Source organism: Equus asinus, chromosome 3 (assembly GCF_041296235.1).
Source record: "Equus asinus isolate D_3611 breed Donkey chromosome 3, EquAss-T2T_v2, whole genome shotgun sequence".
Taxonomy (NCBI): Eukaryota; Metazoa; Chordata; class Mammalia; order Perissodactyla; family Equidae; genus Equus; species Equus asinus.
This window is the reverse complement of record NC_091792.1, coordinates 91,084,191-91,623,766: the sequence shown is the minus strand read 5'-3', so window position 1 is coordinate 91,623,766 and position 539,576 is coordinate 91,084,191. Positions and strand designations below refer to the sequence as shown.

Sequence of the window (539,576 nt, the reverse complement as noted above, 5' to 3'; positions counted from 1 at the left end):
TAAGATTCAGCTCCTCAGTCACATTAGCCACATTTCAAGTGTTCAGTGTCTACATGTGACTGGTGGCCACTATACTGGACAATGAAGTATGAGCACTTGCCACCGCAGGGGTCTGTAGCATACAAACCCCCTGTAATTTTGCATATGCTTTTTTTTTTTCCTTTTCTGGGAATGAGAGCCATAGTGTTTTTCAGCTGCACAAATCAAATGATTTGAACATCAGGCAAATAAAGTCCAATTTTGTTAACACTGTGATTACAGCTCCCAAATCCTTCCTGAGGTGCCCCCTCTACAGCTCTAGCCTCATTTCCCGCCATTGCCCTGCACACAGTGTACTTCATTCTAGTAGTTTCTAACTGTCTCAGTTTCCTCAGTAGGCCACAGTCTCCTGTTTTCACACATGCTTTTACTTCTGCTTGGAACCCTTGTCTCATCCCACCCCACAGCTCCCCCTTCCTCACCTCCTCTCTCTTCAATTCCACTTCTGCCTCCGCCTGGGTTATTCCCACTTGTTTCCTGGGATTCACGCCAGCTCTCATGACTATCTCAGAGAAGCCATGATGACGCATTAGTAAGCATTTGTGAGCTATGGCCCCTGGCCCAGCATTTCACAAGCGCAGTCCTCCTGCTTCCTGAGTGCTTAGTTGCCAGTGGCCCCATGAGTTAGCCAGAAGTGCCACCTGGTGGCATATGCACAAGATAGCAACCACTTCCAAGTGGAGCATTTCACCAACAGGGACAGCACTTGGCAAAGGGGACAGGCCTTTCTCCCCACAACTGCACACAATAGTGAGACTTTCTTAACTCTTGGCTATGCTGGCAATTTCATATTTTCTACCTCGCTTAAAACTCCCAGCAGGTCTGGCAGTAAGCATCATCATTTCCATCTTACACATGCAGAGTCTGAAGTTCAGAGATGCTTCCTTAACAGCCCACTCTGCAGGACTGGAAGAGATTGACGAGGGAGAGCAGGTTATGACAAGTCCTTTTTTGATCCCTCAGGGTGGGAAATTCTCACTCAGAAAGCTGGTGGGAAGGATCTTGTTCACAAGGTAGTTAAAGATGCTACCTGATAGTGATGCAGATGACACTAAGGAAGATCACCTTGTTAAGAGGCTCTGAGGAGGCAACAGGTGGCCAGTCATTGTGAAGTCAGCTAATAATCGGGGAGTGGGGAAGAGTCCCAAGTAGTGAAAGAATGAAACAGTGTTTCTCACGGTGGGTTTACAGTGCAACAATCCAAAGTGGTGAGGCCAGGGTCATGGAGTGTGTGGGAAGCTCATAAAGGGAAGCTAGTAAAGGAGAGTCCCCATAACGGATAGGAAGCCAGGATGATTTGCTAGTGAGGAACTTGGGAGAGGAATACTAGAACGCTGGTGGAGAATGCCCGTGAAGAATGCCCAGGAAACAGCGTTGTGTCTGAGAGGGTCACTAGAAATAGCACAATGTGGTGGACAAAATTCAGAAGGCTTAAGACTACATTCCACTCTTGGCCATGCCTCGTGACCTCCAGCAAGTGACTTGGAACCACTGAGCCTTTTGCTGGACATTTAGATACTTTTTTTTTTTTGGTAACAACTTTATTGACGTATAACTCACAGCATATAAATCAGACATGTAAAATGTACAACTCAGTGGACTTAGTATATTCACAGAATTGTGCGACCACTGACACAATCAATCTTAGAAATTTTCATCACCCCAGAGAGAAACCCTGTACCTTTAGCCATAAGCACCCTCTCCCCTTCACCCCCAGCCCTGTGCAACCACTAATCTCCTTTCTGTTTCTATACATTTGCCTATTATGCTCATTTCACGTAAAGGAAATCAAACAATATGTGATTTTTTTATAAATGGCTTCTTTCACTTAGCACAATGTTTTCAAAATTCATCCATGTTGTGGCATATCTCAGTACTTCATTCCTATTTATTGCCAAATATTTCTTTGTATTCATACCACATTTTATTTATCCATTCATCAGTTGATGGACATTTGAATGGTTTTCCACTTTTTGGCTATTATGAATGATGCTGCTATGAACATTTGTGCACAGGTTTTTGTGAGGACATACTTTCATCCCCCTTGAGTATATACCTAGGAGTGGAATTGCTGGGTCATATGGTAACTCTGTGTTTAACCTTTTGAGGGACTGCCAACTGTTTTCCAAAGAAGCTTCAGCATTTTATATTCTCACCAACAGTGTATGAGGGCCTGAGAAATCTTCTAAAACTGCAGATCTGTTCTTACGAGTGCCCATGAGGTACAGAAACATTACTTCTAGGTAGCCCTATTTCTCTTTCCCCCTTTTTGTGCTATTATTGTCATTCATATCTCACCTACATGTTAAAACCTAACAAGACTTTGTTACTACTTTATGGAATTTAATGTCTCAAAGAAAATGAGAGAAGAAAAGAGAACAATATATTTTCGTAGCATTAGTTATATTAACTTTCTTATTTACCTTTCCTGGTTCTCACTTGTTCCTGTGAATTGAAGTTACCATCTGGTGTCATTTCCTTACTCCAATATAGCTTTGTTCCCATCCAGTTCCTTTGTGCTGTTAATGGCAAATATGATACAGGCCCCCAAATACAATTGCATATGTTTTATTTTATACAGTTGCTCTGCAAATCAGTTAAGAAAAAAGACGAAATACGCATTTACACTGGCTTTTATAATTACATAATTACCTTTACTCTGCTTGTGGCCCGCACCTCCTGGGAAGATACCACAACCCTCAGCTAGGAGCTGGGGGAGTGGGAGCCCTGCATCCTTGGCTGCACCCTCCTGGAGGAGCCATCACTGAGCTGACAGGGAGAAAGACGTGGGTGGTGGTTCAAATGCCACAAATTCTACTGTACTTACCAATATTTAGATTTTCTTATATGTTTCCTCATTTGGGTGTATGCTCTTAGGACAATTTCCAGAGACTTTAAATAGTTGTTTTGTTTATAATTTTCACCAGTTAGGGTTGTTTCACCGGGGAATTGGGTCTGCAGAGCTCTGCTTGCTGCCATTCCATAAGTCAGTATCAGTATCACTTAGTTCTTTACAAAGTGCCTTCACATGTAAACTTTAATTTGTTCCTCGAAATTTTATGAAAGAAACAGAGGAAGGATCTCCAGCCCTAAAGATGAAGGTCAGAGATGTTATGAAACTTGTCTAAAGTTATAAGGCTTGTCAGAGCCATGTGTTCATGCAGTCAGGCAGGGCTTTTTGCCTGCTCTGTGCTAAGCATTAGATAAAAAATGTTGAACAATTTACTGTCCAGACAGGAGACAGAAAACAGGCAATCACAGTACAAGGTTAAGTGCTAGAATAGAGATGAAATATATGATGCCTTAGGAAAACAGTAAGGCTTGAGTAAGAATTTGAATCCAAGCCTTTCGAGTCCTAAGTCTACTTTTCTTGTAAATAGGAAGAGTTTGCTCAAAGTAAAGAAGTACTGTATAGTGGTTAGGAAGGCAGGCTGAAGCCACACTGCCAGGCAGTTTCCACTCCAGTCCAATTACTGCTGCGTTACCCTCAGTAAATCACTTCACCTTCGTGCTTCAGCTACCTCAGTTGGAAAACGGTGCTAATACTACCGACCCTACCCTTTAGGTTATAAGAGTAAAGAAGATTTTGTGTAATAATGCTTAGAAGAGTACCTAGTGGACAGCTTGTACATCATATACAAGTGATTGCTAAATAAATTTTACTAGTGAGAAGATGGAGTTCATACTCAGCTCCCCCAGGGATATGCCTGTCAGCTTCCTCTACAATGATAAAATGCTTGCAAAAGCTGCAATTGTCTTTTCAGAATACAATGCTTATTTTATCAGCAAAACTGTTTTGTTTACACTGACCACAGCGAGGTTCAGGGTAAATTAAAAAGAACAATAATTCCATTCAGGAAATGATGGGAACATCTATAGTCTTCTTGGTTATCTGTATATTGCCATAGGGTAATTTTTTAAATGTGATTTGTTCTACAGTATATACGTTGAACTAATGCAATATAAAACACCTGTAACCTCATGTTTTAATTTTCTTTTAAAAGAGAAGAATCACTGTCTAAAGCTTTTATTAAACTACCTTAAGATTCTACTAATTAAATTTACATTCAATTCTTTGGTTTCTTTAGGGTAACTACTGAAACATTTGTCTACCTCAAATAGTTATTGTACTATTCTCAATCAGTCTTGTTGAAAGTTCTGGAAAACCAGGAACTATTACTGCATCAAATGCTTATGCCTTTAGTAGTGCTAAATAATCTCCTAAAGCAGGAAAATAAACTGATCTGTGGCTCAAAACATAGCTCTAAGCTCAACAGGACACAACCAGCTTTCTGCAAGACTTCCAACCTCACCTCTACCCCAAAAGGTACACACACTTTGCTGAGAAATTATCCTATTTGGGGTATTAAGTGCCTCTTTAAACATAGCCTACATTTTAAAATTTAGAGTATTTTTTACATTTTCTCTCCCACACCAAACTCTTGTGACAAAAATAACAAAACCAAAAAACAGTAGTCTCCCTTTACCCGTGGGAGATATGTTCCAAGACCCCCAACAGATGCCTGAAACCGCGGGGAGTAACGAACCCTATAAATACCATGTTTTTTCCTATACATACATACCTATGATAAAGTTTAACTTAAAAATAGGCACGTTAAGAGATTAACAATAGTAAAATAGAACAATTATAATATACTGTATAAAAATTATGTGAATGTGGCCTCTCAAAACCTTTTTGTACTCACCCTTCTTGTGATGTGAGATGGTACAACGCCTACAAGATGAGACGAAGTGAGGTGAATGACCTAAGCACTGTGACACAGCATTAGGCTACTACTGACCTTCTGACGATTAGTCAGGAGGATCATTGAGCCATGACGATGGCTGGATGTCAGGACCAGATGAGGTCTACTGTTGACCTCAGGTAACTGAAACTATGGAAAGCGAAACTGCAGATAAGTGGGGACTACTGTACCACAAACTTTCTTTATGGAAAGTATCAACACCTTATTTTATCATTACCAATGTCTGCATCTGATGCCAAAGAAATAAAGGAAATTTTACGAACTCAGAATTTTTCACATACATTTTATTGTACTTGTATTGAAATTTCCACTTTATTGTACAGTTTTATATCATAGCAGTTGAAACGCATTTCTCTAGAACTCAAACAGCTCCTTTGGAATTATTTCAGTCATCCTTAACATGTGACTTTACCAAAGATTTTGAATCTAAACAAACAAAATTTTGATTATTAACTTTTACATGAATGGGATAAGAAATAAAGTCATCAGATGATGGTTGGGGCTGTTAATTTCCAAGACACTTTGTAGAAATTTTTCTTCTGCTACAGCAGTTATAAATTAGAACTTCAAAAAATAGGGCAGAACCCAAGTACAATAAAAGAAGCTTCTGCAGCGTAACCTCCTGCAGTCCCAAGCCTCTGAGAGACGTGAGGCAAAGCATCTTTCCTGCAAATTAAGTGGGTTTCCAGTATTTCCATGCAGTTGAGCTTTCATTGACAGATGCTCGAGACATATCATTAATAAATACACCCTCTTGGCTCTGGCTGCATTAATTATGCCTGAAGAGTTTAATGCCCATCCAAGTCCAAAGGTGGAAGAACACATAAACTGGGATGGTGATGGGCAAGAGCAGACTGTAGAAGCACAGGCTGGAGGTGCTAGTGCAGCCCTGCGGGAAGTTTTCTTCCACAGAGGCCGAGTACAACAGGCCTGCTAAAGAGACCAGGGGAATAAGGACAGTCAATGTAGGAAGAGAGAGAAACATCTTCTCCCCCACTTAGTAAACGAACCCGCCACGCTGACTTGTTAAAACCTAGATGGTGGTAAGAAAATTGAGTTGGTGTGTGTTTCGTTGTTTTGTTTTTAATTATGATCTAGTGCTGCTCCATCTCTTCTTGCTTCTTATTCGGACGTGTCATCCGAGCTGCCTGTGGTATCATATTAGGAATCCCGTCAATAATTGGATAGGCTATTCCCAACTCTTCGTTAATCAATTCATTTGTTGATGCTTCATACCTGAGGGGGAAAAAGAAAAACAAGATGAATCGTGGAAAACAAAATGCTTGGAAGAGCTTGATATTCAATAACCAACACCATTTATCCAATTCTTGGCACAGACTTAATCCCAGAAAAGCAGAAGTAAAATACTTTCAATTCTACAAGCAGTAACAGCCAACTGAACTGTTTCTCTTAGAAAGTGAAAATCTCTAATTCTTCCCATTTTAGTCAGTTTCTCTCATATTTTCTTCTTCACTTTATTCTCAAGCTATGCCTTAATTTTTTTATACCAATCAGAAAAGATCTCCGCTTTTATCCAAATATTTCTTCTTTACTCTGGTCAACCCTCAAACCATCCGAGTCAATTTACTACAGGAATAGCCACTAGAGAAAAATTCAACTTCTTCGTGTTATGATACATGCTTAACAGAGCAACCTAACTGATCCATTAGAAGGAAACCACCGAAAAATCAACATGCACAAAATAGAAGTCTGAGAAAGACGAGAGGGCAGAAATGAAACTGGAAAGCGGCGGGTCTGCAGTGAGCTGGTTACAGAATTACCTAAAAGGTGGAGCAAGTGGTAATGTCAAGGTTTAAGAACATTGAATGAGTAATACGTTCATTATGGGAAGAATCTAGGAAGAGAAATGCAAAGAGATGAAAATAAAAATTACTAGCAATCTACCCCCCAAGATAAAGACTGGTAACATTTGGGTGTTTAGTGTATTTGATGTGCAAACCCAGCGTCGTCAACGTTCAGCGTCGGCAGCCCGGACTGCAGAGCTGCGCAACCCAGGGACTCTAGGTCAAAGATGAAGAGGACTGTACAAACCGGGCCAGTCCAGAACTAACGCCCAAGGGCAGCACACGGAGCTGACAGGCTTAAGGTCGCCAGGCACTACACAAGAATATGGAGGCCACCACAATACTTTTCATCATCTTCGCTTAAAAATCTGACCGCCTTAGACTAGTCCTGAATCCCGACAGCGCGTAAACCTGAATCTGAATCACGTGGGATCTTTGTAAGAAAATACGTACTGGCTCAGGCCCCGCCCCCCAGGCCTTCCGCTTCTGTCCGCCGGGGACCCGGGAATCGGCATTTTAAGGGTTCCCCGGCGGCGACCCTCTAAAGCTTCTATCCCTACCCGCAAGCCGGCCGTGTAACTCGCTCGGCCCTCGCCGCCCGGAGAGGTGCGTGGGAGCCGGCTGGGCCCGGGTCCAGAAAATGGCCGCGAGGACACAGAACGAGCCCGAAGGCCCGCAGCGGCGCGCGGCCCGCCCCCCCGCACGGCGGCCCGTCTCACCGGAGCGGCTTCTTGGAGAGCGGGCACACCAGGAACTCCAGCAGCGCCGGGTCGAAGGCGCGGGCCGGCCCCTCCGGGCCCTCGCTTTTGTCTGCCAACGGCCGCGCCCCGGACGCGTGCAGCCGCCTCTGGGCGGTTGCGGCCGGCGCCGCGCGCGTCCCCCGCAGCGACGAGGCTAGCCGGCTGCACGCTCCCCTCAGCATGGCCCGCGCCCGCGCCTGCCGCCCCGCTGCGCCCGCAGCCGCCCCACCGCCCCCCGCGGCCCGCCGCGCCGGCCAGGCCGCGCCCCCGGTGCTCGGGAAACGCAGTCCCGCGGGGCGGGCTCTAGCGCTTTGGTTCCGAGGGCCCTCCCGCCCGGAGTGGTTTTCCCGCCGCCCGGGTCTCTAGTTCCGAGGCTTCCGGGGGCTGTTCACCGGCTTTACAAATTAGAAACAAAACCGATGCCTAAATCTGGGCGTCCTCAGTTTTCTCCAGGACCTGTCGCAGGGCTGCGGGGAAGCCAGTGGGCGGTCCTCACAGTCACCCGGTGTGAGACTTGGACCTACGTGTTGTCTCCAAAATGAGGTTTCAAACGCAGCCGGAGCGGGTGTGCAGAAGCAGTGATTTGCCTTTGTAAATCTTTACTGTACCACAGATCCTGTAACCTTGTTTGGCGCTTTTTTTCCTTTATTTAAAAACATGTAAGAACAAGGGGCCCGCCGAGTGGTTAAGTTCCCGCGCTCGCTTCCACGGCCCAGGGTTGCGCCGGTTGGGATCCTGGGCGCGGACATGGCGCCGCTCCTCGGGCCACGCTGAGGCGGGGTCCCACATGCCACAACTAGAAGGACCCACAACTAAATATACAACTGGACTGGGGGGCTTTGGGGAGAGAAGAAGGGAGAAAAAGATTGGTAACAGATGTTAGTTCAGGTGCCAATACTAAAAAAAAAAAAAAAAAAGATGTAAGAACCTGAAGAGAATGGCTTAGGCCCCTTAAACACCAAGACGTCCAGATTCCTGCCCTGCGGGACTCATTGTGAGTTCAGTTGCATGAAAAAGCACAACTAATGTAGTTCTATTAATGAGCTTGGAGACTAATGGGGCAGGTGTCCATTAGTGAACTAGGCGAGCCGGTCAGTGGGTTTCCGCCCCTTGTTTGCCTCTGACTCTGCGAAGAAGGGATGCGGGTTTGGTCCCTTTCTTACCTTGTGGTGGACAAGGGCCTGGGCGCTCGGCGCTGACCGCCTGGTTCCCGGTGCATAGTTTACCAGCTGTAGGACGCCAGCAAATGACTTAACTACCCCCTTTCCTGATCTGTATGATAAGATCATAATTGTACCTCCCTCGTGAAATCCCCTCGTGGGGATCAAAATGTGATAGTGCATGTGCAAAGAGCTTTTAGAAAAGTGCCTGGGACAAATTAATGCTCAATGCATGTTATTGTCATTTTTATTTCCTCTGTTCTTCCCAGTTCAATATACTAGAAGATTGTTAGTCGTCAAGTTTTTCCCTTTGTTTTGCTGAATTTTGCCTTGAACCTTTTTTTTTTTAAAGATTTTATTTTTCCTTTTTCTCCCCAAAGCCCCCCAGTACATAGTTGTATATTCTTCGTTGTGGGTCCTAGTTGTGGCATGTGGGACGCTGCCTCAGCGTGGTTTGATGAGCAGTGCCATGTCCGCGCCCAGGATTCGAACCAACGAAACACTGGGCCGCCTGCAGCGGAGCGCGCGAACTTAACCACTCGGCCACGGGGCCAGCCCCTGCCTTGAACCTTTTTGCACCATTGGGTTTTATCATTTCACACTGAGCTCCTGGGAGGTAGGGATGGGAGTGAGGGATATACAGATATAAATACAGGATTATATTTTCAAATTTCTCTTCCACTCAGCAATGTAAAAATAGAGAAATTTTTATAGTGTTCACTCTTTTAAAAAAAAATACATTATATTATTTGATGCTCTTTGTTCACTAATGCTCGAAAGATTTCAGCAGGGGGCTGTTGTCACGGGTGTAGCCTCAGGAGGGACTAGTGTTCAGGTCCCAAGTGAGCTTCACAGTATTTCCTACTAGCGCAGTAGCAGGAATTAATTTTTCAGTTGTAGTTAGTTGATACTTTGGGCCCTAGGGAGGGAGTGAACCACAGGAAAGATACGTTTCAGCGAGGGGTGGAGAAGCAAGCGTGACTTCAGCCAGCCCTGAGTGGGCCCCCGCCAGGCTGGACAGGCTAGGGCCTTGGCCCCCATGGGATAGGGGCAGGTACTGGTGCTTAAGACCAGCTTCATTAGCCTCAGCTCGCCTCACCTGGCGGACAGATCGCTATCAATTGGGTTTTCTAACCAGCTATAAATAAATTAGTTTCAGGTTGCCTCTACATAGAAGGTTTGAAGCAGGTGAGTTTACTTTAATTTATCTTAGTATTGGGGAAAAATGGAGAGTATTGAAAACATCTTGAAATTTGTAACACCAAAAATCAACAACCAATATTTAAGAAACATCTGAGCGTGTGATATAGTGCAAACTATGTAAATGTTAAGTTGCAAAATGTCCCTAAACAGCCCTCAGTAATTAGGGAATATAACTCATTTCCACATGTAGTATACTGAATGTAGCCGAATATAGGTGATAGTGTCGCACTGTAAATCATTAGTCCTTTTTCACTATTGGCATGACTGATCTTTCCCATCACAGAGCCCTGTGCACACATGTAATGATATGCGGGGCTCCGGACTCAGGTACCGTACTGGCTGTGTGACCTTGGGGAAGTTACTTAAACTGTCTGCCTCAATCTTCTCATCTGTAAAACAGTATAATAATGGTACCTACCTTATTAGAGCTGTTGAGAGGATTAAATAAAATAATACAAGTAAAGCAGTTAACACAGGGGCTGACACAGACCACACATTTAAAGAATGTTAGCAGGAAAATTACTTATTGTGGTGAAAAGTCTGATAAAAAAAGAAAGCATAATATACAACTGGGCACTTTAATTGTAACTGACCTGGAATTTTTACAGTTTCCAGTGTAGATAATATTGAAACATAACTCTTGGCCTATTGTAAACATTGAATTAGAAATCTCCAGGCAGAGAAAGGCTAGAATATATATATTTTAATAAAGTCCCATAAATATTAAATTTGGGGGCATTGAAATTTGGGAATCTCTGATCCAGAGAGAGAAGTTAAAATCAATTTTCCACTAGATGGCATCATCCAATATTTGAACTAACATTTATTCCTGCTTGTACTTTGCTTTCTGTGATCACAAAGATTTGCTTTTATTTTGCCAGTTTGTTCCTTAATTTGATGACATCTATTTTAGGAACAAAACTCACAAAAATTTTATTAATAAATTGCAATTGTAATAAGTTCTTTAAAATCAAGGGTCTGATATGTAAATAGACAAAAAGTATAAAAATAAGTAACAAAGAGAAAATGCAGTGATGAATAAACATTAAAAAATTCATCCTCGGTAGTAAAGTAATGCAAGTTTCAAACATCAGAGTTTCCATTTCTCACCTACAAAAATACTAAATTTTTTAAAAATGTAATTCTTAATATTGCTCATCATTTATTAATTTATTGAATGTCCACTATGTGGCAGGCACTGTCTGGATTAGTCAGGGTTCTCCAGAGAAGCAGAATTAATCAGATGTATATATGGAAGGGATTTATTATAAGGAATTCGCTCACATGATTATGGAGGCTAAGAAATTCCACAATCTACCGTGTGCAAGCAGGAGACCCAGGAAAGCCGAGGGAATAAATCCAGTCCGAGTCCAAAATCCTGAGGACCAGGGGAGCAGATGATGTAAATCCTAGTCCAAGGGCAGGAGAAGACAGACATCCCAGCTCAAGCCACAAGGTAGGAAGCAAAGGGGTGAGTTCCTCCTTCCTCAGCCTTTTTGTTCCATTCAGGCCCTCAAGAGATTGGATGATGCCCACTGGCGTTGTTGAGAGCAATCTACTGAGTCCACTGATTCAAATGCTAACCTCATCTGGAAACACCCTCACAGACACACTCAGAAATAAGGTTTAATCTGGGCACCCCTTGGCCCAGTCAAGCTGACGCAACAAACTAACCATCACACTGTCCTAGAGGCTGGAGCTGTCCTCTGGATGCACCATTATACAGTGTTAAAAACTCATCCCGACAGCAAAGAAAATGATTATTAAATAGAATAGTGAATAAAAGCAGGACACAAAGTTTTATGTACAATGAGTACAATTGTTTTTCAAACCAAGAACCGAGGAATAGAAAACAAAAATGAATAAAACCTAAAATGTTCATTGTTTTTAGGTGGTTGGAATATTGTTGAATTGTTCTTTAACTGTTTCTCTGTTTTAAATTTGTTCTTTAATAAAGTAGTTTTAAAATATAAATATTACCAGTTAATATTCGAGATTAATAATTGATAATGGTGTATTTTATTTCAAAACTATTGATTCAATTCAATGAATACTTATTGAGCACTTCCTGTAGTCTCAGTATTATATTAGGGGGTAAAAAGGAAGGGTATAAAGGCATAAAAGATATCCTGATTTTCAAGAAGTTTATAATCTTAAGTGGAGTAAACAGCATGGGATAAAGTTAACTAAAATCCAGGTTTATGTGATGGCTTTTTTTTGTGTGTTCACTCAACATTTGTCGAATTTATGCTGTACATCGAGTACATAAAGGAGGGAATGACGCTTGTGCTGATGGAAGGCTTGGGGAGTGTCAGTAAACTAGAGGTCCTGTGGCACCATCAAATTCTTTACTTAGGTCTCAGGAGACACCCATTTCATACCCTTTTATAATCTTTTTTAATCCATGAAAACAAAATTTTAATTTTGCAAGTAGGATATGGAAACTAGCTGGCAGAGATGAGTATGAACCATCAATACTATACAGCAGCTCAAAGAAGAATGATTAATATGGAGTTGAGTGACTATTGAAGGGCTGCATGTTAATATACATTTTAAATGGCTTCTGTATATAACTGTCAGATTTCAAAACTGATTACGAAAATGGCCAGGTTTGATCTTCAGCTTAAAAGTTCAGCATAGGGACTGGCCCGGTGGTGCAGCAGTTAAGTGCACACATTCCACTTCGGTGGCCCGGGATTCGCCGGTTTGGATCCTGGGTGGGGACATGGCACCACTTGGCAAGCCATACTGTGGTAGGCATCCCACATATAAAGTAGAGGAAGATGGGCACAGATGTTAGCTCACGACCAGTCTTCCTCAGAAAAAAGAAGAGGATTGGCGGCAGATGTTAGCTCAGGGCTAATCTTTCTCAAAAAAAAAAAAAAAAAATCCAACATAATTACGATGTGAACATACGAAGAAAGGAATAGCATTTCTTTTTTCTTTTTTCTTTTTTTTTAACATCTGCCTCCAATCCTCCTCTTTTTGCTGAGGAAGACTGGCCCTGAGCTAACATCCCTGCCCATCTTCCTCTACTTTATATGTGCGACGCCTGCCACAGCATGGCTTGCCAAGCGGCGCGATGTCTGCACCCGGATCAAACCGGCAAAGCCCAGGCCGTGGAAGCGGAAGGTGCACACTTAACCACTATGCAACCGGGCTGGCCCCAGGAATAGTATTTCTTAAAGAGACTCATCACCACTATTTTGTTCTTTAAAATATTCTATTCATATGTATTTTGAAATACTTCAAAAATAAGAAAAGAAGTCACTAAAGCTAGAAGTATATCAAAAAGGGAATATCCAGATAAGCAACTCCTCATGACATTAATTCATCTATTTAGAATAAAAGAAATTAAGGACAAATGGCAGGAAGTTCTTTCCAACTCAGCTTTAAATAGGGATAGTATTAGGACCCATCCATGGCAGCTACTTTGGCTCTCTCAACCTCCATTCCACCCTCCTTCTATTTGGAGAAGTTGGAAAGCTAAAAAATACGTTTTCCAGACTCTCTTGCAACTAGGGTTGTGGATGTGCAAGAAGCTCTGAGGTTTGAAAGGGAGACACACAGAGGCAAGCTTCCTGCAGTAAGGGAGCTGAGAAACAGGCTGACAGACACTAGGTGTGCGTGGGTCGGATCCATGGTGCCCTCTAGACACATCTTGAGTATGAGGCAGCTGTGGCAGCCACAGCAGTGGTAGCAGCAGTGGCTTCCTGCCCTCTGGATCACAGCTATGAGTATGACCTTAATGCCAAAAACCCAGAGGAAGCCCCCTAGATCTGCTCTTCTAGCTCTTCCAATGAGCTTATAGTCTCATACTTTCCTATATTAAATTCCTTTATACTGGAAATACCTGGAATAATTTATTTTTCCTACACTGAACCCTGAGTGATAAACTACCTGAGAGTGTTGTGAGAATTAAATATAATAATATATATGAATCACTTAGAATAGTCCCTGATACTTTGTGCTCAATACATGCTAGTTATTTACATTTTTATTAGGGAGATGAGTTCAAGCTGAAAGGAACAGTCTAGACCAGTGGTCAAAAGCTTTGGCTTGTAGACCAAATCCAGCCCACTGCCCGTTTTTGTAAATAAACTTCTTGGAACACAGCTAAATCATTTGTTTACATGTTGTCTGTAACTGCTGTCACCCTACAGGGTCACAGTTGCAACAGAGATGGAATAGACCTAAAAGCCTAAAATATTTACTATCTGACCCTTTACGGAAAAAAATTGCTGACCCCTGATATGAACTATCAAAAAGAGTGAGGAGTACGAGTACTGGGAAGTTCTCATGAAAACAGTTATCTTCTTGACACACTTGTCATGTTTAGGAAAAATCGTTTGGGAAATTTTCTTTCGGCAAGGGTTCAAAGGAGACATTGAGGAGGAGGGGAGGATAACTATACCATGTAAAATTCTGATTTTATAAGTAAACTTGAAGGGATAAAAGGAGGCAAAACTGACGTCACCCAAGACCTCAGCAAGTAATTTGGTGGTACTCATTGTACTGCCCCTGCCATTTTCCAAGGTTTTCTTCTGGATGGTGCAGCCTAGGTTAGGAAGGGACCACATGAGAAGCAGCATACCAAGTCTGGGATGCCCCTTTCACGTCCAGCTGGTCACCAGTTCTTACAGTTGGTTTCGTCATAAGTCCTCTGGCGTTCACCCACTTTGATCTTAATAGTCACTGTTCTAATCTAGGCCTCAGTAATTTAAAACTGTGGCTAACTTAATATAGTCCTAACTTCCTTGTCTTTAATTTTTTTCTCCTTTAAAGTCCCAGTAATAAAAGTTTCTTCTTTATCTTTCTCACTGGCAACTTTGTCAAAAATTTCACAAAAAGAAAAATTATTTACATTTGATTTCTTTTTTTAAAGATTTAAATTTTTTTAGAGCAATTTTAGATTCACAGCAAAATTAAGAAGATACAGAGATCTCCCAAATACTCGCTGCCCCCCAGACACGTATAGCCTCCCACATTATCAACATCCCCCATCAGAGCTGTACATTTGTTACAACTGATGAGCCTACACTGACACAATATTATCACCCAAAATCCATAGTTTACCTTAGTGTTCCCTTTTGGTGTTGTACATTCCATGCCTTTGGACAAATGTATAATGATATGTATCCACCATTATAGTATTACATAGAATATATATTCACTGCCCTAAAAATCCTTTATACTCCACCTATTTTTATGTTTGATTTTAAAGTTCTCTGTGTTTTCAATTTTAACCAAGTTTCTTATCTTTCATCTCTTTCTTTTTCTTTTGAATTCCCTCTCTCCCTCTTTCTACCCCCCCATACTTCTTTCTTCCCCACTTCCTTCCCACTGGTGGATAAATATGATCCATATAATCTGACAGCACTTTTCAAACTTGAATGTGCATATGAGTCACCTGGGAATCTTGTTAAAATGCAAATTCTGACTCAGTATGACTGAGATCATGCTGAATAGGCAGCTTGAAATCCTCATTTCTTAAAAGCTTCCAGGTGATACTGCTGAGTTTCAGGCTACGCTTTCAGCAGCAAGACTCCAGAACCCTGGTTCTCACACGGATCATTTTGGCCTCCAGCGCATGTGTGGCAACATGTGGAGACACTTTTGATTGTTACAACTGGGGTGTTGCTACTGGGTAGAAGCAGAATGCTGCTAAATACACAACAGCCATTCACAACAAGGAATTATCTAGGCCTAAATGTCTATACTGCCAAGCTGAGAATCCCACTCTAGAATGATCTTGAACATTCTAAGTATCCAATGGGTGTCTTCTATAAATTTAACAGGTTTTTTTCCTAGGAAAAGGCTTTCCAGGCTGCTCCCAGTCCTCTTCCCTCTTCTTAGCCAGTTCCTACGACTGAAAGTGTTTCTTATATCATACCAGGAAGAACATTTTCCTTTCAAAAGTTTACCAGCCCTCAGGTCATATCATCTTCCAATTTATTAAATGAAAATTATGGATGGAATTTTTCATGGCATTAACATGATTTTAAAAGCCCCATAAGCCTGGAAAAGGATGAAAAATTAAGCAAGTTTATTGCTTTTAAATATGTGATGTTATAGACTTTTGTATTATGCATATTTAGGCTAGTGCCCTGTGGGGGTCTTAGAAAACAACTGAGACTTTTCTCAAAGTGATCATCAATAGGTGTTTTACTCTGTGTATGTTTCTAATGAGCCCTCAAATTGCATCAGTCAGATAGTCCATAGTGTAAAAGGAAATGAACCTTAAAAGAGGTCTTTCCCTATATTTAGATGAGGAAGATGGGGACTGCCTGGAGAGTTCTTCACTCTGATTGTAGGAAGCTGTTTTTTCCATGGTTGAAGAAATTCGGGAATTTGACAACTCTAACTTGATTTGTCCCTTCAGTGGTGTAGCTTGCACAAAAGAATTATAGCTTGTGAAAAATATGTTGATTTTGCCAGAATCATGAATAAATGAAAGACAAGGAAACTGAGTCCTGTGTATTTTCATTTAAACTATGGTCACAATTCTATGTTTTTGGAAGTCTGCTTTTCCTAATTTTCTAAGCCTGTTAGGCATCCTTGGCTGACTCATGTTCCAACATTGGACTTGCTACCAGGCACTTAACCACCTGGCCTGCCAGTACCTGGAGCCCAGCCCTGTGATTCACTCTGTCCTGGTTTCTTCTTGACTTCCTTGCAATGGAAAATAATACCAAACTTTTAAATAGTGTTTGGTCTAGTCACTGAAGATATCTTCTTTTCTTGTACATTTTACCTTATTCACCAACTTATAGAATTCAGAAACTGAAAAGTGTTATATAAGGTGATTAAACCAGCAGAACGATCCTCTTAAACTTATTATCTCCCTCCCACCCTCCTCTTTACTAAACTTAGTAAATGACACCACCATCCACTGAGTCACCTGGGCCTCAGGACTGAAGTCATCCTAGACTTCTCCCTTCCTCTCACCTCCCACATCCAGTCAGTCAGCAAGTCCTATGATATGCATCCCTACGGCTTCTGACTTAGTCTAGATCTTCACGTCCAGCTCTGTCCTGTTCTTCACTGATCCTGTTCTAACAGGTCCTGCCTCCAGTCTGGTCCTTGTCTAATTCATCCCTCACACTGTTGCCGAAATATTCTTTTAATGTAAAAATCAATCACAAAACTTACCAACTAAAAGCTTTTGCTTAAAATATAGTTTCCAAACTCCTGAATGCAGCTGCTTCAGAGGAATTTTTGGCATTAATCCTCTGGTGGTCTCCAAATTTATATATATATATTTTTTAATTAATAGATTTATTCTTTCAGAGCAGTTTTAGGTTCACAGCAAAATTGAATGATAAATACAGAGAGTTCCTATATACTCCTGCCTGCACAACCCAAATATCCTCCTCTGCTATCCACATCCCTTGCCAGATTGGTACATTTGTTAGAATCAATGAACTTACATTGACACATCAGTATCGCCAAAGTCCATAATTTACATTAGGGTTCACTCTTGGTGTTGTACATTCTATGGATTTTGAAAAATGTATAATGATATGTATACACCATTATAATATCATACAGAATAGTTTCAAGGCCCTAAAAGTCCACTGTGCTCCACTTACTCCCAAACCCCTCCCTCATACCCCTGACAACCACTGATTTTTTTAGTCTCCATAGTTTTACCTTTTCCTGAATGTTGTATAGTTGGAATTGTCCAGTATATATTTTCAGATTGGCTTCTTTCACTTAGTAATATGCATTTAAGTTTCCTCTGTGTCTTTTCATGGCTTGATAGCTCATTTGTTTTTGGCACTGAATAATATTTCATTGTCTGGATGTACCACAGTTTATTTACCCCTTTACGTACTGAAGGACATCTTGATTGCTTCCAGGTTTTGGAAATTATAAATAAAACTGCTATAAACATTCATGTGCGGGTTTTTGTGGGCACATAAGTTTTTGACTCATTTAGGTAAATACCAAGGAATGTGATTGCTGGAATATATGGTAAGAGTATGGTTTTGTGAGAAACTGCCAAACTGTCTTTCCAAAGTGGCTGTGCCATTTTGCATTCCTATCAGCAATGAATGAGAGTTCCTGTTGTTCCACATCCTTGCCAGCATTTAGTATTATGTGTGTTTTGGATAGTCACAGTTCTAATAGGTATGTAGTCGTATCTCATTATTTTAATTTGCAATTCCCTAATGACGTATGAATTGAGCATCTTTTCACATGCTTATTTACCATCTGTATATCATCTTTGGTGAGGTGTCTATTCAGATCTTTTGCCCATTTTTTAAATTGTGGTGTTCATTTTCTTACTGTTGAGCTTTACGAGTTCTTTGAGCATTTTAGATAAATCATTTATCAGATGTGTCTTTTGCAAATATTTCTTCCCTGTCTGTGTCTTGTCTTCTTCTTTTTATATGTTTTTTATATGGGAGTAAATAAAAGTACAGAATCCTGAGACAGATATAAATTAGAAATATTTTTTCATTAAAGACCTTTTATTTTTACTCAAAATAATCTTAAATAACCAACATTTATTTCTTGCACACATTCCTCAACTTTCTGACGCAGGGTTTCTCTCCTTCACTGCTGAACTTGTTCAAAGATGCGAGCAGAGGTTTTCAACCCCTTGTCACCCTGATTTAGGAGAGCCAAACAAAAAAGAGCTGCAGCCAAGATGGAGCATGGTGCTCTTGACTGAACCACTATTTCTCTCCCTGGAGTGACTGCAAGATAATTGACAATGATGACGTTCAATTACAACCTGAACTGTCTCATTTGACATAATGAGAGTCAAGTCCCCTCCGATCTCTTACAGTGATATTACAAAGTAGAAAGAATGCAAATATTTCTCATGTCATAATGTAAGATGTAAAGATGGCAGAACAACCCATTCTCTCTTCCATTCCGTTGTTATAATTAACACAAATCGTCTCACAGGAATGGAATGACCTACTTTTATGTACCTTGCTTTGTATGTGATAGCTTAACAAGTTACATATTCACAGATGCAGACAGATGGCCAAGAACTCCCAACCCCATTTCCGTAGGATTGTGCAAATGTTCCTGGCACAACGGCTTAATGAGGCCCTCAGGGAACTGGCCTCTGTCTCTCTCTAGCATCTTTTCTCACTGTGGCCACTTCCCATCTTGGATTCAGCCATGTGGAATCATTTGTTGTCCCACTAATACTCTAGGCTGTTTTACAGCTCTGTGTTCTTTGATCGTGCCATTCCACCTGCCCCAAACACCTTTCCCTCAATTTGTCCATTGAAACCTCTATTCATCTTTTAAAATCCAGTTTGAACACAACCTCTATTATGAGGATTTTTCTAACTCCTTACTTTTCCCTGTTCCTTGGGAATTGGCCAATTGATGCTTTGTGTACAATGGTAATACACCCACACACACATACATTATAACACTTGTACGATGTCATTGCAATTATTCATTTATATGTCTGTCTCCCCTACTAATCTACAAGATTGTTCAGGTCACATACCTTGTATGTTTTATTTCTTTATCACTGCACCCAGCACAGTGACTAGCACATAGTCGGTTTTTAATAAATACTTGTAAAATGACTGTTTGGTACCAAATGTTTAGTTGTTCCTCTCAACTTGCCAAAAGAAAAAGTTATTACACAGTCATAGAACATGCTGGAAATATAGTTATGAGTGAAAAGAAAAGCACAATAATCTTTTCTTTTTCAATTTCAAGAAATTCTAAGCACATAAACTTTTTTGCAGTCTGGTTATAATTTTGAGCAACATAAGTTAGGGTGGAGGTGCTAGAAGGAGTACTGTAGTAGATCTGTCTTCTAAATTCTCTTTTGTTTGAAATTATCTATTTTTTAAACTTACATAAAATTTACGAAAATAGAACAAAGAATTCTAGAGCCTCAAAGTTAACAGCTTTCTATAGGTGGATTTAAAAAAAGCTTTGGCAGACCTGAGGCTTAAACACGTCAAACAAAAACAAAACAAAAGACATTCTCTTATATCACCATGGTACAATTATCAAAATCAGGAAACGAATATTGATAGACTATTATTATAAAATCTACAGTTATAAATTTTACCAGTTGTCCCATGGATGTACTTATAAAGCAAACGAGAAAATATCCAGGATCAAGCATTGCATTTAGTTGTCATGTCTCATTTATCTGTTTTAATAGAAAACCGTTCCTTGATCCTTTTTTTCTGTCTTTCATGATCTTGATATTTTGAAGCACCCAGGCCAGTTACTTCACAGCAAGTCCATTCCTCAGTTTGACCTGTCTGCTATTTCCTTGTGATTAGATTCAGGTTATGCATTTTTGCCAGAAATACCACAGAGTGATGCTGTGTCCTTGTCGGCACCTCCCACCAACAAGCATCGCTGGGGATGTTAACTCTAAACATTTTGTTAAGGTGGTGCCTGCCAAGTTGTCTGTGCTGTAAATTACTGTCTTTCTCTACCTAATTAGTAAATATAATACATGAATGAGGTTATATTTAAGGCTAAACAAAAAAGAGAGAACAAGATTTCCTAAGTGATCTAATGGGAAATTGTATAGCTCTGTTATTTGACTTTCCTAGAGATTATAGATAAAAATCAATACAAAAATAATATAATGTGATATGTCAATTATCTCTCTATAAAAAAAATAAAATTAAAGCCAGCCCTAATGGCCTAGTAATTAAAGTTCGGCACACTCCACTTGGGCGGCCTGGGTTCAGTGCCTGGGAGCAGAACCACACCACTCATCCGCCAGTAGCCATGCTGTGGCAGCGGCTCACATAGAAGAACCAGAAGGACTTAGAACTAGAATATATAACTATGTACTGGGGCATTGGGGAGGGAAAAAAATTAAATTAAATTTAAAAAATTAGAGGACTGTTCGTAATCTTCTGACATTTTTGGTGCTTTAGCCACAAAATTATTTATGAAAATAAGATGTAGCTCTGAATTCCGCAGCGCCAAAGATCAAAGCTGTCAGTAAATGGGAGTTCTGCATTCAGCAGCTCCTCAGTGGGATGAATGAGGCTTGAAAGCAGCAGAACTGTTGTTTCTATGATGCTCTATGCATCTGGCTCACCATTGGATCACTCTTCAAAAATTCTCCAACAGGAAGATAATGTCCCACGCTATTAGTCATACTTTACAATCAAAAGAACAGGTGTCTGTTGGTGTTAAGGCTATGAGTCCTGACTTCCAGTCTCTTTGTTCAACCCACATAGTCTTTAAGAGAGAACTATGCTGAAATTTTTACAAGCGATTTGATACTTGTTTACTTGTTTTCTGGAAGTATAAATCTAGCACACTACATAGGATGTTTTCAAACTATTCTTTTAACTGGTTCTATGTCATAGTAAAGGAATCATGCAGTTCTTTTTTTAATGCTTAATTGCTGATTTTTTTTTTTGCTTTATGTAGGTATAGTTGACAAAATTGCATATACTTAAGGTGTACAACATCATGTTTTGATATACATATATATTGGGAAATGATTACTGCAATTAAGCCAATTCACCTCATCACCTCACATAGTTACCATTTTGTCCCTGGGTGTAGAAGAACATTTAAGATTTGCTCTGTTAGCAATTTTCAAGTATACAATACGGTATTATTAACTATAGTCACCATACTATATATTAGATCTGTAGAACTTACTCTTCTCACGTAACTGAAACTTTCTACCCTTTGACCAACACCTCCCCATTTCCCCCATCTCCCAGCCCCTAGCAACCACCATTCTACCCTCTGCTTCTGAGTTAAACTTTTTTACATTCCACATATAGGTGAGATCATGCAGTATTTGTTTTTCTGTGCCAAGCTTATTTTACTTTGCATAATGTCCTCCAGCTTCTTGCACATTGTTGCAAATGACTGGATTTCCTTAATTTTTAAGGCTGAATAATATTTCATAGTATGTATTCCATAGTATTCCATAATTCAGCCATATATATATATGATACTCACCCTACATTTTCTTTATCCATTCACTTGTTAACAGACACTTAGGTTGATCCCATATCTTGGCTTTTGTGAATAATGCTGCAGTGAACACAGAGTGCAGATATCTCTTTGAGATACTTATTTCATTTACTTTGAATATATACCCAGAAGCTGGGTCATATGGTAGTTCTATTTTAAATTTTTTGAGGAACCTCCATACAGTTTTCCATAGTGGCTGCACCAATTTACATTCCCACCAAAAGGTATACAAGAGTTCCCTTTTCTGTGCATCCTCACCAACACTTATCTTTTGTCTTTCGATAACAGCCATTCTAACATGTGTGAGGTTATCTCATTGTGGTTTTGATTTCCATTTTTCTGATGATTAGTGATGTTGACATTTTTTCATATAGTTATTGGCAATTTGTGCCTTTTGTGTAATGTCTATTCAGATCCTTTGCCCATTTTAAAATTGGGTTATTTGTTTACTTGCTATTGAGTTGTTTGAGTTCCTTATATATTTTCAATATTAATCCCTTATCAGATGTATAGTTTGCAAATGTTTTCTCTCATTCTGTAGGTTGTCTCTTCACTTTGTTGATTATTTACTTTGCTATGCAAATGCATTTTAGTTTAATGCAATTCTTTCATGTATTTTTGTTTTTGTATTCTGTGCAAGATCCAAAAAATCTTCACCCAGACTAATATCAAGACATTTTTTCCCCATGTTTTCTTCCAGTAGTTTCAGATTTTACATTTGTCTTTAATCTATTTTGAGTTGATTTTTGTATGTGATGTGAGATATGTCCAATTTCATTCTTCTGCACATGAATGTCCAATTTTTCCAACACGATTTATGAAGAGACTATCCTTTCTGCATTTTGTGTTCTTGGAAACTTTGTTGAAGATCAGTTGGCCATAAATGTGTGGATTTATTTCTGCGCTGTCTATTCTATTCCATTGAGCTATGTCTATTTTTATGCCAGTACCATACTGTTTTGTTTACTATAGCTTTGTAATGTAGTTTGAAATTAGGATGTGTGATGTCTTCAGTGCCTTGCTTTATTTTTATTACTCAAGATTGCTTTGCCTATTTGGGGTCTTTTGTGGTTACATATGAATTTAGGATTATTTTTTCTATTTCTGTGGAAAATACCATTGGAATTTTGACAGGGATTATATTGAATCTGTTGATCTCTTTCAGTAGTATGGACATTTTAACAATATTAATTCTTCCAATCCATGAACATGGGATATCTTTCCATTTGTTTGTGTCTTCTTCAATTTCTTTCATCAATGTCTTATAGTTTTCAGTGTACAGATCTTTCGCCTCCTTGGCTAAATTTATTCCTAAGTATTTTTTTTGAGCTATTGTAAATGAGATTGTATTCTTAATTTCTTTTTTGGGTAGTTCATTGTTAGTGTATAGAAATGCAACTAATTTTTGTATATTGATTTTGCATTCTTCAGCTTTACTGAATTTACTTATTAGTTCTAACAGTTTTTGGTGGAATCTTTAGGGTTTTCTATGTATAAGATCATGTCATCTGCAAAGAAAGATTATTTTACTTTTTCCTTTCCTATTTGGATGCCTTTTATTTCTTTTTCATGCTTAATTGCTCTGGTCAGGCATTCCAGTCCTATGTTGCATAGAAGTGGAGAGAGTGGGCATGCTTGTCTTGTTCCTGCTTTTAGAGGAATAGCATTCAGTTTTTCCCCATTGAGTGTGATGTTAGCTGTGGACTTATCATATATGGTTTGATTATGTTGAAGTACATTCCTTACATACCAAATTTGTTGAGAGTTTTTGTTATGAAAGGATGTTGAATTTTGATGCAATGTTTTCTCTGCTTCTATTGAGATGATCATATGATTTTTATCTTTCATTCTGTTATTATGGTGTATCACATTTAGTGATTTGCATATGTTGAATTATCCTTGTACTCAAGGACAAATCCAACTTTATCATGGTCTATGATCTTTTTAATATGCTCTTAAGTTCAGTTTGATACTATTTTGTTGAATATTTTTGCATCTATGTTCATCAGGGATATCAGCCTGTTATTTTCTTTACTTGTCATGTGTTTGTTTGGCCTTGGTATCAAGATAACACTGGCTTCCTAAACTAAGTTTGGAAATGTTCCCTCCTCTTCAGTTTTTAGGAAGAGTTTGAGAAATATTGGCATTAATTCTTATTTAAATGTTTGGTAGAATTCTTTAGTGAAGCCATAAGGTCCTGGGCTTTTCTTTGTTGGGAGATTTTTGATTACTCATTCAATATCCTTGCTCATTACTGGTCTGTTCAGTCACAATTCAGTCTTGGTAGGTTGTAGGTTTCTAGGGATTTATGGATTTCTTCTAGGTTATCCAATTTGTTGGCATATAATTGTTCATAATAGTCTATTATGATCCTTTGTATCTCTGGTATCAGTTGTAATGTCTCCTCTTTCATTTAAAATTTTATTTCTCTGAGTCTTCTTTCTTTTTTTCTTAGTCTAGATAAAGGTTCACCAATTTTGTTTATCTTTTCAAAAAACCAGCTCCTGCTTTCATTGATCTTTTTTATTGTTTTTTCTAGTCTTTCTTTCATTTATTTCTGCTGTGATTATTATTTCCTTCCTTCTGCTAACTTTGGGCTTAGAGTGTTCTTTTTCTAGCTCCATGAGGCGTAAAGTTAAGTTGTTTATTGAAGATTTTTCTTTTTTCTTAATTTAGGTGTTTATCACTTCCCTCTTAGATCTGCTTTTTTTGTTTCCTATAAGTTTTGGTATGTTGTGTTTCCATTTTTGTTTGTCTCAAGATACTTTTTTATTTCCTTTTTGATTCTTCTTTGACTCATTTGTTTTACAGGAGTGTGTTGTTTAATTTCCACATATTTGTGAATTTCTAATTTTCCTTCCGTTATTGATTTCCGGTTTCATACCATTGTGGTCAGAAAAGATACATGATGTAATTTTAATCTTCTTATATTTGTTAAGACTTGTATTGTGTCCTAACATATGATCTATCCTGGAGAATGTTCCATGTACGTTTGAAGAGAATGTGTATTCTGTTGCTGTGGGATGAAATGTTCTGCGTATGTCTATTAGGTCCATTTGGTCTATACTGTTGTGGAAGTCCACTGTTTCCTGACTAATTTTCTGTCTGGATGACCTATCCATTGATGAAAGTTGGGTATCTAAGTCCCCTACTATTATTGTATTGCTGTCTATTTCTCTTTTCAGTTCTGTTAATATTTATTTTATAAATTTAGATGCTCCAATGTTGGGTGCATTCTCTTGATGAATTGACCTCTTTATTAATATATAATGACCTTTTTTGACTCTTTTGACTGTTTTTGACTTTAAGTCTATTTTGTCTGATATAAGCAGAGCCACCCTTGCTGTCTTTTGTTTACCATTTGCATGGAATATCTTTTCCCATCCTTTTACTTTCAGTCTATGTATGTCCTTAAAGCTAAAGTGTCCTTCGTAGGCAGCATATAGTTGAGTCTTGTTTGTCTTTTATCCATTCAGCCACTCTATGCCTTTTGATTGGAAAATTGAATCCATTTATATTTAAAGTAATTATTGGTAGGTAAAGACTTACTATTGCCACTTTCTTAATTGTTTTCTGACTGTTTTCTAGTTCCTTTGTTCCTTTCTTTCTTTCTTCACGTCTTCCTTTGTGTTTTAAGGATTTTTTTTTTAGTGGTATTTTTTGGGAATCATGCAATTCTGAGAACAACTTATTTTCCTCACTAGATTCCTGCTACTGAAGGCCTCTTTTACATTGAGATGTCCTTTAGGATGGTATTGTATAACATGGAGATAGCTGCCTGTATTCATTTACTAAGGCTGTCATAACAAACTACCACAGACTGGGTGGGTTAAAAATAGAAATTTATTTTCTCGCAGTTCTGGAGGTTAGAAGCCTGAGATCAAGGTGTCAGCAGAGTTGGCTTCTCCTGCGGCCTCTCCCTTTGGCATGTAGATAGCCACCTCCTCCAGTGACTTTATGTGGTTTTCCCTGTTTGTGTGTGTATGTCCTACTCTCCTCTTTTTATAAGAACATCAGTCATATTGAATTAGGGCCCACCCATATGACCTCATTTTACTTTAATTACCTCTTTAAAGGCCCTGTCTCCCAGCATATACAGTGATGTGTCTCTTAACAATGAGGATATGTTCTGAGAAATGCATTGTTAGGTGATTTTGTCATTGTGCAAACATCATAGAGTACACTTACACAAACCTAGATGGGATAGCCTATCGCACACCTAAGCTGTATGGTATACCCTATTGCTCCTAGGCTACAAGCCTGTACAGCATGTTACTGTACTGAATACTGTAGGCAATTGTAACACAATGATAAGTATTTGTGTATCTTAACATAGAAAAGGTACAGTTAAAATATGGCATAAAAGATAAAAAATGTTACACCTTCTTAGGACACTTACCATGAATGGAGCTTGCAGGACTGGAGGTTGCTCTGGGTGAGTCAGTGAGTGAGTGGTGAGTGAATATGATGGTCTAGGACATTACTGGACACTACTGAAAAGTTTATAACACTGTACACTTAAACTACACTAAATTTATAAGAAAATTTTTCTTCCTTTGATAATAAATTCATCTTAGCTTACAGTAACATTTTTTACTTTATAAACATTAATTTTTTTTAACTTTTTGACTCTTTTGTAATAACCTTAGCTTAAAACACAAACACATTGTACAGCTGTGCAAAAATATTTTTTTCCTTTGTATCCTTATTCTATAAGCTTTTTCTACTTTTATTTATTTATTTTTATTTTTTAAACTTTTTTCGTTAAAGACTAAGATACACACACATTAGCCTAGGCCTACACAGAGTCAGGATCATCAATATCACTGTATTCTACCTCCACATCTTCTCCCACTGGCAGGTCTTCACTGACAGTAACACACATGGAGCCATCATCTCCTATGATAACAATGTCTTCTTCTGGAACACCTCCTGGAAGACCTGCCTGAGGCTCTTCTTGAGGAGGTGTCACTATTTTCAGAAACATGTCCATGTTGGTTTGTTTGGTTTATTTCTTTTTTTCATCAAATATTTGCTTGTAAGCAGATAATGCACCATGAACATTCCTCTCTACTAATGAAAACTTTTCGGTGTTGGGGTACGTGTTTTCAAACTTTTTAAGGAGCTTGTTGAGGTCTGAAAAAGCTTCTGCTAAACCCTTCACTGTGAATTTTCTTGGGAGTTCTTTTTCTTCTCCTGAAGTTTCCTTTTCTCCTGCCTCTTCTTCAGCTACGCATTCCTGTTCCAGCTGCAACAACTCCTCATTAGCCGATTCCTCAAGAACCACCTCTAAGAGCTCCTCAGCACAGTCCTCATCCACACCCAGGTTAAAGATGTTTGCCATCTCAGCCACAGCCTTGTTGATTTTTGCATCCTTATCATCCTTGGCAAATCCTCTGAAGTCAGGGATGAACTTCCTGAGTATCCTCTTCCAGATGCCATTCATACACTCCTTGGTGACATCACTGCAAGCCCAAGCAAGGTTCCTGATGCAATCATAGATGTTGTAATCCTTCCAGAATTGCATCAGTTTCTTCTCAGTGTCTTCCTCAGTCATAGCAATAGCATTCTCGGGCAAAGGTCCTTCTCAGGTAGGAGGCCTTAAAAGCTGAGACAACTCTTTGATCTATTTGTTGAATCAAAGAGGTGGCATTTGGAGGGAGAAACACTGCTCTGATATTGGGATGAAGATCACCATAAAGAAGGATGTCCAGCAGCATTATCAACAATAAGTAAAATCTTGAAAGGTGTGTTGTTCTCCAAACAGTACTTCTCCATATTGCTGGCATGGCAATTCAGGAGGGCATTGGAAGAAAAGCTGAGTCATCCATGACTTCTTATTGCTTCTGTAGTACACTGGCAGTCTGTGCTTATTGATATTCTTGAAGGCCCTAGAGTTCTTGCTGTGCCAGATCACAAAGGGTTTCAATTTGTGGCCTGCAATACTGCCCCCAAACAAGACTGTTATCCTGTTCTTAGAAGCCTTGGAAAGTGGCATTGACTTGGCCTCCTGTTGGATGACAATCCTTTCAGGCATCTGTTTTCAAAATAGGGAGGTTTCATCCATATTGAATATTTGCTCTGGCAAGTAATTTTCCTCCACTGTCAGCTTATCCAGAATTTCCAAAAATCCTTCAGCTGCTTTCGCATCAGCATTGGCAGACTCACTCTTTGCTTTCACATTTCATGATAAATAATGACTCTTGAATTCTTTAAACCACTCAGAACTAGCAGTAAATTCAACATCACAGTCCAGTCCAGTCTTTGCTTTCATATCACTAACAAACTTTTTGCTTGGCCATGATTGTCATGGTGCTGAGAGGGACATGCTTCTGTGTCTGGTCTTCAATCCAGGTCATTAGAAGTTTCTCCATGTCTGATATAGGCCCTTCTCAAATTTTCGTTAGTCTCATTGCCTTCAATGAAGCAGATCCTTTAACAGCTTCCGTCATTTTTGAACTAGAGATTTGTCTGTTGTCTGGATAAATTTGTCTGGATTTGTCTGGATAAACCTAATCCATATCAGTCACAGATTGATTGGGATCTCTACTCCTTTCTTCTTTTTGTTTTGAGGAAGATTAGCCTTGAGCTAACATCTGCTGCCAATCCTCCTCTTTTTGCTGAGGAAGACTGGCCCTGAGCTAACATCCATGCTCATCTTCCTCTACTTTATATGTGGGATGCCTACCACAGCATGGCTTTTGCCAAGTGGTGCCACGTCCGCACCCGGGATTCGAACTGGCGAACCCCAGGCTGCCGAAGCGGAACGTGTGCGCTTAACCGCTACGTCACTGGGCTGGCCCTGAAACACTCATTTTTAAGGTAATGATGTTTCCAAGGAAAACATGTTTTCTCTTTTTATATGCTTGAAGGTAATTTGACTATAAAGAGCTTTTACAGACTGAACTGAAAAATAAATTGTTTTTCAGGAAAAATTCTAAACTAAAACCCAAAGTAAAGTTCCCCTAATGTAAAGATGTAATAGTTCAAGTGCACTTCATATCCCATTCCTCCTTAGTAGTGGTACAAATGCGAATAATCACCAAATATTTCAGAAGGGACTTCCTTGCCCTTTGGGAAAGAATGAGTTAGGATAGGCTAGATTATAGTGCAGTGAAAACAACTCCCAAATCTCAGTGACTTAAAATATCTTTATCTTGTGTTAATGACGTTAGGTTAAATCACATTAAATTACCAGTATTAATCATTTTTGAGCTAGAGATACTGCAAGTTTTGATGGATAAACCTAATCCACATCAGTCACAGATTGATGGGGTCTCTACTCCTTGTTGTCCTCACTGAGGGTACAGTCCCACGGAGGTTCCACCAGCTAAGATGTTGCTGGTTACCATGGATATTAAGTTAACCGACATCAAAGGAATGTATATTTGTAAGTTTGTTTTAGTAACAGCTTTGTTGAGATAAATTTACACATATACAATTTACCCATTTAAAATGTACAATTCAATGGTTTTTAGCATGTTCACAGAGTTGTACAACCTTCACCAAGATAAATTTAGAACAGTTTCATCATCCAAAGAAGAAACTCATACTTAATTAGCAGTTACTCTCCATTTCCCGAATCCCATCCCTCCCCAGCCTTAGGCAACGACTCACGCAATCTACCCTCTGTCTCTACAAATTTGCCTATTCTAGATATTTCCTATAAACGGAATCATACAATATACAGTTTTGGGGACTAGCTTCTTTCATTTAGCATTATGTTTTCAAGGTTCATCCATGTTGTAACATGCATCAGTATTTCATTTCTTTTTATTGCCAAATAATATTCAATTGTATGGATATACCACATTTATTTATCTACTCATCAGTTGATAGACATTTGGGTTGTTTCTAAGTTTTGGCTATTATGAATGATGCTGTTATGAATATTTGTGTTAAAATTGCTTGTATACAGATAGGTATGTTTGTATTTTGCTTGAGTAGAATTGAGAGGTCATATGGTAACTCAGTGTTTAACCTTTGAAGAACTTCCAGATTGTTTCCAAAGCAGCTGTTCCATTTTACATTCCCACCAGCACTGTATAAGGGGTTCAATTTTTCCACATCCTTACCAGGACTTGTTATTATCTATCTCTTTGATTGTAGTCATCTTAGTCAGCATGATGTGGTGTTTCCATGTGGTTTTGATTTGCATTTTCCTGACAGCTAATAATGTTGAGCATATTTTTTTCATGTATTTGTTGGCCATTTGTTTATCTTCTTTGGAGAAATGTCTGTTTAAATCCTTTGGACATTTTTCAGTTGGGTTCTTTGTCTTTTTATTATTGAGTTGTAAGAGTTCTATATATATTCTGGATACAAGTCCTTTATCAGATAGGTCATTTACAAATATTTTATCTCATTCTGTGGGTTGTCTTTTCACTTTTTGATGGTGTCCTTTGAAGCACAAAAGTTCTTTTATTTTTTTCTTTAGTTGCTTGTGCTTTTGGTGTCATATCTAAGAAAATATTTCCTAATCCAAGTTCACAAAGACTTATACCTATGTCTTCTTCTACAAGTTTCATAATTTTAGCTCTTACATTTAGGTCTTGGGACAATTTTTAGTGAAATTTTTTATGTGGTGTGAGGTAGGAGCCCAACTTACTCTTTTGCAAGTGAATATACAGTTGTCTCAGCACCATTTGTTGAAAAGATTATTCTTTACCCACATTGAATTGTCTTGAGACCTTAGTTGAATATCAACTGACTGTAAATGTGAGGGATAAATTCTATTCCATTGATCTATCTACATATATACGTATGCCAGTACCACACTGCCTTGATTACTATAGCTTTGCAGTAAGTTTTGTAATTGGGAAATGTGAGTCTTCCAATTTTGTTTTTCTTTTCCAAGACATTGTTTTGGCTATCCCGGGTCCCTTGAAATTCCGCCTGAAATTTAGGATCAGCTTGTCAATTTCTGCAAAGAAGCCAGCTGTATTTTTGAGAGGGAGTATTGCCATCTTTATAACATAAAGTTTCATGATCCATGAACATGGGATGTCTTTCCATTTATTTAAATCTTTTTAAATTTCTCTAAAAATGATTTATAGTTCTCAGAAGATGAGTTTTACACTCTTTTGGTAAATTCATTCCTAAGTATATTATTCTGTTTTATGATATTACAAATGAAATTATTTCCTTAGTTTCATTTTCAGCTTGTTCTGAAAGTGTAATGCTACTGTATAGAAATATAATAGATTTTTTTATATGGATCTTGTATCCTGCAACCTTGCAGAACTTGTGTCTTGGTTTTAATGGGTTTTTTTTACTAGACTCCTTAGGATTTTCTATATCCAAGCTCATAACATCTGCAAATACAGATAATTTTACTTCTTCATTTCCAATCTGGATGCCTTTTACTTTATTTTATTGCCTAATTACCCTTTCTAGAACTTCCAGCACAACATTGAATAGAAGTGGCAAGAACAGATATCCTTGTCTTGTTCCTGATCTTGAAGGAAAACATTCAGTGTTTCATCATTAAGTATTATGTTAGTTATGGGTTTTTTGTAGGTGTTGTAAATGATCTTTTAAAGAATTCATAATTGTTGCATTCCTCTCTTACATAGTTGCATTACCTAAATACGGTAGTAGAATAGAATTTGATAAAATTGAGATAAACATTAAGCAAGAAATAGGATTACATCTTGTTGTCTCATCTGTAACTACCGGGCATCTTTATCTTTGTGCTTTCCCTGTCCCTAACCTCCACCAAGGAGACTGACCCACCATTGGACCCTACTCTCTTGGAATCCATATTTGGTATTGTGGTGATATCTTCCTTCTTTCTCCATCCTCCAACTCCACTTATTGGACAGGAATAATCATCTGACCCAAGAAGAACTAATCCTTAGGTGAGATAGTAAACTTCACCCCCTAAGGCAGGATTCAAAAAGATTCATTTGATCAAATGAAATCTATTTCTCATGAATTGGACCTAGGGAACAAACAAAGAATTTGTTAGTTATTGGTGGAAGCTTTAGCTGGAAATTTATGAGGCAGAATCACGGCTTGGGAGGCCATAATGGATCATGTGTAAGCTAAAATTATAAGGAAGTAGAGATTATAAATAAGCAGAAGCAGTTATTAAAGCAGGATAGGAAGAAGTCAATACACAGAATAGAACAGAGTAACACTAACAACAGGGGACTAGAGGAAAGAGTCTTGAACCCTTGCATCTAAGGTTTCTAGAATGAGTTAAATTCAAAATCAATCTCTAGTCGCAGTTCTTGGACTTCCATGAAATTCTAGCCTCCTTATTCCTTCACATGAGCTAACTTGCAAGGGTCTTTGTTGCTAGTAAATAAATGAAACAACTAAAACACTCAAGATAAACTTGTCACATTTGATGATAATTCTTTTTTTCTCAAGTGAACTGAACTGTAAAGAGGAAGACATGAGAAAAGAGAATTATTTTAGGGGTAGTAAAAGATGAAATGCATGAAAATAATGAAGGAAAATGGGAAAACCTTAGGATCCTTGCCCTTAAGCAAACCTATGTTGCTTAATGTTGTTCCTGTTAGTTTTTAGAAAAGTGATTAATATTGACTAAATAATTCCTATTTAGGAGAAATATTTGGTAAGGTGGTAATGATGAAATTATTAAAATGACAATATTGTGCTTGATAAATTCTCCAAGGATAAGGCATTTGGGAAGAAATCTTGTTTAACGGCAAACATCCCCTAAGGGTTTAAAATGGTACAGTGGCAATACCACCTATAGATGATATAAACTTAAAATATGCTCATAGATACAAATGTCTGCTGTGTCTTGGCCGCAGACACATGATTTCGGGTGAAGAATGAAGTAATTGTGAAAATGAGGTAAATAAAATGATTGAGATAATCAGAGTTGGGCTTTAAACAATAACGACTGATATTTAGTCTTTGTGAACAGTTGAAGTGTAGGCTATAATTTTTCCCAGCTGAACTTGATAAAACTTTCTCAGCTGCCAAATAAAGTTAAGAACTTTGATAACGGAAGATAGGAAGAGCTAATGATGAGACGAGTTAGTATGTATTTGAGATTGGGGGCAATTTTTGACATTAGAAGAATATATGAGAAGTTAATGGAATACCTTGGCATTTAATTGTGAAACAGATAAGGCCTAGCTCAATGAGTAGAGTCAGAATTATGGTGATTGAGGTATGAAATGGGGCTTACATTCATTTACTGGCCAGTAATCATGTCTTGTTAATTATAGCAAATATACTAAGATGTGCTGCTGCTTTGTTGGTTTTGGATGGTGATTTGTGGGTAGGGGGTGTTAATTTCCAGGTTTACTCAAGCTGATATTCATGGGGAGCCAAACATAGGATCTAGAATTTCACTAATTAAGACAATTATCACACAGGTGAACTTCAGTGTAGCAATGATATAGTATAAACCAACATTTTTAGAGTGTGGATTCAACAGTTTAATTAAGTGACTTCAGTTAAATGTAATGGAGTATGAAGCATGGACGTTTTGCATCCTCTCGTGCACATTTGAGTTCTAAAATTTATTCTTTCAAAATAACTCTTATTCGTATTGATTATTGCATTTTGTATTAATCAGTGTTCTCCAGAGAAACAGACCAATAGGATATATATAGAAACAGTATAAGAGATTTATTGTAAGAATTTTCTCATGTGAATATGGAGGCCAAGAAGTCCCACCATCTGCTGTCTGCAAGCTGGAGAACCAGGAAAGCTGGTGGTACAATTCAGTCTGAGACCAAAAGCCTGAGAACCAGGAGTGCGATGTCCCAGCTCAAGCAGAGAGCAAATTTGCCCTTCCTTTGCCTTTTTAGTCTATTCAGGTCCTCAATGGATTGGATGATGCCCACTCACATTGATGACGGACAATCTTCTTTATTTAGTCTACAGATTCAAATGCTAATGTCTTCTGAAAATATGCTTACAGGCACACCCAGAAATCATGTTTTACCAGCTATTTGGGCATCCCTTAGCCCAGTAAAGTAGACACGTAAGATTAACCATTACACATATGCAGGTTATTATAAGGCAATTTGAGAGCATGTTAAAAACACACGGTTTGTTTAAGATGGAGAAATTTTCTTCACAAGTCGCTATTGAGTATGCCATGTGTAGGGATTTGGTTAAACTCATAGAATTGTGGTGTATGGTTTTATATGGTTATTTGTTGGGAATTGTGATAGAGTTTTTATATAAAATACTCTTGAAAAAATGATATTTAGTATATTTATTGAAAACGATATTGCTGGAGCCCGCCCGGTGGCACAGCAGTTAAGTGCACATGTTCCGCTGCGGCAGCCCAGGGTTTGCCGGTTTGGATCCTGGGTGTGGATGTGGCACTGCTTGGCAAAATCCATGCTGTGGTAGGTGTCCACATAGAAAGCAGAGGAAGATAGGCACAGATGTTAGCTCAGGGCCAGTCTTCCTCAGCAAAAAAGAGGAGGATTGGCAGCAGATTTTAGCTCAGGGCTGATCTTCCTAAAAAAAAAAACCAAACAGATATTGCCATATCCTACTAATAAAACATTTCAGGTAGATATGAGGATTTGTATATAACTTGAAATAAATTTAAATTTACTTGCTGTTCTGATATGATTATGGTTGCTTAAGTAAGGTTGCAGATAAATCCTTTCTTTATTAGAGATTGAGCAGGAATATTATAATCCTTAGTTAAGTTTGATATGATGAGACAAAGAAGAGAGGGGAATTATAGGGAATGTTAACTCTACAGGACATTGGTGGCTTGCTAAGCTCCAGGGAGAAGCTTCTTTGTTTAGTAAACTTATCTAGCTGAGAGAGTAGAGTAGGCTAGCAAATTAGATGGTGTGAATATGAATATGAATAGAATCCTCCAATTTATATTTATAGTTGGATTGGATTGAGAGAGATGGGTCAGAACAAGAGTTAAAAGTCAGATTCAAATGGGGGCCAGGCACTTTGATGATGTCAGAAGCTGTAAAAATATGAAAAAAGAATCATAGTTCTTCTTCCTTTGTTGATGCTAACTTTCCACTCAACAACTCTTTGGTGTGATGCATAAAATTTTTCTAGCCTTATCAAATGTCTTACCTTTCTCCAACATTCTTTAATGAAAAATGAAGCAATCTGGCTGCCAGCAATTCTGTTACGTAGGAAGTGCATGGGAACTTCTAAACCACGAGTGTCATTGTGAAAAGCAATAATTTTGAATAGTAGCATTCTTTAGGTGTCCAAAAGCTTTGTACAAACATTTGCAATAATGGATTAAAACGTGAATAAAATGGTAGTAAACGCTAACAGCTCTAAAACCACACTTTTTTTGAGCATGAACTGAACCAAATACTCTTATGTTGGAAGAATTAGTTGGTTGAGACAAACCTTTTCAAAGGAAATAAGCAATTTAGTTACATTCTGTGAACATTTGAGTGCCTATTATGTAAAAATAATCACTGTGGTTAAGAGCTGTAGAAAGGCATTCTTAACTACTTCCTTTTTCTAAAACCTCCCCATCACATCAGTCACAAGTCCTATAAATCCTACCTCTTTATCCTAACTTTGATTTTGACCCTCGGTTGCACTCAGATCCAATCTCATTACTGATCTTGCTTGCTCATGCTTCTACAATCCATCTTCTATCCTCCCACCACAGCTACTTTTCTAAAACACTAGCTAAGTCATGTTGCCTGCCTGCCTAAATTTCTTCAATGGTGCCCTGCAGTCTTCAGAACTAATTTCAAACTCTTCTGCATGGCACTTCTTATTTTCATCTTGGATTCTCCAGCCTTATTTCTCATCACATGTTCTCAGGTGGTCTCATGTTCACACATAGAAAGCTATTTGCAGTTTTACAAAATGACATCACGTCTCTCTCTTTCCTTCACATATCCTTCTGAGTTCATTTCATCTGGGAAGCACCCGTGTTTTCTTTCCCATCTCCTTACCCTTCTGCTCCTTTCTCTTTCTTTCCCCAATCTGAGTTAATTACTGGGCAACTATAGGACCCGCTCATCATAATGCATTACCATAATGCTTTCCATTTTGACTTGTAATTGGTTTAACTGTTTTCCATCCAGCACTGGATTAGAAGTTACCTAAAGACAAGAGCTATTTCTTTCCTTTCTACTTCCTTAGTAGCTAGTACAGCGCCTGGTTCAGCATGGACTCATTAGGTGGTTATACATGCAGTCCAATCTACCTCTTAAATATCTCTTACATAGGTCTCCTCTTCTCCATCTCTGCTGCCATTGTCTTCGGTAAGGTCCTCTTTGCTCACCTGGATTCCTAAAGCAATCTCTGTCACTACTCTTTCTAGTCCTTCCCAGCAAAAATTCATTCTTCATACTGTCACTACTAACATAATTTTTTTTTTTTTTTTGATGCAGGAGACTGGCCCTGAGCTAGCATCCATCACCAATTTTCCTCTTTTTGCTTGAGGAAGATTGGCCCTGAGCTAATGTCTGTTCCAGTCTTCCTCTATTTTGTGTGTGGGTCACCACCACAGCATGGCTTGATGAGTGGTGTAGGCCTGCACTGGGGATCTGGACCTGTGAACACAGGCTGCTGAAGCAGAACGCACCAAACTTAACCACTACACTACTGAGCTGGCCCCTCACATAATTTTTTTTAATACATAGATCTGATCATTTCATTGACTGACTTAAAATCATCTGTGCCTCCTCATTATATTAAGAATAAAGTCTAAAAAAACCAAACATGTAGAAACAGAGGGTAGCATGGTGGTTACCAGGGGTTGGGGGTGGGGGAAATGGGGAGATGTTGGTCCAAGAATACAAACTTTCAGGTAGACAATGAATAAGTTCTGGGGATTTAATGCACAGCATTGGGATTATGGATAATAATACAGTATTATAATTGAAAGTTGCTAAGAGAATAGCTCTTAAATGTTCTCACCACAAAAAGGAAATGGTAATTATGTGCCATGATGGAGGTGTCAGCTAACACTATGGTCATTGCCATTTTGCAATGTATCAGTGCATCAAATCAACACACTGTACACCTCAAAGTTACACAAAGTAATAAGGTTGGAAAAAAGGAGAATAAAATCCAACTCTTTAGCAAAGAATCCTAAGGCTTTCAGGATAGTGGTCTTGTCACTCTTTCGCATCTCAGCATCCACCATGACTCATACTCAGTGCAGCCACATGCTGCACTGGAAAGTGCCTTGTTCTCTAGCTTCCATTCCTTTGCACACTTGGTTACTCTGCTAGTGCTGTCTTCCCACTACCTCACCCCTGCTAACTCCTAATCCTCCTCTAAGAGACACATCCTCTCAGAAGCACTTGCTGCCGCACCCATGCCACCCTTGTCCACACCCACTGTTTTGTAATAGTTGCCTTTCTAGTCTCTCTCTTGTACAATTCTTTAATGACAGGGATTTTGTCTTGTTCATTTGTCCAACTGCTGATCAATAAACATTTGTTGAACAAGCAGATGAAGGACATGTTTGATACAACTAGATGTATCAAACTGGAATTTTATTTAGTTTTTTGTTTCCAATGATAATTGCTTTAAAAAGGGTTTTGTCAGTCTAAGAACCCCCAATGGGGTTTAGGCTCTTAGTTAAACAGCAGGCTCTGAACAGAAGTATCCTATTCATATTCATTCCAAGAAACACTTTTTTGAATACTGGCTATGTTCCAGCTAATACACTATCTTGCTAAAGTTGATTTTATTTTCCTTAGCTTGAAAGTCTTGAAATAATTCCTGTTAAACTTCCTTTGACCATCTATTTGTCAAAGTCACTTTGAATTGTCCTCATTTAAAACATTAGCAACCCTTTTCAACTTAGTGTTTAACTACAAACTAAATAAGCATGCTTGCTATTCTACTCTGCCAGTTCAAACACAAAAATGTTAAATGACATTAACAAAGGGATGACCTCCGGTTACTGCCTTTTGATCCCTTTTACCAGTGTGATAGTAAATCAGTGATAATACTGTGCTGTAATTTCCAGTCTGTCCTGTTTCCACTTAGTAATATCACCAATGTGTTTTTTGGGGGTCTTTTTTGGTGAGGAAGACTGGCCCCGAGCTAACATCTGTTGTCAGTCTTCCTCTTTTTGCTTGAGGAAGGTTGTCACTGGGCTGATGTCTGTGCCAATCTTCCTCTATTTTGTATGTGGGACGCCACCGCAGCATGGCTTGATGAGTGGTGTGTAGGTCCACACCCGGGATCCGAACCTGTGAACCCTGGGCTACCAAAATGGAGCACGCAACTTAACCACTATGCCACTAGGCCGGCCTCACCAATATTTTTTTGTTTCTTAAGAATGATCACATATTTCCTTACTAAATTCAAACAGGATGTTTTCTTTGCTAGGAGTTACCAGTCTCTGTTAGAAGATGATGCTTATCCAGAAGATCCATAGCAATATTTCAAAGTAACTGATGGTTTTCTTTTTTAATGAAAACTATTATTTACCTTGGCTGACTCTTTGTTAATAAAGGGATAAGAAGATCTGCATTCTTGTTCAACTAAAATGGTATCGATTTCCATCTTATTCAATATAATGGGCAAGTGTCTATATTTTTATTATGTTTCTAGTTGTTTTTCATATTCATTAATAAGAGACCTAAATTTTGGACATGAATCTACAAGCAATTTATTAAATTGCCCAATTGCTTTATGGCTCTATAAAATGTTTTTATAGTAATAAATATAGTGCACCTGACTCAGGAATACTATAGAATAAATGAGTTTTTGACTAGAGTGCTTTAGTTTCCCAGGGCTGCCATAACAAAGCACCCCACACTGGATGGCTTAAACAGCAGAAATGCATTGTCTTACAGTCTGGAGGCCAGAAGTGTGAGATCAAAGTGTCAGCAGGGTTGGTTCCTTCTGAGGGATGTGAAGGAGAATCTGGCCCATGCCTCTCACCTAATTTCTAGTAGGCTTAAGCATTCTTTGGCTTGTAGATGGTGTTCTCCATGAGTCTGCATGTTGTCTTCCCTCTGCACATATCTCTTTTTATAAGGACACAGTCATGTTGGATTAGGGCCCACCTGAATGACTTCATCTTAACTTGTTCATTTGCAAAACCCCTATTTCTAAATAAGGTCACATTCACAGGTACTGGAGAGTTAAGACTTCAATATTTATTTTTAAAATACATTTTAAAGACTATTGTTATAAAAAAAGAAATAACATAGAAGATAGCTCTTCCTTTACGTTTCCCAAGTTTTAGGAATATAACTTCTAAATCTCAATTATCTCAGCTCTTTGACTGTTTCCACAGTTCTAAACACAGTGCCTAGTATATACATGCTCAGTAAAGGTTTGTGAAATGAGTGAAGGATACTTTTCTGAAAATATGATCCATAGTGTACCCTCCTAGATTGCAAGTGATGGTTTGGAAAAGTTCAGTAATTCTTTCAGGATGCCAAGATATTCCTGGTTTGTTTTTAGTACCAAATCTCTCTTAAATAATAAAGTTGACATTCAAGGAGATGCAACTAATGTTTAAGGTTACAATTCACAACTCTGCCACAATACTGTGACATAGTGTTATATGGCTTGCTTCGTGAGGTTATTGGTAGGCTATACAGTTTCGAGAGTAGGGTGGCAAGCTATGCCTCCTGGAGCCCAGCTGGTTTTGCTTTTTTCATGTTATAGACCACTTATGCTAACTAGTCATCTTGAAGCGTGGGACATGGGAAGGGACAAGGAAGATGGTGAAAAGGAGAATGGATGGTTCAGCAGCAGCTAATCACCACTGGAAGAAACAAACCTCCAAGTCTTCTTTCTACTTCCACCAATTCCATTTATGCCTTGAAAGAACTCTATCATAATGCTCTCATCATACTATTCTGAAATATACGGCTTTCGTGCTCCAAATTTACTGTCTTGGAGTGATTTAAGTATTGGGAGGCTGGTTCTTATGACCTTAAAATAAAAAAAAATCAGAGAATCCCAGAACTTTGAACTAGAAATAACCTTATGCATCAATTGGTTCAAAGTTCCACCCGAGTGCACAGAACCTGCCACAGCATCCTGCATATGTTATTTGTGCTATTTTTAAATATGAAGAAATGAAATATAACTGGCATTTTATGATGTAATATTAAATAGTAAATACTAAGTATAATGACAAAAATATGATAACTTCCATTCAAGAATCTATGTTTATGCACGCCTCCATTTAGAAAAGAATATAGAAGGCTTAGATGTTCCAGTCACGTGGATACAACATTGAGCAAGACAGACACCGACTTGGTTCTCTAGGAGTTTACAGTCCCTTGGGGAATGAACATCAAATTTCAGCAAAGTGTGGAAAGTTACAAATGGGGAAGTTGAGTGTGACAGGAGCACATAGCAGGACTCTTAAATTATTCTGGGGCAAGACAAGGAAAGCTATGGTAAAGCGACGTCTATGTCAGGACAAAGGATGAGGAGTTAAGCATTGGGAGGAGGAGGAGAAAAGTGTTCCAAGCAAAAGCTATGGTATGCATGAAGGCCTGGAGGTCAGAGGGAGCATTTTAACAATGACTCTTACAAAGAATCAAGCAAATTGTTCCATATTATGGTTATCTTATTCAATTATAGTGTGGTTAATAGTCATGAACAGAGATATATAGATATGGAACACTTTCTTTTCAATGAATGTAATTGTGAATCATCATTGCTCCTTTCATTTTTTACACCTTTCTCTTTCCATCGTCTCAATGAAATTTCTCAGTGACAATCAGTGGTTCAAGGTCCCTCAGTTCAGGTTTTATTGAATTTATTTATTTCCTGAGCAAAATGCACTATGTCTGTGTTGTCTCATATAATTCTCGTAACAACCTTGCTGGCAAGTATTATTATCTCCAACTTATTAATGAGGAAGCTGAACCTCAAAGAAGTTAAATAATATATCCAAGGTCACACATGGCCAGGATGCCAACTCCAGTCTGTCTGCCTCCCTAGTCTATTCTTTCTCCACTCTGCTTTACTGCCTATAAATTACACAGAGCATTATAAGAGGCCATGTTTCAGAACCTGAGTTAAGCTTGTTAACACTGAAACATTAGCATTTTTTTTTTAAAGATTTTTATTATTTCCTTTTTCTCCCCAAAGCCCCCCGGTACATAGTTGTGTGTTCTTCGTTGTGGGTCCTTCTAGTTGTGGTATGTGGGACGCTGCCTCAGCGTGGTCTGATGAGCAGTGCCATGTCCGCGCCCAGGATTCAAACCAACGAAACACTGGGCCGCCTGCAGCGGAGCGCGCGAACTTAACCGCTCGGCCACGGGGCCAGCCCCCGAAACATTAGCATTTTTAACATTAACCTTTGAAAAACTCATCTCTACTGAATGAACTGGAGATTCCTTAAGCCCTGCATTGCTTGGTTTACCTGTTTTAATATTTGAAAATGTACACCATCAAGAAATCTGTTCCTTTACATAAATTAATTCCATCATACTTCTGTTTAAATCAAATGTCTTATTAATGTCAATGGCAGGGAAAGAACAGAGAGGAAAGGGAACTAATCATTCAGAGCCCCGATGCCAGGAACTATGTTAGACCCTTTAAAGACATTAGCTCATTTCATCCCCAGCATAAACTGTAGAGTAAACATAACTGCCATGTAACAAGTAAGGAAATGTTGGCCCAGCTGCCTTAGGGGCAGAGCTGGGATTTTAACTCTCATCTGTGAGTATCCAAAGTCCATGATTTTACTACTATACTATGCTGATCATTTGTTTATTTCTTTCAAAAATTTCATTGAGAGATTCTATATGATAGCACTGAGAATATTAAGATGAGAACTGAACTCAGTATTTTGACAAGACCTGTATTTTCCCATTGGCCCTATATTGCTGCTTGATAATTTGTGGCATTAGCGCCTGACATGTAATAGGAATCTGAATATTTGCTATATTGCATGCTTATTTAATTTTCACCGCAGGATTGGGCCACTTGTCACCGTGTACATATGTAGTTGATATCATTTAACTCTTCTCCCCAAGTAGACTACTTTGAACTTATTATTAATTTGCCCCCAATAGATGCATAGATGCAGTCGTATATCCATGTACCCATGAAAGTCACCGTGTGCGCCCTGACCCTTGATCCTCTGCTGTCCAGGCCTTGCACATCCCTTCTCCCGGTGCTATGGATTTGGCTCCGAGAAGGATCTTGAAGCGTGTGGACCTGGCAGCGCTCCTCAGTATCCCGGTTGCTTGCCTTTGGGGACTGGACAGCTCCTGCTCACGAAGGACTGCGCCTGCGTCCAGGACTGGACGGGGAGGTGAAACGAGAGGTTACTGAGGCGCTGTACTTCCGTTCCCCTTGGTTCCTCCATCGGTTGCTCCTCTAATTTAATTCTGAGTGGGTGGGAACACATCTATGTCCAGTACAGTGCCGGCTTCTTCCTATTTTTTTTCCTAAACATTTCTGTCTCCACAGCACACCTTTCCACAGTGGCCGATAGGCAAGGCAAAGGAGGCAAAGCCAAGGCCAGAGCAAGCGGTTGAGGACTATTAGGCTTCTCTCTTTCTCTTCGGAGCCTCAAAGCATTTCACTGCATTCTCAAAGCGTTTCACTGCATGCACAGTGTGGGGAGTGGATGTAGAAACAATCAATTTCAAGTTCCAAGTTATTGAAAGTGGGATAGGATGCAGAGTTATTTGTCTTTCTAAAAACAACACAAATTCTGAGAAACAGCTCTGACAAGTGTGCATTTGAGGGAAGTGTTTCATGAACTTGTGAGAGAAAAAACAATTTCTCAGTAATGAAACAATCTCTTAAAGTCAGAGGGTTACTATCATAAAAATGCCTTTAAAATGCACTGACAATTTTCTTACCTTAAAAAACGTTAATTTAAATATAGAGTGCTCTCTTCTGCCTCCTGCCTCCCCCTGTTTTTGTTTAAATAGTCTCCAAATAGCATTGAGTTAATTCTTTTGTCCAATGAACACTTATTTATCAAGTGCCTCCTGTGTGCTGGGGACGGGGTTTACAGTAGTGACTGATCCAGATAAGGCTCCTGCCCTCATGGAGTTTGGGTAGTGCTGGCTACTGTTTATTATGTACTTACTTTGTGCCGCACATTTAATCCCATCATCTCATTTAATTCTCACATAAAGCTTGTGAGGTAGGTACTATTATCATTCCGATGTTAGACCTGAGGATAAAGCAGCTTAGGGAAGTTAAGTATCAGCTAGTAAACAAGTCACTGTGAGAATTAACAGACAATATACAAATCAGCGATGGGAATGTCCCTAAAGGTAAATGGGATGATCCACATTTTAGAGCAATGGTAGCCTCTGCAGACTTTGAATGTCTGTGGCTCTAAACTAAGTAACAAAAGTAGAAACTAGCTTTGATTTGATAATATTTTCCAAATATGTCTTCTGAACTCTTATTCACCCTTTTGTTTTTTCCCAGGTCCTAGAAGGACAAACTTGGTGTGCAAATTGGAGGGCTCAGGTACAAAGTTTCAGATATATCTAACCAAAGCCTTTACACGTGCAAGTGTTTAATTTCATTACAGAGGGACCCCGTTACTCCTCACAGGCCTTTGATATCCTCAGGCCTGTGAGATTTCTTGGTCCCCAAATCTGCCATCCTTTACAATAAGCATTTGGGAGTCTGCAAACAGCCAATGCTTGTGCTTGTAATCTGACTACCATCCGAATATTATTTAGATATGATTTTTCTTTATAGAAGAGGTTATCTGGGACTACTTCGCTCCACCTAAACCAAATGAAAAACATGGGAAGTCTGTGAATCGATGTTGTTAAAATTAAATACAACATGGAGACCGGACTTGAAAATTCCTTGGCAGACAAAACCGTTTAAGCCGCACGAGCAAAACTAAATTTAACCTATTTCACGAACATAAGTAAAAGTTAACTTAGGTTATTTCTTGTAAATGCCTCTGATAATCATAAGAGAAACTTGTCATCTCCCTAAAAATTGTATGAGATAATCACTTTTAGCCAATCCTCTGCCATCTGGAAAGCCCCATTGTAATAACCAATCATTGTAAAGGGTAAACAACGTCCTCATTTTCACTTTATAAACCATCCTGTAACTTCATGCCCCTGAGCTTCGCGTTAGTTCTAAATGTGAAAGCTCCCAATTCTTAAATGTACTTATATGCACCATAAACTCTTACTAAATACTGTTTATCGATCTGGTGGTTTTATTTTTGGATTTTTGGCGATGTTATAGGGTGAATTGTGTCCCTCCAAGGTTCGTATGTTGAAGTTCTAACCCCTAGTACTTCAGAATGTGACTATATTTGGAGATAGGATTTTTAAAGAAGCAATTAGGTTAAAATGAGGCCATTAGAGCGGGCCCTAATCCAATATGACCGTTGTCCTTATAAGAAGAGGAAATTGGGACAGAGACACGTACAGAAAGAAGATGACATGAAGATATAAGAAGAAGGCACCCATCTAAAGCCAAGGAGAGAGGCCTCAGGAGACACTAACCCTGCCAACACCTTGATCTTGACTTCTAACCCCCAGAATTGTAAGAAAATACATTTTTGTTGTTTAAGCCACTTGGTCTGTGGCGCTTTGTTGTGGCAGCCCTGGCACTTTAATACAATTGGGTTCCAAATATGTTCTTCCAATTAGATACATTCCATTTAGATAATATAGTACAGTGCCAAAGAAGAAATCCTCCAAAATAATGGAATTTGACAATGTAGTTTTCCTGATAATATCAATTATACTCTATTAAGGAAAAAGCACTCAGAAATTCAGGGCTGTGGTCCTTGTTCAGTTGGTGGCAATTAATGACATATATGTGGCCTTAAGCCTTCTTCTAACTGAAAATTGATTTATTAATATGCAAGACTGATATAATTTCAGTTTTTTCTTTCATAAAGCCTCCAAGTAAAGTTACATAAATGGGGAAATTTTAATCGTAAATTCTACATTCAAAATAAAGTAGGTAATTTGCTTCTGTTATCTGAAAAATTACATTTTGGTGGTCCTTCTTCCTTGGATATCAGATGCAGAAAGTGTGGGGCAAGACTATATAGGGAGAAAAAGAACAGGAAAAACATCCACTGGATTTTAATTAAAACATTATTTGTTAAGTGATGCACTTTACCAGAGTGAAAGATATGTATATGTTAGAAAAACTAGTTAAGACTGCATTTTGCTCTCCAAGAGAAGCAGCTGGGTTTTAGCATCTGTGTGTATTCAAGATCAGTGTTCACTGAGAAAAAGAAAATCCATAGCCATTAGGAAAAGAAAATGAAAAATTTGGCTTACTCGTCAGTCATTAAAAAACATTCTTCATGTGCACATGGAACATAAAGCTCATCAGGTTTATAATCCAGCCACTTCCACTTCTTATAAAGCTTAATCTCTTGATTCGATGCCATTTTAAGTTGAATATTCTAAACCTGAAGTTAGAAATTTGTACAATATAACCATTTATTCACACTGCTACCAGGCAGTATCACTAGGGACCCATGAACTGTGGACCGTGTGCCTACTCTGGCTTCTGGAATTCTGAGATAGGAGGATAGGATGGTGGTCCAAAGAGTTCAGAGCTTCCCTTTCCCCCATATCTTTGCATCGATTTGAAATCCAATTCTGACAACTCTGAGAATCTGAGAATCTGAGAAAAGGAAAATCCTCACTACAGATTCGTTGATCGCCCCAAAGGAGATTCCCCTACCTTCGTTTGCCCTTTCCAAAACAAATCAGCAGGAGTAAAGAGAAAGTAATGATTTTACTTTTTATTTTTTTATTGAGGTAACATTGATTTATAACATATAAATATCAAGTGTACATCATTATATTTCAACTTCTGTATAGACTGCATCATGTTCACCATCAAATGTCTAGTTGCCATCCATCTCGGTACACATGTGCCCCTTTACCCCTTTCACCCCACCCCGTATCCCCCTTCCCCTGGTGACCACCAATCTATTCTCTTTGTCTATGTGTTTGTTTCTGTTGTTTTTTGTCTTCCACGCATGAGAGATATCATACATTATTCGGCTTTCTCCATCTGACTTATTTTGCTCAGCTTAATACCTTCAAGGTCCATCCATGTTGTTGCAAATGGCAAGATTTCATCTTTTTCATGGCTGAGTAGTATTCCATTGTATATATATACTACATCTTCTTTATCCATTCATCTGGTGATTGGCACCTAGGTTGTTTCCAAAGTCTTAGCTATTGTGAATAATACTGCAATGAACACAGAGGCGCATATATATTTTCGTGTTCTTTGGATAAATACCCAGAAATGGAATAGCTGGATCATATGGTAGTTCTATTTTTAACTTTTTGAGGAATCTCCATACTGTTCTCCCTAGTGGCTGCACAGGTTTACATTCCCACTAGCAGTGTAGGAGAGTTCCCTGAGAAAGTAATGATTTTAAAGGACACCTGACTTGCAGCCCTGACAGCTTTTCCTAGCATCAGTGAAAAGATCTGTGATGTCCCAGAAAAGATGAAACCCTCAAACTCCCCTCCAAAACTGGTAGGATTTCTGAGTATGTTGCCAGGAAATAAAAAGAATTTCTACCATCCATGAAGCAACAAAACACAACTGAAAAACGAAAACAGTGGACAGACCACCTGCATTATGCTGCCAGAAACAGAATGATCCTTCCTAATAGAAAGTAGATATAAAGACCCCTCATCTTACCTCTCTAGCATGCCTCAAAAGTGCAGGCACTACTTTCTGAGGTGGCCAGATTGCAGGTTTCCCTATCCCCGCCCACCTCCACCCAACAAATCAACCCATATCCATCCGAGAGTGGCAGCTCCCTGAAAGCAACGGAGTGGGATCTAGGAAGCAGCCACAGTGGCCCAGTGCACTCTGGGATGTATGAATCTCACCGCACTTCCAACTGGAGAGCACTATAAGGAGAGTCCTTGCGGCAGTGCCCCCTGGGGTTGCAGCTTTATGTACATTCCATCCTGTCAGAGGATTAGGGCTCTGGAAAGTGAGGGAAAGAGAATATATCATCTTATTTTTTCAGAGTTGCAGTAGACGAAATTCTGCTGGTTACTGGAAATGTGTCCAGGTCAGGGCACTGGGCACTGCTGACACTGGGGCTGGATAATTCTTCGTTGTGGGGTGCTGGCATGCATATGCTTAGCAGCCTCTCTGGATCTCTGAGATCTCTATCTCAGGATGTTTTGCAGCATCTCTGGTCTCTACTTATTAGATGCCAGTAGGACCCCTCCACTCCAAGTTGTGATAAGCAACAATGTCTCCAGACAACACCAAATGTCCCTCAGGGCAAAATCACTCCTGTTGAGAACCACTGGAAGAAGGTAATCAAAGACATAATTGAAGAATAGATTCTTGAGCAGAAAAAAATGACCTAGATATATAGCTCAAAGTGGATCACTGAGCTCTAGGTAAAATCTATAATTGCTGATATTTATTGAGAGCTCATTATGTACCAGATACTGTTCTAAGTACTTCATCACATTATCTCATTTAACCTCAGACCACCCTATGAGGTAGGTACTATTATCATCTCCATTCTACAATTGAAGAAATGGAGGCACACAAAGATAAGCTAGGGGCCCACTATTACATCTGATTGAATCAAATATGATTCAATTCCAGACAATCTGACTCCAGAGGCTGCTTTCTAGAAACTAAGCTGTAAACATGTACACCTGGACAGCCCTTTATAAATTGCAGGGCACTTCCCCAGTTAAGTCCTGCCTCCTCCCCTGATTCACTCATATTCAAGACGGTTTCTTCCTACAGGTTTAACCTCGGGCATGTAAAGAGTCTATTTTGACTAAAGCAGAAGGTACGTTGCAGCGCCAGACACATCAGCTGGGGCCTGGCATTCATTTTCATGCTTTAAGGCGAGAATCTGAAATACCTAGGTTGAGCCACAGCCTTCCTCTACTTCCCGCCACATTGACGTAGACCCCTGGCTTCTCCCTCATCTTCATAAGTGTTTTAGATAACCTGAATCCCATTCACTTGGCTGAGACCTTAATAAATCTAGAAACATCTGCCTCAGTGGTTGTTCTCTATCCCCTTCCCCGGGCAGTAGTAAGAGTGTATTCTTGAGGCGTTGCCTCCCTTGTGAGCCTGACCCTCTATAGGTAGGACTCTGACCTTCATGAAGCCTGAAATTGTTATGGCCCATGGTACACAGTGTTTGGGGTTAATACTGCCTTCCCGACAGGGGCAAGCCCTGTGATACAGCCAGTTCCTCTGGTCTGGTCTCTCTGAGCCCAGGCTTCCACCCAGCTTCCCCAGGGCTCTCTCTTAAAGTTCATGCATGACTTCTCACCAGTCAAGGTAGGGACACAGTTAGCCTTCTTGTTTTGTTTTAAAATGTTATTTTGATTCTCCAAAGAATTTATGTATCAAGCAGGGTATATGTTATAATCCCATATGATCAAAGCAGCTAAGTGACTTTACCTAAAGCCACCATGCTACCGAGTGGCAAAGCCGGGACTTAAACCTACGTCATGAAACCATAGATCTTCAGGGCTTGAAAGGCTTTTAAAAGTCATCTAATCCACCCAAGTAAATGAAACTTGGATCTCCTCCATAACGTCTCTGCCAAGATGTTAACTAGCCTGTGTTTGAATGCCTTCCTTCACAGGACAGCTCAGTTTCATCTTTGGCTGGTTCTGACAGTCATTTCTTAAATCATTCTCACATTCTCTAATGCATTCAACAAGTATTTCAGGGCCTCATGTGTACACCAGCAGGTGCTATGTGGATACTGAGGTAATTTCTGGAAGTAGCTTTAGTTAAAGATGGAAAGTGGAAAGTTCTACAAGAGGGGTATTGATAAAGTGCTGTGGAAACTGTCAGAAAATTCTTCCTTCTACTAATCCCAAACCTGTTTTACTGTGTAGCTTCCAAAATTTGGTCTTAATTCTATTCTTCTCAGATGTAAAGAACCAAGTTGCTCCTTTTCAGTGAAGCTAGGGTGACATCCTTCAGTTGTTCCTCATAAACTATTTCTCAGATCCTTTTTTGTCTCCTGACTACTCCTCCCTGAACACATTTCAGTTTGTCTATGTTTCTCTGAAAGGGTTTCCGTGTAGTTGAACAGACAGCTTGATGTAGACTGGTCAGAGGAGAAGAGAGGTGGACTGCCCTTTTCCCATCCTAGATCAAATAATTCTATAGGGCACATTGAGGCTACATTTGCTTTTGGGTCACCACGCTCATCACACTGCTGTCTCACATTGACCTTTCTATTAACTAAAACCCACTGACAGACATTCAGAAGATAGTGTCTAGGATCTTCTTAAAGTCTTATGCTGTCAGATTATTATAATATTGCTTATATGACAGACCACTTACTACTTAAAGTTAATTATTATTCTTAATTGTGGTAAAATACACATAAAACAAAACTTACTATTTTAACAATTTTTAAACATGCAGTTCAGTAGCATTAGGTATGTTCACATTGTTGTGCAATCCTCACCACCATCCATCTCCAGAGCTTTTTCATCTTCCCAAACTGAAACTCTGTGCCCATTTAACACTAACTCCCTATTTTCCTGTCCCCTTGTCCCCTGGCAATGACATTCTACTTTCTGTCTCCATGAATCTGACTACTGTAGGGACGTCTTATAAGTGGAATCATACAATATTTGTCTTTTTTTGTGACTGGCTTATTTCACTTACCATAGTGTATTCAAAGTTCATCCATGTGTAGTATGTCAGAATTTCCTTCATTTTGAGGCTGAATAATATTCTGTTGTACATATTATACCATAATTTGTTTATCCATTTACCCGTTGATGGACACTTGGGTTGCTTCTACCTTTTGGCTATTATAAATAGTGCTGCTATGAAAATGGGTGTACAAATATCTTTTTGAGACTCTGCTTTCAATTCTTTTAGGTATATACCCAGAAGTGGAATTACTGGATCATATAGAATTAATAATTATTTGTAACACTTTCAGAATATTTTATAAAATGTTTTGCTTGGCTATCCTAGAGAGTTTTTGGTTTGTTTGTTTTGTTTTAGACCTCACTTAGACAAGATATAGATCTTTAGCTCTGGATAAATTTAACTGAGTTTGAAGTCTCCCTGATCAAATCTGATTTTCAGTGATGACTAGAGCCAATGTTTGAAAAGCCTTTATTGGAATGGTAAGGACACTAGATGCCAATTACCTATGGAGAAGTATTGACGTCTAGATATCTTTTGGCGAAACACCAATGAAGATACACTTTTGTATCCTTCTGTATGGGATTTCTCCTTTTCACACATTGAATAATCCATATTCTAGTAAAGTTGGGACATGCAAATAGCATGTCAATGTGATTATGCAAAAAACCATGTTGCCCCCAGAGTTTACAAGCTGACTACTGATTTGGTCTCAGTATCCTTTGAGGGCTTCTCCTTAGCCTGTCAAATCTGACAAGCATCAACAGCTGACACAAACATACTGTCACTAGCGCTCTTGTTTGTTTCTCCACCTACTAAAAGTCAGTCTACAAGGCCGCAGTGCTTTTAAGAGTCAATTCACGCAAACAATAGAATTTAAGAGCTTAAAGCAACAATAAAGAGCCCTCATCCATAGTGAAGTTCTTATGACTTTTTCCTTCCTGAAGAACCAATTTACAGCATCAGATGTTCTGTAAAAAAGTCCCTTGCTTTACATAAGGCTCATATATGTAGAAGACATTAACTTATCACTGTCATTTCATGCAAAAATTTGAAATGTGAATCTAACTATATTCCATGACCGTTTAATATTTCATTTAAATTTACTGACTCTGCTTTTATAAGCGGTGAATCATCAGGATGTTACGAGATTGTCATCAGACACAGTTCAATTAGTATTCATTGTGTCAGGCAGGGTGCTGGGTGCTGGGTATATACTAGTAAGCACAGTTTAAACACAGACGCTCCCTCAAGGATCTCATAGTTTTAGAGGATGCCCTGGATTTACATTCTAAAACCTCTTCCTCCCTCAATCTTCACCTTAGTAAAGGGCATGCAGTCTAACCAGCTGCTCAAGCCAGAAATCTAGGACTTTTCTTTGGTTTTCCCTCTCCTGGCCCCTCGCTCCCAGCTCCCTTCTCTTCTACTTCCAGAATAGATCTTGGCTACATCTATTCTCTTCATTTCTACTGCAATTAACTGACACGAAGCCACTACCATTTCCAGCCTGGATTCTGTGATGGCCTCCGTAAGCTCCTAAGTGGGTTTTCTATTTCCACTCTTGCTCCCCTTCCATCCCTTATCCAAGAACCAGTGATCTGTTAAGAACCTCCCAGTGGCTTCTTGCTGCACTTATAATAAAATTAAAACCCCTATAAGGCTCTGCATGATGTATCCCTGCCTTTTTCTCCAAACTTACTCCTGCCACTCCTTTCTTTACCCACGCTGCTCCCAGCCACACTGGCAATCTGCAGTCCTCTCAGTGCCTTGACAATGATGAGCTCTTCTCAGCCTGAGAACTTTCGCATGTGGTTTCCCTCCGCCAGAGATGCTCTTCCCTGCCTGGCATCACCTCACGTCCTAAGATTTAAGCTTAAATATTTTCTCTTCAGGGAAAGATTCCCTTAAAATTCTAGATAGATCTCTCCATTAAGGTGTGTGAGTGTGTCTGTGTATTACCTAATTAAGACTTCTGTTATTTGTTAGAGTATTTTTTCCTATTTATTGAAAAAGCCTTTGTCATATATAATAGAGATATGATCCTACTAATATGTTGTCTTTTAACTTGTTTTAAGTTTAATTTTCTGCTTTAAGTTTCAAGTAATAGAGCCCATCAGTCTTTTCCATTTTGTTTCATGGTACCATGCTGAGGGAGTCCTTCTTCACAAAATTTTGTGAGTAATCACTCAATTTTTTTCTGAAACTTTTCTTGTTATTTTTTAAACTTGTCTGGAATTTATTTTGCTGTGTGGTATAAAGAAGGAATTTATCTTTTTTGCCTCAAGTTGTTGGCCATGGTGATTTCTCCTTTCCTCCAAGGAGGAGGAGCTGCTATGGATTGCTGGTAAGGTTAAAGGACACTAATTGGGTCTTGCTTTCTCAGAGTCGAGTCTTGTGGTAGATGTATACATAAGCTTGTTGTGGGCATTAGAATAGCAAGATCTAAGACTTGGATTTGAGTGATGGGGGCAGAAATAGAGGAAACAGGCCCCTGTTTTGCCCTGCTAATGAGGTTAGGCCAAGGTACTTTTTCGCCAGGGTCCAGACCAGTTACCTAAAGTCCTGCACTGATGTCTGGTGTTAAAGCCTTATCTAGTAACAAGTGTTTTTCCGTTTTGCTTTTTAACAAGTGTTTACTCTTATTTGCTTCTTCCTCTGTGCATATATTTCCCTTTTGGAAATTAAGGGAAGAGGTTGCTGACCTAGACTATGATTCAGATATTTTCGGTTATAGATCATATTAAGTACACTTTCCCATTTTTAACCTTAATGATGCGTTTGTTTTTAAAAGTACCTTTCATTATATTATCTTCAATCAAATGAACATTTATATGGTGCTACATGTATATTTTGATTTAAAAATTTTTTGCATTCAAACAAAAGATATTTTAGGCTTATGTATATGTAAAATAGGATTATAATACCAAAGATAGTTCCAAATAATTGCTATTCAAGTAATAGCTGTTGATTTAATTTTATCTAGCAATTAGCACAAAAGACTTTTCTCCTCTGTCTCCATAAACAGACTTTTGTTATCAAAAATTGGCACCACAGAATGGTGATATCAAAGTGAGAGCAGTGTTTGAGGAAACAATTTAAAAGGTAAGAAAGAGTTATTTCTTGGTCAAATTAGTTTCTCACCCTATTCACAGAATTATAGGAATAATGAATTTTAGAGCTTCAAAGAACTTTAGAGATCATCAAATACAACCTCTTCATTTTTCAGATGATAAATTAAGAATAAAGAAGGCAATGTGACAGGCAGATTCTTGAACACTGGAAGATTCATTCCTTGTACCAATACTTGATGAATGCCAGCTGTTTGCCAACCACTGTCCTTAGGTGTCTACAGTGAATCAAGCATTATTTTCTCTAAAGAGTTTAAGAGAAATGTAAACAGTTTAATAGAAATGTAAACAGTTTAATAGTATAGAAAGTGTTCACTTGTATAAGCAGAATGCAAAATAGAAAGTGACAAGGACCAGATGGGTGTTCTGAAAACAATATTAGAATATTCCTTTATATTATCATAGTTATCATCATCAACAACAATAGTGATAAATAATGCACTTATTGAGCTTACAATGTATACAGCATAATATATAAGAAATAGTCCCTTCTCTGAAGGAATTTTTAGTGTAGCTAAGGATATAGGTCATATACTAAAGACGATAAATAAGAAGAAAAAGGAGGAGGAGGTAACACATTGAGAACTATATCCTGAGCATCTTAAGTGCATTGTTATGTCTTTGAACTCTCATAACCATCCTATGATTAGGGTATGGGTATTATCAGTTTTATAGACAAAGAAACAGAGGCATGGGAAGGGAAAATACCTTCTCTAAGATTATATAGGGGAAAGTGGTGGAGACATACCCAAATAGCATGCAACAAGTGCTAGGGATATCATCTCAACAAAAAGTGCTATAGGAAGTCAAATTGTGAGTTGGCCTGTTGAGATGACTTCAAGGAAGAGGTGGGACTTATGTCAGACTTAAGTATGATGGAAGAATTTTGGAGGTGGGAGAAGGTGTGATCTGAACAAATTCAGGAATATCCTTGGTTTGTGTATCTAGGGGGACAGTGTGGAGATCAGTTTGACAGGAGTGACAATGTTGGGTCAGAGAAAGCAAGAGTCTGGGTCTTGGAATGGTGTGAGGAACAGGATGAAGAGCTAAGTTTTGTTGAACATTTGTCATATCCAGAATGGCCAAGGGAATTTGGAGAGAGGCTGGGGTCAGGAAAGCCAGTTAGGGAATGATGAAATAGTCCAGGGGTACAGATGAGGACCAAAACGAAGATTGAGGAAGAGGTGATGTTAAACGTGGTAGGCTGAATAATGGTCCCCCAAAGATGTCCATGTTCTAATCCCTGGAACCTAAGAATATGTTCTCTTATATGGTAATAGGGATTTTGTAGATTGATTAAAGATCTTGAGATCGGGACGTTATCGTGGGACATCTGGATGTGCCCAATGTAATCACAATGGTCTTTACAAGAGGGAGGCAGGAGGGTCAAAATTAACAGAAGGTGATGTTACTATGGAGGTAGAGATTGGGTGAGGCAGCCACAAACTAAGGAATGTAGGCAGCTTCTAGAAGCTAGAAGAGGTGAGGAACAGATTCTCCTCTGGACATTCCAGCAGGAATCAGCCCTGAGAACACCTTGATTTTATCCCCATAAGACTCTTTTAGGACTTCTGGCCTCCAGAAGTGTAAGAGAACAAATTTGAGTTTTAAGCCACTAAGTTTGTGGTAATTTGTTACAGCAGCAATAGGAAACTAATACATAGAGGAAGAGTTGGATATGAAAGATATTCTAAAGGAAAAATGACGTTATTTCATGATTGACTGGATGAGAGGAGAAGAACTGAGAATCAAAGTAATTCCAAGATTCTGAATGTAGATTCTGAAGGCAATGGAAGGGGAATTGATTTCTGGGGATTCAATTTTATATATGTTGCTTGGGTTCCTGGGAAGGCATCCAAAATCAAGCTTACCTTAAATGAGGGTTTGATTTTGGGGCTTCAGGAAGGGGCCCTTTAGGAGACAAAATGCAGCTCCCACATTGCACAGTGATGCTTGTATCATTTAGATTAGTTCTATCAGTTAGAGATGAAGTCACCTCACTTAGAATTCCCTTCTAGGAGAGAACGGCCAAATATTAAGCCTTATTGCATTTGAGTATGAATGAGTTTATTAAATTCTTAGATTTGGTAAGAGGCTGAGGCAAAGGCTCATAAAGAAGAGGAAGAGGGGTGTGTAGACCCATCCCTAGAAGCAAAGAGTCCATGAATACTCTTAGAATGGTATTCATAATTATGTGAGTATACGCACTATTTTTGTGGAGACAACATACAACTTTCGTCAGATTCTCAAAAGGATAGAAGATCAAAAAAGAAAGTTAAGAATCATGCTCTAATGGCGTGGGGTACAAGAGGGCGGAGGATGAAAGGCAGAGGGCAAGAGGAAGCAGAAAGGGTGACATGCGGAAACTTCACAGTTGTTCTTTGGCTGCAGCTGGGGGCTGTGAATTCCTGCTTCCCTTGCCCTTACTAGACCCATTTCAAGGCCTCTTGTGTTTCTAGAACCCGCTTGCAAAGAGGCTGCAGTGTTTGTTCTGTTGAGAGTTGTTTATTTGTGGACAATGTGTTCTTCAAAAAAAATTCTGTTTTGGTGTTTTACAGAATATTTCATCTAGGTTTCTTAAAGGAGTTTTTCTAAATATTACAAATACTACTATCTCCACAGAGTGGATGTTAAAATAACTCAATAAATAATTATCATTGGCAATCTCTTTTCAAAGAATAGATGAGACATAGAAAGCTTAGGTAGCTTCTAATTAGTACAGACTATGTTTTTGTCTTCAGTGAAATAAATCATCAAGAGCTGCCTAGCTGATCTCTAAGTAAAATGATTCTGTAGTTAAAGTCGATGTCAGTCCTATGTATTGAAGAGATCCTTCTCAATGTAGCTTAGATCCAGCCGGCTTCAGAGGCTGACCTGGGGTCAGAATCTCTTCCCTAAGCAATTTATTTAGGTAACTGATTTTTCATCTCTGTACAGATCAAAATGAACAATTTCCACTTTGTTTTCCAATACAATGCTGACTATTTGAAAAATAAAAATTATTAATGTCAAGATTTCCTTTTAATGATATAAAGGAGTGGACTAGATTTGCACTTGATGGAGTTCCCTATGGGCACGATTGGTTTTCTTAGGTCCTCTCCATAGACACGAAGTTTCACTTTAACATTCAGAGTCTTGCTCTATGGGATAAATAAATATTAACTCAACAAAAAAGTAAAATAAATTTAAATATTTTTCAGCATCTATAATTATAGTAAAATCATAAAGGGTAACTGCTCTGCTGTAATATGAAGGAAAGTAAAATGATTTGCCTTTGAAATGACTAGAATTTCATCAAGATCAAGGCTTGTATAAATTAAATCTTATATAATTTGTATACTTTCTGAGTGAAACTGATATGGAGCTATGATTTGACTGATACTATAACAAAACATCAGGTGGAGAGAGACACTTTGTAAGACAGATTTGGCTAACCTACATTTGCTTGCAAAGGGATATCAATGCTTGTTGGGAAGATCTAGCCAGAAAGTACAGCTCCCCATGTACCTTGATTAACAATAGACTTTGTCAGTTTGGAAATGTCATTCTTTTTGATTGAGTTGCAACTTTGGGAAGAACACCCATGGAGCTCTCAGAGGAAGGGAACTCTGGGCTAAGATGCCAGCTTAGTCAGTGCTGGCAATCAACCTGGTGACAGATGCCACAGCTAGACTACATTCAGACCTACTATAGATACTTTTTGTAGCAACATACTTACCTAAGCACCACAAACTGGGGGGCTTAAAACAACAGAAACATGACATCTCACAATTCTGGAGGCTGAAGTCTGAAACCAAACTGGTGGTAGTTTGGTTCCTTCTGGAGGCCCTGAGGGAGAATCTATTCTCCATGCCTCTCCTCACTTCTGGTGGTTGCTTGGCATTCCTTGGCTTGTAGACACATCACTCCAATCTCTGTGTCCATCTTCACATGGCGTTTTCCCTGGGTGTCTCTGTGTGTTCACACAGCCTTCTTACAAGGACACCAGTTATTGGATTTAGGGTCCTCCTAATCCAGTATGATCTCATCTTAAGGAAAATAATTACATCTGTAAAGACTCCGTTCCAAATAAGTTCACATTCTCGAGTTCCAGATAGACATAAGTTTTTGGGAGGAAATTAATCCGGTACACCTTCCAAGCCATTTACCCCCAGAAACATCAACACAATTCATCAGAACCTAATGCTAATAAGACATGGGGTGCATGTTTCATGCCAGGTATGGGGCAGGTCATTTTCACTGGTTCTAGGCTGACGGCTATATCTGTACTTTAAAATTTTATCCAGTTAATCAAAAAGGGAGCCAGGCAAGAATTTGGATGAAATAGTACAAATTCATCCCTAAAGGCTACAAAAGAACTCAAAGTACAGTCTGTCTAATAGTTGGTCAGTAAGTAATTTTCTTCTCTACAGCCTGGGATGCACCGGTGCACATAACAAGGCGACCGATGACAAAGGTGATTGGATCACAATGGATATTATAAATCTTGGCACTAAGTTTTCTTTTCGAGAAGGGCACGATAAAATGCCTTCTTTGGCCACCATAGTATTGCTGGATGACACAATTTCTGACACTTCGCCTGCTTTCTATTTTGCTGTGGAACTTGGTGAACTTTCTATTTTGCTGTGGAATTTATTGGCTTCTGCATCTTCATCATGAAGATGAAAACGATTAACGACAGTTTGAGTTTGTACAAAACTTCCTTTCTTGAACCTTTTATTTTTTTGCAGGTATGTGGGAGACCAGGGGAATCATGTGACATCAAACAGAATTTCAGCAAAGGACCAACAACCTCAGTCATACATTTTTATGCATTTAGGTAATTTTTGATATGAATATTTTGAAATGTCTTACCTAAGCTAATATTTAGATGTGTGCCACATAACTTTTTATTTTATTAGAAGTTGTTTTTGGTTTTCTTTTTATGTGTTTATAACTTACATATTCTAGTCAAGACTTAAGGTGGCTTACAAAATTAAAACAATAACAAGATAAAATGAAAACCAAAACAAAAGAACCCCATTACTGGTAAGGGCTTGGACAGAGGCCACGTAGACATTGTGTGTATATCGAGCTGGTGCCATCTTTTGTTAGGGAAGACTGACGACATGCTACAAAGCCTTAAGAGTCTGCATTCTGCCCCACCTAGGAATTCCACTTTTAGGAAATTATCTTAAGGAAATAATCAAGAGTGACGGCAAATATTTAACGATGTTCATGATGTGTAGCTATATTACACTATTGTTTATAATGGTAAAGAACTGAAAATAATTTAGACATGCAACAAGGGGGAAATTGGTTAAATTATAGTATGTTCGTTTTGTGGCTATCTGCAATTGTTTAAAATGATATTATAGAATAGTATTTAATTCTTTTGAAGGTGTTCAATATATTATTAAATTCAGAAAGCATAGTGTAAAATGTTATATATAAAATGAGCCACTTTTAGAAATGCAGGTATTTGCATGGGGAAATGCCAAAATATTAAGAACTAAAAATGAGTGGTAAAAGGACAGATAATTTTTCTTTTTTTTATATGTATTTTATACATTTTATATAGTGATTATTTATTACATTTGTGAAGAGAAAAACAAGTTGTTTTTATCTTTAAGTAGATAAGAAAATGAGTACAACAGGAAAATGATACAGGAAAGTTAAAACGAACTTTGAAATGAAGTTACTCCTCAAAATGTGTGCAATAAGACTCTGTAAAGATGGAAGACACATTTTGCTCTAGGCTTTCAAAAGCCAATGAAAAGAGGGAAACAGAATCAGCTATAGTATCTGCAAGATAAGATTTTATAGTATCTCAACTATGTATAAACTAAGAACAATTCATTGGTCAATAGCTTAAAAGTAAACATAATGGCTGATTTCGCTGGGCTTTTACTTACATGTAGGATGAAAATAAAATGGTGAAGGCCAACAGAAAGTTAAACACCAGTATCAGTTCCTTTTTATAGAAAGGGTAGCCATGAAGTTTGGAAACACAATACTATTTTACTTTTTCACAGATTCATATTAAGTAAACTATGTTATATTATATATCAGCTTTACAGATAGAACCCCCTTGATTACATACTTCTTCCAGAGTATGCTAAACGTATAGGATTATTGAGCAAAAATGAGAGGGAGAAATCAACCGAGGCAACGCATTATAGATACTTCTGCTGGGATTAAGGAAAATGGTGTATTAATGCACCACACTTATTGCAACATGAACTGTGCATTGCTACAAGAGATGACACATTTAACATGATATGTACTGTTATCGAACATATCATGTATTGCAATGTTAAACCAACAAACCATTTATTATTCCTATTTGCCTGTTTTCAGAATTTATGGCCTATTGATAAAGCTGTCTATTATTGTTATATGTATGCCCTTTTGAAATTCCATAGGTTCACTTGAGCTTTTGTAGGATATAATAAAATTCCTTAAATTTCATTTGACCCAGATTTAGTCAAACTTCAAAGAAAGGGTGCTTTTCATTTTGATAATTTTCTTTTGATTTGACAGAAGTAAACTTCTGAAGAATTTGTTTTTTTGTGTCTAGAAGGGTAAAGCAGCTGCGTGATTTTAGGCAGGTAAAATATGTGCACACTCTGACACCACACAGTGACAGACGTGCTCTTTGCTGCATCCCCGAGTGCTCATTTTGTCAGCGCAGCCATAGTGATAGGCTGGATGCCACTTCCAAGAGTCCAAGTTTTGGGACCTTGTGAAAAGAGAAAGCTTTATGAAAGATGTCACTTCCTAAAGGTTTATTGCATGCACTCTTCAGGGACAAACCAGAGCTCACCCTAAAGGCTTTCTTAGGAAATGCTCAACCATCCAATCTTGTTAACATTAACTAATTTTAACCTATATGATACTAGTGCATTTCTTATATTTAAGGTAAGGCATTTACCTTATGGTTACCAAATGGCTTGATGAGGAAAAAAAATGCAAACTTACGCTGTAACTTGTATCAAGGAAAACAAAGGAATAATCATAATAACTGTAAGCTCTTTGTAGTCAGGAATGATGCTTCTTGTCCAGCAACACTACATATAGAAGACATTCGATAAATTCTTAATGATTATTTGATTGGTGGTAATATTGATTTATCATGATATCCTTCTTCCAAGGTATTTTTCATGTTAATAAATTAATGCTGTGTTATAGGACACTTTTCAATAAGCTTAGATAATTTGGCCTGGGTATATATAGGCCTCTTGGATAAACTGTATTAACAACCGAAAACGGGGAAAGAATGTGAAAAATCTTTTACAACCAATTTGGGTATTGACAGACTGACAAAATGAGTATGTTTTGGGGGAAATGGGGGACCAAGAAACACCTTTTTCATTATGTAGCTTTACAGGGCACACACACATTACTGGTCAAATAATTAGTGCTTCTTAGAGGTGCAGATGGGAAAGACAGAATGTTGTCACTGATCTGTTTTTTTCCCCAGAAGTTTGATCTGAGATATCAGAAGTCTGCCTCTTTCTAAGGTTACCAAGTGAATGTTTGTCTGCAGGGCAAGTAAGATAAACACAGAAAACAATCATCATTAAATAGCATTCCTACTGTACTGAAAATTTCTTTCAATTCAAAATACGCATTTCAAGAAGAGAGCTGTGAAGCGTGGAGCAAAGTGGTATCTGTTCAGATGGAAGGGCAGCAGCCCTGGGAACCAGCCCCTTGTGGCTGGGGCTTCCTCATCTGCCTAGCGCTGGAGCTGGACCACACGATCCCTTCTGCCTGTCAAAAGTTATGGTTAGAATTTATTACACTTTTTTTTTTAAGATTTTATTTTTTTCCTTTTTCTCCCCAAAGCCCCCTGGTACATAGTTGTATATTCTTAGTTGTGGGTCCTTCTAGTTGTGGCATGTGGGACGCTGCCTCAGCGTGGTTTGATGAGCAGTGCCATGTCCGCGCCCAGGATTCGAACCAACGAAACACTGGGCCGCCTGTAGCGGAGCGCGCGAACTTAACCACTCGGCCACGGGGCCAGCCCCAGAATTTATTACACTTTTATTATTTATCTATTTTTTATTCTCCAACGCTTAGAAGTGTTAACTTTTCAAATACACAGAAAAGTTGGAAGTAATGTACAATGAACACCCAACTACCTACCATGTAGAGTCTATAATTAACATTTTGCTATAGTGGATTAATCACATATCTATCTATCCCTCCATCCATCCTTCAGCCCATCTTTTAAAATATACATTTCAAAACAAGTTGCAGATATCAGTATATATCCTCCTAAATACTTCAGCATGCATAGTATTAATGGGAGCTCAATTTTTTTACAATTCTTTTTTGGGTTAAATCTTTTATTTTTAACATGAATGTTTTTCTTTCATAAAATTTATTGTTAGCAACTATATTGTCCTTGGTATGATTATTTGGCTGTTTGCCTCCCTCTTCAAGACAACAGGGACTCGCCAACATATCCACAAGGCCTAATATCTGCTCAATATACAGTATATTTGTTAGGGAACTCATGGGAAGTCAGAAAGAAATGGACAGACAGCAGAACTATAGAAATGGAAAGAAAAAGTAAACCACGGACTCTTCAAACCAGTTTAATATCTGCTACTATGACTGCTGCTGGTGCTGGGGCTATTTAAGACCATTTGGTAAATGGAGCAGGACATGCTTGCTGAGGAAACTGCCATTTGATGATGGCTCAATTAAGAAGATAAAATGAAGTACTGTGAGTATCTTTACTGATTGTTCTACATCTAGGTTCCCAGCGTTCTGGCTGTTTATTTGGTAAGGAAGCTTCAGTACCTCAGTTTGTAATTTACACAGCACTCCTAGCCTGCCTCCACGCTTGAGTCTTTGATAACCAACCTTTTCCTCAAGATGAAATTTCATATGAAAAACACTTGAGCCATGGGCCAGATAAATTGACCTAAATGCGGATTGATTACAGACCTCCTATTTGACACATCAAAATAGGAATATCTCTCCATCTCAACCGTGGGGAACACCCCTTCCTACTATGACTCCTCTTGGCCATTCCTCCGATTCTTTTTGGTAGTACCATCTCTAAGCTGGGATCAGTGTTTGTGAGAGACTTGGACTTTTGTGAAACTGCCCCACCTCTGGAGCATAAAGGAACTGTGTAAATCTTATCCCCAGTGTTTGGAAAGGTGTCCAGTGTGATTCAAATTTCAAAGGTTTGAATTTTTCTTAGATGACCTTAGCAACCTGGTAACTGAGATTTTGCTTTCTTATCTTTCTTGTCTCAGGAGCATTTGACAACTTGTCTTATGTCATTGAGAGTTCGTATGCCAGCCAACAGTGCCCCATCCCCAGGAGACAGCACTCTGAAACCTTTTTTTCTGCTTGGTCAATCTATTAGATTCTCAGAGCAGATAATTGCAGACCTGACCTGATTTCACTGTCCTTGGGAAGAATCAGCCTCAGAGGACCCTCCCGGTTCAAATGCCAGGTTGTAGAAATCTTCCACTAGGAAAGTCATTCCTATAGGTTAAAGTGGGACTTTCCCAGTGTTCTGGTTCTGTGTTTCAAATTTAAGGGGAGGTGGGGCACGGCAGACACATGAAGTCACCTTTGTGAGAATGTTTTCTTCAAGAGTATCTGTGGATCAGACAAGGACCAGGGGAACTAAAAGCACTGTGACCTTGGGGAGGAGAAGGAAGCGCAGAGATTCAGTGCCAGGAAAGGAGGGGAGGACAAACTTCTTCATCCCACTGGGTGTTAGGCCACATGGTGAGATGCAGATGATGAGATTTAAGATCTCCTGCTCACTGACTTTTCTCCATGCTCCCCCAGCCGCCATCCTCCAGTCTTCCCCCTGCCCTCCTTGCTTCTGCAGCCCCGCTCTCCTCCTCGACCCCCAGCCTCCGGGAGGGCCCTGGCGGCGCCGGGCCGCCGCACCGACCTCCTTCTCGCCCCGTCCACCGCGTTGTAGCCCCGCGTTTCGGCTCCGCGTTTCCCGCAGTCCTCCGAATGCGAGCGAAACAGGAGACTCCTCCGCCATGAAATAAAACGCTTAATAACTCATCCTCAGTTGTCACCCTCTAGCTTTTCCCTCTATGCCCAGGGCTTTTGGTCACCTCTGCATAAATAATAAGACCCAGAGCCCAGAGCCAACCGCTGATCAGTCCCGCTTGCTTCCCCGCCAATGAAAGGCAATCCTGTGTCGGCGCAAACCCTCCGTGTCTGGCAGTCGGATCTCGGCCGACTCCAGCCCGCGCCGCTGTCCCCTCGCCGGGCCCGCGGGTCCCGTCACCTCGGGCCGCCCCCGGCTCCCTCCGGGCCTGGGCCTCTCCCCGCCTCCCGCCCGCGGCCCTCGCCGCCCCGCCTCCGGTGCCGCCGCGGCCGCCATTGGTGCGGGCCCGCCCCAGAAGGGCGCCCATTGGCCGCGTGGGAAGTCATTCACCCGCGCATTCCGCCGCCCGCAGGCTTGCGGGGAAACTTCCTTATTATTGTGACGCCGAAAACGGAGAAACCCCGAGCCGGGCCAGAGGGGCTGTCACCGTCGGAATCCCGAGGGGCGGTTCGGCTGCTGCTAAGGTGCGCGGGGCGGGGGCCGAGGTTCCAGGGGGGAGGGCCCGCGGAGCTGCAGCCGCGTCGCGCGGGGCACGGCTGTCAGCGCGCGGCTCCCGGAGCGGCCGCTGCGGCTGCGGGGCGCTTCCCGCGGCGACCTGGGGCCGGCGCGCGGGACGTCGGGGCGCGGCGCCTGCAGTGCCTGCGGGCGCGGGGCGGCGGGGCTGCGCCGGGGCGGGGCGCCCCCGACCCAGCGCGCGCCCTCGGGCCAAAAAAGCCCCCGCGCCCGGCAGGGCCGGAAGCGGCTGTACAAATGGGAGCGCCCCCCGCCCCGGCTCGCTGCCCGCAGAGCGGGAGGAATTGCGACGCAGAAAGTCAAAAAGAAGATCCTCCCCTTCCTCCTCGCCTGCCCCCGTTTCAAGCCCGGGCCGCCGGGGACCCCCTCGCGGTGCGGCGCGCGGGCGCTTCCCCGCGCAGTGGGAGCCGCGAGGCCTCCGCGGTTTGGGGAAGCCCGGCGGCGCCGAGGAGTTTGCGCTGAGGACGCGGGGCTCGGCGTCCCGGTGACAGCGCCGGTGGGGCCGCGGCGCCCGGCGCCACCCACCTGGCGGAGGCCGTGCCGGCTCGCCTGGCCCGAGTCCACCTCCTGGGCGGAGCCGGGGCGAGGGTGTGTGCGGACACGTGTGCGCGCGTGTGTGTGTGCGGGCACGTAAGTGCGCGGGGGCGTCAGGAGCTGGGGCGTTCGGGGGCAGGTGGCACTTTGAGTCATTTGTAAATGTGTGGAGTGGGCCAAACAGGACAACTGGCTGACGGGAGCGTGTGGACCTGGAACAGATGAGCGGGGCAGTGCTGTAGAGACGGCACCTAAAGCGACTGCATTGATTCTGGGTGTGCATCGTGGGCTCCGGGGAATATGTATTTGAACTTTGCTTTTGATACGTCGGTGTTTCTGGCTGTTGCCTGATTACACTTTACTTTAGCTTTTAAATCCGCCCCGTTAGGAAGTACCTTAAATTCAGAGCTCAGCCTTCCAGGATTTTGCTTGCATTCATTACTCACGGAATGCGTTAGGAAAGACGATTGAAGAGCTCTCTTCCATTTTTTTTTGTCTTCTGGCTCTTTCCACAAATAGGAAGCTATTTCTAGAAACTTTCATTTGATGATTTGATAACATCAAGTAAGCCGATTTTTAACTCCAGACTGAGGCGAAAGGAAAATAAAATGAGGATTAACTTAAATGCAGTAACTCTGGAGAGAGATGTCTGTCTTGTTTTAGTAGGCCGGCTACTGTGGGGCTCTAGTTTTTTGTGCTTTCGTTTACCCTGGGGGGAGGAGAATAACACTATAAATCAGAAAAGGGGAGTAATATATTTAACCCCATTTTAAAGCAAAATAGATGAATCATTTTGAATCATCATTGTCCACATCGAAGCTAGGAACCTTCTAGAGAAAGTAAGTGGAAATCAAGGAGGAAAGTTTGAAACCTCTTTGGCAAAACAACTCCCTTTGACATGAAAAACACAGTTGATTAGCATGCAGTTTTACTTGTTCAGTAAGTAATTGGGTTTTTATTTCTGAAGAAAGAAACATATTCCACAATGTTCCAAATGGTGTGGTTGGAGCCATTGGTTATAGGATTTCATTCTGAGTAACAGAATGAAAATTCTTAAGATTTGCATGATAATTAAAACCACTTTTTAAAAATACATAATGAGTGTTGCACCCCTACTGGCTGCACCCCTACTGGAGATGCAAGATAGTTTTGCTTCAGTTGCAGAAATAAAAGAAATATTCTCCAAAGTGAATGGGATTTTCTTCATAATAAGATAGAAGTAAAGTTATGATAATATCCTAAAATCATGCGGTACTTTTCCTTTTGAGAGACTTAAGGTGCTTCTCAGATAATCTCATTTGGTTTTGCACAAAAGAGGATGTGGTGATGAGAAGGAAGGAAAGATAGTCTTCAAAACACTTGTGGCAAATAAGCTATAATATGGGTGGTAGATGACAAAATGGAGGAAAATAGACAAAATTGAATATTTTTCAGTAATTTTTTAATGTAAATGAAGGACTTAGAAATAATTTTATTTTTACTTTTATATCTACTACAAACGCCAGGAATTTTTTCAGGTGCCACCTGTGTCTCTAGTTCACCTTTAGAGGTGACATCTTTATAGTCGGTGAGAGGTTATCTTATTGGTGTTTAGCCAAACTCCAGTCTTGAGATACAATGTTTGGGGAATATGCAAGCTGGTATAATTTAAAGATATTCTTATTTTCAGAAGTTTATTTCTCATTTTGTGTTCAATAACACGAAAGCACTTTATAGAGTTCTGTGCTAATGTAAATTATTCTTTCTTTCACTTGCAGATCTGCAGGGTAAAGTGGAACCATTCTGCCTTCTAGTCCAGATGCCAAGTGTGTGACCTCTGGTGAGTTACTTAAATTCTCTGAACCTCAGTTTCTTCATCTTACACGTGGAGATAACATCTAACTCATGGAATTGATGAGGGGTTAAACACGATCACCTATGTAAAGGACTTAGGTTAGTATAGCTGTCTAGAGAGAGACCTTGACAAATCCTTAGTGCTTGCCTTCTGCTGTGGTGTAGTGAGGAGAACAAGGTGAGCCAGGAGATAGCAGACCTAGTTTCTCGTCTCTGCTTCAGTTACTTACTTCTCAGAGGACCAAAGTTATTTGGCTTCGGAAGGCTTCATTAAAATGAGGTTAGGAGTGTAAGTCTCTTGCCTAGAGGTTGGATCAAATGGACTTTTCAGGTCTCTTTAATAAGATGATCCCTTTGATGATATAACTCAGCTCCCTTTAGACATTTACTACATTTAGAAATAGTACTTGCCGGTGTCTGGGGCATGTGTTTCTGAGTGTGAACCAGTAAGTGAATTAGTTTTATTATAACTTAGGGTGGACGTGAAGGAAAGCCTGGCTAACTCTCTTGAGATTGCTTCACTCACCCCTCATTCTTTGGCCAACCTAGGTTCTAGTTGCCTATGAACATCACCAGTGATTCAGCTACTGTGAGCTCACTTACTGTGTGTAACATCTACTTTAAACGTTTACTTTCAAACTTGGAGGAGGGGTGTAGCTTGGCTTTCTGTTTTGTGTGTGTGTGTGTGTGTGTGTGAGTGTGAGGAAGATAGGCCCTGAGCTAACATCTGTTCCCGATCTTCCTCTTTTCACTTGAGGAAGATTGTCGCTGAGCTAACATCTGTGCCAGCTTCCTCTATTTTGTATGTGGGATGCCACCACAGTGTGGCTTGACAAGCGGTGCTAGGTCTGTGCCCAGGATCCGAACCTGTGAACCCTGGGCCACCAAAGAGGAGTATGCAAACTTAACCACTGTGCCGTCAGGCTGGCCCCTTGCCTGTGTTTTGTTTGAGAGATAGTATACTGCCATGTTTAGGGCATGCACTTTGGAGTCGAGTAGTTGAGATTCGAATCCTGCCTTTGCCACTTACTAAGTTTCCATTTCAGCTGCTTATTTACATGTTCTTGGGCAAATGACTTAATCTTGCTAAGCCTCAAGGTTATTGTAAAGGGTAAATTAAATAATCTGTCAAGTTTTTAGCACTGATTCAGATGCACAGTAGGCTTGTGGTAATACTAACTTACCTTTTCTTTATTCAACAACTATTTATTGAGTCCCTACTATGTGCCAGATCCTCTTCTAGTCTGTAGGGATAGAAAAATGAACAAAAGCAGCTCAGTCCTTCCTTCGTGGAGCTTACATTCTCAATTCCAATATTGAGAAAGACCACTATTTAATGACAGCTTAAATGTGAAAGGACTTCTACTTTCAGATCTGCTAAAATGTGGTGAGGGGAGAGTGCATTTTAGAATGGATAAAATACATTATTATTTTTTGTTACTGCATAGGGAATGTTTGTCTGACGTTACCTGGAAAACAAAACTGTTAACAAATTTAGATGGTGGGAGTTCTGGTTTTCTCAGCTTCGGGTTCAGTTCACTAGGCACTTATCAACATCTCCTCTACTCCTACTATGCTGAGAATTGGAGGTACAGAGATGAGGCAAACCCAGTCCCCTCTGTGGAGAAGCTCCCAATCTGCACGTGGACGGGGAACTGGTGGTGAAATGCAAGAAGCAGGGATCCTGCCTCAGTAGTACTTTTCGTTTTCTTTTATTGTGAAGTGTTTGTCGGCATAAAATAATATATGTAATAGATCTGCTAAAAAACAACAACTAAAGGACAAAAGCAGAACATCAGCTATGCTGTCGAAGCTCCTTCCAGATTCTACCCTCCGTCTTTATTGCCCCCATAATTATTACCTTGTAGTTTGCATTGATCATTTTTTTGCCGTTCTTCATAGTTTTACCACCTCTAATGTTTTTATCTCTAAATACTTGCTATACTTGTGTTTGGACTTTGTAAAAATGCATCATACTCTGGGTTCTTTTGTGACTTTTTTCCCCCTCTCAACACTGTTTTTAAGATTTAGCTACACTCATGCTTGTAGGTGGAGTTCATTTATTTCTAACTGCTGTACAGTATTGTATTTTATGCATGTGCTGCAGTTTATCCATTTTCTTATGGATGAACATTTGGGTGGTTTTATGTATTTCGAACAATCCTGAAATGAGCTTTCTTGTGCATATATCTTGGGGCATATATTCATGAGTTTCTTGCTGCGTTGTGCAGTAAGATAGTCACTAGCCATATGTGACTGCTTACATTAAAATTAATTAAAATTAAATAAAGTTAAAATTTCATTCCTCAGTTGCATTAGCCACATTTCAGGTGCTCAGTAGCCACATGTGGCTAGTGGCTACCATATTGGACAGTGCAGATATGTAACATTTCCATCATCACAGAAAGTTCTCAGTTTCCAGGTTTTACCCGTCTTTGTATCGTCAATTTTCAGCGTGGTGCAGGAGCTCCCTAGATGCTTGATAAGTTGAACAGTGCTGGTCATATGGCTAGGAGTGAAATTACTGTGCTGTGGGGTATTGACATCTTCATCTTCACTAGATAATGCCTACTTGTTTTCCAAAGTGGCTATGCCAATTTATACTTCTGCCAGCTGTGTATGAGAGTCCTGATTTCTCTGTGTCCTTGACTTGGCACTGTCACACTTTTCAGTTCCTGCCAGTCTGGTCAAATATCTTTTGCCGGCAGCCCAGAGCTTATGCAGACAGTGGAGAGATCATTCTTCTAGCTTCACAACGCCCAGCCCCAGGACCTGGCCCGGTGGCACATCCACTTCAGCGGCCCAGGGTTCACAGGTTTGGATCCCGGCTGCAGACATGGCACCACTTGGCAAGCCATGCTGTGGTAGGCATCCCACATATAAAGTAGAGGAAGATGAGCATGGATGTTAGCTCAGGGCCAGTCTTCCTCAGCAAAAAGAGGAGGATTGGCAGCAGATGTTAGCTCAGGGCTAATCTTCCTCAGGAAAAAAAAAAAAGAACAAAGTCCCGCCCCAGGTAATGAAGAGGGCATCGCCTGTATGGGGAGCATCAGGGGAGGGGTGGGAATATTTCCTGTGTTGGCTGAAAGGATCAGAGGACCAAAGACCAGCTGAAGTGAAGGAGAGAGAGAAAACAGCGAGGAGTAGATTCGTATTGTTGAAAACTTCTCATTGCCTATTGTACCATTTCTGCCTGTGGTAGTAACATTTTTGACAGTAAAGCATATCATTGTAATGAATCTTCTTTGTTACTGGAGTTAATTCTGCATTTGAGTTTTGGCTCCACATTTAAAGCTTGCGTTTGGGGATTCTGCTTGCCTGCAGAGCCGTGAAGCCTTGGACGTTGCCTTTTCCTGCTATTGAAAGAGACTCTCCTTTCCCCCTACACCGTTCAGGTAATGGCTTCTCAGCTTATTTGAAAGGAAGGTTATTCCTGTTATAAATGAGGTTCGAAGTCCTGCCTGAGTGTTACTTAGGTTTCAGTGACTTTCAAACCAAGGAATAAGAATCAGTTGTTCGGCACTGTGTGCACAGTCTGATGAATAAGACAGAGTTTAGGAACTGCAGCTTGTCTTTTAGCATTCAACTCACAAGGACTGATAAAAAGAGATTTATCTCCCCTCGGTCCTCCCGAGAATTTAAAAGAAAATACATGCACAACACTTTCTCCTAACACCCTCGCATCCCCTGCTGACAGTGATAACATGTGGCAGTGGTGGGGCTTTGCTCTAGTGCAGGTTTGGCACAGCCTAGCTGATGCTAACCACAGGAAGAAAGCAGGTGCCCCCCCGCCTCTGTTGGGAACCATCCTGTTTGCTGAGGTCCCAGAGAAGAGTACTGGGAGGAGGAGTAACAGCCACGACAGCAGCTGGCGTTTGTTGGTCACTTATACTGTATGCCAGGCACTGAGCTTTTCACACGTGTTCTGTGATTACTCCTTACAACAACCCTGTCACTCTTCTCCCCACTTTAGACACAGGAAATGGGGGTAGAGCGGTTAAAGACCTTCCCCAAGGTTTCACATCTTGCATGTGGTTAATTCAGGGCTTGAACTTTAGTCCTTTTGACCGTTAAGCTCTGCTAAGATTATCCTGAATCTTTTACCAAAAATAGATGAGAAGGACTGGGAAAAATACCAGGTGTGACAGTGAAGGAACGGAATGTCCGTCTTTCTTCCTTTTGTTTTGTGATGGGGAAATAAGAGGCAGGAAATGGAGGGGCTGGGACTGAGGTGGTATGGGACAGCCAAAGTGGCTGGTGTCAGTGCTGCGCCAGAGTGTAGCCTTGTATTCTTCTGCAGCACCTTTTGTTATTGCATGTTTTGAAGGGAAATAAAAGATGCTACTCCTCTAGAAGGAGAGAAGAGACAGTGAGTGAGGAAAAATGGGTGGGAGGACCAGGAAATCAAAATGCCAAGAGATGAAGAACGTTGCTGAAGCTAGACCCTTAAATTCATGGGTACCAGTAACTACTAGATTTGGGGGTTCCACCAGAGTGTACTTTTCAGTGTAGGCTATATCAACGACTGGCTTCTCTTCAATGTACAAAACTTCTCTCCTGAAAGCTAGATGATTTCAGTGCCTCCTGTTGTACTTTGAGCATCACGATGGCCTAGACCATATTTCCAATTAGGGGTAATAATCCATTCATAGGAATACATCTTATTTGTGGTTGCTATTTAATTACTTCTCTGAATAAGTAGTTTTCGACTACTTGAAGATTATATTACTATACCTTGAGTGGGAAGGATTTTGAATAGTCCTATTTGTCTTTTTTCATAGGTATTTTCTACTAGTCATTCAGGAATGAGGGTGTACTTCAGGCTGCTTATCCAGGCTTGCAGTTGGCCCGGGCACCCAGAGTTCAGCTGACTCCCAAAGACTGACTCATGCTCACCAAACTTAAAAGAAGTTAATAGATCCAGAATCCCAAATTAATAATGAGAAGTAGAGATGCCAAGAAGGCTGGGATGCTTTGGTCAACCGGTCACAGAGTTCTTTCTCCATAGTAGGATCTGCCTTGGAAACCAAGTTATTTAAGGTTGCTTGTTAATCATGGAATCTAAGCCAGGCAAGTGGCTGGGTGAATTTAATGACTAGTATTATGGAGTCTGATCTGCCCATCTCCACTATTGGGCAATAATTACTGAGTAGATCAAATTGTCAGGTCGACTGATCATGGTACTCTTTCTCTCTGGACAGTGCTGGCAACACTGGGAAGTTCTGACCTTTTGGCTGTCCGTTTTCTAGGCCTCTCATTATTTAGCATACTGGTCAGGAGCACCTATTCTGGGCTAAAATCCTCGCTCTGCCACTGCCTAGTTGTGTGATTTAGACAAGTCACTTCAGCACTCTCTGTCTCACTTTCTTTCCCCTTTTCTTCATCCCCCTTTTTTTTCCTCTTGGTTTCACTTTTTTCATCTCTAAGTTAGAGATGATAATACAGTAACTACATCACAGAAGATTAAATGATACAGTATCTGTGAAACACATAGGAAAAGTGCCAGACTCAGAGTAAGCTCAAATTAAGTCTTACCTGCTCTTAATATTATTAGTCAGGAGTTTTTCTTTTTTTGAAGATTTGCTTGAGCTAACATCTGCTGCCAATCTTCCTCTTTTTGTATGTGAGCTGCCACCACAGCACAACCACTGACAGACGATTGGTATAGGTCTGTGCCAGGGAACTGAACCCAGGCTGCTGAAGCAGAGCCTGCCAAACTTAACCACCAGGCCACCAGGGCTGGCCCAGGAGTTTTTTTTATTTCAAGTGACAGAAGTCCAATTCAAACAATCTTAAACAAATAAACAAAAAAGGATTTCTTGGATTCTTATTATTTGTGGTAGTTGTATAAAGTTGCTGTGAACACTGAGTTAGTGAGTACTGAGCCTTGCTCCTGGAGGAGTACAGGATTAGGTTCCTGCTGAGAGCCTCTGGTCAACGAGTGGTATATAACCTTGTTTCATGTGTGTTTCTGTTTAGATGTCTTATTTAATATATATTTCTTACAAATGGTGAATTGTATGCAGTATTTCTTTATGATAAAACACCAGTCAAGAAGGGTTTTTAACGTTTTTCTGACCCTGGGTAACATGACAGTAAATTTCTTTGGCTTTCAGCCTCACAGCAGTGCTGTCTACTACACACCCAATCAGTCATCCTCTCATGAATCCACAGATTCAGCTGCTTTTCCAGCTTTTCTATAGCATCGTTATGTATTATAGATGTTACTTTAGCACTTTCTGGAGCAGCCACATGTACAGATCAGTGAGTTTCCTTTTCCTTTTTTTCAGATGTACTCTGTTGTTGAATCATTAATGTTGAACTCATCGCCAACAGCACTATAACTCCTGCAGGAGCGAAGCTCATCTAACACATGTATTTCTCTGTGAGGCACATCACAGTCTGCTTGTACTTAGGGACACTAGACAGCACTTCAGCTTTATGCTTGGGGGCCATTTTAAACAGCCGAATCACCAACAAAAACAGTATAAAAATTTGAAAAACAAGGCACTGAATAGACTGCAAAAAGACCGTTTGTTTACAGTGTGCGCGTTGAAACAAGAAGGCAGAGTATCATCTTGTTTGATTTCGGCTGGGAATGTGCGTGGAGGGTGACTCAAAATTTTCACCTCTTTGCACATGTTTGGAAATTACTGTGGAAATGCTCCAAGTATTGATTTTGGGGTTACAAGTAAATTTTAATGAGTCGGCAGATTCGCAAGTATGGAATCCATGAATAATGAAGAACGCCCATGCTTAGGAAGAGTGGAGGTGGTGGTGCTGACACCAGGCAAGAAGGGATCCAAGGCTCAGTCACATCCCTGGGACTCTTTCTGTCTCTTACTTTTGAACCTTTGTGGCTCATAGCTTCATAATGTCTTACAGGTGTCCTCCGTGTGGCAGGGAAGGTAGCTCCCAGCAGCCTCGGTTATCCTTCAGAGGCAAAGGGCAGTCTTACATCAGAGCTCCGTGGAACTTAATGGGGAAGGACTCTGGCCCAGTTGGCAGTGTGAACCTGTCCCTGCACCAGTCACAGTGGCTTAGGGGTGGCATTCTCTGATTGGCTTGGCATGAGTCATGTTTTGTGGCTTTGGGGTGATGTTCTCTGATTGGCTTGGCTGGGGTAATTCTCACCTTTGTGCAAGAGGGGGTAGAGTTTGTTACCAGATAAAGAGGAACTTGGGGAGAGATTTTAGACAGACAAAAACGTTGATAACACCCCTGAGGAATTGTTTTGAAAACCAGCCTTCATTTTTCAGAAAGGTTGCACCACAATGAGTTGCAGCTTTCTTTTACATCAGTGTGTTTCAGTCATGGCCTCCCCGCCACCCCCTTTATTGACGAGTGGTGTACCACTGTGTGAGTATATTGCAGTCTGTTTATCCATGCTCCTGTTGCTAGACATTTGGGTTGTTGCCATTTTTGTTTAGTATGAATAAAGCTGCTGTGGGCATTGTTTATAGATCTTTGTGTAGACATACGATCATAGCTTCTTGGTACCGTATTTTTAGATAGGCTGTCCTTGGCTGGTTAGGGGGATGGCTTAAGGCTACAGCTGCCTAATCTCATCCATTATCTCTTAATTCTGACTAGTTTCACTCTCAAAGGGCAACTTTATCTTCAAGTTTCCAGGACATCCTCTATTGTATACTGACTACAACTTAGTCATTCCACAAGTATTTTTTGTGTTCTTGCTTCTGTAGGTGACATGTAAATCTACTTGGGTGGCAGTGTAGCTCAGTGGAGAAGAGTGTGGACATTGGCATCAGACCTAGATTTAGATTCATATCATGGTTCTGGTTCCTTATAGCTGGGTATGCTTCTTAATCTCTCTGAGCCTTGCTTTTTCTGAAAATGAGGCTAAAAATAGTACTTATGGCATAGGGTTGTTGTGAAGATGAAATGAGATAATCATATAAAATGCTTAATGGCACTGTGACTGATGTATAGTGAGAACTGTGATGTTGCTTATGTAAGTCTTGCTAGGAGAGAGAAGACAAATTCGTGAAACATTAAAAATGAAGAAAGATAGTAGTGTGGATACAGCAATTTAGCAAATTGGGAAAATTAAATTATGAAAAGATTATGTGATCTTGCTGGTCTTTTTAAATGTATATCCACTCCTACCTCCAGTTTGCATTTTATCTCTGCTTCCTTTGCAGTTAACTCAAAGAATAGCATTTGAGATTAATATCTTTGTAGTTCTAGCATCTAGACAAGGAACCAAAATCTTGAGAAGCAGCAGAACCTTCTGTTTAAGACAGCAAATTGAGATTTACTTTTATATTTTATTTTGGATCTTTTCCTGCCTTTCCTGAAAGCCATAAGAGTTCCGAGAGTAAGGCAGATAGCATTACTGTGGGTAGCCAGGTAATATTCCCTTGTATGGAAATAGCACATTTTCTGTATCCATTCATCAGTTGATGGTTATTTCCACCTTTTGGTATTGTGAATAATGCTGCTGTGAACATTTGTGTACAAGTTCTTGTGTGGATGTATGTTTGCAGTTCTTTGGGTGTATACCTAGGAGTGAAATTGCTGGATCATATGGTCACTCTTACATTTAGCCTTTTGAGGAGCTGCCAGCCTGTTTTCCAAAAGCACTTGCACCATGTTGCAGTCCCACCAGCCGTGTAGGAGGGCTCCAGTTTCTCCACATCCTCTCCAACACTTGTTCTTATCTCTGCTTTTTGATTGTAGCCATCCTCGTGGGTGTGAATTGGTAGAAAGAGATGAGATTCTGTTTTTCTTTGTGTGAAAGGGAAGCATGAATTTTTAAAAGAGAGTGAAACTTTGGTCTAGAGTCAGCAGTAATCAGTCAGCCAAAAGTTGATTGAGTACCTGCTAAATTGAAGAGGTGTATGTTACACTGTGGTCTCTGTTTAAGGTGATTAAAATTTGGCTGAGGAATTAAGTTAGAGGATACAGAGAAAGTCTCCAGTCAGGGCAGGATAGTAGATGTGTCAGAAGGATGCGGGCTGACTGGCTGAAATGGTCCCCAGAGGCTCAGGTAGGAAGTGAAGCTTGACTTAGATCCCGAAGGATGTGTAAGGGGGAATGGCAGGGAAGATAACATTTTTTTTTTCATTTCTTATTTTCATTTCAGATGGTGCCTTACTACTATCCATGCTAACAATAGGTTACCGAAAGGAGTTAATTAGTTCAGAATTTTTAAAAAAATTAAATAAGCAGAAAACTCAAAGGAAAGGTGCACCTAGAAAGGACGAGGTGAAGTCATGAGGGTCATTTAAAAGTGTTATTATGGTTATAAAACTGTTATAATGGTTTGCAAAGATTGTTTTAGCAATTTCTTGGACTCAGAGTTTCTCCTCAGTGATCTGAAAACCACATTCTGTTTGTGTCCACTATTCATTTACACAAACAAAATTTGTTTAGAAATGTTTTTCAAAACTCTTACTAAAACACAAAAATAGCATTATTATAACATAACTACTTTCAACAATATTAATATGTGCTATTTTGGGATGCAAGGTATCTGAAGAGTATCAAGGGGAAGTTTATTTTATTTAATTTTTTTATTTTTATTTTTTTGTGAGGAAGATTGGTCCTGAGCTAACATCTGTTGCCAATCTTCCTCTTTTTGCTTGAGGAAGATTGTTGCTGAGCTAACATCTGTGCCAATCTTCCTCCATTCTGTATGTGGGATGCCGCCACAGCATGGCTTGACAAGTGGTGTGTAGGTCCATGCCCAGGATCCGAACCCATGAATGTGAGAACCTGACCATTACACCACCAGGCCAGCCCCAGAAGTTATTTATTTATTTTTTTTTAAAGATTTTATTTTTTTCCTTTTTCTCCCCAAAGCCCCCAGGTACATAGTTGCATATTCTTAGTTGTGGGTCCTTCTAGTTGTGGCATGTGGGACGCTGCCTCAGCATGGTTTGATGAGCAGTGCCATGTCCGCGCCCAGGATTTGAACTGATGAAACACTGGGCCGCCTGCAGCGGAGCGCGTGAACTTAACCACTCGGCCACGGGGCCAGCCCCCAGAAGTTATTTTTTAATTGATTACATTTATTACTTAAAGTGATTTTCTTTGATCCTTTTTTTTTTAACCTCTTTTACAAAACTCTCTTCTAGGCTACATGACTCCCTGAAGGATAAGAACAATGTTATGTTGGGGATATTGGTCTCTGGGCCAACCTGGGATCAGCACCAACCTGCAGGGCATTGTGGCTGAACCACAGGTGTGTGGATTCATATCGGATAGAAGCGTCAAGGAAGTGGCCTGTGGAGGAAACCACTCCGTATTCCTTCTGGAGGATGGGGAAGTCTATACATGCGGTTTGAACACCAAGGGCCAGCTGGGCCACGAGAGGGAAGGAAACAAGCCAGGTGAGTGCACCTGGCCTGCCTTGTTGATTGGCGAGAAAGGCTGAGCAGGGGGGAAGAGCTGGTCAAAGACTCCTTCACCGAGTGTTACTCTTTCAGGAGGCTCTTTGAATGGTTCAGGGATCCCTACTTTTTGGAACTTGTGTGTCTAATTCAAGCCTTTTGATGGAAAACCAGACTTTTCCTTTTTACCTTATTAGGTAACATATGTAATATCAGTTACCAGGGGAGGGAAGTTGACTAGTTAGTTCAGAGTTAGAGAAATAGATTCTCCCCAGTAATCGAATGCTAAGACATTGTGATTGTTTTGTGAATAGGTAGTCCTCAGACAATCAATCTCAGAAGCAACTTGCCCTAACGTTTCCTCCTAATTCCCTGTTCATTCATTTATTTCTACAGCATGCTTTTTTAAAAAAAATTTTATTGAGGTCATAATAGTTTATAACATTGTGAAATTTTAGTTGTACATTATTATTTGTCGGTTCCATATAAATGTGCCCCTTTCGCCCACCCCCTAACCCCCTTCCGCTTGGTGACCACTAATCTATTCTCTTTGTCCATGTGTTAGTTCACATATGAGTGAAATCATACAGTGTTTGTCTTTCTCTGTCTGGGTTATTTCACTTAAAATAATACCCTCAAGGTCCATCCATGTCTGCAAAATGCTCTTGTTAAGCATTTTGCACTAAGCACTGTGCTTGGTGTTGTGAGTAGAAAGACGAGTCAGAGAGTGATGATGTGGCTCCAGGGATCCTCTGTGGAAAGGATGTGTGAAGTAAGTTGAAGAATATGATGGGCGCGGTGGGGTTCATTCTGCCTTTGAGGTTCGAATAGGATGCATGAGTAGCAAGTGTGTTTGTGTGTGTGTGTGTATGTGTATGAATATGGCAGGAACACCAAGCTTATTGCACACTGGAGTGTTCCCAGTGATAAAGGCATGGGTACGAAGTTGCAGTCCTTGTTCAGAGAACGTTGAATAGTGTGGTGAAACTGGTGATGGAGTGTAGTGAGAGAAGATCAACTGAAAAGGTAGGTGGCTAATTAGATTCCTTAAGTTCTCATGTCTTTTGTTTATTTATAACAGGTGCTGTGCATATTTAACCTGTATTGGTTTGGATTTTTTTTCTTCCCACATTTTCTCCCTAAAGAACCTGTTTGACCTTCCGTATCTATGTAGCGTGGATCTATGAGGGACTTTCTCAGTCTTGCATTTCAGCTACATTCGGAGTGGTAGTGATGATGTTTCAGTGAGTCTCCTTTTGGTGAGAAATGATAAGATAGGGTCTTAAATTGTGGCCCTATTGATTTGTCATACTGGCATGGGTATATGCCATTGTCTTTGTTACTTGCTGTCTTTTTTATTCAGTCCAAATCAAATCAAAATACTGAAGCTTCCTTAAAGAACAGCCTTGCTGTTTTTTCTATATGATTTTACTCTTTTGTTTTCATTTGGCCAAGTCAGTTTGGCATTAAGATGAGCTAGTTTTTTTCTGTGACATGGGCTCCTTTTCTCCTATTTATTCCCTCCTGTAGCACGTGGCTATGGTCCAGAGTTCCCCTGCCCAAATGCCAGTATTAATTTATAGTCATTAGTTTTTGTGTTGACTATTGGGTGCCGGGCTGTGAGGCTGGTCTTAAGCAAAGTGTGTGGAGTGTGGTTGTGGACTCCTTGCCCATTCTTTGCCTCCGGGTTCCCTCTTGGGAGCCCTCCCTGAGACATCCCACCAGCCTGCTCACCTGGAGCAATACCCACTGTTCCAGCCAGGGTTTCTCTAACCTGTGCGCCCTGAACTCGGGGGATTTCAAGGAAGGGGTTGGTAGTGTTGTCCATATGTACACCTTTATAGGTAGAAGGTACTGGATAGTACAGGGCGTCAAATGTAAGTAGAGCCTCTTCACTAAAATAAGAATTCAGTTAAAAGTGCCATTCATTCCAGTTAGTATGTCCTATTCATTATGTTTTACCAATCAATATATACAGAAGTATAATATACAACTCTTAGGGAGGTGGCAGGAGGTTTTTGACTTTTAGAAATGGCTTTCACGTTGGAGAAGCTCTTCTTTCCCCTTCTCCTGTGAAAACTCACGGTCTGACATGAAGCTCCTGCTCGTCCTCTTTCCCACTGTGAGCCAGTGTCTGACAGCTGGAGCCTACAGAGGGTTAGTGGCAGGTCACCTGCCGCCCAACAGCGTGCTCCTTCCTACTGGAATGTCTACATCCCGCCAGGACTCAGAGATCCTTAATTACGGCCCTCTTCACACCTGTGATCCTTGAAGGACTTGTCCCCACCCTGGCCAGCCTTTGAAGGGGGTATTTTGGGGACCCGGAGGAGACCTTCCCAGCACTCGTGCAAAGACTGCCTGGTTAGATGACCTCTGGGGTCAGACAAATCTGGTGGAGCGGTACTCCTCTGACTCTGGATTTCGGAGCCTCACTTCCCTTTTCCGTGAGAGGAGGAGGCTTCCTGCTGCGCTGGAGCTCCTGATGACGTCGATTCACCTGGTGAAGACGCTCGGCCCAGCTGCCCTGGCCTGCGAGGCCGCCCGCTCCGGCCATGCCTCCATCCGTGCGCTCTGTCAGGCGGGCCTCCTGCACACGCTCGTCCTAGCCCGGGCCGGAGGGGTCGCCCTGGGCAGGGTAGGGAGGCCACACCTCGCAGTGCACCGAGAGCAGATCTCTGGAAGGCACTCTGGGGAGCACACCTCAGGGCTCCCGGTGGCTCTGTGGGCTGGTGGCGGCGCCCGCGGGCCTCGGGCAGGGAGCGGGGTCAGGGAGCGGAGTCCGAGCGGCCGCTGTGTTGCCGGATCCGCCGGCGCCTCACGGCCAGCAGCCGCCCCCTGGAGGCAGGGCTGGGTGACTGCAAGAAGCTCGTGCAGGAGGGTGCTCAGAACGCTTTCGGATCCAACCACGGAATCCAGCCTGTGCTTGTACTCTAAATTTGGACTAAGCAAGGCTCTAGTGTAAATTACAACCGATTCCAGAAGTTTCTGTGTTGGTTAAGCTTGTCTGTTAATTATAAACTCTGTCGCTGCTGCGGAATAGTGCCTCTCTGAATGGAAAGATTATGTGGGTGGGCGCCTCCCTCTCTTCCTTTAACTTTTTCATTGGTAGGTAGGTGTGTTCTAAATCTGTGTACCATAGGGGTTTATTTATAATGAGTGGGAAAAAGAATGAGCTTGTTTTCTGTCTGTGCTTATTGAGAACTGTACCTGGAGAGCCACTCGACGTGGAGGGGAAGACAGTGACAGACAGACCCTGTTTCAGGTAGCCTGTGGTGGCCCTGGCCCACAGGACTGCTACCCCCAAGTAACCCCTGTGGTCTTTGGAGAGGGAGCTTGGTCGAAGGCCACCTCCCTAGAGAGGTGTTTCTGGGGACAGTGGGGCAGGTCTGTTACTTCCACTCAGCAGTCAATGCCTAGACCAAAGGACTTTGCAGTATGAAGGATTAAAAAGAGTGAAGAGGAAAGAAAGGTGGAGGAAGGTGGTGGAGTGGCAGATGTAGCAGGATGAAACTATTCTGTTTGAATGTGTGCCTTGAGTCTGTCCTGCCAGTCATTAAGTATCAGGTCTTACACTTTGTCTCTAAATGGCACAGCTGCAAGGTAAACGGATTCGTTTTTTCAGAGGCATCATCCTGTACGTGTGACAGAGCAGTAGTATGAAGCACTCCACAGCAATTTTAAGAGTGGCTGCTTTTTTTCCTCCTCGAGGACATCTGATAGTTTCCTATGGCTTTTGCTGCTCCTGAGGCTTCTGTGCCTTCCTTACTCCTATTTCTCTCCTTACTGCTGGCCTTATGTGACCAGCTTTGTGGGTGCCTCTGTGTGGTGGGCAGAGGGTGGTTCAAGGACACGTGGATATTGAAACTCCGCGGTGGGCAGGCCCAGATGTTTTCCCAGTGTGTCGGGCAGCCTCGGGTTCTAGCTTAGGTGTGTCCATGACTCATTCGTTTGTGCTTCAGCAAAGGGCAGAGAGGCCTCTGATTCCCAGAAGCGTTTTTCGTCGGCAGAATATCAGAGCCCCATCTATCCTCAATGTCTAGCTTTTTAAAAAAACGTATTGGATTATAACTGTTTTGCATATTCTTCTCCCATAAGACTTTTCTCTCCTTCATTCTCTCCCTTTCGTTGTGATATCAACCTTATCTCCCCCCAAATATCAGAGAAGTTTCATCGATTAGGGCATTGTAGGATTTTTGGTAACTAATTTCCTCATATTTTTGCCCATGAATTCATTTCCTGATTTCCTAAGGCATACAGTTACAGAGCTGCATTATGGGAAGACTTGTGTGCCTCTTCTTTTTTGAATAAAGCAAGCAAACAAAACATGGGTTTTTTCCTAAATGATGATTTTTTAATAAGTAAAGTGATTAATCTATAACTGAACATTAAGCAAATCTTGAAATATTTTACTAAGCTAAAATAGAAACTGGTTGCTCTGAGAAAAAAATTCATAAATTTTACCTCAATTCACCATGCTTCTCTCATTCCCACCCAGCTCAGTGGACGGTTTGCCTTTCCCCATACATACCCTGATTTCCCACATTGGGACTTTAGCATAAGCTACTCCTTGTGTTATTAGTGATGACTGAATCTATGTAAACCTCCTCTAACCTTTCTGCCTATCTTGAGTAGGCAAGAACTGGGGCAGGGTGCAGTTATTTAGTTTAATCTGATTTGACTATGTTAAATTTAAAAAATTCTACATAGACATCCCAGGAAAGCTTTTCATGGTGAACCCCAAGGGTAACAATTTATAAGCAGACTCTGACATTTCTCTGCAGCCCTGTTTGATTCATATTTGTGATTGGTTCCTTTCACTTCCTCCTGAGTTAGTTCTCTCTTGCAGGTAATTTATTCCAATTCATATTCACATTTTGTATTCCATCTAAGCATTTCCATAATGCCCATCACCATATGTAACACTTCTCCCGCTGTTTGATAAATGAGGTTTATAAAGCAGAACATTGCAAAAAGCGTCAGTTCCCAGAGCTGTGGTTGCTGCTACCCCTGTAACACTTTCAACTAGCTTATCAGGTTGCTCTCGGGCATCTGAAGGACGCAATAACTCTGTCATGTTAATCAGCTTTTGCCAAAAAGCAAACTAGTTGAGCTGAAAGGAAATAGAAGAAACTTGTCATGACTTCCTATTATTGAAGTGCGTGTTTGCATGGGCATTACTCTGATATAAAAGGCAGAAGGTGCCATAGGAAATGTTCAGATCTCAACATTGCACCTGTTCTGGGCCCTGTCCCTTCCTGATTAGGAATGGCAGTAGGTCGAGGAGGCTGCACAGCTCTTTCTGATGATGTTGATAATAGTAGTAATCAAACCCTGTGGACTGTGTTGACTTCTTTGATAGCTGAGTGGACACCTTTCTGGTCCAGAGGCCTAGGGATCATTTGTCATTTAGTAATTGTCATTCAATAATTTTGTCAAACGTCGTTTAATTTTATTTTGTGGTTTGGTTAATCAAAAATTACTTTTTTCTGTGTATGGTACTCAGCTTACTTCTTTAAAGACATTTGACTGTTTTAGAAAATATATACTTATTAATGAGCATATTCTTTAATGCAAGGTATTTGTGACTTAAAATTTGCAGTGTTGCATCGTGATACAAGAGACTCAGTTCATTTGTTAATTGTAAAAGTGGTTAACTATATGTATTTTAAGCTCTCTTCATCTCGTTGTGCTTAGCATTTTTAAGCTGATGAATCCTCATGATAGTTCTGTAAAGTAGGTCAGTGTTACTATCCCAGGTATATGTAAAGGAGAACAGGAAATGGAGTTGAGTTGGAGTCTTGCTTGGGTACTGACAGATTGGTGTTAATAATCCTGGAATTTTGTCCATAGACGTCTTTTTAACCTTAGGCTGATCGGATAGGGCCAGTAGAATTTTATTCTCAAACTGTTTTGCTTGTTTACATTTAATTTCCACTCAGTCCTTATAAAAGAAACAGAAGGATATAAACTTGGTCACCAAGAAGCTTGTATTCTTGAATTTACTGGTTAAATACCAAATATGATCAAGGTGCTTTGATTAAAGGTACGGAGAAACAGTTCCCTTTTCATCTTTAAAATCATTAGATGACTGTCTGTCAGCCTGTTCTTTTATTCTCTTTTGAGAACCAGATAATCTGGGGAGAAAGTACATACGATAATTCATATCTCAGGCTGACACATTTTGCCTCGCAATTTGCCTTTTGTTCTTTGTTCCTTGAATTATTTACTTCTTATCATTCAGTCATGGATTCAGCACATGTTTACTGAGTGACTAGATTACTAGGTTCCTCATTTGTTCTAGATGCTGTCAGAACACAACATGTTTAGTGTAGAGCTCACCCTTTGGGAGTTTGTAGGCTGGGTGGAAATACGAGATGTGTTCCGGTAAAGGTTACATAATGCAGTTCACCATGTGCTGAGCCGGTGATGAAGGTCTTAAGTGTGTCAAAATCAGAGTTACAATGATGAGTTTGGTCTAAGTCAGGTCACCAACAGCGCTGAATTCTGACCTCTAACAAATGTTATCTTTTACACCTACACACATACACAGTTCAAGTTTATCTTACGTTTCTGAGCTGGAGGGAGGAGCGAGCTCCAGCAATCCAGAGAAGGACAGCTTGGTGATGGTGTCAGTGCTCCAAGGTGGTTCCATGATTGTAGTGAGTAAGGCCACCCTTTCCTTCTGAGTCTTTGTGCTGCAATAACCATTTCATTGTTTGGCTATTTTGATGATCTTGTCTATCTTGGTGATCTGTGATCTTGATAGATCTAGGATAGATAAAATGTTTCTGAATTTATCAGTCTGGATGGTGTATATCTAGTCAGCTGGTATTTTACGGGTCTTCAAGAGCCACTGGAATCTTTGTCCTGAGTAAATGCCCTTTGATAGGGTGTAATATTGAAATCTTTGGTAACTTTCCAACAGATATACTGTCTCATATCCTTGTAGGCTTTGAATCATTTTTTTCACTCATTATTAAGACACATATTGCAATTTCTATTATAATTATTTAATGACTCAGAGCAATTGAAATCACTGTTGTGAATGATTTTAATTTAGAGCATTAGCTAATTATGGAGGCAGTATAATGAATAAGACTCTGGAGCCGGACGACCTGGGTTGGAATCCTGGCTCTGCCACTCCCTGACTGTGTGACTCTGGGAAAGTTGCTTATTTTCTCTATGTCTCAGTTTTCTTATTTGTAAAACATGGATGATAATATCATCTACCTGTTAGGGTTGTTGTGAAGATTTAATGAGTTGCATGTCAGATGTTTAGAATAATGCCTGGCCCAAACTAGCACTCTTAGTGCTAGCTATTATTATCATTAGTAGTAGTAGTAATTTATGTTAATACCTTCCAATACAATTTTTTGATCCTACTATTCCAGCATATTAACAAATTAATATATTTATTATAAATATATATTATATTTATATATACACACACATATATAAATAATTGTGTTGATCATTTTCATAGGTTCCCTTAACACTGTAGACTCTGTTGAATGGTATATGCATTCAGGAGAGGGAGATGATGTAACCTAGGGTCATTAAGAGAGACTTCACACATTATACTCATTTATATATTTTGAGTTTTAAAGGACAGTCTGTTTTCTTTATTTTCAGTTGTTTGGAATCCTTTACCGTATTGGTCCCAAGATAAGTATCTTGCATACATTGGGCACTCTGTGAAAACTGATTATCCACATAAGGACGTGCATACCTATATCTTATCTGTACGCCACGGTTAACATTGCCTCCAGCGTTCTGGTCCAAAATTGCAAAGATAGGGAAAGCAAATTAGGCTCCTGTGGACGCTGGCACACCAAGGGCTACTTTGTGATGCTCCTGGGGGACTTGAAGTGGTTTGGCAACAGTTAGTCAGGTGATTTGATCTTGCCACAGCTTCAGAAAATGGAGTGCAATCCTCTGATGCTGAGTCCAGCTGGATTTTCTGGGCAGTTAGTTTAGGCTCCAGTTAGCTTTGATGGGAGCGCGTCTTTGGAGAGGGATATAAATGCCCTGAAAGAGAGTAAGTGGTTTTCCTTTCTGCATTCTGCAGTTGCGTAAGAGATCACTCTGGGGTCTGAACCTGTCTGATCCCTGCTTTTTTTTTAAATGGTCTGTATCAGCCAGGATGCTTTCAGCTGCAAGTAACAGAATACTAAGCTACGTGTGGCATGAACAATGAGTAAAACTCATGCTGTCACCTAAGATTGGTAAATGAGGGGCACAATGACACCATCAGGCACCCAGGTGCTTCCCCTCTTTCTGTTCTGCCTTCTTTGGTTTGTTGACTTTCTTCCTTGGGCTTGTCCCCTCACAGTCACCAGGGGACCGCCACAGCTCCAGGCATCACATCCTCACACAGCTGTATTCAAAGGCAGACAGGAAGGGGAGTTTCTTCTCTTGTATCTCCTTTTGAAATGAGGAAAATCTTTCCCAGGAACCCCCTAGCATGCATCCTGTTTGGTCTCCTTGGCCAGGCCTGGGTTAGGTGCCTGCCCTAGACCAGCCTCTGGTGCGCCTAAGTGATAAAAGAATCCCCTGATGGGCACGTCTGTGCTCTTCTCCTAGGTTTGGGAAGGGGCCCGGTGGCCCTGAGGGTTCTCGGGCAAGGAAGAAGGAGTGGGCAGTGGCTGAGGGTCAGCAACAAGTAATGTACTCCATAAGGCCTATGACATATTATGTGCAAACTTGGGTCTTTGGCATTTAAAGTAGAATCATGGAGTCTTATTTTGGCTCCATATTATGACCTATAATTCCTTTTATGAGCTCAACAACTTCACATCTGCTTTTAGAACAAAACTAATGGCTGTCATCATGAGGCAGTGACTTTCTCTGTAGTGTTCATTATATGACATATGATGTGGAATTGTGTATTTTCTAAGTATTAGTATCTTACTCATCTTTGTATCTTAGTGCTAAGCACAATATGGTAGGCACATAGTGCAGGGGTAATGTGTTAAATAAAACAGCTCATAGGTTTTGTTATTTCGTTATTTTTCCATGTTTTATATGGGCTCTGAGAGATTGCTGAGGTGAGGTCAACAAAGATCAGAGTGATCTATATTTAAAGAAAATCGCTGAATTTTAAGGATGGAGGATAAAAGAATGACTTGAATGTAGGGATTTCCATTTATCAGGCTTCACAGAACTAAAAGTGATTTGGTGTCACACAGCGGAACTTCTCCAACGGGAGCTATAGTAGACTCAGCAACTTCAGCATAGCAAACCTGATCATTAGTTTTACCCATTTTTAGAAAGACCACAGAGATCATGAGAGTGGCCTGAGATTGTCTTTAACAAGTGGTGTCACCTGGTCCGTGAGTCAGACATTCATTGGTATTGGTCCTTCCCCCATTGGACTGTCAAACTAATTAAAATCATGAAATGAAGCAGACTCTAAGGTACACCCTTTTCAACACCTCCCATCCATTGCTACCACACCTTTCCCCAGCGATATGTAAATTTGCAGGTAAGTATGAATATGTGTTTGTTAATATGTTTGCTACAGATCCCTTCCCAGGGACCGGAGGCTTTTGCAGTGTGTGGGTGTGAGTTTGCGTCTGAGGCAGTGGTGGATGGAGGGAGTGGGATTTTGTAGTGATGCAGAGATTTATTCTTCCTGCCAATTCTCTAGCCCGCTGATGTGCTTGTAAGTTTTGCTGGGCCCCGTGTAAAGCCTGCATTTATTCTCCAACTGCTTTACCAGCAAGGGTCAGCCCTGCTGCTGTGCTGTCTTTTTTCACATGCCAGAATCAGCCTGTGACAGCGAAAGTTTTATTTTCTCCCTTGGGATATTTTTCTCCTTTGATACTCTATCAGCTATTGAAATAGAAACACTTGGAGTGGACTCACAGACTCTCAAAAGGAATATAATTTACCTCATTATAATTGGAGAGTGTCTGAGAACTCTCCATGAGGTCTAGTCACAATAGCATCTCAACCTGTTAACTTTTTTTGGGAGTTGTTCATACTGCTGGGATGAGGGTTTTAAGGCTCTGTCTCTTTTCCTTCTTTTCAAAGTCATATTAATGAGAGCTTGCAGAGAGTCCTTAACAATTTAAAAAACCTGTTTCCCACTTCAAATAGATTCGTGGTAAATCAGTGCACTTGATCGTGTGAAAGGAGTCTTTCATTTGTTGGTTTGGAATTGGCCTGCTGCTGTGTGAATGGTTTTGATCGTGGTTAAATAGATCGTGCTGATTGAGACAGCGAGTTCTACATTGAGCCTAGACTCAGGCTGTTGGGGTGCAAAGTCAAAATAGGGAGTGCAAGAAGGCGGGGACCACTGTTCCCCTAAGCAGCAAGTCCCCTGGTTTCTTTCAAGGAGGGAGAGGCAGCTGATGGCTGTGCTGGGTCTCCTCCAGGCCCGGTAGGAAGCAAGAATGTTGGGAACAAGGAGGAGAGAAAGAGAAGATAGGAAAATGGAGGTAGCACGCATGCAGAGCTCACTAGGAGGCTCAAGTTAAGCACTCTTTTTCCTTCGTGTGAAGGAAAGAACGCTGAAGTAATGAGGGAGTGTTTTTATTTACTGTCCAGGTAGCTGCACAGGGAGACCTCACACCAGCTAGTCATGAATGAGAAGTTGGACGTTTTTTGTGGCATCTTTATGAGTGTTAGCCTAGGCTTTACCCATCTTTCTGTTCTTCATTCTTCACTGAGGGTAGCTTTTGAAGCAGAAAAGCTTTGGTAAATGCCTTTAGTATTTGCTATCTAGAGACATTAGTGGAGAACGGTGTATAGTCATTCTGGCTATTTCATGCTCTCCCCTTGATTAGACTGACTAGATACTTGTCTCCTTTCTTCTTTTCTAATTTGTCATAAAGCATCTGTTACCCTCTCAAATGCAGGGGGACTCATCTTTAGGTTTTGTAAATAGCTGCTTTTTATATTTCTAAACTAACATGTGATTAGGAGTGGGAAGGAGTGGGCCAGTGCCCAGAGAGCAATGAGGGATAGTTCCTTCTTCCCTCTTTCTCTCTTTTTATCTCTCTCTCTCTGTCTCTCTCCCTCACACACACACACACACTCACCAGACACACGCACGCACACACACTCACCAGACATAGGTTGAATGGGGGGAAGGTGCTAGTACATTCCACCCAGAGTTGGGCAGGGCCACTGGACCTACAGAATTTCTTTTCCTTAGCATTTTATGAGCTTAAGAAAAAAAACCAAACTCTCATTTCCTTACTGCCATCCCTTCATTGAATCACTTTCTGAATTACCATTTAGCTGTCTTGATTTAGATATTTTGGTCAAAAACCACGAACACTGTTTCAGGTTTGTCCACAGTTTAAATGAACTGGTAACTTTGGCAGTGATGGGATGTTACAGCTGTTCCAGCCAAACAGAGCTGTCTGGAGACCTTTTGAGGACTGATCCCCAAGTGTCAGCCAGGGCAGCTTCAGGCTTCAGTTCATGTGGGTGGAACCAACCGTGAAAGCTCTGGGACAGGACAAACTGGAGGGAGCCAGGAATCTCAAGATAAATGAAGCCTTTTCTGTTTTAGTTTAAGTGCCCACTCTCTGTGCCTTGTTCTGGACTGGTCATCATGGCAAGGGCAGAGCACAAGTCAAGAAGCAGCCATGTTGCTGTCTTCTTTCACTTGTGCTCTTGTTCCCCTTCCCTTAATGCATTCTTGACTCTGAGTTTTGTATGTCACTGTTCTGTGTAATTTGCGTATTTTTATGAAGTTCTAGGGCACTTTGACTTTCCTAGTCAGGCTTTTATGCAGAATTTATTTCTAGTCAAGATTGCATGGCTGCCCAGGTGAGTCAGGCATATGATAATGGTGCATTTCAGTGGGAAAGGATGGTTTACTTAATAAATGAAGTTGATATAATTGGCTGTTCACTTGCAAAGAGACCTAGACTCCCTCGCTCATACCGTATTCAAAAGTAACTTCCAGGTGAATGAAAGACAAATGTAAAAAGTAACACTACAAAAGTAATAGGAAAAAATAGGGGGATTTGTTTAGAACCTTGGGGGTTTTAAAGTAAGATAGGGTGGTCCAGAAGCCGTGAAGGAAATGATTGGCAGATTTGCACAAAAATTAATATGTTTTCTATGGTATATGGTATGGGAGAAATAACTGCCACGAATTACCAGATAAATTTCCGTATCTCTAATATCCCAGTTATAAGTTGATAAGAAAAAGATAAGAAACTCTGTAATAAAGTGGACATTTTACAGCGGAGTGCTTGCAAATGGCCAGTGAATATATGTAAATTATATTTAGGGAAATGAATATCAAAATGAGATACCATTTTTTCATCCATTTGGCGAAGAATTAGAGTAATATCCACTGCTCGCTGGTGTGGGAAAATGGTCACTGTCATGTGTCAGTTGAGGATGTGTGAGCTACTATTACCTTTTTGTAAATCACCTGGCTGTATTTAGTAAAATTTATTTACCTTTTGAATCAATAGGTCCATTTTTAGGAAGCTTCCTTACACAAATAAAAATGTTAATATATATAGCATAAGGAAATATTTCTAAGGATGCTTATTGCAGCAGTGTTTTTAATGGCAAAGTAGCAGAAACAGCTTACTCACCCTCTAGGGAATAGGTTGACTAAACATAACAGATAGTCTCAAGATAGAGCTTTAAGTACCATCTTTAGACTGTTGACTCACAAATTATTTCCAAACTCAACTTCACCGAATTCCAGACTTGATGTCCACTTAAAAGCTCCACTTGGATGTATAATTGGCACCTTAAATTTAGCATAGCCAAAGCCAGACTGATTTTCTCCCTTAAACCTGTTCCTTACCCTCTTTTCTCCATTTTTGTGAATGGCAGTTCCAGTGTCAGGTAAAAAACCTTGAAGTCATCCCTGATTCCCTTCCTCTCCTCCCTCCCTACCTCCTCCTCCCCCCCATCCCCCTCCTTTTGGTACCGTGTGTATTTTCTACCCACCCCCCCAGCACCTCCTTATTTCTCTTCCCTGCTTTGTTTTTCTTCATCGTTTATCTGGTATACCACATTCTCTCTTTCTCTTTCATATTTATTTAAGCTCCATGAGGATCAGGGCTTTGTTTTGTGTCTCCAATACCTAGAATAGTGTCTGGCACACAGTAAGGGCAACCTTCAGTAATTATTTTTTGAATAAATAAATGATTATATTGTGAAAAGAAACAAAAAGGTATGAATTAAGGAGTATAGAGTTTCTCTTTTGTACAGCTAAAATCAAGCCAAAACTTCATTTTAAAAAATTACGTGGGGCTGGCCCAGTGGCGCAGTGGTTAAGTGCACACATTCCACTTTGGCGGCCCGGGGTTTGCCGGTTTGGATCCCGGGTGCGGACATGGCACCTCGTGGCAAGCCATGCTGTGGTAGGTGTCCCACGTATAAAGTAGAGGAAGATGGGCACGGATGTTAGCTCAGGGTCAGTCTTCCTCAGGAAAAAGAGGAGATTGGCAGCAGTTAGCCCAGGGCTAATCTTCCTAAAAAAAAAAAATTATGTCGCTTTGATTTTTCCTCCCTGTGGCTGTTACATGGAATTCATTTTTAGACAGGCTCATGCAGCTTCAGCTGTGAGATGTTTGCTTGGTGGCCTGTAATGATCTGCACATCTGTAGGTGTGAAGCTGCTGACAAAGAAAGGTCACCCCTAGAAATTCTGCCTGCAGTCCTGCTGCAGATCTGCCTGATTTGTTTTTGGGAGGTATTTGTGGAATCGTCAGAGATATATTGTTGGTGCTAGGGACCCAAACATACTGAGTATTGACATCCTGCAGTGTGTTAGTTCCATTACCCAAAACATGTATGGAGTTTCTTTTGTAATCCTAAAATTATAAGTATTCCAGAATGAGAAGCCGAATGATTACCTCTGTGGTAGATAATTGCACTTGCATTGCAATAACAGCCAGGTTTGTACCCGTCCTACACCCTGAGACATCTTTGTTTTTCAATAGTAGCTTTATTTGAGAGATAATTCACACACCATACAATTTACCCACTTAAGGTGGACAATTCATTGGTTTTTAAGATATATATAGACTTGTGCAGCCATCACCACAGTTTTAGAACAGTTGCATCACCTCAAAAAAGAAACCCCATACCCATTAGCAGCCGCTCAACTCCCCCAACCTCCAACCCCTAGTCCTAGGCAGCCACTAACCTACTTTCTGTCTCTGTAGATTTGCCTGTTCTGTACATTTCATGTAAATGGAATCACACAATATGTGGTCTTTTGCGACTGGCCTCTTTTTACTTAGCATAATATTTTCAAGGTTCATCTATATTGTGGTGGATTTTTGTAGTGGATTTTTGTAGTGGATTTTTTGAGGCAGATTAACCCTGAGGTAACATCTGCTGCCAATCCTCCTCTTTTTTGCTAAGGAAGACTGGCCCTGAGCTAACATCCATGCCCATCTTCCTCTGCTTCTTTATGTGGGACGCCTGCCACAGCATTGCTTGACAAGTGGTGTGTAGGTCTGCACCTGGGATCTGAACTGGCGAGCCCCAGGCCACCGAAGCGGAACATGCGAACTTAGCTGCTGGGCCACCAGGCCAGCCGCCTTCATTCCTTTTTTATTGTCAAATAATATTCCCTTGTGTAGATATGCTGCATGTTGTTTATACTTTCAAGTGTTGCCCATTTTCATTGTTCCCACTTTTAGGCTATTATGAGTAATGCTTCTGTGGACATTTGTGCACAAGTTTTTGTATGGATATGTGTTTTCATTTCTCTCAGGCATATACGTAGGCGTGGAATTGTTGGGTCATAGCATAACTCTGTGTTTAACCTTTTAAAGAACTGCCACCTGTTTTCCAAAGTGGTTGCACCATTTTACATCCTTGTTAGCAGAGTGTGAGGGCCTGAGAGATTTTTAAAAACTGCAGATATGTTCCTAAGAGTGCCTACCTCATAGAGTTGTCGTAGGGATTAAATGAGATAAAAAAATAAGGCACTTAAAACTGTTCCTGGCACTTAGGAAGCAGTCAATAAGTGTTGGCTGTTTTATTATTATAGACATAACGGGTGCTTCATGTATATAACAACTTCAGAATCAATGCAGTTTCCTTTTCTGTTGTGGTAAAATATATATATAACAAAATTTACCATCCTAACCATTTTGAAGTGTACAGTTCAGTGGTACTAAATATATTCATAAAGTCGTGCTGTCATTACCACTATCTATCTCCAAAACTTTTTATCTTGTAAAACTGAAGCAATAAACTCCCATTTCCTCTCCCCCCTGCCCCTGGCAACCATCGTTCTGCTTTGTCTCTTGATTTTGACCACTCTGCTTCTTATAAGTGGCATCATACAACATTTGTCTCTTTGTGATTGTCTTCTTTCACTTAGCATAATGCCCTCAAGTTTCATCCATGTTGTAGTGTCAGAAGTTCCTTCCTTTTTAAGGCTGAATAATATTCCATTGTATGTATATACTGCATTTTGTTTTTCCATTCGTCTGTCAGTGGACACTTGGGTTGCTTCTGTGTTTTAGCTATTGTGAATACTACTTCTAAGAACATGGGTATACAAATATCTTTTTGAGACTGCTTTCAATTCTTTTGGGTGTATATACAGAAGTGGAATTGCTGGATCATATAATAATCCTATTTTTTATTTTTTGAGGAACTGCCATACTGTTTTCCACAGGGACTGTTCTATTTTACATTCTCACCAACAATGCACAAGGTTTCTCATTTCTCCACATCTTCACCAACAGTTGTTATTTTCTGGGTTTTTTGATAGTAGCCATCCTTAATGGGTATGAGGTGCTACCTTGTAGTTTTGATTTGCATTTCCCTAATGAGTAGTGATGTTGAGCATCTTTTCATATGCTTATTGGCCATTTATATGTCTTCTTTGGAGAAATGTCTATTTAAGTCTTTTGCCCCTTTTTGAATTGGGTTGCTTGGTTTTTTGCTGTTGAGTTTCAGGAGTTTTCTATGCACTCCGGATTTAAATCCTGTATCAGATATGTGAGTTGCAAATATTTTCTCCCATTCTGTGGTTGCCTTTTTACTCTGTTGATAGTGTCTTTTGATGCCCAAAATTTTTTTAAGTCCAATTTGACTTTTTTTCTTTCGTTGCCTGTACCTTTGGTGTCATATACAAGAAATTATTGCCAAATCCGATGTCATTAAGCTTTTCAATGCAGTGTTTCTTAACATCAGAATGATCTGGCCAACTTTAAAAAACTACAGATGGCTCATCTTCCATCCTCAATTTTCTGATTCAGGTGGCTGGGATGGACCCAGGTATATGTGTTTAGAAAAAGTTTCCTAAGGGATTCGGTTGCTCGTTTCCTGTTGTGAATTGCTGCTTTAAAGACTTGACTCTGGGTGTCGACTTCAAGGAAGCTGTTCCTACACCCTTTCAGGCTGGTTTGATTACTCATCCTTTGTTCTCTCATAATGTGCTGCACACAATTTTGTCATTGTATTTACCTCATTATAATGTGTATTTACCTCATTATAATGTAATCTTTAAATCTGTCTCCTATTAACAGACTTTGGGTCACTTTGGATGGATGGGTGGATGGATGGATGGATGGATGGATAACTAGCTTCTTATCACTTAGGGCACATCTTAGATGTTACGTCTTCCAAGAAGCCTTTCCTAACTCTCTCCCCCACCTGCAGGCTGGATTAGATGCTTCTCCTGTGGGCTGCCTTTAGCAGCCTGTGCATGTCTCTTTCATTGCACTGTGCTGTACCATCAGTTCATATGTCTTGTTTGCCTCTTCAGTCAGAGGGAACCTGAGTGCAGAACTGTATCTTATTTATCTTTGACACCTAATGTCTATAAAGAACCTTATGTATGATAAACTCATCCTTTCTTTTGGCATGTACTTTATTTTTTAATCAGCTTTATTGAGATATAATTTACATAATAGGATTCACCAATTTTAATTGTACAGTTTAACAAGTTTTGACAGTCAGAGAGAATCAGGTAATTACCAGCACAATCATGATAGAGAACGTTTCTTTCACCCCCAAAACTTCTGTTGTGCCCCCTTGTAGTCAATTCCACCTCCTCACCTACTGTGTTTTCCCTCTATCTGCTTTTTGTTGCTATACTGACTTTTCTAGAATTATGTAGTTGGTTGCGTCTGGCTTCTCAGGATAATGCTTTTGAGGTTCATCTCCATTGTTGCCTGTGTCAGTAGTTTGTAGTGTTTTGTTGCTGAGTAGTATTGCATTTTATGGATATATCACATTGTTTATCCATTAACCAGTTGATGGACATTTGGGTTTTTTCCAGATTTAGGCTACTTTGAGTAAAACTGCCATGAACATTTGAGTACAAGTCTTTGTGTAGACATCTGTTTTCATTTTTTTGAGTAAATTTCTAGGAGTGGAATTGCAGGCCTGTATGGTAAGTGTACTTTTAACTTTGTAAGAAACTGCCAGATTTCCACAGTGACTGTACCATTTTACATTTCTACCAGCAGTTTATAAGAGTTCTAGTTGCTCTCCGTTTTCCCCATCACTTGGTGTTGTCAGTCTTTTTAATTTTAGCCATTCACATTGGTGTGCTGGGGAATCTCATTGTGATTTTAACAGACATTTTGCTAATAGCTAGTGTTCTTGAGCAGCTTTTTATGTGCTTATTTTTAGCCATTCATATATCTTATTTTTGGCCATGTGTGTGTTCAAATATTTTCCCCATTAAAAGAAATCAAATTGCTTATTTTTGAGATGTAATAGTTCTTTTATATATTCATTATACAAATCTCTTGTCAGATATTTTGCAAAATTTTTTTCCAAGCAATGGTTTTCGTTTTCACTTTCTTAACAGTCTCTTTTGAAGAGCAAAAATTTTTATTTTGATGAAATCCAATTATCAATTTTTACTTTTATGACTCATGTTTTTCATCACCTAAACCAAGATTACGGTGATTTTTCTCTTAAATTTTCTTCTTCAAATTTTATAGCTTAGCTCTTACATTTAGGCCTATGATCCACTTCAAGTTACTATTTTGTGTGTGTGATAATGGTCCAGGTTAATTTTTTGCATATGGATGTCCAGTCTTTAGCACCATGTTGAAAAGACTTTATCCCCCACTAAATTACCTGGCACCTTTAAAAATCGGTTGGCTGTGTGTGTTCTGATCTTATCTCTAGACATCCAATCTGTTAATCTTCCTGTATCCTTAGTCAATACTGCACTATGTTGATTCCCATGGCTTGATAGTAAGTTTTGAAAGTATGTAGTGCAGATAGTATAAATGCTCTTGTTTTTCTTTTTCGGAATTGTTTTGGCTATTCTATGTCCTTGGCTTTTGCGTATAAATTTGAAAATCAGCTTTTCAGTTTTTATCAAAAAGCCTGCTGGAAGGCCGGTTTGGTGGCCTAGTGGTTAAGTTTGGCATGCTCCGCTTTAGCAGCCCGTGTTCGGTTCCCGGGCATGGACCTACACCACTCGTTGGCGGCCATATTGTGGTGGCGATCCACAGACAAAATAGAGGAAGATTGGTACAGAAGTTAGCTCAAGGCTAATCTTCCTCAAGCAAAAAGAGGATGATTGGCAACAGATGTTAGTTCAGGGGAATCTTCCTCAGCAAAAAAAAAAAAGTGCCTGCTGGATTTTCATTAGGATTGCGTTGACTCTATAGATCAGTTGGGGAGAATCAACATCTTAACAATATTGAATATTTTGATTCATGAACAATGTAAATGTCTCCATTTTTTGAGTCTTTTTTTAAGCAGTATTTTATACTTCTTAGTATAGGAGTACATATTTGGTGCCTAAATATTTCAGATTTTTGATGTTATTACACATGGTATTTTTAAACAATTTAATTTCCAACAGTCTGATAGTATATAAAAATTGCCATAAAACTATATATGCTATATATACTTATAGTATAAATTATTATATATAAATTAACCATACATATATAACCATATATATGTATATTGATCTTGACTCACCTTGTTAAACTCTCTTAACAGTACTAGTTGCATTTTTTGTAGACTCCTTAGAAATTTTTACATAAATGATAATGTTGTCTATAAATCAAGTCAGTTTTATTTCTTCCTTCCCAATCTGTATGCCTTACTTCATTTTTTCTTGCCTTATTTCACTGAATGAGCTGTAGGACAATGATGAATAGAAGTGGTAAAAGTGGACATCCTTTCCTTGTTCCTGATCTTAGAGGGAAAGCATTCATTTTTCTTCATTAAAGTGTAATGTTAGTAGGTTTTTCTTGGATGCCCTTTATCAGGTTGAGGAAGTTCCCTGATATTTACTGATTTTTAAAAACTCATGAGTGTTGAATTTTTTTAAATGCTTTTCTGAACCTGTTGAATTGATTGTATGGCTTTTCCTTTTTAGTCTGTGAAGGTGGTGAATTACATTGGTTATTTTTGAATATTAAAGCAACCTTGTGTTCCTGAAATAATTGCCACTTGGTAATTTTTACATATTGCTGCTTTTGATTTCTAAAAATTTGACAAGGATTTGTGCATCTATGTTCATGGGGATTATGCTTTTCTTTTCTTATAATGTCTTTGGTTTTGTTATGCAGGTGATGCTGACCTTATAAAGTGGCTTGGAAAGTGTTCCCTCTTCTGGTTTCTGGAAGAGTTTGTCTGTATTATATATAGGTTTACTATAGGTTGTTATTTCTTCCTTAAATGATTGATGGAATCACCAGTGAAGCCATCTGAGCCTAGAGCTTTCTTTGTGGGGACATTTTTAGTTACATTTTCAATTTCTTTAAAAGATATATAGGACTAGTCAGATTATTTATTTCATCTTAGATGAGTTTAATAGCTTGTGTCTTTTGAGGAATTTGTCCACTTCACCTAAGTTTCAAATTTATTGGCATAAAGTTGTTTATAATATTCCCTTATTACCCTTTTCATGTCTTTAGGATCTGTTTTTCTGATTTAGGTAATTTGTGTTTTCTCTTTGGTTTCTGATTAGATTAGCTAGAGGTTAATCAGTTTTATTCATATTTTCAGGGAAAAATTTTTGGTTTCAGTGACTTTTCTGATTCTTTTTTTTTGGTTTTCTCTTTCATTGATTTGTGCTCTTATATTTATTATTTCTTTTCCTCTGTTTACTTTGTGCTTAATTTACTATATTTTTTATAGTTTCTTAATGTGGAAATTAAACCACTGATTTGCCACTTCTATTCTAATAAGCATTTCATGCTAAAAAAATTTTTTTAAGCATCATTTTAGTTGTTTTCCACAAATTTTAATTGCTTGTATTATTTTTATTCCAAAATACTTTGTAATTATTTCCTTTATGATTTCTTCTTTGATTCATGGGTTATTTGGAAGTGTGTAGATTAATATCCAGATATATGAGGATTTTACTGATATTTTTCAGTTAATGATTTCCAGTGTAATAACTGTGTTGTAGGAGTACATATTTTGTACAATTTCAGGCCTCTTAAATTTATTTTTATTCGTTTTATGGCCCAGAATATGGTGTATCTTGGTGAATGCTGTGTGTGCAGTTGAGAAGAATGAATGTTGTGCTGTTGATGGTGGAGAGTTTTATAAGTGTCAGTTAGGTCGAGTGGGATGAAGTGTTGTTTAGGTTTCCTCTACCCGTGCTGATTTTGTTTCTACTTATTCTATAATTACCGAGAGAGTAGTGTTAAATCTTTGACTGTCATTCTTGGTTTACTTGTTTCTTCTTTTGGCCCTATAAGGTTTGCTACATGTGTTTTGAAGTTCTATTATTAATTATGTACACATTTAAGATTGCTAGATTTTCTTGTTGAATTGATTCTTTTAACATCCTGAAATGTCATACTTTACACCTGATAATACTCATTGTTTGGAAATCTACCTTACCTGATAGGAATATATAGCAACTTCAGCTTTCTTTTGCTTGGTGTTAGCGTGGTATATCTTTTTCCATCCATTTACTTTTCATCTTTCTGTGTCTTTGTGTTTAAAGTGGGTTTTTTAAGGCAGCGTATAGTTGGATCTTGCGCAGCAATCCAGTCTATTTCTGTCTTCTAATTGGAGTTTTTATATACATATACATTTTTAAGGGAAAATGGACAAAGGACTACACTCTGTGGCCCCTGCTTGAATTCTTTCCTGCGGGTGCCCAAGGACCCACCTTCTCAGGCTCCAGGTGCCGTAAGGGCTGTTCTCGCTCTAAGCAAATAGACGGGTCTCACTGTAGGGATGTTTTGCCCGCTGCGATAAAATTTTACCCAAATCTATAACAAGTGGGATTAATGATTAACTATCCTTAGGGAGCCCCTCCAGAAGCATCTCATCTTGCATTGTGATTGTACAGGACTATTGTTCATAAGATAGCATACAGTTTAAAATAGTCCGTAAACAATCTGCAGGCTTGGAAATGGTCTCCTGTTGTTAAATCACATTGAATGAAAGTGATTTGAGTTGTTGGAAAAAATGTTCATAGCAGAGGGAAGTGTAAGTCCTTTTAAAAAAACTTAAAAAAATTTGCCATGTTACAAAAGTAATACATAGGTATTGCTCAAAATTTAAATGCCCATAAGCAAAAAGAAGCAAATAAAAAATACTCTCTAGTTCTACACCCTGAACAAAAACCATTGTTATTACTCTGAAATATAGCCTTCCAGTATTTTTTAAACATTAATATAATTTTTAAAGTCATATTATGATACTTCTTTGTAACCTTTTGTCCGCTTACTTTCTCGTGAATATTTTTCTATGATCATGTTCGTACCCATCTATATCAGCCTTTTTAATGACTGCATGTTTCAATTTATAGTGTATAATACCAATTTCTTTTCTTTTTTTTCTGTTAATAGCAATCCAGTATACAGTATTTCTTTAGGATACGTTTGTAGAAATTCAACTGCTGGGTAAAAGAACGTGCAGGGGCCGGCCCCGTGGCTGAGTGGTTGGGTTCGTGTGTTCTGCTTTGGCGGGCCGGGGTTTCGCCGGTTCAAATCCTGGGCACAGACATGGCACCACTCATTGGGCCATCCTGGGGCGGCGTCCCACGTACCACAACTAGAAGGACTCACAGTTAAAAATACACAACTGTGTACTGGGGGGCTTTGGGGAGAAAAAGGAAAAATAAATCTTAAAAAAAAAGATTTTATGTTTTCATCATATGATCCTAGCATTTCATTCATGAGAGGCAGTCTTCTTAGACTTACACTCTGGTTCTTGGACAGACCCAAGCAGGTGCTCCTGTGCTGTCATCGTACAGGACAGGAAAGCTCTGTGAAGGATAGGGCATCCGTGTAACGTGGGAGCTGAACTTCAAGGGACTGTTGGCGTTTTGTGCCTGAGTATTAAGATTTCAGTCCTCTCGGAGGCATCTTGAATTATATCACCTGGAGGACTTAGGCATTCAGCTATACAAAATATTATGCTATATGGTTATATGCCACTGTATCACTACGGCAGGGGTCCCTTCTGCTTTTAGGATTCCCTCTACTAGAGTTGTCAGGCAGTTTTCTAATTTACAATCTTTCTCTATTAAAATCCCTTTAGAGTGCCAGATTATGCCGTGGTTGGCAATTCTGAGTTCCTGAAAATGACTGAGTCACTGCAGCTGGTCTTATTCTGATGCGTGGAGAGCTAATGGCTCAAAACACGAAGTCTTCTCCCCTCCCATTGCCTGAGCCAGGCCTCCATATGTTCTAATTGACTTAGTCAGTGTGTCTGTCTTATTGCATCTGAAAGCGTACAGGGTAAATTTAGCTTTATGGCTTTAAGAAGGAAATATTCTCAGAAACATTTTCCAAGGTATAAGTGTTTTTGGGTTTTATATGTGAGCATTGAGGTTGAAGATTAAAGTCACCTGTCCCTGAACTGAGACCTACTACTCTGAACTCTGTCGTAGTTATGATAGGATGAGATAACAGTCTTTCTCTCTGATTCTTTAGTTTCAAAGCTTTGGTTTAATGATTATTTAAACTTGGGCAGTCATACATAGGATTAAGTAGGTAAATGTTTGTATGCTCAGATAACTTCAATGAAGTGTTAACCGCTCAGAGATACTGCCTACCTCCAGGATCTAGCCCTTCACTGTACAGGAAGGTTAAACAGTTTTATTTGGAGCATTCGTGGGAGAGCTGTGCCTTTTGATTTTTTTTTTTAAAGCCAAGTTGAACAAAGACAGTTTCTGTACTTTCTTTGATTTTTTTTTTAAAAGATAGAAAAAAATGTTATTTTAAAAATCTGGCTCTGCGTTTCCAGTTCCAGGCAGAACGGAGTCAGCACATTTCTTCCTGTCTCTCCTATTGAATGCAACTATAAAACCTGGACAGAATGCATGAAGCAGCTATTTGAGGACTGTGAAAAGCAAATAATGGCAGGTGAATTGAGAAAGACCAGAATTCAAAGTGCCACTGAAGTAGTATTGAGTTTACCATTTTCTTTCTCTGATCCTCCTGCCATTTGGCCCCAGAGGAAGTTACAGCTGTAGAAGTACAGAGTGTAGGCTGGGAGAGAGAAGAAGGAGCCCCAGGAAGCCTGAAAGTATCAGGGAGATCTCAGAGAAGGAAGGACTCGGGAAAGCAACTCCATATAGTTAGCTGTGAACTCCTGGGCTCACCCCTGAGCTGTGTATGTCTGGGTCTCATCCTGCTTAGCGTATAAGTGGCTTTGAGAACCGAACTAACAAATAGACCAGGACCCAGGTTTCAGACTGTCCACTGTGTGGTGCATGCAGGGCCCCAATCTGAATAGCACTGCAAAAGTTTTGAAAAGTAAAACAAAATTAACATTCTCCAGAAGATTTAAATAAGACCATAGTCTTACAGCATAATCTTTAAAATGTTCATGGTATAATCCAAAATTATTCCACATGTAAAACCCAGGAAAATCTCAAGTAGCACGGGAAGAGACAGTGAACAGATGCCAAGGCTGGAATGACACAGATGTTGGGATTATCTGACGAAGACCCTAAAGCAGCTATTATACAAATGTTCCAACAAGCTGACTCAAACTCTTAGGAAACAAATGGAAAAGTGAGATTCAGTGAAGAAATAGATGATATAAAGAAGAACCAATATAATAACCAAAGTGGAAAACTCACTGGACGGCCTCAATAGCAGAATGGAGATGACAGAGGGAATAATCAGTGAAAGTGAAGATAAGTTGATAGAAGTTATGCAATCTGAATAACAGAGATAAAAAAGATTGAGGAAGAAAAATAAACACAATTTCTGAGACCTGTGGGACAAGAACAAAGCTTTCACATTCACATCGTTGGAGTCCCAGCAGGAGAGGAGAAAGAATGTGGTGATGAAAATAATAATGGCTGAAAAATTTCTAAGTTTGGCAAAAGGTATGAACAGATTCAAGAAGTCCAGTAAACCCAAGAAAGACAAGTCCAAAGAAATCTACACCCAGACAGATAATAATCAAACTTCTGAAAACTAAAGACAAAGCAAATACTTGGAAACAGCCAGAGAAAAACAACACACTAGCTGTAGAGGAAACAATGATTCAAATGACTGTAGATTTTACCTTGGAGACTATGGAGGCCTTAAGTGGTACGGCATTTTAAAAGTGCTGAAAGAAAAGAAATCAACCCAGAATTCTGTATCAAGCAAAAGTAGGCTTCATAAGGGAAGGTGAAACAAAGGCATTCTCAGATGAAGAAAAAGTCCTTTGCAAGTCTTTACCCAGAAGGAAAATGATACCAGAAGGAATATTGGACCATCAGGAATGAAGGAAGAGCAACAAAAATAGTAGATATCTGGGTAAATATAATAGACTCTTCTCTTCTTGAGTTCTTGAAAATATATTTGATGACTGAAGGCAAGAATTATAACATTGTGATGGAGTTTTCAGTGTATGCAGGTGTAATATTTAAGGCTGCTGTAACTTAAAAGGGGAAGGGGTAAAGGGATCTATATGATGGTAAGGTTTCAACATTCCACTTGAAATGGTCAAGTTTTGCTTCTAGATAGACTCTGAAAAGATAAATATTTATATTGTAATCCCTAGTGCAATCAGTAAAGTAACTATACAAAGAGATATAGTAAAAAATACAAATTAAAATGGGATACTAGAAAATGTTTAAATAATACAAAAGAAGGCTGGAATGAGGAAAAAGAGCAATGAAAAACGGAACAAACAGAAAACAAAACGGTAAAAAATTTGAACTTAATAATTATATTAAATATAATCTAAAAAAACTCAGTCAAAATACAGAGATTATCACTAAATTAAAAAAATAACCCAACCATATGCTATGTGTGAGAAACTGACTTCAAAAATAATAATATAGAGGGGCTGGCCCCATAGTGTAGTGGTTAAGTCTGGCGTACTCTGCTTTGGCGGCCTGGGTTTGCAGGTTCTGATCCCAGGCGTGGACCTACACCACTTGTCAAGCCATGCTGTGGCAGTGACCCACATACAAAATAGAGGAAGATTACCACACATGTTACCTCAGGACTGATCTTCCTCAAGCAAAAAAAAAGGAAGATTGGTAACACATGTTAGCTCAGAGTGAATCTTCCTCACCAAAATAATAATTAATAATAATAATAAAAGAATGGTTAAATACCCTGGGTATTTACTCCAAAGAAATGAAAACTTATTCCCTCACAGTAACCTGTATGGGAATATTTATTGCATCTCTATTTATAATCACTAAAAAGTGGAAACAATGCTTTGCGGTACATCCATAATACAGTGAAATACTACTCACTAATAAAAAGGAATAAACTGATACATGCAGCAACTTGGATGAGTCTCAGAGGCATTATAGTGAGTGAAAGAATCCAGTCTATGTAATTGCATTTCCGTGACGGTATTGAAAGTATAAAACTGGAGATAGAAAACAGATTGTGGTTGCCAGGAGATGGGGATGAGGAGAGAATGTGACTAAGGGACAGCACACGGAATGTTTTTGGGGTGATGGAACTGTTCTGTATCTTGATGGTGGCAGTGGCTACATGTGCTGCAATTCATAGAATTGTACACTAAAGAAAGGTCAGTTTTACTATATGATAATTAAAAATTTTAAAAGCTGACTCTGGTTTGGGTGCTTTGGCTCAGGGACAAGGTAGAATTCCTTCTCTGGAGATAACTCTTGTGGGAGGGGGTGGTCCCTTTAAAGTATGAGCTCTGTTATGGAGTTGAGACCCCACTAGGTGTAGCCCAGATGCCCCAAAATGTTTAGATGAACGTAGTTAAGAAAGGAGTTGGAACGTGGCCTAGGAACAGGACCTTTCAGACACAGAAGCACAGAAAATGAGGGGGAGAGAGCCTCGTCCTGTTGTGGGAGGCCGGGGGACACCAGGAGGAATGTGGGCGCTGGGCAATTCTCTTTGTTGGGATCTGCAGGGGAACTTGGGTTATATTGTGTTATGAGTGGTTTGCTGAGATAAAAAGTTTATTTTTATCACCCCAAACCTTCATTAAAAGTCTGCTGCACCCCTCAGACTGGGTTGACAGCACTTGGGAGAAAAACTGCCAGTGGGGAGAGCAGAGTATGGCAGCAGGAGGCGAGATGAGAACTAGAGTTGAGAGTTCAATGGGAAACTGAAGTGAGGGTCGGGGTGCACATGAGGACTTAGAATCCACAGTACGGCAGGGTGAAGCACTGGCTTTCCCACAGTGTGCTCTGTCTTTTGTTGTCTAGTATTAAAGAAAAGTGTACTCTCAGAGTAGACAATTTAGGGACGCTCACAAAGAAGACAGCTAAGTGATGAAAGTTTAAATCCCTTTTATCATAGCAACCACTGACATTTAATTTCTTTTACTATAGTTTTATTGTTAAAAATTTAGTACCAAATATTGATGACTAACTTTGTACGTTCTGTATACTTTCCATCCAACTGCTCATGTTGTTAACGGCAAACTAGTGGATATATTTCTCATTTGAATAGACAGTAAGAGTCAATTTCCCGTTGTCCATAACTAGACTATTCACTTTATAGTTAGTTTCACCAATTTAAAATCTGCCCTAGTTCTTTTCTATGAAGGAAGACATTTAGCCAAGTGGGTATAATGGGCTTTGAAGTCAGAGAGACCTGGGCTCCAGTCCTAGCTCCACCACTCACTCAGTGTGAACCTTGGCCAAATTACCTACTTTTTATGAGCTGGGGCTTAGTTTGGAGCCTTTGCCTCACAGGCCTGTTGCAAGGATGAAGGGAGGAAGAAAGTATCAGCATCGTCCGTCTGCCCACTAGGCTCTTATCATCCTTCTCTGTTACCACCCTTTGATGGTATAATGCCCAATTTACTACTAACTTGAAAATATATTAAAAAATTGTGATGGGCTCAAACGCCAAGTAGAAGTAATCATAATAACGGAAGTCCATTGACCTGCTGCCTTGCTCGAAGCAGCATTGCACGCTTGCCACAGTTCTGCCCTATTACCTTGGCTTATTCAGAGTTGATAACATTGCTAAAGACTTCTAAAGACTTTAAAGTGTTGCCATGAGAGGATCAGAGAGAAAATATACTTTTATCCTCAAAAAATGCCAACTATATCTTCAGTGTGTTTAATTATTTTAACGTGTGGGTTGAGGTTCTGCCATGATCTGCAAAATACAGCGTGTAGTCTTGACAGAATGAATCAGAAGAGACTGCATGTGGAAACGTGCACTAGCCTGAATGTTCCCAGCTGGGGCAGGGGTGTATTCAGTGAGGTGTGAATGAAGCATTCATTGGCACGTTCGCCCGACTTAGGGAGCAGATTCTAGAAGAGGGGTCATAATTTCACTCTAATACATCTCCAGTCTGAATCAGATGAGCTCGGTTTTCTGACTAGAAGAAATAAAATAAATTGGATTTGGTACAACCAGTGGTTTAATTCTCAAATCTTTGCTTTACTGAACAGTACTCCTGCTTTGGGGCTGCAGGTTTTGTTGTGGCAATGATAGTTTGGTGTCTGTTTTGGTGGCTGATATGTGAGGGGACAGGAATTGGTTTGCTTAGGGCTTGACCAGACTGGGAGTAAATGGTACTTGGAATCAAGATGTGCCCTTTTTTATTTTTAAAGATTCTCCCTGAGCTAACATCTGTTGCCAATCTTCCTCCCTCTCTCTCTCTCTTTTTTTCACTCCCCAAAGTCCCAGTGTGTAGTTGTGTATTCTAGTTGTAAGTCCTTCTAGTTCTTCTATGTGAGCCGCCACCACAGCATGGCCATTGACAGATGAGTGGTGTGGTTCTGCAACTTGGAAATGAACCTGGACTGCCGAAGTGGAGTGCACCGAACTTTAACCATTAGACCATCAGGGCTTGCTCTAGATGTGCCCTTTAGAGGCTACTCAGCTGTGGTAAACGAGATCAAGAGAGAGGCTATTGACAGACTTTGAGGCAAGGAAATAGGTGGCAGATCAGATGGAGAGTGTCCTGTCTGACTGTGGAGAAAGTTATTGGTGTCATGTTAGGCTGGATGCTGACATCTACACAGGAAAGGTTAATGACTGGCATAGGTCAGGTACTGGGGGGCAGGCCTCAGCCATGGCTGAGGGCTCCGCCCAGGTCCCCAGGCCTGGGAGAACATCTCAGCTGCCCAAGTCCTGGAACTGTGGTACAAGGGGGAAATTTGGTCAGAGGAATAGAGTCTGAATCACCTGAGCTACTTTGGTAGGAGTTTTATGTTTTTCCACGGTAAAGAAAGGATGTTCTCAGTGCATGGGGTGAGGCTGAGTTGTGAGGTGGGGCCGAGGAGCAATAGCGGTTAAAGGAGATGGGTGATGGGAACAACCAGAGTTACAGCTTCTTTCAGGAGGTTTCTCTGACGTGAGCATATTTTCAGCTGCCTAATTTAAAAAAAGAATTTTTGTTTTCAAATAATTTATTTACGCAAACTGTGTTTAGGTCAGATAGCAGCTCCCTGCCTCACCTGTCCGCAGCCTTGAGTCTCACTCACAGAAGCCATCCCTTTCAACTCTCTTAGCTCTTTCTTTTGGTATTTACCTTTATATTTCTTTCTTTTTTTTTTTTGAGGAAGATTAGCCCTGAGCTAACTGCTGCCAATCCTCCTCTTTTTCCTGAGGAAGGCTGGCCCTGAGCTAACGTCTGTGCCCGTCTTCCTCTACTTTATATGTGGGACGCCTGCCACAGCATGGCGTGCCAAGCGGTGCCATGTCTGCACCCAGAATCCGAACTGGAGAACCCTGGGCCACCGAAGCGGAACGTGCACACTTAACCGCTGCGCCACCGGGCCGGCCCCCTACCTTTATATTTCTAAATAACATGCTTATAATGCTATTTCTTGATTTTTTTTCAATGTTGTACATAATCTAGAAAGTTCCCACTGGGGAAGATCAGCATTCTCTTATGTTCTCCACCCATCCTTTCCTCTTCCTTACCCCTAGACACGCATCCTTTCCCAGATAGTTGATTTTTTAAATCAATTTTGACAGTTAAATTTTTAACTATGTAAATTATATTTATTTGGTTATTGTTACTTTGTGTACCATGGCTACTTTTATTTCCTGTAAAGCACATAGAGTTTCCTGGAGTTATTTCATTTTTTTTCTTTTGCGTAGTAACCTCTATGTTCTCTTGACAGAACTGTAAAACTCCTACTAAGCTAAAGCTCATCAGATTGTATTTCATTTTTCACCTAGGAGACATCCCTCCCACTTTGCTTCATAGGCCTGCTACATAGCTGTCCTGGAAATATTCTTCAGCTCTTCCATGAAAGATTCCCATTTCCTGGATCCTGAATCTTTCTTTGTTTTGGAGGCATGATCTTATGGTAACTTTCTGAGAAAGGCAGTATGGGAGGTAAAATATTTTGAGAACCTTACATGCCTGAAGATTGTTCTCTTTTCCTCTTTCCTCATATTTGATTTATAGTTGGCTGGGTATAGAATTCTTCATTGGAAGTCATGTTCCTTCAGAATTGTGAAGGCATTGCCCCATTGTCTTCTAGTTTTCAGTATTGCATCTGAGAAATTGGATGCCGTTCTGATGCCCATTCTATTGTATATAAATTGTTTTCCTTTCTAGAAACTTTGAGAGTCTTTTTTGGTGTTCTGAAATTTCAAGATGAAGAAGTGCTCCTGAAGGAGGTCTTTTGTCAGCCATCATTCTGAGCCCTTCATAGGTCCTCTCTCTTTTCTCTTTCTTATTGAAGCGTAGTTAACGATAGGTCCTTCTCAGGTGAAACTGTGCAGATCTCTGCACCATCTCTTTCTTCAGGGTTTATTTTCTTCTGTTTGTTTTGCTCTATGTCTTTCATGTTAAACTTCTCCCCACATATATGATGAACCCTGCCTAACTTTTTTCTTTGTAAGAGTGAGGTACTAGGATGTGAGTGGAGCTGTGTGTGGGTAATTTGTTAACTGGTGGGAAGCTGAACATTTCAACAGGGGACCCACAAATGTCAGTATCTGTGGGTCTTTTCTTTTGGGCCGGTTTTCTCAGATAAATCCTCCTATCTCTTGGCTAGATGTCTATGAGACTGTATTCTGGAACTGAGGGGAAGAAAGGTTTCTGGATGTGGGAGTGGGAGGTTTGTGGGGAGGGCTCTCATTGTTCCCAGGCAGAATTTCACTCAGGCCCACTGTTTAGTAACATGCCTCATTCCCACTCACATTTGGACCTCTCTGGCTTAGTAGCATGCCTCATTCCCACTCACATTTGGACCTCTCTGGCTTAGTAGCATGACTTATTCCCACTCACATTTGGACCTCCCTTGGTTAGTAGCATGCCTCATTCCCACTCACATTTGGACCTCTCTGGCTTAGTAGCATGCCTCATTCCCACTCACATTTGGACCTCCCTTGGTTAGTAGCATGCCTCATTCCCACTCACATTTGGACCTCTCTGGCTTAGTAGCATGCCTCATTCCCACTCACATTTGGACCTCCCTTGGTTAGTAGCATGCCTCATTCCCACTCGCATTTGGACCTCTCTGGCTTAGTAACATGCCTCATTCCCACTCACATTTGGACCTCCCTGGCTTAGTAACATGCCTCATTCCCACTCACATTTGGACCTCCCTGGCTCAGTGTCTCCAAATAGTAAACCTTCTGGCTTCTCCTTGGAGAGAAGGCACATGAGGGAACATCTGGGATATGTGTGCTGCTGCAGGTGTGTGTGTTACCCAGTGTAGCTGGGCTCTATATTGATAACTTTGAGAAACATGCAAAATTTATGATCTCTATAAATGTACAGATTTAGTGGTTTTCTTTGAAAAACAAAACTGCCCAGGAAGATAATTCTGTGTAATTCCTGTCTCTTGGTATACATTTTCCTCCTCTGGTTTGGTCTCTTTCAGAGCAAATTGGAGCTTTGGCAGATCAGCACATTGTCCATGTGGCATGTGGCGAGTCCCACAATCTGGCCCTCAGTGACCGGGGCCAGCTGTTTTCTTGGGGTGCAGGGAGCGATGGTCAACTAGGACTCATGACTACTGAGGACTCGGTGGCAGTGCCCAGGTAAGAATTTCACAGACAGGAATCTGAGTTCTCAAATGTCAGTTGTGGTAAACACTATTTCCTGCTGTTGCTTTGTTAGACTCTTTGTTTTTGGTTCTGCTTTCTTCATTTAATTGCTGTTTCTTTTGTGCCACTGCTGTGCCTTATACTCTTATAGCACTTGTCACAAAAATTGTAATTATTTACAGAAGTGAGTTTATCTCCAGTTAAAAATGAGTTGGTTAAGCACTGTACTTTATTTATTCTAATAGCCTAGTTGCTACCAGAGTGCCTGGAACTTGATAAATGTTTGAATAAAGAAAGTGTCTTTTTACATGCTGAACTTATTAACCTTTAACTGAAAATTGCAAGTATAAATCAGTTACTCAATTAAGGACTTTAAACTAGACTCTCACAAGGCTAACCTGTTACCTATAATAGGTCAAATTACCTTAAGCATTATGAACAGCTGAAATAACCAATATACATACATTCTTTAACACAAAAAGACTAATACAGTGCTTTTGAGTCTCTTAAATATTTATTTAATTCTGCTTCACCATTAGAAACTAGCATCCAACATATTGAAGTTACTTTCAGGCGGACTTTTTAGGGGTTGAGTCTCAGTTTGTTGAGGGTTTTTAATGATCAAAGAGGCCACCAGTGAGGCCAGTCTGGTGGCACAGTGGTTAAGTTCACACGTTGCGCTTTGGTGGCCCCGGGGTTCACCGGTTCGGATCCTGGGTGTGGACCTGCTCACCGCTTGTCAAGCCATGCTGTGGTAGGCATCCCACCTATAAAGTAGAGGAAGATGGGCATGGATGTTAGCTCAGGGCCAGTCTTCCTCAGCAAAAAGAGGAGGATTGGCAGCAGATATTAACTCAGGGCTAATCTTCCTCAAAAAAAAAAAAGGTCACCAGCTTATTTCCTTTGTTTGATTCCTGTACCTTTGTACTACCAATGTACAGCATACCCCTATTGTATACTTGTCAGATTCTTTGTAGTTGTTTATTTAATGGCTATTTTTAATAGAAAGCTGGGAGCTCTCAGTGGCAGGAGACCTGGATTATTCATTTTAGCAACACCATTGCTAAGGGTGCCCAGCATGTACATTGCTTAGTTCACGTCTGTTTAATAAGTGGCTTCTCCTCCCTTGCCCAATTATTGTCCCTTTTAAAGGACAATATATTCTTCTTTGTCTTCCTTTTTGCCCTCCTTATATTTTTGTCTCTTTAATCAAAAGCTCTTTTAAGGAAAAGAGGAACATGGAGGTAAGAGTGATTTGACTCACTTCCTGATTTAGAATAAGTAATGCCTCGGATTCATTTCTTCCAAAAATTAATTTAATTTTAGGGGAAGGGGGAGAGTGGCAATGAGAAAAAAGGAGTGCTATATTTTAATGAAATTGTGTGTAATATTAGGGAAAAGATTTATAGCATTAACGACAAAAGTATTTCATTTGTTGATGACCAAGGCCTGAAGTAAAGATTTTTAATGGTATTTCATTTCTAAAAATGAAGTGATCTGTGTTATAGTAGCAATTTAATTTTCTGGTCATGTCTAAATTATGGATGACTTCCGAGGCTTTGGTTTGTGTCTAATTTTATATTATAGCTTAATTGAAATAAATTTGTTAACTCATACCTCAGTACTGTGGAAAGTAATGTAGCTTTGAGGTCAGACAGCCTCAGGTTCTAATACTGGCTCTGTTACTTATTAGGTGAGTGACCTTGGGAAAATTGTTTAACTTCTCTAAGCCTTGGTTTCCTGACTTGAAAATGGAAGTGCATATTGTGCACCTTTGAAGTCAGTGGGAGAACAGAGTGAGATGAACAGGTGAAACACAGTCTATGCTTGCTCTGTGTGTACCCCACTCTCCACTTCAAGGCTATCATTTCCCTGTTACTTATCTTTCTCCTTTTGACCTACTTCTTCAACTGTGATTGTTAAGGTTATGACAAGGGTAATGGTGGCCCATAAAGGGAGAATTATGGGAAATTTGAGTGGAAACTGACCAGGAAAAAGGGCTGTTCCTGCATAACATTTCTGGAACATTGGTCCCCTAGGCAGTAGTGTATTTTCCAATTTTAAATACTAGTGGGCTTCTACAGACTATTGATACATGCAGCAACTTGGATGAATGTCCAGGAAATTATTCTGAGGGGAAAAAAAGCCAATCCCAAAAGGTTACCTACTGTATGATTTCATTTATATAGTATTCTTGAAATGACAAAATTTTAGAGTCGGAGGATAGATTAGTGGTCATTAGGGGCCAATGACGGAGGAGGCAGGAGTGGTTATGAAAGCACAACACGAGGATGACTCCTGGTGTTGGGACCCTTCAGTATCCTGACTATGGTGGTCGATACGTGAACCTAGACAGATGGTACAATTAATACACAGAAATGAGTACAAATAAAACTGGGGAAATATGAGTAAGATTGGTAGATTGTATTAGTGTCAGTATCCTAGTTATATCATACCACAGTTTTGCAAAATGTCACCATTGGGGGAAACTGGGCAAGTGTACAAGGGATCTCTCTATTATTTCTTACAGCTGCCTGTGAATATACAATTATCGCAATAAGAAATAGTTGGGTGCTATGTGGTACTAATTGATATGTGAACTCCATTTTAACTTGTTCATAATGAGAAAACAAAGCATTAATACAAGCAGTATCTGCCAATCTCTCTAAGTAACCCCCCTGCCCCCGCCCTGTCTGTCTCCTGAGATACCCCTCTCCGGAGGGCCAGTCTGTCTGACGCCTTTGTTCCCATGGCATACACTTAATGTGTATGGAACCTGGCAACTTAAGAACTCTTCAGATAGAGAGCAGGAGGTACTCCCAGGCAGCTGCCCACCTCTGTTGGGCAGTGCCAGGCACTTCACATGGATTTTTTTCATTACTTTTCACCACAACCCTATGAAATATGTACTGTTCTTTGTCTTTCACAGGAGCAAGCAGAGGCGCGGGATTTGAAAAGTAGTCATTCGATTTTCCTCTTTACCGTCCAGGGGAATCAGAGTTTTGGAAGCATTGCCCTTATTTTTTTAAAAAATTGTGATAAAATAACACATAGCATTTACTATCTTAACCATTTTTACGTGCACAATTCATTAATGTTGTATATTCATATTGTTATATAACCAATCTCCAGAACTTTTTTATCTTGCAAAAATTAATCTCTGTACCCATTGAACAACAACTCCTCATTTCTCCTCTTCCCAGCCCTTGGCAACCACCATTTTAGTTTCTGTTTCTATGAATTTGACTACACAAGGTACCTCATATAAGTGGAATCATCCAGTATTCATCCTTTTGTGACTGGATTATTTTACTTAGCACATGTCCTCAAGTTTCATTCATGTTGTAGCATGTGTCAGAATTTCCTTTCTTTTTAGGGTTGATTAACACTCCATTGTATGTGTATGTCACATTTTGTTTATCCATTCCTCTGTCGATGGACGCTTGGGTTGTTTCTGGCCTTTGGCCATTGTGAATAATGCTGCTATGAATGTGGGTATACAGATACCTCTTTGGGACCCTGCTTTCAATTCTTTTGGATCTGTACTCAGAAGTGGAATTGCTGGATCATGGCATTGCTCTCATTGTGAAAGCCATATAGACACCAGTCATATTCTTAGACATCTCTCTTCTGTAGCTTATTCCATTTGTCCCTGAATTGGAGATGACACATGGGAATTAACAGAGGGTTGTGGTAATGGGTTTAAATGCTGAAGAGTTTTTTTTGTTAAACAGTAACTACCTGAGAGGCAGGAGGTTAGTGAAAGACCTAAGAGAATTATATCATGTAAGGTTATATATTTGACTTTTGAAAGTCTTTTAGGAAAGGTGTTATTTATTACAGCTGTTTTATTTAGTTGGGAATATGTCTGATCATTGTTTGTGAATACTCTTCTTAAGAAGAAAGCCTTTTCTGTTTTAGGTTAATACAAAAGCTGAACCAACAGACAATATTGCAAGTTTCCTGTGGCAACTGGCATTGCTTGGCTCTTGCAGCTGGTAATGTAATATTAAAATATATGCTAATGTTATGTTAATTTTGCAACAATTTCTCTTTGCATTTTTGTGTGATGTTATTTAACTGGAAACCATTGACTAACTGGTCAGGATCTGTGCATTCCTGTAGGACAGTGGCAGGTCTCAGTCAGCCTTTGTGTAGCTCATACTTTTTCAGGGTGTGGATGATGAAGAAGGCGGTCATCATTGCTGCCCCAACTCTCTTGCGGTGGAAGAGGAGCAGGAAGCATGACTGTACTTGTGTTCTTGAGCATACAGAAGATTGGCTTTTCTCAGCCACAGTACACTATCAAGCTACATTCCACTATGAAGTTCCCAAATAAGTTTAAAAAAGGAGTTAGAGAAACCTAAGCCAGCAAATAATGCTGTATTTTATGTTAGAATAAAGTTGAGGGGAAGTCTGCACTTGCATGTCTTGCTTGATGCTCTGTGCTATAATCCAGGTCATAGCTGGACCTCCTGAAGTCCTGGGTCTTGTGGTCTTGGGGTGATCAGAACGAGTTCAGCTTGCTGAGTAGATCTAAGCCTGGTAACTCTCCATCAAAACTGAATTGACGTAAACATTTAATTTTTTCTTTGCATAAGTGTTCATGGCCTTTGAAGGGTAGTAAGACTCAGCTTACCACTCCATTGTCAGGACAGGTGGGAGTTTTGCTTATGGCCGTCTTACAGCATGAAATGTCTCGGCTCCCTTGCTCTTGGGACGGTTTGGTGTGTGTAGGGGATCAATTAACAAATGATCCTACTGGATAACCATATTGTTCTAATGATATTATTTTTGTGGCTGGAACTTGCATCATTTCTGGTAATTCCAGTTATCCTGTTCTTATTTCAGATGGTCAGTTCTTCACATGGGGAAAGAACAGCCACGGGCAGTTGGGCCTGGGGAAGGAGTTCCCCTCCCAAGCCAGCCCGCAGAGGGTGAGGTCCCTGGAGGGGATCCCGCTGGCTCAGGTGGCTGCAGGAGGGGCGCACAGCTTTGCCCTGTCTCTCTCAGGAGCCGTTTTTGGCTGGGGGATGAATAATGCAGGGCAGCTAGGGCTCAGTGATGAAGAAGGTAGGTAAACTTCATATGTATCTCTTTGGTTCAAAAGCACATTCATTTGTTTAACACATGCTGCTTGAGGGTCTGCTATGTGCTGGACCCATGTTAGGTGCTAAGGGTACAGCAGCAAACAAAACAGATAAGACCTTGGCTCAGTGTCTGCTAGTGGGTGGAAGCAAACAACAAACCAGTTAATATATAGTCTGTCAGAGGGTTTGAGGGTAAAGTTTCTTGTTTTATGTAGGGTGGTCAGGGAAGGCATCTCTGATAAGATGATGTTTGAGCAGAGCCCTGTAGGAAGTCAGGTAGGAAATGAGACGTGTAGATATCTGGGTGAAGGGGACAGGACAGGTGAAGGCTCTGAGGTGGGAAGGTATGGGGTGTGCTCAAGAGTGGAGTGGAGTGTGCCAGGGGAAGAGTAGCAAAGCAGGAAGTCAGAGAGGTGGTGTAGGGCCATTTGTGTAGGGCTCGGTAGGGCGGGGTAAGGATTTTGGCTTCTTCTCTTGGTGAGAGAGCAAGACACTGAGGGTTTTGAGGAAAAGAGTGATCCAGTTTGACTTTGGCTATAGTGGGTCCATGTTCCCGGAAGACCAGTTTGGAGGTAGTGGGAATAAAGTTGGATTTTGTATATACTTTGAAGATGAGGCTAATTGGTTTTGCTCATTGTTAGATGTGTGGTTCGAAATAAAGAGAGGAAAAGCTGAAAGGATAAGGTTGCCATTTATGAAATGAAGAAAACTGTGTGTGTGTGTGTGTGTGTGTGTGTGTGTGTGTGGCAGAGGGTGGGTGGGCAGAGTCAGGGAATGTGGTGACACCATGAGTTAGGTTTTAGAATATTAAAAACGAGATGTCTGTTAGACATCCAAGTGGAGGTGCAGGCAGAGAGCTGAATATGTGAGTCAGGAATCCAAGGGGACCCCAAATTCATGCTAAGATGGCTGTGTATATTTCATCTCAAAGGCGAATGGTAGTGACATTCTGATATTTATCTTATTCTAGATCGAGAGTCTCCTTGCCATGTGAAACTCTTACGAACGCAAAAAGTTGTCTATATTAGTTGTGGAGAAGAACACACAGCAGTTCTCACAAAAGTAAGGGACTCTGGAGTGTTCTGGTTTGTTCTGTGGCGCTTCGGTGCTGGGTATGACATGGATGATTCTCATTGCTTTGTTATTTTTGATAGTGTTTTTTAGAGAGAGCAGTGATGATGTTTAAAAATAGTTCACTATAAATAACCTTAAAATATATATAGCAACATTCTGTGTTCCTTTAAAACAAGCCATTTAAATATGTAAAAAAGAAAGAGCAATGTAATTAATGTTTTAAAATATCAACCTATTTCTTTTGCTTCTGAAGCAGTCACATCTAGAGATAAATGTATTTCATGTTGAACAAATACTATTATAGATTCACATTAATAAAATACCTTAGAATTTGTTCAAGTACAGCTGCTAAAAATATCTTACTTGCCAAGGAGTTTGTGGAGACTTTAATTTCTTAAATATGAATGATCATGCAAAATCATCTCATTTCACCTCTTTGTTTCTGCTTTTTTTGTTTTGCTTCCTAACACATCATTGTACTTTTAAAAAATTTTCAAAATTTACAGAGGATGCACGTTCCCTTGAGCAGTGCCATCTTTGTTTCCTAAAGATGTAGTCTTAAGTTCCTTTTTGATTATTTTTCTATTTAATGAACGTTCCAAAGAAGTGATTTTGACTGAGTATCTAGTGAGCGTGGTGTTCTTGTCAGACCACTGTGGTGTGAACTTTGTGTACAGAAAGCCTTAGAGGAGTGCCCTCAAACTCAGAGACTGCGGTCACGTGGTGTGTGTTCCTTCTTAGAGTGGAGGTGTGTTTACCTTTGGTGCTGGTTCCTGCGGGCAACTCGGACATGACTCTATGAATGACGAGGTTAATCCAAGAAGAGTTCTAGAGCTGATGGGCAGTGAAGTCACTCAGATTGCTTGTGGCAGGTGAGTGCTCCTAAGAGCTTCCTGGTATCTGTTAAGCCCCAGGAATGGATCTTGTCTTTGTCGTGATGGAGAATGCGGTTAGACCTAACCACCCTCGTTTTAAGAAATCTTAACTGCATGCACATCTACAGTGAATGTGTGGAGAGAGTCAGATCTGAGCAGGGTGTGGCAAGGAAGGGTTTTAGATAAGCACAGCATCATGGAGACATTAGGCTTCTTTTGGGATAAAGAGCAGCAGGATGTGGGGAAGACCTGAGGAAAGTAAAGTGAGGGAGCCTCAAAGAACTTCTTGGAAATTTTGTCTGTTCACCCTGCTTCTTCCCTCTCATCCCAAAGGCCAAATGCAGCAGGCCATTCAGCTCTTTCCAAGTCTTGCCATCCTCCCCATGACCTCAAGTGTCAGAGAAGGATAGTATTATGGAGAGCCACCCACTGCACAGAGTCACATGTAAACATGGGGGAGGATTTCTAGGGGCACTCCTAGGAATCGCAGTGCCCACATGTGGCAGTTGAAAGTCTGAGTGTATGTCCATATCAGTAGAGACTAAGCTGTGAGTTCATTTGAATTGTTTTTCCCCAGACAACACACCCTAGCCTTCGTGCCTTCTTCTGGACTCATCTATGCATTTGGTTGTGGAGCAAGAGGTCAATTAGGAACTGGACACACTTGTAACGTGAAGTGCCCATCTCCTGTGAAAGGTTACTGGGCTGCCCACAGTGGCCAGCTTTCAGCCAGAGCTGGTAAGAGTGATTTTCATTGGAATTTAATGATATTTTAAATGATAAAAACAATTGTTTTTTGAGCATGTTTCTACTTTTTACCCTGAGGTCTTTTGGAGGGAATGAATATGAGGTATTTTAACATCAATCAGCAAGTGTTTGAGTACTAACTATGCATGAGGCTCTGTAGTTGAGATCCTAGAGAATAAATAAAGCAGAAAATGTTATTTTGGCCCCAAGGACCTTGGTGGTGTTGTATAAATTTTAATTATTATCGTTGCTAATCATAAAAGTTAATGTTTATTGAGTGCCTAACTAGGTTCCATACTATGCTGAGCACTCAAAACATCCTTGAGAACAACTAGCGGTGGTTGTCCCCATGTTGGAGATGAGGAAACTGAGTCGTAAGGGGGTTAAGTAACTTGCCCAAGATCACAGGGGTTCTGGGGGCAGGATTTAAACCCAGGTCATTCTAACGCCTGTGCTCTTAATGCTTGTGTTGTGGTACCTTCCCTTTGCTGTTGTTGCTATTTTGGTCATAACATGACAGTTCTTTTTATGCCATTTTTTTCTTCTCTTAAAAAATAGTTAAATAGCACAGTGTCCATTTCATGGGAAATCAAAATAAGGCAAACTCAATATGTGATATGAAATAATAAATCCAGAGGCTGCCCTGGAGCTGCAGAGGCATTAAAAAGCAGCATGATTTAATAGTTACTTTTGATTTTGGAGACTATACAGTGACACAGTTACAGCTTTATCAGGATTTGTTTTTTAATAATAACCATCATCGGCTCCCTACTGGATTATAAGAAACTTAAGGACAGGAATTGAGTCTTTTCCTCTTTGTAAACCTAGCATATATATAGCACAGGGCCTGGCCCAAACTTCTCACTCAATAAATATTTATGGAGTGAATATATGAGCATGTGAAAATATAGTGGAACTTAAAATATAAAATAAACAAGATTTTTGTTTTGGTGATGTTCTCAAAAGTGAAAAAATGGCTTCGTGTCCTCTTCTCTGTCATTTCTAAATTTCTTTTTCTCCAGGGTGTACTCATGCTAGGAATGCATGTGTTAAAGAAATATACCAATTTTGAAAACTCAGGTGTTTTATAGGTTAATTTGAAACTAAGTTTTTGAAGTTTAATTACAACCTAACTCATGTGATCATAAATTTTTGCTTGGATGTTTGCCAAAGTGATTTTATAACATAAGTAGGTAAATTTCAATTTATTATGTAAATGCTGTGGTTTTAGGAACCTTCATGGTAATGTTGGGAGCACAGAGGAAGGCATCAAGGAGTATTCCGGTTAGAGGAAGTTTGAGCTGTGTCTTAAAGGATGATTTGGAGTTAGCCAGGTAGAGGACTATGAGGGAGTGGGCAGTGGTGAGTACCACAGAATTCCACAATTCCAGGAGCACTGTTCCTATCATGCTCTAGGAGGCGCCCTTCATGGAGAACACCGTGTGCACTGGGGGTGGTAGAAGGAAAAGGCTGGAGATGTGATAAAAGCAATGTGGCTGTATCACAGTGTCCCCATGGATGCAGTGTGATGGGAGATAAGGCAGGGAGAAGGAAATGGAGGTCCTTATATGGCAAGCTTCATCCTGAAGGGACCAGGGACCCCCACACTCAGATCTTGCATTATATCTTAGGCATATATTACCGTTTATAGTAGTGATCATTTTAAATTTCAGATCAATGGCATAACAGAGTTAGAGTGAAAAATAGAAACGAGGTCAGGATTAGCTGATGGTTGGGGAGGGGGCAGGGCTAGGGTTAGAGTGGAGGGTGACATTTTGTATATTTATTTTTAATTGAAGTAAACAGTCCTGGGCAGAGAGCCAAGAGAGACAGTTTCTTCTTTGAAATAATTAAAATGGATAGGAAACCACTCTGAAGTATATTTTGGAATATTAGAAAAAGGAATCAAGGAAAACTTTAATTATTGAAAAATGTACTGTTGAAAATTTTTTTGACAGATCGCTTTAAATATCATATAGTTAAGCAGATCTTCTCTGGAGGAGACCAAACTTTTGTACTTTGCTCCAAATATGAGGTAAAATTTTCTTTTGACTATTGTCTTGGGGGTGGAGTGATGGTGAACCAATATTTATAGTAATAAATACTTACATGAAAAAATAATTACATGAGAGCAGTGTTACTCTTTGTTTCTACCAATTTTATATTATTAAAATAAGCGAACTAAACCTTGAAGAAGTTATCCCTGTTTTGCTCCCTTGAAGTGCCAGTAATTTTCCTGGTATTTTAATCATCGAGTTTTAATTTATAATTTAAAATTATTTATATCTATATTTGTTTCAAAAGAGATTTAAAGAGGCCTACAAAGTTCATACTTTGGCGTTGTTTGACTTTCCATTTCTTTCCTTCCCCATGAAGTAGCAACAAATGCTAGGTATTTGAGAACTTGGTAAGTTTCTTTGATATGATTGAGTATATATTAAATATAAGAGATACCACAATATTCAGGTATCCTTTCTTACTTATAATCTGCTCGTAGCACTGTGCTAAAATCTCCCTCGTAATGTCTGCTGCATCACTGGAGCAGGTGAGTCAGGAGGAATGACGTTCCAGTATCTTTTGGGGTTGAAGGTAGAAGTGTGGTCCAGGTATCTGAGACAGAGCTTTAATTCATTCCCCTCTTCCTGGATAAGGGAAATCAGTCTGAAATCAGCACCACAAACTTGTTTTTTGCCCTTCACTCCCTCCCCTCCTCTTGTGCTTTCCCTCCTCTCCTCTCCCTCACCTGTCCTGCTTTTATTCAACACACATTTAGGGAGGACCAACCATATGTGGTGCAGTGATCCTGTCCTCTCCTGGAGGAGCAGGGAAGGGCCATTGGTGATGATAAAAGAATCAGAATTGGTTGGGAAGAAAATGAGGAACTGTGCAAACAAGGAAGCTCTCCCTGTTAGTCTGATACTTTGCCGTCTTTAAATATGCAACCTTCTTGCCTTCTAGTCAGTATGATTCTGTCATTGTGGTAGACAAGGTAGGGGTGGAGCCTGAGACTGCTGGTTGGAACACAGCTGAAACGGACAATTCGATTTTTTCCAGGTCAGGAGCCTGGAGAAGGTTCAGTTTGGTGCTACCATCTGGGGTGATTTGGAATTGTTGCCTTAGACCTATTTTAGGCCCAGCTTCAGTACTTCACAGAGAAATCTTGAGGAAAGCTGAAATTATTGTATTTCTTCGAGAAGCCAATAAAGCAAAGCATGAAAAGCACTGAATCTGCAGTTAAGAACTTTTTGTCCACAAGTAGTAGAATTTGAAGTTATTCGTTTCCCTAAGAAACTGACTTGAATAATAATATCCAACTTTAATTTTCCTGTGAAATTCAACATAAAACTTAGTTTCATTCCTTTTATAAATATGGAGTCTAGTATATGTAGTTGGATTTTTTTTTTAAGATTTTATTTTTTATTTTCCCTTCCTCTCCCCAAGTCCTCCCAGTACATAGTTGCATATTTTAGTTGTGGGTCCTTCTAGTTGTGGCATGTGGGACGCCGCCTCAGCATGGCCTGATGAGCAATGCCATGTCCACGCCCAGGATCCCAACTGTCAAAACCCTGGGCTGCCGAAGCGGAGCATGTGAACTCAACCACTCGGCCACAGGGCCGGCCCCCTGTAGTTGGATTTTAAGCTTCCTGTAATTACCACTGTTGTGACTGGCAAACAAAACATTGATGAGAAGAAGGTGAGGTATGTAGTGTTAGTGAAAACAGGGCAGGTTAAAGTTTAAACAACTGATGAGAGTGGTCCGCGTTAAAAAATGTAAGATAACAAAGAAAAAAAGAAACTAAAAAGAGAGTATTACTTAGGAAGGTGCGTTCTTTCATTTAAAAACTTAAACATATGCCCCTTTGCTTAAGCCATTAAGCATAGACATTTGTTTCGATACAGAGACTGATCAAATCATGTGTTTACCCGTTACCATATTGCTTGAAGAATCACTTAAAGAACCAGGGAAAAAGCGTCTGTGTAGTGACAGGCCCCATTTATATAAAATGCTGCCTCATTCATTAATGCTAGCCCTGAGGTGGAAGAGGGGGCGAGGAGTTATGGTCAGATGCTCCTTTGCTGCATGTGATTCTAGGTCCTGGCAATTGAGTGAGTGTAAACCATGGCCTCTCTTTTTTTCTTTCATCTTGTTCACTGAATAGAATTGAAGAGGCGGCATGATGGGGATTGTGTGTGTGTGTGTGTATCTGCATCTGCCTGCCTGCCTCAAGGCCTGCTAGGTGACATAATCCTCTTTTTCCAAGAACAGTTATTCTCACCCTTGGTTGCCCATTGAAATCTCCCAGGGTCTGTAAAAGACACTGATGCCTCTAGAGATTCGGCTTTAATCCATCTAGGATGTGACTTGGCTGTCTGAAGTTTTGGAAGCTCTGGTGATCCATAGTGCAGCCAAAGTTGAGAAACACTGACCTGGACCAATTTTTTCTTTTCGGCCTGTATGTAATTAGAAGGCAGAGAAAAGTGATGCTTTTTCTTGGGTCCTTAAGTGATTCTGAGATTATACTTCATCCAAGGCATCTGGTTTGTTAGACATGCAGTGAAGAATGAGAAAATAGTTCCATGTTTATGTTTTATTGTAAGTATATGTTAGTGTCTGTGTTCAGTTACCCCTTTGAGTGGGGGAAATAATCAAAATTTATGTAATAACAATGGTTTTAAGACCAGGGTAGAGAGGTAGTCTTGTTTGTGTGTGCTCAAATGTCCACTTTGACTAAAGATTTTTCTCTATGTAATTCAAGAGGACTTTTGTTCTCTCAGTAGATGTCTGTGGCCATTTTAATAAAATAATGAAGAACTAAATGATCAAAACTCTTGGCAAGTGTAGGGGAGTAAGAACTATTCCTCTACGCTCTAGGTCCTGCTGGCTGATCTAAGAATTAAATCGACATGAGACAGAGTAACAGGAGAAAATCAAACAAAGTTTAATAGCATGTGTACATGGGAGAAACCCAGGAAATCTGAGTAACTTGCCAAAATAGCAGAAGCCACTACCTTAAATACCATCTTTAGCTAAAGACAAAGGAAGATATTGGGGGTAGTGGTTTGGGACTTCAAAGGGAAGGAAGGAAATTTACATGGAGATGGAAAAGCAAATGTTTGATAGACAAAGTTGACTGTGCTTCACAAAGACAATGAAAGATGGAGAGGACTTCAACCAAAAGGCCATTGCTGATTTCCTCCCTGTCTACCACACCTAGTTTATGTTATACTATAGTTATCTTATGGTTTTAGCTCCTGCCTGGAACAGGGCTTCTATCTTTAAATTCTTTTAGGTAGTCAGGGGGAAGGTCAAAGTTTCTTTCAGAGTCTTTTGTTCTTAAAAATAAACCAAAGAGACACATTTGGGGTGGCAAATTCTGATCCTCCCGTGCAAGCATCTCAGATTTGTCACATGCCCTCCTCCTTTCCCCCTTATAATGATATCTTAACTAATAACTATGGGAAAGTAACCAGGAAAATTTGAGGTTGTCTTTTTATGTGCAGATACAAAGGAGGAGAAAATGATCACCTGATCAATGCTTTAATACTACTTTTTTCCTCTGTTCTAGTGACAAGTATAGGAGATATAAAACACGTTCAACTTTTTCTTAGTTCTAGATCAAGAACAGGATTTGGGCAAAATAAGTTGAAAAAGAACAATTTTAGAAAACAAAAGTTCTCATATTGTTGTCTTTTTAATCTCGCTGAATAAAGGGTGTACAGTGCTGGGCAGCATTTGGAATTTTCAAGGCCATTATTGACTTGTCATTTTTGCTACATTTCTTATAAATTTATAGCCATACGCTTAATTAAGAGGCATTAAGTTTTCCTAGATTATTTGCAATATAAATTATAACTGAACTCTGACTTGTTATGATACTTTTTGTTGGAGTTTGGTGAACACTTATGGCAAGTGATTAGTACTTTAAAAGCCTTGATGTTATGGTGGTTCAAAGCAGAGGGGAAAGAAGTCTGGGAAAGCCGTATGGGGTTGCTCTCTTTGGGGAACACTCTTGAGACAGAGATTAATGTTCAGAAATTTCTTGAGAGGAGTGCACTCTAGAACAGCATCTACTTGGGGATGAAGGAGCTGGGATTGGGCAGGAGGAGAAGCTGAACTGCAGTTGAGGGTAACAGAGGCCTCAGCCAGTCTCCTGGGAGCTCTGAAGTTGGGATGGCCGTTCAGCCAGTCCTGAGAGGAGACAAAGGGCTGGGCCTCTGTGCCACACCTGTACGTGCCCCTGGATGTGAATGGAGTGAAGCAGTAGCCGAGGGCAATTCCTGCAGAGCAGCCTAGCTGGGAGCTGTCAGGGGCTTACCTGCTCGGCAGCCGGGGAGTGAGTGCCTCCATTGTGAAGGGTGGGAGTGTCTGGGCACCCCAGCTCCTATACTTAAGTGAAACACAAAGTGGGGATACGTGGGGAGAGGAGAGCAGAAAAGATCCATGCTGTTATGTAATTTCTCTTTTCTACTGTTATATTTAAACCTCCAGAATTCTTCTCCTGCTGTTGACTTCAGGACGATGAACCAAGCACATTACACCAGTTTAATAAACGATGAAACTATAGCAGTTTGGAGACAAAAACTCTCAGAACACAACAACGCAAATACAATCAAGTATGTGGTTGCTTGTTTTCATTTTATTTTTTTCAAAGTGTGTTAGAACTTTCTAGCTAAGTGATTTTCTCTACTTCGATGTTGAGGGTGTGAATATAAAGGGAGTTTTACATTTTAGGGGATCATTTTTTTCCATACATTTATTCAGCGTTTTGATGCCCTGAGCCCCAAATAACATGGAAGCTTGTCCCCTGCTCTCTCACGAAGTCTGTTCCTCAACTGCCTTCTTCAGATCTTAGAAATCCTGACTGATGAGGCCTGAGTTGGTCTTTCTGCTGAGAAACCCTAGTGTTAGTGTTGTTTAACTGCAAGAGTTTCTTTCTTCACATGCATGTTCCAGGGCATCTGAAATGGAAGTGACCTGTTATCTTACCTAATGTGAATAATTTCCGGCACTCTCACATTCAGAATGATTAGTCGAGATGGTAATTCATTGTCAAGTAGAGGAAAAAGTATGGTAAACTGGATTTAGGCCTTTTATCAAGTTTATTTTATGCTTAAAGGAGAATTATTTTTCTGCTCATTTTTACACATTTTATTGGCTTTCCTTGGCATTTCCATTTTTCTGCAGTCTAATTCTTGGGAACGAATGAATCATGCTCTGTACTACGTGATGGTCGTTCCTAGAAATGTATCTAGTACATCTTGCTTTATGATATAGATTGTAGTGGGGCAAACACCAGGGCTCTAAACTCTAGGGCACACCAGGTAGCAACTTTCTGAATGAGAGATCATTGGGAATGCCCTAGAATGCCTCTGTGGCCGTTCTCAGAATCCCATTAATCTTTGGGTGGCTCTCCCAAGGAGTTTAGGCTGGAAGATGGCGGGGGAAGGGGAGGGGACGAGACTGGCCGCAGGAGGGTCAGGGGGACTGTAGACTCATCTTGCTGGGACCTTGACGCTTTACTGGTTCTCTGTTTTCTTTTTATAAAATGAAGGGTTGGAAGAAATGATCTCTGAAATCTTTCCCGACCCAGATTCTATGACGAGCAGAAGTCGCTGTGATGCCCTCCTCAACCATGCATTTGTTTATTCCTCCCCCGGACCTTATCCTAAATGAGAGGGTCTGGGGTTCCTGACGTGCAGTTTCACTCTGAGTGCTCGGAAACTAGCTATTTTCCCAAAACCTGTGTAATCTAGATAATAGGAATAAACACTCGTTTCACTTATTTTTAGTTTCTTTCTTAGATGGGCAACAAAATAGAAGGAAGTGGTTATTCACTTATTAATTTGCAAAGATACTTTCTGTGTTTGGTAAATAACAGCTCAGCTTCTCTTTTTTGGTTTTATTTTGTGTTCCCGTTTGGAGGTGAGGTGGGGCATGTCTTAGATGGTTGGTGGCAGGAGAGTGTTCAAGGTCATTATCACGAGCAAGAGTTTTTCTTTTGGTGGCTTTGATACTCTTTTTATTTTGACATGACTTTTGGAAAACTTAAGTTCTTAGCCATTTTGAGATGTGACACAACGTTTTTCTAAAGAAGGTACGTTGTCCAGGCCTTCACCTGAGTAGGCAAGAGCGGCTGTTAATGAAACGCTGGAATAGGTGACTAATCTTGCTGATGATTAAATAACCATTTATTTGTAATTATTAAAAGCTTCCCTTATTTTTTCTTTCTGAGCAGTGGTGTTGTTCAGATATTATCTTCTGCAGCCTGTTGGAATGGAAGCTTTCTTGAAAAAAAGTAAGTGACCTAGAATCTTAAAAAATACCCATATGTGGTGAAAATACGTACTCAGCAAAGGCTGTGAAAAACTTCTGCTCTCTTTGGTGGTTGGCCTTAATTTGGTGGATAAGCTCATGATTTGTGTAAAAGTTGGAATGTCTAATAATGATGAGTGAGAGGGCATGAGGAAGGGCAGTGCTGATTCATGCCTGGTTGGCAGAGATGCAGATTACCATCGAGACAGACTATTTCAGAGAGAGTTGGTATAATGAAAAGTAAGATATTTCAGGGTATTCTAAAATGTTACCCCCACCCTGTGTACAGTATTTGTTCTTAAATTCTTAATTTTTGAAATAATCTCCTTAGATTATTTGGTTTGCTTTCCCATAGTTTTTTTTTTCTCAAAGAGAATGAGCTTATGGGGAGGTTCCAAGGAGGCTCCAGGGCCTCCTTGGACTCAAGTCTAGCCGCTCACCAGGAAGTGACACTGGGCTGAACTCCCAGGTAGTAAGTAGAGTGTTTCTTTGATGGGCCTCATCCTTTCTGCAAATATCCTCCTGACGCAGCAGAAGGGCCTCGTCATGGGATTTGGGCTGTGGTGATCTCAAGTCCTGACCACCTCTCAGTCCTTTTCTGCCAGTGACCAGGCTGATGACTTAGACTTCAGTTCCGTGTGCGAATCATTCCCCCTCCCCCCAACTGTGTCTCTAACTGGGCTGCAAGAGGTTGCTTCAGAAACTCTCTTCAGTTACAGTTAGAGATTGCAGAGTCATTTACTTGTAACGTTAGGGCAGCTGGAATGAACTCATCCAATTCATCTCAGAGTCAGTCCATAGCCTTTTCCTTTAGGGAAGGAGGTTCTGGATTGTGCTAATGTTGGTCATTTCGGACAGTGGTTCTCAACCAGGGTGATTTTGCTTCCCAGGGGACATTTGGCAGTATCTGGTGACATTTTTAGTTGTTACAGTGGGAGAGGGTGTACTACTGGCATCTAATGGGCAAAAGCAAGGGATTCTGCTAAGCGTCTCACAGTCCCACTCACCCAACCAAGAATTATCTGGCCCCAAATGTCAATATTACCAACGATGAGAAACCTTGTTCTAGAAGGTCAAGCTTCTATCAGGTTGCACATGGCTGGTGGCCAGATCTGTTAGGTTATCCATACTTAGTATCATGGATTCCATGAAGTTGTAGGTAAAGCCTTTTTTCTTTTTAACTGACAACTGTGCTATTTCAGGAGTCCTGTTCCTCTAGTTTATGCAGAATGCATCGCAGGAAGCCAATTAAAATGGAGACAAGTTTTACAAAGCAAGAAATACATATAAGCATAGCAGAGGGTACTTCTAAGCATACGGAAGGTTACATATGGGGCACTAGAGTTAATTTCTGTTTGGGGCAGATTTACTTTCAGAACAACAACAATGAAAAACCCAACAAACACAGCCCAAGCATCTCCTCTTGATTTAACCATTTAGGTTCCCAATACATGTAATTATGATTTCTTAAAAAATGTTAGAAACTCTACCTATGTTTTTATAAATTATAACACTGCTGTCAGACGGAGTTCAAACTATCTGAATATGTCCATTACTCGTAAACAGAAGCCTGCTTTGCAGATAATTTGTTTGTAATTAATAGATGTGGTATGTTCAAGAGTGGGAGAGGCATTCTCTAAGTCTCTAAAAGGCTGAGACTTCATTTAAGGTTAGGAAAATGGTTAGTTGCCGGGAAGCTAAAAACAGTAGCAGTGAAGTTAGGCCTTGGGTGAATGTAATTTTATCCTTGCGTTATCTAAATGTTAGCTTTGTGTTTTTTGTAGATCTGATTTTTATTTTAAATACTTTGTTAGGAAAAGCTTTAAAGAACAAGGTGCTACTTGTCATTTGTTGATGAGTGGGCCAGTTTGCAGAGGGGATGTTTTTTGCACCTAAGCATTGCCCCTGCATCTAGTTTAATGTCTCACAATTACAGAAAAAGGCAAAAACGCAAGAGCACATCAGGGAAATAGCACCCTACTTATAAACTTCAGGACAGCCTCATATTGACATGATGATCCTTGTGCTTTGACTTGAAGGAAAAAAGGCATGACTATTTTAAGAATATCTTAAAAAAGATTCCAGGGAGGTTTATTCTGTTGAGCTTCCCCAAAATGTAGTATTTTTGTGCGTCATGTCTGGCAGGTCAAATTTAAATCAGATCAGTGTGGACAAACTATTTTGTTTACCTCTTTGTAATTCCTATCAGAGTCTTTGCTTTGTTTTTCTTTTATTACACACTCGTTTTGTTTTTGTTTAGAATTGATGAACATTTTAAAACAAGTCCCAAAATCCCTGGGATTGACCTGAACTCAACTCGAGTGTTATTTGAGAAGTTAATGAATTCCCAGCACTCCATGATTTTGGAACAGGTGTGTTCTTTACATTACAAAGTGTATGCTTAAGAATGCATTTTTGCATTGTATTAATTCAACTTTCAAGAGAAGAACAAGAGTAATATGAAAAGGCAAAAATCTTGTATAAATCTTAAACTCTGTAAAATATTCACTTTGGGGATTTGACCTACCTTTAGCTTTCTCTTTGGCTTATATCTTTCTAAGGAAATGCCCCTCCAGAGTGTGAGGTCTCCACAGGCAGGGGTCTCTGGCTTTTCCTTTCACTGATGCCTCCTGAGCACCTGGACCAGAGCCTGGCTCTTAGTAGATCCTCAGTGCACACTGAGTGAATGAGAGCTGCGAGTCCATCAGATAGCTTATAAATTTAGAGATAAGGTAACTAGATCTCAGGTGTGTTTGAATTGCTCAATACTCTTTTCTCTCATACAGATCTTAAACAGCTTTGAAAGTTGCCTGATTCCTCAGTTGTCGAGTTCACCACCAGATGTTGAAGCAATGAGAATCTATTTAATACTACCTGAGTTTCCCCTGCTCCAGGATTCCAAGTATTACATAACGTTGACTATTCCCCTGGCTATGGCCATTCTGCGGCTGGATACAAACCCTAGCAAAGTTTTAGGTGAATTTGCTAAACTCAATACCAGTGGTTTTGTGCTTTTTATTTTATTGGTGTGACCACTGGCTCTCGGTGGATTGAGATCCAAGGATCTGTTTGTTGCCATTTTAATATCCTTAACATTTAAACCTTCCTTTCCTTGCTATTAATTTCTAACAAGCCATATTTGCAATTTGAACAAATTGAACCATTATTTAGGTCATTTGAAATGATTCATGCCAGACTAATCTTGATTTTTAAATATTCGCAAAGTTAGGTTATCCAACTTTAAACTATTTTTTCTCCTCCTACACTTGCTGGTAGTTAATAGTGCCTTAAAAATTAGTGTCCATCTGCTGCTCTTTCTCCTATAACTAATTTAGGGGGTGGGAATGAAATGAACAGTTTTGATGATACAGTCTCCAAAGAAGGAGAGGAAGAAAATGACCTAGTGGAGACTTACCAAATGTTTGTTTTGTTTTTCTTTTTAGGACAGTTGAGTCCACACTGATTTTTGCAGGCTACGGACACTTTGCTGAGATAAGAACCTTCCGTTCCTCAGTGAATTGGAGAGTGTCTCTCATGGGAGTAGCGCCTGAGATGTTTTTTTAATCGAGTGCAGAAAGTCTGTCACCTGGCTTTTTCCTTTTTTGTTTTTCTGGTAAATTTTTTTTAGGTGTTCATTGCAACTCAGTAACTTCTGTGTTCCATGTGGACTAGGATGTTACAGAGTGTGGTCTCCCCATGAGCAAAGAGACCTGTGTTCCTGAGGATGGAATACTGGCTTTTCCACATTGCTTCCACCTTTGTAAACGATAGAAGCAGAATGAAGCACTAGTAATATGTTGGTCCTTAATTTTTTTTTTTTTAAGATCAAAAGCCTTTTGGGGCATATTTGTCAGATAGTCTAATAGACTATGAAGTAAAGAATGAATGTTACCTGGCTTTTAAGTTTTGGGTTTTTTAAATTTTATTTTTTCCATATAGGATAGCATAAAGAGATAAAATTGTTCAGTTTTACACTTAATTTGTTTTTAACTTCTAGTTGTAGAGATTTAAATTTAAAAGAATACCTCAAAATAGAACACTATAGGTACCCATCATAGAAATTCATGATTATCAATATTTTGCCCGTTTTGCTTTATGTATTCCCCCTGCCACCACCTCTTTATTTTTGCTGGAATATATTTTTAAAATCTCAGACATTGTGTTATTTCGCTCTTTAAATATTTTAGTATGGCTGAATTTATTTCTGACAAGTATAGTCGTCTTGTCTGGTTATGAGAAAGCGTTGTTTGGTGAGAAACAGAAATAGTTTTTCTGCTGATTATGCCTCTTGAAGGAATAGTTGACAGTGGTACTGCTTCTGGGGCATGTGGTCCTTTGAGTCTGTGGTACAGGATTTAGGTGGCGGCTGACAAGAGGGCTGTGAAAGGATTAGGATATGTGAATGCTCCTGCCCAAAATATGTGCCTTAGCGTCTTGTCCACATGTCTTCTTGGAATGGAACTTTTAGATTAGCCTTCTGAATGAGTCTTTGAGGAAGAAAGTCAGATCAAGCTTTACAGAATAGCTGCAGGCATTCTTGTTCAGATGCTGGTCTCTCCAGAAATGCTTCAATGGATTCTTTTTAAAGTCAGTTTTGAGAAACTGTATTTTAGACTAATGTTCATCTTCTAGCCGGGAGCAGTTTTTAGCTAGTAGGCAGAAGACATCAATACTTGATCAAGATTACATGTTGAAATATGTCTCTTCTTTCTTTCTAAAGATAACTGGTGGTCTCAGGTGTGCCCGAAATATTTCATGAAGCTGGTAAACCTCTATAAAGGCGCGGTTGTTTATCTACTGAGGGGAAGAAAGACGTTCTTAATTCCTGTGCTGTTTAACAATTACATTACAGCAGCTCTCAAGCTCTTGGAGAAGTTGTATAAGGTAAGCGTAGAGGGGAGCCTGTGGGAAGAGGGGTGAATAGCTGCCGGGGTCCAATGTCCTACTGAGGCATTCTGTGGGAAGCATTTTCCAGTCATCACGGTTTTAGGTGTCCTTATTTTCTTCCTCATCAGGTAAATCTTAAAGTGAAGCATGTGGAATATGATACATTTTACATTCCTGAGATTTCCAGTCTCGTGGACATTCAGGAAGACTACCTCATGTGGTTCTTGCATCAAGCAGGCATGGTAAGAATTTGTGTAAAGCATATCTTAAAGCTTCAGTCTTCTCTCTGAGTACACATAAGGACAAGAAAAGCACATCTGAGCCCTGTCATCTGTCCTGGACTTCGGTGTTAGCGTCACAGTTCTGTTTATCCACTGGCTTTTGCATTCTCGAAAATCTGAGGTGCTTTGAGTATCATAAATGATCATAAGTAGTCACTCAGAGAGGTATAAATTTTAATTAGTTGTCAACATTAAAAAAAATCAGGGTATCTAAAGTAGTCAAACTCATAGAAAGAGAAAGTAGAATAGTGGGTGTTAGAGCCTGGGGGAGGGAAAAGGGGCAATTGTTGTTTAATGGGTATAGTGTTTCAGTTTTGCAAGATGAAAAACTTCTGGAGATCTGCTGCACAATAATAACGGATGACACTACTGAACTGTACACTTAAAAATGGTAAATATGGTAAACTTTGTCTTTTACCACAAAACAAGTCACGACACATAAAATGAATTTCTAGCTTTTCTTGAAACTTGAAAACAAGTCAAGACACATAAAATGAATTTCTAGCTTTTCTTGAAACTTGGAATATCTGGCAACATGACCTGTCCTCCCAGATGGCACCAGCTGGCTGGAGTTCAAGAGTGGCTCTTTAGATGAGGCTCATGTGAGCCACAGTCCCCATTGCAGCTTGATGTTGACATTGAGGAAAGGATCACTTGCTAATTATCGTCTTCCAAAGGCTGGCCTGCTCCTCCAGTTGTCTTATGTCCGCTGCCTGAACCCTGTAGGCCACCTCTGATTTAGGATTCTGTGTATGAAAGTGTCGCATACCCCTGAGCCAGCCCTCACTGTGTATTAGATGTGCCGTCCAAGGAGCTGTGGATTCCTGCTGCCACCTTTGACTGGTCAAGAATTGCTCAGTTTGATTACAGACTGACTTGGGATATGTGTGGGGCTTTTTAGGGTCCCCCATCCTATATTCCCCATCCTGTGGAGTATGTGTAAAGTTGAGTGATGTCGGAAAACAGAATGATGATTTGGTTATTGATTTAGCAAAGCCATGTGCAGCAGATCCATTCGAGATGAGTCCTTGCCGGTTTGACAGATTCATCACCAACACTTACGCAGTATTAGGGGTTTTGGACGTCAGTAGTGGTCTCCAAAAGCAAGGCATTTAAATAGGTTTATTTAACTGAGCAAGACTGTTTTCTTTAATAATAGATGGTAAGTTTGATCAAATAATAGAGCAATATTGTATTTTTAATAAGATTTTATGATTACCCTGAGAAGACAAAATGCTTTCCAGTAAAGATGGGTTAGAGTCTTCTAAATGAGTTTACATGGGAACTTTAATGTGGAGGCTAGCAATGAGCTCAGCTTTCACCTGCTAATTTAGAAATTGTAGAAGGATAAGCTCTTCTGTTTCATCAATTTGTGAATAATTATTCATTGAATAATAAAATGTTAAGTTGAAATAAGCCTAATGAATTATTTAGTCCAACTGCTTTGTTTCCAGGTGAGGAAATGGAGGCCCAGGGAAGTAAACAATTTTCCCACCAGTTCAATTATATAAAAGCCAATTCCTCTGACTTCTCATTTACTCTTTTGATGACTTGATGCTAAATAAAATAATTCTGATGAACCCTAATTCTTTTTGACACTGAAAAAGAAGTTGCCAGTGTTAAAATCTAAATTATCATGATTGTAAACTCTGAATGGAGGTATTTAAGTGAGCAACTTTTACAATTTTTTATAGTTTCTTTCTCTTAACATTTGATAAGAAGATATAAGTCTTGAATACCAGAAGCTCATCTCCTCTTTAGTAATTAAGGTAGTTATTATGGAAAGATAGAAAATCATGTGAAATTACTGTGAGACCTTTCATGATTTCTGTGGAATTTTTTCTGCTGTACAAAATACAATACTATTAGAAACAGAAGTTTAAATTTTTTGATATCTTGGATTTTAACCCAAAATACTAAAGTCATTTCATATATAAGTTTATTTTAACCACTTTTAAATGATAGTGATGAATAATAAATGGATTTTCCCCAGCTTTTACTGAGGAATAATTGACAAAATTGTACATATTTGATGTGTACAATATAAGGACTTGATAACACATATGTGTTAGAAAATGATTACCAGGATCAAGTTAATTAATACAGAGTTTTCTCATAACGATTATCACCTCATATAGTTCACTCTTTTTTTGTGTGTGATGACAGTGCTTAAGATCTACTCTCAGTGCATTTCAAGTATATAATACTTGAAATAATATATAATAATATAATATTAACTGTAGTCTCCATACTGTACAGTAGACGCTCAGAACTTATTCGTCCATCTTACAACTGAAAGTTTGTATCCTTTGGCCTGCAGCTCCCCATTCACCCCCCCTCCCCTGACAACCATCATTTTCTCTGTTTCTATGAGCTTGGCTTTTTTTTTTTTTTTGGTAGATATTACATATAAATGATACCATATATTACTTGCCTTTTTCTGTCTGGCTTTTTTATCATAATACCCTTTAGGTACACCTGTATTGTTGCAAATGGCAGGATTTTCTTCTTTTTATGGCTGAATAATATTCCACTGTACACAATAAATGGATTTTTGTGTGTTACATTTTTTAGCTTGGTGGTAGCTGAGGCTCTATAGCATATAGCCCAGAGCACATGCTCTAGTCGCAAAATAACTGAGTTCAAGTCTCAACTCTGGCCTACTAGCTATGTGACCTCAGGCAAGTTACTTAGTTTCTATAGGCCTAGCATCCTTATTCGTAAATGAGAATTATAATGGTATTGTGAGAATTAAATGGGAGAAAGCATGGCGAGGCCTCACTTAGCAGAGTACCTAGTACCTGGTGTATAATAAGCCCTCATAACTATTTTTTGCTAAGCAGTTGTTGGGCACTTAATTTGTGTCATGTGCCTAGAGTCACTGGGGATGGAGACATGTGGGACATGGTGTCTGCCTTGTGGGTGTTCAAAGCAGAGACAGCAGTGAAAAAGGGATTACAAAGGGATATAACACGTGTGCAAAGGGCTATGGAGCACAAAAGGAGCATTCTAATGTGACTGAGTTTTGCTCATTTTAAAGAAGGGGTAGTAGTGGCATGTTTACTTCAGTTAATAAACTGCCATTGTCTGCACCTGAAAACCAAATAGCACATAGAATGAGTGACGTCGTGGGATCCCATAGAGGGCAGCACAAGTGAGAACATCAGTAACACAAAGTAAATGTTTCAGAAATAAACTAGAGTCACCTTGACATCCTGCTGTATGTGTCACCCGGGGGCAGTGTTTTGGCTCCAGGTAGCAGTATTGTGCTTGGGTGAGACAAAGCAGCTGTTTCTGCCTCAGCATACAGGGGTGCTGGGGAGCTGGGATTGCCCGTGGTGAGAGAAAGAATGCCTGGTGGCAGGCAGGCCCGAAGGCAGAGGCGCCTGTGTTTCCTCCTCACACTACAGGTGTTCATGCAGTGCATCTTGTCCCCATCATAGCCACAGTTAGGAAATGTTGACTCGGAATTAGAAAAAAAAAAAATCCCAATTCTCCAGTTCTGTACCAGGTACTTATTCATTGCTTTATTTCATATACTTTAAAAAATGAACTCAGATCACAGTGCAACCCATTTCCAGCAGGAGCACTTGAAATGTGATCCACGAGTACTTTGCTAGTTTGTTTGACAGACTCATTTTTGGGGAATGGATGGCCCAGGACAAGCAGCCTCTCAGGAGGAGATCACATATCTTATCAGATCATATGCGTTTTTCTAAGTTAGGGAGAGCAGTCATGGAGCAAAATCGTAACACCGCTGTTTCAGTGTTTATTTCACATAGTACGGAAATACCAATACTAATACCGTTTCTGAAATGTTCAGCATTCACAAAATAAAAATCAGTGAAATTAAATTATTTTCTTTCAAATACAAAAACTCATAGACTTATACAAAATTTGTAAGTGTACAAATGGACCTTCTTATAGGTCTGCTGCTCCTTTTGACTGAATACCCTTCCCTCCTCTGCCTACCTTAGAGCAACCACTACGGTCCTTCCTTGGGGGGTCTTCTGGACCATCAACTCTTTGGCCTTGGCTTTGGTTCCTAACCGAAGCGGTTTTGGATTTCCTTCCAGACATCCCACTCAACTGAGAGGATGGCGACTCTGCCCTCAATTTAACTCCTTTGCTGCGGAGGAGAGATCAGCTTCCTTCCAAAACGGGGCTCTTTCAGGGCGTGGGAAGGAGTCGGGCAATGGGAGGGACTAGGAGCTGCAGAAGGTGGGTGTTAGAGGGGGCTGGGAGGGCTTGTGGGGGGCTTGCAGGGAGAGCGTGCTAGGAGTCAGAGAACTGGAGTGGGACTGGGGAGAGCCAGGAAATAAGCTGCCCGTTGATGTCTGAAAGAACTATATTGCCTCAACCAAAATACCTGTATTTGAAAGTACTCGGTATACTGGGACGCTGCAGTGCCAGCAACTGTTTTTACAGTCCCTCTTATCACTCCTCCAAGAGTCACTTTTATGTGTGATGTGTTCAGAACTTTGCCTTGCTTTATAGACTAACACACATTAAAGGTCTTTATTTTCCCTTGAGAGTAAGTAGATAATGCTTAGAATAAAATCTCTTCTGAGAGGAAGGTTAGGAAATTCTGAATATTGGCACCAATTTTAAACCTACTTCCCCAGAATGCTCATAGGTGCCTAGACTAGAGGATAACTTTTTGGAGTGCTGTTTTACGGTGTGTGTTTTTTTTTTATTTTAGTGATTTCAGTTCCTAAATTCAAAGTAATTAGATATTGTCGGCATGAGAGTGAGTTACATTAGGCTGGATTATATATTTCATACCTTGTCTCACTGGACTGGAACTGTTTCTCGGATTAGAGTTTCTTAGTCTAGGGAAATGTTGCAAGACCACTGAAGGGACTTCTTTCTAAAGGATAAGCAGGGTGGATTTTAATTAAAATTGCTTTTAAATGATTTCATTGAAATATATACAAACACAAGAGGAGGTAGGTATACACTTCTTATTCTAGCCTTTAAACAATTTTTGCAAATTGAATACAAACAAAACTCTAAAATCAATAAAATGCAGATTAGCTTCATTGATTTAATGTGATGAGCAAGAATGTTTTACTGAAACCAAACCCCACTTGCATGGTGAGTCAGGATGGCCTGCTGTCCACCGGTGCTCGGCTCAAAGCCCATCGGCCCTGGGATGACTCAGCTCTCTCTTCTCCTGTCAGCTGCTATTAAACCTTCATTCGTGCAGCGAGCCAGGACTGCTCTGGCCTTTTCCTGGGCACAGATGCATCACTTGCAAAGGAAGACTCCTTTTCTTTTCTCAGTACCCTTGGGCAGTTAAGTATAATGTGGCACCAGTGCAATCACTAAAATAAGTGCAAATTATATGGTAAAACATCATTATAAGGAGCTCATTCAGAATGTGTTTTTATTAATTTTGTTCAGGATATCATTTTTTAAAACCCCCACAAAATTAAAAAGTCTACAGAGTGATCTCAGATCTGCGAGAATAAATCCAGTTTTCTGTGTGAGAAATATTGCTACAGGTCAACGTGATCTATATTTTTGATTCTTTTCTGTTTTATGAAGTTAATGAATAATGTTTCTTATATAACATAACTTTCAGAAACTAGTTCCTTCTTTTTTTTGATAAATGAAACTGTAACAGGCCTTTTAGATATGCTTGTGATTGTTTTATTTTACTGTTATTCCCATCATCAAAGGTTGATTCAGGTTTTACTCACATGTTGTTGGAGTGTCTTCTGTAGGCTGCACTGGTCAAAAAGTGCTGAGTCAGGAACAGCGTTCTGAATATGTGGTTTCTCCTAAGAGTAACACCTTAGGAGTGTGAAAGAAGTATGTCTGAGGAGGAGATGGAACATACTGACAAATAAGATGCAATTTGCATTATCCACTGCCCAACCAAATTCATCTCTGAAGTACAGACTGTGAAGCTCCTGTTTTGGAATTAGATTTCTTACGGAAGAGAATTCTCTTAATGCTGTGAATTATGGAGGTAGTAAAATGACCTGTAAAGGTACTTTAAAAACTTTTAAAAATTGTTTTTAGTTTCTCAGTCTGCGTTCATCAAAACATCTGGTCTATTCCATCAGAAACCCAGTCAGCCATTCAAATGGCATTAGTTCCATGGCCAAATAGTCAACTAAGTTCTACGGTTTGTTATTTGTATTTTATATTTGTAGAGAGTAGAGAGTTTGGGTTTTGCAATCCAAGTAAGAGACTTTTTATTTTTCTTTACGCAGAAAGCTAGACCATCTATAATACAGGTAAAAGATCCTTTTTAAATTTACATATATATTTTTCCAGCAATGTTCTCTGTGGAATACCATAATATTTCCAATCATATATTTTGTTCTAGGATGCTGTGACACTTTGTTCCTACCCTTTCATCTTTGATGCCCAAGCCAAGACCAAAATGTTACAGACTGATGCTGAACTACAGATGCAGGTCTCATCTTTTAAAAATGACTTCTTCTTACTGTGTTTCTTTCATCCTACACATTTAGTTGTAATTTCTCCTAATAGCAGAAAGTATATTTGGATCAAGTTCTATTATAAGTTTTAGAACTATTCTAAATTTTTTCAGCAGTTTTATGTTGAGTATAAGACATATACGTGAATGCACATTTATGTGGTTCAGGAGTTGGCGAGCATTTTCATAAAGGACCACGTAGTATGTATTTAGTCTTTGTGGGCCATACATTCTATCTCAACTATTCAACTCTGTTGTAGCACGAAGGCAGCAAAAGACAACGTGTAAATAAATGAGCATAGTGGTATTCCAGTAAAACTTTATGTACACTCAAATTTGAATTTATTTAATTTTCACTTGTGATGAAATATTCTTTTGATTTTTTTCAGCCATTTAAAAATGTAAGTGCCAGCCCCAGGTCTGAGTGGTTAAGTTCGCACGCTCTGCTTTGGCGGCCCAGGGTTTTGCCAGTTCAGATCCTGGGCACAGACATGGCACCGCTCATCAGGCCATGCTGAGGGGACATCCCACATGTCACAACTAGAAGGACCCATAACTAAAATATACAACTATGTACCGGGGGGCTTTAGGGAGAAAAAGGAGGGGAAAAGATGTAAAAATCATCATTAGCTCAAGATCTATGCAAAAACAGGCAGCAGCCTGGATTTGGTCTGTGGCCTGCTGTTTGCTGACCCCTGATAGAGAGAAAGGGAGATAATTAAATGGGGCTTGATAATTCTTTATTGAATAAAAACTTAAGTTATTGAGATCTGTTTAATTTACTAGTTACACATTTTTATTATAAAATATGATTGATTTTTTTTTCCTCCTGAGGAAGATTCACCCTGAGCTAACATCCATTGCCAATCCTCCTCTTTTTTTTTTCGGCTTGAGGAAGATTAGCCCTGAGCTAACATCTGTGCCAATCCTCCTCTATTTTTTCAGACGTGGGACACCTCCACAGTGTGGTTGATAAGTCGAGTAGGTCCGTGCCCAGGATCCGAACCTGTGAACCCAGGCTGCCAAAGTGGAGCGTGTGGAACTTTAACCACTCGGCCCCGAGGCTGGGCCCAAAATATGATTGATTTTGACAAGCATACAGAGACATTGGTGCACTAGCAATCCACACCTACCAATGCCTTCTGTTGGTGGATATATAAACTTCAGTCATCTCTCTGTCTTTGTCTGTTTCTCTCTAGCTCTCTATCTGTACATATATGTTTGTTTTCACAGTGATGTATCCATGATATTGACAATTTAAAGGTTTTCCTGAGATGTGGACATTTTTCAAAGAATAAAAACTGTTTAAAAGTGGTTATTAGGTTTCTTTTCCTGCCATTTTGAAAGTTATGATTTTTACCCACTCTCCATCGTGTTTCTTCCGGAACAATATTATTTCAGTGTTAATCAGCTGGTCTGAACATTTTCCTGGAACTGGTTAGGGGTCGTATGATTCATAAACTATTTCAGTTAATCTTTTTGGGTTCATATTAGAAAGATTTGTGTATTGTGTAAACATGAGTAACTTAGAAAGTGTACTGTGAAAGTTAAGAGGAAGATAAAAAGGAACAAAATGGAGATGCAGTCAGCCTGCTCCCTGCCTATTCCAGGTCCAAAGGTAAAGCTAGCTGCTGTCCCCAGTCACAGGTGTGCTTTGAGTAATTGTGTTGTTGGATGTGCTGTTCAAGGTGGCGGTCAATGGAGCCAACCTGCAGAATGTCTTCATGCTTCTCACCCTGGAGCCTCTGCTGGCCAGAAGCCCCTTCTTGGTCCTTCACGTGCGCAGGAACAACCTTGTTGGAGATGCCCTAAGAGAGCTGAGCATTCATTCTGATATTGATTTGAAAAAGCCTCTCAAAGTGAGTGCTTCAATATATTTTTCTAATTGGCTGTCTAGGTTTTCCTTAGACAGTGTTGATGATGTAGCAAAGATCTTATTTTTAAAATTGTGTAGTCCAGCCATTCATTATTTCTTTCATTCATTTTATAAGAATGTAATCACCTCCTTCTGTCAAATCACCAAACAGAACACCTCAACATAACATCAGCTAAAAATGCCAGTGGATCATGTGAGGGCTTATAGGGGTCCCTTTGTCTGCTGTCATCAGTGTACCTGCTCCAGCTCTACCCCAAACAACCAGGCAAGAGCTAAACGAAAACTGAAACTAGGTAAGACTGTCGAGCCAGTGTCTAGGAAGTCTTTGGATGTCAAAGATTTAAGAGAAAGAAGGTTAAAAAGGAGGAGGGAAAGGTAGTCATATCATCTGGGAAGCTATTGGTCTATTACGGTAGGCACTCTTAGCTCCTAAAATTACTAAATTAAGAATTGTCTTTCCTCATAAACCAGCATGTTTATATGACTACATGTTGTATTCCTAGGCCTTAGCACAATGCTTAGTACACAGTAGGTGTTCAATAAATGTTTGGTGAATTATTTGAAGTTGTTTTAAGTCATTTGTCTTTCAGAAGACTTCCATATCTCAATTTCCAATCCTGTTGTAAACTCCAGTCTCTCACACATAATGGGCAAGAAACCGATGGTCTCTCTGACATTGTCACCCTCTCCAGAACGTCCAATAACATGTATCAGTCTCATCAACCTGCTTGGGAGTTCCGCCTAGAACTTCTGGGTCAGATGGGGGCGCTCTTTGTCCCGTTTTCAGTCTAATTCAGATGAGACAGTTCTTGCCTTGCAGCCCGTCTGAGTTAAGTCTTCTGCTGGCGTCCGTAAAATCAAGTCCCAGTGCCCATGCCCCCTTTTACTCTCGTCCTGCTCTAGGCACCTTGAACACAGCCACGAGGATAGGCTTTCTCAATTGCTGTTTTTAGCCCTTTGCCTGAGCCCTTACCTGTAAAATGGGGATGATAATGGTAATCCCCATGAATAAGGCTGCGCTGAGGATTAGGCTAGTAGAGCTTACATTCTGGCCTGTAGCAAATTCTCAATAAATCCCATTGGTTGGTTGGCTATGGTGGTTACTGTGATGATCGTTTCTGGTCCAGCATGCCCCAAATGGGTCTGTTTATAGTCCCTCACAGAACCCAGATCTGGGCCTGCTTAGAATGCCTTCCTCCTTTCCATGTGCATTAGTCACTTCTAGAACCCCATCAAGAGAGATTTCTTCCAGAAAGTGTTCCTTTACTCAGGTTAGTCATTGTTTTCTCTATGTGCTAGAACATTTACCTCTCAATATATTTGACTCTTTGAAAGTAAAATGTTCTCTCTGATTCTTTTATGTTCACCTTACTGCCCCAAATAGATGGTAGACTTTCTGTGGGCATTTGGTAAACTTCTGACTTCCTTTGTAGTCCTTGAAGTACCTGGTAAAAGTTCTGTGTGTCTGTAAGTGCCTTGTTAATAATCAGCAGATACCCCTTGTGGTTCTCATCGCATCTGTGTGGTCTATTATATCTTCCCTCCTTTGTCCTGACTTTGGGAAGAATTTGCTAAAAAAAGATAAAATGCTAAAGATTTCCCTGAAGTATTAATTCTACTTTCATTATTTTAAGGTAATCTTTGATGGTGAAGAAGCAGTGGATGCTGGTGGTGTCACAAAAGAGTTCTTTCTTTTACTTTTAAAAGAACTTTTGAATCCCATCTATGGAATGTTTACCTACTATCAGGATTCAAATCTCTTGTGGTTTTCAGATACGGTAAGTTAGTGATGTCCCAGTTAAACAGATGGAGTGAATTAAACTTTCTTTTTGTTGTCAGACCAATCCTGCATCTTCTGACTTTGCAAAGGGGGGAGTGTAACAAAGATGATAATTTAAAATGTCTCTGCCACAACTAGAAGGACCCACAACGAAGAATATACAACTATGTACTGGGGGGCTTTGGGGAGAAAAAGGAAAAAAAAAGTCTAAATAATTTATCTGGTCTTCATTTTTACTGTTGCCAAGACCTCATAGTGCATTTTGTCACCCATCAGTCCATTTCCATTTCTAGTAGGTAAGATCCAAGTTTTGTTATCCTTGAAGGGTAGAAAGCAGTGTGATAAAGAAATTGGTTTTGTGATGTGGAAAGTAGTAGTCAAATATGTTTTATTTTAATAACAATGATAGTATGTGTCTGAATGCTCATAGAAAGACATGCACACTTTAGTTTTGAAAATTCAGTAGGAGAGCTAAGTTTTAAAAGGCATTCTAATTTCAACCAGCCTTCATTTAGTTCGTTTAGTTCTACTAAACTTGTCTCCCTAGGTCTGCACTGTTCTAAAAAAGTTAGCTCTTGGTCACATTTAGCTATGTAAATTTGTTTTAGTTAATTAAAATTAATACTGAAGATTCGTTTCCTCAGTCGTACTAGCTACATTTAAGTGCTCGGTAGACACATGTAGCTGGTGACACCATGTGAGACAGCACAGAATGAAATGTTTCCATCAGTGCAGGAGGTTCTGTTGGACAGCATTGCCTTAGATGACTGTATTCTGTCTTCTGTATCGCTAGATGAGCTGTGAATGCTTAACTTTATGTGGCAGCTTTTGGGGGATAATTGAACTTTTATCAGAGTGTTTCTCTGCTTCAGAAGGTAACTAAATATTAATGAGATCTTTATTCTTTTATACTGAAAATATTTTGAGGTAAAAATGATAGTGTTTTGAGGGTCACAAACATTGCATTTCTTTTTAATATATTTGCATACATACTGAAAAGTGTTTTGTAGAGCACAACTGGTTTCACTTGATTGGCATAACCTGTGGCCTAGCTATCTACAACTCCACCGTGGTCGATCTCCACTTCCCGTTGGCTCTCTACAAGAAGTTACTGAATGTAAAGCCTGGCTTGGAAGACTTGAAGGAGTTGTCACCCACTGAAGGAAGGTACAGAGCTAAAGGATAGGCAGACGGTGTGGGAAACTGCTCTGGCTCCCTCTCATAGGGGTTGAAGTTTGAAAATACCACATGTACAAGTTTGTGTGTATCAAACCATATGCTTAGGGTCTGTTGTGTATCCTTTGTCTTAGGACATAGCTGTACGGCTTCTTGCTTGATGTATTGTCTATGTTACTCTGAGGGCAGGAGGGGAAAAAGGAAAAGGGAGGTCGTAGCTCCCCAGGAATACAAAATAATCTCTGCTTTCCTTATCCTGAGCAAAAATAAGGACTTTGAGGCTTGCCGTGGCCCAGAAATACAGGGGGAGAAAGTATTGAAAAGGGAGCCTTTCTGAAAAAACAAACACTTTGAGATATAATTCACATGCGATACAATTCACCCACTTAAAGTGTGTAATTCATTGACTCTTGTATATTTAGAATTGTGTAGGCATCCACCACAATTAATTTTAGAATATTTTTTTTTATTAATGTTATGATAGATTACAACCTTGTGAGATTTCAGTTGTACGTTTTTGTTAGTCATGTTGTGGGTACACCACTTCCCTCTTTGTGCCCTCCCCCCACCCCCCCTTTTCCCTGGTAACCACCGATCAGATCTCCTTATCAATATACTAACTTCCACCTATGAGTGGAGTCATAGAGAGTTCGTCTTTCTCTGACTGGCTTATTTCGCTTAACATAATACCCTCGAGGTCCATCCACGTTGCTGTGAATGGGCCAATTTTGTCTTTTTTTATGGCTGAGTAGTATTCCATTGTGTATATATACCACATCTTCTTTATCCAATCATCAGTTTCTGGGCATGTAGGTTGGTTCCACGTCTTGGCTATTGTAAATAATGCTGCCATGAACATAGGGGTGCAACGGACTCTTGAGATTTCTGATTTCAGGTTCTTAGGATAGATACCCAGTAATGGGATGGCTGGGTCATAGGGTATTTCTATTTTTAACTTTTTGAGAAATCTCCATACTGTTTTCCATAGTGGCTGTACCAGTTTGCATTCCCACCAACAGTGTATGAGGGTTCCTTTTTCTCCACAACCTCTCCAACATTTGTCGCTCTTGGTTTTGGATGTTTTTGCCAATCTAACGGGTGTAAGGTGATATCTTAGTGTAGTTTTGATTTGCATTTCCCTGATGATTAGCGATGATGAACATCTTTTCATGTGTCTATTGGCCATATTCATATCTTCTTTTGAGAAATGTCTGTTCATGTCCTCTGCACATTTTTTGATCAGGTTGTTTGTTTTTTTGTTGTTAAGCAGTGTGAGTTCTTTGTATATTATGGAGATTAACCCTTTGTCGGATAAGTGGCTTGTAAATATTTTTTCCCCATTAGTGAGCTGTTTTTTTGTTTCAATCCTGTTTTCCCTTGCCTTGAAGAAGCTCTTTAGTCTGATGAAGTCCCATTTGTTTATTCTTTCTGTTGTTTCCCTCAACTGAGGAGTTATAGTGTCCAAAAAGATTCTTTTGAAACTGATGTCAAAGAGTGTACTGTCTATATTCTCTTCCAAAAGACTTATTGTCTCAGGCCTAATCTTTAGGTCTTTGATCCATTTTGAGTTTATTTTGGTGTGTGGTGAAAAAGAATGGTCAATTTTCAATCTTTTGCATGTGGCTGTCCAGTTTTCCCAGCACCATTTGTTGAAGAGACTTTCTTTTCTCCATTGTAGGCCCTCTGCTCCTTTGTCGAAGATTAGCTGTCCATAGATGTGTGGTTTTATCTCTGGGCTTTCAATTCTGTTCCATTGATCTGTGGACCTGTTTTTGTACCAGTACCATGCTGTTTTGATCACTGTAGCTTTGTAGTATGTTTTGAAATCGGGGATTGTGATTCCGCCGGCTTTGTTTTTCTTGCTCAGGATTGCTTTAGCAATTCGCGGTCTTTTGTTCCCCCATATGAATTTTAGGATTGTTTGTTCAATTTCTGTGAAGAATGTTCTTGGGATTCTGATTGGGATAGCATTGAATCTGTAGATTGCTTTAGGTAGTATTCTTCCAATCCATGTGCATGGAATGTCTTTCCATCTCTGTATGTCATCGTCAATTTCTTTCAAGAAAGTCTTGTAGTTTTCATTGTATAGATCCTTCACTTCCTTGGTTAAGTTTATCCCAAGGTATTTTATTCTTTTCGTTGCGATTGTGAATGGGATTGAGTTCTTGAGTTCTTTTTCTGTTAGTTCATTGTTAGTGTATAGAAATGCTACTGATTTATGCATGTTAATTTTATACCCTGCTACTTTGCTGTAGTTGTTGATTATTTCTAATAGTTTTTATATGGATTCTTTGGGGTTTTCTATATATAAGATCATGTCATCTGCAAACAGCGAGAGTTTTACTTCTTCGTTACCTATTTGGATTCCTTTTATTTCTTTTTCCTGCCGAATTGCTCTGGCCAGCACCTCCAGTACTATATTGAATAGGAGTGGTGAAAGTGGGCACCCTTGTCTTGTTCCTGTCCTCAGAGGGATGGCTTTCAGTTTTTGTCCATTGAGTATGATGTTGGCTGTGGGTCTATCATATATGGCCTTTATTATGTTGAGGTACTTTCCTTCTATACCCATTTTATTGAGGGTTTTTATCATAAATGGGTGTTGGATCTTGTCGAATGCTTTCTCTGCATCTATTGAGATGATCATGTGGTTTTTGTTTTTCATTTTGTTGATGTAGTGTATCACGTTGATTGACTTGCGGATGTTGAACCATCCCTGTGTCCCTGGTATAAATCCCACTTGATCATGGTGTATAATCTTTTTGATGTATTGCTGTAATCGGTTTGCCAAAATTTTGTTGAGGATTTTTGCATCTGTGTTCATCAGTGATATCAGCCTGTAGTTCTTCTTTGTGTTGTCCTTGTCAGGTTTGGGGATCAGGGTGATGTTGGCTTCATAGAATGTGTTAGGGAGTGCTCCATCTTTCTCAATTTTCTGGAACAGTTTGAGAAGAATAGGTATTAAGTCTTCTTTGAATGTTTGGGAGAATTCTCCAGAGAAGTCGTCCGGTCCTGGACTCTTATTTTTGGGGAGGTTTTTGATTACCGTTTCTATTTCCTTACTTGTGATTGGCCTATTCAGATTCTCCATTTCTTCCTGATTCAGTTTGGGGAGATTGTAGGAATTTTAGAATATTTTTATCCCCTGAAGAAGGAACCTGGTACTCCTTAATCATCATCTCAGTCTCCTCGTCCCCCAAGCCCTAGGCAACCACTAATCTTCTTTCTGTCCATATAGACTTGCTCATTCTGGATATTTCACATAAATCGAATAATACAGTATATGGTCGTTTGTGTCTGGCTTCTTTCATACAGCATGTTTTCAAGGTTCATCCATGTTGTAACTTGTATCAGTGTTTCATTTCTTTTTATTACCAAATAATATCCCATTGGATGGATATTGCACATTTTGCTTATCCGTTCATCAGTTGATGGATATTTGGGTTGTTTCCACTTTTTGGCTATTATGGATAATGCTGCTGTGGACATTCTTGTACACATCTTTGTGTGGACATAAGTTTTTATTCCTCTGGGTTAGATACCTAAGAGTGGAGTTGCTCGGTCATATGGTAACTCTCAGCTTGGCCTTTTGAGGCACTGTCAGACTGTTTTCCAAAGTAGTGGAGGCATTTTTATGTTATTTTCTTTCTGGCTCTTCAAATTGCTTTTATTCTGAGTTTTTCTGCATTGATTTTAGGTAGCATAAGATCACATATATAAAAAGACATCAATCATATCCTTGGCTTTCTGTAAACAGTATAATCCATTTGGCTTCAATGGAAGGAATATCCCTTTTCCTGGAGAAAGAGTACCGGTTTTAAGATGGAGATGGAAGGGTAGTCTCTAAGGTACCCTCTGGAAATGAGACTGTCACATTACCAGTATAGGACACCAATACTGAGAAACCCTAAAGGATGGGAGGGGTGGGGACACAGAAAGGAAGAAAAAATTTAGAAGGAATATACAAAAATAGCAGAGGAGACACAGGCAGGCTTAATTTTTTGGTAACTGAAAGAGAAGGCTAGAGAATGACAAATGTGTGCTGTTTACTTTGCCAGCCTGGCTGAGACTGATATATTTCCAGTAACGATTTGGCTGGTTAACTGATAGTGGATTTAAATTCCACGCTAGGAATTTTCTTCCTGGGCAACTCTTGGTGGAATTGCCAGACTTGGAGCTCCTAAAGAAGAAAGTGCGAATGAGGTCTAGTTACAAGACTGTTTTCTCTTTAGAGCTAGGATATGACCATTGTTAGCATAAACATATTCTTTTTTTTTAAGAGAACATGTTTCAGTATTCTTTAGTTTGACAGAGTGTCTTTACTATAAAGAGCCCCTTGCATTAGCAGGTAGGCCATTAAGATTCCTAAGTGGATGAAGTGACTTTGTGGCTTTTTTATGGTGGAGGGATATTCTACTAATGCTTAGGGATGAAACCAGTCTTAAGGGCCACTGCAGTACCATTTCCTCATATATCTACTTCCAGGCAATACCAGGGTTAAGAGAACATAAGTATGTCAGATATAAATCCATCTGAATCTCTTCATAAATGTAGTAAGATTTGTCGGTAGGTAAAGAGAACAATTAATGAAGGTTTTACAAGTCTTACTGTCATATTTCTTTTCAAAGGTATAGGTAACATTTTCTGTCAGTCTGGATTTATGTGCATTCTAGAATCTTCTTTTATAGTTTTTCTTTGCAAACAATCTGAACATGTGACTCAGGTAGAAACATTATTGCAGTGTCTGATTTGCCTCTTTTCCTTTCTCCATCCTTCAATGATCAGGAGTCTTCAAGAACTTTTAGATTATCCTGGGGAAGATATTGAGGAGACTTTCTGCCTCAACTTCACGGTAAGGATTTCCACAGTTTACTTATGATTGTGGCTGTCTCTTTGATCATGCTTACAAGTCATAATTAACATTAGTTTTTTGTCAAACCAACGAACAAATTCAAAGACTTCTTTGAGACAAATTATTGTATTCATAGTGTCTTGAGTGTTACAGGAGTTCAGTAAATCTGCTGAATAAATGAATGAATGATTAATCTATGCACTTAAGAAAATTTCTGAAGCATTAATCCTCTTTACTCCTGATACATATATTTCTTTTCTAGAGTTCGTATCATTTCTCCTTGGTTGCATTTATTGGCAATGCTTTGTCTTAAAACAAAAAGATACCTTTTAAGATGCCAATGTTTTCTGACTCAGGTTCTCTTTTCTCCCAAGAATTTGTGTACTAATAAATAGTTATTAAGCTAAGTTTGTTCCTAAAGCTTCTCTCAGTCATTTGGGTTCGAGAAAGATAAGCGGTGAACAAAATTGAAACATTTCTTTTTTCCTGCTTAAATATAGATTTGTCGAGAAAGCTATGGAGTGGTTGAACAGAAGAAACTGATACCTGAAGGAGACAAAGTAACTGTGTGCAAGGATAACAGGTTAGTCTGCCCTTAGACTACTGCAGATGTTGCTTCTTTATTTCTCTGCACTTTTACTTTTTCTTAAAGATTTTATTTTTCCTTTTTCTCCCCAAAGGGCCCTGGTACATAGTTGTATATTTTTAGTTGTGGGTCCTTCTAGTTGTGGCATGTGGGACGCCGCCTCAGCATGGCCTGATGAGTGGTGCCATGTCCGTGCCCAGCATCTGAACAGGCAAAACCCTGGGCTGCTGAAGTAGAGTGTGCGAACTTAACCACTCGGCTACGGGGCCGGCCACAGCTTTTAGTTTTTCAAAGGATGTCTGAGCTTCTGCATCAGGTTTCAGACAAAATAATGTGCGCATCATCTGTGAGAAACTAACAATGAGCTAGGCAAGCAGCCTGAGGAAGGGGAGCATTCAGAATGTCTTTATACTCTGGTGAGTCATCAGAATGCTCTGTGTTGGATACCCTGGGTGGGGAAAAGAGTGACCTAGTGCAGGCACTGGCGATTTGTGCTGTTGTCTGCGGTTAAGGCAGTTATTGGGATTTAAAGCTCTTTTTCATATCTTTACAGAGTTATTGCTGTTAGAATACTTTTTGTCTCTGCCTTTTCTGCTCTCTCTCTCTTTCTGGGTCTGAGTTTTTCTCTCTCTCTGGCTCTCTCCCTATCCCTCTCACTATCTCTCCTCGTTCAACAGACATTTCTTTGAATCAGCAGTTGAATTGACTCAGTAGTTGAGAGACAAACTGTGCAGGAAAACTGAAGTATAACTCAGTTTGTTTAGGTGATAAGCTGTTCTCATGTGCAACCATAAATGAGATAGGAAGACAAGATTGAGTGGTTGAATTGGAAGGAGTCACCTTGCACAGATGCATCTGGGAGGACAGATAGGGGATAGAGCTAGGCTGGGCAGCTGACTAAGATTGGATACTAGAAAGTAGAGGTGAGGACATAAGAAGTAAAAGGTGCTCCGTAGAGTGATGGCTGGATCTTGGTGGTTATTTCAGGCAGAGAACAGGGAGGAGCATGTGGGTGTGAGTGCTGGATGAGGGCATGGCTGGGGGAAGCTTCCTTTGGACGACCCACACCAGCTTAGCTCAGGGATTAGATTGTAGAAGTCTTTGAAAATCAGAGAAATTTAGACTTTATTCAGCAGGTAATAAGAAGCCATTGTTGGTTTGTGAGCAAAGGTGTCAAATGATAGAAGTGGGTCCGTGGCACACTTTCTTTATCTTATTTTTTTCCCTCTTCACTATTTATATCTGTTGCTAACACACACTGACGGGCATTGCTGAACCCCGCGAGTGGCGCTCAGACTCCTGTGGGGAGCGTGCTTTTGTTTAAAAGCCACGTGGGTTCCTTTTCTCTTACTTGGCAGTTACTTGCCCCTAACTGACTTCAGTGCTACTCCTGCAAAACGTTTTCCATAAGAACGTTCTTTAACATATAATATTAACATAATAAGAAGGTTCTTTAACAGCAAGACATCAATTCAAGAGAGTGATGAGAAGGAACCTACATTGTTTTTTACTTGTATTACAAATCTCCATTATTCTGTTACATGATTTTCTATAAAAAAGCTTCAAAAGTTTTCAAGTCTCTGTACAATGAAGAGTGCTGTCATTTTAAATATTGCCAGGCGGAGGGGATGGTTCCTGTTTTTATTGTCAGTACACTGTGTTTGAGATTAAAGTGTGGAGCAGCTTCTGTGTTAGGTAAGTTTAGGTTTTGGCTGCTCTGGGTCACTAGCACTCATCGAACACACGGTGAACTGTCGCACATGTCTCTGTACATGGTGACAGGAGGCAGACCCCCCCTTCGCCATCGCTGCCCCCTGTTGCTGTCACACAGTTACCTGTTGGACGGGCTTCTGAGAACCTAGCATGGTTACTGCCATATTACTTAGGATTGCCGTCAGTTAGGGACAGTCAGAAAAAGGTATGAGTGAATTTTTTTCTTTTATGCTGCAAAAAGCAGAAATCTTATCAGCAAAGCACATTGAGATCCTGGTAAGAAGGGTTGTGTATGACTGTAAAACATTAATCATTGCAACTCTTCTTTCCTTTGTTCTGTTATATGCTGTAATGTCATCACTGGGGGTCCTTTTTGGGTATTTCTTAGATTAGTCTAAGAAAATTAAATGAAAGAATGATAAAAATAATACCTGTTGGATTTTTAGCTTGGGCAGTTGTGTACACAGATACTGCTGGCGTTGAAGCTGTGTTTGTTAACAATAAGATATTTCCTGTCACCACTACCCTGGAGGACAAGGCCAGAACGGTACCAATTCAGTATCCATAATTTATCACATTCCATTTGGTCTTAAAATTGCTTTGCATCCTTGGACAAGAGCTGCAGACATCAAATGAGTTAGAGTAGTCTCCCCTTATCCACGGTTTCGCTTTCTGTGGTTTCAGTTACCCAGTCACCCATGGTCTGAAAATATTAAATGGAAAAGTCCAGAAATAAACAATTCATAAGTTTTAAATTTCATGCCACGTTCTTCTGAGTAGCATGATGAAATCTCATGCCCTCCCACTCTGTCCTACTCAGAAAGCGAATCATCGCTTTGTCTGGCATACCCACATTGATACACTACCTGCCGTTAGTCATTTAGTAGCCGTCCCAGTTATCAGCTTGACTGTCTCAGTATTACAGTGCCAGCATTCAAGTTACCGTTATTTTACTGAATGGCCCCAAAGTGCAAGAGTTGGTATGCTGGCAATTTGGATATGCCAAAGAGAAGCTGTAAAGTGCTTCCTTTAAGTGAAAAGGTGAAAGTTCTCGACTTAATAAGGAAAGGGAAAAAATCGTATGCTGAGGTTGCTAAGATTTATGGTACCTTTTATTACAGTATATTGTTATATTTGTTCTATTTTATTATTATTGTTGTTAATCTCATACTGAGCCTAATTTATAAATTAAACTTTACGATAGGTATGTTTGTGTAGGAAAAAACATAGTGGGATAAATTAAAAGTTAATTGGAAAGAATGGACACTTTTGTGACATTCCGTCTTACTATCCAAAGATCAGTTTTACACTTCTTTGTGATAGTCTGTTTTTTCTTTTCACAAGGGTTATACATACTTTTTGTTAGAGGTTTTTATATTTTGATCTCTTGTTTTCACTGTGAGAGCCTTTTCCATTTGTTTTGATCATTACTAGTGCCTAGAAATAGTTATTGGTTTTTATGTATTTATCTGGTAACTGGTCAGTTCCTCAAAGTTACTAAATGTAATAGTTTTCATTTAATTCTCTTGGATTTTCTATCTGTAATCACAGGCCTGCAAAAAAAATTTTTCCCCAATAATTATACATTATTTGTTTCATTCATTTTTACCTTTTTTGCTGGACCTAGAAAAATATTAAATGACAGTCTCTTATTCATAGAATGAGATAAATGAATATTGAATTTTATTAGATTTTGTTTTTGCTTCTATTAAGATTGACTTGCTATATAATACATTATTTTCATTTTCTCTCTTGGTTGGCCTGGCCCTACGAAGATTAATATTACCTTAAAGTTTTACTAAACTCTTGCCATTAGCAACAGGTCAGAGCCGCCTTCCATTTCCTAAGGTAAAGCAGTCTAAATTTTGCTTTTGTGTAATTTTAACCCTTAGGAAAATGGAAGAAAATACAACTTTAAAAATCTTTTTGGAGTCTGTAATTTTATTATTTTTACTTCATTCAGAATGCCCAAATGTAAAGTTGAAATAGCCTTTTTTGTATATTTATAATGTCACATTGAAGTCTATTATCCTCTCTGGGAGGATATCAGAACCTGATTTTTATATTGAGGAAACCAAAACAAGATAGTTTTTTGAATTCCTTGTGTTTTTGAATTAAAGGCCACATTCTTCTCTGACAATAAGGAATCATAAACTTAAGACTATAATGATGTGCATTTTCTCCTCTTTTGTAACTCGGGAGACGAGGATTGAATTTCCAATCAGTGTCTTTATCTTCTATGTAGTAGTAATAATAATAATGATAGCTGAAATTTCTCAAGCACTTAGTATGTGTCAGATACTGTTCTTTGGGCTTTGTCTGTATTAACTCACTTGTTCTCCATAATAACCTGTGAGGAAGGGACTATTACTCTCCCCTTTTACAGATGAGGAGGAACTGAACACACGTAGATTAATTGAATTGCCCAAGGTTCATTGCTAATAGGAGGCAAAGCTGGGATTTGATGCCAGGCAGACAGAGTACCGAGTCCTTTTGTTTTTGGAAAATACTGTTTTATTAACACCACAGTGGTAAACAATTTTATGCTTATGTTTATAGATCACTGGGTCACACACAATTCAAAACCCACAAAGAAGGTAAGAGTCTTTAGATTAAATGTGTCCTTCCTAAAAATCCTTGACTGTAAGCCAGTCTATCCTCAAGCAGTAAAATTTGATTATGCACCATTTTATATTTAACATATCACATTTAGATAGCAAAATAATGAAGGCACAGCTAATACAAGCAAACTTAAACCCTTTCTACTTCTGAGCTGTGGGTGGGGACACACACTTGGATTGGTTCCTCAAGTGTATATTTTTTCCAAACATTAGCTTCAGTGAAGACTTCTGATAATTTTCACAGCTACATTCTAAAAGCTACGGGACAAAAAGACTTTACGAGGATCAAACTACATAACACTGGATACACATGCTTTACAGAATTTGCTACATCTTACATCTCTTGAAGTAAATTAATATTTCTAGAATGCTAGGTAAAGGGATTTAATACTTAAACATTTGGGGTTTTTTTTTACACCTTTGTAAATAGACACTACCAAGAAAACACATAAACATGAGACTGTAAATAACGAACACATATGTTGACAATACTATACAAGTTATACACCCTCCTTCTCAGAATCATGTTTCTCTAAATTTCAATATTCAGAACATTCATTAGAATTTGAAGTGGCAGTTTTCCAGGCTTATTAACAGTACTGTCATGATCTCCAGCGCACGCTTCCTCCAGTCCATCTCTCTTCCCCAAAGTGTAAAGCTGATGTCTGCGTTACAAAAGCAAAGTCTTAAAGATGAGACTTTTCTTGGGTTCTGCACTGGAAAATTTCAGGAGTAAAGAACCTGAAGAATTAGGCATTGAGAACACGTTCAGTCTTGGCTTGGGTGTTCCGTGCGTAGTGTGATGAATGAGTTTCAAAGTGACATTCTTTACTTCACATCTACTTGACACCCTTAATAAGCCTCAATTCCAGTCCTCAAGAAGCGATCATGGAGAAATTATTTTAAATTAAACTCATTTTCTTTAATATCTTTTGATACATTTATGTTCAAAATGAAAATCAAATTTGAAACGGGCTGGCCAGGATCTGATTGCTTCAATTTAATATGTTTTTGGGAATGTCAGAATTGATTCACATTGTTCTTTGGTCCAAAACCTGAGCCGTTTTAAGTCCACCAATATATATATGTATAAAAAAGTAGCTTTTTTGTCTTCGTCGTCATTCTCCTCTTCAGCCTCTGCTCTGCTTATTTCTTGGCGTCATCGGACACGGCAGAGTGGGGACCCTCATTTTTGGCAGCCTCTGCCGCAGCCTCCTCCTCCTCCTCCTCCTCATCCTCATACTCCTCCTCGTCATCGTCCTCCTCCTCACCCTCTAAGGTCCATGCACATCCCTCCATCTCACCGGTGAGCTCTTGGATCTTGGCAAGTAAGGGCTTATAGATGTCATTATACTTTTTTTCCAGAGCCTGAAATTCCTTATCAAATTTGGCTTCTATCTTATCGCATCGCTTCTGCAGCTTTTTGAGGGCCAGGACTCGGCATTTCACCGAGTTGGGCAGGCTCTCGATAAAGTCATTTTTAGGCTTTGGTGCATTCTCGGCAGGGATCTGGGGCTCCTCGGCCGGCTGACCGGCTGCACTGTCCGAGTCGCCGGCCGCGCTGTCCGAGTCGCCGGCCGCGCTGTCCGAGTCACCGGCCGCGCTGTCCGAGTCTCCCCCCTGCGCACCGCCTTCTGCCATTACCTCCTCCGCCGCCTCCGCCGCCTGGCTCGGCTCCGCAGGCCCCTGGTTCTCCGCGTCAGCCATGTCAGAGGAGAAGCCGCAGAGGGCTGGGTGGCTCCCGCACAGACCTGCCGCGGAGCTGCGCGCGGGGACCTTGCGGCTGCGGCAAGCGGCCGTGACGTCGGCCGCCCCGGTGACGTGCGCGCGGCCCCGCCCCCGGGACCCCGGCCCTGGACTGGCTGCTGGCTCGGCTGTGGGCGCCGCGCTGCCCTCGCTCGGCCCTGCTGCTGGCGTCAGAAGCCGTCTGCTGGGTGCCCCGCTGCGGTCGGCCCGCGTGCCCACCCCCGTGGAGCCAGGCGGGAGTGGCAGCGGGGCCCGAGGCCCTTTCTGCGGGCTGCTGCTGGCCTCAGCCGGGGTCAGCTTGGTCCTGGGCCCCACGCCGGGCCCTGTGTCCATCTGTCAGTACAGCTGTCTGGCCTTTGTCCGCATCTGCCCGCAGCTGGCATCGCTTTGCCGTGGGACGGTGTCTGGCTCACTCCTGTGGAGTCGGTTTGGTCACCTCTCAGATCCCTCCGAATTCCATTCCAGAAAGTGGAGGCAGGGGAGAGCTGACTCGATTCCACCCCCTTTGGGACTTGGGTGCCTGTGTGTGGCCAGGGCAGCTTGCACGTCAGGCCGTCCCCCAGCATCCGCACTTGGCCGCGTGTTGGCCAAGCGGCGTATGTACACCGGTGAGAAGGTCTTCTCTCCCCTGGGCGGACCCTGGGTCTCTGCGAGCCGTTTGGGTGGAGAGTCTCAGGACCCTGGTGTTCTGGAATGTGTTTGAGAAGGTCCCTCAGAGTCCTTGGCCTGCGAGGAGGAAAGAAGCTGGCGGAGGGCCGAAGGCGAGCAGGGCCCTCGGCGCCTGGGGCCGATCTCTGCGGTTCCCGGGACACGCGGCACACCGGTGTGGCGCACACGGTGTCCCCAGAGCGTGCCGCAGTTCAGCACCTGCTCTGTCGGTCTTGCTGTGATTTGTATATGAGAACGTAAAAAAAGATCTTAAGTAGCGAAGTCTTGTTTTCTAATAGCAAAGTGAATAGATATTTTAGCTCTTTTACTAAACCTAAATGATAACTTCTTGAATAAGGATTGAGAGCACGTATTTGAGGAATGGAAGACAAACGATCCTTCCAGAAATTCCTCAGGAATGTGTTCAGATTCAGCGTTACTGATTGAAATGCTTTTCTTTCACTATATTGGGACTTGCTGAAACTTTCACCAAGCATATGAATGTTAGGAAATTACTTCCCAAAATATATTTGGTACCATCTTTTGGTTCTTGTGAATGTTAAATTAGTTGGTAATATGTAAAACACTTAGTGCTAACACACAGCAAGCACTCTTTGTGTGGTTTATTTTTTTTTTTACAAAATAATTGCACTTATTAATATGCAAAGATAACCTGCAACAATATTCTCTTTTAGAAAAAGACATCTTTGTGCCCTTCCCCAAGAAAGTAACCATTTACAAAAGGGCCAATATATTCCCATTAGCAAACATCATAGTTTTTTGTGTACTTGTGATTTCTGTTGTTTATTTTACTTTCCTAATTCTGTTCTGGATCATTTATTTCCCCCCCTTCCCTGTTTCCATTTGTAATGATTGAGTTTTGTTGTTAAGGCTGAAATTTCCATCTTAGCTCTGACTGAGTTTGATATAATAATATATCTGTATTTAGTTGGCTGACACTATATGTATTCTGTATATCATCCATATATTTCATGTATCATCTCTTCACAGCTACAGCTACCTTGAGGTTAAGAATGCTTTTTCTCATTTTAGAAATAAAGAACTTAGCAGAAAAATTGAAATAAATATTCTGTTACTATATGTATCACCTGATTGGTAGAATCAGGGGCAGAAACCAGGCCTTCTAACTTCTTTAATATAGAAGTTGTGACAGATTTTAAAAAAGAAGAAAAAGCCCAAATTTTAATCAAATCCATTTGACTAATTTAATGTGCTTCAGACAACCTGGATGTGCTCACCTTTCAGGATTTTTATATTCTCAACTTAAATCATAAAACCTAGTTTTAAGCTAGCCTCCTTTTTTTTTTAAAGATCTTTTATTGAAATATAATTTATGTGTAATAAAATTCACCCGTTTTAGGGTACTTTGACAAACAAATACAGTCATGTAAACAGAATAGTAACTTTATCCCCAAAAATTCCTTCATGATCCTTCCCTTATTGCCAGCCCTGGCGACCACTGATGTGTTTTCTGTCCCTGTAATTCTGTTTTTTTCCAGAATGTCATATAAATGAAATAATATGTATATAGACTTTGAGTGTGCCCTTTTTCACTCATCATAATGTATTTGAGATTCATCCATGGTGTGTGTATTAATAGTTTATGCCTTTTTATTACTGAATAATATTCCGATTTGGGTTGTTTCCCGTTTTTTGTGACGATGAATAATGCTGCAGTGAACATTCGTCTACAGGTTTCTGTGTGAACATAACTTTTAATTTCTCTTGGGTACATACCTAGAAGTGGATCATATGATAAATGAAGGTTTAACGTTTTAAGAAGCTTGCACACTGTTTTCCTAAGTGGCTGTACCATTTTGTTTTCATACCAACAGTGTATGAGAGTTGCAGTTGCTCCACATCCTCACCAGTATTTGGTATCAGTGGTTTTTTCCCTAATCTAGTAGCTGTGAATGGTATCCCTAATGATTAATGATATTGAGTATCTTCAAATTTGCTTATGTGCCATTCATATATCTTCTTTGATAAAGTATCTTTTGCCCGTTTTCTAAATTGGGTTTTTTGCTTTATTAATTTTTAAATGTTTTTATATATTCTGGATACAAGTCTTTTGTGAGGTATGTGTTTTATAAACATTTTCTTCCAGTCTGTGGCTTGTCTCTTCATTTTTGTGACAGTGTCTTCAAAAAGCAGAAATTCTTAATTTTGATAAATCCATTTTTAAATTTTTTCTTTTATGGTTTGTGCTTTTGGTGTCATATCTAAGAAGTCTTTGCCAAATCCAAGGCCGTAAAGATTTGTTCCTATGTTTTCTTCTAGAAGTTTTATAATTTTGTTTCAGATTTAGATTATGATTTGTATTGTTTTATATGAGTGTAAGATATATGCCTTTTGCATATGGATATTCTGTTGATGCAGTACCATTTATTGAAAACACTATCCTTTCGTCACTGAACTGATTTTGCAGACTTACTTTGCACATTAATTGACCATATACACATGGATCTATCTCTAGACTTTCTGTTCTGTTGCATTGATTTACAGGCATACCTCATTTTATTTCACCTCACTTTATTGTGCTTTGTGGATATTGAATTTTTGTGTTTTTTGTCTTTTTGCTGAGGAAGCTTATCTCTGAGCTAACAGCTGTTGCCAGTCTTCCTCGTTTTTTGCTTGAGGAAGATCAGCAACATCCATGCTAGTCTTCCTCTACTTTGTATGTGGGTCACCCCCACCGTGTGGCTGACGAGTAGTGTATGTCCGTGCCCAGATCTGAACCCATGAACCCAGGCCGCTGAAGCAGAACATGCTGAACTTAACCACTACACCACGTGGCCGGCCCCAGATATTGCATTTTTTACAAGACCCTCCACCAGCCAAAAGATTATGATTTGCTGAAGGTTCAGATGATGGTTAGCATTTTTTAGCTATAAAATATTTTTTACTTAAGGTATGTGCAGTGTTGTTTTAGACATGATGCTATTGCACACTTAGTAGACTACAGTATAGTGTAAACATATTGTTTCTATGCACCAGGGAACCAGAAAATTCATGTGATTCACTTTATTGTGATATTCACTTTATTTTGGTGGTCTGGAACCGAGCCTATGATATTGAGGAATGCCCTATGTGTCTGTCCTTTCACCGATGCCCTCCTTGATAACTGTAGCTTTATAGTAATGTCATGAAATTAGGTAATATGAGTCCTCTAACTTTGTTCTTTTTCAAAATTGTTTTGTCCCTTCTAGTTCCTTTGCCTCTTTATATAAATTTCAGAATCAGCTTGACAGACTTTTTAAAAGACCCTTACTACAGTTTGGATTCAGAATCTAAAAACCATTGGCAATGCGTTAGAAATGAAAAGGCAAGATGGGAGAAGGGAGGGCACTTGAGTGAGGTGTTTGGGAGCACAGGTCTGTGATCAGATATCTGGCTTCAGTTTCTGCCCCTGCCCGTAAAGTAGTTGTTTGTCTTAGATTTAGCCCTGAAATTGGAATAATGATTATATCAACCTCAAAAAGTTGTTTTTTCATGTATTTATTTTTATTGGGACATAATTCTCATACCATAAAATTCACTCAAAGGATAGTTTTGAGTATTCACTGAGATAGTGTTCATCCAAGAACTTATTGCAGTGACTAGCACCTAGTAAACACTCCATAACTGTTAATGATCGTTATGAAAGAAAAGAATGTGTCGAGAGCAATACTAATTGACATGTAGAGATTAGAGTCTATGTGTTAGTTTGCTAAGGCTGCTATGACTAAGTGCCACAGACAAAGTGGCTTAAACAACAGGAATTTATTGTCCCTCAGTTCTGGAGGCTGGATGTCCAAAATCAAGGTGTTGGCAGAGTTGGTTCCTTCTAAAAGCAGTGAGGGAAGGAACTGTTCCAGTCGTAGGTCCTTGGCTTGTAGATGGCCATCTTCTCCTTATGTCTCTTCTCATTATCTTCCCTCTATGCATGTCTCTCTGTCCAGATTTCCTCTTTTTATAGGACAGCAGTCATACCTGATTAGGGCCCACCCTAATAATCTCTTTTTAACTTGATTACCTCTGTAAAGACCCTATCTCCAAATACGGTCACCTTCTGAGGTACTAGGGATTGGGAGTTCAATATATGAATTTTTTTTTTTTTTTTTTTAAAGATTGGCACCTGGGCTAACAACTGTTGCCAATCTTTTTATCTCCTTAAACCCTCCGTGTACACATTTGTATATCTTAGTTGCACGTCCTTCTAATTGTGGGATGTGGGACGCCGTCTCAACGTGGCCTGACGAGAGGTGCCATGTCCGCACCCAGGATCCAAACCCTGGGCCTCCTCAGCAGAGCGTGCGAACTTAACCACTCGGCCACGGAGCCGGCCCCTCAATATATGAATTTTAGGGGGACACATTTCAATGTATAACTCTTCATCCTCTGGCCCCCCCCAAATTCATGTCCTTTTCACCTATAAAATACATTCACCCTTTCCAGCATCCCCTAAAGTTTTAACCCATCCCAGCGTCAACTTTAAGTCCAAAATCTCATCTGTGATGGTTAATTTTATGTGTCAACTAAACTGGGCCATGAGGTCCCCAGATATTTGGTCAGACATTACTCTGAATATGCCTGTGAGGGTGTCTCTGGATGAGATTAACATTTGAAGCAGGAAACTGAGTAAAGCAGATTGCTCTCCCTAAGGTGCGTGTGTCTCATCCAGTCAGTTGAAGGCCTGAAGAGAGCAAAAAGGCTGAGTAAGAGGTAGTCCTGCCTGACTGCCTTTGAGCTGGACATCAGTTTTTCCTGCCTTCAGACTCAACAGAAAGATCAGCCCTTCCTTGGTCTTGAGCCTGCCTGTCCTGGGGCTAGAGCTACACCATTGCCTCTCCTGGGTCTTCAGCTTGCTCACTGCAGGTCTCGGGGCTTGTCGGTCTCCATAATCACATGAGCCAACTCCTTATAATAAATACCTTTCTATATATGTACACACATACACCCTGTTGGTTCTGTTTCTCTTGAGGACCCTAATGTAAATATTTAAATCAGGTATGGATGAGACTCGAGGTTTGATTTATCCTGAGGCAGAGTTCTTCTATGGCTGTGAACCTATGAAACCAGACAAGTTATCTGCTTCCAAATACAACAGTGAAACACACATAGGAGAGACATTCCGCTTCCAAAAGGGAGAAATCAGAAGGATGAAAGGGGTCAGAGGTCCCAAGCGTGTTGGAAACCTAGCAGGGCAAATTTCATTAGATTTTAAGGCTGGGAGAATAATCTCCTTTGGCTCCTGCTGTGTCCTCTGGCCCACTGGGGTGGTGGCTCTGTTCCTTGACCTGTGCCTGTGGTAGCAGTGGAAGCCCTGCTGGACTCTGATTTGCCTTTGGGGTCATTCTTCCCTTTTCTTGAAAGATAACACCTGCTCGCAGCCAGTTAGCTCTGTTGGCTCCTTTCATGCCTCCTTTCAAGTCTGACCGCCATCCTTCATTTCATCCCGTCTCCTTCAGTGCAGGCTCGCAGTGTTTCTGCTGGTAGAAAATTCTCAAATCCTCATTGGCCTCCCAGGCAATTCACAGGGGTCCAAGCCATGGGAGAAGAGGGTCCTCTGCAGATCCTTCCTGGACAGCCACATGTGTGTTCCTGGCTTCTGCTCAGGTGCTTGATTGGATTCATGAGTCACCTGCCTGATCTCCTCCGGAAACCTTTGTTCAGCCACACGGTTGGCCCTGTTTGCAGAGCATGCTCTCTGGATGGGCTGACTTTTCCAAACCTTCAGGTTCCAGTTCCTTTTTGCTTAACGCTTCCGTCTTCAATTTATCTCTTTCCTCTTGTATTTTACTATAAGCAGCAAGAAGAATCCAGGCCACGTCTTCAACACTTTGCTCAGAAATCTCAGCTAAGTATCTAAGTTTACACTTACAAGTTCTACTTTCTACAAAATACTAGAACACAATTTGGCCAAGTTCTCTGCCACTTTATGACAAGATTGACTTTCCACCAATTTCCAATACACGTTCCTCATTTTTATTTGAGACTTCACCACAACCACTTTGACATTTGTATTTCTAACATGACATGTATGTATTTTCCAAGACAAGAGAAGCCTTCTCCACAGCTCTCCTCTTTTCTTTCTGAGCCCTCAGCAGAACCTCCTTTAATGTCCATATTTCTATCAGTAGTCTCTTCAAGGCAATCTAGGCTCTTTCTGTCAAGTGTCTCAGAATTCTTCCAGCCTCTATCCTTTACCCTATTCAGAAGTCACTCCTACATTTTTAGGTATTTCTGTTACAGTATCTCACTTCCTGGTACCAAAATCTGTGTTAGTCAGGGCTTTCCAGAGAAACAGAACCAATAGAATATCTGTCTATCAATATTTTAGGGATCTGCTCATGTGATTGTGGAATTGGCAAGTTGGAAATCTGCAGGGCGGGCTGACAGGCTGGCACTTCTGGCAGTAGTTGATTTTGCATCTTAAGTCTAGAGGCCAAATTCCTTCCTCTTTGGAGGATCTCAGTCTTTTAAGACCTTCAGCTGATGGGAAGATGCCTACCACGTTATGAAGACTAATCTGCTTTACTTAAAGTTTGCTGATTTAAATGTTAATAACACATAAAAATATACCTTCACAGCAACATCAAGACTGGTGTTTGACCGAACAACTGGGTACGGGTACCATAGCCTAGCCAAGTTCATACATGAATTTAACCATCCACCTCCCCACATCTTCACTCATCATTGCTATTCTCTGACTTTTAAACTTAGGCCAGGCCAGTGGGTACAAATGAAAGTTCGGTATTGTCTTAATTTGTGGTTCCCTGATTATTAGTGAGATGGAGCCATTGTATAAGGCAGTTCTTTCCAGAGGTAGTTAAGTGATTTCTAGAAAGGAGTTATGAAATTATCTTTTGAAATAGATCAGGATACAGATATCACACGGTCTAGCTTTATTTGTTTCCAAAGAGAGGGGAAGTAGCCTAGAATCATTATCTTAGACTTTTTCTTTTCATCAGAAAAAGGCTTTTATTTTTTTCTAAACTAAATTTGAAGCAGGACCGTAAACAAGGTGAAAACTGGAGCACTTCAGGTAAAATAAAGTAAGTAGTATGGTTGCACCTGTCTGGCCTTTGTCCCCAGGTCACCTGAGACTCCCTGGTGGAATCCTAGGGCTGGGCAGTAACACACATAATGCCTTAGGATGCTTCCTGGCCTGATGATGTGATGAAATTCCATTTTCCATCCCTCTCAACCTCCGTGTAGAAGGGGAGCCTTATGAACTGTACGAGATTTTGAGTTAAACATGTTCTGTTTCTTTGGTCTTCTGGCAGGCAGGAGTTTGTGGATGCTTACGTGAATTATGTCTTCCAAATCTCAGTTCATGAATGGTACACAGCCTTTTCCAGTGGTTTCCTAAAGGTCTGTGGTGGCAAAGTGCTTGAGCTCTTCCAGCCTTCAGAACTGAGGGCCATGATGGTGGGGAACAGCAACTACAACTGGGAGGAACTAGAAGAGGTAAGCCTGAAAGGTGCTGTCTTTACCCTGCGAGGAAGTGGCTGCGGCCTGGGTGGGTGTGCCCAGGGCCCGGTCTCTGCAAGTGTGCTGTGGTGGAGGAGGATCTGGAGGCCTCCTGCGTCTCCGGGGTTATTTCTTACTCTCCAGTGCAAATGGTACACAAATGTCCACTGTGATCTTCTTCTTCTTCTGTAAGATACGTTTTTTTCTTTTTGTCGTTTTTGGGCAGACTGCCATCTACAAGGGTGATTACTCAGCCACACATCCCACCGTGAAACTATTTTGGGAAACATTTCATGAGTTTCCATTGGAAAAGAAGAAGAAGTTTCTCTGTAGGTATCAGTAATCTCATATGGTGTTTGTTAAATCTTGCGTATGTTGTAGGATGAGATACTCCACAAATAAAGTTTGAACTCTTAAATGGTGAAGAGTTAGGAAGTCAGTATATTTACACTCTCTGTCTGAATCGTATCTCAGGCACAACACAGGTTGTTAGCCATAGCTGTTGCCTAACAGAAGGGACTTTGTAAAAGAAAGGAAGGAAGCACTTCATTTATTTTTCAATTGCTCTAAAATACTAGTTGTTTTATATCTAAGTGATTCCTTTAAGTGTTACGTGAATGAAATCCAATTGTTTGGATTAACTTCCCTGTTCTCTCTAGCCTTTGGAAAATATTGCACATATCTACTGCAGATGGCACTGGGGAGATGTGACTAATAATAGCTTTATTGAGATATAATTCACATACCATAAGATTCACCTTTTTTTTTTCTAGACAGTTCTCACCACACTTTTGTTTATATTTTGAATATACTCTCTGATAACTTGTATGACCTGACTACATTTAGGTTATTTTTCTAATATGGTCTTTTTAATAAATCTGAAGACTCACAATTCAATGGTTTTTAGTATTTTCACAGAGTTGTGAAACTGTCAATTTTAGAACACATTCATCTCAAGAAGAAACCCCATACCCATTAGCACTCATTCCCCATTTCTCCCTACCCCTCCTCCTGCAATCAGTGTTCTGTTTTTATGGATTTGCCTGTACTGGACATTTCATATAAATGGAATCAGACAATTTATGGTCCTTTGTGACTGGCCAGATGACATTGGAGAAGGGTAATACATTTGGAAAGAAGAATGAAGTCTGGTTTACATCAAATTCAGCCTCTTAAAAATAGTTGAAATCTTTGTCAGTGTATAATCAGGGTCAGAAATTAGCTAGTGAATAGGATAAAATTTTCACCCATAGAAAATTAAAAAAGAGGATTTGAAAGGCAGTGCTTTAAGAATGAACATATATTAATATTAATGCAAGATTTACCGCCAGATTCTGCCACTCACAAGGAGTCAGGACAAGAGAAAGTCGATATCTTACACAAGAAGTCTTAGAACGAGCCTTGCTTCTCCTTGGCCCAGTTACATTGCCTCTTGCGAAGCAGTGGCCTATGAGTTGAATGACAGGTTAAGGTTTGCTAAGGGAACTTGTAGGGCTGTGACAATTAAGAGGAGCCTGCTCTTGGTCCTGGAGATTTCCTTAAAAGAAGACATTTTTATGTTCAGAGATCATTAGACTTAGAAATTTTTATTAACGCTACAGATTTTGGCAAGAATATTTCTGTATCACAGTCTCAGGTAATAGCAGGTTATTTGAAAGTGCTGCTTAACTAATGATGTCATTGTAGTAATTTCCAGCACTTCAGCTATGAGAAAGTTATCCAGCGCTAGAAAACAAGACAGCTGGGTCTGTCTCTCTCAGTCTCTCTTTTTTTTGCCAAGTCACAGTGAAATGTAATGGCAGTGTTAGCTCTTCTAGTTTAAGAAAACTGGAGCCAGAGGTAGAGGAAAGCGAACAGATCCCAAATGGAAACTCAGTAGCCAGGGTGGTACAGGCACCAGACCCGTGAGATGTGAGGAGACCGCGAGGTCGTGTAGACTGCCTTCTTCTTCCTGGTTTCCCCCTGAGGTCAACTCCTCTTTTCCTATGTCAGTAATTCCTTTCCTCTTTGATTTTGTGAAGGCTCATGGCATTTATGAGGGTGTACATTTGATTGAGGGCATTTTTGAGCATCTTTCCACTGGATGGATGATTTGTGTCAGTGTATAATCAGGGTCCAGAATTAGCCAGTGAATAGTATAGAATTTTTATCCATATAAAACCAAAAAATAGGACTTGAAAGGCAATCTGTTTTGCTTTGTAAGGATGAGCATCTGTTAATATTAATGCCGTGCATATTGGCACATAAAAGTGATTGCACTTCTCATGCAAGCCACAGGGTGTCATGCCTTCCTCTCTTGTTTGAAGGGCCGCTGAGAGCAGCTCCGCATTTGCGTTGCTGGTAATGCCAATTCCCTTTCTCCCCAGTGTTCCTGACGGGCAGTGATCGGATTCCCATCTATGGCATGGCGAGCCTACAGATCGTCATCCAGTCCACAGCCAGCGGGGAGGAGTACTTGCCTGTGGCCCACACTTGCTACAACCTTCTTGACCTGCCCAAGTACAGCAGCAAAGAGATCCTGGGCGCACGGCTCACACAGGCCCTTGACAACTACGAGGGCTTTAGTCTGGCCTGAGGCTCCCCAGCCAGCCCTAGCTTTCCCTTCCTTCCTCAGTGTCCTCATTGAGGCCTATACAGAAAATCAGGGGGAGTGAGTTCTATTTTTTTATCGTGTAAGGGGGTTGGGACTTGTCAATCCTGAGCCTGGTTGATGTATTTCTCGGGTTGTATGCAGTAAGCAACCTTTTTGAAAAATCGGGGGTTGGAGATGGGGTGAAAAATTGGCTCTTGTATGGGAGGTGTTTTTGTTTTTAAACCAAATCACCCAGTGTTTCTTGCACTTGTGAATATGTTGCACTCTGCTGGATAAAATGGCAGTGGATTTTTAAACTCTCATTTCCCAGATGTCTCTCTCAGCCCTCATCTTTCCTCACCATGCTTCCTGTCCTTCTCTGAACTTCTCATTCCTCTGCAAGAAAGATTTGACTGATCTGTCCTTTCTTACCTGCACATGCAGAATGTCTCCGTTCTCTGCAGCCTTGGAAATGCTCCTGGCCTATTGTAGCCCTACTTTAAGGACTAAGGAGGAAAGGACTACTTCAGAATTTCCCAATTCCAACCAGCTGAATCTGGGTCCACTACTCTGGTGAACTCTCGAGAATTTCTGGGAGCCTTTATGAACGCTTCTTGCTTTAAAAAAAAAAAGTTCTTGAGGGACTAGCAGTCTCCCCGTGGCTCTGCCTGTTCCTGGACCTCCTTAACGTTGTGCAGAGCAGCTTAGAGTTGCAGCTGATCCTCATTTTATTTTGTTGTTCGGCCAAGTCCCTTTGACAATAAAGTGAAGCAATAGGCCCCCACCCTTCCATTATCTCGCTTTTGGAGCAAATTGCATTAATTTTTTAAAGGATATCTTCTCCAAGAAAAGTAGAAATAATAAACTTCTTGTCTTTTTCCCTATCACTTTCTGTCTTCTACCACTTTCTCTTTCCTCCCTCTCACACCCTCCTTCTCTCTCTCACTTTACTTTTCTCTCTTCTTCCCTTCATCCCGTTCTGTTACCTGACTTAATGCCCCTTTCCTCTCCTCTACTTCTGGTGGATGCATGCGGTCTGTTTTTTTTAATTTCTATTTAAATTGCAAAATTTCTACTCAAATTTTTTTTTCTCTTCGCTAATTGCTGAGACTTAAGGACATTCTTTATTAAGGAACTTTTGTTTATTGCATTTGAAATGTTTGTTTACAGTGGGATTTCGGGGGGGGATTGTGTTTAAAGCAAATATATGTATCTCAAAAATAATGACATGCTCAACCTTCATCATGGGATAAGAACATTCTACATGATCAAAGAATCCATGTCAACCTAATTTTAAATTCTTAGTCACTAGGGAAAAGACTTATTTATATAAAATGAAGTATTTATGAAACGTGATACAGCGTCAAATCTCAATGAAGGATTGTAGATTTATTCCAATTGCTAAATTGGTAGTTTTTCAGTCTTTATAATACAAGATTAAAAAAAGATATAGTTAAATGAAATGTTTATTTTCTATGTGTGTGCATATAGTTCAATATTATGCAATAAATTTGGTGTTTTAACTTAAAACGACTTCTTATTGTATTTGCAGACGGGGTAGCTTGTTTTCAGGAGAAGAATTCAGTCAGTCTACCCAAGTAATCTGCCAGGTGGTCAAATTCGGTTCCAGCCATGAGAAAGTAGAACCAAATGCTGGGGAAATGGAGAGGAAGGCAGGAGCCCAGGTCAGGGAGCAGGTGGCGTTAAGGATGGATGGGATTTCTGAAGGTGTGTGATGGGTAAAAAGGCATTTCCCATGGAGGGGAAGACCAGCGAAGGCTTGAACATGGGGAAGGGCCAGGAACCATTTGAAGAGAGTGTCAGAGGAAGTAGGGGAATAATGATAAATAAGACTAGGGAGAAAGAAGGTAGGTTTGGGGCTGAGGAACAAGGCTAAGCATCGGAATTTTAGTTGGTAGCCAAGTAGGATTTGTTAAAATGTTCAGAACTTTAGGGTTGGGGTAGGAGGCAGTGATATGACTTGAGCCTGGTTTTCAGAAGAAAAATGTGGATAGAGGTACATTTTTTGGAGTGGGAAGGACAGAGCAGAAAGACAGCAACTGAAAGCAGTGAGGGCAGCGGCAGTGGAAGTGGGAAAGAGTACATGAACGGGAGAAAGGGGAGAAGCGGAGGCAGTGGGAGCCTGAGGGGAAAAGGAGAAATTAAAGGTGAATCAGATTTGTTAATCTAATGATCTGTGCTCGTTAGCCCGCTTACACACACCAAAAGTGTGTGAAATGCAGCAAAAAAAAAAAAATATTTTCACTAGATTCTAAAAATTACAGTGTATTTACTGTTTTACTGGACTGGATAGGTGGTTTCAAGGTAATAAAGAGAACGGTAGCTGTCCAGTCATAAGTTCCACTCAACAGACGTTTAATAGCATACTTAAGTGCTAAGTTTGAGGGACAAAAAAGCCTGCCGCATTTAATTTTGGATGAAAATAGCCAAGTTATTTTAAACTTCTGGGCCTTATAATCTTCATCCACGAAATAAGGAGCTTGGACTAGATAATTTCTGAGGTCCCTTGGAGCTCTAAAATTCTAAACTCACCGAGAACAGTGCCTGCACATAGACACGCCCAGGACATCTTTCTAAATATTTGTTGCATGAATGAAATTTTGTGCTGCTTCTAAAACACTATGATTTTTCTGAGATATTTTCCTCTATTCTCTTCACCACTTACTGCTTTAGAAGACTCTCCGGATGGGCACTTCTGGATTTACCTGTCTACCCTCCCTCCCCTGCGAAGCTCTGGAACTTCCTTCGCTGTCAGTCATCTACCAATTTAGTGAAATTATTTAGTAACTTTTGGTGGGCGGGATTCAGTGAAAGTGTAATGAGGTAAGTTAGTAAATTCTACTCCATCTACTCCATGTGCAAGCCTGCCGATGGCTTGCATGGTTCTCTAGTAATAACCCTGGAGAGCTAGGGTTGGCAAACTCAGCCCAGGAGCTAAAATGGGCTTTACTTTTTGTTTTTTAAAGATTGGCCCTGAGCTAACATCTGTTGCCAATCTTCCTCTTTTTTTTCTTTCTCCCCAGAGCCCCCCAGTACCTAGTTCTAGGTCCTTCTAGTTCTACGTGGGACACCACCTCAGCATGGCTTGATGAGCGGTGCTAGGTCCACACCCAGGATCCAAATGGGTGAAACCCTGGGCCACCAAAGTGGAGTGCACGAACTTAACCACTCGGCTGCAGGGCTGTCCCCCGAGCTTTACATTTTTAAAAGGGTTCAAAATAAAAGGAAGGAGATGTGACAACAATTATGTGTCCTAAAAAGCCTAACATATGAGTATCTAGTCCACAAAGAAGGATTTGCCAGCCCCCGTGAGACCAGACGTGCAGGAATCACAATGACAGAGTGGCTGACCTCACTGAAGTCTTAGAGGGACTTAGTTGGACGTTGAACCAGAGAGAACAGTGTTTGGACCTTTCTGCCACAGGGTAAGGAAGTCAAGCTTCATCTAAGATTAACCCACAGAAAGGCATGTCAGGATTTCGACCATAACAACTACCACATACTGATTGTGTGCTGTGTGCCAGACCCTGCACCAGGCATTTGCTATGCACTATCCAGTTTAATTGCTACCACTACCCTCCTGGCTCTACGACTTATTAGCTGTGTGGCCTTGGGCAGGTTTCTTAACCTCTCTGTACATCATTTTCTTCCTATTTAATGGAATTATTATGAGACAATAATGTGGAATTGTTAAGAGAATTAAATCAATAAACTCATGGAAAGCACATAGAACAGTGCATAGCACATTAGCCCTCAGTAACTATAATTACCACTGTTATCCCAGTTCTTCACATGAAGAAATGAATGTTTAGAGAAGATAACTTACTCACTGTCCCAAAGTGGTGGGACCTGGACGTGGCCTTTAACTGGTATTAGGCCCAGCTGCTAGAGATGGGTAGCAGATTTGACTAGAGATGGGCAGCTAGAGCTGAGGCTTTGTGGCCACATAAAAAGGGACATCCCGATGTGGCAGCTAACCTTGACCACACACCTGCAGCAAGAGCGCAGTGAGTTTGTTTTGCTGCCAGTGTGCATTCAGTAAGGCAGTTCTCCAACTGTGGGGCTCAACGTGCCCGTCAGGTGTGCCGTTCTCATGTCAGCTTCAGGGAGCCTCCAGTGGAGCTGGGTGTCGCCGACTCGGGGGGTCTCTGTTGGCATGTAGTGGTCAGGGACTAGGGATGCCTCCACGTTGTGTAGGGCAGTCCGTGTTCATCCTGCCACAATGCCGATGGGGCCCATTTGCAAAACAGAGCGAGGGCCGGGCCTCATACCCTTCAGGGGATCCCTCTCTGTAGATTTTTTTTTCATAACACTTGTTTTTTCTTTTTAAATAAACTTTCTATTTTTCAGTAATTTTAGATCTATCCTTACTACTTTTCTATGGTACTATGAATTCTTCTATATAGCTCACTCAGTTTCCCCTGATGTTAACATCTTAGATTTACATGGTACATTTATCAAAACTACAGAGCCAACCCTGTACATTACTTTTAACTAAACTCCAGACTTTGGATTTTACCGGTTTTCCCACTGGCATCCTTTTTCTGTTCCAGGGTCCAATCCAGGATCCCACATGGCATTTAGCACAGCAGGCTTTTAGGCAGCACTGGGATTCCTGGCTGTCAGCAGATTTGCCAGCAGAGAGCTTTCAGGCTGGGAGAGAATGGGATGATATATTCAAAGTATTGAAAGAAAAAAAAAGGTGCCACTCAAGATTATTTCACCCAGCTAAGTTGTCCTTCAGAAATAAAGATGAGATGAAGACTTTTTCTAACAAACAAAAGCTGAGCGAGTTTATCATCACTAGACCTGACTTACAAGAAATGCTAAAAGGAGTTCTTCAAGCTGAAATGAAAGGATGCTAGTTGATAAAATAAAAACATATGAAAATATACAACATGCTGGTTAAAATAAGTATATAGTCAGGTTCAGAATATTCTAATCCTCTAATGTGATGTGTTAACCACTTAATTCGAGTGTAAAAGCTAAAGGTCAAAAGTATTAAAAATAGCTATAGCTAAAATAATTTGTTAATGGATACACAATATAAAAAGATGTAAATCGTGACATAAAAAACAGAAAAGGGCAGAGTTTTTGTATGTGATCAGAGTTAAACTGTTATCAGCATAAAATAGTGTTATAAGATGTTTTCTGTAAGCCTTATGGTAACCACAAAGCAGAAACCTACAGTAAATTCACAAAAGAGGAAGAGAAGAGAATCAAAGCATAGCACTATGGAAAGTCATCAGTTCACAAAGGAAGGCAGCAAGAGAGGAAGAAAGGAACAAAGGAACTACTAAAAAGCCAGAAAACAACAAGATGACATTAGTAAGTCCTTACGTATCAATAATTACTGTAAATGTAAATAAATTGAATTCTCAAATAAAAGACATAGAGTGGCTGGATGAATTAAAAAAAACACAGCTACATACTATCTACAAGAGACTTACTTCAGCTTTAAGAACACACACAGGTTCAAAATGAAGGGATAGAAAAAGATATTCATGCAAGTGAAGACCAAAAGAGACCAGGGGTAGACATATCAGAGAAAACAGACTTTAAGCCAAAAATGGTAACAAGAGACAAAGAAGGTCATTATACAATGACAAAGGGGTCAATTCATCCAGAAGATAGAACAACTGTGAATACATATGCACCTAATATCAGAGCACCAAATATATTAAAATAGAGATCTGAAGGGAGACATAGATAGCAATACAATAATAGTAGGGGACTTCAATATCCTATATTTAACAATAGATAGCTCATCAGACAGAAAATGAAAAAGAAATGTTAGACTTGAACCACACTTTAGATGAAATGGGCCAAACATATATATAACATTCCATTCAACAACAACAGAATACACATTCTTCTCAAATTCACATGGAACATTCTTCAAGATCATTTGATAGGTCACAAAGCAAGAACTTAGCAAATTTAAGAAGGTTGAAATCATACCACCCAAGTATCTTTTCCAACCACAATAGTATGAAATTAGAAATCTATTATAGCAGAAAGAAAGCTGGAAAATTCTCACATATGTGGAAATTAAACAACACATTGCTGAACAACCGTAGGTCAAATGAAATCAAAAGGGAAATAGAAAAATATCTTGAATCAAACAAAAAGGGAAGCAAAACATACCAAAACCAATGGGATGTGGCAAAAGCAGTTTTAAGAGAAGTTTCTACAATAAATGTCTACATTAAGAAACGAGAAAGATCTCAAATTAACAACCTAACTTTACACCTCAAGGAACTAGAAAAAGAACAAACTAAGCCCAAAGTTATCAGAAGGAAGGAAATAACAAAGATCAGAGAGCAGAAAGAAGTGAAATAGAGAACAGACAAACTATAGAAATGATCAATGAAATCAAGAGCTGGCTTTTTTGAAAAGATAGCATTGACAGACCTTTAGACTAAGAAAGGAAAGAGAGAAGCCTCAAATAACATTATAAGCGAAAGAGGAGACTTAGAACTGATACCAGAGAAATACAAAGGATCATAAAAGACTGTTATGAACAATTATATGCCAAAAAATTGGATAACCTGGAAGAAATTGATAAATTTCTAGAAACATACAATCTATTAACCCTGAATCATGAAGAAATAGAAAATGTGAACAATAATGAGGAAGCAGATTGAATGAGTAATCAAAACCCTCCTGATAAGAAAAGCCCAGGACATGATGGTTTCACTGGTGAATTTTGCCAAACATTTAAAGAGGAATTAATGCCAGTCCTTCTCAAGTTTATAGAAAGGGAGGGAACACTCAAATTCATTTTAGGAAGCCAGCGTTACTCTGATACTAAAGCCAGATAAGGACACAAATAGGAAAGAAAACTACAGACCAGTATCTGATGAATATAGATCCAAAAATTCTCAAGAAAGTACTAGCAAATTGAACTCAACAGCACATTAAAATGATCAAACAACATGATCAAGCAGGATTTACCCCTAGAATGCAAGGATGGTTCAATGTATGCAAATCAACAAATCTGATACACCACATTAATAGAATGAAAGGGAAAAATCATGTGATCATCTCAATAGATACAGAAAAAGCATTTGGCAAAATGTAACATCCTTTCATGATAAAAACTCAACAAAATGAGTATGGAAGAAACATACCCCAACATAATAAAGCCCAGATATGATAAACCCAGCACTAATATCAGTGTGAAAGATTGAAAGCTTTTCTTCTAAGATCAGGAACAGGACAAGGGTGCACACAGTCATCCCTCCCATTCAACATAGGACTGGTTGTCCTACACAGGGAAGTCTGGCAGGAAAAAAAATAAAAGGCATCTAAATCAGAAAGGAAGAAGTAAAATTGTCTTTCTTTGTAGCTGATATGATCCTATATGTAGAAAATCATAACTCTACCAAAAAAAGTTAGAACTAATCAATGAATTCAGTAAAGTTATAGGATACAAAATCAACATACAGAAATCAGTTGTGTTTCTATACACTTAATGAAATATCTGAAAAAGAAATAAAACAATCCTCATTTATAATAACATCAAAAACAATAAAATACTTAGGAATAAATGTAACCAAAGTGAAAGATCTGTACACTGAAAACTATAAGACTTCGATGAAAAAAATTGAAGACTCAAATGGGAAGATATTTCATATTCATGGATCAGAAGAGTTAATATTGTTAAAATGTCCCAAAGCCATCTATAGATTTGATGCAATCCCTATCAAAATTCCAATGGCATTTTTCACAGAAACAGAAAAAATAATGCTAAAATTTGTATGGAACCACAGACGACCCTGAATAGCCAAAGTAATCCTGAGAAAGAAGAATAAATTGGAGGAATCACACTTCCTATTTCAAACTATACTACAAAGATATAGTAATTAACACAGTATGGTACTGGCATAAAAATATACACACAGACCAAAGAAACAGAATCAAGAGTCCAGAAATAAACCTTTGCATATACTGTCAACTAATATTTGACAGGGAGCCAAGAATACTCAATGGAGAAAGGATAGTCTCTTTAATAAATGGTGCTGGGAAAACTGGATAACCACATGCAAAAGAATGAAACTAGACGCCTATCTTACACCACTCACAAAAATTAACTTGAAATAGATTACAGACATAAATTTATGAGATACTGATACTGTAAAACTCCTAGGAGAAAACATAGCGGGTAGGCTCCTTGACATGGGTCTTGGCAATGATCTTTTGGATTTGACACCAAAAGCTCTAGCAACAAAAGCAAAAATTAATAAGTGGGACTATATAAAAACCTGCACAACAAGAGACAACAAAATGAGAGGCAACCTACGGAATGTGAGAAAATATTTGCAAGTCGTATCTCTGATAAGGGGTTAATATCCAAAATACATAAAGAATTCATATAAGTCAATAACAAAAAACCTTGCAATCTGATTAAAAAATGGACAGAGGAACTGAATAGACATTTTTCCAAATAAAACATACAAATAGCCAACAGGTACATGAAGAGGTGCTTGACATTACTAAATATCAGGGAAATGCAAATCAAAACCACAATGAAATATCACTTCACACCTGTTAGAATGGCTGTCATCAAAAAGACAAGAGATAACAGTATTGGCCAGGATGTGAAGAACAGGGAACTTGTGCACTATTGGTGGAAATGTAAAATGGTACAGCAACTATGGAAAGCAGTATAGAGGTTCCTCAAAAAATCAAAGACAGAACTACCATATGATCCAGCTATTCCACTTCTGGGTATATATCCAAAGGAAGTGAAAACAGGATCTTGAAGAGCTATCTGCACTCTCATGTTCATGGCAGCATTATTCACAGCAGACAACGTATGGAAACAACCTAAATGTCAGTCAGTGGATGAATGGATAAAGAAAATGTGGTGTATATATACAATGGAATATTTTTCAGCCATGAGAAAGAAGGAAATCCTGCGATTTATGGCAACATGGATGGACCTTGACAGCAGACTAAGTGAAATAAGTCAGAAAGACAAATACTGTATGATCTCACTTGTATGTGGAGTCTAAAAAGCCTAACTCATAGAAACAGAGAGTAGGATGGTGGTTACAAGGGGCTAGGTGGGGGAGGGAAATGAGGAGATGTTAGTCAAAGCGTACAAACTTCCAGTTATAAGACAAATTCTGGGGATATGATGAACAGCATGGTGATTACAGTTAACAATACTGTATTATATACTTGAAAGTTGCTAAGAGAGTAGATCTTAAATGTTCTCACCACAAAAAGGAAATGATAATTATGTCACATGATGGAGTTGTTAGCTACCACTATGGTGGTAATTGTTTTACAATATATGGGTTTTAAATCAACACGTTGTACACCTTAAAAACTTACTCAATGTTATATATCATATCTTAGAACTGGAAAAATAGATGAAAGAAAATAAAATAGTCAAATCATAGTGAACTAGATGATAGAAGTAAAGGTGGGATGAGGGAGGGAGGGCATGTGATAGAGTACCAACAGATTTGAGGTGAAACCCACTGAATAGAATATTTTGTGTTAGGGTCAAGCATAGAAGAAAAAGTAAAATCAAAGCTGATCTGCAGAATTTTATTATTTTCTCTTAAAAAGAAATGTGTTTGTTGTCTCCAGTTTTCTTTGGCTCTTAAAAATGGAACCAAGCAGATTTTAAACCAGTCATTGTCTCTAAAATATCCGAGAACATGATATGCCCATGTTGCCTTTGATAGCCCTAACTTTGTTGGTAGGCCGGCTTGCTTGAGGATGGGTCTGCCGTTTGTGAATTTTGCATTTTTAAGAGATGCCTTCATGGAGCACTTGTAGGAGCCGGCTCCACTTGCAGCCTTATCTCGGGAAACAGGGTCTCACAAAGCTGAGAAGAGCTCGTGATAAGGAAGACGAGGAAGAGAGCAGGTCCTTGTGTCTTCAGAAAAAAGTGAAAATTCTCTTGTGGATTAGACCAAGGGAGTTCTCCAGTTGGAAGTGACATGGAACCTCCCACATGCCTTTCCAACCCAAGTTTTTGGTGAAGAGGGATTAGTTAACCTCAGGACAGCAGAGTCCTCTGAAAGGTGTGGCAAATGTTGGCCTCTGACTACTGCTCTCTGCGTGGAGATGCTAACGCAGACTGGCTCAGAGGCAGGTAGAGGCTTCTTGCCCACACTGAGTCAGGCGTGGATTTGGTTTCCATCTGGAATGCCCTTTACTTGTGCAGTGAGAAACCAGCATGTGCAACAGAATAGGTGCTGGAGGAGGTATCCACCCCACTCCGGGCAGACTGTTTGGATCTGTGTTCATAACAGCCTCTGCCACTGATTGGCTAATCCAAGCCTTAGTGCTTTATTTCCTTCCAAAAGTAATGGAGTGTGTACCCCTGAGTTATATGTAGCATGGGAAAAATTAGTTCAGATGTCAGGTTTTTTTCTCCCGAAAGTATCTGGACGCTTGGCAGGGTGCAGAGTCACATGGTCTTCCGATCTTTTAAAAGCTGATTTTCCTTGGCCTAATCCCAGGGGAGCTGGATACAGTCTATGGTAATTATTGATTCTGCTCCACTGGTGTTGAACTTCCTGAGAAATTTAAGAATTCACACACACACACACGGCCCCCCAACCCCCCAACCCCCCCCCCCCCCCCCAGATAAAGGCAAACACTAAACCAGATTAGTCCATCGTGGTCACCTTTTCTTTAGTATTAGGCGAAAAAGCAAGCCAAAGAGCAGGTTCGGAAATAACCCTGTTCCCCATGGTGTCATGAGAGGCTGGAACACTTGAGAGGGAATGTCAACAGCAAGTGCCAACTAGGTACTGGCTCGTGGTCCCAGCAGGACAGTCTCACCACTGCCAAGAGTTTCTTGTTAAAAACAGGTCTCCTGACCTTTCGTGCCTGGGCATCCTCAGGAGCTCAGATGTTTGTGCAGCAGGCTCAAGGACTCTCAGGTGCAAGTCACTGGCAGATTGTGTGGAGAGACCTGGAGTTTCTGAATTTCTGGTAATGGCGAGAAGGGCCTCATTCAATGAGACTCTGAAATGATTTGAACCCAGAGCTCGCCCTGTGGCTGGCCTGAGCCTTTTGCTGTCTTGGGGCTGATGAGAGGGGAGGACCCCAGGCAATCGCCCCGTCTCAGCCTTGCCCACAAGTTTGATGAGAATTAATATGTAATTAGGAGCTTGCCAAAATCGGAGCAACTCTCCTCTCTAGGGTATTGTTTAAAAATATATCTTGAGACAAATTTCAGGACACCAACTGAGCTAGTTCAAAGGTTATTCTGTTCCTTCACAGAACTCGGGCATTCCCACACTGGTCTCAGCTGCCGCCTCAGACAGTTAATTCTTTCTAGTACGTGTCTGAGCAGACATGGACCTCCCCAAATGTTCTGAGGAGAAGCAGACTCAGAGGAGTTTGCCCTGCTCTGGGAGAGAAAGAATTCAACGGGGCCAGGTCTGAGAAAGCCGCCCCCAGGTTTGTGAGGTCTGCAGGAGAATATCAGCGGTCACCAGAGAATGGGGCAGTGTTCCCTAAAGTCTCGCTTATCCTGTTGGCACTGATTTGTAAAGAGCTAGAGGTGTGTTCTGGTTCTGCTTACACAAACAAGGAATCGCATGAGCATGAGGAGGGTGATGGGGGGACTATGGTTCCTTTCTGCACCTGTTCAAAATGTCTTGTCGGACTTGAGCAGAGAAAGAATCTTTGTCTAGTGTGATAACAGCCCTCCACCATCATTTATTAAAGATTTATTGTGTGCTCACTTTATCATCCAGGTAAATCCCTATGGTAACCCCACAGGGTAGGCACTATGATTATCCCCATTTTTCAGATAAGGAAACAGAGACGTAGGGAGGGGAAATAATGCACCCGGATTGTAGAGCTAAGCCATCTGCCTGCTGTCCGGGCCTTCAACAGCAAGCGGCACTTGGCCTTTGTTGGTGTTGTCTGGCGTGCTGGTCTCTGTTAACTCAGGATTTTGAGTTGATTGGAGCTGCTCATTTTCACAAATACCCAGGATGCAGTCTGCACCTTCTACTTAAAGTGAGGTCTTCGGATCAGCAGCACGGCAGCACCTGGATGCTTGTGAGCCATGCGGAGTGTCGGCTCCACCCCGTCCCCTGCCTGGGCTGCCTACCACAAGACCCTGAGACATTCACACGCACCATCAAGTTTGAGAAGCACCGCTGCCTGCTACCAGAGAGGAGGATATCCTGTCTGCCCTCCTTCCCTCTCCTTTGTCCAATCTTGTCCAGGAATTTTAAATTCTTTCAAAGTAACAATTACAGAAAAATCACGTCTCAAAAATATCTTACCAGCAAGCACCCAAAGCTGTAGAACCAGAAGCATGACAAGGATTTCTGAGTATCTTTGAATTGTTTTTGAGAAATTAAAGAACTCAAATATCTAAAAGATCATGAGTTTCAGAATCCGTAGTAACAGAGAATTTACTAGGCCAGCTGAAACACGGAGGTCCAAGTGGTCCTGGACCTGCGTTCATGTCGGTTTCACTTTGGACCGCGCCGCCCACACAGATGCTGCACAACACGGAGCCACCTCTTGGTAGACGTGAGCCCTGACACTGGAGAGCACAAGTGAGAACCAAGCTGTCAACAACCCAGTTCCTGCCAAACCCCATCTGCCTGCCAGCCAGGCTTCTAAAAATGCGTTTGGGAATTTTGACTTTTGGCTTTTACTGAATACGAAATTCTACTGTGTATATATAGCCCTGATAAGCTGACCCAGCTTAGGCATAACTCTGATATATTCTGTCTTACAAGACTCAGAATCCATTTCTAGAAGAGGTAATAATGAGGCCGTTGACAGGGACTGCCTCTGCCCCTCAGCCTCCTCCCCAGGCGTAGGTCCCCATTCTGAGACTCCCATTCAGCGAGCCCACAGCACTGCAAACTACGATAGGGTTTGGAGCAAAAACATTTGCTGGGTGGGGATGGGCGGGGGCTTCAGAGGAGCATCAGGCTCTGTAACAGGCTGGAGAAGCTGCGGTACTTGCGCTAGCATCACTTTCTGGTCTCTCAGACGGGCCAACGTCAAAATATGATTTAAGAAAACAAGATTTAAGAAAATTTAAGAGGTCACTAAATGCTGCCTGCCACTTCCGCCTGAGTTTTATTACTTTGGACCGAATGTTTCAAAAGTTAAATTATTCAGGGTGAGCTTCAGTTCTGGCAGAATGGCATTAAATTGCGCCGTCCTTAGCACTGTCTTTGTCCTCCGAGAGACAGACCTCAGTTTGAATGGTGTCACTTGAACTAGGACAAGTTCCTTATTCCAAAGCCTTAATTTTTTAATCTCAGGTTCAACATATTTTTAGCGTTTACTTTTGAGCATGTGTGGTTTAAGGAAGCGGGGCCCACCTCACCGCCAGGTGTCGGGTCCTCGACTGTGAGCTGGGACTCTGGGGGCTGCTCCACGGAGGGACCGCAGGCCTGTGACGGGTGACACAAACGGGGAGGTGCTCACTTCACACAAGTGAAATGTGCCTTTTCTCCTGAGTCACAGTGTCCTGCTGGCCTTCCGAGCTTCAGAATAGTGAACGGCTAATGTATTTATGTATGATGGCCTCCTAGACTTTGGAAATGGACTTCAACAAGTTTTTTTTTCTTAAGGCCTTTGTTTCTGCACCCCTTAAGCCCCGCCCATAAACTGTTCTAAAGGCAGCTGAGCTTAGAGCACAAGCCCATTTTCCTACCTACAACCACAGGCACGGCTAATTTGTACTCAGTTCGCTTCACCTTCCAGTGCCCTCCTTGGAGACAGAACAAAACCTTCATCCTCCTGAGGCTTCTGAGGAGCTCAAGGGAGCAGCTTCCTCGATTCCTACTGAAGGGGGAAGGTCAGACCCCACAGGCGGTTCAGTCATATGTTCCTGACGCCGTCAAAAATTTCAGAACATCCGCAGTTAAAAATATTTTATTTCAGTTTATACAAAATACAGTCAGTACCAAAATGCACATAACATTTTTCATTCAGTTTACATTTTAAAAAAGGACAACCGTAATTTCAAATACTTTCTGCTTACATTTCATGTAAACATTGTTCTGGACCCATATTATTTACTAAAATGCAGCCACCTGTGCAGTTTCACGAATGTATAGTGCTTTTTGATGGAGAGTTAGACCTGCCCACCGATTTCTTGAGCCACGCACAGGACCACAACTGGCCGGCCGGATTCCAGACCAAATGAGACTCTCTAGAGACATAACTGCAGCTTCCCAGCAATGTGAAGTTGTCGATGCCCGGATTTCATTTCACACACACATCTGTGCAAATCTGTAGTCGATAGCCTATCTACATACACCTATTATGAAGGGTCACGGTGGAGGAACACAGCTGCCCACAGGGGCACAATCTCTACTCGGGGAAGTGGCCAGTGCCACAGTGCAGGGCCCGACACAAAGGTCACTCTTGTTTGGATGTTGCCATGCTGGCCATCATGTGAAGTGCCAGTATACGCAATTTGAATCTATAACATTTGAAAATGTTTTGCCAGTCTTTTGACAGAATGTACTCTTCAGTACGTTTTGAGGGGCAAGTGGGGGAAAAAAAATAAAAGGGAATCAAAGGAAAGTACATTCCAGGTTCTGCCAAACCCACGGGCTTCAGAAGAAACACTGCTTCACATTTTAGTAGTTTTATCCCTCCCTATGGATGTAACCACACAGATACTGAAAAAGAACATCAAGGAGGTGTGGATCTTGGTGCAGAGACCACCTCTCCCCACCTACAGGAAAAAAAATCCCAGGAAGCAATGTGTCAGGAAGATCCCTCTTGAAAGCAAAATAGAATTTAGACTACGACCAACTTTTCACAAAGCAGTTCAGAGTGTATGGCGTTCAACTATAAATATACCATCAAAAGTAGGAAGGTATCACTGTTAAGAAAAATGGTATCTTCATGACTAGATTAAGAATGTCTTTAAAGAAGTGAATCCATGAACTTTAAAGTTTGATTTTCCTTGTACATCTGTGCTCAGTTCTGGAGACTGGGCCCAATTCTGTCTACTGAGCACTAGGAAGCCCCAGAAAGAACCAAATTAATTGGCAACATGGCCGCCCCTTGATCCTGATAACAGAGCTAAATATTCAACTTATAACGAATTCCAAGCTCAACCACATTAACAAATGCTCCACCTTCAGGGCCTCCAAGACTGCTGGCCTCAGGACGTCTCAGTGCAATATTTATGACGCCAGCACAGGCTTGAGGCATGTGTCTGAGGCTAGAAATGCCACAGCTGGGAGCAGGCACACCCTCCACCAGGCTCGTCTGCCATGAGCAAGCATTGCATCAGAGGGAGACGAAGTGCAAATTACACTGGTGTTGCACAGAGACATCACCGACGCCTGCCTTGGCAATGAATAACAATCATTCAACTCCAAACTGGCAACCAAAGGGAAGAAATCTAATTATTAGCTCCCAATGCAGTACAGCTAACAACTAAAAAAAATAAATTCTCCAGTTTGAAATTTGACTTGTTCTTTCACAGAAATTTTCCCTGGATCGGGAGCTTAATGTCAGCTTCCTTTGACCAGCACAAGACAAACTTTGGCTGTCTTGAGAAACTTCTAAGCAGGCCCTTATCCTACACCTTGCACAAACATGTCTAGAAAGCGAAATCCGGACTAAATGATGCAAAAATGAAATGCAGTAATGATTCCATGCCTAATATAAACATCTATTTCAATGTTTACTGCAGACTGAACACAGTCAAGGCAAACGCTTGTGAAAATTACAAGCCTCTGCTATCTCTAATTCTTACGATCAGAAAATCAAGTTTATTCACGCTTCACCTTTACTTATCATTGTTATTAAATAACCCTTGACATTTATTTTGTTGGCATGTGCTAATAAACACACACATTCCCAAGAGAGCAAAGGAAAAACTCCAGTCCAGAGTATTCTGTGTGAAGCCAATTAAGACACTGCCTCTAGGGCCTCGAGACCCTGGGCTGCAGACACAGTTGCTGTGGAAACAAATTTGCCTCAGCATTTCTGGCAGAGCCAGAACCTACTGACTAACGTGTCTTCAAATAGGATCTAGCGTAAACAGGGCTCCCCCCTTAACCTGGGTGCCATTCTGTGGAGTGTACAGATCATGAGAAATTACAAAGGAAAACACGACATTCCATACACAATTTATTTTACTATATAAGTTGTTGTTTTCTTTTATTCAATTACACAAATTTGAATGTGGATTTCTGAACAAATCTTTTACTTAACTTTGGCAAAAACAACAGATTTCAAAACATTTAGTAGCATCTCATTTATATAGCTTTTTTTCTTTTTAAACTCTGTAGCATATTAGTATTTTCAAAACAATACTCTTAAACAGATGTGCTTTACAAGTTAACTGGTAATGATCTGATTTCTATGATAGCTTATTTAAGAGACTAATTACTTAAAAAGGACAGACTAGACATGTATTTTTTAAAAAAAAATTCAATTTTTGGTCATGTGAATGATTCATGTTCAGATTTCAAAAATAGAAAAGGTCCTAAAGTGCATCATTTATTTATAGTATAACTCCTTGAAATTATAGCGATCTGCAATGTAAACAGTAAAGAATACCAAACTATATTTTCATGTACATTTAAACTGGTAGGATTATGTACCGTCTTTAAGTGGGTGGAGTAGACCAGGGCACTTCCAACACACAGTTCATGCTTCTATATGATTATTTTTAAGAGCAAACTTAAAGGTATTCTTTTTCCCCTACTCCCGACTTAAACCATTTTCAACTGACAGAGCTGCTCCCGCGCTTCAGCAATGGGAAATGCTGCTATAAATCTAAGCCAATCAGTTTCTCAAGAACCCATTTTTTTTTGAAACTGATAACTAGTCAGTAGAGTTTTACATTCTCTTTATTTTCTTTTCCTTATTAAGCAAAACAAAATAGCACCCTTTAAGAAGGCAACTCTCAAAACAGACAGGAGGGCACCCCTGCTGTCTCGCTCATCCTGCACCACCACCTTCAACAGGCAGAGCCTGCTGAGCCGCCTGCGCTCGTCAGCAGTGGCTGGGGTGCAGACACCTGTGCTCGACCTCACAAAGCACAAACGCAGGCCGAGGATGGACAGGCCGAACCAGAACCCACTCTCCTAAGTGCAGACACAGACAGTCACAAAGTAACACCAAATCACAAAGTGACGTCAGCACACCGAAGTGATGAATGCTTTGGTGTCTTAAATTCCTGGTCCCTCCAAAACGTCTAATATAGACAGCTTTGTGACACAGTTTTTGAAAAAATTATAACCATAATTGGCCACACACCATTATTTGTTCTCTTTACACATGATCTTGAAAATAGCGTGACTTAGATTCTGCCTTGGGCTGAGCTCTGAGGGCTGCATTTACCCCTCAGAGGATTTTAGTGCAGCTTACCTTTAAAAAAAAAAAATCAAACTCTGGTGAGTACTCAGGAGGCTGCGAACACAGGCTCTTTCTCCCTCTCTCACGATCCTCTACACTTAAGCTAAGAATTAAGCAAAATCCTTTATATTTGGCTAGTGCCCAAACGAAACTAAGCCTCAGACAGGTTGCCATAGCATGCTGGCCTCGCTTAGTGTTTGATGTTAAAATCTGAGACTGATAAGTGCGGTCCACCTTCCAGAGAGAATTCTCCAGGCTCTTCACCCTGTTACCTGATTTAAAAGTCAGCATTCATATAGCTACTGCTATATTCCCTCCGTCCTCTACAGATGATCCAGTCCTAGTCAGGGATCAAAATTCTGTCAGCTGAGGAAGTCTTGAAGAAACACACCTTCAAATAGATGTTTGTACCACCCTTATGGGCAGACGCAGCTTCCATCTACCTGAGAGCTGGAGGGGAACAATTCACATGAGAGGGGAGAGGTGCAGCTCTGTGCAAAGGTCACAAGAATGGCCACGGCAGCAGATAGGGCTCCAATGCACGTTCCCCCTTGACTGGGTCCAAAGACAGCATGGACCTGCACAGTACGTTCGCTCCACAGAACGAAGTCCTGAGCTTGTTTCTGTCACAGCTAGACAGAGAATGGTCTCATGTTTCTCAGTTACCCAGGGAAGAACAGTGTGTGTTCTCTGTAGATGAGTGTGCCTCAATGTAGTGATTCATCACTGCTAGTGTTAGTAACACTTCCACTATAGTGTCTGTGTGTGCATGTGTACGCACATGGAGGCACGCAGAAATCTTGATTTTCCCGACAGAATTCCTAAGTCGGGGCAAATTGCCTTCTTCCATCTGGGTGGTTTCTAAGGCAGGCGATGGAAATTGGAGCCCATCCCAATGGCCTGGAGGCAGAAGGCTACATGCTTTGCAGGTCCAGCTCCAAGGCTGCCTTCCAGTTTCTGCAGAGCGGCTGTTTACCAGGGGAGGCAGGTGGCAAGTTCGCTCCGCATCCCTAGCCCCCTTGACTCGGGCTGTGGTGCCCCCTTACATGGACTTGGAATCAGTGTCTCTCTTGCTGATGAGCACCTCCAAGAGCCTTAGTTTCGCCTTTATGTGCTTATATTCATTGTATTCTTCAGTCATAGGAGTGCGGTCTTCCTTCTGGACATTTCTAATGGAAACAAAGGGAAAGGAGGCTGAGGGTCATTTGCTGTCTCTCCTAGATGACACTGTTCATTAGGTGAATTATTGTCACGTGGCAACTTTGCAGTTTATCACCTGTAGGATCAGTGCTGCCAAGTGTCACTTGGTGTGGAGCAGTGAAAGACAGCTTCCCCCCAAAAGCACAAGTCACTGAGTTTTTAGAGTTAATCTGGCATCTCATAGAATGATATGAAGGACTAAGAAATATAGACATTTTCTCTCTGCTGCTGGTATAGATGAATTCAGATTGAGAGTCTCCATACACTGAAATCCTTTACCTAGAATTACTGTTCTCTCACTTTTATATATTTCATCTAATGAACCATTAAATTTCTAACTAGCAATTGGTATACCCATAATTTACAGGTTTTTCAAAAACAGATAGATAATAATTCTACTGATCATGAAATTAGCCTTGGAATTCAGTAATTGGATCATATAATACTAATAAGCCTTTGTAGTTTACCAAATAATTTTATATGCATACTTTTTATGTGCACAAGTATTAACTGAGAGCCTACTAAAGATGGAGCACCATGCTAGCTACTCCATATCCATGATCTCATATAACCTCACATGAAGCTGATAAAATGGTGCTATTACCCACATCCTACACCTGCTGAAACTGGAACAGGAAATCAGGCTGACCGCACAGCCACTGCACTGAATGGTCGGGCAAGGTGGGCCAGCCTCTCATTTCACCTGGAAATGTGCACGTCAGACACTCAGACGCCAGGCTTCCCTTTCTTCTCATTAAAGAACAAATACGGGAGAGGGGATAGCATGGGGCTTATTTAATTTTGTTCAATGAACTAAATATAAACGTGTTTTATTCATGCCCTGCTTTGTTCAAGGACAGAAGTCTAGATGGTTTCTCAGCAGAGGGCAGTGAAGGGAACATGGCAGTGGGAACAAGGGCATCTGACACCAAGCCCCAGCTGTGCCCTCGGACGGGCTTCCTCTCCTCAGATACAAGACGATGGAACCAGATTTTGTGATATCTGAAATCCCTCTGAGTTCTAAACTTGTACTTTCTTAATACTTGTGAAGTGAAGTTTATATAATTACATAGAGTTCCTCCTGTAGAGGATATCTGTGCATAATGTGACTATAATTGTATGGAAAAAAGATAAGGAGACAAATCAGAAATATGCCAAGAAGGAAGAGTGGAATGAAACACATCAAAAACACCATTAATCCTGGTTTGTCTTTGGGGATTATTATTATTTTGGGTGTTATTTCTTTTATCTGCTTATCTATATTTTCTAAATATCTTGCAATGCCTGGAGAAAGAAAAGCAAATATTTAAATATAAAAGTTTATAAATCTTAAGAAAGTCATTAAAGAGCAGATCCAAATCAGAGATCCTAAAAGTAAATTTATACAATAACTGAAATAAACTGGAATACAACACATTTTAAATGCCAAAGGTAATTTTTATGGTGCTTTTATTTCCCAATACTTTTGAGAAGCATGAAAGGGGAGTTAAAAAGAAACTATATTTATACTGTTTAAATAATTTGGAAGAAAACAAAATCAATTTAAAACAAAATAACTCCAACATCAGACATGCAAATCTATGCCCTGTTCTATCTTCTGTCCTTGTTTCATGCTGTGACTTGAGTAAGACATTCTGTGTGCAGTCACTTGCAAACAGGGAAGGCCACTCCCCAACATGATGTTGTCTGAGGATGCACACATTATGCCTTAAGATGGACAGGAGAAAGGTACCCTGTCCATTGGGTGGGCTTCCTGCTTCTTGTATATTTTTCATTCAAACTTGATAACTATCATCTTTGCTTTTAAAATGAGCTTAAAAACCAGCAAGATTTAGAGTCCTCCTTTCCTTATTTCTCCTTCTAGTTTAAGACCAAAAAAATATATATTCTAGAAAAACAAACCAGTGCTGTGAACTGGAAACTTAGCTTCAAGCTGCTCATCTCAGAGGAGAATCTGATGTGACAGGTTAGTTTTATGAACATTAGCTGAATCTGCATCAGTCAGAGACACTACCCAAGGAGCGCTTCCTCCTGCAGGCCCACGCACACCTCGCCACCTCACAGCCCACCTTGAAGGGGCCCTGTGCACAACCCCAAGGACTGGGTTACAGGAAGGATGCAGAGTGGGTCCCACTTGGAGGGAGCGCACAGATCGGACGGAGAAACAAGAGGGACGTGTGTGTGAAGGGGAACAGAGACGGGGAAGGGAAACACAGGCACTACCTTCCATTTTGCCTGAAAAAATTGTCTTCAAAATCACGCAGTTTCTTTCGAATCCTTTTCTTTTCTTCTCTCATTTCCTGAAGGTGTTCCAAGAGTTCAGGTCTAAGAGGGGCAGGAAAATGTCAAGAAAATTGAGTTAAATCAGAATTGTTATAAATGTAATTAATGTGCAACTTGATAGGGGTTGTGGACAAGGTGGGAAGCAGATAAATGCAAAAGCTGTTGAGGGAGCCGAGGGGCAGCAGGACCGGACGAAGCCCAGCAGACTGACAAGAGACACGGCTGCTGGGTTCTGCAAGGCTCCTGCTCCTCACGAATTCTTAGGGCTTGTGAAATCCCATGGCACTCTGTCGCATTTTGCTATGAAAAGAAGAGACGGCATCTGTGCTCAGCGCATGTTAAATGATGAGCCGTGGAGCACAGAGCCACACAATGCCATTTATAGAGACCTTCTGATTGTTTAAGCAAGATCTCAGACGCCGCCTCGAACAACACAGGAGGAAGCATATAAAAACACTGTGCCAGAAGTTAAAAAAAATCACTGTTTTATCCATACAGATGCACCCCAGGTAAATCACTTGTGTTTTTTCAAGCCAATTTATTTACATACAAAAGCTAAAATAATATTTAAGGAAGTGATTTTCACCAAAACATTTCAACACCACCACCCAAACGACATACATTGAAGCAGCATGGAGATTTGAAAGCCCGGTGTCCTGGCTGCATTTGGAGGGCATTTTCTCATCCATTGGGGAAATAAATCCATCAGCATCATCTTCAAATTGGTCCAGGAAGCAACGTGCACTGAAGTCGGTTTTCAGAGTGACCGTGAAGTCTGGCTTGCTGTTGCTGTCATCTTCTGAACCCTCTTCTTCCTGGAGACACACAGCAACCCCAATAAAAACATGGCCACTTTTCTGGCACTCTTTCATTGCAAGTATCATATAACAATCATTTAATTATCCAGATACCATATAGTTTCTTCTCTGTCTACACTTAGCAACACATATGCACATTATAGACCTATTAGTGAATATCTATACACAGTAAATAATGCAAACACTAAATACAGCCACTCAACAGAGAAAAAAAAACTATAAAGCTATAAAAAAATGAGTGCACAGCACAATTAAAAGTTGTCAAGGCTGAGAGGGTAGGAAGGAACCAACCGTCATAATTTATACCCTAAAACAAATGAAGGAAAAGAATCTGAAAATTGCCTGCTCTGTGACAATACATAAAATCTGTGCTTTAAGGATTCCATTACTTGTGTACTGCAGAAAGTATTTTTTATTAAGCTATGAACATTTTCAGAAATTGAACAATATAGCCTTTCTATTTAAGAGTTGAGATTATAACATTGTGTGGTTGCTTGATGCACAAAATTTTAGGATTTTTTTTTTTTCTTTTTTGGTGAGGAAGATTAGCCCTGAGCTAATATCTGTTGCCAATCTTCCTCTTTTTGCTTGAGGAAGATTGTCACTGAGCTAACTTCTGTGCCAGTTTTTGTCTATTTTGTATGTGTGATGCCACCATAGCGTGGCTTGACAAGAGGTGCTAGGTCGACGCCTGGGATCTGAATCTGTAAACCCTGGGCTGCTGAAGTGGAGAGCATGACCTTAACCGCTATACCACCGGGCTGGCCTCAGGAAACTTTCGAGGATCTTTTGAGAAGGCCAAAACATTTATCTTCTTATGATTGGAATCATAAAACTCTTAAGTTTTTTCAAGGAACTTTCAAGGGCCACGGCGATGTTTTTCAGCATCCAAGATTCTAAGAAAAGTATGATATTCTTTATCTGCTTTGATGATAATGCAATTAGAAAAACAACAAAGTCAAATTAAAATTGCTTAATGCCAATTTAAAGCTATGTAAGTCTAAAGAAGAAATAACATCAGAGTTTGAAAGGAAGATTTTAAAAGAAGTAATTCACTGTCAAAATGTACAGTCAGACCAGAAGAGAATATCCTATTATCTTGAAAAATTAAAAAATTGGTTAGGAGTACAGTTACATGAACAACGGGAAGTGTAACGCCAATTGTTCCAGTTAAACCAAGTGGTTTCAGTGCCAATGCAGCAAATTCACCTCGGGAGGCGGAGTGCTTACCACTGGCGGTCAAAGCATAGGATGCAAATTGCCTGCAGTGGTTTTCTTACCATAAGGTGTGGCATGTTTATAATGGTGTCTCTGAAGAGAAAAAAATGTAAACAAACAAACAGGCAAAACAACCAAAAAAAGGACTAACACATAACTACAATGAAAGTACTGTGGTGAAGGCATGAAGTTAATACTGGCAAAAACTAGACGGCTTTTCCAGATTCTGTCTGCTGTGACTTCAGATCTTCAATCTCTTTGCTTGGTCCATGGAAGTAAATGCCTCACTATTAATTTTTCAAAATTTAAATTATTAAAAATATTTTAAAATTTAGAGTAAAAATGACTTTTAAATTAATAATTTAAAATTATTAGCCATGGCTGGCCCCGTGGCTGAGTGGTTAAGTTCACATGCTCCACCTTGGCAGCCCGGGGTTCACTGATTCAGATCCTGGGCACAGACCTACACATCAAGCATCAAGCCATGCTGTGGTGGCATCCCACATGGAAGAACTAGAAGGACCTACAACTAGCATATACAACTATGTACTGGGGCTTTGGGGAGGAAAAACAAGAGGAAGATTGGCAACAGATGCTAGCTCAGGGCCAATCTTCCTCACCAAAAAAAAAAAAAAAAAGTTTCTCCTTTTTGTGTGAGGACATAACCATTCCCACCTATTTGTCTTCCTAAGGATAGAGACACCTGATAAGGTACACCTGGCACACGGCAGTGCTGCTCTGCCTTCTGCTCCCTCCCCCTCCCCCTTCCCCGGATGAGGAAGCCCAGGGGGAACCACCTGACAATAAATCCCACGGAGGCAGCGATTTAGGCTTGTCTGTCACGGCTGTCCCCAGAGCTCTGCCAATGCCTGTATACAGTAGGTGCTCAATAAATGTCTGCTCAACAGTCTAGTACTCAGTTTTAAAAGAGAAATACAAGTTACTATTAAGAGAGTATTAAAGCCTGAGATAGATAAAAAATGAAGTCAGGTGTCCAGACCTTATCAGTTATATCCCAAGGTCCTGAGAGAGCTTAAAAATGTGAGAATGGGTCTTGCACACAGTGAGAACTTAATGTTTTTTAAGATGAAGCTAGACAAAACTATTCTCAGTAAGCTGTGAAAATCACAGGAAAAAAGAGAAATAGCAAGATAAATCTTCAAATTATCAGACCATCACGTTGTTGTGGCCCTTGGGTAGATTCTAGAAGGAATCAGTACATGGATAATGTATGAGCAACTGGAAAAGAATCAGTGATCGACAGTGAGCAGCAGTGGCTCCTTAAGTACAAATCATGAAAAGTGACCATTTTCCTTAATCTCTGGATTTCAGTCAAGAATGAGGTGAGCTGATCTACGAAAGGAAAGCTGGCTGGGAAAACTGATGCAATGGCGACGTGAATCTGGAGGGAAGGCCACAGCAGGCTCTGGACCTGACCCTGCCTGAATATGCACCAGTCGTGTGGATAAAGACGCAAAAGGCACATTCAGAAAATGCACAGAGGTACAGAGTGTGTAGGGACATCTGGTATGTTGGAATACAAAATTAGATTTAATCTATTTCACAAGGCGGAATAGAGAATGAAAAGTAATTGGAAAAATTCATGGTCCTATAATTAGGTTGGAAAAAAAAAAAGCAGGACACACAGACAATAAGCAGTCCGTGGAAAGGGAAGCTGGAGATCGCACACAGCAACAGTGAGACAGGGCCACGAGCAGTGGTTCTCAGCGGGGGCGGGGGGGAGGAGGGGGGAATTTGCCCCCTAGGGGACCCGAGGTAATGTTTAAAGACACTGCTGGTTGTCACAGCTGGCGAGGGGTGCTTCTGGCGCACGACTGGCATCTAGTGGGTGGAGGCCAGCCTCCCACACAGAGTTACCCAGCCCCAAATGTCCACAGTGCTGAGGCTGAGACCCCTGCCCCACAAAGACTAAAATGAACTCACAGGACCTCAAGAGTCACGGCATGACCGCCCTGTAGACCTGACGGGCCTGAGTTGTCCGGACCAAGGGCAGGGCTAGTCCTTGGTCCTCTGTCCTGCTGGTTAAACCATAGCTAGAACACAGTTCAGTTCTGGGTACCAGTTTCTAAGCAGGATCTAGATAAACTGGTGTGCATCCAGAGCAGAGCCACTGGCTGGAGGGTCTGGAACCCACTTCTCAAGAGGAGTAGTAAGAAGAACTTGGAGAAAAAACTTTCACAGGGTGTGGGTGGGAGTGGGCAGGGCAGGTGGCTGCAAATATATGAAGTCTTCTCAAGGATGAAGCAGGATGCTTATTCTATGCTGTTCCAGAGGGTAAAACTAAGCCTGTTAAGTAGGAAGTAATGCACTACTAATAAATATGGATATTATAATTTTTAAATATTTTCATTAATTGTGATATTTTATAGCTATCAAACATTATGCATTCTAAAATTTATATCATATAATCTTAAATTTTATAATTTTAAAAATGATAATTATAAAATAATACAAGATAAGCTTTTAGCAATTATTGATATTTTGCCCATGTAATGAGTGACCTCACTCTCCCCATTGCTATACACTTTTCAAGCTTGAGGATGGACCCCTTCTTAGGACAGTGCCTCTCATCTGTCAGGTGAGCCTCAGTAGAAATTCTTATGTGGATAGGACCATTGACTAGATGATTCCTAGGGTTTTGGGGTTGGATGATCCAGGGCTGGCTCTATTTCATATACTGCTGGTTCCCTACGCATTTAAAACCAGGGGTGGTTTTTAAAAAAACCACCAAATCCTAAATTGTATCAGAATTGCCAAGAATTATACAATCCAAATAAATTCTAATAAGCCTGGCCAATTGGAACAAAATGAACTAAAAGACAACACTATTTACCAAAGCAATGTAATCATTGCAAAATTATCTGAAATTCTGACCATGATGTGGGCCAGCAGAAGAGCCACGGCCAAAATATACTTGTGAAAAAAACAAAAAATAAGCTCAAGGATAAGATTTGGGAGAATGTCCTCTTTTAAAAAGAGCATTATTAGTATAGCTTCCATTTGTTTACTGAAGCAATTATTAAGTGTCATATTGTGGGTGTGTTAAAGAACACTATTATCTAATAATAGTCCTATTGCATGCTTTTAAGATAAATATGCTAATTTTCATATACACAATTGCCCAAATTTCTTCAATTATGGTGATTTAATTCATGTGCGAAATGACGAGCTAGACAAAATTTGTCTTCTTTCATCAACATCAAGTCTTATTGTAAGAAAATAGCTCTCATTTTTAAGATACAATATAGCATATTTGCCTAGATTTCACATTTAGAGCATTTTCATAAAACAAGTTCTATTTAAAATAATATGAATACCTAATACCTTAAAATTAGGTATATGAAATATTTAAGACCCCTAAGAAGTAAGAAAAGGAAGAGAATAAATAAAAGACAAGACTTTGCAGCTTCTGATACCTTACCTCAGTTAGAATGATGAGAATCAGGCAAGAAAACGGAGCAGTTCTCAATTGGTGTCCCTCGGTGGGAACGAGGCCCCGTATTCTGAAATAATTGTTCCTAACTACAGCAAGTAAAGGACCACTCCAGGCTTGGAATCGTCACAGAAATATGACAAGTGAAACTCTTAAAACTCACTTCTGCTTTGGGGTTTACTCCCTCTTCCAATTTAACTGCTAAAAACCAATCACTGACTTTTAAAAAATGAGTGACTTGACTTTTCATCCCGAGAGCCCTGCAGGAGGCCACCCAGTTTGTTCAGATGTCTAGAAACAAAAACCTTGACAGAGGCTGACCCTAGCCCAGGCCAGTTAGGTCCCTTCAGAGACACGGACATCTGTGGGCACAGACAATACCCCCCATTCTAGCAAAAGGAGCCCTGAGGACAAGGATCCTCTGTATAAAATCCAGAAGAGCTCCGGGGAAAAAATCAGAGCATGTGTTCTCGTGATGGCCAGTCACAGCACCACATCCACAGACCAAGAAAGATCATAAAGTCAGCACTGAGGACTCAGCGTGCGGAGGAAAGTTAAGAGGAAGGAAGAGCGGGTGGAACAGCACCAGCAAATCTGTCAGAGACAACTAGACATTTGTCTAAGAAACGGTAATTTTCTATTGTGTGCCATGTATATGGCCTTTGTTAATTTTGGTTTTTCTATAAACACAGTAAATGAGACTTTTTAAAAAAGTTACCCTATTGAGCTAATTTAACAAAGTTTTGGAATATAGAAAATCCATTCCTCAAATGGCAGAAAAAAAACCCAAACAAAAAATATTGTCAAAACAAAACAATCATTCCTGAAAGCAAACTAAAAACAAAACTAACAGCAAACAAAAAAACAAAAAGCGGGGAATGAAATGACACGAAGGAAATCAGCTCGTCTATAATATAAATAGAAGGAACTGTTCAAGTCGGTTATACGCAGCTACTGATGCTTAGGGACCACGACAAGAAGCCATCACTGGAGGGCCCAATCAACCCCTTTCCCTCGGGGAGGAGGGGAGGAAGGGAGGGAACTGGCGCAGGTTTAGCAAGTGGTTAGCTGCTGGAGGTCTTCACCTTGATCTCCTTGAAGAAGGAAGCAGTTTCGCCCTCGATAATTGGCTGCAGCAAAGGGCTTCTCCGCTTGCTGGAGGGGGAACCCTGCGACAGGCGTTAACAGGGAGGTTACATGGCGAACTCCTTTCCCTCGCCCGCCAGCTCGCTGCCTCCTGTGTCTCACCGGCCTTTAGGACGGCCTTTTAACTAGGTGCTCCAACCCCTCCCCCCAAACTTTCCCAGGAAAACCAGAAACAACCAAAGTTCTTCTTCAAGTCGATACTTCACTTCAGAGCCCACACGCACAAACCAAGGGGGCCACAGGGAAGCAAGGACAGCACCCGACTATGTTAACCACACGCACGCAGGAAAAACCCGAGGAGAAACACCCGCCTCCCCATCATCGCTCCTCCCCAAGCACAGTGGCTACCAGGACATCTGAACCATCATGAGCTTTAAGCTCATCAAGCCATAGACAGATGTTGCCCATTCACCTTATGTAGGGACACTAAGGGCTCCCAGCTGGAGAATGAAAATGATGCCTTAGATTTAATCCTTTTATTGGTTGGCTTACTAATTTATTCTGCAGGACATTTCTAGAAAAGTAGCTTTCGTCAAACACACCTGCCTGAGGTCTCTGGACCCTCCCTCATTCATAGGAACAAATACACTGTTAAAAGACATATAAAGACCATATCTTAGGCCTGGAAACACACAAGGAGATTTAAAGCAGGAATAGAAGAACCGCAGATAAGATGAATATGCATTTCAATGAAACATAAAAGCGAGGCTGTGTCTGCCAGTCCAAAACCAAGCAGAAGCAGCCCCCAGGTCCCTGGAGATTAGAGCACTGAAGCAGAGGCCAACGATGCCCCGAGAGATGGGCAGGGCGTTCACACTGCACTCAAGCTGGGGTAGAAAAGCCGAGATGGGGACAAGAGAGGACAGCAAGCTGGCCAGAGCCTGAGAGGCTTTCCTAGAGCTGAGGGCAAGCTGTGCTCCCTACTCTTGTCAAAATCAAAACTGACAGCCCCAAGTGGCTAAGTCCAAGGACAGTGGCCACTGAGAGCAACTTCACAATCGTTAGCCTCCCCCCATCTCCTTCCAAATTACACTTCTCTGCATCCTCCAAAAAGAGAAGGCTCTCTCTCCTGAATTCCTTTGAGGGTGTCTCCCTGGATATGGTTCCCAAAGGGTTATCCCTCTTTTGGAGGGGGAGCAGAGACTGTTAACTAGAGAGTCACTCTCTGGGGAGCAGCAGCCTGGAGAAAGCACAGTCCTGTCTGCTTGGTGCTCTGTCTCTGAGGAAGGGTGGGGGAGTCGGGCCAGCACATGCCAGATGGATGGATACAGCCAAAGCACATCTCCCAAAAGAAAAAATATTCTATCAGCTTTAGATTTGCTCATTTTTGGCAAAGGAAGCCTCAGAAGTCTTTGATAAATTCTTCATTTCTCAAGCTTATGGGCCACAGATATGAACAGCAGGTTCAACTACTAAAGCCTATTCTTCAAAGAGAAAGCAGGTTAGGACCCTGTTAACAGAGCCAGGGCCCATTCAACCAGGTAATCGACAACAGAGAGTGGTGCACTCACAATGATGGGGATGGTGTTGGCCCGGGACAGGATCTGTTTGACCAGCCGGTACCTGTCATATAGCGGCTTCATAACCTGACGTTCGTTCTTGGTTACCTGGAAAGGAAGAACAAGAGAGCTGAGAAGCCCGCTCCTGCTGGCATGCTCCCCGCTGCCCAAGCATGCTCTGGGCCTAGAGAAAGTACAGAGGACCCCACTGAAGTCTCATCATTCTTACAAAATATACATAAACTGATAATATCTGGGCAATGACAGTTGAAAATGTCTACTTCAGCTGCAGATCACTGGCAATCGCTCCATCAGCACTCTTGCTTTTCCCAAATCAAAACGATAACCATTATCATAGGTTCTGAACTCCCAAGGTTCAGAGTTCCTAGATGATTTACTATTTTCTAGGTCCAGGGAAGAAGAAAGCATGCATTTCTATTATAATACTTATCATGCAGTTCTGTAATCAGTTTTTTTACATGTCTCTTTCTCCCATGATATTGTTGTGTTTTTAAGGATAAGACTTTGGCAAACAGGAGCTATTCAAGGAGCATCTGCTGATAGAATACATGGATTGATTCATCTCTGTATCCCGAAAATCTGGCACAGGGCCCCACAATGTTTAAAGGACTGTTTCTCTAGGCAGTGGGGAGGAGCTGAGCCCAACTCCCGGGTGTAGTATTTGACGCCCCTCACCTCCTGCTGCTTCTCCTCCCCCAGTCACACCTCAACCTCCAGAGGTCAACTGAGCTGTTTCATACATCCTTGTCTACTGCCCTCTGCCCTGCGTGGCTTCCTCTCCGCTCCTTAGTCTGGCAAATTCTACATCAACAGCCACCTCCCCTTCCAACATCCCCCATCGAGGAGACCTGCTCCTTCTCTCCTTTGTGTCCACCTGCTGCAATCTCTGTATACCTTGTAATTTCAATATATGCTTTGCTATAAACGGAATATTTGTGTCCCCCCAAATTCATATGTTGAAACCTAATCCGTGATTTGATGGTATTTAGAGGTGGGGTTGGTCTTTGGGAGGTGATTAGGTCATGAATGGGACTGATGCCCTTATAAAAGAGACCCGAGAGAGCACCCTCACCCCTTCTGTCATGTGAGGATGACTGTCTACCAACCAGGAAAGGGGCTCTCACCAGACACCGAATTTGCTGGTGCCCTGATCTTGGACTTCTCAGCCTCCAGAACTGTGAGGAATACATTTCTGTTGTTTATAAGCCACCCAGTCAACGGTCCTCTGTTATAGCAGCCCCAACGGATGAAGACACATTTTTACACTCTACAGTAACTATTTGTTGACACACTTGTTTCCTCCTTTAGACTTTAAGCCCCATGAGACCAGGAGTTTGTGTTTTTGTATCCCTGGTAACTATTTCAGTGCTTGAAATATGGAGATATTCCATAAATATTTATCTGTGAAATGAGTGAATATTTCAAACATAAATAGGTGTGCCCAATTCACAGGTATGTAAGCATTTCTCTTGTTTACTTAGATGGTGAATGAGATGAAGTATCTTTGTTCCACGGCTGCTGTTTGTCTTCTGCATTTTGTTTCCATTGAGCACGTAAATAAGGCAAGAGTTTCAGAGGTACGGAAGGGCAAGCAGTATCAGCTTTGACCATTTCTCCTACCGGCCTCTTGGGCCTCCAACTGTGAAGACGACTCTGGATTATGCATAAATAGGTTATCCTGTGTGGTCTTCTATATTTGCCTTTCTCAAAGTGACCAACAATAAGGGAACTCTGGATAAACTTCACAAGCTAGGGTAGGATACTGCCACTATGCAAAAGCATTTTGTGGATTTATTTTCTATCATCAGCAATAATAATAATCTTCTATCTCTATCTCCTCCCGTGATCACAATATTAAAAGGAGGATGGCATTTCCCTGCTTCTACTATCTACTGTAGCAAAGAGTTTTAAAATTGGCATTTCATAAAAAATGACTGTCAAAACTGGAAGGGAACTCAGAAATTATTTTATATGAAAAAGACTGAAGATCAAACCATAGGTGTTACTACAAAACACCTGCCACAATGGTGAAAATGAAAAGACAGAGCATCACGTGTCAGCTGTTCCAGGAATTCTCTGGAACAACTAGAACTCTGGTAAGGGTGGAACACTTTGGAAAACTATTTGACAGTATCTACTGAAACTGAACATATTACCCATCAATTCCACTCTTAAGTATACACCAAACAAATGTGGCCTTAAATTCACCAAAAGATATATATAAGAGGGCTCACAGCAGCACTATTTCTATTAACCGCAAACTGGAAACCACCCATATACCCAACAATGGAAGAACAGATAAGGTATGTTCCCCAAAATGAATACTACACAGGAAATTTTGAGAAGGAATGAGCCACAGCTATATGCAACATCATGGATTAATCTCACAAAAAGAAAGCCAAGTAATATAAGCCAGATGCCAAAGAATACATACTGTAAGCTTCCACTTATATAAAGTTCAAAAATAAGCAAATTGACTCTACAGTGTTAGAAGTTAAGATAATGGTTTTCGTTGGTGGGGAGAGGTCATGGTATTGACCAGAAGGGGGCAACCTGGAGGGTTGGCAATATTTTGTTTCTTGATCTGGATACTGGATTCTCTGGATGTATTTCCTTTGTGAAACTTCATCAAGACATGTATTTATAATTTGGGCTCTTCTCTGTATTTGTGTTATACTTCGACAAAAGTTCAACAATAGCCACAAATAAGTCTAAGCAATAGAAATGGAGTGACCTGTGTACGAGCTCACATGTATAATGACAAAATTTAGGACTGGAACACATGCAATAATTTTTTTAATACAAGACACGTTTAATCCATTTAATGTGTTGCAGATGAGGTTAAGGCACATCCTAATAATCAACACATGACATGTGGTGAAATATTATTGTGCAAGATAAACAATAGATGGTTTAGTGATCAAAAGACATACTAAAAATAAAAATAATGACAATGGAGCCAGCATTTCCCCATTGTGGACGAGCCATCTATTGCTAGTTGCTTGGCAGAAACATTTTGGATTGCAGGAGACTTTGGATTTTAGAAGGAGAATTAGCTGGTAAAACGAGCCAGAGATGACAAATTTGACAGAAATCAATTTCCTTTCCAATTCTTTGTTCCAAAACCAAATTTTCTAGTTGGAGTAGATGAAGAGGATCGCTGGTTTAATTCTATGGCGTGTGATACTGATATATAGATTTTCTATGAGCCACTCATGTTTTTAATTGATGAGCCTCAGGAACTAATCACCTGCGAGAGGTCTGATAAAATCCAGTTTTTCACTATGGAGAGTTAAAACTCCTTATGATTCCATCACAGCTAACTCTGGCATTTGATAGAAATATCTAAATACCAAAAATATCAAAGATCTTTAAGTCTGAGGTGATGGAAGGCTACTTGATTTTATACCAGAATTATTTTCATGATATATGTCTGAAGCCAAAGGGTTGGCGGTACTAAAAGTTAACACAACTTTCGCTCATCATACATCCATGTCACCGGCAATTATCAGCGCTGGATTTGTAAGCAGAGTCAAAATCTAACCAACAGTTACAGAAACAAAGCAGGACGTTGGTTGAACTGTTGTAAAAGGGCCGGCTGATATTAAGTGGACCATGGGAAAACTGTTTGGAAGTTGACATCTCTATTCTTGAGTCACCAGCTGCTCAGGGATTCAGCTACTGATGAAGAATAGGCTTTGGAATGAGTAGATGAGGTTCTCTGAGCCTCAGTCTCCCGACTGGTAAACTGCAGAACCCAGATTAGAAAATCTTTATGATCCATCATTGCCTGGAAATGACTTTAGGCCAAGCATGTAGTGCACTGTCTTTTCAACATACTTTCACTCCTGTTGCTTCAAACCTTTGTTTACTTTTCATTGAAATGGTAGCTCTGAATGGCTTTCCAATGTGTGGAAATAGGGTTATTACTGAGATGTATTTTTGCCCACAAATCCAGACAACATAAAAACCTAGACATGAAGTTCTAATGGGCGAAAGCAGCAGCTTCCACTCTATGCTTGCTTTTGATTGAAAGAAATTTTCATCCACTGGACTCTATTTGGTTGCTCAAAGATAATATTTCAAGGTACAAAGGGAATACCAGCCAAGGATTATCCACACTTCAAGAGAGGCAAGTCTTGAACAGACATCACCAAGGCCTGACTGGACAACTGCATTTGCCTGCCTTTATCTTTCGTCATGGTTTTTGTCCTAGCCTCAAATAAAACTTCTCTACTGAAGCATCAGTTTGGTTGCTGTTACCTGGACAGTGCCACAAAGGTGAAAAATAAAATGATTGATGTTTTTATTGAAGATAAAGATAATATTAGAACCGTGGAATACTGGAGCTAGCAGAGCCTTATTTTTTAAGTTGATAAAGCTCAGTACTGGAGAGTGTAATGATTTGTGTAAGGCAACAGATCTGGAGCAAGAACCCAGGGTTGCTGACTCCCAGTCCAGTTTTCCTTCCATTCACAAACGAGTAAGACACGAAGTAGGATCTTAGCACAGTGTCACATGTAGCATTATCCTCTATTAGGGTTTGACCAAGTTGTCTTCTTGATGTAAATAATTCTGCCTTCCAAGCTGACAGCTCTGCTCATACTAAATTCACCAAGATCTCTAGCTATGAACACTAGCTTGGAAGTGCCATTTGTGAGGAATCACACCACAGACAGAAAAGAAACTACACTGCCTCGAAATCTTCTTAGTGAAACAAAAAGTGATTTGAGTTTGTGTGTGGAGGGGTACCTCTGAGTCATAAAACTGCCAGTAGGAGAAGACAAATGAGATGGATTCTTATAGCTGTTGCATTCTTGGCCCAATGACTTGGAAAATGGCAACCCTCTCTTCCTCATTATCAGGTAAAAATAGTAGGCTGACTGGGCAAAGATCAGATAACCCCAAACAGCAGATAACCAAAGGAAAGTATTTATTTCTACATGGTTTTAGAATGTGCATTGAAATTTGGGCATGGGATATTTATTGTCATGTTACTTTCCAAAGTTCTAAAACACAAGATTAAAATATACGAATGAAGCAGAGACTCCAGAAGAACCCAGAAGCTCTGATCAGGGAGCCCATTCTCTGTCCCCCTGCATTATTATCGAGGCATGGTCTATACAGAAGGTGACCCAGGAAGCTGCATTTACCCGTTGTACTTCTCTCCCCGCCAGGGTCTTTTGATTAGATCCTTCCATATTGAAGATGACATACTTTAATAATAATTAATAGGGATTTATGTGCCAGTGTGTAAATGAGTGTGTTTTTGTTCTTCAAAAATGTGTCTGTCTGTCTGTAGAGTGCCTTGTGAAAGCAAACAGCCTGGTTAAAAAGTGTATAGAAGCGGCAGATAACTGTTTGGGCCCATGATTTCAATAGCTGGTGGGTCCTTTTAAGCCAGAATCTGTAGACTCAGCAAAAATCCATGAGTTCCTGACACCTGCTTTTCTAAAAAAACCTGGGGTTTGGAATGATAATTTAGCTCTGGAAGTACATGTATTTTTCTTTTAAGAAGAGTGTTGCCCAAACAGTATTTACAGTCCAGGGTCCACGGCAACACCACAGATCTCCAAATGAAAAGTTCACTCTGATTTTCAGACTGGCCAGATGTCAAATGAACTCTGCTTTTCCTGAGGAGGCTGGAGCATCATGTTCCAGAGTCTCTGACCTGGGACCAGGAATAAACGACTCTCAAACCTCCTAGAGCATTTGTTCCCTTCCCTACAAGATGTTAAAATCCGGACCCAAAAAGTTGCTCTTCCTTCGTCTGAAAGAATGATGAAAACAGTGGAATAATGATCTTTTATATTTCTAATGATAAGAGTGCTAAAAAATGTGCATTCTTTCCCCGGTTCAATCATTTAATAAGAAGTATGCCCCAGAGAGCAGACCAAATAATTGTAACAGAAGTGAAAACTGCCATTTACTGTGCACTCCCCTCCCCAAGCCACCCCTCTTCCTCAGTGGCAGACACCCTACAGGTAAATGTGTGTGTGTCTGTGTGTCTGTAATGTCATTCAGTCTCCATGACAACCTACAACAGACATCTACTACCCAGACAAAGCACTGAGCCTCCGAAAGGTTACCTAAGCAGCCCAAAGTCACAGAGCTGGTCTCCAGAGGGCCGGGTTCTGAATCGAGGTCTGCCCATCCTAGTGCCCGCAGGTTGCCACAGTTCAGGCAGAATGAGAGAATCCGTGTCAGTGCAACCAATACCACGGCACCCAAAACCCTGCACCGGCAGCGAGGTTAGAAGGCAGCTGAGAGGCAAGGAAGTCTTTAAAGGCATCTATCACGTCATAACCCTCATCCAGACAATGAAAAGAAGGGACACACACAACTCCCACCTCCTTCCCGGAGGCCTGCCTTGGGTCGGGGACGAGATACTCAAAGGCCCTGAGCCCCCAGTAGAGAGGGGGTTTCTCCCAGTTAGAAGTTCAGTTCTACCTCTTGCGTTCTGAATAACCAGGAGAGAAGGACAAAGTTTCACAACACATCTGAGCTCCAGCGCATTTACTACTTGGTTCACTGCCCTTAAAAAATCCAAAACAAAACTTGGCTTGAAACATGACCATTATCCTAGAGCATCAGTATTTTTCCACTTCAGGGACAGGCCAGCAAAATCAATCATCACCAGCTCCAGCTTTTTTTCTCTTCTTTTAAGTTTAAACTTGATAAATTCAGAACCAAAATACTGTGGAGGATGCATTCTACCTACCAGTTCACTGGGCATGTGCTATGGGTCAGTTCTGGCGCTAGATGCTGAGGATTCGGTTCACCATTAGGTGAACAAAACCCAGAATCTCTGCCTGCACAGACTTTAGAGTCCGGTGCATTATTCCGGAAGCTTCTTTATTTAAAAGAGCATATTTTAGATGAAAATACTATCTGCATTCTATAGCCATGGCTGAGACTGGAAAGGAGACCTACGCTTTTTGGCTATATAAAAAAATCCTTCTGTGAACATAAACTTCAAGCTTCTTTATACCTGCTCTTAAGAATTTGTTGTACTAGGTTCTTGACAACATTCTGAACAGAAGGTTACTAAGAGTAACTGACAAGGATATCTGATCACAAGTTCCGTACGGAGGAGCGCAGAAGCCTCTCATGCTGCCGTCTCCCCCAGGACTAAAGACAAACATTCAATAAATGCTTGCTGAACAACAAATTGGCCCCGATGCTTCCTGTTGTGATGAAAAGGCACAGCCATGTTCCAGATTGCTCACACTTTTGGTTCTGAAGGGCAGCTGGAACTTCTCTACAAACATTGGCTGCAACTGCACTGCAGGGGTTGAATTTTAGGGCAGATCATTCTAATTTAACACTTTCATTTTAGGGATAAGAATGCCTACAGCCAGTGACAGCTTCTGGGGACAGACCTGGGGACAGGGAACCAACCTATACGCCCTCCACCATATTTCCCCTTGAAGCAGGACACTAGTATCTAAATTTCAGTTGCAAACTAATTTTTCTTGGGAACTCAGTTAAATTCAGCATCTCCTAGACAGTGAAACTCTCTTGTTGGCTTAGCTTTCAGAAAGCTTAGTTACGGTGAAAATATATAGTAACCTCCTAAACATTAGGGAACCTCATTTGCAAAATACTGAACATTTGAAGATCCATTTCTAAAGGCAGATAATTCACCCCAATCAGAAAATTCAGTCTATTCACATACCGGCCGTCCATGAATGCTTTCATAATACAACAGAGCTTTCTGCAGAGCCACTTTCTCATTTGCAATCTGGTCTTTGGTCATATCCTGTATAAACACAAGGATAGAGAAATGAAGGAGGGGGAAACATTTGTGAACATTCCAACTTCTTTATTTAGTTAAACAAATTTCCTCAAGTTAAAAAGAATCCTCATACAACAGCTCTCTATGCCTAGCTCCAGTCCCTAGCTCTACCCCAAGCCCACGTAGGAATTAGCTATTCCTGACCTCCTGCTGGAAATACGGATAGCACAGCAGAATCATCGTCAGCCACTTGTATCTCCCACACGGCAGCAAAGGCATGTTGAATACTGAGGTAAGCAAGGCTGAGGTACACGGGGCTTAGGTGAATGGCCCACGCAATGACCACAGTTACAGGTTAGCAGTCCCAAAGGTTTGTCTGTAATCCTCCTACGTCAGAGTCACCAAACCATCTATTAACCTAAACAAGTTCATTCTGCAATCTGTACAATAGAGTTTCCTGCTTTCAGTTTTTAGTCAAAAACTAAAGTGCCTACAGTTAAAACCCTCTAAAGTTGTTTCATCTGCTTCTCTAGACATCTAAGAGTGTGCAAATGTGGGAGTGGGAGGTTTAAAAAGGAGTCACTCCATCACTCTTCCCATTGGGATCCATGTGCACGCCCTGTGTTTCTACCATGTTGACTGGAATGGTTTAGGATAAGCAGTCAGCTTGGGGCCTTCACAGAATCAGCACACCTTAATGTCCTCGGGACGGCTGCTTTCTGCCCGCTTCTCCTGGAGCTTCCTCTGGATAGATTCCAGTGTGGCTTCAACACTTGGTTTTATCGCTTTATCTACCAAATCTTGCTTCTTCTCTTCTTCTTTCTCAAGTTGGGAACCAAAACTCTTGGGGAGCGTGTTGCTTCGCTGCCGCATCCTGGGGCTTAGGTCCTCTTCAGATATCTTTAGCTTTGACTCTAGTTGAAAAGATTTAGGGGTAGAGCTATATGAGAATTGATGTCTGCTGAACACACATTGTTTTTCTGTGGTGTTAACAGCTGCTTAGCCCTGTCTTTTTTCAGACTATCTAATTATAATATTAGTTGAAAACTCTAGGTTATTACGTAAAACCCGAGATAATGATAACGTCTTCCTAGACTGTCTGGGATGTTTCCCTAACACTAATTCCTGAGAAAGCTTTAGCTATTTAGCATCCATGCTTTGGCCACACCAACCTGTTTGCTTTCTCAGAGTGTGGCAGATGTCCTCCTACACTGTTCTCTTAGTGTTTAAGGGTATTTACTGATCTAACACCCAACCACTGGCCAACTTTCTCTATATGACATATACCTCCTCTTGGAATTCTGTCACTTTGTATTCTGTTTACTTGTTTACATGACTCTATCTCCTAAAAGACAGCAAGCTCTTTGAGGGACAGGGACCCTTTCCAGATTCATCTTTGTGTCTGTACGCCGTCTCCAACACCACAGCACATAAACCTTGGAATAAACAGGTACTTAAGTGTTGAACTGAAGCCATCATCCTTATATTGGTGACTTCAGGAAGTGAAAAAAGCCTGCAGAATTTGCATCTTAGCTGCTCTGGGACTGCCCTGGGATTAAGACCATGGGAAGACATGGGGAAGGTGTCCCCTGAATACGGAGAGCACTGGGAAGCCGCTTCAAGGAACCCGTCTTTTCTGGAACGTTATAGCAGTGCCGTTTGGCACTCGGTGAGCCCACGGACTCTGCGCCTGGATCATTTTGTGGAAGCCATACCCTAGGTCCAGACCGTCACCCACCTTTAAGTTGTTTCCGGAACTTGGCAAGGTCATTTGTCCATTTCAGAACCTCTGGATTGGCTGCTTTGTCACTGTGGGAAGGCTGAGAAAAGGAAATCCAGAGTAAATGCTTTGGAATTGGAGCAGGAGAAAGAAGAGTTTGATGATCAGTTTGTTTCAAACAGGAAGGAAAAGTTGAGTTCCATGGGGATAGGAAACAAACGCTGATCAGTCAGAGCAAACTTCGCAGGGATAATCCTGTTATCCTTCTTTACACCTGGTGATTTTTGATGCTTTCAAAGAAGTTCTCAGACGCAAAACACTGGACTTGAACGATCACAGACTTTTATGAGACCCACGGTCCCTTTCCAGTAGTTGTAGGGCTCAACCCATCAGGCAAACAGAATAGAAAGCAGAGGCATCTGTGATATTTGACAAGCAACCACCAAAGACAATGCCCTTTTGCCACCCTGGAGGAAAACACTAAGGACAGAGCTGAGAGGTGAATCAGCTGAAGACAATCTTGAATTAAATTTCAGCCAAATGAGACTTCATTTAATGAGTTTTCCCATTCCTGCTCACTGATAAATTTACAAAATGTAGACTAAAGCATTCAGTTTATTGTAAAGAAATATGAAAGGAATATGTAAGGAAATTTGCAAGGAAATATTCAAGAAAATGCTGATCCATGATATTTGGGGTTTATCACCCAGTTTTTATTGCCTTTTGTTTTGAGATTCCCTGGACATCTCCCTTAAGCTCTATTGCTTCTCTACGTTGCTAAGGGGCTGGCAGGTCGGGGAGAGGGGAGGCGGAGAGAAGCCTGTAGGGAGGCACTTACTCTGTACTTCCTCTCTTCTTCAAATCTGTCTTCAAACTTTCGGATCTTCTTTTTAAGGCTCTGAATCCTTCGCGTGAGCTGGGCAGGTGTCAGGTCCTCTTGCTCATCATCGTAGGACCCCAGGGAGGAGCTGCGCCGCCTGTGAGGGGCACAGGGTGGGTCAGTTTCCCCGAGGGCAGTCAGCCTGCTGGCAGGGGCTTCGGGGATGAGAGACGAGGCATGCAGGTGGAACGTCTCCATCCTCTCGAATACAAAATGTTGACCACTAATTCATTTTGTGAGCTCGAGCTCTGTATGTCCCACCTATGAACAGGTCTTATCTTCTGCAGCTCACACTCACAATTAGCAAAGTCAGGACTGAAATGTGAGGTGCAGACTTCAGAATTAAATGTGACAGTGCTTTGGAAGGGAGATGCTAATAAAAATTCGCTCTGTGATGTTGTAGTTGGGCCACAGTTCAACTGAAAAATTACAACAGGGCCTGTGTACTAGGATGGAGACTTTCAAATGTGTTCCTCCACAGACTTATAACTTAATTAAAAAACTACTAGCCATCAGCAACATCCCTAACCTTTCTAACGTTACAGGGGTGATGCACTTGCTTATCAGCAACACAAAGAAACACACCTCATGAAAGAATGGGAATTTGGAGGAGAAGGAGGCACTTCTGTGTCATCCAGGTATTGCCTACTCTGCCCGTAAGCGTAGAACCGAGGAGAGAGCATGGGGTCGCTGTCCTCATCCAGAAGCTGACGAATCAGGCGCCCGGCCTGCGGGGAGAGGCGCGCCTCGTCAGAGTCCACGCTCCCCTGCTGCCACGAGGAGAAAGCAGGGATGGGCTCTGGAAAATAACGAGTGGAAGAGGTCAAAATTATCCTTGAAAGCACAACTGCTTCTCAAGTTTTCTGAATGCATTACGAGGCACTGAATTCAGGAGGCACTGAACGGTTTCTCATTTTAGATTTACGGTTCAGTCTAGGGACACTATGCCCTGACCAGAATCATCAAATATATCTAATGGCCATCACCGGCTCTGTCTCCATCCTCACTTGCTAAGGCTGCCCTGAGGAACAGCCTTGAAGGAAGGGAGCCAACAGTGTATGCTTCCAACTTGCCCTGCAGACCACTGACAAGAGCTTTTCCACGTGAGGGCTTGATGGACAAGAAATGCCAGAGGGTCAGGGAGGGAGAGATTTGGCATCACGGCTACACACCCTCCACTGAAACAACTAAGGGATCACATTCATCGTGTGAGAGCCCATTTCTTTAGGAGTTCGTGCCTTCCGTTGAGGTCACTCAGTAAGCTGTTTCGTGTGCTTCTGCTTACTGTGGTGGGATTAGCAAGTTTAAGATGCATGCTTTGCACTCGAAACTTCAGAAGTTACTCAAGACTACAGTTAAAGTAAGATGCACACATAAATTAGCCAAAAAAAGAAAAAAAAGAACACCCTACAAAGGACAAACCTATATAAATTTAGACAGTCTTTAAGAAAAAACATACTCAGCACAAAATCCTGATTTGTCATTTGGGGAGGGACTAGGGTGATATTTATTCTATTTACTGCAAGACCTATCTCAATATATTCCTTTTCTCATTAAAAAAAAATCCTATCTAACATATTTAAAGATAGATCTGAGATGATGTATGGTATTTCATTTGTAATACTCTCTACATTAAAAAAAAAAAAAGTTATGCTTTAAATACACATGTGGATTACTGTGATTTATACAAGGCTGGAATCTGGCCACGATCTTATATTCTGAGATTCCTCCAGTTTGATTCATGGAACAATTGCTCCTTCAGCTATCAAGGTATTTATAAAAGCTACAAACTTATCTTAAATAAGTTCTTAGTATTTTATTTTTAAATATCATATTACAATCATAGAACATTAGAGTTGGTTGAAACTTCATATATCATCTAATCTAGTGATTTCTCACCCCTGGCTTCACATTAGTGTCACAGAGATATAAATAACTCCTAAGGTACTCCCACCACCCAATTAAACAGAATTTTTATGTGAGGGCTCAGATATGCAGTACACATATGCATACTTTTTTTTTTTTTTCTAATTTTGCTGAGGCAGATTGGCTCTGAGCTAACATCTGTACCAATCTTCCTCTATTTTGTATCTGGGACGCCACCTCAGCATGGCTTGATGAGCGGTGTGTAGGTCCACGCCCAGGGTCCAAACCCACGAACCCCAGGCCGCCGAAGCAGAGCTCATGAACTTAACCACTACACAACCGGGCCAGCCCCCCCAGCACTTTTAAGATCCTAAATGGAGTCAGGTTTAAGAACCACTAATTCAGCCCAAGAGATTACAGATAAGGAAACTGAAACTCAAAGAAGTTAAGAGCAAATACCTAATCAATCACAAGAGTTGGGACTAGCAACCAAATCTCCTGACCCCCAGGACAGTGCTGCAATTTAGAAGGTGCTTCAGTAGCAAAGATGACTGTCTGAAATTTTTCAAGACCCCACAGCGTGGTAGGAGAGATAAGAAGACTAATTAAAAAAAAGTTAACCTTATATGGAATGAGGTCCATAGGTTTTCAAAATTTAAAGAGTACCAAGTTATCTGGGAACACAGGCAATAATATAAATATTTTGAAAAATGAAAGCAGTGTTACAGACAGATTCTTGCCTACTGAGTTTCAAAAAGTGGCAGAGACTGCTGGCAGATGCACTTGGCTAAAGCTGGAGACGAACAGGAGTTGCTTCACCATTTGTGCTAACGCTATCAGCTGGCTCCTCCTCAGTGGCAGGGCTCAGATCTGAGCAGCTCAGAACTGCCAGCAGAAGAGAGTAAAATATGGATGGAGAGGTGAGGGAAGACAGGGTGAGTGGAAAGTAATCCCTAGAAAAATAATAAAAATGTAGTGTTCAGCTGCAGAAAATGGAGCTATTAAGCCGACCAGGTTGTGTCTTCTATTTCATGATATTTCATAAGACAGCAGTAATTTTCTGCAAGGACTAAAATCTCTGCAGCCAGAGCGAGAAAATGGTTCAGATGGCTTGAACGGTAATGCAGCACGCAATAAGCACACCACACACTGACCAGGAACAAAACAGGGAAGGGTCGGGGGGCAAGGTGGTTTTCGGGGACAGAGGGCACGGCAAAACAGTCTGATGCTGATGTTGGCATATGGCTGTGCTGGCTAGTCTGACATTTCTACGCATCAAAACTTAATTTGAAAAGGTGACACATTAGGTCCTGAAGCCCTTTAATTTGTCTGAACCCAGCGGAATATCTCTTTAAAAATGTTACAACTAATCTTTGACTTAAGTTTTCAACTATGTGGTCTCTGTATACAAAAAATTTTGCAAAAAGGAAAAGTAAAAAAAAAAATTTTCTTTTTGAAAAAAGGGGGCTGGCCCTGTGGCCGAGTGGTTAAGTTTGCCCGCTCTGCTTCGGTGGCCCAGGGTTTTGCCAGTTTGAATCCTGGGCGTGGACATGGCACCGCTCGTCAAGCCATGCTGAAGAGGCATCCCACATGTCACAACTAGAAGGACCCACAACTAAAAATACACAACTATGTACTGGGGGGCTTTGGGAGAAAAAGGAAAAATTAAAAAATAAAATTAAAAAAATAATTTTGCAAAAAGAGTGTGTCTCTGTGACTGTTAAGCAAACATGTCTCCAGTAGAAGACATTGTGTGATCCTGAAGTAACTACAAAATATTAATCACAGGACTGAGTTACAGTTGGTTGATGCTTTGTCGCTAACACAGGGCCATCCATCAGATTTCCTTTTTTTAACACAGCTGTATTTTGTGGCTCCATTCTTGACCAATCGCTTCACTGACAAGAAGACCAAATGTGTCGTTTTCCTAGTGTCACCAGTGGTATATGAAATATACAGCTTAAGAAATTCTAGTTTATGGGTGACATTTTCTCTTAAATCATATAGTTTCCATGAATGAACTCATCTGGTTAAAAATGAGAAATGTAAAACCATTATGAATTTCAACCTTAGCAAAATAAGAAGGGATGTTTCAACAGTAGTCTGCATGTAGAACAGAAGTGGTTTCTCGCCTACACGACATGAAATGCTTATATGATTTCTCTCTTTCCTTTTCTTCTACAGTCTTATAGTTTAAGACTCCTATTCAAAAGAGTTATAAAATTACATGCAACATATAGCTTAATATAACTAAAGAATCAATAAAGCCAACTATTCCTTTGTTTTAGTCTAAACTGATGTAAAAATATAAGGCTAGCTCCTATTTTGATAGTTGGCACTCAAATAGAAAAATAAGAACCAAAAAGACCAGTGTGGTACATGATAGTACATCCAAAGAATCACCTGCCTAGAGAGCCAGTTTTGAGTGTGTGTTCATTCTCAATTTTGAGGGTGACATTCACAATTGCTAGTTGGGGAAGTATTTTAACCAGTAATTTAAGAGCAATGAAACAGACAAGGATATTGCAAGAAAATTATTCAAAGAGAAAACAGAAAAGATTTGAGGCTCCAAATTGGATTCTGGACCAATTTTTCACACAGAAGTAGGACATGTCTCTCTATTAAAAATTAATCCACCCAGGTCAGCTGACATCACAGAAGGTCAGAAATAACAGAGAGAAAAGCTGTATGCTTGCTATCTAAGCATTAAAAAGACTAGATCCTGGGGGAGTTCCAATTCAGATACTTCAGTACACATGGAAATAAAGGAAATTCACTGTGGAAGGCAGGACACGGCTCTGACTAATGCTAATGTGGTCGCTGGGACACAGCTGCTCTCTGCTTACCTGGCTGGATCCATTTACTATACAAAAGACAACTGGCTACTGAGATGATTTATTTCTAAGAAATCTGTACAGAGTTAAGGAAGCTGATGTTTTCCACATCTCATTTCCAACTGTATGTTATTTAGTTATTACTACCTGGCATGATGTCATACCGTCTTTCAAGGAGCCTACTCAGTACTGTCGGTACTTGCACACCCCAGACATGAAAAGATGGAATCCTCATGTGGGAGGGTCTTTACTTGGGGAATCCTTTCATAAAATTTTCCTCAGTGGTTCCAAATTTTAACCTTAGCACAATGGTAGTCCTATTAAATTGGTCAAGTTGTCTTGCAAACTGTCCGAATTAGGAGGAACCTTAGTAGTCAGCTTTATCAATCCAAACTTAACCCTTAAATTTCATGTATCTGCTTTGTCCCTATTTACCAATTTAATAAGCAGGCCCTCAATAGCTCCATTTAAGTCATTAATAAATGTGTGGAACGGGGGACGGCTGAGGACTTTACTAATGAGAACACCCCCATTCGTGTTGACTTCCATCCACACATTTGCACATTTGAATGAGTTGCTTAATGAGTTACTATCCCTTCTCCGTCTCTGACAAGGCTATCCTAAGTCCCTGCTAAGGGCCCAGCTGAGGCCTGTTCAAATGCACCATTTCCCCAGTCCTGAGTCAGAAAGAAAGAAGGGAGGATGGTGTGCATCATCATCTTTGGTAAATCTGTGGAGGACCTAATAATTACTGATTTCTCTTAGGCGTTCAGAGCCATCCATGGTCATTAGGCAGAACTGGGCTCTGCTTTCAAAAAAGGCAAACTTAGGCTGGTTTTTCCTGAAACCATACTTGGAAACATTTATGGAAGATAGCAACAACATCAGCTAAAACTCGCATAGTGCCTACTATGTGCATGCACTGTTCTGAGCACTTTGGACATATTAGCTCATTTAATCTCTGCAACAAACTTACTAAGTAGATACCACTGCGTCTATTATTCACTATTATCTACTGTTATACCTATTTAAAGATGGGGAAGTTGAGGCCAAAACTGAGATATGTTCACTAACTTGTCCACAAAGCTAGTTAAGTGGTAGAGTCAGGATTTGAACTCAGGATGCGTCTGGCTCTTGCTTAACTGGCACTGCTTAGAAGAGGCATCCAAGTGCAAGTTAGGAGACTTTGTTATCTTGAATCATGACTTTGCCTCCTTTGGCCTCAGCTTTCTTTTATCTGTATAATGGGAGGGCTCAAATGGAAGACCTTTAAGATCTCTTGCTTTTTTCTCATTCCTTCAGAGAATTTCCCTTCCAAAGTTATTTTCTATAAGTAGTAAGTGATGGATGAGATATATTAAGTATTTTATGCCCTTTTAAAAATGTTCTTTTAAACTTAATTTCACCAGGACAAGTCTAATAAGATAGCTTAGTGTTGAAACCTCAGCACTTCCACAAATGATATCCTGAAATCAACGTGAATTGGCTGACTGGGAACATCCTAATTATGCAACTCTTAAGAGCTTTAACTAACAAAGAATAGTACATTTGATTTGTGTATTCATTTAATTTTGGAGAGTGGAAACCATAATAACAATAATAATAGAGTCATGTGGATAGATCAAATAATGCGTCCTAATACATAGCTACATATAGAGGGGGAAAAAAAAGATAAAGCATGTATCATTGATCTGCCAACAAGCATGGTTAGACTTTGATCCTACATGGACACACTATGTAGGCTATGGAATCTATTTATTAGTTTCATTTCCCTTTTGCTCCCCTGATACAATATGCCCCAGAAGCCAGAGAACCTCATTCCCATATGGCAGCACACACCGCAGGGGCTAGTAGCCAGCAGGCTGCTCATTAAATACTATCTCACCTGATATTCCATGATTCTACATGGATGTGAGAGTGTGGACCATGGCGAGGGCACTGAGAACAAGCAAGCAAACCAAAAAGAGGGGGTTACACTACAAGGTGGCTTGGAAACTGGCGACGGAGACCTACAGCCTGATATTGGTTCATACGGTTTTGGTAACTATTACTTCCATTTATATATTCAATTGCATTGGTTTCACATTCACAGTTTAAATTAGTGCAAAGTTTATTCCTTATGGAAAGCCACCATTTTGTTCGTTTCTTACTGAAGTTATAAAAAAGGTGATATTCTAGTGATTGCTCTCATCTCAACTACCCTTTATGCAAAAATTCCTTTATTTTGACTGTACTTATGGCTATATTACTGTTATAATGTAACTTGGAAAATTAAAATAGACATATAATAAAAAATGGCCACTGAAAGCAGTAACCAAATGATCAAAACAGCCTTGAAATGAATCCATGTAAATTTTTAAGAGATGCAAGTTCAATGACAAATGCAGTAACTGGCCAAAAAAGTTAAAGCAAGTCATTTCATAAATTACATGGATAACACAATTCACATTCCCAAGCCTACTGAAAAGTATTTTTCCCCAAATAAGCTTTTTTCTTCCATGTAGTTTCCCCATACAAAGTGCTGGTTCCTTCATATTATTATTATTTTTCTGGAACAAAATTCTTCATATTAAGTAATGAAATAGTTTTAAGGAACCTATAAGTTAGATTTCAACCACTCTGGAGAAAATTTTCAGCTTTATATTTAGCCTCTTTAAGTGTGCTGGAAGAGATTATAAATTTACGATTAACCAAGATAAAAATAATCAAACTGAATCCATTTCAAGAGGAGGAGGAGGAGGAATCTACCTGCCCCTTTGGTGAATAAACCATCAGGATAATGTGGCTAATTTGAATTCTGACCCCAAATCCTAGTTTTTATGTAGAGTTTTATGTTAACGATACGCGGAGACCAGATTATTGAAACCCAAATACAGCATTTGTTTTGGCTACTGCTTTTTTCTGTTATTTGGGTGACAGTGGCTACCATGGGACCTTTTTTGTGGTGGTGGGGTGTTGTTTTTGATGTATGAATTAGGAACACACCCGACTACTTCAAACTGCACAAAAGAATAGCAAAACACTGCCCAGGGATGGATCAAATTAAAAGCAAAACAAAACAAAAAACCAGCATTTTTTTTTTCCCCCCAGTGAACATATCGTGAGCTGGGATGGTCTCACAGAATTGCAGGTCCACTATCCAATTACTGAAAAGAGCTAGAATGTGTTTCTTAGACTGCAAAGAGGGAGAACAAGAATAAAAAACGGTTTGTTTTCGCTTCCCTAAGCCCTGGATGCGAGGGGCATAATGGGGCTATTTTTCACCTTAGGGTCCTTTTTGGATCACCGTTTGGTCCTTCACCTAAGATCATCAACACAACGAATAGCTTTAGTTAACAAAAGGGGGAGGCAGAGAAGACAAGGAAACCCAGGTGCTTTTAAAAAAGGCTGGTTTTTCACAGTTGTGGTTCTCTGCTAAGTCATTGTGTTAAGCCACACGGCTGTTCTCAACTCAGGAGCATCATTTCTCCCTCCGTGGAGCCTTCAAACACACATGCTGGAGAGGGCACAGGGCCTTTATTTTGGGTACACACTGATATATGTTGGATGCAGACACGGACAGGGCAAGAAGGGCAGCTTCACGGGACTGCTGCAACGTCCTCCCTGACACAGTTTTGACAAAAGGAGGATTCCCTCTTCTTCCTTACAAGTCAATGTCTAACATTTTTGCCAAAAATCTCTAGAAAAACCAATCTAAAACACTGTATTACAGGCTTTCAACAAGAAGCACTTTGATTCCGTGTTCTCTTTGATAAGCAAATCCTTTATTTTAGCTAACCTGGATTTTTAAAAACCTACCCATAAAAACAAACAAAATATCCTTCCTGAAGAATGGGAGGGAGAAGGAATGAAGGAGGCCAGCTGGCGTGCGGGAGGGTAAGATCAGTTACACCTAAATGCATACCACTTGCCACTACTCTGCTCGGTACTACCAGAGGGAAAACACATACACTCATCCGCACTCCTGCTGAGTTACAATTAAAGAAAGGACAGCAAGGTGACACTAGAATAGAGAGCAAGCACATTTTCTTTCTTCGATTGCAATTACTCCTGGCAGTGTTAAACGTGACACATTCCTATGGCAGGGAAAGGATTTTCGGTCATTTAGAAATGCAGCTACGTCTGCATGGATAGCGCTCTCTCTCGCACATCCACACGATTACGTGCCTCTCATTCATGCTCATTTATATCTGCTTTTCCATTATTAAATCATCCAGGTGTCAATTGAACCTACCTTCCCAGCTTTTCTCATCACACAGTGCAGTCAGGTCCAGCTGGGGTACTTCAGAGACAAAGCTCTCCTGCTGGTCATCGGCATCTTGAGTCCTCTGCAGTTTGGTGTCAGGTAGGCTGGGATGCTCCTGAATCTTCATTGTGGAGCTCTGCAATAACAGCACAATGTCCCCAAATATCTACTGCTCACCAAAACCCAAAAACGTCTGCAGCAATTCCACTCCTTTAGCACGAAACCTCCCAAGCCACAGCTGCTGATGCACCCAGCACAGAAATCACAATCATAGATGGGTGCCCCCTGGATACTAGCTGGCCACTCGCATGCAAAAAGCGACCATCCATCTGCGCTCCTGTAACTTTTCTTCTGTGAGAAACACAAGGTGACTGCCTCGGGCTGCTCTTCCTGATAACTGCAGGCAGCTGACAGTCTTGCAGATTACTGACTGGGGCCAGGGATGAGGGAAAGGAGTTTGTATTTCCTTAAAGCAGTAAGGCTCTCCAGAATGTAAACAACAACAACAAACTAGCTACTGCTGTTGCTAAGGCTGTAGAAGCAACATGGTGTCTTCTGCACGCAGACTTCTTTGCTCCGTAGGTAAACAGTCCTGCAAGCCCAGGAGCAGAGGCTGTGTACACGAATGCTCTCCTGCTGGCCCTGCAGACTCAGATCAATTAAGCGGGGCTAGCTGCACATTCCCAGATTTCCTGTGGTTGTTTTCTCCCTGAGTGTGGGGAGGACAGACTATTTATGGAGGAGCACTGGGTAGTTAAAGCATTGTTGCGCAAATTCAAACAGCACAGGGGTTTGGCGTCTCATCACGGCTAGCAGTAAGAAATACCGACTCTGGAAATGAGCCAAAATTACACAGGGAACATGGCTTTTTTTTTTTTTAAGCAAAAAGCCAAGAGCTGGCAAGTCAGCGATGCATAATTTATATCTTGCAAATACGCGTGTCACCTGTTTTCCTACTATTCATTTACTCTGAATATGAATACTCAGCTACACTTGGTTTTGCTCATTAGTGGCACCTACACCGGGCTAGGATAGCTGGGGGATGAGAAAACCCTCCCCCAAAGCTGCTATTTTAGCGAAGTGATTTTATGTAAAAAAAAAAAAAAAAAGAAATTGCATTGAAATTATGTCTTTTGTACCTTGCTCTTTTGATATCTTGTAAACCCAACCATTGTCACTCCCCCATCTCATAAAATTATAAACATAAGTGTTTATTCACAAATATATTTCTCAAGTAGCACAGATCTGAGCCAAAGATTTTCTTTAAGAATAACTGGAAATTTATCTTAGCAATATACTTCATTAAATGAAAAAACATCTGGAAATCATAAATGATTCCATTAACGTATGAGAAATGTTCTTATGCTTAAAATAAAGCACTAGTAAGACTTGCAGCTACTTTTAATAGCTATTCATCCCACTTTCAGATCACCAGGGGAATAACAGGGCTTTTACTATTATGTTTCCATGAAATGATGCACAAGGACTGGTATTTTCTTCTCATTTGGGATAAAATTAAATACTGTCAATCAGTTAATGACGAGCTACTCAAGTCAGACGTCAAGTACATCTGGGGCGTTAAGACACTTAAAAAATGCTGTTTGTCTATTGGGGAAAAAAACAGATTATGCATTTATGCCACAAAAATTATTTGTTCGTTGAGCTGAATTCTAAGTGGATCAGAGCTCAGCTTTTTAAAAGTTACAGGGTCAATCAATGACCAACTGCTTATGTGTATGTGTCAGAATCCGCATACAGCAGATAAACATTTTCTCAATAAAGATTGCTAAAAAAGGGAAGAAGAAATGTGATCTTATGTTGTAGGTATGGCATTTCCTTTATGAGGAACATGTATCAAGCCACTGACACTGTACCGCAAGGGAGCGGACCTGGATTTTGTGTACAGGCAGACTTGGGTTTGAATGTGACCGACATTTACTAGCTTGGTGCTCTGACTGGGCCACTTCACTTCTCTGAGCCTCCATTTCCTACTTTATAAAATGGCATTAATATAATACCAATCTTGCAAGGTTCCTTTGAAGATCTGAGCAAAGGTATGAAAGGCCTCTAGCATAGAGCCTGGAGCATAAGAGACACACAGATGGAAGCTGTCATTCTTTTCTTATTATTAGGCACCATATGAAGATAAGTAAAACATTGCCACATCTCAAAATGCTAGAGAGAGCAGCTGGAGATGAGGCACATACGCTGCAACTCCAGGTGAAACGTGCTACAACAAAGGGTGGAGCAGTTTTAGATGCATTATGAAAAAATATTAAAGAGCCACTCCTGTTCCCGTCATGACTCAGCAACAGCAATTTTGATTTGGGGGCAGACAGTGCGGGTCAGAGGGGTCGGGGAGGAGCGTCCTTCTTACGGGGGAGGAGGGGCAAGTGCAAAGGCAGGCCTGAGCGCAGGGCCGCTGGGTCACAGCAGGAACAGAGGTTCCGGGCGGCCAGCCCTTGGGATAGGAAGGGCAGTGGCAGATGGTGAGGGTGCGGGATAAGCAGATGCTGGACTGAGAAAGGCCTCGGGGTGCTGGCTAAGTTTGGGTTTTATCCTGTAGTAGATAATGGAAAGCCACTGAAGGATTTAAAGAACAGAGAAATAATGGTCAATGTGTGTTCTCCAGGCTGATGGGAATGAACCCTGGGGGGAGGACCTACAGGCCTGAGAGCTGCAGGCAGCGTCTTCTGCCAGCCCCAGTGCCCAGGCGCTGCCCTGCTCCCTGTGGGCCTGTGTCCCCTCAGGGCACTCAGGAGTCTTGCAGTGCTTGACATGACACATGGAAAATCCCCAAATTCCACACACACACAGACTAATTTAAAACTGTGTACTTTTTATAATTGCTACATCTGAATTAGTGCCAATTTCAAAGAAAATTAAAATGAGATAATTTTTCCTGTATTTTCTTTCTCCAGAATGCATGTATTCATTCCTTCGACAACACGGTCTGGGGCACCCACCTACTCTGTGCTGGGCCCTGGGTGAGACCCACGAGCAGCCTGCGCCGAGAGAGCTCGCATTTCGTGCAGCAGGCTCAAGGATGCTCCGTGGAGCTCTGAGCACAGTGGCTTTTGGTGCAGCACGACAATGGACCACCTTGTCAACCAGAGCAATGGAATGAAGTCTGGGAGTCAGGAATGTAGGAGAGGGCGAGATTACCACCGTGGGAAGTAGGCAGGGATAGGTAACCTCTGTGAGATTCTATTATTCCAATGAAAAATCAGGTCCAAATTTTACTAGTTTATTTAATAATATAATCACATATTATATACAAATCAGGCTGCCTATTATATGTCAGGGGCTAGAGATGCAAAGATAAAATTATTCATTCATTCAAGAAATAAGTTTCAAGTATCTACTGTGTGCTAAGACAGTTTTTTAGACAGTGGGGAAACTTCAGTGGACAAAATCAAGTCATTGTCCTAATGAATCTTACAGAAGGGGACAATTAATAAAGAAAAAAGTCAGGCAGTGATCTGGACTATGGAGAAGACGCAGGCAGGGTAGGGTGGGGGTGGAGGTGGGGCCCAGCTCAGCAATTTTATCTCAGGTGGTCAGGGAAGGCCTTTCCAACAAGGTGCCATATGAGCAGAGTCAGGAAGGAAATGAGGGAGTAAGCCATCTGTGGGAAGAGCATTCCAGGAAGAAGGAAAGCACATGTAAACTTATACTATAGACCTATGTTAATCTACATGAGCTTCTGGACTTCCTGGCTGATTTCCGACACAGCAGTGTGGAGGTCCCTCCTACATAAACCCACATGAGCTCACACAGCCATGGACACACTTGGCACGGCACACACACACCAGCACGTCCACATGCTCCGCCCTGTCCCGCTGTGCTCTGATCGGTCCCTGAGGTTGCCCTTTCACTTGCCTGCAGCTCCTAGAGGCCTGATTCCCAATTTCTGGCCCCACTGGTCTCTGAACTGGACACAGTGGCCCTGCTTGAGGTTGCAGAGTGGACTGCTGGTACATGCCCAGGGTCTCTGCGCACATGGGAGCCAGGGCTGCCGCTCCGTGGCTGCCCATGGTGAAGCTGTTCAGGCTCTGTAGCAATAGCCTAGCATAACAACTACCCTGCCTTCAAATATTAGCCTAGTCTGGGTGAGGCACTCGCCAGGTGGTGCCACACTCTCTAACAGTGCTTATCATCGAGTATCGCACTTGTTATGTGCTGCTTTGTTTCTCTTACTAAATCATTAAAATGCCAAGGACATTCCCAAATACCAAAATATTTTTAGTTTCAACTTTTGTTGTTTATATGTCTTTCTATCTTCAGTTAAATCAGAGGGTTCATAAATTAATTTCCCAATTTGCAACTTAGAGCTCCTTTGCTGTGATGTCACACACCAAACCCTTGTCCAAAACGATGTGCCATACGAAACCACACTAAATGTTCACATCCTGAAATAAACGGAGTGTTTGGCTCTTCGGAGAGACGATATGGTGTGGCAGACAGGGCTGGGTTTTAGAGGCAGAGAACTCTGGGATCTTTAGTGAGAAAACCTCTTTGTATTTTAGCTTCCTTTTCTCTAATACAGGAACAAGACTTCATAAAGTTATTGTGAGGATTAAATGAAAAACATGTAGAAAAGCAGCTAGCCCATAGTAACTGTAAAAGAAATGTTATTTGCATTTATGCCCTACCTCCCTTTCCTGGTCATTCATTTGGCAAGTGTTTACTGAACACATACTATATCCTAGGCACTGGAATTACAGAATTAAGATAATGGTCACAAGAGAAAAAAATTTACTCTGTATGGTGATGGATGTTAACTAGACTTGTGATCATTTTGCAATATATGCAGATATCAAATCATTATGTTGTACTCCTGAAACTAATAAAATGTCTTATGTCAATTATATCTCAATTAGAACAAACATAAGATAATGGGATTTAGTGTAGAAGGGAGACATTGAACACATAAGTGCCAAGTATCATGCATGTTCTCAAAGAAATACACAGGATGCTAGGGGGCAAATAGAGAACTCGCCTTGCCTGGGGCTTCTGGTGACATTCTTCGTTCAGGTGAAGGAACCATTAACTACTAGTCTATCTATCTGATCTTTGTCAAGACTTATCCCTGTCTAGCTGGGTCTGGCCTATCCTCAGACTCTGTTGCTCCTGCTCCTTCCTTGGCTTCACAGAGTTGGTGGATTTTTGTTCCATCCCTTCTCCTGCCCTGCGCAGGATATGGATAAGCAGCCTAACTAACAGCTTACCAGAGCCAGGAACGACAGTATCCCAGAGTGTCCTGTATAATGCAGTTTGCACAGGAGGGAACCACACAGTGGCAACAGAACCACCACACGGAACAGAAACATTTACTGTTTGGCCTGACCATAAAGGAAAATGGACAAATTTCCAAAATCCATGGGAATTGCAAAGCTTCAGCAACCTTTTGAGACTGGATGGAATTGGAAGTGAACCTAAACAGCGTTTTTAAATTTTTCTGGTTCTAATATTAAAACCAATAACAAAATCCTAAAGCTTCCATGAAATACAGTGAAGTTGAAATAAAAGAGTCATCCATTTCATAAACACTTGTTGATGGATATTTCAGAATCCATCTCAAACCTTCTTAGGGCAAATACAAGCCTGCACTTAAGATCTTGTGATCATTAATATTAATTCTCAGTCTTGACTGGAAAGCCTTATCTTCTTTCTTTTCTCTTTCTCCTCTTCTTCTTTTTAAGCAGGATAAAAAAAAAGGGAAATAGTCTTTTGTTTATTATGAATGTCTTGTTTGTTATCAAAGGTATGCTTCTAAGCTCTTCTAAGCAGTAGGCTTAGAAAGCATAAAGAATGTAAAAATATCTTGAAAGAATTTAACACTTCATCAACTTTATACTTCTGACATAAAATGACCTCTCCCAGATAACGTAATGCCCTTCCATGTCATTAATAATTCTTACAGATTTTGCTTTCTTGACAAACAGATTAAGTATAAGGCTGGATTTCACACAGAACCATTAAATATTTTCACAATAGAAAATAACTTATTGGAAGGAATCAAATTGAAGTGTAAGTTATGAACTCCACTGTAAACAGAGTTCCGAAAATCTGTATTTTCAGTGATATCTTTAAGAATCTAGAAATTGCTAGCTTTAAGGATGACCTCTTTTCTGGATACTTTCAGTTGTTAATTGAATTTAAAAACAAACAAAAGAACAAAGACTCTAGATGCCATATGCTCAGGGTTCTTCCTTATGATTTATCTCATTTGATACAGTCCAAACAGGATATTTTATTAAAATGTCGGCCTTTCCAAAACCTACCCGAAGAAGTCATACTCTAATTTTTGGCATTTTGAAGTGACTTTTTTTCATTGGCAATATGTCACTAAACAAATTTTAATACAAACCACATAACAAACTCAGATGAAATAGAAAATAGATAACTCTCATTGACCATGTGAGATCTCAGCAGACTCTCTTTTTGGATAAGATTAGTTGCACAATTGAAAGAAATTAAAAAGATGTGCCACAAAGGGACAAGCCCATGTTCACTTTTCAACACATTCATTCAAACAAAAACACATTTAAGGCTGCAGGTGATTATTTAAAAGATAAAGTCACAGTAGGCCTGCATTTGCCTTTGAGAAGTTGACTCTAAGTGGAGCCTCTCCCCGCACATCCACCCCTCTAAGGAGGGTTTCTGAGGCTGAAAGCGACTGTTCCTCATTTTAATGGACATACCAGTCAAAACAAGAAGGACAAACCACCTTTCCCTAACAGCTGTCATTTGCTGTATTATCTTATATGAATCTGAGAGTTTAAAGGACAGTATTAATGAGGACAAAATCTGCCTCAACGGAAAACGAAACTGGAAACACTGTCATATCCATTTATAGAGGGCACGTAAATTTTGGCATCTTGATATGATGCTATATGAGACTTAAGTAAAATACTGGCTAGACAGAATTCTGGGAGGGGTAACCAAAGTCCAGACTTAGTTTTCACATCTGAAATTTAAGAATTATTGTGGTATTACCAGAAAACCAGATTAACTAGTGTGTTGTATAATACCTTCCAGAAAGTGCTGCATATATTCAAAGTAAGAAATTACAATACACTTTAAGTAGGGAAAGAGCTTTAAAAATGGAAGGCAGATCTTTTCACAGTCCTTCATTAATCATAATAAAATATATTTCCTTCAGTGAAAGCAGCACATGCCTTCATGAGGAGGAACACAATGCCAATTTTGTGGAGTGACGTCTTTTTTCTCCTTTGGTGCAGTTGTGAAAGAAAGGTGACACATAGAGCTTAGTCTAGACTTTAACTCACCACCTAATTTTATCTCCTAGCTGAAATTATTATGATGGAAATGATTATTAATAGTGAACGCTTAAGGAGTGCCAACAGTGGGCTGGGTGCTGCCTGGTAAATGCACATGGGTGAAACATGTAAGAATAGGTCCTGGCACATGGAAGAAGGATTTGAGATTCTTTCCCCATGATTCATCCACTGCCATGGAGCTGTCCACAAAAACACCAAGGCAAACGGAGTTCAGCACGGATTTAGTTTGGGTGCCACTTGGAATTTATGAGTTAATGTTATGAAGTCCACCCACATAGGTTGCTCCAAACCCTTTTATCTCATTGAGGATGATAAGCATAGGGAAGAACTCCAGGAGGCCAACAGAGCAAATTTCTTTAAAATCACGTTCAATAGCATGATGAGTAGGTGCTTGCTGCAAGCAGAGGAACAGCAGAGAAAGGATGAAACCAGAAGAAAAGTAAAACAACACTATCATGGGGAAACTGCTCTGAAAAATGGTGCCTAGAGATAAGGAAAGAATGTCAGCCTGTAGCCTGGGTCCCAAGGAAGGAAGTGGAAACAAGCTGGAAATAAGAGATGACAGAAGTGGTTCAGAAGCTGTCAAGTCAGAAAGAGGAAGCATTCCCTTCCTATTACCTGGCCAGGTTAACGAAGAAGTACACGTGACAAGAATTGAAGAGAAGAAACATGAGAAATCCATAGCATTGGGGAAGAGGCGGCGATTAATTTCCAGCAATTTTATGCCAAATTTTACATGAGCACGTGCTTTCCTAAGAAGGGAGCCTGCAGCTTTCAGATTCTCAATCTGCTAGATTGTAAACTCCATGCAGGCAGGGACCGTAGCTGTGACTAAATCTCAGCCCCTAGCACAGTAGCTGTACATAGCACATAATACTATTTTACAGTATTATTTACATAATACTATTTATTCCACAATACTATGGAATAAACCCATCAGTGAATGAGGTCAGAGCCCAACAAAGATTAGGATTCACTGGGTTGGAGGGAGAGTTCTATGTAGAATTAAGATATCAAGAGTCAGAATCCAAGAACGAGTTGAGAATGCTTTCATTCTTGTCCCTTAAAGACCTGATAATAAGAGTGCAGGTGGAGCTGGCCGCGGGCAGCAGCAGTAGACGACATGCACAAACATGACTGAAGGAGGAGGTCAAGCACAACGAATGGAAACCAGAGTAGGGAGCAAGGAAAACCCAACGCTGGGGTCAGCACGGTGGCACTCAGAGGTCAGCAGAGGAAGTGGAACTTTGAGATATAGACAACATAAGGGAGTTACATATTTTCTCCCTGTTGTTTACTACAAATGAGACACAAAACTCAGCAAATGAATTGCATTTAACAACTCAAGGTGATTTTATATTACTGTGAAAATTAATGAGATAATCCCTGTGACAGACCCACTATAACACAGTATTCCAATCACTTAAAAATGCATAAAATCATTGGAAAAAATCAGGCCAATATTTTGGCTTTTTGTTTTGTTTCATTTTATGGAAAAATCTAAAGAGAAATCTCCATGCTACTGAAGTTTATCTTCACAAGCAAAATAAAAGAATTTAAAAAGCCAAAGAAAAGAGTTCTTATGATTTCTCAAGGAATCTCTGTCTCAGTACTTGCCTTCTAACCAATCGCAGTCCTGTCACTTAAGCTCATTAACCCTATTGACAAGCCAATAACGCTTCACATACACTCTCAAGGATGTCTCAACCGCCCTGTCACAGTCACAGTCTTTCTGTTAGCTACTCACCTCAAAATGCTGGGTGTGTCTGTCCTCTTTTTCATTTTCTTTGCTATAAACAACAGCAACAACAACAAAATATCACAAAATGTCACTCTGTTTTATAACAATGCTTTTCATCCATTAAATTATGATTCCATTTACTTTAAAAGTAGGCTGAGTAGCTCTAAATCAAATTCTTAGAAAAATCAAAAACAAACCAAAAAATCATCAGAGTAAAACAAAACTAGAAACACAAACACGAATATGGTTATTTGCCTTTATAGCATCATGGCAGATTTTCTATGCTAAGCATTTTCCTTGCTATAAAATACTGTTAGTAAACATATAGCCCTTAATTCTATTCTTTTTGGTTCTCATAAGGCACATTGTATTAAATGAAAAACAAATCTATTCATACTCTTGCAAACGATGTGAGGAGAAAATTCTAAAATTACCTTTCATCGGACATCAGTTCAACATCATCAGGTGCAGTCCTCTCGTGAGAAGGTGGGGAACTGAGATTTTCCATATTCTGTAACAAAACGAATCATTCGTTGCCTAGTCGGAATGGTAAGAATTATGCAACAGACCTTCCTTTCTTTAACATGGAAAAATCAGATGATATGCAGCTATAAATTAATTCTAGTCCTCATATTTCTAGCTTTGTTAAAACTAGTAAAATTATGACAGTTTATTATTTGCTGTGTGCATAAAATTGTATGTTGAACCTTATCATCCCTTTAATGAAGATAACTGACAGCATCATAGGAATGGTCATTGTGCCCTACAATATCCTTGCTAGGTGCTACTGACATTTTACAGCTAAACATAGCAAAACCCAGATTGTAAGAACATCAGGGTGGCATTAGAACTAGAATTGAGGAATCTGACCTCGAATCTCATCAGAAACTGAGACAACATTCATTGCTTATTTAACGTCTTTTCAGTATATACTGCCAATATGATCTGGGGTGATATGTGGCTTATACTTAAGCTGTAAACTATCCATAAAAAGAAATGGAATTAGGAACCTTTCTTTCTCAATATTTAATGTTAATCTTTATATTAGCCAAGACAGAAAAAATATAAATAGAAAACTTACTTTGAATAACTTGTATTTCAGGCTGACTGAGAGGGCCTAACGCTCATCAGGAGGCGTATTTCTAAGAGTTTTTGACTGCCTCTCTGAATACGGCCAATAGTTCCTAAATACAATTCAGATGACTGCGCACCGAACAATTAAGCATCCCCATGAAGAAAGATGACAAATAAGGAAATAAGGGCACATTTACACTCAGCAGACGCAAAAACATAGCTGCCTTGGAGATTTGGACCTGAATTTCCTTGAACTCAAAGATTCATATCTGCATTAAAAGGACATTAAGCACAATTCACCTATTCTGGGTCATTGAAACAAAGAACGAACCCATATTGAAGCAACATGTGTACATCTACATATTTATAACCTCCCATTATGAAAAACCCTTTGCAAAGTAAATCGGATTAAGGTTCACAATAATCCCATGAAATTGACAAATATAAAAATCTTCACAAAGTGAACATAAAATTAGAGTAGATAACTAATCTTTGGCTTGGTAGATGGATGAATTATTTCCATTTATGTTGGTTTGGCCAACTTGTCTGGAATTCTTGAAGTTTAAAACCTTAGGCTCCATTCAAGAATAGAAACAAAGGGAGATGGCATAACATAATAGTTATAATGACGGCTCTCGAGTCAGAATATTTGAGTTTGAATCCTCGCTCCATCATCTACCAAGTGTATGACCCTATTTGACCTTCAGTTTCCTCATCTGGAAAATGGAGATGGGAACAATACTTAACATAGAATGGTCATGAGGATTAAATGAGATAATACACATAAAGCAGTAGGATAATACCTGGTACATTTAATGAACGTTAGCTATCGTTGATGTTGTTATTATTACTTCTAAAACTATGAAATCCCCAAGAACAACATTTTACTACTATCTCTCCAGAGTTAAGACAACGTCCCAGGAACGGGAAATACAGTGTGCGTATCTGCCATTACTGAACATCGACTTAACTGCTTCAATAATTCACACAGATAATTTTACAATGGATCTGAGAAATAAAAAATAATTATGACAACATTCAACGATACTTACATTTTTAAACCTCTACAGTTTGTGTTAGAAGAGGCCTCTCTAAAATAGCTCTCAGTAAACCAAAGCATAATTGCTCTTATTTCCTGAATGCGATCTTCCTGATAAAGAGGGATATATCTATAACAAAGAATCTTTGTTCTCATTGTAATCTTTAATAGATTATCAAAATCTTTAGTGTAAGATCTAGTGCAATAGTATTAGTGTTTCCTAAAGCTCTGAAATATGAATTCCTAGGGAAAGCACAACCCTCTACCTTCAGATCATTTTAAAACAATGGCAAGGAAATACATTTATAATTATATGCAAATGACTATTTCAGAGGAAATAAAAATCTTTACAGTAAGGCTAAGAAATATTCAGAAACAGAGAACAGAAAACAAACCATAACTGCATTAAATTTAAAGATATTTCAGTTAGAAGACGTTAGAAGATTTTCTCCTAAACAGAAAGAACCAAGATAGAATCTAGACAGGTTTTGAGAATTACAGAAAAAATAGAATTATGTTATACAATAGAAGGCTTTGTAAAAAGCAGTTGTGAAATGTGAGAAAGTAGCTGATCTCCAGTGTTAAAACAAGCAATAACTTCAGCTCCCTCCCCCACCCCACCTTTTAAAAAATGTTTGATACAAATGTTTAAGAACTCTCCAAGGATCTGAGTTTTTATAGATGTCGTTGACAAAGGGTGACTTTCAATATTGTTCAGTATTCCTCTCTAAGGCTTTAGAACAATTCCAATTTTCATGTTTTCCTCCACACATTTGAGACTGTTGCATATTCATGGTCTGCTTTCTCTAAAGCAGCATATGAGGACACACTGTTCCTTTGCTAAGCTGGTTGGGTTGCCCCTATACGTTTTGGAAACAGGAACAAGTGAAGAATGTGTTACAACTGGCAACCTAACCCAGTTTTTTCAGAATGAAACTAACAAGGGTAGTAAAAGATCTATGAGTACAGTGACAAAAGTTACCTATTTCCATGGGTGCAAAACATTTTATAAATTCAAATTGCCACCCTTTGCCTAAGGTTTAGGGAGGGAAGATTAAGATAAAGAAATAGATCAGCAGTTCCCTACTTCACTGAGATGGGGGAAGGGAAAAATGGAATGTACAGGTCAAAATAACGGCTGAAACGTAAAATGCTTCCATTGTAAAAGAAGTATGTTACCGGACTTTCAAAGCTTCTGTAGTTGTTAATAGTACCTGTCTTATGAGAAAATATCCACTCAATGCCTTTGGAAGGTTTTGAATTGTTTTATTGTCCCAAACACTTCTGCAGATGTGGTGAAAGAGTACCTCATTAATGTTTTTGTTTATTAAAGGTTGAAGTAATAGAATTCCTATAAAAATGTTTTATTGCGTTAGCTTTTATTTTAGTCTTATAAAGTTAGGATCTTTTAAAAGAAATAGGTAATTTTAGGAAATAGCAAAGAACAGATTATGACTTCAATTATAATAAAATTGCTTTTTGAATTGCATTTTTTTAAAAAACCAGATAAAACCTATTTTATAATCCATAAAATTCTGCTTCAGGTAAGTCCTACCAGTGACTTTCAAAACACACAGATTTGCTATGATATAATTTATTTGTGCAATTTTGGGTGTCAGAAGGAACTGAATTTTAAGAACCACCCTCTACAATTATAAAAATAACCTCAAACGTAAAAAGAGCAAAAGCTTTGAAAAAATTAGCTTTGACTGTGGAATGTATTTTCAATTCTTCCCCCTGGCCCCCTCTCTGTTTTGGCATTGAAAGCTAGGCTCAAAAACCTGTTTGACCACTGAAGCACTTGAAAATACTTGGAGCAAAAACAAATTTGTCTTCTAAAACTGTAAAATGTTGACAAAGCCTTTACAGAGGACACTAAAAAAATGCCTTCTCTCAATGTACAAGCAGTTCAGTCTGAGGGCTGCATAGCACACTGATGGTCAAAACAGCCTCATTATTCTAATCTTGAGCTCAAAGCCAAGGAGAATGATATATTCTTATTCACAAGGGATTAAAGGCAGATTTGAGTTTCTTTTTGTACCTTTTGTATACTTTATGTTTTACTGCTTAAAACTGTATAAATTAATCCACTTCAAAAAGAACAACTAGTTCTGCAAGCGGATGCCTATGGAAGAGCTTGCTAGCTATCCACCCAAATCCAGTCTACCCTTCTTCCACAGCAGCGAAGTAGCCACATGCCCAGCAACCACACATTTCCCAGCCTCGCTTGCAATTGGATATGGCCACATGACTAAAACTTCTCTCCAACAGGATGTGAGAAGTGATGTGTGTGACTTCCAGGTCTGGCCAATACATTGCCCCACTGGGTACATTCCTCCATGTTCGAGCTCTCTTTTTCTGAGCTGGAATGGAGATCAAAACCACCACAGCATCCTAGAAGCTACTGGCTGAAGACGGCAGACAGGCAGTTGGCCTGGGTCCTTGAAAAATTGCGTTGAACAAGTCCTCTACTCCTCTCTCCGGCCCTAACTCCTGTTTTAGATTGTCAAGGGGAAAAGAACATTTACTGTGTTCAAGACATTGAATTTTGGGTCTTTTTGTTAAACAAGTTGACAACCATTCATTCACTCATTTTTTCAACACATTTTTTGCAAGGGCTGAACCATGCTGGGCATTGGGGTACAATGGTGAATCGTGAACCAGATAGACACTGGTCCTTCTCATTATGACTTTCGTATCTTGGTTACTGTTCCAACTGTAGTTTGTCACACTGTGAATATTATCTTCATTTCTAAGATAGGTTCTATCCGAATAGCAATGTTAAACATCAATTGACAAAACACAAAATTCAAAGTGGCCAGCACATTCTTCCCTTACTCAATAGTACATAAAGGAAAGGAATCCTAGATGTGTGCATAAACATGGTGAGATTAAACTTAGAAGAGTAATCACTTTTCTTAGAGGAAAGGTAGGTTGTGGCTGGAACACAGGGATGACCTTTTGTGTTATACAAAGGAGGCAGTGGGGGAAAACTGTTCAAGTTTCCCACGAGATGGGTCTTTAGATCAAAGCAATTTACGATCAAAGCCCTTCAATCCTCTACTTGGTCCATCCCCTATCAATTACTCAAGAATATAGATTCTACAATTGATCCCTTTCTATGGCATCATTTCCCCCTCTCTTTTGGCTTATCTTACTAAAATACTCTGTGATATCACTGCCTTTTAAAAACTGTCTCTTGATCTTGCATTGTCTCCAGCTGCTCTCATTTTCCTTTACCCTATAGAGCAAAACCTGTTCAAAGACTTTCCATACCTACATTACCCAATTCACTTCCTCCTATTTCCTCTTGGACCCATCTAACTAGTCTTTTTCCTCCCTCTTCCCACCAAAATAGCTCCCATCAAGGTAGATATGGGTTTGCTAGATATAGGTGAAATAATCATTCACTCACTATTCCAATTTCTTTCTTCTGATTTTCTCTTGACTCAGATGTAACAAGGCTCTTGCCCCTATGTGGTACTGAAACTTGCTAGCTGCTCCTTCTTAATCTCTTTTGCTTGTACCTTCTCATCTGCCTACCTTCTAAAGGTTTGTATATCCCAGGGCACAGTCCTTGGACCCTTTCGTTTTGTACATTCCCTAGGAGTCAGCTCAGCCTGTCTCAAGGCTTTAAATACCAAGTGTGTGCCAAAGACTTCCAAACTTACTCCATCTCTCCCCTGAACTCCAGAATCATAGGTCTAACTGCCTACTTGACTTCTTTACTAATAAACACATCTCAAGTTCAACATATCCAAATGGAACTTTTGATTTTTCACTCCAAACTTACTCCACCAACAGTCTTCTCCATCTTGGTAAATGGCAACTCCATCCTTCTAGCTACTCCGAAAGTCTTGGAGTCATCCTGCCTTTTTCTTCACATCCAACATCCAATCCATTAAACAATCCTCTTGGTTCCACTTCAAAATACATCCACAGTCTGCCCACTTCTTACCATCTCCACTAAACTGGCCTAAATTGATATCATCTCTTGCTTAGATTAGGTCAATTATTTTGCTTTAGTTCTCATCTGTCCCTTACTACCCGTGGGCTATTTTTAACCCGAGTGATCCTTTCAAAAGGTACATCAGAAAATGACTTTCTTCCTTTTAATCCTCTAATAGCTCTTCATCTCACTCGAGGTAAATGCCGGAGGCCTAAAAATGGCTACAAAGTCTTAAGTGATCAGGACTCTTGCTACGTCTCTGACCTCATCTCCTACAATGCTCCTCCCTCAACTCTGTTCCAACAACAGCAGCCTCTTGCTTACCCTCAGCAGGCTAAGCCTGCTGTCCCATCTGCCTAGATAGTCTCTCCCCACATACCCTGATGGCTCACTCCCTCACCTCCTGTAGGTCTCTGCACAAATATGATTCTCAGTGAGACCTGACCTGAGCGTCCTCTGTACAACATCAATCCTTAACCTCCCACCACTTCCTGTCTTTTTACCCTGCTTCAGTTCTCTCCACAGCATGTATCACCATCTGACTGCATATTTACTTGATTTTTATCTGTCTCATCCCACGAGAATGTAAACTTGAGGATGGCAGAAAGCGTCTGTTTGTGTGTGTGTGTAAGGAAGACTGCCCCTGAGCTAACATCTGTTGCCAATCTTCCTCATTTTGCTTGAGGAAGACTGTCACTTAGCTAACATCTGTGCCAATCTTCCTCTATTTTATGTGGGATGTCGCCACAGTGTGGCTTGACGAGTGGTGCTAGGTCCACACCTGGGATCCAAACCTGCGAACCCCAGGCCGCTGAAGTGGAGCGTGAGAACTTAACCACTACACCATGGGCCCAGCCTGGAAAGTGTGTCTGTTTTGATCACCAAAGTGCTAATGGAAAAGAGATATGAGACAAAAATCTGGGTAACATGTACACCAAAGCATGCTTTGTGGAAGATTAGCCAGTGAAGGATACAGCAAAAAAGAATATAATCATTGTGTTAAGAGGACAAGGAGAGGTCAACCTCATCGAGGCCCAGGGAGGAACAGTTCTGAGAAAAAGGGACAAAGTATCAAGCACCACAAGGACTCAGGGATGTCAAGGACCAAGCTGACGTCATAGCACAGGGGTCTTAGAAGGCCAGTTCCTACCACGTGTCCAACCAGTGACATGGAGAAAGCAGTTTCTGCAAAGAAGTGGGGGTAGAATCTGGACTACAGGGGTTGATGAGCAAATGTGAAAAGAATTGGAACTAACAAGTGCAGACTGTTCAAAATGTCTGATGGCAAAATGAAGGAAAGAGATTGGACATCAGAGCAGAGAGACAGAAAGGAACTGAAATATGCATTGTTTTCAGATGTTCCTGTTCTTTAGCACATTTTGTTGCATTTAAATCTCACAAAAAACACGATGAGATATTAATCTCCCCATTTTAAAGAGGAAATAACTAAAGCTAAATCACATGGCCACCTGCCACAACTATTAAGTGATAAAGTTGAAACTGAAATTCAGTTCTGATCACAAGACCTATGTTCTTTCCTTGAACCTTGCCTGTGATTTCAGAGGGTGTACACAGCATTAAGTAGATGTTGTTTGCAAATAAGAGAGCTCCTGGGCTATGTTTTTGTTTTTTATATATTAAATGTAATGCTTATTAGAGAATTAATGTAATCACACAGAGAATATTTGGAAAACAGGATGGAATAACAATTGCCTCTAATATTACCACCACCACCTAATACAAGCATACAATCACTTTTAGGTATATTTCCTTTCCACCATTTTTTCCTAGGAATGAATATTTATATACATATATACATATATATATATATAAATGTACACACATATCCATATACGCAAATGCACGCACAGTAGATATTGCTTCATAACCTACTTTTAATATCGAGGAAGAACATAGTGGAATCCCAGCTCTACCACCTTTGTGTAACCGTGGACAAATTGTTTAATTTCCTGGGTCTCATTTTCCTCATGTTTAATATGAGGATGATGATGATAATAATAATACCTACCTTAAGGATTATTGGAGAGATTAAAATTGATAATATATGCAAAGCATTTAAAATACGACTTGTCAAAGATTTTCCATTTTATTACATAGTCCAGAACCACAATTTTCAATCATTAAATAATATTTTATTGAATTGACAGACAAATGTCACTTATCTGGTCACCTACTTTTGAACATTTAAATTGCTTCTGATTCTTCATGATTACAGACATCCTTGTGGTGAGCAAATGAATACTTACAGTCTTTCCATATTAAAAGTATGTCAGTAGAACAGACTGGCAAAAGTAGGATTATTCGATAAAATGCATGACTGAGTTAAGGTTTTTGATTTAAACTGTGAAATTGTGGCCGAGAGAGAACATTTTTAGAGATAGAGACCTTCTAGGCCAACAAAAATGAGCCAAGGGAGAAGAAGCAAAGAAAAGTAAGTGTGTGTGTGTGTGTGTGTGTGTACACATACACGGGATGGGGTGGGGAGAAGAATGTAGAAAACACAATTTCCAAAGACACTTCTTAACCTTAGAGGTTAACCTTAGAATTTAGAAAAACTACTTTATCATTTGAGTCGGTGAGAAAATAAAATGGGTGGAGATCTAGAGAAACTTTGAAGCAGGAGTTAGGGAAGCTGCTGAAACACAAGCTGGCTGCCTTTACTCTTCAAAGTAAATCAGGGGACAAGCTCTCCTCCTGAGATTGAGGTGTGAGCTAGCAGTTTACTTAGAGACAAGGCAGAATACTCTAACGTCACTTACTGCCACTAATTTCTGAGTTCTGAATTATGTGTAGACTTGGTCTCTGCTCATCATAACCTTGAGAGGTGAAAGGCCAAAGGGGAAAGTGCCCAGACAGTTCCCACTTTAGAGATTCCAAATCTACAAGATGATCTTTTTCAGGTTGACAATCTTATCCTTTGTGGCTGTGCTGTGGGCTGGTGAGATCACTGGGAAATTATTACTGTCTTCAGTTGCTCTCCTCTCATTTTCTCTGGAAAATGGCTTCTGTTTCCATCTCTCCACCCAAACTGCTCTTAAGTGACCTCCAGCTTGCTAATTCTAATGGTCAAACTCTCAGTGTTCCACTTGACCAATCATCGGACTCCCTCTCCAACTCGAGATACTGGGTTCACTTGGCTTCCAAGCCTCCAAACTCACCTCGCTTGTCTTCTCCTTTGCTTCTTCTGTACTTTGCTGGTTGCTCCTTCTTGAGTCTCTTCTACTTGTACCTTATTTCCCCCATCCTCTGAATGTTGCTGTGCTTCAGGGGTCACAGTCCCTGGGACCACTTCTCTTTTCTCTCCACAGGCGCTCCCTCGGTTATTTCACCCAGTGTACTGGCTTTAAATATCCTCTATCTGCTGATGACTCCCACATCGCATCTCCTGCGAGATCTCCTCCCTAAGCTATCAGCCCAGAAATCCAGTTGCCTCCTTGATATCTCCTCTTAGACATCTGATGGGCAGCTCGATCTTAACATGTCCCAAACTCAACTCATGATATTATCCCCAAACGTTTGTCTTCTCCATCCTACTAAATTGGCAACACAAATCTTCTAGTTGCTCAGGCCAAAAAACTTGGAGTCATCTTTGACTCCTCTATAACTTTCATACCCCACAGGTAATGTCAGGAAATCCTGTCAATTCTACCTTCAGATATATCCAGAACCCATCCACCGCTTCATGACTACGGCAATGCACTACTCCAGGAGAAATCACTCATGTTTTAGCCGATGTGCACAGTGCTCCCTAGAGCAGCGCACTGCACAGCCTGCAAGGCACTGTGTGCTGGCTCTGGTATCACCTTAGTTCAAACCATCATCATCTCAAACCTGTATCATTGCAATAGCTTCCTAACTGGTTTTCCTGCTTCTGCCCTCGCCTGCTTGCTGTCTATTCTCAACATAGTAGCAAATTTCAGTAAGTCAGATCACCATTCTACCTAGAACCCTCAAATGGATTCTAATCTCACCCAGAGCAAAGGCAGAGTCCTGACAATGATCTGTGAGGCCCATTTAATCGGCTCTCTCTCTCCCATTACCTCCTTCACTTTACTCACTCTCTTCCAACCACAATGGTGTTTTTGTGGTTTCTTGAACATTCAGACAAATGACTGTCTCAGGGCCTTTGCACCTGCTATTATAGTGTGGCTTGCTTCCTTACTTCTTCTAGATCTTTATAATTAATGTAAAATTCTTGGGAGTCTTTCTCTGACCATTCTATTTAAAATTGCAACCCTTTGCCCCTAATACTTCCTTGTCCCCATTTCCTGTTTTATTTTTCTTCCCAGTAGTTACTGATATCTAATATTTTATGCTTTACTTATTTATCTTGATTATTGTCTGTTTCCCCTACTAGAATGTAAGTTCCACGAGGGCAGCAATTTTTCCCTGTTCTTTCCACTGCTTTATCCTGAGGACCTGAAATACTTCCTGGTACATAGAAGGCATTTAATTATGTATAATTCTTTTTTTTTTTTCAGCTATAGAAACAAAAGTTTAGTCAGGGTGTAAAGAACTGAGAATGGATAGGGAAGGTTTTGGAGGACAATTGGGGAAAGTAAAATCAGGTTAAAAATAAGTGAGAAATTAAGATGCACAACTTAACCTTCAGAGGCAGTCTAAATACTGGTCATTGTTATGTTCCCTGGCTCTTTGCTTTGTGGTTACCTGTGAAGATTAGATTCAAACATTCATGGAATATGCGAGTTAGAAAAGATCTTCAAGAACACCCTCACTTCTCAGAGGAGGAGTTCCTCTTTTCTCTAAGTGCTGTTGGTAGGGTTTTAAATTATTCATTGCAACAAAGACATGGTCCACTTGGCTCCCTTATGTTAACATATGACATGACAAACCGGGAATGCGGAAACTGGCAGCTATAGTGGGGGCAAATCCTTTCACACAACAAAGACCAAAATGGAATTAGCCTCTCTCATCCAAATGTTTCTAAACAAAGACTATGCCCATGGTTGTATCACAAACACTTATTCTAAGGAATAAATGTACTTTTCCACTTTTATTAGCTGTTATCACCTAGCTGAGTTAAGGCGCTATTCTTGGCGAAAAAAAATCATTGATGAGTTAAGTTCATGTAAAAAGGGATTCAGATAGAGAAGTACATTCTTTTCAAAGAAGCCAAGTGTCAGACTTTTAGTCATTGCAATTCTCTTTGGCAGATAAGCAAATCATGGGCCAAATAAAGAGCTAATGATGTTAGTATCATTTATTTGACTTAAAAATTTACTTTCCCCCAAAATAAGAATTAAGTTAATGTTAAAAAACATTTAATGTAATGGTTCCAAAGCTTACATTCTTTATTTGGAGAACTGTGTCAGACACGGGTTTGAGGTGGACAATTGCTTCTGTCCATTCTAGCTGTTCAGTTTATTTCTAGAAACAGAATATCGAGACATGTGTGTGTGTGGGGGGGTAGTCAAAGAAGCATGTTTCCCTCCAGATCTGTATTTACATTTATTTTATTTAGGGCAAAATTAGGAACCTTCTCTGAGCACAGGCAGAAACTGACATTAGGAAAATAGGTGGCCCATAGGATTTGCTAAGTGTATGAAAAACCCAGCATGGAGCTAAAAACTGGTCAGAGATAAAGTAGATCAGAAGATTTACACACTGAACAGTAAGAATGCATATTATCTGTTTTTATTAGGGACTCCAGTTCATGTTATAGCATAAAATTTATCTTCAGTTTTTTGTTGTTAAATTTTTTAAAACTAAAGAGAATTAGAAGACAGACTTTGGCTCTCACTTCTCGGAGAAACTGAAGAACATATCAAAAAAAGATGAGGTATATTAATAGTTATATCAAATAAATATTTAGTTATTGACTGCAACCACTAGTTACAACTTCTACATCAAATTAACAATCCGGGGTTCAGGCGTGAGGTAACTGTATGGGAGACTAATTTTTTCTGTGTTTCTGATTAATTTGGAAGAAAATACTTTACAGAATATAGATTTGATACTAAATTTCTGAACGTCAAGAGATTTTGAACATGAAGATGGATGATCATCTTTCCCTTTGTGTTTTTCTTTCACCTCAGTTTAAGTTCTTTCATTAAATTTTTTTCCTACATATTCACATAAACTATAGGGAAAAATGCTGTGTTGACAATTTTCTTCCAAAAATAAAATTTACAAATGCTCAAAAGAATGAGAAAGCTTTGGGCTGGCTCCGTGGCCGAGTGGTTAAGTTTGAGCTCTCCGGTCGGTGGCTCAGGGTTCTGCTCGTTCGGATCCTGGGTGTGGACATGACACTGCTCGTTCATCAGGCCATGCTGAGGCAGCATCCCACATGCCACAACTAGAAGGACCCACAACTAAAAAATACACAACTATGTACTGGGGGGATTTGGGGAGAAAAAGCAGAAAAAAAAAAAAAGACAAAAATCAGACCAATTTGAATAACATGGAAATCAAAGTGCGTGATGTCTCTGGTTCCTTTGGCAGAATGTAATCTTTTCTATATTTATTAAAAAGAAGTACAAGTGTGTATGCTCAGCAGTTCTAAGATCTCCTTCAGAACTCATATTCTATAATTCCGTGAAACTCAAGATTTAAGTTATTTTGTACAAAGCAAGGAAAAGAGATGTGATATTTCCTAACCAGCTACAAGTAAAACTTTCATAAGATTATTCACTTACCACAAGACTATCTTGATTCTCATTGTGCTCAGAAAGTTTAGAACTGGATTTCTGACGTTTGGGTTTGCCCCTTTCTCCAATATAACCAGAAGCACTCTCATGTAATTTTTCCACTTCTGGAGCATTCAAAATACAATCGTCAAGGTTGGTGAACCCAGAAGGAATATTTTCTTTGTTGATAAGTCCCCTTGAATTGGAAAAAAAAAAATAGCTTAATTTTAAAAGGTAAAAGGGACATTTTAATGACACCAACAGTGTGTTACCTAGGAAGTCAGAAGAGTGCCTAGAAATTCCAGTTTGCATCTTTGATCAAAATCTGAGCAGACTGCCGCTCCTGAGAGCACTTGGCGCCGAAGAAATCACATTACAAGAGAAATTATTCCTGGAGGCAAATTGGCAAGGGCTGTTTTTCTACCAATGAAAAGCTTTTGTGATTGTACCAAAAGTAATTTGCATTCTAACAGGTAGAATATTGCAAGCTCACAAAGAAATTTCCCACTATTCACAGATTTTATATATATATAAATTTATATATAAAAATATATATAATAAAATATAATAATTATATATACATAATATACGCACACGTGCACACACATGTACATACATACACACATAAATCTTATAAATTAATACAGTGTTTGGAGAAAAATCTGAAAAGGAAACATGCTTTTTTTTCCAGAATGGGACCTACTGATTTTCCCAAATGATAAAGACATTTCAACACAGTAGAAATGCATTAATACCTAAATGTGACTGCATTAGATAATCTTGGTGGAAATAGTATAGTAAAAACTATGGCAAAGCACTTTAACTGAAATATGGATTTGTTACTTCCCGGTACAGACAGAGTTCCAGCATGTAAGCTAATAACTGGAGGTCCTTCATTACTTAGTCTTAGAAGTAGATATGAATGTCACAATTACAGAATTTAATTCATTTAACATTCTTGAAAGAGTTTTCTTTAAGTATTTTAAATATTCCCTTTTAAGAGGTTTTCACAAAATTGAATTACTTAGCAAAAATGTCTGTTTTTTTACTACATCAAGGAACAAATTAAGCCGTGAGTGTGGCACCAAGGCTTGGTAAGGTACAAATGAGTGAGGTTTTACTCTTCCTCATGGTGTGAGCCTAAAGGTACCTCCCTAAACACCTAAAGCTCTATCTTGAAATAAATGAGCTCGAAAGAGTAAAAATAGATGACCATATTTTACTGTCAGTTCAACCACATCCAAAAATGAGAGAGAGTGTTAAATATTTATTCTGCAATCTAAATTCATATCCTGTGTTAGATGGGCTATAATGGAGGCAAAATTTTGAATTAAATATTATCATAATATTTTCGAAGTTATACTCTCCTTGGTGATTTTTAATATTCCATATTTAATTTAGTTTTATCTTATACAACTTTTAACGTAAACATCTATAGATTTAGTAAAATTATATAAAAAATTATGCATCATTCATAAGAAATATCCTAAGGATAAAATACCCGAAGGGTTACGGAAAAGCTGATGGGGACTAACACGTGGCAACTATACTCACGACACACTCAGTCTCTCTCCTCTGTGCGTGCAGAGCAGAGCCTTCTGTGGATGGCTGGATGAGTTTGGTCTCAAATTCAAAATTATTTGTTTTACTATTTAAGTTCTGTCTTCTTATCACTTTTCATATTTTTCCTAACTCCTGAGGTAGACATCCAATTATCATTTTTCAATGGAGTGGTTTTTTCTTTGGAGGCTTTTAGGGACTAAACTGTCTCCCCCCCCAGTTCGTATGTTGAAGCCCCAACCCCCAGTGTGACTGCTCTGGAAGACAGGGCTTCAGGAGGTAATTAAGGTGACATGAGTCACAACCTGAGAAGGTGGGGACTTAATCCAATAGTACTGGTGTCCTTACAAGAGGAGGAAGAGGCGCCAGGAGAGCATGCACACAGAGCAGGGCCGCGTGAGGACATGCGAGAAGGCATCGCCTGCAAGCCCAAGAGAGGTCTCATCAAAACCAGCCCCGTGAGCGCCTGCATCGAGGACGTCCAGGCTCTCAGAACTCTGAGAAAATACAGTTCTGTTGTTTCAGCCACCCAGCCTGTGGTACCTTGTTATGGCCGCCCAAACAGACTAATACAAGAGCTAAAAATTATTTTTAGAAATTAAAAGACAAAGCTTATTTTATAATCTTTTTGAATAGTGAATGAATGACTGGAATAAATCCTGTCTAAATAAATATATGACAATCTGACTCTGCAGTTGTGCTCATGTGGAAATCCTGTTCTTCTCAAAGGAAAGCCTGCTTTTGGGTAAGTCAAGGCCGCTCTGCCATGGTCCCCACGTGACTTGAGCAGCACTGGACACGGTCCTGCCTGTGACATCCCGACAGGTTGGCTCATATGGGACGTCACTGACATCTGACCTGAACTTAGATCTCTGTGGCCTCTCACTTTCACTTTCTAGATCTTATTTTTCGGTTTCTTTTTAGTTTCCTCCTCACCCCCACACACATACTTAATGTTCTAGCAATACTGAACCATTTATTATTCCCCTAATATAGCATGCTTTTCTTTTTTTTATTCCTTACACTTTTACATTTTTATTGTAACAAATAATACCATAAGCCTGATGATGTTTCCTTAGGAATTCAGACAAATAAGAAATTTTGTTCACTAAAATGAAGTATTTATAGCCTTAGTCTATCTTCTGTATTGCTTATTTAAAAAATCTGCCATGATGATTTTTCTATAGACTTTATTGATTCTTTAACCTAACCTTGAAATCCGGTCACCATGATCTTCAAGAATATATTTTTTTAAATAGTTGCAGCTCTAAGATATCTGCCTGTTAGTGCACCTCCTGGGGACACACTGGTGAGGACCTTCTTGAGGGCAAAAGAAGTAGGTCTGGGGCCCTGAGAGATAAAGGCCTTTCCTCCAAAGACCTGGAGAGCTCAGGAAGAGGTTTTGTGTGGGCTGGGCGCTGAGGAAGAAGGGGTACCAAGACATGACAGTGACCCAGTGTGTCAGGTTAGGAGGGGCCCTCACGACAGGGAGGATGAGGCCAACAAGCAGCACACAAAGGGCACTTCTGCATGCCCAGACCATGCACCGAAGAAAAAGAACAGCAAGACTGTCAGTTACCACGGCTACACACAGTCTGCACCCCAAGATGCTCTCCCTCAGTGCACAGCTCTGGTCCGACCTCAGTGAGTGAGTCGAACCAGCGGTGAAGGGGATACCGGAGAAGACGAATTAAGGGGGAGGCTAGAGGTTCATGGGCCCTTAGGTGAGGAGTCCGTCTCTACCATTCTCCATCTCCTTTTGTTCTCCTGATGTTGACAGTAAAATATAATCAAGATAACTTATACTAGAAACTACTCTGGACCTGGGCAACTCGATACTTAAATTCTGCAAGAGAGGTTACCCTGTTTCATATTTCTCTTCCTGCCTAGCCCCTGTTCATTTGACCTTACCTCACATGCTGTTCCCTGCCATCGCGTGCACCCACCATCACCACTGCCACCGCCCATCTTTGCTATCCCTCTGTCCAAAGACAACGGAAAGCACAATGTCGTGATACACTAAGGATATCTGAAAAATGCAAAGTGTTGCTACATACTATTTGGCAAAATTGAGGCAGAAGATAAGAACAGTGTTAAATGAATAATTTATACTTGCTGTATAACATAATATAGGAGATACACAAACTAATTATACTTCTAAACACTTTCTATAAAGCTTAGTCAGTAGCTAATTTTAAATGTAAATATCTCCTGTATTAAACCTTTTCTATTTTCTAAAGGGAATATTATAATACCTGCTCCTATCCACCAGATCCAAAACAAATGTTTTTTAAAAAGCGCTGCATATGCCACTTGAAAAGTTAGTGGGTTATATTGTTGATACTGTTTCATTTCTAAAATTACATTTGTTAATACAGCCCTTAAACATCTCAATGATAGGCAACATGGAATTTATTTAGAATATTTATCTTTTGTGTCTTTAAGAAAAAAACTTTTTTGGTAAATTTTGTTTTTTTGTAAAGATTTTGATGTAGATTATGAGTCCAGGTGAAAGAGAATGAGCGGGACTAGGGTCTGGTTTAGTCTTGGACATTTAATCAAGAGTTCAAAATAATAACCTTAGAGACTAAATGCTAAGTAGATACAAATAAACTTAAAATTTTTGGGAAACATATATGAATATAGTCTATTATACATAAATTTATTTTCCTTGACAATTTGATCATGATTATTCAATAATATGAATGGGATTGTTCACCTGTATTTTATCAAATCTTTGAATGGAGAATAAAGTTCCTTGTAATACTATTCTCGAAATTCATGCTGTGGGAATGCCTTAAAACATGTCATCTAGTAACAAAGAACTCAAGTATTTCCTCTCCTGATTAGACTTCAGCTCAACCCTTCTTACACTGATCATAATCATCTGCCAGACTATTATAGTGATAGTCTAGTATTTAATCAGATCAATACAGTAGGGAAATCCACTGGTTCATCAGCTAGTGTAACAGCCAACTGAACGCTGTCTAAGCAAAAACCAAAAAACCCACCGCTGGATAGGCATATGGCAATTTTCTCCTCCAATGGTTCAGCATCCCTCTAAATAAGATATTCATGAGGAAGCTATGAAATGTACTACATCAGAGGTGGCTTCTTACAACATACCAAACATCTAGACAAAATCGAAGTGTTTATTCAATCACATACGAATTTCCAAATGTTAGCTCAGTTTAGAATGGTCAGAATGAAACTTTTCGAGTTTTAAGCTAATTAGTGAAATGGGAGTGACCATAACATACTGACTAATTCAGGTGTATATTTTTAAAAGAAGAAGAGAAAATACAAACAAGAAGTATCAATGCCAACTCACAGGTCTCTGCCGCACCGAACTTCATCCTGCTCCTTGGACGGGCACCGGCGCTGCCTGGTGGACGTGGTGGAAGATGCTGATGAGCTCCCAGATTCCGAGTCCTCTGAACTTTGGCCTCCGGAGCTATTAACATCAAAAAGATGCTGTTCTACAGCTGACCGAATGGTTCTTTCTAAGAGTCTGGTAAAAAAGAATAGAGTCAATCAAGCAATCAAATTGATCAATGATTGCCTTTAAAAATATGTGCCTGTCATTTTGGAAATATCAGTATTTCCAATGGGAGATCTACTATAGCTTCATGAGCAGACGGTAGATGAGGCATTAATCTCAGAATATTTGCATTGTGCCTTAAAAAGGAAACTAAACTGAACAAATTCTACCAGTTTGATAACCATGTTTCTCATCTTTGTGAGTCTAGGATTACTGAAACGCTCACAGCAAGTTTAACAACAACTACAGGAGGAATTCAGGAAATAAAGGTCATTTAATGTAAGGCAGAATGAGGAAAGATTTTTTTTCCCCCATGGAATAATAATGGATCTATTCTTGCAAAGGTGAGTTTCCTCCAGGTTTCATACCAGTTCTGCAGAGGAGGACGGTAGGATTTACAAAGCAAACTGGCATGAATAATCTTATGATGCCTATTACTTATTTAGAATCCTTTTAAGATAAAACTATATAGGGAATAATGCTATTAAAAAAGAACAATTACTACTCAGAACAGAACAGAAAAATCTTTCCGAATCTCTATTCAATTAAACTGTGATGTATATAATTGAAGCTGTATTCATGTAAACACCCCAAAATATATTACTGAAGATGGAAGGATAGATTTACTTTGTTCAACCTCAGGAACACAGGAGAACACAGGGGCTGAGAAGAGGGCATGAAGAAACAGCTGAGGTGTCATTTTTTTTTTCCTAAAAATGCATGCTGATTTTATTTTCTCAATGGTTGGGAGAACAAGTCCTTATTCATCTGAAATAAATGAGCTGAGGGTTAAAAGTGATGACCGAAAATCTGCTTTTATAATAAAAAGGAGATTGTAATGGTAAAATATTATCTGACAAGTAGACTTTTTTTTTTTTACTTTTTATTAAGATTATGACAGTTTACAACATTGTGAAATTTCAGTTGGACATTATTGTTAGTCATGTTGTAGGTGCACCATTTCACCCTTTGCGCCCACCCCCCCAAACCCCTTTTCCCCTGGTAACCACTAATCAGTTCTCTTTGTCCATATGTTTAACTTCCACCTATGAGTGGAGTCATATAGAGTTCGTCTTTCTCCCTCTGGCTTATTTCACTTAACATAATACCCTCAAGGTCCATCTATGTTGTGAATGGGACTATTTTATCCTTTTTTATGGCTGAGTAGTATTGCATTGTATATATATATATACCATATCTTCTTTATCCAATCATCAGTTGATGGGCACCTAGGTTGCTTCCATGTCTTGGCTGTTGTAAATAATGCTGCAATGAACATAGAGGTGCATGGGACTTTTGGAATTGCTGATTTGAGGTGTCATTTTTAAGCTATATAATCTTTTTTTTTTTTTAAGATTTTTTTTCCCCTTTTTTTCTCCCAAAGCCCCCTGCTACATAGTTGTGTGTTTTTAGTTGTGGGTCCTTCTAGTTGTGGCATGTGGGACACCGCCTCAGCATGGCCTGATGAGCGGTGCCATGTCCACACCCAGGATTTGAACTGGCGAAACCCTGGGCCACCAAAGCAGAGCCCGTGAACTCAACCACTCGGCCACAGGCTGGCCCCTATATGATCTTTCAATGTCTAAACCTTCTTTTATCATTACACTATTTAATTCTGAAGAAGCTGGCATGGGAAATTCTAAACTTACTCTCCTCAAAGCACGTTTTCCTTCACTTGAAAAAAGAATCACATCCAAAGGCATCAAATTGTATACATTAATTATGTGATTTGTATATCAATTACACCTCAATAAAGCTGTGAAAAATTTAAAAACAGCCACATATATATTTTTTAAATTTTCAGATTGAGAAATACATTCACTTAAATAAAACGGGCTCTGAAAAATTTAAGAACTTTAGATTTTCCAAGTGTCATTTTACAATAGGGTCATAGTAATTTCATTAAAACTATCTTAAGACAATGAGCAAGTATGGTCTAACTTGGGCATTAGAACTTTCCTATTTACAACTCCACATTCCAACGACTCACGATTACCTAATAGTGGTACAGAGGAATGTCAGTAGGTTAATATACATACATACAGACCAACCCCACACCTTTTCCAAACTATGCGAGACATATAAGAAGGTTATTAGGAAACAAACAGGCAACAACACGTCAGTCTTGGTATAATTCTGGAATCTCTTTAAAATTCACAAAGCTGAGAGAAGTCAGTCCTGCTCTCTGATTGCTTCCTGACCTAACAAAGAAGAAAAAATATTCCCAATTCTTCCTATTAGATCCAAATTCCTACCAATTAGTGCTTCTTCTAATTCTTCTTTCTTCCTCCTTATCACATCTTCCTCTCCTCCACTTGATCTCTGCTGATAGAAGATGCTCCAAAAAGCCCACCCACATCCCAGCAAAGAAGGAAGAGAGGTGGGTGCAACAGAAAATCTTTGGGTGAGGAATTATTTAGCGCCTAATATATGCCAGGCACTATTCCAGGTGTTAGGAATATGAGAGACAAGGTCCCTGTGTTTATGGAGCTCACACTGCTATGAAGACACATAAACAAATTGTGGAATTTCGGACAAAATAAGAGTACAGGGTTGGAGAGGGACTGTGGGTTGTCAGGGAGCCTTCTCGGAAGAGATGACATTTGAACAAAGAGGTGAATGATAAGAAGGCGAATGGTCAGGCTGAGGAACAGCCAGTGCAGGGCTCCGAGGTAGACACAGGCTTGGCCTGTTGCAGAAACAGAAGGTCATGTCGTTGAAGCATAAGGAGCAATGCGGTCAGAGAGGTAGGCAAGGGCAGATAACTGGAGTTCAGATTTTAGTGTAAGTGCAATTGGTAGCCTTAGGAGGAAAGACAGAATTAACAGCGCACTGTGCTGCCCTGTGGAAAAAGGACTTGTTGCCGTCAGTAATTTGCCTTCTTTTCTGTGTCCCTATTAGACTGTGGAGTCCCTGAAGGCAGAGCTCAAGGCTTATTTGACATTACACACCTGACGCTATGCTTGGCATGTTGTGGGCGCTCAATAAATGCAGGCTGATTAAAACTAGTGAAGGGAGAAGTAAAGACACGGTTGATGCTTTAACCTTTAATGGCGCCCCCACTGCAAGATACCTCCCAAAGCACATAGATTGCTTTGCACATATTAATTGACTCTGACATTATTTTGACTGAAATAAACAAAAATCTCACATGTTCAAACTCTTGAGCTATCTCTAGTCACACACCCACACAGCAGCTCAGATAGGAACGCTTCTTATTCAGACCTCTCCTCTGTGCAGTTTTAAAAATCATCATTGGTTACTTATTGTATTAATCTTCCAATAATACACACCATTAGAATAGCTTTTTTCTATTTAATAAATCGGAAAAGAGGGTAAAAAAATCCAATCCAAATAACTTACTCTCCAGTCGTCGAAACATTGCTGACCTGGGATACATGGGCACTGTGGAAACAAAGCAAAAAGACAGATTAGATAGAGGATGAGAGACTGTGAACCAAACATCTAACGGAGATCTCAGGCTGAAAGTACTAGCCAGACCTTCGCATGACGTTTAACCGCCCACTGACAGATGCTGATTTTCACTTGTTTCTAGAATTAGAGATGACCCTGGGTGTTTATTCCTGAACAGTGTTTTTTCCTCCATTTTAAAGATGTCCATGACAGACGGTTTCACCGGTGACCTTTGAAAACCATCTCTACTTCTCACTCCACTGTCACAGTCTTAGTTCAGGGTCTTTTCATTTCCCCCAAATGTTAATGCAATTGCTGCTGCCTGCCTGCCTGCTGCCAATTCTACGCATACCCTGCTCTCCCGGGCCCCAGACTGTCCCAAGCTCAATGTGAAGCGCAATGGTGAAATGTCAGAGCTCTGTTGGATCAGCACCCTTCAGAACTCCGCCCCTCCTACCTGAGGTTCATATAACCACAGTGAGGGGTGGGGCTGGCAGCTATTTAGCAGTATCTCTATCACTACTTTCTCACATTCTGCCCTCTAGCGCTGAGCTGGCTTCTAAATGGAGATTTCAAAGTATCTATGCTTAAAAAAATAGATTAAAAAAAATCTGTAGTGCATGTCAAACATTAGTTTTGCCTAATAGATCTAATAATTCTCTCCTTTTTTCTTCCTTCTTTATAGAAGACACCCAAAGAAAATAAAAGCTGTTAATGAACAGTATTGACGGCTGCCTTTCAATCACTCCAAACATCCTAATTGAACTATGTAATTTTCAGCACATGAACATGTTGCTTTGGAATCATCTCTTGAGATTTTCTCCACGTACGTGTAAATCTCATCTCTTTCCATCAGAATCTAAGTGCCTCAGGGATTGTCTGACATTTCTCATCTTCTTTCATGACACTCCCTACCACTACCACCACCATCCCAGAGGTGATCAATAGACACTCACTCTTCAGCCCCAGAGAACTCCCTTTAGTTAAAGCTGGAGCTCTTTGTCATGGCCACAGACCATAGACAAATCCCAGAAAAACCACTTAAAATAACACTATTATGCACAAGGGAAACTGATGAGAAGAATCTTAATGAATGAATGAACGAATGAACAAATAAATAAATACACCCTAAAACTTATTGAGTACTTACTATGTTTCAGACAGTGTGCTAAGCATTTTTCACAAAGATTTTCCCATCTACTGTTTACAATAACCCCATGAGGTACCTACTATTGTTTTCTTTTCCCTGTTTGCAAATGAAGAGGTTAGAGGTTAAGTAACTTGCCCACAGTCATAGAGCCAAGAGGTAGATGAGTTGGGATTTGAACCAAGAAAGTTTTAGCTCAAGAGTCTAAGCTCTTAATCACTCTACTTGACTTTCCATCCATCACTCACCAGAGTCACTTTGTATATGGAAGCCTCAATTCAGGTATTTTACTTTGCTTTTAATCACAACCATTTCTCCTCCGCCTCACAATGCCTGTTATTCACTGTGGTTCCCAGGTTGCATAACCAACAATAAGTCCTTTGCTGCTGTCTGTCCTTAACTGGGACAGGCAGTCCCTGCTTTTGATGCTTTGTGGCTCACCCTCTGCAAATTCAACACTGTATAATTAACTCCTGTACTCCACTTCTCAATGCAGTTACACAACCGTGGTTTTGGGAGCAGGGACCAACGTGAATAATGGCTCGGGGGCAACTAGAAGAGGAAAAAGAATGAAGATCTGCTAGATCTTAAAGACATTCCAAAGACACATAAGGATAATTAGCCAATTAGTCCCCCATGCCATCTCAGAATGAAGAGATATATTGCCCCTCCTTCCTTCTACACACTTTTGACTTGAACTTCTTTTCACTTATTAAAGCACATACTGATATTTTCACGTTCCTTTTTGGGAGTTCGGGGGGAGGACAAAAAAAGAAAAGTGAGGAAGAAAGAGACAAGGAAATGAGAACAAACAAGACCAGGTTCTGAGATCACTAACTCTCTGAGTAAGTGCTTCTCAAACTGGAGCTCGCATCAGAATCCCCTGGGGTCTTGTTCACACAAGGTGCTGATTCAGTAGGTCTGTGTCTGGGGAAGGGGAAGCTGAGACTCTGCATTTCCAACAGATTCCTCCGTGATTCTGATGCTGTTGATTTTGGGAAGACATTGATTAGCAAGACTCTAAATCCTTGCAACTACAATTCTTAAAGACTTCAGTTACTTAGATATCACAATAGCTATTTTATACATTCAAATCTAAGTAATGAACGTATGATTTGGAAAACTTCTGCTACCCTGAGTGAATAAAAGGCAACATCAAAATTTTCCTCACCTAGCTTAAAGAAAAATGACCAGAACCATCTAAATCAGTCTTAAAGAGCCTTTCTCAAAATGCAAAAGAAATGACTAAATCAGTGATAAAACCAAGTTATTAAATCATATTAATTTTTACTAATATATTGATCTTAAGTTTACGATACATTTATATTTTTAGGTTTCTTTAATAATCCTTTGGAATTTTTGTTATACTTAACATGTCCATACTTCCACGTTTTTAAAACAGAATTTCTATAAAGTATTCTGGGAAGAGAATATTTTCCATTGGGAATCAGAAAAGAGAAGTTCTGGTGTTGGCTCTGCAGTTAGGTAGCTGAAATCAGTCAGCTTGCTGGTTAGCTTGGCTGCTTTGGGTTGGTTTCTTCACATAGAAAATGAAAGGCTTAGCTAGTGATCTCTGTGGTTTTCTTTTAGCTCTAAACATTTATAACACTCATATTCAAGTTTATTGCCCTAAAGTTTAAATCATTACAAAAGGTTATAACTGCATAGTTAGCATTATGACACAGTGTCAATCAAGCTATGGTTTATTAGATACCAAAATGGCTTTGGTCAGGTGTTCAAACACCTCCATAGTTCCTGTGGGATGTGCTGAACCATTCACCACTAACAGGATTCCTAAGAATACTTAATGTGAGAAATAGGGACTGCTTCCATAGCTATAGTTGGCTCCTGGAGGTAGTTCTAAGGCACTGACAAAAAGGCAATAAGCAAATAAGCGCAAGTGAAAGATAACAGATTTCCTTCATCTACATGTAGCTTTTTTTATCCTCTGCAGACAGCTAAGAATAATGAACTTTTTTCAGAGTCCTTTACTGATTTGCTAAGACAACTTCTTACTTATGCAATAGAAACACTTGAATATGGAAGAGCTCATTTCCTAATGTTGATGAAGCAACTCTTCAAAACTGAAAGAAAGGCTCACGTGCAGACTCCAACATTATGGTCAATTTGATTACCCAAGTCTACTGCAAGTGACGATGCGACTGAATTCTCTGTTGGTATGGTTGCTTAAAACGGATTCTAAGACTACTCAGAAATATATTCTATGACATTTAAATACATTTAGTCTCGGGGCTGGCCCCGTGGCCGAGTGGTTAAGTTTGAGCACTCTGCTTCAGCGGCCCAGGGTTTTGCCGGTTCGGATCCTGGGTGTGGAGGTGGCATCGCTCATTAAGCCATGCTGGGGCAGCGTTCCACATGCCACAACTAGAAGGACACACAACTAAATATATACAACTGTGTACCGGGGGCTTTAGGGAGAAAAAGGAAAAAAACAATCTTTAAATACATTTAGTCTTTATCTCTATTAGCAAATCCCAAACTACATTTCCATAAACTGATTATGCTCAGCAATATTAGTCTACAAAATTTGCATGTGATAAGATGCACAGAATGCCTGTTGACAAGTGAGTTTTTAATTAGATCTCTTGATTTGAAATAAAGAAATCTACATAAAAAAGAAAAAAATTTCAAATCTACTAAAGCCAGACATCTTGAAAAAGCATGTGTTCTCTTTCTCTGTACATTCCTACTTCGGTATGTTCTCTTTTCTGCAGTGTAAAAAATCCTACCTGTATAGTATTACTGTTTTAATAGAAACATTAGGTCTAACAGAATTATCTTTTCTCTCCAGAAGATATTATTTACATTTATTCAACTTTTTTAAACGAGTAAGGATTTAAAAGACAATTAAGTGATGTCTGTTTAACTAAGCCTAAGGACGAAAATCATCTAACTAATCATCAAAATAGGATGAAACTCTTAATTTATTTAACAAAATACAGTATTTTTAGTATTATCTTAAAATACCAAAAGTTGATATACAACATCAACATTATAACATAATTGTAACATTATTTCCTTGTAATTGTATAATGAATTTCTAAATTGAAAATTTTTCATGATTTTAGTTCATAGTGCTATTCATTAAAGCAAATATACTCAATCCTCAATATTTATTCACTTTAACTTTTAGCTTTGATTATATGCAGAAATTTAATGGGGCATTTACAGGTATTTAGACTTTGACAAAAATTGCATCTTGTGGTGATGTTATAGACAGTGTGGATACAAAAAGTCTCAGATTTTGGTTTTAAATTATATACTATGCATATAATAGTAGAACATAAATTGAAAACATACTGCATGGATATGACTCAGTAGGAGGAAAATATTTATCCTCATACTTTATCAAACCTCACACTTCCTATTCCTTTAAATGTGAGGACTGATCTGAAGAAAAAAATTATTCACTCCTATATACTGATATCTATTAAATATTTTCTAACAAATTAAATAGAGCCCACAAAAATCTCAAAATAGTCCCCTTTTGTACGGCTTCTTTCAGACTCTAATTATCAGAATTTTCAGTTTTACATAGTTAGCACATTTTTGCATAAAAAGAAACTCAGAATTTCTTTAGTTTTTAGACTCAGGTCTTTATAAAGCAAAATTATGAAATGGATTGTTTACTATATATACTGTGCCCTTTTACAGATGAGGAAATTGAAGTTCAGAGAGGTGTAAACTCCCTCAGGTTTACACAGCTCTGATTCTCTCTCATATCTGTCTTCAGTCAGATTGCTGGTTAAGATTAAGTAAGTAATCTGGCTTCAGAGTGTGTCCTTAATAAGGACAGAATCCTTGTTCTCAACTAATGCTGCTATTCACATAAATATTTGGCTATACATCTAGTTATTTTCTTAGAATTAGAATAGATTACTAAAAGTACTTTTCTGGATTCAAATGGAAGTTTCTTCTCAAAATTTATACATTCCAGAAAACTTTTTATTTTATCTAGATTTTCATGTTTATTAGTATAAAATTGAATAAAGGGACTGGCTGGTGGCGCAGCGGTTAAGTTCTCACGTTCCACTTCGGTGGCCCGGGTTTCACTGGATTGGATCCTGGGTGTGGATCTATGCACTGCTTGGCAAGCCATGCTGTGGTAGGCGGTCCACATATAAAGTAGAGGAGGATGGGCATGGATGTTAGCTCAGGGCCAGTCTTCCTCAGCAAAAAGGAGGAGGATTGGCAGCAGATGTTAGCTCAGGGCTAATCTTCCTCAAAAAAAAAATAATAATAATTGAATAAAGTACTCTCTTTTAAAAATTACTACATTCCTTACAGCAAACTTCAATTCTGATTATTAGGATTGTTCTGTTTTTTCTTAAGTTTACCAGAGGGTTTTCTTTTTTATAATTTTCGTTTTCACTCCCAAAGAGCCAGTTCCTAGATTCAAACATCAGTTCTGCTCTTTTTCTGTTTTCTTTTATTAATGATTAAATCCTTTTAGGTTTCCAAGAGGTTGTTTTTCTTCCTTTTTGTTATTCTTATTCTGAATATGTGGCTCATTTATTTTCAATCTTCTTAAGAATGTAAAGTTACCTCTTAAAATGAGCTTACACCTCATTCCACAAATTTTGATACATACTTTTTTCCTTTTTCTTCTCAAGAATCTACCGTTGAAGTTTTTATTTCCCCTTCGAATTTTTTCCTTCCTTTAGGAGAGTTTTCATTGGCTGACTGGAAATTTTTTTGTTATTAACTGCACTGTGATCAGAAAATGTGACTGTTAAAATTTCTACTCTTCAAGAACCTTTAGAGATAGCTGAAGAACTTTTTAGAAAGTAGCAGGAATGCTTGAGCCCTATTTGTAGGGTGCAAAGTTTAGCATGTGTAATGCTCATTTATTTTAAATCTTATTAATTCTATCAAATTCTCAGTGCTATTTTGTAAATTTTGTTACGGACATATAGTTGTATGTGTAAGTTCTATACTTCACATATGTTTGGCTGTTTATTCTTGTTAACTTAAGAGTTTAAATTTACATGATTTGATGCTGTGCTACTTTGCACATACTTATTTATAACCTTTTTGTCCTTACTATGGATTTTGTCTGATAGGGTAAGTCCAGGTTTGTCCTCTTTAACAACTTGGGCCTTGAACTTTAGTTGTTTTGGTATTGATACTGCCATCTCTGCTTTCTTTTTGTTCACATTTATCAGATATAAATTCTGTATTTTTATTATTAACCTATTAGAGTCATTTTGTTTTAGGCATGGCTCTTTTGAGCAAAATATAGTTCAAGTAGTCTTTTTCTTAAGTAATTTTAGCTTTTACCAAAGAATTTAATCCACTTACATTTATCGTCATAGCTGAAATATTTTTCTAGTTTTGTGTTTTTGCTTTACGTTTTCTAAGTTGGGAGCTTCCTTTTCCTTTGATTTCTGTCTTTGATCTTCTCTTCTGAGGGGTTTGGAATATAGGAATCCTACGTACAATTCTACTAGCAGTTGCCTCTCATATCCAGATATCTCTAATTATTAAAACTAAAGCAACCCCCCAAAAAACAACAAAAAACCCCCCCCAAACTCTTTACTCCAGCTTCTATTCTCCTAATTTCCATGCAAGACAAGAAATTTAGAATTTCATTACCTTCCTTACCCCTCCACCAACAATTATAATCAGGTTTCTACCTATTAAAAAAATTTTTTTTAAATTCACTTTTCAATTAGCAGGGCAAACATTAACTTTGATTTTTACCTATATTTCTATTAGTATGGTTTCTTCCTTAGAATAAGAATTTTCAGGTTGGCATTCCAATTTCTGACTTTTATATCTAGCATTATTTCTCTCAGAGTTTGTTCTTTATCCTTTTCCTCTTCATTTTGGAAGAGCTGCTCAAGTTTCTCTCTCAGCATGTACTTGATTTACTTTTTAATAACTTCTGCTCTTTACTGCTTCCCACATAGTTTTTAAAATCTCTGCAAATACGTTTCTAGACTTCCTTTTCTCTACTTATTTTAGCTCTTCTCCTGTGTCTCTAGCCTATTCTCCCCTTACAGGTTCCTACTCATGTTTCAAAGAGGTTGGCTATGTCCTTGAGCATTTTTTAAGAATAGCAATATTATTTCTCAAGCTTTCCTCTGAATCATATAAAAAGCAATTCCTGAAATCTGATTTTACACTGAGTCCCCAGGGCAAGTCGCCCTTTCCCTTAGTTTGTAACTTCTCTTCATAGGTCCCAAATAGTTCTTTATGTTTATTGGTTCTTAAGGGGAATCAATCAATCCAGGCAGAGCTGTTACCAACAACCCGAGTGGGCAGGCTGTTCTTAGTTTATTTCATTGTCCCTTGGCTGTGGGCAGATGCCCCCTCTTGGATTTAGACTTTAAGAGCCAGTATATGGGTCTGCCCTAGAACAATTTACAATGCATACTTGGGTGGGCTTGCTATTTGGTCCAATGTTATGACCAAGCTGGAGAATCAGAAACAAATTTGTAGTTGGTCTTTAGTGTACTCTTGAAAGCATGCATTACATCCAACAATCTTCCTGCCTGTATCCTTTTTTCAAATGCTTTTGTAGGGGATTGAGCATCCCAGGGAGATCCCTTCCCCTTTTCACTGTTTTGTATACTGAATGTTCGAGTCTCTGAATGGATATTGAAATAAGCAAGCTGATAGGGGCATCTCTGGATGGCTGAGAAAATAAGTTTCTCTTCAGTTGGGGAAATGTCACTTGCTTCTTTGGTCAGTGCCGTAGACAGTGGAAGGAGTCCACGTCAGTTTTCCTCCCTTCCTTCTCTCTTTATGGCAATCTGTATTATTTAGATGGTGGAACATGAAGTCTTCAGGCAAAAATATGTTTCTCAGTCCATCCCATTGATGATGTGACATCTGACATATGGTTTTATTATTATTATAACCTGTTTCTAGCTTTGGTCATTGGTATCATCATTAGAATTTAAATGGGAAGCTGGGAGTAGTTATATCAGGCAAAGCTGGTCTGCTACTTATTTAAACTAGGAGTTTACATTTTATTAAAATCTGAAATTCTTAAGAACAGAAGTCTATAGGGAGGCAGGGAGACTGAAGAATAAAGCAGCAGGAGATCTAGAAAGAATAGCTACAAAGGCATCATTTTCTACAAGTAAATGTTTCTTTTGCTTTATCATGCTGAGGGAAGACATGATGAGAAGCATAAAAAAATTTATGTAATTTATCAGTATAGCCTAACCATATGCTTAATATTTTAATTAATATTGATAGAATTAAACCCAGAATCTATATTTATCTTTTACTAAGCAAAACATGACTAGTGAAGCTCAGATGTCAAGAACCCAATACTGAATCCATAAAGAAGTGTATGATAAACAGTAGTAAAGTTTCTAACCATTCTTCACTATAAAATAATTACACTGTTGGTCTGGTTTAGTGCTTTTCAGCTAGGGGTGTGAATCAAAATTTCTCATGATACTTTTTTCCCTCACATTTTTTTTACTGTGGTAGAATACACATAATATAAAATTTACCATCTCAACCATTTTTAAGTATACAGTTCAGTGGCATTAAATACAATGATGTGCCACATAAGAATGCTTTGGTCAACAATGGATCACATATACGATGGTAGTCCCATAAGATTAGTATCATATAGCCCAGGTGTGTAGTTGGTTATACCATCTAGGTTTGTGAGAGTACTGTAGGAGAGGAAGAAATTTTCCCCTACCCTTCTAGGTTCATCTGGCTGGTCTAAGAATTAAATTGACATGAAACAATTAACAAGAGAAAAACAAGCAAATTTAGTAACATGTATACATGGGAGAAACCCAGAAAATCTGAGTAACTCGCCAAAATGGCCAAAGCCCTTACCATAAAGACTATCCTCAGCTACAGACAAAAGATGATGTTGGGGGTGGGGAAAGTCAGGGACTTCAAAGGAAAGGACTGCAAAGGTTGGTGAAAAGGAGCAAACATTTGGAAAACAAGTGTTTGTCCACACAGAAACAGAAGGACACAGGGGGGAGCCCAACAAATGGGCTCTTCGGGGTTCTTCCCTGTCTACCACCTAGTTCATGCTATGCTAAGGTGATAGCTCACTTCCTGAGATAGGGTTTTTTATCTGAATTCTTCTAGGCAGTTAAAGGGGAGGTAACAAGAAAAACAGAAATTTCTGAGTCTTTCGTTTCTTAAAAATAACCAGCCTAAAATAATACTCATGTTAAAGAGACACATTTTGGGGTGGCAAATTTGTTCCCCTTCAGTACACCCAATGATGTTTGCACAACAATGAAATGGCCTAATGAGGCATTTCTCAGAACATATCCCTGTTGCTAAGCGATGCATGACTATATATTCACATTGCTGTGCAAACATCACCACCATCCATCTCCAGAATTCTTTTCATCTTGTAAAACTGAAACTTTGTATCCATTAAACAATAATTCCTGATTCTCCCCTTCCTCCCAGGCCTTGGCAACCACATTCTACTTTATGTCTCTACAAATTTAACTTCAGTAGGTATCTCATATAAGTGGAGTCAAACAGTAGTGTCTTTTTGCTACTGGCTTATTTCACTCAGCATAACACCCTCAAGGTTCATCCATGTTGTGTATGTGTCAGAAGTTCCTTCCTTTTTTAAGGCTGAATAATACTCCATTGTGTGTACACACTGTAATTTGTCTATCCCTTCATCAGTTGATGGACACTTAGGCTGCTTCCACCTTTTGGCTATTACAAAACGTGGGTGCACAAATATTTCTTTAGGATCCTGCTTTCAATTTCTCTTCATCTTCGTCAACACTTGTTATTTTCTGTTGTTTTGATAGCAGCCACCCTAATGAGTGTGAGGTGATATATCATTGTGGTTTTGATTTACATTTTCCTGATGATTAGTGATGTTGAGCATCTTTTCATGTGCCTGTTGTCCATTTGTATATCTTCTCTGGAGGAATGTCTATTCAAGTCCTTTGCCCATTTTTGAATCGGGTAGTTTTCTGTGGTTGTTGCATTTTAGCAGTTCTCTACTTGTTCTGGATAACCCCTTAACAAATATATGGTTTACAAACATTTTCCTCCATTCTGTGGATTGCCTTTTTACTCTGTTGATAGTGTCTTTTTTGGTGAGGAAGATTGGCCCTGAGCTAACGTCTGTTGCCAATCTTCCTCTTTTTGCTTGAGGAAGACTGTTGATGAACTAACATCTGTGGATTCTTCCTCTATTTTCTGTGGGATGCCACCATAGTGTGGCTTGACGAACAGTACCAGGTCCACACCCAGGATCCAAAGCTGCGATCCCCAGGCTGCCAAAGCAGAGCACATGAACTTAACCACTATGCCACCAGGCCAGCCCCTAAATATTTTTAATAAACAGTTATTTGTATCTAAAGACACCTAAATATCTATCTGACTTTATCATCTGGGATAAAATTAAGTAGATAATTAAATAAACAGCCTGCTTGTTTGTTCCACTTGTTAGCCAGTAGCCCGAAACAGGCCTATAATCAAATATAATGTTTGAAATGCTACACTTCTCCAAACCATCCCATCTGAGAATGAGAAAATTTTACCTCAAAATGATAATTTACAAAACATACAGTATGGTTAAGGAGAAAAAGAAACCATTAAAAATTTAATAAAGTATGAACAAAAAAAATCACAAACCTACAAATCCTACCATAAGTTGTTTGGAAAGATAATTCCCAAAAAGCTATCTAAAAATGATCTAGAAAGAATTTTTCTACATATCAAGATAGGAGTGTTATGATATAATTTCTAGGTTCCATCCAATGTCAGGTAATATTTAATCTGAATTTACCCAAAGCTAAATTTTTTCTTCCTTATCATAAAATTGATGGTTCCTAGGTTCCAGGAATAAAAAATTAGCAAATCCTAAAGAATGAGTTTGTATGCCAAACAGCTAATTTAGAAATAAATCTTTGTGATGTTCCTGATTCAGGAAAATTAGAAAACATGTGAAATACTGAAACTGACCCTAAGCAATTCCAACTCTGCTAAAATAGTAAGTTAGCTTCAATTTGCACCCTTAAGTATTAAGACATGGGCTGAAATTAATAAAGACAGTCAATTTCAGAGTTTCAACAGAGCATAAAATGAGAAAGAGAAAGCAGAGGAAAATCAGTGCAGATGCTAGAAGACAAGTATTAGGTAAACGAGGAACCACCAAACAGAGGCCAGGGGCCCAATGAATAAAACTGGTTATAGGCATGTGGCCCCAAAGCACAAATTTAGAATTTTGATAAAGCACAGGCAAAGGCAGATTCAAGGTATACATACTACGTGTATAATCCAGGAACTTGAAAGAAGGAGGAATTCAAGGGTCGAAGTCTGGTAGGATGGGATGAGGACAGGATCTGTCCCTGGTCATAAGCAATCAGCAGGTAGCGTAGGTGAGGTAGGAGCAGGTAGGGATGAACAGGATAGAAAGTGGAGATTATGAACGCTAGTCCGGTGGAGATAACCCCAGAAATCAAAACCCAGGCTTGCAGACACTGAAACAGAAGTAAAACTAGCAACAGATCCTAGCCAGATCTGACCAGATGCCAGGCAGGAGAACTTAGACAATAACAGTCTGAATGCGGCACAGAGGAACAACCACATTGAAGTTGCTTCAATGCTAATTAGAGCAACTGAGGTAGAGGCCTCCTTTTCTGGGATTCCAGCCGAGACTATGAACGAAGCCAGGGTATGGACATCCTGGCCAAGAATGTGCTTCACCTTAAGTTTACAGGTTCATGTTTATTTTGTGGCAATCTCACTAAGGGTTTAGCATAACCTGCCCTTCCCTTTCACTTCCTTAATCACTTCAACAGGGTGTGTAATCTCTAATGAGCATCTGGGGAACAATGACACCTACTGTTTGAACTACTGGAGCTGCAAAAACTTGCCACATGGGACAGCGGTAGGTGGAGATTTGTAGCTACTATTTCTTTCCTTTGCAAAAATGGACAAATGGTTCTGTGGCGAGTTAGGTTAGGCTGGAGAAGTACTGAAATCAGAGAAGACAGAGTTCTTATCACAGAAGATGTTTAATCTAGAATGAGAATATACGAGTGCCTGTTTATAACAGCCCTACCTTACTACAGAAAGGATTAAAGCCAATTGAAATGTGCAGTACACTAACATGTGGTTCAGCCATGATGGTTAACAAAGAATCGCAATCACAGAAACTGAAATTCTACAAGGTGAAAAGTGGAGCAAGATAATGACGGAAATGGCCTCTCTGGTTCCCTCTTCCTGCGTCCCACCCTCCTACCTCTAGCTACAAGAAGGTTCTGGAACCTCCACCAGCAGGGCACCACAGCCTCCCCATATGCTCTCCATCTCTATCCTCTACCCAGATACAGACTCGGTCTTGTCGTTATAATTAATGCACCTTGTCTCCACTCCAATAGCTGGATACCTGTCTGAGTGCCTTTATGGATTATTCTTCTTCTTCCTCTGAGACTGGGGCCCTGCTTTGCTCGCGCATCTTCTGTCTGTCTTGATCTGGTCTCCCTGAAGACTGCCCACTCCCAGACTTGTTGCCGCTGAGTTTTACCATTATAGCTCATGCTGGACCTTTTAGAACAAACCACCGAACCGAATACCCCACCACTGACTAGCTGTCCCATCCCCATGTCATCTGCCTGGCTGCTTGTGGCTGGATCTACTTCTGGTGAGTACTCATCTCAGCTGATGTGTCTCATCTCTTGACTGGGCCTTTCATCTCCCCTGCCTCCCGTCCCCCGCCCTGCCCCCGGAAAACCCGACCAATCAAGACTGTCAACATGCAACATACAGCATTCTATATTCCACGTTTCTAGTCAGGGACGATATCTTGCAACTACCAATCACTTCTTTTCAAAGGCACAGTAAACATTATTTTGGATTTGAAAGAGCCAATTTAGTTTTTCATCATCATCATCAACAAACCATTATGAAATTCATGAGTCTTGCAACGACTCCCCTTCTTGAGCATTGCAGCAAAGGAATCTTAAGTAACAAAGTGGGAGGGAAAGAAATGGCAGACAAGGAAGCAACAGAAATTTATCTAAAACATTTAAGCAGTCATTTGCTCTGACTGGAGGTAGTGCAAAAAAATGTGTACTAATTTATAAATTAAATTAACAGTGGACATATTGTATTTCTAGTTGAAAAATCTAGAAGAATTAATCATAATTAACTATCATGTTTTCTTTCTTCTACTTGAATTCTGTATTCTAGAATAACCCAAGAGAAATCAATCTCAAACCAGTCATGCAAATAATTGGGGGAAAAAAATAGGCTCAGGGGTCAGTGGTGCAACGGTTAAGTGCACACTTTCTGCTTTGGCGGCCCTGGGTTTGCTGGTTGAGATCCTGGGTGCATACATGGCACCGCTTGGCAAGCCATGCTGTGGTAGGCATCCCACATATAAAGTAGAGGAAGATGGGCACAAATGTTAGCTCAGGGCCAGTCTTCCTCAGCCAAAAGAGGAGGATTGGCAGCAGATGTTAGCTCAGGGCTAATCTTCCTCAAAAAAAAAAAAAAAAAAATAGGTTCACGTTTTACAAATAAACTTCCTTGCTTCATGTCAAGTGGGTAATAAAAAAGTTAACTTGTACTGACCTTATTCTTACATAATTTCTAAGACTATCATATAATGTTACTCAGAAAAAGAAGCTACATTTTGAATTTTAATTTTGGGCCAAATAATTACTATTTTTGCATTCATGAAATAGCTCTACTTAGTTTAAATCTCCCTCATATGAAAAGAGGTAACTGCTGGTAACTTTTCCTTTTTCGGCCACTTCACTCTACCACAAATGTGGGCTAGTATGCATATTCATTCTTTTTTCCTACTTTTACCATATTTTAGTTTTTATGAGTCAACATTGGAAGGTCAAATAGCTTCTATCAAGAGTTCAGTAAATAGATTAATTATCTTTACATTCCTTTACTTTCATTTTGCAGGTATAGAATTTCTTCATCAAGTCTACACTATTAGTCTACGTAACTGCAAAAATTATCACACGATAAGACACAACTATGTGTCTTTGAGGACTTAAGACTTACAAACTCACTTCCCTATCTGCTTTTAAAAATAGTGCTAAAAAAAAATAAAATTCAATACTACATAAAACATAGATTGATGTTACCCAGAGTAATAAAAATAAGACATTCGGAGAACTAACAGTTCTCGTTATTTGGCATGATCTGGTGCTGTAGTCTTCTGTACTGTGTAAACTTAATTTCCATTAATATGTGATAATCATTTGTTTGGTATTACTGTGCATATTTACGTGACGAATACCAGAGTCGCCATGTACTCAGCACAATATCCTCATGTGTTTACAGTAATTGCACAGCTGAGATAGCCTATGAACAAGAACATGCTGATTCGGTTGGCAGGAAACCAGGATGAATCAAATGGACGACCATGTTGTCTCAAACTGAAACCTCAAATGTTCCCTCTCTTTGCCACAAAGTGATTACGCAACATGCTTCAAGTCCCCAAAGGGCAGAACACGTTTGAAAAGCAGTCACTTGGCTAAGCCTGGAGTCCTAGGACACATTTCTGAACCACCGGTGGTTGAATTCAAGTCGAAATCTAACTCTGGGACTATTGCACTAAATCAGACTCAAAAACAAACAAACAAATGATGGATCACATATCCCGACATTTCTTTTAAAAACAATTTTCAAAATTGGGGAAAAATTTTTAAAAAATTTCAGCAATTTTAACCTCAATTTACATGGTCATATTCTCTTCAAATATATTTTCTAAGCCTTTGAAATGGGCAGGTAGTGAGGAAAGAAATGCAGTAAGTAAGAAAAACTTGGTTTTAGGTTATACGTAAATCAAATAGTTCACTAAAAATCACATCAATACAGCAATGTTCTTATCTGGAGAGAAGCGATCTTGTCTAATATCTACTTCGAATTCTGTAAACTTGTTTTAACAGTTGTTATTCTGGCTTTGTAAACTTCAGAAAATAATCCTGAACTCCACGAACTTGAATATTTAGTTTCACACTCCACCACCATCTAGAAAACAATCTAACATCTAACCCAAGGTTTCTTCAGTGAGCGAGCCCCGTGCTCACTCCCCTCCCACCTGTCCATAGTATAGAATAGAGATTTTTAAATTTAGGTGATAGCCTAATCATCAGGCAGTTTTGGAAATTAAAATGGCTACCTTGACATTTCTGAATTAAAAAAAATCTTATTTTAGCCTTTTCAACTATATTAAAATTTACGATTTCTTAAACCAAAGAGAAGAAAAATACAGCATGAACAATGTGGTGAAAGGTTCCAACAAGCTTAGTCGGACCACAGTGTAGACCATTCTACTGAAAAGAATTAAAATGGGCAAATAAATCCAAAGAAGCCTTAACCCTCCTCCATTCCCTGTAATAAACCAACAAAAATCACATAAATACCTCAAATAGAAAGGTGACATAGGTCTTTCATCTTCCTGTGAACTAAAAGGAAAATAAATTTTGAATTAATATACTTTCTGTTAATATTATAACATGTCAATTTTAGTAAAACTCTGTTCTGTCACAAATTTTGTTCTGACACATTAGAGCTAATCTAATGTGTAAGGTTAGTAAAATATACTCTCCACTGGACCCAGCCAAGGTCAGCCACTCCTCCCAGGGAGACCATCAAGACAGGTTTCTTTCAAGACTGGCCTAAGGCAAAAGTAACTCACATCCCACTTTCAGGAGGAAGCTTTTTACAACCTGATTCTACAAGCCCAATCCGAGTACTCAGTATTACACATAAACCCTTAAAGAGATGACATTCTCAATTATCTCAATAAAGCTAATTACAGCTCATTAACGTGATGATGAAAGTAAGAAACAGCCAACCAAATATTCCTGTTAAGTGAGAGCCACTTCAGCAATGACGCCCCAGCAATGAAGAGCACGTCAGTAAACAACACTCACGCTCTTTGTCTTCTGTAGTTACTCTAGGTATTAACGGGTGCGGATAACGTAAAAGGACATAAACAAGAGTATAAAACTAGGTTAAGTTCCTCAAACAACAAAGAAGCAATATGGAGCTTAATATAAAAGTATTTAACTAAAAAAATGTAAAATACATACTACAATAAAATACTTTTTCCTTCCTTAACATATTTTTTTCTTCTGATAAATGACCTCGAAACAAAGACTGAGTCTCTCCCCCTTAGTGTCTCCTGGAGTGGTCTTTGAACTTTTTTGACTATGCACTTATATAAATTTGCTTTTCAGCAGCCACTCCCCTCAATATATGCCTAAGTATCTATCTAGATTATGTGGATCATTAAATAGATAAAAGTAAAAAAGTGAAGTGTTAGATAAAATTAGAAAGCAGCTCTACTATTTTCTTGTTGTACTCCTATGGTTAATTTTGTACACCACCTGGGGTGTCCATCACCTTTGAGGAAGCAGCTAGTTCAGCATTATCTTTCCCCCTCTCTCTCTTTTTTGGGCTTATTTTTCATTTTCTTAAACATCATTGATGAAAAGAGAAAAGTTTGCTACAATTGGTAATATTACACTGGCAATCACCAAAATCTTCTTACAAAGTTATAATGCATGCCCACACACGCGCGCACACACACACACACAAATCTGTCCTGGAAGTTGAAAAGGTCTCAACGTTTTAGTTGGAAGATGACACATAAAATAGGACATACTATTTTTCATTCTCTCATGGTTTTGGTTTCCAATTTCAATATGACTTAGCTGTTGTAACCTTAATGTTGTCGAAGATTTTAATGTTTGTATTTGATTGTGCTAGTCCTTCCCAAGAGAAGGCTAAGTGATGGATCAGCTGCATTATCAACTCTAAAGTGGGCAGGCTGAGGGCAGAGCTTGTGGAGCTGGGCTGCAGAGCTGAAGAGTAGAGGCGACACCACCTGGGACGCATCCAGGTGTCTTGGGAAGAACCCACCTGGAGCACTGTTCTTACAGGAGGCGACCACTTTCAGCCAAACTGATACAAGGAGCTTACACCTTTGACTTCAAAATAACCCTTGAAAACACGTAAATTATAAAAACATTAGAATTGGGTTTGTTTCCTAATCAAGGATTCAGTGTCAAAAAGTATTAATTATAACCAACACTATACAAAAAGGCTGTAACTAAAAACCTACGATGATTTTGTTATTAGAGGAAAATTGCCTCCATGTGTTATAAAATGGGCACTGTACTAAATACTCTTTTGCCTGGAATAGATCCTTCACTCTAACGCTTAGGAAACTATAATGAAAATTAACAAGGGTACTTTAGTGAACATTCAATTCACAATATGGTTGGTTTCCTTAGAATTTAGAAGTGCTTTGGGGAGATGGTTTAGATGGTGCAGGGTTCTGAACACAGCTGTTTATGTGTTTTGCTCATGATTTTTGTGTGTGTGCTAAATTTCTTTGTAGCAAACACAGGCAATCAAAATCAATCCATACTTTTTTCCTTTACACCTTCTCTTCCTCACACATGTACTCATCAGCTAGGTACTACCAGGTGCTCCACATTAACTATCTCAGGCAAATCCTCACAAAAACTTTCCCTGCTACTTGCCCCTCACTTGAGGAAAGATGGCTCAGAGTGGGCACACAATTTATCCAGGTCACACAGCTAGTGATATGTAAATTATTGTATTACATGTTAGGCCATTTTTGTTACTTACTGTCTTCCCTTCGATTTTAATCTATCAAAATATGGTGGGATGAATAGCTCAGTGAAGAAAATTCATGTGATGGCCAGTCTGCATTCCAGTAGCCCTCAACAAGACCTCGTGGACTTTATAAGCTCCGTGTCATGCTTCTGATTACTGCAGCTCGACACCGACCTTAGTCAAAGTCCATTCACAATGCATCATGCCTGATAGCACGTATAAAGTGATTAATTTATTAAAATGCACTGGCAGGATGTCAAGAATGTCCCTTAATAGGGACACAAGTTTTTAATCATAAGCAAATATTTTTCAGGCTGCATTTGCACAAAGTAAATTTGTCAATGAAAGACAAAATCAGAAGTTCTTAATTTGGGTATGTCCCAGAAGGCTCAACAGTTTTAAGTGTTCCAAAAAAGAAAATGTAAGCACTGTGATTTAAATAAAATGCAAGAGACTCAGTATTAGATTTGCTCAATCAGCAGCAATCAACACAGCAGCAGTCCATGCACCGTACCCAGGAAGAATGTAATGCAAAAAGAATAAAATAAACTTTGATATTTAATTAGCATATTTTTCCTTTCCCTTTCATAAAAGTACCCTTGCCTGGGGTTTGGTGATGTAATCTTGACAAAGGTGTAAATTCAAAAACAAGTAAAGTGTCGATTTTAAATTGATTGAATCAATCAATTCTAAAAAAATCAACTGATTAGGCAATTTTAAGGAAAAATAGCCAGGGACAATTCTTCCAAATAGAATTGAGAAAATAAACTTTTCCACAAAATTTACACAACAGAATGCAAAACATTTGAAAAGATCACCATTTCCACATCTGTGCAAAATGGATTTTTGTACTATTCTGAAGGCCCCCAAACATCTATTTATAGAGGGTACTTATGCCTCGTCCTGGTTTTGTGGCAATCTCAGACCTGTCCAATGATGTTAAATGTCATAATTTTTTGCCTAAATTTTAAATCGAGAATTCTGATTCACTTTTAATTTTTAAAAGTAAGCACATGTACTATGAGTGAAAAAGGGAATGTGTGTCAGGAATTTAAGCCAATGACAAACTGTAACAACTTGGAATTCATTCAATTTCCTCCTTGGATACAAGCATAAACCCCATGTTTTAATTATTTCCTGTTTACTGACTTTGAATAATGGCTGAGCTTAAGCAGCCAATTAGCTTCCTTTTTTTTTTTTTTTTTTTTTAAATTCAAACATACATTGAGAGATTTAGGCAATCACCTCAGGTATGTCAGGCAATCAGGTTGCTTAATGTCCTCAGACATGTGGTGTTACATTTATATTCTCTCAAAACAACTGCCTGTGGGAAGAACATTTATCAAATAGATTCAAGTAATAGGCCAAATCTAAGAAGCTACAACTGAGAAGGGCAATAACATAGATAATAGGGTTTTAGTGAGCGGGGTCCTATCTAACTTATTTTTTTCACATGGCTCAACATGGGTAAATGCACATAAATGAATGTCACCTAGACTTACAATCTCTCCATGACCAGCACTAATTTCTAAACTGGAGCCACAGAATGCAAGGCCTATCAATTTAACTACATAGCAAGATAATTGAAATCACAAAAAGCATGGTGTTGTCTATGTCTAAGAAAAACCAAATACTGTTGGGAGAATTCCCAGAGCGAAGTATTGAGAATGGACCTTCAGTTACTGGATCAAATCACCATTCCATTCACTTCCCTTTGAACTGTCCTGATAAATGTTCCAATTAGTCCAACTTTCTAATTGGTTAATGTGGCTGGCTACCAAAAAATTAACATAATCTGCATATTTAGCTACATCATTTAACTACATTTTCAAGGGATTTGAGCTGGAAGAAACAGTTTGTAAGTGCTCCTTGAGTACTGAAAAGTATAGAAAAATAGGTAAATACTAAGGATTACGATCCATTCACTGAAGAAACTAGGAAAACCATCTATGGGGGCTTAAAAAAAAACCAAAGAGCAGAAGGGAGAGAGGAAGTGAGGGACAAGTGAAAGGATAAAATTAAAAGTATTAAGTCAACACTTTTTCCGGAATTCAGGTTTTTTCCTCATGTTGCAACAGAATATGCTAAGGGGACAAATTTTCTTAGAGAACGATGAAGTGAGTGAAGTTAACACATTTTCTCTCCTTCCTTTCTCTGCAGAATAAAGTGCCACACTTGCTTGCGCATTTGTGGCTCATCCACAGTCTCAGGCATTACCATGCCCCACTCCAGCTTGGAGGGAGGAAGCAGCTGGTGTTCTGCTGCTCAGATTTTTGCTTTGGCCCGTTCAGGAACATGGGAAAAAACAATCTCCCTATTCTTTTTGGAAGCCCAGTGTAAAAGTTTTCCTACCTGAGTGTTGGTAGCTGTAATTTTGAGGGATATTTTTGTAGATGTATGTATACTTCTTCCCTATAAACCCAAGCAGCTTTGTTCAAAGTTTTATTATTTGTATGTTGTGACTAGAATGCAACATCTGGCCAGTAGAATTAAAAACAAATCATTGACGTTCAAGAGCAAATAGATTTTCCTGACCAAAGGGTAAATGCAAAGAGCCGAGGCTGTTAATATTCACAGGACATGAATTTTTAGCCAACACTAAGAGGTATTATTTTGGAGTCAAAACAAATGGACGAAACAAAAGGACTTCCAAAAATTTAGAACTTTTTTCTCAATAACATAGGAAATTTCTACCATTTTTTCGATTGCTTAGTGGAAAATTGATATACATTGTTAGAAGTGGAATTGTGCTCCCTCAAACAGATATGTTGGAGCCCTAACCCCAGAACCTCAGAATGTGACCTGATTTGGAAACAGGGTCTTTACTGAGGTGATCAAGTTAAAATGAAGGCATTAGAGTGGGCTCTAATTCAATATGACTAGTGTCCTTATAAACGGGAAATTTGGACCCAGAGACAGACATGCACACAGGGAGAACGCCATGAGAAGATTGGAGTTGTGCTGCCACACCCAAGATGCTGCTGGAAGCTAGGAGAGCGCCCTGGAATGGATCATTCTCCAGTACCTTCAGAGGAAGCACAGCCCTGCCAACATGTTGATTTGGGACTTCCGGCCTCCAGAATGGTGAGACAACAAATTTCTGTTGTTCTAAGCCACCCCATTCATGGTAGTTTGTTACAGCAGCCCAAGGAAACGAATACATCTACTAAATTTTTTTTCCAAATTCAGAAATAAAAACCTGCTTTATGAAGGTGTCTCCATCTTACAAAAAGCTCGGGCTCTGAAAGTTCATCTGTAGAGATGCTAAGAATAGAATCAATTTCCCATACTGACATGGGATTAGATTTCCAGGCCTGCACCTTGCTTGATATATATAATGCACACTCAATGAATGGTGCTGTATTAAATCTATGTTCCCACAAGACACAGAGAAGACACTCTTTCCTTCTCTGCCCACCGCCAGAATCAACTCTGGGCCAAAGAAGTGCAGATTGAGTTTCATCTCTCGATGCCCCTTTGAATAAGAGCTTTCAATCTTTAAGAAATTGATGCATGCATGTGGGGGAAGAGGAGCAGTTTTTAAGGAGGGCAGGGTGGAGTTGCTTTATCTTCTACTTTTGCATCTCTCCATACGGTTTAGAAGGTCAAAAGTGAACCATAACTACCTGCCGATTGACACAGCCAAGAGGCTCACAGTGCCCTTCACCGAGTCCTGGCTGGAGACATGCTTAGAAGTCACAGGATGGAATTCTCATTCCTGTTATAATATTTAAGTCATGTTAACAAGCCAACTGCTCTCCTTGAAGAAGTTTCTCTCTGAGCCCCCACATTTGGTCAATCACCAGTTGTATTGATGCTATCTCAAAAAAAAAAAACAAAAAAGACAAGTCTCTTGAATCTGATCTGTCCTTTCCATTTCACTGCCTTGGTCTTTCACAGGGGGAGTACTCTTGTTCCCTGCCACCCACACTGCTTTATCCTTAATACACTCACCAGATTCAGCCTCCTACCTTAAAAACTTCTCCTGCTTCCCCAATGCCTTTGGGGTACAATCTAAATGTCTACGCCTGGCACACAGGTTCCTCCCAATCGAAGTCCAGCATACCTGTGCAGATCTCGCACTGCACTTTGGTAACGCTCCCCATTTGTACGTGCTGTTCCCTGTAGCTTAAATGCTTCCTCCACCTCTCTCTGCCTGGCACATACTGCATGTCTCAGCTCAAGTGTCCTCTAGTCTGGGAAGCTGTCTCCAGCACCCTGGAGAGGGAGCTGCTTCTTCCTCCAGGCTCTGAGAGACTCAGCTCACAGCTATAAGGGAGTGCTGAGCACACCACACGGAAATTTGTGCCTTCAGATGCTGGCCTCCCTTCCTGGATGCGTCTTTATCTTTGTACCACCAGCACCTAGCAAGGTACCTAGAACACTCCAGGTGTTCAGTAAATGGCTGTTGAATAAACTCAGCATCAAGACTTGGCTGAGCGCTAACACTACTGTTTGATTAAATATTTTGAAAACATCCACTGTTCGTAAAATTAATTTTGCCAGCTAGAAGCCTTCTCAGATATCTGTATGCTGACTACTTTATCTTGTTCCCTTTTATTCAAGACTTGAAATTGCAACTGTGCCATGGTTTTCCCCCATTCTTAATTGAATAATTTCTTTTCTCCTATGGCACAATTAGAGGTGGGAGTTCTGCCCTTATGCCAGCAATGTAAACACTGTACTTTCTGTGCTGAACAGGGAACTCAGAAAAGGATATGTTCAGGCAGTGGGGGTTTGAATACAGCCTTGCCACACACTATCTGTTTGTTCTGGCTGGAGAGCAGGAAGAGAAAATTACTTCACCTCCCTGCAAACCCAAAGGTTGTTTGGGGTTTAAAGAAGTTTTCGGTTTAGTCACAAAACTATTTTCAAGGCAGCTGGAAGCTTTCATTTTCGTCTGAGATTCTTGTTCAGAAGAGTGATGTTTATCATTATCATAGACATATAATGATTGCCTTAAGGAGGCAGTAATTCAGAATGCAAAATACCGTAACTTTCTTTGGGGGGGGGTTGATATTAGTTGATAAGAAAATATTTTTAGAACATTAATAAACAAGTTAAAATATTTTCCAGTCTTTAGTTACTGAAACAAAACCAAAAGAATATGGGGATACCTACAGAAGGAAAGAAGGAAGTAAGTTATTTTTCCTAATTTCTTGCAATAACTCTTTTTAATAATATTTTTAAAGGTCTCAATATAGTTTTTAACTAACAGATATATAATTTCCCAAACTGTTAACTCTGAATGTGGGTTTCTTGAAGGAGACAAAAATGTGCAGAAAGCAATGCAATTTACCCCGTCATCTTCCCCCAACAAATCCTCCCTCTGCTAGAGGAGGGCTCTGCACAGAGAAGTTAAGGACCTGTCTCCACGTCGTTACCATTTTACACTGGTTTTGAGGATGACGAGCACCTGGCGAGCGTCTGAAGGCTCCATGTCTCACTACGCTTGGGCTTCGTGAGCTTCCGCAATCATGTGCAAACGCTCTCTTGGCAGTTTTTGAGTATCTACTACTCATCAGAGCCTACGACAGGTGCTGGACATATCCAGGCTAATGAGGTATGGTCCCAACCTCACAGAATTCATAGGCCAGGGAGAAAGAGAAACTTGAAATTTGATAACTATGACGAAAAAGAGATACATAGCCACCATATATGGAGGGCCCGTCCAATAAGCCAGGCTTTGGACTAAGAGCTTCCTAATACATTTTCTCATTCAATCCTCAAAGATGCCCTTGGAGGGAGGTATTACTAACCAGATTTTCAGATTAAAAAAAAAGCGAGTCTTAGAAAGATAAATTAATGGGTTGAAGGCCACAGATCCAGGGAGAGCTGAGATTCAAATCTAGGTCTTTGAAGCCAGAGCCCCAAACCTGACATTCAGAAGCACACGCAGTCTGGCAGGTTAGCGGAGGTTAGCTGAGGGGGGTGAATTTTGAGGGTCCCATAGGCATTGGTGGGATATAATGAACAGGAGAAGAACTCTTCAACAAAGACAAGAGAATGTGTGAGAACGCAGGAGGAGACACTGTGGGGTGCTCGTGCCAGGCTGGCGCACGAGATGACCGAGAGAGGGCAGGTGCCGGAGTTTTTGGTGCAAAGTCAAGGGGTTGAAAGTGAAGGAGAGTCACTTATAGAAATACAACACAGTATATCAGTGGTCTACTCTGGCTGGCTTCTGGTTCCTAATTTTAGTTTCATGAGCTATTTTAACCCAGACAGTGAAATTAACGTTGCTTTCCATCATCATTTTGCTGAGAGCAAAATACTGATATATCATTTTAAGCTTTTTCTAAACCCTTCTTAACTTCTTCTAGCATTTTAGTTCCATTCATTATGATCTGAGTGAGGCAGTTCACTCCTTGGTTTTATTTCTAGAAGTTCAAGTTTTCCGACTTTTTTCTTATATTTGACGAGAGCATACCATGTTTCCTGACCCCAAACCTTAAAAGTTTTCTAAAATGTATCCTGTGTCTCTCCGCTCTCCCCCTCCCCAGGATTTTTATTTCCTTACTTAGGTACTTTAATTAACTTCTAGGGGTTCCTATTGTTTTGTTTTTACCGTCCCTGTCCCCACTATTTGCCATTAACATGTCTTTCTTATGCAAGAACGACAGTCAATTTCCACACCTGGTTTTGTTATGATCTGTGCAAGGATATAATGCAGTGGCCAGAAGAGGCAAATCTATAGAGACAGAAAGTAGACTGGTGGTCACCTAGAGCTGGGATGGGGGTTGACGGTGGCGTAGTCAGTCTGAGCTGCTATAACAAGATACCAGAGACTGGGTGCTGTAAACAATAGAAATGTTTATTTCTCACAGTTCTAAAGACTGTAGGTCTGAGATCAGGGTGCCAGCATGGTCAGGTTCTGGTGACAGCTCTTCCTGGGTTGCTGTGTCCCCACAAGGCGGGGAGCAGGGGGCGAGGGGGAGTGGGGAGAGCACTCTCTGGTCCCTTCAACTCCTTATAAGGGCACCAATCCTATCATGGCAGCTCCACCTCCATGACCTCATCTAAACCTAATTACCTCCCAAAGGTCCCACCTCCAAATACCATCACACTGGGGATGAGGGCTTCAACAGAGGAATTTCGGGGGGACATAAACGCTCAGTCTGCATTAGGGGTTGATTGCTAATGAGTACAGGGTTTCTTTTTGGGTGTTGAAAATATTCTAAAATTGATTATAGTGATAGTTGCACAACCTTGTGAATATACTAAAAATCAGTGGAGTGTACACTTTAAGCAGGTGAATTGCACAGTATGAGAATTAAATTTCAATAAAGCTGTTCCAAAAGAAGTTATTTCCAGTTCTTCTTAAGGGAAGAATAAATAGTGCTTTTAAAAGGTTTTGTATAGTATAAGTTATTTCTTTGGCAATTCATTCTGATCATCACCTAAATATATAAGTATCAGGGAAAAAAATACGGTAAAAAGTTTTGAGAGTTTAAAGAAATTTGACTCTATGGTATTTTCAATGGCACTTCCCACAAATCATTCTTTAGGTCACTTTCCAGTATTCATCCAATGAAAGGCAAGGCAACCATAGAGCATCTCCTTAACTGTGTTAAGCACTCTGGCATTCAAGGAACTGAAAGGCACTGTAAGTACAAGGATAACAAAACCAAAAGAAAAGCAGCATGCACCCTTTACATCTGAGTAGTTTTACCATCAACAAAGAACTATCATGTTCTTTAACTCCAAAACTCCCCCTGTAAGTAAGTATGTCAGGTGGTATCGTCCCATTTTATAGATGAGGAAAATGACCAAATTCATATGGCTAGCTAGTTGTCAGTGTCTGGATATGTTTTCTGATGACAAATTTACTACCTTTCCATGGCTTTCCCCACCATTGTGTGCTGAATACCTAACACCTCTGCATTTTCAATGGTTTAGACTAGGTGATCTCTGTCAAATTTAAAAATATCCTCACCTTACTTCATACTGTCTTCTTTATTGGGAGTGATTAGCAAATATCTAGACTCCAGAGGTACCGCAACTATCATGTAAGAGTAGAGCCCACAGTATTTGTTCTCAATGACTTCTCGTTACCACCAAATATAGACCACAGTGGTGACGAAGTCTAAGTTGAGACACACAGCCCTTAAGGGTTAACCCAGATTTGAAGTGAGGCAGCTTTTAATTCTCCCTTAGACTGTGTTTGTGGAAGAGGAGGGGAGAGTGTAGGGAGTGCTATCAAAGTGCCGACAAGCTGGGAATAATATAAGTTAATGGATAAATTAACTGAAGGTGTCACCACCACAAGCAGTAGAGGGCTCTCTAACACCACACAGGGGATGCACGAGCAGGACCATCACTAATTACCTGGGTTGTTCCCTGGTTAACTCCCACATGATCCCCATATGAGCCATGTTTACTTGTTTGCAAAAGGATATTCTAAAGACCAATAGTTAGAAAGACCAGATGAATTCTGCTGATAAGAAGTTTCAGTGAAATTTTCCCATGCAGGATCACTAATACACGTTAATTAACCCTGTTGCTATAATTCTTCTTAAAAGAGCCATTGCAATATCGAATTACAATGTATTTCACCATCACAAAATAAATGTACAGTAACATATTTAATATCATGATTTGCTCGATGAAGCAATGAAAAAGAGAATTACACAGACATTTTTGATCTCAGACCCCCATTTTGGTAAATAAGCCAAGGAAAGAATAGGATGCTAACACATGAAAGCAGATACCAACACATTAAAATCAAAGGAATCTAAGTTAATCATTAGTGTTGTTAACTTTATCCTCAATCATTATTCTTTGTGCCTATAAATTGAGTTAGTGGCTATTGGAAAGTTAATCTAGCAAATCAAATTACTGCTGTGAAAGTTAAGAGTTTTGTCATAGACATAGATGCAAAGTAAAGACTTTCTCAGCCTATTGAAGTCTTTCTGTACATAAGATAGAGATCCTTACCTACAGATCCAAATACCTAAGGAAAAAAATGCAATGGAATATGAATCATGCAGAGAGACTGAGGCATAAGTAAACCCTGGAATCTGAAAAAACATACTATCTCATTAGTGACACAAGGCAAACTACATCACCTGAGAAAAGAAAACTTTTACTTCAATTCTTAATATAGTTTCTCCACTTATTTCTGACATTATCTCATTTTTTGGGGAACATTTTCAGATAGCAAGTGTACCCCATACAATGCTATACAGTATGTTGAGTTTCATCATTAAGAAATACATGTAAATATTTTAGTGTTTTCAAAAATAATTGGGACAATTTAACCATCTGAACAGATATGTACTAAGATCCTATCTTTAAGCCATTTGAAGTGAACTGTAAGACCTGAGTTCTTCACTTTACAGAAGGTCACATTTTAAACATTTAGCCTCTGCAGGTTTTTCTAAAGATCATGAGTTTCTAAATAGTCAACTCCATCCTGGAAAGTCTGCAAATTACGTTAAGTAATAAAAAGATAGAAAAATTCATTAAAGGGAACCAAAGTATTTTATTTCATTCTTAGCTTTCAACCTCATTTGTTACTCTTATTTTAGTTACAGATTAGCAGGAACAAATTTATCTTCTACATATTTTCACATTTTGCTAAGAAAGGCTAAAAAGTCCCTCATGGAAATCATAAACTAAGTAGACATTAGGGTACAAACATACCCTCCAATAAGATCACATGCTTATATGAGGTTAAATAAAATCTGGGTACTATTATCCATGTGGGCACATCTCTATTATTATGCTAATCACACCGTCCATACAGGTATTGTAATTATCTGGTAGTGTGTCTGTACCCTCACTAGCATGGGACCTTTCGGAAGCAGAGTTTGTGTCTTAATTCCCCTAGTATCACTGGCAGTACAGACTAGGGAGTGTTCAGTCATGGAGAAAATATTAAGCAACATTGTAAGTATGCTCTGTTTTAATAGGTAACGCTGACCATGGAGTAAATGAAAGCACCAATTATGGAAAAAAGACCTCACATAAGGTCATGATACTAAATATGCTATTTGGGGATGCTGAGTAGTATAGTGTTAGATTCTTATTTCTACTTGCTGTCAATGGTTTCAGACAAGCTATAATCATTAACTAGAGTTTAGATCACTGCTTCTCTGTGTGGGTCATTTGTATCAGATTTGCTTTTAGGAAGCTTGTTAAAATGTAGACACTTTCCCTGTCACAGCCAGATTCAGATTCAATAAGTCTAGGGAAGGAGGGCAGGAGGAAGAAGCTGATTTTACAAATAAGTTCCCCAGGCAATTCTCATGTACCCAAAGTATGAGAAGCATTGGCCTCTCTACTCAATACAAATAGCATGAATTTCTTTAACTGGTTTTTAAAGCTATTTTACTCATTCACTTTTAATTCCATTTCCAGCCCCTTAAACGGAATGGAGGGAAGCCCTCATCCCGTCTGCCAGTGTGGCACGCATACCGCAAGGTTCTGCAACCTTCCTGCTTCAGGGCAGGGCAACAGTGGGGGTGGCCGGCAACTGTTGTCATTACCAGAGTCCCAGAAATCCTTAGCCAAAGACACTGAACTGAGAGTAGAAGAAGCAATTATATATAGGAACAAGAAAGCTTTCTGCACAAGTGATTAAATTCACAAGAGATCCTTAACAAAGAGAACCACTCAATCCTGGTCCTTGCCTTCAGGAGGTTTATAATCAAAGGCAGGCACGGGCTGGAAGTGAAGACTGCAGGGTAATCAATCAAATTAAATTCTCAGAGCTAGGGAAACAGTGAAAGCACTGATCAGCATTCTTGAACGCAAATTCAAATTATTCCTCTTACATAGGTTTACTGATAAGCAATAACAGTGCAAAATAATTGTGGAGGAAACTGCTGAGTTTATTTCAGCTCTCATCAGCTTAACTCCCTAAGCAATGTTTTAGCAGTATAAAGATTTATTTTCTTTAAAAAGAAACAATAATTCAGTAATATCCAATATTCTTATCTAGAATACGACTTACTTAAGACCCTTAAGAATGGACGTCATTTTAAGAAAAACAAGTCCCCTACTTTAATGTTGGAAACCAAATCAAGACTCCAAAAATTGTACATTAGTTTAAGTCTCTTGCAAGCTTCAAGCATGTGGACCTTTCCACCGAGTTAATATAGAAAAATTTCAGATCTGTCCATAAACCACTGTCTGCCCCGTGGGTTATTAATTTTTAGGAAAGGAATTATTGGGACACCCCCATCAAGCTCCCATTCCAGTGCACTTGTCTTTACAGCGAAAGAAAAGCAACACTGGTCTATCTCACAGTATACATCCGTAGGAACATTTTGCAAACAAACACCACATTTTTGTTTACTTTATTCTCATGGTTAAAACACAGACATTCAGCAAAACATTGGTGGCCTGATGTTTAAAGATAAAATTCATTTTGTTAGATTTTTTTCAATCTTATAAACTATATTTACTCTTTGATTTTTAAAATCATTTCCACTAATAAAACCCTCCATCGTTTTCTTAAAGGAAGCATTTCTGTGGAATTGAATGCCAATACATGCAAAGCAGCTGAAGTTCCAATACGATAATATGATTGGCAAAGTCAGTTAAAAAATCATAAAATGTGACCGTGGGCACGTCTGAGACTTCCTCCAGGCCTCAGTTTTGCTGTTGTGAAACCGGAGGGCTGGTGTCCATCACCACGGAGGTGACTTCCAGCTTTAGCATTCCGGGACACATCATTCATGTATTCTTTCTCCAGCAGTGTTCTCCTTCATGAGCCCCTTTGTTCCACTTCACCTTCCTCTGCTCTGCTGTAAGTTCTCCACCCTACCCTCCACAAGCCATATTACAATCACTAACCGAGCCAAACAGAGCCTTGTGCTCAATCATTCTTACAGAGCACTTTTTTAAAAACTGTCATTTGTGTAATAAACCTATCTAGAATTATTCACGGGCAAATATTATCCTTAACATTTATGTCCATGTATTATAATGAACTGGTTGATAGAAAATCCTTGCCTCGATCTAAACTCCAGAAGGGAGGGATCCTAAGATGCATTAAAAAAAGTCTTGAGCCTTATCAGTATCCTTTAAAACAGGCTTAGAGCTTACCACAGCTTCGCAACCTTGGTAAGAAGCTGATTCAGTTTTATTAGAAACCTGCTCAATATATTCTTCAGTTTCTGTTTTTCCTCAAAGATATTTTCTTATGTTTATTTTCATTCAGGGAAGGCAATAACACAACAATCAAGTGAAAAAGAAATTGGGCATAAATGTCAGTAAAAGCAGCAGTATAATACTAAAATTTTCTAGTCTTAGGGAAGAACAGTATGTACAATGGGCTCTACACAGTTGGCAACATATTACTAAAAGATGACAAGTCCTGGCAAAGTTATGTGGTTTAATACTACTCAGAAAATACAGAACAGAATAAAACAAAGAAGAAGGAATACTACCTTTGCAGCGGCATGATTTCACAAGCCATTCTTGTGTATAAATTTGCCAGGGACCCTCACCACTGTCTCTTCCACGCCAAGTTTGGTCGTCTGTACAGTGAGCGTCTTCTTACAGTGGCTGAGCAGGGCTCGGGGCGTGAGGCTGCACCTCACAGCTGGAGAAGCAGCTTGCTCTGCAGTCAGCCCGTGAGCTGCTGCTCGCAGCCTCCAAACTTCTTCCAGCAATGCTATTTTATCGGCTGCCTCTCTACATTTACACTGCAGTCCACTTTGACCTTTTGTTCCAGGGAAGCAGCTGAATCATCCAGCCAATCAGAGGAGCAGCTGCCGCAGTGCTTAAAGGAGCTGCCGCTCCTCCTCCAGTCCTCCTGCTCCTCAGTGGGCTTGCCTAATTCTCGTAACTCGAAACTTTCCTCTTAGCAGTTCCACAGACAAGCTTGTCAGTCTGGGGAAAACAACCAATAAGTGCAGCAAGAGCGAAGAGTCCCCTACTTCTCCACCTTACAGAGACTGCCAACAAGGAAACCCATCTCAAGGAAAGACATTGCCTCTGAAACTGAAGGTTTCTGTGACCGAAGGCAAGAGCTAAATTCCGTCCCGGTTCTTCCTTTCAAACGCAAACCAACCAGTAGATTGGAAGGCGCGATATTTTTCTAGAAGGAAGGCATGCTTCTAGACCCTCGCCCTACCCGCATTTCCTGATGATGTTTGTGTACACTGCGGTGCTTACCAGTCACTGGTGACACCACCCAAGGCACGTAGCTCCCACTTCTGGGGAGAATATGTGTTCTAAGACTGCCCAAGTTCTCAAGGGATCAAAGTGTCTACTCCCATGGAAATTACTTCAACTTATTATTTCTGCATTTTATCCTTATAAAATCTAATGTGTTTATTTACATAGTCATTTTCCTCTAAGAACATCAACAGCATTTTTTGGTGGTTATTTGTCTATTTATTTATGTATGTATTTATTTATTACAGGTAACACCAAATCAGTTTTTCCAAAAGGTCTGCCAAATGCCTGTTAATGTTCCAGCTTTTCCCTACAGTTTCTTTTTCAGTATGGAATACTAAAGCGTTATTTTTAGGAACATAACTGCTAATCCATAGATTTCATACATGCAAGAATAGGGGAAATACATTTTAATAAGTTCCTCCACATCATGAGAGTTGAAAGGGTTACAACAAAGCGCAGAGCATCGCTTGTGGCAGATGAAAGGGTAGAGAGCCAGGGACCATGCGGTTCAGAAAGGGTGGGGGCTTAGAGGGCCAAAAAAGGCTCCTCCTCCCCTGTTGTTCTGCCACATTTTTCTTTTCTTTTCTTTTTTACAGACCACTGATATTTCTGAATTTAGAACACAAGTCCTATTTTAAGTGTCTACTTTCCTTTGCTATACCTGCTAATAAAAACATGTCACTTTCTGACTTAAATCTCTATCATATTTATGAAAATGGATTAGTCATCCTGAAGCTTATGTTTGGACATTATTAACTCAAATCAGGCTTTTAAAACAAAGGAAGTTGACTTAAGTCCAGAACTTAACTAAATTGAAATTGTCAATATATTCTTTTTTTGATTCTAGATTTGGAAAATTCTAATTTGATTCTCCAGTAACAATAACTTGGCTCTGTATATTTGCTTAAGTTTTTTATTTTTCAAAATGCCTTTGCACCTTGCTTAAAACTTCAATTAACTGAGTTAGAGAATCACTACTGTATATCATAACATCTATTTTATTGATGCGTGAACTCGGTACTAGAAAATTAAGTAATTTGTTCAAATTCAAAGAGAAGGTTAGTGGCAGAACAGAAACTGGAATCACAGCTTCTCAAGTCTGCTCCAGAACTCTGCTACATATCACACTGCTTACTCTATTCTACATGAGTTTTTAAAATATTTCATAAGATATAAATATTTTTGGAAATAGTTAAAATTCAAATAGAAATAATAGTTTGTCTTTTCTGAATTTTATGAGCACATCAATACTGATGGCTAAAATAGACATATGAGTTCAATAGAAGGGACCCAGCATTACAAAAATATGCTAAATCGAACTACAATTTACATTCAATGCATACTAGAGGTAAAATACTGATGAACAGAACCATTCAAATTTTTTTTCCCAAAGATTGGCACCTGAGCTAACATCTGTTGCCAATCTTCTTTTTTCCCCCTTCTTCTTCTCTGCAAAGCCCCCCAATACATAGTTGTATATTCTAGCCATAGGTCCTTCTGGTTGTGCTATGTGGGACACATGGCTTGATGAGTGGTGCCATGTCTGTGCCTGGGATGCGAACTGGTGAAACTTGGGGCCACAGAAGCAGAGTGCGTGAACTTAACCACTTGGCCACGGGGCCGGCTCCAGAAGAATTCACATTTTAACATCTGATTCTATATATAGTTCCTGATAAATTGTCTTCCTATCAACCTTCTTCTAACATGCCATATTACTAATGAGATGTCAATGGTTATTTTTGAAAATCACCTAACACTATACCTCAGTAATTACTTGCCTTTTCAAGTCTCTATTATTTATTGATAACAATTCCTCCCTTTTTTTTCTTTTTTGGCCTATTTTCTGGGCATTATTTGATGATCATTTACGAATTCATACCTGGACTGTGGCTCTTCCTTTCTACCACACCCACTGCCAGAGTCCTTGACCACTTAAACACCTTTATTATTTCTAACATCCTCACAGTCAGGTAGCAGGAGCTCATTCCTCGAACTCTGCCAGTTCTAACTTCTCAAACTCTGATGGCCTGACTGCATTTCCTCTGCCCTGAGCCCCTTAATGTGCATCCTTCTTAACTGCCTTACTTCCGCCTCTCCTGTTCCTTCTCCTTCTCCTTAGCTCTCTAAGCAGCTCTGGCCGCTTTTCCATGTCTGCAGAGGACAACCTACACCCAAAGCAACTGGCATGCAGCTTAAAAAAGGCACATTCCTGGCTCTCCTCAGCATTTGGTTATTTCTAAAACGGATTCACTAGCATCCTCCACTTCTTCACCCTTTATAAATCGTGCCAGCTGGGTTCTCTACTGCCAGACTGCTAAACATTGCAAAAGAAAGTCACATAACCCTGGCAACTAGTTATACTAAAAATTCACGCTATTTAACCTCGGCATGAACCTCAATACTGTGTGGCAACCTTTTTAGTTCTCTTTAACTGATTTTTCACTGCATTCCCACAGAAACTGTTACAAATCTCCTCCAGGGCCATGAGTCTGAACCTCTCTCAGTCACTCAGTACCTTGCCTCCTAAATTTGCTGAGAAAGTCAAGATCATCAAGCGAGTGACTTTGGTCTTCTTTGCTACACTTAAGGGTTTAAGTACACCCTCCCCCCCAAAACACACACAACACACACACATCTTGCCTCATTCTTTTTGACTTCTTCCTAGTCTAGGAGAAAAGGTCCTCACCTGTAGGACTCAAACCCCTCGTGTTGGATCTCATCGTTTTCTCCTTCTGGAAGAAGCCTGATCTCTCCTATATCTTAAATCTGTCCCCTTCCAATAGGCACCCGACCAAGTAAGTGTCCCCCAGCCTTAAGAAGTTTTCGTCAGCATTCCCACCCTCTGGCCTCTCCTTTCTACTGACAGACTTCCCCCCAAAAGCCTACCTCTGCTGCTCCCATTTCCTCACGAATTACTCCTCCACCCTGTGCCAACAGACTTTAGACTTTACCACTTTTCTGAAACTGTTTTTAAGGCCATCGATGCTCTTTTGGCCACTAAATCTAAATGCCTTTTCTTAGATCCCTTCCTACTCTTGACTTCTCAGAAACACTCACTTTCAGTTTTCTGAAAGTCTTTGGCCCTCTGTGATCTTTCCTGAGAATTCCCCAAATGTCTCTGATCACTCCGCCCTCCTTTCATTTCATCTGTCTTTCCTCCTCTCTTACCCTGTCCTCGCCTTCCACTCCAACACCACTCAGTACAGGCATTCTGTTAGAGCTCAATAAGTTCCTCTCTGGAATTGCACTCCTGGGGACCGGATCCTGACTCTACCACAGACAGACAGCGTCAACTTGGGCAGGCTGTGGAAGAGCTCTGAAGTTCCTCTGAGGAATAAACGAGATCATGCATGTAAAACACGCAGAATAGTGTTTGGCAAATAATAAGTGCTCAATAATTATTAATATTATCACCCTAATCAACACTTCCAAAGCCTAATGTTATCTGGTTCCCAAATTTCTCCTCCTCCTGGCCCCTCTTGTTAATGATGTTATCCTTCTCTTCATGAATCAAAGCATGAATCATCTTTACTCCTCCCTCTGCTCTCCCTAACCAGCTCTGTTGATTTTCCTGTCACGTCTCTTTAATCACTCGGCCTTGGTCATCTGCCGTATTATACAACGTTCAAGATGATCGTTCTGCCTCCTTTCACCCTGTCTCCAAAGCATACATTTCACTTTTAGAGTGAGCTTCCCACTGTGATTGTGACCTGGTCACTCAATCCTCTGCTCAAAAATTTCAATAGCTCCCAACTGCTACTTAAAGGAACCCCACTTTTTGTCATATGATCATCAAGACTCTCCACTGATTAACCCCAATTTACCCTCCAGTTCAGCTGCTTATATCTCCTAAGGAAGCTAATCCAGACATTTCTGGACACTATTTTCAAATCTGCTCTGAACTTTTCTACCCCAAACATTTGTTCGAGCTGTTCCCTCTGTCTGGAATATTTTCCCATTCCATTTCCCTCCTGGCAAAATCCTACACATACATCAGGATTAGGCGAGTTGGAAAAAAATCTTTTGCCCCTTTTAACTTATATAGCCCTTTGCATATCTTACAATATTTATCTTTTTTTCCCCACACAGTTTTACTATTATCTGAACCTATACATCATCTCCCTACAGGAATGTAAATTCTCCAGGACAAGAACAGTATCTTTCCTGCAGCCACGATACAGAGCAGACACTCAGTAAGTGTTGAATGAGTTGATAAATCAATCACTTCCAGACACTGAAGCATAGCTTCTTTGATTAGATTTGAATTTATCAAGCAATATTTCTATTTACTTCTTAACATTTCCCATTGTACGCCCATACTTAAGATAAAGTAGATGCCTCGGATACGTTCAAATGAAGGATAACGATAACCAATAACTGACTAAAGAAAGCAACTATTAAGGTTATACACTTATGTGCCATCACAGAGATGTAAAAAGTAACATTCTATTTAAAACTTTTGGCCTCTTTTAAGCGTTTTACACCATCTAATTTCTCCTAGGTTATCTATTTCCTTTTCTACACTTCAGCTGGCTTGCAGACTTCTAATTTCCTTACATAACTCTTTCGATGATTCCAAGTGTTTGGCAGTACGTGCGTTTGCCCCTGTGCTATCAAGAGCAACAATTGCTCCAAAAATGATGTGGCTTCATTTGTTTTAATTTCAACATTAATTTGAAACAACCAGAGAACCAAGAACACTCCTTGGCCACATTAATTTGTTTTCACATGTTGTTTTAAAATCAGATTGATTTGTTTATTAATAAAAAATGATTTATTAAAATAATTCCTTTCTTACAAAGTAAGAAGGTGCTTCTCGGGCAAGGTTTCTTCCTCAAATTTTTATCAATCTGTAAAATGCACAAAGGAGCAATGTCTTCTACAAGATGGTCACAGAGTAGTTATTAATGGTAATGAGTAAATCTGATAGGAGATTTTCATATTCATGAAGTCAACATTTTTAGGGTAGATTTAATTTAGATATTCTAGTGTTGCTGTACAGGATCCTGATTAAACTTGTTCTCCGGCAATCTGTGTTAGACCACGAGTGAAGTCCAGGGCTTGTCAGAGGACACACCATCATCAACGACGACGAAGTGAAAAAAAAAAAAAAAAAAAGACAGAAGGAACTAGAGTGGTGGTGTGTATAAGGTAACTAGCATTTACTGAGCATCTATGCTGTGCTCATTGTAACAGATGCGGAAATGAAGCTAATTAACCTGAGCACTCAGCTAGTAAAGGGATGGCATGAAGCCAGCATCTGAATGCCATAGCGTTACCCCCATACAAAAGCTCTTAAAGATGATAAATATTACACTTACCCATTGATAATACATGTTATCAATTGGCTACAGGAAATAAAGAATCCTTTCTTTTGGTCTTTCTTATATTTAGATAAGTTAATAGATATAGTAAATAAAGTCTATACAGTCTTATAAAGGCTGTTTGAACCAAAGACATACACTGGATCAGAACAAATCTCTTCTGCTACTCTAAGCCAACATTGTGTGTGTGTGTGTATGGGTGTGTATACCTAGTTGTAGAAGCCAGTTGTAGCTGCAGTGGAGGAAGAGGTTGGGGTGGGGAGTTGAGGGAAAGGGGAAGCTGAGAAGGAAAAAAGATGGAGAATCAAGTTTTAAATTGTATTCTTAATTGTATTCCTTTTATTAAGAAACTAATATATGGAAATGACAGGTGGGCTATCAGTTGTTTTAATGTAAAAACCCCCCACTCTACAGTATGTCTTAACTTGAAGAATAATTATAAGACCTTAAATAGATTTATTTTAGAAATCAAAGCAGTGACATTCAAAACAGGCTCATGTTAATAGGAATAAAGAATTTCTAGTTGGGTAAACTATTTTCTTCACTAACAGCAGAAATAAATATGCTTTCTTTACTTAAGGCCAAAATAAAAAATAAACTAATAAAATCAACACAATTAAAAATATTTCCTCATTTATTTATTAGAGTTACCTAGTCTATGTTAGAAGATTGCTGAAAAAAATTCCATGGGGATAGAAATTATATAATTGTTTTTTCAGACACACTTCTTTAATTCTAACGATGGATCTCATTTTTAAAACTGAGTATGAGCTTATTTCATGAAAATTTATCTGACTAGTCTTGCGGGACTCTCAAATGGCTCACACGGTTCATTGATTCAGATTCTACAGTCCTGCAGAGCTGCCGGTGGACTGCAGAGAGAGCACTGCTGACACAGAGGCGGACTTCAAACGCCACGACAGCTGGAGACGCGCTACTCAGGGTTCCCTTCCTCACCCCACTGACGGCTTTGATTTCACTAACTAGTTCCAATATTTCCAGTATAGAAAATAAGACATTCACCAGAAAGACTGAAGAATGATTTCAAATCAAAAGACAAGTAATTATAATATATGGTACATGAATACACAATTATATAGAAATTCATACACAAGCTGTCTCTATTTTTTCTTAAAAAAAAGTGAACTTCTTATAACAACCGAGGGAACGTGATTTTTCCATAAAAACTTGTTAAAAATAAATTCTTTGAGACAACTTACATAATTGTTCCCCAACTTTCTCGGACAGGGAAAAATCCACTTTTTTGCCAGATGGAATCTCAGTTAGTGATCCCTGCCAATAAATAAGTGCTGGAGCACATCCTCCTGGAATGGGACTCCCTGGGCATGACTTTCTCCAAATCTCCCTTGGGAGTGCAGATAATAGTGTTTCTGTTCTCATAAAATAAGTCGTGTCCCACACAACAGCTGCTGCCACACCTGAGATCAGCTGCCTTATATTGCCCCAATGACCTTTCACCCTGTTAAACGATATTTCCTGGAGGGGAGAAGCAGGGTTCAGTGGGGCCTCCGGAGAGAAGCGTCAAAACTGTTTCGTGTGATACGGTAACTGATTGGTAATCAGAGCTGGTTCTGTATCCGTAAAACATAAACTCTTCACATTTCTGAGACATGAAACACTGAGCATGAGCTCTTGATGTCAATACTCTGGCTGGTCAAACTAATTTACTTTAACACAAAGTGCATGCTTCGCTTTAAACCAACCCAGTAAATGACTAAGTGGAAATATATTTAAAAGGAAAATAAGAGGAAGTAGCGATTATTTGTTACATCGGTCACATTAGAAAAAAAAACATCATCACAGCAGTGGTGCTTTAAGGTGTCAGCATCTCTAGTACATTTGAAATGATCTGATTTTTTTTTTTTTTTAATTTTTTTTTTTTTTTATTAATGTTATGATGGATTACAAGCTTGTGAAATTTCAGTTGTACATTTTTGTTAGTCATGTTGTGGGTACACCACTTCCCCCTCCGTGCCCTCCCCCCACCCCCCCTTTTCCCTGGTAACCACCGATCATGATCTGATTTTTTTTTAAAAAAAGCCCTTTTAAATTCAGCATCTCAGAGAATTGAACCCCTTGCACTAAATAATCGTGTATATCTTCTCTTTGTAGTGCTATTCACATGTAGAGCATTATTAGAATTCATAATGAAAACAAAAAACTTTTTCCTCATTGAATTTTAGTGAGGAGACATCTAAGTTGGAAAAATAAATTTCACACAAATTTGGAAATAGACTGAACTTATAAATAAATTAATAGATGAAACTATTAAAACCAATGGTCCCTCCAAATAGGCAATGCAATTAATTCATTATTTAAATAAAGAAAATGCATTGAAAAATGAATTATAATTTTACAATAACTTTCCAAAATATTACTTCAGGAAGACAACTCTAAAACATAAATCAATCCAATTTGATGAGGTTGGAAACAATCTAGTGAAATATTTTTAAATAAATATGTGTACCTCTGGACATAATATCATCCTAGACTTCAAATTACTGTACATGAAACAGATACAGTACAGAATTTGATAAATGATAAATGAAACCAAATGATAAGTGAATGGATATTGTTACTAAAAAAGGTTTAAATGAGATAATAGTGTCTCTTCTTCCTTTCCTGCACATCAGTTCACTACCACCACCTATTCTCCTCCATTCTCCCTCCTCCCCCGCCAGTTTACATTTTTGTTACTTAACCCCTAGATTACAGCTTTCTCTTTCTAATAGGTTTTACTGATTTTGGTCTTTCCCTCTACAAATTCAGATTAATCAGATTTGATCTTCCCAAAATACTGCTTTAATAATGTCAAAACGCTTTGATGATTGCTCTTCATAGCTTACAAAATAAAATCCAAACTCTCCACACACTCAGCAGGGCCCTTCCACTCCTCCACATCCACATGCATTAGCACGGTCTCCTCCACATGAACTGGGGGTCCAGGCAGGCTGAGCTGCTCTCGCCCGCTGTCATGCTCTGCCTTCCCACTTGCTTCTGTTTCAGGCATTTCTCCGAGCCTGGAATCCCCTCCTGGCCCCATTCCTACTCAACCAAAAAAATCTCAGCTTTCCTGGGCTTCCCATATTTTGTCCTTTCTGTTTTCCCCATTCAGGGGACTTTATCCTCCTGAATGCGTAAAGCCATAATTGCCAAGCCCAAAAGCAGTTCCATTGTCACTATACGTGATTTCTCTAAAGTCTGACAATGACTACTTCCTCCTTGAAGCATATGCCATCCTTTACTTAAAAGACAACAAACACATTTTTCTTATTACAAATCATACAGTATATGTTCACATAGGAAACTTAGAAAATACAGACAAGATAAAGGTAAAAGTCAAATACAATTCCATCACTTGCATAACCAGTTTTTAATATGATTCCATATTCTTCCATTTTTCCTATTTATATAACACATATAAAATTATATATAAAAATGGGACAATGTGAAAGTACTTAATGCCACTGAACTGTACACTTAAAAAGGGTTGAAATAGGGGCTGGCCCCGTGGCCGAGTGGTTAAGTTTGTGCGCTCCGCTGCAGGTGGCCCAGTGTTTTGTTGGTTCGAGTCCTGGGCACGGACATGGCACTGCTCATCAAACCACGCTGAGGCAGCATCCCACATGCCACAACTAGAAGGACCCACAACGAAGAATATACAACTACGTATCGGGGGTCTTTGGGGAGAAAAAGGAAAAAAAAAATCTTTAAAAAATAAAAAAAAGGGTTGAAATAGTAAATTTTATGTATATTTTACTACAATAAAAAAATATGACATTATGCAGTTTATAGTGTTTTATAAAATTTTTCATTTAATAATCAATAATATATTTCTATGACATTTTCTAGTCCTCAGAAATATTTTTTATGCTTATCATATGTTCATCCAAAATAATGATAAGTTTAACCATTTGGTTCAAGTGATGACTGCCAGATTTCTCCATTGTAAAAGGACCTTTTCTCTTTATAATGAAATATTATTTACTTGTGAGATGATAATTTGAGACTGACAATTTAGATTCCACATGTATTTTGAGTGTCTATTTTGAAGGCAGAGTCAACAGAACTTGCTGATGGATTGGTTGAGAAAAGTAGAGGAATCATACAGTTTTTGGCTTGAGTAACTGGGTGATCGGTGGTACAAATTATTGAGATGGGGGAAAACTTGGGTAGAAATGGGATCACCTTTTTTTAGGCAGGAGCATAAATTAGGAGTTCCGTTTTATATAGCTTGAGTGTGAGATGCTCGTTAAATACCCAAGTGGACTTGTGAGGTAGCCAACCTTGAGGGGTCTGGAAAAGAAGACAGATCTTGCAAATAAGACTAAGAAAAGATGTCCAATAAGCCCAGAAGAAAAACAGGAGGTTGTGGTATTTCAGAAGCAAAGACATGAAAGCGCTTCAAAAGGGAGTGATCAGTTGGGTTAAATGCTGCTGAGACAGGGAGTAAGATAAGGACAGTAGACTGACCTTTGGATTTGGCACAGTGGAATGGAGGTTGTTGGTGTCCTTTACAAGAACAATTGCAGTGGTGTGGGGGTTGAAGAAAGAATGGGAGGATAGGATATGAAGACAGCAAGTACATATAATCCTTTCCCAGAGATTTGCTCTAAAGAAGAGGAGGAATATTGTTTCTAGGGAGAGATTAAAAAAATGTTGACAGCCATTATAGCGTGTTTCTATGCTGATGGGAAGGATCTACAAGGGAGAAACTGATGTCATAAAGGAGGGAGGTGATCACTGCAAAACAGTCCTTGAGTAAGAAGGAATGGGATTCAGAGTTCAAGCAGAGGGGATGACCCCAGAGAGGTCCAAGTTCAGTTCATCCATGGTAATAGGAGAGAAGGCAGAGTGTAAGGGTACGGATGAAGATACACTGGTAGATTTGGGAGGCAGGAGATAAGAGCAGTCTTTTCTGAGTGCTGTGTGAAATAAGAAAAAATCCTTGGATTATGCTGTAATATTTTATAGAGCCAAGCCATGCTCATGTCTCTACTAAACTGAAGTTCATGTTTTCAGAAAATAATGGTGGTGAGAGAAGAGCTAGGATGCTAACTTTATTTTGTTTTTGTTTTTCTAAAATCAGGATCGGATTTTTGATGAGGGGGCCAAAAAGACAATTCAATGGGAAAAGAATAGTCTTTTCTGAAAATGGTGCTGAAACAATTGGATGTCCACGAGCAAAAGAATGAAGTTGGACCAGTACCTCACCCCACATATAAACATTAACTCAAAAGGGATCAAATACCTAAACGTAAGAGCAAAACTATACTAGAAGAAAACATAGATGTAAATCTTCATGACCTTGGATTAGGCAATGGTTTCTTAGATAGGACATCAAGATCAAACAACAAAGAAAAAAATAGATTAATTGGACTTCATAAAAATTAAAAATTCTTGTGCTTCACATGATTTTACCAAAAAAGTGAAAAGACAACCCACAGAATGAGGAAATATTTGAAAATCACACATCTGATAAGGGTTAGTATCTAGAATATAGAAAGAATTCTTCCAACTCAACAATAAAAAGACAACTAATCCAATTTAAAAAATGGGCAAAGAATTCGAATTGACATTTCTCCAAAGGAAACATACAAATGGCTAATAAATACACGAAAAGATGCCCAACATCATTAATCATTAGGGAAATGCAAATTAAAACCAAAATGAGATACCATTCTATACCTAGCAGGATGGTTACAATAAAAAAGATAAATAATAACAAGTGTTGATGAGGATGTGGAGAAACTGGAAATATCATACACTGCTTTTCCCATTGAACGCAAAAAGGAGCAGCCACTTTGAGAAACAGTTTATGGATTCTTCAAAAAGTTAAACATAAAGCTACCATATGATATATCAATTCCACCCCTAGGCATATACCCAAGAGAAGTGAAAATACACATCCACAGAAATATTTGTACACAAATGTTTATACTAGCATTATTCATAATAGCCCCAAAGTAAAGTCAACCCCAATGTCCATCAACTGATTAATAAACAAAATGCGGTATACATATATATACAATGGAATATTATTCAGCCATTAAAATGAATAAAACACTGATATATGCTGTGATATGGATTATGCTAAGTGAAAGAATGTAGACAAAAAAGGACATATATTGTGTGATTCCATTTATATGAAATGGTAAGAATTAGAGGGAGCTTCCTAGAGAAGATGAAATTTAATTGACCATTAACAAAGTAGGACAAGGGCACTCCAGATAAAGGAAATAACCTTAGCAAAGATACAGAGGTGTGAAATCACTGGGATACATCTGAAATAATGTGATTGTAATGTAGCCTGGGTAGAGGATAAAGAATTATGGAAGAGTCAGTCAGGAAGGTAGGTTGAGCCAGATTTGTAAAGGCCTTGAATCCCTTTAACTTTTTTCAAGAAGTCCTTTTGGCTTTTATAGCACCTCTATTATTATTATTATTAATTTTTATGAAGCCACTTTTAAACCTCCTGCATTAAAAATCATTGTTAACCACATACAAGTTTGTCTCACTGTACTGGGAGACCACTAAAGATTAGAGACCATGCCTTTGTTCTTTCTGGCTTCTCAGGACTCAGTGCAAGATGAATTCAGTTAAGACCATATCAGTCCACACATACTCTGGTGATCTATATGCTATTAGAAATGGTCTGCAAACATGATAATAAATTTCTTCACCATTCCTCACTTTCTCTTTTATCAACCATTCATACTGTAAAAAGGGACAAAATTTTTTTAATTGAATTTTGGATCCTAGTGAACTGTCAAAATTTGAATCGTCAGAGCAATTTGTAATGAGCGGCAGATTTTGGTGAATAGGTAGGGAGCTGCTTGCTTTTTAATAATCAAAATACTTAGAGAAATATCAGAGACTTTCATTTTAAATTATAAGAATAAAAGGAGATTGAATTTAAAACACTTGAAAATATTTTTAATAGATACTCAGCTTATATGAAATAGTTTATCTAAGATGATCTTGGAATATTTATCATTGGAGCTAGCGGTGGTTAAGAACAGATCAGAAAACTATCTGTAGAGACAGAGTTAGATATTTGTTCTAATCCAGTCTGGGAAGCTGGTGCCTTTTTCAAACCTACTTTTCCATAAATCTTTGTTATGATGACCAGAGAGAGGGAACACTTCAGAAAATGGTAGCTCTGTAGGGGCACTGTGTGGGGAGGTTGACCACTACGCTTTCCACAAGATGGTTTTAAACTCTCCTTTTCTCGTATGGGAGCTGCTGCAGTAAACCCTGCAGTCAGCAGCACATTTATATCTGGTAATCTTTCAAACTATTGTACTTGATATGATTATGAATCTTGTAGCTAAGAATCCTAATTTCATTTCAGCTTTACTTCACTAGTCAGTTAAAAGTTCTGAAACTTGGCTCCCAGTAGCAGAGAGTGAAACACTATAGGGAACACACACATGTTCAGGAAGTCATTGGAGTGCCCTTTAGGAAGTAGAGACACCGGATAGTTACGACTACTTTCTGTTGCTGGCTGGACTTCAGAAAGGAAGACAGTCATATTTAACTGCAGGAGTTAATAGATCAGATAGGTTAAAGGACAGTGGGGACAGCTAATATTGCTGAATACTGATTGGTTATTAATACCATTGAAAGTCAATCTTACGCAAAGTACTATTGTAATACGTGACTAAAATATGAAGTGTTGTTTGGCAAATATCACAAGGCATGCACTTTCTGCCAAAAGGGCAGAGACTTGCACAATGTTACGAGTCTCATTAAACAATGGATTTCTCCTATATAAATAAGCAGCACGTTACTGACAGAAATGCAACATCAGAGTCAGGGCCCCTATGGGGACAGGGCACAGAGATTAAGTGGGGACGACGAGAGGGTACAACTGTCCCGCCTTCTGTAGCATCTCTAAAGGTGGGCAGTACAGGGTTCCCTTGAGTGGGGACTTTGCAAGGACCAAGAGAGAGAAAACCGACACATAAAATTCTATTCTTTTAGTATCAGAACTCAACCTCTGAGAGGTCTAGGTCAGCTAGAGGAAGAGAGTGGAATTTAAATCCAAATTGAGCACATATAATAGTATCACAACAATAACCATGGCAGCAGCAGTTAAGTATATGTCTACTAGGTACTGTCATGGATGCAAATAAACAAATAAATAAATAAAACATAAGACACAGCCCCTCTCTTCCAGGAAGCCACAGTCAGGTTGAAGAGAGAGATACAGTATAAACATACGAAAGGGCAAAATAACTCAAGGTAGATGACAGGCGGGAAATAACTGTAAAGCAATCAGAAGACATATATTAATCTCAGCCTGTCAACTAAATATATGACCCTGGATAATTCACCTAACTCAATAAATATCTGTGAAATGAATAACCTTTTCAGAATCATGGTTTCTTCCTCCAGGGTTATGTTTCAGACCAGAAATTCTTTTTACAGGGCTATCTGACAAAACTGCGACATAGACAAAAAAATGTCACATGTAAGATTATTATAATGTTTTCCAGCATTGAGCTATAATTGACAAATACAAACTGTTTTCCATAATGGCTGTATTAATTTACATCCCCACGAACAGCGTACAAAGGTTCCCTTTTCTCCACATCCTCACCAACATTTTGTTCTCTCATCTTGTTGATAACAGCCATCCTAACCGGTGTGAGGTGATATCTCACTAAGGTTTTAATTTACATTTCTCTGATGATTAGTGATGTTGAGCACTTTTTCAAATACCTGCTGACCATTCTTATGTTGTCTTTGAAAAAATGTCTAAGCTCTTTGTCCACTTCTTAATCGGGTTATTTGTTTATTTGCTATTGAGTTGTATGAGTTCCTTATATATTTTGTATATTAACCCCTTATCAGGTATATGAATTGCAAATATTTCCTCTCATTCAGTAGGTTGCCTTTTCATCTTGTTGATGGTTTCCTTTGCTGTGCAGAAGCTTTTTAGTTTGATGTAATCCTATCTGTTGATTTTTGTTTTTGCTGCCTGTGCTTTTAGTCTCATATCAAAAAAATAATTGCCAAGACCAACGTCAAGGAGCTCTTCCCAATGTTTTCTTCCAGAAGACTTTACAGTTTCAAGTCTTACATTTAGGGCTTTAATCCATTTTGAGCTGATTTTTGATATGGTGCAAGGCAGGGGTCCAATTTCATTCTTTTGTATTTGGATATATAGTTTTCCCAACATCATTTATTGAAGAAACTATCCTTTCCCCACTGTGTATTCTTGGTGTCCTTTCAAAGATTAGTTGACTGTATATGCCTGGTTTATATCTGGGCTCTCTATTCTGTTCGATTGGTATGTGACTGTTTTTATGCCACTAGCATACCGTGTTGATGACTACAATACTGCAATATAGTTTGAAATCAGGAAGTGTGATGTCTCCAGCTTTGTTCTTCTTTCTCAAGATTGCTTTAGCTATTTGGGGTCTTTTGTAGTTCCTATGAATTTTAGGATTTTTTTTCCTCTTTCTGTGAAAAATGCCATTGGAACTTTGATAGGAATTGCACTGAATCTGTAGCTCTCTTTGGGTAGCGTAGACATTTTAACAATATTAATTCTCCCAACCCATGAACACAGGATATCTTTTCCATTTAGTTGTGTCTTCGTCAATTTCTTTTATTAGTGCCTTATAGTTTTCAGTGTACAGATCTTTCACTTCTTGGTTAAATTTATTCCTAAGTATTTTATTGTTTTTGATGTTATTGTAAACACATTGTTTTCTTAATTTCTTTTTTACATAGTTCGTTGTTAGTGTATAGAAACACAAATGATTTTGCATATTGATTTTGTATCCTGAAATTCTATCAAATTCACTTATTAATTCTAACAGTTTTTTAGTGGAGCTTAGGATTTTATACATGTGGGATCATGTCATTTGCAAACAGAGACTATTTTAATTTTTCCTTTCTGATTTTGATGCCTTTAGTTTCTTTTTCTTGCCTAATTGCTGTGGCTAGAACTTCCAGTACTATGTTGAATAGAGGTGGTAAGAAGGGGCACTCCTGTGTTATTTCTGATTTAGAGGAAAAGCTTTCAGCTTTTCACCAATGATTACGATGTTAGCTACAGCTGGTCACATGTGGATTTTATTATGTTCAGCTATGTTCCTTCTATACCTAATTTGTTGAGAGCTTTTAATTAAGAAAGGATGTTCAATTTTGTCAAATCCTTTCTCTCCATCTATTGAGATGATCACATGGGTTTTTTTTGGAGGAAGATTAGCTCTGAACTAACATCTGCCACCAATCCTCCTCTTTTTGCTGAGGAAGACGGGCCCTGAGCTAACATCCATGCCCATCTTCCTCTACTTTATACGTGGGACTCCTGCCACAGCATGCTTGACAAGCAGTGCTAGGTCTGTACCTGGGATCCGAACTGGTGAACCCCAGGTTACCGAAGCAGAATGTGCTAACTTAACCGCTGCACCACTGGGCCAGCCCCTCCTTCACTCTTTTAATGTAGTATATCATATTGATTAATTTGTGTAGGTTGAACCATCCTTGTGTTCCAGGGATAAATCCTGCTTGATCATGGTGTATGATTCTTTTAATATCCTGTTGAATTTGGTTTGCTGTAATTTGTTGAAGATTTTTGCCTCTATATTAATCAGAGATATTGGTCTGTAATTGTCCTTTCCTTTCATATCAAGGTAATTCTGGCCTCATAAAATGTGTGTAAAAATTTCCCCTGCTCTTCAATTTTTTGGAAGAGTTTGAGAACTTGCATTAATCCTTCTTTAAATGTTTGGTAGAACAGGATAGTAAACTATAGAAGTTGCCAATGCAGTGCATGATCCCCATTTTGGTCTGACAACAAAAACAAATTCTATAGTTGTGCATATGGATAGGGATATCTGGTAGTACTCTAAATATTTTTGAACTAATCAAATTAAACATTTTTTCTTCTTTCATTTTATTTTTGAATGCACTTTAATTACAGAAACTTTGAAAAATATATAAAAGCATAAATGATAAAATGACCCAACCTTCATTCCACCATTTAAAGATACTAACAATGTGGGGAATAGTCTTCTAGACTTTTCCAGATAAAGAGTGTGCAGGCAAAAAACATGTTTGGTAGAATTCACTCATGACATCATGTGGTCTTTGGCTTTACTTTGTTGGAAAGCTTTTGATTACTGCTTCAATCTCCTTACTTGTTATTGGTCTGTTCAGATTTTCTATTTCTTTATGATTCAGTCTTGCTAGAGTGTATGCTTGTAGAAATTTATCCACTTCCCTTAGGTTATCCAATTTGTTGGTATATAATTGTTCACAGTAGACTCTTGTTATCCTTTGTATTTCTGTGGTATCAAGTTGTAATGTCTCCTCTTACATTTATAATTTTGAGTGCTGTTTCTCTTGTCTCAGTTACTCTATTGTAAAGGTTTGTCATTTTTGTTTATCTTTTCAAAAAGCAAACTCTTAGTTTTGCTGATCTTTCCTATTGTCTTTCTAGTTTCTATTTCATTTATTTCTGCTCTAATCATTTCCTTCTTTCTGCTAACTCTGAGCTTAGTTTGTTCTTTTCTTTTCTAGTTCTTCAAGGTGTAAAATTAGCTTGTTTGAGATCTGTTTTCTTAAGGTAGGCATTTATCACTATGAACTTCCATTTAAGAACCACTTTTGCCATATCCCGTAAGTTTTGGTATGTCCTGTTTCCTTTTTCATTTGTCTCAAGATTTTTTTTGTTTTTTTTAAAGATTTTTTATTTTTTTCCCTTTTTCTCCCCAAAGCCCCCCGGTACAGCATTGTATATTCTTCGTTGTGGGTCCTTCTAGTTGTGGCATGTGGGACGCTGCCTCAGCATGGTCTGATGAGCAGTGCCATGTCCGCGCCCAGGATTCGAACCAATGAAACACTGGGCCGCCTGCAGCAGAGGGCGTGAACTTAATCACTCGGCCACAGGGCCAGCCCCTGTCTCAAGATATTTTGATATCCATTTTGGTTTCTTCTTTGGCTCATTGCTTTTCAGGAGTGTGATAATTTCCACATATTTGTGAATTTCCCAATTTTCCTCCTGTTATTGATTCATAGTATTATACCATTGTGGTTGGAAAAGATACATGATTTCAATATTCTTAAATTTGATAAGACTTGTTTTGTGGCCTAACATGTGATGTATCCTGGAGAATGTTCCTGTGCATTTGAGAAGAATGTGTTTTCTGTTGCTGTTGGATGGAATGCTCTGGATATGTCTATTAGGTCCATTTGGACTACAGTGTTATTTAAGTCTGCTCTCCCTTTTATGATTTCCTGTCTGGATGAGGTATTCATTGTTGAAAGTGGGATAGTGAAGTCTCTGACTATTACTGTATTGTTCTCTATTTCTCCCTTCAGTTCTGTAAACATTTGATTTAATATTTAGGTGCTCTGATGTTGGGTGAACATATATTTAAGGTTGTTATATCCTTTTGATGAAATGACCCTTTTATCATTATATAGTGGCCTTCTTTTTGTCTTGTGGCAGATTTTGACTGAAAGTGAAAATTTTCTCTAAGGTAAGTGTAGCCACCCCTGCTCTCTTTTGTTTACCATTTGCATGGAATACCTTGTTCTATCCTTTCACAGCCTGTGTGATCTTAAATTAAAATGGGTCTCTTGTAGGCAACATATTGTTGTATGTTTTTTAATCCATTCAGACAATGTCTGCTGATTGGAGAATTTAATCCATTTACATTTAAAGTAATTATTGATTAAGTAACAACTTATTATTGCCATTTTGTTGTTTTCTGTTTTTCAGTTGTTTTGTTCCTCTCTTCCTATCTTCCTTTGTGATCTGTTGATATTTTTTGTAGTGGTATATTTTGATTCCTTTAACTTTCGTGTATCTACTAGAGGTTTTTCCTTAATGATTACCATGAGGCTTACATAAAATAACATACTTATAACAGTCGATTTTAAGCTGATAATTTTAATTGGGACACAAAAATTTTGCAATTTTACTTCTCCCTCCCCATTTTATGCTATTGATGCCACAATTTACATTTTTGTTTTGTTTTTTAAAGATTGGCACCTGGGCTAACAACTGTTGCCAATCTTCCCTTTTTTTTTTTTTTTAAGGATTGGCACCTGGGCTAACAACTGTTGCCAATCTGTTTCTTTTCTGCTTTATCCCTCCCCCCCCCCACATAGTTGTATATCCTAGTTGCAGGTCCTTCTAGTTGTGGGATGTGGGATGCCACCTCAATGTGGCCTGATAAGCAGTGCCATGTCCGCACCCAGGATCCGAACCCTGGGCCGCCACAGTGGAGAGCGCAAAGTTAACCACTCGGCCATGGAGCCGGCCCCCACAATTTACATTTTTAAATTTTGTATATATATTAACAAATTATTGCAGCTATATTTATTTATTTATTTATTTATTTTGAGGAAGAGTAGCCCTGAGCTAACATCTGCCACTCCTCCTCTTTTTGCTGAGGAAGACTGGCCCTGAGCTAATGTCTGTGCCCATCTTCCTCTACTTTATACGTGGGACACCTAACTCAGCATGACTTGCCAAGTGGTGCCATGTCCATGCCCAGGACCCGAACTGGCGAACCCCGGGCCACCGAAGCAGGATGTGCATACTTAACCACTGCACCACTGGGCCAGCCCCTATAGTTATTTTTAATACTTTCCTCTTTTAGCTTTTAGAGTAGAATAAAAAGTGATTTACATACCACCATTACAGTATTAGAGTACTGAATTTTGCTGTATATTGACCTCTACTAGCAAGTTTTATACTTTCGTACATTTTCATGTTGTTACTTAGCTTCCTTTTATTCCAATGTGAATAACTCCCTTTCACCTTTCTTGTAAAGCAGATCTAGTGGTGATGAATTCCCTTAGCTTTTGTTTGGGAAAGTCTCTCTCTCTATTTCCGAAGGACAGCTTTGCCGGGTACAGTATTCCTGGTTGGTAGTTTTTTTTCTTTCATACTTTTAATATATTATCCTATTCCCTCCTGGCCTACAAGGTTTCTGCTGAAAAGTCCGCCCATAGCCTTATGATGCGGGGGGTGGGGGGGGGGGGTGGGTGTTTGCCTTGTATATGATGAGTTGTTTTTCTCTTGCTGCTTTCAAAATTCTTTGACTTTTGACAATTTGCATAACATGTCTCAGACTAATCTTGCTTGGGGTCTTTTGAGCTTCATGCATCTGAAAGTCCATACTCCTTCTGAGATTCAGGAAGTTTTCAGCCATTATTTCTTTAAATAAGCTTTTCCATTTTCTCTCTTCTCCTTCTGGGACTCCCAAGTTGCACACATTCATTTGCTTGATGGGATCCTATAGGTTCCACATGCTTCTGTCACTTTTTCATTCTTCGTCTTTTTGTTCCTCTAATTCTAAATCACCTATCTTCAAGTTTGCTGATTCTTCCTTCTTCATGATCAAGTCTGTTGTTGAAGCTCTCTACTGAATTTTCAGTTCTGTTGTTATATTCTTCAGCTCCAGGATTTCTGTTTGGTTGTTTTCTTATGGTTTCAATTTCTTTATTACACTTCTCAATCTGTTCATGTATTGCCTTCCTGATTTCATTTAGTTGTCTGTATTTTTGCATCTCACTGAGCTTTTAAAAGATGATTATTTTGAATTCTTTTCAGGCAATTTGTAGATCTTTATTTATTTGGATTTGGTTACTTGAGCTTCCTTAGTTTCCTTTGCTGGTGTCACATTTGCCTGATTCTTTGTGATCTGTGTAGCCTTGTATTGGCACTTGTGCATATGAAGGAGCAAAGGCCTCTTTCAGTCTTTATAGACTGGTTTCAGCAGATAAAAACTTTCTTCTGTTGGGTCTCTGAACTGAGGAAATTGACTCTAGGGTCTCAGTCGAGTGGGGCGGAAGCCAGGTCTTGGGGCTGCTGCCGGGTTTGCAGTGGGGTCTGTGGTTGGCAGGCCTGTTACCAGAGGTTTAGGCAAGCATGGGACTTGTCTGGTCCCTGGGATGATGAGACTCTAGCCCCTTTGTCAATCGGGCTAGTGCTGGGACAAGGGTCTGCTTCAAGGTGCACAGACAGTGGGCCTGTGACTAGGTTTGTGGATGGATGTGGTTCCTGCCAGGTCCCTTGGCAGCTCCCTAGGTAGGCAGAACTGGGTCCTGACCACAGCTGACAGGGGCTGGAACTGTCACAGGGCTGCTTCAGGGACCCCAGCCAATACTGAGGTCTGCAACCTTGCCTCTGGCGGTATGGATGGGTGTGCCTCCTGCCAGGGTCCTCGGTGGGTAGGACAGCCCCTGGATGATGGCAGAGTGGGGCTGAAGCTAGGTCACAGGGCTGTTTCAGGATCCACAGTCAGACCAAGTTCAATGGGCCTGCCTCCATGGGCTCAGAGGAGTGTCTCTTCTATCAGGTCCCTGAGTGGGCAGGACTATTGCTGGACCACAGCAGAGAGGGGCTGGAGTGAGTCACAACACTGTTTCCAGATCCTCAGTCAGAATGAGGTGGGCAGGCCTGCCTCTGGGGACATGGATGGCTGTGCTTCTTGCCAGGTCCCTGGGTGGGAAGGATTGTTTCTGGACTAAGGCTGAGAGGGGCCAGAGCCAGGTCATGGGCTATTTCAGGGTCTACAGCTGGGACTGAAGTTGATGTACTTGTTATCCAAGGCATGGAAGGGCATGTTCCTTCTGTGGAGGATAGTGCTGGCAGCAGGACCAAGGTCAAATGGGGCTATAGCTGAGTTCACAGAGGGACAGGGCTCTTCCAGGTCTATAGCCACAATTACGGAACCATGATTTGTGAGCCTTCCACCTGGGTGCAGGCATGCCTTCTCAAAACAGCCCTCCTTGCTCTTGCGCTCTACTGAGTTTTTGTGTTCTCTTACCCGAATCCCAAAGCTCCCCAAAAGGCACTTTTGTACCTGAATGGCTGCGAAGTCATTGTTTCTTGGGGGGGATATGAGTCGGGGACCTCCTATTCTGTCATCCTACCCTATAATTTTTAAAGCGAATATCAAGAAAGACTCTGACACATGATCTAATCTTGAAGAGAATATCTGAAACCAAGATAGTCCTGGAAAGTATGGGTTATATTGTGGCTGTAGGTGTGAAAAAAAGACAAGCATAGCCTTGAGGGAGAAGGGGCTAGAAAGACAGGTAGAGGACATAGCAAGGAGTCTCCTGTAGGCTGGGCACAAGTAAGCCACTAAAAAGTGCTAAGCAGGAATATGAACTGTTTAAACTTATGTGTCTGTGGAGGTGATGAGAGTGGGGTTGTAATGCGGCAAAATAAAGACAGTGAGATTGTCAGAGAACATTCTGGAATTGGCTGGCTATGGATGGTGATGGGGTATAGGGAAAGAGAAGAGTTTGAGGTATCTGGTGGATTAGGCTGACAGGTCTGCTAGTTAGAGTGACTTATGAGTATGGCTCAGTAGAATATTCTGGATAGGAGATACAGATGCAGAAGTCATTGTACAGAGTTAGGAGTTGAAGACAGAGGCACAGGACCAACTTGTGTGAAGAAAATAAATACATTAGGTTAGTGGAGTGCAGAAAATACAGTAATTTTCTAACCACAAGGTGACGGAGGCCTACATTAGAGTTGATATCATGGTGTGGAGGAATGGGGAAAGGGAGGTTGGAGATACCGACAAGGAAATACTAACAAGATTTGGTGACTCATTTCACAAAAGGTCTGAATCTAGTGGTTGAGAGAACGCAATATGCAACAAAGTTGAGAAGGAAGGAGAAGAAAATGAATTCTGTTTGGGCACAGTGTGTTTATGATAAAGGCTGAAATGGAGACAGCTGGTAGGCACAGGAAACTTAGAACTGAGTTCAGGTCCAAGATGGTGATTTGAAAATTATCATTCTGCTAGATGACCAGATTAACTGCGGAAGAGACAGCAGACAGAGGGGGAGGAGACTTGGACATCACCGAATTCAGAGGCCGAAGGGAAAGGGGAGGAACATCACAGGAGGAAGGAAGGAGGAAACAGGGAACTTTCAAGAATACGTGAAGCACCACAATATTGTCAGTGTGATGAAAATTGTTGGTTAAAAAGTGGAAAAGTAAGCAAAATATACTCCTGCGTAAATACACTGAAAGAAGTCTGGAAGAACATATAACCAAACCTATAGTAGTGGTTACCCCTGGAGGAGAGAAGAGGGAATTGGGGAGCAAGAGTTTCAATGGGAACTTTAGTCTTAATTAGTGATGTTTTAAATTTTTCTAAAAAAAATGTATTCCCCATGTAATTGAAAAGTATTGTAAAATGGAATAAATGGATAAGAAAGCACTTTTAGGATACAACAACTCGGGGCTGGACCGGTGGTGCAGCGGTTAAGTGCGCACGTGCTGCTTCGGCAGCCTGGGGTTTGCCGGTTCGGATCCCGGGTGCGGACATGGCACCGTTGGCAAGCCATGCTGTGGTAGGCATTCTGCTTGTAAAGTAGAGGAAGATGGGCACGGATGTTAGCTCAGGGCCAGTCTTCCTCAGCAAAAAGAGGAGGATTGGCAGCTGATGTTAGCTCAGGGCTAATCTTCCTCAAAAAAAAAAAAAAAGAATACGACAACTCTTTCAGGCAGTACATCCTATCCTTGGGAAATATTTGTTTTTAATACACATTGAAAAGTGATTTATTGTAGTTTCCATCATTTATCTATCAAATCTGCAACATAAGCAAAGATATTTTCTTTAATTCTATATTCTTCATCATATTATTTTAGGTAAATAATTGGGATAGTGTTAGCTATTTATTTATTCCCATTGCAGAAAATGAAAGCATTTTCATCACTCTTTCTCTCTTTATGTAAGAGCCAACTACAACACTTTGATTAACTTTCAGTGTGTCTACAGGATACTCACCTAAAGGAAAGGTCACCATGAACTTCTGCTGACACTCAGACCTAATGACATTTTTCCTAGAGTCCCAAAACTCACCTTAATCATAGTAGCATACCAGGTAACTTTTCTGCTTATGAACAATGGACCTATGACTTTTGTGTGTGTGTGTGTGTGTGTGTGTGTGTGTGTGTGTGTGTGATGAAGATTGGCCCTGAGCTAACATCTGTGCCAGTCTTCTATTTTATGTGGGATGCCGCCATAGCATGGCTTGACGAGTGGTGCTAGGTCTGTGCCCAGGATCTGAACCTGTGAACCCCGGGCCACTGAAGCAGAGCATGAACTTAACCACTATGCCACCGGGCCAGCCCCGGACCTATGACTTTTTTGTAAAACTGCCAAGACGTTGAAGCTTTTTCTTTCTGTTTCTATGTCTCTCTGAAATAGTGGTCACTTCAACAACTTTCAGTCATACACAATAAACCACAACCTGGGTTGTGGTTTATTCATCCAGGGATGAAGAGACAAAGAGCTTTCCCCCTCTTCTTCTTCCTCCTTATGAATCACCTTTCATGAGGACCTGACCTTTCTTCCTGCCACCATGCTCTGCTATAGACAATGAAAAGGAGGAAGGAACAAATTCTTTAAAAATGTAGCAAACACATGAAGGTAGCATTTACTTACAACAATTGTTATATTTTAGCATTTTGCAATCAAGTGACTTTCTTGTTAAAGCATATCCATTTCTCCTTACCCCAACTTTTTTCTTCTGTATTTGTATTTTTTAAAAGTTATTGAGGTCTATTTTACATATCATAAAATCTACTTCAAGTCATTGAAGTGTACAGTTCAAAGATTTTTAGTCACTTTACCAAATGCTGTAACTATCACCTAAGTCAGTTTCAGGACATTTTCATTCTCCTTAAATAAGGTCCCTCAGGACATTTACTGTTAATCTCTGTCCCTCTCTCCCCCCACCCTCAGCCCCAGATAGTCACAGCTTTACTTTCTGTTTCCCTAAATTTGCCTTTTCTAGACATTTCATATAAATGAAGTCATACAATATATGGTGCCTTGAGTCTTCTCTCTGACTTTATAGAACAAAACTAGAGATTTTCCTTTGGCCTTTAAGAAAATCACACATTCAAGGAAATATATTACCTTTCAAATAAAGCATTGCAATGAATACTACTTAACATCTAAAAGACTAAAAATATTAATCCTGTTCTTTAAGTTCTAAAATAAAAAAATTCTTAAAGTAATATTATAGTGATAGAAACATGAAAAAATGATCATTTATCTATTTCACATATGAAACAGATAAGATAGTTATCGCTGAAGCTTCAAATCATTTTAAGATCTTAAACTTTACATATAATACAGAGCTTTCCTTCGTCCTTTTTTAGGGTGGATATGTAATTTTCCCTTTCAGGAAAATCTTTAAATGTCTTGTTTCTTAGGTACTAGTTAATACCTATAGTTTAGTTTTTGTGTTATTTTCTTCCTCAGCATCTTTAAAAAGAATAAGATATCACAGGTCGTGAGAAGGACTGGAATGTTCTAGCCTTGCTTAAGGGCTGCACCCGTCCGATTACCTCCTCATTTCTGCGGGGGACTGACCCACCAACCTTGTCCACGGTACTTCCACTGTGGAGAAGGACAAGCCTTTACTCCTTTAAAGCAGGCATGTCAGATTAGAAATTGTGCTTTTCAGTTTATTGTGAATTTTGTGATACATACATTTTAATTACAAAAAATTCTTAACAGTATTTAGGAATAAATATGCAGTTTCAGATGATATAGATGGATTAGCTAATGTTTTCACTGAACGAAGTGAACATGTCACTAAGCACTTCTGTCTTTGGCTCAGAATTCAGTATACAAAAGATCATTCCACTGGGCTCTAACAAAATCAAGAGACATTTATCCTTAGGCTTTTCTCATGAAGCACTCTAATTGTGAGAGATCCTCTGAAGATTAGAAAAATGATTGTTTATATGATTACATCCTCAATGCCAATTTTAGACAATTATAGAAATAGGGAAAAAATTTATTCATCTAAACAAATAATGTTCCAAGATGGAAATCAGCTAATAAGCAATAAGTGATATTTAGCTCTTCTTCGGACTCTCAAAACATCACATTTTAAAGTGTGTTACTCTTCCATGCTTTCATTTTTACTGTCGCTATCTGAACAGCAGAAAAATAATGAAGACTTGCTGAAAAGAATTCGTATTTCTATCATATCTCAAGAAGCAATGGGACTCTGTATGAGATTTGAAACTAAGAAGAAAAAAGATCAAAGTGAGTCAACCTGGGAAAAAATACTGAACGATGTCTAAACTCTAAAAATTCAGTTATCAAAAACACACCGTTAGCCAAAAATCACTTCTCAAAAGCCCTAGAAATCAACCTGCAACTCGCTGCTGAGAAATCACAGGACACTTCACCATTCCGGAAAGCTCAGCACCAAAAGTTCTTTCTTGGTTTTATCTTTGTTGTTAACTGAGACGGCAACTCTGCTGAAAGCCACATTGCACTGATCGTAATAAGTGCAAACAGAGTGATTCTATGGGGTTTTTGGTAAAGTAAATCAAATTTACCAGATCATAGGTCAACCAAGAATAGATTTCACTGATTTTTTTTTTTCCTCCAAGAGCAACTAAAAAAAAAAAGAAAATCAATACCAGGAAAACCCCAGCTAAATGCTTCTTGACAATTCTTTGCAAAAATGTTGGTAAGCCAAAGTAAATATTGTATTAGAGAATAGGGGCAACACGATATACTTAATACACACTGCCAAGCTTTGTGTTTAAGACTGGGGCAACTAACAAACTGCTAAAGAGAAAAGTGGAAACTTCCCTAAAGAAAAGATTTAGAGAAAGGTGTGTGTGTGTAAAAAACACACACTTTTTTATCTATTTATGACTAAAAATAACTTGTTTTGGAAAGTAACTGCAGATGAAAACAGCTTCATAAATTCATTTTTGAAGCGAAAATGGGCATAATATCTATTCTGTTTCTTCAAAGATATATGTAAAGGATTTAAAATTTATTTTTTGTCAAATTTATTTTAATTATCTCCACTTATCTTTGATAATTTGTCTCACAGTCTATTAAGAGGTATACAGAAAGTAAAAAGCAAAAAAATCTCTGCACAGACACCAGAGATTTATGGATAGAGACAGGAAGGTGAACGAATTTCTGTGTGATGGCAGCTAGCAAGGTCTGAAGCGGGCAATACTGTCCTATCTAAACTTTAAGGTTGCTGAGTGTGCAGGAGTCAGTTCTTTGAGGCTGTACTTCAAAAAATTGGGAAGTATATAAGAATTTCATAAATACTAATATTTGTTTTAGTTGGAGATACGCTGACCAGAGGAACAAATAGTGGCTACAGCAATGCTAGCGGTGCCTTCTCTCCAGTCTCATTCCTTGATTTGTATCCCAGAAATGCAAATTCATTCTCCAAAACAGGTAGCTCATTTCTTGTCACCTTTAGAAGCAAGAAATTTTTTCTTTCATTTTCTAACTAGATGAATAAAAATAATGATAGAAACAGCAAACATCTGAATTTACCTCTTCATTATTCCACTTAAGGCATCCTTGGAATAATTCGTTACAAAGTAATTTGGGAAGATAACATCTACATGAGCTCCTGTCGCCCAGTCACTTGACTCTGGTTTTTAAAGTAGAAAAGAAAACTTTGACAAGGCCCAGTGTTTTGTATCTGTGCCTTTATTCTTTTCTGGAATTTTCCTCACTGACCAAGGCTGGTTCCTCTACAGATCACGCCCTTCTCTCTCCGCAGTGAAGACGGCCCTGTACATCTTTCCTTCTACACAGGTGCCACAGCATCTTTTATCAAATACAAGTCTGTTTATATCATTCTCCTGCAATGACTCACCATCATTTTCAAGAGAAAATCTCAACTCCTTACTATGGGGTACAGCTTTTCATGATCTGACCTATTTAGCTTTGTCTCTGAACCTGCTTTTAGCCTCTCCTGCATTCTCCATCTAAACCCCAGATGTCCTGGATCCACGGCTGCAGGTGCAGCCCCCTCCCGCCTGCCTGTCCTGTCACTTGCAGTTGTTCTCCCAGGACCACCTTCTCTTGATGTCCCTGCCCAGAGAACTTCTGCTTATGCCATGAGCCTTAGTTCCAAAATCGTCCTCTTTCTGAAGCCTTCTCTGACCCTCATCCCGCCACGAGGTCTGTGCTTTCCTGCATCCTCGCATTGCACCCTGCGCACTGTATTTGAAGCTTTGTAAGAGGAGCACCTGAATCTTATTTATGACTTTATCACCAGACGATTTCACAGTACCTGGTACATGATAGGCATGGAGTATATGTGCGTTTAATGATAATTATTGAATTTTGATCCATTATCCTCTGTCTCCCCAAGTGCAGGACTTATGTCTCTCATTCTCTGAATCTCCAGTACCAGCAAGTAAATGCCACATAACTAGATCTAAATAAAAATTACTAACTGTTGAAGGAAGCAACACTTAGTGCCTCCAAACTCTCCTTCCAATCAATCCTGCTGCTGATGGAAGATTCCTTTTCCTAATATACCAACTTACCATGGTTTCTATCACCTCCCCGACCCGGCCGAAACTTTCACTGGCTTCCTGTTACCTGTAGGATGAAGCCAAGCTTCCTCACCTCAGTTCTTTTGTCTAGAACTGCTCTTTCCTTGATTGTCACCGACTCTCTCCTCTTCCCCTTTATGTCTCAATTCAGGCCTTCCCTGCCTACTCAAACTAAGTGGTCTTTGAGTCAGCCTATTACATTAACCTGTTTTAGTTTCTTAATATCCTCATTTATTAGAGATGAAATGAGCTTCTTCACTAGCTTTTTTTCTATGTCTCGCTATTGCCTCCCTCACTAGAATGTAAGGTCCACAAACACAGGGGCCTGGTTGGCCTTGCTCATTGCTGCATCCCCCGTCCTGAAGCACTTCCTGGAACCAGAGGTTAAGTGCTGAACATTCGCTTAATGAAGGAAGGACTGAATGCAAAAATACTTCAGGCTGGTCCTCCATTCAAGGTCCTCTGTGACCCGGCCTCCCTCCACTCTGCCAGCCTCCAACTAATTCCTCACAGGATGCCAGTTTGCTCTTTCCCAAATACACTATGCCTCCTAACTGGGCCTATCTACCAGAGCCTTGTTTTCTTCTTCTTTCTATTTAAATTGTCTTCACCTTTTAAATCCAGCTCAAACACCATCCCTTCTATAAGGCAATCCAAAGTGGTAAGCTCTTTAACTGTATTATTTATCTTTTTTTTTTTTTAAGGAAGATTAGCCCTGAGCTAACGTCTGTTGCCAATCCTCCTCTTTTTGTTGAGGAACATTGGCCCTGAGCTACCATCTGTGCCCATCTTCCTCTATTTTATATGTGGGTCGCCTGCCACAGCATGGCTTGATAAGCAGTGTGTAGGTTCGCATCCAGGATCTGAACTGGAGAACCCCGGTTCACCAAAGCAGAATGTGCAAACTTAACCACCATGCCACTGGTCTGGCCCCCTTATTTATCTATTTAATGTCTTAAAAGTCTTACAATTCTATAGAGCTCTCTGTTTTGTATTTGTAATGGATATTTTTTTAATTTTAGAAATAGGTGTTAAGATATAATAAAAGATAACAATATTCTTCAAAGGAAACATTCTATATGCTAGGAGTAAATAAGATTCAGATCCGATTTTACCCGTTTTGAGAAAACTGCATGCCTTTTTCTTCAAGTGTACCAAAGACGTTTGCACTCAGGTATAATATGCAACATAATGGTTAAAAGGCAGCATTCAAAATTTGTTAATGAGAATTGGTTCTAGTAACAACTCTGATGTCCACTTTAATTGCAGATAATATTGGCCACTGAATGTACTGACACGGTGTCCAAAAAGTAACTCTTCCAACTTTTAACTGTGAGCCTAGCACAGTCAACTTGATTAAACAATTTGTTTTATTCTAGAAAATAAAATACAACAAACCAGGAATGCTTCTGTGATAAGAACTATCAGTCAGAAAATTCTCAAAACATAAGAGTGAATTTTATATAGTTTTACTGATCTGCATCCTGTTGACCCCAGTATAGATACAGGCAAAGATACCTACATATGTCGGCCTACACGTCAGAGCAGACAATGCAGTATGTAAACAAACAAGGAAACATGCCAACCTGGATACCAACTTGGCACTGCTAGCATCCTCTGCTGAATTCATGTCATCCCAGCAGGGTTTTCTACGACTTAGCCGTAGGCTGACCTGAGGAACGCCATCAGATAGCTCCGGTTGAGGTACCCTGTGGGCCTTAATAGATCCCTCACTCCTGGACTTTGGGATCTAGAAAATAAAATTAAAAAAAAAAAAGAGAGAGAGAGAGTGGAAATAAAAAATCTTTCAAGTTAAGTTATCGAAGATAATTTATTCTTTTTTTTTTTTTTTTAAAGATTGGCACCTGGGCTAACAACTGTTGCCAATCTTTTTTTTTTTTTTGTGCTTTATCTCCCAAAACCCGCCCTGTACATAGTTGTATATCTTAGTTGCAGGTCCTTCTAGCTGTGGGATGTGGGACGCCACCTCAACGTGGCCTGACGAGCGGTGCCATGTCCGCGCCCAGGATCCGAACCCTGGGCCGCCGCAGTGGAGCGTGCGAACTTAACCGCTTGGCCACGGAGCCAGCCCCGAAGATAATTTAATCTAATTTATTAATAACACTCTAGAAAAATATCAACCTAGGTATGGAATTTAAAATACGTATAAAAATTCTTATATAGCAAAGGACACAGTGACGGGGAGATAGCAATATTTCCAAGGGGAACTTTCAAACTTTATATGGCCCACACCCCGCTCCTCGATTCTGACACAAATCATCTCCAGGCCCATCCCTCCTTAGAATAATAATTCTATATAATGAGAGATTATGAGGGTATATCAGATGCAACCCAGAGTGGAGGAAAGAAGAAATAGTCAGAAAGAGGCAGGAAAACCAAAGGCTGAGAACCACTGAAACAAAGGATGCCAATGCGAAAAAGGTGTCTGGAAATATTCACTGCCAATAAGCAAAATATACCAGTTTGCTAACAGTTTCTATTGTTATCCTCTTTTGTATTGGATTGTATTGCTATATTTAATCCTTTTATGGATTTTGCAAAGTATGGTCTAATAAATTTTCAATTAAGAAAATAAATAGGAAAGACACAACAACTTTAGTTCTCTTATATCCCTGAAAGCATAGGCAACACAAGTGCCAAATGAATACCGAGTGTATTGACTGCTCATATCTGAGGTTATGTACTCCCCCCAACCCCAGAAATACCCTCATGCTCTCTTATTTTAGATCAGAAAGAATGTGAATACAAACAATATTCTTTTCTTAAAAGTGTTTAAAAATCATGTCAGAATTGCAGGACAATTTCAAACCCCTGGATCAACTGTATTTGTTACACTGGAACAAACACAGTTTTTCTCACCTCTAAGACTCTTCTCATGCCTGTCCTTCCACTTAGAAGGTCATCTGTTCATCACTGGTCACTCGCCAACTGCCCAAGACCAAACCAAACCCTAACTTCCTTTGAGGCTGAGATGAGAATCCACTGCCCACAGAGCTTCTCTAAGTAACCTCAGGCCTTACTGACCTTTCCCAGCTCTGAACTCCTCTAACACTCCACCACACAATCCGCACTTGACTACATGTCCTCTGATGACCTTAATCTTCGTTGTCTGGTATTTCTCGGTTACATGGCCTCAACCAGATCCTGGAGATGGAGATTACAGCTTCATCTTCTTCCTACTTCTCCCCTTTTACGGCCCTTTGCTTTCTTCCTCTTCTTTATTTTTAACGTTGTTACCATATAGTCTAGCAAAGTTTTGAACCCATTAATAAATACTTATTGTCAGATAACACACTTTTCATCTACAAGATATTCCCAAGACACTGACTGACGAAGAGTCTAAGATAATGAATGATTTTTAAAAAAATATGGGGACAATTATGAACATAATTGTCTAATAAATTCATACCTCTCTGAGGATTAAAGTAATATATGAGAATAATTTAGCCAAGAGTTACATTCAGCACAGAGCAAAGTAAACATTCAATAAAAGCTAGCTTTTATTAATACTGTTATGTAAAGTTTGCCCAAATCTGACAATTACCAATTAATTGTTTGGTTGCATTTCTTTGCGGAGCATTTATAAGCTCATGAAAATCAAGGAAAGCAAGAAAAAAAATTTTTTTAAATTATGAACTAATTATAGTTCATAGAGATATTTGCCAAGATTACTTCTAAAAGAAATATTCAGATAAACAGCAAGAGAACACGAAAAGTACAAGTATATGCTATTCTATATTTCACAAAGGGGCTCCTTTTGCACATGATTATTTTCCATAAAAGCAGACATGAAAAATCAATTAAAAAAATTGAAAAAGCAGTAAGATTTCAAACTACTTAGCTAAAAAAACCTCACATCCAGATTTAATTCTCAATATTAAAAGAAATACAAGAGCAGTTGTTTGGTAACATTTTATGGTGTTAAAATAAGGACACCACATGGTAGGTACAGTGATAATTCTGGGGTTCTAAATTTGATTTAACAATTTACGTAAAGGGGAAATATTCTAAGGTAAAAAAGGTCATATGCAGCTTATTCGATTTAGTCAGTTTACATTAAAATATACCACATAATGCAAATCACTTAGAACTCAGATACCAGCAAGTACATCAGCTACATTTATCTAAGTGTATTTCTGTGATGACGATTTCTACAGAAATAACATAGACTGATTGTACTACCTTGGTATATACTGATAATGAGTTTATATTGTAATGTTCATGGTTAATGACAAAGAATTGAACTTGCACAAAGAACACAAAAATACCACATGAAGTCTATGAGAGAACAAAATTCTTAGAAAAAAAGCTCAGTAACTCTGAGACTACTAGAATATATACACATATTTTAAAAGGAGTGCACATTTTTAAAGGTGATTAATGATATCTTCTTGAAGATGTATCTTGAAGACTATACATTTTCACTATAGAAAACATGACTGTAAGAAAAATGAATAGAGTAATAAAATTTTAAAACCTGCTGCTTTACTGATGTAATTAATTTTAGTACAAATGTATTAACTTTGAGGAAAGGGAAGAGATCACTTTCTTTACTTTAGCTGGAATTGATCTTTTTAGGAAAACGTGATTTGAGCCTTGGCCTTATAATGTAGTTAGAGGATAGTTTTGTTTTTTCCCTTCTGGGTGTCCATTTCAAAGTGTACATAGTTTAGTGGTGGACTCTGAGTTCATCATGGAACTCTCTGAGGAGGAGTATAACACAGCCAGCCAAGGCCAAAGATACAAGGGGACATATTATTAGTGTTGCCTTAGAGCAGTGGTTCTCATCTGGAGCCAATTTGTCTGGAGACATTTTTGGTTCTCATGATGGGGGTGGTGGTGTGTGCTATTGGAATGTAGTGGGCAGAGGCCAAGGATGTGACTAAACACCCTACAATGCCTAGGACAGCCTGCTATGAAAAAGAGTTATCTGGTCCGAAATGTCAGTAGAGCTGAAGTTGAGAAACCCCGCTTTAGAGGGAATGGTAAGAAGAATCTGTTGAGGCAATCCTCTCTTTATGTACTTTTCTTCTTGTTCTATCTTCCCTTTTCGCCATTTACATGTTGAGACATAACGTGCCAAGATCAGCTATGAGTTTAGCAGAAATGGACCAAAGAGGCCACTCAGGCTTGCCTTGTCTAAGGCAAGAGTCGCTAGGGGCTCCATGAGGTTCAGCTAAGCTCTGTTGGGCACAGACTGCAAATAGAGCCAAAAGCCTTCTTGTAATAAAGGGAGTGAATGTGCCTGGAGACCCTCAGCAGCCCTCCCTCATGATGTGCGCTGCAGTGGGAAAGTGGACAAGTGCTTGGGATAATGACTGGAACGGACAGTGTTCTCTTTCCATTGGAGATATCCACTGGTTCACACTAGTCTGCTTTTTATTTTAGTGATTTCTTCATGATAACTTTTGTAGTTGAAGGTGAAAAATATTAAAAGCCCCCAAACCAACAATGAAAAACATTTTGCTCAGAGGAATCCAGCCATGGGCTGTTTCAGATAAGGATCTAGGCACATGCTATGTGTTTTATGTGTACAACTAAAATACAAACAATTCTAGGAATCTTAAAAAAAAAGCACATTCCATGCATGTATTTGCAAGTATGGAATAGTCTATTTAAGAAGCAATTTGAGTTACTTTAGTATTTGAAATGCCATGGGAATATAAATAAAAGAACAATCTTTGAGACTGTAAAATCAGGATATATTCACTTAGATGCTGTTGCTGTTCTAAATAAATATTTAGTGAGCCTTTACTCTGTGCTAGGCACAGTCCCAAGAGATTTACATAAATTAACCCATTTAATTCTCACAACAATCCAAGAAGGCAGGGACTGTCATTATTACCACTGCACAGATGAGGAAACTGAGGCACAAAGAGTTTGAGTTATTTGTCCCAGTGAGTAAGTGGCAGATCTACAGTTACAACCCAGAGAGTCAGGCCTCATTACCTGTTCTTACCACGATTCTCTATATTTGGTTACATGTTAAACATTAGAATTACAAGATACAAGAAGATGCATTTTTGTAAAAATGGGTCAATGTTAAAACAGTTATTAACTAATTAAAATCTCATCTTGGGGCCAGCCCCATGGCTGAGTGACTAAAGTTCCACATGCTCCACTTCGGTAGCCCAGGTTTGTGGGTTTGGATCACAGGTGTGGACCTACTCCACTCATCAGCCATGCTGCGGGGACATCCCACATAAAAAAATAGAGGAAAACTGGCACAGATGTTAGCTCAGGGTGAATCTTCCTCAAAAAAAAAAAAAAAAAACTCATCTTGATATAAGTTTTAGAGTGAATCTGTACATTAGCATAAAATCAGTTTAACTTCGTTTGTTAGAAAAATTACTCATGTGAAAAACAGAAATTTAACAATTTAAAAAAAGCCCATCTTGAAAGATAAGAGGCCAGACCAATTACAGATTCAGTGTGGCCCAAGCAAGTAAAACACCCCTTAGCACTTGGTTTTCTTCAACTCTTCCCTTCTCAACCCTTCTCTCCTCTGCAAAAGGGAAGCGCCATCACAGCTGAAACTTCTGTCTGTTTTGTTCATTGCTGTAGCTCTGCCTCCTACAACACACCTAGCAAACAGCAGGCGACCATTAAATATTTGCGTAATGAATGAATAAACAAATGAATGACAGAACTACTAAATAATATTTTACCTTTCTCCCAGAAATACTGAAATGTTAATAGATTATCAGTTGATATCATAAAGCACCTTAACTCCATTGTGTAAGCATCACTCTTATTTTACAAGTTCTGTTTATACCCAGTTTCAAAATGGGTCAGTTTAAAAAACAGCTATGGAAGAGAAATGGGAAGAATCTGAACTCACAGAGCATGGGAATTACTAATGTAAGACCAGGGCAGGAAACTACATTTACCAGGACTATTGGCCCCATGGTAGAGCCATCCATCCTGAGACTGGGGCTCAAGAAGCCTCACCTTTTAGAAGCTGCTCACAGATGAATCTGTACATGGCAGTAAGGTGAGGGCTCTTATTAATATTAACACAGTTCCATCTGCTATTTTACAAAGTTACTCATTCGAGTCCATGATTTCAAGTCTTTTATCAGAAAAAATTTGGGCAAAAAGTAATCGTGTAAATGGAGCAGTTCAGGAATTTAGATATAAGATTTTCACAAATTTTCATTCTGTTAGTAATATAAAAATTTGCTTTAAAATTTTTCATCATTTATCTTTAATGATCAATGGGAATGTTTGTCATCCAATCCCAAGTGCAATTCCTCTGGCCTCAAGTTGTTGCTAACTTAGACAGGACTACCCAGGGTGATGGGGCCTTTAAACAAGATGTCCTCTGGAAGCTGGTTCCAAAGGGATGCTCCTAACACTAATGGAATGCCACGAAGCAGTGGCTCTTACCTAGAGGTACACATCAGAATACCCTTCGGAGATTTTACAAAGCACACCTGCCTCAATTCACCCCGCCACCCCACTTCCCAGTCTCAGGGAATATATCTGAGATGGATCATGGACAGGTGTATGTTTTAAAAACCCTTAGAACAATGTGTGCTGCTGATTCAAAGTTTTAAAATTTGTCAAGAAGTAATTTCTCTTTGAGGTTCTTGAAAACAAGTCTTAAGGTAAACAAAATAAACAACATTAAATAACTGAATTGCTTGACTATAGCTGGTCCTACAAGTTTCATGTTTATGTAAGAAAAATCAGGTGGAAAATTAAGAAATTAGATGATTATTTTAGAACCACTCAGTTGTAGAGTTGTTGAGAGGTATGATTCCAATTGCCCTATTTCAGAATTGAAGTCCAGAGGCCAAAGAACTGAAATGATCTGTCCAAGGCTGTACAGATAGTGGAAAAACTGGCAATTAAAACTCTTTTCTCAAGCCAGCCCTGATGGCCTAGTGGTTAAAGTTCAGCACATTCTGCTTTGGTGGCCCAGGTTCAGTTCCTGGGCGTGGGACAACATCACTCGTCTGTCAGTAGCCATGTTGTGGTGGTGGCTCACAGAGAAGAACCAGAAGGACTTACAACTAGAACACACAACTATGCACTGGCGCTTGGTGAAGAAAAAAAAAAAAAGAGGAAGATTGGCAACAGGTGTTAGGCTCAGGGCAAATCTTCCTCAACAACAACAACAAAAGCCCTTTCTCCTGTCCAAAGTGAAGTAACCAACTGTAAAATCTAGGGCAAACTAAACTTTGAGTTAGTTCAGGGAGGCAACATGCCTGCTGTGGCCCATAAGGAAAGCAGATGGCAACATCTAGGGCCAGGAGAACCACACTGCAGTTGTGTGGAGTTGTAAGCTGAAGGATCCTGGGTCTTTAGCGACCTCATAGAGCCTCATTACCAACCCTGGCCTGACATACAGGTTTCGTTTATTTGAGAGAACTATGTTTCCTTTTTTTTTAAAAGATTTTATTTTTCCTTTTTCTCCCCAAAGTCCCCCGGTACATAGTTGTATTTGTTTTTTCAGTTGTGGGTCCTTCTAGTTGTGGCATGTGGGATGCCACCTCAGCATGGCTTGATGAGCAGTGCCATGTCTGTGCCTGGGATCCGAACAAGTGAAACCCTGGGCTGCCAAAGTGGAGCGTGCAAACCCAACCACTTAGCCATGGGGCTGGCCCCTGAGAAATACTTTTCTATCTTGTTTAAGTTAGTGTTGTTTGGGCTTTATTATATGCAAGCAAATCTACTTCAAACTGATGCAAGATTTTGTTCAAACATGACCTTATCAGTGAAGCCTTCTTTGACATTATATATAATAAATAGCAAAATTCTCCCTTATGCACAACTCTCCATTTGCTTGGCCCTACTTTAGTTATCTCCATTGCACCTAATATCATCTGACACACTGCATGTTTACCTATGTTTATTTATTTGTTGTCTTTTCCCCCTAACCAGCTATAACTTCTGTGAGGGCAGGAACTTTGGTTTGTGTTGCAAACATGGTGGGATGGAAGGAAGGGCACGCCCCATCCTTAAAGGGAAACCCAACTGCTTACTTTTATTGGTCAAAATTTAGTCATGCAGTGACACACAGCTGCCAGGGAAGTTAGGGAAAGTGGTCTTATAGCTGTGCATCAGTATACCCAGCCAAGGAAGAGAGGAAGACTATATCTTGGGAGGCCACTACCAGTCTTCACTATAAACCTAAAAGAAATAAGATGAGTGTCTTCGGAGGATGTGTGGAGAGGAGCATTGCAGATAGAGAGAAGAGCAGTGCAAAGGTCCTGAGGAGGCAGCATGATTCACAAATCTGAGGAACAGCAAGGAGATCACTGTGGCTGGAGCCAAATGAAATAAAAGACCAGTGGCAGGAGATGAGGTCCTTGAAGTAGCAGAGGGCCCAGATCATGCAGATCTGTAGGCATTTTAAAGACTTTGGCTTTCATCTTGATAAAAACAGAAAACTTCTGGAAGATGTTGAGCAGAGAAGTTAACATGTCTGACTTTGATTTTCAAAGGATCCTTACTGCTACATTGAGAAAAGACTGTAGAAGGGTCAGAGTGATACAAGGAGACCAACGAGGAAGCAACTGAGATGCTTGTGGCTTGGATCAGGGAGATGGTGAGAAGAGACGAGATTCTGGATATATTTTGAAGGTGGAGTCAACAGGATTTGCTGATGCATTGGACAGGAAGTGTGGGGCAGGTAGGAGTCAAGAATGACTCCAAAGTTTTTGGTCTGAGCACTGAAAGGATGGAACTGCTATCATGGAGATGGAAAGATAGCAGGAGGTACAGATTTTGAAGGGTAAATCAGGAGCTTATAGCTTTGGACATTTGCTTGAGATGCACATAAGATAGACAAGTTCAGATGCCATGAAGGCAATTGGAAGCTGGCGTTGAGAGGCTTGAACTGAAAATACAAATTTAGGAGTCTTCTATATGTATACTGTAATTAAAAACCTAGTAATTAAAAGAGATCACCTAGGAAGTAAATCTAGACAGAGAAGGGAAGAGGACTAAGAACTGATCACCAGAGCACTCCAAGGTTAGAGAGAGGACTTAGAGAGAGGACTCAGAGAGACTGAGGGTAGAGGGGAAACCAAGACAGTGTCCTGAAAGGCAAGGGGAAAGGTTTTCAACGAGGAAGGAGTAAGTACAATTACTATATAACCCAGCAATTCCAAAACACGTGTCCACATAGACTTGTGCATGAATGTTCACAGCAGCATGATTCATTATAGCCAAAAAGTGGAAGCAACTCAAATGTCCATCAACTGATGTATGGATAAACAAAATCTATATCCATACAATGGAATATTATTCAGCTACAAAAAGGAATGAAGTACTATTATAAGATAGATGAATCTTGAAAATATTATTTTAAGAAGGCAAACATAAAAGGACACATATTATATTAATCGATTTATATGATACGTGCAGGACACACAAATCTACAGGGACAGAAAGTAAATTAGTGGCTGCCAGGGACTGAGTGATGGAGAGTGACTGCAAATGGGTATGGGGTTTCTGTTGGGGGTGATGTTTTGGAATTAGATAGTGATGATGGTTGCGCAACTTTGTGAATATACTAAAAATCACTGAATTGTAACTTTAAAAGAGTGAATCTTACGGAATATAAATTATATCTCAATAAAGCTGTTGTTAAAAAAAAAAAGGGGTGGGCCAGCGCCGTGGCTGAGCGGTTAAGTTCGCGCGCTCTGCTTCAGTAGTCCAGGGTTTCGCCAGTTCGAATCGGTACCGCTCATCAAGCCATGCTCAGGTGGTGTCCCACATGCTGCAACTAGAAGGACTCACAACTGAAAAAATACACACCTATGTACTGGTGGCCTTTGGGGAGAAAAAGGAAAAATAAAATCTTTAAAAAAAAAAAGGGAGAGAGTGATCAAATGAGTCAAATGCTGCCGACAGGGTGAATAAGATACACTGAAGTTGGCAATGCAGCATCACTTGACAAGAGCTGTTTCATTCTGTAGTGGGATTTATTAGAGTGGGTTCCAGAGAGAACAGACAAAAGAAAGTAAAAACAGAAAGCTTACATAATTCTTTTGAGAAGTTGTGTTCTAAGTAATAGGAGAAAAAATGGATGATTGCTAAAGAGGGCTGTGGAGTCAAAGGAGAGGTTGGTGGTGGTGTTTTTTTTTTTTGACAAGATGGGAAATATTACAGCACATTTCTCTGCTAATGGGAACGATTCAGCAGACAGACAAGAAAACTGATGATCCAGGAGAGGGAGGAGGAAGGAGAGAATTCAGGGTGCAGGGTTCTTGATTGGGTCACAGAGGGTACGGGTCACAGGGGAGGGCTGATCTTGAACAGGAGCAAGTACAACACATCTCCAGTGACTAGAAGGAAGGAGACAACACAGAATGGGGGCAGGTAGTGGATGGATGTGAGGGTGGGAACAGATGTACATTCTCTCTTGATGTTCTCAGTGAAATAGAAAGTAAGGTCATCATCGGAGAGTCACAGGTGAAAAGGGAGATGCTGAAGGTTAAGGACCAAGGGGAAAGTATGAAACAATTGTTTAAAATAGAGGAAGAGTAAAAGGATTAGGGAGAGCAGAAGGACTACCAACAACATAAGGGCCCATTTGAGGTGGGTAGTCAAGTATTTAAGGTAAGACATCAAGCCAAAAGTTAGAAGGTAGGAAGGAAATAACAAAGACCAGGGTGGAAATAAATGAAACAGAGACTAAAAAGATAATAGAAAAGGTCAATGAAACTAAGAACTAGTTTTTCGGAAGGATAAACAAAATAGACAAACCTTTAGCTAGACTCACAAAGCAAAAAAGATGACTCGAATAAAATTAGAAATGAAAGAGAAAACAATACAACTGATACCACAAAAATACAAAGGATCAGAAGAGACTCCTATGAACAATTATATGCTGACAAATTTGAAACCTAGAATAGATAAATTCCTAGAAACACACAACCTACCAAGACTGAATCATGAAGAAATAAAAAAATCTAACAGAGCATCACAGCAGAGTGAATTTTTCCCTTTGTCTCTCCTGTCCAAGTTACAACCAGTAGGACATCTACTGACCAAGAAAGGACTCTATGCATAGCACACCAGAATGCCCAAGAGATGCATACATCTATACATCTGAAGGTAGGTGGACTGGACTTCCTGGAGGCAGTGGAACTAGGGAAGCAGTGGTGGCAGTTCCTGAGTGCAGAGGTTCCAGGATCTGTGGCTATGCCTGAAAACAGAGGCCTCAGGAACTGAGGTGACACCCAAGAAAGGAGGCCCTGAAAGTCCAGGCAGCGCACACTCCCTGATGCACCAGGAATCACTGTGGGCCTGTGACCAGAGGCTCTGGGAACTGTCAGATACCTGTGACCCAGCCCCTTCTTCAACATTCAGCCCTTCCAGAAGTGGGGCTGGCTCAGCACTTCCCACTCCCCCAGCAGTGGCAGGTAGTGCCCAAAACCCAGCCCCTTCCATTTCCCCTGGCAGCGATGACTCTGACATGGGCCCTTCCAGCAGTGGGGGCTGCATCCAGAACAGGGATACTCCTGGCAGTGGCAGTGGTGCCCATGACCTGAAGTTTCAAAAAGCACACCAGTGCCAGAGACCAGAGGCTGCAGGAGCAGCAGCAGTGCTCAAAGCTCAGGCCCTACCCTTCCCCAAACAATGGCAGATGGTCCCCAAGACCTGAGGCTTCAGGAAATGCAGTGGGACTCATGGCTTAGCCCTTATCCTTCCCCAAACAGTGGCAGGTAGTGCCTGGGACCTGAGCCTTCAGGAAATGCACTGGGACTCATGGGTTAGCCCTTACCCCTCCCCCAGCAGTGGCAGGTTGTGCCTAGGACCTGAGGCTACAGGAGCCACAGCATTACCCTGGACCCAGGCCCCAGTGGCAGCACCTCTGACACTGGCCCCTACCAGCAGTGGGCGCTGCATACAAGACCCTGGGCTCCTGGCAGTGGCAGCAACACCTATGAATACAGTGCCTCTGCCAGCACCCCCAGGTAACCTGAAAGCAGTAGCAAAAGTGGTACACATGGCAGCAGCACCCCAGCCAATGGAGAACTTGCCAAAGGCAGTAGGGCAAATCAAACCTAGGCAACTTCAGAAGCAGCAGGGGTGTCTGCAGCCCAGTGACTTCAGTGGCGACACACATTACTGCAGTGACATCATAAGGAGCAAAGCAACAGCAACCTTGGAGGCACAAGCAGCACAAGGAGGGCACTGATGCCACCTCTGGCAGAGGCAGCTGAGGACGTAAAGCATAGACTCTTGAATACAACCAGAAGTAGCTCAGAATCAAAGTAACCAAAGCCTTACCCAAATAAAAAAGGTGTTTACTACCACAAATGTGCTGGCAGAGGAATAACTCATCAAGCACCAAGAGGAAATATAGTAACATGGTAGCACAGAACGAAAATGACAATTCTCCAGAAACCAAACATGAAGTCATGGAAGATTGCAATCTAACTGACAGGGAATTCAAAATAGCTATCATAAAGAAACTCAAAAAGTTATAAGAAAACTCAGAAAGACAGTTCAATGAGTTCAGGAATAAAATTAATGAACTTCACCAAAGAGATTGGAAATCTTAAAAAAAAAAAAAAACCAAAACAACCAAACAGAAATTCTGGAGATGAAGAACACAATTAATGACATGAAAATAAAGTAAAAAGCATTAGAAATAGAGCAGACCAAATGGAAGAGAGAATTAGTGAGCTAAGCTTAAAGATAGAAATCTAGAAATGATTCAGGTGGAAGAGGAGAGAGAACTAAGATTTCTTTTTTTTTTTTTTTTTTGAAAGGAAAGATTCGCCCTGAGCTAACATGTGCCACTAATCATCTGCTTTTTTCTTTCCCCACCAAAGCCCCAGTGCATGGTTGTATATCCTAGTTGTAAGTGCTTCTACATCTCCTATGTGAGCTGCCACAACAGCATGGCAGCTGACAGATGGGTAGTATGGTTCTGTGACTGGGTAATGAACCAGGGCTGCTGAAGCAGTGAGAGCACTGAACTTTAACCACTAGGCAACCAGGGCTGGCTTGAGAGAACTAAGATTTTTTAAAAATGAAGAAATTCTATGAGAAATATCCAGCTCAATTAGGAAAAGCAATATAAGGATAATGCGTACCCCAGAAGGAGAAGAGAAGGAGAAAGGAGAAGAGAGGGAGAAAGGAGCAGAGAGCTTATTTAAAGAAATAATGCTGAGAACTTCCCAAACCTGGGGAAGGCACTGGACATAAAATTACATGAAGCCAACAGAAGTTTTAATTATCTCAACACAAAAAGACCTTCTCCAAGGCACATTATATTAAAATTGTCAAAAGTCAATGACAAAGAAAGAATAGTAAATGCAGCCAGAGAGAAGACAATAATTTACAAAGGAACTTACATTAGGCTATCAACAGATTTCTCAGCAGAAACTCTACAGGCTAGGAGAGACTGGAATGATACATTCAAAATATTGAAATACAAAAACTATCAGCCAAGAACACTCTATCCAGCAAACTTATCCTTCAGATATGAATGAGAAATAAAGGTTTTTGCAGACAAACAAAAGCTGAGGGAGTTCATCACCATCAGACTTGCCTTACAAGAAATGTTTAAAGGAGCCCTCCTACCTGAAACAAAAAGTAAATGTACATAAAGCTTTGAGGAAGGTGATAAATAGACAGAATCAGAAAATTGCAACTCTGTGTCAAAATCTGTTAGTAAACAATTATAACATAAAGGCTAAAGGGAAAGAAAGCACCAAACCACTTCAATTTGGTCACAAACTCAATACACAAAAAAGGATAATTTGTGACAACAAAAACATGGAAGGGGAAGAGGAAGAGGATGGAACCTGCATAGGCTAATGGAAATAAGATGTTAACAGCAGAAAAGGACTGTCTCATCTATGAGATCTTTTATACAAACCTCATGGTAACCACAAAACAGGAAATCAGAGCAAAGTTGCAAATCATTAAAAAAGAGGAAACTAAGAAACATAACACAGAAAACCACCAAAATGAAACGGTAGACAGAAACACAAGGAAAAGGAAACAATGGAAATATAGGACAACCAGAAAAAAAAAGACAAAATGGCAGTATTAAGCCCTCATATGTCAATAATCACTCTAAATGTTAATGGATTGAATTCACCAATCAAACAACACAGAGCGGCTGGATAGATTAAAAAACAATACCCCAAAATATGCAAGCTCCAGGAGATCTATCTCAGCTCTAAAGACAAACATAGGTTCATAGTGAAGGGATGGAAGATGATAATCCAAGCAAATGGCTACCAAAAAAGAAAGCTGATGTAGCCACACTTAGACAAAATAGACTTCAAGTCAAAAAAGATAACAAGATATAAAGATGGACATTATATAAAGATAAAAAGGATATTCCACCAAGAAGACATAACATTTATTAATATATATGCACCTAATAGGAGCACCAAAGTATATAAAGCAACTATTAACAGACCTAAAGGGAGAAATTGACAGCAACACAGTAATAGTAGGGGATTTTAATATCCACTTACATCAATGGATAGATCTTCCAAAGAGAAAGTCAACAAGGAAACACTGACCTTAAATGAAACTCTGGACCAGATGGACTTAATAGGTGTATATGGTACATTCCATCCAAAAGCAACAGGATACGCATTCCTCTCAAGTGCACAAGCAACATTCTCAGAGCTATTTTGGGAAACAATACAAACCTCAATAAATTTAAGAAGACAGAAATCATATCAAGCATCTTTTCTGACCCCAGAGTATGAAACTAGAAATCAACTACACGAAGAAAGCTGGAAAAGTCACGAATGTGTGGAGACTAAACAACATGCTACTGAACAATATTGGGTCGATGAATAAATCAAAGGAGAAATAAATAAATACCTGCAGACAAATGAAAATGAAAACATAACATACCAAAATTTATGTGGTGCAGTAAAAGCAGTACTAAGAGGAAAGCATATAGTAATACAGAAAAATCCTCAAGAAACAAGAAAAGTCTCAAATAGTCTAACACTACACCTAAAAGAACCAGAAAATAAGAACAAACAAAGCTCAAAATCAGTAGAAGGAAGGAAATAATAAAACTCAGAGCAGAAATAAATGAAATAGAGACTAAGAAGACAATAGAAAAATGATCAATGAGTTGGGTCTTTGAAAAGATAAAATTGACAAACCTGTAGCTGGACTCATTAAAAAAAAGAGAGAGAAGTCTCAAATAAAATGAGAAATGAAAGAGGAGAAACTACAACGAATACCACAGAAACACAAAGGATTATGAGAGAATACTATGAAAAACTATATGCCAACAAATTGGATAATTTAGAAGAAACAGATAAATTCTTAGAATCATACAACCTCCCAAAACTGAATCAAGAAGAAACAGAGAAACTGAATAGACCAATCACAAGTAAAGAGATTAAAACAGTAATCAAAAACCTCCCATGGCCAGCCCGGTGGCATAGTGGTTAAGTTCTCACACTCTGCTTCGGGCAGTCTGGGCTTCACAGGTTCAGATCCTGGACATGGAGCTAGCAACACTGATCATGCCATGTTGTGGCAGCATCCCACATGAAATAAAGGAAGATTGGCACAGATGTTAGCTCAGCGACAATCTTCCTCAAGCAAAAAGAGGAAGATTGGCAGCAGATGTTAGCTCAGAGCCAATCTTCCTCACAAAAAACCCAAAAACCTCCCAAAGAACAAAAGTCCAGGACCAGATGGCTTCTCTGGTGAATTCTACCAAACATTCAAAGGAGATTTAATACCTATCTTTCTCAAACTCTTCCAAAAATTGAAGAGGATCAGACACTTTGTAACTCATTTTACGAGGCCAACATTACCCTGATACCAAAGCCAGACAAGGACAACACAATAAGGGAAAATTACAGGTCAATATCACTGATGAACACAGATGCAAAAATACTCAATAAAATATTAGCAGATTGAACACAACAATACATTAAAAGGATCACATACCATGATCAAGCAGAATTTATTCCAGGGAAGCAGGGATGGTTCAATATCCACAAACCAATGTGATACACCATATTAACAAAATGAAAAGTAAAAATCGAATGATCCTCTCAATAGATGCACAGAAAGCATTTAATAAGATTCAACATCCATTATAATAAAAACTCTCAATAAAATGGGTAGAGAAGGAACATACCTCAAATAATAAAGGCCGTATATATGACAAACCCACAGCCAACCATACTGAATGGTGAAAAACTGAAAGCAATCCCTCCTGAGAACAGGAATGAAACCAGGATGCTCACTCTCATCACTCTTATTTAACATAGTATTGGAAGTCCTAACCAGAGCAATTAGGCAAGAAAAAGAAATAAAAGAGATCCAAATTGAAAAGTAAAACTGTCACTATTTGCAGATGACATGATTCTATAGGTAGAAAATCCTAATGAATACACCAAAAAAATATTAGAAATAATCAATGAATACAGTAAAGTTTCAGGGTACAAATGCAACATAGAAAAATCAGTTGCATTTCTATATACTAAAAATGAACTAGCAGAAAGAGAAATCAAGAATATAATCCAATTTAGAATTACAACAAAAAGAATGAAATACCTAGGAATAAACTTAACCAAGGAGGTAAAAGACCTAAACACTGGAATCTATAAGACGTTATTGAAAGAAATTGAAGAAGACGTAATGAAATGGAGAGATATTCTGTATACATGCATTGGAAGAATAACATAGTCAAAATGTCCATATTACCTAAGGCAATCTACAGATTTGATGCAATCCCAATCAGAATCCCAATGACATTCTTCATGGAAACTAGAAAAAAGAATACTAAAATTCATATGGAACAACAAAAGACCCTGAATAACCAATGCAATCTTGAGAAAAAAAGAACAAAGCTGGAGGTATCACACTCCCTGATTTCAAATTATACTACAAAGCTATAGTAATCAAAACAGCATGGTACTAGCAGAAAAACAGACACACAGATCAATGGAACAAAATTGAGAGCCCAGAAATAAACCCACACATCTATAGACAGCTAATCTTTGACAAGGGAGCCAAGAACATACAATGGAGAAAGGAAAGTCTCTTCAATATACAGTGTTGGGGAAACTGGATAGCCACATGCAAAAGAAAGAAAGTAGACTGTTATCTTACACCATACACAAAAGTGAACTTAAAATGGATAAAAGATTTGAATGTAAGACCTGAAACCATAAAACTCTCAGAAGAAAAGATTGGCAGTATGCTTTTTGATGTTGGTCTTACCATTATATTTTTGAATATCATTTCTCTGAAGGCAAGGGAAACAAAAGAAAAAGTAAACAAATGGGACTACATCAAACTAAAAAGCTTCTGCATGGCAAAGGAAACTATCAACAAAATGAAAAGATAACCCATCAACTGGGAGAAAATATTTACAAGTCATATATCTGATAAGAGGTTAATATTCAAAATATTTAAAGAACTCATAAAACTCAACAAGCAAAAAACAAACAACCCAATCAAAAAGTGGGCAGAGGATATGAACAGGCATTTTTCCAAAGAAGACTACAGATGGCCAATAGGCACATGAAAAGATGTTCAACATCATTAATTAACAGGGAAATGCAAATCAAAACTACAATGAGATATCACCTCACACCTGTCAGAATGACTACTTTTTAAAAGAAAAAAACAAGTGTTGGAGAGGATGTAGAGAAAAGGGAACCCTCATGCACTGCTGGTATAAATGTAAACTGGTGCAGCCACTATGGAAAAGAGCACAGAGCTCTCTCAGAAAATTAAGAATAGAAATACCATATGATCCAGCTATTCCACTTCTGGGTATTTATCCAAGGAACACAAAAACACTAATTCAAAAAGATACATGCACCCCTATGTTCATTGCAGCATTATTAATAATAGCAAGACTTGGAAGCAACCTAAGTGTCCATCAATAGATGAATGGATAAAGAAGTTGTGGCATATATATACAACGGAATACTACTCAGCCATAAAAAAGGCTGAAATCGTGCCATGTGCAGCATCATGGATGGACCTTGAGGGTATTATGCTAAGCAAAATAAGTCATACAGAGAAAGATAATTACCATATGACTTTACCCATATGTGACAGATAAACAAACAAACATATAGATACAGAGAACAGATTGGTGTTACTAGAGGGAAAGGGAGTTTGGGGAGGGTGAAAGGGGTAAAGGAGCACGTGTGTATGGTGATGGATGGCAACTAGACTTTTGGTGGTGCACACGATGCAGTCTATACAGAAGTCGAAACACGATGTTCACCTGAAACTTATATAATGTTATAAACCAATGTGACCTCAGTAATAAATAAATAAATAAGATCTGAACAGATCAATTACTAATAAAGAGATTGAATCAGTAATCAAAATTCTCCCAACAAACAAAAGTCTAGGACCAGATGGTTTCACAGGTGAACGCTACCAAACATTTAAAGAAGAATTAACATCAATCCTTCTCAAACTCTTCAAAAAAACAGAAGCAGAGGGAATACTTCCAAACTCATTTTATGAGGCCAGAAAACACTGATACCAAAACCAGACAAGGAAAAAAAATTACAGGCCAATATCCCTGATGAACATACATGCAAAAATTCTCAACAAAATATTAACAGGTCAAAGTCAACAATACATTAAAAGGATTACACACCACGATGAAGGGGAATTTATTCCAGGGATGCAGAGATGGTAAAACATCAGCAAATCAATCAATTGTGATACACCATATTAACAAAATGAAGGATAAAAATCATATAATAATCTCAATAGATGAAGAAAAAGCATTCAACAAAGTTCAACATACATTCATGACAAAAACTCTCAACAAAATATGTATAGAGGGAACATACCTCAACATAATAAAGGCCATATATGACAAGCCCAGAGCTAACACCATACTCAGTGGTGAAAAGCTGAAAGCTTTTCCTCTAAGGTCAGGAACAAGACAAGGATGCTCACTCTCACCACTTTTATTCAATGTAGTGCTTAAAGTCATACCCAGAGCGAGAAAAAGGCAAGAAAAAGAAATAAAAATCATCCAAATCAGGAAGAAAGAAGTAAAACTATCTCTGTTTGCAGATGACATGATCTTATATATAGAAAACCCTAAAGACTCAACCAAAAAACTGTCAGAAGTAAATTCAGTAAAGCTGCAGGATACAAAATCAGTTGCATTTCTATGTACTAATAATGAACTATGAGAAAGAGAAATTAAGAAAACAATTCCATTTACTTTGCATCAAAAAGAATAAAATACCTAGGAACAGATTTAACCAAGGGTGTGAAAGACCTGTATAGTGAAAACTGAAAGATACTGATCAAAAGAAATTGAAGAACATAAATAGAAAGATATTCACACTCATGCATCAAAAGAATTAATATTGTTAAAATGTCCATACTACCCAAAGCAACCTACAGATTCAATGCAATCTCTAGCAAAATTCCAATGGCATATTTCACAGAAATAGAAAAAAAAGTCCTAAAATTCATACGGAACCACAAAAATTCCCAAGTAGACAAAGCAATCTTCAGAAACAAGAACAAAGTTGAAGGCATCACACTTTCTGCTCTCAAAATATATTACAAATCTATAGTAAACAAAAACAATATGGTATTGACACAAAAACAATATGGTATTGACATAAAAACAGGGACACAGACCAATGGAACAGAATAGAGAGCCCAGAAATAAACCTATGCATATATGGTCAATTAATTTACAACAAAGGAGCCAAGAATATACAAGGAGGAAAGGATAGTCTCTTCAATAGATGGTGTTGGGAAAACTGGACAGCCAGCCACACGCAAAAGAATGAAACTAGACCCCTATCTTATACTATACACAAGAATCAACTCAAAATGTATTGAAAACTTGAATGTAAGACCTGAAACCATAAAACACCTAGAAGAAAACATAGGTAGTAAACTCCTTGACATCAGTCTTGGCAATGATGTTTTGGGTTTGACATCAAAAGCAAAGGCAACAAAAGCAAAAATAAACAAGTGAGACTACATCAAACTAAAAAGCTTCACAGCAAAAGAAACCATCGACAAATGGAAAAGGCAAGCTACTGAATGAGAGAAAATATCTGATAAAAGCTTCTGCACAGCAAAGGAAACCAACAAAATAAAACGGCAACCTACTGGATAAGAGAAAGTATCCGCAGATCATGTATCTGATAAGGGGCTACTATCTAAAATATATAAAGAACTCATACAACTCAAAAGAAAAAAATCAAATTAAAAACCGGGCAAAGGATCTGAATAGACGTTTTTCCAAAAAGACATACAGATGGCCAACAGACACATAAAAAGATGTTCAATGTAACTAATCATCATGGAACTACAAATCAAAATCATAACTGAGATGTCACCTCACATCTCTTAGAATGGCTATTATCAAAATGACAAGAAATAACAAGTATTGGCAAGGATGTAGGGAAAAGGGAACCCTCATGCACTGTTGGTGGGAATGTCAACTGGTGCAGCCACTATGGAAAACAATATGGAGGTTCCTTTAAATTTTAATTTAAAAAATTAAAAATAGAACTCCCATATGATCCAGCAATTTTGCTTCTGGGTATTTATCCAAAGGAAATAAATCACTATCTCGAAAAGATATCTGCACCCTCATTTCACTGCAGCATTGTTTACAATAGCCCAGATATGGAAACAATCCAAGTGGCCACTGACAGACAAATGGATAAAGAAGATGTGGAATGTGAAGTATACACACACACACACACGCACATGAACATGTGGTCTATGTATATACATATACACACACACACACACACACAATGGAATATTCAGGCATAAAAAGGAAGGACATTCTGCCATTTGTGCCAAGATGGATGGACTTTGAGGGCATTATGCTACGTGAGATAAGTCAGACAGAGAAAGACAAATACAGTATGATCTCACTTACACGTGGGAAAAATGAGCTCATAGATAAAAAGAACAAATTAGTGGCTGCCAGAGGCGGGGGTGGGAGGTGGGTAAAATGGGTGAAGGTGTCCAAAAGACACAAACTTCCAAGTACGTGATAAATGAGTCCTGGGAATATAATGTACAGCATCGTGACTATAGTTAACAATAGTGTATTGTATGTTTGAAAGTTGCTGAGAGAGTAGATCTTAAAAGTTCTCATGACAAAAAATTTAAAAAATTTGTAACTATGTGTGGTGATGGATATTACCTAAACTTATTGTGGTGGTAATCATTTCACTGTATATATATTTGAGATATATATCTATCAAATCATTATGTTGTACACCTAAAACTAATACAATGTTATACGTCAAATATATCTCAAAAAAAAAAAGTGAGACATCAGCTTGGTTTTGTTTCCCCAGCTCCGTTCAGCTGCCAGGGTAGCCAAGGAGTAAGTCGAGCGTTGGTTTTAGAGAGGGCTGGGGTTTTAAAGTGGCAGATATCAGCTCCTTTACTCTTGTGCTATAATTGCTTGTTTACATGCTGTCAGCCTTATTAATTAGCCTGGGTGATCCCCAAGAGTCTTTCTCGTTGTTGTCTCTCCTGCCAGAAGTCTTGAACACATAAGAGGTGATGAATGAATGTTCAATATAATATTTTCCTAATGAAAACAAATTCATAAATTACTTAGTTGATTATCCTCCTCCTTGCTAAAACATATAGGTGATGAATGAGTTAGACAGATTTACTTCCAAATTATATATTATAAAACTATAATCAGTTTTTCCCTATAAGATCTTTATATTTAAATAGTGCAAAATAATATTTTCAAAAAGTAATTACACTTGCTTTTCTGAGCACTAATTAAATGAGTTCACCAAAGTACTAATCAAACTTGAAAACATCTTCTGATATGTTATTCATGAATTCTTAAAAATATTCTCTTATTCTTCTAGGCGAAAATACATGGGGGTGCATAATGCAGCCTAGGTTTCTCCAAAAAAATGGGAGTTAACTCCCCAGGGAAAGATAAGTGCATTTAGGAGTCCATGGTACGAGACTTCTCATACTCTTCAGCAACAGTGGGGCTGCTTGCTCTGGAAAACCTCTAGAAATCATTATTTCACCTATGGCTGTGAATAGGAAATACCACTGTTATCTGGTGGTCTAGTGAATTTCTATGGTAAATCTATAGGTAAAGGCATATTTTTCAGGGGAGAGGAAGCACCTCCCACATTAATAACAGTGAAGGAAGACTGCATTTAAAGCTCTTTCTGGAGGTGCTGCTTTAGGGAGCAGGACACGACATTTGTATCCGCTTGTATTTGTCAATGCATGTTGTGAGCATGACTGCCAAAAAATGATTAAAGGGATAAAACAAATGCTATTTATAATCCAAGCTTTCTTTTAACGTAGTCCTTACTATAAACAAGGAAAGCTGATGGAATGTTTTGTACTCCTTTTGCCAAACTCTGAAACTAATGACCCCTTGTCCACAAAGCTGCCTGGAAATTACAAGGCCTGGGGTCAGTGGGGTCTCTTCGATTTTGGAAGAAGTCTCCCTAGCGAGGGTGGTGTCCAACGGAACAAAGCTATGAGGCATTACTTGTTATTGGTTTTAGTAAAATGCACATTCCCAATGGATTAAAAACCATTCCCACTGTCATAAATATAAGCAAATACTTTATTTTACAACAGTCACTTATAGGGCAAAAATTGGCTTTGAACTCTATTTCTCCCTGTTGCTAGCTACGTGATTTAGGGCAAGTCCCTAACTTCTCTGAGGTTCAGTTGCCTCATCTGCATAATCAAAAACCCACATCTCATAAAATGTGATGGAAATTAGATGAGATAATTCATCTTCCATTAGTGCCTAGAACAGAGTAAGCACAAAATAAATGATAGAAGTGAGAGCTATTAATTTTAATTATTAATAAAAAGAATAAAGGACTTCAGAACTTGGAAAGAAATGCCACTATTACCAAACTAACCTGATGGTTTAATCTTAAATAACATTTTTCAAATTTGACAACATTGCAATTCAATAAGCATTTATTGGACAATTACGACATGCTCTGCCTTGGGCCAGGCCCTGGCATCACTAACGCTGCTGGCTGTGGTCTTAAAGAAGTGGATAACCTAGCAGGGTGAAAGAACAGACGCCTACCTCCAGGAATAAGCACAACTGTAATAACAGCTAACGATTGTTGGGTGCTTACTATATGGTAGGCATAATATTTAAGCACTGCATATATATTTTCTCATTTTCAATCGAAACAACCCTATTTTTTGACTTAAAACTCCCCCAAGTATTAACTTTTATTGATAATATGTAATGCCCCAGATTACACTCATACTTTTTTGATCTTCTAATTTGATTTTCATTAACTGCATCTTGTGTGGTGGACAATTATTAGTTGCCTTTCCAGTGCTCATCTCTCTCCTTCTGTACCAATGTTCCCAATTTCCACTGGTGTTCCATTGGGTTCCCAAGAAGGTAACTCCTCTCGTGGCTCGAAGGGTGAATCATGTGACCTAGACCAAGCCAATTAGTGCACTTCTACCTCCTACTCACAATAATTTGTTCGGGAAGGTCAATCTCAGGAATTCTCCTGGGAATGCTAGCACAAAAGGTTCTCTCTCATTCCAGTGAACATGGTAGCTCTAGGAGAGAATTCTCTACAGGTCTCTTATGTTTCTGCATTTCTTTTAAGCAGAAACACTGACTGCCTTTGTTCTGGATTATCTTTTCAAGGATGTTTGTATAGTGAAAAGCCTTGGAAGATAAGATAGTCTTTCCATCTGCAGCAAAGGCTGGTTTCATTATAGCCTTGAAAGACAGAGATAGTATCTTCCTCTGGAGCAAAGAGCAGTCATGTTTACTGTCTATTGTAAAAGATTCAGGTTCCCTAAGTTCAGGACATCTCTCTTATAACACAACTGACTGCTACAGGAGTCATCTGAACCTTTTCACATCACTCTGGGAACTGAGGTTTGGGTAATCAGCACATGCTGGCTATCGATATTGCTGTGAGCAATAAACTGTCCTTCGTCTCAGATATAGCGGTCTCATATCTTCTACCAGTATCCATGAAACTGTGGCAGATTAACTTGTCAGCTTGCAAGTAGTCTAAAATCTCAGACCCTTTAGTGCTCAATCAGTAGCACATAACCCTGGAAGCCACTGGCAACTATAAGGGGTTGGCACTAACATGAAGCTGACACCATGGAATTCAAAATGATGGAAAGAAATTAGGTTCTTGGTAGACATCACTAACCTATGTGATAAAGCTCTGGCAGAAGCTCACAGTATTTCTAGGATTTTTGGTATATGAGCCAAAAAACTCCCTTTGTTGCTTAAATAAATTGGAATTGTGTTTGTCTGCTATTTGAAAAGAAAGGTATTCTGACTCCATGTGAACTAGATTTTAAATTAGAAAATCTATCTGATTTGAACACAAGCCAAATTAACTCTGGAATAATCACATGGTACTTTGTGGAGATCATTGATTAATCTGAGTGTTTGGCAGAACTGGTATTGACTAGGTCACTTTCTTTTTTCCCCATTATTTTATTTTATTTTCTTTGGAAGATAATAAATTAGACCATCAATATTAAAATCTTTTTATTACAGTAGTCTTCCGTTATCCACAGTTTCAGTTACCTGTGGTCAACCATGGTCTGAAAATATTAACCAGAAAATTCCCAAAATAAACAACTCATAAGTTTTGAATTGCATGCTGTTCTAAATAGCATGATGAAATCTCACGCCAACTTGCTCCATCCCTCCCAGGACAAGAATCATCCCTCTGTCCAGTGTATCCATGATGGACATGCTACCTGCCCGTTAGTTACTTAGGAGCCAACTCAGTTCTCAGATCAACTGTTGCAGTATCACAGTACTTGTGTTCAAGTAACCTTTATTTTACTTAATAATGGCACAAGGCACAATGCTGGCAATTCAGACATGCTAAAGAGAAGCCGTAAAGTGCTTCCCTTCAGTGAAAACGTGAACGTTCTCAGCTTAATAAGGAAAAAAATTGTATGCTGAAATTGCTAAGATCTGTGGCAGATTTTATTATAGTATATTGCTATAATTTTTCTATATTATTATTAGTTATTGTTGTTAATCTCTTATTATGCCTAATTTATAAATTAAACTTTATCATAGGTATGTATGTATAGGAAAAAACATAGAATATATAGGGTTCAGTTCTATCCGTGGTTTCAGGCATCCACTGGGGGTCCTGGAACATATCCCCTGTGGATAGGGGGTCCTACTGTATAACATGACACCATTAAGAAAATGAACAGTTAAGCTTCAGGGTGGAGAAAATATTTACAAAACTTATCTAACAAAGGATTGGTATCCAGAATATAAAGCACTCCTGCAACTAAATAAAAAAAGACAAAGAACTCAGTAGGTAAATTGGGCAAAGGATTTGAACAGACACTTCAAAAATATATATATATATGAATGGCCAATAAGCACATGAGAAAGTGCCCCAAATTATCAGCTATCAGGGAAATGCAGATTAAAGCCAAAAAGATACGACTATAATAAGAGAATTAGTATAAGATAATAATTATAAGATAATAAGATAATTATAATTATTATTATAAATAAAAATAAGATAAAATAAGATACCACCATTCTCCAGAATGCATAAAATTAAAAACATGAAGTCCCGGAACAGGAAAATCTAATTAAAGAAAACAAACACAATCAGCACAGTTGTTGCTTTTGGGTGGTTGGGGTGGGGATCAACTGGGAAGGGACATCAGGGAACTTTCTGAGGTGCTGGCAATGTTCTACATCTTGATAAAAGTTTGGATTACACAGGTATATGCATTTTTAATAGTCATCAAATGACATATTTAAGATTGTGTATTTCACTATGAAGTTTTACGTCAAAAAAGTAAACAAATACTGAACCCCAATGAACTGCATGGTCAAATATTTAGAGATGGTGTGTGTGTGTGTGTGTGTGTGTATACATATATATACACACATATGTGTATATATTATATGTGTGTGCATATACATATATCTTATATATATATGCAACTTACATTGAAATATGGTCATGTGCTGCATAACGTTTTGGTTGATGACAGACAGCATATATGACGGTGGTCCCATAAGATTAGTACCATATAGCCTGGGTGTGTAGTAGGCTACACCATCTAGGTTTGCATGAGTACACTCTATGATGTTTGTACAATGATAAAATTGCCAAATGATGAATTTCTCAGAATGCATCCTTGTCGTTAAGTGATGCATGATTGTACATCAAAAATAACATGGGTTGAAAGATGGATAAAGGATGGATAGATCCAAATGTAATAAAGCACATAGAGTAAAATGTTAATTATATAATCTGGGTGGTAAGTATATGTGTGTTCATTGTAAAATTCTTTCTACTTTCTATCTTAAAGTTTTCATAATAAAATGTTGGGAGAAAGATCTAAGTAAGAAATCAATATAGTTTTATTTACATTGGAAGCCTGTCTATTATACCAGGCCTTGTTTTCTAAAAACATAGCCCCTACTAAAAGGAACCAGGGGTCTTTGGAGAAATGGCTGATTCCAGGTCCATGCCAGGAAAAGCACAAGGTAAGTTCAAGATTAATGAGCACATATTAAAAGCACAGAGGAGCTGGTTTGAAAAAGTCTCCCACTGGTCTTTGTGGGAAATTTTAAGCAAACAATAAATAAGTAAAAGGCTTATAATTCATTGAATTATAAAGGAATCCATGAGTCCATGATAATAATAAAAAGAAGACTGGGGAGGGATGGGTGGGACATTCTTCTTACAAAAAAATGCCAGTTAATAAACGTAGAAGGAATGCTAGAATTAGAAAATTACTGTTTTGTATTCCCAGCAAAATAATTGATTCAGACAAGGAACATCAACATATGCTTACAACATTATGTGAGAGATGTCGGGGAATAGGATATGCACTTGGTGTCAAAGGTTACTTATCAATTATACATGGAGAAAGGTGGCTTTACAACACAGAGATCTGGCAGACACCACCTCAACCAAGTCATCAAACTTAGCACCATCAAATAACGAAATAAGTAGACGTTACATGCTTCCTGACGTGATGCAACAGGAAGCACATAACAAAAAAGTTAACCTCCATCCACTAATGAAGAAACAATCAGAGAAACTGAGACTGGGGAACAGTGCACAAGGGTTGGCAAATCTTCTCTCTACAGGCCCAGACAGTAAACACTTTAGGCTTTGAAGGCTGTAAGGTCTCTGTTGCAACTAACTCAAGTTTTGTGTTGTGGTGTGAATGGGTGTGGCTGTGTTCCAACACAACTTTATTTACAAAAATAGGTGGTGAGTCTTGACCAACGGGCTATGGTATGCTGATCTCTATTCTGTCCCGTGATAACTGTCTAAGAGTCTTCAAAACACGTCAGTATCATGAAAGAAAAAAAAAAAGGCAGGATGACTGTTCCAGATTAAAGGAGTCTAAAGCTAGATGGCAATAAAATTCAATGTTTGATCTTTGATCAGATACTAGACTGTAAAGGTATTTTGGGGACAAGCGGAGAAATTTGAATAAGGACAAAAAATTACATTATATTTATTGTATCAATGTTAAATTCCTTCTGTGTGATAATGGGATTAAGAAAATGTCCTTGTTTTTACAAGGTAAATGCTAAAGACATAATGTCTGAAAATTATTTTCAAAAAGGAGAGGGGCCAGCCCTGCGGTTTGAGTGGTTAAATTCACGTGCTCTGCTTCGGCGGCCCAGGGTTTCACTGGTTCGGATCCTGAGCACAGACCTAGCACTGCTCATCGAGCCATGCTGAGGTGGCATCCCACATAGCACAACCAGCGGGACCTACAACTAGAATATACAAGTATGTACTGGGGAGCTTCGGAGAGAGGAGGAGAAAGAAAAAAAGACCAAAGATTGGCAATAGATGTTAGCTGAGGTGCCAATCTTTAAAAAAAGAGAGAGAGAAAGAAAGCAGATGTGGCAAAATGTTAAAAAAAAAAAAAAGCTATCTACTAATCTTTATTCATCAATAAAATGGATATGTAGGAGAAAAACAAACAACAGTTCATTGAAAAGAAAACTGATGACCCAAAGGCAATACATAATGGAAATTTTCCTGAAAACTGTAACTACTTGTTAAAACTTCGAGGAATATAATTACATTTATTGTGCCAAGAACCACTTCTACAGTTTCCAAACATAGGAGGTAAGATTGATTTTGCCAAGGATGTTAAAGTACCAACACCAAACTGGTTGTCTTGTCTTCATTTTCTGATCTTGAGAAAAGAATGATCCACAGGCAGCTTTTAATGTTTCGCTAAGGCTAATCGATAAACACGATGCTCTGCTTGCATCTGCCCTGTCAAAGTCTATAGTGAGTGTTCAGTCAAAAATATTTTTATGTTAGTCTTAGTACTTTATGAGAGAAGCTCCCTACACGCTCAAAATACCAACTCCACATATACCAAACAAAACTCATCCTCTTCCCAGCCTTCAAATAAACTCCTTTTTCTTTAGTTGTTGCCTTGATGAAGAAACATCCACCCACTTGGATCCGGAAGTCGTCCCTCTGTTTCCCCGCCATTTCCCAAGTCCTGAGGTTTTTACCTATTTCTCTTCTTCCCCACCTGTCCTTTTAGTTTAGGCCCTTCCCATTTCTCTTGTGGACCACAGCTTCCTAACAAGTCTCCTCCTTTTTAATCCACTCTCTCTGTTGAGAGGGGTGATTTGATTTCATTCCCTGATTAAAATTGTTCAATGACTTTGCACTTCCTATAGACTATAATCCAAACTCTATGGCATCACATAAATTGCAGCAGACTATTGTCGCAGGTTCATTTCCTGCCACTTCCCTGGACACACTGTACCCTGTAAGACCAAGATTTTTGCAAGCCTATAAACATGCACATTCTCTCCTGTACCTCCCTCCCTTTGTACATGCTGTTCCTTCTGTAACACATTCTCTCACAAGATTTAAGATCTATCTTGGCTACTCAGTACACATGTAATTTCTCTGACTTCAACACAGGCATAGGAGCAAGTACCTGTCTTCTTCTTAGTTTGCATATTATTATATAGAGAAGATTATGACTCCTCATTTATGCACCAAATTCCATCTATATGCTAATGATTCTTAAATTCATATCTTTGTCCAGACCTCTCTTCTGAGCTCCAAACCTATATCCAACCATGATCTTTAATTAACATCTCCATTTGGAAGATAGTGAAACTAAAGCAGAGAGCTTACAGCACACAGCAGGGTCAGGGTTCAAACCACTAGGTATACAGTCTCCAACCAGCTCCTTCCCCAGACCGGGAACCTCAGAGTCATCTTCGATACTTCCCTTTATCTCTCTCACACTAAATCCATCACCAAGTTCTAATTCTATCGGTAATAAAGATCTCAAATAGGTCTACTTCTCTTCACCTCTATCCTCTCCAGGCTCCAGAAATTATTGCTCGGACAACTGCAATTGCTTCCTAACTGGTTTTTCTACTTCCACTTTTGCTCTCTCTCAACTGTATTCAGCACATAGGAGCCAGAGTTATATTTTCTAAACATAAATTTGGTTACAGTTTTCCTTATTTAAAGCTTCTGAATGGTTTACCCATTCGTTTTGGCAAAATCCCCAAATTCTTTTTTTTTTTTTTAATTATTTTATTGAGGTCATTTGGCTTACCACATTGTGTAAATTTCAGGTGTACATCACTATATTTCAGTTTCTGTACAGACTGTATCATGTTCACCACCAAAAGTCTAGGTTTTTATCCGTCACCATACATATGTGCCCCTTACCCCTTTCTTTCATCCTCCCCCATCCCTTTCTCCTCTAGTAACCACTAATCTGTTCTCCTTATCTATGTGTTTCTCTCTCACATATGAGTGAAATCATAGGCTATTTGTCTTTTTCTCAAATTCTTAATAGCCTATAAGGCCCTTCTCTAGACTATGTGGAGGTCCTCTCTGCTTCTCTTACTGGGCTTCAGCCTCCTCCCAGGGGCCTCCCTTCAGTTATCCAGCCCCAGGCCCTTCTCACATGCTGCTACAATGTTTGAAATGCTCTCCCCTCATTCCTCAACTACTCTCACTTATCTTTGGTCTCAAAAGAAATGTAACTTCCTTCAAGAGGCCTTCCCTGATGCATCAGATTAAATCAGGTACCCTTGCTATGTGCTGTCAGTGCACTCTATTTTCCTTCTCAGCAATTCACACAATTTGCAACTAAATATTTGAGTGTTAGTCTATGTTCCTCATCAGATTGAAAACCCCATGTACCAAATTCAATATGTAAATGCTCAGCTTCTAGTTCAATGCCTCTCATATGATAAATAATTAAGTATTTTGAAAAAATAAATTAATGCAGGCTAAATGCCTAAGACAAAGAGAAGAAATAATCAAAACAGACACGACTCAGCATGAAATGACCAAAATGACTAACATCAGAAGGTGAACACAATTCAGAATATGTAAGCAGAATCACTATGGGCCCGGATGACACAGAACCAATTGCAACAATGTGCATAATTTATATATTTACATTCTCTCTAAGCAGCCAATTTTCAAAACCCAAGAATAACTCTAAACTGAGACTTTGGCAATCTAAAATTATGTTTCTATCCTGAGCCTATGATCTAAAGCAAATTATTTCTTTCTGCTTCCTTCTCCCTTAAGGAGACAACATTTCTGCTGTGAAAATGAACAGTAACGATTAAAATTTAAACTTAAGGGGAAAATAGTTCAAAAAGTATTATTATTCTGTAGTATGAATGAAATGGAAGAATAAAAAACAACTCTGCCCAATGTCAGAACAACATCATAATAAAAAATAACAGTACAGAGTTTTTCTTATTGGTTATTCTAAAACCTATTCACTAGACCTATATACAGAAATACATGGAATTTCATTGGCAATAAAGTATGCAATTGAGAACATAGTCTTACTTTTAGTCTTCCTTGCTCATAGACAAGGATTAAATTTTAACACTCAAGAAAGATGAGGATGTGTGCAATTGACACTCTAATATTTTCCAGTGGCTGTGCATATTTTTATAACTCTTTAGTAAAAATTTAACTTAGCAATAGGTTTTAAGAGGCATAAAAATATTTATATCTTTTGAAGTAGTGAATCCACTTTTAGCAATATATTTTGTGGAAAAAATTCTAGCTAAGAAATAAAATTATGTTGAAAAATGTTTAACCAAATAGTATTTATAATATTGAATAATATAACACTGGAAAAATCTGAAATACAACATTATGAGAATGATCATTATTGTTATTATGAAGCCTGTACTAACACAGAATATGCTTTCAATGATACATTAAGGGAAAATGAAAATAAAAGAAATTAAAATCACTTATATCTTTCTCAACCACATCCACACATATGTAGGAAAGACACAAAAATACTAAGTGTGATTATATTAATAGAGGTAGAGAAGGGGGAGCTGGCTTTTTGCTTCTTTCCTCTATTGTCTTTTTTTTCAATTTTATTTGATTTTTATAGTCAAGGAAATTAAAACAAATCTTCAGTGGCTCCCCACTGTCTATTTAATAAGGTTTAAATTTATAAGTATCAAACTCCTATTCAAAGTCTTCCTCAGTTTACCTCCACTTTCCCCTTGCATCTTATCTTATACTCTCATCCCTTATATTATACACAGCCCTTAACAAGGTCCCTCTCAGAGGGACCAACCGTGGTGCTCATTCTAGTTTATTTAGTTAAATGAACAAATTTGTTCTTTCCAAACATTTTCTGGCTCACTCCCTCTGGGGAGTAATTTATTATAGTTAAAGCAATTTGATACTTTTAAGAGACATTAAATTTCCATAAAAAGACTATTTATAAAAGTAGTAGTCTATTTAATTTGGAAATAGTAATTAGATAAAGTCAATGGGGACCCTATACTAATAATTTTTTTTCTTTTGTAGACATAGATTAACTTAGTTTCTACTTACCATATGTCCCTTAAAATAGAAAGTTTAATTGCTTCAATAAATCAATTTAAAATCAAGTTATATTCCACATCTAGAATTTTGCTTCTTATTTAAAATTCATTCCACTAACATTTGAGATGTAAAGTAAACTTGAACATTCTCAATATTGGCCTGATGATATGAGATTTAACATGCAATCTTCCACAGCAATGGCTGCCTTGCAGGTAAGGTGTTAGATTCCCAGGATATTTCACTCAGGCCTAGTCAGCTTGTTACACTGAGAGTCTGATAGGCTGGCCTGATAGAGTCCTGCATTCCAAAAGCTGAGTTGACAAATAAAATGGTTTTCAGAATGGTTGATGAGAATAACAAGTTGTATGCAATCAGATGCCTTGATACACAAAACATGTCTAAGGTTGGTAACTGAGAAAAGCTGCTGTCATCTTGTAGAAAAATGCAGTCACTATAAACACGGTTCAGAGTTTTGCGCTTCAGACAGACTCTGAGTTATGGGTTAAGAAGTAAAATAAGGAACAGAGATAACTTTCACTAGGCCCTCCATGCTTACTCCACATTCCAGGCATAACACCAATTACTTAAGTACATCATCTTCAACTCTCGCAACTACTCTGCACAGGAGGCAGTATCACACAATACAGCAGAGAGGATTGCAGAAATGGGAGGCACTAGGAGGGTAAAGAGTTTCAGCTTTAGGGGGCCAGCCCTGAGGTGTAGTGGTTAAGTTTGGTGTGCTCTGCTTCTGCAGCCTGAGTTCATGGGTCCAGATCCCAGGCACAGACATACACCACTGTCAGCCATGCTGTGGCAGTGACCCACATACAAAATAGAGGAAGATTGGCACAGATGTTAGCTCAGGGCCAATCTTCCTCACAAAGAAATAAAAAGAAAGAAAAACAATTTGAGCTTTAGGATCCAATGTCTCTGGTTCCTACCTATACAACCTTGGGACAGTTAAGTAGTCTCTCTAAGCCTCCATTTTTTCATCTATAAAGACAGAAGGAAAATGCAGTAGAATCTTACTGCTGTTTACCAAATACTGGTAAAGTTCTTTCCAAGCACATCACAGTGTTGCATTTCCCGTCCCCACAATGGCCGGGTGGGGCAACGCGATTAGTCCTGGCCAATGAGTCACGAGCAGAAGTTGATGGGATTACTTCTGGGCCAGAGCATTTAACTGGGAAGGCAAGATCCTACAGCACCCTTTCTTGTTCCTCTGGCACAGTAACTGGCCACATTTGAGATGGGCTACTGTCAGAGGGTCTCTGAGTGACCAGCATAAGCAGAGCCCTCTTATGGATCTAAACTGGACAGGCAGCATGAGCAAGAAATAAAAGTTGTTTTAAGCCATTAAGATTCTGGGTTTGCTTATTACTGAAGTATAACCAAGGCTATCCTGACTGATAAAGATAATTTCTATCCTATAGTGTTGTGAGTATTTAATAAAGTAATATTAGAAATATTTTTCACAGTGTCTAGCATACGATAAATATTCAGTAAGTGACAACTATATTCTTATGTTATTACCTCTCTTTCATAAATTAGAATACTGAGATAGCAAAATATTCAGGACAGAGTTGCTTCTGTAAGACTGTAAAGTCAGAGATCTTTCCGTAAAGTCATCCTTCTCTGGTCATCTGACCCAGGAAAAAAAAACAACTCTCTAATAGTTATCTTTTTGTTCATATATTTGCCTTTTTTGTCATTGTTCTAAAACCCTCCCTCTGTTACAGAAACATAAATTTCCTCTTATTCTTTGTTTTCTGTTAGTTTGGTGTTTATATTGTTTAATAATAAATTTTGTCACACAGCAAGGCATTCTTTATGCAAGATTTAACAATCAACCTCTTCTAGAATTTGGCTGCAGCCTATCTTTCAGAATTCATCTTCTGCTTCCCTTCATAAACTTTCTACCCATGTTAGTCTGGTCTATAAACTCTGATTAAAATATAAGATGTTCGTTTTCTACTTGGAGTTTTTGCTTAGGTCATTCTCTTTCTTTTTTTTTAAAATGGATATGCATATGTTCCTTCTTTTTTTAAAGATTGGCCCTGAGCTAACATCTGTTGCCAATCTTTTCATCTCCTTAAAGCCCCCCACTACATAGTTGTATATTCTAGTTGTAGGTCCTTCTAGTTCTGCTGTGTGGGACGCCGCCTCAGCATGGCTTGATGAGTGGTGCTAGTTCCACGTCCAGGATCCAAACCAACGAAACTAGGCCACCAAAGTGAAGCACACGAACTTAACCACTCAGCCACGAGGTTGGACCCTGCTTATGTCATTCTAACTGAAATCTTTCCTCTGTCCAGTTTTCTAACTCTTTTTAAAACTTTGACTTAAATTCTATTTCTACTACAAAGCCAGCTCAAATTCCTACTTATTTGAAATATAATTTCACATGATTTCATACTTGTACTACTTGTACAAAGAGCCTTGTACTACTGCAGGGTCATAAAGCCTGGAAATTGCATTTCCCAGAATCCCTTGCCAGTAGGATTCTGGTTAATTTCTTCCAATGAGAAACTCCCATGGAATCTGGAAGGCAGAGGAGATGACCTACTTTGAGCACTGTAACTGACTCACAGAACTGACCAAAAATTAAATCAGAAGACAGTTAGGTTTTTCTGTTTTTGAGGGCATTTACTGTCAATACCTCTCAAACTAAAACAAACAAACCAACAAACCACCACCACTACCACAAAAAAAATCAGCCCAGAGTGAAAAAACGTTATTTGCTGTTCAAGAGTTAAAACCACCCCGGAGTCACCAAACTTTCAGGAACACGAGGTGAGCTGTCGTTTAAGGAGGACACACTCGCTATATCCACTTCAAGAAGAACAATGACAACGAGGGGATTCTAAAAGGTGAAGGCAGCGCCATAGAGAAAAGGGACGATGGAGTTCCTCACAGAAAGCAGAATCTAGGGCTAATCAAAGCACCTCCTCTACGTCCTATGCACGGGTATGTGTGTGCACTGGAGTGTCAACAAGGCTGTTTATTGCCCTGTTTGTAAAGGAGGTGGGTGGGTGTGGAGGGAGGGACAGGCAGTTTGTCTTATTTCATAGCTTCTCGGACCAAGAGGAACTGTGTCTAGATCTGATGGAGTATTGACCTATCACCCAGAAATTGTGGAGCTTGAGCTGGTGGTAATGACTGGTTCTTTGGATTTTCTTCCTTGTGGAAGGATTGTGTTTTCTGCGTTGTAAGAGAAATCAGAAAATCTATTTGGCAAACAGAAGGGCAGGCTGTGGCAACAACAAGGTTATGTATTCACCATTGCCTATTTCATTTTCCTCTTCCTGGGCACACGGGGAAACCACACTTCCCAGACCCCCACGAATGATCTGAGTTCTGGAATGTGAGTAGAGGGGACAAGCTTGCTTCCATGCTGAGGCGGTTAAGTGCCTGTAAACTTTGCACATGCCTTTCCTCTTCTTTTTCACTGCTGACACGAGAAGCCCCGTTTTGAGATGACACAGTTGAAAGACAGAAGCAGCCTGTGAGCTGAAGCACTGCTTGGAGGCTTGCTGCCTAGGAATCCCACCCCACCCGAATGAGACGGTGAGAGGAGGGAGAAACCAACTTTTTGAACAAAGCCAATGATATTATGGGGATGTTTGTACAGAAGTTAGTATTAATAACCTTGGTCCTAAGTGAAGAACTAGGCAAACCAGGGGAAACCGGAATAAAAGGTCAAGGAGATCTTCAGGGTTAGTAAACAATCATAGCAACCAGGCTAAGATTTGGTTGTTGGCAAAACAGAACAGCAAACCCAAAGGCAGATCTGAGATCGGAAAGTCAGTCTAGCACATGGGATGTTTTAATTTAGTTGCTGCACGTATGTCCGGTCTCCTGCTCAACCTAGTTCCTTGAGGTCAGAGACAGTGACATTTCACCTTTGCATTCCCAGCACCTGGCACAGGACAGAGGTGATGAAATGTCCAAAGCGAGCCTAAGCTTCGGGGTGTTTATCACAGCAAGGCAGATATGTAAGAGGAGATGATTCAGGCCAGGGACGGTCAGGGATCAGGTATCTAGACTCAGTCTTAGGAGGCTGGGCACTCAGGACCAGGGAGTCCAGGCAGGCTGTGCTCTGGATTCCATGCAGTGCTAACCTACATACTCTCACAGAGGTCCTGCTGTTCCCTGGGCTAGGGGTCAACTGCTTCCAGCATCTGCAAAGAGGCGAAGGATAAAGATAGCGGTTAAATGGGCCAAATGACTAAGATTAAGAGAATATGCAGGTACACCTAGATATACCATCAACTTCGTATTGTGTAAAATTACTACTTAACCCTGTATTATTTTCTATTTGACAGTACAGCTGTATGTTATAAAATATCACAGAACACAGGAAAATACTATCCAAATAATTGAACCTATCTGCCATTAATTCTAAAAGATTCCAAGAATTCTTCAAATAGATTAGTAGTGACTTAAGAAATGAAATAAAGAATATGCTTATAATAAAAGATTTAGTCATAGATATAACTCTAATGATAAATGAATAAAATTATTTACTTTTTAAAATCTTATGCCACTAAACATTGAAGAGTGATTTGCAAAGTAATCTCCCAATATAATGAAAGAGGCAAAAAAGAAACAGAATTTTATCATCCAGCACCTACAGAGGAGAATGCAAAAGGTGGAGCTTTTTCCATCTAGTGAAATAAACATACACTCATATACACAAACATATAGGGGCAGAAAAACTAGATGGAAAATTTTAGCAAGAAAAGCTCAAAAGAGACAAACCAGGAAAAGATACACATAAACCCCCAAATCTTAAATTCCTGATATAATTATGTATTTAATGGCTTTTGAATCCTTTCCAAAGGAAAAATGTACTAGATTTGACTAGACTTTTACAAGAGTAAATTCCCCATAACCAAAGACACACTGTTTTCATATAGCATAAGAGAAAAAATTGATTGGCTCATTCGTTCCTTCTTAAGTATTTATCAAGGGTTCACTATATGTCTAGCATTGTAAAATCATTCCCCCCCCCCAAAAAAAAAGAAAGGAAGGAAGAAGAAAATGACATGATCCTACAAAAGAGTTCTCTAATGTAATAAAGGACACTCAACACATCAAAAGAGGATTTTAGCAAACAGAGCAAATATAGGCAAAAGAAGTGATCACCGAGCTTCAGTATCACATCACACAAAAAATATATTTAAGATATGTCTATGAAGGAAATGCTGGCAGACGTTAGGAGATAAAGAAGGCCTACCATATGAATAACAGACACAGAGAAGAGAAGACAGAAAATATTAACAACCAGAGATCAATGAAACCGGAAAGACACAACAGAGAATCAGCAAAACTAAAAGCTGCTTCTTTGAAAAGACTAATAAAATAGATAAATCTCTGGTGAGCCTAATCCAAAGTGAAAAAAAGAGAAGGTCCTAAAAGATAATATTAGAAATTTTAAAAGTCTGTAACTACAAACAAAATAAAGATTTAAAAAAACGGGGGGAAATATTGAAATGTTTTATGCCGATAAATTTAATTAGTTAAAATAGACAATTTCCTAGGAAATATAACTTAAAGTTAATTCAGGAGAAATAGAAAACATAAATAGAACTATAGGCATTAAAGAAATTGAATCAGCAGTTAAAAATCTACTTACTAAAACAAATTTAAAAACAAACAAAACAAAATGAAAAACAAACCAATAAACCTCAGCAGAACTAGACACTTTTATGGGTGTGTTCTGCCAAATATGGAAGGAACTGATAATCCTCATTTTAAACTGTTTCAGAGATTAGAAAAGAGAGACTCTCCTCAACTCGTTTTATTAGGCTAGTATAACCTTTACACCAAAAGTAGATAAAACAAAACATATTTATAAATGTAGATTCAAAAGTACTGAACAAAATATCAGCTATCCAAATCTGACAAGGTATTTAAAAACACGTATCAAGGCCAAGCGCAAAACTGGTTTATTCCAATGATGCAGTGTTGGTTTAAGGTTAGAAAATCTATCAACATAACTTCCCACAATAAAAGAATAAAAGAGCAAAACCATGCAGTTATCTTAACAGATGCAGAAGAAAACATTTGCTAAAATTTAACGTTCACTCAAGACAAAAACTCTTAGCAAAGTATAAATATAAGGGAGCCTCCTAAAGCTTATCTACCAAACACCTGTAGCAAAAGCACATTTCTAATAAGTATATGTGTGAAAAAATACATATGAAAACATAGACACTAACTACTTTCATATGAAACCAAAGAAGCAATTAAATAGTTTATTTGTTCATGTTTGAGTCTTTATGAGGATCTGCTATGTGCCCGCCATTGTGAAAAAGAGAGAGAGAGAGAGAAAGAGAAAGGAAGGCAGAAAAGGAAGGAAGGGAGGAAGGAAAGAACGAAGGAAGGAAAGAAGGAAGGGGGAAGTCACGCTAATAGTAAAAGTCAGATGTAGAAACTTTCCCTTAAAATCAGGAAGCAAGTCAAAGAAACATGTTATTAGCACTTCATTTAACCTTATATTGGAAGTTCTAGAACACAATACAAGAAAAAAGAAATTAAATGATAAAAGGCTTGAAAAGGAATAAACGATGCTCATTATTTCCAGACGATGTGACTGTCTACGAGGGGAGTCAAAGAGAACTGATCAGCAAAATATTAGAACTAATAGAATTTGGCAAGGTTTCTAGATGTAAAGGCAACAATAAAAATCAGTTTGACACTAAATATCAGCAACAAAGTTTGAAGCCATAAAAAGTATTCCATTTATAATATCCAGAAAATGTGAGCTATCTAGGACATTTAAGAAGAAAACTATAATTTTTTTAAATCAAAAGACATTAAAGGGGTCTGGCCCTGTGGTGGAGTGGTTAAGTTCATGTGCTCTGCTTCAGTGGCCAAGGGTTTGCCGGTTTGGATCCTGGGCGCGGACTTAGGGACCACTTATGAAGCCATGCTATGGTGGCATCCCAGATAGAAGAATTAGAATGACCTACAACTAGGATATACAACTACGTACTGGGGCTTTGGGAAGGAAAAAAAAGAGGAAGATTGGCAACAGATGTTAGCTCTGGGCCAATCTTCCTCATCAAACACCCCCCCGCCCCACAAAAAGTATACTTTAAAAAAACAAAAACAAGCAAACAAAAACCAGCAAACAAAAACCAAAAAAGACATTAAAGAGTACCTGAGCAAACAGAGAGCTATACAATGGCCACAGATAGGATACCAATTCTCATGAAATTAATCTATCAATTCAATTTAAATTCTAACTAAAATTTCTCATGAAACTTGACAATATTCAACTGTAAAAGCAAAGAATCAAGAACAACCAAGATAATTTTCAAGAAGGAAAACAAAGTTGAAGGAACACGTCCTAACAGATATGACTAATGGAGACATTCTGGTAATGACATGAGATAAACAGATAAAGCAACAAACAACACAGTCCAGAAATAGACAGAAAAAATTTGATACGGAATAGAAATGATACTTCAAAATGGTAAAAAGATGAACTAGAAAGCTGAGTTGATTTTCATGCATAGAATTAGATTGCTGCTTTATGCTTTACACAGAATTTAATTTCAAATGGATTAAGATCTATGTATATGTAAAGCAAAATTGAAAACTTTTGGAAAACAATAAAAAAAGACTTTTAAAATGATGTCATGGTGGGTGAGGATTTCATAAACAAGATGTAGAAAAGCACAAGAACTAAAGACTGATAAGCCTGACCACATTAAAATAAAAAGCCTTTATATATTTTTACATTGTGACAAAGTATTTGGAACGTATATAATTGACAACAGCTAACAAACAAACTCTTACAAATCATTAAGACCAACAACCCAACAGTAACATTGGCAATGACAGGGGAAGCAGTACACAGACTAATGGTCACAGATACGGCCAAAGTTTAATAAACATGCAAACAGACACAGGAAAAGCTGCCCATATGTATTCATCGGGATAGATTACCTTATAGTGAAGGTACAAATTAACCCAGAAATCTTAGTAGCTTAAACAAATCTGAGATTTATTTCTCAGTCATGACATAGATCTGATGCAAGTTGGCAGGGGGCTCTGCTCCAGAAAACTCACTAAAGGACCATGCTCCACTGTCCAGTTGCCGTGCTGTAAGAAAGGGCTGAAGAGTCATGCACCAATGTTTGAATTCTCTGCCCTTGAAGTGACACTTGTCACTTCTGCTCACAGCCTATGGGCCAGAAGTAGTTGACTGGCCCCATGTAACTGCAATAGGGCTGGGAAACAGTGGGGAACACATGGATACTCAGTGAATAATAAATGTCTCTGTGACAACTAGAAATTAGAGAAATGCAAATTAAGGCAATAGCAAGAGGCATCTCACACTCATGTTGAGGGAAACAACAACAGCCAAAATTCTGATATTACCAAATATTGGTTAGGATGTGAAAAATGGAAACAATCATACACAGCTGTTGAGGATGTAAATTGGCACAACATCCTAAGAGAGCATTTTTAATGCCGGGACAAAGATGTACCTACTCATAACTCTTCTTCCACAGGTGCATAAAAGTGCCATGTGAAAATTCTTCATTTATAAATGGTTTGTAAAAGCAAAATATTGGAAATGATCTAAATATCAGAGACAATCTAAATGCTGGAAAAACCTAGAATAATGACTAAATAAACCGTGGTATATTCTTACTGAAAGCAAATATTGATAAAGCATATTAAAAGAAAAAAAGTTGCAGAAAGTAATGCACTGTATACTTTTTTATATAAAGTTTTAAAACCTACAAAGCTATAAACATTGTGTATCAATATATAGATATGTAGTTAGCCTATAATAACACTCATGGAAATGATAAATATTAATTCCAAAATAGTGTTATCTTGAAGGAGGAGAGATGGTATGTTAGAGTACATTAGCCGTAAAAGTATTCCTATCTGCTAATTCTCCTATAGGTAATAAAATCTAAGAAAATAATACTCTTCAACATTCAAAAGTTATTCTTTATTAACACTTACATAGGAGTCCTTTTTATATTAATGATAAATTAGAAACAGTCTCAAATGTTCAAACTGTCTAAATATATGACAACACATGAAATATGATCATTATTAGGTAGGATAATGTACATTAAGCAGTCAGTGCAGTGTCTGGCACTTGATCGATGTTAGTTATCGTCATCACTACTACTTCTACTACTACTACTATTACTTTTATTAAAAGCAAGCATGCAAACTAGAGGTTGACGCATGGAAACACATAGCGGAAATAATGTTAATTGGAAGAAGCAAAACACTAACTAGAATGTACCCTGTAATTAAAGCAACATAAAATAAATGCATGTCCTATTAACAATGATTTTAAAATAACTTGGGAACTTGGTAAAACAATGATTATTAAGTTACTCTATTAATTTATATTAAAATTAAATTATATTGCCATGAAATTTCCTCAAAACCCTACATTATTTTAAGTTTCTAGTTTACTTTGACAATACACATAGGCATTTTGAAAAACATTTAAGAAAATACAACTGTGACAATTAATCTCATTATTTTATTGAAGAAAATCTCCCTCACAAATCATTCACGGTCCCTGAAACGATTAACCTTTGAAAAAAAAGAATAATTTAGGAGTTGCTTCTACTATATAGTTGTTTACCTGATAACTGCATTCTTTATCACACATTTTATAGTTAATACGACTGTTTACTAAAGGAAACTACAAAAGCATAAGGAGAATCCAATGACTAACCAAAACTATTATGTGTTTGTAACTTTAATTTTTTCAGTATATTTTTACCCACTGATAAAAGTCAGAAAGAAAATAATCATTGATTTTATATTCATCCCAGCACTGAATGAATTTGATATTCATCCTCGTATAATGACCTGACCTTGAATTTTTTGCTGAGGTCAAGAACACAGCAACTGCAGTGGGAAGTCTAGAGCATACCTCAAAGGAAGACAGAAGAAAGATAGTTTTCTCCCCTCAGTTCACTGGATCCTCTTCAGAGTTTACACTGTGACCAATGAATATAGGTTGTAAAGCTGAATCAGAGTCATGGCACCTGCGTTTGGCAGAAAACGACTGTCTCCTCTCCTCCAGCCATGACTGTAGTAGGTTACCACGAGTTGTGTCTTTCAATGTTCTACACTTCTATAAAAATCTATTTAATGCTCTCTTATCATCCATTCTAATTATTTGTTTGCATATGTAGTCTACACAGTATTGGGCATAAAATGGTCATATGAGTATGTCCTTGAGCTAGCAGGGCTGATGACCATTGCTCATCCAGGAAGTGTCATGGCACTGTGTAATAGAGGTATCATTTCTTTTCAGCTTGGACTCAGATCAAGAACTGCTTTCCCACCTAAGGAAGAGAAATATAATCCTTCCCATTGCCTAAGAGCAGAGACAACAGCTGGCAGAGGGAACACAGATGGGGACAGATGGCTTAGACTAGAGAGACAGCTCCAGAGCCAATGGACATATGCCATCTCTGGATTACATCTCTAGCCATATAGAGGTCAGAAATACTTAGCTGTCCAAAGCAAATACAGCTGTAATTAGAGATGTCTGAGAAAGACAGCTATGGAGGCCAAATGGAGTAACGTTAATATCAAGGAGACACATCATTCTCATAACTCACTTAGTCACTCTAGAAAGGACACACTAACCATATTTTGAAGATGTTCTCAGCTTTAGCTTTCAAAGATCAACTGGAAGAAAAAAGATCTTAAGAGAAAATCTTGGTAAAAGAGTGCCTTATAATCTCTTGTAGCTCAGCCCTGTCTCATTTCTGGGGTTTGAAATTACAAATATTTTAATCACCCCTAAACTAAGCAGAGCCTAGTTTGCTCATATAAACTTAAACTTGCTCACGTAAGGCCACAAAGAAGCTAACGTTACAAACCAAGGCTTAACCAATGAAGTGATTTCTCTACTGAATTAGTTTGGTCACGAACCATACAGCAAGACTTACAGAGGATGATAAGTGCACATTAATTATTAATTCTGCAATGGCCTGAAATAGTCCAAATGGGATTAATTTAATAAGAGTAATAGAATTCCTTCAAACAATTTTTAGGAGAGGTTTCAAGATTATCTTTTATTTAGGAAGTGATTCTTTCAGGGTCTCTTCACCTAAAAGCAGTTACACCAACATAAATGAAGCTAATAAGTAAATGTTACCTAAAAATTTTCCTCAAATTCTACATTTTTTTCCATGCATTTGCTTGATAAATATATTTTTGACACTGAATATATAACTGCACAGTAAACAGAATTTCTTCTCTACATTTTAAATTACATAATTATATGTAAGTTTGCACACACAAATATTTCATTGAAGAAGATACAAAGACAGTTTGAATCTGGAGAAGAAAGCATGATAGATAATTAAAATAATTTTCCAAAAAAAAAATCAAGGTGGAATAAGTTTTATAAAGAAAGATGTTTTTATTTCTTTTTAAAATAAACTGTAGACTCTAACCACAAATAAGACACTAAGTAATGACTTAATATTTCACTTGATTTGCCTTTAAAAATAAAGCCACAATTATTTTTATAATAACTTGCAATTAAAATCAGACACTAGAATTCTTTTAAATTTTGCCTACAGTGGACTCAAAGTTTGGAGAACATTTTGTCTTAGAACTAGAAAAAAAAGTAGCTCTATAAATGTCATAGTGGCCAGTGAGGAATACTATACATTCCTAGTAAAAGGGAGAAGTTCTACTCAAAAGAGATTAAAGATCAGAAAGGGGTCCTAAAATTGATGCAACCATTTTCTGGTTGGACAAACAAATGATCAAATTCTCATGACATATTTTGGCTTAAAGGACTTTTTCTTTGCACTGACCAGAACAATTATGTGCATTTTGGATTTTTCTTAATAAGGAAAACAAAATTTTACACATTCAACCCTTTATTCTGCCACACGTATGACAGTTATTTTTTCTTATCAAAATTTACTTAAATACTTTCCACAGATCATGTGTTACTTCTATAATTATTAAAATCAATAAAGTGATTTCTATTTTGAAAAATAAAAATGATAGTTGGACATTTTATTTTACCCCTTGAAGTAACCTAGGAAATGTTTATGACACTTGGCTATTTCCCATGTTGTAGGCTGGAAACAATTCTGATTGAGCAGAAGTAAAATCGCTACTAAAAATATCACTGTCTGTTAAATAACAGGAGTAAACTGAGAATTTTTGGATGAACATAACCTGGGATTAAATGTACTAAATAATAAGTGCTTTTTATACCCCCAAGTCTGAAAAAGAAAAAAAAGGCTGAGAGAAATGCAAGCAACAGAGCACAGAAACACAACATAAAGAGTCTTGCTAATGTTTCACGTGGTAGCCTAGAGAGCAAACATCACTTACCCTGGTTTTTGGACATGGTTTCTGCATCTCTCTTTCTAAGTCTTTTGTTAGAAGCATGGGCAAGGAGTTCTGACAACTGGCCTCCTATAAAAGAAGTTAAAAGAAAGATTAGAGACTAAAGAGTATTACCCTAGCCAGAAATTACAATGTAGTGAAAAGCAATTTTTCAGAGCGACGAGGCATTTCTGGATCGACTTGCTCACAGCAGAAGCTAGTGAGATTGCAGCGAGGAGTCATAAACGTTTTTTCTTATTTGTCACATACAGCAGTGAAGTGATCCATAAGATGGTGCTGGAGTAGGTGTGGGACACACAGGACATATATATTCAAAGGTGACCATTAAAATTCTCATCGCCACTATCACGTTCCTTACACATCAGCAGACAGCTCACCTCTTCTCTGGAGAACTGAACAGTTAATTCTCCAAGATATCAACCACCAAACTTAGAGTTGCCAACTTTCCCCACAGTATTTGACAAATGAGTTCTGATTCTGTAAATATTTTATCTTAAATTCCTTCAGGTAGTTCAGCAAACTACTATTGAATAGTGATAGTTTCATACCAATATCCTAAGTGAGGAAAAACATCTGAGTTTCATTTCCAAAATTATCAAGCTTCTAAGTCCTTGGTTCACACCAAAAGAGTACATGCAAAAGTAATAGCAGAAATGACAAGGAGGCAGCTTATGTGGAGTTTGGATACATTTACTATTTACCTCTACATGATCAACAAAAACAATGACGTTATTTTTGAAAAAATAATGTAGGGTCTCACTTCTGAATAGCCATTAACTTGGATAAATTTTCCATGGATGATTCTACCTCTAAATTAAGATAGAACAAAAATACCTAAGAGGAAAATTACAGACAACAATAAAGCTAAGGAGAAAGTAAGTCAGGTTTATTTCATTTGCTCCATAACCTTCTCTTCTGCATTCTGTTTCATCCCCAGTGATGCCTACCATTCAGTCATCTAAGTCATGGCGGTTTTTTCCCGTTTACTTCAGGGTTAATTATAACGTTTTAAACAAAACCGCAGTCTACATTCTTTATAATATTACTAAAATTTGCTTCAATTCTATTCATTTATTTCTAAAAGGAACAGTATATTACCAGGATAAAATGTCACTAAAGAAAACAATACTACTTACTGCTAATAAATATTTACTGAATCTTAGGATGTATCAGGCACTGTGATAAACACTTTGCATTCATAACGCCATTTTGCCCCCAACAGTCCTACGAGTTAGGTACTATTATCATGATTCTCCCTTTAAGGATAACAGTGAAAGCTTACAAAAGTTAAGTAACTTGCTCAATGTCACAGAGGACTCAAACAAAGATGGTTCTGTATAACTTTAAAGTCTGAGCTCTTATCACCTTTATATACTACTACTCATTCAATATACTTGACACCGGAACCACTGGGTTCTAGAGCTATAGCATTTGAAAGCCAAAAGAGTTTTTTAAAGATCAACTGGCCTACGCCCCTTCTCCCCCCAATTTTACAGATGAGAAACTCGGATCCTGAGGTGATGTGCCCAAGATCATACAGCGAGTGGCAGAGCTGAGACCTATGCCTGGACCACAGGGCTGTCTGCGGCCCCTGTTCTCAGCCTTGTGCTAGGGAACAATACTGCCCGGCTCAGAGGGGATCCAGAGGCTCTTCCAAGCTGAGGCGTAGCTGCAGGGCTGCCAACACTCTCAGCTGCCTGTGGCCTCATGTACGGCCCTAAGGAAGGACCCAAGGGGACATTTCTGAAACCCCAAATAAGTGTGCATTCCAGTCCTACCCTTTCCCACCAGTCACAACACCTGCTGCTGGTAAGCTGCTTACTGGAAATAACGAGTGAACCCATTCCTGCTTCTGACTCACTGTGAGAGGGATAAACTATATCCAGCATGACATTTAGACGATCCAGGTGATTAACTGCATAATCCATTGCACAATTTAACTACACTTGGATAATATAATCATGCTTTATCCTTATACCCCATTTTTAAACTACTGGTATGTAAATGTTAGAAAGTGATGAGAAGAAAAAAGGCTGACCTTAAGGGAAGTTAACAGGAATAGCTGAACCTTTGTTTATAACTGTCTGTTTACAAATGCCTACAATTCCTTCTTCCTTATGCACAAACTCAGAGTGACAGAATTTCTTTATTACTCCTATTTTCTCTCCCTGTCCCTTTGAATTAATGACTATAAAGTGATAGCTTTTCCTTATAAGACTCTGAAAGAATTTCCTATAAACTTTTATCTGAAAATGCCACCTACATGAATTATGTTAATTTTTTATGACTTTAAATTCAAAGCACAGAGACAAAGTGAAGTTTAGTAGTCAGAGCACTGAACGAGGAGTCCAGAGATCTGGCTTCTCAGACTAGTTCTCTAACTAACCAGCTGTAGGAACTCGGGCAGGCATTTTGACCTCTTGGACCTCTCCCTCAGTTCAAAGATCTATAAAACCAAGGGACTGGATTAGATAAGCTCCAAGAATCTTGTCTAGTTCTTAAATTTCACGATTTTATGATTTTATGATTCTTCCAGGAAGAAGCCATATTTACTGATAAACAGATAAGCCACCACCTGTTCAGAGTTGCATTCCCAACGCCCCAGCAGAATGCTGCTGAATTCTGGCATGTGCCCATGCAGTGAGACGTGAGCCAGGGGGCTCCAGAACCACACGACACAGGGAACATTTCCTGCAGGGCCAGCGTTACTCAGATTTCTGGAGAAAAATTAAGTAATTCAACTTGTACCTCAAATAAGTAACTGGTAATAACTTAATGTATTCTTTCAAAACATATCTTATGGGATTAAGTGAGAATCAATTGATGAATGAATAAATAAAGTATGGTATAGCCACACAATAGGACAATATACAGCTATAAAAAGGTATGAAGTCCTAATACCTTCTGAAAGCACAGATTAACCTTGAAAACACTATGCCAAGGAAAAGAAACCAAACACAAAAGGACACATGGTGTGTGATTCCAGTTACACGAAACGTCCAAAATAGGCAAATAGTCACAAGAAGTAGTTGAGTGGTTGACACGGGCTGGGAGGAGTGGAGAATGGGGAGTGACTCCTAATGGCTCCAGTCTGTATGGGGTTTCTTTTTGGGGTGATAAAAATGTTCCAGAATTAGGTAATGGTAATAGTTGTACAACTTTGTGAATACACTAAAAACCAATAAATTGTATATCTAAACAAGTGAATTTTATGGTATGTACATTATCTCTAAATTTTTTAAAAAGCCATTTAAAGCAAGGCCCCACACTCTCAAGGCAAAGAGAAGAGACCTTTTGTGTTCGAACTCTTCCCTTAAAGGACTTCCTTGAAAAGGCTTGAAGGGGAATGTTTTGTGTTTAAAAGTATTAAACTTTACGTGGGCATAAGAATTCACTCAAATATTAACTGAACCCTATTACAGGTGGCATTCCAATGCTGGTCATTGGAGAATGAAATGCTGAACAAATTACACAAGAATCTATTATATGGAGTATATTCATACTTATTTTAAACTTTTGGTCTAGTTAAATGAGACTTTTGACTGAACTGATTGCTCACTCTAATGACTTTTGTGCAACAACCAATTGCTTAAACCAGTTGTGTCACTTTGGTATGCATGAAAACACCATTTTAAAAATACAATAGGGAAGAAAAAATACCTTGCTTATTGTGACTTTGTTACCTTTACTATTCAGCTACTAATGACATTAAAAAATAGAAAAGCACTGGCTGTTCCCTCAGCCTAGCACACTCCTTCCACTGTCATTCACAGGTTTGTCCCCTCAGTCCATCCGGTCATTGTTCAGTTTTACTAGAGAGCATTCCCTTCCTGGAACACCTTACCTCAATGGCCAATGCTCTCCCCTCCCACTTGACGCTCCCTCTCGACCCTTTTTATATATTTCTTCATAGCCCTCAGCCAATATCTGACTTTAATATTTATTGGTTTGAATGCTTTATTGCCCATCTCATCCTACCCTGTAAGAGACTTCATCCGTCTTGCTCACAAACATAGCCAAAGGGCCTAGAACAGTATTTTGCACATAGTAGGAGCCCCACTGGTGTAGCGGATGAGCAAACCAATGAATGAGTAATATCCCTTTTCTAACCTTTCCCAAGCCTCTGTACATTCTTCCTGCTTTTAATTCCCTCCTTAATCAGCTTACAGTTCATGATCCTTCATTCTTTAGCTAAGACCCTTAATTTCCTTCCTCCAGTCTTCAATCATTGAATTCATCTCACAAAAGTACAACCTTGGATGAATTCAGCTATATACTTTCTCTGTGCTGGGAATAGAGCAACTGAAAGTGGCTGGAAAAATATTATACAATTGGTTGACTGTTTCATGTTAAATTTATTACCATAAATCTTGAATGAACTCCCTCTAATTCACAGCAATCCTGCTATATTTCTTTAGTAACTAGACTTTCCACTCTCCCAGATGATATTCCATGCCTTCTGTCTTCTCAAACCTCTTTCCTTCCATACTCGCTTTATACTTCATTGGAAAAACAGAAGCATCAGAACAGAAACTCCTCATTGTCTTACGATCAGATTTACAAACCTAGCTGCAACCATCCATCCTCTCTGCCCTTCCCCCAGTTAACAATAAAAGATAAGACCCTAATCCTATCAAACAGCCATTCCTTCCAAATGCACCCTGGATTTTATCTCCTCACACCTTCCCGAGGACTTCACTCCTTCAACTACCCCCTCTCACCCCTTTTCCATCAGATCATTCCCATCAATTGCAAGCATGCTCTGTAATTATGTCTTTTTTGTTTTTAAAACAACACTTCCTTAACCTTACTTTTCCCACTAGCTATGGTCCCACTTTTTTGCTTTCCTTTACAGCAAAACAACTGTCTTCACTCAATATTTCTACTACTTCATCTTCAATGCCCCCAAATCTGTTTTGTTGTCACTTCTCCACATAAAGTGCTGAAAACAGTCACAGCTTGGTCTCCATCTTACTCGAGTTCTTAGTAACATCTGACTCAGGTGACTCCTTGTTCCTGAACTACTCTATTAGCTGCTACAGTGTCACTGGGAGGAGAAAAACACTGCCTACCTCTCTGCTGACCGAGTCCACATAGTCTCCTTGGCTGCTGCTTCTCTTCTACACAATAAAGTTACTTATCTATTGGTTATTGGTTTATTTTCTGTATCCTCTACTAAACAGAAATTCTACGAAGGCAAATAATTGGTCTCCTGTACTCACTACTATAAGTACAATGCCATAGAAAAATGCCTGGGATAGTAGGAGCTCAATAAATATTTGTTGAATAAATGAATGAATGAAGTTGGAGTAACTCAAGGGTTGATGCAGATAAGTCTTCTTTTCCCAAATGATACAATGATCTCATCACACTTCCACGGCTTTTAAATACAACCAATATACTAATGACTCCAAAGTTTCTATCAATATCTTTGACATTTCTCCTGAGCTACTTATATCTAACTGCCTTCTTGGAAATTCTACTTGGTTGTCTAATAGGCATCTAAAGTTAGTAGGTCCGAACCCGAGTTTTTAATTCATCAGCAAAAAAATTCTGTCAGTCCTTGAATTTCTTCCCCAGATTACCAGACAGCATCCAGTTGCTCAAGCCAATATCTCAGGTTATCTACTTTGATTCCTCCTTTTCCCAAACCTCCCAGCATCTGGTCCGGTCAGCATTTTCCAAAAGAAACAGAGATTCATTCACTTCTCTCCACATACGCAGCCACCCCAGTCATAATCATCATTGTTGACCTAAATTACTTCAATCATCCTGCCTCTACAAGCTTTGTATATGTAAATCACATGATGTCACTTCTCTACCAACATCCTATCATTATTCCTGGAGTAAAATCCAAACTCTTTACCATAAACTACACAGCCCTGCAGGATCCAGCTCTGGTCTACTTCTCTAACCTCATCTCCTACCATCTGCCCTCTTCCTTACTTTGCCTCAGGCACAAAGGCCTTCTTTTCTATGCTTCAAATACTCTCAAGTCTTTTCTTACCTTTTAAGCATTTGCCCTTCATACTCCCTCTCCCTGGAGCACCTTTCCACCATGTCTTCAGCATGGCTGGTGCATTTTATCCTTCACCTCCTATGTCACCTCCTTAGAGAGGCCTTCTTTAACAAGTCCATCTAAAGTAGCTCCCCCCGAGTATGCTCTTCTCTTATTAGCCTGCTTTATTTCAATCACAGTACTCATTCTAATTTGTAATTAAAAATTTCATTTATTTTATATTTATTTATTGTCCATCACCTCCAGTAGACTTTAAGGCTCATGAGGATAAGGATTAGATTAATGTATCCCCAGAATTCAGTAGGTATTTAATAAGTATTTGTTGAATGAATGCATAAAACAATGTCAACTCCTACACTTCCCTTCCCTCTGGTATGAATTGCAAACCATTAAACAAATGTGATGCATCTCCATGGTATTTGGAACCAGATAATAATACATACATTTTCTCATTACCTTGGTAATATAACGATGGGTGAAGGTAGGTGGAAAAGAAGCTGTTATCATGACAGGGAGGAGCTGTCAGAGAGCTACATTTGGTGTGCTGGGGTCAGACCTTCAACAGGTGATTTGGTTGAACTCCCGAGAGAGGATGACAGAGAGCAATGCTGATATGATCACAAGCTGAGGGAGCAATGCTGATATGATCACGAGCTGAGGGAGCAGCCCCCGCCTGAGGCCTCTCCCAGAAAAGAACATAGAGAACAGTGCCAGGTTGCACACAACCAGGATCCAACCAACGTTACTGGTGGCTTACAGACCGCTCTTGATAACAACATAAACTCTCCTCTGAAATTCATCTGCATCTATAAAATGAATTTTAATTTCACTGACTGTAAAAAAGAAAAAGGATTTTTTTAAAAAAAAACTCAAAAGCAATATGATGTTATCTTTACATAAATGAAGAGAATAAACTGAATTAAAAGATACCACTTAAGAGATCTTCACTACATATACTTTTGGGAAGAAATGTGTAATTCTCAGCCTTGGACCAGGGAAATAGAAACGGAGGAGGTAAGAAGTAGTCAAATTCTGGACTTGTTATACTTACTTTATAAACTGCAACTATAATATTCAAAGGTATAACCTTAATTGTCGTTAAGTGTATTAAAATTCCCTTTGCAGAGAACGGCCACCAGTCACTTCCGCATAGAGAAAAAAACGAATGAGAACGAAATGTAGTAAGGGATGGTTAAATTAAATCAAAGATTTTAAGCATCATTAAACATTAGAATTTGGACTGTTGATCTTAATATTACAACCCAATGTAGTTTTCTCTTCCTTCAGCTCCTCTGTTACCTCATTGGAGAGGCCTTTTGTAACAATCTCATCAAAAACAGCTTTCCCCAGTTACTCTCAACTTGCTTATTTTTGTCGCAGTATTTACCGGTTTAAGATTGGTTTAGGCGTCCATATGCTGCTCGAGGACTTCACATCTATTCTTAATGCAGGTATACCTCATTTTACTGCGTTTCACTTTACTGCACTTCGCAGATATTGTGTTTTTTTTAGAAATTGAAGGTTTGCGGCAACCCTGCCTCGAGCAAGTCTATTGGCGCCATTTTTCCAATAGCATTTGCCCACTTTGTGTCTCTGTGTCACATTTTGGTAATTCTTGCAATACGTAAAACTTTTTCATTATTATTCTATTTGCTATGGTGATCTGTGATCAGTGATCTTTGATGTTACTATTGTAATTGCTTTGGGAATCCACAAACTGTACCGATATAAGACAGTGAACTTAATCAATAAATGTCGTGCGTGTTCTGACTGTCCGGCCATTTCTCCCGTCTCTCTCCCTCTTCTCAGGCTTCTCTATTCCCCGAGACACAACAGTATTGAAATTAGGCTCATTAACAACCCTACAATGACCTCTAAATGTTCAAGTGAAAGGAAGACTGACATGTCTCTCACTTTAAATCAAAAGCTAGAAATGATTAAGCTTACTGAGGAAGGCATGTGGAAAGCTGAGACAGGCCAAAACTAGGCCTCCTGTGCCAGTTAGCCAAGTTGTGACTGCAAAGGAAAAGTTCTTGAAGGAAATTAAAAGTGCTATTCCAGTGAACACACGTCTGATAAGAAAGTGAAGCAGCCTATTGCTGATATGGAGAAAGTTTTAGTGGTCTGGATAGAAGATCAAACGAGCCACAACATTCCCTTAAGCCAAAGGCTAATCCAGAGCAAGGCCCTCACTCTCTTCAATTCTGTGAAGGCTGAGAGAGGGGAGGAAGCTGCAGAAAAGTTTGAAGGTAACAGAGGTTGGTTCATGGGGTTTAGGGAAAGAAGCCATCTCCATAATACAGAAGTGCAAAGTTAAGCAGCAAGTGCTGATGTAGAAGCTGCAGCAAGTTCTCCAGAGGACGTAGCTAAGACGATTAATGAAGGTGGTGACACTAAACAACAGATTTTCAATGTAGATGAAACAGCCTTATTTTGAAAGAAGATGCCATGTAGGACTTTCATAGCTAGAGAGGAGAAGTCAATGCCTGGCTTCAAAGGACAGGCTGACTCTCTTGTTAGGGGCTAATGCAGCTGGTGACTTTAAGTTGAAGCCAATGCTCATTTACCATTTCAGAAATCCTAGGGTCCTTAAGAATCATGCTAAATCTCCTCTACCTGTGCTCTATAAATGGAACAACAAAGGCTGGATGACAGCACATCTGCTTACAACATGGTTTACTGAATATTTTAAGTCCACTGTTGAGACCTACCACTCAGGAAAAAGACGCCTTTCAAAATATTACTGATCACTGACAATGCACCCGGCCACCCAAGAGCTCTGATGGAGATGGACAATGGGATCAATGTTGTTGTCACGGCTGCTAACACAGCATCCATTCTGCAGCCCATGGATCAAGGAGTAAGTTCAACTTTCAAGTCTTATTATTTAAGAACCACATTTTGTAAGGCTATAGCTGCCATAGATAGTGATTCCTCTGATGGATCTGGGCAAAGTAAGTTGAAAACCATCTGGAAATGATTCACTGTTCTAGATGCCACTAAGAATATTTGTGATTCATGGGAAGAAGTCAAAATATCAACATTAACAGGAATTTGGAAGAAGTTGATTCAAACCCTCATGAATGACTTTGAGGGGTTCAAGATTTCAGTGGAGGAAATAACTGAAGATGTGGTGGAAATAGCAAGAGAACTAGAATTAGAAGTGGAGCCTGAAGATATGACTGAATTGCTGCAATCTCATGATAAAACATGAATGGAAGAGGAGTCGCTTCTCATCGATGAGTAAAGAAAGTGGTTTCTTGAGACAGAATCTACTCCTGATGAAGATGCTATGAAGACTGTTGAAATGACCACAAGGAACTTAGAATATTACATAAACTTAGTTGATAAAGCAGTGGCAGAGTTGGAGAAGATCAACCCCAATTTTGAAAGAAGTTCTACTGTGGGTACAATGCTATCAAACAGTATCACATGCTACAGAGAAATCGTTCCTGGAGGGAAGAGTTGATCAATAGGGCAAACTTCACCACTGTCTTATTTTAAGAAATTGGCACAGCCACCCCAACCTTCAGGAACCACCACCCTGATCAGTCAGCAGCCATTAACATCCAGGCAAAACCCTCCAGCAGCAAAAAGATTATGACTCGCTGAAGGCTCAGATGATGGTTAGCATCTTTTTAGCAGTAAAGTATTTTTAAATTAAGGTATATACATTTTTTAGACATAACGCTATTGCACATTTAATAGAGTACAGTATAGCATAAACATAACTTTTCTATGCACTGGGAAACCAAAGAATTCCTGTATGGAACTCACTTTATGTTGCCATTCGCTTTATTGCGGTGGTCTGGAACTGAATCCACAATATCTCTGAGGTATGCCTCTATCTGTGCTGTTCTTTGATAATCTAGCCCAGCATGCTTCCTTGTTTCACAGTCTTGACTCGGAGAAGCTCTACTTTTTATTTAATTGCACGGGATTTGAATAGTGATCTACTGTCATAAGCAAGCCAGTAAGTGCCAGTCTCGGGGCCTTTTACTCGCTGTTCCATCTGCCTCGAATGCTCATTCTCCAGATGTTTATATGCCTGCTCCGCCGCATCATTTTGATCTCCACTCAAATGCTCCCCCAGAGAGGCCTCCCTCATTTCTCTATATAAGATAGTGCCCTTGATTACTCCCCTTTCTCTTCTCATATACCACTAATCTCAAGTTCTTAATTACCTTCACAGAATCCATCATCAAATGGCATTTTAATTGCCTTAATTGTTTATAGTCTCTTTCCCCCTATTAAAAAGGCAAACTCCATGAGAACAGAGATTGTTTTTTTATTCACTGCTGTTTCTTCAGCTCATACAACACTACCTGCTGCATAGTATGCATTCAATAAATGCTTGTTGAATGACTGAATAGACTGATGATACAAAACCAACTTCTTCTGACTCTTCTCTCCTGCTTCAGTTTATCCTACACATGGATGTCAAATTACATTTTCTAATTTATGACTCTAATACAAGTCGCTCCTTTCCGGAAAAGTTTTAATTGCTTCTGCCTACCAGATCAAATGTAAACCCTTGTTCCTGCCATCCAACCCCTGCAATGCATCCTCCTTGTCTTACTTATTCCACATGTACATTATAACCTGTAGCTTGTGCTAATTAGTTATATGCTTGTCTCATTCCCCATCCTTGACCCTAAAAACATTAAGTTTTTCATTGTTTTCTGTCTATTTATAACACCAAAGTGAACAACTAATGTTTTTCATGCGTAGCATCCATTCTCCCTTCTATGGTGAAAGACTTAGTTAGGAAACTATCCTTTTCCTGGCTACAGTGTTTCAATCAAAGTGTGCCTCTGACCAACACTTGGGCATGCACACTTCCAGTATCAGCTATTCACTCCCCGTCACACCAGGAATGCAAAGACTCAAGAACCGAGAACAGGTGAAGCCAATTTATCCCAATGGCAGCTCTTTGAACAGACCGTCCCACTCTCACACTGCAGGCTGCCCAGAATCCTGCAGCTGCCGAGGTTAATGTCCTTTGGGAAGTCAGGTCACCAGCTCTGCTTTTTTATTTTCCAGCTCTACTGAGGCATAATTGACAAACAAAAAAAAATGCACATATTTAAAGCGTACAATTTGATGTTCTGACATACATATTCACTGTGAAATATCATCAAATAAAGTGAATTAACATATCAATCACCTCATAATTACTTTTTCCTTTTTTTGTGTGGTGAGAACACTTAAGATGTAAGCTCTTAGAAAATTCCAAGTATACTTTTTTTTTGGTGAGGAAGATTGGCCCGTAGCTGACATCTTTAGCCAATCTTCCTCCTTTTGCTTGAGGAAGAGTGGCCCTGAACTAACATCTGTGCCAAATTTCCTCTATTTTCTATGTGGGACATGGCCACAGCATGGCTTGATGAGTGGTACGTAGGTCTGTGGCTGGGATCTGAACCTGCGAATGCAGGGCCACCAAAGCAGAGCATGTGAACTTAACAACTAAGTCACCAGGTCAGCCCCAATATACAAAACATATTTTTAAGTATAGTCATACTGCTGTACATTAGATCTCTAGAACTTATTTATCTTGCAAAACTGAAACTTTGCACCACTTGTGCAACATCTCCTCATTTCACCCTCTGCCAGAACCTGTCAACTACTGATCTACTCTCTGCATCCATGAGTTCAACTTTTTCAGATTCCACGTATAAGTGAGATCATGCAGTATCTGTCTTTCCATGTCTGGATTATTCCACTTAGCATAATGTCCTCCAGGTTCACCTATGTTGCTACAAATGACAAGACTTCCTTCTTTTTTACGGCTGAATAATATTCCATTGTATGTATGTATGTGTGTATACATATATACACATTGCATGTATGTATATAAATACATATGTATACATAAATATACATATGTATATAAATATACATACATACATACCTACACACACACACCATATTTTCTTTATCCATTAATCTGTCAAACATTCAGGTTGTTTCCCTATCTTGGCTGTTGTGAATAACACTGCAATGAACACAGGAGTGTAGATATCTCTTAGAGACCTGACTTCACTTCTTTTGCATATATACCCAGAAGTGGGATTGCTGGATCATATAGTAGTTTGTCTTTTTGTTTATTTACTTTTGCTGAGAAGATTCACCCTAAGGTAACATCTGTGCCAATCTTCCTCTATTTTTTAGTAAGTGGGCCACACGGCATGGCTGCTAACAGTGTAGGTCTACGCTGGGGAACCAAACCTGGGCCACTGAAGCAGAGTGCGAACTTAACCACTAGGCCACCGGTGCTGGCCCTCTGTTTATTTTTTGAGCAACCTCCACCCTGTTTTTGATAACGGTTGAACCAATTTACATTTCCACCAATGGTGTAAAAGAGTTCTCTTTTCTCCACATCCTCACCAACACTTGTTGTCTCTTGTCTTCTTGATAATAGACATTCTGACAGATGTGATATCTCATTGTAGTTCTGATTTGCATTTTCCTGATGATTAGGATGTTGAGGACCTTTTCATGTAACTATTGGCCATTTGTATGTCTTCTTTGGAAAAATGCATATTCAGGTCTTTTGCCCATTTTTTAGTTGGGTTTTTGTTTTTTTGCTACTGAATTGTATGAGTTCCTTATATATTTTGGATATTAACCTCTTATTGGATATGTGGTATATTTTCTCCCATTCTGTAGGCTGCCTTTTCATTTGTTGATGGTTTCCTTTGCTATGCAGAGCTTTTTAGTTTGATGAAATTCCACTTATTTTTGCTTTTCTTGCCTGTGCTTTTAGAGTCAGATCCAAAAAGTCACTGCCAAGACCAATGTCAAGGAGTTTTTCCTCTATGTTTTCTTCTAAGAGTTTTACAGTTTCAGGTCTATGTTTAAGTCTTTAATGCATTTGAAGTTAATTTTTATGTGTGGTGTAAGATAAGCATTCAATTCCATTTCTTTTGCATGTGGATATCCACTTTTCCCAGCACCATTTATTGAAGAGACTATCCATTTCCCCATTACATGTTCTTAACACCTTTGTGGAACACCAGTTGACTGTAGATGCATGGATTTATATCTGGACTCTCTATTCTTTTCCATGGGTCTATGTCTGTCATGACAGTACCATGCAGTTTTGATTACTATAGCTTTGTAATATACTTTGAAATCAGGAAATATGATGCCTCTAGATTTGTTGTTCTTGCTCAAGATTGTTTTGGCTATTTGGGGCTTTTCACAGTTCCATATAAAATTTAGGATTGCTTTGTCTATTTCTATAAAGAATTTCATTAGGATTTTGATAGGGATTACATTGAATCTGTGGACCACTCTGAGCAGTATGGCCATTTTAACAAGATTAATTCTTCTAATCCATGAACATGGGATGTCCTTGAATGTTATTTGTGTCTTCTTTAACTTCCTTCAAGAATATTTTATAATTTTCAGTGTACAAGTCTTCCACCTCTTTGGTTATGTTTATTCCTAAGTATTTGATTCTTTCTGTTGCTAAGGTGAATGGGATGTTTTCTTCAATTCCTTTTCTGATAGTTGTTTGTGTATTGATACATAACTAATTTTTGTATGTTGATTTTGTAGCCTAAAATCTTACTGAATTTGTTTATTAGTCCTAACAGTTTTCAGGATTTTCTATATATAAGATCATGTCATCTGCAAACAGAGAAAATTTTACTTCTTCCTTTCCAATTTGGGTGCCTTTTCTTTCTTTTTCTTGCCTAATTGCTCTGGCTAGGATTTCCAGTACCATGTTGAATCAAAGTGGCAGGAGTGGGCATCTTGTCTCGTACTGAATCTTAGAGGGAAAGCTTTCAATTTTTTGCCATTGATTATGATATTACCTGTGGGTTTGTTAGATACGGACTGTAGCGGGTTGAAATAAGTTTCTTCTATACCTATACTGTTGAGAGATTTTATCGTGGATGGATGTTGAACTTTGTCAAGGGTTTTTTCTGTGTCTATTGAGATGATAATTTCTTTTCCTTTTATTCTACTAAAGTGGTATATTGCATTGATTGATTTGTGTGTGCTGAAACATCCTTGCATTCCAGGGATAAATCCCACTTGGTCATGGTGTATGATCCTTTTAATGTGCAGCTGAATTTGGTTTGTCAGTATTTTATCAAGGATTTTCCATCTATGTTCATCAGTGATATTAAGCTATAGTTTTCCTGTGGTGTCTTTGGTTTGGTATCAGGGTGATGCCAGCCTCATAAAATGAGTTTAGAAGTGTTTCCTCTTCTTCTACTTATTGGAAGCATTTTAGAAGGATTGGTATTAACTCTTCTCTAAAAGCCATCTGGTTCCAAACATTTTTTTGTTAGGAGGTACTTGATAACTGATTCAATCTCCTTATTTATTTGTCTCTTCTGGCTTTCCATTTTTTTCTTGATTCAGTTTTGCTAGGCTGTATGTTACTAGGAATTTATCCATTTCTTCCCTCTTAATAGTGGGAAGCCCCTAATTCTTTTACATTTAAAGTAATTATTGATACATGAGGACGTTTTGTTCATTGTTTTCTGTTTGTTTTGCATCTGTTTTGTTCCTGTTTTTCTCTCTGGCTCTCTTGCTTTGTTACTTGATGATTTTTTTTGAAGTGATGTGCTTTGGTTCTTTTCTCTTTATCTTTTGTATATCTATTACAAGTTTTTCTTTCAGGTTACCTTGAGGCTTGCCTAAAATATTTTATAATTATAATCTATTTTAAGTTGATAATTTAAATTCAACTGCATACAATAACTCTACACTTTTACCATCCTACACACTCTGTGTCCCTGGAGTCAGAGTTCGCTTCTTTTTAAATTATGTATTTATTAACAAATTTTTATCTTTTAACTTTTTATATTAGGGTTAAAAGTAATTTGTACATAACTATTACAGTGTAACATTATTTTGTATTTGTCTATATTTTTACCTTTACCAGTGAAATTTATGCTTTCATATGCTTTTGCCTTGTTGTTTACATGTTTTCATTTGAATTTGAAGGACTTCCTTAAGCATTTTTTTGTAAGGCCAGTCTAGTGGTGGCAAACTCCCTTTTTGTTTGTCCCTCAGTTTGTTATTTATCTTTCATTCTTAAAGGATAATTTTTTCAGTTATAATATTCTTGGATGGTAGATTTTTTTCTTTCAGCATTTTAAATTCATCATTCCACTCTTTCCTGGCCTGCAAGGTTTCTGCTGAGAAATCCACTCACAGCCTTGGGGGGGTGGGGGTCCCTTACATGTGATTAGTTGCTTTTCTCTTCCTACTTTCAAAATTCTGTCTTTCTCCTTGACTTTTGAAAATTTGATTATAATGTGTCTCAGTATAGTGTTCTTTGGGTTGATCCTATTTGAGATCCTGTGAGCTTCATAAATCTGGATGCCCATTTCCCTCTGAAGATTTGGAAAGTTTTCAGTCATTATTTTCTTAAATAAGCTTTCTGCCCCTTTCTCTCTCTCCCTTCTCCTGGGACACCCATAATGCATATACTGGTTCAATTGATGTCTCATAAATCCTGTAGGCTCTCTTCTTCTTTGTTCTTTTTTCTCTTCTGATTGGATAATTTCAAATAACCAATCTTTGAGTTTGCTGATTCTTTTTTCTGCTTGATTTAGTCTGCTGTTGCTATTGTATTTTTTTCATTTCATGCATTGTATTCTTTTGCTCCAGAATTTGTGTGTTTCTTTTTTACAATTTCTATCTCTTTGCTGAACTTCTCATTTTCTTCATGTACTGTGTTCCTGATTTTTTTTGTCTATCTGCATTCTCTGATAGCTTGCTGAGCTTATTTAAAACACTTATTTTGAATTATTTGTCAGGCAATTCATAGATCTCCATTTCTTTGGGAAGTCAGTTACTGGTAATTTATTGTGTTCCTTTGGTGGTGTCATTTCTCTTGCTACTTATTGCCTTGTGTTGGTGTCTGCACTTAGCTGAAGCATCAGCAAAGACTGTAATGGCCCTTGGCAGTGAAAACTGTGGGTGTCTGTGGTGGCACTGAAGGCTGCTGGTATCTTTTTGCTCTCATATATCTCCATAGGAAGAAGTCACAGACAAGGGTATCCCTCTTGGTGCCAAGTTGTGCTGGCCTGTGGAATAGGGTGATGCAGGTAGAATGCTTCCTAGACTTATCTATGTGGTCATCCTTGCTTTTTGTGCTCCACTTGGCTTGCTGGAGCTTCTTAATTGTACTCTAGATCTATCCTAGAGCTATCTTCATCCATTAGGAGTTGTCAAATTGTTTTTGCGGAGGGACAGAATGGGGCCTCCTAATCTTGCCGATGTGCTTAGCTTTCCTTCCCATTATGTGTCCCTCCAGAAAATGGCTTTACTTTTTCTTTTTTCTTAGTCCAATTTTAGCCAGGGTTACTTTCTGTAAATATACATTTATATTTATACATTTATAAATATACATTTATTCATTTGATTCTCACAATAACCCTAGGAGATACGTATTTTTACTATCCAAATTTCTTATATATGGAAAGTGAGGTACAGAAAGTATAAGCAGACTGTCATAGGTCACACACCTAATAAGTGGCAGAGCTGGAATTTGAAACCAGGCAGTGTGTCTCCAGAGGCCTGCTCTGTACAAAGCCGTACAAAGTAATGCTTCTCTAGAAGAATCCTTCCTATTTAATTAGAACAGGAAATCTTGCAGGTTAGATGACCCCCAAAAGCAAACTACAACAGGAAATGATTTAAAAAAATGATACATATAAATGATACATACTTAAAATTTTTTTTTTACTTTGAAACCCTTAAATGTTTATTTATTTTCTAGTCTTTAGATGTGGGCCTTTGTTTGGGAATGGCAATAGCTTGGAATCTCACATCTTCTTCCTCGTATAAACCACAATCATAACGTGTCACCTATGTCGAGTGAAAACAAAGCCTTTAATCTTTATCAAATTTCCCCAAGGTATTCAACTTAGCTTTTGTAACAGAGATAATTCTTTGTGAACACCATGCCATCTCTACACGTCCTCTCTCCAAGCACCAGGAAGACTTTCTGGCCTCCCTTACAGTTAGCTTGGGAGCCATATGACTGAATCTGCTCATCGGAATGTGAGCAGAAGCATTATAAGCCACTCCCAGGTGTAGTCATAAAACTATTTCATACTATTTTCAACCTCTTCTTTTCCTACTGAGGCAAACTTGGAGGATGGTTGAGACAAAATGGAGAAGGACTGCTCAACCAGTGGACTGTGAAGTGAGTGAGAAATAAACTTCGACTGTGTTAAGCTACTAAGATTTCAGAGTTTGTTACAGAAGCTCCTATTAATTATTCCGACACATTTTCCTAGAAATAGCTATAATGTTACATTCACATTGCATTTGTTTAATTATGTGGGTATCATTAGAAAAAACCTGACATAAATAGTTTTGGAAACAAAACAACCGACGCTTGGTTAGCATATGGTAAAACTGGTAATGAACAAGTACTTGAGAGAATAGCCTATTAGCCACAAGCCTTTGGAGTTGCCATGGACAGAGTCAGCATGCTTTAAAAGCAAATGCAGAGAATTGATGAATCTGGCAAATTAGTTAGGTGGAGTCCTGTTAACCAAACTTTTACTGTATACTCTAGAAATGTGAATTATTACTAATGCCCAGAATAGTTACCCTGACTATCTTGAAATAAGTTCAACTTTTATTTAGACATACATGGTGTAACTCAATGGACATTTCTGAGTAAATTTAAAAAACTAGAACAAGTGCTTTGGAAGACACAACAATGCATGAGTTACACCATAACTTTTAGAGACAAGAATGTATAATTAAATATGAGATACTGTTCTTACCCTTGAAGAACTTATAATGCCATACAAGAGAAAAAAGCAACTCACTCCAAGGCAGAATGTGAGATTTGTTCCAATAGGAGGAAGGACGCCCCTAAGACAACAGAGGATATGGGGATGAACTGTGGCGGGAGGGTGAGAGAGGGCTTCCAGAGGGAGCAGAATTTGACATGTCTTAGTTGGACTCCCCAACTCACCCAGCCAGAAGTAGACCCTGCAACAAGGATTGAGGGTGAGTTGTTTATTTGGGTGGTACAGCAGGGAAATGGGGTGGTCACAGAGGGAGAAGGAAGGTAGTACGGGATGTCATTTTAAGTTACTAGAGCTATTACAGCAGTTCTGAAGCTTTGCAACTTGGGGGAAAGCTCTGGGAAACACACACCTCAGAATTATTCCACCCAAAGGGCAAAGGAGCTGGGAATTTATACCCCCACACTTCTCAGTCATTGGTTAAGGGCTGCTCCCGAAGGGACATTCTTTGCTAGGCTCTCCTGGTCCCTAGAAGTATAACTGCCATCCCTCGGAGACCAACTGAAGAAAACAGCAGAAATTTAGTTCTAAATTAAATACAAATAATCTTTGAAAATATGCAAATATTCACTTGCCATTTACTAAGTGCCCCTATTTGCCAAACACACACAACATAATGATTTTTTTAAGTAGGCAACTTCTGAGATGTCAGTTCCAAAGTACTGCCATCTCACTGAAGCAGCTTAAAGGTTGCCTAGCATAATGACATTTTCATAATCAGAGAGTAATTTCGTCTATCTTCTGTTAAACATTCCTTTTATAGGAAAGAAGGAATTTACCACCCGACAGAAACAGATAATCTACTCCAAAGATTCCTAAGCAGACATGACTTTCTAGTGCTTATCTGTAAGTACTCTACAAAACAAACGTCTGGGGAGAAGAAATTAATAATAATCTGAATTATAGATATGTGGCTATGATCTAAAAATTAGAGTCATCAGAGTACCCCAAGCTAAGCAAGAACTTTTATCACTTAATGCTTTAGACTTATTGATGATCTAATCAGTTTCCACTACTAGAAAGTACCCATTTGAGCCATGCAAACAACATTCTAGCAAGCTATTTTACCGTTGCTTTTTTTAAACACTGTCTAATATTTTTTAACCTTCAAACTTAGAACCAATCTAGAAGGTATAGCTCACTACCCAAAGAAAGGTTTTATCTGAAGACATGAGCAAATGAATTTTAATTTAGTGTTAGTTCCTGGGTGCTCAAAATAACATACAGATTTTGGTGGGTACAGTTAATCATTCCCACTATGTAAGTTCACCCACACAAAGAGACAAGACAGCCAAACCACAAACTAGCAAACAATCACATAAAAACCAAAATACTTTTTATTTCCTATTATGACTCCACTGCTATGGAGTATTCATGAGGGGCTAGAGAAGAGGCTAGGAGTCCTGCAGTCACTACCGAGTTCAAAACCCAGCTCTGTCATTTACTGCTACTGACCCTGAATAATTTACTCCTTAGATTTCCTCACCTGCAAAGTGGAATTGGGATCAACTAATTTACAGAGTTACTGTGAGAGGCAAATGAGATACTGTGCATGGAAGAGCTTAGCACAGTACCTGGCATAAAGCTCTCTTTTCCCTGTGGCCCCTCTGTTCCTGCCCTGATTTTGTTTATGTGCGGTAGACCATAAGTTCCTTGAGGGACAGGGACATGTTTTATGTATTTTCTGAAGAGGCCCAGCACGCAGTCCAGAGCTTTGCAGAGTAGGCAGTAAATAAGAAAAAAAGTGAACAAATATTTGTTGAAGTTAATTTGTTTAGACTGTAGCCCTAAATACAAAATGGAGACTCATGCAATGTTTCTAAGCATGAAAAAAACATGGGAAATATTTTAGGCAGTTTATGTGACATATCAGTTTATGCGGTAAAAGACTCTGACTCTACAGGAGTAAGACTGAACTTTGTAATCAAACTTGCCATAACGGACATTGATAAGTGAGCACACGTCCCTGAAACTAATCACCATGGAAGACTGTTCTAGTTGTTTGTTTTTGCTCAGAACATTTTAAAATAACTTTTGAGAGTTTGCCTATAAGTCACACAGGAAAATCAGCATAATTATTTTATAGACAGATTTCAATTTTAACCCCAAAAGTTAATATTTCATCACTACTCCCAAACTTAGATCTGCTGTGGCTTAAAGTGACTATTTTCCATAATTAAATAATGCATTAAAGTACAAAGATTTCCAGTATAATGATATGCAGAAAAATATGACACATGAATTACATATGTTCTGAAGACAATTTCCAAAGAAATTCCCAAAGACATAATGAACAATAGCAACATTGTCTAATAAAGACAGTCTCAGAAGATGTTTGGAATAGAGTGCTACTCACCTAGACACTTAAACTTTGGCAACATATTAATCATGTTATTTTGTGTATGTACTTACATATGAGACTGACACTAACCCTATTAAATATATACTTAAAATTTTTACCTTACACATAATCATCATACATTATATTATTAAAACTTTTCATATATTTATTTTTAATTATTATAGTTATATTATTATATATCATGTATAATAAACATATATAATTTATAAGTTTTAACTTATATTTATAGAGTATATCTTCCTGTCTACCTCAGTATCTGCCATCCTCCTGGGTAAATTCAGGGTCCACATGGACAAACCATCGCTATCTTTATTTGTCATCCTTTAACCACCTCCTTTCCAATGATTTCTCTTCTTCTCCACTTCAGTCACTCATTCTCATAAACACAACCTAAACCTTATCATCACTCCAGATTGTTCCATCTCCAAAATCACTAATGCAAACATCCCACTCTCTGTTCACAGCCCCCGAATCCAGCTTGCTTGCTTATCTACTCCCATCTCAAGTATTCTCTGGCCTAACTGGGGTCTCTAGCACCTCCTGTCGTCTTGCTCTTTCATATCCTAACTTACCCTTCAGCTCTTCTCACCACCTTTACTACTGTTACCCTGGTCTAAGCCACCACAGTTTCTTAGCCCCACTATTTTAATGAACTCCCAACAGGTCTTCCTGCTTCTGCCCGTCCCTCTCAACAGTCTATTCTCTGCCTAGCAGTTAGAGCAATCTCTTTAACACATAAGGCAGATCATGGCCCTCTTCTGTTCAATACTGTTGAATAAAATACTGTCAGAATAAGTCAAAGTCCTGACAATGACTGATAAGAGTCTACAAGATCTGGTCCTTTGTTGCCTATGTGATCTAATTTCTCTTAACTTTCCCCCTTGCTCACTGTAATCCAACCACAGTGACCTTCTCGACTCTGCTATCAAACAGAACAGGTATACTCCCATCTCAAGACCTTTGCACTGCTCTTCTCTCAGCTGTCTTCATGGCTTGCTCCTTCACCTCCTCCAAGTCTCTGCTCAAATGTCGCCTCGTCACGGAAGCATTTTGACCATCCCCTTTAAATGAGCAAATGATACTCCTCTACCTTATCAGTACTACTTCTCTCCTTCTCTTTTTCTCCACAGAACATAGCACCACCTGACATACTACATATTTCCTTAATTATTTGCTTATTGCCCTTTTTTTATATTCCCATTAGAATATAAGCTTCATAAGGGCAGAGACTTGTCTATTGCTCACTGCTATATTCCCTGTTCCCAGAACGATGCTTTGCACATAGTAGGCACACGATGATTATTTAATTAATGCAGCTTAGATTTCATGGTCCATTATTTCAATTATATTTTTGCCATTGAATTTTGAGTATGTAAAAATCTGAGTGATTAATTCCTGAGCAGATACAAGGGAAAAGCTTCACTAAAGTCTGGATTTAGATCATCTTATGAAGAGAGACTCTAAAATTATTCTGAAGCTGGAGAAATTAAACTGTGGCTGTTGGATGATACTTCAAAGATGTGATTCTGTAACCAGTTATTCAAAAATACAGCTTTGACCTTCCAGTTTGGCAAAATAAGGGCACTTCTGCTTATGCTCCTTCCTTGAAACCTACAAGAAACAAAAATAATGAAAAAGAAAAAAGAAAGCTTCACCTTAAGTGAAGTAAGAAATGGCCATAACTGTAGACAACCAAATATGAGGACTACTTGCCAAGTTCAGCAAAATGTGGGCCAAAATGCCAAGAGCCAACATATACATTCTCAGACCTCCAGCAGATTACAGATTTCTTTAAATGTCACACTCCTAAGAGGTCTATCCAAAATTACTTTGATTGAAGTAACTAGAACTGGTAGACATGGCCAAACCATTGCAGAATCTGAGAAAACCTTGTAGGGACCAAGGTTCACTCTCAGAGAATGGCAGGGAAAAGGGAACTGAAGGAGGGGTCATGCAGGTAAACCTTTTTCCTAATCTTTGCCTTGGCCCCCTGGTAGAGGAAGCCCATGTGGAAGCGAGGCTGATGAATGGGTTGTAGAAGCCGTGATCAATTGTGCAGCACTGACTGGAGTTAGCTGAGCAGAAATAGTTGTTAGGTGAGTCCCTTGACAGCCTATGACAAAAATGCTTCCCTGAGAGTCACATCAACTTTCTGTTTGTGCCAGAGATAAAGTAAAAATCTAAAATACAGCTTAATTAAATCCATCCTGTTCTTAAAACCTTTCATTATTCTCCTATAAGTTTTAACTACACAGTTGAACTCCACACTAGCTTAACTCTAGTATCTAGCTCTCTCCTGCCACTTCCTATGGTCTAGCCAGAAATATCTGGTCACCACTACACAAACACTCTATGACCTAAAACACACTCTTCTGCCTGGAAGGTTTCTGCATATCCGCTTCCCTTCCTCTCCTCAGCGACTTGCTGAAATGCCAATCATTTTGCACAGGGTCACTTAGATACTCCATTCTTCCATAAAACTTCCACTTAAAGGAGTCTTGTGTTTTTGTTGCTTTTGAAAAAATGATTCACTGTCAAAAAGCAGATCTGGATAGATCCATTAAATACTAAAATCACACTCTTCTAGCCATTGAGGGTACAATCAGACTCCTGCCCTTTCAAAGACAAAAGGACACTGAATCATATGAAAAGCTAGAATACTGAGTGAATAGTAAGAACCGTCTAGAGGCAGGAACTTTTCTGTCATAAGTAACACATCTGATTGGCAACTTTATTTTTCTGCTTTTGACTGTCTTCCCTCTATCATCAAACCTGATTCCCTGTAAGGTAAAGGGAAGTCAGGTGACATCATAAAGGTTGATGTGACCCTAATGGCTTTTTTATTTTAAATATAAAATTTACTGAAAATTTGCTATGATTATCCCATTTAATCATAACAAAACAGCCAAATTAGTTACTGATATTTTTCCTGTTTTACAGATGAGAATACCAAGTTTGAAAGAGAGACTGAGTGATTGGAGCAGAGTGACACAAATTGCAAATTCTCATCCATTGTGATTCCAGAACTGGAGTTCTTAACTCTGTGCTCTAAGTTTATTAGTGTATCTGCTCAAGTATCTCTGACCAGATCGTTTCAGAGCAAGCCAATGGTTTCATCAGTTACTCCTCAGCCTATATTATCACCCAAACCAAAAATAAAAACACTTTATATTTTTATAATACTTAACTGGCTTTGAAAATACTTTCACAAGCGTTAATGACTTAAAACCCACAAAAAATCTATAAGATTTTTGCCATTTTAGATAACAGGAAAGAGGAAGAGAGATATGACTCATTACCCAGCCACACTATTGAGAAGCCAGGTTACAGAGATAAGCCTTTTATCCTAACATCAGTGCTCCTTCCAGAACTGTTGAAGAATTTTCTTAAATATGGTAGTCTAAAGTATTCAGTGAACTATCATGCTTCTAATTTCATTCAATTTAAAAACATTATTTCTTTCATGCTATATACAAATTATGATCATAGACATTATTTTCAGTAAAATGAATAAAGAGAGTCTAGACATTGACTTCAAGGAATTTTCAATGTCAAGCACTGTGCTCACTAGATCAACAAGCATGAGGCCTGAAATGACATCGTTTCTACAATTACATCAATTAATGCCTTCTGGGGCATCAAATATATGGGAGGGAGTGGTGGAAAAGAAGTGTGAATAGGTAGGGTGGGTTCAAATCATGAAAAGCCTTGTTTGTCAGGTTTATAATATCAGGATAGGTGACGAGGAACCACTGAGGAATTCTGATACGGGAAGTGACATGTCATATTTGCATGATAGGAAGTACTTTAGGCAGCAGAAGAGGGAAGATGGCGTCGAGGGGCAGACTAGAGTGAGGGAAACCAGTGAGGAGGCTATTGCAGTAGTCTCCCAAGGACCAATCAGTTCTCAAATCGGGCTGATTATTAAAATTGCCAAGGAAATCTTTTAACATACAGGTTTTGGAGCTCTGCCACGAGTTTCTGACTCAGTAAGTCTGGGTCAACAGGTGATTGTGATAATGAGCCAGGGATAGAATGTTCTTGCCTGGGTGAGAGGCAAGGAGGAGGCACCAGTGAGGGTGGGAGAATTAAGAGATACTTAAGCAGTAGAATTAACAGGTTTTAGTGACTGATGGACATGAACCTGGAGCACTTGTGTGGATGGATGGGCCATTCATGAAGCCCCAGAATACAGTGGACCATTAGACCTTCAAGGGCAAGAGAAGATGAGGACATGCAGGTGCGAGTGACAGCCAGGCAGCTGGGGATGTAGGTATGGTTTGCCAGGGAGAGCTCTGGATTGAGCACCTAAGAATGGGCCTAGGAAATAACAATGTTTAACTCTAAGAAGGAAAAGTCCTCAAAGGAGAATGAAGAGAGGCTCCAGAAACAGGAAGAAGACAAGAACATTCAATACTCATTCAAGTGTTTAATGGGGAAAGTTTGGTTTGGGGATGGAGTGTAAAGGGCCTAAATTCCAAGTAAAGGAGTCTTAATGGTATAATGTCAGCAAAAGGGTGGAAGGCAAAACAACAACAGCCGCAAAACGTCTGCTTACTCAGGGCAGGAGCATGTTATGATGAGGCTTGTAAAGGAGATGGGAAGGGGGTGAGCCTAGAAGTGAGAGAACAGATTGAAATTGTGTGGCTGTGATAAGGGCCCAATCTAAAGCAGTGGTAGTGGGTGGACAAAGGACACCCATTCCAAGAGAGATGTCTAAGACAGAATATGAGTCCTGGTGGGAATGGTAGAGGAGGCAGAATTAAGGATAAACTAAAGATTCTAGCTTGGCACGCCAGGGGCTGGCAAACTAAGGTTGGAGAGGGCAGAAGAGAGACATTGTTTTGAGATGTTTTGGGGTGTGAGCAATTTCAGGTACCAGCATGGCTTTTTACAGGTAGTGAGAAATATGGCTCTACTGCTCTTCTGATACAATGGGGCTAGAGTTAGACTTAGAAGGAATCAGCAGAATGGTAACTGAAGCAAAAGACAGTCACCCAGGCTGTCTTTTGTGAGAATAAATGAGGACCATGGTGACTGTCAGCAGAGTCAGAATGTAGTCCCCAGAGTCGGGTATGACACTGCAGATACTGCCTGACCTACACCAAGTACAGCGAGACATAGACTCTCTATTCTAGATACTACTGCTGTACTCCGTGAACGATTTTGTGGGGTTTTTGGCAATCACATCACACTGACATCTCATACTGTGCTAGCAATTAACTAAAACCCATGGATGATTCCCAATTTAACTATTATTAATTTTGGTCTCCTCATGGAGGAGGTGTAAATCATTTTATGGAAATCATTTTATGAACCTAAGTAAAGGACTGATTATATTGATCGTATCAGATATGATGCATTTGGTGCAAGAAACAGAATACTTCACTAAAAGTAGTTTATACTATGAGGACACTTATTCCCCTCAGGTAACTGGTAGTCCAGGGGTATGTGTGATCAGGGTTGGATCAGCAGATCAGCAGTGATAAGGAACCAAGGCTTTTTCCTCCTTTAGCTGCCAACCTCAGTGAGTCAGTGATACATTCATCAAGGGCAAAAGACAGTGGCAGCAGCTCCAAGCACTGTACCTGTACATGAAAACATAGGAAAGCAGGTTTGGAGGAGTGGGCATCTTGACCCAGAGGCCTGCTATCTTTCTCTCTTATTTTAATTAAAAATTTAAAAGATAATTTACATACAGTAAAATGCATAAAACGTGTACAGCTGAATGAGTTCTGATACGCATACACTGGTATACACCTATGGAACGTTTTCATCAGCCCAGAGAGCCCCCTTGGACACTTTCCTGGTCAGTCGTCACCACTGCCGCCACCCCCTACTCCACCCCGAGGCAACCACAGCTCTGATCTCTTACACCATTCACTCTGTTTTGTAATCAGGGATGAAAATCGTTTCCAGAGGCCTTCTGCTCTCAGCACACTTCCCCTTACATCTCTCCTTGGCCGGAACTGTGTCACAGCCAACCTTTAAGTCAATCACTGGCTGAAGAGGATGGTACAAGAGACCATTTATAATTCATCCATCCTTTGGGGCTGAGGGAGGGGCCCATGTGACCTCAGCACATTGATGTAAGCCAAATAAAACTTTTTTTTAAGCAAGGAAGGAGAGGGAAATGGCTGCCCCCCCACCCCCATTTTCTTGGTCTACATATCCAGCCATTCAACATCTGGCCTATTCTTCTAGCTTTATTTCACTTGCAAATGTACTAAATATGTGCTCATTCAAGTCAATGATTAAAACACTGAAAAATGACACAAACGTAGAGACCTCCCTTGAAGTTAACATCAATCCACACTCTAACAGTCTGGTCAAAGTTCTTCATCCAGGTCCAAATACAGCCAAACATATATTTGTCTAGGCTCCAAATCTCCTCTTAGCCCACAAGGATATCATGAGAAACTTCATTCAACACTTTATGACTCTGTTTCCCACACTGGGGTACACAGAGGCGTCAGTGGATATATTTAGTACTTTTTCCTCATAAAAGCCTTTTTCTATATCTCGGAAGTTTTCATGAGCCTCAGCTATTCTCAGCTATTTTATGTCTCTGTCACTTGTGTGTATTTATCACTTGTTTTGTGCCTGTTTCCTTTTTTTGTATACATCCTTCTAAAAGCTAAGCTCATGAGAATGACCAGCAGGAGACTTTGGGTTTTTTAGTTGCCCTTCCATTTTTCCTACTTTTCAGTAGGTTAATGATTTCATTGTGAGTCTCTCAATTCCTTTTTAATCCAGCTTCCTTTTGGTTTATATCTAATGTTTCTATGACTTTAGGAATAAAAAAAGAATCTGCTCTGTAAACAATGTCCAGGCTTACAAATCTAACTGTGACTAGCATGTTCTTCATTATTATGGCCTCTAAAATGGCACTGACACATCCCATTAAAATGATTTCCATAACTTCCATTTCATCCCTATTAGTTGTAACTAAGTCCAGAAAAATCACATTCCTTTGTCGCATTATCTACCATCTCAGAGATGAGACCATCAGCAAGATCAACTTGAAAAATGCACCAAATATTAGCACAATGATGCTTCCAGAGTACAGACGTAGTTTCCAAACATGACATCTGTCTGCCTCTAGGCCAGAAAGGAAGCTTGTGTTAGGAGAGCAGCAGTCATCTTCATCCACCTAAGATGCCGGTATTCGGCTCCCAACAGTCCTATCAGTTTGTGTGTCTTCTCTCTTCCTCTCATGCTACATTCTCCACCAGGCTTAGGCCTCGCGGCTCAAGCATTTCCCAGGAGGGCTCTCTTCCACACAGCTCAACAGGTGCTATTTCACTAGCACAGCATAGAACCTCCCACTGCGTATTCCAGCGATTACCTCTATCTCAGCAGGTTTGTCTGGCCGACAAGATCATGTTCATCTATTTTCATTATATTTTAGGTTTACCTTATTATCAGCCCCAGTTAAAAGGCATGAGTGTTAAAAAGCACTTATAACAGTATAGCTGAAACAAAGCCAACCATTTTATAATGTTTCAAAAAGAGACCCTTTTGCAAAGTACCACAGGAATCAGAGGAACAAACTTAAGGTACATTTTTTTTTTATTTAAAAAATAATTTATCAATTTTTTTGGTAGCAAAACTAATATAAGTGTTTTTTTTTTTAAATTTTCTCTTGTGAATCACTGACATACTTTTTCAGCTACCATGATATCTCCATCTTAGGTTACACTTGATATTCTCCAAAGTATCTCACCTTATCATTTTATCTGAGCATTGTTCTTCCCTTCCCTCAAATTTCATTTTAAAGTTCTCTTTACCAGGTTGGCAAGATTCCTGCTAAAAGCATTCCTCTCAGATGTACTCTCCCTTATAGGGAGTCTGTTGTATTAACAGCATAAGCCCTAGTTAAGAAAACCTAGTTTGGGTCATCTTCTGCTGTTTTGGTAGGGTGCTACTTGATATCCATTACTCTTTTATTTCTTCTTCAAAGTCATGGCCTCCACTGGAAGAAGAGACGAAAACACCCCTTCAATGCCCAAACCAAGTGCCTCTGGTTGTATCATTCATTGCCATGTGAACCAATAAGAGTACAGTGCGGTCTGTAAATTTGATAAGTCTCAGAAAGCCTCCTGAGGGTTTCAGATCCATTATGATTTACCTCAATATAAACGAGAAAGAAATAAGATACTTTCCCTCTTTTCCCACGTCTAGAGGATTTGGATGTTTATCCTCTGACTCTCAATTGTAAGTCTTTAGAGACCTATATGCATTCACCTAATGTGTAAAGGATAGATGATAAAATACCAGCCAATGTATACAAAGATGTAGTTAGTATTGTCAAGGACTCTTTTATAGGTTTTTCAAATACTCTCCTTTACTGATGATAGTTACCAAGGACTACATATATGGGACTTAAAATCTGATGTTGAATTTGAAAGTGTGCCAGACACAAGAGAGACAGAAAGACACAGTAATAGTATCTTCAGGAATTTGCAACCTAGTCAGGAGGCTGGCACTCATGAACACAGCCATCAGCACGTATTCCTGCTGTAACCAGGCTTCCATAAAAAGGTGGCGCACCGAATCCACCACAGCACTGGGCTCACGCAAGTGCTTTACAGAGAATTTTTATAGCAGCAAAGAAACATCAATCACGATTGTTCTCCAATCTTCAAAGAAAATATATCAGTTTAACACACACTTGATACAGAGAACAGACTTCATAAAAGAACTTAATAAATATAGGAATAATAATCTGAAGTTACATCCATATGGAATTTTTACGACAAAGAATGATTTAAATAAAATATCTCCCATTCAAAATACAGCAATACTGAAAACTAAGTACCCAAGTCACTTACTTTTACTAGGATAAGCCTGGCCAGGCTTTCACACCTCTGGTTATCATTTTCTGTATATTCTACTTCAAACAGGGTATTATAATTTTCCAGTATTTTAGCCATTATCTTGTTGCAGAGGTCTTGTTCTTTCACGCCTTCAAGCCCAGGTGGCACACTAGAAACAAAGGGAAAAAATTGAGAGGAATTACTTCTTAAAAAAAAAAAGGCCAGCAAAGCCAACTCAGGCTTCTATTTTGACGTCTCCTGAATGATTGATTAGCCTTCTTACAAGGACACACGGGACTTTCAACAAGCTCTGTGGTGACACGTACGACGTTGCTGGGACAATTGGCAAGTTCCCAAGATCTGAATCAATAGCTGGTGCTGAATAAGAAAAGTACATGTTGTTCAGGAAGAAAGTACAGGTTAGCACGGGTGCAGTAATGCTCTGTGTACATTAGAGCTCACTACAAGTACGGTAACATTTATCTAAAAGTAAAGGTGAAAAAAGAACAAGTGTTATGACAAAAAGAATGACTGTCTTATCATGACAGAAATACTCAGCCACACAAATAGCAGCAACACAATATTTCTTTAAGGATTTCTTAGACAATGAGCAAAAAATATAAAACTTAAAGGAAAAGATGAATACTTCTGGGAAAAAATACTGACAATTGTTGAAGCTGAGTGATAGGTACATGGAAGAGTTAGGATACCATTCTCTCTTCTTTTGAGGATGTTTAAAAATTTCCATAATTAAAAAAAGGTGAAAAAAATCTTCTGAATGCAGACAACACCATAAATAAGGCAGAAAGACAAGCTACAGATTAGAAGATAAATATCTCTTTAGTAACATGGAAACTGACATAGGATTATTAATTAGACTATGTAAAGAATTCCTACTAATCAATAAGAAAGAATTTAAAAAAAGGAGACAAAGGACATGAGTTGAAAAACTCATAGAAGAAAAACTTGGACAGTCAATAATCTTATGAGAAGATACTTAACATCATCGAGTAACCAGTAAGACGCATTAAAAAAGCAACACTGAGGTATTAATAAATACCCACCTGTACTAGTTTCCTGTGGCTGCTGTAAAAAATTATCACAAACCAGGTGGCCTAAAACAACAGACATTACCTTCTCAGCTTTGGAGGCCGGAAGAGCAAAGTCAGTATCACCAGGCAGAAATGAGGGTGTGAGCAGGGCCACACTCCCTACAGAGGCTCTAGGGGAGAATGTGCTCCTAGCTGCCAGCGGCCAGCAGCATTCCTTGGCTGTGGCTGCACTGCCTCAATCTTCAACCAAGGCCTTCAAAATTCAAGCATCTTCAAATTTCTCTCTGCTTCGTCTTCACATGGGCTTCTCCTCTGTGTATGTGTCTAATCTCCCTCTGCCTCATTCTTAGAAGAATACAGGTGAGTGCATTTAGTGCTCACCCAAGTAATCCAAGACAATCCCCTTATCTCAAGATCTCTATCTTAATTACAACTTCAAAGCCCCTTTTTTTCCATCAAATAAGGTAACATTTACAGTTTCCAAGGATTATAACCTGATATCTCTCGGGGATATTATTCAGCCTACTTTACCATCTTTGGGGTACATGCCCTAAGGTGTCTCCCAATGAAGCACTCTTGTACGCTCCTCTATGTAGGCAGAATCTGTAACTTCTGATCAATAGAATATGGCACAGGTGATAGATGTCACTCTCACGATTATCTTATGTTATATGAGACTCAGTCTTAGCAGACTGGCATGAGGATTCCGCTGCTAGTCTTGAAGAAATAAGCTGCCATGTTCAGAGAGGGCCTGTGAGAAAGCCACATGGCAGGGGAGCAATGTAGATGTAAGGCCTCTAGCTCATAGCCGCTAAGAACCCAAGGTCCTTAGTCACGCAGCTGCAAGGAAATGGGTTCTACCAACAACCTGAACGAGCTTGAAGGCAGATTCTTCCCCAGACTCAAGCCTCCATATGAAAATGAAGCCCGGCTGACACCTTGATTTCAGCCTTGTGAGACCAAGAGCAGAGAACTCAGCTAAGCTGTGCCTGGACGCCTGACCCATGGAAACTATGAGGCAGCAAATGTTTGCTGTTCTAAGCCACTAAATTTGTAGTTATTTGTTACACAACAGTTGAAAACTAATACAGAATTTGGTACCTGGAAGTGGGGTGCTGGGCTGTAACTAGAATCTAAAATGTGAGAGTGGCTTTGGAACTGAATGGTGAGAGGAGAATGGAAGAATTTGGGTAGCATGACAGAGAAAGGCTAAAATGCCTTGAACAGATTATTAGTAGAAATGTAGAAATCTGGACTTTAAAGACGCTGCTGGTGAGAGCTCAGAAGGAAATGAGGAACATGTTATTAGAAGCTGGAGGAAGGGAGATCCTTGTTCTGTTGGCAAGAAGCTTAGTGAAATTGTATCCTGCAGTCTTGTGGGAAGCAGCACTTGTAAGCAAGAAGCTTGGATATACAGTCCAAGAGATTTTCAAGCAATGTTTTGAAAGCACCAACTGGTTTCTTCTTGCCACTTACAGTAAAATCCGAGAGAGAAATTGAGATAAGAACTGTTAAGTAAAAAGGAAACAGGGCTTGATTTAAAAAATTCTGACTGTACAGATGGCGAAAGACACTAAAATTAAGAGATTCGCTGTTAGGAAAGCAGGCTGGATAGAGAATGTCGAGAGAGTGACTATACACCCTTTTCCTAAAACCTAAGATCAAAAGCTCAGACGACTGAATCACAGGTCCCTTTCAGATAATTAAGGGTGGTCTCAAAGATCCCTTGAATCAAGCCAGAATGCCTGTAGGAATTTAAAGGCATTGACCCTCAGCCATCTTAACATGAGCCTGAGATAGAGAAGGGATTATTTTGAAAAGATGTGTGGATGTGCCTTTTTTCTAATGGAGTGAATCCCAGGGAAATCCACAAAAGACTTTTAAGCTTTTGAGATATTTATCTCAGCAGAAACCCTGCCAACTTAGCATGAAATGGAAAGAAAGAGCACAAAATGAAAGGAGGCTGTTGGATCCCCAAAATTCTATTGGCTGGGCTGATAAAACTACTCAGCTACAAACATGTGCTGCCTTTCATCAAAAAGGAAGGATGACTCCAGGGGAAGAACCAAGAATCAAGAGGGTGAAGTTGAAAGCCATGGAGAAGTATTCCCTAGTCAAGAGATTCCCAACATTTGCCTGGCAGGATATAACTGCCATTGACCAGTGACTTTTTTTATCTTTAATTTTCCTCCTGTTTGAACCAGAACATCTAAAGCTGTTATCCTCTGTTTGTTCCATCATTAGATGTTAGGTAACTTATCTCTTTAGTTTCCTCTTAAGGACCAGCCTCTCTCAACCAGAGTCACAGCCAGTTTTCAGATATATTTGTTGCACATTATCTGTTACAACAAAGCAGAAACGTTTGCACCTTTCTGCTTATTTAGAAATTAAATTAGAGTTGAGGTATTCTATATAACAAATTTACTCTCAATCGTTTACATTACAATGTGTTTCTTTAGTCAGATGAAAGGGTTAAGTGATGTGACTCATGCTTTCCTTAAGGCCTTTGTCATCAATGCAGCAGCAATCTACTGGAAACAGCTGTGACAATTATAACTTTCTGTGATATAGTTATTTCCATTCATAAAAGCTTATCAATTTTAAATTCACTGATTTTTAAATAACCAACAAGCCAAAAACAAATGAAAAAAAGAAAGGAGAGGATCCTGGGAAGATAGTGGGGCAAGAAGCACCAGGACTCAGTCTCCCTTCCTAGACAACAACCGCACTGGAAGAATCTGTCTGATGTAGCCATTTTGGAACTCTTGAATCTACTGAAGGCTTGTAACTTCCAGGGAAAGGCTTGAATGATAAATTGCAGTTAATTGTGGTCAACTTCAGCTCTTAGGACAGTGGCAGCCACTCATTCCCCACTCCCAGCCCCTGTTCCTGGCATAGCTTGCACAAAGTTTGTGGGAGCCAGGATAGGCAAAAAGGACCCTGTCCTCCAAATCTTGGGGATCTGTGCTCTGAATGCCGATTGTGGCTTCTGAGGTGCAAAGAGCCATTGTTGTTGCGCCTCCCTCCCTTGCTGCAAGCACCTCTCTCGGCTGAACTGACTTGTAGGAGACTTAAGGGGCTGGCACCCTTTTATTCCCCTCTTTGATTTTTTGCTTTTTCCACTTTCAAGAGCCAGACATTAAGCACTAGAACATTCAAAAACAACTGTATATATGGGGAAAACTAGAAAGTGACTGCGCATGCCCAGGTAAAGCCTCAAAAAAAAAATACTTGAGAAGGCCGTAGGTTTACACTTCAGGCTGATCTTGGCACAAAGACAGTCTACATCGATCAAAAAGTCAAAAATAATCAACAGAAACAATAAAAATAGCGAACCCTGGGGAAGGAGGAAAATCCGATTTCCAGAGTTACCACTTAGATTCAAACGTCTACTGTTCAACAAAAAATCACATAGCATACAAAGAAACAGGGAAGTATGGCACATTCCAGGAAAAAATAAATCAATAGGAACTGTCCATGAAAAAGACCTGATGGCAGATCTACTAGATACTTTAAAACAATTGTCTTAAACATGCTCAAAACCTAAAGATTTTGAAAAACATCAAGAAAATAATGTGCAAACAAGATGGAAATTCAATAAAGAAAAAGAAAACCCCAAAAGAAGGCAAAAGAAATTTTGGAGCTGAAACTAAAATAACTGCAATGAAAAATTCACTAGAAGGATTCAAAGGCAGATTTGAACAGACAGAAGAAAGAACCAGTGAACATAAAGATAGGACAATGGAAATTCTCAATTCTGAGGAACAGCAAGAAAAAGATCAAAGAAAAGCAAAGAGAGTCTAGTGGACTGTGGGACACCAGCAAGTGGACCAACATATACATTGTGGGAGTCCGAGAAGATAGAAGTGGGCAGAGAGAAAATCTGAAGAAATAATGGCCGAAAATTTCATGATGAAAGACATGAATACAAATTCCCAAGAAGCTCAAAAGACTCCCAAGAGACTCACACTGAGAAACATTATAATCAAACTTTCAAAAGAGAAAGACAGGGAGAATCTTGAAAACAAGATAGAAGATAATCAGCACATACAAGGGATCCTCAGATTATCAACAGATTTCTCATCAGAAACTTTGGAGGCCAGATGACTGATATATTCAAAGTGCTGAAAGAAAAAAACTGTCAACCAAGAATCCTCTATCTGGCAAAACTGTCCTTCAAAACTGAGGGAGAAATTAAGATATTCTCAGATAAACAAAAGCTGAGGAAGTTAGCGACCACTAGACCCGCCCTGTAAGAATGCTCAAGGGAGTCCTGCACAGTGAAATGAAAGGACACTAGACAGCAACTTGAAGCCATATGGAGAAATAAAGATCTCAATAAAGGTAAATACACAGACAATTATAAAACCTAGTATTACTGTAACAGTGGTTTGTAACTGCACTTTTGTGCAGTTGCACTTGTTTTCTACATGATTTGAGACTAATACATTTAAAGAGAAAAAATAAATTACTAGTATAAAACCAGTAATACTGTAACTTTGGTTCATAATTCTAAATCTTGTTTTCTACATGATTTAAGAAACTAATGCATTTAAAAGAATTATTAGTTACCCCCATATCAAAACCAGACAAGGATCTACAAGAAAAAAATTTACAGACCAATATCACTGATGAACATAGATGCAAAAGTCCTCAACAAATTATAAGCAAGCCAAATTCAACAATACATTAAAAGGATCATACACTATGATCAAGTGGGATTTATTCCAAGAACGCAAAGATGGTTCAACATCTGCCAACCAATCAGATATACCACACTAACAAAATAAAAGATAAAAATCATATGATGCTCTCAATAGATGCAGAAAAAGCCTTTCACAAAATTCAACATCCATTTATGATAACTCTCAACAAACTGAGTATAGAGGGAATGTACTTCAACATAATAAAGGCCATATATGACAAGTCCACAGCTAACATTACACTCAATAGTGACAAGCTGACAGCTTTACCGCTAAGATCAGAAAGGAGAAAAGGATACTCACTCTCACCACTTTTATTCAACATAGTATTGGAAGTCCTAGCCAGAGCAATTAGGTAAACAAAAACAAAAAAATGGCATCCAAATTGGAAAGTAAGAAGTAAAACTGTCACTATTTGCAGATAACATGATATTATATACAGAAAAAATCTGAAGATTCCACCAAAAAAACAGCTAGAACTAATCAATGAATTCAGTAAAGTTGTAGAATACAAAATCAATACACAAAAATCAGTTGTGTTTCTATACAGGCATACCTTGTTTTATTGCGCTTTGCCTATATTGCATTTTTTACAACACCCTTCACCAGCAGAAAGATTACAATTCACTGAATGCTCAGATGATGGCTGGCATTTTTTAGCAACAAAGTATTTTTTCATTAAGGTAAAACCTTTGGAAGAAAACATAAGACAAAAGTGTCATGACGTTGGATTTGGCAATGATTCCTTGGGTAGGACACCAAAAGCATAGGCAACAAAAGAAAAACAGACAAACTGGACTTCATAAAAATTTTAAAATTTTGTGCATCAAAAGACACTATCAACAGAGTAAAAAGGAAACCCACAGAATGAGAGAAAATATTTGTAAATCATATATTTGATAAGGGGTTAATATCCAGAATATAGGGATACCTCCTAAAACTCCACGACAAAACCTGATTCAAAAATAGGGATAGGACTTGAATAGACATTTCTCCAAAGAAGATATACAAATGGCCATTAAGCACATAAAAAGATGCTCAACATCACTAATCATTAGGGAAATGCAAATCAAAACTGCAGTGTGATACCACCTCAAACCCTTCACAATGGCTACTATCAAAAAAACAGAAGACAACAGGTGTTGGTGAGGATGTAGAGAAACTGGAACCCTTGTATACTGTTGGCAGGGATATAAAATGGTACAGCTGCTGTGGGAAACACTACAGCAGTTTCTCAAAAAGTTAAAAATAGAATTAACATATGACCCACCAATTCCACTTCTGAGTATATACCCCAAAGAACTGAAAGCAGGGTCTAGAAGAGATAGCTGTACACGTTCATAGCACCATTCCTCACAATAGCTAAAATGTGGAAGCAACTCAAGTGTCCATTGATGGATAAATGGATAAGCAAAATGTGGTATATACATACAATGCAATATTATTCAGCCTTAAAACGGAAGAAAACTCTGCAATGTGCTACAACATGGATAAACTTTGAAGACATTATGTCAAGTAAAATAAGCCAGTCATAAAAAAGACAAATACTGTATGATTCCACTTACATGAAGTACTTAGAACAGTCAAAATCAAAAAGACAGAAAGTATAAAGGTGGTTGCCAGGGGCTGGGGTGGTAGGGGAGGTAGTGTTTTATGGGTATCGAGTTTCAGTTTTACGAGGTGAAAAGAGCTATGGGGAGGTCGACCATATTGGTGATGGTTGCACAACAATTTGAATGTATTTAATATCACTGAATGGTACACTTAAAAATGTTTATGATGTGGGGCCAGCCTGATGGCGTAGCAGTTAAGTTCGTGCACTCTGCTTTACCGGCCCAGCGTTTGCCAGTTTGGATCCTGGGCACAGACCTACACACCGCTTATCAAGCCATGCTGTGGCAGGCATCCCACATATAAAATAGAGGAAGACGGGCACAGATGTTAGCTCAGGGCCAATCTTTCTCAGCAAAAAAGAGGAGGATTGGCAGCAGATGTTAGCTAGGGGCTAATCTTCCTCAAAAAAAAAAGAAAAAAGTTTATGATGGTAAACTTTATGTCAGGTGTATTTTACCACAATAAAAAAAAATTAAGGAATATATCTTCCTCTACATTGCAACTAAGTACAATGACGTGGTTATCATGACTCTTCGGTTATGACTGCTTCATGAAAGGCAGATACAGTGATGAGGCAAGACACATTTGCAATAATCATATTCACATTAAAAACATGTTAAAGTTATACATGATATGCATTGCAGCATTTAACAAAAATAAGATTTATCAATGTTTATTCTTCAGTAGAATGACCTTGTTCACCCACTATAGGTTGAAGTCTGGATCTAGATTAAAAGCCAACTTTTGAAAAATTATTTAAAAAATTAGAGCAGCCATATTTTAACCTCTCCTGTTAAATAATATTTGAAGGTACTCTAAATGGCTTATTTTACTTAGCTACATGTTCTTAACATGCTTTCGTGAACATCAAGCCAAAAGCCTCGTACTATTTAGTCTAAAATTTTTGGTGCCGTAAAATCTTGGACGTAACCTTGAATGCGTTTCATACTCACTCAAGGGTCATGTGTCACACATACCAGGTGGGACAATGGTTGAAGACTATTGCTCTAGTCTAAGCATTCTCAGTGAGGGTGATACTGCCCCCAATGGGGGCAAATTGGTTCTTGGGGTAAAGGTGAAAAAAACTCTTTTTATATATAAGGTACAGATAGATGCAGAACACACACAGATATATAGTATATCTGTGGTGTTAAAATTTAATTGGGGGGTTGTGATTAGGAAAAAGAAAATCTCTAAAAGTTCCTTAGGGGAATGACAACGACAAAAAGATTGAGAAACACTGCTCTAGTCCTGCCTCCAGTATGTCACTGTGAAAGTTAAATGCTGGCTCCTAACACAGGATCCACTTGGAGGTGACCAAACAATGCAGACAAGAGTGGGGATCCTGGAGCAAGGAGCTAGATGGAAGAGGCAAGGGATGTGCTCAGGATTCTGTTAGAAAATGAGGGTTCAGGTCTTGACTCCACTACTTATATAGTGTAGCTTTCAGAAAGTTGCTTAACTGAGACCTAGTTCTTTAATTTATAAAATAGACATGTTGGTAATATTAATGTTGAGATCATCTTGTGAGAATTAAATTTTAAGAAGTTATGTGAAAAACGCTTTGCAAAACCATGGGGTCAGAAAACAAGGGTTAACAGGAGCTGGGGGAAGGGGAGGGGTCGACTAGAAGGGACATGGGGAAGTGTCTGGATTGACGGAAATGGTCTATGTCTTCACTGTGGTGGTGGTGCTATGATTGTATGACATCGTTGGAACTCAGAATGCTACACTGAAACGGATGCATTTTACACTATGTAAATTGTACCGTGAGAAACCCAACTTTAAAAAAAGTGCCTTGCAAACTATAAATAATCATACTCATGCTTTTTATGATACAGAGTAAGATTCTAGCTCTCACAGTCACACTGTTGGTCTACACTGAACTTGCAATTGGCTAAAATTCTCATCTTCTTCATAGGAATTGCTATTAAACTAAGTCTTCATAGTCCTGATCTCTCTTGAGAATCAAAGATCAAGACTAACCATTTATTCACTGAATATATCAATTGCAAAGTCTCGATCCATTTTTTCCACCTATGATAGTATAAAACGAAATGACTAAAATTTTTGTAGTTTTCTCCAATCTTTTATTTCTAACTTTACTATTCAACATATTAGTTATCCTTCTCTGCTTTGTTTCATTGATGACTTTCATACACATAAAATCTTCTATGTCTTAACCTGAGTCATTACCAAAAGGCTTAAGTAGGTAAAGAGTGATGAGATACTTCATTTGCAGCCTCTCTTTGGACTGTCATCTTTTGGTTCAGCAATACCCTTAGGATACAATTGCTCACCTGGGCCTGAATGGACCTAACTGCAGTATCACTAGATTACATTGCCCAATCTTGTCCACAAACATTCCACGCAAACATTATGTCCTTAATTTAATATTTTGCAATTAAAAAATGTTGACATACTGGGACATTCCCCCTTATGTAGTCCTTTGCAAAAAAAAAAAAAAAAAAAGTCTATTAATGAAAACAATCACTGGAGGCCAGGTTTAATAACCATTTTAAAAGGCGTAAAAGTTTCCGAGTGTGTACTGTCCTATCTTTGAATCTATTGTGATTGACCTATATTCACTGATATGTTATGAATGAAAATTTAGTATAAATGAAAAGCTGGAAGACTTTTTAAAAGATAACATTCAATAATAAAGCTCCTAATGTTTCTTGGCATAGAGGAGAGGCAGTGGAAACAAAAATTCCAGAATTGTTTTCGTACCTGGCTCCGCCCTTGGCAAGTTTCCCTTCATAAGACCTACTGATGTTAGTGTTGCCAGGTATTCAATTTATATTATGTGTCAGCTTCCATTTTTTTCCCCTCACATTGCAGATTTTATAAAGAGTAACACTCATTAATCCCATTGATGAGTTAGTCTTTTCTACTCAAAAGTACTAGCAGAACATCAAACTTCCTAAATGAAAGTTCTAGATTACTACACAAACAATTACCAAACCATGTCTATATAATAATATTTTGGATAAATTGCAAAATTTTACATGAATTATTTAGCTATTTCCAAATATCCAGATGTTTGACACTGAGTTACCAATCATTTAAGTGGATAAGTAATTTTTAAAAATTTTATACTGGATAACTAGATATGTTTCAATCTATTTTAGATACCTGGTTTCAACTAAAATCATGAAAAATGACTGATTATTCTGAAGAGTAGTTATTATTAAACCTGCAATGATAAAAATCAGATAGAAATTGATACGCTTAAGTACATGAAGGCTGGGATATTGCTACTGTCACTTGCAAGAGTTCTCAAAAACTGTGCCACGTTATATTACAACAAAATATTTCCTTAGTGTCTTACAGGAAAACTGTAGTGTACAGGCAAGGAGAATATTGATGTGAAAGTAAAGGGGTGGATGGGGTTTTTCTAATCCACTATCAGAATTGAAACAGAGTAACAGTATTTATCTGAAAGGGTCACAAATAGAAAGGAGCTAACAGATTCTGGGTGAAGAGGAGTGCCCCAATTTAAAATCTGAGTGAAATTTTCAGTGGCTCCCATTTTTCTACAAGGATGTGGCTGATGTGAAAGCAGCAGATTTTAACAGTGACAGGTTAACAGACTCTATGGAGCGCTCATTAAATTGTTAAGACCCAGAAGCAGCCAGGGTATCTCTGGGATCTCAGCTAACCTGCAGTAGACAGAACAGCTAAAGTATGATGAGAAAAGACACACAGAGGGAAGTGGGGTTCCCGGACAGAGGTGTAAGCCCAATGCCAGTTCCCCTGCTCTGCTGTAAAGTGGGAAGAGCAATGGGCTCAGAGCCAGAGCGACGGTGCTCCTGTGCTGCTTCTGCTGTTCATTACACTCGCCACCCGGACACTTGACCTCTCTGGAAACCTTCTCTTTTTCAAAATCAGAGCTTTGTCCTGAATGATAGCTTGGATCTCTTCCATTTCCGTAATTCTACTTTTCTGAAGAAGTACACTGATGAGGTGGGGTGAGTGCAGACTGATGACGTCAGAGCACCAGTGACGGAACAGAAGAGCAGGAGACTGTACGTGTACGAGTTCTGTCAACTGTAACAAAATATAAGGATTTTGTAGAAACTCAACTTGAGGACAACTTCTCATCTTAAAGCAGGAGGGGAAAAATCTCACTTTCCATTTAAAGGAATAATTGCAGGGTCTTAGCTACAGAAACGGTTCAAAGTCATTGTTAACAGGGAATATCAGTCTTAGTCTTGGGTTTGGTTATAAATTTTATGCCCAGCAAAAGTGATTGCTATCAGATTCTTAGCAGTTTGAATGCGTCAAGTAACTTTTAGTCTTATTTTTCATCTTTTTCTCTCATTTACCTTAGGGTCTGGTGACATAACAATACTTTTCAATCTCAGAGCTTCTACTCATGATGTTCCTTTTTTTCCCTGGAAGTCTTTCATCCCTTTATTCACTTAGTAAAGTCTATTTATCCTCCAAGGTTCAACTAAGTTGTGCCCCCGACACCATCAGAATTAACTGTTTCTTCCTTATTCTCACAGAATTCACTTAATCTTCAATCGTAGCATTTATTAAAGTCTGTTTTGTATCATAATTTGCTGTGAAGGAATTCCTCTCCATGACACTGTGACTGTCTGAAGGGCAGGGAGTCTAACATCTCAAATCTCCAACAGAGCCCAGTACCATAGAAAGAACTAAAAATTTGCATACTCTTAGAAGTAGAACTTGTCTTTATAGTTCCTTTTCCATTTAGTTAAAAAGTTCCCTTCCACTTTCAGCTACAAGATGAATAAGTTCTGGGGATCTAAGGTACAGCATGGTGATTTATGGTTAAAAATACTGTATTATATACAGTAACTTGAAAGTTGCTAAGAGAGTAGATCTTAAACCTTCTCATCACAAAAAAGAAATGGTAATTACGTGACGTGATGGAGGCGTTAGCTAATGCTAGGGTAGTGATCATTTTGGAATTATAAATATATCAAATTAACACATTGCACACCTTATATTTACAAATGTTATACGCCAATTATATTTCAATAAAGCTGATAAAAAATAAAGTGTTAATGGTACCAAAAAAAAAGTTAATTTCTCTTTGTACATAAAGGGAGCACATGGGGGCCAGCCCCGTGGCACAGTGGTTAAGTGCACACGTTCCGCTTTGGCAGCCTAGGGTTTGCCAGTTCTGATCCCAGGTGCGGACAAGGCACTGCTTGGCAAGCCATGCTGTGGCAGGTGTCCCACATATGAAGTAGAGGAAGATGGGCATGGATGTTAGCTCAGGGCCACTCTTCCTTAGCAAAAAGAGGAGCTCAGGGTTAATCTTCCTCAAAAAAAAAAAAAAGGACCATATGATTGCAGTGTAAAGTATAAAATAGAGTGTAAAGAATATACTCAGTGTTCTTAGTCAGTATCAGAATAAACAGCATATATGATACATTTCAACTCCAGAGAGAAGAAAAACTCCCCAAATCAGCAAGCTATAGATAAAACCAGCCATCATCAATCTAAATAATCCTTGAGATGGAACAACTGGAATGCTTCCAAATGGGATAAAAAAATATTGGCAAGGTCTTTGGGGAAATAAATACCAAGAAATACATAGTTTTTGCCAAGACCTCATCTGTAATGTTACTGAAAATAAAGGAAAATTTGAGTCCTTCATTGCTATAGTATCGATCCATTTTCGGGTCTCAGTAGGGATGCACGGTGGGGGTCACCATAACAGCTCGGAGTCTCAAAATCACCCTTATAATAGTTTGAAAAAAATTGTTTTGATACCATGCCCAGCTTCATGGTAACTGACAGTCTGCTACAAACTGGCCAGAGTCTCAGGAATCTTAGTCAAAACATGGTGAAAACATAAAGGAAAAGATGACCATCTTACTCTGTTTTTCATTGTACTATGTACAGATAGATGTGCTTTATTCTAAACCTTTGCCTGCTGAATGCTATGGAAAGGCTTCTTCATGTAGCAAACTTGACTACCTCAAATTTCAGCTCCTTGTCTCTTTTTTTTTTTTATTGTGGTAAAAAAAACACATCACATAAAATTTATCATCGTACCATTTTTAAGTGTGGAGTTCAGTAGTGTTAAGTATATTCACATTATTGTGAAACAGATTTCCAAAAATTTTTCAACTTGCAAACTGAAACTCTATAGCTATTAAACAACTCACCTTTTCCTGTTCCCCCCCAGCCCTTCGCAAGCAATAGTCGACTTTCTGTTTCTATGAACTTGACTACTTTCGATACCTCAAATAAGTGTAATCAGGCAACATTTGTCTCTTTGTGGGCTTATTTCACTTAGCGTAATGTCTTCCAGGTTCATCCATGCTGTTGCAAACGACAGGACAGCCTTCCTCTTTAAGGCTGAATAATATCCCTTGTATGTGTATACCATATTTTGTTTATCCATTCATCCATCAATGGCCATCTGGGTCCCTTCCTCCTCTTGGCTACTGTTCCTTGCCCCTTTTTCAGGGAAGCGTTAAACAGCAACCAAGTCTTTAAATAGCAGGACAAGAAAAAATCGAGTAAGAATAATGCAAAAACTCTGAAGTCAGCCTTTGCCCAAGCAAAATGAGCCAAAACATTGGGAAATGACATAAACATTTAGTGAAGCTGTTTAGTTCTGAAAAAATAAAATAAAAAGTAGACTACCCGAATTTAGTTGGTCTGCCTACAGCTAAGCCAAAGTGGGTCTTGAGTGACTCCAAAATAAGACGATGTAATTTGGAAACACATAACACATTATGAGGTACTATACATGTCTGTATTCTTCAGCCAGAGGGCATTTTGCCAACTTTCAGAAAAGCTAAATACTTTATCAGCAGCCAAAATAAAAATGGATTCACGACCATAAACTTACTCCCTTTATCTTTTTCTTTAGGGCAGCCCAGAGGAACACAGGAGAATGCTATTGTCCAAGCATTAGTATACTTTTCTAAGCACTAACCTGTCAGCTACCCATTCATAAATCCAGCCATTTCTCAGAGGCTAGGCAAGTCACTGACATTTCTAAGATCAATAAATCAGATTCTTGCCCTAAAAAAGTTTACAAGTAGGATGAGAAGGAAGAGTCAGGAAGAAGACAAATGTTAACAGGCTTAAACAACCATATAAAGATGATAGGGATACAAACTAGAAGTATGTTCAAAATGCTATGACAATTCCAAGAACAGTAGTTGTTACTGATTATTCCCACCACCACCGTTTTCCTCTTTTCTGGCTCTTGCTTCTTGATTCTAACCCCATCAGGATATCACTGTCAGGTCAAATTAGTGCAAATTAAAGAAACTCCACCCTACTTCTTTAATGTCTCTCCCAGATTTGTGACTTTCACAAAGATATTCCTAAGATTAGATGCTACTTAGTCTTTCTATTTCCTCTTAGTTTTGGTTGCAGCACAGCACCAGGTAAAAGACCTCTCTTAACTGCAAAGTAAGTCCAGAGCACCAATATAATTTATGGTATAACACAGGCACTCCCCCAATGAGGAAACTGTTGCACTCCAAAAACTCACTGTAAGTCAGTCACCCAGAACACAGAACATTTTTACCTCTAGGGAAAAAAAGGAAGCACAGTGTTTAGGTTCTTATGCTACCCCCCAGAAGTCAATTTAACACATAAATTAGTAGATTTACATTACTCACAACAAAAATAAGACTAAGAGTGACAGTTGCATATTATATTGTGTTAAAATATATTTTTGTGAATTTGTTCATGAATCTGAAAAAAGCTAACAAAAAGAAGAAATAGTAGAAGACAGAGAAACAGAACATTCACTGAGCACATACTGTGTGTTGGACACTATGCTAAACATTGTGAATTCATGATCTGATTTAATCACCACAACAATCCTAGCAGCAAGGTACTGTTATAGTCTCCGTTAAAGATAAAGCAACATCATGCAAAGTGAAAAAAACAGAGACAAGAGACCACATACCACATGATTCCTTTTATACGAAGGTTAAGAAAAGGAAAATTTATAGAGACAGAAAGTAGATTAGTGGCTACCTGGAGATTGGCTTAGCTGTAAAGATGGCATGAGGGGTCTTATTGGAGGAGTAAAAATGTTCCAAAATTGATTTGGTGATGGTTATACCACTCAGTAGAGTTACTAAAAATCACTGAATTGTACGTTTAAAATGGGAGAATTTTATGATATGTAAAAGTATACCTCAATAAAAATGTTATTAAAAAAAAAGATGAAGAAACACAAGCTCAGCGTTTAAGGAATTTACCCATGATCCCTACACTAGTTTCCTATTGCTGCTGTAACAAATTACCACCAACTTGGTGGTTTAAAATACCACAAATTTATTCTCTTACAGTTCTGGAGGCCAGAAGTCCAAAAATGGGTCTCACTGGGCTGACGTCAAGGTGTCGGCGGGGTTGCCTTCCCTTCTGGGGAGAATCTGTTTCCTTGCCTGTGTAGCTTCTAGAGGCTGCCTGCATTCCACGGCTCAGGGCCTCTTCTTGCATTACCCTGACGTCTCCATCCATCGTCACATCTCCTTCTCTGACACTCCTGCTCCCTCTCACGAGGACCCTTGTGGTTACACTGGGCCCACTAGATACTCCAGGCTAGCCTGCCCACCTCAAGACCTTTTTCTTAATCACATGTGCAAAGGCCATATCACTACAGAAAGTAACATTCACAGGTTCCAGAGGTTGGGATATGGACATCTTGGGGGGGCCCATTATTCTGTCTACTGCAGTCACTTCTCTGGGCAGGTTTAAAACCAAATCCACACCCAGGCGGTCTGAGCACCTGCTTGCTCACACACTACATCCATACCCTCTGCTGTACACAGAAGCTGCTCAGCCCTCAGGAGGAAGGCACGAGGCAGCTCTGAACACGTCTTCTCAAAATACACTGGACACTCAGAAGGAAAGGATTCTGGGGTCTTAAAGACATCTCTCTCTCTCCAGAGTTCTAGGGGCAGCCATCTCAAATGCAAAGCAGTTGGAAGAGTTCACAAGCATGGAACTATCTATACTAAGACAAGTGTCATCTCCCACCGCAACGCTACAGGAAATCCTCTAGGAAACAAACTGTCAGTCATCGTCTCTGCCTCTCTTCTTGTTTTTGTTTGCTTAGTTTTTTTTTTCTTTTTTTTTATAAATTACACAATTTTCAACATCCCAAGGCCTATTTGATTTCTGAGTGAGAAAGGCAGTTTAATAATTTTTATCCTAGTTCTGAGTAATAGAAAAGTTGATGATTAAGTTCAATTATACAATGACAGAAAGAGAAAGACAGGGATAAAAGACAGCTTGCCCAAATAATCAGAACCAACCCCTTGGTTCTATTCCCTCAATATTATCTGCTTCAAAGAAAGAGAAAATACACAAAGAGCAAAACAGTAAACTGAATTTACTATTTCCTACAGCAGCAAAACCTCAGTTGAAGTTAAGATGACTAATTGGGCACTCTCACGGACAGAAGAGAAAAAAAGGAAGGAAACAGCAGGTAGGAAGGAATGGAGGTATCCCCCCAAATCCTTTTAAACTACAATCCACATGCAAGGCTTCTTTCTAAGAGTAGGCTTCATCTCTTGCAAAAGTGCTTCCTGAGAAAATTTACAGGATTATTGCTTAACAGATAGGGAACAACTTACATTTGCAAAGCGGAAGTGGTGTGCTAGTTGTAACAAAAGGAGCAGTTGCTAATTAGAAAAACACAAATTCTAGTGAGAGGAACATTCATGAAGAAACTTTAACAAAATTATATTTCTAATGGAGCTTGATGAACTGCCTCCTTAAGAAATACAAAAAGTACATCTGCACTAATCCTTAAAACTTCTTTCAGGAGGCCCCCCCTTACAGTTGGTATTCCAAAGTTCATTTTGAGTCAGTTTTAGAACTCAGAATATACTTTCTGATAAACACAGTGTTAAATGGTGATTTAATTCCAAGGTTAGCCTGGAACAAACAATATAACCCATTAAAGTTTTGAAATACTACAGTTGAAATGGAAAAAAACACCCCAAAAATATAGTTGCAGTGAAAGCTTTAAAATAACTCATTTAAAAAATAAAATAATTAGTCATGTTCTACCTAAAATTCACTTATTCATTTAACAAATAGTACCTACATTTGCCAACAGGGACATACCAAAACAAATTCCCAGCTTTGTGGAACTTACCTTTTAGTGGTGATGGGAGGAGGTGGAGAGAACACATAAATAAATAAATATACGATATATCAAATATCGAATGTATCTCATATATGGGTACTTGAAGGACAAATTCAATGGAAACATTTTGGATTCGGTCCATTTGAAGGGCTATAAAAATAACTTTTCATTTTAACGCAGTTTAATTCCACTTTGGAATTTATGGATTCTTTTTCTCTTATGTTTAGCAGATGCTTTATCAAGTCATGGAAGGTGGAGGAGAGGAGGAGGAGAGAGACACAAAGTGGAAGAGGAACCACAGGGAAAGGAGGTAACTAGATAAGAGTCAGAAGAGAGGAAGAAAGGATGAAAGAAATTAAGGAAGATTCTGAACAAGCATCTGTATGCCGAAAGACTTTATACCGGGGAAGAAACCAATTCCTGGCCTGTGAAAACAGAAGGCTAAGAGAAAGAATTCAGCACTTGTACCACTATCCAGAGGGGAAAGAAAGGAGGTGGGAAAAACACTGGAAATCAGAGTGTCCAAGATCAGGGAGCTGAACCGCAATCTGAGTAAGGAGCAGGCTGCTGGAGGGAGGCTTAGGGAGTGGGAGCAAGGGATCCTTGGGCGTCCCACCAAGGAGCTGCTGTGTGTGTGTACACACATATGTACGTATGTCTATAGACGTGTCAACCATGAAACAGTCACCTAAGAAACTGTAGATTTTAATGTTAGGACAACTAGAAGCCAGTGAAATATTTATGGGATGTGCACCCTTCACTCGGAGTAACCATCAACCTCTCTGGCCACTGAAACGTGAATGGATAATAGCCCCAAATTGAAAACAATGTAAATGTTCATTAAGAGGGAATTAAGTAAATTATAAAACATAAAGGAATACTATAATGACTATTACAACAGTGGTGTACAGATTAATGTTTGCTGACATAGAAAGGTGTTTATGGGACATTATTTAAATGATAAAGTTAGTAATAGAATAGCAAGTATGAATATTTCTTTTATGTCAAAATACATTTCCATTTCCATACAGAGGTTTCTAAAAAAATGTTCAGAAGAGTGTGAGTAACAACAGGTCACTGGGTAATTTTTACTTTTTCTTTTTGCCCTTTTTGGTATTATTTTAGTCACAAGGAACAAGTACCACTTTAACGAAACTAATCATGTTACTGAAAAAATTTCAAAGTGATGAGAATATAAGCTTTGTGAAGCTTAACAATCTGATAACATTATCATTACCTCACCCAGACCAAACAAACAACTTTTAATAAGATGTTCCCTTGTTCTACAGCAAGAGTTGGCGACCCAGAGCGATTACTAATACTCTAACAGTTTCATTTGAAATGCTTTCAGTAAGGATGAGATAATAACTTCACCTCAGTGTTACCTCTAGCAAGACAATTTTCATTAGTAAAAAGGCATTACTAAACATCAAACTATATACTTTACATAAATAATTTTTATGAAAAAGTAAACAAAAATAAACTATGTGAATGATAAGAAAGCCTCCTCTACCTGTGAGTAATAAGTGGCATCTCCAGAGGTGACTTTTGGAGGATATTGGACCTGTACGCTCTTAGATCAGCTCAATTAAAATCAGTTCCCTGGTAGTACTGAAAACTAATTTTATACCAAAATTTCATTAAACAGTATATTTGACCTTAAAAAAATATGCCTGTATGGAATAAGTAATGCTGATGGGTGAGTATAATCTTTCTACCTCTATAGAATGGTTACAAATTTCCCTAGAATAACAATAAGATCGGGTCTCCTTTCAAAAGTTCTTTTTAGAAAAAACTCTGTTTCACAGCTCCTTGTTTATATGTTTGAGGGACCAGTCTGTTAACTGGTGCTAAAACTCATGAATAACATCATAGGACACCTTATCATTTGCAATAAACTATACTGACACTGAGGGTACTTCCAGCGTGCAGACATTCACATTTACTTAACAGGTACACGCGGTAAATGAGTCACCTGATGGGCGAGCCGATGAAGAAATGAATGCTTAGTGTAAACTGTCTGGTGTACAGAATGCTCCTCAGGCAGGTCCCATTGAACAATAGCACCCATAAAAAAGTGAAGCTATAAACAACTTCCCACGTGCCAGGGAACTCAGTAAGTTTGACTTCCATTCAATACAAACAAAAACTTCCTGAACAGTCAACAAGTAATTAAAGTAGCTACAATCTGCCTACCTAGGTTGGGCAACAGGAGTGGATTTGCATATCTTTCATATGACTGAGAACAACCAGAACAGTTAATTTAATGAACATATAAACAGTTCGACCAACAAGTATTTACCAAGCACTTACTGTTTTCTTTGCTGGTGGGAAGTGCTTCAGACAATACCAAGGGCCGGATAGCCCCTGCCCTAAAGGAGCTTACAGCATGGGGTGAAGGGTAAGAAAATCATATAAATATCATCATTAACACAATATTGCCATAAGAAAGGTACAAACTAGTGCAAGATAGGTCATGAGAGTTAGTTATTGGGTATTTTTTTGGGGGGTAGGGTGTCTGTTTTGGGGTTAAAAATTATTATTATTAGGAAAGGCCTCCTAAGGGAGGTGATATTTGATATAGGACTTAAAGATTGGGTAACATAGTTATTACAACTACATTCTTCTAGAAGGTCTTTTACAGAGAGCGTGAACTAGTAGGCATAGTGAATCACAAAACTAACATACATTCTATTCTTTCAAGTATTTAACAAGATATCCAAAGGTGTATTTGCATGCTGGTATTACTTTTCTCACTGTCTCTTCTGACACAATGGGAAAACAATCACAGACAACTCTGTATCTTTCACATCTTCTTTCCTTTTATAACTGAACAGGCCATATGAAAAGTACTTTATTTTGCCTTATATAACAAATGCTAGTCTGAGCAGTTATAGCATTCCTGTTCTATGCGATGAGCATTAGGCCTTCCTAACAGCCAGTGGGACAAACAGTGCCTTTCACTGGGGGAGAAACAGAGAGAGGAAAATCACCTGCTGATGAGTCATGGACTACAAGGTGATGGGAAGTAGACTCTGGGTTTGCTCCCTGGGTACACAATGCTTCTATAACCCCAGAATGTTCCTCTATCAAAGAGAGTAAATTCCTCTCTCAATTAAACGAAATGTTCCTCTCTACGTTATGCGGGTCAGACATTGGGGCAGAGTGCAAAGTAAAAGCAATTCACTCAGATCATTAGGAAGGAAGAAAAAATGTTCAAATTTTGTGGCTACCTGAAACACAGAAAAGGGAGCTGAATATAGGCGAAACTATTTTACGTAAAAGACTTTAAAAAATTGTGTTAAAAAACCTCAGAACATAAAATTTACCATCTTAACCATTTTTAAGTGTAGTGTTCAATATTGTTAAGTATATTTACATTGTTGTCAAGTTGTTCTCCAGAACATTTTCATCTTACAAAACATAAATTCTACAGCCATTAAACAACAACTTTCCTTTACTCTCACCTCCCAACCACACATTCTACCTTTTGTTTCTATGAATTTGTTTCTACGAATTTGAAGAGATACCTCATATAAATGGAATCAGACAGTATTTGTCTTTTTTGTGAATAGCTTATTTCACTTAGCATAATGTTCTCCAGGTTCATTCATGTTGTAGCTTTTAAAGCTGAATAATATTCCCTGTACGTATATAATACATTTTGTTTATTCATCCATGGAAGGACACGTGGGCTGTTTCTACCTCTAGGCTACTGTGCATAATGCTATAAATGTGAGTGTGCAAACGTTTGAGACCCTGCTTTGGATAATCAATTCCTTTGGATAAATACCCAGAAGTGGGATTGCTGGATCATATAGTAGTCCTATTTTTACTTTTTTGAGGAACAGTTTGAAGACTTTTCATATACTTTGACTACTAACATGGTTTCCAAACTGAATTCCTATTTATTAAATTGTAATTAAATAGATTATTAGTATAGTACAGATTAATTCTGGGTAATTGCTTTTCCCAAAATAATTAAACATTAGACTCTCGTTGGCTATGTCCCACCTTCCTTTTCCTAGAGTATAAGAAACAAAATTTAACCCTCATATTCGTTCATTCAACAAGTACACATTGAGGGCTTACTACGTGTTGGACATCGTGTGCTAGGCTAAGCGTTGGCGCCAAAACAAAACAAAGCAAAAGTGGAGTTTTCACCTGTCTCCTCTCCCTCTGGGCTTTTACTGCTACAGTCAAGAAATTACAGCATTAAAGGGACCGTGGTTAATCTTTCTGCCTAGAGGCTGGGCTATAGCTAAATATGGCCCACAGAAAATTATTTTTTCATCTCATTTATTATCTACTTTATTAATTCTGAGATGTAAGTTAAATGAAAGTTGAATCCCTGATATTCCACTACAATATTCATTATTTAGCCCATCCTGTTATTCTACATTAAAAGGAATCACATTAGTGCTTCTTCCAATGAACGACAACAAAAAATTCTTATAAAGTTAATCAGAAATGTTATATTGAATTAAGCACCACTGGCATAGCTCAAATATATGCAAAATCAAACACTCCAGTCACTAAAGTAGAATCTAAACATGTAACCTGGTAGAAAATTAGCATCCTTTCTCTTTAGTATTCCCTAACTCAATGCCTTGTTTTTCACTCCAGGGCCCTTGTTATGTTTCGTAATTAGAGTGTAGAAGTCAACAAGCCTGTAACCAAGTTCCAGTGTTGGCTCTTTATGTTACTAGTTGCATGACATTGCGTATAAATTACTTAACCTATGTGTGTCTATTGCTTCATTTGTAAATCTGGGATAACATTACCTAATTTATAGGGTTGTTGTTAGGATTAAATGAGTTAACATATGTAATTTGTTTAGAAAAGTGCCTGACACCTAATAAACACTAAGTGTTAGGTGTGATTATTATTGCTGTTATTTATTTATATAGTGTTCTTGTCTGTCTCTTTCCACAAAAGCATAAGTTCATTAAGGGCTGGGAGCACGTCTCTCTGGTGCATCCACTGTATATCTGGTGCATAGTATGGTGCCGGAGGCACAGGACGTGCTCAATAAAAAGGTCAGTGAATGAACAATCCCATTCCCTTCCAAAATTGTACTCTTATGTGATTTTTTTTTAAATGGGAGCTTCCCCAATACCACCAGTATTTCATATGTGATCATCTCAAGTTTAGACACAATACACCAAATTCTTCTATTAGAGTTTTCATTAGTAAGTCCCATCTTCAACATTTTAACTATCCTAGAGGGTCAGCTACAAATATTGTCAGGGTCTTCATATTTATCTTAATTCATAGTGCAAGCCCACTGCAGATGATGCGTAAGCGGTGTGTCTTATCTTTGCTCATCACAGGAATGAGAGGTATTTCCATCTGACTTACAACATAGCAAAGAACAACAGGAAGAAAATTCAATGGGACAGGCATTATACTATCATAATTTTAGGGGAAAAGAAAATAAACCAAACTCTGATCAACAACCAGTTATTCCCACTGTGGGCAAGGGGTGGGTAGCGAGGGGAGGGGAGGGAAGGGAAATCCTTTTGGAGATCGTAAATCAGTTGATACTTAGTTGTTATCAGGAGTTTTATGCATGTTTTTTCCAGTATCATGTCCCTAAACAGGGCCTAGCGCTGCCACAGGGAGGGGACTGGCTGAGTGACAGAGGCCATGGTGGTGTGTGTATTTACTCTTCACAATTACAGTCCACTGCATACTTACTTTTCCTGTTTATTCCTTTCCACAGGAGACCTGCCATAACGCCCATGCTTATTGACTAAAGGTGTGTTGACTCAAGGTGGGAGGCTGGCTGGGTCCAACGGCCAAGAAGGGCAGGTAATAAGGACTATTTGCATTTTCTCTGATACAAAGCACCAGCATCAGGGCCCCAAATACCCCAGTTATTAAAATTTCACTCAACTCTTGGCCACATCACCCACTTGCAAACAAAGGTCATCATCTGGTTAAGAAATTCTCTTTCTCTGCTTGGCTCATACAGAACACAGCTCTCTAAAGTTTCAACTTTGTACCACTTATGTTCTCAACAATTGAGGGAGCGAGGGGCAGGCAATCATTGTTTCCCAAAAGAGCAAGTATAAAAATACTGGGATGGGTAGCAACGTAAAATTGAGTCTTTGAAAAAGAGCTTTCAAACGTCCTCTTGGCTCTGACCTAGACTCGAGTTTTGATAAAATGGGGATACAGTAATTACTTACTCCACAATGAAGCATTTTGAGTTTAGAACACTTGGCAGTTATTTTCAATCTTTTTTTCTGTCCTACAGGCACGAGAGGATATACACTGTTCTTTCTTAATAGCAAGGGAATCACTGACTTAACTTCCAAAAGTATTTTGAAGGTTTTATTCCTGTGACCCCTTTTCTCCCATTTTTTTTTTCATATTTCTTACTTCATATTCCTGAACTTTTCACCTTATCCAGCATAATGGGTATTTAAACTCCAGGACCTAAGTGTTAAATAATTGCCTTATTTTTTTCCCAAGAATCAAGTGGCATTTATTTTAGCTCTGCATCCTCAAACTATTATTTATTCATTCAACAGAAATCCCTATAACATTGTTAGGGACTTTTGGGTCACATAAAGCAGTACAACCAGCCTCTTCCATCAAAGGAGCACACAATTTAACTAAGAGTATATGCATATTTGTGAGGAAATTAAATGTCATCAATATAAAAGATGTTCCAAGGAGGTCATCTAATTACGTTACTAGTGACAGTAGTAACTAACATTAAAGATACATCCTTTCCACTTTAGCCCATTAGATTTTATCCTTATGACAAGTCTTTGCTGTAATTTTCATAATTTCTATGTTAAATATAGGAGAGATGGTGGATCAGAAAAGTTAAATGACTTAGCGGTGTGGCATAGTTTTTAAGTGGCAAAGATGCGACTCCAGCCCAGGCCTTAATTCCAGCCCCTAGACTGCTTTCTAAAACGGGATTGAGAGCTCATGGGTAGGAGCAGCCAGGAGAAGCTTCCTGGAGGATGCTGGGAAACAGCCTGGCTTGCAGATAAGCTCACAGGAAGGTTCAGGCAGAAGGCAGGAATGGGAAAATAAGGGCACCCTTGATTGGAATAAAGGTGTGAACAATCCATGCAAGTGGGAACATAAAGGGACAGTTTACATTGAGTGGAGGTTCAAGGCAGGGACAGAAGGACAGAAAGTGGGGTGGAAGCCAAGCCTGTCTGGGGAAAGCCTTGCCTGCCAGAGTGAAATTTTTTCCTAGGCGGTATCAGGCTTTGAGTAGAGAAGTGATGGGACAAAGACTGCATTTCAGGTGGATTAATATTGGTGTTGGAGAAATGGTTGCAATACAACACGAGGAGCACTGGATGTGGAATCTAAGGCCCTGGGCCAGACTTCTGCTCAACCACTTACTAGTCTATGATGTGGGCAAGACATAGCCCTCCACTGCCACAGTTTCCTCATCAGAGCAGGGGGAGTAAAGTCTTTTTATGAGAATCAAATTAAATAGAAATGAAAGCACTTTAAAATTAGAATGTGCTACACAAATGCAAAGTACTATTTCATATATTACTATGGCTCATAGAGGGAAGAGTCACAAGGCAGAGACTTCAATTGGTAAGTTATTGTAATAATTTAGAGAAGAGGATGAGAGTCGGGAATAGGGTGATGGGAGGAAAACCTTAAAAGATTTAGAATTTGAAAGCCACTATAAAGGAATAGTCAACAGAAGCAGATACTGATTTTTATTATGAGGATTGTTGAGAAAGGAGGGTATCAATTCTGCCTGAACAAGAGCATGGCAGAAATAGGAGGGTTGACGGGAGGTGGGGAGGGTGGGTGAGGGGAACAAGTCAGATTTTTGGACAAGCAAAAATGACCACAAGGCACATGGCGGAACAAGGGAGAAAGGGCAGAGCCAGCAACAGGGATTTGGGGCCTGGACCTTCTTCTCTAGCCCACTTCACTCTCTCCCCCAGCGATCTCTTCCACCTGATTTCAAGTGCCCAAAACACTTTCAGATCTGCTCAGCACTCCACCTCCACCACTATCACTCCAGGTCACAGCATCCTCTCCCTGACCAGGACCACCCTCAATAGCCAGACTGTATGGTATCGCGCAAAACTCAAGCTAAACATTGCGTACCCGGCTTTGCACATCCAAGATTATCAGTACCTTCGCTTAACTTAATCTAACCTGCCATGTCTCAAGGTGCACATGAACTCTCCTAATAAGCAAAGCACTAGTGCTGCCTTTCATTTCTTTGGACAAAGCTGTTCCTATAGAAAGAGAACTAGGATATGTACCCACAGCATCAAGAAGGTGAAGTCAGGGAAGAGATGAAGATGAACTACTATTTAACCGGGTCACCTTGGTTTCTCTAAGATAATTATATTCGGATGAGGGCCATTTTATCCATTAGAGAGAACCTAGGGTTGCTGAGTTTTCATGAGACAATGAAAGTGTTTGAGATCTCAGGATTCCAAAATACAAAAAACACTCCCAAAACACTGCAAGGTTAAAATTGGTAAATATTTAAATGCCTAAAACATAAAATCATATCAATTATTCAATTACAGCTCAACAGAAATCAATTCTTAAATTATAATTAGTATGGGTTGTGGGTGAATTTTAACGTTTGATATAATGTGGTGTGGGGTTGCCAAAAAGCAAGCGAGTTTTAGACCTGGGAAAGTCTTTGGGAAGACGAAAACAAAGGTCTGGAAAAGCAATACATTGAAATAAATGCAAAGAATGTTTGTCATCTGTGTTTAAAAGTACATCTACAAGCAAGAATTATTAATTCCCCAGATTAATCCATCCTCGTGGAAATTACATTTTATACCAGAAATAAACAACATAATTACATCTAGGAAATAATAGTGCGTAAATTTTAACATGCCCCTGGACTTCTCTCTCTCTTCCAAGATGCAGACTCGTTTCCTACGTTAACAAATTTGCTGCTCTAACACTGTCACTGACCTGAAGCTCCATGATGGGTAAATTTACAACCCAACGAGGATCTGCTTTTCTAGAAAATCAATAAACTATAATAATATATAATATTAGTAGGTTCCAGGAACCATGCTAAGATTTACATATATTATATAAATATATATACTCATACACACATATATGTTCATATATTAACAACCACTATATAAGATAGCTAACATTAACAACCTTATTTCATAGATAAATAAATGAAAGGTTAAATAACCTGCCCCAAATTCTTCGAAAGTAAGGAGCCAAGTTTAAACTCTTAGAAAGTAATGGAGCAAATTTAAACCAAGATAGTCTGGCTATACTGTCTTTCTATATAAAATCATATAAAACCTGAATCATAAGTCTTATCACATCTTGATTTATCACAAAATTGTTCCCATGACCCTTCAAGGCAACTATCTAGGCTCATTAGGAGGGATAAATTTTTGCTTATTAGCAACATCAAGGAGAACAAAATACCACGTGACCAGTTTGCCTTTAAATACCCTATTAGTCTTTGATCATGAATGGGCTCTCTGTTATTTCTAGTTGCAACAGTTAAATCTTTAGAAAACAAAGTGATTTAACCCTCTACTTGAGTCCAATCTAACACAAAAATATTCCAACCACGTACATAGCAAACATCTTATTCAATCACAGATTCTATAGAACTCATAAAAAATTAAATCCTCATTCATTTACATTCTGTTTTGGGAATCTAAACCAGAAAACAAAACTATCTTCATTTTTACCCCTTTTGTTCTCATGGAAAACTCAGAGGCAGTATGAAATATTTATCAAAGGCTGTATGTGATGGTAAAAAGTTGAGAATTTAAGCTTAAAAATGGTGTCAGCCACAATTTATATTAATACATCTTAAATGAGTACTAACTCTAAAAACAGAGGTTTCTTTTCTAATCCCAGAGGTAGAGTTATTTTTTCCTCATGTAACATAATCCTTCTCATAATATATTCTTAATGAGTGTTATTCAGAAGACTGTTCTTTTAGAAACAGTAAAAAATTTCATTACGTGCCTGCGATTATTGATTTGAACGATCTCTACATCTCCGAATCCTGGATACTGTTCTCAGTCTCCTTCTCCATAGTTCACCCTTTCTTGAAATTCCACGCCCTTTGGCTTTGGTGATGCAACACCAGCTCATACTCCTCTGATCTGTCCAACTCTCTTTTCCAATCACTTGGTCGTGACATTCCTCAGGATGCCACTGTTCTTGGAGAGTTTGTCCATTTTTTCTTCAAGAAGTAAATTAGAACGAATGACTGCTGAACTCCAGCTCTGCCCCATGGTTTCCCTCTAATCTAATTACAGTTGCCTATCTTGAGATCCCCGAGGGACAGCTCTTGGGAAGTAGCAGAAGAGATGAGGCTACACAAGAAATTATGGACCAAATCATTTAAGGCTTTGAAGGTCATGATAGAGAAAAGAAATATCCTTGAGTGGAGGTCTTAGAAGCAAGAGAGAAAGATATGATCTGACATGTTTTAAATAGGGAATTTTAGTAACAGTGTGGATTTAGATTGAAGCAACAGCAAAAAGGAACACCAGTTCAGAAGTTGTCAAGACCAGCCAGAGAAGAGATGAAGAGAACTTCAGGTACGCGGAATGCGTTAAAAAGGAGAGCACGGTCTGAGTCAGCTAAGTTTGAATGAAGCACAAGCCACTTCTCTGGCATCCACACTCATATTCACATGACCAGGATCTCTATTATCAACCCTATTGCAACATGTATCACAACTGTAATTCAGTGATTATTTAAGGAACCTCCCCTTTCCCCATAGTGTATGTGTCCCCTGAGGGCATGAACCATGTTGTGCGGCCAACATCTGGCACACTGCCTGCTGGCATATAAAATGTGTTCAAAAAATATCTGGCAAATTAATAAGCTTATCAAATAAATAACTAAAAATTATAGAAAACTAAAATCACATAATAAAATCTTAATGCTGAAAAGAAATTCATTTATCATCTGGTAGCAGGTAGAGCATTAGAAAAATTAAGTGACTTGCTGAAAGTCATAAAGCTGGTTAACAACAGAGGAAGCAGTAGAATTCTGCTCCTTTAAGACTGAGTCTCTATAGTAACCTCATGAGAGAAAATAACAGACAACACAAAATATGCAGAGGGCAGAGACGGGGGTGTTAGATAATAATTCTGGAGATTATTATGTAAGTGTACACACACACTCCCACCTAGAATGTTGAGAATATAAATTTGCCACTGGATTTTGTTAACAGCTAAGAAAAATGCGTCAATATATATATTTTTACTTTTTTATATACGCCTAAATTTGCCGCTTGTCATCACTGGATGATTACGCAGAGTTAAAAGGTTGATGGCTATTTTCAAGATTATGTTTGAATGAGACATATGGCAATAGTTTTCAGTTTGAAGTCTTATAGACACCAACCACACTCCATGAGTAAATCGATTTTGCTTTCACTTGAATTTCTTTTAGAGGCATGAAAAATTAGAAAAGCAGAATTATTAGAATCTGCATTTGCTTCACCCCCACCCCAAAGAGAAAGAGTATTCATTCAAAATGCTGTCTTCGATTTTTCAGAGTTGTACTTAAACAATGACTACACACGTGGGCCACAACCAGGCAAGTGCTACAGTGAAGGTCAACCCTACAAATAACCCATGGCTGGTGAGATAAAGTATGGTGCAGTAAATAACAACATCTACAGTATTACCCTGAGAAAATATATGATCTAGTGGAAAACACAGCAGACCAGGAATCAAAAGACATCCTATTCTTAGTCGTCCTACATACTAGTTATGTAACTTGATAACCCACCCGCCAGGCACCCCATGGAGCCTCACATGAGCCTTCGTAAAGTAACATCATCTGGCCTGCTCTCTTCCTACGATTGACATAACGAATAAACAAGCTCATGAATGTAGAAGTCCTCTGAAAGCATGTTTGAAGGGAAACATGCAATTTCATTCTTTAAAGTAGTATTTAGCTGAGTAGTGTTGATGTCTTCTGGCTGGGCATTTCTCTTTAATAAATAACTGACTGGCTTTAAAAGACCATGAGTTTACATGGGACCATAGATTTCTCCAGATGATCATTAACTGCCAGGAGATGTGATTGCTTAATCACTGCACTCTCAGAGATTGAAGAACTCCAGGGATCATTTTTAAAAGGATAAGAAATCTTTGACTCTGGCTCCAGTCAGCAATGTTCAACCACTAAGCCCTGCTATTCTCAAGAGAGGTATATTCCAGAGGACAGTTCACACATTTTGAAAACATTACATCACACTGATGGGGAGAAAGACCTGCAAACCAGCTCCTTCATCCTTCCTCACATCAGCACTGACCTAAAACGCACTGACCAAGGATTACTAGGAAAAAAAATCACTGCTCATTGCAATATAACAAAGTCAACATTTCACATAAGAAAAAATGCCAATTACACTGTATATTTTTCAAAACTATTGTTTGCTAATCTCCTGTATTACAAACAAGCAATCAATTTGCTGAGCAACCAGTCGCTGATCTACTGCCATCTCTTGAGGGAGACCAAAGTCAAAAGCATCCTTTCTGATGATTTTTGTTTGAAAAACCAAGGCTTAAAGCATCATTATTACCACTAGCCAGAGTAACAAAGTTTACTCTACCCTTCACATAGACTATTGGGAGGAACGGCATACATGGCTCATATAAAATTATAAACCACCAGGACTCCTGGAAAAAACAAGCAGACATCTAATGGAGAATCTGTAGTATCCTCTTCAATATCTGTATTTCATTTCTTACGTGATTCAAACTCTCATTCTTAGCTGATAATAACAGGAACAACAGATGAGCCTACTATTGAATTATATGAAACTGCAATATTTGGTCATTTTGAACTAGAAAAATGGCAGTTTTATATGGTTCAACCTTATATCTCTGTCCACCTGATAATAAATCTAAGGGATGATAACGTAGAAATCTTTCTGCATCAATCTGGCTTTTTTCTCTCTAAAAAGCAAATGATTACTCTCTTGCCTACTTCAGAGTTTCAGTTGGAACAGACCAAAATAAATGCTATCAATTCTATTTTAGCTCCGTAATCCTAAAATCTGATCCTCTGTACACTTCAGTTTTTTAATCCATAAAAGTATGACTACCAACTATGCTTATGGATTCACCATGAGAAATAGATAATTCAAGAATATGCTTTTTGTATACATACAGAATTTAATATATACAAGTCTGTCATCTTCTGTATAAAAAGTCCTGACTCTCGGCAAATAAAAAATGATGTAAACTAAAGGATTTAAACGACATGGAAAACACTTACAATTTAATGTTTTGTAAAAAAGCAGGATTAAAAAGGTATACAGAATATAACATGGATAAAAATTTTTAAAAAGAATATAAACATGGGAAAAAAGCTGGAAGGAAATAGATAAAACATTTAAAGTTATTATTTCTAAGTAATAGGATTAGTGGATGATTTTAACCGTGCACTTTACAGTTTTACTTATTTTTTCAAGCTTCTACTAGCCCCAGAGAAGCAGATAGATCAGGGTAGTAGGACAGAGCCCAGAGAAGGCCAGAATATATTAAGAATTTGATATAATGATAAAAGTGACATTTTGAATCACTTGGCAAAGTATGAATTACTCTCTAGATGCTGTTTGGTTAGCACGCTAATTATTTTGGTGAAAAATTAAATCTTTAAATTATACTTTATTCCAAAGTAAATTTCACTAGAATTCGGTATCTAAAAAAACTGTATATATGCTAAGACGAAATATAACATTTAATAACTTTTAGACTCCTATATCATACCTTTCCTAAAATAATGTCCACATATATTCAAAATTTAAATATTAAACTGCAAAAATATTGAGACAATATAAATAAATACTCTCATAATCTTGAGGCAGAAGGCCTTTTAAGGATGATATCAAACCGAAACAACACAAATTGATATATAGGATTAATGACATCTTTAAACTTCTTTATGGCAAAAAGAATTATGAGGTTCAATTTCAAATTATAAACTGTGAGAAATATTTCCAACATATAACAGATTAATAGTTGTACTACAAAAGGAACTTTTACAAATCAATTTAAAAAAAGAGCATTAGCTTAGAAAAACTGAAAAAGAAAACAAAAGAAAAACTATATGTGGAAAAAAACTCTTTTAGATATGTTAAACCTACACTAATAAGTAAAAATTTACAAGAACTAACATTCACTTATTATATTGGCAAATATGAAAAAGAATGATAACATCAGTATTGGAGAAGGTGTGGAGAAAGGGGACACAGTCATAGATCGCTGTCCACAGCATGAACTGGGACAACCTTTCGATGAAGATAAAATTTGATGATATGAATATTCTTTGACAAGGCAAGTCTACTTCTAAAAGTATATCCAAAGAAAACAATTAGCGAAGTGTGAAAAATGTATGTTCAAGAATAGGCCCTGCAGTGCTGTTTACAGGGGAAACAGTCAGATAGGGGTGATTAAGAGCTTGGAGCTCAGGAGCCAGGCTGTCTGGATTCAGAATCCTGAGGCTAACCTCTTGCTAGCCATGTGACCTTGAGCAATTCAACTTTCTGTGCTTCAGTTTCTTCTTGTATAAACTAGAGATAATAATAGGACCTGCCTCATAGGGCTTTAAGGATAAAATAAGCAAATAAACGAAAAGTACCTAGAACATTGCCAGGAACTTAGTAAGCACTCAATAAATATTACCTATTACTATTATTGCCAAGAAAAAAAATTGTGAAACACCATTTATAGGGATGGCTTAAATCAAAGGATATTGATCAAAAGATCAGAATGCTATGCCGTCATCAGAAATAATGATGTAGAATTGCATTTACAAGTGTGGAAAAATGCCATAATAGATGACATTAAGTTTTTAAATAAAGATTATAAAGCAGTACTATGTTGTTAGCCCATCTTTAATCGAACACAAATATAAATATATATGTGAGCATGCAGAGAATATGGAAGTACATAAACCAAAGTGTGAACACTGACTGAATCTGGGTAGAAGTCTGGACGATTTTCATTTTCATCTTTATACTTTTGCTTTTGTGGTTTGAAGAAACTTCTATTTTTGCACAATGAACATATGTTACTTTTGTAATAGAAAGTAAACTTATACTCATTTTTAGAAAAGGCACCCTCCTTTTCATGGTGGAGACGAGCATGCAGTCTTGGTCCCCGTAGGATGCGGAGGCAGAGGGAAAGGGCTCAGGCCCGCTTGGCATCACGTCTTCGGTACTGGCGGCTTCCAGCCTGCCAGTTCTATCATCAAGCCTCAGGTCATAGGCTCCATTAAAAAAAAAAAAGGCAGGCAACTGGAAAGTCAATTATCACAGTTACAAGTGACAGTGGGATTGATAACACAGAAGTACAGACAATGCAGCCTGTCACAGGTTTCAGCCGAGAAAGCTCAAACTTTCCAATCACCCATGCTTTCATATGCCAAAAACGTGTTTATGGAGGATGGCAATAATAAATACAATTGTGCTAAAAATTAAATGAACAACTCGCATTTTATAAATAGACATGCCAACAGGCTATACAAATTTATCACTATGTGAGACTAGAGCCTGGGCTTAATTTTAAAAAATTTCAACTATCTACACTTTTCAATCCAAATTATCAATTTTCCAAAAGTAACATTTGGGCTGCAAACCAAACAAAGCTGCTTAGTAGCAGTCAGCAGATAAGATGATGGCAACATTATAGGCTTATCTGGTTACACATCCTGTTTGTGTCTACAAATGTAGCTGATCTCATCTAATATTTACTGATGTTGTCCAAATACCTAATTACTCACTCATGCACACAAAGATATGCAACTACAGGTTATGGGTTAGTGATTTGGTCCCATTAACTTACTATGCTATTTTTTTGCAAGATGGGAAGGAGCCCAATAGCAGCTTTAAAACCTTTTTTATGCTGCCATTAAGCAAAGATGTAACATCTTGGAAAGAAGCATATGTGGAAGTCTTATTGAAAATCTAAAATTGCTTTACCTCCTTAAGCTTCAGAAATACCTATAATATTACCAATTACCTTATTGATTAGCACTGAAACACTTGTGTCAAGGGATAGGATTAATTTACAGATCTATGGACAAAAGGCAAAGCAAACAAGAAATAAACCAAAATTTGATCAAAATGGCTTACTCATCAGTTGCAATTAGCAGATTTGTTTTAATTATTGGAGATTAAATTTTGACGTTATTGGTGTTATTAAACGATAGACACTAAGTTTGCACAATGGGTTTAATGCAGTGTTAAGAATATTAACAACCAACCAAGAAAAAAAATCTCAGCTAAAGGTTCTTAGGGAGTCTGGTCTCTTCATCAACGTCATTTAACAAATAAATTTTTTAATTAACTCTAAATAAACATAAATAACTAGGTTTTTCTAATCTTATTCTCAGCTTTGAACACTTTACCGTCAGAGGAAACTTCAAATTCAAAGGAGTCATATAATAATACTGGAGAACTACAGCAATTACAGTGGAGTTGCTGTTTACAAGGAAATTAGGTTCCAAAGTCAGCATGTAAAAAAAAAAAAAATCATGCATGGCCAATATTACCCTTTAAAATCCTTTAAGTACAACAACTCTCATCTTATCTCAAGAAAATAGGTTTTCCTCTTGTATTGGAACAGCCTGCTGCATCCTTAGGTGCATGGCGCCTTAGAACAGATTCTTAAGAAAACAGAGACTGAGACGAGGATAAGGAGGTTGGTGTATTATTTTTGGAACAGGGGTACAGGGCAGCATGGGGTGAAGAAAGGAGGCAAGTAAGGATGTGAAACAAGGTAAAGTGTGCATAGCTATTTTACAAAGAACCCCAAAGACACATAACAGCTTGCTTGACAGATGCTTCGTTTGGCAGTCTGGAATTGACCAGATGGGCTGCAAGGAGAAGCCATGGAATTGAGCATTCCAAGGGAGGGAGAAAGAAGGGACCTACCTAGTTTCCCCTGACTCCTGTTTCCCATTGCCAAGGTTCACTCAGAGGGACTTAACTGTTTGAGACTTCCAGCTTGCCTTATTCAGCCCCTCTGCAGTCCATAAGGAAGTCAGATGCTAGTAGAGGGTCCAAAAGTGACGGAAGAAACCAGGAACTCTGGGCAGGTGGCTGGTCAACCCAGCTGCAAGGCAGCAGCCAAGGAGAAGGATCCAGCATGCTCAAGGTAGATGAGGGGTCAATTCCTGGTGGCAGATGAAAGGTCTGCGAGATTTGTGTCTGGTAGAAGTACTAAGTTGAAGAAGTTGGTTTATACTTAGAAGTTTTATTGGACAAGAAAAATTTTTTCTTTAAATATTAAAAAGTAACTCAATACTGTAAGGAGCTTGTACTATATGTAAGAATAAACTGAAAACTAAGACAATTGAGGTAAGAAGAAAGTCATGTCTCCCGTCTCATGTTTCTAAGGAGCCCAGTTCATTAAGTGGTATGATGGGCAGAATCTATAAACCTCATCTTTCCCTTAGTGCAATTTTCAATGTGTTCAGTTAAATACATATGCATTCCAACACTACTCTAACAACTGCATACTGTGTACCAGGACTTTCTCTCATGGTCTTGCTTGAGCTTCAAAGTAAACTCTGTAGGTCCTATTTTCCAGAAAATGTAACAGAAAAATAAATAATGCAGATGATCAAACCCACCAGGTGGCAGAACAAGGGCTAGATTAACTTTCTTATTCATGCTATCCAAACCACTGAAAATCCAGTATCCATTTTAATAACTGTCAAAACTTGGGGAAAGTAATTCCTGCTAATCTCTAAGATAACATTCTTTAGAAGGATTTTTTACTTGCCTTAGAAACTGGGATATTACGAATTTCTTTAGAAAAATCATATATAACATATACAGCTTATGGTCCAAAGTTTGCTGAATTTTTCATAGAAAAAAATTTATTACTGTGCCATAGTATATTATAAAAGCATTATTATAACTTTATTATAGAAATGTAGTAGACTCTGTGGGGTGCTACTTAGATGCCCCTTTCATGCTGGAAGTATTCATTACCCCAGATGTTGAGAGTGTTGCCTGCTAATGGCTCATAGGTGAATTCCTCCCCTACGATTACACCACCTCTCTGGGCACAGCTCACCCCCAATAACAGATGGAAATGGGGTAAACGGACCAACTCGTTGGACTCAATTTGGGATATCTGTGAAAGGCCATCCCAGCTTCTAAGCAACCCTGGAGTGAGTGAGGCCTTTGTTACAACTATATGACAGTTCAGCTTCTTCAGCCTAATCCTACCTCCCTCTATTCCCTACAGGTGTGGTGCCAAACAGCACTGCCCAATAAAACTCATGCTTGAAACCTGTCTCGAGGCTCGTATCTTGGACAATCCAACCCATGGCAAGAAGTGACACAATAATATTGAAAGTCATGTGACAAAATGATACTGAGAGGAAAATTAGACGTTTAAATGTGTTTATAAGGAGAAAAAGAAACTAAGAATGAATAAATATTCAACAAGGAAAAAAACTCTTGAGGACTTGACAGGAAAACAGGCAAAAGACATAACAAACACATCAAGAGAAAGATAATACAAATGGTCCTTAAACATAAGTGAAGATACTCAACTTCATTCATAATAAAATAAAAGCAAATTAAAACTATGCCAGCACTAGCAATGAACAAGCTAAAAATGAAATTAAGAAAACAATTATATTTAGAATAGCATCCAAAAGAATATATATTAATAGATTTAACAAAAGAAATGTGAAACTTGTACTCTGAAAACTATAAGACATTGTTGAAAGTAATTAAAGAAGATATGAGTAAATAGAAAGGCATCCCATGCTTGTAGATTAGAATATTTAGTACTGTTAAAATGGCAAGACTCCTCCAAATGACCTAGACATTCAACAGAATTCCTCCCAGAATACCAGTTAGATTTTTTGCAGAAATTTACAAGCTGATCCTAAAATTCATATGGAAATGCAAGGGACCTAGAAGAGTTAAAACAATCTTGAAAAAGAAGAACAAAGTTGGAAGACTGACACTTCCTGATTTCAAAACTTCCTAAAAAGTCACAGGAATTAAAATAGTGTGGTACTGGCATAAGGATAAATATGTAGATAGATGGAATAAAATTGAGATTCCAGAAATAAACCCTAACAACTATAGTCAACTGACTTCAATGGGGGGAAAAATAGTGTTTTCAAAAATGGTACTAGGAAAACTGCAAATCCACACACAAAGAAATGAAGCTGGACTCCTTCCTTATATCACACAAAAATTAACTCCAAATAAACACCATAGACTTAAATGTAAGAGTTAAAACTATAAAGCTCTTAAAAGAAAATATCTTCATGGGTTAGGCAAAACCTTCTTAGACACAACGCCAAAAGCACAAGCGACAAAAGAAGAGACAGATGGGCCTTAATCAAAATTAAAAACTTTTCTGCTTACATGGACACAATCAAGAAAATGGAAAGGCAGCTCATAGAAGGGGAGAAAATATCTGCAAATTCTGTATTTGATAAGAGACTTAGATCTAAAATATATAAAGACTCTTACAACTCAATAGTAAAGACAAATAATCCAATTACCAAATGGACAGACGATCTGAACTGACGTTTCTCCAAAGACATACAGATGGCTCAAAACCGCATGAAAAGATATTTAACTCATTAATCATCAGGGAAATGCAAGTCAAGACCACAGTAAGACACCATTTACCATGGAGACTCCAAAATTTCTCTGAAAGAAAAAATTGTAATAGAAAAATAGAGGAGGAGAGGAAGGAGCGATATAAAAACCAGACACTCATGTATGTGTGGGAAGTTATTACATGACAGAGTTACACTGTAAATTAGCAAGGAGATACAGTACTCAATGAATGGTTTCATAACAATTAGCTATCCATTTGAAGAAAAAAAACTGAATCCATATGTGATATACAAAAGTGTAAATTCTAAAGTAAAAAGCTAATCATAAAAAGCTATATGACAAAAGAAAAATTGTGTTGTAATACCTTTATATTATCATTAAGCAAGACAATATATTAAGCAAGAATTATTTAGAAATATTATTAAGCAAGACAAAAATCCCCATAAACAAAAAGGGGAAGAGATGACACATTAATTAAATTTTTAAAATTTAATATAATAAAGGACCATAAAGCTAAAAGGCAAACAGAATAGGAAAAAAGTTTTGCAACTTTTATAATAGACAAAAAAAATAGTTTTTAGAAGACCTAAAGAACTCCCACAAAGCAGTCAGAGTCAAAAATAAAAAATAAAATAAAAAGCACAAAATATGAACAGAGGATACAGAGAAACACAAATACTAATGCTCCCCAATCAGTAAAATCTAAAAATATACTTAACTTCACAAAGAATTAGAATATCATTTTTTCCCATTTGATCAACAAGAATTTAAATATTTTATAACACTCAGCATAGCAAAGTTCCAGGGAAATGGGTATACTCAAACACTAATGGTGGAAACATAAACAGTTATAGCCTTATGAAGGGTACCACACGTTAATTTTGCAATGTGTAAACCCTTCAGCCAAGCAATCCCACTTCCAGGTCATCTGTCCTAAAGAAAAAGTTGCAGATGTAGATAAAGAGTCACACTGAGGAAGTTCACTGCAATTCTGTTTTAGCATCAAAAAATCGACAACCACCTCAGTGCTCATCAATCGAGGGAAAGTTAAACAAGTTAGGGCAAATTCACACTATTTAATAGTTAAAAAGAATGAGGCATATAAATATTCTGACATGAAAAGTTCCAGTGCTAGCATAAAAACAATCAAGCTTTACATTATATGCATCATGCTCCCCTTTATATGTAAAAATAGATTTATGGCTGAGTTCAGAAAGAAGGATAGAGGGATATATACCCACGGGTTATTGATTTTGTCTCTAGGGAGGAGAGGCTGGAATGGGGGGCACTAATGGAGGATACTTTATTTTTAGTCTATATACCTCTATATTGTTTGAATATTTCACAATGATAATATTACCTAATCATCTAAATTTAATAAACCTGTGACTAGAAGTACCTGTTGAAAACCTGGTAATTAAGAGTAACCTAGAAGCCTAGCATCCAGAACAGCAAACAAGCATGTATAATTGGTATATTTCCTTCCATTTTTATGATTACATATTTCACAGCCAGTATCACTTTGTATCTGAAATTTTTTATCCTATAAAAAATTGACATTTCATGAGGATGTCCCCATATTAGAAAAAATCTTCCTCTTCTATTGACCATACAATGTATTCACCCCAGTTATTAAGGAAAGCATTGCCTTTGCTTGTCTTCCAGTGGTTCATGGTGAGAGAACTATCCTTGAATGCCAGCTTTCCACTGACCATCTTTATAATATTTATGGACTAACTGTGGTCAGTGGAGTTGAAGTATCTACTTTTCTTGACCTAGATAGGGGAACTTCAACGACTAAATAAACTACCTCTGCCCCTTTAGAATCAGTCAGATAAATGAGAGAGTACAGTACTTAGTAAGTGCTCAATAAATACTATCTGTTGTGTTAACTCTATTTCAATGAGAAAAGTACCTAGTACATAGTGACTTCTATATCCATAAGTGACTTCTAAATCCATATATAATTTGATATATAGAAATATATATCAATTAGTAGATCACAACTATGTGAATGTGTATTTAAGGCCACTGAACTGTATACTTAAAAATGGTTAAAATCATAAATTTTATGTTAGGCATATTTCACCACAATAAAAAAAACTTGAAAAACTATACTAATTAGTAGAACCTATAATAAAAACTCATCACTTATTTGATACCTTGATTGACTAATTGAAACAGGTTACCAGAAATGCCAGATCAAGCCCAGTCCATTAAGTCAGCAATGAGGTATGGATCTGAGTGTTATTAAATAAGCATTCTATTTACAAACTCATTTTCACCTCTTCTAGAATTTGGGTTTCAATTTTTACTTCCACAGAGCTCCTGAATAAGATAAGAGACTAGTGGAGCCCATGTTTTAGATATTTGTTCATGAGATCCTAACATAGCCTACGAAATGCCGTTATTTAAAATTTAAATCTCTAAGGTTATAATGGGGATAGATATTATTTAATGTAGAACTTCTCTCCACAGTGGGCTGCAAATGTCCTGGAACTCCACAGTCACCACAAGTTAAGCTAGAGTTTATATTCAGACAGCCATTCTGAGGACTATAATATTACTAGTTCTGGGCAGCTGAGTAAGTCCGCAGATTAATGGAGTGGAGAAGCAAATACACTATTACAAAAAAACAGCTGGCTGAGAACTTCAGAGCTTTTAAAGAGTGAACATTCTCTCCTTCTCTTTCCTTATAATTAGGAGGAACATGTTTGATATCAGAGAGGATTAATAAGAGAGTTAAAAGCAAAGTCCCTGGATCGTAAGAACATGTTTCACGTATCAACAATAAAGAGTTTTAAGGAATAACACAGAAAATCAAATGCAAAGCTTTATAAAAGTTCTTGCGGCTAGTTACATAGTACCTATCAAGGAGACTAGTTTATTTCTAGTCTAATTAGTTCCTAGAAAATAAGTAAATGTAGCTAAGGTTACATTTTTCTGTCACTGAGTTATCTTGATTGTCATTTTCTACCTATTAGCATTGATTTGAACTTTATCACTATTAAAAAAATTAAGGATAGATCTACCATATGATCCAGCTATTCCACTGCTGGGTATTTATCCAAAGAACTTGAAAATACAAAGGCATAAAGATACTTGCACCCCTCTGTTCATTGCGGCATTATACACAATAGCCAAGACATGGAAGCAACCTAGGTGCCCATCAAGGGATGAATGGATAAAGAAGATGTGGTATTTATACACGATGGACTACTACTCAGCCATAAGAAATGACAAAATCCGGCCATTTGTGACAACATGGATGGACCTTGAGGGTATTAGGCTGAGTGAAATAAATCAGAGGGAGAAAGTCAAATACCATATGATCTCACTCATAAGTAGAAGATAAAAACGACAAAAAAAAAAAAAAACACATAGCATTGGAGATTGGCCTGGTGGTTACCATTTGGGAAGGGGGGAAGGCAAAAGGGGTGATTAGGCTCACACGTGAGGGGATGCACTATAATTACTGTTCGAGTGGTGAACATGATGTAATGTACACAGGATTTGAAATATGATGTACATCCGAAAAAATAAAAATTAAAAATAAAATAAAATAAAATTGGGACCAAAAAAACAAGGCTAAAATGCCTGAGAGCAAGATGGAACTCCTCCAAAATCAGCTGACTGACTGTTCAGTCTGAAATGTGCTTCTATATCCCAGTAATTTCAGGCATTAGTCAAGGAAAAGGGTACGTGATGATATTAACAGCAAAACGCCACTAACTTACTGAAAGCAATTTGGCCCAAACACGGTGGCGAGATTGTGAACGTTCATGCGATTCTGCACGTGGTGCTTGGCTACTTCTGTCAAGAACTGGCACAGGAACTTGAGGAGGCAGTAGTGGGTGTCTGGCAGCTGTCTTATTAAGTCTCTTAAGCGACTCTCCTGAGCATCATGTCTGTCATCTGAAAAGACAAAGAACACAAAATGTTCTCAGGCATATTGCACAGTAACAACAAAAGCACACAGGTCTAATAAATTGTGCCATTTTATTCAGAAAAAAATTCCTAGAGACTGAGATAGACCATCAAAAAGGGGGCATTTTTGCCTTTTCTATGATCCTTAGGCACTGGACTTTTTTTTTTAATGTTCAAGAATTACTCACTTATTCAAGACATCCTGAAAACCATGAGCTTTATTCAGTGCATACAATGGGTTCAATTTTGTGTTTTCTTGCCCCAAATTAAGATAATGTTTGGGTTTTTTATCCATGGTGGAATCTTCCATTTGATTTTTGTCTTTAAGTTTGTTAAAAACAAGAATCTCTTGGTTGAATAAAATCTGATACAAGAGACCTTCCTGGGTCACCATGAGTGACACTAAACTTAGTGGTCAGGAATCTATACACAGAGAAAGCTGAAGGACACAATTTCTACGTAGCTTTTTAATCTATCACATGTCACAGAGCTTAGAATTTGATATGTGCCTCTCAGGCAAAAGCCAAATAACCCTGTATATAGCCAAAAATATCCCACAATGTGCCAAGTTTCCCTCAACTCTCAAAGATTCATTTTTGTCAATATTTAAATCGAGTAAAGTTGCTTAAGTAATTTAAAGTAATTACTTTACTTTAAATTAAAGTAATCTTAAGTAATTTTGCATACTACTTCCTATCAGAGGAAACACAAATCTTTTATAACAAATACTTTAGGGAAATAATCACAATCCATCCTTTAGACAGACATGTAAGAGAATGAAAACTAAATCTAGTCATAATTAATACGCATTGGATTCTCTAATTTACATAGTTATAAGTCCGCCGCTTTAGCCAGTCAAGCAAATAAGAAACAGAAAAGTGAGGCAAACCAGCTGTAAAGGAAGAGGATTAGTCAGCATTGCAAAACGCATGGGTAACACAATGCCATTACAGGAAGTAAAAACAGAAAACACAAAGTCACACAAAGCGCCAGTGAGTGGCTGCAGAGCACACGATAAACATGAGGCTCAGAGTCACTTCCTGTGTCAGGATCCTGGTTCTGCCACTTACTACCTGTGTGACCTTTGACTCTCTACGAAACTCTGTTTCCTTGTTTATCAATGGTAATATTAACTGTCTCACTGGATTGTGAGAATTAAATGAGCTGACAGTTGTAAAGTACTTAAACCAGAGTGGTTGACACATACTGAGTGCTATGCGAGTATTTGTTAAATGAATAAATTAAATAACTTCTTTTACTTTACCTTCACCAATTTGGTTTTATGAGCGCACTGAGGTTTTAATGGAATACCCTGTAACAGGAGCCCATTTCACCTTTATGAATGTTAAAATAAGTGATGCTGTCAAAAATAGCAATGCCAAAAATGTGCAAATTTCAATGTTAGAATTGTGTTGGAGAATATCTGACTTAGGATTCCGATAATTATTTCTTACTGTTCACAAACAATGTGATCCAATAAACTACATGATGTTTAGGGCAAAACAGATTTCTTGATATTAGAAGTTTTTCATATTAAATTACTTTTAAAAAAGAAAAATCATATTCAAATACTTCGATAATCCATGTGGTATGTTGCTTATGTTGGCACTGCCCACTGCACTGTGATCTTGACTAGCAGGAATATGCAAGAAATAGCAATAATTAAGTTTGGAGTGATTAAAAACTAATTGAAGACTAACCATTTCTCATACCTTTATATTATAAAGATAGATAAATACTAACTAAGAGAAAATGTAATCCTATTTTGCCGTTTTCCTTTTTAGAGTGACTAATCCAAAGCGAGTCTGGATGTTTTCACAGTGTGTGATATCCGTCTAGAGCTGTGATTTAATCCCCAGCATTGCAGGGTACAGGCAATAGCATTCCAACAGCCTTGACGATGGGCCTCTGGCTGTCTGGCTCCGAAATGAAACCTCAAACCCTAAGGCAGGCACTGTGTGTAGACACCAGATGGAATAAAACAAATATTCAAAATAGCTATGAATTTATGACAATAACACCTTCGAAAAAGCAGCACTTTCATCATTTACTTCTGGTTTTTGAAATACGATGAATAATTTTCCCAGGAAACAAAACTGACAAATAATGGGAAGGGAGATAGGCATATTCAGAGAATCTCAAGCTTAACAAAATAACATTCTTTATGGAATGAAGGGAAGAATCACTAAACGTGTTCTCCAAAAGCAAAAGTAATTGAGGGACAAATACTTTATTTCTGTCTCCTTCTACCCAGAGCACTTCCGTTTCTCTGATGGAAGACGGATTCACTGTGTGGCCAGTATGTGAGCGTCCTCCACTGCAGCACACATTCGAACCTTAAATGTTCCAAATTTACTTCCTGAACCTCTGTTCAAATACATTGACAGCGCAGTAAAGACCTGACTTTATTAGCATGCCGTTTCTTCTCGTCTTTTTTCATACTGATTAATTATGTGCTATCATAATCCTGAGAGTCTGCAATTTTCACTGTGTTACCAGAAATATGTGGTAAACATGACCATTATTACCAGCCTGCAGCAATCCCACAGGCAAAATTTTCTACATATGGGAACAATAATTGCTCAAGACCTTTAAACGTGGGATTGTAGAAGAACGTCCAGCATAGCACAATGGCCTCTGTGTGGGTGTGAATGTGCCTAACAAGAGGACTTTTGATGCTTAACGAGAAACAAAGTTCATAATAATTACTTTATTATTGCTTGCATTATATTTAGAGTCACAGATACCTACATATAATAAATAACGCCTTATTCATTCATGTTCTTGCATTTCTATTGGTAATTACAATGGCTCCCTCAAGGTCTCACTTAAGATTTAGCTCTGCTTCTATTTTTGTGCACATTTATTCATAATGTATACTTATTGCACACCATGTGTGATATTTATCACGTGCTTCCTGTGTGTCTGACATGCACTAACACCACGGACACAGCAATGAACAAACTTCATGCTTTTATTAAACTTACGTTCTAATCAGGAAAGACAACCAAATAAATCAACAATATTTATGTGAAGTGGTAATGTAAGTGCTATGAAGAAATATAAAGGAGGATAAGGGAGAATAAAGCAGAGTGATCAGGCATGGGGGACGTCAGGGAAGGCCTCTGAACAAGGTAGGTAATGTGTGTGCCTTATTAAGCTCAGGGATGGCCTTTCTGATATAGTGACAACTGAGCAGAAAGTGAAGGAAAAAGGGAAGTGCATTCTAAACAATGGAAACAGCAAGTGCTAAGGCCCTGAGGGAGCCTGGGCCTGGCAGGGGGGCAGGGGGGCAGAGGGTGTGGCCAAGTAGTGGCAGGTGGGAGAGCGGCAGGAAGTGAAATCAGGAGACAGTGTGGGGAGGGAGCAGGCAGATCACTGTAGTCTTGTTATAAGCCATGGTCTTTTATTTTTGTGAGGGTTTTGAGCTGTAGGGAGACTTAAAAGGACCTCTCTGGCTGCTGTGCTGAATCTAGACTGTAGGAGGCACAAGCAGGGAGCCTCTGGTTAGGGGATTATTGTGACAGTCCCAAAAGAGAAAGGCCTGTTGGTCTGGACAGGTTGATAGTGATGCCATAGTAAGACATGGTGGATTCTGGATATAGTTTGAATATGTTTTGTTTTTAATCTGAAAGTTGTTTGCTTTGTATATGAAAAATACATGTATAGAATACCCATCCAATCATTCAACAAATATTTGAGTGACTACTCTACGCCAGGTGCAATTCTAAGCATTTGGGATACATCAGTAAACAGACAGACATCCTTGCCTCCATGGAGCTTATATCCTAGTGGTTGAGACATTCAGCAATAAACACAGGAATGGCTGGGGGCACTGGGGGACCAGCCAGGGGAGGGGTGGTGACTGTGATCATAAATACGATTGTCGGGAAGGACTCATGAGAATGGATTTCATGTTTGTAGGCAACTAAAGTAAAAAATCGACAAAGTGGCAAGCGTAAGCTCTTTCAGAGTTGGAGGTTGAGTTTTAAACATCTTTTAAATCCCCTCAGTGCCTTGCATATAAAGGTAATCAGGAAATAATTTCAATAGATTGATACACACTTAAGACACTTTTAAGACACACAGATAGTAAGACAAAATAGTATACGAATAAAGAGACATCTATCTCTCAAATATATCTTTAACATGGAATAATTTAGTCCACTTACAGAATTAGCTGGGTCTGCCTGTTATGCAGGAGTCAGATACAGAGAGTATTTAAATGACAAGAAAAGGATCGGTTGGTTGTCAGAGGGTAAGGATCTTTAGTTATGAAATTCCACAGAGGGGCCTCAGAAATAGAAGAGAAATGCACCTGTGCAGACGTATTAAAATATTTAGCCTGTTTTAAACTTCGTTATTTCTAGATTTAAGTTGGAATAAAAATTAGAATAATATGGGGCTGGCCCCGTGGCCGAGTGGTTAAGTTGGCTCGCTCTGCTGCAGGCGGCCCAGTGTTTCGTTGGTTCGAATCCTGGGCGCGGACATGGCACTGCTCATCAAACCACGCTGAGGCAGCGTCCCACATGCCACAACTAGAAGGACCCACAACGAAGAATACACAACTATGTACTGGGGGGCTTTGGGGAGAAAAAGGAAAAAAATAAAATCTTTTAAAAAAAAACTAAAAAAAAAAAATTAGAATAATATGTTATAATTCACGAGTCCAAAAAAGGTTTAAGAAAGCCCTGAAGATGGAATAATGGTTAATAATTGAAATAATCATCATTCTCCTTATCATCAATCTTTTCCTAGACAAGAACTAAATTTCTCCATTAGTGAAAAGTGACACTTTAAATTATTCAAGTTTTCTTGAAATATTTCATCCATTGTTGGCTAAATTTGACCCATTTCTCAAACATACACCTACAGGTAAAACGACTCAGCACTTAAAGGAAACTGGACCATAAAAACTTTTGTTCCACATTAAGCAGCAAACATTGAACCCTGTGACAAGTATTTGCTCTCATTAAAAAAAGATTATGATCATAATCAGGAAAGCTGGCCCTGTATCACAGATGGCACCTAACTCTAATCTGGACATTTATCCTCCAGCTTGTCACGTGCTTCGACTTTTCAAGGGCTACGAAGTTATACTGCACTTACAATCTTAGCCTCAAGGAGAAAAAAATAAAACAATTAGCAAAATGCTAATCTCTACCATGATACATCTCAGAGCCAGGAGAAGGTCAGCCACTAAAAGAACCAAAATATTTAGCTTCACGGCGCCAGATTTATTGAAGTAGCTTTTTATTTCCTCATTAAGCCTTACAGAAGGATTTATGAAAACTTGCTAATCTATTAGATAGAACCATGAACTGTTGCTGATTCTAGAGATGTAGAGAGGTCACAAGGCTGCAAATGCGGACAGCCACTAGAAGCTATGAAGCCAGCATGGAAAACACAGACCTCAGCCTCACAAGCACATGGAACAGAAAACTGTCAACGACCTGAACGCACCTGGAAGCAGCTTCTCCTCCAAAGCTGACAGATAAGAACCCAGGCTGACTGATGCCCTGATTTTGGCCTTGTGAGATGGCAAGCAGAGAAACCAGATGAGCCCACACACTTCTCACAGAAAAGTGAGATAATACATTTGTGTTGTTTTAAGCCACTAAATTTGTGGTAATCTGTTACAGCTACAATCGGAATCTAATACCTCCCCGTTAAAGATGACTGGGCTGAAACAGAGAGATTAACTTGTCTACATTCACACAGCTACCAGGTAGGCGAGCTGCAGTTCAAATCCAGGCAGTGAACTCAGAGCAAGCACATAATTTGATCAGCATACTCTAACAGAGTTAGCTGTTGTTATCATTATTACAGAGCACCTAGCACACTGTCTCATACCTGTAAATATTTAAGAAATGTTTCCTGAATCAACAAATAAACAAAATTGGTAAGTAGTGGGGAGTGGGAATCTTAATCTACTTACGATAAATTATAGCTTCTTAGGTCCTGGGCTGAAGGTGGGGAACATTTTAATAAAAGCCTACAAGAATGTCTGGGCACAAAATGTTTTATAAAATACATGAGAACACAACACGAAGTTTATTTCTCTCTAAATATGCATTTGCAAAGCATGGGAAAAAATAATCATAGAATGCCAGCAACGCTGGATTAGACTGGGTTTTATCGCTACACTTCATTCCCCAGGAGTGGAATCCCTTTTCGTTAGAGTGATGAGAAGCTCATGGAGACACATAATTACAGCCATGATTAACAGGACTGGTGTTTTTCTCTGTAAAAGGAGGGGTTCTATTTTCACACCTCCCCCTTTGAGAACTTTGCCCGTGACAAACTTCTCAAAGGCCTCACACAAATTTCTCAAAGGGCAGGATGATAAAGTGACTAATAAATAAATGAAACTACAAATCTTATCATTCTGATTAGATTCTGCAAGATGCAGAGGTGTGTTTATTGCCAAATTAGCCAACATCTGCACTGCTACTCCCGCTCCCAGGAGGGACCTGCATGTCAAGGCAAAGGCAAAGCCTGCAGGAAGAACAGAGAACTAGATGATTCTTTCCATTCCAGTCCCATTGCGAAAAGCCACTCCTGATGACGCCTGAATAGCAGGTCAGCAAATCTATTCTGTGGGTATTTACTGAGTGCTAAATGCTTGTCACTGGGGGCAGGTGGCATAGATAAAAATATAAGAAACACATAAAACATTTTATCTAAATTTCAAAGCTGGGAGCTCACATCTGGGCTAGATGTTAGACAAGTATTTAACAGCTGAAGAACCTGTTTGTGTGGGAATGTCTGTACACAGGAGAATGGGGACCACAACCATAGCACACAGGACGAGGAGCCTCCCACAATATAACATGCTAATCTTGAACAATATTGGCAATAGTCCCAGCTAATAAAACTTGGCTTTTTCCATAAATCTAGTGCTATATTAAGTGGGCAAGGTATAGTCAGCATGTAGTTTCAGTGGAAATCGTATTATCGCTATCCCAGCCCCCAAACCCCTCAAGATACTACCGATCCAGCTGACACTACTGCTCAGCTGTAAATGGACTGACGTGGTGTCCTATGAGTCAAACCATCAAGCCCAGAGTTTTTAAGCCTGTTTTAGATATTTCCTCCTTCTCCCTTAAGTCTTCAAATTGTTTATGGATTCAGTGTAAAGGTTGATTACATCCATGGGTTCAGTAAGGTGGGTGTTCAGAACACAGCTAAACAGAGTTAGGGCAGAGCTGCAGGTGCTTAGCAGGCTAATCACTTGGTGTCCCTTCAAACTGCTATTCTTTAAACAAATTTTCAATATTTATTTTATGTGAGTTGATTTTCTACTAATAGAAGCTGTATACTTTTTTTTTGTAACTCATTTGTGGGTTGTTCTCCCTTTTCCTCTTCCAGTTCACTTCAAATAAGATGCTCCTCACACAAAATCATTAGTGAAAAATGCAGAATTTACTGAGGATTTCACTCGGTTCACAACAATTCATTCCAAAAATCTCCAACAGATATTATCTTCTTGGCCTTGGAGCGGCTGGCTCACCTCTCTCTTTTTCCTCTTCAATCCCATAATCTCTCTGATATTACAAAATTCTATTGCCTGTACCAAGAGGATGTCTAAAATAAGAAACACAAACAATACAGGTGCTGGTGAGGATGTGGAGAAATTAAAACTTTCACTCACTGCTGATGGGAATGTAAAATAGCGCAACTACTTTGGAAAACTGTTCCTTAAAATGTTTGACATAAAGTCACTATTTGACCTAGCCATTCCACTCTTATGTAGATATTCAAGAGAAATGAAAACATATGTCCACACAAAAACTTGTACATAAGTGTTCATAACAGCATTATTCATAATAGCCAAAAGGTAAAAACAACCCAGATGTCCATCAATGGAGGAATGGGTAAATAAAATGTGGTCTAGTCATACAACAGAATATTAACCAGCCATAAAGAGGAATGAAGTACTGATACATGTTTCAACTTGAGTGAACCTTGAAACTTATGCTAAGTGAAAGAAGTGAGTCCTGTCCATAACAGGCAAATCTCTACAGACAGAGTGTAGATTACCTTTTGCCTAGGGCTGGGAGGAGCGGAGCAGCGAGAGGGAGGAAGGAATGGGGAGTATCTGTTAATGGGCTTGGAGTTTCTTTTCGGAGAGATAAAAATGTTCTAAAACCAGATAGTGGTGATAGTCGCACTCTGAATACACTGAAAACCACTGAACTGTACATTTTAAAAGGTCGATTTTACGGTGTGTAAATTGTATCTCAATAAAGCTGTTATAAGGAAATTCTGTTGACTTTACAATCAAGTGTGGGGGAAAAAGAAAGTCAGAGGAGAACTTTCAGTTAAAGGCGAGTTTATCTACTTTTCCTCCTAACACCTCACTAAAATGACAATAGGAGAATTTTTAAAAGGTATAAGCTGTCAAAGATAAAGAGAACAGCTAAACGAACAACAGTACACGAAAGATTTCAACAAAACTGACATACACACACACTTGAGACCAGCTGTTATTAACGCAGAATAGCTTCACACAGTCACGGCCTCTCTTTCCAAGTTTGCATAATCTCACACAGTACTTAATACTCTCCACAGTATCAAAAGCCATTATAAGGAAAATAAAGACTTATAGATGTATGCAGCGAACAAGAGATCCTCTAGTTATTGGGATCTACATTCTTAGAGTCATGGAGGATTATAAACACAAACAAGGTTTTTTCTGTCACATGGATCTGGATGGAAGCACCACAAAGTGGAACGTCATCAAAATATATGGAGTCATATGTGGAAACCTGGGTTTCCTGGAACCACGTTTCCAATTAATTCCAGTGAACTTTTCACATAACTGATTGACTGGCCCCTTAAACAGACTGCAGATGGAAACCCTTTAATTCTGCACCGTGTTTAGGTCTTCACCTAGAAAAAGGAATAGTTTATATATTCGGCATTGCCTACTGCAAATCTAAAAGGCACAGACTGAAAATGGAAAGGCCTTAATTTTGGAGTTTAATATAATGATCCTCTTTTTCACAGAAACAGACATTTGTGAGAGTTGAATGATTTCAAAGGAAAAGGAACTTCTCAGTAAGAAGGAATTAATCTAGGGAAGGAAATGTGTCACATGCTTCCTATGGAGCGCCTACTATCCAAGGAGTGACGACTTAACTAGTAGGATAACTAGCTAACATCTGCATGGTACTTTAAAATTCGCAAGGCAAAACCACTCAACTAAACTCAAACAACGCAAGTGGCATTATGATACAGAGGACGGATAAAAGACAGGCTTAACTCAGACTTACCGAGTGAATTCCTCACGTAAGGAAGAAAAACAGAACTCATGGCTCAAGTGCAATTCAGCTTATTAAATCAGATTTCTTTACAATCAGGCATTGCACTGATTAAAATGGCTCTATTGTTTGGCTGGTTTTCTTAAGAAAAACAGTTGCTGTCTAAATTCTCAAATGCCCATAAGCTAAAATTCACAGGCACTTAATTCTCACACTTTTTTGCACAGCTGCTATTATATAATTCTGTTCCATTTAAAATCAAATTTCCAGGGGAAAAGGCAAGAGGGAATGTCCATTTAAAGAGAAGGATTGATCACTTCCCAATACTCCTCTGAAATGACAGTAAAATAATATTTAAAAAGGAAAACACCCAAGGGCAAAAAAAGAATAGCAGAAACAACAGGTAGATGAAATTTCAGACACGTGGAGGTAAAAGCAAGTGACTGAAAGACAGACTGAAGCCTGTCAGCCTCCAGGGACCCCCGCTCAGCATCCCTGTCAGGCAGGAGTGCTGAGCCTCGGTCTCCAGATAACATCGATGGATTCCTGGACCCGAGACAGCTAAGGGGTAGAGTGAGGAACAGTTGAAAATGTGAGGATCAGTGGAAATCTGTTAAGAAATAGTGGGCCCATTAGCACGCTTCCCACCTCCCTCCCATTCCTGCTTTTGAGGAACTCAAAGGCTGAAGAGAAAAATATGTCCACATGCTGACGTTTGTGATTCCCCAGATGAAACAGCTAGGTTTTCCTCTATCTACTATCCCCACTATCTAATCCTCCCAAAGAGAAGAACACCAGCAGACAAGCCCACTGGTCCCATACACAAAATGCTATTCTTAAATCACAAGAGCCAAGAATCGCCATATGTTTGAGTAAAGAAATACAGAAAAAAATCCCACAAACAGAAATAATACGGGAACAAGAAAACGAAACCAAAAAAACCCAGAAAGCCTTGTTAGTATTTTCAGAAAAGCAAGACTAGAATGTATAAAATGAGAATAGAGTGCTTTGAAAAAGAAAGAGTATGAATATTTTGGATACTAAAAACATAAAAGCTGAAATTTAAAAAATAAACAAGGTTGGAAAATGAAGTTGATTAAATTGCATAGAAAACAGAAGTAAAAGACAGTGATAAGACATTTAAAGGAACAATATAAGGAAGATTACATAGGAAAACTTCCAAGACCAAAGAAAGTATTTTCCAGATGGAAGGGATTTACTGAGGGCCCAACACAATGCATGAAAAGAACTCCAGGAAAGAGCAGGTCTAGGAAGGCTGGTGAGGAAAGCCCAGGATGACCTCTACGACCAGTTCAGGCAGGAGAAGAAAAAGGCTCAAAGAGGAATCTCCCCAGAAATATTACCTGATAATTAAAAAATATATATAGTTAGCAGTGGATTTGTTGGAGTAGTTTGAGAAAAACTGCAGATAAAAAATTATGTGAGTGAAACATAGACGAATTTTAACATCAAGCAAATACATCTCACACAACATACACACACCCTTACAGAGTCATTACAAGTCAAACATTAATTATGAATTCAGCTAAAATTGTGATATAACAATATTGGAAGAAATCACTTGGAGTAAGTGACAATGCAACAGCTAATTTCACATATTTCATAACTGGAAGCAATGAGATAATGTCTGAAAAGTGAGAAATCAAAATACAACATTAAAAGTATATTATCAAATGGAAGCAAATAGCAAAAGAACAGCTCAACAAGTGAAAACTGATTTCCTCTGGGAAAGAATTGACGGCTGCCAAAGGGTGTGTACAGGTTTTCTTTATAAATCTTTCCATTTCTTTTTTTTTAATAAAACCATATGCACATATTAGTTTGATAAAAACATTTCTTTAAATAAAGGAAAATATGTTCAAGGTAATGAAGATGATAAATTGCATTGAGGGTAACAAAATTACTTAGGAACATGCCATTTCAGTATTTGATTACTAAGTGTACTGAAAGATCACCAAACCCATTGCATTAACCAACCCCCAACATGACACACTATGCTCATGGTTGCAATCACGTCCCTGTGTTTTCCAAACACCTTTGTTCAGGTAGTCTTCTCTCCCTGAGTGCACGCCACCTGTGGGAATTCTACCAGTCCTCCAAAGCCCGGCTCAAGAACTACCACCCTTTCGGCTAAAACATTTCTGATCATCTGACTTAGAAATGATCCCTCCTTCTCAACCCCAGTTTATTCTGAGTATCCTGGCTCTCTGTCTACCTAATAAAACTGTAAGCTCCCTGTTGGCAGGACCTTATCCTAACTTTCTACTTGAGCAATAAAATATCAAACCTAATGCCTTCACCTTGATTTAATACAGTCATGTGCCACATAAAGATGTTTCAGTCAATGACAGACAGTGATCCTGTAAGATTAGTACCATATAGCCTAGGTGTGTAGCAGGCTATACCCTAGGTTTGTGTAAGTTTACTCTATCACGTCCACACAACGATCAAATCGCCTAACAATGCATCTCTCAGAACGTATGCCGGTTGTTAAGCGATGCATGACTGTAAATGAAAAGCAACTTTTCAATCACTGATTTCATGCAAAAAAAAAAAAAGAGTCCTGAACTATACATAACATGCAACATATATGTGCAGGCTTAAGCTTTCACTAAAATTTTTAAAATATAAAAAAATAAAAGTCTTTTATTTTTTTAATTTGGCCTATCCAAATTGGCCTATCCAAAAATATTCCCAAATGAATTTATGGAAGGCTTGGCCCATCTTGTGTGATTTATCAACTCAACCAACAATCCAAAGTTTGGGGCCGGCCCGGTAGCACAGCAGTTAAGTTCACACGTTCTGCTTTGGCAGCCTGGGGTTCTCCAGTTTGGATCCCAGGTGTGGACATGGCACCGCTTGGCAAGCCATGCTGTGGTAGGCGTCCCACATATAAAGTAGAGGAAGATGGGCATGGATGTTAGCTCAGTGCCAGTCTTCCTCAGCAAAAAGAGGAGGATTGGCAGCAGATGTTAGCTCAGGGCTGATCTTCCACAAAAAAAAAAAATAAGTTCGGGCAGTTTCAATCAATTTGGGAAAGAATTTTGAAATCTTCATCTTTAAATTGAAACCCATTTTTTTTTCTTTTCCTTCCTCCTTCTTAACCATCAGGCAGGTAAGTGCACTTATTCATCCCTAACTCTGGTTATTTTTTTCTGTTTTAGAGACAGGGAAGTTAGGACACAGGAAGGGTAAAAATACTGGTTTTAAGCCTGAAAGTGGAAAAGTCAAGGGAATCACACTAAATGGTTTGTCTTCTTATAACCAAGAAAACAAGGGGCAGGAGGGAGGGCTGAGGATGAACTGGGACATAAGCATGGGGAAGGAAGATTGCATTAAAAATATGGATGCCCGTGTCCCATCTCTGGAGATGAAAATTTAATTGGTGTGGGATGGTACTCTATCTCCGGGATCTGCCAAATCTTCCCAAGCAATTCTTCCAGGCTGCTACAGTTGAGAAGCACTGGCTTAACTATTTATTATATGACTAGCATTCTTCTAAGTGCTTTATACACGGATAAACTTAGTATCCACAATCAGCTCAGGAAGCAAACACTAGCATGATATCCATTAAACAGGGAAACTAAGTGTGGTGGTTCTAAAATGTCCAGAAAGTCTGACATTTCTCTCTTCAAGAGATGGTGCCTAATTCCCCTCCCCTTGAATACAGGCCAGATTATTGACTTGCTCCTAATGAACATAATGTGGTACAAATGATGACATTTGACTTCCAGGCCTAGGTAATTAAAAGGATAGTTTTTCTCTCTTTCGAAGCGCTCCATCTAGGGGAAGCCAGCTATATGCTAGGAGAACACTCAAGCAGCCATCTGGAGAGGCCCATATAGAAAGGACCTGAGGCCTCTGACCAAAAGCCAGCACTAAACTGCCAGCTATGTGGGTGAAACCACCTTGGAAGCAGATCGTCTAGCCCCAGTCAAGCCTTCAGATAATTGCAGCCCTTGTCAACTCTTGACAACAACTTCATGACAAACCCTAAACCAGTTCTGCCCAGCTAATCCATACCTGAATTCCTAATCCACAGAAACTGTGAGAGAAAACAAATGTTGATTGTAATTTTAAGCCACTAAATTTTGGACTAGTTGTTATGGTGCAATAGACAGCTAATACACTAAGGTACGGAAAGGTTAAGTAACTTGCCCATGCCAATGCAGCCAGCAAATGGCCAACTGAGATCTGTAACTAGGTAGAATGGACCCAGAGCCTATGCTCTAAGCCACATGCTATAATGTCTTTCTTCAATTTGAAGACTATCCTGTCTATACCTCATTAGAGCTGGTGCTGGGATCAAAAGAGATTATATAAATAAAATATCTGCTGGGTATTAAACTAAACAGTGAGAAGTCACTTAATAGCACCAATTATTATTATTACCACTAAAATGAATAAGTTCTCAGAGACAGTCAACAGTAAAACACAAAAAACATACAAAAATTATCTGTACAAATAAGGAAAACACACTGCAGTAACACCTTTTGCCCACAGCCTATCATTTATTTTAAACTTACTTCTTACTCCTAGCTTGGTCAGTCATAAGATTTCCAAGACAAAACGATATCAATTCTGTAATAATGATTTCTATCCCAGTGACCACCTAACTAGCATCTACTGTAGGCATTTTACTAATTAATTTTTACTCATACCCTTATCAAGTTGTGATAAATTTTTAAAAGCACAACGTTATGAACTAAATTTTGTCCCTACAAAATCCACAGGTTGAAGCCCTAACTCCCAAACTGACTGTATTTGGACACAGGGCCTTTAAGGAGCGAATTAAGGTTACATGAGGTGATCAAGGTGGGGCTCTAATCCAGTAGAACTGGTGTCCTTATAACAAAGGGAAGAGGAGAGTGACATAACCAAGACAGGGACAGAGGTTGCTCCTGACTTCGCTCCCCCTCCAAGAACAATTAACAACTGTTCAGGAACAAGACACCACTGAGAGAATCTTAGAACATGAGGGTGAGGCTTAAGCACCCCCTCGTACCACAGAGACCAAGACAGATGCATTAGGAAGGTAAGAGAAGTGGCTACACACTGACTGCATTGCCCACCCCCAGGCCAGCCCAGCACCATGTGGAGAGGTCTCCCCAGAGCCCCAGGTTCCTCCAGTGGGAAAAGAACTTGGGAGGACAACCAGCCTCCACACAGCATTGTGGTTCACTTTACAGGAGCCTGTACCCTGATCTCATACCATGGGGACTGCACTGGGAATCTCACTGAGACAGAAAAGTGGGGAGGGGTTTGCAACAACCAGCAGACGGATCTTGGCAGACTGAGTTCATACCTGCAGTGCCCAAGTAGTAATCCCAACCAGTGGCTTTGCTCATCTGCAGAATGAAGTTGCAGGTGCTCTCTGATCAGGGAACTCAGCAAGGTGCAGATCTGCCTGATTTGTATCCTCAGACGAGGAATTTTGTCAGCCCTATAGCCTTGTTTTCCCACACCTACCCAAGGAGCAGAGTCACAGCCTCACCCACTGTGGAGAGTGCCTTCTGGCCTCATCTGACCAGAAGGGCTGGAGACAACTCCTGGAAGCTGTACAGCCAGCCGCACTTGGTCTGCAAGGTGGGCAGACAAGAGCTGATAGTTTGCAGAACAAAACTAGTGGCCTTGTTTGGTCAGGGAAGTAGGGGTGCAAGTCGGTTTGAGTTAAGACAACAAACAGAGAGCTTTACTGGCTTTAGATCTGCTTCTCCCACTGCATCCAGGCAGGGAACCTAATGTGTAGCTCCACTCATCGCTGTCCAACCAAGGAACCTAACCAGAGTGCACAGGAAGCTTGAAAGCTCATTCAACAGCCCTGTGTAGGGTGGCTCTTGAAAGAGAGCATAGCCTGTGGTTTCCCCTGTGCGCAGAGCAATACCAGTGGCCTCACCTGACCAGGGAATTCACTGCACATGCTGGGCTGATTCAGGTCCCAAACAAGGAGATGTAAAGGCTCTGGATCCCATCCTGCTGGAGAACCTGCAGGGAAGCTAATTCATAGCCCTGCCTACTACTGAATAGAGTACCCAGTCCCGACCATCTAGTAAGCCTGACCAGAGAATCCAGGCAACTGCAGAGCCCATCCTACAGCCTCACTAGGATAGGAAACCAAGACAGCAGTCCTATCCAACTGTTTTCAGCCAGTGGCACATGCCCCTTTATCCCTGTCCTCAGAGCTGGAACAGTTGCCTTACCCAAAAATAGACCACAATAGCAGGCCCCACCTGCCTAAGGACATTACAAGCAGACACACCCAGAAACCCAACTAGCTAACTGAAGAACTGTCTCCGCCAAAGCAAACCTGTAAAGTCTAGAAGAGGAGCTTGTTCACTCAGTTGCACAGATACTGATGTAAGCAGTCAAGGATCACAAAAGATCAAGTAAATATGACATCACTAAAGATTAATAGTGCTCTAATAACTGACCCTAAAGAAATGGAGATCTATGAATTGTCAAAGAATTCAGAATAAGCCTCTTAAGGAAGTTTAGTGAACTACAAGAAAACAGACAAATGACTAAACAAAACTAGGAAAACAGTGCATGACAAAATGAGAAGTTCAACAAGGAAATAGCAACCACAAAAAAACCCCAAAAAACAGAAATCCTAGAGTTGAAAAATACAATAATTGAACTGAAGAATTCAACAGTGAGTTTCAAAAGTAGACTCAATCATGCAGAAGAAAGAATCAGTGACCTGGAGTATAAGGCATTGGAAATTACCCAGTCAGAGAGCAAAAAGAAAAAAGAATGGAAAAAACTGAAGAATGCTTATGGGAATTATGGAATACAATGAAACTAAAAAGGGGACAGAAAGTATATGAAAAGGAATAATGGCTGAAAACTTCTCGAATCTGGGGAGAGAAATGGACATCCAGATCCATGAGGCCTAAAGGACCCCAAAGAGGTTGAACTTGAATAGGGATACATTGAGACACACTATAATTAAATTGCCAAAAGACAAAGAATTTTAAGAACATCAAGAAGAAAACAGGGAAATTATAAGGGAACCACCACAAGACTATCAGAGAATTTCTCAACAGAAACTTTTCAGGCCAGGAGAGAATGGCAGACATATTCAAAATATTGAAAGAAAATAAGCGTCAATGAAGAATTCTATACCCACTGAAGCGCTTCTTCAGAAAAGAAGGAGGGATAAAGGCTTTCCCAAACAAAAGCTGAGGGAGTTCATTACCACCAGACCTGCCTTACGAGACTTGCTAAAGGGAATTCTTTGAGCAGAAGTAAAAGAATGCTACTTAACATTATAAAAACATTAGAAGGTAGTGTGAATCTCACTGGTAATGGTAAATATACAGTCATAGTTATATTCTGCAATATCCTAATAGTGGTGCATAATTCATTTACAACTCTAGTTTAAAAGTTAAAGAAAAAAGTGTAGTAAAAATAATGGTAATGACAATAATCTGTTATTAAAAAACGTGTAGGGGCTGGCCCAGTGGCACAGTGGTTAAATTCACATGCTCCACTTTGGCAGCCCGGGATTCATGGGTTCGGATCCTGGGCGCAGACCCACACACTGCTCATCAAGCCATGTTGTGGTGGCATCCTCCCACATATAAAGTAGAGGGTGATTGGCACGGATGTTAGCTCAGGGACAATCTTCCTCAAGCAAAAGGATATAGGTTGGCAACAGATGTTAGCTCAGGGCCAATCTTCCTCACCAAAAAACCAAAACAAAACATGTAAATTGTAACAGCAATAACCTAAAATGTAAGAGGGAGAAGTAAAAGTATAAAACTTATGAATTCTATTGAACTTATTATCAATTTAAAATAGGGTATTATAAGTTTAAGATATTTTATGTAAGCCTCATGATAGCCACATGGGAAAATCCTATAGTAATTACACAAAATAACACAATAAATAAAAGCATACTGATACCAAAAGACATCAAAACACAAAAAAAGAGAGCAGGATAAGAAACAAGGAACAACAGGTCAACAAAACAATCAGAAAACAATTAAGAAAATGGCAATAGTAAGTCCTTACCTATCAATAATTACTTTAAACATAAAGGGATTAAATTCCCCAGTTAAAAGACATAGAATGGATGAATGGACAAAAAGACAAGATCTAATAATATGTTGCCTATAAGAGACTCACTTTAGCCTTAAAGCACACATAGATTGAGAGTGAAGGGATGGAAAAAGACATTTCAAGCAAACGGTAACTAAAACAAGAAGGTAGGACTACCTATACTTATATCAGACAAAATAGACTTTAAACTAAAAATGGTAAAAAGAGACAAAGAAGATCATTATGTAATGAGACAGGGGTCAACACATTAAGATATAACAATTGTAAGTATTTACACACCCGACACTGGAGCACCTAAATATATAAAGGGAAAGCTAACAGAGCTAAAAATTGAAACTAACAGTAATACAATTATAGCTGGGGGCTTTAATACCCCAATCTCAACAATGGATGGATCATCCAGACAGGGCATCAGCAAGAGACAACAAACTGAACAACACTATAGACCAAATGGATCTGACAGACACACATAAATTCTGTCCAACAACAGCAGAATACACATTCTTCCCAGCTGCACATGGAACATTTTCCAGGACCGACCATATGTTAGGCCACAAAACAAGTCTCAACAAATCCAAGATGACTGAAATCATACCAAGTATCTTTTCTGATCATAACAGCATGAAACTAGAAATCAGTAACAAGAGGACAACTGGAAAATTCATGAACACATGGAAATTAAACAACACTCTCCCGAACACCAATAGATCAAAGAAAAAATTAAAGGGGAAATAAAAGTTTCCTGAGACAAATGAAAATGGAAACACAATATACCAGAACTTAGAATTGCTTTTCTTGTATCCCACAAGAGGGAAGTTCATAGTAATAAATGCCTATATTAAGAAACAAGAAAGATCCCAAATAAACAACCTAACTCTATGCCTTAAGGAACTAGGAAAAGAATACACTGAGCCCAAAGTTAGCAGAAGAAAGGAAATGAAAAGATTAGAGCAGAAAGAAATGAAATAAAGAATAGAAAAACAATTGAAAAGATTAACTAAACTAAATTGGTTCTTTGAAAAGATAAAAATTAACAAACTCTTAGCTAGATAACCAAGGAGAAAGAGAGAAGACCCAAATCAACAAAATTACAAATGAAAAAGGAGACATTACAATTGTTACCACAGAAATTCAAAGGCTCATAAGAGGCTACTATGAGCAACCATGTGCCAACACACTGGACAACCTAGAAGAAACGGAAATATTCTTAGAAACATACAACTTACCGAGACTGAATCAGGAAGAAACAGAAAATTTGAATAGACCAATTACTAGTAAGGAGATTGAACCAGTAATCAAACATCACCCAATGAAAGAAACTCCAGGACTAGATGGCTTCATTGATGTATTTTACCAAACATTTAAAGAAGAATTAACACCAATCCTTCTCAAACTCTTCCAAAAAATTGAAGAGGGACACTCCCAACCTCACTTTATGAGGCCAGAATTATCCTGGCCTCAAAACCAGAAAAGGACACTACTAGAAAAGAAAACTACAGGCCAATTATCCCTGATGACTGTAGATGCAAAAATTCTCAATAAAATACTAGGAAATCAAACTCAGCAGCACATTAAAAAGATCACACAGGTCTGGCCTTGTGGTTGAGTGGTTAAACTTCCACGTGCTCTGCTTCAATGGTCTAGGTTCGCAGGTTTAGATCCCTGGTGTGGACCTACTCCACTCACGAGCCATGCTGTGGCAGTGTCCCACACATAAAAAAAAAAAGAAAGGTAGAGGAAGATTGGCACAGATGTTAGCTCAGGGCTAATCTTCCTCAAGCAAAAAAAAAAAAAAATTACCCACTACGATCAAATGGGATCTATCCCTGGGATGCAAGGATGGCTCAACATATGCAAATCAATGTGATACATTACATTAAAAGAAAGAAAAGAATCATATGATCATCTCAATAGATGCAGAAAAAGCATCTGAAAAAATTCAACATCCATTCCTGATAAAAACTCTTCACAAACTAGGCATAGAAGAAACATATCTCAACATAAAAAAGGCCATGTATGACAAGCCCACAGCTAACACATTATACTCAGCTTTCTCTCTAAGATCAGGAACAAAACAAGGTGCCCACTCTCATCTCTCCCATTCAACATAGTACTAGATGTCCTAGACAGAGCAATCAGGAAAGAAAAAGAAATGAAAGGTATCAGAATTGGAAAAGAAAACGTAAAATTGTCTCCATTTGCAGATGACATGATTTTACATATAGAAAATCCTAAAGACTCAACCAAAAATCTGTTAGATCTAAGTTAGTAAAGTCGCAGGATACAAAATTAACATACAAAAATCAGCAGGACTTCTATAAACCAACAACAGATTTTCTAAAAGAGAAATAAAGAAATCTATCCCATCTACAATAGCACCAAAAACAATAAAATATTTTAGGAATAAATTTAACTAAGGAGGTAAAAGATCTCTATTCTGAAAACTACAAGACATTGATGAAAGAAACCAAAGATGACAAAAATATATGGAAAGGTATCCTGTGTTCATGGATTGGAAGAATTAACATTTTAACAATGTTAATGTCAATACCACCAAGAGCCATCTACAGATTCAATGCAATCCCTATCAAGATTCCAATGGCATTTTTTACAAAAGTAGAAAACACACTAAAGCTTATATGAAACCACAAAAGACCCCAAATAGCCGAAGAAATTCTGAGAAAGAACAAAGCAGAAAGCATCACCCTTCCTGATTTCAAGCTATAGTATAAAGTTATAGTCATCAAAACAGGACGGTACTGGCATAAAAACAGACAAACAGACCAATGGAAAAGAACTGAGAGTCTAGAAAAAAACCACAAGCGTATACAGTCAACTAATACCTGATAAGGGAGCCAAAAATACTCAATGGAGAAAAGACAATCTCTTCAATAAATGGTGCTGGGAAAACTAGATATTCACATGTAAAGAATGAAACTGGACCCCTATCTTATATCACTTACAAAAATTAACTACAACAGGATTAAAGACTTAAATGTAGGACCTGAAACCATGAAACTTCTAGAAGAAAACATAGAAATAAAGCTCCTTGACATGGGTCTTAGTAATGATTTTTGGATATGACACTAAGAGCATAAGCAACAAAATAAAAAGTAAACAAGTGAGACTACATCAAACTAAAAAGCTTCCGCATAGCAACAGATAATATCAACAAAGTGAAGACAACCTACAAAATGGGAACAAATATTTGCAAATCATAAATCTGATAAGGAGAAATATCCAAAATATATGAAGAGTTCATACAACTCAATAGCAAAAGGGCAAATAACCCAATCAAAAAATGGGCAAAGAACCTGAATAGACATTTCTCCAAAGAAGGCCAACAGGTACGTGAAAAGATGCTTAACATCACTTGTCATCAGGGAAATGCAAATTAAACTACAATGAGTCAGCACTTCACATCTGTTAGAACGGCCATCATCAAAAAGACAAGAGATGATAAATGCAGGTGTGGATGGAGAGAAAAGGGAATCCTTGTACACTGTTGGTGGGACTGTAAATTGGTACAGCCATTATGGAAAACAGTATGGAGGATCCTCAAGAAATTAAAAATAGAACTACCATATGATCCAGAAATTCCACCTCTGGGAATATATCCAAAGGCAACAAAAACACTAACTTGAAAAAGATACTTGCACCCCCATGTTCATAGCAGCATTATTTACAATAGAGAAGACATGGATACAACATAAGTATCCATCAATGGATGAATGGATAAAGAAAACATGGTAGAATATATATACACAACAGATTATTCTTCAGCCATAAAAAATGAGGAAATCCTACCATTTGTGACAACATAGATGGACCCTGAAGGCATTATGCTAAGTGAAATTAGTCAGATGGAGAAAGAAAAACACTGTATGATCTGATATGTGGAATCTAAAAAATACAAAAAAACCACCAAACTCTTAGAAAAAGAGATCAGACTTGTGGTTACCTGAGGCGGAAAGTAGGGGGAGGGACAATTGGAGAAAGAGGTCAAAAGGTACAAACTTCCAGGTATAAGATAAATAAGCACTAGGGATGTAATGTACAACGTGATGACTACAGCTAACACTGCTGTATGATAAAAGCTAAGAGAGTAAATCCTATGAGTTCTTATCAGAAAAAAAAGAGAGGGAAGAAGCACCAGGAGAGCACGCACACAAAGGAAAGGCCACATCTGCAAGCCAAGGAGAGAGGTCTCACCGGAAACCACCTCTGCCAGCACCTTGATCTTGGACTTCCAGCCTGCAAAACTGTGGAAAATAAATTCCTGTTGTTAAGTCTGTGGTATTGTGTTATGGCAGCCCGAGCTGACTAACACGCACAGTATGACGGGAAAAGCTTGGGCTTTGGAGGGAGGCAGAGTCCAGCTCCGCACATTCTAGCTGCTCACTCTCTCGGAAGTAACGTACCCTCACTGAGGTTCACTTTCCTTATCTATTTGAAATATTTGTAGGAGTCGCTGTAAGGGAGTTTAGAAGCCAAACATATGTAAAGAATCTAAGCAAAATCTTGGCACAGAATAGGCACTTAAAATCATGATGAAAGAGATAAAATTAGCTTATTGCCATCTGTTTACAGCTACAATTGTCCAACATAACTGTCCAAACATAACTGATGCTCAGAATATGACCACTGATGAGTCTGCAGAGATGGCTATAAAATTCACATCTTCAGCCTTAATCCTCCGCAGCTAAGCACTGACATTCATTTATTCATCTGTTTAAAATGAGCTCCTCACCATGGCCCCACAATAATCTTCCCCTCTTGACTTCCATTATTTTTATTAATGGACCATTGTGAAGACACCACATCAGGATCTCTCTTCTTTCTTCAATAAAAACAGCTGGACCTCTGGGACAGACAATTAATAAAGCCCCCACAGAGAGATCATCAGATCCTATCAAGTTAACAGCCTCTGAGCCTTTGGGCTAAGTCCCAAATGCACCTGGAGGCAGGGAAAAAGAATTCGTCATAGGAGGTTCCTGGGAAGTTGAAGACTGTGATTCTTCCTTTCAGGACAAAAGATCAGGTCTGACAAGCTGAAGCATTTTAAAACCTAAAGGCCCCACGCTAGGTATAACCAGAAAAGATTTGAATTACTGAAGACAAAAGAACAATAGCCTTGGTCAAAGCACAGTTCGCAGGGAGCTCTCCCTGGTGCTGCTTCATCCTTGCCTTACAACTCCTTTCTTAATTTCTATACTCGTTCCCATTGGCAAGAGTCTGACAAATGCCCTCTGCCCTCGTGCCTATTTTGGTTCTGCCGGCCTCAAAGGTATGGGAGCCACAGGGTAGCGCCACCACACTGCTCCTCCCGAACTCTCACTTCTTACTCTCATCATCTAATTATCGGCTGCCATGTTCTGTTCATGTTTTCTTTCTAACATCTCTAGTAACTTTCCTTTAAAATTTCATTACCGGTTTCTGTTTGAGATGATAAGAAAGTTCTGGAAATGGACAGTGGTGATGGTTGTACAACATAATGAATGTCCTTAATGTCACTGAATTGTACACTTAAAAAATGGTTAAAATAGTGAGTTTTATGTCATATACAGTTTACCACAATTAAAAAATCTCCACTGCCAACTGTTTATCAGATACAGGTCCTCAGGACCAAGACCTAGACTTCTGCCCGTCTTCCAGATGCTCTCCCTGCTCCCAGCACACCTTCATATCTGAAAATCTTACACAGCACTGCCTAACATATTGCTTCCATCATACAACTTTTTTCTTCAAAAATTTGCTGTTATAAATATTAATTCCTTAGCCTAACATTCAAGACCCTCTACCATCCAGTCTCAGCCTATGTTTTAAAATACATCTTTCACTAGTCTCCTGCAGCTATGGACAGCTCTGTCAGACATTCCTGTCTTACACTGACAGTGTTTTTGCTCGTGCTCTTTCCTCGCCTAGAAGATTTCTGTCTCCATCCAAATTAATCTTATGTACCCCAATTTTACTTTTATAATCCAGATTGACTTCCCCCTCTCCTTGTTACCACTGACTGGATGTTCTCATCACTCATTTGAAGTACCGTGGAATGCACACCACATACATCCTACCTCCTCAATTAAACCACACAATCCATCAAGTCAGAATGTTGAACCTTTTATTTCACAGTACCATCCAGTGTCTAAGTAAAACGTACTAAATAAATATTGATGGACTGATCCAATCTAACTCGTCAAATAAAAATACTCAATTATGAGTGGAAATATTTGCATTTACATTATAGAAGATTTTTCAATAGGGAGCATTCAAGTAAAGGGATTTCTAGTTAAGCCTAAATTAAATGAATCCTATCCTAAAATCTTTTCATTTGCAATTTCTATCTATTCTCCAAACACACCTGAGATTATTAAAATAAAAAATAGATATATTACTGGCCCACTGAGATAATAAAAGATCAGAAGTCATGGGATACAGCCAAGCTGAGATAATTATACTGGAAACCTCAGTTAAGGAAGGTGAATTGTTGCAATCAGACAAGTGTAATGTGACAACAGGCAAGAGTGAACACTGAAGGGCTCTGGAGTCTTCCCTCTTAAATATGAATTGTCTAAATTAGGCCTTTGACAGAAGCAAAAGGTTCCAGAAGACATCAGCTTCAGATAGAAGTTTCTGATAAATACCTGGTATGCAGATATACTGGTGTGCCAACTTAACAAATATATCATCTCAGAGCTTTAGACACTACACAAGTCTAAAGTTGATCATTTGTTATAAAAATGAAAGAACCTAAGTGGTGTTCTTCCACCCAGAGGGTCACTGTTGGTCTACGTGATCAAAGATATCTAGAGCAGCAGGGATGTTTACAGGCAGTATCCAGACTGTCCTCAGTGTCAGGGTTTTTTTTTTCATTTTTTCTTTTCTTCTTCTTTTTTTTCTTTGCTGAGGAAGATTAGCCCTGAGCTAACATCTGTGCCAATCTTCCTCTATTTTGTATGTGGGTCACCACCATAACATGGCTGCCAATGAGTGCTGTAGTTCTATGCCCGGGAACTGAACCCAGGCTGCCAAAGCAGAGTACGCTGAACTTAACCACTAGGCCATGGAGCTGCCCCCCTCAGTGGCAGTCTTGGTTTAGCTCGCATGTCTGAGAAAGCAACTAGCTGAGGCTCCAGAATTCCATCCTTCTAAGCATGGAAGGGAGGATCTTGATCTGAAAAATGTTAAGTATATTCAGTTATGAAATAGCTTGCTCTTTACACAGGGTATAATTTGAAGGCCCATAACAACATTATTTTTAGAAAGAAATCTGGCACTGAGTTGTGAGAGAATATCAAGAAAGCTATTTAAAATCTATTATGAGGACTGAAATATGAAAGCAGGGTAGTCTTTACTAAGGAAATCATAGCAAAACAATTTTATTATATATAATGTCTAGTAGAAAAAGGAGAGATGAAAATGCTATAACCAGCCAAGTGAAACATCTGCTTTTACTGCGTCTGTAAAGAGGCAGGCCCGCCCGCCACCTCGGCTCTAGAGTGAGCAGCTGCAGCGTGCACCCCCACAGGAGGAGACCCGCTCACGGGATAAACCAGCTGAAGCACAGCTGGCTCTTTATCTTCCATGTGAATTACTACAGAGAGAAGTGTATTTTACAGAGGCTATGCTGTCTGACACCTAAAGCATACTTTATCCCCTCTACTTAGCATCTTAGGTAACTAGTAGGTATTCCATTAATACCGCTTTTAACGAAATATCTCACATCTAGCCCCAGGGGTTTTCTGAAAATGAGAGAATTACTACTAATAAAGTGAAAATTAGTTTGTCTGCCCCATTCAGAACTTGTTATTTGTGCATAATCATACAACCCATATGACTGACTACATAACCAGTCTTACATTCAGAATGATACTGCTTGCTTTTTATGATGCATATCAATGTTTTTGGCTGCCAAGGAAACACGTTATGAATGAGAAGGTAATTTACAAAGAAGACAAATTATAACAAAATATTATTATAATGTAAACGTTAACAAAAATAATGAAAGCTACTCTTACTATGGTTATCAAATGAAAGCTATTCTAGGAAACACGATAAAAACTTTTAAAATTCACAAATATTCACAAATATTAATATTAGTATTAAGTAATATTTCTTATTCTCAGTAATACTAAATATTTGGTTACTAAATATTTTGTATGAAGCACACAATTTTTTTTTATAACTTTATTCCCCATTAACTGTAGACCTTTGGAAACCTATTTATTTATTTATAACTTTTTTTTGGCCGGGAAAATGTTCACTCTGAGCTAACATCTGTTACCAATCTTTCTCTTTTTTTTCCTCCCTAAAGCCCCAATACACAGTTGTAATTTCTAGTTGTAAGTCCTTCTAGTTCTTCTACATGAGCTGCCGCCTCACTATGACTCCTGACACGAGTGCGTGTTTCCGCGCCTGGGAACTGAACCCAGGCCGCTGAAGCAGGGTGCACCGAACCTTAACCGCTAGGCCACCAGGGCTGGCTCTAAGCACATAATGTTTAAATCTTCAACCACTTTTGTAGTAATTATTTAAAAGTGATTTTTAAAATTTTATCTTAAGAGTTTCATGTTCCAGGGCTGGCCTGGTGGTGTAGTAGTTGGGTTCGCGCACTCCGCTTCAGCAGCCTGGGGTTTGTGGGTTGGGATCCCAGGCACAGACCTACACACCACTCATCAAGCCATGCTGTGGCAGTGTCCCATACATATAATAGAGGAAGATGAACACAGATGTTAGCTCAGGGCCACTCTTCCTCACAAAATAAACAAATAAATTTAAAAAATTCATGTCCCTATGACATTGATAAAATATTCTTTGTAAGAATCATTTAAATAGGAGCAATGGTTACGTCCTTGAAATACTCATACACGTAGACATGAAAAAGTTGTTTCTAATGAACAAGCCTCAAACATGTCACTTACCAATGTCACTTACTGATATAGAAAGCTTAAGAGCACAGACAAATGGTTCTGCAACCTTTGCTTTAACATTTTATCATTATTTTTCAATAAAATACACATACAACATCGAGCTTTCTCGAGTGTAGTTACACCACTACTGCTTTAAAAGAATGTGGATTTAAGTAACATCCTTCTTAATCTGGTAGCTAACACTGCTACACACATTTTCCCCTTTTCACTCTAACTTGGCAAAAAATAAGGAGAGAAATTGTTTTTCAAGGCTAAATCATTTTTCTTACCATATTTAGGAGGGAGAACTCAGTAACGATTATGCCTATAATTGTTACCTTTAAAAATGAGGTTTCTTCACTTAAAATCACTTCATTATACAATCAAAAATCAATTTTTACCTCAATTGTGCGAAATGAACACAATTATTTTAGGACTCAATCTTCCCAACGAGAAAAAGAAAGCACACCAGTGACTTTTCAGTCTCAAAGGTCACTAACCAGATACAATTAATTAACTGATATTTCCTACATAGAATTTAATGTCTTATTTTCATTCCTCTACAGCAGTCACTAGTGAGAAAAGAATTGCTTCCACCCAAAAGCATCAGGACTCTCTGTTTTTTTTTGAGGAAGATTAGCCCTGAGCTAACTACTGCCAGTCCTCCTCTTTTTTGCTGAGGAAGCCTGGTCCTGAGCTAACATCCATGCCTATCTTCTTCTACTTTATATGTGGGATGCCTGCCACAGCATGGCTTGCCAAGCGGTGCCATGTCTCCACCCGGGATCTGAACTGGCAAACGCGGGGCCGCGGAGAAGCGGAACGTGCTCACTTAACCACCGTGTCTCCGGGCCGGCCCCAGCAGCAGGACTTTTCAAGACTGTTATTTAAGTTTTCATTTGCCAATAGTCTTAGAAATTACACTTAAGAATGGTATTTTGTAATCGCTTTAGTATTATTTTAGGGTAGAAGACAAGGGCCGAGTGAAGTAGCAAGTTGGTACTTACAGAGAGACTACAAATATTTAAAAGCTTTTTGTAATCTTTACACTTAAAATATTTAATATTTAAAAGCTTAGTTTTAACTGAAAAATAAACTTGCTTTACTTCCCAGAAGGATTTACCGTACGAACCCTGGAAGAGCCGAATGAGCCGGGGTCGTACAGCTGCGGTGATCACCCGCTCCGGCAGCTCCCGCAGGAAGAGCTTCAACAGACTGGCAGCTGCGCACACGTCGCCGTCTCTCCCCAGCTCCACCGGCGCTCCGCTCTCGAACTGCAGGCGCAGCTGTTCCACCACCTTCACATTGCCATTCACCCTGAAAAGGCCCTCCTGGCTGAGTCCTGGAACAGGAAAGTGGACACACTGAAAACAGAAGTCTCTCAAACAGATACAAACTCTAAAAAATAATAGCAACAAAAATAAATCTCAGAGGCCAGCCCCGTAGCCAAGTGGTTAAGTTCCCGCACTCCGCTTCAGCGGCCCAGGGTTTTGGAGGTTCGGATCCTGGGCGTGGACATGGCACCGCTCATCAGGCCACGCTGAGGCGGCCTCCCACAATCCACAACTAGAAGGACCCACAACTAAAATATACAACTAAGTATTGGGAGGATTTGGGGAGAAAAAGCAGGAAAAAAAAAGGAAGATTGGCAACAGTTGTTAGCTCAGGTGCCAATCTTTAAAAATAGACAAATAAATCTCAGTAAATTATTATATTCAGAAAATCCTTATCAAGTGTTGGAAGATTTTTACATTTTACAAAAGTGTTTCTTAGAATAAAAAATTTTCATATTTACTATGTATCAACTAAAAAGATCATATACCATTGTTATGAAAGCTGACCTCTGAAAATAAGTTTAGGACATATATAAACATTGAATATATACTACTCTACAAAGAAATCTCATTCATACAATCTTCTATAATACATCAGAGGACCTTACCCTGAGCTCCGATAGCAGCTTAGCATTTTGAGAACTATTTTGAAACTGCTTAACTATACGTGATTACCTTTGTAATAATCAAGAAGTAATATTTCTTTAGTAATCATTAGATTCAAAGTATAAGACTCTGTGAGACTATAAAGGAGTATAAAACAAGATCCTTGTCTTCAGCCAATTAATGGCCGATATTAGTGTTGGCTGGGGCCAGCAGGCAAGACTCCAGGCAGGAGCCTCTGGCTCCTTCAAGCCATCTGTGGCTAAAGCATAAGCAAGATGGAAGGGCTGGGGCTGATAGACTGTGAAGCTAATGGAGTTTAAGTCATGGCCCTCATTTATCAGGGCCCTTTCCAATGCTCTGTCCCTAATTCTGTATCCTTAATTTTGCATTGTTTTTCTTAAAGAGGGCCCCAAAAGGATTAAGCACCAGGACCCACAAAACCTTGATCTATCCCTGACAAAGAGGAACAAATACATTATTGAGAATCAGAGACAGGACAGCATAAAGGTAGACAGATGAAAATATGAACCGTTTAGGCCAAAGAGCAATGGAGTAATAAAATGGAAGAAAGGGACAGGGCCATGAACGTCAGGTTAAAGAGTGAAGACTTTATCACTGGAGTATTAAGTGTGTGTGAGGGGATAAGACACACTATAATCAAGGTTTAAGGAAGATCTAGCCAGCTAAGAAGTTGAGAATGGAGAGGGCAGAGGGCTTGCCCTAGGGAGAGAACATTCTATTGTAAGACAGGAAGACAGAGATTATGGTGGAAGGAGGTGAAAAGGAGAGAACAAAGATGATTTGGTAACTCAGGGAGTAAGAAAGAGCAAAGGTTGAAAGGCAACTTTAAGGTCTGAAGCTAGGAATCCAGGAAAAAGCACTGTAAAGGATAAGGTGACATGGGGGTGAGGGGTGGGAGCTGGGTGAGGGTGGAAGGTAATGATTCCAGCTCCGTTTGCTGGGTTTGAAGAGACAGCATGCCTGTAAGCAAGTGAGCCAGACCACGGAGGAATGTTGAAGGGATAAGAAACAATCTTTCTACGAAAGAGTAACCCAATGACCCAACTCACCACTCTTCTTTTGAGAGCCTAATGGTGAATTTTAGCAATGACATGAGCAGTGATGACTATTAGAGTCATTTAGATGGGAGGTGTTTGTTTTATTAACCTTTGCTGTTTATCTTACCTGCTAATTGTATTGCTCTTTCTAAAGAAAAAGGAAGCTAATTTCATCTTAATTTGTAATTTGATAAAACATTTTATGAGCTCTTTAATTCCACAGATATTTAATGAGTAACTAGCACTGTTAAAAAAAATCAACTGTGAGAAAAAAATTTGAACACTACCATTATCCTCATTGAATTCGTAGTCTGGTAAGATGTTTACTTGGCTATGAAGATGATGAATATCAAAAGTTGACATTTTAGCTCCAATTTAAGCTATTTTGACAAAAATATGTGAAATCAGAGATATTAAAAATATCTGACAATCAGTACGGCCAGGGCACCAGGTAATAGAGGAGAGACCAATCAGTATGTGTGGCAGACAGCTTCTCAAATGGCCCCAACAAGCCCTGCCTCTTGGTATCCACACCCATGTGTAATCACCTCCCTCTGAGTGTGGGCTGGACCAGTGCCTTGCTTCTAACCAAGAGAATATAGCAACTCGCTGTGATGAGGTTCTAATCTCACTTCTGAGACTAGGTTACAAAAGACTGATGCCCATCATGCTTGCTCCTGTTCTCTCCCTCTCTGCAGCTCTTCTTGCTTGCTCACTCTGATGAATCAGCTGCTATTTATTTTGCTAGCTAACTTATGGAGAAGTCCACGTGGCAAGGAACTGAGGGCAGTTTCTGGACAACAGCCAGTGAGTAACTGAGACCATCGGGTCAACAGCCAACAAGGAACTGAATCCTGCCAACAACCATGTGAAGGAGCTCCGAAGTGAACTTTTCCCCAGTCCTGATACGCATAGCCCCGGCCAACGCCATGACTGCAATCTTAAAAGAGACCCTAAGACAGAAGATACAACAAAGCTGTGGCTAAATTCTTGACCCACAGAAACTGTGAGATAATAAACATTATTGTTTTAATCTACTATGTTTTGGGGTAATCCGTTATGCAGCAACAGATAACTAATGTGGTGTGTCATTCCCTTTAACACTGCAGAGTATCAGTTACTACTGGGAGGCTTCCACTTAGTCATTTTTAAGGCTTTCTTCTACTCTTTTTAAGGTCTGTTTCTTCTACTCTACAAATCTTCATTGTAACTTCAGAAAGGTATACTGGCATGAAGCAGACAGCACCCAATAAAGGAGAATCCCATCCCTGGTCAAAAGCCAAATCCTGAAAATTTAGAATTTGCATCATAGTCCTGTATCTCTCCAGCTCCTGAGCCTGTTTTTGGCCCAGCAAATGCCCCTTGGGTCTGATTTCACAGTGCTTTTCTAGATTTGACCTTAGGTTGTCTCTTCCAGTGAGGTTTTTTGACGCTTCCCTCAAATAAATATACTTCCAGTTATTCCAAAATAACTACCCAGCTCCAACAACTGGCTTTGGTCTTTAAGGTTCCTAATCCCACTATACCTTACTAGTGGGATTACTAGTGGAGAGATAAAGTATAAACAGAAGTCATTAAAGTCAATGCTTCTCAATCATTTTTTTCTGTTCCCATACCATTTCTTTGCACAACTCTCTTCCCTCAGGAACATCTCTCACCCAAACAACTCTTACGATACTTGGCGATTTTCAAGCAGGTGAAGTTTACCCTGGGACATCACTATATTGCACTCTAGGATAAAGAATCCGGAAAGTTTTTAAAAGCCCCTTATGAACTTATAATATATCCAACACCCATATAAGGCTCACCAGACTATATAATCTCTAAATTTTCCTACTCTAAATTTTCAGGAAACGATGATTATAATGGAAATGTTCAGAAGAAAGAGGTATGTAGAAGGCTTCTTGGAGTTACTCTCATACATTTCCGAGATTCTGTCGTATTTGATTTCAGGAGCTATGAGTTAATCGAGAAACAGGAACTTAACAATGGTTTACAAATGAAAGAATTATATACACTAATAACAGCTAGTACCATTAACAGCTACTTTTTGGTTCAATTGAAATATTTATTTCAAAATAGTGTAAGTACATCATCAGAAACTAAATATGCCTGAAGTCAGAATTTCCCTAAGCGGCACACTCTGGCATAGAGAGCAGCATGACAATGTTAAGTGCGTGCTGACACCTGGTGGTGAGTGGAGAATCCTGCACTATTTAACTGGCATGACCCACAGTATCTTCATGCAAAAGAGAAGGAATCCAGTAACTCCATCAGCAAGATGAGTTGTTTTAAAATAGTGTAAAGATGAGATGCCCCATAACTCCTAAGATTTTCCTTCGAATGGAAAACAGAAGAATATTTTTTTAAAGAAAAAATGTCCAAAGTCTGAAAGGCCTTGATATAGGCTTTAATAAACTCTTTCTGTTTTAAAATTTCTTAATAAAGAGTTTTCCCTCATGTCAAGTTGTTAAATGCCTGCATTTATGTTAAACAACGAAGTACGACCAAAATATCCACCTATGGCTGAATTACACGACCAATCATGCCCACATCCCACAGCCGACAGAGTGCCTACTGTATCGGAGGTGCACAATATTCACCGACTTAAAAAGACTACAGAAAAATAAAATCAAACTCATTGAAGTATCTTGCCCTCCAACTACATACCACCCTTCAAACTCACAGAGGCGCTTCGGTTTATTAACATGATAGTTTCAAACACGAGGAGGAGCTTCAGGCTGTCTACATAGTAATTAACTATACAACCTTTCAAAATACAGGGTAGGTGCCCTACCCTAGCTTGCCCAGTCACGATTCTGATTCAGGAGATCTGAGGTATCGCCCACGCACGGGGATTCTGAAAAGATTCCACTAGTGATTCTATTTCACATCCCAAGTCAAGAATGGCTGATTAAGCCACTAAAGTATTTACCTGAATGTCTACCCTGTTAAAGTATAACTAAGGGTATACGAAGAAGAGGTAGAATAAAACCAATCCCTAACTCAAATTTTGCCAAAGTTTTCACATATTGATGGTGTGAATATAAACTGGTTCAACGCCTCTAGAGTTGATTATAAATGCACATATCCTTTGACCCAGCAGCCTACTTCCAGAAAGTTATAGATACAGTTACAGTGCTTCAAATGACACGTGTTAAAGTTTAGTCAGTGAATTATTGCTTGTAGACAGTAAAAAGCAGGAAACAATTCAGTGCCCATCAGTATGTGACTGCTTAAAGAAATGATACATATATACAGTGGGACAGTGTGCTGGAGGAAAAAATAATTAAATGAGTAAAGCTCTTTACGTAATATGGAACAATCTCCAAAAGATATTGTTAAGTGATTTTTAAAAAAAGATTCACAATAGTGTGCATGGTGTGCTATATTTATGTTAAAAGGAAAAAAACATATACATATATGCTTATATATTCAAATATCTTTGTAAGAACATATCAGAAACTAGTACAATAATATTGTTTCTGGGAGGGGAAATGAACAGTCAGGGGACAGGCTTTGGAGGGAGAGGCTGTTCGCTGTATACACTTCTGTATTGTGAACCACATAAACATATTAACTATTCAATAATTTAAAAAAATTAAAAATGAAAATGATTTTACAGAAGAGAAATCTCAAGAGGCTGTTATTCAATCATTGTGGGGTAAACGATCAGACTACTGATTATGTCAAAACCAAAACACTATTTTACGTGGTCACACTTTGCATCCAAATGGATACTGAACAACCCTATGTAAGAGATTAAATGAGTTACCTGGAGATCCATTTGTACCTAAATCGGTAGGATACAGCTTTACTCAACACTGCGCGTGCCAGTGAGCCCTGTCAAAGCTCTAACTTAATAACATCTGACTGCACAACCTTGCAGCCCTCGGTCCCATCTTCCCGCCATGCTGTACAGAACACCTTTTGCGTTTAACCTGTTTAAAGTATTTGAACAAAGCCAGAGCTGTTCTCTAAGAATCTTGCCCTTCTGCAGCTTATCTTCCTCCAAAAATAAGGAGATAGCTCCCGCAAGGTAAGAATGCAAGCCTGGCTCTTGAGTTTTCAGAACCAAATATTATTTTGTCATCTAGGTACCTAGTAGCCTGAGCAAAAGGCTGTTGTGTCAATTAACACAAAGCGCCTGACCTTCTGAGTTCTGAACTGTCTGCCACACAGTCCCTGTCACAAGCCAACACGCGTTCCTACAGAGGAACAGATGCTCTGTGCTCCTCACGCATCTGCAGCGAAGGACTCTTCCTAGCAGAGGGCATGGACTCGTAATCGTGGGAGGCACGGGGCCGGGAGCTAACCGCACAGAATAGAGAATTTCTTTAAAGTTCTACCTTTAAAAATTCCCACAAATTTTATATTCTACTCTGAGTCTTGTTTTAGTTTAAAAATGTTGTTTCACTATAGAAAATGAAAATTCCAAGCGTTTCCCTCAGAATATTTCCTTTCCAAACGTTTTAAAGTTTATTGATATTTATTATATAGTTTGGAGTTCTCTCATGATACTGTCCTAGTTTGAAAAGCATGAATGTAGAAGATATTCTCTCAAATTACCCAAGTTTTTAAGTCTTATTTTAAATAAAATCATAAAAATGCTGTAAGACAACATGGCTCTCAATAACAGAGAGAGAATTGATCTTTTTAGCATGCAATGTACTAAGTTACTCTTCAATTGTTTCATATACTTAATTTTATCACTCCAAAAGTAAATGACCCCCCCATAATAGGCTATATATCATACTCTTTTTGGTATCTCCACTGAGCTTATGAAGGCAATTAAGGCATCCAATAAGTTCATGAACGACCTCGGCTGAAAAAGATACCCAAAAAGTCTTCTATTACATTAAAAAATTGACTATCAGTTGGAATTTGTTCAATCAAGAGAACTCACCATTAATATTAGAACAGTGTGTTTTACCACTTAAAACTAGGAATCATTCCGAACTAGAAACCTCAATAATTAACGTGCTTGTTCCATGGTGAACTGAATTATTACTGTCAAAATAACGTCAAGCAGTAATAATGCTCTTAATATCCTTTTATAAGGGAAAAATGTATTACACAATAGTTCGACATTCTAATTAAGGTGTTTTAGGGAATAATCTAATCATGCATTATAAAGTAATTCACACAAAAACATTCTTCTCCCTGTGAGGACTGTACAAACAACAGAACGAAAACATGACTCGCCTTACCATGCTTTGTCAAGTACTCCACGATATTCCCCACTATAGCTGGAACGCCATTCTCAGTGAGCCCCTGCTGTTCAAGGTCTTGGAGACTGACTCCAAACAATTTTTTATAGGTAGAATTCCTCTGCTCATTGAGTGGCACTGCCACTATCTTTTTCATGTCTTCTTTCAGCCGAACCGCTGCTTTACTTTGCTTAAAAGGGCGTAAGAAAAAAGAGCAGTCAGTCATATTTACCACGGGAGGTTGCATGGTTACAACAGAAACACCTGAATTAAAATGTAAGCGTTTCGAGATGTACAGTAGAGGTCCTTCACTTATTTTTACTTCAACTCAAATCAAAATCTCTAACATCTCTCACAGGTTGCTCAGTGTTACGAATGATGCACGCTGATATAATGGTTAAAAAGAGTGAAAAATAATGAGAAACCTAAAGCCACAACTTAAGTATAACTATGAGAGAGAGCAATACACTGCAGTATCCAAGATATATTACTACAGCAACCAGGGGGTGTGACTCAGAAGTACCCGGCTAGCAGGAAAAGAAAAGATTTATAAGGACACTGAAACCCCATGCAGATTCTGAAACAGTAGGATGTTTCTAAAAATGAAAATTTATCTAGACATTTTACGGTGGATTTAATTCGAAGTGTTAGAAAAAGAGTATACATATATATATGTAGAGTGAACAGTTATTTCTCTGATTTATTACATCCGTGAATATCTCTAATATTTTAACACATAAAATCAACTCAATTCTCATTGAGGTTCAAAATGCTGTATCTCTGAAACAGCAAACTTTCGGGTAGTCACAATTTTAAAAATTTCCACAAGAGTGTACACAGTATAAATAAAAAATACAACTTACATCCAATTAATTCAAGTTATCATCACAGTGAAAAAGCCATAAAATTTGTTTCATCCTTTTAATAGAAATTTGTTCCCCAAAGAAGCATTATAAAAAGTAAATTTTAATATGGTTTAATATAAAACTAAATGAGGGATTTTTTTAAAAAGCAGATGTCCTATATAAATGTTATCTGTAAGTCTAAATGATGAAAAGATGGCAAAATGCAAACAATTTTATTTGGGGACAGAGGCAGCAGATTGGGGAAACTTTCACTGTTGGTGATTTGTAGTAAGTAAGCAAAGCACCAATATTACAAGCGCAAGCTTGTGCAGCTGTTATAATCTAGAAGTAGAAACATTACTTCCATTTTAGAGTTGAAAAAACAAAGATCAGAGAGTTTAGTAACTTAGCAAAAGTCACAGAACTGGGAAGAGATAGCTTCATCTACTCTAAGTCCATGTTCTGCTCCTTAATTTAGATTTATATTAATGCTACAGTGCAGTTTGTGTATAATTACAGTAAGAAACTATGATAGATGCTGTATGTGACACACGACAATTACACAAATTTTACAACGTTGATTTTGAACAGGGTTCCTGTAACTTCAATTTTGAATCTTATTTCATGGACATATTTGCATCTTCTTATAGGTCACACTTGAAAGTCAGATTTTCCTAGTGAACATTCAGCAAAAGTTAGAATATAGATTTGGTATCTGTTCATATTATAGATAAGGCATAATGTTAGCTACTATGGAGTGGGGGTATGGACCAGAACTCTGATCTCTGTCACCAAGGAAATGATGAATTTGTTACTTAAGCCAAATTTGTAAGAGCTAATAATTTTTTCTTGCAGATTTAAAAATACATCAATCTTCTTCAACTGAACACATGGGGAATTTCAGTCAACCAGGTATTATCTGGTGAGTAAGCAGCCAAAAGTTACAAGTAATAATGAAACTTTGAAAATAGTCTCAAATGTAGCATTAGAAGCAGCTGACAATATGAGGTTAAATTATGCAAATTTTATTATCTTCTTGCAGAGACAATATAGTAGTTTAGAGCAGGGACTGTGGAATAAGACTCTGTTTCAAATCCCATTCTGATGTAATTAGCTGTCAACCTTGGACAAGCCACTTAACCTCTGCGTGCCTCAGTTTCTCCATCTGTGTCATGGAGCTACTAACAGTTCCTAACTCATAGGAATACAGGAGGCTGAAATGAGTTTGTATTCATAAAGGAATGAGAACAGTGCCTGGCACCTAAGTACTGATTGTTATAATCATCATCGTCGTCATCCTTCTTCCAGAAAATTTTTCTGGTTTCTTCTCAACAAAATGGAGAGAGACTTAACCACTCCTGTACTAAACATCTGTGTAGACCAAAGATTGTCATTTAAGAAGGCATCCCAGTCAAAACACGTTTGGGTGGTAGATAGTTTTGATGATTTAATTACTATTCTCCATATATCTCTAATCTCCTAAAATACGACTGATGAATAAGAACAAAATAATTTTTTGTATATAAGTATCAGAATTCTTCAAGTTTTTACTAGAAATTCTCAGTTTTCTTTCTATATTAGAGTTTAAAACCTTGAGTTAATGTTCTTTCGGCTCTTCACTCTGTCCCTTAGTCAAAATTTCAGTCAGCATGTTGTGTCTCCTGTTAACAGACGGTGGAAATAAGCCATCTTGGCATCACGTTTCGGAAAGTTTTCAAGTTAGAGACATGCAATTAACCTCACACAGTTTGAAGTGATTGCAAATTAAAATATCTCTTTATGCAATATAGAGCCACACTACACGGCAAGTCATATGTAATCACAGTAAGGAAGGAACATCTGATTGTTTCTAACTGGGAATCTAATTCAGGTTAACACTTTTTAAAAAGTGAATGTTGTTTAAAAACAACCATAATAAAACAAAACAATTATATTTTCAGAGACACCTAGATCAATTCTTCAGTGACCAAAAATACATATTATCAAGTTTTGCTCATCGAGCCTAGTTGGTGAAGGAGTCAGCTAACAGGAAGCGATAATGAGATGTTATTTGTAGTTTATATCTAAACCACTATACTACTTCAGTAGTTTAAAAATATACAACAGCTTAGAACAAATATAAAACATCCTTTCTGGTAAGTAATAACAAATATTAAACAGTCCCTTGGTCATGGAAAAATAAAACAACTGTGGAAATGAAAAGCCATGTGGAAACGTGCCTAAATTTACATGATTATCTGTTTTTAGAGCTATAATGTAACCCCCAGTGCTCTGGTTTGGCACTTGAGTTCTTAATCATGACAAACTATCACATTTCCAGAACCTTCAACCCTGGCGGTTCTATGAGGGCCCAGGCAGGACACCACCACATGCAGCTCTTTGCAGAGCTTAATACAAAATCGATTTTAAACTACTGAAATCAATGGCTGTATTTCCTTAAGGCAATCCTCCAAGAATGTAAGTACCGTGAATTTAAGGTACTTGGAAGGACAATCAGATTACATTGCTGGTTAAACTGAGAATTGCATGCCTTAAAACTCTTTGCAACTGGGGCTAGGACTAATAAATCTAAGCAGGAATGTGTAGACCAGAAAGCCACTCCACCGCCAAATAAAAGGGGCGTGAGGAAGGCATAAGATGAGCCTGAGACATCTTGTTCCAGAAAGCAAGGAAAGGCTCAAGGACTAACGGGCATGCCAAAAAGACCTGCGGGCCCCTTAAACGGGCTTCTACTGGCCAGATTTGGGCAAGTGGAGCACCAAGAGTAAGAACTGTAAATGATTATAACATATCGTGTAAGTAAAAATCCTTGAATCCAGTGATTCTAAGAAAAGCGAGAGAAAGACGTTAAAAAGCAAAAGTCCTCTTCAAAGGAGAATGCTGCAGCTAAATAGAGAAGGAATGACAGAATTCGAAAGTCACTATTTCCCACAAATCATTCCATCAAGGATTATCAGTGGATGCTAAAACATCAGGTGAAAGGCTGCTGGAGAACAGCATTTTCACAGCGTCAAAGATCACATACTAGTAACAAAGGAAAAAAATTTGCCTGTACGATTGACCTGGGTGTAATCACCTTAACTCAAAAGATCAAATTTATCACCACTAATCATGAGAAGAGTTGACATTATGTGCTCCCAATGTGGTGCAATATGCAGAACACACCATTTATAAAGTATTCTTGCCAAAAATGTTCAAGCTGATGCTAAGCCACCCTCTAAATCTACCATACAGTTTACAGGAAACACAGGAGCTAAAAGGACAAGTTAAACAGACCATGAGGAAACAATCAAATTCAGAACGAGAGGCATTCTAACAGATAACCGGCCTGAACTCTCCAAAACATCAACGTCACGAGGGAAAGACTGACTGAAGATTTCAAAGAAACTAAAACATACAACCCTCAAGTGTAACCTATGAATCTTGACTCCTTCCTAGTTAAAAAAAAAACCTAGCCAACTGTCTCTTTGGGACAACTGGGTAAGTCTGAATATGTGCTGGATATTAGATGGAATTATTGTAAACGTTATTCCGTATAATAGCATTGTGTAAGATCTAATGTATCCCAGCTGTGGTGTGCTCCTTATTCTCATGAGGTGCACGCTGAAGTAGGGGTACAGTATCATGATGTCTTCAAATACTTCAAAATATTTCAGACACTGTCTCTGCACAGGTATATGTATATACACACAGAGAGAGAGCATGATCACAAATATAGTAGAATGATAATTTTTAAGTGAATAGTATATGAAGTGTTCATTTTGCTGTCTTTTCGATTTTTATGAATGCTTGATATTTTTCACTAATAAAAATCAGAATAAAAATAGGGACCTCTCAAAGAGACCTCCTGCTAAAAAAGAGCAGCGCCATTTTTGACAGCACAATCAGGAGGGAAAGGAACATGTTCTCTTCAAACTGCAATTAAAACGTTAACAATAACAATTGTGGGACTGTTCTTACACAGAGACATGGACAATCATATCAGCCTGGATGGGGTTGGGTCATTGAGAAAGACTCCACCTGAAATTAGGGTACCTGGGTTTGAACCCTGGATTTGACACTGAACTGTGTATTCTCACAGGGAACATCAGCTTCTTTGGTCAAGTGTGCAGCTTTGGAGAGGAGCAACAATAAAGAAGGACAACCATGCTCTCTGTCTGGCCACGCTGGCCAAGTCAAGCTTAGGGATCTCTGGGAGGACAAGTGCTGTAGCCAGGTCGCCCTCACACTCAGCCTCTGGACCTGATAAAAATTCTCATCTACACCAAGCCTGGGTCCTCATCTGTTAAATGGCAATACTACCACATACTTTAAAATGTTGGGAGAGTTTGATAAGATAATGTATGTAAAGGTATATCACACAAGAAGAGAATCAATGCTAAAAATGTTGATTAAGAATTTCTTCCTGGTAACTAGTTCTTTAAAAGGACACTCATAGAGTTTGAGTTAAGGAACTCTCTTCTTCCTTAGTAACAGAACTCTAATTTTGTTTGAGAGGGTGGGGAGCAAAGTGTCCAGTTAAAACAGACCCACCTTCCTGGCAGCATATCCTTGTAGTTACAGATGGCCATATATCTACGTTTGGCCAATGAGATGTAAACAGAAGTTGTTAGGACCACCAGCAAAACTCCTTGAGAGGGAGGCCAAGGGGGATTGCCCCATGGTGTAGTGGTTAAGTTCATGCACTCTGCTTTGTTGGCCCCAGGGTTGGCAGGTTCAGATACCGGGCACAGACCTACACACCGCTCCTCAAGCCATGCTGTGGTGGCATCCCACGTAGAAAAGAGAGGAAGACTGACACAGATGTTAGCTCAGCAACAATCTTCCTCAAGCAAAAAGAGGAAGATTGGCAACAGATGTTAGCTCAGGACCAATCTTTCTCACCAAAAAAAAAAAATTAGGGAGGTCACGTCAGTCTTTTTCCCTATACCCACCTTCTGCTTAGATGACAGAAGTAACGCTTGATAACCATCTTGTGACTATGTAGCAACCCAGAAGCTAGAAGCTAATTTCTAAGGACAGCAAAATAGAAAAAAAGGGACTTGTATCCTGATAACATCATAGAGTCTGCCCAGAATATCTATCTACAGACTTCTTTTACGTGAGAAGGGAGGAAAAATCAGTTTCAAATAATGCTCTGTCAAGAATGTCAAAAACTATTTACTGAACATATTGTTAGGTTAAGGAAATCAGAAGCATCCTATAAATCAGTGTTTCCAAATCTCGTTCATTAATTTTAAAAACTCAAAGCACTTTTTGTATATCTTATTAGTTATCCTTACACAAACATTTTGTAGCATCTATTGTCTATGTGCATTGCAGATCTAAACAATGGTTCTTAACCTGGAATCCACAAAAGTACGTGAAACATTTTTAAAAATCAAAATCTCAAAGAGGTCTATGATCTGAAAAGCAAAGATCCGAGAATCTTCAAGCATTTAAAGAAAAGTTAGGTTTAATTAAGAGAAGATTTAAAAAAAAATTCTCTATCCAAATAAATATGTACTTATCTTAGATCACCTTATATCTAACAAATAAGTTCAACTAATTTCCGCAACTTAGACTAAAAAAGATTAAAAAGTCCCTATCTAGTATCATTGAAATGTTTAAGAAACTATTAAAAACAAATACAATACAAATCTTGTGAATGTTATCACTTCTCCTGAAACCACGCAGATTAAGAGGAGGATGAAGAAAAGCAAAGCAGCAGAAGACAGAACAGCTGTAAACTCCAATTTGTGCATCAGTGCAGCAAAGGTGAGGATGGGGCAGGAGGCTCAGGCAGAGTCATGCCAGCACTGTGGGGGGTCTGCAGACCACAGCAGGGCCCAGCAGAGGAAGGTTTTAAAATCTCCGACAAAGATTTATTTCCTTGAAGACAGAGCACACTTAGAGAGGGAGCTGAACAGGGCTCAACTGCTTAGAGGAAGAGGAGAAAAAGGTGCAGAAAGTACCGAAGGGGACCCCAAGAGGGCAGATAGCAGGAAACACCAGAAAAATGCACCACCTAATAGTGAGTGCATTACCTTAGTGGGCAAATTTGTGAAGAGCTCTCCTGTCCCAGCTTAGCTTCTGAGGGCAGGGAGAGATGGGCAGGCAGAAGGGCCACACTGAAGAAAACAGCCCTTTTTGTAGCAACAGAGATGGAGTCCCAGGGCTATGAAACTTGAAAAGCTACCTTGGCCCCTAAAACAACACCCCACAGGAACCTCTTGCTTCAGATGCCACAAAAATCCATCTCATTGAAATATGAGTAAGAAAAAAGGAACATGGCCAGCAACTATACAGAGACAGAACTTTTAAAAAAATATTAAAAAGTACCATGACTATCCTGAAATAACTCATCAGAAAAATGTTGCCAAGAAGCAGATGGAAACTGTAACCTAACAACAGAAAGAACTAACAAAAGTTAATAAGGAAATAACACCAAAAGCACAGGCAACAACAAAATTGGACTTCATCAGAATTAAAAACTTTTGTTCATTAAAAGACTATGAGCAGAATGAAAAGACAACCCACAGAATAGAAAATTTGCAAATAATATATCTGATAAGGGATTAATATCTAGAATATGTAAAGAACTCCTAAACTCAACTACAAATAAAACCAACAACCCACTTCAAAAATGGGCAAAAGACTTGAATAGAGATTTCCCCAAAGACAACATACAAATGGCCAATAAGCACATGAAAAGGCACTCAATATCAATAGCCTTAGGGAAACACAAATCAAAACTACAATGAGATACCACTTAATACCCATTAAGATGACTATTATCAAAAAAAACCCACAAAATAACAAGTGTTGGCCAGGACATGGAGAAACTGGAGCTCCTGTGCATCGCTGGTGGGACCGTCAAATGGTACAGCGCTGTGGAAAACAGGCAGTTCCTCAAAATGTTAAATATAGAATTACCATATGACCCAGCAATTCCACTTCAGGGTACAAAGCCTAAAAGCGGGTCCACCAATGTTCACAGCAGCATTATTTACATTAACCAAAAAGTGGAGACAACCCAAATGTTCATCAACAGATGACTGGATAAATAAAATGTGGTCTATACACACAGTGGAGTATTACTCAGCCTTATAAAGGAATAAAATTCTGATACATGCTATAGCATAGATGAACCTTGAAAACATCATGCAAAGTGAAATAAGCCAGATGCAAAAGGACAAAAATTCTACGATTCTACTTATGAGATATCCAGGCTAGGCAAATCCATAGAAAATAAAACAACGGTTAGCAGCCCTGGGAGGAGGGGGGGATGAGGAGTTATTGTTTAATGGGTAACAGAGTTTATGTTGTGGATGATGAGAAAGTTCTAGAAACGGATAATGGTAATGGTTGCACAACATTGTGACTGTACTAATGCCACTGAATCGTACACCTAAAAATGGTTAAAATGGTCAATTTTATGTTACATATATTTTACCACAATTTTTTAAAAAGTTAATGAATCTATCACGACGACGAAACAATACCACAATGCAGAAATACAAAACTTTAGGGAAGAGATAGTCAGTAGGAGAATGTGAAATGGAGACTGGCAGAAATCAGGAAAGGAAGAAAAGGAAAAGACAAAAACCTTTCAGAAGTGAAGACTAAATTATAAAGAGCACAAAGGAGAACAGAAACTATTGACAGCCCAGCAAGGGATATACAGGACATAAACGAGAAAAGTAGACATAATGAAACAAAAAAATCAAAGACCTGAAAGAGAGCTACAGAAAGCGGTTAAATGAACACCAACAAATGTGTTATTGGAGTCCCCAAAGAAAAATACCAAAAAATGGAGTAGAATATTTAAAGATGTAATTCACGAAAACTTTGTTTAAATAGAAGGCTTGAATCCACAAACTGAAGGTAAATCACAAACCTAGAACAGTCCACACAAAGATATATTCTAGGAAACTATTAGACCGACAATAAAGAATCCTTTGGGCAGCCAGGCAAAAATCATGCCTTAATAAGGAAAGAAAATAAGAGTGGCCTCAAACTTAGAGATTGCAGTATTTAACATTCGAAGACAATAGAATAAGACTTACAAGATGTTTAAGGAAAGAAAGCATTAGTCCAATTTAATAACCAATCAAGCTGTCCTTCAACTATAAAAGCTATAGTCTGAATATGCAAAGGCTAAGGGAATATTGTACACTTGAACCTTTCTTGAGAAAACTACCAGAGAACAAACTTGAACCAATTAATAGAAGGCTGGAGAGACTTCAAAGAAAGGATGAGCAAAGAAATTTTTTAAAAGAAATTTAAAATTTAAAAAAGAAAAATAAAGTACATCATGTTACATGAGGAAGGAAGGGAGAACCTGAAACAATTATACTCAAAAGACTTGGGGTTGAAATATTTCCAGATTTTAGAAGAGCTGCCATGTGGTTCAGAGGGCAGAACCAGAAGTGAGGGGTGGTTAGCTGGAGACAGATCTTAAGATATATAAAGAAGAAATAATAGTGCCTTCTGGAGATGGAATAGATTTTCTCAGGAGGAGGTAAGGTTCCCAGTAATCAAAGATAGGTCACAACAATAGCGGGATACCATTTGTCATTCCTTCTACATGTGGAAATTTTTTCTTTAAAGAAAAGAGAAACTAATGTTGGCAAGAACAAAAGAAGTGAGATGTAAAGTGGTTCAAATTTATGGAGGGCAATTTGGCGACGCCCAGCAAAAGCTGGGGCTTCTTTCCAGGCTAGGTGTCCAAACACAGGAGGACAAGTAACAGTGAGCGAGACTCAGATCTTAGACAAATGGGACTCAAGATATCACAATATACTGTTATATGGGAGAAAAAGGCTATAAAACTAATGTCAAGTATAATCTGTTTTTATAACTTTATGTACTACAGAAAAAACTATAAGGCATAAACAAATATATTACATGTTTACTTCTGGCTTATAGAGTCTTAGATGATTCTTATTTTCTCTTTTTTATTTTTTGGTATTTCCTAAATTTTATACACCAGATATATTACTATTATACCAAGAAAAATTAAAGGCTGTTATAAAAAGAATTCTCTATATAAAAGAAAGTCAACACCTACTGCTGACTTCCAGTGACAATGGAATAAAAGAGTGCACAAGTTCTCTCCTGAAAAAACAATACAAACTGGACAAGACTGTCAGAACCACCATTTCAGGGCTCTGGAAACTGACCAAAGGCAAAACACACACTGAGAAACACTTATTCATAAAAAGCTGATGAAGTTAAGAACAGTGGGAGTTTGTGGCACACTTTCCCGTGCCTGCTCCCAGACCTGTCCACTCCCCCAGGCGCTGGGTTGGCACAATAGTGCTAACATGGGGGAGCCAAGAGTGAAAACCAGCAGCTTTGGTTCTGGCTGAACTGATTTGGAAGACAGGACAAAGAGAAAGACAGACAGGACAACCCACGCCTAGCGGGTTGGGTATCTGGATAAAGGACTTGTATCCAGAATATGTAAAAAGAACTTTTACAACTCAATAAGAACAAACAACCCAATAAAGAAATGGGCAAAAGATATGAACAGACATTTAGCCAAAGGAGATATATAAGTGGATAAAATGCATATGAAAAAAAAGCCCATCACATTTGTCATTAAGAAACTGAGACAGCACTACAAATTCACTAGAATGACTATAATAAACAAAGACTAACAAAACAATATGCTGGCAAGGATGTGGAGAAACTGGAATTCTCATACATTGATAATGGTAATGTAAAATGATACAATGATTTTGGAAAACAGTTTGGCAGTTTCTTAAGACATTAAACATAAATCTACCATATGATCCTGCAGTTCCACCCTAGGTGCTGACCTGACAGAAACGGAACTACATCCACACAAAGACTTCTATATGAATGTTCACAGCAATATTATTATTATTATTATTATTATTTAAGATTTTATTTTTTCCTTTTTCTCCCCAAAGCCCCCCAGTACACACCTGTATATATTCTTTAGTTGTGGGATGCCACCTCAGTGTGGCCTGATGAGCGGTGCCATGTCTGCACCCAGGATCCAAACCAGCAAAACCCTGGGCCACCGCAGTGGAGCGCGCAAACTTAACCACTCGGCCATGGAGCCAGCCCCAGCAATATTATTCTTAACAGCCCAAACTGGAAATGATCCAAATGTCTACTAGTGAATGGATAAACAAAATGTGATATATAATAGATTATTAAGCAATAAAAAGGAATGAAATATTGATACATGCTACAACATGGATGAACCTCAAAAACATTATGCTAAGTGAAAGAAGCAAGTCACAAGAGAATAAACATTATATGATTTCATTTACATCAAATATCCAGAAAAGGTAAATGTATAGAAACATAAAGTAAATTAGTGGTTGTCTGAGATTGTGGGGGAGGAGAGCAGGCGTTGGGAATGGGAACTAACTGTAAATTAGCACAAAGGATCTTACTGAGGTGATGGAATGTTCTGGAACTAGACCGATATTTGCACAATTGGTAAACTTACTAAAAATCATTAAATTGAACATTTTCAATGAGTATATTTTATAGTATGTAAATTACACTTCAGAAGAGCTGTTAAAAACATAGAAAAAAGTTATCAAGTGCTTGGTAATCTCCTGCCAAAATAAGACTATGCATCAGTACAAAGAATACACTGAAATTAATCTGCTTTTGGAAACATTCCACATTCTTCATTATAATAGCACACTTTATCCCTCTTCAATAATTCTATGTATTATTTATTTATTTTTGAGGAAGATTAGCTCTGAGCTAACATCTGCTGCCAATCCTCCTCTTTGCTGAGGAAGACTGGCCCTGAGCTAACATGCATACCTATCCTCCTCTACTTTATATGTGGGACACCTACCACAACATGCCTTGCCAAGCGGTGCCATGTCCGCACCTGGGATCTGAACCGGCGGACCCTGGGCCACCGAAGTGGAACGTGCAAACTTAACGGCTGCACCACTGGGCCGGCCCCTCCCTCTTCAATAATTCTAGATGCAACACGTAAGTTCTGGGGTGGCTCACTTTTAAGTGATTACCACTGCTATACCAATGTATTAAAAATCTGAAAGCACAGAAACATTCACGTGCTTAGAATCCCTTGGTTATTTGGAGAAAAAGGGGACAGTCCGTAATGTCACTAATGTTAAACCTTTTGCTCATCATTGTTGGCAGTCTTAATAGAGCCAAAGAGGATTGAAACAGAAGAGAACTGTCTTGCAAGAGGTTGCTATGAGTCAAATTTGAAAAATGCTCCTGGAAAGGCTATTTTTGCCATTGTTTCTCAACAAATTTAGCAGTATGTAAATTTGAAAGCAGAAAACTTTTTTTAAAAAGTTACAAAGACTCAGTTCAACTTAAAGACCTAATTAAAAAAAATAAGAACTATAAAGACATTTTGCTTTTGGAAAAATTAAGGTTTTAAAACATATAGCCTCAGAAATACCAAATGTGCTTAAAACTAATGTTGCATGTAAGTACTTGCAGACTTTTGTGATTTACAGTGTAAATCAGAGAAATAATTTCTGAGATCATTTATCTACATTTTAACTAAAACTAGTTTCTTAAAAGAATCTCTGGAAATTAATGAAACATTCAACTGACTTCTATTGCATAATTTTCAGTAATTTGTACATTTTTCATACAGTGAAAGAGTAAAAATTTAGCAAACCTATAGTAATATTCTCTAATTCTTTCATCTGAAAAAAAAATCTGTATTTACAGCTAAGATGACTCCATTTACCAATTAAAATGTTAGCCTTCCTAAGGGCCTAGCTTTATCATTAAGATCATGGAATCCTGCCCTCAGTTTTGGCTAATAATCCAGTCCTCCAAATAAAGGAAGCCCTAACTGAAGTGACTACAGGGGTGAAAAAAGGCATGTGTGTGCTAAATTTTCTGACAGTTTAACAAATGAAAAAGTATAATTGGCCGAGAGCTACAAATTCTAAGTAGTACACGACTCAGAGAAGCCCAGAACCCTGCAAGGGCGTCTCACCTCATAACTCTAATGCCATGAGAGAAGCCTGTAACAAGTCGTCCCATAACCACTCAGCCTTCTCCTTCTTACTTCTGGTGATGGAATGCTGACCACCTCATAAGACAACCAGCTTAATTTTTAGACACTGGAATCTTCAGACACTTCCTTCTACTGGATTGAAACTGCTTGATTACATTCTTCCCAGCTCTAGGTCTGCCCTGTGGAATTTGCAGGGAAAATCTACTTCCTTTTATACCTTAGACAATTTCAAGTAATTTAAATGTTTCAATATATATCTGTAAAAGTACTGTACACATTCAAATGTAATATCCATTGCCTTTATGTTTGTAAACCAATCTATTTCTTCTGGACAGAGCTACCATTCCCTATTCTTTGAGCAGCCTCTAATTTTACTAATTTAAATTTAATAAAAGTAAAATAGGCACATGATCAAAACTCAAACATACAAGAGTAAACTGAAAAGTCTACCTATCCCAGCCCAATAGTTCTTGTTTCCTTGCAGAAATTTTCTATGCATAATTAAGCACATAAATGCATATACTTTTTAAAAAGGCAAATGTAACTACACTATTGTACATATATGCACCTTATTTTTGCTACTTGATCAATTTTGGATGTCTTTCCATATTGGCACATATAGCTGTTTAATATTACATTATATAGAGATATTATAATTGATTTAATCAATCCTGTTTACTAACATTTAGGTTATTTACAGTTCTTGCTTTACAAATATTTCAGCAATGAACATTTTTATATAACTGTACAAGTACCTGTAAGATAAATACCTAGAGGTGAGATTGCTAGATCAACCGGTACATCAATTATAAGTTGTGGTACCTATTACCACACTGCCCAACAAAGATGCTTCAGCGGTTTATAGTTTGACTGTCAGCATGTGAGTGCCTGCTTCTCATTCTCTTGTCAACCTCGGGCGTTAAAAATTTTAAATTTTGCCAATATTTATAACTATGAATGAGACTGAGCAATTTTCATATGTTTATTAACACACATTTCTTATTTGTGAACCTCCTATCCCTAAGCTTTGCCCATTTTTTATTTGGGTAGTTTTCTTAATGATTTGTAGGAACTTTTAGTATATTAAAAAATTAATCTGGCTTTAGTGATGTGTGTTGTAAATATCTGTCCTAGTTTTCTTTTGGCATTTTAATTTGTTTATGATATTTGGGGTTGTGCAGACATTTTAGTTGTCTGGCAGAAAAATTCAACTATCTTTTCTCTCAGGGCTTCTATCGTGGGTCTTCTTTAGAAAGACATTCCTTGATCCAAAATTAATTTTTAAATTCACACATATATTTGTCTAGTATTTTTATGCTTTCACTTTGATATTTATATCCTTGATCCATCTATAGTGAGGAAGAAATCCAGCAATTATTTTTCCTCAAGTGACTAGCATTATTAAACTGTTTTAATTCTTACTATTTTGATATCTGCTTTGCTAAGCCCTCCAAACTTAGTCTTAAAGGAGTAGCTGTAATAAATCCTAGTCATAAAATAAAACCATATAGAATTTTTTCCCATAAATGACTGATTTTGAACAATAAATTTTTTTTTTTTAAAGATTTTATTTTTTCGTTTTTCTCCCCAAAGCCCCCCTGGTACATAGTTGTATATTCTTCATTGTGGGTCCTTCTAGTTGTGGTATGTGGGACGCCGCCTCAGCATGGTTTGATGAGCAGTGTCATGTCTGCACCCAGGATTCGAACCAATGAAACACTGGGCCGCCTGCAGCGGAGCGCGTGAACTTAACCACTCGGCCACGGGGCCAGCCCCTGAACAATAAATTTTTAAAAGTCTCCAATGTGCCTGTTATTTATATGAACATATAAATATTTACTTAAATAACTTACATAAACTTAAGAAGGCTATTACTTGCCACAGTACCTCTTTATAAACCATTATAGCTTCACGCTTACAGATAACAACTCAAGCATGCTTTCTTGTGGTTTCAGAAACTACTGGACACAGGTTTCTTCCTTTTCTTTGGAATTTAATTTCCCTAAGTAAGCTTTAAGATTTAGATCAGATTTAATCTAATCTAACTTACCACCCTAGCATAGTCTTCTCTACCCAATAACCCCATTCTTTCACTTTATATGCTACTTCATGCCAGTTTGCATTTTCCACCGCTGTCACTAAAGCTTACTTACAATCTTCTGCACAGGAACATTAAGCCAATCCACACAACCAACTGTGCTTCCAAAGAACTGACCCTGAAACAAGTAACCTAGATGCTAGTGGCTTTACCTATACCAGCCTTTAAGTGCTAATCTATAACCGTGTTATTAACCACATTTGATTTTTGAATTCTGTATGGCAGAGATGAAAATTTTTTTTGCAATACAATTCAGATTAGCAGAAGAAAATATACATGCTTTCATTTGACTATTACTAGTCTAGTCTTCTGATACTTCATCATTGGTTATTGTGGCAAAAAAGCAAAACTAAACATTCAATCATGTTTAAAATTTAGTCTAAGTCCAATAATATAAACAGTCCCTTCAGATCACTGAATTTCTTTCATTTTATTTAAAATAAAGTAGAATTCACCTACGACAATATTAAGGAAACCGCCTTAAGGCAAGACAGAAAGTAGCCTACCATATAACAAAGGTACTGTTTTTATGATGCTGAATACTTTACAATGTATTCTCATTGTAGTATCTGATTTGATTCTCATAACCATCTGATTTAGGCTGCTATTATCCCTATTTGACAGGTGAGGAAGGTGAGAGAGATTAAGTATCTTGCCCAGGGTCACACAGCCAACAAGAGGCTGAGCCAAGACTCAAAGCCATGTCTCCTGCCTTCAAATCCTGCCTCATTCCAATTCATGACAAGCTTCCCACAACCACAGAACAGCAAGCCATTGCATGATGAGGTATTATCAGTTAGGATGTTTTTGACTGCAAGTAATTAGGATTCCAGCTCCAACTGGCTAATAGAGACTATTATTATCACATTATAATAACATAAATGATGGAGAGGAAAAGATGACTCCAATTGGTGGCTTCATTGGCTCATGAATGTCCCCACTTTCCTGCCACTCACTGATGTATTAAGTTATCTTAGGCTGCCTTTCCTCTTGATAGATGTCTGCCAGCAGCAGCTGGGGTGTCGAAGTCCTTGTTTACATTCAGTAGGTGAACTAGAGACAGACTGCTATCCCAATCAGGGAATATACGTCTTTCTCTGTTTGATTTGAGCAATTTACGTTACGGGCCAGAGAGAGTGTTTACAAATATTCCATGAGATATTTCTCTACATTTCCCAATCACCTTTGCATTCAGGTGGAACATACAACTAGTTCAAAGCTATGAACTGTGAGAAGAGAAATGAGTCACTTCCAGAACGAGGCAGGTAAAAGCATGTGTGCCTCCTCCATCTCCTCCTTTCCCTGACAGAAAGCCTAGGGGTACACAGTCACGTGTTACAACAGGAAATACATCACAGAAATAAGGCAGCCTGGATACCAGAGTCACCAGATGGAGGAGAGAGTCTGTAAAACTGCATCAGACTTTGAGTCATCTGCAAAATAATCTTTGTTTCCCTGAGCTACTCAGGTTCCGGGGCTTGTCTATTTGGACATTCAACATTAATTACCCTTGTTGATGTAGACTACATGCCCACCTGAGGGAAGGCGATGCACTGACCAGCCTCCGTATCATCTGAGACGGAACGGATGTGCACAGTCACCTGCATTGACCACGTGCAATTTTATACTAAGAGAATTCTATGCTATTCAGTTGGAGACAAGATTCTTTTTTTAAATACAAAAACATTTACAAGTATACTGCTAATTTCTGCTAAATGGAAATAGTGCCATTTTCACAAAAAAGCACCATGCAGATAGAACGCCTTTGCAGACATGCCTTTAACTTCTTGAAGGTCTTCAAAAGATCCATTTAAAAATAAAATACACATAGGTAAAATTATAAAATTTAGTGCATGACTTATTTGTTCTGTGCAAACACTTATTGAACAAATACTACTGCCTAGCCCTGAGCAAGAGGCAAGTAATACAAATAAGATATGACCCCTTCTGGTTCGTGTGCTCTGCTTTGGTGGCCCAGGGTTCATGGTTCAGATCCCAGGCACGGACCTACACAGTGGTGGTCAGGCCACACTTTGGCTGTGTCCCACATACAAAATAGAGGAAGACTGGCACAGATGTTAGCTCAGGGACAATCCTCCTGAACCAAAAAGAGGATGATTGGCAACAGATATTAACTCAGGGCCAATCTTCCTCACCCCCCCCCAAAAAAAAAAGGGTATGACCCCTTCTGTACAAACTTTATTGTCTGCTAGTAAAGACAAATTATGTCAAGACAGTTGAACACATAGTCAAATATTTCCTCAAATCTGCTATCAAGACAACACACTGCTCAATAATGTCTAAAATCAGAGCAAGGTAAGTAATATAACCAGGATTTAAGCTCAAGTCTGCCACGCTCCAAACAAAAAATATTAGGTTTAAAAAAAAAATTCAAGAAATTCATCACAGCTTCTGAAAAAACCTAAATGTAGCCTGTGCGGGATGAAGTTGGTACTAAACGCCAAACTAGAAACTACAAAGATAACTGTGATGGTTTGAAACTTCAACTTGCATAACATATGTTTGTTGTATTATTTAAGAAAATTCAGTTCAGCTAAATAGAGAACAAGAAAAACAATAAGGAAAATAGATATAACTAAGTATTGATAATACGTCAGGAGACAGCTTGGTAGACATAATCAACCTAAAATTAAGTAGAGACAGAAGAACCAAGTTAAGCACTGCACTATGGGATACGTGTAAGGTGCTGATGGTACCAGGTGGTAAGGCTACAGCAGTGGAGGCGCCCGAGTTAAGGACAAAGGCCACAAGGCCTGGAATTGTTTAGAACTGGAATTGTTGCCAGCGCCAGCCAGAGTTAGGGCTAAGGCAGGACAGACGGACCACCGACAATTCCAAGAGAACTGACCCACACATTCACCAGTCACAGATCTGATACCCGAACTCACTCCAAAATCAGAACATCCAGAGGATATTACAAAAACCTACACACATGTATTCTAGGCGCCCCCTTTCTTCATCTATTAGAATGTGCAAATTCCCCACTCTCAGCCCACCTCTCTGCAAAATGCCCAGATACCACCTTGGACAGAGCAGCAGGAGAGGCGGGGAAATGTGAGCGACTCACGACCCACCTGAGAGAGCTCGAGTCATCCAAAGGTGACATTTAAAACTAGAAGAGACTAAGATAACATTAATTGGCAAGTGTAGTTTCCCATGCTGCCTGGGGGTGACTGACTTAGAAAAAATAGCTATGTTACAGTAAAGAACCTACCTCTACCTTGTACATATGAGGAGTACCGCAAGTAAATTTGTGAGCCCACTGTAGTTCTACTAATACCACCACCAATACGGGAAAGAGAAGAACAAAAGGAACGAAGAGGAGAAATTTGGTCAGTCAATGGACTTAGGAACCTTTCAACCAGTCTGTGCCCCACTTCAAGAATCCATAAACACACACACACACATGCACACACACACACTCATACTCTACAAATAACTGGTATTCTGTTATTTTGTCTGAAAAATGACTATCTTCAGCAGGAGGAGACCTGAGCAGTTGCTACACATAAGATATACTATTTTTTAGTTTTACTTCTCTACTTAGACATATCAGCCCCCATGCATGCATTTATGTGTGACTTACTTCTTCTCACTTTTCTGCCACAAAACAAAAAGGTGTTTTGTTCTCCAATAGCTATCTTTTTTCGGGAATCCTATGCTACAGTTCCTAAAAATGTAAGTATTTACTTTCACATGAAAAACTGGGACACAGCGCAATCAAAGGCCAGCCTGAAGGTGAAGGGTAGGAATCACTGAGAATCACCATCTACCAGAGTAAACAGTCTCAAACGATATGATTTTTAGGTCTAGCTTAAATGAAATTTTGTACACGCTTTGGATATAAATTAAGGAAAAATATGGAGTTTCATTCATAGTCTGTCTGCATTTCCATCAAGGCTGATATTAATGTCTGCAGGCCAAGGGTAAGGAGCAAGGATCTAAGCAGACAATCAGAGATGACCACAAATCTCACGACAAATAGGTCAGTCTGCTGCCTCAACTGCACGTTTCCAGTTCTGAAGCATTTCTTTGACAAAGCTGCAAAAATGCAGACCTGTGTCTGCAGTAAAATAAAAGCTCACTATTTTACACATAGACAAATCAGATCTTGAAGGAAACTCTTTGGAGTGATGAAAAGATAAGCAGTTGGATACCTGGGCAAGGCTCGGGGCTCAAAGGAAGAGAGACAGAGACAGGTAGGCTGGCGCACAGCGTGCTGACAAGTTCTGAGCATGGAAACGAGGGAGTCACCCTGCAGTCTAAGAAAATTCAATCTGTGGGGCTGATGCACCATCTGGTGACCATTCGGGGCCTATGTGTCAAAAAGTGCCCAGATATTTCAGGATGCCATCACAACCCACAACAAATTGCAGCTCTTTCTGAAACTGAAAAAAAAAAGCATCTGTTCTAAATGTGATGAAACACAGTGAGCAGTTAAAGTGATAATAAAGAATAAGATATTTCTCATTTATTACCTCTGGGACAAATAAAATGCCCTCTTGGAATACAATATCAACTTGAAATATGGATATGTATGATATTTATGCATTTTGCATATATGTAAATAAAAATTAATTACAGCATTCTGTAAATTATAATTGACAATACTTAGTTATTGCAAAAGGTCATGTATCAGCACCAACAGAACTGCTTTTGAAATTCATGAATTTCAGTCCTAGAAATACATACACATAGTTTTCCATGGGTTTCATATCAGTTTTATTTATTGATGCTACTGTATTATAACAACCAGAAGTTTCTACAGTTGATTAAGGAGTCACAAACATCAGCCAAGCTCTTTCACCATCACTTTCACAACTATGCTGAAACAGAAATTCTAGAATTACCAAATCATAATAAGAATGTGAAATAGAAAAATGGCATATATGTACTCAGAGGTAATAAATGATTATTTTGATTCTTTCTCAATCTAGCCACAAGATTTTTTCCAGTAACTACAATTAGGCATTCATATTTAACTTTTTCAGAAAAAGAAAGTCTAAGCCGCTTGAGAGTGCTCTAGGATAAATCAAGTTGACTTAACCAAATAAACTCAGCATGCATCTTCCTTCACCTTTTTTGGAAAGGAAAGTGGACAAAAGTGACAAATGCAGCCCCCGATACGGCTTAATGTCCATTTGAAGAGATAGGAATTTCAGTAACAAATCTTCCCCCACCTCCTTGGAAGGAAAAACAAAGTCACACAAACATCTCAGCAAAACCAGGAGGGCAGAGGCCTCTCCGGAGCCCAGGCGGTATTTGCAGGAGACAGAGGCGGCCTGTACTCACACAGACGGCGAGCGCTCCTGCCCCCATTCTCGCAGGAAACGTCTGGCAGAACTGATGAAGACCGGATGAAAACATCAAAATGACAGCACAACACTAAAATTCCATTCAGTGGATACACTCTGATCTGAAAAACAGCTCCTAATCCAGAGGCCCCGCGGTAAGCAAAGAGCAGCTCCAAACATTTTCACAAGTGTGGTTTTGCTGCTTCTTCGGCTAAACCCACATGGCTGGGAGGACGGCCTGGAGTTGAAATTTGATCCACAGCATCTAGTATTGGCAAGTAGAGGGAGTCACGTGACGTGAGACTTAAGTCGCTGACATCTTTTTCTTAAACCTGACTTGCTGGATGCCACACACAGTCTTCTTCCTTTCAGACAGCTGCCGACCACCGGGTGGTATTCACTGAGAGGACAGAAAGTGAAAACGCAAACTTGCTTCCTTGTCGCTACTCGTCTCTAAGAAAAATTCACATATTCGCACTCCGGTTTAAATCTGCAGGCATATTCCTCACTTTTCTGAGGCAGTTTTCACCTCTATTGCCCCCCAGAAACCAGTTAAATTCTATCAAAATTTTCTTCCCTCCACCTTTATTCTATCAGAACCGTTCTAAATGAAAATGCTCTATTTTATGTAGCTCTTATTTACGGCTTCTAATTACTTTTGCATTATCTCGTTCACATACAGTGGTGATCGACATAAAACAACACATTTCTAGACATCCACAATTCTACATGTGGTTCAGTCTGCAGAATTAGCTTCTAGCCGACCTTTCAATGACTTCCTACTCCATATGCTGTGTCATTAGAAAATCGGATCGATTTTCCCATTTCCAAATATTTGAACTGATAGCTAAAATATCCATTTCATATAAGCCAGAAGGAGACTGTCCTATTTTTTGTAATTACCACTTTTCCGCCAAATCTTCTTCCTGGCACATTTAAGAAAATGCTGACTAATATTACGTGTGAAATTTCACTTGACCCAACTTTAAAAGACTTACGTTGCCCCCTCCCCCCCCATAACAAAACATAATAAGGTTATATCTTAAGGGGTGGAGGTGAGAGGAAAAAGGAAAAGGAAAACTGAAATCAGCTCCCATTTCAATACTCCTCTTCAAACCTAATATTCTTTGTGTATCTATAGCCAACCAACACTATCCACGGCAAAGCCAAGACAGCAGAGCGTGTTGTGCCAGTCGCAGGACAGGACAGAGTCATTCTATTTCTATACATGCACAGAGAACACTGGACAGACTCTTCTTTCACAAGGCAGAACACCACCATCCCAAGGCCATACAAGGGAATGAGTGTGGGAGAAGGGACGTAATCTTCTGTTAAAAAAGGTAAAATTTGGGGGCCGCCCCATGGCCGAGTAGTTAATGTTCCACACACTCTGCTTTGGCAGCCTGGGTTCGTGGGTTTGGATCCTGGGCACAGACCTACTCCGCTCATTAGGCAGGCTGTGGAGGCATCTCATGCACAAAGTAGAGGAAGACTGGCTCAGGGCAAATCTTCCTCACCAAAAAATAAAAAAAGGCTTTTTTCTACTTCCACCTTAATCTAGATTTTATTAGTTCTGCTTCCCATTCACCCATTAGAAAACAGGCTGATTACTAAAGAAAATCATAAAACAAACTAAATATCTTAACATTTTGTCTTCTTTTTCTGATTATAGAAGTATTGTCAGTCCACGGTGAAAAATAAAAGCCTACAGATTAGGTCACCTAATGCCCCTCATCCAACATCACCCAATCATTATTTATTCTCTACACTGGGCCAGGCGCTATGCTATACAACGTGCACACAATAAGACAAGGCAGACCTGGTACCTTCTCTCATTGGATCTCACATTAGATCATCCAATGTGGGAGGGAGGAATAAAAATAAGCAAATAAACCTTTTGATTAGTAAATGCAGAGGTGCTAATAAAGAAGCAGAGACGAAGTAGTGAAAGAGAATAACAAAGGACACCCAGAAACACATATCTTCTTCCAGTCTTTTATGCTTTTTAAACATAATTTAAATCTATTCTCTGATCATTTTATACCCTAATTTTTTTCACTGAACATTGTATCAGAGGTATGCTCCCACATTAATAACACTATAACCAATTTTAATAACGTGTATTATTCTCACTATATAACAGTTTTAGTCATTCTCCCATTTTTAGACATTTACATGGTTTCTGACGTTATGTGTGTGTGATTGTAAGTAATGCTTTGTCCCCATTCTGTTTTCTAGTACAGTGTCCTGAGAGTGAAATTTCTGGATCACAGGGAATGTAAATATGTGCTAAGGCTCTTGACAGACACTGGCTTTGGCAGTTTATATTCTATAACCCACCCTACCCAAGTTTAAATATCTTGTAAAATATTTCCTAATTTAATAAATTCTAAAATGAGAAATCATTTTCACTTTTTATTATCAGTAAAACTAAAAATATGAAAAATCCTCATTAGTCATTTGTACATTCTGTTCTGTGAACTGTCTTTGATGCATTTTCTTTGTCCATTTATCAACTAGTCTTATCAGTTGAAGTTTCTGTCCTAAGGTCACTATAAGGATTAAATGATACTACCCATAAAAAGTACTTACTATAGTATCTAGCAAATGGTAATAAAAATAATTTTGAATGTTTGTCATGTGGTTTGATTACGTATCTACTTGTAATTTATTTTAAAATATAGTAAAAGATGAAATACTAAATTGATTTGATTTTTATTTTCCATATAACTACTGGTGGCCCAGACTGTTAAGTCTCCTCAGCATGCCATCTCTTTCTGATAACATTAGAGCTCTTTGTCCCTCTTAGTAGTGGCTAGCCTGTGGTTGTCTATCTAGAGATTACATTTCTCAGCCTTTCATACAGGTAAATAGAGCCATGTGACAACATACTCATTGACAGAATGTGAAGAAACAGGATGTGTGCCACTTCTGTGTCACAGGCTCACTAGGAAATTCCTTGCTCCACATTTTCTCTCCTTCCCCTTTATCATAAGCTGGATTGCGGGTGCACCAGAAACCTAACTTCAACCACGGGAGAATTGGGACAACATCCCAGGGGATGGCAGAGTAACCAGATGGAAGAAACTTAGACTTCTGCATGACTTTCTAGAGTATGGTTGCCTTACAAGCCTAGGTCAACTGAACTTTTACATGAGAAAGAAAGAAAACTCTCAATATGCTACTGTATTTAAAGGTCTTATGTGTGTATAAAACAAGTTTGTCTTTACCCTAATAGACTAACCAAACGACCCAGCCCCACTTATTGAGCAAATTTTGCATTTTCTACTTATTTGTTATACTAGCCATACCTAATATTAAATTCACACACACACACACACACCAGGGTCTTTTTCAGGCTAATATATTCTATCTAGGGGTTTTTTTTTTTCCTACTTTTATATCACTTCTTTAATATTTCAATAACTATCTTTATAATTCATTTAACTATCTGATAAGGATAGCCCTCTCTCATTATCCATCTTTTTCAAAATTTTACTGCTCTTCTTTCCAATAATTTCTTCATGATGAATTTCAAAACCATTCAGTGGTGTCAGAACAAGTTAGGGTACCAAAATATTACACCTCTTGTTACTGTTTCTAGTAGGTATATGTCCATCTTCTGCTTTGGATATTATCATATAAGCTTGACGTAAGGATGACAAAAAATCTAGTCCTGCTTCTCAAAACTTCTCATATGCCATTATAAAGTAAAATTAGCACTGTGCCTAACAAATTTTTATCCTTAGTTATTCTTCTCAGTGATGACTAGATTTCACTTGCAAAAAGAAACCCTGAAGAGGCCATTTACCAAAAGTGCTAAAAGATACTCTTCACTTCAAACGATGTTTGTTTTTCCACAGAATATATCTGAAATTAGAATCTGAAGTATCATTTTCTTTTCCTGACCCCAAAATGGATACAAGTAGTAGAGACCAATTAATTCCAAAAAGTTCTCTGAGGTGTCATACATGTATATTTCTGAGTACTGATTTACAAAGAACCTTAAGATATACAAACTATAGCCAAGAGATTTGCTGATATAAAATATGAGCTATTGCTTTTTCCCCAGAAAGGATAAAGAAATTTTAAAAAGCGCTTTTCTAAATAGCCCATTATGGTGGGTTAATTCCCTGACTACTTGCAGAAATGCTGAAATACCACAGCAGGACAAAGGATATCATATTTTCAAGAAGATCCGTAGGCTCCCTGGAGGAAGGAGTCAAGGTGACTTCACAACTGATGGTCAGGCCCCTAGGATGCTGTCATTCATATCAACCTCTGACGTGGGGAAGGTTGATGGAAGAAGCTAAAAGGGCCAGGTTATCCTGTAGCCTCCAAAAAAGCTAAAAATGCTTTAAAGTCAAACCCTCTGATGTTAACTGGCAGAGCTATCAGTTTTCAAAGGACAAAATCTCTTCAGCTGGAGTAGAAATAACAGTTGTCAGAAGAACAACAGTAGCCTGTAGATACAGTACTGTTAGCCACGTAGCAGAGACCAGCAAGTATCATGGGGGGTGGCGATGGTGGCATCGACAGCATGAACCACCTGAAGTCCTCTGGAAATGGGACACTGGCAGCTCTTTCCTCCAAACTCAGTCAGTACCTACTCCAGCTCTAGCCCTACTCCAGCTATTTCTCACTGAGTACCCCAACTAACCAGAATCAATGGCAGAACCAGACAGGATATCAGAAATCGGTCAGTCAGCAACTATTTAGCATTTATGTACTCTCTTGACCAGAGAGATGCAGATATTTTGGTTTTTGAATCCCTGACAGTAGATGCACCTGAAACTTTACTTGTTCCAGGCCAGGGGTCAGCAAACTACAGCCTGTGTGCCAAACTCAGCTACCACAAGCCAAATCCAGCCAACCTAGACCAAATGTGGTCGCACTCATCTGTTTACTTAATGCGTATGGCTGCTTTGGCACCACAAGGGCAAAGGTGAGTAGCTGCAACAGGGACCAAACTTATGGCATGCAAAGTCTAAAATATTTACCATCTGACCCTTGCTGTAGGCCATTTAGTAACATTATTGGGCATGAGTCTTCACATATCCATAGAAAGACTAATCCTTGTGCTTTGGTTCCTTAGGAAATAGGTCTTTCTGGGGTTTGTTAATCTACTTGATTACAACTGCCCCATTACCTGGTGTTGGGCCTATTCTTACCTTCTCCTAATTATTTTCTGAAGGGTTTCCCAGAAAGAGGTCCAGTTCATAATCTGATGATCTCATTTCTGTTCTGAAATCTAGATGCATTCTCATCCCACTTGAGAAAAAAAAATTACCACACTACTAGGAAAAGATCAATTGTTCTGTAGTCATGGAAACAAATAAACAGCATAACTAATTTTAAACCTGTTAAATCAATCAGCAACTTGTCTCAGTAAACCAATGGGTTTTACAAGCCAACCCAATAGTGACAATCCATCATTTCTAGTCAATCAAGAATGGCATCACCCCTAAAGAGTTTTCCAGACAAGCAAAAACTAAAGAAGTTTATCACCAACAAACCAGGCTTACAGGAAATGTTAAAGGGACTTATTTAAGTGAGGAAAAAAAGGCCACCAACAGGAATAAGAAAATAATCAAAGAAAAAAAAATCACTGGTAAAGGCAAATATACAGTAAAGGTAGGAGATCAACCACCTATGAAGCTAATATGAAGATCAAAAGACAAAAGTACTAAAATTACCTATTTCCATGATAGGAGGTTAAGGGAAACACACACACAAAACAAGAGGTTAAATATGACATCAAAAACATAAAATGTGAGGGCCAGCCCAGGGGCATAGTGGTTAAGTTCATGCACTCCGCCTCAGCAGCCTGGGGTTTGCAGATTCGGATCCTACACACCACTCATCAAGCCATGCTGTGGTGGCATCCCACATACAAAAAAACAGAGAAAGATTGGCACAGACGTTAGCTCAGGGTCAACCTTTCTCACAAAAAAAAAAAAAAAAAAACCACCTCATTAAATGTGAGAGGAGGAGAGTGAAAGAGTAGAGCTTTAGATAAAAAGTCAAACTTAAGAGACCATCAACTTAATATAGATTGCTATATACATAGGTTATTATATATGAACTTCATGGTAATCACGAACCAGAAACCTATAATGACTAAAAAAATTAAGAGAAAAGAACCCAAACAACAATACTAAAGAAAGCCATCAAATCACAAGGGAAGAGAGCAGGAGAAGAAGGAAGGAACAGAGAAGAACTACTGAAACAGCCAGAAAAAAAGTACCAAAACAGCAATAAGTACATACTGATCAATTGATACTTTAAATGTCAACAGACTAAATGCTGCAATCAAAAGGCACAGGGTGGCTGAATGGATAAAAAACAAGACCCATATATATGTTGCACACAGGAGACACACTTCAGGCCTGAAGACACTCACAGACTGAAAGTGAAGGGATGGAAAAAGATACTCCATGCAAATTGCAAAGAAAAGAAAGCTGGGGTAGCAATACTTACATGAGACAAAATAGACTTTAAAACAAAAACTGTAACAAGAGACAAAGAAGGGTACTACCTAACGATAAAGGGAACAATCCAACAAGAGGATGTAACACTTGTAAACATCTATGCACCCAACATAGGAGCACCTAAATATATACAGCAATTATTAACAGACATAAAAGGAGAAACAGACAGCAACACAATAACAGCATGGAACTTTAACACCCCACTTATACCAATAGATAGATCATCCAAGCAGAAGACCAATAAGGAAACATTGGCCTTACTGACACTTTAGATCAGATGGACTTAGTAGATATACACAGAACATTCCATCCAAAAACTGCAGAATGCACATTCTTTTCAAATGCAGATGGAACATTCTCCAGAATAGATCACATATTAGGCCACAAAACAGGTCTCAATAAATTTAAGAAGACTGAAATAACACCAAGCATCTTTTCTGATCACAATGGGATGAGCTATCTCTGGCCCCACTTAACTCTCAGCATGCCCCTTGCTGAGGCTAGACTGCTCGATACCATTCCCTACCCTCCCCTGGAAGCTGAAGCAGATCTACCATGCCAGTCTCCACAGAAGGGGGGAATCAGAACCCAGCCCCCTAAAAACTGGGCAAGGGGGCTGATTTGGGAAGAGGTGGCACTATATCTACGACAATCATCCAAACCTCGGGCCTAGGAAACAAGAGAATAGCTGCCTTTTCTTTTGAAGGCGGTTTTAGTTATTTTCCCAATAAGCTTGCTAAAGCCATAGTTTAACTTTTTAATTTCACAAGCATTTATACAATGCACAATGTATACCTAACACTGGTTTAGGAATTACGGCTAACGGGAGGTATGAGGAATGGTGTATTACTTGAGCTATAAAGTATGTGTTAAAAAAAAAAAACAAAGCTTAGGACACAATTTGCGAATCTCGTGCAGGTATTCTGTTTGGCTATTTGTCTCACCTGCATGGTGATTTGAACGGCCAGGTACGGAGGTGGGAATTACTATTGCCAGCAATCAACACAAACACTTTAATACCTATTGTTCTTCACTCTGCCAGCCTCACAGCTTGGATTACCTCACGGCCCCTGAAGGCACTGAGTCTGAATTCTTCAATTAGCAAACACAATACACTAAACTGTAGAATCAAATTTGACATATGGACCCTTAGAACTTGAGAATGAGAAGACAGGAAAGAACATGATGGATGCGAGGGACTGGAGCTAGAGCTGCAAGAGGGCAGGTGTGGAGCTGACTTACACAGAAGGCACGGATCAGGACAGCAGGGGGAGAGGGCATTCTAACAGGGGTCGGCGTGACGAGCAGACACAGAAGTCAGCGTGAAAACTAAGGGGCTTCCAACAGAATAAGAAACCTAGGCAGGACCTCATAAACAATCAGGAACCACCGTAGGTTCTTAACTAGAATGAACAGCTTAATAAAAGTAGTGCCAGGAGCCCACCCAGTGGCGCAGTGGTTAAGTGCACACATTCCACTTCGGCGGCCCGGGGTTCGCTGGTTCGGATCCCAGGTGTGGACATGGCACCGGTTGGCAAGCACTACTGTGGTAGGCGTCCCACATATAAAGTAGAGGAAGATGGGAATGGATGTTAGCTCAGGGCCAGTCTTCCTCAGCAAAAAGAGGAGGATTGGCAGCAGTTGGCTTACGGTTAATCTTCCCCCCCACCCCAAAACAAAAGTAGTGCCAGACTAATCAGGAAGTCTGACTAAAATGTGCTAGAACGGGATGGAGACTTACTGCAGATAAATGGACCCTGTTAGCAACAGTCCAGCTGAGATGATGTCTTGAATTGAGATAGTGAAGGATAAATCACAAATTTTGTAGAAAGATCTCATAAGACTGATAACTGACTTTATATAAGAGGCAAAGAGGTGCCAGGCTAGTCAAAATAAGAGAAGCACGTAGGAGGATTCTAAAGTTTGTTTTCTGGGACACTGAAACAGTGCCTCGTAACTAGGGTACCTTAAACTCCGGTCTGCCTGGGAAAGTTCCAATTTATGCTTGTTGACTCAGTGTAATTACTAATAGTGTCCCCTTTCCCTCTTAAAAGTGTTCTGGGGAAGCTGAGGCTAAGGAAGGTAACAGTAAAGGCTGCTGCTAGTCCAACAGAAGAACCCCCTTCTACCAGGATCCTAAGAAGGGAGAGATCAAGACTTCCACCTGTATGTGTGGAATCTGGAAAAAAAAGAAAAGAACGTGAGTAATCTGGAGGATAATATCAAGTAGCCTAATTAGAGTCCCAGAAGGTGACCAGAGCGAGAATTGGACTGGAAAAGAATTTTGACAATAAGAGCTGAAATTGGTAACAAACGTTAACCCTCAGCCCTACGGACCTCTAGCAGGATGAAGAAAACAACACATATTTTCAACAAACTGCTAAAAACGAAAGTTAAAGAAAAACCTTAAAAGTAAACCAGAGAAAGACACTTTCACTGGAACAACAATGACAACTTCACCTCTCATAAGAAATAAAGGAGATCAGAAAACAACGGATTGATAGAGCTAAAGTGCTTTTGGTGGATAGGGGAGGCAGAGAAACCCTTACAAAACTAGAATTATAGATCCAGGGAGAATATTCTTCAAAAAATGAAGGTGAAAGAAAAACATTTTCAGATAAGTGAAAGCTGAGTCAATTTGTCACCAGTAAATTCACACTATAAAAAATGCTAAAAGGAGTTCTTCTGGTGAAGGGAAGTGATACCAGATGGAAAAAGTGGATCTACTCAAAGGAATGAGGAATGCTGGAAATGGTCAAGATGTGGAGACAGATTTGATCCTGAGCAGAAGCTGTGGGTGTTTTGCGTGGTTCTGTAGGATACTGGCAAGCAGAAACAGCCCGATGACGGACTTTGGTGCCATGAAGGGGCTTTGGGCAGCCTCATCATCAGGCTTCAGCATCTCCTAAAAAAGCTACACAAGATGATGGGAGCTGAAAACTTGAATCCCAGTCCTCACCACTTCAGATTTCCTTGTGAGACGAGGGTGTGGTCAGTGATCCTTGGATTTTGTTATTGTTCTCTCATTTAGGGCAGAAATTTTTACTCATTAATATCAACTCTAGAGGGAAGGAAGAAACACTTAACTGTACAATTTACCAAACTATTTAAAATGTAAAATTCTTAAGGTTTAGCCATCTTAAAAGTAGGATGACCTAGAAGGATCCTTAAGAGACACCAGCCTTTGTAAGGAGTGGTGGTCAAGAACAGTAAGAAGGGAGGCGACTGGGGAAAAGCTAAATGGGTCCAACTCTGTAATTGAGGGTGAAACATCTTTTAAATAAAAAGAATAAAAGAAAAGTCTAAATACTGAGACCTAGATGAATTGATCTCTAGCTTTATAAGAAGGATAATGCCACTAGAACATAAATCAAAGTCCATGATAGCCCACTATGGATTCTTCCAAATAGAGCATCCAGTAGACAGCATTTGGATGTAGCCCTTCACCAAAAAGTTTACTTTCCCTGGAAAGATCTTTTCACTCCCGTCCGCATGCATTTGCATCTTGGCAAAAAGGCTACATCCTTCCACCTCTAACTCTGATGCAAGGTCCTGTGGGCCAGTTCACGAGAGGAGGAGCTGAGGAGGCACGTGTGGGCCATCGCAAAACACGCCACCAGGAGACACCCTGGACCACCACATTCTAAAAAGGAAGCTTTGTAGAAACAGAATTTTTAGGTTAGTGTTTTATAAATAAGTTTGATTCATATATTTTTTAAATGGTTATAAAAATCATTGCCCCAGTTTGGACTATGTGCTATATGGTTACCCTAATAGAAGAAATTGTTTAGTTGGGAAATACAACATGTTTGAGCAGAAAGTTGCACTTGATTTAGTCAGACTCTAGAAATCAGTCACACAGTGGGAGAAAATTTCAGTAGGAAGTGTACATTAGGATCATTTTCATAAACATCTCAAAGGTTGCTGCAGCCTCCTCTGGCTTTTTAAATCACCACAGCCTATTTATTCTCCCTCAGAAAAGTTTTTCGAATCAATTTCCTCTGTTCCCACAGCCATTTTTTAAAATTTTAAAATGCCGTATCTCATCAGCATCACTTTGATACAACTACACCATGACATTTCTGAAACAGATTTGATTATGTTACTTTCCTGCTCATTGCCTTTAAGTCTCAGGCTCTACAGACGGGCTTCAAGGGATCTGTGATCATCTACATACTTGTATTTTAATTTTGAGAGTACAGACACTGAAGTGAGCATCTATTGTACTATTTTTAAACTTTAAGAATAAAAACTGTTGACCTCTACAGTTAGACTAAATTCCAAACTCCTCCACACGGCTTTCAACGTTTTTCAAAGTCAAATTTCATACTAGCCTTATCTCCATTAGAGAACTTCAATTCTAGCCTTGTTGCTCAAGTAGGCTGGATAACGGCCCCCAAAGATGTCCACATCCTGGACCCCAGCACCTGCGAATATGCTACCTTTCCTGGCAAAAAGGATGTTTTGCAGGTATGATTAAATTAGGGATCTTGAGATGGGGAGATTATCCTGGATTATCTGGGGCCAATCTGATCACAGTGGTCCTTGTAAGAAGGAAGCAGGAGGGTCAGAGTCAGAGTGTGACAATGGAGGAGGCAATGTAGTCAGAGAGACTTGAAGATGCAAGGCTGTGGGTTTGAAGATGGAGGAAGAGGCCACAAACCAAGAAATGAAGGTGGCCTCTGGAAGCTGGAAAAGGCAAGGACTCCCCTAGGGTGTCAAGAAGGACCTCAACTTTAGCGCAGTGAAACTGAGTTCAGATTCCTGACGTCCAGAAGTGTAAGGTAATAAAGTTCTGTTGTTTTAAGGCACTAAGCTGGTGGGAATCTGTCATAGCAGCAATAGGAAGCTAATACAGTGTGGTTCCACAAATTAAATAAGGTATGCATTTTGCCACCTCAGAATCTTGTTCATAATCTTGTATTTGCCAGAAATGTCCTTGTCTCCTTTGTCTACTTGGCAAACTCATGCACATTCTTCAACACCCTGCACCAACGTCACTAGCATTCCTGAGGAACATTGCTCCTCCTGTGCACATATGCCTGGTTTAAACCACTAGCCTGTTTATACATGGCATTATTATTGTCTGCCAACCTGCCTTTTCAGATTGAGAACTTTTTGAGGGACAGGGCAGTATCGTATTCTATTCCCTTGTAAGCTTCATAACATAAATATTTGTACAATTAATGAATTAAAATATATGGTGATAAACCTTGGGTTGCTCCTGGAAGCACTTCAGGACTCTTTTCAAAGTTAGGACAAGGGGCTGGCTCCATGGCATAGTAGTTAAATTCAGTACATTCCACTTTAGCAGCCTAGGATTGCAGGTTTGGATCCCGGGCACAGACCTACACCACTTGTCAGCCATGCTGTGGCAGCAACACACATAAAGTAGAGAAAGAGTGGCAACAGATGTTAGCTCAGAGCTAATCTTCCTTAGCAATAAAAAAAAAGAAGAAGAAGAAAAGAAAAAAAGAAATGTTAGGACAAGAAATAGGGATTACATGAGTGTCATGAGAAAAAGAGTTGTAAAATGTGAACATGGATATGATTTCTAAGGGATTTCAGAGAAAAAAGTTCAGAGACTTGAAAAAGGAAAAAGTCAAGAATAATAAAGATAGGGTGGCGGACATGGGTGAAGGTAGCCAAAGGGTACAAACTTCCAGTTGTAAATTAAGTCTCAGGGATGTAACGTACAGCATGGTGACTGTAGTTAACAACACTGTATAACTGAAAGCTGCAGAGGGTAGATTTTAAAAGTTCTCATCACAAGAAAAAAAATGTGTAACCATGTGAGGTGATAGATGTTAGCTTATTGTGGTGATCATTTTGCAATACATACATAAACTAAATCCTGTTGTACACCTAAAACTTATATGTCAATTATATCTCAAAACTGCAAGAAAAATACAAAAAGAACGCAGTAAGAGGGAAGAAACAAGTAGAAGTATAGCACTGTCCCTCATTTTCAACCTTTTTATATCAGGAAGAATCCACTGCATTTTTCAAATCTTACTTATTTCGAGAATCTTGAAATTCTTGCAGCAATTACTTTTGGTTTTTTAAGTAAGAATCCAGTACAATAAAATTGGTTTTTTATTTAAAAATTAAAAATATATATATATATGACCTATGGCTGGCACAGTGCCTAACCCACTGCAAGCCCATAACAGGATATTTTTTCTTTAAATTATTTTATTGAGGTCATAGTGGCTATAACGATGTGTAAATTTCAGGTGTACATTATATTTCAGCCTCTGTATAGACTGCATTGTATTCACCAAGGGATTTATATTCTTTAAAAAAAATCCAGAAAAATAAAAGCAAAACCAAAAAACTTCTTTTGCATAAAAAATAAGCAAATAAGAAAATAGTCTTATTAACTGAGTAATTTCCAGAACAAGATTTAAAAGATGTTTTGACTTATGAGGAGGTAAAGGGAACAGTCACTAACATTTGTTTATTGCCAAAGGCTTTCATGTACAGTCTCATTTAGTTATCTCAACAATTCCACAGTATAGGCTTTACTCATGTTTGTCCAATGAGAGACTGAGGCTCAAGAGAGGTTCAGACTCACACAGCCAGGAATGGACATAGCTGGGTTTCAAACCCATGCTTCTCTGACAGAAACCTATGTTCTCACAAACACGTTAAATTAAGATCAGTAAACCCCTCTCTTTGGATCACACGATTTCCAATTGTGACTAGGCTAAGGGCAATGACGTATTGAACATCAGTGCCAGTTCTAAGGTATAAATTGTGAACCAATATTACAACTGAGAAAAATATTAGAGAAGAGGTACCCTCGAGAGTTTATGTTTTTAAAATATTAGCAAGTGCTTTTTCCTATATTATCTCATTCAATCAACATGAAAAAAAGCTAGGATATGAATGCCATCATTCCCATTTTATAAAAAAAAATACTGAAACTCAAAAATCAAATTATTTGCCCAATCGCACAGCTGGAAAGATGTACAACCAGCATAGACAACAAGATTTCACTTATTTATTCATTTAACAACCAAATACTTACCTAGAGAATATCACGTGTCATGTACCATTGTAGACACTATGTTCCTCTCTAGTGGATTTTTTTTACGGATATAATTTATAATCCTAAATGCCTTAAAACTCACATGAGTCATAGTTTGCTAGGCTATCATGGTCTGTTAGGAAAGATAGAGGGGACATTGCTTTAGGACTCTTGTACACCCACGTGGCAGTTAACCGTTTAATAACATCCCACATTACTATAGCTGCCATAGTTTGTTATTTACAGATGTGAATTGTTGCTAAGTCTCTATTTTACATATAACAATGTTTGTTCCCCCTCATCAGGGTATAACAAAACTCCCAGTGGTCAAGCAATTAACTACTGCAGCCTGAGCCATTTACATCAAAGAGTCTCAAACTGTGCAAAAGGGAGGGAATCCTGCCATCCCAATAAACAAGAAAATAGAAGGAAAGTAGGTTAACTTCTCAATGCTATATATGGAAGATATATCCGAAAAAACTAAATACTCTTCTGTGACTATAGCAATAATAAATTAACTAAAACCACCTATTAATAAAAAAGAGAGAAACTTCAGAACAGACATGGTCAGTGCAAAATTAACTCCTGTGTTGTAGTAATTGATATTATTACATAAATTAGCCTGTTTCTTTTTAACATTGTTGGAAGCAAACAACCAACTGAAGTGAGAAATTTATTTAAAAGTCTAGTCAGCTTTAAAATGATGACTTTAACAATCCCATAAATGTGTCCTTATCAGGCAATCAAGGCAGTGCACGTCCATTTCAGCACACTGTTGCTAGGGACTTTCCAAGCTGTTGGCTAGATTCCACTGTTACATCCCCAAAGGAGAAGAACATAATGCAGAAGATAAGGGAGAGGGGAAACAAATTTGTGAATCTTTCAGGCTTAAGTGTAGAGGGGAAAGGGTTAGGGAAAATTTGAAAAGCCAAGGAAAAAGAGATAGTTATTACCTACCAACTTTCAGAATTGAAAAGTCAGGGTTTAGGTTGAGAGATATAATACATACAAAAAATAGGCAGGGCAGAGATATACCCCTCTCTCCAATTTTTATGGTTTTTAAACCTTATAAAGGAGAATAAAGATAATAAACTAGGGTATATTTCAAATATATTTCCGAAAAGATGACTACTTGAAGACTGTCAATTGCATCATACCCACATTTTACATCTTTACCCTCCCCTTCAGATACCTGTAATCAGGCTAAAAATCTGCCCAAAACACAGTACATGTAATATGCTGTGATTTAGGGTTAAAGCAAAGAATTTCGAATGTGCATCTGGTTTTGATTAACGAAATGAGAATTTTCAATAGACAATTCTGACGTGGTTTTGTGCATCTCCTTATAATTACAAACATAGATAATCTACTCTCAGAAATACCCTAATCATTACACGTGTATGAAATAACCTAGCCCTTCCCACTATTGTTGTTTTAGCTCTCTATAGCGCCTTTAAAAGCCCCCTTTCTTAGAGGGTTGAGAGAATGCAAGTATTTCCTTCTAGTCAAAAGATGTAGGAACTAATAAAGTTATAGCTAGTACTTACTTAGAGCTTATTATGTGTTGGGTATTCTGCAAAGCAATTTATACATACTATTTCAGTTCATCCTTACAACAAAACCAAAATCAGTATGATTTTTATTCACATTTTCCAGATGTGAAAGATTTTATATAACCAGCCAGAGATTCCATGCTAGTAGGTGGCAGACAGAAGTACAAACCAGAGACTGTGTTTCCAGAACCCATAAAGTTTATTGCTAAGATGTACTGCCTGTCAGGTCTCTTAATTTTATTGTTCACATGCTTCCAAAACAACGGTTGAGATAATTATAATATAAAAAGAGAGTTACCGTTAAGATATTAAAATTAAAAAACAATACATAAGAAAAAGAAAAGTACTAGTAATTAAAAATGAATTAGTTATAGCAATCAAGCACAAACTTAAGCTCACAGATTTGCACAAGTCAATGCTAAAATGGACATATCTAGTTCTTGTGTCAGATAAAAGGAAGCCAAATTTCATCTGGAAATCATAACTTTTTTCTGACATTAAAGATAGCCAGAATTTCTCACATGAATCCTTAAGCAAAGTGACAGCATACCATGAGCAGTATCTTCAACATCAGTTGGGCTAAACACAGAGATGTTCCTCAGAAGGTTATTTCTCCTGACTCCCCTCCAGGAAAGCCAGTGGCAGAACAGTAAATTGGAACATTTAACTCTTACTGTTGTAACTCTTATAACCCAATTAAAAACTGAACTAAGGCTCTGAATAGATGTTTCACCAAAAGATATGCAAATGGTAAATAAGAACAGAGTCATGCTCAAATTAGCCATCAGGGAACTGCCAATCAAACCACAAGGTGATGCCACTTCACATCCACTGGGATGGCTATACATCAAAAGACAGATAAGTGTTGGTGAGGATGTGGAGAAATTGGAGACTGCTATGATCTAAATGTTTGTGTCCCTTCAAAATCCACATGTTGAACTCCTATATACCCAAAGTGACGGCATTAGGAGGTGGAGCCTTTGGGAGGTGCTTAAGTCAGGAGGATGGAGCCCTCACTAATGGAGTTAGTGTTCTTAAAAGAGAGACCCACAGAGATCCTTTGCCCTTTCTACCTTGTGGGGACACTGCCAGAAGGCACCACCTATGAATCAAGAAGTGAGTCCTCACCAGCCATCACACTGAATCTGCAGGCGCCATGATCTTGGACTTCCCCGTCTCCAGAACCGTGAGAAACAAATTCCTATTGTTTAAGCTACCTAGCCTGTGGTATTTTGTTATAGCAGTCAAAACGGACTAAGACCGAGTCCTCATACACTGTAAAAATGTAAACTGCTTTAGAAAATAGCCTCTCAAAAGGTTAAACACAGACTTATCACATGACCCAGCAATCCTGACTCATACAGCTAAGAGAAATGAAAACATACGTCCAGACAAAAACTTGCAGGTGGATGTTCAGAGCATTATTCATAACAACCAAAGTGGAAACAACCTAAATGGCCATCAACTGATGAATGGATAAAATGTGTATATCCATGTAATGGAATATTACTCAGCAATAAAATGATGTACTGATACAGGCTACAACATGATGAACCCTGCAAACATTAAGTGAAAGAAGCCAGCCACAAAGGACACATATTGCGTGATTCCATTTATATGACATGTCTAGAATAGGCAAATCCACAGAGACAAGTGAATGCCAAGGCCTGGGGAACAGGAGACAGGGCTGGGGGGAATGGGAATGACTGCTGATGCTACGCGATTTCTTTTTGGATGATGAACCGCTCTAAAACTGACCAAAGCTGAATTTGAGAAATACCATCCTGAGGTCTTTGAATCTAGCAGCATTGAAGCCAGGTGTTAATAACTGGCTTCCTCAAGCACGAGAGCCTCTCACTGAGGTAGGATTGCATCATATCTACCCAGATGAATTAGGGATGCTTCAAGGCTGAATGAGCTCATCTATGAGTGATTATTATTAAACTCCTGGATCATGGGTCCTCTGAGAATGTACTGAAAGCTACAAACAAGGTAGGGATGGTATTACCCTGATGAACGCAAATAAGTTCACAGACAATAGAGGCGGACTCTCTGTGACTGGGGTGAAACAAGACAAACAAGATCACTCTATAATCCTGCCTGAAGAGAAATTTAACAAGGCGGGAGGGCGACTGCTGTACAACCACAAAAATGACCAAACATCCCCTCTCCTGGCTCGCAGGAGTGACTATTGTTTCTTTTCCAGTGGTGACTCTAGCCTCTCTGTTCCTCTAGCTCCTAGATAAAAATTAACATGCCCCATAGCTGAATTGCCCCTGCTTTCTGACGGCACCCAGTCCAGAACAGACCCCCTACTTTCTTTATTGGGTCTAAGAGTGTTTATTTCTCCATTTTTGAAGAATAATTTCACTGCATACAAAATACTAGGTTAGTGGCTTTTTCTCTTACAATATATTTAACAGGAACGGTGCAAGGTGACATCCTTGCCTTATTTCTGATCTTAGGCGGAAAGCATGCAGTTTCTCATCATTAAGTATGTTACCTGTAGGTTTTTTGTAGATGCTCTTTATCAAGTTGAGGAAGTTCCCCTCTATTCCTAGCTTGCTGAGAGTTTTTACGATGAATGGGTGTTAGATTCTGTCAAATGCTTTTTCTGCATCTATTGACATGATTCTGTGATTTTTCTTCTTTAGCCTGTTGATGTGATGGATTACATTAATTGATTTCCAAACGTTGAACCAGTCTTGCATGCCTGGAATAAATCCCACCTAGACCCCCTACTTTCTTTAAACCTCCCTAAATTCACCTTACCCAAATCCTATAACAAGCTCCACCTGGCTCCCTCTTATTGCACCACTCCATGGTTTGCAAGTTATGGGTCTCCTTTGCTACTGTTCGTTGTAAGCCCAATTTTGGCTACAGGTGTGTTCCTGGTGGTATCTGGCTGATGAGAATCAACAATATCATAAAATATTTATAATATGTTAATAAGGGCGCTTATCTTACGTATGACTTCAGGTTCTCATTTTTAAAAGTATGTGCATACGTATATACACACAACCTATATGTAATTAATTGCATTGATACAAGAGAGAAAATAGATACACACCAAAACGTTAACAGCAGTTAACTCTGAATGTTGGTATTATTATTTTCCTTTTTTGCTTTTCTGTATTTCATATTTTCCATCAAAGATTGTATATAATTCAAGAAGTGGGGGAGAGGGAGGAGGAGGAAGAAAAACTCCCTCCCAAAAAAATGTTATAAGAGAGGAATCTCAGAATATTGACAACCATTTTGAACATATGGTTTTCAAGCTTTAGCATATTAGAATCACTTGCAATGCTCAATGAAAATAGAGATTCCTGGGCCTCACCCATGGAGTGAGCCCCAGAACCTGTGTTGGACCCCAGGTGATTCTAACTCATAAAGTCTGAGAAGCAACCTTGAGAAATGCAGCTTTGGGGACAAACTAGAACTTGAAGGATGTACAGAGTAACAGAGGAAGGAGAGGACCTCCAGGCTAACGGAGAAGCACGAAGAAGCTAAAAGCATGAAGCCGCACGTGTGGGGACAGCGAGAGTGCGTGCTCTGGTGCACAGTGCTCTCAGGAAACCTGATCCGACCAACCGGACAGAACTGAGGGCCCTTTAAAGAGGTGGAAACTGGGCAGGTTTGGAAAGGTACAGTGGGACGTCTATCAATTTCACTAACGTTTCCCACCCACATGGCTGACACCAATCAGCAATTCACTGCTTTCTTTGATTTATATCCACACGTTTTTCTGGAGGCAAGTCTAATTGTTCCTTAACCATTTCCACCAGGAATTTTCATTTTTTTTGACCCTATTAAATCGTTTCTACCCTCCTAGGAACTCATTCTCGTATTTTTGCCTATGCTGCCAATCAGTTGAAAACCTACCACCAGCCAACAAAGGAAACATAAAATTAAGTTTAACAGTCCCCTAATGGGCATCTATATAACTCAAGAGTTTAAGAAATCACTATCTTCAAAATCAAGTTATCAACTTTTAAAAAAAGATATGGGATTTTCCAATGAGTAATCTGACCTTTCACTTGTGTCTAGAAATTCAAGTGGAAAAGTGTTCCTACCTCTCACCATTTAAAAGAAAATTTTTTATATTAAAAATGAATAATTTGGGCTTTTGTCTAAAATACAAAGTAAAGTAACTATAGAGCTAAAGACTTCAAAGAACAAGCTTTCATTTTACTGATGACAACTGTTTCATATCCTGTCCGCCCTAAAACACGGGCATCTCAAAAGAAAAATAATTTGTATTTTATCTGAATATTTTACATCCCTTAAAGTGGGTGACAGCAAATGGTTTTTGTAAAAATTATTGATTTTCTGTCGGCAATAAATATTTTGCAATTATTAACAAATACTATTTGATATTAAACTAGTTTAATACATATGGAATAATATCAAAAGTTTCACGTCCTCCTTTTAAGCCGAAGAGTTTAAGAGTAAGTAATTTATGCATCATAAAAATCTCCAAGTAAACGAGGATCAACGATAAAGTAAACGGAATCCCCCCCAAAAAACAGTTCAAGATTAAGAACTTACCTAGCGATGTCCTATTCTATTACAAAACTATTATGCATAAAGAATACTACTGAAAGTCAGGCCACATAAGGTATTTGCATGGATATTATCTCAGCAGAAAAGGTAATTTAGATCTTGTAACAATGAAAAACATAAGCTACTTTCAGGTGATTTGGAGTAGTTTTCAGAAAACTCACATGCCCATGAACTAGATGCCGTGTCTAGTAAACACTGTTGCAGACTTAAGTACTCTCATGACCAGAATGCCTTGTTGGTAGGTTAAGTCAAAAATTCCATTTTAATAAATGGCAACTTTAATTATGCAAAAATAATCACAATACACTTTTTCTTTTCATGTCTTTGAGTTAAATACTTAGATTGTGATGGTGCAGGCCAAGCATGTTGCTTTAAAGCCAGATAGACCTGGCTCAAATCCCCATTCTGCCACCTACATTTGAAAGATTCATATATTGTTTTAGCCTTTGTTTTCGTGTACATAAAATAGAGGTAACATCGACCTCAGAGTATTACTATAAGGATTAAGAGAGGTTGTATCTATGTAGAATGAAAGAGATACTGGTGGCAGAATTTCCCAAGGAGTGAAATGTCTTTTGATTAGAGAATAAAAGACAGTGAAGGGTAAAGGACATTAGAAAAGTGATAAAGAATACAAAATTGCTCTGCATAATAAAAATACAGAAAAAGAATCTTAAGATTCCACAAGCAACTGAGAGGGAAGGAGAGAGGGGGCCCTGAGACAGAAAAATGCTGGGGAGAGAAGGGAGAGGATGGCATAGCAAGAGGGAGCAAGGCTGTGCTCCAGAGAACTGACCATAGGAAGCTCCCCGTGGCCAACCAGGCTCTTAATAAAACAAGTATGCTGGACATCCCCTTTCAAGGTTCCCCCCACCGCCCCTCCACCCAGTGCTCTAATGTATATCTACCACAATTAGTGACCCCTCCCCCCAACACAAAGGAAAAAGTCTGTTAGATAAAACCAGCTTGTGTAAAGACACAACTGTCTTGGGTAACCTCTTATCAAACGTCTGCTAAATACAACTGCCTTGTGTGAAGCGGTATTTTGAGGAAATCAGGGAATCCGGGCTGTGTTCCAGATTTGAATTTACACAAGGTGATGAAAAGGGAACAGCTGTAAGAGAGAAGACAGCAGCAACCTGGAGAATTCAGCAGAAATAGAGAAATGATGCAAGTGGTACCCAGAAGAAAAATGAAACCCCAGAGATATTGGGGGAGGGAGATAAGAGGTAGGGTTCATTTTATTTAAATGTGATGGAACTCAGTGATCCCAGTAGGCTGGAGGGCGAGGGGGGAAGCTTGGCTGCTAACATCTGATTACCGGCTGCCTCCTTTGGTTGGCAGTCAGTAAATGTTCTCTTCCCTGATGGGGAATGAATTACATATCAGATACAACTGTTTTCCTTACAAAATCAGGGAAAGGAGGCAAACTTTTAAAAGTGATATAAAACTAGTATGAAGTTGTACTTTACCCAAAATAGCTAACCAAGACCATCAAAACTGGTTGATATGGGGCGGGGGGAACCTACCTTCAGGAAGGCAACTGAGGAGTTTGGACGGGGCAGTCAGACAGTTGGAAAGCTTAGAATCAACACCTTTTCTGGAGAATGAACGCTCAGGTGTCAGTCCCCTTTGAAACATTCTAGCAACAATATGGCCTTGCAAATAAATGACGAAGTACTATGCTACTTTGTGTTAACCAATAAGGTTAGACATTACGTTAGAGAAACTTAACTCAAACTTCCATTTTTCAAGGTATTATACTAAAAAGAAGGAAAGAAAAGGCTAAACGCGTTTCCTCGGTAAACAGGGGCTGCAGGATGAAGGTGCACAGCTCCCTTCTCCCGGGAAGGCTCCGATGGCCCTTGGGGAACCGCGTCCGGGAAGAGGGAGAAGGCACGGTTCACGCAGCGGTTGTTAGTACAGAGGCGCCGGCATTCGCTCCATTTAGAATGCCAAAACAGAAACGTATGGTACCTCCATCTGAAACAAATCAGGGAGTCTCTCTCAAACTGCAATTACCTTTTTACTAGAGGGAAGCAGGAGGAGTAAAGGGGCGGCAGGAAATTCACGAGGGAGCCTCCCACAGGCGTACGCGTCTTCTAGGGGCAGTCGGCTTTACACAGGGTCCCCTTCTACCGAGACCGTGGCTATTTATACTCGAGCACCCCACAGGGCGGGCGGGGAGACTCGATACCCAGCTTGAACGGCCCGTGCTGCGCCCCAGCCACCCAGGGCTTGCTCAAGTGGGTGTTGCAGAGCGTAAGCCTCAGCTCCTCTCCTGAACGCCGTCCCCTCGGGGAGCCAGCATGCCTGCCCTTGGCTAGCAGCCTAGTCCGCTCGTTCCTACCGTGGCTCATGATCCCTGCTCAGGCTGGTCCTGTCCCGGCAGGTGGGCGCGGGGCTCCCAGGAACCGGTGCTGGGAGGCGCGGGCGCTGGGGCAGCTATCTGTAAACACGCTCCACGTGCGCTCGCCCAGCCCCATTCGTAGCTCGCTCCGGGCACCTGAGGCTGCGCCGCTTTCTCGCGAGCCCGCAGAGGGTGCGATTTTTATTCCACCTGAGGATGGAGGAAGCCTCGCCTGCAGAGCCGAGCCCCTGGGAGAAGGGCCAAGACAGGGTGAGCTTGTACCGCCCCCTGCTGGCCGGCGAAACAGCCGGCAGGCTGGAGGCGCCCGACCAGGAGCAGAACCCACGCGGCGCTGGGGGGACGCCGCAGCGGTCGGCCCCGCCCCCGCCCCCGCGCGCGCGCCGGAGTCCCCGCCCCCGGGCCGCGCGCGCTCGCCCGCGCAGGCCCCGCCCCCTCGCCGACACAACGTTCCTGCGGGGGCGCGCGCGTGCTCCCTAATCCCCCGCCTTCCGGCTCCGGCGGCGCCGCTCGCCCCTCGCCGCCGCCGCGCTGCTCGTGTCAGCGTCCCTCCGGTGACTCCATTTGCTCGCAGGGCGGTGTGGCAGCCGCGCAGGCAGGCGGAGAGCAATGCCCCCGGCCCGCGGACTGGCGTGCCCTGCGCCCGGCGGCCGCTCGCGGGCTGGCTGGCTGCGGCGGTGACACCCCGGTCGCCCTCCGCGTGAGCAGAGACGTCCCGCGCTCCGGAGCTCGCCCCGGGGAGAGGCCCTCGCCCCCACGGCTTCTCTCTCACCTCTTAATTTCAGGAGGTAGGCAATTCAGGTCCCGCGCTCTGTGACTCCAGATAATGCCTAAGAGCATTATTGTCGTATTTAGCCATCACGTTGATAGGAGGCGTTAATTTTCTCAACATAGTTGCAGGATAGATGTGGGTAATGCCACAGACCCTGATATTGAAAAAAAATGTTTTTGGTATTTTCCTTTAGGTTGCGGAGGGTCCGAGTGCCTATACAACCCCCACAGGAACTACTTCTGTTGGCCCATCGAGGATCATCTTTCACCAGGATTATTGTAACATCTTCACTGAGCCTTCCACCCCATACCTTCTACCATGAGTCCTGATTTCTACCAATGAAGTTTTTTAATGCTTTCTTTAATCATGTGACACCACCTCTTGTCCACCTTTTTCCTTTCCAGCTGGCAAATACATTAGGTATCAGTTAGTGTGTGTTAGAGTACAAAGTTTCCTGCCTGTCCCCTTTCACATTATTGGCATCGCTCACTTCTGTCCAGCTCGTCTTCCCTTGCCTGTGATTTCCATAACCACTCACTTTGTAACCCATAGCAGCCCTTGCCTAGAAGAGCCAGCATTCCACACCATGCACTGCCTGACAAAGACAACAGTCAGGGGGTGAGTTTTCCCCTTGTATTTCCTGTGTGTTAAATCTGCACGTCCTCTCTTGACTTAAACTATTTATTCCCTAGCACATTTCCCCAAATACTTCCACCTGCGTCCTCCTTCCTTTAGCAAAGAAGCTCAGCCTAATGTTGGCAAGAAGAATCGAGTATGCAGTAGGACGGTTTTAGAGACTTTGCGGGTTCACTATTGGTTGCAATCTCCATTGAGATTGCAGTTCATGAAAAGACCTTAAACTAAGTGAGGAGGATGAAAGAGAGAAGATAGGGTTAAGTGAAGCTAGTCTTTGCTGTAGGAACTTTGTAAGTTTTAAGATAGCAAGGTGAAGAGAGTCACATAGGCCTTGCCTGGAAATTGGCCAGCATACTGTCCATCTAGGTCCTAGGGCTACAGGGGAAGGATCTTAAAAGCCCGTTTTCTAGTCTCATTGTGTTCAAATCCAAGTTAAATATCTTGTTCTGGTAATCGCCTAAAATACGAGAAAGTTAAAATGTTGGGGAAACGTAAGCGTGTAGTGTTGACAATTAAGGACAAGCTTGAGATTATTAAGAAACTTGAGGAAGGCATATCTTTCAAAAAACTTTCTGTGGTGTATGGAATTGGGGAATCCACAGTTCGTGACATTAAAAAGAACAAAGAAAGGATAATAAACTATGCAAACAGTTCAGATCCTACTAGTGAGGTATCCAAACGTAAATCCATGAAGTCATCGACATATGAAGAACTGGATAGAGTTATGATAGAGTGGTTTAACCAACAGAAAACAGATGGGATTCCAGTGTCTGGAACAATTTGTGCAAAACAAGCCAAGTTCTTTTTTGATGCATTGGGGATGGAAGGTGATTTTAATGCATCCTCTGGCTGGCTAACTCGATTTAAGCAGCGCCACGGTATTCCAAAGGCGGCTGGTAAAGGAACAAAATTAAAAGGAGATGAAACGGCTGCCAGTGAATTTTGTGGTAACTTTCAGGAATTTGTTGAGAGAGAGAATCTACAACCAGAGCAAATTTATGGTGCTGATCAAACTGGATTGTTCTGGAAATGTCTACCATCTAGGACCTTAGCCCTTGAAACTGAGCAGACTACTTCTGGTTATAGGTCAAGCAGAGAGAGAATCATTATTATGTGCTGTGCAAATGCCACAGGCTTACACAAACTTAATCTTTGTGTTGTGGGAAAAGCAAAAAAACCCCGTGCATTCAAAGGAGCTGACCTTTCAAACCTTCCTGTAACTTATTTCAGTCAAAAAAGTGCATGGATAGAACATTCTGTTTTCAGACAGTGGTTTGAGAAATACTTTGTGCCACAGGTACAGAAGCATTTGAAATCCAAGGGGCTTCTAGAAAAAGCAGTGCTTCTTTTGGATTTTCCCCCAGCACATCCACATGAAGAATTGTTGAGTTCAGATGATGGCAGAATAATTGTGAAATACTTGCCACCAAATGTCACAAGTCTTATTCAACCTATGAGCCAGGGAGTTCTAGCGACAGTAAAAAGATACTACCGAGCAGGACTTCTCCAGAAATACATGGATGAAGGAATTGACCCAAAAATGTTTTGGAAGAACTTAACAGTGTTGGATGCCATTTATGAAGTATCAAGAGCTTGGAACATGGTAAAATCAAGTACTATAACAAAAGCATGGAGAAAACTTTTCCCTGGCAATGAAGAGAATTCAGGCATGAACATTGATGAAGGAGCCATTTTAGCAGCTAACTTAGCAACGGTTTTGCAGAATACAGAAGACTGTGAACACGCTGACATTGAGAATATTGATCAGTGGTTTGAATCTCCGAGTAATGACTCAAGCTGTCAGGTGCTGACTGACAGTGAAGGTGCAGAGGACCAGGCCAAGCCTGCTGAACAAAAACTTTCCACTAAGACCAGAAAAACAGAACTGAATCCAGAGAAGCATATTAGCCATAAAGTTGCACTTGAATGGACTGAAAATTTGCTGGATTATCTAGAACAACAAGATGACATGCTTCTGTCTGATAAACTGGTATTGCGGAGGCTTAGAACGATAATAAGAAGAAAACAGAAGATCCAGAATAACAAAAGTCATTAATGCTCCTAAGGGTCTCAGTGTATTTGCATCTTTATGACTTTATCTGCAGTGGAACTTAATTATGTTATTTGAAGTGCTGTGGATTTCAACGCCAAATACATTTTATAAATGATTTTAGGATTAGATGCCATTTTGGATTACTGGAATTACTGCTCTTTAATGTCAACTCTAGTAAATGAGCATTGACATATAACTTGTCTGTCTACTGTTTGTACTCTGTATTATACTACTTACATCATAAGGTACCTGAGGCCGGGATCTTGTGTCTGTTTTGTGCCTGAATTTCATTGTGTTTAATAGAGGACCATGTGCACTATAGGCAATCAATAAATTTTACTTAAATTGAATTTTTATGACTTTCTCTGAACTTCAGTTTCCAAATTGAAATTGGTTGGGGTTAAGTTTCCATTTCCACGATTTATCCATCTGCTGGAATGTTTAGAACTCAGCAAAGATTATGCTTGAAGTATTTTACTGTGAAAGGAGAGAACTGAAGGAAAATGGTCTAAAGCCTTAAATTGGCCTGCCATACCAATGGTATTTGGGCAGTCAGCAATTCAGATTGGCCATCTCTGAGTGTAAAGAAGGAAGAAAATATAAGGTTAAAATATCCTCGGGAAAGGGTTTGCAATTGTTTTATTCCATTTGACAACAAGGAGAATTCCTTCATCGTCATGGAAAGAATGCCATCCCTGTTCCAGAAAAACAGATTTCAGTTCCCAAACGATTGCGATAAGAAGAGATAAGGGTAAAATTTTTATTATCTGTCATTTTGATCATTTAGTATTGTTTAGATACGTCAGAAGTGTTTCTCTTTCATAAGCTATTTGATATGAGGATGTCATTTGCTTTCATGTAGCATATTTTTCTGTGAGAACTAATACTGAGAATATAAACAAGCATATAACTTGTGGACCATCGTATAAACAGTGGACTGACATTAGACAGAACCTGAGGAAGTACCAATAGAGGAGTATGGGTTGTTGTGTGACCACAGGCAAGTTACTTAACTCATCTGTAAAACAGAAGTAATACCTGCCTCAGAGAGTTTTTATGAGGACTAAATGAGTTAGTATCTGTATTTTAAATAATATGGACTTAGAACAGGGCCTGGCTCTGAATAAGTCGTCTTTGGGTGTTAGCCACTGTTACTGAGTTGTAGAAATTGAGTTTCAGAAGATGCTCAACAGATCTAGTGTGTGACTCACCCCTGGTGTGGCTGCACTGGGAAAACCCTTTAAAGGGAAGTGAGATAAGAGATACATGTAACTAGTTTCAGCTGAAATGCAATAATAATTTATTTCAATGAAAACTGAAAGGTTGCTCCAACTTAGAAATCACTTACTGGGCCTGGCCCCATGGTTAAGTTTGCGAGCTCTACTTCAGCAGCTCTGGGTTTGCTGGTTTGGATCCTGGGCATGGACCTACACACTGATCATCAAACCATGCTGTGGCAGCGTCCCACACAGGAGAACTAGAATAACTTGCAACTAGGATATACAACTATGTACTGGGGCTGTGGGGAATAAAAGTAAATCACTTACTGACCCTGTACTGCTAGGCACAGAGAAGAATGCAGGCATGTTTATGTCATCTTAGGTTGAATTATAAAAGGAAATGGGAATTGAATTGTAAATTCTTTGCTCCAGGCCTGTTAATAAAATCAGTAGATGTGGAGTTGGTTCATAGAAGAGAACCTGTGTTACTAATATTGGCAATAATTTGCTGAAGTAATAAAATACCTTTCAAGTAGATAAGAGAGCAGTAAGCAGAACGCTTGGAATATTTTATCATACTAAAGTAACATAGGATCAGTGAAAATGAGAGCAAAAGAAATGTCGCAGGGACCCTGGTTACAGTAACTAGGCCCAGCCATGTATAGGAAGCTTCACGGTGATTTGATAGGAGATCTGAGAGCCTGTCTCTGACGCCCCTTCATGAGGCTGTCCTTAAAGCTGAGAATTCTGCCTTGGGAGCCAAGGCTTTGGGTTTGAGAAAGGCATTTTTAGGAAACCTCTAAGCATGCACGTTTTTGGGGACAAATTCATACATTATTATTAACATACCTTCCTTAATCTACACAGTTAATTTCACCTACCAGATAGGCGTGAGGAAGTGAGACTGCGTGGATGAGTCCTGAGGTTTGGCTTCCGGGAGACTAAGGGATTCTGAAACTTGATAATGGTAATACTGCTTTGCATTTGTCACAGAACTTTTTGCTAACAAAACTCAAACTTCCTCCAGTCATGACGTTGAAATGGTTTAATTCTGCGTTTTATCATAAATGGTAATTTAACCTGTGCATTCTAATTCCATAATTCAATGTAATACAAAAACCTTTTCCCCCTCTCAGGTATTGTAGTATATTAATTACATTAGATCCTCTAGGAAGGTGCATCATGTTATCCTGGTTAACCACATGCTCCTCGTATGTATCTTAGTTTGAGAAGTACAGAAATGACGTGCTCTCATTTGACTTTGCACCTTGAAGGAAATGTCCACAAATCTATTGATTGTCATTTGTAAAAGTCATATTTTAAAAGAGGACTTGAAAGACTAACAACTCAGACCAAGTGGAAAGTATTTGGCAACTAAGAGTGTCGTTTATTTTTTAATTGCATAGTGGGAATGTTTATTTCCTAATTCAGTCTCAGTAATACAGGGGTTGATTGAAAAACTTGGACTGCTCAATAAATACAGTGGAACTGGCAGGACCCAGATCAGTAGCCACAGTCAGTTCAAGCCGAATTAGAGGAGTATAATGGCTCTCTTTTCAATCTACCTTCAGACTAAGCCGTGTGGTCACTTCCTCATGAATATCCCAGATTTAGGGAGGATCATGGTGGACTAAATGGCACAGCCTACATGAAGCAGGACACAGCTACTCAGAGACACTCTGCCTCCAGTGATGTGGCTAGGGATGGGCAGCCAAGGTCCTACAAATCAAAGGTGGGCCCTGCACGCCAAACTTCGCCCTCTCCGGGAGGGCCATGTCTTTAGTATTTTCACAAAGGTGACCTTTTCTTATCTTAAATATATACTTTATCTACATCCTAAGCAATCATATCTGCAAAATCACGTCTTGTGTGGCAATTGTGGTCTTTATCTAATTCAAGTTAAAGTAAATATAAAACAATTTTTTTTAACTCGAGCATCTATAACCTAAAGTCGTCTTGCATACTACATTGGCACACTTTGAGAAACACTGGCCAAGCAGAAGTAGGGTTGCTGAAGGCTAACAGACTGGATTGCAAACACCAGCTTTTCTGCTTTCTGCCTAGATAAGCTTGGCAGCTTTCTGGACCTCTGAGCCTCGGTTTCTTCATATGTACAAGAGTGACAGGTTAAATGGGCATTGTTCATAAACACCAGCTACTAATCAATCCTACTGCTGTTCCTTGAGAACCCCTGGTCTCTAGGCTTATCCTGGAGAATGTGTCACAGCCCTTCTCTCATAGTGACTCTGCACACCTCCACGGGGCCCGGGCATCCCTTTTGAGGTCCAGGGCACTGCCTTGTGACTGTAAATGCTGGCTGGGGTTTCTGCATAGCTGGGAGGGCAGCACAGAGTCCCCCAAGCTCCCAGAACTACAGCATATGCTGTCAGTCACCACAGGGGCCCATCAGTAAGAATATAAACAGGTGGGGCCTGCTCTAGCTGCAGTCTGGGAGAACAGGACTCAAAGACTAATGGGTTCTTCTAAGCAGCTGAAGGCACACTTGGGAAATGATGAGCTTGTACACTATAAACAGAAATGCAAACAGCTTGTGCAAATGCACGGGGGAAACTGGAGGAGCAGACTTGGACCCAGACGTGAAGAGGCAGCTGCAGCAACACCAGCACCAGCCGTACCAGTAGTAGCAGCATCAGCACCAGCAGGACTGCCCACCATCTAACTGATGAGTCCAGGAGTCACTGGGCCTGGTTTGCCCAGCAACATCCTGGTTTACATTGGTTGTGGTTAATGTTAATGTTATCAGAGTAAGTGTTACAGTGCTCCTTTCACTCTCAAGTGTCCCAGCTTAGAAGAGAATGATTTCCCTTCCAATGACCCAGAAAAGGGAGATGATCTGATCAAGGTCACACAGTCACCAGGGGCCAAGAAGGGAGTGGAAGTTGCTTCTCAGCTCATGGCAAGGTGACTTAGTGCCTAAGGGCATGGGGCTCCCTCCAGACAATGAGCTTCTGAGGTCTGGACTGCGACCCCGATTCCACTTCATCCTGGAGCCCTGCACAGCCCGCCTCTTCGACACAGGTGGGGAGTCCCCTATTGAAAATCTGTCTCTCCTGGAGGACAAGGAGTGCTCCCAGTTCATGTGCTGAATGTCTGCTCTGTGCCAGGCACAATACTGGGTGTTTCACAAATCAACATCTTTGTGAAGTATAATACTTCACCCGTTTCAGAGGGAGCCCCCACAGGGAGCTGGCAGAGACCCAACCAAAGCATTGCTGTCTGAGACAAGGACAGAGGTCTCAACCCTTGCAGGAAGCTGCAGTCCTTTCTTCTCCCACGGGCATCCGGGCTGCAGGAATCCATGAGGCGCTCAGCCAAAGCCCTCCTTAAAACCATTTTTAGCATCCAGAAATGTGCTGGGTGTGTGTAATTCCCGAGAATGCTTCCACCAGCGTTATTCCCCAGGTGGCTGAGTATCATTGTATGTCCATCAGGCTCAGAAAATCCTTGGATGATGCTCCATACTGACAGGCTCAGTCATCATTAGGTCATCTTTTTAATTCCCTTCTGACCAAAAGATTGGGCTGGAGGGTGCTCCAGCCATGTCTCCACAGGTCACCTGGCTGGCTAACTTCAGGGGTGAGGGAGCCCATCCTTGTTTCCCGCCCCTCACTCTTCCTCCTCGTCCAGGTCGCCCCCAGCCCCAAGCCTGCCTGGCTCACAGGCCCATGTCAAGAACATATTGTTTAGTATAATTTAGGAATCCAGAAACTAAAGGTGCTATAAATGCATAATGCAATGTATAAGGGATACTGTCTTCAACACTTGTGGCCAACCTAAAGATGGATGTGAACATACTTAGTGTAGTCCCTTTATGGGACTTTAGGGGTGATTTATGAATATCCCTAGAACTTTGAACATAGACCCCTGAGGATGTTTATTTTCATAGTGATTCTAATGAGATTAGCAGCTGTTACCGCTGTAACTAATTACTCTAGGGACATGGTATATTAGAGTTACAGATATTAAAGAAATCAGTGAGATTTTAGAACATTCAACTTTTTTTAAGTTAGAAGAGAAAAATTGTAAGATTCAGCCTTGTTAACCTATGAAGTAACCTCTGCAAAAAGTACTTTGTTCTCAAGGGAAGTCTTAACAGCTGACCTTGTAACCAAATCACATCTAATTTCTTCTAAGATCAACAAAAATGGTAGCTAATTCTCTCCTACATTTCAGAATATGTTGATCTCCTGGAACTTATTTACAAAGAAAACACAATTACCTTTGAGCCTAAAAAAAGACAAAGTAAACCTAAGGCAAACAGTTTTTCTCATCTACTGAAGCAATTAATTTTTTTAATGTCATAAAACAATAAAGTTTTAAAGAATTTTTTTTTTTTTGTAAATGAGAAACGTCTGAGTTTATGCACCTAAATTTGCTGTGTCAATTTAAGAAGACAGAGAACCCAGATTTTTTTTTATTCCCTTTTTGGCTTTAAAAAATTAATTTAAAATTTGAATTCAGTAGGAGTTTTGATAATCTATGTGATCTAATCCAAACTAACATACTTTAAGCTATTTTAATATAATAATTACAACACAAAGCTGCCTTACAAGTATGGTTGTATTTTTAAAAATTATTGTGGGACGATACATAGGGATAGCATTTTCATTCTCTGTTAATGAACTTTTTGGGGCCATTTGCCGATTTCCTTTAACATTTGGGGGAGTTTGTGTCCCCTCAGTAAAATGTGTCACCTGTTGCACATAAAATACTTAAATTACTTTTCTATAAAAACTAGAGAATGCGGGTTTTTTTTCCAGCACTGTAAAAATATTCAGTACTGTAAATTAGACTCGCTTAGATCGGCACAATATATAATAAAAATGTTCCTACCAGGAAAAACAACTGTTTTTCATTGATTCTAAAGATACACATTTTAATACCTGTGAGATCAGGATACTTCTTGCAATCGATAGCATTTTACAGTATAGTTGACAGCATTTTTGTCTTAATGGTATCTAAAATAATAGTGTCTTTTAGATTCTATGAAATACGATAAAGTTTTTGTGTACATCCTGCCTTCCTTTTGAAAATAGAACTAGAAGATGGTGTACCTAAAAATTTTACGTTTGGTAGATTTATATTTATAAAAGCATAATTATATATTACTATGAATCTGCAAAAGTTAGATATTAAAAAAATAATCTACCTTCAGGAGTCTTATTTCATAATACTGTTAATTGCTCACTTACACACACATCTTACTAATTAAGGAGAAAAGGTAGGGTAGTCCTTTTAACTCCTGAATGTTTTTTAAAGACATTCTGTTTTATTTCATTTAAATATATAAAATAAATTGTAGAGCTATCAAAGTGTAGCCCAATAGTGGTTTTATGGGCCATACTTCTAATGATTTGTATGTGAAATTAATCTTGGTAAGAAGTTTCTGGTTTGTTCAAGAATAGCATGTTTTCCTTTTTCATATGTTCTATCCATATAACATACCATAGTAGGTTTTTGTTTGTTTTTCTATGATTCACATTTCCTTAGTTTTAACCTAATGTCCTTTTTCTGTTCCAGGATCCCATGCAGGACACCACATTACATTTAGTTGTCATGTCCCCTTAGGCTCCTCTTGGCTGTAATAGTGTCTCAGAATTGGCTTGTTTTTGATAACCTTGACCTTGAGTTTTGAGGAGTACTGGTCAGGTGTTTTTTAGAGTGTCCCTCTACCATAATTTTTTGTTGTTGTTCTTTGTGCATTCCTTGCCTGTTCTAACACAAAGCAGATTGTGAAAGTGCCATGGTTAAAGATACATTATAAAAAATAAAAGTAAAAGAGAGAGAGATCAATTTTGATGTGGATCTGGGAAGGCTTCTCATCACATGTAGAGTATAAACTTGACCTTGAAGGAATTAGTTGTGTTTGCAGTGGGATGAGGGGAATGAATACGAAGAATGCAGGTCACATTCTAGTAACAATCTAGTATCATTTTAACATGAAGTTTATTAAAGGTGTAGTGAGAAGTAACGTTGTAAAGTTTGGTAGGGGCCTGAGGGGTTTTTTTCCGCCTAACACCAAATGTATGGTGTCTTTTCCAACACTGTCTCCGACTCTCTGACACCAACTTGGTGTCCTCCACTTCTGACACTAACTACCTGGAGTCAGACTCCACAGGTTTAAGCTCCTTTCCACAAGACTGTCCTCACTTCAGATGCCAGTTGCAGCTATCAGGTCTCCAGGTTACCCACACTTCTGTCTGACTTGGCTACAAACCCCCGCCCCCCCATTACTACTATAGTTTATTATAAAGGATACAAATAAACAGCTACATGAAAAGATTCATAGGCTGAGGTCCGGATTGGTCCTGAGCACAGGAGCCTCTGTCCCTGTGAGTTGGGATATGCCACCTTCCCGGCAGATGAATGGGTTTGCCAACTTGGAAGCTCCCTGAACCCCATTATTTAGGGGTTTTTAATGGAGTTTAATCATGTAGGCATGATTGATTAAATCATTGGCCATTAATAATTAACTCGATGTCCAGCTCCTCTTCCCTCCCAGAGGTTGGGAGGTGGGACTGAAAGTTCTAACCTTCTAACCAAAGCAACCAGCCCTTATCCTGACTCTGTCTAGGGGCCCAACAAGAGTTATCTCATTAGAACAATTATCACCTTTTTTACTCAGGAAATTCCAAGATAACCTAGTGAAAAAAAATGGATAATGAGAAGACACACATAAGTAGAGAAGCAAAAGTATAAATATTTGAAGAATTAAGACTAAGAGCAGTTGAAGTGCAGAGAGATGAGCAGTTCCCTGTCCTTTGAGAGAGAAGCTTGGAGAAGGAAGTTGTACCCTCATAGTCACTGTCATTAACTTATTTGACACTGTGACATATATACACAGAGCTGTGATAAAGAGCAAAATGTTCAAGAACACTGCAAGTGGTGTTGGGGGATTGTATAGCTCCCTATTTCTAGACTTCTCTACTCCAGGTAAGCTAGCTTATTCTCATTCTGGGCACTATCTGACTCTGCACCTAGATTGGTTCTAGAATGCTCTCCTTAGGAAGCTAATTTTAAATCTCTCTCTGAGTCCTTTTTGCTGCTATTTCTATAAATGAAACCTTACCCTCTTTTGTGGCTGATAATTCTCTTTTCTTCGTTCCTCTTGCTACTCTTTATTGGATCATTCATTTGTTTTGCTAACACTTTTTTGAACACCTACAATATACCCTAACAAATTTAAGCTCCAGGACAGCAGGGACCTTAAATGCTTTGGCAAGTTTTGTATGTCCAGTCCCTGAATAGTCCTGGCACAAAGGTGTTCAATAAACATTGGTGGGCAGAATGAATCAATACCATACTGAGCACTATATACATGACTAAGATAAAAGTTATAATCTCAAGGATTTTACAGTAAAGGAGGGGAGAGGATCATTTACTGAAATAATTACAGTGAAGAGTTATTTAATAGGAGTCAGAGAGATAGGAGAAAATCTCCCATAAAGTTGGGACCACAAAAGACTTCAGCTTCAGTGAAAGGAAATTAGAAATAATCTTGTAGCACAGGAGGGGCAGCAAGAAAACTTTCCTGTCTGACCTTGGCCTTGGGTAAGAGAAATAGAAATGTTTTTCCTGAGAATTTTTAAACATGAGCGTGACCTCACACAAATTTGCAATATAAATTTACTCTATCTGTGGGGTCCACAAACCATTAAGGTGGTCATGCTTTCAGGAGATTGGTAAGAGTAAATGCAAATCCTCTCTGAGGGAGTACAACTTCACCAGAGGCCTCACAAAGTTTCCACGAATAAAGTGCTAGAGAACAAGAGCTCACGAGGTACGAGAGCTCACAAGGCACCATGAGTGAGAACCAGCAGAAACAACTGAGCAGAATTAGACTCACTCAGACACTATTTATTGGAATTATTAGGTATAGAATGCAAACATAGCAAAGTTTAGTTTATATAAAGAGAGGCTTTAAAATTGGAGCAAAGAATAGGAGACTTAAAGAAGAAAAGATCAAGCAGATTTGAAAAGAAACTAAATGGAACTTTGAAAAATAGAATATAGTTATCCACATAGTAATTACAGTTAAGTCACTGTGACCCTTGTCAGAGCGGGGTCATTGGAGGGATGAGGGCAGAATCCAAACAGTCAGTTGAAGAGTTAATGGCGGTAAATAAACTGTGCGTATATGTTTATGTGCTTTTCTGTATACATGTCATTTATAATTTTTAAGTATTACATAGAAGATAATGAGAGATGAAAAAATGAGAATAGTAAACATAGACTATTTCTAGTACCTTCAGTGGTGACAAAACGGTGATGGTGATTAGGAAAGAGAGGGAATCCTTCCTCCATCAGTGTATCTCTTTACTCCCAGATAGCAACTCTACTTCCTGTTCTTTGACTAAAGGAAAATGGGAGATAATGGAAAGGGAGGGGGGGGGAGGGAGAGTAGGAAGATGAGGGAAAGGGGAAAAAAGAATAGGAATAAGAACAAAAGTGGAATGAAAGGGGAAAAGGAGGGAGGAGAAACTCCTATGACTGCCCTGAGTGATCCCCTTGACCCTGTGCTGGACTTTGTGGCAATGGAGAAAAATAAAATGGTGGGAGAGAAAAGAGGAACATGTCAAGCACATGCTAAATCAGTCACCATGAAAACGTTATATTAAGACTTAGCTTTTTCACTGGAAATCATAGATTTCACTTAAAAAAATTTAGCACTAAGCTAATCCTCTCTAATTTCATTTTTAACTAGAGGAACTGGATTTGAACCTAACCAAGCAACAGGCTCCATTCTGCAAACCATGAAACATCACTACCTCTTAAAAAGAAAAAGTGTAAAGTAGGGCATTCAGTTGTCAGCTTAAATTACTTTTCCTTTTTAAGAAAACAGTTTAAGCCTCTCAGAGATCCAGGCCTAGGGCAAGGGGAAGGGGTTGAAGCCCTCTGTTGGAGTGTGAGGAGCTGTAGAAACATACGCCATCTTACTGATTTTGCAGCACAAAGGATTCAACATCTATTCTGTCCAACTACTTTGAATGTAGTTCAAAGTCAGATAATGTTGAAAAAGCACAATATAATTTTTAGACAAATCGAACAGGTATGTCCATTTTAGTTCTTTTCAAAACAGCAATTCAAAGCATTTTTCAAATTAAAAAAAAGCATAATTATGTAATTAGAAGCAGTATTTCTCAATGCTAGTGATTGTTCTCCCTTCTCTCTTTACAAAATACTTTAGAAGACCATCGCATTTTCTCCACATCATGCTTCTGCTTGAAAAGTAGCCTGACTTGGGATGTTGTATTCATTTTGACTCTTTATAATGCAAATGTCACAATCCAACCCATACTGGGTTAAAAGGAGGAATGTAATAGTTTATTGAGCACTAGACAACAGTTCAGAGGGAAACCTGGCTTTAGATGTGGCTTAATGTCTCAAACCATGTTCTTAGGGTCTATCTTTGGAATCAGCATTCCCTGTAAGTCAGCTTCAGCCCCAGGCTGCTTCTGCTCATCACAGAAAGGTATTGTTGAGGTCCAAGACCCATGTTCTCACACCATCAAATCCATCTCCAGCAAATGTCTCCTCATCCGTTATTGGCTCTAGTAACTGACTTACGTGTGCACCTAGACCTGAATGGTGGCCAGCAGGGTGGGTCTGACTGCCTGGCTTAATTCAATCAGGGCTCACAGCTCTCGAGCTTAGGGCAGGGACTATCCCTTCTAAACAGCATTGCTGAGAATGGGAGAGGGGTGGTTTTCAAATAAAACTGGAGCATCCATTACCTCATATTTTTGGAGGAGGAGTGGATGCTTGGTGGCAAAAAAACAGATGTTTTCAGCAAGTATTGGTCAAAGTTGGCTCTAGAAAAAATATTGAAGAGGTAAAATTTAGTATTTTCTCTATTTTGAGATATTCCATTTTCATACTCTTTCCTCTCATTTTCAGTTAATATTTGATTCATGCATAGCCGAAACTTTTTAAAGCAAGGGTCATTGTTAATGTATATTTGGCTTCAATCTACAGTGGCTAATATATTGTCAGTCAGTGAGAATCCATAAGCACCAAGGATTGGCTTCTCACTTTGACAGGTCAGTTTATATGAACCCTGAAATTTTAGAAGAAAATGCCATTTCTTCAATGTAAAAGTGTAGATAGAATAATACTAACTGAAGTAAAACGTTACAATAGAAAGAGAACAAAAAAGCTTTCATTATTCATCATTTATTGTAGATTTATATGATCTTTTCATGCTCATTCCTGTCCCATAAAATGGAAAATAGACCTTTGAAATTTGATGTTACCAACCAAAATTTTTAATATAAACCAGTTTAAAAGATAATAAATATAATAAAAGTATGCAAGCATATTCTACTTGTTTGTATGTTTTGATCAAGACACAATGGCCAATTTCTCCCTTCCCTTTTCCACTTGCCTGTTGCTTATTTATTCAGCAATTATTGAGTACCTCCTATATTCCAGGCACTGTTTTAGGAGTTGGGAATATGAGATTAATGCTTTATTATATTACTATGGAATCCTAATCATATACCCATAATAAAAATAGTATTGTTTTGATGGATTATAATTAAAGAGGAACCATATATATGTAAATGAATATAAAATTATTATTTTCAGTGTAGCAGGATAATAATATTCTAGCTTCCAAAAGGAAGAACTAATTTTATTTAGATACATAAAGTTTCAATCTGAAAGAAAAGTTTCTCTGTTTGGAACGAGAATTGTGCTCAAGGTTTTCTCCACCGCCACATCTGGAGATGCTCAAACCACTAGTTGATAGAAAGAGAATCTGGAGCATCTAACAGCGTTTTCCTAAAATGTCGAACAGGTTTGTAATTTAAGGAAAAAAAATTCTAACCCCACTATTAGTTATTGTTCAAGCTTAACTGTTAAAAATAAAAACTCACATTTTTGAACCATCTTATATGAATGCAAATGAGAAGGCAAATACATAATTCTTTTGGTTAATCTCTTTTTTTTTCCCTTGGATATTTGAGGTTACAAAACTGAGGCCTGAGAAAACCGGATTTTAATGAAATTCCTACAAAAGATGTCTAGAAAACTTGTTGCTTCAGTTGCAGCAAAACAACGTCTGATTGGCAAGTGGCCACTTTGGATTTTCTGCTGGGCCAGAATGCTAAACTTAGTGTTCTGTCTCCGTACCATCGTCTTGTGAAGAACATGGCCTATGAACTCTGCCTGCCTGGGTTGGAATTCTTGCTCTGCCGTGTGCTAGCTATAAAGATCCGACTCTCCATCTCTGTTTCCTCGTCTGTAAAATGAGGATAGAAGAGGACCTACCTCATAGGATTGGTATCAGGATTAACTGAATAAATATGTGTAAAGTGCTTAGAACCATGCCTGGCACATAGTAAATAATATGTGTTTGGTTAAATATATGTATTTACACACTCACACACGCATATATAGTAATTTCTCACATTTTGTATAGTCAAAGTGGGATTGTGACTTTATAATAACCTTATATAACTATAAAGGAATATTTTATTACTTGACTTAGCTTATTCACTGAAGACAGTTAAAACTTAAAGGGTAAGACTGGATATCTAACATACAAGTGAACTTTCTAACTCCTCCATTTAAACTGTCTATCAGAACCATTAAGTGTACTTGTATTTAATAGATGGTTTATAATGTCATATTTGTGTGTTTTCCTCAACAAATCCACAGCAGGTGTAAAAATCCTCAAGTAGCATAAAAAGTTCTCATTTCTAGTGACAGCGTCCCGGTGGTGTTCATTTTTCATTTCTGAACACATATTGGCAATGAGAATACAAAGACCAGAAGGAAGCTCTTCCACCTAGCCTCAAGAAAACCACAGCATACTTAGGGAATTAAGGAATGAAAGCAGAAGAATGCCGTGAGACATCTGGGACTCCTGTTCTTCATCTGCTCCTAATACATGAACTTCTGCAGTATGAGGTATTTCTTAACCAGGGCAGTACTGTCTTCCTAGAGGGCATTTAAGAATGTGCAGATACCTTAAATTTACCCAATGTTATTTGTCAATTATATCTCAACAAAGCTGGGAAAAAACAAAAAGAATGTGTAGGTGCTACTGGCATTTAATCAGCTTAGAATAAGAGTGCTAAAAGTCTTGCAGAGTGGAAAAGTCTTGCAGAATAAAAAGTTGAAATGTTCAAAATGCCAATAGCACCTGATCTTCCTGCATTGATGATGACAAAGAATGCTGCAAAAGAAACAACTCTGGCCTGGAACGTAGGAGATCTATGTTGTGGGTCTGCTTTAACCCTCAACTAGCTGCGTGACCTTGTGGGAGTCCCAGAATCACTCTGGATTTCAGTTTCTTCTCTTATAAATATAATGGTAGAAGTCCCTTTCACCACTATTTCTTTGACTTAAACTCTAAAGATAATTGCTTTGCTTTGTCGTTTAGCAGTAACCTAACTTTTCAGCAGTATCCTCTCCAGGGACATAGTAACATTTGAAGCCACAACTGTATGCAAATACTGTCCTGTAAATATTCCAATAAGGCTTTAACAAAAAATATTTGATTTTACTTGGAGCAAAAAATATTTAACAAACTTGAATTCAGTTTTTGATGTGAAAATACTATTATTCTCTAATTTAATAGATTTTGTATTATATTTCAATTTATTCTTATTGAAGGCCAGTACAGAATGCTGCCTCTAAAAAAGTAAGAGTACATAGTAATTCATTTATAATTAATATTGTCATATTTCTTCTTTTCATAAATAAATATGGAATAATGCACATGATAAGAAAAGGCCCATTTGACAGACAAGGCTGATGCTCTCCTTTATAAAAGACAATTTATCAGCAAATCCTGACATATTTAGAGTTGATAAATTTTTATATTTGTGTCCTGAACATAATAATAATTATAACTCCACTAAAATTATGATGTTAAATTTATAACTCCTAATAAAGTATTAACTGTTGTATAGCACATTCTTTATATTTGCATTGTGAGCACGTAAAGTTCAGTTCTTTCATTTTTATTATATAACTACTTATTTTTATTGTATAACTAGACTCAATTCTACCTAAAGTGACTATTTATTAAATATTGATGTTAAAGTAATAAGAAAGAAATCCAGTACAACATACTCTACTTGTGCTTTGCTGAAACATTTCCCATATAATATTTTTTCTCTTAAGAAAAGCAGTTTGAGGTCAATATGATGCAAGTTCCTGTGTGAAAATGGAGTTGATGTATGCTTCTGAGACCAGGTTCCTTGAAAACATGTTTTATCCGTTTGAGTCAGGGGAGGTGCTGTACGTGTTCTGCACACAGGCATTCAATCCGTTCCGACAGACTCACTAACTGTCCTGGCTTTGCAGTTTCATTTCGTGACCCAGAATAAAATGCATAAAAGCCATTACTGGATAAAAACTGGCAAACTCCAGGTCCAAAATAGATTTAAAAAAAAACCTCCCTAAATCTTTGAGCTCCTGATTGGAACTACAACCAAACAGCAAAGTAAGTTTTTGTGACAAATGAATTAAAATAAGTGAAATCATTTCTTCATCCTCCATTGGTCTTTTTAATTTATGTTACTGTTGAAATATACAGTTATCATAAGAGATAAAAGGATACATGGGAGGATTTTTCGTTTGTTTTGTTTACTTTGTAGAAAAATAAATTACTTTTATTTGAAATAAGTCTCTTCTTCATAAATCTTGTAAAACTCTAACTTCTAAATAATTGTTTATGTCTTGTATCAATAGTTATTGCTAACAACTGATAATATCAGTCACATACTTGGCTGGAAAGACTAAATGGTTTTATTTTTTTAATCTTCTCTCAGGAAACATAAGAAAACATATTCTAGGACTATGTAGCTACCTCAGCTTTTAAGGTACTTTTTATATGACAGATTGAACATGGAGCTATTCATTTATGTTATGAACTGAACTCATTTTGAAAAGTTAAAAATTATATATTTTAAAAATAGTTGATTTTTCCCATTATAAAATGATCGTGTGCTTGTTATAAAACTTTGGAGAATGATGACGGTAAAAGTTGAGAAGAATATATATCACAGTCTTTTAAAGAAAATCATAACATTATGGTATATATACATCTAATGTTTTAAAATTTTTATTCATGTAAATTAATTAAATTCACATGTTTATGCAAAATAAAACATAGGTATGGTTTTAAAATCAAAGAGTACTGCAAGATTTATGGCAGCAATCCCCTCCTTTTCCTGGCCCTGGATCCCTATCCCCAGGTCCAGCAATTATTTTCAACAATTTTTAGGTGGTTTCCAATATTGTCTCCACATCCAAAGATATCTACATCCTAATCCCAGAGCCTGTGGATATGTTACCTGACGTGGTAAAGGGACTTTGCAGATGAAGAAAGTTAAGGCTCTTGAGATGGGAAAATTGTCTTGGGTTAACTGGGTGGGCACAATGTTGTAATCACAAGGGTCCTAATAAGAGGGAGGCAGGAGGATGAGTCAGTAGTAGGAAATGTAATGATAGAAGAAAGAGGATGGAGTAATGCAGGGAAGGGGTCAGGAGCCAAAGAATGCAGGTGGCCTTTAGAAGGTGAAAAAGGCAAGAACACGGATTCTCTCCACAGAGCCCCCAGGAGGAATCAGCCTTGCTGACACCTAGACTTCAGCCAAGTCAGATAGATTTTAGTCTTCTGATCTCCAGAACTATAAGATAATATGGTTGTGTTGTTTTAAGCCACTATGTTTGTGATATTTTGTTATAGCAGCAATAGGAAACTAATATAGTCTGTTCTTTTTTCATAGAACCCTGTTCTTATTTTATTTTATTTTTTTAATGTGCAGGTTACCTTCTTAACTCTCTGAGGATATGACTTTTTATAAATTAAGCTACCTTTTTGACTCTGATTTTTTGGGGTCCTCTTTTCTGGTTTGTTTTCCTCATTCCATTGTTTTATTATCTTTGTATAGCTATTTATATCTAAGAGTGAAATCCTAAAAAGCTGTGAGGAAGCATTGTCTAAGTGAGAAGGTTTATCCCTAGGAGAACTGTGTGTAGTGTAATTGGTGGGCATATGGCTATTCCACTGAAGGTTCCCTGTTTCTGTTACTATGGCTTCATAATAAATTACCCTAAAGTTTTGTGGCTTAAAATGATTATTTTACTTTGCTTAGTGCTTTTGTGTGTCAAGAATTCAGGATAGGCTCAGCTGGGAAGTTCTCAAATGGGGTACCTCAGGCATTTGTAGTCAGATATCAGCTGGGGTTATAGTTATAACCAGATTCATCTGGGCTGGAGTCTAAAATAGCTCACTCACATCACTGGCAGTTGATGTTGACCATTTGCTAGGTGCTCAGATGGACTGTCAACGGCATCGCCTACACGGCCTTCAGATCATGACAGTCTCAAGTAGTCAAACCTCTTACATTGTGATTGTCTTCCTCTAGAACCTAGAGCAAGCATCCCAAGAGAACTAGGTGGATACTTCTTGACCTTTTCTGAGCAACCTTCAGAAGTCACACAGTGTTATTCCTCTTCATTCTATAGGTTGAAGAGGTCATATGCCCAAACTCAGGGGGACTGGATATAGACCCACCATTCAACTGGAGTAGTGTATAGAATTTGGAACTTGATTATTTATTCTGTTCCATTGATCTATTTGTCTATCTTGACACCAACGCCGTAGCTTTGTAAAAATCTCAAAATCAAGTAGTGCTAGTTCCCTAAATTTATTCTTATTTTTCAAAATTGATTTAGCTTTGCATTTTCATGTAAATTTAGAATCAGTTGCCAACTTCTAAAAGTAAAACAAAAGAAGCCTGCTGAGATTTTGATTTGGATTGCACTGAATCTATAGGCCAAATTGGGAAGAGTTGACGTCTTAACAGTTTGAGTCTTCTGACCCACGAGCCTGGTATATCTCTCCGTTAATTTAGGTCTTTAATTTCATTCTGCAATGTTTATTCTTTTTAGTGTCCAGGTCTTTCATATCTTTTGTCAATTTATCCTTAAATATTTAATATTTTTAAGCTATCAATTTGTAATTTAAATACCCTATTGTTCATTACTTCTATATAGGACTAGTGGCTTTTTTGTAAGTTCCATTTGACTTTCCACTGAGACAATCATATCATTTGTGAATAAAGATGGTTTTATTTTTCCTTTCCAATCCGGATGCCCTTTATTTCTTTTCCTTGCCTGAATATTTTTGTCTTATTTCTGAGCTGAGATGGAAAGCATTCTGTCTTTAACATTTAGGTATAATATTAGCTGTAGTATTTTACGGGTGCCCTTTATCGGGATGAGGAATTTCCTGTCTCTCCTAGGTTGCTGATATATATATATATTTTTAATCAGGAATGAATGTTAGATTTTGTAAAATGGTTTTACAGAGTCTATTGAGATTATTGTATGGTTTTTGTTTTCTAGTTTGTTCATATGGTGATTTATATGGAAGGATTTTAAATATTAAAACAACCTTGCGTTCCTGAGATAAACCCCATTTGGTCATGACATATTATATTTTTTATATATTGTTGTATTTGATTTCCTAAAAGTTTATGATTTTTGCATCTATGTTCATAAGGGACATTAGTCCGTAGATTTCTTTTCTTCTTCTGTCTTTGGGTTTGTTATCAGGTCAGTGCTGACCTCATAGAATGAGTTGAGAAATATTCCCTACTTTTCAATCTTCTGGAAGAGTTTGTGTAGATTTGGCAATATTTTCTTCCTTAAACTTTTGGTAGAATTCACTGATGAAGCCATATGAGCCTGGGATTTTCTTTGTGGGAAGGTTTTTAACTAGAAATTTAATTGTAAAGCTGGATATATGGCTATTCATTGCATCTAATTCTTTTTCGGTGAGCTTTGGCAATTTGTGTCTTGCAAGGAATTTCATCTATGTGTTGAATTTATTGGCATAAAGTTGTTAATAATACTCTCTCATTTTCCTTTTAATATCTGGAAAATCTCTAACAATGTTGCTTCTCCCATTCCTGACATTGCCAATTTGTACTTGCTTTCTTTCTTTTTTGTCCTTATCAGTCTGGCTAGAGATTTATCAATTTTATTGATCTTCTCAAAGAACTAGCTTTTAGTTTCATTGATTTTTTTCTCTTATTTTTCTATGTTCTACTTTGTTGATCCCCACCTTGATCTTTATTATTTCCTTTCTTCTGTTTACCTTGGGTTTAATTTGCTCTTCTTTTTCTGTTTTCTTAATGTGGAAGCTGAGGTTATTGATTTGAGAGCTTCTTTTCTAATATAAGCATTTAGTGCTGTAAATTTTCCCCTGGGCACTGCTTTAGTGGCATCCCAGAAATTTTGATATGTTTTCAATCTCATTCTGTTCCGAACACTTTCTAATTTTGTTTTTGATTTTTTTCTTTGATCCATGAGTTATTTAGGAATATATTGTTTAGTTTCCAAATATTTGGAGATTTTTCAGAGATCTTTCTGTTATTGATTACTAATTTAATTCTATTTTGTTCAAAGAACTTATATGAATTGAATCATCTTTACCTTATTGAGACTTGTTTTCTGGCCCAGAATATGGTCTATCTTGGTGAATGTTTTATGTATATCTGAAAATAATGTGTATTCTTCTGTTGGGTGGGGTGTATTATGAATGGCAGTTAAGTTGTTTGATAGTATTGTTCACGTTTTTTATATCTTTACTGATTTTCTCTCTACTTGTTCTATCAATAATTGAGATAGACATACTGAAATCTCCAACAATAATTCTGGATTTGTTGATTTATCTTTTTTCTATCAGTTCGTGCTTCATGGGTATTGAAGTTCTGTTATTAGGTACATAAATGTTTAGGATTGTTATGTCATCTTGATGAATTGACCCCATTGTCCATAGGAAATGAACTTTCTGTCCCTGGCATTAATCTCTGCTGCTAAATTTGTTTTCTCTCACTCCAACTTTTGTTTAGTGTTAGTATAGTATAGCTTTTTCCATACTTTTACTTTTAACATATTTGTACCTTTATATATTTGTAGTGGGCTTCTTATATGCAGCATATAATTGGATATTGTTTTTAAAACCAATCTGTTTTTTAGTTGGGGTATTTAGATCATTTTCATTTAATGTATTTATTAATATGGTTAGGTTTAAATATCTAATCTTACTATTTGTTTTCTAACAGGAGACACCTTGCTTTTTGTTAACTTTTTCTGCTTTTCTTGACTTTTTTTGGATTAGATATTCTCTGATTCTATTTTATCTCGTTGGTTGCTTATTAGCTGTAACTGTTTGGTTTTTAGTTTAGTTGTTGATTTAGAGCATATAGTATATATTTTTAACTTATTGCACTCTGTCTTCAAATGACATTCTACCACTTCATGTATAGTATAAGGACATTTCAATAGTCCCATTTCTCCCCTCCCTCCCTTTGCGCTTATTGTTGTAATAGATTTTACTTTCACATGTGATAAACCACAATCTTCACTGTAATTAGTATTATTTAATTACAGATTTTAATAGTAAGAAATTGAAATTAAAAGAAAAAATCATATATATTTAACCATGGAGTTACCATTTCTAATACTCATTTCATTGTGTAGACATATTTCCATCTGGTATCATTTTCCTTCTTACTGAAGAACATTCTTTACCATTTCTGGTAATGTGGGCCGGTTGCTGATGACCTCATTCAGCTTTTGTACGTATGAAAAGTGTTTTGCCTTCATTTTTGAAAGATATTTTGGGAGCTATAGTATTCTAGGTTGATAGTTTTTTCTTTCGTTATTTTAAAGGTTTTGCTCTACTCTCTTCTCACTTGCATTGTTTCTGATGAGACATCCAATGCTATCCTTACCTTTGTTCCTCTGTATGTAATGAGCCTCTTTCTCTGGTTGCTAGCATCTTCTCTTTATCACTGGTTTGGAGAAGTTTGATTGTAACGTGCCTTGACATAATTTTATTCATGTTTCTCGTGCTTGTTGAGCTTCTTTGATCTAAAGTTATTACAACATACTGCTTTATTCAGAGAGAGGTACTAACGTAAAAAACTTACAGATAAAAGGAAAAAAGTTTTAATGATGCTACAAAATGGTTAATTTTATTAAATAAAGACCAGTTCACTCCAGAATGTTTTGAAATTGTGTCATCTTTTGGACGAGGATCACAGAAACTTCCTGTTGCATATAGACATCTCGTGGTTAAACAGAGGAAGAGTTTCAGCAGTGTGTTTTAGCTAAAAGGCGAATTACAGGAGGATTTGCTAGAAGCAGTGGGCCAGCTTTTGTTGAGTGTTTTGAAGAAGCCCGCAGTAACTAGCTACTTATCAGGCATTTTTCATCACTGAACCAACTGACCGAGTATTCACAAGACCCTGGAGAAAGTAGTTTGGCTTCAAGTGACAAGATTCTTTGATTTGTGAGAATCTGAATCTTTGGAAAAATTATATTGCAAGAGGCAATCTTGAAATTTTCCCACTGCTGCTTGGGCTTGAGAGTGAAGAAGGAAATTAGCAAGACTTAAGCTTTATTGAAATCACCTGGAAGAACCACAGAATGAAATGGAACAGTATTTTCTCTTTCTTTTAACACAGGGTAAGAGAGCCCCCCTCTGCATCTTCTGCTCAGCCTGATCTTGAGAGAAAAGCAAGGACTTTGTGAGCTGTGGTTTGATCATGTAGTTAAGATGAGGTTTACTGATCTGCCCCTAGACAAGTTCCAGATTTCTGTGAAAGAAGGGCATCCTGTCATTCATAGGAAAGCAGGGAACATTTTGCTGCAGTTTTTTCCTCATTAGATATGTGAGCAAGCTTTGACTTGTTTAACAATCATCATAAGCCAGGAGGAAAATCATCTCATTTTAGTTGCAAATGAAATCCTTGTGTCCTTATCTGAAGTTTGACCCAGAATTGGGTAATTGTGCATCAGGAAAACAAGCCCAAGCTTCAAGTTATTTTATTCTTTATTTCTAGTTTCAAAAATAACAATTTTTATGCATAAATAGGTATATAAAAGAGATCTTAAAAGCCAACATATATGTATAATAATTTCATAACTGCTAGGCTTATATATGAGCCTGATTATATTACTTAGGAAGAAAATTAGTTTTTCAAAGCTTTGTATGAAAATGTATCTTAAGGGCCAGCCCTGGTGACCTAATGGTTAAGTTTGTTGTGGTCTGATTCTGTGGCCTGGGTTTGGTTCCCAGGCCCAGACCTACACCACTTGCCTGTCAGTGGCCGTGCTGTGGCAGTGGCTCACATACAAAAAGAGGAAGATTGGCAGCAGATGTTAGCTCCAGGCAAATCTTCCTCAACAACAACAAAAACAACAACAAAAATCTATATTAAGATATATTCATATTCTGTTGGCTTATAGTTAGTAGCTGTACTAATCACATTGTCAATAATTTTCATGTTGTAAATAACTAACTAAATCAATTTATAACTTTTATTTAAGTGAAATCAACCAAGCCTAACTTTAGAAAAAGTAAGTTGCATTTTTTGGCTTAAGCCAGCTATTTAACAGGAATTTATTAATGTGTGCCTTATGTGATTTTAAAAATAACTTATGTAAAGGAAAGTAAGGTATTAATTTCAAGAATGATAAGCTAATGGGGATATAATATATAGCATGGTGACTATAGTTAAATATATTGTATTGCTTATTTGAAAGTTTCTAAGAAAGTAAATCTTAAAAGTTCAGATCATGAAATGCAAGTCAAAACTGCAGTAAGATACCACCTTACGCCTGTTAAAATGGCTATAATCACTAAGACTAAAACTAACAAATGTTGGAGAGGGTGTGGAGAAAAGGGAACCCTCATACACTGCTGTTGGGAATGCACACTGGTGCAGCCACCATGAAAAACAGTATGGAGATTCCTCAAAAAACTAAAAATAGAACTACCAGATGACCCAGCTATCCCACTACTGGATATTTATCCAAAGAACTTGAAATCAACAATCCAAAGTAACATATGTACCCCTATGTTCTTTGCAGCTCTATTCACAATAGCCAAGATGTGGAAACAATGCAAGTGCCCATCAACTGATGATTGGATAAAGAAGATGTGGTATATATATATATATATATATATATATACAATAGACTACTACTCAGCCATAAAAAAGACAAAATCGCCCTATTTGCAACAACATGGATGGACCTGAGGGAATTATGCTAAGTGAAATAAGCCAGACTGAGAAAGACAAACACCAGATGATTTCACTCATATGTGGAATATAAACAAACACATGGACAAAGAAAACAGTTCAGTGCTTACCAGGGGAAGGGGGGTGGGGGATGAACACGGGGTGAAGGGGAGCACTTATGTGGTGACAGACAAGAAATAATGTACAACTGAAATTTCACAACGATTTCAACTATTATGAACTCAAATTAAAAAAATAGTTCAGATCACAAGAAAAAAATTTTGTACCTATGGTGATGAATGTTATCTAGATTTATTGTAGTGATCATTTCACAGTATATACAAATATAGAATCATTATGATGTACATCTGAAACTAGTATAATGTTATATATCAATTATATCTCAATAAAAAGAAGAAAAATAAGCTTAAGCATAACTTCTTTTCATTTTATTCTATTTTATCTTATTTTATTGAGGTCATAATAGTTTATAACATTGTGAAATGTCAGTTGTACATTATTATTTGTCAGTCACCATATAAATGTGCCTCTTTACCCTTATGCCCACCCCCCAACCCCCATCCCCTCTGGTAACCATTAATCTGTTCTCTTTGTCCATGTGCTTGTTTATCTTCCACATATAAGTGAAATCATATGGTGTTTATCTTTCTTTGTCTGGCCTATTTCACTTAACCTGATACGTTCAAGGTCCATCCATGTTATTGCAAATGGGATGATTTTATCTTTTTTATGGCTGAGTAGTATTCCATTGTATATATTCCACATCTTCTTTATCTGATCATCTGTCCTTGGGCTCTTGGGTTGCTTCCATGTCTTGGCTATTGTAAATAATGCTCCAATGAACATAGGGTGCATAATTCTCTGAACTGTTGATTTCAAGTTCTTTGGATAAATACCCAGTAGTGGGATAGTTTGGTTGTATGGTATTTCTAGTTTTAATTTTTTGATAAATCTCAATAATATTTTCCATAGTGGCTGCACCAGTTTGCATTCCCACCAGCAGTGTATGAGGGTTCCCTTTTCTCCACATCCTCTCCAACATTTGTTGTTCTTTTGTCTTGGTAACTATAGCCATTCTAACAGGTGTAAAATGATATCTCATTGTAGTTTTGATTTGCATTTCCCTAATGATTAGTGATGTTGAACATCTTTTCATGTGCCTATTGGCCATCTGTGTATCTTTTTGGGAAAAATGTCTGTTCATATCCTCTGCCCATTTTTTGATCAGATTGTTTGTTTTTCTGTTGTTGCATTGTATGAGTTCTTTATATATTTTGGAGATTAACCCCTTGTCAGATATATGATTTGCAAATATTTTCTCCCAGTTGGTGGTTTGCTTTTCATTTTGCTCATGGTTTCCTTTGTCTTCCAGAAGCTCTATGGTCTGATGAAGTCCCTTTGGTTTACTTTTTCTTTTGTTTCCCTTGCCTGAGTAGACATGGTATTCAAAAAGATGCTTCTAAGACTAATGTCAAAGAGTGTACTGCCTATATTTTCTCCTACGTGTTTCATGCTTTCATGTCTTTTCTCAGGTCTTTAATCTATTTTGAGTTAATTTTTGTGTATTGCAAAGGATGATGGTCTACGTTCATTCTTCGCACCTGGCTGTCCAGTTTCCCCAACACCATTTATTGAAGAGACTTTCCTTTCTCCATTGTATGTTCTTGCCTCCTTTGTCAAAGATTAGCTGTCTGTGGATGTGTGGTTTTATTCCTGGGCTTTCAGTTCTGTCCCATTGATCTGTGTGTCTGTTTTTATACCAGTACCATGCTGTTTTGATTACTGTAGCTTTGTAGTATATTTTGAAGTCCAGGATTGTGATGCCTCCAACTTTGTTATTTTCCTCAGGTTTGCTTTAGCTATTCAGGGTCTTTTGTTGCCTCATATAAATTTTAGGATTCTTTGCTCTATTTCCATGAAGAATATCATTGGGATTGCATTGAATTTGTAGATTGCTTTAGGTAGTATGGACCTTTTAACTATGTTTACTCTTCCAATCCATGTGCATGAAATATCTTTCCATTTCTTTATGTCATCACTGATTTATTTCAATAATGTCTTATAGTTTTCATTGTATAGGTCTTTCACCTCCTTGGTTAAATTTATTCCTAGATATTTTATTCTTTTGCTGCAATTGTAAGTGAGATTGTATTCTTGAGTTCTCTTTGTGTTAGTTCGTTATTAAAGTATAGAAATACAACTGATTTTTTTTTTAAGATTTTATTTTTTCTTTTTCTCCCAAAGCCCCCTGGTACATAGTTGTATATTTTTAGTTGTGGGTCCTTCTAGTTGTGGCATGTGGGATGCTGCCCCAGCATGGCCTGATGAGTGGTGCCATGTCTGGGCCCAGAATTTGAACCAGTGAAACCCTGGGCTGCCACAGCAGAGCACACGAACTTAACCACTCGGCCACGGGGCCAGCCCCTACAACTGATTTTTTAAGTTGATTTTGTACCCTGCAACTTTACTGTAGTTGCTGATTGTTTCTAATAGTTTTCCAATGGATTCTTTAGGGTTATCTATATATAAAATCATGTCATCTGCAAACAGTGGGAGTTTCACATCTTCATTGCCTATTTGGATTCCTTTTATTTCTTTTTCTTGCCTAATGGTTCTAGCCAAAACCTTTAGAACTAAGTTGAATAAGAATAAGGCAAAGGTGGGCACACTCATCTTGTTCCTGTTCTCAGAGAGATGGCTTTCAGTTTTTCCCTGTTGAATATGATATTGGCTGTGGGTTTGTCATATATGGCCTTTATTATGTTGAGGTACTTTCCTTTTATCCCCATTTTATTGAGAGTTTTTATCCTAAATGGATGTTGGATCTTGTCAAATGTTTTCTCTGCATTTAGTAAGATGATCATGTGGTTTTTATTCCTAATTTTGTTAATGTGGTGTATCACATTGATTGATTTGTGGATATTGAACCATCCCTGTGTCCCTGGTATAAATCCCACTTGATCATGGTGTATTATCCTTTCAATGTATTGCTGTATTCCGTTTGTCAATATTTTGTTGAGGATTTTTGCATCTATATTCATCAGCGATATTGGCGTGTAATTTTCCTTCTTTGTGTTGTCCTTGTCTGGCTTTGGGATCAGGGTGATGCTGACCGTGTAGAGTGTATTAGGAAGTGTTCTGTCTTCTTTAGTTTTTTGGAATAGTTTGAGAAGGATAAGTATTAAATCTTCTTCGAATGTTTGGTAGAATTCTCCAGAGAAGTCATTTGGTCCTGGACTTTTATTTTGGGGGAGGTTTTTGATTACTGTTTCCTTCTCTCTACTTGTGATTGGTCTATTCAGATTCTCTATTTCTTCTCAGTTCAGTTTTGGGAGGTTGTATGAGTCTAAGAATTTATCCATTTCTTCTAGATTGTCCATTTTGTTGGCATATAGCTTTTTGTAGTATTCTCTTATAATCCTTTGTATTTCTGTGGTATCTGTTGTTATTTCTCCTCTTTCATTTCTAATTTTATTTATTTGAGCCTTCTCTCTTTTTTTCTTAGTGAGTCTGCTAAGGGTTTGTCAGTTTTGTTTATCTCATCAGAGAACCAGCTGTTTGTTTCCTTTATCCTGTCTAGTGTGTTTTTGGTTTCAATTTCATTTATTTCTGCTCTAATTTTTATTATTTCCCTCCTTCTGCTGACTTTGGGCTTTGTTCTTTTTTCCTAGTTCTGTTAGGTGTAGTTTGAGATTACTTACTTGAGATTTTTCTTCTTTGATGAGGTAGGCCTTTATTGCCATGAATTTCCCTCTTAGGAGCACTTTTGCTGCATCCCATATGAGGTGGTATGTTGTATTTTCATTTTCATTTGTCTCCAGATATTTTTTGATTTCTCCTTTAATTTCTTTGATGATCATTGGTTGTTCAGCAGCATATTTGTCACTTTCCCGTCTTTTTTCTCATAGTAGATTTCTAGTTTCATAGCATTATGGTCAGAAAAGATGGTGATTGATTTCAATCTTCTTAAATCTATTGAGACTTGCCTTGTTTCCTAACATATGGGTCTATCCTTGAGAATGTTCCATGTGCATGTGAGAAAAATGTGTATCCTGCTGTTTGTAGATGGAGTGTTCTATATATATCTATTAAGCCCATCTGGTCTATTTTTTTGTTTAATTTCACTATTTCCTTATTGACTTTCTGTCTGGGTGATCTATCCATTGATGCTCATGAGGTGTTAAGTTCTCCTACTATTATTCTGTTGTTGCTAATATCTCCTTTTAGGTATGTTAATAGTTGCTTTACCTACTTTTGTGCTCCTGTGTTAGGTGAATATATATTTGTAAGTGTTATGTCCTCTTGATGGATTCTCCCTTTTATCATCATATACTGCCCCTCTTTGTCTCTCATTGCCTTTTTTATCTTGAACTCTACTTTGTCTGATATAAGTGTGGCAACACCTGCTTTCTTTTGTTTGCTGTTAGCTTGGAGTATCATCTTCCATCCCTTCACTCTGAGCCTGTGTTTGTCTTTAGAGCTCAGGTGTGTTTCCTGGAGGCAGCATATTGTTGGGTCTTGTTTTTTAATCTATCCTGCCACTCTGTGTCTTTTGATTGGAGAATTCAATCCATTCACATTTAGAGTGATTATTGACATATAAGGGCTTAATACTGTCATTTTATCACTTGTTTCCATGTTGTTCTGTATGTCCCTTGTTTCTCGTCCTGTGTATTTCTGAGTGCTAATTACTTGTCCTGTGTATTTCTGAGTGCTAATTCAGTTTGCTAATTCAGGTTCTCTATGATGGTTTTCTCATTATTTATCATTTATGTCTCTGTCCTGATTTTTTGTTTTGTTGTTACCATGAGGTTTGTATAAAAGATTTGCATATAAGACAGTCCATTTTCTGAGAACCTCTTATTTCCTTAGTCTAAGCAGGTTTCATCCCTTCCTCTTCCCTGTCTAAGATATTATTGTCACAACTTATTCCATTTTGTCTTGTGAATTTGTGGTTGAAATGATGAGATTATAGCTATTTTTGATGTTTTCCTTCCCTTTATCTTTAATGTTATAATTGTTGGCTAACCTGTTCTGATAGACAGCTGCAAATTTCTGATTTTGTCTGCCTATTTATCTCCTTGCTCAAGGCTTTGTAAACCCTTTCTCTTTTTTTGGGTATGAGAGCATTCTTGGTCATTTCTTGTTGGAGGCCAGGTCTTGTGGTGATGAACTCCCTCAGCTTTTGTTTATCTGGAAAAGTTTTTATTTCTCCATCATATCTGAAGGATATTTTCACTGGATAGACTGTTCTTGGCTGAAAGATTTTCTCTTTCAGAATTTTGAATGTATCATTCCACTCTCTCTTAGCCTGTAAGATTTCTGCTGAGAAATCCACTGAAAGCTTGATAGGGTTTCCTTTGTAGCTTATTATTTTCTGCTTACTGTCCTTAATATTTTTTCTTTCTTACTTCTTCACTGACTTTTGCCAGTTTTACTAATGTATGCCTTGGAGGAGGTCTTTTTATATTGAGGTAGTTAGGAGTTATATTAGCTTATTTACTTTGTTTTGTGTGCATGATCCTACAGAAAAAGATTAGGCTAATAAGTTATTCACAATATTCATAGAAAAAGATTATTCTCTTCTTCTGTGACAATTATTGACAATTGTTATTGGATTGTTATCTATAACTTACTGATCACATTAACTTTCTGTGATTTATAGATATAAGAATATTTAGGTAGGGATTCCCTGAGACTTGAAAATTATTTCAAGAATTCTTCCAGGGTAAAAAGATTGAAAATGAGTACTCTAGGCTATTTCTGACATGCTTCAACTCAATCTCATTTCATTCCTTCATCCTCTGGGTGTTGTATTTTGTGTTGAAGCTGAAATACTCTGATCCCACTTTGCAGCCTCAAGTAGCTGAGCCCAATTCTTGCCAATACGGAAGTCCATCCTAAAAGCTAAATCCTGTCTGTTTCCTTCTACCTCTCCCTTTATGTGATTGATGGGGTCTCTGATAGAGTCTAGCTGCACTGCAGCTAAAAGGCTAGATTCTAGTCCTAGGGGAATTACAAATTTTTACAAGGCTGTTAAGACAAAATTCATATACAGGGGTAAAATAGAACTACTTTCACAGATTTACAGGCGACAAATCAATATTTGGATATTAAACATGGCAAAAATATCCCAATTTCTATAATTGGCTCTCACAATCAGGGCCAGGAGAGGAGTAAAGTATGGTATTTAAGAACATTCTGCGTTGGAATCAATCTGCTTGAAGCCTGGCTCTATTACCGACTAACTGTACGCTACTTGGCAAGTCACATTATCTCTCTAGTTTCCTTATCTACAAAAATAGGAATAATGGTACCTGCTTAGAAGAATTAAATGCAAAAACATATGTAAAAGGCTTAGCACTGTGCCTGGCGCAGTGTAACTACTCACCAAAGGGTAGTTCTTATCATTAGCAAGGATGATTTGATATAATTTTTCATCTCAGTCCTTTTCTATATAGTCTCTTTGCATTTTACATTGAGATCAAGTTCTTTTCATAAATTAATTTTTATTGTTACCAAATAAATACAGGAAAATATGAAAAAAAATCAAGGATGCGGAGGCTCCCACGGTTCAGCATGCACATTTTCATTTAATGCCCCTACTTGAAGTCCCTCATCTCACTTCAGCTCTCCATGGTGTCTTTAAGCCTGGGGCTTCTCTACTCATTTTCTCCAGAGAATCAATGTTTGAGAGGAGAGGAAAGGATAGTTGGTTGCGGGAGGAACTAGAGGTAGCTGCTTCCTTGCCCAGTAGGAGCGGGGCCCTGGCCATCTGACCATGTTGTTTATAATCTTTCAGTCAGTCCTCCATTTACAGATCCTGACCCCACATCCTTCTGAAGTAGTTGGTACCTCCACTGCCATTCCTCCACTTGCACAAGGAAAATGCACTCACTTCTTATCTGGGGTAATCCTTTCTGCGGGTCTTCAGGTCGTCACTTCTTCTACTCCATTAAATTCATTGCTACTCCTCCATCTACTTTCCATCTTCTGAGAATTTGTTGAAATATGTTGTTTCCTGAGGTGCTCTCTACCATTCTTTTCATCCTTGGGAGTTAATAATTTTTTTAAAATCTTTTCCCATCATTTCAGATCTTCATTCCAAGATCTGGAAAAAGAGGAGAGAAGATAAACACATGTGGTCAATCACTAAGTTTAAACCTGAAGTAGATGTCAGATTCTAATAGCTTATAAGATGAAAATTGCATTTTGACAAAAGTAGTCTTGAACCCATATAGTATAGAAAGAAACGTATCTCAAGATTAGAATCCCAGTCAGCTTGGTGAGATGCTTTTGCTGCGACAGGCACCTGGGACCACAGGCATAGGGGCAGCAGACTCCCACCTGTCAGAACATAATCTGATACATTGGCATGGAAAGTGGAACTACCCATGCTATTTGTTATTTGTTATGCTTGAACTTTTTAAAATTTCTAAGTCTGCATAAATTAAATGTATACAAGATGATAAAATGTAAATATAATTCTGCTGTAGTTTCTCAAACCCCTCTTTAAAGGGACAACTTGGTATAAGAGAATCTAAGCTGAAAATCTAGGCAAGGTTAAAAAGTCTTGACATGGGGGGACAGTTGGCAGGTACCAGCGAAGGCCTGGACAATAGCCAAAAAGTGGTTCTTAACTAGAACCACACACTTTATTCTCTGCTCTTTCTACTCAATGGACGCAGCTCAGAGTTTAGAATCAAACTAAAATCGTGGAAAGCCTTTGAGCAATGATTGTTTTGGTTTTCCATGGCATGCCTAATAATGCAAATGAATTGTACTTTGTGTTTTTATTCATATAATTCAAAATAAAACAACATTTAAGATGAGATAATGTATAACCACTTTATGCTTTAATTAATTCAGTTTCTTTACCTCAGCTAATCCTCACAATAGTTTGTAAAATAGATATTGCTATTATCCCAATTTTACTGATGAGTAAACTAGGACTTAAAAGGGTTGAATAACTTCTTCAGGTCATACAGTGGCAGGACAAGACTGTGATTTTTTTCACCACTGTACTCTGAGTGGGGGAATTGCTGTTTATTTGACTGAAATATTTAACAGAATATGATCACCATGGCCAACACTTAAATAGTTCTCTATTGCCTCTGAAAGTAACTTCATAGCTCTTGGAATAGACAATATTTCAGGGACAGCATGGGAAGGAACTGGAGAATATTTTGAACTTGCCACTGACTCATCAAAAATAGAAGATTATGATGATAGTCAACTCACAAAGTTTTCTGGACATCTAGGTAAGAATTTTCCTCAAAACATATCTGGACTCCAGAATCACACTAATCTAAGGCTGGCCCTGTGGCCGAGTGGTTAAGTTCGCGCGCTCTGCTTCAGTAGCCCAGGGTTTTGCTGGTTTGGATCCTGGGCGCGGACATGGCACTGCTCATCAGGCCATGCTGAGGCGGCGTCACACATAGCAGAATCAGAAGGACCTACAACTAGAATATACGACTATGTACTGGGGGGCTTTGGGGAGAAGAAAGAAAAAAGAAAGAATCACACTAATCTAATATTGCTGTTTTCTAGACTGAAATGTAGAGAAGTAATTATCAGAGCTAGTTTTTAAAAAAGTATCCAGTTTTATTTCAGCTTTATAATGCCCCAGATTTATCCACGTTAATGAAAATTGTTGCGCAATGGAGATCTATTCTCAAACTAGTAATAACAATAATGATACCTGCTCAGAAGAATTAAATGCAAAAACATATGTAAAAAGCTTACATATATATAATAAATGGTAAATATATCCAAAAAATGCTAAATCTGCCAATGTTGGTAATAGCTTCATAATTAATTTTCTCCCTTAAAAAAAAAATAGGCTTCCCTCCTTGCTCCCCTTTCTGATCCAACATTTCTTTGAGGTTTATTTCATTTCATATTTTCAGACTGCGTTTGCCATCAGCTATAGAAAAATGAAAGACCTGAAACCTCAAATGATATCCAGACCAGCTATTATATCTTATGAACACATCTTTATAAGCTGGGCTTTTTATTTTTCTAGTTGACAAAAAACTGTTTTATGAACAAAGGCATCATTTTATTGAAAAAATGTTTTTATCTACATTAAGCCTTGCAGAATAAGCCTTTAATGTGATTACCTCATGCCTTTAACATTACTAAATCAGAACATTTTTTTTCCTAATATGAAATAAAACGGTATTTGTTTGGAATTAAGTAATAAAGCTATCACACTCAGGAAATCACTAACTGGCTTAACTGGGTATATATTAATGTTCCAATAATCAGGTTCATTTTATAACATGCCTTCTTGACAAATCTAGATGTTTAAAAAAGTCAGCAATGTAATCATAAAATAGTTATAATGAGCTATTGAAAGAAATCTTCAGAGTAGAACATTAAGTATTTCCTTCAGAATATAATTTGGAAGACACTTCTGGGTTTAAAACGTGGGTTCTCTAAAAATATCTTTGAATAAGTGCATTCAGTTAGAAAAATATTATGACTAGTTTGGTGACTTTGACATGTTCTAGTTCCTAAAAATAATATCTGCCAGTCATGTCCTAGTGCCTTCAAAGACAATGGTCATTGAAAGATTTCTCTCCTTGCTTATAGCATTGCTGTTGCATGCAAAATTTAACTGCTTTCGTTTATGAACATTTCTTTTTAAATATGAATTATAATTGCTTGTAAAACATTTCTGAAAAAATAATAATAGCCTTACAGTGAAAAGTAATATACCATTTAGTGTAGAAAAAGCCCATGAAGTTAAAAAGATTAGTACAATTAAATTTAATCTAAGAAGGTCTTAAATTAAAACACAGCAGTTTGGTGATATATTGTGTCAAGACAGAATCAAGGAACCAGGCAAACTATTTATTTCTTACAAGGAGAATATGTGCAATTCAGTGCATTTGGGATTCTCAGTTCAAGTCAAGGATATAAGGTTTACACGTATTGGCTAAAAATTAACTTTAACATGATCAGTGCTAAGGATTTTTATACCTTAACATCTTTTTCTTTAGTTTTAAGATATGTTAATATATAAAATGTTCCAATCGGAAATTTTAAACAAGCTAAAAGCTCAATAGAGTTGTGATTGCAATTTTAAGATATGACAATTTTTTTAAAGCATTGAGGTTATAATGATATGTCCATTTTTTAAGGCCACTTAAAAGGAATATTTAAATCAATAAATAGTAATGTTTATGTTTAATTGTGTTTATATGTTAAAAGTATATAAATATTTTTAAATAATTTAATTTTACCAAGAGGACTAGATACAAATTTTTGGCTAAAATGACTATGTTCTCTAGGATAATAAAAATCCACTAAAGAAAAAAATATTTCACTTAACATTTTTAGGAAATACATTTTTTTATCATGATAACAAGGGCATGTTAAGTTTTCTAATTGAAAAATACAGTTTATATTTATAGTTAGAGATTCTATGAAAATTACATTTTAGAGAAATGTCTATTCATGTACCAATAGCTTATTGGTCTATTTCTTGGGCACTTGACATCCTTATTTCTAATTAGCACCCTTTCATAACATGATGATCTTTTAATATCTTTAATATAAAAAAGCTGGTCAGACTTATTTTCTTAATAAAATTTGCTCAAAGAACCATAAGGAATGGATTCTGTTACTAAATGTACCATTCCAGGCTTTTAAAAAATAATCTTTACAGTCTTTCACTTTTTCTATTTAACATTTAGATCTCTGATATGCACCAAAGACTATTTGTTTTTAAGTCATTTCATGGTGATATGTCTTGCTTCATGACTAGCGTGTAGATCAGGAAACATTTATAGTGATTAACAGCATAGCCTTTGGGGCCAGACTCCTTGAGTTCAAATCTTAATTTTGCCACTTAATAGTTGTGTGGCTTTGTTCAGGTTACTTAATCTCTTTGTGTCTCAGCTTCTTTAACTGTAAAATGAGGATAATAATAATTCTTACCTTGTAGGGCTATGGAAGGGATTAAATGTATTAATACAGCTCAAACATTTAGAACAGTGTCTGGAAACTAGTAAGACCTAAGAAAGTCCAAGCTATTATGAATATGAATTTTTATTCCTGCAATAGTTTATTGCCAAGATACTGACTAAGCCAGCTAGGCAGAAATCCATCTTAATCAGTATCTGAATTTTCTGATGGTTCCGGTAAGCTGTATCTTGTTTATACAAGTGATGAAAGTCCTGTGTGGCATTTCTTTCAGTTCTTGGTCCTTGACAAGACTTTAAATCTTGTACACTCACTGAATTTTTTCACAGGGGGAGATATATTGCTATGGGCTGAATTCTGTTGCCCAAAAAAGATGCATTGAGGTTCTAACCCCCAGTAATTCAGAATGTTACCTTATTTGGAAATAGGGTCTTTTCAGATTTAACCAGGTTAACATGAGTTCATTGGGCCCTAATCCAAAATGACTAATGTCTTCATAAAAAGGGGAAATTTGGACACAGACACACAGAAGGGAGAAGATGTGAAGATGGCCATGTGACTGGAGCGACGTATCCACAAGCCGAGGATTGCCGGCAGACGCTAGAAGCTGGGATGAGGCAGGGCAGGATTCTCTCCTAGGGCCGTCAGAGAGAACATGGTGCTGGGGCGCCTTGATTTTGGCCTTCCAGGCTCCACAACAGTGAGACAATGAACGCCTGTTGTTTTAAGCTACCCAGCTTTTGGTACTGTGTTATAGCGGCCCTAGGAAACGAATATAGGTGTCGTATAGATTTATCCACTTTCTGATTACTTTTCCTCACATTTAACCAGAAACTGAGGAGGCTACAATTAATCATTCCCTTTTTTTCCTTGAGGATCATACACTATGGATTTGGAGAAATGAATACTTAATTTCTAGGTATAAATCAATTAATGAAATTATTTTTGATCAGTGAATGACAAACAAGCTGATGAGTGACTTACAAATATCACAGCATGGTGCTTGGGCCTAAATTTCTCATTTAGTATTTTCTTACTGATACACTTTTCTTGTGTCTTCTTCTTCTTCTTCTTCTCCCCAAAGCCCCCCAGTACATAGTCGTATATTCTAGTTGTGAGTGCCTCTGGTTGTGCTGTGTGGGACGCTGCCTCAGCATGGCCTGAGTGGTGCCAGGTCCGCACCCAGGATCTGAACCAGGGTAACCCTGGGCTGCCGAAGAGGAGCTTGGGAACCCAACCACTTGGCCATGGGGCTGGCCTCTGATATGCTTTTCAATGACTGTCTTTGTTAATATCTTTTTTTTAAAACTACCACTGCTGTCTTCTAAAATTCTGTATTTTTATATTCTGGGAGACAAATGCACCAGTAAATTAAACTGTCTTTATCTCCTTAAGTGCCCGCTACAGTCAGAACCACACAGTGGTTGGTTTAGCAGGGAATTAACAGATCAGGTAGTTTAACGGCTTTATTTCTCAGAGGAGGAAACTGAGGTCGAGAGAGGTTAAGTAACTTGGACTTCTGACGCACAGTCTAAAGATTGTACTTATTACAGCTTTCCTTTCTGCATCACATCCCCAGGCATTTAAACACAATTTAAATCTCACTCAAAAGATCAGATTTCCTGAATCTTTTTTATATCCTCTTCATATCTTGTAGCACAGTGACAACTGTTTGTCGGAGAGAATGCTTATTTGCCAGTTATCTTGAAGCTGTAAACATACTTCCTATTAATAGTGATATAGAATATGACTGCATGTGTGACTTCCCTGCCCTTGCTATAGGCATAATATCTGAAGCCAGCGCTTGTGAAGTCTACATGGTTTTCTAAAGGCAGAAGCTTTCCGTAGGGTAATTAGGCAGAAGAGAGATTTCTAAAGGAGACATCAAGTAGAGACTAGTTCTGAGTTTCAGATGCACATAGACATTTTTAGTACAATCTCATATCCCACCATAGCTGACATCGGAAGTATGGGGTGAGGAGGTCGTGAGAACGATCAACAAACCAAAATAAAAAAGAACCTAAGAAAAACTATCAAGATTAAAAAAAGCAAAAAGGCATAACATCTTTAATAAATGACTTTGTCTAGAGCCAAAAGTCAAGTCACAGCTTGAAGATTCTTCTTGGTAGTTAATAGTTTAATTAATACCTACTTATGTACAGTTACTTAGAAATCTCTTTTCATCTTGAAATAATATTTGCTTCAAATAATCTTATTACATTTACTTACTGCCAGAAATCTTGCTAATTGCTTTACAGATATCTCTTTTAATGCAACAAAACTATAAGAAACTACAATTACTATTCTCATTGAAGCAATGAAATCCTCAATCCTACAATTAATATCCTCTCTAAGCAATGAAAATTGAAGCTTAGAGAGTTTAAACGACTTGTCTAATGATTCATTGCTAGCAAATGGTTGAGCCAAGATCTTGACTTAGATCTAACTCCAATGGGTATTTCCATTCATTATCTAACCACGGAGTTGATGGAATCCCTGACTGGGCAACTTTCCCGTCTCCCTGCTGTTGGGTAACATATGGACCCTCCTGCTGGTTAAGCGCTTGGGTCATCCTCTTCATCTGGGGTCAGCTTTCAGTATAATCCTTTCTTCCTGCGGGCCCTAGAGATTTGGTCTGCTTACTTTTTTTTTTTCCAGCTGTCACTACAGATTCTACTTCTTGTGATTCATCTCCTACTAGAATTCTCGAGTAGAATACAAATCCCCTCTTTCCCTCTTCCTGTTATTTCTGATTAAAAAAGGAACTTCAAATTTTTAATGAGGCTCTCACTAGTAACTTAAAGTTGGGATGTAATGATATTAACAATTGCTACTGTGCTTCACTAAGAAAGGGCTACTTTTGCTATTGCTGTTAAACTTAGTATTTGTAATTATTTTTGCACTTGATCTTAGAAACTTTTGTGACAATGAGTTGAATTTTAGTTTAACTCATAATTACAATTTCTGAACCCTTGCCTTTTTGCAACCTTGCAACTACCCTGATTTATCTTGCTATAATAGCTTATACTTGAAAGATAATAAAAGATATTATTAAAGATCACATATATCAAGATTTACATTTTAAGAAATAAACTAAAAAAGAGAGACTTGAATATTAGGAATTCCACGAAAAGCTTTCCTAATATTAGCCAACCTAGCCTTTATCGAGACTAATATTTATTGAGTACTTAATGTTCTAAATGCTTTCTATATAAAAAGCCATGATAATGATTATCCATATTTAACTGATGGAGAAATTGAAGCACAGAATCTATTTAGGAATATAGTTAGTGTTGTACGTAATGGTGAAACCCAGGTCTGTATAAACAGATTCATTAAGCAGTGTCTCAAAAATGCAGTATATAAACCCAAATCATGAGTGTTATGTAAAGAACAAGTTTCATTTTCTATATTTTTTATCTTGTAATTCCCTTGAATTTTGTTTTCACATTTGTAGTAGTGCTTTTGAGCAATGGATCTCATTTTATTCTAAAAGAGTGCAGGAAAATAATAGAGGAAATGCTTCGTAAATGTGAATTTTTTAATTTAGTCATCGTGAACCTAATTGGTTAGCTAATTCTTTTGAGGTCCTTGGTTTAAATTAGTATCTCTAAATTTAAACTGTTTGAAAAAATTAACATTTGCCATTTATCTTCTGAATTCCTTGATAAATGCAAGTACATAACACATATATGATAAAGCTTCAGTTATACCATCAATTTCACAGTCCTCTTCTTATAAACTTTACCAGGTGAAACCTTCTTCTTTCTACAGTTGAGTCATTTTCGTACATACTAAACCCTTAAAAGATATCAGGCATCTTGAATAAATTAATAATTTCTATAGAGATTTGTTTTATCTGTTGTCTCTTGTTGAAAGAGCAGAAATGCCCCTCTCCCATAACCGAAAAAACAAAACTGGCATTGACTTCAGAACCCATTATTTGTGTTTAATAAACAGTTTTATACAAATGTGTTTAGGAAATTATGCATACTTCTTTTAATAGCATCGCTCTATAGTGTCAGGAAAACATTTTTAAGGAGAGATTAACATGAAGATTATTTATCCAGCAAAAGTGTCTTCGCTTTACAGTAGAAATACATTATACTGCATAAAATGTCTCCCCACTTGGAATCATAAACTTTCTTGAAAAAAGTCCTATGAACTTATGATATAGGTGATATTGATCCACCACACTTATCTTTTATCTCATTTTATTAGATTATTTAGAGAATTTTTAACAAAAGATACTTTAAAAAGTGGAAGAGTACACATAAGTGAATGGGAAACATTTTAAAGGTTATTAATAACAGACAAAAATCAATGATGCTACTGAAATCCAAACCCATTTTCTGGGGGAAAGGATTATCTTATCAATATCTTTCTTGATGAGATTATTTTTCCTCTACATCTATAGTCATTGAGCTTCAGAAAGCTCACGTTCAGAGCAAAGTGGCTGATTGATCTTTGTCTCCAGAATTTTTAGAAGACTCAAAGTCATAATACAGATTATCCCTGTGGAAATGTCTGCATATCGCCTGACATCCAGAGCCATGCTGACCGTATTTCAAGTTCATGTTAGTCACCATTGTGGGAAGTTCTACTGGATAGCACTGACCCAGAGGGCCAGAAATGGCAGTAAACATTTTAACTGTTAGATTCTCAAATCACCCAGATATTTGGTAACATATAAAGGTAACTATGAGTTATTTTTCTCAAGCATGACACATTTAGAGACGATAAAAATAACTTAAAAATTCATTTAACAAAAGTTTAATGAAACTCATCAATATGCTGGGCACTAGTTAAGCGAAGGTGAACAAAGTGTTATTTCTGACCTTGGGACGATTACAGTCTTGTGGATGAGCTGGACAAACATCCAATCACTATACAATGTGGTTTTTGTTATGATGACATTATGATTATTAATATATAATTAGTACCATAATCATATTATGTACTAAGCAAAGACATTAGCTCTGTCTAGAGGAATTGAGGAAACCTCAACAGAAGTGAGAGTTGAGCTATTACATTAACAAAGCTATTTTTTAAGGATGTGCACTAGGAATACGAAGTAAAACACTCAGTCTTTCCTGATGTCTGTATAAGTGAGATTGGGAATGGCCCTGACCCTGAGGCAGTACACCCTGCCAAAATTCTATAGCGTGCTCTTGGGGATATATGTCCACTGAAGACTATTCTAAAGCCATACACCGGACTTTATGGGTATAACTTGGCCTAGTGCATGGTGTTGTGGGAGATGCTGGACTAACACAAGAGCTGCTGTAACCCACAGGATGACAGGCATGAAGTGACTAAACGGGGATGAGCCTGAGCACTCTCAGCTCCTGCTGCCGGGCCATGATTAACGGTATAACACGGAGAATGTTGAAGGGCTGCAGAGTGGGTGCCTCCATCCTCAGAATGACTTTTCTAGGTTTTAAATGCCCCTCCCAATGCCACAGCTTGAGAGAATGCTGCTAATGCCCAAGAGAATGCCGGACTAGGAGAGTGAAAGAATGGAAGGCTCAGGCTGAGAGTACTGAGGATTACTGTCTCCGAAGTCCTAGCATGGATGTTCGGAGACAAGAGCAATATAGCACACAGGGAACCCGGAGTGGGGATGAGGGGTCCAGATAGGATCAGAACAGAGACTATCCTTAAATTATGCTGCTGTTAAGCACAATCATCAGTTCCTCAAGTGAGAAAGATTGGAAATTAATTAGTGAGCCATTGTAGTGTATTGTATACAAATATCTATAAGTCATTGTATCAGTCAGGGCTCAATCAGAGAGGCAGAATCATTAGGATATAAACCTATCACATATTAGATATGTATATCTAGTATCATATATATCATGTATTATGTGTATTAAGATCTATATCTGTAACAATTAGAGATTTGTTACAGGACTTTGATTTTATGCAGTTGTGGGAGCTGGTAGCACTCTGTAGAGCTGTCCTCTTTGTGTCTGATGCTGGAGTTTAGAGTCCGCAGGGCAGGCCATTGGGAAGGAAAAAGGCATGGTCAGTGGGGGAGAGCAAGAGCAAGCTGGACCCGCAAGTGTGAGCTGGAGCCAACGAGGAGAGACTGAAATGTGTCGTAGTTCTGTCTTTGACCTTGAGGGTATGGGTGTTTTGCAGAAGCAGGGAGCCTTCCTCATGTAGCTAAACACATACCAGGCCCAGCAGTTGAAGAAACTGAAGGAGAGTCCCGGGGAAGGTGGAGCAGTTGCAGGCCTGGCTGCTGCTCCACACTAGAGAGGTGAGAAAGCAGATAAACGATAACGTGGATGAGCCACTAAAACGGCTGCTGCTCTGCTGCTGCACCTCCATCCTCCAAATCTCACAGAAGACTCTCTCTTGGGACTTACCCTAACCAGAAACATATAGGAAAGAGAGTTCTGGGAAATGCAGTTCAGCCTAGCCAAGTTGACACATTGCAAAGCCACTACAGTCTCACTGTGGAATGGTATTTTAATCATACACGACAATCTTTTGTTAACTTTAAAGAGCCATGTGTTAAAGCAACCAAATACTGCTTCAGATATTTATACAGAGAGATACTTGAACGGAGTGGATTCTGTCTATTCTAGTGCCCCAAGTGGGCAAAACTAGATAAGCATCAGTTCTTAGAGAATTTTATCTGGGTGAGGAAAGGCCTACGTAATGTTACCTTTCACAGCCACATGGGCATACTACCTTCTTAGGGATTAGAATCACAAATTAGATATAGGTTTCTTCATAAGTATGCAAAATTTAACTAGGGAGAGAAAAATGACAAGATAGAATTCTTAAGCGTTTATTGACATGAACCCATGAGGTTGAGAAACTCCTCTATGCATGAAAATGAACATGAACCACATACACACATCTCACTAAACCAAAACTAAATGTATCCCCTACTCAACTTGTGCAGGATCTCCAAACGCCTGGGCACTCTCAGAGCAATGAACATGAGGGGAAGCAGGAATTGAAAGAGACAGCGGTCTTCAGTAATTGCGGCTAAAATTTCTCATTTTGCGAATTTTACAAAACCCTATAAACATGTGAAACCACTGCCAAGTCTCCTTGGAACCATGAGAGTGAAGTACACAGAGCTTAAGCTTCTTTAGCTGTGATGGTAAATTTGCCTCTGGCCCATGCTTTATCACAACGAGCGGTGAGTGCTGAGATCACTACCCACACTGCTTAGTAAGTTGTTAGCACATAGTCATCTCTTGTTAAATGTTTCTTGAAGGAAGAGTAAAATAAAGGAGGAGGGGGAGAGAGAGAAGAAAGAAGGAAGGAAGAAAAATAGCAAAGAAAAGAAAGGTAGGAAAGGAGAAAGAGAAAGAGAGAGGGGGGCAAAGGAGAGAAACGTACAAGGTCACTGAATCAGTGCAAGACAAATCTTGGACTAGAATCCAATGAATTTAGGCAGTTCCTTAAGAAATCAAATACAATTACACATGTATTTTGTAGTCCTAAACTTGGTAATCTGTGATTATAAAAATATCAGAGACATCCTATATGTGGAGAAGTAATGTATGTGAGAAGAATTAGTTTTTATTCTTCAAAAATGCCTTATTTGAAGAACATTTCCATGGATTTGTAGAATCTCAATGAAGATTTATTTTTGAAAGTTTTGATGTTTTATATTTTCTTGCTTAGTGATCAAATATAAACTACTAAGGGGTCAGGAATGACTAATTTGGAGTCTCTGGATCTCAAGGGACCCAGGGCTAGGTTCATGGTGGCCCATAAACTTAGACTGGAAAAAAACAACAAATTTTCCCCTCGTTTATAGCTGTAATTTAGCATTTCCTTCAATTATGAATCTAGGCAACAAAGCACAATAGTATTAGCTGTGACACACATTTTCATATCCCATTACCTTTGTGGTCAATATCTCAAAATCTGTTTCCACTATTTACCAATTTGAGATCATAGTAGTTATTAGACTCACCACTAGATTTTGTTACTTAACGTGTTAGGAAGCACGCATGTTAGTCTATTACAGTCATTTTAAATCTTTCCATAATTATATTTCAATGTAATTTCCTTTCTAATCCTAGTATTTTGTTTTATACATTTAAAAATTTCACTATGAGTTCAATATATATAGCTTTTCAAAGAGTTCCCTGAGCACAAAAAGAATCAAGAAACCCTGTCTTTGCCGACAAAATGTCTCCCTCATTGCAGTATTTTTTTCTGATTAGTATTCTAGAGATGCTCATGGAAATGATGGTGTTTACAGGCATAGTACACAAGGTGGCAGCACATCATAGTTTAATTTCCCCAAATCCAATTCCCTCGTTCCTGGCTGCAACTGGATGCTAAGTGTAAACTATAAAATAATTAGAATGTAACGTATTTTCCAGAAGTGGCTTTTGACACGTTTCAGCCTTCTACCTCATATTAATATGCTCTTTTTTGTGTGATATGCAGCACACGTAAAAAAACATTTCTCAGTTTGAGAAACACAATAAGAAATTAAGTTAAATTACTTTCAGAGCTTTCTCTGTGTTTTCTAAAAACAAACAAAAAAACATTTTTATGAAGAAAGACTTTTTTCTTACTATAGGTACCATGGTCTCATTAACATAAATACGGTCTATGTGCCTAAAGGGTAATTGGTGAAGTACACAAAACTTTTCCCACCAATATGCATTGTTTATAATCACATGCTCTCTCTTATTAAAACTTGTGATTTTCTTTAAAGTGTAAAAAAGGAGGGGGAGGGAGAAGTGGCAAGACCATCTATGGTGGAGTAGATGCAAATGTCTATCATTCCTCATTCCTCCCATGAAGAGGCAGAGTCTGTTTCTCCATCTTTTGAGTCTGAACGCTCCTTGTGAGTTACTTTGACTAGCGGAATGTGGCAGCAATGACAGTTGCCACTTCTGAGCTTAGGCTTCAAGACACCTTGAGGGTTTCCTTTTGCTGTCTGCTTCCAGGACTGGGGGCTGGGCTTGCTCGCATCTGTACCTCATGAGGGAACAGGCCTGGGCTAGTCTACTGGAAGGATGTGAGAGACTTGGGGGATGAGACTGGGGAGCAGAGCTGAGTTGTCACAGCCAGTGAAATCCTAGAAAAACGAGACCCCAACCAACAGCCAGTCTACTCTCAGACAAACAAGAGAGGCCAGCTGAGGTGAAGGGAATCACCCGCCTGTCTCTGACCTGCCCCTGACTCAGTTGGATGAGCAATAAACACTTCTTGTTTTTAGCCATTGAGATTTGGGGTAGTGAAACCGCCTCAACACAAGGTTGACATAAGGGAAGTCATTTTGTAGAAAAGAGACCATATTGTAACTTTGAATGACCTCTGACTAACTAACCCATCTGGGTGTGCACCCTCCAGGAGATCCACCTGCTCTGTAGATTTTATGACCCCTGCTAGTGCATATACCTCCCAGCGGCAATAAGACGATAACTTCATTCTTTTGAGTTCCTTAGGAATGTGATGACCCCCCAAACAGAGAGTCTATGCTGATAGCCATTATCAATGAAAACTGAAAGATCTGAGGTGGCAACTCCCAATCTGTAACACCAGAGGGTCAACATTCCTAACACCCTTCTCTATAACCCACTGGCCTATATAACTGTTCAAGATTCCGTGCCCCTCTTAAGATGGTTCTTTTGGACATTAGTTGGCCATCTTCTCTCTTGCTAGTGAGCTGTAATAAAATGCCCTTTTCTGCCACCATCTTGCCTCTTAATGATTGGCTTTTATCTCGTGGCAAGCAGATGGTGCCCTTTGTGTGGTAACAGTAGTGTTTCATGCAGCATTGTTTGTGGAATAGGCGACTGTTACAAACTATACCTTATTACTATCTAGACACAACTGTTGACTGAGGAAAGATCACCGCAATTGAAACAGCAGATATTTATTTGATCAATTAGAACTGCAATTCAGGAGACACAGATTCAGGTAGAAAACCAAAACGTGTTTCGATTACAGGAGAAGGGCTCAGGGTTTTTATGAGAAAATGGGAGGAAGATGAGGTAAGCTGTATTAAAGAAGAGTTCATTGGTATTAGATGAGGTAAGGCTGGGTTTGTACTTCACAGTTTGGCTTGAGATTTGGTCATCAGGCAAAAGGCTAGATTTGTACTTCAATGATTGTTTAGTGATTTGGTCATCAGCAAAGTCCATTTATTTATTTATTTATTTTTAAGTTAATTTTTATTGAGTTTATGATAGTTTACAATCTTGTGAAATTTCAGTTGAACACTATTGTTTGTCAGTCGTGTTGTAGGTTCACCCCTTCACCCTTTGTGCCCACCCCCCACCTCCCTTTTCCCCTGGTAGCCACTAATCCGTTCTCTTTGTCTACATGTTTAACTTCCTCATATGAGTGGAGTCATACAGAGATTGTCTTTCTCTATCTGGCTTATTTCACTCAACATAGTTCCCTCAAGGGCCATCCATGTTGTTGGGAATGGGACTATTTTGTTCTTTTTTATGGCTGAGTAGTATTCCATTGTATGTATATACCATATCTTCTTTATCCAATCATCAGTTGGTGGGCCCCTAGGTTGCTTCCATGTCTTGGCTATTGTAAATAATGCTGCAATGAACGTAAGGGTGCATGGGACTTTTGGAATTGCTGCCTTCAAGTTCTTTGGATGGCTGGGTCATATGGTATTTCTATTTTTAATTTTTTGAAAAATCTCCATACTGTTTTCCATAGTGGCTGCACCAGTTTGCATTCCCATCAGCAGTGGATGAGGGTTCCCTTTTCTCCACAACCTCTCTAACATTTGTTACTTTTTGTTTTGGTTATTATTGTCATTCTAATGGGTGCAAGGTGATATCTTAGCGTAGTTTTGATTTGCATTTCCCTGATTATCAGTGATGATGAGCATCTTTTCATGTGCCTATTGGCCATCTGTATATCTTCTTTGGAGAAATGTCTGTTCATGTCTCCTGCCCATTTTTTGATCAGGTTGTTTGAGTTTTTGTTGTTGAGCTGTGTGACTTCTTTATATATTATGGAGATTAACCCTTCATCAGATATATGACTTGCAAATATTTTTTTCCCCCTTACTGGGCTGGTTTTTGTTTCAATCCTGCTTTCCCTTGCCTTGAAGAAGCTCTTTAGTCTGACGAAGTCCCATTTGTTTATTCTTTCTGTTTCCCTTGTCTGAGAAGACATGGTATCTGAAAGGATCCTTTTAATACTGATGTCAAAGACTGTACTGCCTATATTTTCTTCTAGAACCTTAATGGTTTCAGGTCTTACCTTTAGGTCTTTGATCCATTTTGAGTTTATTTTTGTGAATGGTGAAAAAGAACGGTCAATTTTCATTCTTTTATGTGTGGCTGTCCAGTTTTCCCAGCACCATTTGTTGAAGAGACTTTCTTTTATCCGTTGTATGCCCTCAGCTCCTTTGTCAAAGATTAGCTGTCCATAGATGTGTGGTTTTATTTCTGGGCTTTCAATTATGTTCCATTGATCTGTGCACCTGTTTTTGTACCAGTACCATGCTGTTTTGATTACTGTAGCTTTGTAGTATTTTTTGAAGTCAGGGATTGTGATGCCTCTAGCTTTGTTCTTTTTTTCTCAGGATTGCTATAGCAATTTGGGGTCTTTTGTTGCCCCATATGAATTTTAGGATTCTTTGTTCTTTTTCTGTAAAGAATGTCATTGGGATTCTGATTGGGATAGCATTGAATCTGTAGATTGCTTTAGGTAGAATGGACATTTTAACTATGTTTATTCTTCCTATCCATGTGCATGGAATATCTTTCCATCTCTTTATGTCATCATCAATATCTTTCAGGAAAGCCTTGTAGTTTTCGTTGTATAGGTCTTTCACCTGCTTAGTTAAATTCACCCCAAAGTATTTTATTCTTTTTGTTGTGATTGTGAATGGTATTGTGTTCTTGAGTTAGTTAGTTCATTATTAGAGTATAGAAATGCTACTGATTTATGTAAGTTG

The 539,576-nt window shown here is 39.0% G+C and overlaps 6 protein-coding genes and 1 non-coding gene across 25 annotated transcripts; 3 read left to right on the top strand and 4 right to left on the bottom strand.

Moving 5' to 3' along the window:
• Positions 1 to 5,071: 5,071 nt before the first annotated feature.
• On the bottom strand, positions 5,072 to 7,621 carry PYURF (PIGY upstream open reading frame). Its single transcript, XM_014842428.3, has 2 exons — positions 7,330 to 7,621; positions 5,072 to 6,041 (listed from the first exon to the last, which is right to left on the bottom strand). The coding sequence occupies exons 1-2, from the start codon at positions 7,530 to 7,532 to the stop codon at positions 5,900 to 5,902; spliced, it is 345 nt and encodes a 114-aa protein (XP_014697914.2). The 5' UTR covers positions 7,533 to 7,621; the 3' UTR covers positions 5,072 to 5,899.
• PIGY (phosphatidylinositol glycan anchor biosynthesis class Y) lies at positions 5,327 to 5,790 on the bottom strand. The gene has a single exon (XM_014842460.3). The coding sequence runs from the start codon at positions 5,788 to 5,790 to the stop codon at positions 5,575 to 5,577; it is 216 nt and encodes a 71-aa protein (XP_014697946.1). The 3' UTR covers positions 5,327 to 5,574.
• A 55,147-nt stretch (positions 7,622 to 62,768) lies between the features above and the next one.
• Positions 62,769 to 163,292, top strand: HERC3 (HECT and RLD domain containing E3 ubiquitin protein ligase 3). 5 transcript variants are annotated; one of them, XM_044766314.2, is made up of 27 exons: positions 62,769 to 62,905; positions 65,246 to 65,307; positions 68,646 to 68,716; positions 75,422 to 75,676; positions 106,832 to 106,991; positions 110,919 to 110,995; positions 111,849 to 112,070; positions 113,058 to 113,149; positions 113,903 to 114,033; positions 114,614 to 114,774; positions 116,742 to 116,818; positions 121,274 to 121,398; positions 123,021 to 123,080; positions 125,358 to 125,469; positions 125,884 to 126,073; positions 127,818 to 127,981; positions 128,113 to 128,226; positions 134,490 to 134,513; positions 134,606 to 134,695; positions 136,408 to 136,578; positions 138,230 to 138,373; positions 139,376 to 139,542; positions 144,334 to 144,400; positions 144,901 to 144,983; positions 159,004 to 159,187; positions 159,417 to 159,519; positions 161,557 to 163,292. In XM_044766314.2, the coding sequence occupies exons 4-27, from the start codon at positions 75,451 to 75,453 to the stop codon at positions 161,763 to 161,765; spliced, it is 3,153 nt and encodes a 1,050-aa protein (XP_044622249.1). In that variant the 5' UTR covers positions 62,769 to 62,905; positions 65,246 to 65,307; positions 68,646 to 68,716; positions 75,422 to 75,450; the 3' UTR covers positions 161,766 to 163,292. The 5 variants fall into 5 exon arrangements, with proteins under 5 accessions (XP_044622249.1, XP_044622248.1, XP_044622253.1 ...); XM_044766313.2 differs by lacking the exon at positions 68,646 to 68,716; XM_044766318.2 differs by lacking the exons at positions 68,646 to 68,716; positions 75,422 to 75,676.
• Positions 149,191 to 153,838, bottom strand: NAP1L5 (nucleosome assembly protein 1 like 5). The gene has a single exon (XM_044766319.2). The coding sequence runs from the start codon at positions 151,397 to 151,399 to the stop codon at positions 150,467 to 150,469; it is 933 nt and encodes a 310-aa protein (XP_044622254.1). The 5' UTR covers positions 151,400 to 153,838; the 3' UTR covers positions 149,191 to 150,466.
• Positions 163,293 to 177,898: 14,606 nt separating the features above from the next.
• On the bottom strand, positions 177,899 to 491,327 carry FAM13A (family with sequence similarity 13 member A). Of its 15 annotated transcripts, none has more exons than XM_070505393.1 (25): positions 490,916 to 491,174; positions 468,924 to 469,325; positions 448,676 to 448,865; positions 441,600 to 441,809; positions 414,018 to 414,195; positions 373,219 to 373,372; positions 344,191 to 344,274; positions 300,529 to 300,692; positions 255,880 to 255,921; positions 240,298 to 240,339; positions 236,725 to 236,904; positions 231,843 to 232,029; positions 219,538 to 219,614; positions 219,110 to 219,152; positions 210,044 to 210,191; positions 201,695 to 201,908; positions 201,068 to 201,206; positions 200,248 to 200,329; positions 199,203 to 199,423; positions 198,450 to 198,533; positions 190,763 to 190,858; positions 189,191 to 189,274; positions 183,237 to 183,430; positions 182,556 to 182,657; positions 177,899 to 180,301 (listed from the first exon to the last, which is right to left on the bottom strand). In XM_070505393.1, exons 2-25 carry the CDS (start codon positions 468,996 to 468,998, stop codon positions 180,175 to 180,177), a joined length of 3,117 nt encoding a protein of 1,038 aa, XP_070361494.1. In that variant the 5' UTR covers positions 468,999 to 469,325; positions 490,916 to 491,174; the 3' UTR covers positions 177,899 to 180,174. The 15 variants fall into 15 exon arrangements, with proteins under 15 accessions (XP_070361494.1, XP_070361496.1, XP_070361498.1 ...); XM_070505395.1 differs by having other exon boundaries at positions 236,725 to 236,847; XM_070505397.1 differs by lacking the exon at positions 490,916 to 491,174 and adding an exon at positions 459,456 to 459,649 and having other exon boundaries at positions 468,924 to 469,148.
• Positions 405,799 to 405,946, top strand: LOC123284889 (small nucleolar RNA SNORA57). Its single transcript, XR_006526329.1, has one exon. It is a non-coding gene; the product is annotated as a small nucleolar RNA SNORA57 (small nucleolar RNA).
• A 27-nt stretch (positions 491,328 to 491,354) lies between the features above and the next one.
• TIGD2 (tigger transposable element derived 2) lies at positions 491,355 to 494,744 on the top strand. Its single transcript, XM_014842476.3, has 2 exons — positions 491,355 to 491,721; positions 491,899 to 494,744. Exon 2 carries the CDS (start codon positions 492,820 to 492,822, stop codon positions 494,395 to 494,397), a length of 1,578 nt encoding a protein of 525 aa, XP_014697962.1. The 5' UTR covers positions 491,355 to 491,721; positions 491,899 to 492,819; the 3' UTR covers positions 494,398 to 494,744.
• Positions 494,745 to 539,576: the final 44,832 nt, after the last annotated feature.

Bases quoted from the DNA above. Each gene is read 5' to 3' on its own strand.
- TIGD2 (XM_014842476.3), top strand. From the start codon at position 492,820: ATGTTGGGGAAACGTAAGCGTGTAGTGTTGACAATTAAGGACAAGCTT.
- FAM13A (XM_070505393.1), bottom strand. From the start codon at position 468,998: ATGTTTTCATCCGGTCTTCATCAGTTCTGCCAGACGTTTCCTGCGAGA. The intron at 210,192-219,109 runs GTGAGTAGCTAA...CTGTTATTGCAG, and splicing joins GACACACCCAGCATTTTGAG to AGCTCCACAATGAAGATTCA. The intron at 200,330-201,067 runs GTAAGTGCCTCC...TCCTTTTCTCAG, and splicing joins AAGAAGAGAGGAAGTACAGA to CCTTCCCACAGTGACAAAGC.
- PIGY (XM_014842460.3), bottom strand. From the start codon at position 5,790: ATGTTTCTCTCTCTTCCTACATTGACTGTCCTTATTCCCCTGGTCTCT.
- PYURF (XM_014842428.3), bottom strand. From the start codon at position 7,532: ATGCTGAGGGGAGCGTGCAGCCGGCTAGCCTCGTCGCTGCGGGGGACG. The intron at 6,042-7,329 runs GTGAGACGGGCC...TTTCCCCCTCAG, and splicing joins CTCTCCAAGAAGCCGCTCCG to GTATGAAGCATCAACAAATG.
- HERC3 (XM_044766313.2), top strand. From the start codon at position 75,451: ATGTTATGTTGGGGATATTGGTCTCTGGGCCAACCTGGGATCAGCACC. The intron at 106,992-110,918 runs GTAAGAATTTCA...TTTCTGTTTTAG, and splicing joins GACTCGGTGGCAGTGCCCAG to GTTAATACAAAAGCTGAACC. The intron at 112,071-113,057 runs GTAGGTAAACTT...ATCTTATTCTAG, and splicing joins AGGGCTCAGTGATGAAGAAG to ATCGAGAGTCTCCTTGCCAT.
- NAP1L5 (XM_044766319.2), bottom strand. From the start codon at position 151,399: ATGGACACAGGGCCCGGCGTGGGGCCCAGGACCAAGCTGACCCCGGCT.